The sequence below is a fragment of the Mesoplodon mirus genome (assembly GCF_964341445.2).
Source record: "Mesoplodon mirus genome assembly, chromosome: 4".
Classification (NCBI taxonomy): domain Eukaryota; kingdom Metazoa; phylum Chordata; class Mammalia; order Artiodactyla; family Ziphiidae; genus Mesoplodon; species Mesoplodon mirus.
The window spans coordinates 140,382,446-140,959,161 of record NC_138979.1 but is presented as its reverse complement, the minus strand read 5'-3'; the positions used below and the strand labels follow the sequence as shown (position 1 = coordinate 140,959,161).

General features: G+C 37.8%; 8 protein-coding genes and 1 pseudogene across 20 annotated transcripts; 4 read left to right on the top strand and 5 right to left on the bottom strand.

The window, feature by feature from the left end:
- Window positions 1–6,304: 6,304 nt before the first annotated feature.
- Window positions 6,305–76,235, top strand: FERMT2 (FERM domain containing kindlin 2). Its single transcript, XM_082617415.1, has 15 exons — window positions 6,305–6,443; window positions 6,855–7,020; window positions 27,965–28,198; window positions 45,323–45,457; window positions 54,647–54,872; window positions 55,399–55,501; window positions 56,865–56,972; window positions 60,799–60,933; window positions 61,648–61,697; window positions 62,880–63,004; window positions 69,636–69,742; window positions 69,879–70,100; window positions 73,346–73,470; window positions 73,799–73,940; window positions 74,947–76,235. Exons 2-15 carry the CDS (start codon window positions 6,864–6,866, stop codon window positions 75,118–75,120), a joined length of 2,043 nt encoding a protein of 680 aa, XP_082473541.1. The 5' UTR covers window positions 6,305–6,443; window positions 6,855–6,863; the 3' UTR covers window positions 75,121–76,235.
- Window positions 76,236–143,550: 67,315 nt separating this feature from the next.
- GNPNAT1 (glucosamine-phosphate N-acetyltransferase 1) lies at window positions 143,551–157,977 on the top strand. 2 transcript variants are annotated; one of them, XM_082616947.1, is made up of 6 exons: window positions 143,551–143,740; window positions 151,189–151,356; window positions 152,366–152,428; window positions 154,150–154,277; window positions 155,196–155,257; window positions 156,750–157,977. In XM_082616947.1, the coding sequence occupies exons 2-6, from the start codon at window positions 151,203–151,205 to the stop codon at window positions 156,895–156,897; spliced, it is 555 nt and encodes a 184-aa protein (XP_082473073.1). In that variant the 5' UTR covers window positions 143,551–143,740; window positions 151,189–151,202; the 3' UTR covers window positions 156,898–157,977. The 2 variants fall into 2 exon arrangements, with proteins under 2 accessions (XP_082473073.1, XP_082473072.1); XM_082616946.1 differs by having other exon boundaries at window positions 143,640–143,730.
- Window positions 157,978–159,624: 1,647 nt separating this feature from the next.
- STYX (serine/threonine/tyrosine interacting protein) lies at window positions 159,625–196,898 on the bottom strand. 3 transcript variants are annotated; one of them, XR_014293671.1, is made up of 12 exons: window positions 196,534–196,898; window positions 185,843–185,875; window positions 184,364–184,417; window positions 180,130–180,227; window positions 177,269–177,329; window positions 176,809–176,845; window positions 176,358–176,397; window positions 176,215–176,265; window positions 174,053–174,125; window positions 165,694–165,787; window positions 163,063–163,214; window positions 159,625–162,916 (listed from the first exon to the last, which is right to left on the bottom strand). XR_014293671.1 is itself a non-coding variant. In XM_082616944.1 (11 exons), exons 1-11 carry the CDS (start codon window positions 196,588–196,590, stop codon window positions 163,141–163,143), a joined length of 672 nt encoding a protein of 223 aa, XP_082473070.1. In that variant the 5' UTR covers window positions 196,591–196,898; the 3' UTR covers window positions 159,625–163,140. The 3 variants fall into 3 exon arrangements, 2 of the variants coding, with proteins under 2 accessions (XP_082473070.1, XP_082473071.1); XM_082616944.1 differs by having other exon boundaries at window positions 159,625–163,214; XM_082616945.1 differs by lacking the exon at window positions 176,215–176,265 and having other exon boundaries at window positions 159,625–163,214.
- Window positions 196,899–198,500: 1,602 nt separating this feature from the next.
- PSMC6 (proteasome 26S subunit, ATPase 6) lies at window positions 198,501–217,869 on the bottom strand. Of its 4 annotated transcripts, XR_014293705.1 has the most exons (15): window positions 217,740–217,869; window positions 216,651–216,730; window positions 216,520–216,559; window positions 216,222–216,274; window positions 213,436–213,503; window positions 212,713–212,827; window positions 210,810–210,897; window positions 209,063–209,124; window positions 208,852–208,975; window positions 208,421–208,482; window positions 206,748–206,868; window positions 206,524–206,604; window positions 202,593–202,677; window positions 201,557–201,709; window positions 199,257–199,315 (listed from the first exon to the last, which is right to left on the bottom strand). XR_014293705.1 is itself a non-coding variant. In XM_082617180.1 (14 exons), exons 1-14 carry the CDS (start codon window positions 217,864–217,866, stop codon window positions 199,280–199,282), a joined length of 1,152 nt encoding a protein of 383 aa, XP_082473306.1. In that variant the 5' UTR covers window positions 217,867–217,869; the 3' UTR covers window positions 198,501–199,279. The 4 variants fall into 4 exon arrangements, 3 of the variants coding, with proteins under 3 accessions (XP_082473306.1, XP_082473305.1, XP_082473307.1); XM_082617180.1 differs by lacking the exon at window positions 201,557–201,709 and having other exon boundaries at window positions 198,501–199,338; window positions 202,606–202,677; XM_082617179.1 differs by lacking the exon at window positions 201,557–201,709 and having other exon boundaries at window positions 198,501–199,315; window positions 202,606–202,677.
- Window positions 217,870–226,670: 8,801 nt separating this feature from the next.
- Window positions 226,671–271,649, top strand: ERO1A (endoplasmic reticulum oxidoreductase 1 alpha). 2 transcript variants are annotated; one of them, XM_082617418.1, is made up of 16 exons: window positions 226,671–227,196; window positions 235,587–235,706; window positions 236,526–236,609; window positions 238,429–238,467; window positions 248,089–248,162; window positions 248,257–248,330; window positions 252,310–252,430; window positions 254,425–254,471; window positions 257,170–257,181; window positions 260,407–260,433; window positions 260,557–260,649; window positions 261,722–261,968; window positions 262,468–262,537; window positions 266,781–266,867; window positions 266,951–267,084; window positions 268,531–271,649. In XM_082617418.1, the coding sequence occupies exons 1-16, from the start codon at window positions 227,083–227,085 to the stop codon at window positions 268,589–268,591; spliced, it is 1,404 nt and encodes a 467-aa protein (XP_082473544.1). In that variant the 5' UTR covers window positions 226,671–227,082; the 3' UTR covers window positions 268,592–271,649. The 2 variants fall into 2 exon arrangements, with proteins under 2 accessions (XP_082473544.1, XP_082473545.1); XM_082617419.1 differs by lacking the exon at window positions 257,170–257,181 and having other exon boundaries at window positions 226,672–227,196.
- An 11,473-nt stretch (window positions 271,650–283,122) lies between these two features.
- GPR137C (G protein-coupled receptor 137C) lies at window positions 283,123–335,474 on the bottom strand (the record flags this gene model as incomplete). Its single annotated transcript, XM_082618849.1, is given in 10 exon segments — window positions 283,123–283,337; window positions 284,386–284,504; window positions 284,674–284,799; window positions 286,037–286,186; window positions 297,223–297,257; window positions 297,260–297,329; window positions 297,331–297,339; window positions 303,303–303,531; window positions 305,068–305,111; window positions 335,076–335,474. Coding segments are annotated over 10 exon segments (1,359 nt in total). The 3' UTR covers window positions 283,123–283,159.
- A 639-nt stretch (window positions 335,475–336,113) lies between these two features.
- TXNDC16 (thioredoxin domain containing 16) lies at window positions 336,114–449,397 on the top strand. Of its 5 annotated transcripts, none has more exons than XM_082618643.1 (21): window positions 336,114–336,177; window positions 343,336–343,454; window positions 344,056–344,357; window positions 345,351–345,433; window positions 350,599–350,672; window positions 351,496–351,570; window positions 368,131–368,252; window positions 373,711–373,801; window positions 377,606–377,756; window positions 393,947–394,113; window positions 394,502–394,562; window positions 398,979–399,102; window positions 403,160–403,303; window positions 404,178–404,237; window positions 414,019–414,187; window positions 414,532–414,668; window positions 433,021–433,105; window positions 434,720–434,858; window positions 439,653–439,813; window positions 442,437–442,627; window positions 447,009–449,397. In XM_082618643.1, the coding sequence occupies exons 3-21, from the start codon at window positions 344,108–344,110 to the stop codon at window positions 447,275–447,277; spliced, it is 2,553 nt and encodes an 850-aa protein (XP_082474769.1). In that variant the 5' UTR covers window positions 336,114–336,177; window positions 343,336–343,454; window positions 344,056–344,107; the 3' UTR covers window positions 447,278–449,397. The 5 variants fall into 5 exon arrangements, with proteins under 5 accessions (XP_082474769.1, XP_082474768.1, XP_082474770.1 ...); XM_082618642.1 differs by having other exon boundaries at window positions 336,120–336,312; XM_082618644.1 differs by lacking the exon at window positions 343,336–343,454 and having other exon boundaries at window positions 336,120–336,312.
- On the bottom strand, window positions 395,444–396,909 carry LOC309802782 (adiponectin receptor protein 1-like; annotated as a pseudogene). Its single transcript has one exon. The product of its transcript is annotated as an adiponectin receptor protein 1-like (transcript).
- Window positions 449,398–551,712: 102,315 nt separating the features above from the next.
- On the bottom strand, window positions 551,713–563,305 carry PTGER2 (prostaglandin E receptor 2). Its single transcript, XM_082618019.1, has 2 exons — window positions 562,245–563,305; window positions 551,713–553,094 (listed from the first exon to the last, which is right to left on the bottom strand). The coding sequence occupies exons 1-2, from the start codon at window positions 563,085–563,087 to the stop codon at window positions 552,873–552,875; spliced, it is 1,065 nt and encodes a 354-aa protein (XP_082474145.1). The 5' UTR covers window positions 563,088–563,305; the 3' UTR covers window positions 551,713–552,872.
- Window positions 563,306–576,716: the final 13,411 nt, after the last annotated feature.

Sequence of the window (576,716 nt, the reverse complement as noted above, 5' to 3'; positions counted from 1 at the left end):
AATGGTTTCTTTCTTTCTTTGTTTTGGCTTGTCTGACACTGTACTTACCTGATTGTTTTCCCGCCCCTGATCCTTTCTTCTGTTGCCTTAGATGCCTCTTCTTCCAGCTTCTGCCTTTGGGGAGCAGTTCCCCAAGGGCCAGTCTCATTTTGGGGGGTTGAGCCATCCATGAAGGCTCACCTCTTTGTTAATGATTTTTCTCTGTGTGATCTGATCCTCTCACAAGATTGCCAGGCTTATTTATCTAAAATGTTTCCACTGCGATATACAGCTTTCACCGCAAGTTCAATATTTCTTTTTTTAAAAGCCTCATCTTTCCCTTGGTCCCTGAAATCAGCTCCTCCCAATTTCCCTTTCCCAGTTCAGTAACTCCACTGTTTTTCCTGGTCACCCAAACGTGAAAACTTTGAAGGATTTATGACCTTCTGTTTTCAGACCTCGGTTTTAATTCCACTTCTTCCATGTACCAACTGTGTGGCTTAGAACAAGTTATACAACCAGATAATCACTCTGGCTATCAGTTAACTCACATTAAATAAAGATAATAATAAAAACTCAAGGTTGTTGTGAGGAACAAGTAAAGTGTCCTGCATAGCACTTAGAATGTCAAAAATGCACAAAAGCTTTTGATAATAGTAACTTTTTTGAAATTTCCTCCATCTCCCACCCCCTATTACTTACCTCATCAGCCAAAGGCTTTTTCTTACGTCTAAGTTATGAACAGATTCCAAGCCTACCTTCTGAATTCTAGTCCCTTGCTCTTCCAATCTATCATGCATATTTTTCTTGGATGAATCTTATTTGAACATTGCTTTCATGATGCTTCTACTATGTGCCAACTTTTTAATGGCTCCCCATTTTCTATCTCAGACTCTAAATTCCTGTCCTCCCTAGTCAGCCTCACTCCCTGCTCACTCTTCCTCAGAGCACCTCCTGGACATGTCTTCCTCTCTTCTCCCTGGCTGGTGATCATGCCATGCTCACTTCTGCCTCATGATTTCACATATCACTCCCCTGGAAAGGCCAAACTCCATCTACTCCTTCATATCTGCTTAGATTTATCTTCTTCATAAAACATTCCATGACTGCATTGATGACTTTCTTTCAGAGGCTAGGTTATCACAATCTTCAAAGTGGGTCTGTACTTCACAATTTAGTCCTTAGAGTAATAGAGTTTTTCTCCCTTCTGATTTTTTAATGAATCGCTAAAAAATACCTCTATATGAATATTAATAATAGTCAAAAGATGGAAATAACCCAAATGTCTTTCATTCATCACTTGAAATACACTTGGGTTGTTTCCACCTTTTGGCTATTATTAATATTTGCATATAAGTATTTGTGTGGACATATGTTTCCAATTCTCCTGGGTATATACCTAGGAGTAGGATTGCTAGGTTACATGGTAACTCTATGTTTAATGTTCTAAGGAACTGCCAAATTGTTTTTTGAAAACAGCTGACCATTTTGCATTCCCATCAGCAATGTATGAGGGTTGTAATTTCTCTACATCCTAGCCAATTTGTTACTGTCATCTTTTTTTTTATCATATCATTTTAGTGGGTGTGAAGTGTTAGCTCATTGCAGTTTTGATTTGCATTTCCCTGATGCCTAATGATGTTGAGCATCTTATTATGTGCTTATTGGCCATTTGCACATCTTCTTTAGAGAACTGCCTATTCAGATCATTTGCCCATTTTTAATCGGCTTGTTTTTCTTCTTATTGTTGAGTTGTAATAGCTCTTTATATAGTCTAGATATAAGTCCCTTAAAAGATAAATGATTTGCAAATATTTTTTCCTATTCTGTGGGTCTTTTCACTTTTTTTTTTTTTTTTTTTTGGCTGCAGTACTTGGCTTATGGGATCTTAGTTCCCCGACCAGGGAATCAAACCTGGGGCCCCCTGAAGTGGAAGTGTGGAGTCCTAATCACTGGACTGCTAGGGAATTCCCTCCTTTTCACATTTTTGATGCTGTCCTTTGAAATACAGGCATTTTTGACTTTGATAAAATCCAACTTAGTTTTTCTTTCATCATTTTGGCTTTGATGTCCTATCTAAGAAGCCATTGTTGAATCCAAGGTCACAAAGATTTACTTTTATGTTTTCTTCTAAGAATTTTATAGTTTAGATCTTACATTTAGGTCTACAATCCGTTTTGAGTTGATTTTTGTATATGGTGTAAGGCAGCAGTCTAATTTAACTCTTTTTGCATATGGACATCCTTTCTGGTGTTTTAAATATGTCTCCTGTATTAGATAGATGTTCCTTAAGCGCTTGTGGCGTGTGCTATACATCGACACATGTGTCTCAGTGCCCTGCACTGTGCTACGCACACAGTGAGCTGCCTTGTTTGTGTGTTTGTGTGAATCGTTCATATTTTTGTCAGAGGCAGAACATTTCACAAGATGACGTGGTGCTCAAAAATTGTTTTCTAAGTATCACCCAGCATGGTTTTCTACGAAAAGCTTTCTATAATCTAGACCAGTAAATGCAAGCAGTGCATTTCTTTCCCCTTGAAGTAGAGATTTCATTGTTATCTGAGAGGCTTTCTTTAGATGTGTGTCAAAACAGCCCCACTCCGAAGCAAGTCTTCCTTGCTGCTCAGTTTGCCAGGCCTTTTCTTTTTGTTTACCGTGAGTATCCACTTCTATCAAAAAAGTGGCCCCTGCAACCTTCCTTCCTATTCTTAGTTCACACTCCATGCTCCTTGATTTCTACCTCCTTAGTAGCTTTACCAGTGGGCTCCATTTTTGGTAATCTCTGAGACAAACAGGAATTCTGCTCACCTGGTATTTGACAGGAATAGTTCATTACATTTCATCTTGCTGGCCTCATATGGCATTTTTACGTGCATTTTAAACTACCCTTACACATTCACACTCACACAAACCTTCCCTTATGTTCTCCTCTCCCCCAACCTCTCTTTCTTTCAAACTCAGTGGTTATATTTTGTATTAACCTTTTAAGAATATAAAGCACAGTTTAAGTAGGCTCAGAGAAAAAGCTGAAGTCAACCTGCGGATAACCAAGCCGGAGGGAGGGCTGCATTAGACGGCTGATCTGTGAGGTATCATTTGGTCTAAACCTAAGCCCAGTGCTTGGTACCTTATTTGGATATTGCTGCTTTCAATGCTTGAGCTGTTCTTCCAAACACTGGAGTTCTCGGCTACTTTTCAGTATGATGTAAGTACCAGAAGTATTGCATTGTCTTAGAGGTTCTAGTGGGGGATTTCAGATAAGATTCCACATCTGAACACACTGGGAAACGTTAGGTGGAAGTAAACATCTAAGAAATGCACTTGATAATCTACAAAAAAATCCCGTTTCAGAGATTCAAGTCTGACTCTTCTTTAATCTTCAAAGCAATCAACAGCTTGAAATACTCAAAAAGAAGGCCTAAAGGGACCAGCTGCACCCATCTCAGCCTAACTATTCCTCCAGTGGTTCCTTCAGAGGGTCACTGCCTTCCTGTGCTTTATACTGCTCAAACACAAACTGCTGACTTTCTAAAGCTAGTAAAGTCTCTTATAAAGATATAATTAAGCTGTTTCCAATGCTAAGAAATGGGGCTGGTATTTGCAATATTAACATCTCCCCTTCCCGCTCCCCGTCCCTTATGTAGGGATCATTCACAGAAGTGGGCAGCAGTCAGAGTAGTGGGCACTGTGGAGGGAGGTTGTTCAGAAAGTAACTCACTGGAGAGTCAGAAAACAAGAACTAGAATGTGGAAACTGAGCATTAAAAGGGTTTCTGAGACACGACAGTTGGCTTCGACAAATTTGTCTGAAGAAAAGGGAATATTCAGAAAGGACATGGATATTTTGGGTCCTATAAAGGCATGTTTGAGAAGCCATAGTCATTCAGAGCTTACTGGAGCACTTGTAAAGGTTGTTAAGGTACAGTTCTTAGCCTCATTCCTGGCTCTATTTGAAATTTCTAACCCTCCACTTCCCACCTTTTTTTCCTGTTGTTTTTTGCCTTTTATAATGTATGCTATCTCACAGTTTATGCATCTTATACATTGCCATAAGTCTTTGGGGGATAAGGTGTGGAAATACACCGCACAGATTTAAAAGCCAGGATTTTCCCCAAAGTGAAATCTCTCTCTGGGGCAGACCTAGTGTTTTCTTGACATTTGTGTTGATTTGGTACCAGCATGTTTTCCGTTTTCTTTGTGCCAAGCTATTTGTGAATCTGTGGGCAACGCAAAGAATTTGAAGTCCCTGCTCTCAAAGTACTCACGTTTTATTTGGGGATATTAAAAAACACAAAAGGAAACCTCTGAAAGTCCTGTCCAGGTGTCCAGCAGCTGCTCTATCAGTTGTGTCTATCATTGTGAAGGTAATGGCATGCCCAGAGAAATCGAGATGCTGGATGCAATTAAAGCCGGCGACAGACAAGTCCTGAATGCAAAGCTTTGGAGTTTTCAGAAAATAAAGAATAGAGGAAAAAAAAATCTCCTGATCTCAACACCCAGAGAGCTTCTTAACATTTTGGTGTATTTCCTTTCAGTATTTTTTCTCTGAATATTTAGGACTAGATACGCTTGTGATTTTACAGCTGCATGTACAGTTCTGTACAGTTTTTTTTACCCTAACAAGCTATTCTCTATTTTATTAAAAACATTTTCCTATATATTTCCAACACCATAATTTACATAAACATTCCCTCCTCTCAGGAAGTTCATACTGCTTCCAAGTGCACTATTTAGACCCTCTATGAGTAGAAATGATTGGAGAGTGGAGAGACTACAGACTCGAGGCATCAATTTCTCCATGATGACGAGCTGAAAATACTGTAGTGGTTTTCCCTATTTTTGATGCCAAACCTCTGGCATCTTGACTAAATTTCGCTGCTTTTCTTTCACTCCTTTATGGGTCCCACCCCTTACTTGAGGCCTCTAACCTCGTTTCCCAACTGTGTTGCTTGAACACAGGGTTATTTGCAGGGGGGAGGGGGGGAGGTCCGTCTTTTTGACACAGTTCAAGAAGACTTCGAGACTTTTAAAACTGGGGTCTTTTGTGGGATCTGGGATATCTTATCTGCATCTTCCTGACCTAAATTCGTCGAGCCATTCATTTTCCAGCGAGGCAATTTCCCCGGCTGGCTGTTTCTGACGGAGCCCTCGCCACAGAGTGTGCCAGTAAAAGGGGGAAGTGGAAGTAAAGTGGGAAGCAGGAGGACCGTTCTCCATCACTGGTCAGTCTCCACAGGTAACATTCTTTAGTTCTTCCCGTACCTGCTGGCACCGGTCCAGAGCTATTAAAATTCCTTCAAGGTGTGGCCCAGGGTGCGGGTGAGGATGTATATCCATCTAAATGCCTTAGTAGGCTGTTAGTGCTAAATTGCATATAAAAATACACAAATACATACAACGAGTTGAAAAGACTGGAAAAAACAGTTTCCGAGTAAAACTCACTGCCCTGATTTTTTTCCCCCTCTAACAAGCGCATCGTAGGACCTAAATGACTCACTTCTGGTTGGAGCTTCCGAATGGGTTAAGAGCGCAAGCAAACTCTTGGGAGTCCAGTAGGAGTTGCTGATTGTGCCGGACATTGCTTGCAAAGCAATTTTTGTGGTTCATCTCCCTCCGGATTTTCTCATTCTTTTATTGGAGGTTCACGGAGCTGGCCTGGGTATTTACTTTTTAAAGTTTTTACGTCCCCAACCCTCTGCCTCCAGCTCCCAGAGTGCGGCCCCTCTCACCGCCCTGAGACTTTTGGGCTCGCTCCAGGCAAGGGAAGGGGGCGGGGGGACTTTGTTCCCTGCAAACGACATTGCCCTGGGAATTTCCTGTGGCCGTTTCTCACGGACGAGCCCCCTCCGCCGGCTGGAAGCGCCGACACCCACCGTCGCGAGCCCTCGCTGAGCCAGAGACGCGAGCGCGGAACCCAGCGCCCGGCGCCCATCCGCGCCCCGGTGCTAGGCAGCTGCGCTCCCGTGGCTCCCCCTCCTCAGGTCCCGCCGCCGAGAGCCCGGATGTTGGATTCAATCCCTACGCCGGGTCCTTCATTTCCATAAAAGGGCAGCCGCACGGCGGGGCAGAGATTGCTGCCGCCGAGGGCGCCCCCGCCTCCCCCGCACTGCTCGCTCCCCCGTCGCGCGCCGCCCCGCCCCCAGCCCGGGAGTCCGCGCGGCCTCGGCCCCGAGTGCGGCCGCAGGGGACGCGGGGGGAGGGGCGAGGCGGCGGGACCCGCTGCGTGCGCCTTGGCGGGGCGAGGGGGAGGGAGCCGGACTCGGACTGAGGGGGCGGGGAGAGAGGGGTGGAGCGCGGAGGGAGAGGCGAGGGGCCGCGACGACCGGACTCCATTAGTCGCTCCGGCTGGGACGCAGCGTTTCGCCCGCAGAGAAGGGGACCCGCCGCCGCCGCCGCCGCCGGGCGAGCCTTCGCCCCGCGCCTGTTGCCGAGCGAGCCCCGGGCCGGGAGCGCGAGGAGCGCGCGGTGAGGGGCCGGGCTCGGCGGGGACTGAGGGGGAGCGCGGGCGGGGAGGAGGACTGAGGATTCCGCAGGCGGCGTCTCCCGAGCCTGGGTGCGGCCAGCAGGCGGGCAGGTGAAGCCCGCCGCGGTCCGCTAGGCGAGGGCCGCTAGGCTGGGGCCGCGCGGGGCGGGCGGCGCCGTGTCCGCCGAGGGCCGCCGTGGGGCGGGAGCGCGGGGCAGTCGCTGGGAAGGGGCGCGGGGCGCAGGATCCTGCCTGCAGCTGGTCTCGCCGCCTCTCTCCCGAACTTGGGTTCGTGCGGAAACCCTCGCGTTCTCCGCCTTCTCTCACCTCGCGGCCGACTCTGCGAGTTCGGTGGGATTTGCCTGCCTTTGGGGGAGTGACGCTGACGAGAGCCATTTCCTCCGTGCTTGCAGGAAGGAGCCATGGCTCTAGACGGGATAAGGATGCCAGATGGCTGCTATGCGGATGGGACGTGGGAACTTAGCGTTCATGTGACGGACCTGAACCGCGATGTCACCCTAAGAGTGACCGGGGAGGTGCACATTGGAGGGGTGATGCTCAAGTTGGTGGAAAAACTCGGTGAGTAGCATCCCGGCCGCGTCAAAGTAACGACTACCCAGACTGGGCGCGGGGTTGGGGGGGTGACTTAAGGCGGGAGGACGGGTGGATTTTGGAAATCTTGCTTGGCATCCCGTAAATACTTTTTTTAAAAATGTAAGCTCTTTCAGTATTTAAGCAAATAGACCTTTTCCCCTTTGAATCTTGTTTTGTATCGTTACTCTGAAATTTTCGTAATGTGGTGATTCCAGCCTCCCGATTAATACGCTCAACTGCGTAGTAAAGGGAGAAGATTCCTTAATTCTTTACACTTGCGATTTCACATTAAAAGAAATGAGAAGAGTGCGCAAGTGAATGTTGAGAGGGTTATATTACAGGGTTTGTGGTTATCAATTACTTATCTTCAGTGTACCTGGATGTTGGTGACGTTTGGTATTGAGGATGATGCAAAATCTATTTAAGAATAAATTCTACTGGAAATTGTTCAACTTTGGCGCTGATATGAAGGTCTTGTAGCTGTACTACTACGTGATGGAGTATATTAAAATGTTGCAGTCATCCACTCTTAGAAGGGGTAGAGCAGTGTTTGACTACCTATAGTAGTCCGTGCTTTAAGTTATTTCCCGCGTTCGATTTTATATAAATAACAAGCTGGTGCAAGAAATTTGTTTTAAAAAGCAGACATTATTGAACTTATTCGAGATTGACATATTTGCTTAGGTACAAATATATTGATTTAAAGCTGTTGATTGATTTAAAACTGACTCAGTCTTAAATAATAGGGTATCCAACAATGTGAAGTGTAAGAAAACTTTTCAGTACACATTTGTGATGAATGAAACCATTTTCAGCTGGAAGAATCAACTAAAATGATTCAATAGATGCTTTTATCACAAGAGAAATGCTTGGAGGACTGTTCCTGAGCTTTAATGGGCCATTTGTTTGTAATACAGGTTCTGAAAAGTGGAAATGCATGGCATTATCTTTTTACGCTTTGTGTGTTTGTCTCTTTAAAACACAGCATTCCTTCTTCTGGCCATTCTGGAAAAGTAGAGAAGTAGTTATTTATCAGGAAATGTATTTCTTACCAAGGGATTAGTATATACCTACCACATCAACTTACCGAAATAGTGCTCCAATGTAATTTGCAGTGTAAGACAGCATTCATTTAGTTGGGCCTTCTTTGGATTCCTGCAGGAAGTTTAATTATTGAAGGACCATAAAGAAGCTCCTTGCAGGGTAGCGTCCTCCTTAGGACTGTGCATTGTTTGGTTCTCTGAGACATAACCCAGGACAGAGCCCCCCTGGGTGGCCCTTTGAAAACGAGATTTTGCTGTGTGTTTATCCACTTAACTGTTGGTTAGCATTGTTCTTATCTGATTAATCAATCACTGTGCAGAATATTTCTGAACCTTTTTTGTTCAGCACTAGTGAGGGATTATGTTTAAGGAAGAAAATTTCAAATATAATTGTATTTCCTTTGTTTTCAACGGAAGCAAGCATTTTCTTCAGAGATTGCTTTATATATGATAAATGGACCTTATTAATACTCCGGTTTCAATAAGAGATATTTCTTATTGTGAAAAAGGACCTGTTGAAGGTGACTGAGATAACTTGTAGTTCTTGAAAGCCAGGCTTTATCTAATGAATAAATAATGACTTCTGTATTTATATTGCATTGATTAGAACTGTTTATTACAGAATCACAGGCATAAATAGAAATACAGAGAAGAAACTTTTTAGACAGAACTGATGTTAATTTGCAGTGACTATAATTTTAATCTTTTAATGTTGATGCATTTTAAATATTTTATGCAGTGAAAAGAAGCCCAACAAGGTAGGAGATGTTGTGTACGTGAAAGCCTTACATCTTTCTTGAACTGAGCCAATACTCTTAGATTTTGACTTTCAAATAGAAAGTGTTTTTCAGCATAATTCTAACTCTCCTGTTTGGTAAAAAGTAAGGCTAAATGATTTTTTGCTCCTGGTTTTAGGATTAGATACTTTGAATGGCAAGCTGTTTTGTTACCTATTGGCAAATAAATAGAGGAGAAATTCAGGACAGCATTTAAAATTTACAAACTAGGCTACTCAGATTAGAAAAGAACTTTATAATGCTTCAGAGCTGCCTAAAACTGGAATGGCCTGCCTTCTGAAGCCCTAAGTTGTGTTACTGAAGGTACTAAAGGGCAGACTGGATGGTTACTTGTCAAGGAGGTAGATCAGAGCAGCTTGCCGAGTGTAGATAAGAGGTGGAGGTCATGGTAGGGATGAGACAGGGTGTCATGTTGGAGGGGATTGCAGAGCAGGGATGGACAGTTAGCAGGACCAGGGTGCTCTGGCCTCAGAACACTTACGGTGCCGCAGAACAGCCTTCACCTACGTTTTCAAACTCTGGATGCGTGTTTGATACTCTTCTCATTCTCATCAGAGTGTGTATGAATACCAAAGCATTGTGTTTTAAGGCTGTCTTCCATATAATCAGCGGTAGCAATTACTTCTCTGGGATGGATAGAGTCCATGATGACTCCTTCCCTCAACATTGTGTTAAAATTTTGTGTGTATGTGCACATGTGAAATTTTCTGGTTAGAGGCTTCTTAGCTTTCATTAGATTCACAAAGAGGTCTGTGATCAAAAAAAGGGTTATGATACAACACTAAGGTTTGGCCCTTGAAGGTCAGCCTTATTTTGAAAGTACAGTGTTCATCCCAGACTTAGGCACTTTAATTAAGCAAGCTGTAAAAGTAAATAATTGTTCCTTAGAATGTCAACAACATCTTTGTATTTAGTTAGAATTTTATAAAGAACTTGTGTGCTTCTTCAGCTAAGATCATTCAACGATGATTCTTAGATTTATGACTTTCATTCAAAGATCTGAACGATCCCTTTTAAATTTTAGTACACAACACATTTGTCATTCTGCACTAACCTTTTACAAGAAAATATAAGAGTGTATACCATGAAAAGGTGGGCTTTAGGGAATTATATCCTGATGTCACAGAAACTTTTTGCATCTGTGACTTTAGGTTGCTACTAGACAAATAATTTCGACCTCATTCTGAAAATGAAAAGTTACTTCACTTTATTTTTTTAAAAAATCCAGATTTGAAGCTTTAAATAGATTTTTAAAAACTTATTGTGCTTTTTGTTAAAAACAGTTTTGAAAGCTTATAGTTGTTTTTTTTCTTTGGGCCGCACCAGGCGGCATGTGGGATCTAGTTCCCTGACCAGGGATGGAACCCGCGCCCCCTACAGTGGAAGCACGGCATCTTAACCACTGGATCTCCAGGGAAGTCCCTAGTTTTTTTTGTTTGTTTTTTTTAAGAAAAGAGTTAAAATATAAGACACCAGCGTTAAGGATTATAAAAATAAGACATCAGAGGAAAAAATGATAAAATAATTGTATTCAAAAGTAAATGTTGTAAGGAAGAGGCCCAATTTTATGGGATTCCCTGACGTTCCTCTGGAGATCATTGAGAATTATTAAAACTGTTCTACTCAATAGGATTCAGAGGTTAGTAAGTGTTGAGGATTCCAAATGCCAGAGAGATACTTTGTTTCACTGCATTTTATTAGTATCACTTTATAAAAATTGTCTTTTTAGGACTGTGTACAATTAGATCTTTAATTTTCTGGAAAAATTTGTGGTAGTTAGAGAGTAAGGAATTTATTATAACGTGGAACTTAGTGAATGGAAATCTCCAGCCAACAGCTCTATGAGGTTGGAGGGAATAGGCTGTGTGATTTCTAAGTTTCTTCTAACTCTGATTCTATGAGTAGGAAGAATGTAGAAGTTGGGTTAAATCAGATTAAATGATAATCCAGAGGAAAAAATGTAAATTGGCAGACTCAGGAGCACCTAAAAAAATATATGGAGTTGACTTAGAAAATTTGAGGAGTATGTTTCTGGATGTAGCCTTTGGAAAGAAGTCATCCTTGCTTTAAAGTGTGTCATGTTCTTGCTATAATAATGAAATAGAGTACATTTGCGTTGGAGTTGCATGTTAGGATTGAGTTAAACTGTGAATTTAGCACACGTGATGACCCTCCCCCCCCAAAAAAGATTTTGGTTCAAATTACCTTAAAAATTCCTTAAAGTCATCATGAAGTATGGTTTCCATACATTCATTCCATCTCACAGAAGTGCAAAATAGCTAGTTTTTCCTTCAGAAACTCCAAAAATAAATTTCTTTAGTTGAGCACCAGATGAAGAAATTGGCTTGCATTAGGGGCTTTGTTACACAAAAATACTTTGAATACTAGGATCAGAGCTTGGCAAGATGCACACAGGGAGAGACACATATGTTACTGGACAGCTCCCTTATACTCTTGCTTAGTGCTCCTTGGGGAAGGTATGCTTATTTCGTGGAATGGTGCTGTGCTGTTGAAATCCTCAGTTTTTCCCCCTGAGAGCTTATGGTTGAATTCGCGGAAGTGAAATGTCTACATGATGCAGCTTCACTGCATTCGTAGTGAAATATATTAAGATAAAAATAAATTTGAAAATCTTTTGAAGTGGGGTGGGAGAAACACCTAATGGTGAAATCATATATATTAGAGTGAGTAAAATTTTAGTTAAATATGTACTGTCTTATAAGTGTTTAGAGTACTGTTAATGATCCACAGGAGCTGGACATTGAATTTTATGTTTCTCAGCACATCTTAAGCTCCTTAAAATAAAGGGCAGTATGTAAATTTTACTGAAATTCTCATAGCACCTAATAAAGTATAAGCTATTCCTTGGATACATTATGTGTGGTTTGCTCCCGTGTTTTATACCCAGTTTTTAAAAGATCAACAAATACTGTTTGATTCCAACTAGAGTTAACTTATTTATAGAGGCACTAGAAAGAATATATCTTTTTTATTCAATTTCTTAGAAAAGATCTTGTCAGAAACGTCTATTAGCTATTGAAGAAGATTGAAAGAAAATTTAAAGTTTTGTTTTTTACCTTCAACTACTTATTTTTTGAAATTTCAAACTTATAAGTTCAAGAATAATAACTGTGAACACTATAATCTTCATCTAGACCATCAGTTAACATTTTGTCATTTGGTTCCTCTGTACACGTAAACACAGACACATATTTTGGGAACCATTTGAGGTAGTTGCACACATCATAACCCTCCATCCAGAAGTACTTAAAATATGTATCACCTAAGAACAAGGACTTTCTCTTAGGTGTTACGTTACAGTTAACAAATTCAGGAGATGTAATATTGATTCAGTACTAACAGGTCTAACATGTTCAATACTAATTGTCTGGCATGCATCCGTATTTCAGATTTGCCAGTTGTTCCAGTACTGGCCTTTGTCTTTTCCATCCAGGATTTCATTCTACATTTAACTGTCACTAAATTGACCTCTTTACTTAGTTTCCTTTAATATACACAATGGCTACCAAGTTCGGAACCATAGGAGAGTATGTAATATGTGGCCTATTAATATTACATTAAGATACGTGTAAAGCAATTGTACCTGTTTTCAGACTTCATAGCCATCCTGTGGAACAGTTCCTTAGCCTTTGTCTTTTCAAGACATTGTTTTACCTTTTTTCAATGATAAGATTCTTTATCAGTGTGAATTTCACTTAGAATGATATTTTTATAGGTTCTTTTTCATACACTTTTATCTTTAAAGTTCAGTTTTCTTCTTAGCTTTCTATTGGATAAGGTACAGATAATAGTTTTAGACATCACTGGGTATAGATTTCCCATAGTGTTGGTTGTCTTTAGACTGTAGTAAATGTTAATGCATCCATAGAATAATAAACGATATTCTGGCTCTGCCACATATTGGTTTGTGTGATCACTGGACAACTAATCCAATCTGCTGAGTGGGTTTTGACATCTGTAAAATGCAAATTTAAGAAAACTTTCTCATAGGTCTTGGTGGGAAAAGAGATATTACATGTGAAAATGCATTACATGGACTCTTTGTGCTCTACAAATGAGAGTGGCATTGAAAGTCCCTGAATACCCTGAACTGGGGGTGGGGGTCCGGGAGGGACTCCTTTTGAAAGGAGTTAAGATATAATCTAGACTGTTTAATAGTGGAGAATTGTACTCCTCAGAAGGAGTCTAGTTCGGGACTGCTTTGTGCTCTCACCGCCTAAACAGCAAGGAAAATAGCTATCATTCCGCTCTTTCGTTCACTTCCAAACACACCTGCCCCTGTAATGTAGCAAAGAGCTATTTAACTACTGTTTTCATGAGATTTCTGAAATGGAATGGACCAACAAGTGGACGATGGTATTCCAGAGATTTGAAAAATTTATAACCACGAAGGCCTCAGTAGTATGTTTTTTATTCACTTAAAACAAAGGAATGATATAAAATTGTGTCTTTGCATATGAAAACATTAAGCCCATTTAGAAACTAATGAAAGTGGTTTAAGAAAAAAGCTAACATATTCAGTATTTTTTTTTTTTTTTTTTTTTTTTGGCGGTATGCGGGCCTCTCACTGTTGTGGCCTCTCCCATTGCGGAGCACAGGCTCCAGATGCGCAGGCTCAGCGGCCAATGGCTCACGGGCCCAGCTGCTCCGCGGCATGTGGGATCTTCCCGGACCGGGGCACGAACCTGTGTCCCTTGCATTGGCAAGTGGACTCTCAACCACTGCACCACCAGGGAAGCCCCATATTCAGTATTTTTATTTAAATAATTATATTACTGAAATAAAAATTAATAATACTGATGCCACTGTACATTACAAAATGGTATATATGCCCAGTGTGAGGTAAACAGATATTCTAAAAGAATATTATAAAATAATTTTTTAAATGAGATGTGACATTCTATACTTGGGTTTGTGGTTACAAATTCATATCCAGTATAATTCATTTGTAACAAATTTTTGCATAATTGCATTTTTTGCTTGTTAATTTTTTCTTAATGTCAAGCTTACTGAGGTATAATTTACATATAGTAAAATTCATACTTTTTAGTATAATGTGCTGAGTTTTGACAAACCCATGCAGTCATGTAAAACAATCACAATCAAGATATAGAGCTTTTCCAGCACTACAAAAAATGTCTTTGTGTTGCTTTATAATCAGCCCATCCCCTCAACCCCAGCTTCTGAAAACCACTGAATGCCTTTTCTAGAATGTCATATAAATGGAACCATGTAGCTTTGAGGGTGGTTTCTTTTGCTTAGTATAATACATTTTATTTTATTTAAAAAATATTTTTAGCATAATACATTTTAGATTTGTGTGTATCAGTAGTTTTTTGTTGTTGTTGTTGAGTTATAGTTCATTGTATGGATGTGTACCACAGTTTATCCATCTACCACTTGTTTCCAGTGTTTCCAGTCTACCAGTGTTGTTTCCAGTTTGGGGAGATTATGAATTGGACTGTTGTAAACATTTCCATGAATGTGTATTTTCATTTCTCTTGGATAACTACCAAGGAGAGGGATTGCTGGGTAGTATCCTAAGTATATGCTTAAATTTATTTTTTGAATTTTATTTTATTTTATTTTTTATGCAGCAGGTTCTCATTAGTTGTCTTTTTTATGCATGTTAGTGTATACATGTCAATCCCAATCTCCCAGTTCATCCCACCACCACCACCACCACCCCCACCGTCCCCCTATGCTTAGATTTTTTAGGAAACTGCCAAGCTTTTCCGAAGTGACCACATCATTTTGCATGCCTATCAGCATGGTATAAGAATTGGAAAAAAATTTTGTGAGAGTTCCAATTGCTGTCAGTCCTCCCTTAGCACTTGGTATTGTCAGGTGTTTTTGTTTTTGTTTAGTCTAATAAAGTATGTAGTGGTATCTCATTATGATTTTAATTCACATTTCCCTAATGACTAATGATGGGAAGCTTTTCACATGCTTATATGTCATCTGTATATCTTAGTGAACAGTCTTCATATCTTTTGCCTATTTTTTTAAATTGTGTTGTTTGTTTTCTTACTGAGTTTTAAGAGTTCTTTATTCTAGATACAAGTACTTTATCAGATACGTGTTTTGCAGTATTTCCTCCCAGTCTATGGCTTGTCTTTTTATTTTAACAGTATCTTTCAGAGAGCAAAATTTAAAAATTTTGAGGAAGTCCATTTTATCAAGTTTTTTCTTTCCTGGATTGAACTTTTAAAAAATTGTCTCATGCAAGGAAATTGGCCTAGTCAAGGTCTCAAAGATTTTGTCATGTAAGTTGCATAGCTTCTGTCTATTTGTATGTTAATAAGGAGGAATATGTGAGGTACAGTAGTGATAATGTATTAGAAAGGAAATAATTGCATCATATCAATTTAAAATAATTACAACTTTAATTTGGTAGAATCTGGGGTGTAAAATAATAGTCCAATGAAAACTGGTTTATCATCAATCTACTAGAAAAAGTTAGATTTTTTAGAACTTTAGTCATAAAAATAAATCTATAGTAAAGCATCATTGAATAATAAACGTTTTAGGGTTTAATATTATAGAAAGAATTAAGTCTGGATTCCAATCCTGACCATCCCACTTAATAGCTATGTGATTTTTTTTAAAGTTTTTAAGTCAGGGTTTTCACATTAAGGATCTCAGTTTCCTTATTTGTACAATATAGATAAACACAGAATAAGCCTTCATTTATGTTTGTTCCCTTACCTTTGTAATGTTATTAGAGTTCTTTGAAAATTATTTTTCAAGTATGATCTTTCTCTAAACTGGAAGATAAACTAAAACAGTACTGTTGTGTATAAAAGGTCATTATTTGAATCCTGGTCTACCTTCCTTCATTGAGAATACTACACTGTTTATTCATAGTGACTCAGAGTTACGTGGTAAAATGTTTTGAAAATTTTATTTTCTGATATTTTCTCTCAGTTTCAATAATTTTGCTTCTAAGTGAATCAGTGTTCTTAAAAGAAGAAGATAAGCAATAAATCATTGAAATGTGGAGTTTACATTTCAATTTCCTTTCCTTTCACGATTCAGTTTTCAGACTCGATTATCTACTATTTAGTTGTACAAGGACGATCCAGTTTCAATGTATCCTTGGGCAACCCTTATACAGTTTTCAAGGTTATGGAGCTGATAACTTTCGGCCCAGAGGAGGTGACATTTGCTTTGGAATCTGTAGTGAATCTTTTCTGAGATATTTACCTATCTTATATTATGCTGTAACTAAAAACTACATTAAGTATTTTAAAGATCAATTGTGATGTTAAAGCATCAGTGTATTGATGGTTTTGATATCTTTTCTTAATGGAACACTCAAGGTTATGAATAAAACACCAATAAAGTGCCAGCATTATTTATTGTAGATGAAGATGTCTGTTGGATAAGTGCCTCCCAGCTTATTGTTCCTTAATGCAGTTCCTGAATTTCATAACCTTTGAAATTAAAAATAACTTGAAGAAAGCAAACAATTGCTGTATCATTTTGAGGTTTTATGCAAGGTGTTGATGAAATCTGTTGCTGTGATAGAATGCCCTTGTTGTGGACCACAGACTGTGGGAGGGCCTCCTGACTGTGTCACAGTCCTGACTTTACCATATTCTAGCTGTGCAGCTCTGTGACCTACCTGTCTGTGCCTCTGCTTGCTCATCTGTAAAATGGGAATAATAATAGTATCTTTATCCTAGGATTATTATAAGGATTCAGTTAGTTAATATATATGAAGTGTTTTAGAATAGCCTTTGTAAATGTAGCTATGTTGATGATGAAATGTAGCTGTGTAAAATGTTCCCTTTTACTGAGCTAGAGAAATAATATTTTATAAAAGATTGAGAAAGTGTCATTTATAAAGGTAAGCCAAATAGTACTGATTTATCCTCTACCATATTAGGAATGCATTTTAACTTTATTATGCTAACTTGCATCACTATGGGTAATATTTTTAAAAAGTTTAACATGTTTTAAACACAGTAGATTTTATGCTTCAATATGTACAAAATTATAGATGAACTATGCTTAAATGGAGGGTATTTCCAATAAATTTAATATTCTGGTTTAGGCAAGTGCCTTCTTTAAAAGGTGAACTTTGTTAGTGTTTAAGAACTTAAGTCTAAGACATGCCACTTAGAGTTATATATGACCTTGGCATGTTATTTTAACCTCTCCTGATTATTAGTCTCATTTAACCTTAACCTTAGTTTACTTCCCTGTTTCTTGGAGTTACTCAGTTAACCAGCTGAGTATGGTGTTAAAAGTATTAACAGAATCCCTGGTAATAAGTAGACTGCCTACATTAAGAGCTCAAAAAAATGTTATCCTCAGTTGTCCTTCAAATACTGTGTAAACCTAAAACATAAATTTGAACTGTGGATTGAGGTAGGCTAATTCATTTTCATTGTATTTATGTAGTACTTAACCAGAAACCCCTTCTTATTTTCTTGCTTTTGTAAGTTTTGTTTAATGGTTCTGAACTCCGAATATATTCCCCGAAGCCACACTGCCTTGGGTTTAAATACTGGCTTCACTCCCTATAAGCTTTGTGACCTCGTGTCAAGTTATTTAGCATTGCTGTGACTTAGTTTCCTTACAAGTAAAATGGAGATAATGGTATACTTACCTCATAGGGTTGTTGTGAGGATTAAATGAATACGTATGTGTAAAGCACACATAGTAAGTTCTGTTAGAGTAACTGGTGTTATTTTATTGAGGGTCCTAATGGACCTCTGGGATATCTCACTATTAAATATCTTACCTTATGAGTTTGGGGAATAAATGCCTTAAAGAACTTAGACTAGGAAAGAGGGGCTTTAGAGCAAGAGGAGACATTCACATGTAAATATTCCTACCTAAAGTCTGTACACTCATATTCTGTTTTCAATAGGTTAGAGAAGTTTATAACATGAGACTTTTTTGGGGATTAAAGAGGTACATGAACTTGACCTCATCAGTAGTAGCAGCAAGCAAAACGTTTATGGAGGGCCAACCATTATATTAGGTAATGGGACATAGTCCCCACTCAAAATGTGAGCAGCTTTCTAGTACCAAAATGAAAACAGAAGATTGCTTTGAGTTGACAGTCTGGTTGTGAAGTGCCAAATAAGTGGTACAGGAAGGTGGTGGAGATTTAGAAGCATGAACAGAGACTGACTTTATTTAAAGAGGGCCAGGGTGAAAAGTTAGGAAGAAAGGCATTCTGGATTGAGGATTGCGGTGTTTATGGTGTTCTGGAGACCAGCTTAGAGAAGTAGAAGATAATAATTATAGAGAGGAAAGATATAGTTAAGTAAGTGAAGAAATGATATTCTGTTCTATTATTCCTTCACTCACCCACTTAATGTTTTAAATGAGAACCTGCTGAATGCTGGATACCATACTATGAATGGGAGAGAAAAGAAGTGAACAAAATTAGCTTATTCCTTACACTCATTCAACTTACAGTCTTAGGGGCAAGGCAGTCTTTAAATAAGTAATTGCTATAATGTGATGAGTGTTAGGATAATTGAAATAGTTATGAGAGTATGTACTGGGGAACCTGACCTAGTCAATGGGGAAGGGTTTCTGGAGGAAATTACTTTTATTTTTATTTATTATTTTTTTTTTTTCTTTTTGCGGTACGCGGGCCTCTCACTGTTGTGGCCTCTCCCGTTGCGGAGCACAGGCTCCGGATGCGCAGGCCCAGCGGCCATGGCTCACAGGCCCAGCCGCTCCGCGGCATATGGGATCCTCCCAGACCGGGGCACGAACCCGTATCCCCTGCATCGGCAGGCGGACTCTCAACCACTGCGCCACCAGGGAGGCCCAGGAAATTACTTTTAAAACGAGGGCTGACGGTAGAGTAGGAATTAGCCAGAAGAGTGACAGAGGATCTTCGCATGGGGGCATGGGATAAAAGAACAACAGGTTGGGAGAAGATGAGAAGTCCCAGCATGAGAGCATGGGAACAAGGGAAGGCTGCCATTTGAGGAACTGAAAGAAGTCTAATGATGATAGAGGCATGGTCCTGGGGAACCCATGACTTGACAGGCTTAAGAAATAAGCAAGTGCTTGAAGTGCATTGTAAACCAGGTTTAGAAGACTTAGTGTTGTACTAAGAGCTGTGAGATACCAATAATAGATTTTAAATTGGAAGAGACATTGGATCTTTACAAATTTGGAGTTCATCATGTACATATGTGTCAGTAACATAAGATACAAGCAGTAATAAGCCTCTTGGATTCCAAGAAATATTTTTTCAGTAGTCTGCACTCCAGTCCTGTATTAGAATTTGTTTCTGAGATAAATTTTAAATGTCAAAGCCAATAAAATATTCTTAAGTTACTTCTTTTTTGAACTATAGAATAGCTAGTGCCTTTGACCAACTTGAAAAGGCAAATCCAGTTATTACCTCTGTGAGTCAAATACTAACTGATAACATTCAGCCTTGATGTTAACTCCCTTAAAATTTGTTACATGTTGACATTGCATGGACTCTGAGTCCAGTCTTCTAGGAACTAAGTCAAGTTGAACCAAATTAGTAGTAAGCCGTTAGATTGGATAGAAAGCTACCCACCCTCTGGAAATGAATAAGTGACATGACTTCTATTTGTGTGCACTCTGTAATTGCATGCATGTATGTCATCTGGTAAAGCTTCTTAACTACTTTGAGTTAATATATTTTGTAATAGGAAATAATTGATATTGAAATCGATAAACATTATTTTGGGTTTGTGAGTAACTTCAGAAGGCCATTTGTAAACTTAGTTGATTTTGTTTTGTTTTGATGAGTGAATTCCTAATTTTCAATCAAGTTAGCTATGTCAAAGAAACATCAGTTAGTCACTTTTTAATCAGGAGTTTAGTTTCTAAATGTTTTTGAAAACTGGGTGATGCATCTGCTTTAGTCAGTCATTGAAGTCTTAATGTAAACCAATAATTTTCTTAAGCTAAAATTGAATGGGGTACTTTAATTGAAATAATTTGGCAATTTGAATGATATGTAAAGTTTGAAGCAGTTTACTGCTTATGCTAACAGATGAAAAACATCTTTTTTAAGAAAAGGACGTCAGATTTTTGGAAACCATCAGTATTTTGCACAGTTTCAGTATGCACATATTTCAGTTATCATGGTTTAGTTAACACCAGTTATCCAACAACATGGTTCACATTTTAGTTACCACCATACTTTGAGTAATTGCATAAAGTACCAACTTTGCTTCTAGCTCTTCAGTATACAATTCACTGTGTCAATAACGTGTATCATGATCAGTGACCAGTCATATCACATATTTCAGTCTGTCCATGATTGGTTACTGTATATTTGTGTTCATGCATAGACAGCATATGTAGTTGTGTTGCTTCTTTTTCTCCCACTGATAAACTCATGAGATTTTTTTTTTAATGGATAACTGAAAGAGGGAGTTGGCCAACAAAGATAAATGTGCAGCAGAAAAATCCAAAAAGTGGTGATGCCAGAACTGAAATTTGAATCAAGCATAAATGGAGTTATAGAAGAAACAGCTCACCATGGGAATGTGGGTGCTGTTGCCATTTGAGAGACTCTAGATATACAGCCAGAGGAATTTAGTGAAGGCAAACTTATTGACATAAATGAGATAAGTGGTATGACAAAAAAGACAAAGATGTCTCAGAGGAAGTGACACCAGCAAAAAATTGCATATTAAAGGAACTTGCGGAGATATAGCATGGCATTGAAAGTATGCAGGATAAAATGTTGGAAATTGCTCCAAACCTAGAAAGGAGTGTGATAATTTGCCAGGGCATAGACAAGTAGTATTTAAACTATTCTTGGGGACTTCCCTGGTGGTCCAGTGGGTAAGACTCCACGCTCCCAATGCAGGGGGCCCGGGTTCGGTCTCTGGTCGGGGAACTAGATCCCACATGCCTGCCTCAACTAAGAGTCCACATGCTGCAACTAAGAAGTCTGCATGCTGCAACTAGAGATCCCTCATGCAGCAAGACCTGGTGCAGCGAAAATAAATAAATAAATGAATAAAACTACTCTTGGTAAGTTTTTACAAAGAAGTGTAACACTTCTCAGTATTTCTAATGTTTTAAATTACAGTACAGTAAATAACCAGTTTTATTATTTTTTCATTTGCCTGTATACACTTAAGAGTTTACACGTTGCCTGCATATTACAAATATTTATTGGTTTAATTCTATGTGCCAGGCCCTGGGCTCTGCCTTTTTAAAAATTTATTTATCATTTATTTTCGGCTATTTTGGGTCTTCATTGCTGCACGCGGGCTTTCTCTAGTTGCGGCGAACAGGGGCTACTCTTCCTTGCGGTGCACGTGTTTCTCATTGTGGTGGCTTCTCTTGTTGTGGAGCACGGGCTCTCGGCACACGTGGGCTTCAGTAGTTGTGGCATGAGGGCTCAGTAGTTGTGGCTTGCGAGCTCTAGAGTGCAGGCTCAATAGTTGTGACGCATGGGCTTAGTTGCCCTGCGGCATGTGGGATCTTCCTGGACCAGGGATCGAACCCGTGTCTCCTGCATTGGCAGGTGGATTCTTAACCGCTGCACCACCAGGAAAGTCCCTGGGCTCTGCCTTTGAGGTACAAGATACATAAGATCAAAGACCCTTAATCGAGTGGAAGAAGGTAGTTACATAAAATCAATTATAATGAAGTGTGGTATATTATTCAGAGTGCTAAGATGTACGTAACTGCTTTAACAGGAAGGCTTGGAGATGGTAATATTTGGTTTTTGTGCAGGATTTTGTCAGCTTGATGAGGGGGGAAGAGAAAGGTATCCAATCAAGGACGCACAAAACATCAAGTTGTTTCACAAACTGGGCCAGAGCATGAGCTGTACCTGGGGATAGCCAAGCAGTGTGGGGCACAGATAGTTAAGGGTTGTGTAACCTGCTAAGAGGTGATAAAACACTTCAGCAACAGAAGGACCTGTAAAGTTACGTAGAGAAGTAAAATGATCAAATTTGCATTTTAAAAGATAACTCAGATAGTTTTGTAAAAAATGGGATTATAGTAGTTCAGACAAGAGATGCTGAGGGCTTAAGCTAAAGCAGTGTAATAAAAAGAAAGGAAGGGACAAATTTAACAGCTGTTTGAGAGGTAAATTCCATAGTACTTGGATAGAAAGAAGAGCTGAGGAAGAAACTAGACCTTGGAGAGAGATATTCAATTTTAAAGATTTAAAGATTAGGTTAATATAATTACTATTTGTATGATCTTGGTGTAGTCTCCCTTAATTTGTTGAATGGACGGGGTGAGTGGGGGACAGTTACTGAATTATGGAATATTTACATGCTTCATTGCTAGTGTTTCCTTTTTTCATTTTATTGATTAACAAACAAAAGTATATGTCAGCTGAGTTAGCTCTGGGACTTTTTTTAAAGCAGTCTGTTTCTGCTTTTCATAGCTGTGGAAAATCAGGAATATACTTCTTTCTAGTATACTAATAATCCTATTATAGTAACATTGATTCAGTCATAGATAACGTTGTAGTAATGTAGTATAGAATACACTGCTGAGAATCTGTTGGGGATTATTCCTCTAGAATGAAGCGTAGTCTGGAAGGGAGGGTTACTCTTCTAGAATAAGATTAAAAATAATTGAGGAATTTACTTCTGGTCTCTGTAGAACAGTCTTAAAGAAGAGAGGAATGACTTGGAAATTATTTCAATTATTTTTAGATGATAGAGTATTCATTTTATATAATTCTAGTTTCTAATGTAAAATCAAAAGTGGTTAATTACATTATTTTTCTAAATTGCGTCTTTGCAGTTGATACCTGTTTGTGTTTTTCACTTATTTTGAACTCAGTTTAATTTTGCATAGTACTATACGCATTCTTCAAATAGTAAAATAGCTACTAACCATAACCTTTTTGAGTTTTATGGTCTGTAGCTGCCATTGTTAAATCAGTTAAAGACATGCATAATATAAATATTCCTTCACACTTGGTGTTTCGAGAGTGAACCAATGAGTGACTTTGTAGTGTTGGCCGGTTCTAGGAAGGACCTCCTGAAACCAACCCTCACTTGAATCAGTTTCCATGGTGTAGTCCTTAATTATCTGGTGTAATCCTTATCTTTCTTAGGATATATCTTGAATTGATTAGCTTCTTGGTGTATGGTGGGGACTGGAGTCCATTATATATAAATAAATTGACATTCCAAAGTATGGATAGTATTGGAACAGAGAAATGGAGTGGTTTGAGTGACTATTTCCCCGTAGTTCTTTGAGACCCTAATGAACTAGCAGTCTTATAGGAAATAGGTATTTAGGAGTGAGGAAGAGGATAGGTTGGACATCTGTAGGGAGGTAAAGAAATGATTAAATAAAGTGGAAATACCAGGTCTCTGTGTGCCTGGGAGACAGAGTTTGTTTACCTTGGGCAGAGCTGAGTGAACATAAATTTAGTCTGTGAGCCCATTTTTTCATGCTGACTCTTCAGTTGAGATATCAGTTAGATACCTGTTAGAACTGGATTCTGATCTTTGTGCCACTGTCTGCGGCGTCCCTCACTTGGACTGTAAGTGACTCTTTGATGGGAATTCTTACGTAACTAATTATATATTCCCATGGCCTAGTTTAGTGTCTGGCATATGGTAGGTCCTTGGAAAATGTTTATTGATTCATTTATTGGTTGTGTACCTGAAGAGCAACACTTCATCCATTTTGCCTGTTTCCTTTTTTGAAGGTCTGAGTGATTGAAAACAAGAACAAGAGGGCACATCCTAAAAACAAGGGAGCAGTATCCTCAGCTGCCTCACCTCTGAAATTAAAAGGAGTTTGGGAGGAGAGAGACCTAAAAGAGTGAGAGTGAGGAGTTCTTAAGAACAAAAGATTATGTGATCGAAAAGCAAAATTAATATATAATGTCCTTTACATTTCAATAAACATTAGGGATAACATTATAGAGATAATTTTTTAAACTTACTTAAGCATTAATTTTACTTGTAGACCTTGTCTTTACACATTATTGGCAATAACATTTCATTAGAAACATCAGAATAGTTGTATGTTTCAGGAATTAGAGAGGAAAGCAGAAGGTAAAGCTCTTCTGTTTTTAGGAGCTTTAGTAGAGGAAAGAAACCTTGGCCTAAGACAACAAATTGTAGCTGGGAATGAGGAAGGAGGCCAGTTAATTCCTGGAGTTTATGGAAGGATGAGGAGGGAGTAGCCAAGTGCCCTACTTTAGCCGGAAGCCCTTGTCTCCCTCACAGCCTACCAGCAATATTGTCTTTCTTCCTCTCCATCCAACCCACAGTCTGCAGGTGCCACTTAGCAGTTTTCCTTACATCTCTAGTTGAACATCAACCATATATTCTGCAAAAGCCTTATATCAGTTTAGTGTAATATTGCTAGTAGTATACTTCGGGCTATTTTAGATTTGAGTAACAGTCTGGAACCTATTTATAATGTTTCTTTGTGGCAAATCTAAATTCTAAGACTTAAAAGAACTTTTGGAACATAATCATTTCATATAGGAGGGATTGTCTTGAGCGAAAGAAGAGGAAAAATTCACTCCCCTGCTTAAAATCAATTTCTAGACCCACACCCAGAGTGGTTTGGGCTGAGTCCAGGCATTACTCTATTTGAAAAGTTGCTCAGATAATTCTAATGCCAAACAAGCTGAAAAACACTGCTCTAGTGGCTTCTCTCACACACATAATAAAAGCTAAACAACTTTATGATATACAAGGCTTCTGCTGAGCTCTCTGATGCTTCACCTCCTCAATTCTAGTCATATTGACCTTGGAAAGATGCTGGAACTTTGTTCTTCTCATCACTGTATCTCTAGCCTAGAATAGTGCCTTCTGGCACATAGTAAATGTTCAGTAGATATTTGTGGAATTAATGAATATTTTATAGATGCTGTTTGTTCTTCTTCTGTAGTAGTGATTATCTTATAATTAATGCTGTTTAGGTTGCTGGTATTTTGAGTCTTCAAGAATGCTACCAAAAATTACACAATTTGAACATATGTTACAGGCTCCCATAGTCCAACCATTCCATCTTCTAACACTGACTACTTCTTTTGCTGTCAGAATGCCTGCTTTTCTCTGTTTTTGTCTCTTGGCATGTCCCCTATCGACACTTAAGATCTTTTCTGGTGTCCTGTTTCTGCTTTTATTTGGGGTAATTTTTCTTTCCTATATTGTTACTTATCTCCTATTTTCTGTGGGTAAAAAAGACTGATTTTACCAGTGTTGCCAGTCAGTAAAAGATTTTCTCTCTTTCTGTGGGTAAACAAACTATTCATAGGTTTCTAGTACACAATCTTTGGATTATATGTCCTTCTTGTCAATGTTTATTCTTATTGGATGCAGGGGTGCTGTTCCTTTGGTGTAAAAAACCAAGGTTGAATTGATGGGGAGGGTTAAATTTTTAAAGAGGAAGATCACGGGAAGTACCTGTTTCTGAGGTCAGCGTTTGAAGCCTAATTGATGCAAAGTTGAGATTTTATTGCATCCGGGCCTACAAAGTCTTTCTGTAAAAGTCCATGTAGTAAATATTTCAGCCTTGGTGAGTTAACTGCTTGAGTGTAGGGTGGCCAGCCCGTGCGTGGCAGCTGGGGAAATGCTGGGAATTTAATGGCCCTAGGAGCAACCCTCAACCAAGGAATTGGATAGATGCCCCAGCTTTCTCTTTCCTTAGGGGGATAATTCTAAGTCATAGTCTATGTAATTCCCCGGAGGGTATCTCACAGGACTGAACTCCAGTTATCCACAGAAGTTAATGAATCCTTCATAGACTTTTCTCCCTCTGTTTCGCTTTTCCTAATCCCCTCAGGTATGCTTCCTGGGGTTCCCCCCGCCCCGACCCCAAATAAGCTACTTGTGCCAAAGTTCTTATTTCAGGATTGTCTTTTGATTTAAGTCAAAGGGAACCCAAATGACTTAAGTCAGTATTTACAAAACTACTATTATTATTAGCGGTGTACAGCCTTTCCCTCTCTTCTCCCCCCACTGGGAATATATGTTGTAGCTTCCTTAATGGTTGATATTGGCAGCAGAAGTGAATGGATTGAGACATGGGGAAGAAAGTACAATCAATTAATTCAGTTCAGCTCAGCCTTGCTCTGCTTGGTTACTATCATTCTTTACAAATCATCTTTTTCTGCCTTGGGTTCTTTATTCCTGAAGAAAAAAGTAAACCATCTGTAACGTGTGTGACATTTACCTCATAGTATATGAAAAGGTCCCAACCTTGGTTGTGTTCTTGTGAGCTAGATCAGATTTGCTGTTTCTAAAATTTAGTTGGTAAATTCTGTGCTGGATGGGACTTCCCTGGTGGTCCAGTGGTTAAGACTCCATGCTCCCAAGGCAGGGGGCCTGGGTTCGATACCTGGTCAGGGAGCTGGATCCCACATGCCACAACTAAGACCCGGCACAGCCAAATAAATAAATAAATATTAAAAAAAAATTCTGTGCTGGAAAATAATTTAAGATGCAGGGTACTATATACATTGTGTCACAACTAAGTAAGTAGTAGTAAAATATGTGTTTCTGCAGCCAAACTTCAAGTAACATAATTGACTGGGCTTTCCCAAAACAAATATTGAAATTTCAAAATGGCAGTATAATCACAAGTAATTACAGTTCTCCCATTAAAGTACTTACTAATTAAAATATTTTTTTAAATGTCTGGGGGAATTGAAAGTCTTTTTCCCACCTGTGATGTGTTTCTTCCATAATGAGGAGAAGTTAATTATATCAAGTAAATTTCGCCATTATATTTCGAAAGTGTTTCTAGGCTCATAATCAGTGTGGTGGTTTGATTTTTTACTCTGAAGCTTTCTGGTAGACAGGTGCTAAAAAACCATTTCAGGTTAGTGTATACTTTTAAATTTATCTTCTTAAAATTGACCAATTCTTTTTAAAACTGTATTAAAATGAACATGATAATCATGATAATATTTCTCATTTTTTTTCTTCCCCTGCAAAGCTTTGTTTGGCTAATACTGTTGTTTTTTTTTTTAAATATCCTCTCCCCCCTTTTTTTTTTTTTTTTTGCGGTATGCGGGCCTCTCACTGTTGTGGCCTCTCCCGTTGCGGAGCACAGGCTCCGGATGCGCAGGCCCAGCGGCCATGGCTCACGGGCCCAGCCGCTCCGCGGCATATGGGATCCTCCCAGACCAGGGCACGAACCCGTATCCCCTGCATCGGCAGGCGGACTCTCAACCACTGCGCCACCAGGGAGGCCCTCCCCCTTTTTTGGTTCTTAGTTTATCATATAATTGATCCAAAAAGTCTTTACTTTTATTGTTACTTTAAGAACTAGCTAAAGTTGGCTTTTATTTGCAAGTTTATTGTTATGATCTGCTGTATCTGGGGGTAGCCAAATCTTGTGTAAATTATACTCTTTATTTGTTATAAATTTATTTTCATTTAATTTAATTGCATGAGGATGTTAAAGAGTATAACAGATACTAATGTTTTCTCTTGTACCGAAATATATTGGGGAAAAAATGTTGGACAGTGTGACTTATAAGTTACTTTTCTTGGAATGTATTTGGGTGTGTGGTTGGGAGTGTAGTTTTTTTGTTTTTGTTTTCTCTTAATAAGTTATTAAGTGTTACTCGTGGATGTTTTCTTTTCCAGTCTCTTTACCTAGGATATTGGGTTTTTGTTCACTTTGGTTCCATCTTACTTTTCACCACTCATTAACCTCAGCATGCCTCTGCAGCCTCATATACCTCACACCTATTTTATCATCAGAATATTGTCCATTCCTCGAGGCTGGGCTCAGAATCCACCAACTCCACCTCATCATGAATCCTTCTGATTCTAGTCCCCAGGCTTCTCTTTGTTCTCGGAATGCCTACAGAGAGTACTTACTCTCTTCGTCATTTGTGTGTCCCCCTTAAGCATTACTAGTTACCCTGTGTATTCTGCCTCAGCTCCCTTCTATACTAGCTTTCAAGGGCAGAATGTTTTCTCAGCTATTTAGTATTTCTTTTGTACCTATCACAAAACAGGCACTTAGTATTTAATTAGTTGATCATATTAAATACCCAGTTATTTAGTTTTCTGCTTATGATTTCTCTCAAGGTGATCTTGATGATTTTTAGAAGTGTTTTGTTTGTTTGTTTAACAGATGTAAAAAAAGATTGGTCTGACCATGCTCTGTGGTGGGAAAAGAAGAGAACTTGGCTCCTCAAGACACATTGGACCTTGGACAAGTATGGTGTTCAGGCAGATGCTAAGCTTCAGTTCACCCCCCAGCACAAGCTGCTCCGTCTGCAACTTCCCAACATGAAGTATGTGAAGGTGAAAGTGAATTTCTCTGACAGAGTCTTCAAAGCTGTTTCTGACATCTGTAAGACTTTTAGTAAGTATTAGATAAATTCATGAAATTATGAGTTGCATGATATGTATGTGACTGATGACTGACATTGAGTTTATCTCAAGGAGTAGGGATTGGGGTGAGCTATCTGTGTTTGTGTATTTGTGAAATTATTACTTTATTCTTTAAAGTTTTTATATTACTTTAAGGTAAAGAAATGTTGAGTTATGGTAGAACAGGAGGTGTCTAGTATTTCCTTATTAGAAATATATATTATTTAATGCCTCATTCTGATGACTTTATTTTTATGGGAAGGAGAAGGGAACAGGCAATTATTTTCAGAGTAATGTAGCTTTTGTAGTATTTCCGTTAACGTAAGTCAGTATTCGATTTTAGTGATTCAGGCAGATTGTGTTCCTTCATTGAAGGCCTGACACAGCTCCTAAGGAAATGACCATGAGTGTTGTCGTCCTTAACCAGTCTACAATTTGAAAACTCTTGTAGCAGTTCTGTTTATGTTTTCTGAAATGAGATGTAGATTACTTTTGGCTGACCCAGTTCTGTCATATGACAGGAAATACTCAACCATCAGAGAAAATGTGAACCATTGTCATTATCATTAGTACATAACTCCATTGTACCATAGATTCGGGGGAGATACAGGACGTTACTGTTTCGTTCTAATGACTCAAATTATAAGGTTTTTTTTTAATGTTTAATGGAATTTCTAAGACAAAAATTAAAATACAGAAAAATACAAATAATTATGTAACATTTACCTAAATCCTATTATCTAGAATTAATAGCTGATATTTTATCATTTTGCTAAACTATTTTTTAAGTCAAAATAATATAGGTAAAGTTCTTGATTCATATTCTCCTCTAATCTCTTCACAAAGCAACTACTGCATAAGGTTAATATGTATCTTCCAGTACTTTTGAAAATACGTAAACATACATACATGTATCCACATCTGTGAGTGTATATATCCAAAAACAAAACTTTCCTGCAGTTGCTGTGCAGGTATCTTCTTAATGCCGTTTTGCACGAGTGTGGAGGAATTTCTCTTTTGTGTTTGTGTGGAAGTAGAAAGTAGAATTGCTGTGTTTTAAGTGTACACATAATTCATTTCAGATACCGTCAAATTGCTCTCCCAAGTGGTTATACCAGTTTACATTCCAACCGTCAATGTGTGAAAACCCATTGCCTCAAGTTGTCACTAACACTTGAATGTTGTCAATTTTTAGTGTTTGCTTCTCTGAGTGAAAAAATACAGTATTTCGTTTTAGTTTATAAAGATAACTTTTTTTTTATGTCTTTACTGGCCATTTCAGTTTCTTTTTTGAATTGCCTGTTTATATCATTTATCAGTTTTTTTAATAAACTTTTTTTACAGCAGTTTTAGGTTCACAGCAAAATTAAGCAGAAAGTACAGAGTGTTCCCATTTACCCTCATTCCCACACATACAACCTCCCCACTATCAAGACCCCACACCAGACTGGGACATTTGTTGTAATGATAAACCTTCATTGATACATCATTATCATCCAGACTCCATGGTTTACATTAGCATTTACTCTTGGTGTTGTACAGTCTACGGCTTTGGACAAATGTATAATGACATATCCATCATTGTAATATCATACAGAATAGTTTCACTGCCCTGAAAATCTGTACTCTGCCTTTTCATCCCTCCCCTAACAACCCCTGGCAATGGTTAATCTGTTTACTCTCTCCATAGTTTTGCCTTTTACGGAATGTCATACAATTGGAATCATACAATATGTAGCTTTTCAGATTGGTGTCTTTTGCTTAGTAATGTACATTTAAGTTTCCTTCATGTCTTTTCGTAGCCTGGTAACTCATTTTTTTAAGCGCTGAATAATATCCCATTGTCTGGATGTGCCACAGTTTATTTTCCACACCTACTGACAGATATCTTAGTTATTTCCAAGTTTTGCAATTATAAATAAAGCTGCTGTAAACATTCATGTACAGGTTTTTTTTTTTTGTGAACATGTGTTTTTTACTCCTTTGGGTAAATACTAAGGAGTATGATTGTTGGATCATATGGTAAGAATATGCTCAGTTTTGTAGGAAACCGCTAAATTGTCTTCCAAAGTAGCTATACCATTTTGCATTCACATTCAGCAGTGAATGAGAATTCCTGTTGCTCTTGAATTCTCACCAGCATTTGGTGTTGTCAGTGTTCTGGATTGTGGCCATTCTTATAGATGTATAGTGGTATATCATTGTTTTAATTCTGCATTTCCGTGATGACATGTGATGTGGAACATCTTTTCATACGCTCACTTGCCATCTGTACATCTTCTTTGGTGAGGTATCTGTTAAAGTCTGTGGCCTATTTTTCAGGCAAGTTTTTTGTTTTTTGTTGAGTTTTAATAGTTCTTTGTATATTTTGGGTAACAGTCCTTTATCAGATATGTCTTGCAAATGTTTTATCCCAGTCAGTGGCTTATCTTTTCATTATCTTTGGCAGTTTCTTTCACAGAGCAGAAATTTTTAATTTTTATAAAGTCTGGCTTATCAGTTATTTCTTTCATGGATCATGCCTTTGTTATCATATCTAAAAAGTCATCACCAAACCCAGGGTCATTAGATTTTTTTTTATGTCATCTTTTAAGGCTTTCACAGTTTACATTTAGGTCTGTGATCCATTTTGGGTTCATTTTTGTGAAGGGTGTGTGGTCTGGGTCTAGATTCATTTTTTTTTTGCATGTGGATGTCCAGTTGTTATAGCACTGTTTATTGAAAAATTATCTTTTCTCCATTGTGTTGCCTTTGCTGCTTTGTCAAAGACCAGTTGACTATATTTATGTAGGTCTCTTGCTGGGCTCTATATTCTTTTCCATTGATCTGTTTGCTGTTCTTTTGCCAATACCACCTTGTCTTGATTACTGTAGCTTTTTACAGTAAGAATTGAAGTCAGGTAGCATCAATCCTCCAAATTTGCTCTTCTTCAATATTGTGTTGGGTATCCTGGGTCTTTTGTCTTTCCATATAAACTTTAGAATTAGTTTGTCAGTATCCATAAAATAACTTGCTGAGATTTTGTTTGGGATTGCATTGAATCTATAGATCAAGATGAGAAGAACTGACATCTTGACAGATCAAGTCTTCCTAACCATGAACATGGAATGTCTCTCCCCTTATTTCTTACTTTAATTTCTTTCATCACAGTTTTGTAGTTCTCCTTATATAGATCCTGTGCATATTGTCATATTTATATCTAAATATTTTATTTTTTGGTGCTAATGTAAATAGTATTAGGTTTTACATTTCAAATTCCACATGCTCACTGCTGGAAAGCAATTTACTTTTTTTTTTTTGCAATTTACTTCTGTATATTAACCTTGTGTCCTTTACCTTGCTATAAGTGTTTGTTTCTGGAGTTTTTGTCAGTTCTTTTAGATTTTCTGTAGAGATGATCATGTTATCTGTGAACAAAGACAGATTTCTTCCTTCCCAATCTGTACACTTTTTATTTCCTTTTCTTGTCTTATTGCATAAGCTAGGGCTTCCAGTACAATATTGAAAAGCAGTGATAAGAGAGGACATCCTTGCCTTGTTCCTGATTTTAGTGGGAAAGCTTCTAGTTTCTCATCATTACGTATGCTGTTAGATGAAGGGTTTTTGTAGATACTCTTTCAAGTATCTCTATCAAGTTGAGGAAGTGTTCCCCAACCACGGATTGAACTCGGACCGCAGCAGTGAAAGCGCTGAATCCTAACCACTAGACCACCAGGGAGATCATACAAGCCACACAGCACAGCCAAAAAAAAAAAGTTGAGGAAGTGTTCCCCTCTATTTTAGTTTACTGTGTTTTATCATGAATAAGTGTTGGATTTTGTCATGCTTTTTTCTTTTTAACATCTATTGATATGGTCATGTGATTTTTCCTCTTCAGCCTTGTGATGTGATGGGTTATATTGATTTTTGGATGTTGAACCAGCCTTGCATACTTGGCATAAATCCCACTTGGTCATGGTGTATAATTCTATTTATACATTGTTGGATTTGATTTGCTAATAGTTTATTAAAGATTTTTGCATTTATGTTCATTAGAGATATTGGTCTGTAGTTTTCTTTTCTTGCAGTGTCTTTGTTTGATTTTAGTATTAGAGTAATGCTGGCTTCATAGAATGAATTAGGAAGTATTTCCTCTGCTTCTATCTTCTGAAAGAGATTATAGAGAATTAGTATAATTTCTTCCTCAGATGTCAAGAAAAAAGCTCCTTGACGTGGGTTTTGGCAATGACTTTTTGGATATAACACCTAAAGTACAAGCAAAAATAAACAAGTAGAATTACATCAAACAAAAAAATTTTCTGCATGGCCAAAGAAATGACCAACAAAATGAAAAACAACCTGTGGAATGGGAAAAATTATCTGCAATCCATATATCTGATGAGTTAATACCCAAAATATATAAAGAGCTCATATAGCTTAATAGCAAAAATCCCCCAAATAATCCACTTTTAAAAATAGGCAAAGGGCCTGAATGGACCTTTTTCCAAACAAGTTATACACATGGTCAACAGGCATATGGAAATGTGCTCAACATCACTAAATCATTAGGGAAATACAAATTGAAACCACAATGAGATATATCTCACACTTGTTAGAATGGTTATCAAAAAGACAAGTGATAAATGCTGGCAAGGATGTAGAGAAAAGGGAACCCTTGTGCACTGTTGGTGGGATTGTAAATTGATGTAGCCACTATGGAAAACTGTATGGAGGTTCCTCAAAAAACTAAAAGTAGAACTACCATATGATGCAGCAGTTCTACTTCTGGGAATATATCCAAAGGAAAGCACTGTGTCGGAGAGATAGCTGCACCCCCATGTTTATAGCAGCATTATTTATAATAGCCAAGACATGGAAACAACCTAAGGGGAGGAATTGGATTAAGGTAGTCAAAAGGTACAAACCCCCAGTTACAAGATAAGTAAGTACTGGGGATGTGGTATATAGCACAATGACTAGAGTTAACACTACTCTATGGTTTATTTGGAAGTTGTTAAGAGAGTAGATCATAAGAGTTCTTACCATAAGGAAAATAAACTTTTTTTCGGTATCTGTATGAGATAATGGATGTTAACTAAACTTACTGTGGTAATATTATGTAAATCAAGTCATTATGCTGTGCACCTTAAACTTACACAGTGTTGTATGTCAGTTATACCTCAGTAAAACTAGAAAAAATGTTTGGTAGAATTCACCAGTGAACCTGTCTGGCCCTAGTGCTTTCTGTTTTGGAAGGTTATTAATTATTGATTCAATTTCTTTAATAGGTATAGACTTATTCAGATTGTCTATTGTGTGAGTTTTGGCAGACTGCTTTTCTAAGTTTTCTATTTGGTAAAAATTATCTTGATTTTTTTATAACATAACTCTTAAGAAGATGCTTCTGTGTAATGATTAAGTGAGGATTTTAGTTACATTTTCCTTTCCTTTTTGAAAGAAACACTGCTGGCAAAGCATGCTAAGTTCTTTTATGTAAGGTGGGTTCTGACATGCAGGCTTTACAAATGACGAGCCTTTTTAAGAGTAAATGGAAAGTTCATTTGTATCATTTTTTTAGATTCCACATATAAATGATATCATATGATATTTATCTTTCTCTGTCTACTTCATTTCCTATGATAATCTCTAGGTCCATCTGTTACTGCTAATGGCATTATTTCATTCTTTTTTTATGGCTGAGTAATATTCCATTACATGCACACATGTACACTCACACACCTCACATCTTCTTTATCCATTCATCTGTCAATGGACATTTAGGTTGCTTCCATTAGGTTGTTTATCTTTTTCCAGTGGTTTAGATGTAGGAATAGAAATTCACTATTTTTATTACATTTCAAAACAAAATTGAATATGTTGAAGCCATAGGACTTCATAGACATTGCCTTTTAAAGGAAACTTCATCCAGGACAGTTAATTTAAATACTTCAGAGAGGAAATGCTAGGAAGTTGGAAAAAAGAGATCAGAGAATTCAGTGATTATGGGAAAACAGGTTTCTAAGTGTAATATTGCTTTATAGTGATAATATCAAATTGGCATGCAACACAGTTGATAGACCATTTACTTTTAATGTGATTATCAGTGTCGTTGAGTTTAAATCTATCACCTTGGTATTTGTTTTTTATATGGTATTTATTTTAAGGTTTCTATGTGCTCTTTTTTTTTTCTTTTCCCTCTTTTCTTTCTTTTTTTTTTTTTTTTGCGGTACGTGGGCCTCTCACCGTTGTGGCCTCTCCTGCCGCGGAGCACAGGCTCCGGACACGCAGGCTCAGCGGCCATGGCTCACAGGCCCAGCCGCTCCGCGGCATGTGGGATCTTCCCGGACCGGGGCACGAACCCGTGTCCCCTGCATCGGCAGGCGAACTCTCAACCACTGCGCAACCAGGGAAGCCCCAAAGTCATGTTTTTTAGTGTTTATGATCCTTGGCACTTTCTATCATATACCAGAATAATTTATAACTCTACAAATGAGAGTCAGTGTTTCTGAAACTTATATGATAGTGAAATTTTCAGAATACTTTGGAAAACTCTGTGCTAGATCCTCTCTTTTACATAAAGGGAGGGTATTCTACATTAAAAATAGTTCATATGTTAAATTCCATAGTTGTGAAAACCTCCCTTTAAAGCAATTTGCTTTTTCCTTTAGGGCGGATTTTATATCTGTATTTTTAAAAGTTAATTAATTAAAAAAAGTAGCATTGGCTTTTTTTCTGTCAAATTTTTCAGTCAAATTACTTGAAATCAGTTGGATCCTTTTGACACTTGCTTTTAAGCTCTGTTAGGGCAGGTCCAGAGCCACCATTAGTCCAGGGCTAATTTCCTTCTGGGGATTCTTCTCAATATCCTGTGTATTAGGAAGACTTTCCCCTCACAACTGCACAGATCAGTATTCACCCAGATCCCAGCGGATAACTATAGAGCTCCAGATCTCTCTGTGGAGCTCTCTTCTCTCTGGTACTCTGACCCACAAATTTTAGCCATCTTGGCCTCCCTGGATTCAGATCTCTGAGAGATCTCAGATCTCAACTCAGCAAGACCTGACTCTGTTTGCCCCCTCCCCACCCCGAACTACTAGGCAGTGAGCTGGTACAGTCAAAGAGCTCATTCTGGTTTTTTTCTCTTCTCTCCTGTGCTCCTTGTTGTCTAATACCTGAAAAAGTTTCTTTTCCTTTCTTATTGTTTAACTAAAGCAGGACGGTAAATCAAATTCTTGTTACTCCGTCTTAGCTGAGACCATTCTTGACTCATCCTTGATTTTCTTCTAGCCATGTACCTCTTTTAGGAAGCCATCATTTGCTCATTGAAGCATTATTTATAATAACAAAACCATTTCTTTCACAGAAGTTTCAAATTGAACATGTTCAAAACTGAGCTCATGGTATTGCTTTCCAAATCTCTGTGTTCCGCCCTTCCCACTCTGCCCCTCAGAAGTCCCCATAGCAGTAAAAGCACCATCCCAGATATACGTCAGAAACTTGGGAGTGATCCTTAGCACCACTCTCTTCCTTATACACATTTCATCCATCACCCAGAAGTGTTAATTTTGCCTCCAAGATATATCTTGAATCTTTCCACATCTTTCCATCTCTACCATCCTTACTGTTCTCATAGGCCACACCACCACCATGTCTCTTCTGGACTGTTCCAGCAGCCTCCTAAGTGGTCTACTTTATCCATCCTTGTTCCTTCCAATTCATTCTTTACAAAATAAGCAGAAAGATTTTGAAATTATTTTTTTAATCAAAGCCATAGATAACAGAGTTAAAGCTAAAAAAGCATATAACATAAAATGACTTTTCTGTCCTGTATCGCCCCAACCCCAAGCACATTCCCTACCACTTTCTACTTTTTTACTGTTTCTTTTAGCGCCGCAATTTAAATAATGTGCTTATGCTGTTATTTCTTGATTTATCCATTTTAGATATCTGTTCACTTCTTTTTTCTCAACTTTTTCTTTCTCACTTTATTATAACTATTATAATTTTTTATTAAATCAGTATCATTGTTTGCATTATTTTAACAAGGCAAATATTTTTACTTGCTGAACCAAAGTGTATACTTTTACCTTTTCTATCTTATATGCCTTTTTGTTTATCATTTACTTAGTTTTGAAACTGCTCTGTTGTTGATTCTTCTACATTCTAGATTCTCTATAATTTTCATGATCAAATACATTATCTGATAATAATCTCCTCCCTCCCTCCTTTTTTTTTTCTTCCTAAACACACTGTGAAGTCCCTCCATCCTCCTGCTCCAATCTGGAGTAGATGGCTTCTAGGTCAAGTGGTACAGTCATAGCCCCAGAACTTCCCTCCACCATTGTCCAGGGAAAGTGTCTTCTCTCTCATACTTGATCCTTGCATTTTCCTCAGTGTTGATTTGCTCTTTTATTTTGATGGACTATATCCTCCATCATCAAAGGTGGATGGGATGTAAATTTTTGAGATGTTATATTTGAAAATGTCTTTATTTTGTCCTTTGATAGGAATTGTTGGGTTGAAAATTAATTTCCCTCAGAATTGGGAATTCATTGTTCAGTTGTTTTAGCTTCCAGTATTGCTATTTATAGTCCTGATAGTGTTCTTAATTTTTATTTTCATCCTTTCTTTGTAGACTGCTTTTTCTCTCTGGAACGTTTTAGGATTTTTTTCCCTGCCATTTTGAAATTTCATAGTAATGTGCCCTAATTCCTCCCCTGTGTTTTTTTTTTCTTCTTTTTGTTGCTAGTAATTAGTCCAATATTGTTCTTGGATTGATCCTCTTACCTGACTTTATATTTTGTCTGTTGCTTTTTTATTGTGGCTTTCACATTTTATTTTTCAGTGTTTTATGTTTCTATCTGGATCTTTGTTACCCAGGTATTCATGAATATGTTTAAGAGTTGTAGACTTTATATAAGTTAAACCTTATCAAAATCGTTCTTTTTAAAAATGGAAAGGACCCTTCTTCCCCCTTGTTAATATCCAAAAGCCCCTTATTATCTCTGTTTTTTTTTTTAATTTTAAAAAAAAATTTTTTTATTTTTATTTTTTTTATTTTTGGCCGCGTTGGGTCTTTGTTGCTGCGTGTGCAGGCTTTAGTTGCGGCGAGCGGGGGCTCCTGTTCATTGCAGTATGTGGGCTTCTCACTGTGGTGGCTTCTCTTGTTGCGGAGCACGGGCTCTAGAGCACAGGCTCTGTAGTTGTGGCTCAAAGGCTTAGTTGCTTCGCGGCATGTGGAATCTTCCCGGACCAGGGCTCAAACCCGTGTCCCCTGTATTGGCAGGTGGGTACTTAATCACTGCACCACTAGGGAAGTCCCTCTGGTTATTTTTTAACATCCTATTCATCTCTCACAGATGCCATTGTCTTACCTTTCTGAGATTTGTAATTAAGAGGTTTATGTTTTATTTTATTCTGTTCTTCGCATTATTTCTGTTTCCGTAAGTTGTTCTTTTTCATTTCATTTGCTCTCTTTCACATTGGAAGGTCTGTGAGTTTTCCATTGCTGCCATACACTTAGCAGCCTAAAACACACATTTATTATCTCACAGTTTCTGTGTGAAAAGTCTGGGCACAGCATGGCTCAGCTGGATCCTCTGCTTAGAATTTTATAAGGCCAAAATTAAGGTGTCTGGCAGGGCTCTGTTCCTTCCTGAAGGCCCTGAGAAAGAATTCTGCATGGTAGAATTGGGTTCCCTGTGGCTGTAGGACTGACGTTCCCCTTGGCTTGTCTGCTAGCTTCCACAGGCCTTCCGAATTCCTTGACTTGTGGTCTCTTCGTTTGTCAAAGCCAGCAACAGCAAGTCCAGCTCTTCTTAACTCCTCAAATCTATATGACCCCTCCTCTGCTTCCCTCTTCTGCCTTTCTCTTCTGTTAGGCAGGCTTCCTGTGATTGCATTGCACCCACTGAGAGAATTCAGGATAATCTCCCTAAAATCAGTTGATCAGTAACCTAAATTCCATTTGCAAAGTCTCTTCACAGCAGTCCCTAAATTAGCGTATGATTGTATAACCAGGGACAGGAATTTTAAGGAGATATCTCTAGAATTCTGCCTACCACAGAGTCCTTTCTGTAATGTCTGTCAGTCATTGATTGTCCATTCTAATTGTCCATTCATACATATACCTAATAGGAAACTCTAGTTGAGCGGGGTTTAGCTTGTCACTCTTTTGCAGGGTATTTAGACATTAAGCACACTTTTTCAAATGTCAGTATCTAAAAGATCTTTTCCCTAGGGCTTTTCAGATTTTCCTGTAAGGAATTCTAAAGGGTGCGTATCTAAGGGTAGGTGTAATCCGATGTGGGGCAGGATTCATTTTTCTTGTCTCTCTGTTTTCAGTACATGATCATGCTTGATGTTTGGCACAGTGAGTCGGTGTGTTTCCCATTGGTACTTCCGGCCAACACCTTGATTCTCTATTAGTCCACTTTGCTAAGTCATTTGCTTCTTTCCCACCTGGCTTTTGTCTCAGCATTCTTCTGATGTTGCTTATCTGATGTTTTTCCCCTATTATTTTTGTCCTTTTAGGTTCATGTTTTATTTCTTTACATTTTGGCATGATTTTTGGAAAGGAGTGAAAGTAAATGCACAAACTCAACATACATGTTTAACTGGAAACGCTCCAGAAATTTTTATTTTTAAACTAAAATGATTATTATTTTACCTGAGAACCCTTCTCTGCTCCTTAGTTTCCCACTTCCTCAGCCCCATAGTTTTGGAGATATATATATGTACTATATATAATTACATAAGATATATATATGTACTATATATAATTACATAATTATATAGATAATTTATGTAGTCTGTCTCCCACTAGATTTGTATTCTACTTGATAACAGTATATTGATTTTGAACGTTACATTTTATTGCTCTGTAGTTTATCCTTTTGTTATAAATAGACCATGGATCATTGCTTTGTGTAGTGGTTCATAACGCTAGTATATCTTTATTAGTGAACTGTAATTTAGCATAAAAGAAAGATAGCATTGTATTTTGGTGTGCCCATTTTAAAGGTTTTATAACTCATAGTCCTCTAGGTGTATTTTATTTTAGTATAAACCTTGTTTAATTACTTATGCTCCTCACCAAGTCCAGTCTTATACATGTGATTCAGATTCCTAAAGTCACTAGTTTAACTTCTTCTTGATGTAAGACACAGTAAATAATAAGTCCTAAATTCCTATATCAATGAAATAGTATTTTATATGGATTTACTTCACTGTTTCTGTTATTGTTGTAATGAAATGAAAACCACTTATTCACAGACTTCACGTGTAGCCAGTGGCTGCGTTGCTCCAATTAGAGAAATAAGATGTCGTTCTTCTCCCTCCTCCCCTTTCCCTAAGCTACTAGCTCTCAAGGAAAAGTTGGAATCAAAATTACCGATAGTGCTTTCTTTAAAATAGAGATGTAATTGACATATAACATTATATTAGTTTCAGGTGTACAAAATAATGATTCAGTATTTGTATATATTGTGACATGATCACCACAGTAAGTTTAGTTAACATCCATCACTAGAACTTTCATAAAACAAGCTGTTGGAACCCCTGAGTCACTAAGAGTATTATCTGGGGGTGTGGCCTAAGCATATATTTTTAATATAATTGTTTTTACATCACAGGCAATTCTCATGGGCACATACAAGTCAGGAGTTGCTTTATCTGCCTATGACTGACCAAAAAGCTAGTTAACAGTACTGATTTTTCTAATAATAGTTGGCTTGTGAGCTGACAGGAAATGACCTAGGAACAAAAATCTCAAAGGATGAATCATGTAGTGCAGTGTTTCTCAAGCAGAAAGGACATACCAGAAACATTTAGGAGGCTTTTTCCAATTATACATGCTTGCTTTCCCCTCTCCCGCTAAACTTGTTAATGGTAAATTGTGATAGAAGCGTGTCATCTCTCTCAGGCGTGATTAGTTTTATGTCCCTATATACTTTTTAGATTTTTCAACCTGTACCAGTTTATGATTTACTTTGGGGAAATGAATGGGTGGAGAGAGAGATTACCGCCCTGCCCACACTTAATACCGAAGCAGAGGGGACAAGTGATTATTCAGAAGCTAGGAATTTTCTAAAGCCTTTATTTTCTCCCAACATGGCAGTGATAGCAAAGCTGAGGGTACACTGAGAATTGAAAGTACAGCCCGTAAATCATTAGGTCTCTTATTAGCATGTTGAATCTTGTTTCTTTTAAAAGTAGTCTAGGAAATGATGATTCACTTCTGCTAATTAGATAAATATGGCTCAAAAGACATACTTGAAATATCTTCTGAGTTTCTGAATCTACATAATCATAGCGATTAGCGCTACTGATTCAAACCCCAAAAGTTACTTTTGAGGGTAAATGGGTTAACTTTGTTACCGACTTGTGCCCTTGGACTCTTTAATCAATAGAAATCAATAAAAGGCCAGACAAGGGATTCAGCAAGGCTTTACTGAGACTTGTGCTGCAGCACAAGAGAGCAGAAACAAGCAACAGTTTCCCTTGCTGGCTCTCTGAGGAGGGCGGTCTGGTCCCTTAAATAGGGTGAGGGTGGGGGCAGGTTGGTGGGCTGGGCTGGAGCGGTGGCTTAGATGGTCTGCCCACCCCTTGGTGCTGTGTAGGGATCATGCTCAGTACCCTAGTTTTGCTTCCCAACACCTCCAGAATGGCAGTTGGTTTGTGGCCTTTTTGTATCTTATTGTTCATAATTGCCCTAACTGCACATGCACGCAGCTATTTTTAGTCCCTTATAGTTTCTGTGTATTCTGTTGCTTCAGGAGACATTTGTCCAGGTGCAAGCACTCTGGTAAAGGGTCCCAGGTCCCAACCTATCTCAACTTGAATATACAAGACTGAAGAAAATCTTTGATTTTTAATTTTGTAACTTTATTTATTTATTCATGCATGCATGCAGTGCTGAGTCTTAGTTGGCAGCATGAGGAATCTTTAGTTGCGACATGCAGACTTCTTAGTTGCGGCATGCATGCAGGATCTAGTTCCTGGATCAGGGATCGAACCCGGGCCCCCTGCATTGGGAGCGGGGAGTCTTACCCACTGGACCACCAGGGAAGTCCCAAAATTTTGTAACTTTAGCTGAAGAATATTTTTAACTTGAAAAAGACATGCCGGGAAGCTTTTAAGAAAATGACAGAATTTAAGAACTTATTTTTAACGTGATTTCTGCTGTTTAGTACCTAAGATGTACTTGGCCCAAATTTATTAATTTATTAATAAGTAAGGAGCAGTTACGTTCACCTACTCTCTGGTAAAATATTTGTTCAGGACAGTTTTACTGCTGATTCCATTTTCATGTTTCAGAATAATATTCCCCCCCCAAAATAGCATGTAAAATACAGAACAAGGGACTTGCCTGGTGGTCCAGTGAGTAAGACTCTGTGGTCCCAATGCACAGGGCCTGGGTTTGATCCCTGGTCGGGGAACTAGATCCCACAGGCATGCTGCAACTAAGAGTCCACATGCTGCAACTAAAGATCCCTCATGCTGAAACGAAGATCCCATGTGCCACAACTAAGACCCAGTGCAGCCTAAATAAATAAATCAATATTAAAAAAAATAAGACTTAACTTATTAAAAAATATATACAGAACAAAACAAAAACCTAATGTGTACTGGAGTGTTCCTAATAGTAAAAATCAAATAACCAACAGAGAAACAAAAAATCCATATAGTTATTAAAAGATTTATTTGAATTTCTTTTTTGTTTAACATGGTATAAGATATATATTAAATTAAATTAAGAAGAAAGTTCAGTGTGGTTTGCAGTGATTGCTACCATGTTAATCTTTATATGCAATTTAACTTTGATTTGAAGAAATCTAACAGAAAAATGAGTGAAGGAAGGAAATAATATAAATGGCTAAAAACCTATGAGGAAGTGTACAACATCAGTATTAATCAAAGAAATGTAAATTGAAACAAGGAGATAAACATACCGTTTTAAAAATAAAGCTTTAAAAAAATAACACAGGTGCCCATCTTCCTCTATTTTTGCCTTAAAATTATTATAACCTTTGATCCAGTAATTCTGTTCCAATGAATTTCTAAAGAAATAAAATGTGGAAAAACATGTATATAGATAGATGTTTGTAGAACCATTATTTATAATGGGCACAGTATTAGAAGAATTGTTAAATTATGTTATATTAATATAATTTTATACATCTATTAAAATGATCACTGATTCACATAGTCATAGTCCATTTTCCAAGAACAGATTTTAAATGTCTTATACTTTTTCATAATTTCCAAATTTATACCATAATTGTATACTTTTTAAAATTAGGAAAAAACCATTAATACTTAATACTTACAAAGTACTTGTCAGGCCCTGTGCAAGAAACTTTACCCATATTAATCACTGAATTTTCACAAAAACCTCCTGCGGTAGTATTAGTAGTATTAGTCTCATTTTACAGCTGAGGAAACTTGGATGCTGGCAGGCTAATAAGTCGCTTGCCCAAGTCATACAGCTCATAAATAGTGGAGCTGAGATCCAGGTAGTTTGGCCGTGTGCTTCTGCCTCAAATTGTGCCTCATCAGCTCTGCAGCAGTTCCCCTACTGATAAAAAGCTTCCTGAACTTGTAACGCTGGATTGAATCCAGTGAATACTGTGGGTTCCTGAAGGTACAAACTAGCCCCTGTCAAATTCTGATCCAGTGACTTAGCAGTCTGCATCATCACAAGTTATGCAGCGACTTGGATTTTGTTGTCTGTGACGTGTGGGGTAGTGCCACCAAACACCGTGAGATACGATCTAGTGCTTCTTTTTTTTCCTGCTTTTTTCTTTTATTGTTTTTCTTTGCTCTCCCTCTCCTTACCCTCTTTATTTTTTAATTAACTTTATTTTGGTATAATTGATGTACAATAAACTGCACCCATTTAAAGTGGACAGTTGGATGAGTTTTGACAGATGCTTACATCTCTGAAACTACCACAATCAGGATATAGAACATTTCCATTAGCTCTCAGACTCTAGCCTAACAGTCATTGCTCTGCTCTGTCACTCTGGATTTGTTATCATTTTCTGGAATATTGAGTGGAATCATGCAGTGTATACCCTTTTCTAATTGGCTTCTTCCACTTAGATAATGATCTTGAGATACATTCAGGTTATTGCATGTATTAATAGTTTGTTTCTTTTTACTGATGAGTTGTGTTACATTGTAAGAGTAGTATTCCACTGATATGAAAGGAGCACATTTTGTTTATCCAGCGGGGTTATTTCCAGTTTTGGCTTTTGTGAGTAAAGCTTACAAATATGCTTTTCATTGTCTTAAGTAAATAACTAGGAGTGGAGTGTCTGAGTTGTATATGTTTAACTTTATGAGGAACTGCCAAAGTGTTTTCAAAAATTATCATTTCACATTCCCAACAGCTGGTTATGAGAGTTCCAGTTCTTCCACATCCTTACCAACACTGGGTATTATCAGTTTTATTAATGTTGGCCACTCTGATGGGTGTATATGTGTGTTGTGGTTTTAATTTGCACTTCCCTGACCAGTAATGTTGAGCATCTTTGCATATGCTTCTTGGTTATTCTTATGTATTCTTTGGTGAAGTGCTTGTCCAAATCTTTAGCCCACTGGTCTGCTTATTATTGAGTTGTATGGGTTCTATATGTATTTTGGATACAACTCCTTTGTCAGATATGCATAATATATTTTGTGAAAATTTTGTCCCAATATACAGCTTGCCTTTTGTTTTCTTAACAGTCTTTCAAGAAGCAGGGTGGTGGTGGGTGGCGGTGGTGTTGTTTTCTTGTAGTAAAGGCCAGTTTTTTTATGGGGGGTGTGGGTGTCTAAGAAATCTTTGTCTACTTAAATTTTCTTTTAGGTCTATGATACATTTAGAATTAATTTTTGCATATTGTGTTAGGAGAGGGCTAATGTTCTTTTAGAAAAATACATGAATCTCTTGTTTCCTTTTTCCCTTGAATTGCCATGACGCCTTTGTCCAAAATAATTGACCACCTGTATCTGGGTTTGTTTCTGGGTCCTCTCCTATTCCATTCATTTATACGCCTTATCATTTAGCCAGTAATTGCACTGTTTTAATTGCTGTAGTTTTATGATGTCTTAAAATCAGGTGGTATAAGTCTTCCAACTTTATTTTAAATTGCTTTGACTCATAAAATTTATAAGGAAATGAGAACAATTCTACAATCAACTTGTTCAAAAGAGTAAGCTGGAATTTTGATTAGAATTCCATTGAATCTTTAGCTCAGTTTGGGGGGAACTGACTTCTTAACCATTCTTGCAATTTATAAACATGGTATATAATATATAATATGTAATGTGATATTTATACTTATTTGGGTCATTTTAATTCTTTTTGTTCCTTTCCTGTAACCATTTTGCTTCTCATCAGGTTCTTCACATGAAAATGAATAGAATAAACACAAAAACTTGTAGCCATTCGATATCAAGGTAGAAAAGTTTGAGTCGACTAAAATTTTGAGATTTGTTAATGATGGGAAAATATTTTCTTTACATTTACTTCACATATCTTGTGTTAACTTACGGCATGCAGAATGAATGAGGGCTACCATATAATATAAACCTTAATTTCTTACAGTTTGGGATTTAAAAATATATAAATAAGAGTTCTAATATTTTCTTTCTGTACCCTAGTAGATTATTATCTTTCCACTTTGAGGTAACTACATTTATTGGATAGTTATGAATTTAGAGTGCTTTGGTATATTGTTTTTAAAAGTGTCATACTCCACTCTTTTTTTTTTTTTTTTTTTTTTTTTTTGCGATATGCAGGCCTCTCACTGTTGCGGCCTCTCCCGTTGCGGAGCATAGGCTCCGGACGTGCAGGCTCAGCGGCCATGGCTCACGGGCCCAGCCGCTCCGCGGCATGTGGGATCCTCCCGGACCGGGGCACGAACCCGTGTCCCCTGCATTGGCAGGCGGACTCTCACCCACTGCGCCACCAGGGAAGCCCTCATACTCCAATCTTTTGCATGGCGTTAGTATCTGGCAAAACACAAACACACACATACACAGAAGGAAATTACAAATTCTTTTCTTGAATGGATTAATAGATTTACCAAGTGTAATGTGTTTAAATTTTCTGTTATGCTAGTAAAATAATGTTTTTTTATTTTAACAGATATCAGACACCCTGAAGAGCTTTCTCTATTGAAGAAACCCAGAGATCCAACAAAGAAAAAAAAGAAAAAGCTAGATGACCAGTCTGAAGATGAGGCACTTGAATTAGAGGGGCCTCTTATCACTCCTGGATCTGGTGAGGCTTTGACTAAACCTGGGCTCAGTGTGAGAACCATGGACTGTATGCCTCTGTGTGTGTGTATGTGTTTAATTGAAGTATAGTTGATTTACAATATAGTGTTAGTTTCAGGTGTACAGCACAGTGATTCATTTATACACACATACACGTGTGTGTGTGTGTGTAAATCAGAAAAAGAATATGTATATTCTTTTTCAGATTCTTTTCCCTTATACGTTATTAAAAAAAATTGAGTATAGTTCCCTGTGCTATACAGTAGGTCTCCCTCTGTGTTTTTGATATCGGGATAAATGGACTGTGTAGGTCAGGAGAGTGGTCAAGTTAAAGAACACTCTCCCTCAGCATCTTTTCCCTCAATCTTGAAATCATCACCAGAGTCTGTTATGCGCAGATCATCATGTCAGGTGTTAGTAGTTGTGTCAATAAAAAGAAAAGCTGGTTCTCTGCTCAGGAAGAGTCAAAAGGAGACAGTACCTTAACTGGCCTCGGTTCTTTGCTTTGTGGAAATTGGACAGGTTTCTTTTTAGCATTTAGTTCCATTTTTTGGGTATTTTGTGAAAACCACCAGTATTTAGTTAAGACATTATTGTTTTTATCAGGTTACTTAAAACTGTCTCAATGCTTTGCATATGCTGGTCTCTTAGTGCCTCTCTTTTTCCTTTAAGGTGTTGCTCCTTTAAGAAGCTTTCTCAGACTTCCTTCTATTACCTCCCCGACCTGAATTAGGTTATCCTTCTGTCATAAGGAGAAGGTTATCTTTCTGTCATATCCTTCTGTCATTTTCTGTGTTTGGTATTATACTGTATGTTCTCCCCTAATAATCGTGAGCCCCTGCATGAAGAGACTGTTTCTTACCTTTTTGTTACCAGGACCCAACTCAGCATATGGCATGCAATAGGAACGTAGGCAGTGTCTTTTGAGAAGCTAAATGACTAATTAATTAGATTACATGGTTCTTTAGTCCCGGGAAATTAGTTTCCCATGTTTCCATTGGCCACACATTTACAAATCCATTTCTTAGGATAGATCCCAGCAGCAAATAAGTAAACTAATTTTACTATTCATTTCATTCCTGGTTTTTTAAATTCTGGGGTGATGATGATGGTAATGAAAGTACACAGTGAACATAGAGGTTATGTATGCCCAGACCTATTTCATACACTTTACTCGTGGAAACTCATCTAATTCTCACTACAACCCATTGAGGTGGATTATGTTATTACTCACATATAAGGATGAAGATATTATGGCACAGTAAGTTTAGGAACGTCTAAGGTCACATACCTTGTAACTTTTATGTCACTACTCATGTACTGATTACATTTGGGAGATACCAAGAAATAAGACAATCCTTACTCTTAAGTAGTTTATAGGCTCGTTGAAAAGCACAATTACAGGTACTGTATTTAAGGAGGTAATACATCAATGTTAAATGAGTGTTGCAGAAAATAATGTTATAAGAATTCAGAAGACAAAGCAATTCCAAATAGGGTATGTTCAGTTTTGGGATTGGGGAGGTAAGTTTGTGAATTAGCTAGGATTCCAGTGGCTAGGATTTTGATGGGAAGAAAAGGCAATCCTAGTAGAAAGAATGATATTAACAAAGAACATCCTGGCAAAAGAAGAGTACAAGATGCGTAAATAAACCATTTGAGCCAATTCATGGGAGAGAGACCTCCAAGGAACTTCTGGATCACACTGGAGGGTATTTAATGTCAGGCTGAGGAATATAGGCTAGTTCATTGTAGAGTCATTGGTTTCTGAATATGTTACAAAATGAACAAATCATTATTTTAGAAAGAATATCAAATTTAATTCCAGTAAAATGTGGAGGAGGGAATGAGGGGAAAGAGTGGTAGAAGCCTACAGATTAGGAGGTGAAAGAGAATAAAAGAATGTATCTGTCATTAGAATAAGGTAAAAAATCTGATTTAGACTTGACTATGTAGATGAAGGCATCTGACAGTAGACACAATTCCTGCTTTAAGTTATTTTTTAGTTTAAATGGAAACTCATTTAATTCTTAAGACAAAGAACTACATAGAAAAGTATATTTATGGGATGATTTTGGAGTGGTTGAAATCAGGATTGGTCTTAGAATTGCAAGTGAGAGCTTTTATATAGTGCTTTAAGAAAATACAATTTGAAGACAAAAGATAATTAAGACAAGGGAAATCTCCAAACCTTTTAAGAGCAAGTAACTAAGGGTTTCTTTTCTTTCTTGTTTTAAATTGAGGTGTTACATACAGTAAAATGAACAGATTTTAAATTACAGATGAATATTTGAAGATGTATATACCTTGTAACCACCCAGAACTTGATGTAGCATATAGCATGATACCAACACCCCAGAAGGCCTCTCTCATGCCTTTTCCCAAATAGCCACTGTTTGCCTCTCTCAGCACAGAATAGTGTTACCAGTTCTTAAACCTCATGTGAATGGAATCATACACTATGTGTGCTCTCTTGTGTCTGTGAAGTGACTGTGTTCTCAGTGAAAGAATTAAAAAAAAAAAAGTTTTATTTGTCTACACCCAAGCAGTTTAATTAAAAACATTTCTACACTCAAGCAGTTTAATTAAAAACATTTGGGCTTCCCTGGTGGAGCAGTGGTTAAGAATCTGCCTGCCAATGCAGGAGACCCAGGTTCAAGCCCTGGTCCGGGAAGATCCCACATGCCGCGGAGCAGCTAAACTCGTACGCCACAACTACTGAACCTGTGCTCTAGAGCCTGCAAGCCACAACTACTGAGTCCACATTCTACAACTACTGAAGCCCACGTGCCTAGAGCCCATGCTCCACAACAAGAGAAGCCACTGCAATGAGAAGCTCGGGCGCGTTAACTAAGAGTAGCCCCCACTCGCTGCAACTAGAGAAAGCCTGCATGCAGCAGTGAAGACCCAATGCAGCCAAAAAAAAAAAAAAAGTTAAATAAATTAATTAATTAAAAAGAAAACATTTGAGGAGTTGATGTGAAATCCTAAGAAAGTACACAAAGATAGTGACACGTAGAGGACTGATTATCTATAGAGAAGTCCCATATACACATGAAAAGTAACGTGATTAATTTTTTTTAATTTATTTAATTTATTTTATTTTTGGCTGCATTGGGTCTTTGTTGCTGCGTGCGAGCTTTCTCTAGTTGTGGCAAGTGTGGGCTACTCTTCGTTGCTGTGCGTGGGCTTCTCATTGCTGTGGCTTCTCTTGTTGCAGGGCACGGGCTCTAGGCGCACGGGCTTCAGTAATTGTGGCAGGCGGGCTCAGTAGTTATGGCTGTCGGGCTCTAGAGCACAGGCTCAGCAGTTGTGGCCCACGGGCTTAGTTGCTCTGCGACATGTGGGATCTTCCCGGACCAGGGCTCAAACCCATGTCCCCTGCATTGGCAGGCGGATTCTTAACCACTGCGCCACCAGGGAAGCCCCAACATGTGATTAATTTTTAAAACAAATATTAAATATCTAGTTTGCATGACTTTATGATTTATCAGTCATGTTAGTCAATTATTGGACCAAATACTGAGAAATATGATCACTCGCATGTTGTGCCCATAATAACTAGCAACAGGTCCATATGTCTCAGTTTATGATATCTTTGGGGTGTCAGATACTGTGCTCAGTGCTTCACAGATGTTCCTGTAGTGCAGGGTGTGGTAAGGAGTAGGTGTAATTTTCATTTTACTGAGGAGGAAACAGGCTCAGTTTTCCTTAGTGCCCATGTGCTTCTTGAATTGTGAGCCATCTCTGTGAGCATGGTTAACAATTATATATGTGTGTGTATATATTCAATAAGTGATGATTATTATTTATTACATACATTATCCTTCATTTTATCCTCATAGAACACCCATGATTCTGGTGGCATTATCCCCATTTTACTTATAAGGAAAGAACATTACAAGGGTTAAGTAATTTGCCCAAGGTCACAAAGCTATTTAGGGACACAGCTAGGATTCCAATCCAGGTTGCTCTGGCTCTAGCACTCATGTTTCTAACCATTATGTAACATCATCTCTCCAGTTATAATATTTAAAGTAAATATTTTATGAATTCTAATACGAACATTTGATAAAATATTGGTGTGTAAATTATACCTCAACAAAGCTTTTTTTAAAAGTAATGTTTTAAGAGGTAAAGGATCATGAGTGAATTAATGATTCTCAGACTTTAGTCAAACTCTTATACAGAATTATGATAAAATTCTCAGTTTTTAAATACCTTGCTTACAGACTGAGCTCAAGTGATACACTCTTGAGTGCTTTGCCACTTTGTAGCTGTAACTAGGTAATTATCTAATCTCCAAATACCTGTGAAGAGGGAACCATTTAAGCAGCCCGATCCCATGTCTGCGGGAAACAATTTTTCCAAGTAAGAATTAACTTTACTGTATAGTACTGACTTACAGACTACCAATTTCAGGATTTATTATGTAAATAGAAATAGAAAATTACTTCATTAGAAACTTTCCTAAGAAATCTTAAAAGCAGCTAGACAAAGGAAAAGTCTGGGTCCTAAAGTAATAGAGAAAGTAATCAGTACTTAACTTGCTTGGCACTGTCAGGAAAATCACCATGCACGATACCATTTTTCCTAACTGGAATTTGCCATTTTAAACATCAAAAAAGTTTTTTAAAAACTATTCTTTAATTATAAAAGCAATGGGAGTTCCCTGGTGGCCTAGTGGTTCGGTTTCTGGGCTTTAACTGCTGTGGCTCGGGTTCAGTCCCTGGTTGGAGAATTGAGATCTTGCAAGCTGTGCGACATGGCCAAAATAAAATATTATAAAAGTAATGCATGCTCATAGTAAAAATTTAAATATTACAGAATTATGTTTTTGTTTTTAATGATTAAAGTGGGACTGTGTTATACATGCCTTTGTTTTTTTTCACTCAGTGATACATACTAATGGACTTTATCATTTTTTAATTACAAAAGTTATACATTAGTACAGCCTCATTATAAAAAATAAGAGTACCATAGTATAGAAAATGTACTAAACCAAAGCTGAAAATTTGACTTCAGTTTATTCCCTTGGTACTCCCTATCAAGAAGTAGCCATTTCTTAATCACTGTGTATAACTATATTGTAAACAGTTGGAGTACAAGTTGCCAGTACCTTTTCTATATGTTTTATATCTACTTGCATGTCTAGTTTTGTTTTTATAACATTAATGAGATACATATATATTTGTTCTGCAGTATGAGTTTTTTCATTGAACAGTATGTTTTGGTGATCTTTCTGTGTGTCAGAGTAGAGGTCTCCCTACTTCTATGTATATATAGTGTCAAATTTTTCCATGTAGAAGAACTACATTTAACTGTTTCTCTAGCTAACTAGTATCTAATTTTTCTGTCAAATATACTCCAGAAAGTTTCTCCAAGATTCAGACATACAGTTGACCCTTGAACAATGTGGGGTTGGGAGGTCAACCTTCTTCGAAATCGAAAATCTGTGTATGACCTGTGGTTACCCCTCCATACCCGAAGTTCCACATCCACAGACTCAACCAACCACAGATCTTGTAGTACTGTAGTATTTAGGATTGAAAACAATCCACATGTAAGTGGACGCACGCAGTTCAAACGTGGTTGCACGTTCTTCAAGGGTTGACTGTACTCCCAGAAAGAGTTTTGAAGGCGACGGTTTTGCACTCCCATCAACAGTATATGAAAGTGCCCCTTTTCCTACATTCTGCCCAATACTGAATGTTGTAAGTCTTTACAAAATGTCTGCCAGTGTGACAGGTATCTCAGAATTACTTTTTTATTTCCCTGATAAACACTGAGTGTGAACAATAGTTGAATAATATTTCATATATTTATTAGCCATTCCTGTTTCTTCTCTTAATTTTCAGTTATGGACTTTGTCCATTTTCTTTTATCTGTGTTTTTGTTTTAGTGATATTAATCTTTTGATGTGATAAACATTTTCCCTATACTGGCATTCTGTATTTAAGTTCGTGCTCTTTTTTACTATACTGTGAAGTCTTACATTTTTATGTAGTCAAATCTGGCATTTATTTTGTAGTTCTCTGTTTTCACTGTTAATAAAATCTTCACAAATATTACAGAAAATTTTCTATATTTCCTTTTAATACCTTTATAATTACTTCATATTTATATATTTTAATTTATCTGTAATATCAATATTCATATTTTTAATTCACCTGTAATGTGTTTTCTAAGTATGGTATGAGCTAGATACTTTGGAAAAATTTCTGAAGTGTATTAAATACTTTAGTACTTTTTTAAAAAGGATAATGTATATATAATAACTAAGTTATGAGGCAGATTCTACTGTATTAAAATATAGGGATACTCTCAGGAGCTATTAGGTTACGTTGGGTTTTTAATATTTATAGTAGGGGTCCCAAGACTGTAGTGCTTGTTGAAGTCTTTGTTTCTCATCCTTATAGTTTTTAAGTTATCATTGCATGTTGTTCAGCAAACTCATATTTTATTGCTACTTCATCTTACCCTGTGTTAGTTTTCTGCTTTCAAATACGGCTTAAATTGGGCAATCAGGAATACAGACTGGTTGGGATTATCACTGAACTGGGACTTAAATACACATACCCTCTGACCCAGCAATGCTGCTAGAATTGGGGAAGAGGTACAAAACTGTTTATTGGAAGGCACTGTTTGCAATAGCAGTGGTGACATCAATAATAAAACTCTAAAATGAATAAATGCACACCAACTGGGAATGGTACCTGGGAGGCAGTGTATTTAGCTGCAGTCAGACTGCTGATTTACAGTTTGGCTCTGCGACTTAATAGCTCTTGACATTGGACATGTATATTAACTTCTCCTTGCCTCAGTTTGCTCCTCTGAAATGACAGTAATAGGTTTGTTGGGAACATTAAATGAGTTATTACTGTAGATTGCCTAACAAAAAAGAACAAATGGGGAAAATGAAGTGGTCAGATATGACGTGTAGATTACACAAAGTATAGGTAAATAAGAGGGAAGGGAATTGATTGGGTGGCTGATTCTATTAAATGATGTGTAATGTAGGGGAATATATTTTCTGTTTTAGAAACTTCATAAAGAAGTTTCTAAATCAATTCTAACTTTACTCAGTTCTTGGTAGTAATTATAGTTCATACCAGGAATGAATTTTCAGTATTCTGACATGTTTAGTAAAAGATTTGTTTGCTAGATCTTTGAAATAAACAACGAGAAGATTCTGCCTAGAAGGTAATTTTTTTTTCCACACCGTATTTACATGTATACTCCCTATAGCAGAATTATTCTTTGCCCAGATGAGCTGGAGTAATGTTTTCAGCCCTTTTAATAAGTAACTCTTTCACAAAATGCCCTTGTAGTTTCAGGTTCTTGCTTTTAAAGGTACAACTAAATATCCCAGTGTTCTTCCTTGAAGGCTGAAAAGGAGAATTCACAGCTTTCTTTGTTGCTTATTTAACAATGTTTCACATTCTACAAGTTGTTTAAGTATCCATTGGGAGAATACATTTAGGGGTATCAAATCAGATACCCTGAGGCTAGTAAGAGATTTTTTTTTTTTTCACTTTGTGTTCTCTTCCTAGACTCCGTCTTGACAACTTCAAAAATCTCTAGCATTACCACCACTTTTTCATAGGTAATTGTTTCTGTCATTGTGTGTTTGGGGGTGGTATGTCATTAGAGATGAAAGGAGAGAAATTCCTAAGCATATTCCTAAATTAGGTAAGGAAAACAGCCATTCCATTAACATCATCCATTAACAGTGTGACACCCATTGACACATTTTCTTTTTAAATATTATGACTACAGGATAAAATATATTAACAGAGTTAGAACTTTGAAGGGATGCTTTTACTTAATGTCATTCTGAATTTTTTTAGTCTTAATTTAATTTAATCTCCTTAATTTTTGTAGTCTAAAAGACAGAGGATAGATCATCAGTGGACTAATTCAACAATTTTTTTTAATGTTGCCTCTACTACATACCTAGCCCTTTAACACTGAGAAAGCAGAAGATTAAAAAGACAGTACCTCTACAGCTTCAGGGGTTTAATTATAAAATACACCTTGTTAGCCTCTTTCTAGGGCAATATTTATATATCTCTTTGCTCGAATACTTTATTTGTAAATCTGTTGGAGCCAGTTTAGGTATTCGCTGAGAAAATTATTCACTTAATTTATGTGAATTTATTCAGTTACATTGAGCTGTCTTAAAACAGGGTACAGTGATTTCAAAGGGTGATAAATGTATACATGTTTGTCACTAACACATGACTAGAGCACAACCTCTTTTTTTTAATGCCTTTTAAAAAAAATTATTTTTATTTATTTATTTATTGGGCTGCATTGGGTCTTCGTTGCTGCACAGGCTTTCTCTAGCTGTGGTGAGCGGGGGCCACTCCTCATTGCGGTGCACGGGCTTCTCATTGCGGTGGCCTCTTGTGGAGCACAGGCTCCAGGTGCGTGGGCTTCAGTAGTTGCAGCATGCAGGCTCCAGAGCGCAGGCTCAGTAGCTGTGGCACACGAATCCAGTTGCTCTGCGGCATGTGGGATCTTCCCAAACCAGGGCTCGAACCCGTGTTTCCTGCATTGGCAGGCGGACTCTTAACCACTGTGCCACCAGGGAAGCCCAACCTCATTGTCCTGAATTGGACAAAACTTGTTTTACTTAGATTATAGCTTCTAAGGTTCTTTACTCTTAAATACACTTGGAATATTTACTTCAGTTTACGATTCACAATTAGGAAAAAATCTGTATTTTCTTCTTCCCATTTTCTTTTCATTTTCATTCTTTGTTTCTGTCTTCTATTATTGCCTTTCTTTACCTTCTGAATTCCTTTCTTTCCTTTTCTATAGGCACTGATGTTCTTTACATTGGCCCTCTAAAAGGTGAGCCTTGGCACAATTAAAAAACAAAAGTGTTGGTCTATGATGCTTCAGCAATATCCTTAACTTATATTCTAACTCTCTGGAACTGATTTTTTCCCTAAAGTTTCCAACTTAGTTATATTTTTTTACCTTGTTGTTATACATGTTCTTAATGTTATACAAGTAAAGTTAATTTCACTTGTTTTTAAGAGAAGTAAAATAATGTACTAAAGCTTTTCCTTCCAGAATGAAGCTTGTGTTTCACAGTATGCTTTATATCATTATAGCATGTATTACTGAAAACTAAGATAACTATACTTCATACTTACTACCTGTTTTTCATGTTATTTATTAGGAAGTATATATTCAAGCCCAGGACTTTATAGTAAAACAATGACCCCCACTTACGATGCTCATGATGGAAGCCCCTTGTCACCAACTTCTGCTTGGTTCGGTGACAGTGCTTTGTCAGAAGGCAACCCTGGTATACTTGCTGTCAGTCAGCCAATAACATCACCGGAAATCTTGGCCAAAATGTTCAAGCCTCAAGCCCTTCTTGACAAAGCAAAAATCAACCAAGGGTAAGTTTTTTGTTTTGTTTTGTTTTTCTGCTGTTTACCAATTACTTTACAAGTTTTTTTTGGTTTTGTTTTTGTTTCTTTTTACTGAAGTTATAGTTAATTTACACTATTGTGTTAGTTTCAATTGTACGGCACAGTGGTTCACTTATATATATATGTGTGTGTATATATATATATATATACACACACACATATACAGCGGTTCAGCTATATATACATACAGCATATGTGTGTATATATATGTGTGTGTGTGTATGTATATATGTATATATAGTGTTCTTCAGTTTCTCTTCCCTTATAACTTATTACAAAATATTGAATATAGTTCCCTGTGCTATATAGTAGGTCCTTGTTGGTTATCTGTTTTATAAATAGTAGTGTGTATAAGTTGATCCCAGCCTCCTAATTTATCCCGCCCAACCAAGAGTAAGTTTTAAAGTATAGATACAATTTAAGAATTTCCGTTTCCACATAGAGGTAGAATTAATTTTGTCTTGCTCTGTTCCACTATTGCTAATTTGTCCAGGTGGCTTGATTCCTCAAGATCTCTCATGGAACAAGATGTGAAGGAAAATGAGGCCTTGCTGCTCCGATTCAAGTATTACAGCTTTTTTGATTTGAATCCAAAGGTACCGAGGGTTTAGAGGGATCTCTTTTGTTCCTTTTTGTTTGCTTTTTGGAAGTTGGTGGGGTAAGGAATTGTTTGGATATATATAGCAAGTCTTGAATAATATTAAAAACTCAAAGCTTTGGACAAAGGCATCTGTATTTTAAAGTAGTCTATTGTTTTAGTAAGTTGGAAGCATAACTAAACCCTTTTCTTTTTGTTAAAGAATTGAATTTTTGGTTGATTTGTGTTTTAAAGGAACTAGTTAGGTACTACGGAATTGGTAAAGTTAGTTTATGTGTTTTTTTTAACATCTCTCTTCAACTGTACATAATTATATATCCCAGAAGATGTTGCTTCAAAAAAAAATTCTTTTTAAGTCTATATTTCTCTCAATTTAATAGCCAAACATTGTAATGTGTTTTTACTATCAGATGGTTGGCATCATCTGTGCTGTTGAAGTACTTTGCTTTTCTGATAAGATTTAAATTTGCTGTAGAGATCTGGAGTGTTTTCCCCCAGAAAACACATGGCACAGAGATTTGGGTCTTTTGCTTTCATGTCATCCTTGCGGGTGAGGGGACCTCTCTTGTCTGCTTCTCATCCTTTTCATGTCCAGATTATAGCCTAGATTTTAATGTATATATTTATCATTTTAAATTATGTGCTTAAATAATTCTTCATACAACAGTAAAATGTATATAGTAGAATTACAAAAAATCATTTTAATCCCTTTTTAGGCTATATCATACCTAATTTTGGTAAAGCCAAAGCTGTTCTGGGAACATAGTTATATTTGCATGGGGTGGGAGGGGGCTATGTATTTTGTTACCATTCTAAGATAGTATTGTTACAGTATTGATTTTTATTAATGTAACTAAATGGATAATTCAGTAACATTTAAGTAAATCTTTTCTACAAATGTGTGTGTGTGCTTATGTATGTTTGTGTATGCCCTCTATTTTGGATTCTTAAAATAATTACTGTTTCCAAGGACCTGCCACTTTGTCTGGTATGCTTTTCCACAGTGAGCAAGATGTTCCCCGAAATAATTAATTTACTGTCTGATTATGACATGTTAGTGTGGTAAATTGCAACAACAATACTGAAAAACAGTCAGTTCTACCTTACTTTAATGTCTTCAAGTTAAATTCCTTTTATTAAGGGCTGTAATACCTAATGGTTATTTCCCTGGAAAATAACTTAACAGAATCTGCTTCTATTACTGAATATGTAAAAATCTTATGGCATATTTTAATGCCATTTTTAATGAAAAATTAGATGTGGATATATTTAGGTATACGTAACCCTATAGGTAGCTTTTTTCCTTACTGTTAATGTAAAAGGTAATATATTACAAAAGAATTGTGTCTCTTTTGCTGCAGTATGATGCAATCAGAATTAATCAGCTTTATGAGCAGGCCAAATGGGCTATTCTCTTGGAAGAAATTGAATGCACCGAAGAAGAAATGATGATGTTTGCAGCCTTGCAGGTAGTGGCGAATATTGGTAAATGGGACTTTTCTGGGGAAAGGGTAGGGAATTATTTAAATGGTAAAGTGGCATAGGAATTCCAGTAGCATTTTGATAGGTAGTGTTTTACTTTTTGCTATGCAGAAAGTGAATAGACACTTAGAAGGCAAAATATGTGTGAATTTAATTTAATTTTTGTCTTATATAAGAGATTAGTGGTATACTTAATAGTTACTTTTCTATATCCTGTAGGAGAAAAATATCCTTCTACCCCTAGTGGTATATAAGCTTAAAACTGTCCAATTTTCCCCTGGAAATAAAATCTATATTAAGAATCAGATTTCTGAAATGAAGCTTTGCATAACTTCATAAATAACTGGGGATGGTAATATTTGTAAAATGGGCTATGGCAGAAATTAATACCTTTTAAGATGATAAAATTTTAAGAGACTAGTGAAACTAAACATAGATAAGTTTTTAGAATGGTAATCCTTAAGAAGTAGGTAGCTGGGCTTCCCTGGTGGCGCAGTGGTTGAGAGTCCGCCTGCCTATGCAGGGGACACGGGTTCGTGCCCCGGTCTAGGAGGATCCCACATGCCGCGGAGCGGCTGGGCCTGTGAGCCATGGTCGCTGAGCCTGCGCATCCGGAGCCTGTGCATCCGGAGCCTGTGCTTCGCAACGGGAGAGGCCACAACAGTGAGAGGCCCGTGTACCACCAAAAAAAAAAAAAAAAAAAAAAAAAGTAGGTAGCTAATGTTAAACTAGTATTTTTCCAAATGTGGTTCTTGCTTACAACCTGTTTCAGAATTACAGTAGGGCTTATTAAAAAATTAATTGCCCACTTCATTACTGCTGTTCCCACTGGTAAAGTAATATTAAGGTGGCATCCACAAATCATTCTTGGAGACACTGAGGTCTGATTGACCACTAGATTAATTTTTCTAGATTAATAATTTCAGATATCTGAGTGAGGCTTTGGTGAGTGTTCTCAGATTATGGTGGAATTCTATTTAAGTACTGGAAGCAAGGTTGACATTCAGTTATGAATATCTTTCACTATCATAATATTTAATTTTTTCCTTAGAACACAAATAAAAATGCTCTCGATCTTCCAAATGTTTTTATGTACCCAGAAGAGTTTCTCAGTTGAGACTCAAGAAAGTTGTCCTTTAGAGAGGAAGAGCAGCTCATTTCTCCTTAGTTTACACACTGAAAGAAGGGAATCAAAATGAAGCTCAGACAGGGAAAATTGGTAATGACAGATGAATTAGTTTAGTTATTTTCTAGAGACTTGCTTAATCAGTTAAGACTCTTATATTGTGTTTGTGGGTGATTCAGACTACCTGAAGAAGTTCTTTAATTAAATTCTGGAGCAATTTTGTTCAAAGTTATCTCACTTGGTTATATAGTGTTCTCTCTACATCTTTCTCACTTAGAGTATGGGCTCTTAATTTTCTAGTGAAAGTTTTGCTAATGACAGAATAATAATACATGTAAAATGTATGTGGGGAAAACCACAGGTTTTCTTGTATAGTATTTCTTATCTTTTTATTATAAAAATAATGCATTTTTTAAAAAAGCCAACAGATATATCGCAGCACATAGTTGTTCAAAAAATATTTGTTGAATGAGTATACACACAGTCGTACTGTCATAGAAATGGGATTATTCTTCAGCTTTGCCCAACTCCCACCCCAACCCAATAAACATTAGATATTCCATTTCAATTCAGTGAAAAACACCTCAGAACCGTGGATTTTAATTCATGGAGACTGAATGCCCCAAAGCATAGCTTTCCTGGACTATTTTAGAATATAGATTCATTGAGAGAATTTTGGACTACAAATCCCCTGAGTTGTTGGAAGCCTTCCAAGAGACTGACCCAAAGCCTCTTGGAAGCCATCCAGTACAAGAAGGGGGAAACTGAAAGTATGGCAAGGAGATGCCTAGGGTTTTTTATTTTAGACATACGTTACAATCTGAACTATTCTCTCATTAGAGCTTCTGGTTCCTTGTGTAAAATAAGTCTACAATAGTAAAAAGAAACAAAATAATTCAAAGTAAGAAGCTGTGGATAAAAAAAATTAGGTAAGTTAGTAACACTGTTTTTCAAGTATTTAGGTCCAATCATGTATTGTAACATTTAATAGATACCCCATGCCCCTTTGAAATCAAAACTGGATTTTATGACCAGTCCCATTCACATCCAGGATTTCTCCAGTATAACTCAGAAGGACCTTTTGCATGAGAATCATCTAAGGTACTTAGTAAAAATGCAGACTCCAGGCTGGACCCCATATTTGCTGAATCAGAATCTCTGGGGGTAAACGAACCTAAGCATCTATATTTTTAACCAGCTCTCCATATGCTTCTTAATATGCTCTGATATTTGCGGCCACTGCCTGGGGGCCTCACCCTGCCTTTTTGTTCATGATTTGTGAATATGAAAATTTCTACCACTATAAGGATCTCATTTCAGCACAACTGAAGATATAGCCAGAGAGTAGTCATTACTAATTCACTAAATCTTAAAATACAGAGGAATGTTGATATTTGGCCTCAGGATTAGTTCACTAAATGTTCCCATGAATAGATTGTATTCAGTGAATGAATCCTTCAGAAATATGGATTGCTACTTAGTGCTTTGAAAGGTAACTGATTAAGTGATTTAAAAGTTCTGCTTAACTTTGTATAAAACCTCTCTAAAGTTTAGCATCAAAATCTAATCATTAATATTTGTTCTAAACCACTTACCTAAGTGTATTTAAAATCATAACTAGTTCTATACCCAAAGATCTTTCTATCTACATATAGGAGGAGTTATCACTGCTCATTATATATATACATATATGTATATGGGAGTATTCATGTGTGTCAGTGCTGGTATATGTATTCACATATAAACGTATTCTACCTTATTCTAATGTATGAATGAGAAGGTAAATGTCATCTCTCTCTGATCAGGTTTTCAGCATTGAGTTGAGGATGGGGGAAAGTGGAACTTTAGTTTTCAACATAATAGTGATAACTAAATTTCCTCTGCTGGATAATAGTAGTAATATAAGGTAACCAGTGTTAATCCATTTCTACAGAAGACCTTATGCATATTCTGTTCATTCATCCAATACTTGTTGGTTCTAGCATGCATTTTAGACGTGGAATACTGCAGTGGGAAAAAAAGACAGTTAAAAGTCTCTGCTCGTGGACTTCCCTGGTGGCACAGTGGTTATGAATCCACCTGCCGGTGCAGGGGAGACAGGTTTGAGCCCTAGTCTGGGAAGATCCCACATGCCACAGAGCAACTAAGCCTGTGCGCCACAACTACTGAGCCTGCGCTCTAGAGCCCGCGAGCCACAACTACTGAAGCCCGTGTGCCTAGAGCCCGTGCTCCGCAACAAGAAAAGCCACTGCAATGAGAAGCCCGCGCACCACAACAAAGAGTAGCCCCCGCTCGCCACAACTAGAGAAAGCCCGTGCACAGCAACGAAGACCCAGTGCAGCCAAAAATAAATAAATAAATTTATTACCAAAAAAAAAAAAAAAAGTCTCTGCTCATGTAGAGTTCAGTGGGAGAGGCGTTAACTCTCTAAATCCTACAGACACCCAAACTGAATTCATTTGTATTTGTCCAGGGACCCTACTTTTTTGAGTAAACATTTATTAGCAGGTTTAGGACATTGATTTCAGGTGCCATGCCCATTATTTTCCTATCCTTCTAATTCTTAGAGACGTTTAGGTTTTCAGATTAGGTGATGAAAGACATTCAGTATAGATACAGATAATAATCTCATTTTAAAATTTATAGTTAGAACAATCATTTAAATAAAATATCACTTCTGGTTTCAGTATCATATCAATAAGCTGTCGATCATGACATCAGAGAATCATTTGAACAACAGTGACAAAGAAGTGGATGAAGTTGATGCTGCCCTTTCAGACCTGGAGATTACTTTGGAAGGGGGTAAAACATCAACAATTTTGGTAGGGTGAATCTTTTACCTACTAATTTAGTTTGAACTGATCTTTATACCTTTCTGTGGAATTAGGTTTTCATGCAGTGTTTGGGGGATACAGAGAAATATTTAGTGCTTTAGAAAATACAGACATCAATTTTCCAGAAAACTTCCAGGGAAATTTTTTAACATTAATATTGTTCTAGTGTCTAGTGCTTCCAACACAGTAAAGACAGATCTTGACAGTCTGCACACTCTCTTACAAGTAGTGGGAGAATATTTCTTCAGCGGAAAAATTAATCTCAAGTCATGGTAAAATCCATTTAGTGATCTCCAAATTTGAAATATTACAAAAAGAAGAGAAAAATAGATCTCAGGAAAATTTTTAAATGCTTAGGTGTTAGTTATTACAGAAGAAACACTATTTTAAGGACTGTTACGAGTTACAAAAGTTCCATATGCAGCTATAAGCAGTTTTAGCTATATTAAAATCAACAGTATATTCTTGTGGGTTGTATAACTTGCTATTTTGATCAAATTTTTAATAGCTTTTTATGCCATTTGAAAATACCATTGTACTATGTGACCATATAATATGATTGTACCTTTAAAATCTTTATAATCTGTATTTTATGTAATTTTCCTTGTTTACTGAATAAGCTGGTTCTTGATATCAGATACTAAACAGTAGAGTTTCAAATTTTTTTTTCATGGGAAAAAAATGATTTAATTCTTTTCCTAGGGGGACATCACTTCCATTCCTGAACTTGCTGACTATATTAAAGTTTTCAAGTAAGTACAAAAGGAGAGGAATTCCAAATATTAATGAATAAATGTCAGTTTTATAGCCATGTTTACGTTTTTGAAATTTACTCTGACTGGCAAATGAGGGAAAATAACCATCTTTACCAAATTAAAATTGCAGTACTTATTAAGTTGTTTTATCTGATAAACGTTTTCCTTAAGGTGGGGGAGGAGATTGTATAAACCTAGATGGATTGCATCATGCAGATTCTGAAACATACAGTGGCATATCAGTATAAAGCATCCCGTCTGGGTGAAAGCAGTACATAATGAACTGCTATCGTCAGTGGCTGCTTCTTTGTTTAGAGCCCCAGAATCTATTGAATTCTATTCATTTGTTGATGGGACATTTTATAACAAGGTTCCAGTGTATCTTATCTAGACTTTTAAATGGTCGATCTAGTCATACTCCACAGAATCAAGAGCGCTAGGCATTAAGGCAGAAAGAGGAAAGGAGGTGATGTGGAATATAAGATATAAAGCCATTTTGGAATAAACCACTTACTGTAGGTGAACATATAACAGCTCCACATATGTAACATTTCTGGGCTAATGGCACAATTTCAAATGCTGCTCTCTACCCTACTTTGTTCTCCCTTTACACACATTTTTTACCTACCTGCACTTTTCCTTATCCTCTCTTCCTCATGCTTCATGTTTGACATTGGAGTGACAAGTTAAAGTCACCACTGAAATACATGCCTGAGAGATAAGCACTTCCCTCACTTTAGTCTTGCCAGGTAAACTTGCTTGTTTAGAGAGGCTCCAAAGGCAGCCCTATGGACGTCATGAGCTTGCAGGTAATTACAGGACCTAGGAACCTTCCAATTATTGACATTTACTTCACCTTTATTTTCCTATGCTTTCCATGTGACCTGCTAGTGATAGGGACAGCTACAACTGACAGAAATACTGGAATGTTTGCCTTAGTGTCTTCCTCTGCCCACTCACTGTAAGATCTTCCTGAGTAGATTGAGAAAGGAGGGGCAAATCCAGTAACAGCAACGTTGAATATAACACACTGGTCAAAAGGGAACTGAATTCAGCACATGTAAAACTTGGTCTCAGACTTTTAACATTGTGAAACTTTGCCGCTAAAACATAGCATTGATAAAGTTATTTCAAAAGTGGTTTTTTTTTTTTTTTCTTCTAATTCCCTTTGACACATAGGCCAAAAAAGCTGACTCTAAAAGGTTACAAGCAGTATTGGTGCACCTTTAAAGACACATCTATTTCTTGCTATAAGAGCAAAGAAGAATCCAGTGGCACACCAGCTCATCAGATGAACCTAAGAGGTAAGGAAAGCCTTGGAATGACCAGTATTGATGGTGGAATATCTGTTAGCTAACATTCAATATACTTTGTTTTGCTGGGGGATAAAGTTGTTTAGTTTTTTAGTTTCTTAACTCCTTTAGGTACTTTTTTATGTTTAGTATTCAATTTCACATGAATATTTTGTTGTAATCTCTGTGCAGTCCTCGCTTGAAGTGTGTGATTCTACTTTTATCCCAAGTAAATTTATGATGGCTCTTTTCTGTTCTTCAGTATTAGGACATTTAGGTTTTCCTCATTCTGCAGGAGCCGCCCACTTAATTTTCAGATTCTGCCTCATTCTCATCTGTGCTGTAGTCACCTCCTCCCAGTTTTTGCTGGTTTCTCCCTTCCTCATCAGCATCCTACTCCTCTTCCTGACCTTCACTGGTAACAAGCTGGTCCAGCTCAGGTCCCCAGTCTCCTGGTTTTCTGGCTCACCAGTGGGTTAGCCACCTGCAGGGTTTGGCTGAGTGCTTCCCCTTTCCCAACACCTCTTCCATGCACGTTTTCGTCATCTTCCACACTGCTTTCGTCCTGGCCCCTGGGGCAGCCCCAGGATACCCCTCGGAGGCTCCTGCTAGCTGACAACCTGAATCTCATTGGTTTCCTCTTATTTCTTCAGATCCAAAGCTGTCTCAGAACAGGGGCTGGTATTTGAGGCACACATTGCTGGACCTGTTTCCGCGGTCCTGTGGCAGCTGTGGCGGGCTTGCTTCCTGTGGCCCAGACTGAGCCTGGCTGAGGGTCAGAGCTGCTGGTTTTGGTCTTTTTTTTTTTCTGTTCAGGTCTGTGGAGTTACAGCTTCATTTGGCTTTAGTGAGTTCTGTTGGTTCTTCACACTGCTCCTTCACCACTCTCATCTGTTGGATGCACTGGTTCAGGTGGTAGGAGAGTTCCCGCTCCAGGTTGGTCTGGTTCTTCTGTGGCTGAAGGACATCCTGCTGCCTCTTTCTGTGATTCTCTGCAGCCTTTATCTGGTCTTGCAGATTGTTCATGAGCCTCTCACTTGCGGTGATGTTACTTAAAACTGCCAGCTCACTTCCGGTGTAGATACCACTTCCTCCAGGAAACCTGCTCTCCCCAGGCTCCCCGGCACTCGCTGCCCCAGGCACCCAGCATGCTTGGTGGGGGACGCGGCAGGTTGGCTCCTTGCTGCTCCACACTCCTTTTACTGTGCCTTCCCTTACAGCAAAGCTGCAAGACTAAAATACATCTTCCAGACTCATTTCCAGTGGGATTTAGATTCCAGTCAGATGCATTCTTGTGAGACTTGAATTCCTGAGTTAAGAGGGGGTTGGAGAGGCAGTTAAGAAAGGAGTTAGGTGCTTCCGGGCCCTGGAGTTACATCTGTAGATCTGTATTCTTAATTTTTCTTAGTAAATTGTGCATTAGTATATTTTTAGTATATTTCAACACGATGTCCAAATCTCTACCCTATCTCTGTTCTGCCCAGTAGTCATCCGAACTATTGCTGTATAGTTACACACATTTTAATAAATAGAAAGACCTCTGCCCTGGGTAGATGATTGCTATGCCCATGTGTTGAAATTCTGTAATTTTCCTAAAACTTCTAGTTAGACTCACTGTCTTTTTCTCTAAGTCACGAGTTTAACTTTTAAGTCTTTACCATTATTTGTTACTCTCAAAATCTATTGCAGCTGTCCTCTTGCTTCCCTTCTAGGCTGCTCAGGACCAGCTGCAATTATCCACTCTTGATTTAGAGACTTAATCTGTCTTCTGGCCCCTGTCTTCTCTGTCCCTATTACATCCTTAATCTTCTCCTTCTATAACTGAGAAGTTAAGTCCTGGTATGGAGAACAGCCTACAGGGTGTCCCAATCCCACTTCTCCCAAGTCCTCCCAAAGGAGCACTTTTCTAGCACATCACACTGGTGAAGGTAACACTAGACTAAGAATCAAACGGCCTAGATTCTGCTCTGCCACTAAACTAAATCAAATGGCCTAGATTCTGTTCTGCTCTGTGATTTTGGAAAAGTAGCCTATCTGGACCTTAGTATCTTCCTCTGAGTAATGAGAGTGTTGGACTGGATGTTCTCTAAGGCCCCTAAGATATCTAAAATGCACAGTTCTAAAAAGTGCAGTTCAGCAGATGCCGATTGATCTCCTGCCATGAACTGTGCTAGGTACTAGAGACAGGAGCAAGAAGAGATTATAGTCGCATCCTTCAAGATGTTTAGAGCATGTCAGGAGATAAACAGCTACAATTTGGGCAATAAATAGTACTTTAAAAAGTAAGCAATAGGGCTTCCCTGGTGGCGCAGTGGTTGAGAGTCCGCCTGCCGATGCAGGGGACACGGGTTCGTGCCCCGGTCCGGGAAGATCCCACATGCCACAGAGCGGCTGGGCCCGTGAGCCATGGCCACTGAGCCTGCGCGTCCGGAGCCTGTGCTCCGCAACAGGAGAGGCCACAGCAGTGAGAGGCCCGCGTACCGCAAAAAAAAAAAAAAAAAAAAAAGGGTAAGCAATAGATCAGAGGAGCAAAGAGGTAAGGGTGCTGTACCAGTTAGTCTTCAGTGACGTTGGAGAGAATGAGGAGAGACTTCATGGAAAATAATGTCACAGTTAAGATCCAAAAGAGAAAATTGTGATCTGTGGAAGGAAGGAGGAGAGTTGGTAAAAGAGACTGGTGTGCAAATGCGTGGAGAGAAGCATCAGCAGTCACAGGGCGGGTTGTGCTTCCGGAATATGGAGTTTAAGTGGGGAGGATGAACCCTTCCTTAATAGCTGTTGAATCCATTCCTGCTAATTATGAGAGGTAATAGCAGAAGAAATTGGCAGGAATTAGAGGATAGAATGGTTAAGTTTTTTAAACTGGCAGCAATGAAGTGACACTGAAAGATTATTATGAAAATGATGGGATCCATCATATTTATATTGGCTACAGTATAGAGGAGTAATTTTAGAGCAGTGATAGTGATCCGAATTATGTTTATCAATATGGTTGGAGAAAAGGGCGCAACTTCATTAGGTTCTGAGGAAGTTCAGTCAACAGACTGGGTGATTGACCTGGGAGAGGCTTGGGGAGGGACTTGATTCTGGCTTATATAGCTGGGTGGATAGGGTGGTATTGAGATTGAGAATATAGAAGAGATGAGTTTGGGGAGGAAGATGAGCTTAATTTAATTGGGTTATTTTAAATTTGAGGTGCTGGTGGGATATCTGTTTGGAGCATGGGCGAGATCCATGCTGCAGATAGTGATGTGGTAGCAGTTAGTATTAATGGTAGATGTAGCCACTGGAATAGTTGTCTACAATATGAAAAGGCTGAGGGCAGAATCTTGCAGGACACCCATGTTTAAGGGACAGGGCAGATTAGAGGAGGAGGAACTTGCAAGGGAAATAAACCACAAAAAATAATATATAGGAAGACCATGGAAATGAGGCATGATGGAAGTTAAGGTAAAAGTTGTTTCGAAAAGGACAGTGTAGTCAATAGTGTCAAATGCTACAGAAAAGTAAGATTACGGCTACATGGAGGTGGTTAGTAACCTTGATTAAGAACAGATTCAGCAGATTTCAGTGGGCTTTTAAGTATGGGAGCCAAAGTACAGTCATTGAGAGGTAAATAGGAAACAAAGATAGATTTTTTTTTTTTTTTTTGCTGTACGCGGGCCTCTCACTGTTGTGGCCTCTCCCATTGCTGAGCACAGGCTCTGGACATGCAGGCTCAGTGGCCATGGCTCACGGGCCCAGCCGCTCCGTGGCATGTGGGATCTTCCCGGACTGGGGCACGAACCCGTGTCCCCTGCATCGGCAGGCGGACTCTCAACCACTGCGCCACCAGGGGAGCCCCCAAAGATAGCTTTTTGATGAACGTTATCTGTGACAGAGAAGGAGGAAAGAGGGCAGTAATAGAAGAGAGAGGTATAAGGTAGAGGAGAGAGGCATTTTATGGTTTAAGATGAGAGACTCAAGGAAGTTAAATGCTGATGGAAACGTCACAGTAGAAAGAAAGGAAGGGAGGTGGGAGGAGAAGATCTCTGTGATGGAGCAAGGCTCCTGACGGGTGGTAGAAAATTCAGCCCACTCGGACGTAAGAGCCTTGGGAGGAGAGACACCTCTTCCACTGTGTGGAAGCAAGGGCAGCCAGGTTTATCTGCTTTGGTGGCAGGAAGTTGGGGCACCTCACTTTTGATGGCTTTCGTCTTCTTGGGAAAGTAATGTGAGGTTGTCCCCTGAGAATGAGTGGCATAGGAGGCCTGAGAAGATGTGAAATAAACATTGTTGAGAATGTCTGTTAACACAGAAGGCTTGCCAGTGTCAAGGGGCAGGCTAAGGTTGGGAATTGACGAATTTCTAGTGAAACTTACCTGCTCAGTTTTGTGATTTTTTTTTTTTTCTCCCCCTTTCCCTCCTAGAGTGCTCAGCAGCCAGAGCAGAGGCAAGTAAGTGGTAGATGGCTGGGTTGAGCTAGGGTTAAGGTTTTGCTGAGTGTGTATAATGGAAAGACAGTGAGTCTGGGGAGTTGGAGGTGACAGCTGGTGCAGCGGGGTCCAGGCGGGACTGCAGAGAAGGAAGATGTGGAAACATGATGGGGAGAAAGTGATGGGGTCACAGGATTGGGTCTCTCAAAGAACTTGAGGAGATTTAGGATGGAAGATTGTGGTCAGAGTGGGCTGTTTGCATTTAATGCTTCAGAGGACTAGTAATTGGGTTACAGTGAGGTCCAGCATGTTACCATGGAAGCAGGTAGCCTGTGCTTGGAGCAGGCGTGGGGTGAATACTGTCTGAAAGGTGGCTACTGAGTGCCTCTGTGCTTACACTAGTGCCTGAGTTACCACTCGCTTGGTCTCTCACTTTTTAGGTTTTTTTGGTATTTTACTTTAAAAAGAGGTCTAATTATTATGGGCTTGGGTACTTTAAATCTACTTGCATGATTAATGAAATTTGTGGCAAAGATTGTGTATCTTCAAACATCTCTTTGTTTTAACTTTGCAGGTTAAACACATTGCCACACAACTTCCTAATTGTTTCCAATGATTGTATAGGAGTTAATGTGGTAGCTATTTATGTGGAGTAAATATTCTAAAAAGAAAGCAAAGAGGGGAGAAGGTCCATCAAATTAATGATTGAAGTTAATTCTGGAGAGGAGAGGATCTCTCCTTTATCTGACATGTTCTGTTTCTTTTATATGATACTTAAAACATTTATGTGATGGGGGAAAAATGACAATTTAAACATATGTTCTTTCTGTGTGATAGATACATAGAGGTTTATTATCTTGTTCCTTGTACTCTCTGTGCCGGGAGAAGTTGCTCCAGTACAAGGAGAAAGGCAACAGCAGGCCCTGCTAACAGTTTACATTCTTCCTCATAGAGCCTACTGGATGGTCTTAACATGTATTGAGGGTGACATGGACTAAGTACTAACACTTGGAATACTCTTTAGGGAGCTTTGACATGTTCATTATCTTATTGATCCTTACAGCATCCCTGTGGGGTAGAGTTTAAGGTCAGGGTATTTGGGCATAAATAAATTGGACATGATTATGAAGTGGTTGAGAAGGGTCTGGAACCCAAATCTGTCTGCTTGCAGAGCTCTTCTTCACTCTATTATACTGGTTACTAATTTATTCTGACCATTGTCCCATTATCTAACTGGGTATATACATTCAATAAATCTGCGTTCTCTTCTGTAAAGCCACCAGCTAACGGTTAACAGAGTTGATTACATGGATTTTTATAATCCATAAATGTATGTATTCCTGAAAACCTGCCAATAGAGTGAAATTCTGCATGCCACTTATTTTCATACTGACTTCCCATGTATGTAAGTTTATGTTACCTTCTATACCAGATGGACTCCTAATATATTGTGCTTACAGTTAATTTTCCATATGTACAAAGAAATGATTAAGAAACTATTTTTGTTCAAAGGATCACCCTCTGAATCGAACTACTTGTTAAGTATTCCAACACCCTGGAGTTTTGGAAGGAGGCCTGTGCCCAGGAGCATTCAGTTGAATCAGGAGATCCTGTGCCTCCCCTCCCCTGTGCCGTTAAGCTTCTTGCTTCCACACAGGAATAGGAGAGGAGAGCAGCTGAGTTAGGGAGCAGTGGGTCCTAAGGAGGCCCTTACATAGGACTCTAGCTCAAACTGGGTAATCCACCCAAAACATGCCTTTTTTTAAAAGCATCATAAAAGTCATTTATTCTGACCCAAACACAGTTAAGTTAGAATTTAATTAGAGAAAGATATTTAAAAATCCCTGTACATTTAGAATCTTAGGGAAAAAATCCCAAATAACTTAAGATTCAAAGAACTGAATGATACTAAAACAATACATATAAAACTTGTGGGATGGAGTGCAAGTGTTTTTGGTAAAATATCCTTTTAATAGGACTCTTTCCTTCTCTTCTCAATCAAGGACCACAAACTCTGTGCAGTTAAATCTCTTGTATATTATATAGATCTGATTCTTTGCTCCACCCCCGGACAAAATTACTGAGCATAAAGAATTTATTCCCTGTTTTATAGATTCCATGGCACCAAACTTTCAACACGTTAAGATGCCATAAAATGAGGGCTGCCTGTATTGGCTTGGGATTTCTTAAGAGTAAATTTGATCACTTTAATAATTTTTTTACTACAGGGTGTGAAGTTACCCCAGATGTGAACATTTCAGGCCAAAAATTTAACATTAAACTCCTCATTCCAGTTGCAGAGGGCATGAATGAAATCTGGCTTCGTTGTGACAATGTAAGTTTTCTGATTAAAAGTAAACCTCAATTTTCTTTGCTTCCTTACTTAGTGAGCTGACCATTCATTCTTATATTTTATACTCAAAGGACCCATCATGTGATAGATTTCAAACCTCAGTATTTCTTTTCAACAGGAAAAACAGTATGCACACTGGATGGCAGCCTGCAGATTGGCCTCCAAAGGCAAGACCATGGCGGACAGTTCTTATAACTTAGAAGTTCAAAATATTCTTTCCTTTCTGAAGATGCAGCATTTAAATCCAGATCCTCAGTTAATTCCAGAGCAGATCACAACTGATATAAATCCTGAATGTTTGGTGTCCCCTCGCTATCTAAAGAAGTACAAGAATAAGCAGGTACTTGATTCATTTTACTTCATCTGCTATTTTCTGCTGATTTGTTTTATAATTTTCTACATATACTTTTAGTTTCCCCCTCTTAAACACAACTTTTTCATTTTAAGTGGTGGTCTTAATTTCATATCAGGTGGTTAAAATATAAAATAAGAAATAAATAGCTTTCAGTCAGTTTAAATTGGTCGTTTAAGAAAAGCCTTATTATTTTAATATGAAAGATAATGAGGTGGAATATTGGGAGCATATTTATTCTAAACAACCTGAGGAAATCACTCTGCTAACAGGATGTTCTTTCAGGAAATTGAATATGGTCTTACCGCATTGTGTTCCTTAATTCATGCAGCTTTATTCCTTATATAAAGTAAGTCTGATATAAAGCATAGCCAGCATTTCCCAACCAAATCTGTGATGACTCTTCTTGCTGTCAAAATTGATTTTTTCAGCTTTGGAAATAAACTTTACGAGGGTAGATATAGTCCACGTTGAACATTGTCTTTTCTTAACATTAACAGTCAAAACCTAAGCAACATTGGCATAATGTGACAAAGTTTGGTAAATTTTCATTGAAATTCACTGCTTTTGTTCCCTCTGTTTAGAATTCCTTTCCTGGAAATTAATACCGTAAGAGGATTGCTATTTAGGAAAAAGGTTCTTTGGTACAACATAAAAGGTTCTTTGCCAGGGGAGTTTCACTTGGGATAGCCCCCAATATTCTCTACACCCAACATCATGCCATAAAAGGAAAAGGCTCCAGTTTAGGAGGGGAGTGAAGAAGAACTTTGAAATAAGTATTTCATTTTTATCTAGTTTCATTTTTATTTTTGTTAAGGAGTAATTTTAAAACATTACTGGAAAGGCCCAATGATATATCCAGAACACTTACTAATTCTTAACTTTAAATACAGTCTTTATCATAGGGATCTGAAATCACTTAGCTAGAAATGTTCAGAAGTTTTAATCACCAAGTATTCGTCTTTAAGTTACAGAGGTTGTGTAAACTGCATGGAAATGGTCTATCCCACGGTCATATGATGTGGGAGTAGTGAGGAATGGAGGAAATGCTGCCCTGGGGAGCTTTGTGGGATGTAGATTGTAAGTTAAAAAGGGAAAGTGAATCAAGTTCTAACTTCATTTTTTACTCTTAGTTAATTCATTTAAAAAGTATTTATAAAGAGACTTGTTTCTAAAAGTGGATTCATTTGCCTTCAAAGTCAATGAATAGTTTCAGATCTTTAGCAATCTCATTTCACTATCAGGTATTAGGAATAAAAGATCTTAAAGTATAATTGTGAAGATTGCCAAATGTTGGTTTAGTTGTCAGACAGGTATTGTTTTCTCAGAAGCCTTTAAAATGATAGTTTTTGCTTTAAAAAGGTACTTTTCTGTTGGTGAGTTCTTGAATAGATGTCAGCTGAAAATTCTCTTGAGAACAGAGAATGTGTGACTGTCTTTAGCTGGCAGGATGGCAGTATGTGTGTGGTCTGAGATTAAGGATCTTTCTAGCCCTGTCTTCCACATTGGCATCTTACCAAATGCACATTCTTTTTGAGTTCTCCTTTCCCTAACTAGACTTGGAGGTTGAGTCATATTATTGCCCTGCCACCTAGTAAGTACTGATAAGCAGGAGTTTAGTTTAGTTTAGTTGTGTCAGGTGTGTACCAGTCATTGGACATACTGCTCAGTAATTGTTTGTTAAACTGTATGATCCAGTGGTACTCCGGGGTCAGGTAGGTCTAAGACGTGCAGGCCATGGGGTCATTCAGCCCTACCAGGGCATAAAGTCTTTGGGTCCATCAATATAGCCTTTGTTATAGTTAATCTACTTTAATTCCTAAAAACTATATATTAATTAAATTTGCTATGGATATTTTTTACATAGATGTCTCCCAAACTGGATTTTAACATTTTAAAGGAAAGCATTTTTCTACATCTTATCCATGTTAATCCAAATTGAAATGGACCAATATGTTCATAGCCACCACTCCTACTGTAGTGTATGGCATATTTTTATTTTCCTTTCCAGGAAAAAGGATGCAAAAAACAGATGGTAATTGAGGGATTTGCTTTTCTTGTGTAAATAAAAAAACAGTATGGTCACTGCACTTATTTTATGCCTTCAACTTATTTCTGAAAAGCGGTGCATGGATATATTATCTGACTCAATATGAGACATTAAAGGCTTTTGAATATTAATTTTTATTTTGCTACTAAAATAATTAGCTTTACCCTAACCAGTAAGAACTGGTACATGAAGGGGGAAAGGTTATTTGCTCTTAATTTTCTCCCTACAAATTTCTACCCTTAATTTTAGTAACACTTAACAATCTAAAATAATGTGGAGTGTTTCTCAGTATTCTAAATGGAAAGTGAATCGCTGCTTTCTCATTTTCATTTTCATGCTTGCATTTACTTTGCTTGGTTTCCATCTAAAGTAATTTTTTGCATGGTTTTTGGCTGGAATTTTGGTTTGCAGGTGTTACCGCAACTTTTTCTTTGCTTCATTGCCATTTTTTCTGATTGCCTTTTTTTCTTTCTGCTTCCTTTTTCTTTTCCTCGCATTGTCATCTACAGCCAGGCTATATAAGAGATTTGGTAAGTTCTCCATATTTACAAAAAAAAAGAAAGAAAGAAAAAGAAAAGAAATAACTAAAAATATTTAAAGCCCTAGCTACAATCTCCCCTCATGGATTAATTTCTTTCTACTCTTTGAGGGAATAGTCATCCCAAAGTGAGTATAATTTAAATTAAAAAATTAACCTTTCTAATGATTCCTTTAGAAAAATTTTAAAGTTATTACAGTGATTTCAAGTACTTTAAAGCTGCTAAAATATATATTATTCCTGCTAGAAAGTTGTATGCCAGGTACTCATTCTGATCATATATCTTGGTGCTGAATTTAAAACCCATCATGTATATGAGGATTAGAAAATATAGTTTTATAATGCAGTATCATATGTATGTGTACTTGAATATGTCTCAAGAATGGCAGTTATGCAGTCCTAATAGTTCACTGTTTCTTGACATATGGAAACTAAAATTAAGAAAAAATATATATTGAGGTTTATTTTGGAAAGTCATTATTTTACTAAAATTCCCAAATGTAGCTTCAGATATTTTCTAATTCCAACTCTTGCAATCCATAATTTTGGGTGGGGCACATAATTCAATGTTTTAATCTTTTTTGTCTTGATTCTACCATGAAAGAATAATATCTAATGGTAAAGATGACGTTTAACCATGTTTAGATAACAGCAAGAATCTTGGAGGCCCATCAGAATGTAGCTCAGATGAGTCTAATTGAAGCCAAGATGAGATTTATTCAAGCTTGGCAGTCATTACCAGAATTCGGCATCACACACTTTATTGCAAGGTCAGTGGTTCTACTAAGCACCTATGTGTAAACCTTAATCTGTGCCTTTTTACTTAATCTACTTCATATAATTAGAAATTAAACATTTAAAGCTACCTCCTGAGACCCATTAACCTGTTACACAGTAAAATTTAAAGAATGTTGGAATGTATTTTCTATACTTAAAATTGTTTCATCAAAAATTCAAAATGATTGCATTTCTGTTTTGTGCAAGAATAGCACTTTTTTTAGAATTAAAACACACGTGTCTTGAAGAAAAACAGACCAACATGTCCCCCTCCCACCCCAACATGTTTTAAAACATTTATTTATGTTTTTAATGCTGTAGATTCCAAGGGGGCAAAAAAGAAGAACTTATTGGAATTGCATACAACAGACTGATTAGGATGGACGCCAGCACAGGAGATGCAATTAAAACCTGGCGTTTCAGTAACATGAAACAGTGGAATGTAAACTGGGAAATAAAAATGGTAAGCTGTAACTACGCTACTTGAATGCGTATGTAGTCTGTCTGCTAAAAATGAATGAATTAAGAAGAAAAAGGCCTATAAATTCTATTCATTTCCTACTTAAACTTGCCTATTTCATAACTAGCCTAGATATTCTAAGAACATAAGATGTTACAATATTGCCTCATCTTTAAGGTTAGCTTTCTATAACGGATAAATAGATAAATATTTCTATTTAGATAAATATTTGTGAGTGGAAATAAATATCTCCACTCACAAACAGCAGCCACTCTTTATTGAATGCCTGTGCCAGGCGTGACACTAGATGTTTTATATGTGTACCATATTTCTAAACCTCACCTCAGCCCTGTAAGGTTGATGGATTATCCCCACTTTACAAATGAGGACACTAGAATTTAGAGGACTGAGGGCCGTCACTGTCCATGACCACACACTTAGTAACAGAATCAGAATTCAAACTGGGATACTTAGGGCTCTAAAGCCTGGCACATCATGCTGCCCCTAGCCTTGGAGTACATGATTATCACTTAAAATAAACAGAATGTTTTACTAGTAAGTCATCCGTTTTAGGGTCGCTGGGTTTGTTGTATCGATTTCAGTTACTTCATAGAATCTTGTATTTCTGAAATACTCAAACATGAAACCTAAAGGTTAAATATCTAAAGCAGATATTAAACACAGGAAGTAGGTTTTCTCCCAGGACTTCAAGAGAGACATTCTCATTAATTGAATCACCAGAGACCATTTGGGAACCTAATGACCTAAAGCCCCCTTGCATTCAGTCTTCCTTTTCAGAACAAGAAAACTAAAAAAGAGGAGGGGAGGGGCTAGTAAACTTGAGTTATGCTTTTGGACTTAAAGGCATTATTAGTTTAGGATTAAAAAATATTTGAGGACCAGCAAGTGTTTTGTGATAAGGACAGACCTTAATTAAGCACAGTAGCTTCACTTGGACCCAACCATCTGGAGTTTTGCAGGGACTGATCGTTCTCTGTCTTTGTTCTAGGTCACTGTAGAGTTTGCAGATGAAGTACGATTGTCCTTCATTTGTACTGAAGTAGATTGCAAAGTGGTTCATGAATTCATTGGTGGCTACATATTTCTCTCAACACGTGCAAAAGACCAAAATGAGAGTTTAGATGAAGAGATGTTCTACAAACTTACCAGTGGTTGGGTGTGAACAGAAACGCTGTGTAATGAAGCTCCATGGCCATAACAGTTACTTAAGTTTAAAAGCTGTTGTTTGTTATATGCTGCTTAATAAAGTAAGCTTGAAATTTATTATTTTATCATGAAAACATTTTTGCCTTACCAGACCAGTTAATATGTGCACTAACAAGCACGACTATTAATCGCTATCATGATACAATATATGGACTTGAATATGGCACATGTTCCTTAGGGCCATGAATTGAAAACTGAAGTAGTGGGCAAGTCAGAAACAAAACATCACTGATTCAAGCTAGCCAAACTGTATGTAAGAAACTCAAGCCATCTACTTTAAAGCTATCCAGGGCTTAAACTATATGAAGTCTGTTTATCATGTTTAATGCATGTGTTTTAATGTATGTTTAATCTGACCTCGTATTTTTCAAACAGCCTACTTCTGGTCGCCATTTGTCGTCCGTCTGCCCCCAACCCCCCCAAGATAAATCAGGCCTGCAGAAGGTGCCTGATATTTAAGACTGTCGTTGTTTGATCTTGAAGGAAATAGCTGTTAGTCGTCATGCCTGGTTTGTTTTTGTCCTTGAATAAGCATGTATGTATATTGTCTTGTGTTTTTATTTTTACACCATATTGTATTACAACACTTTTAGTATTCACCAGCATATTCACTGTCTGCCTAAAATATGCAGCCTTTGCATTACAATATGAAGTAAAGGTCTATGAAGTATGCATTTTGTGTAACTAATGTACAAACACAAATTTTATAAAATTGTACAGTTTTTTAAAAAACTACTCACAACTAGCAAGTGGCTTGGATGTTGCATCTTTGCATTAATTAAATGCTCTTTAACATATAATTAATGTGCAGTTTTAATATCTGCTAAATTAAGGATGACTTCATTATGGTCATGATTTGCCACAGTGTCCTTAACTCGAATGCCTGGACTGGCTGTGTTCTAGTCTGTTGCGCTGTTACAACCTGCATTGGTGCTAGTCAGAAAATTCCTAGCTCACGTAGCCCAGAAGGGTGCCAGGGAGGGGTAGAGTACCAGTATTGTTCAATAATCCATGGTTTAAAGACTGTGTAAATGCATTTTATTTTAAATAAAAGCAAACTCTTTTATTTAATGTTTCTTTCGTACTTCTTGTTTTGACTGTTCACATGGCGTTAACTTTGCAGAAATGATCTTTTGCCTTTGGAAGTGCTCCACCTGCAGCTTGTGAGCACAGCTTGCTTAGTGTTCTGGAGTGTCACCAGACAGACAGGCTTACTCTCTAAGATGGAGCCTTCCACTTAAATAGAAACCCCTCATTTTTCCTACTACTTAGGAATGAACTGTGAAATATTTATATGTTTGTTAGACATGCAGCTATAAACAGAAATATGACAGATGAACCGCACTGTTGACTTGGGCAGAACTGGTTTTAAACAGCAAAATGACTCAGTTTCAAAAAATACAATTTTTATGAATTTACTCCGTATTGTTACTGCTATCCCATCATCATTTAGACTCAGAACTTCAGTTCTGGACTTTCTCCTTTACCCTGTGTGCAGTTCATCAGGCCAAGCCCTGTTGATATTTCCCTCATGCAGCCCAGCATCTTTCATTTGTCATTGCTCTCACCATCCCCTGAATTCAGGTCTTTGGTCTGTGTCACATTCTCCATGGCTTTTCTTCGTACTCTAAGGCCAGGTCATAACATAAATTTAAGAGCTCCTTCCCATTAAAAAAAAAAAGTAATAATATGTTCCCTTAAGTACAGATCACCAACTTGTACAGTCACTTGCTAAAAGCCCTAAAATATATTTAGTCTGTGGCGTGCCCGAGTCGTTGATGGCCCCACGGCCTCCCCACAAGGGAGAGAGTAGCCTCTGTGCTGACTTCCCTGCCTCTGGTTGCCCCACTGCCCTCCCAGTGATTTCAAGAATAATTTAGCCCCAGCACAGCAACAGCCTATGCTCTAATAACTCTTACAGCATAAAAGCGAAAAGTCCCCAGTTAAGTGCTCAGAGGTCTTCTGTGGCCTGTTTCCCAGGTCACATTTTTTCACCCTATCTCCCAACAGTCTTCTGCGTACTTCACTCAAACTGGGCGGCTGCAGACACACTTTGCACTTGCCCATCTCCATGTCATCCCCCAAACCTGGGATGTCTTCATCCCCAAACCTTCTAGGCTCCACCTGTCCAAATCTCAGCTTTCTACAGCATTTTAGAAATTTTAGAAAGAGCTCAAGTGTTCTTTCTTCCATGAATACTTCCAAGTTTCCTTGTAGCCAAAAATTTTCTCTTTCTCTGAACTGCCATTGAATTTGGTCCTTTTTGGAACTTAAGAGCAATCATCTTTATTGAATATATCCTATTGCCCCTAATAAATTATTACTTCCTTGAGGACTGGATCTGAGCCTCATGGCTTCTACCTAGGATCAGTTAACATACGTTTGTTTACTGAATATAGTGATGGCCATCTTGGAAATCAAGGAATTATTACAACTTAGAATTTTTCAGCCTCAGCATAGTTTAATACGGAGGAAACAAGCATTTTTGGCACACCAACTGTGTGCACTGAGAGGCATGCTAAGTGCTTTCACATACATTATCTAAAGATTCGTGCAATTCAACCTCATTTTATATGTGAAGCTCAGAGAGGCCAAGTGACCTGTTTGAAGTCACACAGCTATAACTGACAAGTGCCAAGGCAGAGCTAGAAGTGGAACCCTGGTTTCCATCTCCCTGTCCAGTGGTATTAAAAACAAAGCCTTCATGAATCCTGGGGAACCCTACTGGTGGTGATCTCTCTACAGAGATGATACCAGTCCATGAAAAGAACACTGGCAGGGCCTGCAGCAACATAGTTTCTGGTTTCTGCTCAGTGACTCAGCTTTAAGTGGATGTGAAGGCTCAGGGGATGGGAGACTAAGCTCCCTCCTGACTCTTTCTCTTAAATCAGGAGGTTATAGACCAGCTGGAAGCCCCTGACGTAGTTAATCAGTAATCTTCACTTCGTACAAATTATTTTTTACAAAACCTTGAACTTCAAGTCAGGTACCTAGAGACGTGAACTTATTTTTCCCCGGTATTACTGAGGTATAATTGACAAAACGGTAAGATATTTAAAGTGTACATTGTGAGTTGAGGTAGGTACACACTATGAAAGGATTCCCACCACCTAGCTAATTAACACATCTGTAACCCCAGAGACATGAACTTTGTAGAAGGAAAGCCACTTGGCAGTCCTTGACTTGCTCTTACACAGGCCAAAAGGCAACAGTGTAGCAGATAGTGCTTATTTCATTTTGTATTCCGTAGTTTTTTTTTTTTTTTTTACGTTAAAAGTCTTATTAAGGTGCTTTAGTTATCAGTGATGTAGTGGGATCAGACCAACCTAGGTTCCTGACCCTTAATTTAGGTAGGAAAAACCACAGAGTTAACTGTACCTACACTGAATGTAGTAGTTTCTTAGTAAAATGTTAGGTTGTTTTAAACTCAAAACTTTTTTGATCCTCTGGAATGCATCCTTATCCTATACCTTTCATAATTCTTTCTACCCCCTGTAATTAAGTTTGACAAGGGCTGCTGCTGTTCTTAGACCATCAATCAAAACATGGTAATGTCTTCACCACTTTGATAATTCAGAAAATAAGAACAGGGCTTTCTGAAATCCATCCCTCTGTGACAGAGTATCATCACTGATACTTCCTGAATGCCTCTCCTCCACACATGATCCTGCACAGCTGCCGTCTATGCTCTGCTTTATTCTAAAAATGCAGACACTGATTCCAAAAAATCCTGCCACCCCCTCCCAAAACGTTTTTGTGGCTACTGTAGCCATTCCCCCTTTTTGCAGCTATATAGTTGCAAAGAAAGGCAGAGGTGAGCTGACTTGCTATCTGGGTGTAGACCTAATAGACATGTACAGTAAGAAGTTGATCCAGTTATTCTGCTGATAAAGCTCCTGTCATCTCTACAGTCTTATGCAGGAAGAAGGTGTTTACTGAAAGCTCTGTGCTCTTCAACAAATTAACTGTGTCTTCATCTGTGTGAACTGCTTTGGTTTGGCAGCTCAAGAATGGGGGAGGTGACAGGGAGTGACAGGAAATGGGAAATTGTCAAGCTGGGTAAGAGGAATGAAGCTCCGAGTGGACAGGCAGAGCCATCCAGAACAGGAAACAGGGTAGCAAAGAAGCCTTATCTGGTGACCTTATTTCCCGCTGTGCTGACTCCTCTCTTGCTTTCTCTGCTTTATTTAATAAACAATACAAAGTTTCCCAGGCTGAATGTGTACATTAAAATTCTCTATTTATTCCCGTAGTGAACAGTTACCAGAGTGTGCGTGCACACACACACACATGTGCGCACGCACATACGTACGCACACACACACACCCCTAGTTGAGTTTCCCTTTTGATATCTGTGCCTGGGCCTGCATATTACTAAAAATTTCAAGCACTTAAAATAATTTGAGACCATTATTTCATGAGCTCTAGTTATAGTCTCATGTGGCTTCATTGGCCAAGCACTATCTATATTACTGCTCGTCCAAGTTCAATGTTAATTAAATTTGTGATAAAAACAGCACGACCAACCAGACAGGTTTAACATATCTGTATTAATATGGTTTGTAGATATTGGACAATTTTTTTAAAAAACACCTTCTGAGCATCAATTCTCATCTCAAATCTAAATTTCATGAACTTAATTTTTATGACCAAGTAAAATTCAAGTAAACACATTTACTCTGATATTTACTGTTCAGAACATCTAAACCTTGTTTCTATCTTCCTTGCCTAACTGCAAATTCAGTTAGCTCTTAGAAGGAACATTTAGAAAACAGCATTTCTTCTATTCCAGGAGCACAAAGGGCCAAGAATAGCTAAGATGCTCCTAGAGAACACCAGGTGAGGCCTTACCAGACAGCGAGAAGTCAAATAACACTAGACGGAAAGTGTGGTGTTGGCACAGAGATAAACACAATAATCGAAGATCCCAAACAGACCCCAGAAGCAAACATGCCCACGTAGGGAAACTTGATTTCCAAAAGCCAGCCTTGCAGATCAGCATGAAACACAAGGACTTCCCACCAAACGGTGCTGGTGGTTATCTTTATGGAAGGAATTTAGACCACTAACCTCATCTATGAATGTAGTAGTCCAAGTCAACTCCAGATGGATTAAATACTTAAATAGGGAAAGAATAAAACTTTTAAAAGATAACATAAGAGAGCATTTATATGACAGTGGGGAAAGAGCTTGTGTGTTAATAAGACAAAAAGTACAAACCAGTTACATCAAAATAAGAACTATAAAGATATTAAAGTGTAAAAAGGCAAATCAAACTGGGAGAGATATTTGCAACACATAATTGACAGAGCATTACCATCTGGAATGTAAGTACACATGCTCACTGATGAAGCCAAAAGAAAAATGGACAGAAGACTGGAATGGGTACTTCACAAAAGAGGAAGGCTGAATGGCCAGTAAATCGACAAAAAACTGTACAACTCTACTAGTATTCTAGAAAATGGAGGAAAAAACCAATTTTAAATAAAATTAAAATACGGCTTCACACTTGCCACATTGGTAAAATGTTTAAAGTCTGACAATATCAAGTATTGGCCAGGATGTGTAATCACTGGAATACTTATAAAGTGGAGCGGAGCCCTGCACAAACACTTTGATATCAAATGGTAAAAGTAAAGATGTATCCTATAGGCCAGCAATTCCACTCCTAGGTATGTATAGAACCTGGAGAAACTCTTGCACGTGCAATCCAGAAGACCCAAACGTGAATATGCACAGCAGAACTACTTATAATAGCAAAAAACCGGAAATCAAGTGTCCATTACGGTAGAACGGATCAAATATAATAGTCATAAAATGCAATCAAAATAGTGAATAAATTCCAATACACAAAACAACATAGATGAATCTCAACCTAATGATGAATCAAAAATCTAGCTTGCAGAACACACAGTATGATTCAAGTTTTAAAATGTACAAGATTTTTTTAACATTAAAAATGGAAGTAAGCGAATCTTGCTCTTGACAGCTGCCACTCTATTCTTCTGATAGCCTTTCCTGGATCTGGACTGGACCAGCACATGGGTCTGGCCCATCCTGCCAAGTGAATCACTAATTGGCTGACTGTTGGGCTGCCCTGGTTTACGAATGGAGGTAATGAGCCCAGGATCAGGGGTTCATTCCCCTTGCGGTCCAGTTAGTTTTGCTCTGTTTCATGCTCACGGGCGGCACCACTATTCTGTGAACAGGCAGGCTTAGTCACATGAGGGACTGGATAAGAAAAGATCTATCAGCTCAATCAGAAAATCAACTTAAAGCTCAAGGCTCAGGGCTTCCCCGGTGGCGCAGTGGTTAAGAATCTGCCTGCCAATGCACGGGACATGGGTTTGAGCCCTGGACCGGGAAGATCCCACATGCCACGGGGACAACTAAGCCTGTGCACCACAACTACTGAGCCCGCACACTTAGAGTCTGTGCTCTGCAACAAGAGAAACCACCACAACGAAGAGTAGCCCCTGCTCACCACAACTAGAGAAAGTCTGCGTGCAGCGACGAAGATCCAACACAGACAAAAATAAATTAATTAAATAAAATTTTTTTAAAAAAGCTCAAGGCTCTGGTCAATATACAAATCACAGCATTGTTACTTATAAGCCTTTGTGAGGATGTCAACTCAGATCTTATTAAACCATCCAGGTCATAGCAGAGGAGTCAGGGAACTTACTGGACACCTTCCCTTGCTGCCCACCTTAGTATTAAGGTGTGTCCTTCAGATCCAGCCTTCTACAGATGCTGACTTTATAAGAGAGGAATTCTGAACAAAATGTTGACTCTCAAGAAATTAGGCTTTCATTATTTGAAAGTGCTTTATAAATATATGAACAGAAAGTCAACAGGATAGGAATGATAGATAAAAGCCACTGCTTACATAGCAGGGCAATCTGGAAAACAGCTGGAATCTATTTTGATTTGTTTGTTTTAAAAATGTCCCTGTTCATACAGAAAGTACCAGAATAAGGAGTGATGCAAGTAAGTAAAACTGTCAGAAGGTTAAAAATAATGGATTAGTAAGACTAGTTCAGCATGGCTTCAGTGAGAATGGAAAAAGACACATAGAATCATGGACTAATCAAGTGTTCTTACAAGGGTATATTTTGAAAAGCCATCATTTGTACCAGGGGGTCATGATACCAGTTGTTCTGTACAGAAGATGGGGGAAAAGGAGCTTCAAAAGTAGCTTTAACAGGGAAGAAACTTACTTAACAAGAGCAAAGAACAGACAGCAAATAGACTGTTTTGAGGTCATCTTTGCCACTCAGGTTTGACTTTTATTTCTAAATGTTATATTCAAGAAATAACTTTGTATAATCAGCCTGTACGTCTTTACAGAAGGTCTGGAAATGCTTCAGTTTCAAAAGAGGCCTGGATGTCTTGTCCTAAATAGGTTATGCTTCTTTCTGATTGGGTTTTAGTCTCATTTCAGTGCCCCAAGTACTTGCCATACGGCAGTAGTTTAGAAACTTCCTTTTGCTTTCTCATAAATTTTGTTGAAAGCAACCACATAATGAAGAGTAAATGCCTTCTACTGATCCTTAGCAGGAAGCCAGAACTGAGTTCCTTGCAACGCCCTATCCAGACCTGGCTGTACTGTAGATGGAAGCCTATACTGTGACCTTGAATCCTTTCACATGCCCAGAATTCCTCCTATGAAGATCTTTAAAGAGGGGACTGGACAGATGTTTCCTTTCATCTTCACTGGTTAAGACAAATCTGTGGAATGTAGAAATTCTAGAGGGTTTTTGTCCTTTGATTTTTGTTTTTTAGGCAAACAAAACGAATTTAAAATATTTCCGCTAGTCCCAAGAACTGTTTGAGATCAAATTATGTTGATTTCTAAGCAAAAATGATTCTTAAACCTATGAGATTTGATTATAAACCTTGCCCTTGATTTATATTCTGAGAAAGTGCACTAAGAAGCTGTGCTCCATAAAAGCCTGGGGCCCAGTCTTCTGCAATCTGTTAGGCAACTATTTAAAGGGGGGTTGTTGGTGGTGTGATACCTAACTGATTCTGTCTCTAAGTAAGAGGTCACAGATCACTGGAGGCCAGTCAGCTCATTCTGTTCCAACACATCTATAGCTTCAGATGAGTTCCTCAGTGACGCAGTAAAGCTGCCTGGTTGACTATTCTTTTGAGAAAGGGAGAAACTGTTCTTGGTCATCTGAAAACCAAAGTAGGTGCCTGAAGCTAAAGTTGGAGAAGTAGAAGGCAAGGAGCTATTAATCTTTTTTAAAAAATCAAATATTTTGAACACTCAGGAGGAAGAGAGTGATGTAGGACCCAGAGATGAAAAGACTCTAGCAATCGTGGAAGACAGTACAGGAGAAGTTTGGTACATGTCACATGGCTGTTTATGACTAACTGCCAGGCCAGTGATGGAGGTGATAAGCGCTCACGAGGCAGAGAAGGCCGCAGGCCAGAGCAGCCCAGGAGCACCGCCTGACCGCGGGGACACCGGAGTGGCGAGGCCTGGAAGGACACGGAGAAGAGTGTGTGTGTGTGTGTGTGTGTGTGTGTGTGTGTGTGTGTGTGTGTGTGTGTGTGTGTGTGTGTGTGTGTGTGTGTGTGTGTGTGTGTTGGGGGGGTGCCTGCAGGCAGGAGGGTGAGAAGCAAGGGTCCAGGTTACTGAGAAAATCCCGATCCTGACATGAGGAAATGGTAGGTGCTCAATAAATATTTGTGAAAACCTAAAAGAGGGATTAAAAAAAAAACAACTGATTAAAATACTCAGAGAAATCATGTGGAGTAATGTGATATGTGTTTGAGTTATGCAAATGAAGCTAAATTTAGCCAATTATTTCAGAAGTACAGTTGGGGAAACCAGACTGTGAGGGAGACAAACCCTTCAAAATCATCCTGAAGAAACGTGGAAAATAATACACACACGTAAAGCAGCAGCTATAACCTTAATTAGCATAAACGCCTCTATTTTTAAAAAGCGGAGGAAAACGATGAAAAAGCAACAACAAAAGAGGTTTTATAAAAATGCAAGATGAAGGGGGATAACACACTGAAGCTTCCAAAACAAGATGTCCTGGAGAAGACTCCTGGGAAGGCCAACTTCCATCTGAAAAGACGCTCCTTACATTTCAGGATGAGGAGGGAGATGGCGGAAACAGATCGGAGCGTGTGAGCACCCTCAGGGGCCGAGGGAAGGAGGGAATCACAGGCCGGCGCCCAGAGCCCAAGCGTGGGAACCTCTCTGCTACACGTGAGGGTGTGTGGAGAACTTTGACCCTGAGCAGATGGGCCGAAATCTGCTTTTCTACAACGAAATATGTGTGGTGCTCAGAGAAACTAATGTGAAGTGGAAAGACTGTCACCACACATCAGTCTTCAAAGCCAGCTCTGTCTGGCAAATTCCATTTAGGTCCTTTAAAGAAAAATGACACCAAAACCCAACAGTATGTAAAGCAAGAAAAAGAGACCAACGGAGCCCTTCTCATCCGACAGGACGTGCACCCATGAATCTTGGAGACACCTTCCCTGACAACCCTTCCTGTGTCCCCATGAGATCATCCTTATTTACTGAGTGTGTCCCAGCCTTAGAGCCAAGGGCTGTGCTCGGCCTCGCCTCCCCAGCGCCTGACAGCCGGGATAAACAAGGTGCTCAAAACGTTTTCCCTGAATGAATGAGGTTACTAATTCCAGCCATAAAGGAAAAGATGTCTTATAACAATGTGAAGGCTTGGAGTTAGAAGCTGCTAACAAAAGACGCTGAGTCAAGTGTTCTCCAGGCCTGAGAGTGAATATGGTTGTATACGTGGTTTTTTATCAGCCAGCTGGGGATTATTTATTTTGCTATTTTTAGGTCCCAACATCTTAGCCTTCTCTCCCTACCACTAGCTGTTTTGAAGTTACAAAACAGCCAATTTAAATATTGGCCCAAGCAAAACATCCCAGAGACAGGTGCTATCAAAAGAAAAGAAAAAAAAGTTCAAATTTGAAAAGCGAACAAATAAGAAAAAAAGATTTTGGGATTGTCTACGTCATCATTTCATGTTAGGAATTTGAAGACAACCTCATGGAGATAAAGTTTAGGTGTTAATTTCCAAGTTCACTGCAAGGGCAGGAGCGCTTTTCTAATTTCTTCTCAGCCAAACCTTCCCCAGTGGGATCCTATCATATCGATTCCTCAAATATCAGAAACAGTCACACTCAAATTACACAGAAAAGGATTTTTTCAAAGTCAAGTAAAAATAAATTTTTAAAGTGATCTCTGCCACATCTTCCCTCTGCTAATTGTAATAGCTAATAACATTTATTGAGCAAGAACTTGGCAAAGCACTTTATACATATTTTGTCTCATTTAAACCTCACAAAGCCCTATGACAGACCTGAACTATGGAGAAATCAAGTTTTCTCAAAGCCATGGAGCTAGTAAATGGTTCCAAAGCTTGTAATCTTCAACCACTGTTCTCCCCCATTAATATGGATAATTGAACATCGCCCAGAAAAGTATGGCAACCAGAGCAACCCATGATCCATCCATCAATTCACTTTTTAATTTCATACACACTTACAAAACTTTTTCTTATGGAAAAATTCAAACACATATAAAGAGAACCGTATAATGAACCTCCACGTATCCATCACACATGTTTAACAATTACCAATATCCTGACATTCTTGCATCACCTTTATGTCTTTCTACTCCTCACTCAATTATTATGTTTTTGAGGTAAAAATTACATCCACTGACATGCACAAGTCTCAGTTGTACAACTTGACAAATGGATACACACTTGTAATCCACACTCCTCATTCAATTCAGAACATTCCGTCTCCCCAGAAAGTGCCTCTATGTCTTCCCAGTTCCTCCCCATCCTCAGAGGCAACCACTGCTTTGTTGTTGTTGTTTTTCCCACCTTAGTTTGCCTCTTCTAGAATTTCTATAAATGGAATCACACAGCATGTCCTCTTGCGTCTGGCTTCCTTTGCTCCGTGTGTTTTTGAGATTTATCCAATGTTGTTGGATGTATCAGTAGTTCACTCTTTCTATGAATACACCACAATTTGTCTATCCGTTCTCCTACTGAGGCATATGTGGGATGTTTCCATTCTCAAGCTATTATGAATAAAGCTCCTGTGAACATTCTTGTACAAGCCTTTTTGTGAACATGTGTTTCATTTCTCTCTGGGAGTGGAATTTCCAAGTCAAAGCGTAGTGCATGTTTGATTTTTATCTGAAACTGCTAAACCTTTTCCCAAAGTGGATATACTCTTTTATATTTCTACTAGCATTGCACAGGAGTTGCTTACAGCCTCACCAACGTTTGATGTTGTCAGTCTTCTTAATTTTAGCCATTTTAATGGGTGTGTAATCCTAGTTCATTGTGGTTGGAACTTGAATTTCTCTGATGACTAATTATGTTGAGCATCTTTCCATGTGTTTGTTGACCATTCATGTATCTTCCTTTGTGAAGTGTGAGTTTAAGATTTCTGTCCATCTTTTAAAACGTGGGCTGTCTTTCGCTTCATGACAGGAAGGACTGAAATGTCTCATGGATGCCTAGTCCTTCCCGGATGTCCTCACGGCCACTGGGTGGGGCAGAGATGGACACCCCTGGTCTTTGCCTGTGTGTGTGTGTGCGCATGCGCGTGTGTGTCCCAGGAGGCTAACCATGCATGCTGGTCCTGCTCCTTCCTTCCTCTTCCCCCTATGTCCCATCTCCCTGCATTCCCCCATGTCTCCTTTCTACCCTCTGGTGTTTGGGGTGGTCCTTCTCTAGGCTTCCTTTTCAAGCGGAAACTGAGAGAGGGATTGGAGTGAGTGAGACTGAGATTTCAGCAGTATTTGCAATGGTTCACAATTCAATACATGTTGATGAAGTTAAAAGAAGTGGGTTGTCTTTATTATTGAATTGTGGAGTTCCTTATATCTTCTGGATACAACTCCTTTATTAGATATACATTTGCCACTGTCTTCTTCCAGGCCATGGATTGCTTATTTTCTTAATAGTGTTTCTAATAAACAAATATTTAATTTGGAAGAAATCGGATTTATAAATTTTTTCTTTCATGGTTATTGCTTTCTGAGTCCTGTCTGAATAGCTGCCTACCCCCACTTCATGAATGTTTTCTCTTATGTTCTCTTTCTAGCGCTTTATAGTTTTAGCTTTTATATTTATGTCTAGGATCCGTCTTAAGTTTTGTATATGCTGTGAGGTACTGGTTGAGGTTCATTTTTATACACGCGGTTGTCCAGTTATTCCTGCACCATTTGTTGAAAACACTATTGTTTCCTGGATTGAATTACCTTGACCCTTTGACAAAAATCAGCTGACCACGTAATAGAGGATCTATTTCTGGGCTTTCTGTCCTGTCCTTACTCCATACTTTCCTCTTTATTTCCTAGCTTTATTCTTCTTAAAGATTGTTTTGACAAGTCTAGGTCCTTTGCATTTCCATATAGATTTTACAATTATCTTGTTAATTTCTAACACATTAAAAAGCCTGCTGAGATTACATTGAATCTTTTTTTTTTTTTTTTTTTTTTTTGCTGTACGCGGGCCTCTCACTGCTGTGGCCTCTCCCGTTGCGGAGCACAGGCTCCGGACACACAGGCTCCGCGGCCATGGCTCGCGGGCCCAGCCGCTCCGCGGCATGTGGGATCTTCCGGGATCGGGGCACGAACCCGTGTCCCCTGCATCGGCAGGCGGACTCTCAACCACTGCGCCACCAGGGAAGCCCTACATTGAATCTTTACACTACTTTGGAGAGAACTGACATTTTAACAATATTGAGTCTTCCAATCAATGAATATGGTATCTCTTTCCATTTATTGGAAACTTTTTTTTTTTTTGACAAGACTGAGTCTCTATTTACCTGACAGAAACAAAGCTATTTTTTTTAAAGCAGCTTAATTGAGACATAACTGATACACAAAAAAACCCTGCACATATTTAATGTTGCAATTTGATGAGTTTGGACATACGCATACACCCATGATACCACACTGGAATCTTTATTTTTATTTATGTATTTTAAAAAATATTTATTTATCTAACTATCTATTTATTTATTTATTTTTGGCTGCGTTGGGTCTTTGTTGTTATGTGCGGGCTTTCTCTAGTTGCGACAAGATAGGGCTACTCTTCATTGCAGCGCGTGGGCTTCTCATTGCGGTGGCTTCTCTTGTTGCGGAGCACGGGCTCCAGGTGCGCGGGCTTCAGTAGTTGTGGCTTGTGGGCTCTAGAGCACAGGCTCAGTAGTTGTGGTGCACGGGCTTAGTTGCTCCGCGGCATGTGGGATCTTCCTGGACCAGGGCTCAAACCCGTGTCCCCTGCATTGGCAGGCAGGTTCTTAACCACTGTGCCACCAGGGAAGTCCCCACACTGGAATCTTTAAAAGAAAAAGTCTTATTCCAAGGTTAAAGGTGCTTTCTATTCTATTCTACCCTATTCAAAAACTTTCTAGGGGCTTCCCTGGTGACGCAGTGGTTGAGAGTCTGCCTGCCGATGCAGGGGACACGGGTTCGTGCCCGGTCCGGGAAGATCCCAAATGCCGTGGAGCAGCTGGGCCCATGAGCCATGGCCGCTGAGCATGTGCGTCCGGAGCCTGTGCTCCGCAACTGGAGAGGCCACAACAGTGAGAGGCCCGCATACCACAAAAAAAAAACAAAAAAAAATCCCCCAAAAAACCCCCCAAAAATCTTTCTAGCTATTTTAGTCAGAGATTACCTCAAATAATAGTAATAATTCCAAATAGGAAAAAAATGTGTTCCCCAAAATGTAAATAAAGGAAATATATAAGAGCTAATCAAGCAAGATGTCTACTACTGTGTTAAAATATATTTTTCTTTGTTTGTCGTATATATATATATTTGCAGCTAAGGGGATCGTCACATAGTCTACCTGAAAGTAGGGGAAATTAGTCACACAATTTGAGGGCCTGAAGTGTTGGACAACGTAAGTGGAAAAAAAAAAAGAAAGAAAGTAGATGCTGATGGAAAGATAATGGAAAGTGGAAGCCCCAGCTTCCTAATGATAGCACAAGATAGCCTCTCTTGTAACGGTCAAGTGTGATTTGTTAAAGAGAAAAAGCATTGGCTGGAGTGCTTTGTGATATCCTGCACTCTAGTGTCACAAGTCAACTCTCTTGTAACAGTACAAAGATCGAGGAGTGAGAGATAAGTAGTTCTGTAATAGAAAAGGGAAAACCCTTAGCTCCTGGCTAAGGGTATGGCCTATGTGATACTTTTCTATGGGACTAACACCCAGCAATGGTCAAGTCTTATGTGGCCAAATTAATTAGATCAATGAGGCATTAGTGAAATTTTGAATGTGATCTAGATACATCTTTCCCTTTGTGAATAAAAGATGCTTTAAAGATAACCAAACCAAATTGTAAAACTACTTTTCTCTACTGTGTAGCAGGGACAATTTTGGCTAGAAACAGGAGCTTACAGGACAAATTGTCGATCTTTAATAATTTACAAATCATCCTAATTCTCGAAACGTACTAATGGAACTTTTAAAATAACCAGTGGGCTTCCCTGGTGGCGCAGTGGTTGAGAATCTGCCTGCCAATGCACGGGACACGGGTTCGAGCCCTGGTCTGGGAAGATCCCACATGCTGCGGAGCAACTAGGCCCGTGAGCCACAACTACTGAGCCTGTGCGTCTGGAGCCTGTGCTCCGCAACAAGAGAGGCCGCGACACTGAGACGCCCGCGCACCACGATGAAGAGTGGCCCCCACTCCTCGCCGCAACTGGAGAAAGCCCTTGCACAGAAACGAATACCCAACACAGCCATAAATAAATAAATAAATAAATAAATAAATAAGTTTTTAAAAGTAAATAAATAAATAAAATAAAATACCCAGTACTCACCAGAGGTACACCAGCATCAACAATATAGTCTACATTTTAAATATCTGTTATGTAAATATGTGCAATCAACTCAAATTAGAATCATTACAAAATGAGGACAAATTCCCGAGAGGGGTGTGTGTGTGTGTGTGTGTGTGTGTGTGTGTGTGTGTGTGTGCGCGCGCGCGCGCGCTTTGGAGGTGGAGGCGAAGGTCACAGAAACATTAGCTGTCTGAGAGCTCCCACTCCCCCAGTAAGATGTTCTTCAGCACTGTGCTCTTTTCATGTTTTCCTTAAAAGAAGGATTAGACAGACAATACCTAAAAGAAATGTCTCCAGGCCTAGAGAAATATGGGCTACTGCTTTAAAATAACCAAGAAAGAGCCGGGCCTTGGCTCTGCACATCTCTGGGTTACTCATGCTCACTTCCACAGCCCCTCCCTGGCACAGCTGTGGAGTGTGCAAAATTTATCTTTAGATTCTCCTACTTCCCTGTCTGGGCCATGGTCCTCTCTGTGGGTCCATCCACAGTGCTCGATGCCTCATGTGTCTGGGGTAGCACCACACCTGGGCCTGCCCTTCTTGAAATGTTGCCTTGTCCTTAAAATAGTGTTTCTCCCTCTCCCTCTACTTCGCCCCAACCCTCTAATCAAGTTAAAGTTAAAATTGCCTTCTTCTCAGTAATCAACTGGGGGGCAAGTAATATAAATGAATTCACACTTGCATGTGAGTGACTAATATTTTTTATTCCTCCCATGTGCACTGGCATTCCATTAGTTTGTTAATATGTTCCTTAGGAGGAGAGCTCAATCTGTAGGATACCCAACAGAGAAAATGTGGAGCAGTCCGGATTCCCCAAACCATCCAAGTACCATCAGACTGGCAGAGTTTTGTCATCCCTAATAAAGGAAAAGTCACTACCCCCATTGACTCTCAAGCAAAGGTCTGGTAAAAAACTGTGGCAGATGGATAGATTTTGAAAACCTATCAAAAAGTGAAATGTAAATCTAAAAGATGAAATGTAATTCTAACAGTTTCCTCTTCTCAACGTAAAATAAAAGTGAATGATCGAGGGTACCAAAACCATTCAATAGGGAAAGGACAGTCTTTTCAACAAATGGTGCTTGCAAACTGAATAACCACATGCAAAAGAATGAAACTGGGGCTTCCCTGGTGGCGCAGTGGTTGAGAGTCCGCCTGCCGATGCAGGGGACACGGGTTCGTGCCCCGGTCCAGAAAGATCCCACATGCCGCGGAGCGGCTGGGCCCGTGAGCCATGGCCGCTGGGCCTGCGCGTCCGGAGCCTGTGCTCCGCAGTGGGAGGGGCCGCGGCAGTGAGAGGCCCGCGTACCGCAAAAAAAAAAAAAAAAAAAAAAAGAATGAAACTGGACCCATGCCTTACACCATACATAAAAATTAACTCCAAATAGGTCAAAGACCTAATGTGAGAGCCAAAAACTATAAAACTCTTAGAAGAAAACATAGGAGAAAAGCTTCATGACACTGGATTTGGCAATGAATTCTTAGGTATGACACCAAAACACAGACCACAAAAGAAAAATAAATAAATTGGACCTTATCAAAATTCAAAACTTGTCTTTATCAAAGGACGCTATTAACAGAGTGAAAAGGCAACCTACAAAATGGGAGAAAATATTTACAAATCATATATCTGATAAGCGATTAATATCCAGAATATATAAGGAACTCTTAACAACTCAACAACAAAAAAACAAATGACCTAATTTAAAAATAGGCAAAGGATTTGAATACACATTTCTCCAAAGAAGATATACAAATGGCCATAGTCACAGGAAAAGATGCTTTATATCATCAATTATGAGGGAAATGCAAATCAAAACTACAATGAAATACCACTTCATACCCATTAGGAAGGCTACTATAAAAGAAAGCAGAAGATAAATGTTGGCGAGGTTATGGAGAATTCGGAATTCTTGTGCATTGCTGGTGGGAATGTAAAATGGTATAGCCACTGGAAAACAGTATGATGGTTCCTCAAAAAATTAAAAATGGAATTACCAAATGATCTAGTATATACCCAAAAGAATTGAAAGCAGGGACTCAAACAGATATTTGTACACCCATGCTCATAGCAGCATTATTCACAGTAGCCAAAAGTTGGAAGCAACCCAATTGTCCATTGACAGATAAATGGATAAACAAAATGTGGTACACATACAATGGAATATTAGTCAGTCTTAAAAAGGAAGGAAATTCTGACATATGCTACAACATGGAGGAAACTTGAAGACATTATGCTAAGTGAAATAAGAAATAAGCTAGTCACAAAAGGACAAATATTGTAGGATTTCACTTACATGAGGTACTAGAGGCACTCACAGAGGACAGAAACTTATAGACACAAAAAGTAGAACAATGTTTGCCCAGGACTAAGGGGAGGGAGGGGATGGGGAATTAGTGTTTAATGGGGATAGAGTTTCAGTTTGGGATAATGGAAAACTTCTGGAAATGGAGAGCGATGAATGTGAACATACTTTAATGCCACTGACTTGTATACTCCAAAAGGGTTAAAATGGTAAATTTTATTCTATGTCTATTTTAACCCAACTTTAAAAAACTGAATAAACTGTACTGGACAAGGTCAAGTTTATAATCTAAAATTGTGTTTCCAGGGCTTCCCTGGTGGCACAGTGGCTAAGAATCCGCCTGCCAATGCAGGGGACATGGGTTCAAGCCCTGGTCTGGAAAGATCCCACATGCCGCGGAGCAACTAAGCCCGCGAGCCACAACTACTGAGCCCGTGTGCCCCAGCTACTGAAGCCCGCGTACCAAGAGCCCATGCTCTGCAACAAGAGAAGCCACCGAAATGAGAAGCCCACGCACCGCCACGAAGAGTAGCCCTGCTTGCCACAACTAGAGAAAGCCCGCGCGCAGCAATGAAGACCCAACGCAGCCAAAAATAAAAATAAATTAATTAAAAATAAATAAATAAATAAAATTGTGTTTCCAATATTTTTAATACATAAAACTAATAAAAGGTGATCTGATTCTTCCATTTTGACTCTGGGACATAGCACAATAAAAACTTCCAAGTCTCCCTGGACCCAGTTTAACAGTAGATTGCTTGACTGGACTGGGTGGGGATGTGGCATAGGCGGCAGCGGCCTGGAAGCTCTGTCTGGCCCTGAGAACCAACGGCCCAACTGGTGACCCTGCTGGCCCAGAAGGGAAGTCCTAGGCAGAGCAACCCTGTGTGTATTACCTGCCAAGCACAAGTCTGAGAAGGGCCTTTCCCCTCTCAGGTCAACTGCACCAGAGCCCCTCCTCCCCTCTCTGCAGTAGAAACCCTGATTCAGTACACATCACAAAGACACTCTCCTTGACCAAACTTGAGTCAGACTCTGGTCTACCAGGCCTCAACCTCGGCCCTCATCCTTGCTGGGATCAAGTTCCTCATCCCTCACATTTGACGTACGTGTCCTTGACCTGCCTTCAGCAAGAATCCTGTTCAGTAGGTTTAGCAAATCTCCCTACCCTTGATCCTCTTTAGTAGTTTTCCATCCACTGACCCCGCTCCCTCTGCTCTTTGGCTGTAATCCCCAGCTGTCTATTGTATTTGGAGTTGAGCCTCATCTCTCTCCCCTACTGCAATGCTCTGACTTAGAAGAGTCCTGGAAAAGTTTTCCTTACTGTTTTAACAAGTATCAGAATAATTTTTTCTTTAACACATATCAGCAGGAGTCTTGGAAGTTTAAAAAAATTTTAGCATTTCAAAAGCAATAATCCCATGGGGGTCATAGTTACTGGCAAAGTAACCAATAATTTATTCAATCATCTAATTGTGTTCTGGTAAATAAAACCCAACAGTGGTTGAGCCCAGAGGTTCATAATCTTCTAAAAGCGAGAAAATTTAATGCTCACATCTGAGCTCTCTTGGGAGAATGGAAAAAAAAGTATTCATGGTGATTTAAAAAGCAGTGCCTAGGGCCTCCCTGGTGGCGCAGTGGTTGAGAGTCCGCCTGCCGATGCAGGGGATACGGGTTCGTGCCCCGGTCTGGGAGGATCCCATATGCCGCGGAGCAGCTGGGCCCGTGAGCCATGGCCGCTGGGCCTGCGCATCCGGAGCCTGTGCTCCGCAACGGGAGAGGCCACAACAGTGAGAGGCCCGCATACCGCAAAAAGAAAAAAAAAAAAAAAAAAAAGCAGTGCCTAGGGCTTGAAATACTGTTGCAGGCACTCCAAAGTCTGGACCCATTTACTATGTCCACCAGTCCACCTCAGCCCAGACCCAACACACTTCTACCCCATTCCCCAACATATACCCTTGCTGCTCCTGTGAAATGGGCATCAGTTACCCCCTTTCCCTCCCACTCCCTAGGATCCTTAGACCCAGGCCTTGGTTTCTCAGGGCGGTGGCGTTAGGCAGAGTTGGCAGTCTTCTGGGAAACAGCTGACGCTGTAGGCAACGCGGGATGCTGGTGCGACGCAAGCCAGTCTGCTTAGAGAGAAAACGCCCAGGATGCAGGAGCGTGTCTGTCTGCATGACTCACTGGAGGAGCTGTCTCCCTGGGAGGGAGTAGGGAACAGCCTCTCTGTATTCCATTTAGGTACATTAAGGAGTGGAAAACCACTTGAAGAAGCTGGAAGGCAAAGGCCAGAACTCATCCCTGGGCACAGGACTGCTTCTGCATTGAGCCAAATGGGTACAGACCCATTCAGAGCAAAACAATTTATTCCCTTTACATGATGAGAAAGCAGTGTCTTTGTCCTTTGTCAAGGTGTCCCAGGGAAGCGTGGGTGGCTCTCACAAACAGAAAATAACTACCTTTCATTTGCATCACACCTAACTTCCTGTGTGGTAAATAATGGAAAATGTTGTAGAAATGTGTCTGGAAACCTTTGCTTCATCAGAGATGCTTTACACTTAGTATGGGAAGATCTTCCTTAGGCCCAAGGCCATTCTGGTTTCCAGAGCAAGGGGTGTTGACTAAATTAGGTAACTGAGCCATCTGTCTTAAACTTTATTACTAACTTCCTGACCTTGGTTATAGGTCCCACAATTAGTTGGTCTCTAAATGAGAATGGTATTCTTTTTTTTTTTAATGGCCATCATCTTATTCATCAAGTTCGATAAGTAAAACAAACAAAAAAGCTTTCTTCACAAAAGTAATGTCTACTCTGGGGGGGATTTCTGACTGATAGTCAGCTAGCTGTTAACCACCTAAACATGCACGACCTTCTCCACTCTGACCCACTCCCCCCATCAAATTCTAATTTAATATTTTTCCTGTTTAAAAACAATTGTTTGGGCTTCCCTGGTGGTGCAGTGGTTGAGAGTCCGCCTGCCGATGCAGGGGACACGGGTTCGTGCCCCGGTCCGGGAAGATCCCACATGCCGCGGAGCGGCTGGGCCCGTGAGCCATGGCCACTGAGCCTGTGCGTCCGGAGCCTGTGCTCCTCAACGGGAGAGGCCACAGCAGTGAGAGACGCGCGTACCGCAAAAAAAAAAAACACCCCAAAACCCCCAAAAAACAATAGTTTTCACTGGTCAAAAGAATATATCTTTAAATTCTCTATTTTAAAATATCTAATAATTCAGACATTTACTCACTTGTGTTTCTATTCTATTAAACAATGACATTTTTCTAAAGTATGACAAGAACCGTCTCTATACTCATCTGCAGCAAAAACCATGCCAAGACAGCAAGTCAGCCAGAATGAGGATGTTACATGATGCACTATATGATTTCCATTTTTGGAGCAGAAGGTAGCATGACAGTGATTTTAACTATATGACATTGCATAAAAATGTACTTCAAAATCAAGAACTCTTTTTTCTCAGCCATCTATGTTACATCATGGGATTCTTTATTCACAATTAACTGTTTAATGTTATCTGTCTTTATACATCTAATGGGTTTTTTCCCATCGAATAATATTTTCAGATGAATAGTAATTTAATCAAATGTTCCCCTCTGTTTAAAAAGAAAGAAAGAAAGAAGCCAGAGCTTGTTATGGGCTAAATCTAGCTTAATTATATTAGTTTGTTTATAAAATATATTAAATAAAGCTGAAGGGAGCATATTTTGGAAAAACCTATTCCCGGTGACTTCAATGTTTTCTCATTAATTTTTTTTTTTTATCTCAAGCCCTTAGTTTTCTCTTATGAATTAATTAACTGAAAACCAGATCTGGTTCTAATTTCCAAACCCAGATCTAATTCAGAATAAGCTTTTAGTCATAGGACTTCAGGCACAAAGTCTGCCTTACCCACTGACTGTGCCCAGGGCAGAGGAAAACTTAGGTTAGGAAAGTGTAATAGAGAGCAATGGGACATCAAGTGATTTAGTCAGGCATTACTAGAGTATGTGGTTCATATCCAGAATTCTGTGTGTTCCTTATGAACTCCTACGAGGAAAATTACATCTTAAATTCATTTATCTCTGACTCTGAGTTTTGCTAAAACTAGCATTAGCTAAACAATCAATTTCCCTGGAAATTTTGCATCAAAATTGATGGCTCCTATGTCAAACGAGACAAAGAAAGGCTGTGGAAATGTTCCAGATTAGAGAGACTTGATCCTATAGTAAAGAAAAAAAAAATGCTTTAAGCTTTTGCACAGCAAAGGAAACCATAAACAAAACAAAAAGACAACCCACAGAATGGGAGAAAATATTTGCAAACAATGCAACTGGCAAGGGCTTGATTTCCAAAATATACAAACAGCTCATACAACTCAATATCAAACAAACAAAAAAACAACCCAATCAAAAATGGGCAGAAGAACTAAATAGACATTCTCCAAAGAAGACATACAGAGGGCAAAGAAGCACATGAAAAGAAGTTCAACTTTGCTAATTATTAGAGAAATGCAAATCAAAACTACAATGAGGTATCACCTCACACCAGTCAGAATGGCCATCATTAAAAAGTCTACAAATAATAAATGCTGCAGAGGGTGTGGAGAAAAGGGAACCCTCCTACACTGTTAGTGGGAATGTAAATTGGTGCAGCCACTATGGAAAACAGTATGGAGGTTCCTTAAAAAACTAGACTTACAATATGATCCAGCAATCCCACTTCTGGGCATATATCTGGATGAAACTCTTATTTGAAAAGATACATGCACCTCAATGTTCACAGCAGTGCTATTTACAATAGCCAAGACATGGAAGCAACCTAAGTGTCCTTCAACAGATGAATGGATAAAGAAGATGCAGTGTGTGTGTGTGTGTGTGTGTGTGTGTGTATAATGGAATATTACTCAGCCATAAAAAAGAACGAAATAGGCTTCCCTGGTGGCTCAGTGGTTGGGAGTCCGCCTGCCGATGCAGGGGACACGGGTTCGTGCCCCAGTCTGGGAAGATCCCACATGCCGCGGAGCGGCTGGGCCCGTGAGCCATGGCCGCTGAGCCTGCGCGTCCAGAGCCTGTCAGTGAGAGGCCCACGTACCGCAAAAAAAAAAAAAAAAGAAAGAATGAAATAATGCCATTTGCAGCAACATGGACAGACCTAGAGATTATCATACTACATGAAGTTAAGTCAGACAGAGGAAGACAACTATCATACGGTATCACTTATATGTGGAGTCTAAAATATGATACAAATGAACCTATTTACAACATGAAAACAGACTCATGGACATAGAAAGCAAACTTATGGATACCAAAGCAGAACGTTGGGGGAGAGGAGGGATATATGAGGAGTTTGGGATTGGCAGATGCAAGCTACTCTATATAAAATAGATAAACAACAAGATCCTACTGTATAGCACAAGGAATTATATTCAATATCTTGTAATACTCTATAATGGGAAAGAATTTAAAAATGCTTTAAAGGACAATGTCAGACCAATGGATACAACTGGAATACAGATAATGGAATAGATATAAGTATTATATTAGTAATAAATTTCTCTTAGTTGATAACTGTACTGGGTTAGTAAGAGTGTCCCTCTTCTTAGGAAACACACACTGAAGCATTTAGAAGTAAGGAGTTATGTTATATATAACTTACACTCAAATGTGTGTGCGTGCACACGCATACGGGGAAAGACAGTGTATGCACAGTGATAAAGTAAATGGGTAAACTAGATGAAGTCAGGGAGAGTATATATGAGTTTTCTTTGCACTATTCCTACTCTTGCAACACTTCTGTAAATCTGAAATTATTTCCAAATAAAAAGTTAAAAAACATCAATGAGGCATGAGTGTAGCATGATTTGGGGACAGGGACAATGTTGACTGGCTAAGTTTTTAAGGCTCCTTCAAGACGTATCAGTTTTGCAAACTGATAGCCAGAAGGTACTTTCTTCAGAGGATTACTATAAAAATGATACAGCCCACTGAAATCTCTTATAATTGTATCTATTGTTTAATGTAGGTTTTTAATTCTTGTGTCAGTCAGGGTTCTCCAGAGAAGCGGAACCACTAGCAGAGAATGAGATTTTAAGGAATTGGCTCATGTGACTGCAGGGGCTGGCAAGTCTGAAGTCTAAATTCAGGGGAGAGCGCATATTGCATCTGGAGTGTGATCCATAGGGCAGTGGGCTGGAAATTCAGGCAGTGTTTCTATGCTGCAGTCTTGAGGAGAATGCATTCTATTTCAGGGAGCTTCAGTCTTTGCCCTTAAGGCCTTCAACTAATTAGATGAGGCCCATTCACACTGTGGAGAGCAATCTGCTTTACTCAATGTCCACTGATTTAAGAGTTAATCACGTCTAAAAAAATTTTCTTCACAGAAACATCTTGACCAGTGTTTGACCAAACAACTGGCCACCACAGCCTAGCCAAGTTGACATGAAATTAACCATCACAGTTCTGGAAACAGAGATCAGCATAGGTTAAACTCCTGTGGGAAAATGGAGACAAAGCATAGAGTAGACCCTGTCTTCAAGAAGAGTAAACTGTAGGGACAAACCTGTACTAAGTACCCCAGAAATCACTGTAGAATAATTAAAAAATGATAGAATGAAAGGCTCCATGCCAAGGTACAGAGCACAGGGATTCAAAGCAGGTGAGAAGGGCCTGGAAAGGGGCAGGGCTCAGAGTCAAAGGAGGCCGGATTTAAGGGTGAGAAGGTTTTGATTGGGGGATGGGAAGGGAGGTTCTTCCAGATGAACTCAATTAACTCTTTTCTCTTCCCAGTCTTTTTACTTTGGGGAAGTGTTTAAACAAAGGAACAAAACAAGCCCTCAGTAGGTAGCATTATGTGATATGGCTTATGCCCTACTCAATGAGCACCCCAAGTTAATAAATCCAGCAGATTTACAACTGAGCTTTCATACTCTGAAGGGCTATAGAATTTAAAGTTTGGTTTACAGTTTTCTAATTGTCTTAATCATTTAAAGATGTGGGAAACTTCTGCTTGCCTTCAATATGAAAGCCACAGAATTCAATTTTGAAAATTCAGTATTTTTTAGTCCATAAAAGTTTTCAGACCTTTGAAACTTTATTATGGATCTATTATTTTATGACTTTGCCATGGTTTTCCTAATAGAAAATCCAAGCATAATTTCAAAAGAGAATCTAATCACTATATCTAATTACTAAAAGAGTTTTATTTCAGTTACCTTAAATATGACTTTTAAAAATAATGACTCTCGGACAGGAAGCTGCCATTTAGAACAGCTGGAGTTGAAAGAAGCTTATGTCATTAAAGAAACCCTTTTTAAAATTTCAGCTTAATAAGCCATGTTAACTTTCCAGAATACCTTTGTAAATGCAGTCGTAAAATATCAGGAAAAATTTCAGAGTGGCTTTTGACTCCTTTTTCTGTTGTTATTAACACAAATAGCTCTTCCACAACAGAAATAAAATTTTGTGACTCTATAGGAGACATCAAACCCTCACTAAAATCTGCAGCTACTTAATAAGTCAATGGACTCATGGAGAAGTCTTCTTGTATTACTTTTGCATGTGCAAAGAGAGTCAAGCCTTGCCCTACCCAGTGCCTTGCACATATTATTAATAAGTATTTAGTCATCCGATAATCATTTATTACGTGCCTACTAAGTGCTAAAGTTTACATAAATGTTTGTTGAACTGAAATGAGTTAAGTAGATCCGCTGAGACCAGGTGAGCATACGAAGCTCTGCGGGGAACCTTCAGGGATGCCTCAGAGGGTGGAGTGGGAAGATCCCCATGGTGGGGTGCTCTTTCAAGGGGTCGGCCTAGAAGTCACAGTGGCCAAGTTTCACAGACTCAGAAAGTGGCACCTGCCAGATACTGAGGCTGCATTTGCCACTGTAAAATACTCTCTTTTCCAAAATTCTCTCTCCCTAAGTTTTCTGATGCCATTTTCCCTGGTTCTCTTTTCTCTGGCTCCTCTCTCTGCCCACCCTCTGTCAAGGTTAGGCCAGGCCTCCCTGTAGACTCTCCTCCTCTCATTCCACACATTCTCCCAGGGTGCAGTCACCTGTGCCATCACTGCAGCATCCTCTAGAGGCGGGCTGATGACTTCCAAGTCCCCACCGCAGCTCAGACCTCTCCTCAGCAACTCCAGTCCAGGGGTGCTGGGATCCCACCTCTCAGGTATTTCTCTCTCTCTCTCTTTTTTCAATTTTATTGAAGTATGGTTGATTTACATAGCCACTGGTTTTTAAATTTATTTAGTTTTTGGCCACACCGTGCGGCATACGGAGATTTTAGTTCCCCAACCAGGGATTGTACCTGTGGCCCCTGCACTGGGAGTGCAGAGTCTTAACCACTGGACCACCAGGGAAGTCCCTCAGGTATCTCTTAAATGTCTCAAATGCACCATGGCCAAAGCAGAACTCATCACGACCCTCCCCTACTCTTCTACCAGCTGCCAACATCCCCTTCCCACCCACCCACCCACCTACCATGGCACCAGATCTACCCGGCGACTCTTCTCGCCCTCTCACAGCCCAGCACTACAAATACCTAGTCAGCCATGTAAGGGTCCTTCAAGTCTACCCACTAAATACTTCTTGAACCTGTCTAATCCTTTCTATCCCATGCCTTAGTTCAGGACCTCACATTCCCTGTCTGGATTACTTCCATTACCTGAAACTGTTCTTCCTAATTCTGGTTAGAGCCTCTTACAATCAAGCCTCTATGCCAAAGGATCTTTCCAACATGTAACTGCTTTCAGTGGTTCCCTATAACTATCAAGATTAAGTCCTAAAAAAATAGAGAGGGAGGGAGAGAGGGAGAGTGTATGTGTATGTCTGTGTGTGTGTAAGTGTAATATAAGCACTGGCTCTCCAGAGATAGGCCCCACCCACTTTTCAAGGCAGAATAGTACAGCTGAGGTGAATAGAGTCTGGAGTTTGAATGCCTGAGTTCAAATTTCAAATTCATAATTTATGAGTTATGTGACCTTGGAAAAGTTACTTAATATGTGATGCCTCAGTGTCTGTATTAGTTATCTAGTGCTGCGTAACAAATTACCTCAAGACTTAGTAGCTTAAAACAACAAACACTTATTATCCCAGAGGCTTTGCGGGGTGGGGGGGTCAGGAGTTTGGGAGCAGCTGGGCTAGGTGGTTCTGGCTCAGGCTTTCTCATAAGGTTGCGGTCAAGGCTGGGGCTGCAGTCATTTGAAGGCTTGACTGAGGCTAGATCTTCTTTCCAAAACAGCTCCCTCACATGGCAGATGGCAGGAGGCTCTTGGCTGGAGGGCTCTGTTTCTTGCCATGTGGGCCTCTCCGTAAGGCTGCTTAAGTGGCCTCATCTTATGGCAGCTGGCTTCCTCCAGAGTGAATGAGAAAGCAAGAAGGAGGCCATAATGCCTTTTATGACCTAGTTTCGGAAGCCACCAATCATCACTTTTGTTATATTTTATTAGTTGGAAGCAGGTCATTAGCCAGCCCACACCCAAGGGGAGAAGAATTAGGGTATGCTTACAGGGAAGCCTATCAAAGAATTTGTAGACATATTTTAATACCATCACAACGTCCTCTTCTGCAAAATGGAGATAATAATAGTAACTTCATCGAGTTACATGAGGATTAAATGAGCTAAGACATGTCAGGGTTTAGAATGGTGCATGGCACATGGTAAGAACTCAGTAAGTACTAGCTACTGCTACCTTTCCCAGGTCTATATGCCACCACCCACTCCCTCATCAACTCCCCTCACAAATACTGTCTCCCGGCCTTTCTGAGCTGTTTGAATAAGTTAGCAAACACCTTCATGCCCTGGCCCTCCGCTCTGCCTTACTGGAAGACTCCCCTATTCCATATTTTTCCTCCAACCCTTAGTGGGTCCTTCTCCAAGCGCCTCCCCAGAACCTCTCAGGTGGGGCGAGGTGCACGCGGCAAGCCCCCCAGGGCTCCCTCAGCCAAGCGTGCACCCCATACACCTGCCTCCTCCTGCTCTAGCTTGTGATGGCGGGTGTGTGTTCCTCAGGTAGCTGTTCCCTCAGGTAGGTCTCCCCTGACATTCCCAGCGGGACCAGGAGCTCCTTCCCAGGAGACCTCTTGGAACTTCAAACCTATTTCTGTTTGTGTATCATCACGTTGTCATTGTCTTTGTCACCCACTCACACTGAGAGGGACACTGTCTTATCTTTGTAGCTTCAGGCACAAGCATAGTGCCCAGAACACAGTGGGTGAATAAGAGATAATTTGTTGAACCAATGGATAGGTGTCTAAAGCTTCAGAGAATATTTTTAATGTACAGGAGGAAGAAGAATCACAGAAAAGTCAACAAAATGGGTCAAGCACATCATAAATCTCACAGGCAAGCTCTGGCCAAACAAGGTCACACTATACTATTCATCTGGGATGCTCACAATTTGTTTTCTCAGAATCTACTTTTGTCTTCATCACTAATTAATATAAGCTAAGTTTAAAAGTATAAATTTATGTTATAAGCTTATATAACATCACTATGTTTATAAACTATAAATAACTCTAAGAACTTTGACAGAAAATAAAGCTGTTCATTGTTTACAATTTACAACGCCAAGGCATAAAAATTTCCCCTATATTTAATATATTTCCACAATCTCTTGTTTAAACGTTTATTTCATTATCAATGCCTTTAAAGGTAGTTAAAACAAAGCACCCAGTAATAAGTGTAAGAAGTTTGCCTATAAACACATTGATGGCCAAAAATGGAATATGACTCAGATCAAATAAATACTTCTAAAAACAGGCACAAAGTAAGTCTTAACCTGAAATCTATTTTTCAACAGCAACTCACACACAAACAGGCAACCTGAGAGAAGACTTTGTGACCTAGCATTAAAGCATGGAACACTTGATAAACGAGGGACGAAGAGCAAGAAATGTGAAATATGAAGATGCTGATGTACTTGTTTGTGGGGTTAGAAGTAGATGCCCTTGGCCTCCTGTCAGAGGATATATACACTGAAATATCTTTCTTAACGTTTCACTGAAGCCTCACCAAAGTTTTAGTTTGAACTTGACCTACTGTATTCTATGAATGTTCCTGTTTTTCTAAGATTAGATTTCTTGCCATTCTTTGAAAGATGTGTTTTTAAAGCATTTGTGGTAGCTTTCAAGAGCCAAAGTTAATAAGCTATTTAATAATGTTGGACTAACAGGCAGTAGAGTATTTCTGAATGAAGCACCCTGTCTGGTGTCCCCTCAAATCATGCCAGCTATGTATTCTGTCCACTTTAAGGCAGTCCCTGGATAGAGAGAATTAGGGAATTGTTACACGTTAAGAGTTTCTGCTAACACATCCCTGTATAAATAAAGGAACATTCGTGCATATGCTGCTGTACCCTTCCAGATGTATTCATGGCTGCAGCTGATACATTATTTTTGGAGTTCAGTAGCAGCTCCTATGCCACCAGCTCCAATGCTGAAGTACTTCCTTCTCTGAATAACTAAGAAAATAGAAGCAGTGGCCTCTAAACTATGGGATCTGGGAGCAAACTTGAAAGACAAGGACCCAGGAGGCTCCTGCTGTAGATACTGTTATGAAAGTGAAACAGGAGGGAAGAGGGCAGGGCACAACCTTTAAAAGAATGAAATAGCTGTTGAGAATACAACATAAACTGGTTAGAACCAAGTAGGTCCAAGACGGCGGAAGATTCGACTTCCAGTAGACCTTGAGCCTCATTATACGCACATTGTAATACATTAGCATATGCTAAATGACACATCCACAGGCGCCATGACAGTTCCAAGAGGCTGACCATAAAAGGCCAAAAAGTGGGCAATGGCCCAATTCCTGGAAATCCCCATCCCTTCCCCCGAAATAGCTGGAATAATCTTCCCACTCATTAGCCTATGAAATTACCCAGCCCATAAAAACGAACCACCCCGTATTTCAGGGCCTTTTGCCTTCTGAGATGGCCCACACTTTGTCTATGGAGTGTGTCTCTCTCTCAATAAATTTACTTCTTACCTATCACCATGCCTCTCACTGAATTCCTTCTGCGCTGAGACTTCAGCAAGTCCTGAGGCCAGGTGTGCATTCAATGAAAAGACAGTGGGTTCAAGTCTGTCTGAGTTTTGGCTGGGTTTGAGTCCCAACCAGTGGGTTCAAGTCCCAATCTGAGTTGTGTGGTTTCAAAGGGACACTGTGACCAGAAAAGCATTTCAGAATCAGAAGGAATCTTAAACCTATGGGAGACTTGTGGCCCAGATTTTTCACTGCAAGCACAATTTCAAATATTCTGCTCCTCTGTCAGATCATGAGTCATAGGTCATCTGGGCCACCACCTTAATTTTATAGGCAAAGAAACTGAGGATAAATAATTTGCAAAAGATCACACAAGTAATTAGTGCCAGATGGAAATGCTCGACTGTTCACTCCTCACTGTCCTTCTAAGCAATCCCCAGGACAAAAGTCAAGGTCTCTTGCAATTTAGTTCTAGCCTTTCCTCACTATATAACACTGAATATGTTTTTTATGAGTTGCATCATTACGAGACAATCTGAATTTAAAAAGGAAAGTTCAGATGAGCCAACATTTCCTCCTATGACAAGAATGAAGGGTTTTAAGTTGGGGATTGGGCATCTGACAAGCTTAAGTTTCAATTAAACTGAGAACCTTTCAGTAACCAGTACAAGTATGAACTAAGGAACAGCTAGCAACATATCTAAATGTGTGAACTTTATATTAGTTAGAAAACTTAACATGCATTTTAAGGCACAAAAACGATCCCCCAAATTGAGTCAGTAAAAACCACAGAATAAAATGAAGAAGGGAGAAGGAAAATCTTGAAGAAGAAAAGTGGACAGCATATATTGAGGGAGGTTTGTTTAGACGTGGTGATTGTTTATCACTGTCCAAAACGAACTTCAGACTTTGGGGTTTAGAATTCTGTCACTCTTAATCAAAGAGGTAAAAGGGAAAGTCAGATACAGTAATTCTGGCTCTGGGAAATAGTGCAGTAGGGTTTCCTCCCTCTGACAATAAATACAAGGGGACAAAATAGGAAGGCAGAAAAGCTCCCGGCCTCAGATGATCCACAGAGTGACAGGTTTCAAAATCACTTAAAATGCTACTTCTTTCTTTGAAAAAATAACATTTTTCTGTCTATAAGCATACTTCTTATACTTCTGTAGACAGTATACTTTGTAGAAAACTTGAAAAACAGAGAGAAAATAAAAAGAAGAAAAGCACTCATTCTTCTCCAGGCACATCCAGGTAACCTCTATTAATGCCTGCCTATGTTTTTCATTATTTTTATCCAAATGCAGTAATATTTTATATGAGATAACCCATGTTTATAGATTTTTAACCTCTTTAATTCAGTAAAGTACTATGAACATTTACTTTTGTCATTTAAAATTATGTTGCAAGTAGTTTGTAAACGGCTGCCTTATATCATAAGCCCACCCTAACTTATATAATGATTTTCTTATTTATAAATACTACACATAATGCTGTTATCAATGTCTTTGTACATAAATCCTTGTCCACATTCCTGATTATTCCTACAGAGAGGAGCCTAGAATCTGAACTACTAGGTTAGTTTGAACAATTTAAGTTTCCTTTTAGCATTTGTCAAATTAACTTCTAGAAAAGTGGTACCGATTTACACTCCCTCTGCCAGCGATGAGGTGCCTGTCTTATCACTGCCTTCGTATCTCTGAGGATGAGCATTACAAACTTTAGAGGCACTACACTGCTCTTCAGTTTTGATTTGATTGTTAGTGAGTTGTAACATATTTGCACATAATTACTAGCAATCTATAGTCCTCTTTGGGTCCTTCAACCATTGAGAGTTCTTCTTTGGTAAAGTAATTTAGACATTATATATATATATATATATAATGATATCCCATTATCTTTCCTTACAATCTATTTTCACATTAATTGGGCAACTTATTTTCTTTTAGAGCTTCCTAAAGAAAACTTCATGAATCAATAAAGTGAAATAAACTCAAACCTGTCACAACAGTATACATAATACTGTATGAAATAATTATGGAATGACTAATTTTTCCTCAAATAAATCATATGTTAAACATTTTGCAAAAAAAGAGGCTTTAGTCCTGGCTCTGCCTCAAACCAGAATTTTTATCTTAAACAGGCCAAATTTCAATGAGTCTCATGTGTTCATCTGTAAAACAAGATGCATAATCTTTGAGAATCTTTCCATTTCAGAAGTACGCAGTCTTGCGCCTAACATAAAACAATACACAGCACCACCTAGAGGTGAAAAGAAATACTTTTATACATTTTCCCTAGGTTAACAAGCAATCTTTAGTCTTCAGCAAAATATCAAGTTGATAAACTTTATATTAGCAAAAGTTGCCTGAGTAAATGTATTAGAATTTTAATAGTCTCTATAATACAGGATCAAACTTTTAAAATGAATCTGTCACAGCATCTGCAAGAGTTCTTAGCTCCTGTGTAAATCTAGCTCATTTTTCCCTACCATCACTTTTTTTCTTTTCTTTCTCTTTTTTTTTTTTTTGGCCGTGTTCAGTCTTTGTGGCTGCGCCCGGGCCTTCTTTAGTTGTGGCGAGCGGGGGCTAGTCTTCGTTGTGGTGCATGGGCTTCTCATTGTGGTGGCTTCTCTTGTTGAGGAGCACGGGCTCTAGGCACACAGGCTTCAGTAGTTGTGGCAGGTGGGCTCAGCAGTTGTGGCTCGTGGGCTCTAGAGCACAGGCTCAGTAGTTGCGGTGCACGGGCTCAGTTGCTCCGTGGCATGTAGGATCTTCCCACCAGAGCTCGAACCTGTGTCCCCTGCATTGGCAGGTAGATGCTTAACCACTGCACCACCAGGGAAGCCCTCCTACCATCACTTTTTTTTTTTTTTTTTTTTTTTTTTCTTTTTGCGGTATGCGGGCCTCTCACTGTTGTGGCCTCTCCCGTTGCGGAGCACAGGCTCCGGACGCGCAGGCCCAGCGGCCATGGCTCACGGGCCCAGCCGCTCCGCGGCATATGGGATCCTCCCAGACCGGGGCACGAACCCGTATCCCCTGCATCGGCAGGCGGACTCTCAACCACTGCGCCACCAGGGAGGCCCTACCATCACTTTTTAAGGGGATCAACCTTGAGAAAATTGGCATTGCTTGAGAAAATCCATGACACTATCTGAAGTCTGACTCTAAGGACCATAGATGTCACGATAACTTAATGTGATGTATCGTAGTGTACAATAGATATTTGGTATACTGGAGGTATTCTTTACCCTTTGAGGCTTTGTGGACTTGATGAAAACCATGGTCAAAAAAACAATTTCTCAGGACTTCCTTGGTGGTCCAGTGGTTAAGAATCTGCCTTCCAATGCAGGTGACACAGGTTCCATCCCTGGTAGGGGAACTAAGATCCCACATGCCACGGGGCAACTAAGCCCGTGCACCACAACTACTGAGCCCGCGTGCCACAACTAGAGAGCCTGTGTGCCGCAACTACTGAGCCTACATGCTCTGGAGCCTGCACACCACAACTATAGAGAAGCCCACACACCACAACGAAGAGCCCGTGTGCCACAACAAAAGATCCCACATGCTGCAATGAAGATCCTGCATGTCACAACTAAGACCTGATGCAGCCAAATGAATGAATAAATGAATGAATAAAACCACAATTTCTCCATGATTAAAACACAATGTCACTCCCTGGCTTCAACTTCAGAGAAAATAATGCCTGGGTTGAAAACGCAGGCAGCATCAAAAAATTCCAGTGGTGGTGCCCTGAATCTACTTAGACTTGAGGAAAATTTTAATCTATGGAAAGATAAGTCTATGGATGTCCAATTGCTGTTAACATCTAGAATATTACAACACTTTGCTTCCACGCTGATATTAAGAACAGCTTCTGTAACACCCTCTGGAACTGCACTGTTTTCATTTGTACTTTCTAAATTGTTCTGTGTTCTTCAGCTTCATCATGCTTAACTTTCCAACTAAACTGTAAGCTCGCCATGTGAAGTTGCATCTTCTGATGGCCTTGGGGCCAGCCCCCCACCTTCCAGGCCTATCATAATGGGAACGTTTCTGTGGAATAAGTGACAAGTACCTTGCCAGTGGCTATGCAGACACAATTCCTCTGGCAAATGTGAATGTACAAGGTAAAAGGGAGCTTGGGCAACTAAAGGTTAAGTAACTGTTGTGACAAAGTTCAGAAAGAGTGTTGCCTAAGACCTGAGTTTACCCTTGACTGATGTAACTTAGACTCAAAAGAAAAACAACAAAATCCTTTCTGAAACTGCCTTAAATTTGTATGATCTCCAATTTCTAACTCATATTTCGGGGAATAGATTCCCTTTGGGGAAATGCATAATCATACATTGTTCTTAACAGGGAAGAGAAAAAGGGACTGAATACTTTTCCCAACTTTTTATCCTGAAAGTTTTCAAACATCCAGAAAAGTTGCAAGAATAGTATGATAAGCACCCACACACCTACCGCCTGCCTTTAACCATTGTTAACATTCTTCTTTATGTAACTATATTTATTTCTGAAACTTTGAAACTGAGTTACAGATATCATGACACTTCACCCCCAAATACTTCAAGCATCATTTAACAACAAGGATATTCTCCTTCATAACCCCAGTGTCACTGTCACACTCAAGAAAATCGACAAGAATGCCCTAATATCTAATATCCAGTTGAAATCCAAATGTCCGTAATTGTCCCAAGGACGTCCTTTATAGCTGTTTAAAAAAACAACCAAGGACTACAAATTACATGTAGTTTATGTTGTTTTTGAAGCATTCATTTATTGGGTGCTTACTCTGTCCCAGGTTACACAGATCTTCCTATTTAATTTTCACAAGAAAATTTGAGATAGTTTTTTGTTATGTCAAATGGTGATAAAGTCCTTACCTCTGAATATTCTGATGTATTTTAGTTATTCACCATTATATTCAGAGAATTTAGCACAGAGCCTCGAACATACCAGGTACTAATATACAGCTGTGGAATAAATGAAACATGGTGTACTTGTCCATTCTGATGGAAAAACTATAATGAAAATGTGATGGTAAAGTACCTAATCCGTTGTGACAATACACCGAGGTAGAGGCAGCCCTTCATCCGCACTCCCCTGCTTTTCCAGGCACTTTGGTGGAAATATTTGAGCAGTCCACCATTAGCTGCCTCAAGCGACCTGCTACAGGATAACAATTACAATTCATGCCAATTTTGCATCTATTCAATAGATCCATCTGTTTTGTTTTAATATTAAAAATGGTTTTCAATTTAGCATCAAGGAGGAAAAGAGTTTCCCATTTGTTTTGTCAGGCTATAGGGTATATCAAATTTGGACACTAATGAAAAGGAAGCCAATAACAAATATAAGTTTAGCATTCAGGCAATCTTTTTTTTTTTGAGTCACAGGATTTTGAGAACCTAGATTCACATAAACATGGAGATATAAATAGCAAACAATTTTTTAATCTTTGTGAGTTATGGCAGGCTAATCCCTGACAAGATATACACAGACCATCGCAAAAGAGGTGATAGAATGCAACACTGCGGCCTAATTTTGGTTAACATTTTGATAAGTATTACCTGGCAAGAAGGTAAGACATTTATGTCATTCATTGGGCTAAAATATTCTCTGATACTTTGTCAGTCTCTTTTAGAATCTAAGAGACGTATCTGTCAGAGAACTGTTTAGAAAAGAAAGATGACTAAAGATGATGATTTTTACTATGAATACTATAATTTCTATGACATATGAGTGAAGAATCTGAAATAACTCATAGTTTCCATGATAAATGTTAATTACAGCTATCTTGTACAGAAATGTATAATTCTGCCTTCCAGTTGTTAGCTGAATCTACTAAATAAAGCCAACTTTGTAAGATGAACAACGGAGTCATTCATCTTATTTATTTACTTTAAATTTATTTATTTATTTATTTTTGGCTGCATTGGGTCTTCTTTGCTGCATGCGGGCTTCCTCTGGTTGCGGCGAGCGGGGGCTACTCTTCGTTGCGGTGCGCGGGCTTCTCATTGCGGTGGCTTCTCTTGTGTGGAGCACGGGCTCTAGGCGCACGGGCTTCAGTAGTTGTGGCATGTGGGATCAGGAGTTGTGGCTCACAGGCTTAGCTGCTCCATGCCATGTCGGATCTTCCTGGACCAGGGCTCGAACCCATGTCCCCTGCATTGGCAGGCGGATTCTTAACTACTGAGCCACCAGGGAAGTCCCCATTCATCTTATTTAGATTTTAACAGTTTGTTGTTATATCTTTTTGGTTCTCTATGAAGGGAAATAACTTAAACCTGGTCAAAGAAATTCCTGCCAGTACTTTCCCCTGAGCCAGCATATATCTATCCAAAAGAGCAATTTTTCAGTTACTTCTTTGTGTGACTGACTAGTTTGCATTAAAAGGCTAGTATTAGTAAAACTGTATGCAAAATTTACTTTTGTTTTTAAACCACTCCACTTCACAGACTGAGAAAGTAAAAAGGCACATTCTCTGGGGTAAGGTATCTTCAGGAAGGATGCAGGCGGGTAGGTGTGTTCAGAGTGTGCCGAGGTTTTGGTGGCAGCCTTGCCCACTCCTGCAGGGTTTATTTTTTTTGCTGTCATAAATTTGGCCTCAATTATGCAAATGTCTGTAAATTTTTGCCCAGTGAATGCTATGCTCTTTAAAACACTGATCTTTGTTGAAGATTTCATCACCAGCAATCAAGCAGTTTTCAAATCAACATGTCTTCATATCCTCAGAAATACGTGAAATATAGAGAACAAAGACCAGTAGGCCCAAATTTCATTAATAATCATGTAGAAGACCCTTAGCATTTTTTAGTAAAGCACTGAACCCAACAAAAAAATAACGACTTCCCTTTGAATAAACTAGAATAGTTTACATAAATGTCACGAGAACAGAGACTTCATTTGCTTGGATTGTTACTACACCCACAGCGCTAGCATATGGTAGGCATTCAATAAATATTTACTCAATGGATATGTTGAATGTTTTAACTCCTGAGGCAGCTATTAGGCTCTGAAAAGACAGTGGACCCTGGCAGACCACTGAGTCTAAGCAGTGCCATGAGGTGGGTGTTTTCTGCTCCACTTAGCTATAACCTGAGCCATTTCCAGAAGTCAGGTGGAAACAATATATCTGAACTGAACCCAATAGGACCTGAATGCACAAGCAGAGTGACAATGCAGGTGGTTTACACTCGGCCCACACACAGTACCACATTCCTGCTCTTCTCTCAACCCTCAACTATAGGCCTATGAGGGCAGCTCCCTATGAGCTGAGCTGAGGCTTGGTAACCCCAGACCTACTAGATGGAGGGATATGCCTTACCATATATTAAGAATTATTTTCAAGCCTTAATAACTTATACTGTTTTCTGGTATAAGAATAGATAAATAGACCAACTGAGTAAAACATATATCTCAGAAATAGGCTTATATTTATATGAATATTTGATATATGACAGAAGTGACATTACAAATCAATGTGAAAAGGATGCAATAATTAACGAATGGTATTGAGACAACAGGATATCAATATTGGAGTGAATTTAGATCTGCACCTCACAGCTCAACAAAAATTAATCCTAGGTTAATTAAGGACCTAACTATGAAAGAAATCATTTTAAAACTCTTAGAAGGATAACTGCTACAACACAGATGAAATTTGAAAATATCTGAAATAAGCCAATCCCAAAGGAAAAATGCCATATTATTCCACTCATATGAGGTACCTAGAGTAGTCAAATTCACAGAGACAGAAAGTAGACGTAATAGTCAGGAGCTGGTGGAGAGGAAAGGGCAGTTACTTCCATGGGTACAGAGTTGCAATTCTGCAAGATGATAAAAATTCTGGAGATAGATGGTGGTGGTGGTTTCACACCAATGTGAAGGTACTTAAAGCCACTGAACCATGCATGTAAAAATGGTGAAAATGGTAAAATTTATGTTATGTATATTTTACCACAATTTTAAAAACTCAGAAGAAAATGTAGACAATGTCTTCCATTTCAATATGGCATACTCATTTATACAGACAGTCCCTCCCACAGATAAATAAAAATGCTTAATAAACATTTTAAATACTCTTTAAAACACCACCTGATGATTCCTGACACCTCAAGCTACAGTTTTAAAGTGGTCCTGGATTGGGAGAACTCTAAGAACCTGGTAGAAGTGGGTATAACACTCTTTGAGGGAATTCACCCTCATCCAAGGCCTCACAGAATCACCACAAATAATTCTCAGGGAAATGAGCAGCTTACAGTAAGAAAAATAACCAAGCACACAAGAAACAAAGACTCATGAGTAAGAACCAACAGAAACAACAGATAGCAGAAGAGAACTCATGAAGATTGTTATTAACCAAAGGAGTTGTCTATATGGTCTGGGATGCAAAAAGAAGTGGCAAATTTATTGGTAAATACTGTATAGATATAAAATAATAATAATGGCTTATGGAGTAAAGAGAGAATTAAAATACACAATCACAATAACATAAATAAGGAGGAAGATAAATGAAGTTAAAAGTGTTCTAAAATTCTTATGTTATACCAAAGGCAGAAGTATTGCTTTTTAGGAGTTTGGTAAGTTAATACGCATGTTGAAATTTCTAGTCACCACTGAAGAAGAGAAAGAGTATAGTATACCTTCCAAATAAAGGGGAAAACATGGAGGGATTCAATCAACCCAAAAGAAATCAATAAAGAAGAGAAAAATAAATAAATTGTACAAATAGAAATCACAAAATGAAATGACAGATTTAAACCTAAATATATGAGAAATGATACTTAATGATAATGGACTAAATGCTCCAGTGAAAAGGTTAGATCATCAGACTAAGTAAAATTAAAAACCCAATGATACCCTCTGTAAAAGAAAGACATCTAAAACATAAGGCAGATAGAAAAGTTTAAAGTAAAAAGATGTTAAAATATATACATTGTGCAAATACCAACCAAAAGATAGCTAGTATGGCATATTAATATGAGACAAAATAACTTTAAGGCAAGAAGCCTTGATAGAGATAAAGAGGTTAAAATTTTCACAAAACTTCAGTCTGAGATGGCTTACTGGACAAGTTCTATTAAATATTAAAGAAATAACTAACTACAAAATGTTTCAGGGCTAGTGTAACATATAAGCGAGAACCTATAGAAACAGTAAGAGAAAGGACAATTATAGGACAATCTCATTCACAAACACAAATGCAAAAATCTTTAGCAAAATAATAGCAAAGCAAATCAAGCAAAGTATAAAAAGGAAAATCTAACATGACCAAGTTGGTTTTATTTCAGAAGTACAAAGTTGGTTTCAAATTAGAATAAAAACCAAACAATGAAAACAAAAAACCAAACAATGTAATTTACTACATTAACAGATTAAAGTGAAAAATCATCCAAATATCTCAATAGATGCAGAAAAAAGCATTTAATAAAATTCAACATTTGTGACTTTTAAAAATCTTAGCTAAGTAGAAATAGAAAGGAACAACTATTTGACACTGCATTGTAGCTCTAAAACAGTGAAGTACAGCAAGAAAAATATAGGTATAAGGATTAGAATTAAAAAACCCAAACTATCATTATTCATTATTGGAAAATGATATCTAAGTAATTCAAAATAATACTTCAATTAATTATGGTAGGAAAATCAACATACAAAGTTACTGGGTAGAAAAATCAATATGCAAAATTTATTTTTTTCCTTTATACTTGCAACTCATAGGTTAAAAAAAATACCATTTGCAATAGCATAAAAGTATGAAGGCTAGGGAAGAAATCAAACCCTAAATATTAGATTCTATGCAGAGAATTTATGGAGAACATTTTAAAAGTTTATTTAAAATCTCAAGAAGACCTGAATAAATATACAGGAATCGGAAGATTTAGCATCATAGAGATGCTAAGCTCCACTACTGATCACATAGTAAGTGGCACAGAACTTGCTCTTCCACAGTAAACAACCAGAAACCTGGACAAAAGATATGAGACAACTGTTTGCAAATGACAGGGAAAGACTAACATCTGAGAGAAGGAAAATAAAATGCTCCAGCTTCCTACCTGGTGGCAAACTTGAGACTATAGCACAGCAAAGAGAAACTCAAACAAAGCACAGTGGTCGCACTAAATCGAGGAGACAGCGACTGGCTTTTCGGGAGGGGAGGGGAGGGAGCTGGAATTTGTGGGACAAAGTATCAGAGAGGAGGGAGCTATACAGAGAAAGAGCTTCCAAAATCTGCACAGGGGTCTTCTTGAGTCTTTGGCTGAATACCAATATGCACAAGCACAGAATGAAACTCTACAAGGCTGGGCAAAGAACTACTGTAAACTGTAGGCTGTAAACTGAACATTTCTCAGCACACAGATTAGATGATGTTCAAACGCTAGCCAACCAGAGTAGAGAGACCTCACTGAGCCATAGGGCAATCAACAGAAACCCTGGAGGGGGTCACGACTTAGTATTAAAGCTAAACTAGCCCTTGAATAAAGGCTATTCTAGGCACACTCCAACAAAGCTTAAAATAATCCTCAATTATCAGGTTGATCCACAACTAACCTAAAGATTAACCTGTGCACCAAAACAAACTTCAAAACTCTTTGAAAAAAGACAATAAAAGGCAAACATTCAACAGCATAACATTTATAATCTATGACATCAAACAGAAAATCACTAGACATAGAAAAAAGCAACAAGTTCTGAACCAGAAAAATACCTGAAAATAATACATATAAAATATTATATATGTAATTTTCATATACACATAATATATACATGCATGTATTGTATACACACACATACACATTTTTTTGTTCCAGCCCTTTTCACTTTGACTTAACTTCAGTGCTAATACCATCAGATTTCCTGATAATGCAAAAGTGATCATTTCATGTACAGAAAATTTAGTTCCCTCCATGTTTACAATCAAACAAAAACAACATAAATATTAGTGAGTATGGAAAAGGACAATCAACTAATTTTGCTTATTTATGTGTGTTAAGCCCTTTAAGACTAGTTAAAAAAAAAAAAAAGATAAACTTTTTTCTCCCTATGTTTTCTGTGGCTTTACCTATTCCCAGTATATTGTCCTTATCCCAGGGGTATGCATCTAGTGGTGTGCTGGAACTGGCTCTCACCAGCTCCTGAGAGCCAACTGTTAAATATTCAGGAATTTCGCAATCCAATTGCTAAACTGTTGGAAGCTTGAAATCAGCTATTTCATTGGCAGCATTTAAACTCCCCAAATTGACAAACAGTACAGATCAGGGCTTTATTTCATCATGCTGATCTGCTGGTACACTACTGTGTTTTTCAGTTTAAGAAGTATCCCCTAGGGAGTTCCATGGTGGCATAGTGGTTGGATTCCAGGCTTTCACTGCTGTGGCCGCAAGCTGTGCGGCGCAGCCAAAAAAAAAGTACTGTATCCCCTAGAGAGTGAGTAAACTATGGCCTCCATGTCAAATCTGGCCCATCGCCTGTTTTTGTAAATAAAGTTTTATTGGAACCCAGCCATACCCATTTGCTTACATTCTGTCAATGGCTACTTTTGTGCTACAACAGCAGAGATGAGTGTCACGACAGAGACCACAAAGCCTAAAATATTTACTATCTGGCTCTTTACCAGAAAAGAGAGGGTAAACAAAACCTATACCGCGCAGAGGTAACAGTCGGACATGGTAAATAATAATAAATTATAGTTTGAACAGAATTCATCAAAAGCTGCCATCTTGGGGCTTCCCTGGTGGCGTAGTGGTTGAGAGTCCGCCTGCCGATGCAGGGGACACAGGTTCGTGCCCCGGTCCGGGAAGATCCCACGTGCCGCGGAGCAGCTGGGCCCATGAGCCATGGCCGCTGAGCCTGCGCGTCTGGAGCCTGTGCTCCGCAACGGGAGAGGCCACAACAGTGAGAGGCCCGCGTACCGCAAAAAAAAAAAAAAAAAAAAAAAAAAAAAGCTGCCATCTTGGAAAAGTTCTTTTTACACATTCTGATATACAAAAAACCTAAAATCTCTAGCCATTCTTTTTAATAGTCTCAGATGTCTAACAGTAGTATACATTTGGTAGGCTAATGCCAGGAAATACCATCATCAAATATAACTTTCATTTTTGGTTTACCTAAGCAGCTTTGTACAGATATGTAATATTCTTTAATAATGTATATCCAATGATGGTGCCATTCTCTGGTTTTCTTATCTCAAAGATCCTACCAAGCATGGTCATACACAGTTTTTGTTGTCTTTATAATTTGAATCAACATTTGTATAAGAAGAGATTTGGCATAAAAATAGAAACTCCCGATGTCTTTTGAAAAATCAAAATATCTGAAAACATCAGGGCTATTTTCCTGTGACAAGGCGCAGCTACCCACTTTGGAGGAGACAATTTCCAAAGTACCCATCACTCCCTATTAATTTCTTTTTTTTATTATTTATTTTATTTATTTATTATTTTTGGCTGCATTGGGTCTTCGTTGCTGCATGTGGGCTTTCTCTAGTTGCTGAGAGTGTGGCACAAGGGCTTAGTTGCTCTGCAGCATGTGGGATCTTCCCGGACCAGGGCTCGAACCCGTGTCCCCTGCATTGGCAGGCAGATTCTTAACCACTGCGCCACCAGGGAAGCCCCCCTATTAATTTCTGACACCTAAAACCTTCCAGTTCACTCATTTATACTTCTTGCCTCTGCACCACCCTCTCCCATCCCCAAGGCAGCTGATTTCACCTGTTCTTCCTCTCTACTTCCCAGTTTCTTTTGCAAGTTCTTTTCCTTCATCCATCTCTTAAACATTAGTGTTTCCTAGGGTCTGGTTTTTGGCTCTCTTCTCACCTTTTGTAACTCTCACTGGACAACTTCATCTATACCCGCCATCTGGACTTGAACTACCAGGCCCAGTGACCCCTTACACTGGTAGGGATCACCAAGAATTTTCAGTCTTTTTTCTCTAGTCCTGACCTCCTCTCTGAACCCTTGCTCCACCTCTCTATCTGTCGACATCTCGCAGCAACTAAGGCAACATTGCCCAACACGAAACTATTAGCTCATTTCCCAAACCAGTTCCTCATTATTCCCTCGTATTGTTTAATCCACCATAAACCACTCAGTTATCCAAGCCAGACTCTTGGGATTCACCCTTGACTCTTCGCTCATGTTCATACCCATATCCAATTTTTACTAAGTCCTAGCAATTCTATTCCACGAACATGTCTAAATATTGCCCCGTCTTGTTCATTCCTCTTTGAATTATTTAGTTCAGACCCTCCTTATCTTCATATAGAGCTATAACAATAACTTCTTAATTTGTCTCCAAGCTTCTTGTTTGGACCCCCTCCAATTCATTCTCCACATTGCTGGCAATGTACACTTTCTAACAGTGCAAATCTGATCATGGTGCCTCTGCTTAAGCTCCTCCAGTGGCTCCCCATCACGTATAGCATCAAGTCTAAGCTCCTCTGGATGAATTATCTAACTTCTAACAATCTTTACAGCTTCACTGCCCACCACTCCCCCACATGTGTCTTGCACTTCAAATATCCTGCACAATTTGCAGTTAGTAAATGAGTCATGGTCTTTTTCACCCCCATCTTTGCATATAATGGTTTTTGTTTGTTTGTTTGTTTTTTGCTGCCTGGGATGGATTTTTTTCATTCTTCCATCTGCTTTTTAAAGTCCTGCATAAACTCCAAACTCAGTTCCAATGTCACATCCTCCAGGAAGATTTCTGTCTTCTTCAGAGTTAAGTGTCTCCTATTCCCACCTCTTCTAGTGAACTTTCCACATTGTTCTAATGATTATTTATTTCAGTCGAGGAGACAAAGAAGCCTATGGAACTGTTCTTTCATCAGTGGTGCGGAGTAACTATGCCAGCTGCACTCTCTCAACTGGTACATAGTTCAAGATTTCTTAAACTAGGGTCCCCAGATTCCCGATTTTTTTTTTTTTTTAGAGTTTTTTTTTTTTTGCGGTATGCGGGCCTCTCACTGCTGTGGCCCCTCCCGCCGCGGAGCACAGGCTCCGGACGCGCAGGCCCAGCGGCCATGGCTCACGGGCCCAGCCGCTCCGCGGCATGTGGGATCTTTCTGGACCGGGGCACGAACCCGTGTCCCCTGCATCGGCAGGCGGACTCTCAACCACTGCGCCACCAGGGAAGCCCCCGATTGTTTTTAAAACAGTTGTTTACCACTTATAAATTATTTTTCATCAGAATTCACAATTCAAAGGTATTTTTATACAAAAAGCCTTTTTAGCTTATTAAGTCAATACTTCTCTGCTGACATATTCTTAGAGATTTACAAGGAGTATTTATGGGAGGGCTGTTCGTTTCTCAAGTTTGAAAAACACTGTTCTGAATAATTGACTGAGGTATTTATAAGCACGTCAGTTTTTCTCTATAAAACTCTAAGTGATCAGTGCAGAATAAACCCACACTAACCTCACTGTCACTACCTTATTTACGGTGTACTACTCACAACCACCTTTTGAGTACATTAGAAGTCAGCATTAACAAAATTGACACGTGAATGAAGTATGTCTTATAGGTTAGTACTCCTTAATTTAGAAATTCGAGATGTTTAGGAACAGAAGGAAGTAGATATGTTTAAGAAATCTGATTATCAGCATTCTAATCTAAGTTAACCCTATCAACCACAAAATAGGATTCAGTAGCGCAAATGAGAATTATATCACTGTATTAAAAGAAAATCTGGGCGAGTGGGGAAAGACTGGAGATATCCTTTGGAGAGAGAGCGGAGCATTAGTTACAAATATAATTTTAACCATTTGAGTGCAAGCTCCACACAGGGTGGGACTCTGAGCACCCCCGTTACCTGCACTGAGGGCATCTTAGGTGGCCACTGTTGAAGTGGAAGCATATTTCCTTCCTTCTCTATCCTTGGTAGCCAACGATTTCAAATTCAAACCATTGAATTCAAACCATTCAGCTGACAAGGGGCTGGGAGTAGGTGGTGAGTGCAGCACAAGTCAGGTGTTGCACCAAACTAAGGAGCTAGCTAACTCACTCACCAACCTGGCCCCGCTACCACACAGGAGAAGTGGGCTCAGCTGTCCCTTTGGAGTGTCCCCATGTGCATAATGCCTCAACCAACATAAATTTTCCCTTTACCTCCCTCCACCTTGTTTTTTGTTCTTATTTTTTTCTTGAACTCCCCGCTTCCTTCCTTTACCTCAGAATATACAGGCCCTATCTCCTCTGTGATCTTTAAAATCCTAGACTATTCCCCTCCTCCAATCCAATTTTCCCTTGCTCAGTAAAGACACAAGGGGTCATTCCTTCAGTAGATATTTCCTGAGTGCTTACTGGGTACCCGACACTGTGACCAAGAGAGGCTTACTCCCTTTATAAGGGTGGCGTTTGACCCACAAAGTCGACAGACAAATTAAATAATTATAAATTAGTACCATGAAGGAAATAAATAATAATGGGAAGTGGGGTACTAATTGGATGGCCAAGGTAAATTTCTCTGAGGGAGCTGGGAGTTGAACGATGAGAAGGAGCTAGATGTTGCAATGGATGCTGGAGGAGAACGTTCCGGGCAGAAGGAACGACTTGTTTGAAGGCAAGAAAGATCTTCACCTGTGAGACAAACTGAGAAGTAAGGTTTGGCTGGAGCACAGTGAGGGAGAGGAACAAGACGCAGGACGAGGATGGATTAGAGAGGAAGGGACCAGCTCATCTCAGGCCTTATGGAACAAGATACCGAGTCTGACTTTCAAGAGCCATGGGACCCCATCAGAGGGGTTTTGTTGGAGGGGAACTGCCTGATCTAATTTGTTTTGAGAGGATCACTCTTGCAGCTGTGGAGAACAGATCTGAAGGGGGCAAAAATGATATCTGATAGAACAGCTAGGCACATTTTTTGCTTTTTAACATTAATGTGCATACAAATCACCTGGAGATCTTGTTAAAGTGCTGTTTCTGGCATGGGGGGAGGGGGAGGGCATCTGAGAGCCTGCATTTCCCTAAAGCTCCTAGCTCCGAGGCTGTTGCTGTTGGTCTATGAGCCACACTTTAAGTAGTAAGTTAAGTAACTGGGAGACCCTGCAGTATCCAGGTGAGAGATGGCAATGATTAGGAACAGGATCACGGCAAAAAAGATGGAGAAAAGTAGGTGTACCCCAAACATATTTCATGCTGGATTGGAAAAAAGAAACATCAAGATGGGTTGTAACCTTCTGCTTCCACCTTTTTTTTTTTTAATGAGAATTCTCACATTGGGAGGTTGGACTTTAGGTCAAAAGCTCTCACTAGGACTATGTAGAAGACTCATCCAAATGCTAGAGAAACTTCTGGACCTTACTATGCCAAAAGAGCATTTCTTCTTCATAAACGTGCATTATATCCTCTTCTCCTATTCACATTTATTGGCATTGCCATTCCCAAGCACTCTTCCTACTTGCTAGGATTCCCTACCCCTCTACAGCAGAAAGTATGAAATTAACAATACCCAGAACAGTAGTTCTCACAGTGTGATCCCCAAACAGCAGCATCAGCATCAAATGGGAATTGGTGGGAATGAAGATTTTTGGACTCCACCTTACACGTACTGAATCAGAAAATCTGAGAATGGATTCCAGAAATCTGTGCTTTAACAAACCCTCCAGGTGATTCTGATGCTCATTCAAGTTTAAGAACCACTGAATTAGAAAATTAGAAAACATTAGTGTATATGTTAGTGGACATTAACATCATGGATTCAGGATGCTTCTGAGTGAATCTTTTGGAAAGATAAGACAAAGAAGATAGAACAACTTTAACCAAACAAATTAGATAACCTGGAAAAAACAAAAACAGGCCATCCGAGCCTCTTAGATTATGTGTATGGGCAGCTTTCACTATTACCGTTTGCCCTTTCTGGGTGTTACTATGACGACAAGAAGAAAATTAGGAAAGAAGAAGAAAGCCCTGTCTTCTTCCCTTTAAAATAAATTGTTTAATAATTATCAGCCTCAGCGGGTATTTGGTATTTGCTCTTTGTGCCTCTCCTTTCTTTTAGCCCCAATTATGAATTAGGGGTATGAGGATGGAGGAATATGAGAATCATCTAAGAAGATTTCTCAAAATATGTATCCCCCTTCCCTCTCCCTTCCCCAACTGAGATGTTGATATAGGAGTGTGGGTGGACTAGCACATATATTCCGAGGAATCTTCCGTGTGATTCCAATCTACTTCCATCCTCCACTCTCTCCACATCCCCCACCAGCTCTCTTAGCCTCTTCTCAATGCAGGAGGAAGAATCAGGACCACCAAATCTGTCTTCTATCTTCCTGTACTTACTAATATGCACTTACTACAGCTTTAGCACCATGCTGTGAGGTATGGTCTCAGCCCTGAAGGCTGTAATAGTCTAGGTAAAAGAACAACCAGTGAAAAGCATTAGACTAAATGCAATCAAGTGCTATATTGTGTGATGGAGACTTCAGGACTATGAAATTTGGAGAACAAGAGCTAGGCTACCCGTTCACTTTCACAACGTTATCTTCTCATCTAGGAACATTAGGACCAGATGGTCTGAGCTGCCAAAAGGACAAACATACAGTCACATTCCACTCATACATATAAACAACAGAAGGGAAGAGTACTTTATGAAACACACCTGAAAATTACAGATGCATTAGGGCCAAAGCAACCTGAGAGAAGACAAGAAAAGTCTTTTAAGAGCCACTGTTGAGCTTATGTGTATTTCATGTTTCTCCTTTCCTTTCTTGTTGCCCGATCCTTAACCATTTTGCTTCTTGTTTATTCTTTCAGTGGTGGATAAGTAGGACAGGGAAAATAGCAAATAAACTTTACTATACTATATCTTGTACTCTTTAATAATAAAAGGTATAGTGACGAGAACATTTCAAAGTGTTAGCTAAGCTTTGCGTATGGATATGGATGTGAATTCCAAGATATATTGTTAAGTAAAAAAAAAAAAAAACCCAAGGTGAGAATAGTGTGTATTTATGTCATTTCTGTTAAAAGGATGAAAAAGACTATTTATATTTATGTATAAATGCTTTGGTAAAGATACACAAGAAACTGGTAACATCAGTTGCTCCTGAAAAGCGGAATTGAGTGACGGGTGGACAGGGTTAAAAGGAGAGTTTTCACTGGATACCCTTTTGTTATTTCTTGAATTTTGAACCATGTGTTTGTATGACCTATTTTTAAAAAACAAATAACCTTTTCTAAGAAAATTGGCAAAGAGGAGATTTAGGAATCTCAATCCTTTCTTCTAAGAGGTTTCATGGTATAATAGAAAGAGCGTTGTTTTGCGAGTTAAAAAAAAAAACAAAAAACAGATCTGGTTCCCAAACCTGGTGTGTTACTTACTAGTTTTGTGACCTTGGCCAAGTTCCTTAAGTTAGCTGAATCTCAGTTTGTGCATTAATAAAATCAGTATAACAAAAGCTACTTTGTGAGGATTAGACATTATATAAAACTGCCTTGTGCTTACTAAGTGGTAGCTATTATTCTGTGGATTTCAATTATCCCTGCTATTCATTTCTACCAATTATGTGTTGGATGTTGATTAAAGGGAACCTGAGGTATGAAGGAGGTCTAAGAGAGTCTTAGTTTACAGATATCAATTAACCACCTTTGGGAGAAAACTGATCGTTCTTTTAAAAATTGTATTCAGGTGCTTTTTGGGTCTTTGGATATAAAGTCCAAGGGCTTTTTAAGGCTTCTTAAGGACTAGTCCAAGAGATCAAGCAAGCAATGGCATTTAATAATGGCCAACTCCATAACGCAATTTCATATTGGTTCTCTCTCCTTCCTTGCTTCACTCTTTTTCTTATTCCTGTTTCTTGGACCGCCTTGCCCTAATAAAGTGATAGCACATAAGCCTTTTGCCTCAGGCTGTGTAGACTCGCTGGGGAAACCAAGCTAAGACTGGGGCCTGCCTAATACTACTGAAGAGAGTCTGGGACTGTACAGCAGGTACTCTTGGTGCCCTGCCCATATGCCTTCAGGCCTCAACATTAATACGGCTTGCTTTCCGGACTGCCAGTATCTGCATCTCTTGCACTATTAGAGGGCTTTCTTTGCCACCCTCAACAAATATTTTCTGCCATTCTGTGGGGTGTCTTTAAATTTCTTGATGGCATAGTTTGCCCTATAAAGGTTTAAATTTTGATGAAGTCCAATTTATCAATTTTTTTTTTTTTTTTGGCTGCACGGCACGGCATGGGGGATCTTAGTTCCCCACCCAGTGATCAAACCTGCGCTCCTTCCATTGGAAGCACGGAGTCTTAACCACTGGACAGCCAGGAAGTCCCTCAAAGTTATTTTTTTTATCATTTGTCCTTTTGGTGTTTTTGGTATCTAAGAAATCATTGCCTAACTCAAGGTCACTCAAAATTTACTCAGTGTTTCTTCTAGTAGTTTTGTAGTTTCTTTACACTTAGATCTAGATCATTTTTGGTTAATTTTGTGTATAGTTTATTCTTTCATGTGGATATCCAATTGTCCCAGCCCCATTTGTTGAAAAGACTATTTTTTCCCCATTGAATTGTCTTGGCAGCCTTGCGGAAAATCAGTTGACCACAAATGTAAGGGTTTATTTCTGGATTTTCCATTTTCTTCCATTAATCTATATGTCTATCCTATGCCAATACCACACTACCTCGATTACTGTAGTATTGCAGTAAAGTTTGAAGTTGGGAAGTATAAGTTCTCCAATTTTGGTCTTCTTTTTAAGATTGTCTTGGCTGTCACCTTTGCCTTTTGATTTATACTTTTTGGCTCTTCTTTAAGAAATCCTTTTGGACTCCAAAGCCATAAAATATTTTTCTATGTGTTTTTCTAAAAGTTTTATTATTTGCCCTTTTCAGTTAGACCTTTGATCTATTTGGAATTTATTTTAGCACATGGTGGGAGGTAGGGGTTTAGCATCATGCATTTAAATTGTATTAACACTTTTTTTTTTAAGTCCATTCTTTCTTCAACTGATCTGCAAAGCAAGCCTGTTACAAGTCAATTTTCCATTTAGGCAGGGTTCTGGCTGGGTGTTCTATTCTGTTCCGTTGGTCATTGTTTCTACCCCTGAACCAGCATCACCTTTCCTTAATTACTACATATGGTTTTTTTTGTTTGTTTGTTTTGTTTTTTGTTTTTTTTGCGGTGCGTGGGCCTCTCACTGTTGTGGCCTCTCCCGTTGCGGAGCACAGGCTCCGGACGCGCAGGCTCAGCGGCTATGGCTCACGGGCCCAGCCGCTCCGCAGCATGTGGGATCTTCCCGGACCGGGGCACAAACCCGCGTCCCCTGCATCGGGGCAGGCGGACTCTCAACCACTGCGCCACCAGGGAAGCCCCGCTACATATTTTAATAAGGTAATCTGTAGGGCAATTCTGCCCATCTTGTTCTTCTTCACAAGTGTATTTTGGCTCTTACATATCAATTATGGATACAGCTTGACAAGTTACACACGTACATACACACACACAAAAACTTCATTTGGATTTTGATTGAAATTGTATTGAATCTATAGATCAATTTGGGAAGAAATTATTTTAAAAATAATATTGAGTCTTATACTCAATAAACATGATACATCTCTTTACTTCCTTACATTGGGCCACAGTGTGGTAAAGTTTCAGGGGTATCTTTCATCCTGAGATCCATTTAGATCTTCTCTCCTTTATGCTACCTGTCTTGTTCCTGAGCTTAAAGAGAATGCTTTGAACATAACCAATTAAGAATAATGTTAGCTGCTGTATTTGGTAGGTAACTTTTATCTGGTTAGAAAGGTCCTTTTTATTCCTTGTTTGTTAAGAAGCATTTTTAAAAAATCGTGTGTTGAATTTTATCATACATGCTTTGCTTCTAATATTAAACTAATCCTGGATTTGTGAAATATATCCGTCCTGGTAATGATGTGTTATCGCTTTTACATATGTCAGATTCCATTTCCTAGCTGAACTTATTTAAGACTTCCACTATTAAGATTTCCACTCTGGTCAGGACAAGTCCTTTACTGTCTTAGGTTACACTGACATACTGATATCAAAGTTATACCAATTTTATAAACAGAATTGGGGAGTTCATCTCTTTCTCTGTTCTCCGATATAGTTTATATAATATTGGAACTGTTTGTTACTTGACTGGTAGAACTCTGGGTCTGAAGTTTGCTCTGCAGGAAGATTTTAATTGACTGACAATGTATTTCATGGCTATAGAACTACTTTTCAGAGATTCACTTTCTTCTTGAGATAGCTGGAGGAAGTTATATTTTCTAAGACTATCAATTTTCATCTAATTTTCAAAGTTGTTAGCATAAACTTGTTAATATCTTTTTAATGTTGGAAGCATTTCTAAGCCTCCTTTTTCATTCCTATTATTGTTTACTTGTGCATTCTCTTTTTTTCTTGATGAATCTTGCTAGAAGTTTGCTGTTGTTATGACTCTTACATTGGCCTTGTATAAATTTGTTTACTATGTTCTTACTTTCCTCTTTTATTATATTACTGTCTCCTTCCATACATTTTGTTTATTCTGCTGTTTCTTTTCTAATTTCCTAAGTTTTATGCTTTGAGCATTAATTTCCAGCCTTTCTTCAATTCTAACAGAAGGAGTTAAGACAATAAATTTCCCCTGAAGCTCTGTTTAGCTGTCATTTTTCACTTATAGAATTTCCACTTCGTTCTGTTTTTCTAGTTTCCATTTCTCTACTGAGATTCCCCATCTGTTCACTCACACTTTTCAAGGAAAACTTCATCTTTTGCTTTTAACCCTTGAACATATTTATAACAGCCGCTTTAAAGTCCATGTCTACTTATTCCATCATCCAGAGTCACTTATGTTTCTACTGACTATCTTGTCTCTTGATTAAGGGTCACATTCCCCTGCTTCTTGAGTTACTTTTCTAAGAGTTTCTTCCTGTATGTGGAACAATTTTGGCTGCCACACTGTGAGGAACTGTATGATACTGTCTTTCTTTAAAGTGTGTTGAGCTTTTTTTCTGGCAGGTTGTTGATTACACTGATTCACCTTGATCCTATGCCGGTTTTGTCCTTAATGTAGGGCATGGACCTTACTGGAGTTTCAATTGAATGTTCAAGGTACTCAGTAAGATCCCTCCAGTCTGAATGGATTGGATTCCACACTCTTTCAGCACTGGTATTTCTGTTAACGTTCTTAGTCCCCTAACAGTCACTATTGGCAGGCCTCACATGGTCTTGACTTGCATATGGGCAGCCCAGCACGTAGCCATAGTCCTGAAGATGACCTCCTGTGAGATTACCCTCTTCACAGCTCTGTCACTTTGGGTATACTGACCCACAAATTACAGCCACCTCAGCAGCCCAGATCTGACCTCTGCCTCTTCTACTCAGCAAGGCTGCTGCTCTGCACTTGGGCCCACCTCCCTGTACCACACGTCGAAAAGCGCTCCCATTCAGAAAGGCAAGGCAAACAAGCAGGTCACCTCACGTTTCCCTTATGTTAAGGATCATTGCCCTGTGCTGCTGTCCACTGCCTGAGAACACTTGCTTTGTATATTTTTGCTACTTTCATAGTTGTTTGTGGCACAAAGCTAAGCCCAATATTAGTTACTCTAGCATGTCTAGAAGCAGCAATCCCCATCATTTTTTTTTTTTTTTTTTCGGTACGCGGGCTTCTCACTGTTGTGACCTCTCCCGTTGCGGAGCACAGGCTCCGGACGTGAAGGCTCAGCGGCCACGGCTCACGGGCCCAGCCGCTCCGCAGCATGTGGGATCTTCCCGGACCGGGGCATGAACCCGTGTCCCCTGCATCGGCAGGCGGACTCTCAACCACTGCGCCACCAGGGAAGCCCCCCCATCATTTTTTAATATGCAATATTTTTATCATTCAGTTTAAAGATTTCCAAATTCCCATTATTCTCTTAGTGGTTCATAAGTATGTTTCTTAATCTCCAAACATGAACTTTTTATATTTTTTCAGTGCATATTTCTTATTTAATCCCGTGTGATCAAAGAAAGCAATATATATGATACCATTCTCTGGAAAATTTATATTTTCCAATATATGGTCACAAATATTCTGCTTGAAAAATGTGTATTCTGCGATTTTGGGGTGGAATGTTCTATATGTGTCCATTGAATCAAGTATATATTCATTGTTTTGTTGAAATTTTCTATATTCTTGTTGATTTTTTTTTTGTCTGCTTGATCTTTAATTAAGAAATGGGTGTTAAAATCCTTCATTATGATTGTGGGATTTGTCTCCAATTCCGTATTGTTCCTGGTGATTCTTTTATCATATCTCGCAACCTCTTTATTTTTAGTAATGCTCTTTGCTTTAAATTGTTACTTTTTTCTGATATTAATAGATTTATACTAGCTTTTCTATTTGCCTGATATATCTTTTCCATGCTTTTGTTTTCAACCTTTCTATATTCTTACTTTTAGCTATAGTTTTTGTGAAGATTTGTAGACATTCAGTTCAATCCTGTTTCATTACTGTGAAACAGGTGTCCCCCAGCAACATTTGGCAATACTAGTTTGTCATAAAGATATGCTTCTTCCTTCATAATAGTTTTCTCATTTTTTGTTCAGTTTTGGAAATTGGTAAAACATAAGGAAGATTAGCAGCTGGAGGGTAGAAAGTGACTGAGTATATTAGAATGCCACGGAGAAAACAAAGTATAATAAATGAAGAAAATTCAAACTGTGGGAGTGATCTTCAGATGAAATCAGACATTACATGAGAGAATTAAGGATAAGAGGAAACAAGAAATTATGGTTTTAGAATCTGTAAGAAAGGGTAGGCTTTAAATAGTGCAATTTCAAGCTAAAGCCAGTACAACACCCAATGCCTGGACTAAAAGGATCTGAAATGCCCATGAACAGGACTGTAAAAGACCACTAAAAGGATATCCAAAACTTATAAAGCAAGACTTGGAGATCAAGTAATAAGCATAATTTTGATGAGAATCTGTATTTGCATATCTATATGTAATCTGCACCTGAGATTTTTGCATTCTAAATGGCTTATTGTATACGCTACGTGCTGGTCAACTATGATTCACGACTCTCCTTCCCAAACCTTCTCTTCTTCCACTATTCCTTATTTAAATAAATGACATCCCCCCGTTTGGTTAACCCAGAAGTCTGGAAGTAGCCTTGATTCATCTTTTCCACACAATCAAAGCCTATTGATTCTGTCTCTTAAGTATCTCCTGAATCAGTCCACTTTTTCTTCCTCTTCTCTTCCAACTTCCTAACTCATTTCCCCTAACTGCCTTCCTAACTGGTTTCTCCACATATATTTGTACAGCATCCTCTCCTCCATTCTGTACATAGTGCCTAGAATGATCTTTTAAAAATGCAAGTGACCATGTCACTTCCCTGCTTAAACATATAAAACAAAAAAATAAACAAACAGAAAACTTCAATGGCTTCCCTCCTATTACTCTCAGAACAGAGACCAAACCTACAATAAGGCCTGAGATCTGGCTCCTGTCTCTCTCACTGCAGCCCTGCTGGCTTTCCTTTCAGTACTTCAAAATCAGTTCAGTGCTGTTCCCCCTGCCTAAACCACTTCCCCCTCTATTCTTCGCCCAGCCCACTCCTCCTCATTTTTTCTTGTTTTAGCTTTGATATCTCTAAAATCCATTCTGACCTCACAAATAGGTTACATAATCCCCTGTTGAAAGCTCCCACAGGGAGCTTTCTGCTACTGCACAATCTCAGTGCACTTATAGATACTTGTATAATGTTGGTGTCCCTTGCTCTCTCAACAGTTCCATGAGGGCTGGACCTTCTCTATCTCATTCCTCTTTGGATCACCAGTCCTTAGCATTACTTGGCACATGGTAGCATCTTAGTATTTAGCAAATGATGGACACACGAAAAGAAAGAAAGAATGAATGATCATTGAATAGAGAATTTGTGATATGGTAAAGGAGTGTAAAGCAAAGCCCTAGTCCTCAGGTAGAAATCCAAGGAAATTCTCCCTTCAGAGAAGGATTAGTAATTAACATAGGGAACAATCTTTTGAAGGGCCACATGAATGGTTCTTTTATGATTCTTTATTTTTCCCTTTGTTCGGGTTTCTGCCTGGAAGAACCAGCCTCAGGATTTTGGTATACTCAAACCATACCCGTAAAATACAAAAGGAAGGTAATCTGTATCCCTAGTTTTCAGATGAGGCAATTAAGTTCAGAGATCAAAATTATTGTTCATGGTCTCAAAGAAATTTTGTGACCTTTGAACTAAGATGATGCTATATGTTTTCTGTGTTTGACATTGAGGTATGGCCACTATTCTAAAACTGTTTTTATGATTAAATAAGGCCTGTGAGTAGACAGTCTGATACTGAAGAATTAATCATTCCAAATCCTAAAAATGTTTCCAACTGAATGTCAGTATAATGCAGTAATCCTTCCTTCCTGAGGTAACAACATTGTTCTCAAAACAAACCTCATAAAATACATCATGACTAGGGTGAACTGAATTATGAAAACAAAACTTTTTATGCATCAGACTTCCAAGTTATCTGTGTCACCGAAGTGCAATTCCCTCTAAATTTGTAATTCTCTTTTCTTTGGCCCCAGCTCTTCCAAAATAGCTTCCTAGCAGCGTCATGCATTTTCCTTTAAACATGATGTTCTGGTTGTATGACTAACACTGACCAAATTTGCCCTTCACGAGAGTCTTCCTCACTGCTTGACCAAGCCTGTCACAACTTCCCTTAAATGCAAGGGTGTTCGGTGATCTCTCAGACACTCCTCCTTGGGGTCTGGGTGTGGCCTCACAAGCTAGCCAAGTAAGTTAGAGAGAGTCCAGTAAACTCTTTGGGCTGAACCAGGCTGATTTCATTTTTTTGCGTCAATCATTATCATCTAATTGTTGAGACACTTGGTCATTTTAAGGAAAAACTGACAGAATTTACTCAAAATGTTTGTGCAGTGTAGCCTAGTTCCATGGCAACGGAAAGTAAATCACTGGAAGAACAAAATTTTTAGTGGAAGAATCATGATAAGGATGTGACTAAGAAAAGTCTCTGTTCAAACTATACCTCACATCAGCCAATTACTTGAAAAAAGTACCTAAAGTATTTTTGAGCCAGCTCTCTAATCCTCAAAACTTTTAAATTGCTTGTGGATGTACTATTTTGTGCAGCTTACTTTTTTCTTTCTTTTACATTCTCAACACAGCAACATGCTGTAAGAATGATTAGGGACTGATGTTGTATTTAACAAGGTCATCACTAAGTTTTATTTCTCAATCTATAATTTTCAGAGAGAATGTATAATATGTCTAATCACATTAAAGGAATGATAGAAAGGGAGATAAAAAGGTAATGATTAAGAGTTTAACAAATAATAAGAAAAGTAAGACTAACATACACAAGTATGCAGGGATAAACAGCAATATGTAATCAAATGCTAGATTGTTTAGTACCCAGAGTTAGTGAGGATGCAGAGAAATAAACAAGTTAAAACATTGTTTCTGAGGAAGTAAACTGATAAAATCTTTTTTTTTTAATTGAGAAGGTCTATTAAATTTTCTGTCATGATTTTGTTTTTCCAAAATGCAGGTATAAAATTTGGATGTGGGTTTTACAACCAGGGCTACTTTTTCAGTTTTAACTTTTATTCATGGAAAATTTTAAACACATACGAAAATAGAAAGATGCATTTTCATGTACACATCACCAAACCACACTAATCATTTTATTTTCTTGAAACACTCATCCTCTAGAAATAATCACAAGCCTGACTTTTTCATACCTTTCAGAATTTAAATCAAATCACCTCAAAGAGGCCTTCCATGATCATTCTATTTAAAACTGTATCCTCAGAACACCCTCTACATCTCCCCTATTTCACACCATAATATTTATTACTTTCTAACATATTATACTTTAAAAATATTATATTTCCTATCTGTTTACAATGCAGTAAAGTATATGAAAGTAGGGATTATCAAATGTTTTCTTCATTGGTATATCCCCTACCTAGAACAATGTCTGACACATGGAAGGGCCTAATAATGAATGAATGAATATGTATTGATATGGAGAGATGTCTATGATAAGTTTAAAGAAACTGAAAAATTGCAACACAGTTTGCATAATATTATACCACGTTGAAGAGAAAGAAGTAGATTGTGACAGGGGTAGTAGCACTCACCAGATATTCTTCACTCCACACTCCACACTTCCCAGCTTACTTGCAGCTCTGACCAGTAAATTGTAATTGGATGTGGGGAATTATTACGGGCTGAGGCAGCAAAAAGTCCAGGTGAGATTTTACAGTCTATTTTTATTGCTGTGGTGACTAAAGGGGCCTTGTATTCCAGCGTGTGACCACAACATGGTGGAATCTCCCTACCCTGGGTCCCTGAGTGACTGCATGGAGAAACCACCCTGCCAATCTGTGTAAAGCATGCAGCATTGGCAGGAAATAAACTTTTGTTGTGTTAAATCACTGAGACTTTGGGGTTTGTTTGTTACTGCAACATAATCTAGCCTATTGGGAGGAACACATGTACAAAAAATTGTATTCATTAAGCACTTAATGAATAGTTAAGCAGGAACCATTATCTTACGTATCATCTTATTAAACCCTCACAACCCCCTCACAAAGCCCTGTAAGCCAGTACTATTACAATGAGGAAATTGAGGCAGCATGAGGACAACTAACTGGTCCAAGGCTGCCAGCTAAATGAAAAAGCTGGAAATGGAACCCAGGCAGTTTGGAGTAAGAGCTACCAAGCTGTTAACAGTAGCTATCCCTTACAAAACAGAAACAGACTCACAGACATACAGAACAGACTTGTGGTTGCCAAGAGGGAGGGGGCAGGGGGTGGGATGGACTAGGAGTTTGAGATTAACAGATGTAAACTATTATATCCAGGATAGATAAACAACAAGGTCCTACTCTATAGCACAGGGAAGTATATTCAAGATCCTGGGATAAGCCATCATGGAAAAGAATATGAAAGAAAGAATGTGTGTATGTGTATAACTGAGTCACTCTGTTGTACAGCAGGGATTAGCACAACACTGTAAATCAACTACACATCAATAAAAAACAAATACACAAACAAAAAAAAACCCAGTAGTTATCTCTGAGGGCAGGATTATGGGGACTTATCACTCTTTGTTCTTCATTTCTGCAATGTTGCAAATTTTTAATCATTCATTACCTTTGCAGTAGGCAATAAACAAATAGATAAATTATGTTTAGATATTTCAAGACTATGAATTCAGAGATGGAAGTCAAGTGACCACTGGAGCTTGGCATAATTAAGAAATGTCTAAAAATGGCCCTCTACCATCTATAGGCATACCTGGTTTTATAGGTGAATTTCAGCAAATAAAGTGAATAATATTATATTTCACAATAAAATTGGACTCGTTTCGTAGGAGAGAAATACCCCTATATATTTTAACTTTTGGGAAGGAAGGAATTAATAAAATGGCCACACCCATAGCAGGATGAATGTTGTAGTTTTGGGGACGTTGTGTGGTTTTTCCCGTATTGCTATCTGTCCCTCAGTACCTGCAGGGGATTGGTTCGAGCATCCCTTGTGGACACCAAAATCTGCAGATGCTCAAGTCACTTATATAAAATGGTATATTATTTGCATATAACCTATGCACATCCTCCCCATATACTTTAAATGATCTCTAGATTACTTATAATACATAATACAATGCAAATGCTATGTAAACCGTTGCCAATGCATGGCAAATTCAAGTTTGGCTTTTTTGGAACTTTCTGGAATTTTTTTTTTAAGTTTTTGATCCACAGTTGGTTGAATCCATGGATGCAGAACCTGTAGATACGGAGGGCTAACTGTACTTAAGAGCACTCTTTAAAAGAAAAGCAATAATAATAAAATAATTCCTTATAGTTAAACATGGCTTTATTAAGTGTGTAGTTTAAATGTTCTATTCAGCCATAGTTAAACAAAATATTTATGGTATAATATACAATAATCCAGTATACATGTAGTTGTGCTGGCTGCCCAGGCTCTGAATCTTCATTTGGAGAATTGAACAACATGACTTTTGACAGGAGGAAACTGAAAGGCCAAAATACTGGTCCTCCCAGACTCTGGGCAGCTAACCAGGTTCTTGGGTACCTGGACTCTCTTGGCCTCTATCATTGTCTGAGCCTGGTTCTCGCCAGCCTTTGCACCGATTCTGTAAACTAACAACTCTTCCAGAATTGGTTTCTTTTGCATGGAAGCAAGAACTTGACTACCAACCAGGCAGTAGCTACTGACAGCTATATAATCTGAAGGCACAGTATTAGGAGAAAATGAGCCACCTTTGAAGGATTCAAGAACAAGACAGAAATCTATAATATGATAATAAATGCCATAAAAGCACTCTGACCAGATTTGAGATACTTTCGTATCACCACATTTCTCCTAGGCTTGATCTTTTGCTTCCTCTCCAGGAATTTCTGTCGTATCTGAGTATTCCCTGACTCCACACATAAAACACCTATGCTTAACTCCCATCTTTCACCTTTCATTTATAATATCCCAGTTTCAAAAAGGTGTCATTATGGATCATGATCTACTCAACAGTAAAAATACTTTAAATTTGTGGTTGAATGTTACAGAAATCAAATCACTGAACTGTTTTTTTAGGTTAGGTTCAAAAGTATAAAATAAAACACCACCTCACTTATAAGAAAATGAAAATTACCTGAGTTTCATTTGTCTTATCTCACAGTATTCATATGAGGATCAAATGAAACAATTTATGATCATTTTTAGAGAATTATTATTTTAAGATATGAACCACACTTCATTAAATCTTAAGATACACCTATTGTAAAGATGCACTGTTAGTTTATTATATACCACTAAGAAAGAAAAATATGGCCAATTAAAAACTGTAACACAGGGCTTCCCTGGTGGCGCAGTGGTTGAGAGTCCGCCTGCCGATGCAGGGGACATGGGTTCGTGCCCCGGTCCGGGAAGATCCCACGTGCCGCGGAGCGGCTGGGCCCGTGAGCCATGGCTGCTGAGCCTGCGCGTCCGGAGCCTGTGCTCCGCAACGGGAGAGGCCACAACAGTGAGAGGCCCGCGTGACGCAAAAAAAAAAAAACAAAAAACTGTAACACATACTTTCTTATCACTTGAACATTACCACTTAGTAAAAGAGCCCTTTATACTTAACTAGACACAGGTTGTAATATCTAGTTCTTGCACACACACTGAGAGAAAAATATGAATGAAATAAATTGGTTTAGGTAGTCTTAAAACTTCTCATTGAGTCCAACATTCCTGAATTATTTCTCAATTCAATCACTGATATTCATGTTTTCCCACACAATATCAATACCTATTCCATCAAGAATGTTGGCGATGCAGCATTTCTTGTAAGAATCTGTCAAATGTTTTTCTGGTTCAAAATGGCAACACAGGAGAATCCTGAACTCACCTCTCACAGACACACTGAATCTACCCCTACACACAGAACAATTTCCTTCGAAAGATATCCAGAAACTAGATGAACAGATCTTACACATTAGAGGAACCAAAAAACCCACATCAAAATGGGTAGGTGAGACGCCACCTCACCATAGACCTCACCCCCACGCAGTGACATAAAATCGGGAGAGAACTCAAAACTCTCAGCTTCTCCCTGAGGATTGAAGGGTGGACCCCACAGCTGGTGCTACAACTTTTGAGACTTCCACCTCAGAAATGGACCCCAAAACATCTAGCTCTGAAAGCCAACAGAGCTTGCATTCATGAGACCCACATGGCTATAGTGAACTAATCGAATAGACAGTTCTTAGAGTACATGAATTCTCGGTGGCTAATCCTCCAGGGCCCAGTGCAGAGGCAGCAGACTGAAATGCACCCAGCCTTTCCAGGAAAGAGGCTAGTCGCTTACCTTAAAAGCCTGAGGGGCAGGCTTCTAATTTAAAACACTTCCAGGGGGCGACTGTAACGCTCTCCAGAAACCACAGAGGCTCGTGGGTGCATCTTTCCGCTCTCCCTCTGCCTCGCTCCAGGTCACCAGTATCTCCCAGAAAGGAGCTCATGTACATTGCTGATGCCCCGATTTTAGTGGCTGCTACGCAGAAGATGCCACTTGAGCTCCTGGCTCTGGTGGCCACTGAGGCTTCTGTTCAAGGGTACCATAGGACTGTAACAAACAGAGCAACAGTTCTTCACCAGTTAGCCCTCCTGGGCCCAGTGCAGAGGCAGCAGGCTGAAAGGCCCAGTCTCTCCAGGAGAGAGGACTATCAGCTTGTTAACAGTTGCGGCCTGACGGGCTGGCTGCACTCCTCTCCAGAGACCAGGGAGGCCCATGGGGGCCACCTTCATGCTCTCTCTCTGCCCCGCTCCAGACTGCTGGTGCCTGTGAGAAAGGAGCTTATGCACACTTCTGCCACCCAGGGTTCTGGGACTGCCGCGGAGAGGACACGCCTCCTGCTAGCCTGGCACTGGTGACCAGCAGGCCTTGTGTTCATGGGTTCAATAGGATGATAGCAAATAAAGAAACCGTTTTAAACGGGATATCCCCGCCAGGGCTCAGCGCTGAGGGTGCAGACAGATACATCTCCTAGACTTTCCCCGAGGAGGTGTATTTACACCTTTAAAAGGTGCTGCCTCAGGGTCTGGCTTCCATTCAGTCTGCGTCCAGGTGCTGACTGAGGGCTTGGCACACCCTCAGCTACCGGGAGCCTATAAGAACACAGGAGCCTACAAGAACACGGAAGGCTGCCTGGATAACCACAAAGGTTTAAGAGAAAAGCATGAGCTAGGGCAGGGCTGAATGATAAGGTGCATCTCCTAAATGAGACCACTCCTTCAAGACTGAGAGAGGTGGCATTAGAGCCAACACAGAGAGTCAAAGAAAATGGAAGACACAGAGAAATACGTTCCACACGAAGGAACAAGATAAACTCCCCGAAAAAGACCTTAATGAAATGCAGTTAAATTCAGAATAGTCTAATGTTGTAATGGTGGTAGGTTAATCACTTATAAACCTAGAAAATAACTACAGCTACTATAATTTGTTAATGTGTACACAAGATAAAAAGATGTAAATTGTGAAATCAAAAATATAAAATGTGGGTGGGGGGGTAAAAATGTAGAGCTTTACAATGTGTTCAAACTTAAGTTATTATCAACTTAAAATAGACTTAAAAGATATTTCATGTAAGCCTCATGATAATCACAAAACAAAAACCTTATACTAGATACACAAAAGATAAAGACATTGGGACTTCCCTGGTGGTCCAGTGGTGAAGAATCCGCCTTACAGTGCAGGGAAGGCGGGTCCAAAACCTGGTCAGGGGGCTGGGATCCCACATGCCATGGGGCAACTGAGCCCACACACCACAACTACTGAGCTTGTGCACTTCAACTAGAGAAGAGAAAACCCACATGCCACAACTGGAGAGAATCCTGCGCACCGCATGCCTCAACGAAGATCCTGTGTGCCACAACTAAGACCTGACGCAGCCAAAAATAAATAAATTAATAATAAATAAATCTTTTAAAAAAATATCAAAAAAAAAAGATAAAGACATTTAAGGTTACCACTATAGAAAATCATCCAATCACACAGAAGAGAGCAAGAGAAGTAGAAAGGAACAAAGGAATTACAAAACATCCAGAAAACAATCAACAAAATGGTAATAAGTTCATACCTATTGATAATTACTTTATATGTAAACGGACTTCAGAAAATTCTCCAATTGTAAGATATAGAATGGCTGATGGATTGAAAACAACAACAACAACAACGAAAAATAAGACCCAAATATACGCTGCCTACAAGAGACTCACATCAGCTTTAAGGACACACACAGAAAGAATGTGAAGATATGGGAAAAAAAAGTCTATGCAAACAGAAACCAAGAGAAAGCTGTGGTAGCTATACTTACATCAGACAAAACAGACTTAAATACAAACCTGTAATAGGAGATGAAGAAGGTCTTTATATAATTATAAAGGGGTCAATCCAACAAGAGGATATAGCATTTTTAGATTTACATGCACCCAACATAAGAACACCTAAATATATAAAGCAAATATTAATAGACTTAAAGGGAGAAACAGATAGCAATACAATAATAGTAGGGCACTTCAATACTCACTTTCATCAATGGATAGATCAACTAGACAGAAAATCAATAAGGAAACATTGGACTTCAACAACACATTAGAACAGATGAACTTAACACATATTTATAGAACATACCATCCCAAAGTAGCAGAATACACATTTTTCTCAAGCACACCTAAAACATTCTCCAGGATAGATCATATGTTAGGTCACAAAACAAGTCTCAATAGATCTAAGAAGACTGAAATCATACCGAGCATTTTTCTCAACTATGGTATGAAACTAGAAATCAATTACAAGAAGAAAACTGAAAAATCCACAAATACATGCAGATTAAACAACATGCTACCAAACAATCAATGTGCCAAGAAGAAATAAAAAGAGAACTCAAAAAATATCTTGAGACAAATGAAAATGGATATACAACATACAAAAATTCATGGGCTATAGCAAAAGCAGTTCTAAGAGGGAAGTTCATAGTGATAAATGCCTACATCAAGAAACAAGAATTATCTCAAATAAACAACCTAACTTTACATCTTAAGGAACTACAAAAAGAAGAACAAACTAAGCCCTTAGTTAGTAGAAGGAAAGAAATAATAAAGATCAGAGTGGAAATGAATGAAATAGAGACTAAAAAGACAACAGAAAAGATTGATGAAACTAAGCTGGTTCTTTGAGAGGATAAATTAAATCAACAGCTTTAGCTAGACTAACCAAGAAAAAAAGGGGAGAGGGCTCAAATAAGGTCAGAACTGAACGAGGAGAAATTATAACTGATACCACAGAAATACAAAGGTTTATAGGAGAATATGATGAACAATTATATGCCAACAAATCGGACAACCTAGAAGAAATGGACAAATTCCTAGAAACATACAATCTATCAAGATTGAATCATGAAGAAACAGAAAACTTGACTAGACCAATTACTAGTAAGGAGATTGAATCAGTAATCAAAAACCTCCCACCAATGAAAGTCCAGGACCAAGATGGCTTCACTGGTGAGTTTTTCCAAATTCAACAATTTAATACCTATACTTCTCAAATGCTTCCAAAAAATTGAAGAAGATGGAATGCTTCCAAACAAATTTTACAAGGCCAGCATTACCATGATACCAAAACCAGATAAAGGGCACCACAAAAAAAGAAAATTATAGGCCAATATCCTTAATAAACATAGACACAAAAATCCTCAACAAAATATTAACAAACTGAATTCAACAATACATTAAAAGGATCATACACCATGATCCAGTGGGATTTATTTCAGGGATGCAAGAATGGTTCAAAATCTACAAGTCAATCAACTTGATACACAACATTAACAAAATTAAGGATAAGAATCATATGATCGGGGCCTCCCTGGTGGCGCAGTGGTTGGGAGTCCGCCTGCCGATGCAGGGGATACGGGTTCGTGCCCCGGTCTGGGAGGATCCCATATGCCGCGGAGCGGCTGGGCCCGTGAGCCATGGCCGCTGGGCCTGCGCATCCGGAGCCTGTGCTCCGCAACGGGAGAGGCCACAACAGTGAGAGGCCCGCATACCGCAAAAAGAAAAAAAAAAAAAAAAAAAAAAGAATCATATGATCATCTAAGATGCAGAAAAAGCATTTGACAAAATTCAACATCCATTCTTGATAAAAACACTCAACAAAGTGGGTATAGAGGGAACATACCTCAACATAAGAAAGGCCATATATGACAAGCCCACAGCAAACATCATTCTCAATGGTGAAAAACTGAAAGCTTTTCCTCTAAGATGAGGAACAAGACAAGGATGCCCACTCTTGCCATTTTTATTTAACATAGTCCTGGGAGTCCTACCCAGAGCAGTTAGGCAAGAAAAATAAAGGGCACCCAAATCAGAAAGGAAGAGTAAAACTGTCTTTATTTTCAAATGACATGGTATTATACATAGGAAACCCTAAAGTCTAAAGACTTCACAAAAAAAACTGTTAGAACCAATAAATTCAGTAAAGTTCAGGATACAAAATCAATGTACAAGAATCAGTTGTGTTTTTCTACACTAACAACAAACTACCAGAAAGAGAAATTTAAAAAACAGTCTTATTTACAATTGCATCAAAAGAACAAAATGCCTACAAATATATATATATATCTATATATATATATCTATATATATCTCCAAGGATGTGAAAGACCTGTGCACTGAATACTACAAGACACTGATGAAAGAAACTGAAGAAGTCACAAATAAATGGAAAGATATTCTGTGTTCATGGATCAGAAGAATTAATACTGTTAAGATGTTCATACTAACCAAAGCAATCTACAGATTAAATGCAATCCCTATCAAAATTCCAATGGCATTTTTCACAGACAGAGAACAAATAATTCTAAAATCTGACACTGAATAGCCAAAGCAATCCTGAGAAAGAAGAACAAAGTTTCAGGCATCACACTTCCTGATTTCAAAATATATTACAAAGCAGTAGTATCAAAATAATATGGTAGTGACTTCCCTGGTGGCACAGTGGTTAGGAATCTGCCTGCCAACTCAGGAGACAGGGGTTTGATCCCTGGTCTGGGAAGATCCCACATGCTGTGGAGCGACTAAGCCCATATGCCACAACTACTGAGCTTGTGCTCTAGAGCCCATGAGCCACAACTACTGAGCCTGCGTGCCGCAACTACTGAAGCCCACACGCTCTAGGGCCCATGTGCCACAACTACTAAGCCCGCATGCCTAGAGCCTGTGGTCCACAACAAGAGAAGCCACTGCAATGAGAAGCCCACACACTGCAACGAAGAGTAGCCCTCAGGGCTTCCCTGGTGGCGCAGTGGTTGAGAGTCCACCTGCCGATGCAGGGAATGCAGGTTCACGCCCTGGTCCGGGAAGATCCCACATGCCATGGAGCGGCTGGGCCCGTAAGCTATGGCCACTGAGCCTGTGCTCCGCAGCAGGAGAGGCCATAACAGTGAGAGGCCCGCGTACCACACACACAAAAAAAGAGTAGTCCCCGCTCACTGCAACTAGAGAGAGCCCGCACGCAGCAACAAAGACCCAACACCACCATAAATAAATAAATAAATAAATAAATAAATAAATTTATTAAAAAACAATATGGTATTGGCATTGAAAACAGACACATAGATCAACAGAACAAAGCAAAGAACCCAGAAATAAACCCATACATGTATGATAAATTAATTTACAACAAACAGACAAGAATATGCAGTGGGTAAAGGATGGTCTCTTCAATAAACAGTGTTAGAAAAAGCTACAACTACATGCAAAAGAACGAAACTGGACCCCTATCTTACATCCTACACAAATATCAACTCAAACTGGATTAAATACTCAAACATAAGACCTGAAACCATAAAACTCCTAGACGAAAACATGGGGTAAGCTCCCTGACATCAGTCTTGGCAGTGATTTTTTAGATTTGATACCAAAAGCAAAAATAAACAAGTGGGACTACATCAAACTAAGAAGCTTCTGTACAGCAAAGGAAACCATAAACAAAATGAAAAGGCAACCTACCAAATGGCAGAAAACATTTGCAAACTATGTATCTGACAAGAGGTTAATATCCAAAATATATAAAGAACTCATACAACTCAATAGCAATCCCCCACAATACAAAACAAACACCCCCCCACCCCAAAAATAAAACCCCAATTTGATTAAAAAATGGGCAGAGGAGCTGAATAGACAGCTTCCAGTGTAGACATATGTAAAGCCAACAGGTGTATGAAAACGTGCTCAATTGTCACTAATCATTAGGGAAATGCAAATCAAAACCATAACGAGATACCACCTCACACCTGTTAGAATGGCATCATCAAAAAGACAGATAACAAGCATTGGCAAGAGTTTGGAGAAAGGGGAACCCTTGTGTTCTACAGGTGAGAATGTAAATTGGTGCAGTCACTATGGAAAACAGTGTGGAGGTTCCTCAAAAAATTAAAAATAGAACTACCATATGATCCAGCAATCCCACTGTGGGTATTTATCCGAAGGAAACAAAATCTCTATCTTATACATCAAAAGATATATGCACCCTCATATTCATAGCAGCATTACTGACAATAGCCAAGACATGGAAAAAACCTGTGCATCCACTGACAGGTGAGTAGATAAAGAAGTTTAGGCACGCACGCACATGGTGGAATATTACTCAGCAATAAAAAAGAAGAAAATCTTGCCATTTGTGAAAACATGGTTGGACCCTGAAAGCATTATGCCAAGTGAAAAAAGTCAGACAGAGAAAGACAAATACTATATAATTTCATTTATATGTAGAATCTAAACAAAAGGCTAATTCATATATACAGAGAACAAATTGGTGGTTGCCAGAGTAGGGGGATGGGGGGTGAAATGAGAGGAAGGTGGTCAAAAGATACAAATTTCCACTTATAAGATAAATAAGGCCCAGGGATATAATGTGATATATGGTGACTATAGTTAACAATACTGTACTATATATCTGAAAGTTGCTAAGAGAATAAATCCTAAAAGTTCTCATCACAAGAAAAAAATCTGTAACTATGTGTGGTGATAGATGTTAACTAAACTGATTGTGATCATTTCCCAATATATACACATATCAAATCATTATGTTGTACACCTAAACCTAATATAATGTTATATGCCAATTATATCTCTATTAAAAAAAAGAATCCATAAAATAAATAAAAATCACCAGAGGACACACCAACGGTTCTATTAAACTAGAAGGGGACACTGTCACCTGGCTACCTTGGGCTGCTCATTGCAACAGTCAAAGAAAGAGGGTCACTGTCTGGTCAAGGTGACTGACTGTGTTGAAGAGGAATTGGGTTCCTAGGGCACATTGAGGGTAAGGAGTAGTATGTCTCAAATGCACATCTTTTAGGGGTGCCTCTTAGAACTCCTGTGGTCTCTGATACATTTTATAATTAATTGTTTCACTCTGATAAATGATAAAATTTACAGGGTTCTTTTGCTCAGGAGGAGCTCATTGTAAACATAGGGCCAGAAGTCTGAAAGAAAACAAGGCTCTATGTTTCTTAAGATTAGTGGTGTTTATTTTTGTTTATGTCTTAATTCTTTTGTATGTTTAAGGGTAAAAACAAGGATAGATACAGAGAAATTTGAAATTATGAGAATACATCAATCAGCAAAAGAGTTATCTGAAATTTAAGTCTCACAAATAAGCAGAAAATATTATTTCTGGCAGACTATATATGGTGTTAATTCTTTGAACCGTATTAAGAACAATTTCAGTAAGTTGAAATTTATGGTACAAGACAAGGAATGGGAGCTACTAGCTACGTAACTTCGGCAAATTACTTAACATCTCTGAAACTCTTTCCCAATCTGTAAATTGAGGGCACCTGCTAGTTAGGTAAGACGCTTTGTAAGTGGGAGTTCAGAGAAAAGTCAGTTTTCTTCTCCTAACCCAGGTTTTCTCAACTTCAGCAATACTGACATTTCAGCCCAGGTAATTCTTTATTGTGGGGAGCTGTCCTTTGTATTGTAAAACATGTCGCGGCGTGCCTGATCTCTACCCATATCTACCCTCTATCATCTGGAGAGATGCCAGTAACACCTCTCTCCCAGACTTGAGGTTGAAAATGACCACACATTGCCAACTGCCTCCTGGGAGGCAAAATCGCCGCAGCTGAGAATCATTGTCCTAACCCCCGTGTTCATCCAAAAAGGATCTGAGCGAGAAATAAAATAGTCTCGAAGTAGAATGCAGGGGTCCCACCTCACAGAGGCAGGATGTGTGACTCAGAAAACTGGGGATGAGGAGCTTCGAGCCTCCAGCGAGTAGCCGAAGTCCTAATCAATGAATGAACTGACGACGAAGGAAAGGTGCAACGAGGGGCAAACGAAGAGGGCAGAGGTCGAGACTCTGGTCTCTGGGAACCAAAGATGCACAAACTAGACACGACTTACAGTGCTTAGATGACTCCGAGGCAGAATTATGTCCAGTTAAACCGAGACGCTGAGGCCGTGGGGGAAGCCTTAGGGAGCGAGGAGCGGGTGCCGCGCGGGGCCGGGATTCGTTGCCGGCACGCCTGCCTGGTGAAGTCCCCGCGACGTCTTCGCCGCCGCCTCTTGTGCTGACGCCAGCAGCAGGCCCCGCCCCCGCCCGGCCCCCAGGCTCTCGACCCCGCCTCCGCCCGCCGTTGCCTCCTCCGCCTGCGAGCGGCCCTGCGTAAGCGGGCAGGGGCGGGCTGGAGGTGTCGGTGCTGCCACGTCCTGGCGGCGGCTCGCGGAGCGGCGGCCCTGCGGGAGACTGTAGACCCGGAGGTGGAGGAGGTGGGGCTGCCGCTGAAGCCGGATGTGGATCTAGTGCTGTGTACCCGGGTGGGTTAGAATCCAGCGGGCCTGGAGAGGAGCGCCGACTGCAGGTCTCTACGGGTGAGGGGGACCGGGGGTCGGGGAGAGAGAGTGGGGCCCGGCCGGATGCCCTGGGTTCTGGCTTGGGCCTGCCCTTCAGGTTTACCAAACAGGTGTGACTGCTACCCCCGGGCGAGGCGAGCTAGGCCCGGTCCGGGGCGGGGGGAGGTTCCGTTCGGGGAGCCGGGCATTTATCTTCGCCAGCTGGGTGCGTATGAGGGCGTAGAGGGCAGTTTGGAGCAAGTTGAGCGGACACACGCGTGGAGCAGAGGTTAGGGATGATGGCCAGTGGTCCAGCCGTGCAGGAGGTGGCCCTAGCAGGCAGGAACAGAGACTGGGGTCGAAACTAATTCTTCGTTCGTCAGGCTTTAGCGTGGGGGATTGAGACAGTTGTTCACAGTCTCTGCCGCCATCGGGTTTGAAATGGGCACGAACGCCTCTGGCCCTGTTTTCCACCGTTCCTTTCCGAGTAGCACCCCACGGCGGTCAGGAGCCACTTGAGGACATGATTCTGCTCCGAAGATCACCTGCACTGACTAAATCGGGGTTTTCACCGCAGGAAAGACGGACATCCTTTGTGTCTTCCGGGGGCTTCTACCCCTAGAAACACTGAGTACTGTGATTTCTCTTATAGGAGCTGCTTATGTAAATGGAACTCTTAAAATTTCCTAAAAAATAGAAGGGCGACTATAGTTTTGTTAGGATATACACTCGTGAATAAATCCTAGAATGGACCTCAAGAAATCATTTAGGTCAGCTTCATTAGGCAGGATTCACTGACATTTTTTAGAATAGGGGAGACACCTCCCTGTCTGGCATGATGATGTAAATATTGGCTTCTATTGAGTATGGTACTGTAGAGCTCAAGACGGGAGAACAACATCGGAGGATTTAGTCCCAATTCACTCATTGGCTGTGTTACCTTGGGGTCAAGTACTGAAAGCTCCACGTGCTCCAGCTTGCTCATGGGTAGACTGAGAATAATGCCTAAATCACAGGCATCAAATAAACTATCAGGAAATTTTAAAATTCTCAACTGAAGTGTAACTGCATAATTTAATAAATATAGCTAGGCCTATTAAAATCATCACCGAATGAAGTGTTCTTTAGATTCACAGTTCAGTCAAATTACTATTGAAATAGTTATAAAATGTATGTAGACGAACCCCAAAGTCTCAAACAGCACACGGGCCCCCTTCCTGCTTTAACCATGTACTGAAGTCATACAGTAATGCCCCGAAAGCTCTTGAGGTATATAAAGCCCATTTAGATTTGACCTTAGATTGTTTTTTTAAATTTTTTTATCAACTTTTGAAATCTTCATTCCCAGTGTCTTATTACTTGTTGCTCTCAGTTGCTTGATTCTAGCAGCAGCTCCTCCCCATGTGTATTCTAGTGCACTATAGATGCTGAGAAACCTGTTGAAACTGTGTCCAAAGAATGGTCAACCGACTGAAAACCTGATGTGGTCTTAGTAAAAATGAATTTGGTGTATGGTTTTTGTGATATCACTTGTAGCAGTTTAGTAATCTTTTTTTTTCTTCTAGATTTTCTGAAATGTGATCTCCAGATAAGTCTTATACCATTCGTTATTCATTCACTAGGCATTTATTGGGCTAAGGTTAGGCATATATGGGCCTTTAAATGCTTGTTAACTTAGTAGTTAAACAGAAAAGGTACTTGAGAAATACTTAAGAAGGGTTAGGGTTTACTTTTTTAAATTAATCTAAAATCTTCAAAATAAGACCCCAATGAGGGAATTCCCTGGCGGTCCAGTGGTTAAGACTCGGCACTTTCACTGCTGTAGGCCCAGGTTAGATCCCTCGTTGGGGAACTAAGATCTCACAAGCAGCGTGGCCAAAAAACCCAAAAAAACCCAAAACCAAAAGAAACAGAACAAAATAAGACCTCAATGATAATGGTGAAATTCAGCTTCAAACAACTGTGCGGTTCTGTTTACTGAAATTTCCTATATTGTGGTACCTGGGGGCACTTTAAGATGCTGAAAATTATTTCTTTTGTAAACCAAATAAATTTACCTGTTTCGCTCTTTTATAAATGCTTTTGAAATTTAGTATCAAATCACATCTTACTTTAACTTGCCCAGCATATTAATTGGGCACCAGCAGAATTTACTGTATGGGGACAGAATAAGATAAAAGAAGGTAACCTTAAGTATGGCTCTGTTTTGTAAAATAGCTCATGTAAACATTTTGATATTAATTTTTTTAAAGATTTTTTTGATGTGGACCATTTTTAAAGTCTTTATTGAATTTGTTACAATATTGCTTCTGTTCTATGTTCTGGCTTTTTGGCCACGAGGCATGTGGGATCTTAGCTCCCCGACCAGGGATCAAACCTGCACCCCCTGCGATGGGAGGCTAAGTCTTAACCGCTGGACTGCCAGGGAAGTCCCTTGATATTAATTTTTTATTGCCATAAGAATATGGATTCCTATTTCTATCCAGAACGCATTAAGTACTTTAACTAGCCTGAAATTCTTACTTTCCAAATATAAGTGCTGCTTTGACTAAATTTTAAACTCTTGCACAATAAAGTAGAGAATTCACTTTCACTAGTGCCTCTTCAATACTACAGAGTATAGAGTCTGGAGTCATGCAGAAATGGTTGCATAATTTGTGGCAACTCGTGAAAAATGAAAATGCAGGGCTCTTTGTTTAAAAATTATTAACAATTTTCGACAGTGGCAGCGAGAACTAAGTGCGGGGCCCTGTGTCCTTGAAGCTGGCCCTGCTACCTGGTTGTGAATCCTCACTGTTCCTTATTTGCTCTGTTATCTTGAACTAGTTACTGTGCCTGCTTTCTGGTCTGATACATCTTTCATTGTATTTTCATTTGTATATAAAGTACTCAATAAATATTAGCCAGTATCATTTATTTTTATCATTCATGGAATAAGACCATCGATTAAAGAAAAGCACAGGAAAATATTAGTATTTACTAATACTAGTGTTTAAAATTCTTTAAAGCCTTCAAATCCTAATTCTTCTGTGTACTTCTCCCCTCTCTCTCAGAAATTATTAACCCTATTTTGCGAGTTTTCTAGGCACATTTCATTGTAAACTCAGGCAACTTTATAGGAAGAAGAAATCTAGTTAACTTTAAATTATGTTAATGTCCATCCACATTTCATTTTGAGCTTTCTTTAAACTTCATGCTTACAACTGTATGTTAAATAGCATGAACATCAAAATGTTTAAATGGTATGTTGTCTTGAAGAACTTAAATTTGTAATACTTTCTGACTTCTGCACTTAATGTACACATTTTACTTTGATATTTAGCCTGTTTATCTGTATACCTGAAAAACAATTTTGTTATCCATCTTTCAGATTAGAGTACTCTCAAAAGCCTCAGGGGTCCAATTATCAGGGACAAATACTAAAGTGCATGCACTAAAATTAATCTACAAAAAAATCTGTTTCAAGTGGACCATAAGCTTATTAAATTTTATGAATGATTGTTTTAATCATCACAGTTTCCTTTCCTTACTATTCTTAGATCCAGGCATAGTTTTTACAGCATAACATGATCTGAGTCCTTTTTGAGGGAAAGAAAACAAACCTCTCAGTATTCTACATAGTAACTATTATTTTTAAAGTTCTTCCTTTCCTTTCCAAGAATGCTTTCAGTTTAACATAAACATAATAGATAATCTTTCTGTAGCTCCTGTACCCAGCACAGTGCCTAACTCACGAATTAATTTAAAGGTGAACAAAGTTAACAAGAATGTATAAAAATAAATTTTAAATTAGTTGCTAACTGAAGTATCAATGTATCTTGTTGAAAACTTGCCCTGTGCCAGGCACTGTTAGGTACTTGTATACAGTAATTCATTTCTTCCAACAATTTCATCTCCATTTTACAAATGAGGCAACATTCTCAGTTTAACTTCCTTAGCCATCATCACACAGTTGAGGTTTGAACATCAGGTCTGACTCCAGAGCTCATGCTCTTTCCATGTCTAGGTTTCAATTTCAGCTTTGCTAATCCTGTGACCTTGGGCAAGTTACTTGTCTACACCTGCATTTCCTCATCTGTTGAAATGGAGATAATAATCATCCCTACCCTGTAGGATTGTTATAGTAAGTGAATTAGTAATGTGTAAAGTTCTTTGAACAATGCTGGCACATAAGTGCCAAACAAATGTTAACTTCTATTATTACATCACAGTACCTTCCCAAAGCCTCTGCTATACTGCAGCAGAGTATATATATATTATATATATATTACCTATATATAATAGTTACATAGGGTTATACAGTTCAGTCGACCTTTACGGAAAACTTAAGAATAGTTGCCCTTAAGCATATTGTGACTTATGAAATAGGGAACATCTGGGAGTTGGGTTATTGGGGAAATTGTTCTGTTATTAAGTGGGCTTTAATTTTTCTGGCATTGCTTTCTTGTTTTATGGTAGTATGTTATGGATATATATCTTTAAATTCTTTGTTTCAAAGAAGTACAGGCAGGTATCAAATAGAATACAGCTGATCCTGAACAACACAGGATCCACTTATATACGGATTTTTTTCAACAGTAAATATTACAGTACTACACATTCCAAGGTTGGTTAAATCCACGGATATGGAACTGCAGGTACAGAGGGCCGACTATAAGTTATACATGGTTTTTCAACTGCGCATTTTTGACTGTGTGGAGGATTGGCACCCTAAACCCATGTTGTTCAAGGGTCAACTGTGGTTTTTGTAGCTGGGCATGGGCTTACAAATCAAAGTTCAGTGTTGCCTTACAATCTCCTAATAATTGTTAGGAAGACTTTCCTCCAGCAGCTCTGTTCCACAGAAGTGTGCCCCACCAGACTATTTTTTTCTTTTTTTGTCTGCGTTGGGTCTTCGTTGCTGCACGCCGTCTTTCTCTAGTTGCGGCGAGCGGGGGCTACTCTTCGTTGTGGTGTGCAGGCTTCTCATTGCAGTGGCTTCTCTTGTTGTGGAGCACGGGCTCTAGGCGCACGGGCTTCAGTAGGTGTGGCTCGCGTGCTCTAGAGCGCAGGCTCAGTAGTTGTGGCACATGGGCTTAGTTGCTTCGTGGCATGTGGAATCTTCCTGGACCAGGGCTTAAACCTGTGTCCCCTGCATTGGCAGGCAGATTCTTAACCACTGCGCCACCAGGGAAGCACCCCCCCGACACCAGCCATTTTTATGCTTCATATGTTTTTCATTCTTTCTATCATTATATCTTATTTCTCACTTTTATTAGACCACACCTAATAAGAACCTGACCATTTCTGAATGTTCAGAAGAGAGGAAAATACCGTAATTGATCATTTTTCAATAGCATGAAAAACACTGGCTATTTTTTTTAACATGTTTATTGGAGTATAATTGCTTTACAATGGTGTGTTAGTTTCTGCTTTATAACAGAGTGAATCAGTTATACATATACATATATCCCCATATCTCTTCCCTCTTGCATCTCCCTCCCTCCCACTCTCCCTATCCCACCCCTCTAGGTGGTCACAAAACACCGAGCTTATCTATCTCCCTGTGCTGTGCACCTGCTTCCTACTAGCTATCTATTTTACATTTGGTAGTGTATATATGTCCATGCCACTCTCTTTGTCTCAGCTTACCCTTCCCCCTCCCCATGTCCTCAAATCCATTCTCTAGTAGGTCTGCATCTTTATTCCCATCTTGCCCCTAGGTTCTTCATGACCTTTTTTTTTGTTTTTTTGATTCCATATATGTGTTAGCATACAGTATTTGTTTTTCTCTTTCTGACTTACTTCACTCTGTATGACAGACTCTAGGTCCATCCGCCTCACTACAAATAACTCAATTTCGTTTCTTTATATGGCTGAGTAATATTCCATTGTATACATGTGCCACATCTTCTTTATCCATTCATCCAGTGATGGACACTTACGTTGCTTCCATGTCCCGACTATTGTAAATAGAGCTGCAGTGAACATTGTGGTACATGACTCTTTCTGAATTATGGTTTTCTCAGGGTACATGCCTGGTAGTGGGATTGCTGGGTCACATGGTAGTTCTATTTTTAGTTTTTTAAGGAACCTCCATACTGTTCTCCATAGTGGCTGTATCAATTTACATTCCCACCAACACTGCAAGTGTGTTCCCTTTTCTCCACACCCTCTCCAGCATTTATTGTTTCTAGATTTTTTGATGATGGCCATTCTGACCTGTGTGAGATATCTCATTGTAGTTTTGATTTGCATTTCTCTAATGATTAATGATGTTGAGCATTCTTTCTTGTGTTTGTTGGCAATCTGTTTATCTTCTTTGGAGAAACGTCTGTTAGGTCTTCTGCCCATTTTTGGATTGGGTTGTTTTTTTGATATTGAGCTGCATGAGCTGCTTGTAAAATTTGGAGATTAATCCTTTGTCAGTTGCTTCATTTGTAAATATTTTCTCCCATTCTGAGGGCTGTCTTTTCGTCTTGTTTCTGGTTTCCTTTGCTGTGCAAAAGCTTTTAAGTTTCACTAGGTCCCATTTGTTTATTTTTGTTTTTATTTCCATTTCTCTAGGAGGTGGGTCAAAAAGGATCTTGCTGTGATTTATGTCATAGAGTGTTCTGCCTGTGTTTTCCTCTAAGAGTTTGATAGCATCTGGCCTTACATTTAGGTCTTTAATCCATTTTGAGCTTTTTTTTGTGTGTGGTGTTAGGGAGTGTTCTAATTTCTTTCTTTTACATGTAGCTGTCCAGTTTTCCCAGCACCACTTATTGAAGAGGCTGTCTTTTCTCCATCGTATACTCTTGCCTCCTTTATCAAAGATAAGGTGACCATATGTGCATGGGTTTATCTCTGGGCTTTCTATCCTGTTCCATTGATCTATATTTCTGTTTTTGTGACACTGGCTATTCTTAAGCTGCTTAGATGCAGCTGAGAAACTTACAGATTTTTAGAAAGACTGCTGTGAAAACAAAATCCAGTAGTCTTGTTGTGAATCTATCATAGCTGAGACCAAATATTCCAGTGAATGCAGAGAATTTTCTGTTCATGGTTCATAATTTTTAAAAAAGTTACACGCCCAGTAAGTCTTCTTTAGTGTCAGGTAAAACTGATGAGTTACTCCTTAGCCCAATAATAAAATTCAATAATGTAAAAAAAAAAAAAAAAAAAAAAAAAGCGCGAGCTCCTGAAAAGTCAGCTATTCACAGTGCTACACTAGTAGCACTGACCCAGAGGAAAAAATGCTTTAAAAGTCCTATTAGAAAATGGAGTTTTCAAGTGTAAAACTTCTAAATTTAGTCACTTGTTTACTGTCTGATAGAATCTGTGAGTTTTCTATAGAGCTCTAGCTGTGGCATTTGATGTTAGAGTCAGGATAGGCTAAAATAAAGTATCTTGCATACCTGTTAAAGAATTTTTCTAATTGCATTAATTTTTATAAAGAAATTGACATTCTTGACAATCAACAATTTTCTATTAAACAAAATGCCTTAACATTTAAAATTTTATTTTAGACCTTACTGCAAAGATGAAACCTGATGAAACGCCTATGTTTGACCCAAGTCTACTCAAAGAAGTGGATTGGAGTCAGAATACGGCTACATTTTCTCCAGCCATTTCCCCAACACATCCTGGAGAAGGTTTGGTTTTGAGGCCTCTTTGTACTGCTGATTTAAATAGAGGTATGGATTCAGTTTACAAAATCTGGTTAGACTTATAGTTAGCATTATGTGTTCTCCACAAACATGATGATGCCTATAATTTTTAAAAATACTATTGGACTTTTATATTATTTTTTGTGCTTAAATTTTAAAGTGACTGAGAACTCAATTCCAATGTGTACAGACCAGATGTTACTGTATTACAGTACTGTATTACAGTATTTCAAATGACTTAAGTACAACAGTGTTCCTTCCTAATTAAGCAGCCAAAAAGGGGAAATTATCTTGTATAATGACACATAGGAAGAATCTTCTCTAAGAAGCTGGATGGGGAATGAGGATAAAGATAATTTGCCTTGGATAAGTTGCAAAAAGTTTTGTCTACGTGTATTCCTTTTTTTAACATCTAAATTCTCCAAAATGATTTCCTTATATTTCAGTAATCAAAAATCAACTTTTTACAGTTTTCTTCTTGGTAGGAAATCTTAAGAAACTATTATATTTTGGTCAAATTAATTATTGGGTGTATAGAAGTTAAGATTCTCAACATTCTATGCTATTCACATTAATTTAATGTGACATTAATGAAATTAATCAGGAATCTTTAAAAACTGTAGTCTCAACAATATTATTTATATTTTATTTTACAAATAGTATCATATTTGGTCATAATGAGAATCTTGCATTTTTAAGTAAAACCAAAGCACATATTTGGGAAAATTCGGCATCCCTTGCATTGAATGTAATGCAAATTACATTGAAAACTGTACATGCTGGTTCTGTAAATATTGAGTATTAAGGTCAGCACTATTCCAAAAATGTTATGCAGGCAAAAACACTGGTAACACCTATTACTATTTGTTTTACGTAGTGATAATAGAAAGAATAATGGGTTTCAGTTTAATCTTTTAAAATAGTTCATTACATAAAGTTTTGAAAAAATAATTGCCCACCAGCTTGACACATTACTTCTTTTGATATATATTTCATTTGCTGTTCTCATGACTTGAAATCTGTTTTTCAAAACTAGGTTTTTTTAAGGTACTAGGTCAGCTGACAGAGACTGGAGTTGTCAGCCCGGAACAATTTATGAGTAAGTCCTACAGTCTCTTTTTCCTGAAGGAAAAGAAATAAAGGGAAACAAGATTTTATTTTTGTTTAGAGCTCTGTTCAGTGTCTACTTGTGGTTTTGTTCAAATAGCTCGAAATTATTCAAATAACAAATTAGCTATTTTCTTATTTAAATGTTTAATGTGGCTGAACTGTTTTAGAATCCAAATGTAGCAACTACCATGTTTTACAAAATACCTGGCTACTTTTAGATAATTACTGTAGCACAGAACCTGTGTGGCAGCCTTAGAGATTGTGTTTTATTGTAGTGTTTACCTTTCATGTGGTTAGGTCATTTCACGGAAATTTCATCACCCAATCAAAAATGTAAGAAAATACGTTCTAAATTTATTTTTTGGTTCATTTATATTGAATTTTAAGGTTGGCTGGTATCTTTTAGTTCATCCCTCCTCCTTTTTAATACATATGAGAGGATGGAAATTAAAAGAGAGGTCAAATGACTTACCCAAGATCACAGGTAGTTATTGGTAAGAAAAGAACTACAACATTCCTGACTCCATCCAATGCTGTTAACAGTGTCTTCCTATTTTCTTCATTTCCTTCAATAGGTCATTTTATTTTGTACTCTATATGACCTTCCTGAGGTGAAGATTATTTCCTGATTCTCATTGTTTCTTTTCCTTCATTGAATTTATTTCTTCCCACTCCAGACCCATTACTAGAACAAGACTGTGGAAATAAACAGTATGTTGAGACTGTTAGGCTCAGTTTTTATTCCTGAATTCTTCTTTGCAGGCATATCAGATTAGATGAGAAATCATGTTATTTCATCAATATAAGTACTAAAAGTCAATTTGAGGGGAAGATATTTATTCCACTTTTGCTCCTGTTTGCTATGTGGCTTTGGAAAAATCTGGGAAATGAAGACTTATTATTTTTTTTTTTTGCGGTACGCGGGCCTCTCACTGTTGTGGCCTCTCCCATTGCGGAGCACAGGCTCCGGACACGCAGGCTCAGCGGCCATGGCTCACGGGCCCAGCCGCTCCGCAGCATGTGGGATCCTCCAGGACCGGGGCACGAATCCGCGTCCCCTGCATCGGCAGGTAGACTCTCAACCACTGCGCCACCAGGGAAGCCCCAAGGCTTATTTTTTTAATCTACTTCACAAGGTGCTTTCAAAGCAAACAAAAATGATTCTATTTCTAAAACAGGTCATGTAATCATGGAACACTTGAGAGCACAAAGGGAAAATTGAAAACTACTTTGTCAAGTTATTTTAAAATCAAAAGACTAAAAATTAAAGAATGGAGACACATAAACATTCTCTTATTAAAATTTGCAAAGCGTTCTGTGTGAATATCTGTTAAGTGAAAAGGTTAAAGGAATCAATTTAAAGTTAACTAGTAATGAAGATATGAAAGTTTCCATTCACTAGTCACAGAAATGGCAACATGTACAATTTATTTGTATTTTAAATGCTGTTCATCTAAAATAGCTATATTAGTCTTACTTTATTTTGCTAGAAGATTTTTTAAATGTATGGACTATTTTCCAGTTGATATTGATTGCTGATATTTCAACTACATGGTCATTTTTAATAATTGATATTTTCTTTAAAATTACTGTGGTAAAATAGCTACAAATATTCAATAATATTTATTGAAGTAAGCTAATTCTAGTATTTTTCTGGCACCTAATAAAGTTTAATGTCTACCACATAACACTATTTTCCAATTTCCACAGAATCTTTTGAGCACATGAAGAAATCTGGGGATTATTATGTTACAGTTGTGGAAGATGTAACTTTAGGACAGATAGTTGCTACAGCAACTCTGATAATAGAACATAAATTCATCCATTCCTGTGCTAAGGTATGTGTTCATTAATGCTTATGAGTAAAATGGATATGTGTTTTCTAGCAAAATCGACGGAGTTACCATTAGACAAGTCTGTTTTCCCACTGCTTTTTATTGTAAAATGAGAGAGCTAAATATTGGCTAGAATAAAATTTTTGCTTCTTAGAAATCACTTAGTAACAGTCAATTTCCCATTGTCTTCTAAGAGTTATGAGGAAGAAAATGTGTTAATAATATGAATTCTCTGCTAAAAATTGTTCTGTAAGGTGTTAGAATTGGTATAGACATAGAGAAATCAAGTCAGCATCGTGGAATTTGGCAGTAATGTCTGGAATCTCTAATGCTAATTTTTATTCAAAAACAATACTTCGAATACACTACATTAACACAAATTCCCATCAGTTTCCCAGTGGTAAAGGGTTCAGAATAATATATTCTGTTCTAATTGTGACACTTCTAATGCCTGTAGATTTCCTTCACTCCTCATGACTCACATGAAATAGTAAAGAAAACAAAACCTAGGTAATCCAATGGGAATATGATAGAAAACACTTGGAATTATTCTGTGAAGTATGAATTTTGGTGTGGTTTCTGTACTAGAAATTAATAAACTGTATTTGGATGTCTGAAATAAATTGCAGTTATGCAAGGAGTAGGATGATGGATGTAGTACATTCATGACAAGATTACATTTTGGTGATGTGGATTCTGAGACTTGCTTTAAAATGGGTGGGAAGGTTTAAGATACAGACAAAGCAAAATTAGGCCACAAATTGATTGTATTATCTCCTCTATAATAGTAAGTTAAAAATTTTTGCATTTTGCAAAGTTCAGGTTTACAAAACATTTATCAATTAATTCTTACCGTCACTTGTTGATTTAACTAAAACAAAACTACATGCTTAGTCCTTTAAACATTGTAAATATTTTCAGAGAGGAAGAGTAGAAGATGTTGTTGTTAGTGATGAATGCAGAGGAAAGCAGCTTGGCAAATTGTAAGTAGGCAGAAACAAGGTAACCCTGGATAAATTAGATACTCTTTGTGTTTCAGTTTACAGTGCCTTGCAAGATACTTTTTAAAAAATGTTTTCCTGTTTGAAGTTTTTTAAGCATCATTAATTATGAACTCATTCTCACTCCATAGCTTAGACTGAATTTAATGAAGAAATAAGGTATTTTTATATAATTTTTACCATAAAGTTTGGAAATTGGAAGTGTACTGTTAAAACAGCAACACCTTAGCTATTAACTTTTAATAGTAGTACTTTTTTTTTTTTTTTTGCGGTACGCGGGCCTCTCACTGTTGTGGCCTCTCCCGTTGCGGAGCACAGGCTCCGAATGCGCAGGCTCATTGGCCATGGCTCACGGGCCCAGCCGCTCCGCGGCATGTGGGATCTTCCCAGATCGGGGCACAAACCCATGTCCCCTGCATCGGCAGGCGGGCTCTCAACCACTGCGCCACCAGGGAAGCCCCAGTAGTACTCTTATAGTAGTAGGAAACAGAAACTTTTGGTGAGCCAAGTAATTTGTCCGTTTCTCTGTCATATTTAAAAACAAAGGAAATGTTTCAGTTACGGAAGTTTTAGAACCATGTACTGAAACAGCCTTCACAATGTAATCCTCTATACATTTATCTATATCTTTTAAAGTAAGTTTCATAGGTTTATTGCTTATTTATAAAATAGAACTTGCTTTTTAATATTATCCCTTCTGAGTTTTAAGGAATTCACTCAGTAAATATTAAGCACCTGCTATATGCCAGATACTATTCAATGTATTTGGTATACATCAGTGAACGAAAGAGACCAATTTCTAGTATTTCTAGTCCATGTAACTTAGTCATGACTTTTATAATTGTGTAACTTCAATCAAGAGGTTCTGTCTTCAGAATAAGATTTTTCAATCTATACAACATGAGAAAACCCTTCAGGTATTTTTGTAGATCTTTCCTAGTTTTTATAAAGATGTATACATTTTTGCTTTGTTTACACTTCATATTAGTTAGACCAATCCAGAGTTAACCTAATACATTCTTTCACAAATATTTAAGTAACTTTAAAAATGATAAAGAACAAAGCAATTATTAACCCATTTTATGTTGGCTATTCCTAAATAGTTTGAATAGATCTAGAGAAAAAGATTAATTTTGGCCATATTTTTTAAAAGGTTTCTAGTCTTTGGTGTTAATATTAATTTTAAAACCTATTTTTAAAGAGGGTTTAGGGTAATATTTGTTCTATTTATTAATGGGCTGGAGATAACTAAAGTATATTTGAAACAAAATCAAATGCTTTGGGTGATTTAAATGTTTAACCACTTACAATCTGAATATTTAAATGAATATAGTGGGAAAGGCCATGATCTAATAAACCTGTTTGTAATACAAACTTGAAGTTTTATGTGATATTCACTCACATTGTTACTAAAATCCATTTTTATTAACAAATGCTCTATGCCTTGCCTACCTTTTTTTTCCTTTAATTTCAGGTTATTATCAACCCTTACTTTGCTAAGCAAGAAACTGAACTGTTATAAGATTACCCTTGAATGTCTACCACAAAACGCTGGTTTCTATAAAAAGTTTGGATATACAGTATCTGAAGAAAACTACATGTGTCAGAGGTTTCTAAAGTAAAACCTTTTAAGAAAGACATCTGTCAAAGGAGCTGATGCAACAAGGCTACACTCTCTTCCTAGAGTTAAAATATTTTGTTGCTGCAACCCAGTGACCTCCATAAATACTGGATTGAAGAAAACACTGTAATACAAGTATAATGGTATTTAGAAGATTACTTTGGGCTGGTGAGACATGCTGAGTTTAGATTACAGATGAAATTATTAAGGGGATGATTTTTAACCAAAGGAGTATATTTTTAACTTGAATCTTTTCTTGCATTGTATTTTTCTAAAGTTTGGCTTTATTTCATAGTAGTCAGTATAGGTAGTAAGAAGTTATATGTCTGCTATCTGTACTGCTCATTAAAAAAAAAAAAAGCATACAGTGAATAAGGCTGTTTCTTATCACGTTCATAAAATTAATATTTTTTTCAAAGAAATATATCTAAATACCACTTAGGGGTGTATCATTTCACATATATTACGTGAAATTGGATGTTAGACATATTATAACTAAATGTAGTTCAGTCCAAAATTTGCTGATCCTAATACTATACTGGCAAACCTGGTGAGCCTTTAAAATAAGGAGAAATGAAAATTAACTTCTTATAAAATGTGACAATTTAAATGTACATCTAAAAGTTGATATAATTCTAATGTAGCTGAAGTACCACCTGTCTTATATGTGAAATATAATAATTATTCATTTGTTTAAAATATCTAAGAGAAACATAAGGTACTTTTTAACAGTGAATTAGTAAATCCTGGCATATTATGTATTTCTAAGCTGATTTCTCATTTTTCCAGGGGTGTCCGAGCCTCTCTTCTGAGTAACATTTTTATGAAAATGGATTACAAAATTGAGTGGAGTATTTTAAAATGTATCATACTGCATTTATTACATTCTTAAAATGTTGATGGAAGCTTTTCTATTTAATATGATTATAGTAGTACTATTATTCTGGTCACTATCCTATTTTGATTTTATTTTAATTATTTTTTTAAGTTGAAATAAGAATTAGATACTTCACTACTGGTTCGAATCTTTTACGTTTCATGTTACATTAAACCTGTTCATATGAATAGTCTTTTGTTAGAATCCAAATGTTTTCTGTGCTTTTCTTGAGTTGTCTATTGAATTATTAGGTCAAGTCATGGTTCATAAAATCTTAGTTTTGTGTACCCTTTGTAAAAGGAGCTTAGAAAGTAAAGACCACCTGTTTCTCATCCCTTTGATTCACACCTACCTCAACTAGATTTCAGATTTCCCTCCATGCAGTAAAGCTAAAGTTGGCTTTCTAAAACAACAGAAATTCTTCACCAACAGAGGGTGTACTACTCACCTGCTGATGACATAGGCAGATGAATTGATCTGTCCCTAGTGAAAGCAACAAAGCTAAGTTTTGCTTTTTTAGGAGTCCTATAACCTTGGTAACAGCAACTTTACTAGGTACAGTCTGGTAATTTAAAACCTCTGTTAACAAATAAACCTAATAGGGACTTCCCTGGTGGTCCAGTGGTTAAGACTCTGCGCTCCCACTGCAGGGGGCATGGGTTCGATCCCTGGTTGGGGAACTAAGATCCCGCATGCTGTGCTGCATGGCCAGGAAAAAAACACCACCAAAAAAACCCCTAATAAAAGGTAAAATTAAATGCTTTACTGAACAATTTGAAGTAAAACTATAAGGTGGCTATTTCAATAAATCCCTTTAAATAGTGTTCTTTTTTTATTTTGCGGTACGCAGGCCTCTCACTGTTGTGGCCTCTCCCTTTGCGGAGCACAGGCTCCAGACGCGCAGGCTCAGCAGCCATAGCTCACGGTCCTAGCCGCTCTGCGGCATGTGGGATCTTCCCGGACCGGGGCACGAACCCGTGTCCCCTGCACCGGCAAGCGGACTCTCAACCACTGCGCCACCAGGGAAGCCCCTAAATAGTGTCCTTAAGGTCTTATCTTAAATCCCCCCCTACAGGAAATAGAGTTGTAGGTAAGGTGAAATACATAAAAATTGTGCCATTGAGGAAACTGATGATCTGTATTTAGCTTTAGTTAACCAGAGAAATATGATTTTTCTAAGCCATTTTGTGGGTAAAATTGAGTATGAAAAAAACTGCATAGAACATTTCAATATATACATTTTTGAGCATTGTTTACTTTTGAAAAGGTATAACGAAGTGGCAATTGTGATTTTTATTTTGCTCCATGTATTTTATATATTTGTATTTCACTGACTCTCAAGCACTTTTTTTTTTTACATGTAACATTTGGAAATCTGGATGCATTTTATGATCAGTGGCTTGTCTTAGTTTATTCAGCAATATTTTTTGCCTTTTAGTAGGATCAAAAAGATGGTGTAGTGATGCTAATGATGATGTCTTAGATTTAATGAAGAATATTATGTAGGTAGGCTAACAAGGGGAAAACTAAAAGCAAAAAGTATTTTTTAATGAGCTGGAAGCTGTTCTATCGATGGCCTTACCCTTTCCTTCAGTCACAAATTTCCTCACTTTCAACTCCAAACTTGTTCAACTAATTGTTTAAAATATACCTGAGCTGAAACTTGGGCCTTCCCTGTACTGACCATAATTTTTATGTGTGACCACAATGTTTTACAAAATACTCTTTAAGTGCTTCTCAGTATCCAATGTTCATTCATCCTTCTTAATCTGTGTGGGACTAAAATTGGGTTACTTTTACCTAGAAGACAACAATCTAAGTAAAGAGGTTTTGAGGCATAAGCAGTATAAATGAGCTTTTCAATCTTTTTGAGGTATAATGGCACACCAGTTTTAATACAACCACCAATCTTCACAAAATAATTTTAATACTTTGTGCCTGAGCTAGCAGCATCTTGCACTGTGACATTCCTATACATACATAAGCATTTGATCCAAGTACAGATGTTAAAAGCAGAGTAACTTAAGCAATTGTCTATACAAAGGTAAATAGACACTGTAGGTTATTTTTCTTTTTGAATCATTTTTGCTGCATAGTAAATTGCAATTACATGTCAGTATAATGTTACTGATCTACAAAATACACTTTGAACTGTGAGGTATGGCAACTCCCTATGAGAGAGAGCTAGCATGTAAACCTGAATATTTTGAGTGATTTTTTTTTTTTTTTAGCTGCCATGGATGGATAAGACAAAAAAAAAAAAATCCAGCATTCAAAGACCCTAGAAACTTATTTTTCTAATCAATAAAAAAAAATAAAATCTTTTAGTAATTTTCAGCTATTTCCTATCATTTACTTATTGGAGCACTGATGAATGGACAAAATAAATATTGAAGTGAAGCTAAGTTTGTTATGGAATTATGGATTAAACAGTTATCTGAAAAAAAAAAAAGTCTGCCAGGTAACTGCTCATTTACTTTACATCAAGTTGAGATTTTGATATATATCTCTATATATGCATCCCAACTTTATAATTTAAGATTGCAGTTAAATACTTCTAATGCATTTAAATTACCATGGTAATAAGACAATTATAAACCTTATATTTTCTTTAAAAGGACATGCTTAACATTTTCTGACATTACTTCTAAACTCAGATGAAGCACAAAATCCTCCCAAAACAAATAGTCTGCTCTGAAAGTTAGGTGGTTGAGAGTTGGTAGCAAAGGGTATCATGGTTTAATACTTCCACCCCAGAGTAGATACAAATAAACAAAGGTAACTGCTGTTTAAACATCTGATAAGAAACTAACAGGAACCAATGGACTGAAATTACAAGGTAAGAATACTGCCATTCCAGTTTGAATATTTTCAATATTCAAGTTTCATATTTTCAAAATGGACAATAAAGCAGTTATCCTATGTTTTGATGCAATATCATTTTAAATTCTGTGCCCAGGTTAATATTTAATGTTTAAAATTGGGTGCTGGGTCACTCATACATTATTCAAATATTCTAGGAAATAAATGGTTAAATGTACTATAGTTAGCTATCACAAAACATCAGTGGAAACAGAGGAATTATAGAAATGGAACCAAACAGAAGAATAGGAAGAGCTACCAGAAGAACTAGTTGAACGCTGGGTGGAAGAATGAAACCAAGATAAAACAAACTTGCAGTATTCTTATAGAAAGAATAAACTTTTTGTCCATATTAATTTGTACTCAAGAAGATGACAGTCCTGTTTTCTAGTGTTTGTGAGCTTTAATATACAGTGCTGGGCAGGCACTTTAGTGCCAACATAAAAATTACAGTGGTTAGAAAAAGTGGAAAATTACCAACTGTAAATTAATAACCAAACCTGTACTCTTGGCCAGACTACTAGAGAGGATATGTGTATTTAAGAAATTAATTTAGAAAATCTTAACTGCCTCATTTTTAAAACCTAAATGGACTATTACGAAGATTCTTTTAAGCCGTTTTTGTGGAATGAAGCATCACAGATTATTAATTTGCAAAAGAGGTCTTTGCTGACCTAACCAATAGTGATCTATATACAGGAAAGTTGTATTATCTGGCACTTCACCAGCTGGAATTTCTGAACACTCAATGCAAATCCTGACTATACTAGACCACCACACCCAATGACCTAATCACACAACAGAATACAAGACTACAATGGGATTGACAATATGCTGTTATTTTAGGGTGGTAAAATAGGGAAATCAGAAGAGGAATACCACCTGGGGCAGCAGAATTAACGCTTAATTAACAAAGCAGTTTTGATTCACTGCCGCTCTCCTGCTATGCTGGATAAAAAAGCTTTTACTGTATTATTACACGTTAGGGAGGAAAGCGAAGTAGGTAACTTGCTACCTTACAAGTCCCATCAGTAAAGCACCTCAAGAGAGGACTGAGAAAAGTGAGATACAAAGGCGTTTTGTTTGTGCTACCCTAAATCACCAACTATAAAAAGTTAAAAACACTCCTCTCCTCCCCAACATCGTACTTAAAATAGCAAAAATGTTTTTCTTAGAACCATTTTTATATGTATAAATAAAAACATGGAGAACCTAGGATCCATAAAGTGACTTTGCTAATGCAAATTATGGGGGAAATTTGGATTAACGCAATGCCAAGAACTGATTACAACACTAATTTATAATACACTGAAGTCTCCCACAATCACTTTTCCCCAATAAATGCATCCTCAAAGAAAAGCATTTCTCTGAGCCAGAACAATCTCACAGAATCATTAAGACAACATAAAAATGGAGTAAATGCTCCATATTCCAAATAATTTACTAAGGTTTCTTCAAGCCTTAAGACTTTCAGTTTGAACTAATTTATGGTTTAAAAAAAATTACAGAAAAACGTTCAAAACTTTTCACTGTTCTACATACTAATTTAGAGGATATGAGGATTTATTTTTTATATTTTCTAATGAGGCAAGGCACTTTTCTTTTTTGGGCTTTGTTTAGAAAAAAAATAGTGCTACACTGGTTTGTTATATTCTATTTAGAACCATTTTGGACAAAGAAAAAACAGGCTACACAACTCAAAAGAACAAACACAACATTTGGCTTTTAAGAATGCTAAAGGAAAGTCACTTGAGTTTAAAACTCTCCTTGTTTTTGAGCATCTGGTATGATAAAGCAAAACATTTTCCTTTGTTCATTAAACTTTTTTTTCTATAGGATAAAATTAGGAAGGTAGTAGGAAAAGAAGCAATACTTGGATCATGTTAAAGTAAGGACAGTTGGCTAATGTCATGATTTAAAGATTATTAAGATGGGATCAAGAAATTTAAAAAAATTAAAAGATAATTAAGCTATTGAATTATATTAAAAAGAAATGTGGCAGATTCCTGCACTTGTTTATGTTTCTGTAAGAGGCTCCATCATAAAATTGAACTGTAAAATTATTTTTTAAATGTAATACGTAAAACACAAAATGAATTTTTAGCAAACTTTAGGAAATTCTTTTGTTATAAATTACCCAGATTTTATAAACAAGTCCCCCCTAACTTGCATTTTGTTTAAAGTAACAACTTTATATCATACAAATAAACTTCAAGTATGAAAAGTGCATTATTGCAATAATACCTCTTTGCAAGTCCAAAATTCTTGGTTTATAATAAAACTGTAAAGAAAAAAAAAAAAAAAGGAATAAAACCATCAGTGCCATCTATTGCAGAAGTCCGACATCTTAAAATGTTGCTCAACAAGTTGCAGAAAAACACGTCTGGAAGCAACATATAATTGAAAAGAAACTACTTGTGTTTTTACCATTTTACATTATTACTGTCTGTAGTATTTTCTCCTTCCCAAATAGAAATTCACATCCTCTATACTGCTGCTCTTTAATCAGCCATTCTGCGCAGTCGCCACTTGCATGTTTCCAAAATCATCTTCTTCTTCATGTGTTCTCTTCAAACTGCCTAAAAGTTATTGCATGAACATAACATATAATGGGAACTTAAATAAATTCATTCATTAGAATGTTACAACTAGCAAAAGCTTCATTTTTCATGAAGTGTTACCATATATATGACTATGAAAATTCTATGACTGAATTTTTAGTAAACTGTTGTAAATTCTTTTGTTATAAACTACCCAAAGAACTTTATATCTTCATGACATTTTCCCTCTTAAGTATTAAGGTATTTTATATAATGAACATTTTTAAAACAGTTTGAAAGTAGAATTTTTAAAGGGGTAACGGTTCATAATTGTTTGGTTACTGAGTTTGTTTTTTAGGCTCCATAAACATGTGACTTAGGACACTGTACATTTGTACAATTTATTTTGTAGATGTAATTATCCTTTCGCTTCCACAGATGCTGCCAAAAATATTTTTTCCACTGAAACTATGATTTTATTACCAACAAGTCTAGAGTTGGGAGAAAGGAAGCATGTAGCAGATAAGAGATTTTCTTTTATCTACTCTTCACATCAGAGTCTGCTAGTACAGAAATCTCCCACACAGAATCAGAGCTATCCCCATATGCCCAACAGTTATAATCAAGAAATTTGAGTCTCAATGGAGGAAAACTTTAGGGAACAACTGAACTGGTAGAGGGTTTGCTGTGTTATCTGCCTATCAATCACATGACCTTAAACTTATGCCCTAAAGGTTGTGCTAAATCATGGTAATAATGTTAATACAGAGGGTGGATTCCAACAGAAAACTAATGTTTCACTGAAAGATTAAAATTAAGGATAGAAATATAGTATTGATGGAATAGAGAAGAAAATATGCTAGCCATAAGTCTAAATACAGTGGTTGTAACAGTTTCAGATGCAGTGTTGCACCTGCATTCTACGAAGTGAGGTAAGAGACACAGGTAACTAATATAAGGCAGAAAGTGAGGAGGTACAGATAAAGCTCTATGGCAGTTTTGAATAACTAGAGATTAGAGGAAGAGTAAGTTAATCATCATGTTTTCTTGAGGCGATGACATCTGAACCAAGTTTTTATGGACAGAGAGACTGAAGGTGATGCTTTCTAGGTGGAGAACAGTAGACACGCACAGGAAACCATTAGTAGTCCCATTTTCTGGAGCGCATATATAGAGGTACAGTGAGAGATACAAATAAAGATCAAAAGGGCCTTTAATTACTACCTATGATGTGTTTTCTTCAGTAGAAATTATGCCAATGGGGACTTCTCTGGTGGTCCAGTGGTTAAGACTCTGCACTCCCAATGCAGGGGGCCCGGGTTCGATCCCTGGTCAGGGAACTAGATCCCACATGCATGCTGTAACTAAGAGTTCACATGCCACAACTAAGGAGCACGCGAGCCACAACTAAGGAGCCCACCTGCTGCAACTACAACCTGGTGCAACCAAATAAATAAGTAAATATTAAAAAAAATTATGCCAATGAAGACTTTTATACAGGAAGAATATCACTATTAGAACTATCTTTCATGAAAATAAGTCTGGCCACAATGTACAGAACAGACTAAATAACAAGAGTTGGAACAGGAGGCCAATGTGGACCTGAACTTGACCGAAATTAAGGGTACTATAAGAGAGGGAGGGAATTCTAGGTACTGAGGAAACAGACCATCCCATTTTGGAAAATGATTAGATAGAAGTTGCAAAGAGTCAGTGACAACTGGGAAGTTGAGCCTGAAGGATGGGTATATAGTATTATCACTAAGGAAGTGCAATATAGCGCTGGACTTGTGGAGCAGCCAGTGTTAAATTTCCAGGTCCAACACTAACCAGGTATGTAACCTGTTTCTCCTAACTTACAAGGTTGTCGGTTTAAATAAGACTGAAAGGAACTCTGGGAGAGAAAAACCATAAACTAAAAAAATTCCATGAATGCTCTAATAAAAAGAAAGGAGACAAAAAGGGGTAGCAAGGTCTTGGAGAGGATGGCAAAAGTTAGGATTTTGAGAGCATGCCTGGATCATTAACTTTTAAAATGGGGGAGGGGACACTGCAATAGGGAAAGGAGAAAGGATTCAAATACTTATGGCAAGAGAAAAACTGAGGTAGCTTACATTTAGTCACCCTGCTTTTACTTACTAACCACCTTTCATTTTTAATAAGATCACCTAAGTGTGTTTAGGGCCTCATCTCCAGACCCCTCTTATTATTTTAATCTTTGCAACACAGTTATACTACTTAAAGATTTAAAACTCAACAAAGTAGAAATCTGATCTTCCAATCAACACATTCTAATTAACTAGTGGTGTACACACAGAAGCTCAATATAATACATATTTAACTATAAAGTTAAAATTTGAAATTATCTTATTTTAATTCAATAGTCCATCCAAAAATTTTCTAAACAATTTAAATTGTTCAGTGTAACTTGTTAATGAGCAAAAGATGCTTCTTCTCTTCTATTCTTCACTACCATCATCTTTCCTCCCAAATTTCTCCAAAATGAAAAAATCCTTACCTGTAGTGCCAGAATGAACAGATAACGACCTTTCTATCTGAAGTGGCGACATCATCTGTATTGTTAATTTTGCTAGGTAGATGGCTTCATATTCCTAGAAAAGATTTTAATTAACTTGAATATACATTTAAATTCTTGGATACCCAAAACAAAACAAAATTTAAAAGTGGTTAATACGTACATTATTGGTATTCTTAGTTTATACTGAAAACTCTGGTGCCATACTGCTGTAAGAGAAAGGCTTAAAATTCCTGTCTTATAATTTCACGTTTATTGATGAGACTATAAATCAAGTCAAGCAAATAGCTTGCACTAAGGCACTGTACACTGAACTGCCAGTCAGTATGTATTCTCTGCCACCAGGCATAAGCTATATGATCTCTGACTTCATCTGTTAAAACACATACATACCCCCAAAACCCAAACTGGCAATCTCATAGAATGATTATAAGAATAAAAAGAAATAAAATATTTTTGGGGTTTTTTTGGGGGTTTTTTTGCGGTACACGGGCCTCTCACTGTTGTGGCCTCTCCCGTTGCAGAGCACAGGCTCCGGACGCGCAGGCTCAGCAGCCATGGCTCACGGGCCCAGCCGCTCCGCGGCATGTGGGATCTTCCCGGACCGGGGCACAAACCCATGTCCCGAACCCGTGTCCCCTGCATCGGCAGGTGGACTCTCAACCACTGCGCCACCAGGGAAGCCCAGAAATAAAATATTTTTAAAAATCAGATTAATATAAGGCACTTAATTGCTTCAAGTATATATTTGGTTCTAATTTCTTAAAATCAATAGTCCTCTACTTCCAGTTAAAGATGGAGAAATAAAGGCATTCATATCCCTCTCCCCTTTCTGAAAACAAGAAATAGAGAACTCCTTATTCGAAGAAACTAGGAAACATCCATAACCCGGAATATGAGAAGAATGAAAAGTAAGGAATTAATTATCAAATAAGTCAGGATACTGGCTACCTTTATGATGGGAGAAAGAGAATTTTGATAAGAAAGAGGCCTCAAGAGGGCTTTTGGGATTCTGGCAAACGTTCAGTTTCTTTACCTGGATGGCAGTTACATAGATGTTTATTTGCACTTTATGCATTTTATATATGTGTATTATATTTCACAGTAACATTAAAAAAAAATGGAACCAGACTAAGCTATGCACAAAAGACGCCTGACTGCCGATATCAGACAGAGTGGGTACAGCTGACAAACCTAACAAGCCCTTGCCTAGTATGATACAGCCAGGAAGTGTGCGTGGGCTGTGGGAGGAGGAAGGGCATATTAAGGAAAATATGAACATCTACACCTGGCATTTCTGCAAGATGCAAGCAACGTGGAGGAGAAACTGGGTTGCATGTTGCCAAGCATCTGCTGATCTTGGTCAGCTGAAAGTAAAGGCTAAACCATTGATTCTCAAGCCTGGCTATACCTGAGAATCACCTGAGGAGCCTTAAAACCTGTAGGTATATAGTCAGCTCCTCTCCCCCACCCCAGAGATTCTCATTTAACTGGTATGGGTAACGTTCCCCAGGTGATTCTAATGTGCATGCAGTAGTTATCAATCTAAACAAGAAGAACCTGTGACAAAAGGGGCTCTTTTTTTTTCCACTCACTAAGTAGAGTCATACCACTGGAGAAAAGTGTTGGTGAGAAAGTCTTCCAAGACAACTGGGAAAATTTAAGCTGCCTACCTTTCCCCACCACTCCCCTGGTCCCTTTCCCACAACTTTATTGTTGGGCAAATAGCTTATCTAAGAAGAATGTCTCCAGTTCAAAGATGACCAATATCAAAAAAGAACCAATGTACGTCTTATGTAAAGATGTTTGCAAGGGAAAGAAAAGCAACATTATAACAAAAAGTCTATATATAAAGAACACTGCATGAAAACTACACCATGGAGCAGGTGAAAATTATAATTCTCCATGAAATCAATGAGAATACGGCATTTCTGAAATGAGTTCAAAGAAGAGATAAAAGGATTAATGGAAGAAATAGGACAATAAAAGAGATGACTATGCCATTTCCTACCATTTCAGAAAACAAACAGAACGCCCCTCTTAATCCTAGTTTCCCCTCCAACTACTGTTTCATTTCTGTTTTCCCCTTCTAAGCATAATTCCTGGAATTATCTATTCCTGCTGTTCACATTCCTCTCTTCCCATTTTCCGTTCAACTCTGAGCAATTATGCTTATCTTCCCCCTTCCACAAAAACTGTCAAGGGCACCAATGACATCATGTTCCTAACCTAATGTCAATTCTCAGCCCTTATCTTATTTAACCTGTTATCAACCTTTGAAACAGAGGGTCATTCTCCACTCTTCTAACACCTTCTTCACTTGACTTCCCAAACACCAGACCATCCTGATTTTCTTCCCAACTCACTGGCCACTCTTTTCAGCCTCCTCTGCTGATTCCCCATCTCCACAATCTCTACATGCTAGGAATACATTAACGTTCTGTTTTTGAAATCCTTCTCTATCCACACTCACTTCTCTAGTGACCTCATCCAGTTTCAAAGCTTTCAATAGCATCTACATATTGATAACCCCTAGAAATACAGTTCTTTCTCATGAAATCCAGGCTTCTATGTAAACCTGCCCACTATCTAATAGCTCTCTCAACCTTAACATGACCAAAACCGACTCTTGATTTTACTCCCTTCAAATTTCATGCAGTTTCTCCCATATAAGCAAGTAGCAGTTCCTCTTCCAGTGTTCAGGCTACAAGGCTTAGATTCATCCCAATCTCTCTTCACATCCAATCCATCAGCAAATTCCGTCAGCTCTACTGTCAAATAAATCCAGCATCTGATCTCTTCTTACCTCTCCCCCTGCAACCACTTTGATTCAAACCAACACTCTCTTGACTCCATCACTGCAACAGCCTCTTAACTCGAGCACCTGCTTCTGCCCAAACCCCAACAACCCCTACAGTATATACAGAGTATACTATATTCAGCACAGCAGCAGGCAATCTGAAGTTGTTCTTTCACTTAAAATGAAAGCCAAAGGTCTTACTTATAATGGCCTATAAACGCCTGTCACGTGGCCCCTTACCTCCCAGCTTTAATCTCCTACCGTTATTTGCTTACTCTGTTGCAGCCACACTGACCTTCTTGCACATCTCGAAAATACGGTGCATACTCCCATTTCAAGGCACTTGCACGTATATTCCTGCTACCTAGAATGCCTTCCCCCCAATATCAGCACAGCTTGTTCTCCTAATTTCTCCAGGTCTCTGCTCAAATATCATTTTTGCAATAAGGCCTTTACTGATCACCGTTTAAAAATGCAATTCATGTCGCATCTCCTTATATGGCCTTATTTCTCCCTCCCTTATTTTTCTCTGTGACCCATTACCATCTGACCTACTACATTTTACTTTGTTTACTGTTTAATTCTCTCATTAGAATAGGTTTTATGAGGTCAGAGATTTCTGTCTATTTTGTTCTCTGCTTTACTGCCATTGCCTAGAACAATGCCAAATAAACATCTGATGAAACAATGAAGTATGGGAAAGGGAAGAAAAGCTTGAGGAAAATCAAGCCAAAAGAGAAAAGAACAAAGTTGAAAATAATTACAGAGAAAATGGCAGATATGGAAGAAAAAGGGAACCAACATAAAATATGTCTCTGGGAGAAAAAACCAGGCAAATGAAACAGAACAACAAAATCAGAAGCCAAATACATAGTAGAAGAAAACTTTCTGAAATAGGGGAAGGTGTGAATCTGTAAGTGCTAAGGGCATACTAAGACTGAGAAGTTAATATAGAACAATCAACAAGATATACCTTGATAAAGCATCCTATGTTCATCCAGACAACACCTCCTCCTCCCAATCAAGTCTTTTCAGGGGGAAAAATTTTTTTAATTAGTCTCCCCTCAGACTTCTCTGGAGCAATATTCAATGTCAGGTCTGTGTACAAACCCATAAGGGAAAAAGTATTTAACAAAAAATTTTTATCTAGCCAATTGTCATTCAAACATAAGAGCAACAGAAAAATATTTTCCAAAATGCCAGGACTTAGGGAATATAGTTTCCAAGAACTCTTCTTGAAAATAATGCTCAAAGACAAACTCCAGTAGTTGAATAAAGAAGCTAGAATCCTATTTAAATGTAGAACTAAGGATAAACAACTAGAAAATGCGGTTATAGGACAGAATATAAATATTATAATCTGTAACAATGCAGAAAAAGTATAATCTTTTTTTTAAAAAAAGGAGGTGGGAGGACATATAACAGGACGTAGTTTAAGTAGACGATCTTATATTGCTAAGTAACAAGAGGTATAATATTTAAATATTTTTAAAGGTATAAGAGGTAACTCCTAGAAGAACTAAGACTAATAACAAAACAGGTAGTGGAGGGGAAGGAGGAAAGAAGTAGAGGTATATAAGTTTTTATCTTTTATAGTGGAAATCAACTGACAGTTATTTAAAAGTGATAACTCAAGAAACATACGTATACACTATAAAGTTACAATTGTGCCCCTTAGAACTAAAAATAAACTTAAAAATTATCAAAATACAAACATACAAAAAATTCATAAACTTTATAGTGAAAAGTTTAAAAAAGATGCATTTAAAAGAGAAAGCGTGACATGAAATAAAATGACAGACAAAAGTATATATCATTTTTAGTGCAAGAAAGTGGGATAAATTCACCTATTAAAGAAAAATACTGATAACAAATCAAATAGCAAAATCCAGCCATAGACCATATATAGGAAATGCATCTAAAACAAAGTGATTTAGAAAGGTGGAAAGAAAAGTAATGAAGAAACTCACAAGGCAAATGCAAACAATATTACACAAGGTTAATTTCAAAGTAAAATAATTGAATGGAGGAATAATAAATATATAACTACAATGAAGATCTAACTTGAATTTTATCTACCAAATAACACAGTACCAAAATTGGCAAAGAAACTAGAAGAACTAAAGAAAAAATAAACAGAAACATAATAAAGTAAAGGAGTTTCAATTCACCTCTCAGCCCAAGACAGACGAAGCAAACAAATACTATCAGCCCTCTATGCACGGATGCAGAACCCACAGATACAGAGGACTGACTGTACTATGCCATTTTATATAAGATTTGGAATTCATGGGGCAGTGGGGGCAGGGGGGTGGGTGTCCTGAAACCAATCCTCCACGGATACTGAGGGACGACTGTATATTGAGCTTTATGCCCTGAAAACAGAGAATATATTTCTTCTTTTCAAGTGCCCAGGAGACAGTCGTAATAACAACTATATATTAGGCCATGAAGAAAACATTAAAAAATTCAAGAAGTAAATAGTATTAGAAATGAACAAAAATAGAAAATAAACCTTGTCACCTATATAGTTAGTTTTTAAAAAAAATAAACCTCTCAAACAAATGTTAAGTAAAAAATAAAATCAAAAGTGAAATCACAGAATATCAAGCTATAACAATAATAAAAATATTGCATAGCAGAATCTATGTATGATATGTAGAATATGGCTAAAGCAATGCTAAGAGGATAATTCATAGTCTTGAATTCTTGAAAGAATGAAAAACTAAGCTTTCAACTCAGGAAATTCACTAAAGAATAACAGCAGCAGCAGCACGAACAAGAAAAACCTAAGGAAAGCAGAAAGCAAGCAGAAATTCAAATACAGAAAAGTTATATAAACTAACCAGATCAAGGAAAAAAGAAAGCACAGATACACAAAATTGAAAAAAGAATGGAAAAATATTTTCCTCAATTTTATCTCAAATCCTATGAAATGAATGATTATATAGGAGATTATGAAACCATCCAAAGTGACCTGAGGAGTATATGAAAATCAGACTTAACCTACCAAATGAAGAAAAGCTGTCCAAGAATTGGTCCACCCTCAAAATATACAAATGAATGAAATAATGAATAACTGAATTAAATTAAAAAATTAAGGTCCAATGATTCCACAGGTACCATATATCAGAACACCAAGAAGCCCGTAACTCCAATCTAATTTACATTGTTCTAGAGCACATAAAGAGAAAGCAAGTTTCCATTTTAAAAATGAGAATCATGTGATAAACATCCAAACCAGAAGAGGGTAGTACAGAAAAAAATTACAAACCAGTATCACTTATTCAACTAATTCCAAAATCTTAAAAAAAATACTGACAAATAGAATCTAGCAACACATTCATGGAACATAGTGTACCATAACCAAGTGAGATCCATTTGTGAACCAAAATGATGATTCAAAATTAAGAAATCTAGCATAATGTGATCCAATAATTCAACTCACCATATTAATGGCTTAAAGGAGTAAAACTACAGTCATTCCATAAAAAAAATTTTTTTAAGCTAAAAATCAACATCTATTCCTGGTAAAAACTCTTTACATAGGCACAAATACACACACACACACACACACACACACAGTGCAATACAAAAGCACTGACACTAAAATCAAGAATAAAGTACAAGTACTATACCACTATTACTTATCATGCTTCTGATACAATGACCATCCAATGAGAAAGAAAAAAAAATTAGAAAAGTTGCAAAATTATTATGATTTGAAGATGAAAATCTATGACAATCAACTAGAAAATTTTTCAGAATTGTTTAGAGTTTAATAAGATTGCCAACTGAAAACAATAAAAATCAATAGCTTTCCTATATATAAGTAAGCAATCAGAAAATATACTGGAGGAAAAAAACATTTTATTTACAATGGGAATAAAAGAAAATAGGAATAAATTTCATAAGAAGTGCATATATTCTATATAAAGAAAACTTTAAAACACTAAAAGACATAGAAATTGACTTGAATAAATGGAACATACTCTTAGAGAGGAACATACTGAGAAAAATGTAAAGGTATCAATTCCTTCTGAACTGTGAATGTAGAGATAATGTTATTAAAAACAACTACAGGACTCTTTCCAGTAAAGTTCACACCAAAAAATAATTGTTAAGAACATAACAGGAAAATTCCAGAAAAACGTTAATGAGGGGATCTTGATTAAATTACTTGATATAAGTAATATAAATTACTTACATAATATTATAGTATTTAAAACTGTTTGATACAAGTGCAGCAATAAGCAGATCAATGGAACAAAATACGAGGTCAGAAACAGACTCAAGTATAGATCAGAATTTGGTATATAATAAAAATGGCATTTCAAATCAGTTGGATAAAGACAGATTTTCTTAATATACAGAGTCCTTACAAGCCAATGAGAAAAAGACCAACAACCTGATAGAAAAATAGGCAAATCATAAGGAGTTGCCACTTTTACCAACATGATAACAATGATCAAGAAGTTTCATACAACACTTTCACTATTGGTATTGATTAGGTATGGGTAAACAAGTACCCCTTGTTTCCTGAAGCCTTTTTAGAGGCAATTTGGCAACATCAAATTTCAAATGTCTTCTGACCCAGCAATTCTACTCTGATCAATTATCATACAGGTTCATTCACACATGTAAACAAAGATGTACCTACCAGGATATTCTTTCCAATGTTGTTTAAAATCATGAAAGGCTGGAAACAATCTAAAGGTCCATGTATAAGCAACTGACCATGTAAAACTGCGATACACACATACGTCTATGTACATATACACATTAAAATATTATGCAGGTAGAGCTATATATGATCTTCCAGATATACTATTAAGAAGACTTACTTTTCAAGTATTCTTCTTAGGCATTATTGAATTTTTATTTTTTTAACCGTATTTTTTTCTCTTTTAAATGAAGTAAAAACTAAAAGTGAATTAAAAATAAAAATGAAGTAAAATTTAAAGTTTGGTAACTGAGACAACCCATTTTGTAGTGCTCTTGATGTCTCAATGTGAGACTTATTCCTGCATAACTGATGGAATCAGCCAGAGCATATTCTTCAACCTATGATTTTCCTTCTTGGAAAAAAATTAAATAAATTAATCAGATAAATTCACAGGTTTACTTTACTGTCTTTTTAGTGCATCTTCTAGGCATCATCAAAATGTGAAAGAATATGGAAAAGATAAAGCATATAAAACAGGAAAAGCTGCTGTACGTAATACGTTTAGAATCAAAACTCTCTTATGCTCTGTATGTGTGATTAAAATAAAGAAGTAATTGAAGACATTTCTAACATCAATTATTTTACTTTAGGTTGAAAAATGTGCCTTTAACTCTTTTTTTCTTGTTAACGGTAGCTTTTAAGAAAATATTGATAATTTTAAATACAGATGTAAACTTGAACAAAGAATCAAATTAATCAGGTTATGGCAATTTTTAAGTATTTACAAAGTAAATACTACAACTAAATTACACGAACATAAGATTTTAATTATCCTACTTTCTGACTGCCTTAAAGAGGAAGAAGAGAGAAGTTACCTGAAGCTGATGGACAAATCCAGCATTAGGATTAATACAAAATCTTCTTTCTTGAACGTAAGCAAATGCATCTCTGAAAACAAAAAAAGAAAACTAAGGCGATAATATTATTTCATGAATTAATCTCAATTTTTCCAGAATTTATCTAAAATAGGAACTTACCTAACAATTTACCTAAAATAGAAAATCATAATCATACAGCTTGTACTACAGAGAGGTAATGAATTGTAGTGGAAAAACCGAAAGCATGGTCAGACTAAGTATCACAATTCGTTTGCTTCCCAGCTGTGTGTCCTAGGGGACACTTCTCAGCTTCTCTAAGCTTTGTTTTTCTCATCTGTAAATTAGGCATTATAATAATTCCTATCTTGGAGCACTACTGTAAAGATGGAAGATAATAAGTATAACACATTGTGTACAGCATCTGTCACACAGTACATGCTCAGATATTATTACTGGTTAATAAATGAGAAGTATAGGGACTTCCGTGTGTTGTTGAGATAAAAGTGCCTAGAATAGTATCTGGCACATGGCAGAAACCCAATAAATGGAAGTTATTTTCACTATTAATATTATTATTGACACATCACCAAATAATAAAGAGAATATATAAAACAAAATCTACCAGGCATTAATCATTTTCAGTTAAATAAAAGCATTTGTATTCAAATAATATTTAAGAATTAACACTTTTAAACAAACTTTTCCATTATAATTTTAAGATAAAAAATACCAAATAAACTAAAGCATTTGGGACTTCCCTCGTGGCACAGTGGTTAAGAATCTGCCTGCCAATGCAGGGGACACGGGTTCCATCCCTGGTCCGGGAAGATCCCACATGCTGTGGAGCAACTAAGTCCATGTGCCACAACTACTGAGCCTGCACTCTAGAGCCCGCAAGCCACAACTACTGAAGCCCGCGCACCTAGAGTCTGTGCTCCGCAACAAAAGAAGCCACCGCAATGAGAAGCCCACGCACTGCAACAAAGAGTAGCCCCCGCTCGCCGCAACTAGAAAGCCCACGTGCAGCAAAGAAGACCCAACGCAGCCATAAATTAATTAATTAATTAAAGATAACTTGGGGGGAAAAAAAAGAAAGCATCTGAATGTCTACTATATGTGAGGCATGTGGATCCAATGCTGAACATAGCTCAAATGGAGAGGGTTAATGGGGAACATAGCATTAGAATGGAGAGATTGATAGGGGCATGCCATGTGAAGTTTCATTGGCCATGTTAAGAATTATTAAGGATCAGAAACCTTTGAAAGCTTTTTAGGGTAAGGTAACATATGATCAGATTTATCTTTTAAGAAAATCATTCTCACTGTGGTGTGGAGAACAGAACAGACTAGAGAAGGAAAGAAAACATGAGACCACTAAGAAGGTGACTACTGGAAGAGTCCAAAGAAAACATGACTAGAGCTTGGATTAGGGAGATTAAATAATGATAAAGAGGAAGAGCCAGATTCAAGGAATATTTTAGGACAAAAACAGACAGGATTTGGTAAAGGATCAGTTTGGGACATGAGTGAAAGAGAAGGAGGGATCAATGATTACAACAGATTTCTAACTTGTACAAGACACACTAAGAAAGAAAATACTGTACACTGGCCAGCTTTTCTGGTTTGTTTTAGGGTGAAAAGTTCATCAGCCTGTCTCTCTCTCTCTTTTTGTCTATGCAATATGCTTGGAAAAGATGATTTTGGATAAGACAAACAATGAGTTGTGAATAGACACTAAAACAATTCTTAGGTAATTTTTTCATCCAACTACTGTTAAAGGAAAACATAATAATCTTTCAAACAAAGCAAGCAATTACGTCTTTGTCTAAGAGTTTTTAAACTAAGATTAACCAATTCCCTAGTAGTAAGCAAGCAGTCTTCCATGGGTTATTCCAACTATAATTATCTTTGGTTTTTAAAATAACAAGAGTTAGCACTAGCTCCATAAAGTAACAAACATTAGCCTAAGTGGATCTATACAAGGTAGACAAGCTACAAGGATTAAGAGACTTAACCACAGGATAAAAGGGCCTGCCTAATCAAACATGACTAGATGACAAAATCAGGAGATTATTAACTTAAAGCTCCTAAACCATCTCCATTAAGCTTTATTTTAATGAGGATCTAAATTGCGGCTAGGTTTCAGAGTACTTTCTTACCTGTACTTCATTCCAAATGTTTCCATAACGTATGCAATAACAAAGGCAGCACTGAAGAGGGGGAAAACATTTTTAGAAAAAACCAGAAAACACAACTCATTAATTAAATGCAAGAGAAAGAAAGATTATCTCTAACTTCATACCTCCTGGAGATCCCTGCATTCCCATGGACAAGAACTTTTCCTGAAAAACAAGAAATAGTTAGTCTGATAGAAAGATACCTGATTCAGCAGCTAAAATATACTGAAACTATGTATCATACTACAATAAATCTTTTCTTAAGCATTTTATGTATTTTATATATACAACTTGGATACTTATTAAATTTAATATTAACTGTGTGGAGATTACAGTAGACTTTTAGGTTAAAGAGATTTAAAGCTGACCCAGAACATGAAAAATAGTTCTATAGAGATATTTAAGAAAGCCTATCCAAATGAAACAAGAAGTTGGGAAAATACAAATTTGGGAAGTCTATTATACATAAATGCAGAATATGAAAGTTGTAATTAAGACAAATACTAACTAAAAAATTAACTATCATAAATAATCTCCTAAAAATAAATGTAAGCAAAGTAAAGGAATATTATTTACCTCCACTTTGTAAGCTCCCATCAATAAATTCTTTAGTCTGAAGGCAAAAGACAATGTGTTATAATAAAACGTGTGGAGTAACATAAGCATAAAATACATACATACATACATACATACATACATACAGTGAAACAAAATATACTGAAAGTAATTTCCTGATTATTTATATGAATAAAAATTACCTTATGTCAAAAATCTCCAAAATGCTACAAATACAACTATTACAAGTTTAAATATTAGTTTGAATTTAAGAAATTCGAAGTGTGATTTCTCAAATATTTGGAGATCATAAAAAGGTTTTAAAAATAATAAATTTTTTAAAAATATAATCCCACAATTTTCAGACATAACAAAGTAAAAGTAGTATAGGAGAAAATCATGTTTCATTAAGTTTTAGAACCACAATTAAGAGGTCAAATCATAAATAAATTTAAAATGATATTAAAATATTGATACCTACCATGGGGAAAAAACGTATTATATTTTCAACTGGATTATCTGCAATATCCAAGACTAAATATCTGAAAATAGAATATTTTGTGATAATCACATTTTCAGATAAAACTCTCTTCATATATAAAAAATATGAAAATTTCTTGGCAACCATGAAAATAATGCAAAACAACTTTCAAAATATCATATTCCCAAGAACCGAGCCATAGATTTTATACTGCTTGAAGGCATAGATAGCATTTAAAGCCTTAAATAACACATTAACATTTCTCTGATATCTTATTATAAAAAAAAATCTATCTGCTTAAAATAGAAAAATCACAAGTAGGAAGAAACTTTCCTCTAGATCACAGTGGACCTGGAAAATAAAGACAAAAATTGCCTGTTTTCCTTACTGTTATTCTTCTATTTCTACCAACTTCCCTAGGACTAAAAGATTTTTCTCTGGATGGCCCTGCCACCTTTCCTCACAACCCTAGAGAGGACCATTCAGAGGAAGCCCAAAGTCTGAGAGAGAAGAAACTAACCAAAATAGAAAGCAGCAGTCTGACAGAGCCGTGAGTCAAACATTCATTGTTTGAACTAAACTTCAGTAGAATAACAAGCAACAAAAGACCACCTGTCCTGGAATTTTACACCTTCAAAAACATTTAAAATAAGTCATTTTAATATACTAGCCTTATTTTGTGAAAAACTTCTATTTCTGGAAATTCCCTGGCGGTTCAGTGGTTAGGACTCGGTGCGTTCACTGCTGGGGCCCTAGGTTCGAACCCTGGTCAGGAAACTAAGATCCCGCAAGCCGCGTGGTACGGCCAAAAATAAAAACTTCCATTTCTAACCTATCCAACACCACCTGTTTATTAACACAACTTAGTTAAGTAATTAAGTTATAAAATTTAAAGTCAATATTGCTTTAATGATCATTTTGGTGGCAGAAACTTCAATAAATTCAGGGCTTATCACACAGAAGCTGTATCCAGGACATTTTGGCACTAAAAACAAAAATTCTATACAAATTAGAAAGCTATATAGTATGGCATTTTAAAACATAACATTTTCATTTTCTTTAATATACACAAGTCTATATGTGTGTATACATAATACACATATACAGTAGAAAAAGTTTAGAAGGAAATATACCAAAATGTTAAAGTTATGTTCCTCTGGGTTGTGGATTTATGGATGACTTTTTAAATATTTTTCTTGGTGTCATTCTGTATTTTCCAACATATCTATAAAGAACAAGTATTTCTTCTGCAATTAGAAAAAATTCGATCTAGTTTATTTTAGATTACAGATATTCCTTTTTTAAAACTAGTTTTTATTAACTGAAAAATGTGTACACACAGTAAAAAATTCTAACAGTATAAAGACATCTGCAATGAAACCTAGGTCTCTCTACCATCCCAGACCCTAAATTTCCCTTCTCAGAAGTAACTACTATCAAGTTTCTAGTCTGTCAGTCTAGAAATTTTCTATGCATATACAAGAATATATGCCTAATGTACTGCATATATTTTTAAACACATGGCTCTGCACCTTGCTGTTTTCATTTAATAAATCTTGAAGATTAGTCCATATCAGCACACATAGAAATACTTCATTCTTTTTCATGGTTACAGTATTCTATTGTGTATTCACACAATATATTTTATAGTCTCTTATACTGATGGACATTCAGGTTGCCTTCATTTTTACAAACAATAAAGCAGAACATTAAAACAGTTTTAACATATATGCTTTTATACAAATATTTCTAGAATGATATCAAAAAAAGAGTTAATAGTAGTTGCCTCCTAGCTAGAGATAGACTAGGTAGTTGGGTTTAGGGGAGGAAAGAGACATTGTCCTTATATACCTTTTTGACCCTTTGGCCTTTGTATCATGTGTAATATATGCTTTATTTTTTTAAATGAAGCTAAACAAAAACATTAAAAACCATCAGATGCTCAACCTCATCATTTTAAGATAAATGAGAAAGGCAAATTAAAACTACACAAGACACCTTGAGATTGGGAAAAATTAAAAATGTTTCATAATTTTGTCGTAGAGAGATACCAAGGAAAGAGTACCTCTCATTTACTTCACAGTGGGAATGTAAACTGATACAACTCACTGGAGGGCAATTGGTAACATCTATTAACACTTAAATGCTCACATTCTTTAATCCAGCAATTCCACCTCTACAAATTTATCCTATTGATGTATTCACATATGAATTAAATGATATATATACAGGGATACTCACTACATTAGCAAAAGCCTGGAAACAATCTGAATGTCCAAAAAGAGGAGATGAGTTGAATAAATTTTAGAACAGTAATACAATGGATTACTGTGCAACTTAAAAAGAATAATGCGGGAGTTCCCTGGTAGCCTTGTGGTTAGGATTCTGGGCTCTCACTGGTCGGGGAACTGAGATCCCGCAAGCTTTGCAGTGTGGGGGGGGGAAGAAGAAGAATGCAGCTAAGAAATAATATGAAGCCATCTCTAAAATACATAATTTTTAAAAAAGGCTAACTTGATCTGTAAGAATATGTTTATATATGTAACATACCTCTGGAAACATACTCAAAAACAACGGATACCTGCAGGGAGGAGAATTGAGTATCTAGGGGACAGGAATAGGGAAACCTACTTTTCAGTATGCATGTTTTTGAACATTTAGAATTCCACATTCTGTGCATGAATTACTTTTTAAAAATATTTTAAAGGAAGTTTATTCTTTAAATGATGTACTGTATGACCCATCTTTATAAAACATATATATACAGGAGAAAAATCTGATATAATAAAATCAACTTGAAATAAAAACATTACATGTTTGCTACCCTTAACGTTTTTATAAATTATAGCAAAAATTCTTACCTAAATAATTGTTGAAAGTTGGGTTTAATAAAGTTTGCTTCAATATTTTGTCTTATACATATTATATGAGTTATTCCATGTTTCTGTAGTATAGGTAGCTATAAAAAAAAGGGAGAGAAATAGTTTAAAATACAAAACATCATCTTATTGTAAAACAGATATTGAAAATACACAGGACTCAACTTTAGAACTAATGTAGCCACATCTGAGCTTTAAGTACAGGGGATCAAAGCTAATTTCATAATAACATACCTGAAGTGATCAAAATATTTCAATGATTCAAGGTTAATACACCACATGTCCTCAAAAGGCTAACAGGATTATTTTATATCTATAATTTTAGAGCTTGATATGACCTTAAAGATAATTTATTTGGGAAATAATACTACACCTTCATTATATACCTTATTGTACACTTTGACCTTTGTATCATGTGTAATATGCTTTATTATTTATTATTTACATTTATATACTATTTATTATTTATTTATAATACTATATAGTGGTTAAAGGCATGGGCTTTGGAGTCATGAGAGCCCAAGCTCTAGATACCAGCTCTGCTAATGACCTGAGCACTGTGGCTCAATTTTCTCACATGAAAATAAGGAAAACCCTACCTATTCACTTGAGTGGTTGTGAGAATTATATAAGAAAATATGTTTGGCATACTGCCTGGGACACACAGCAAGGGTTTTCAGTAAATGGCATTTACATATATTGACTACAATTTTTATTTTTTAGAGAGGACTACTATGACATAAACAGTTGTTCAACATCACTGATCTCTAGACTACTCCCTGCCTCTACCAGTACACTTTTTCTACTATAAGCCAGAATTAAGTTATACAATTCACAAAATCTAATTAACCTTTTAGGGTTTAAAAATTTTCCTAAAGTTAAAACTGGCAACTCCAAAGGATATTATATTCTGTGGTGCTTTGGGGCTCTACATTTAAAACAATTTAACATGACAACTCTAAGAACTATCAAATAAATTTTTATTTGCAAGTGACTATAGGTTTCAGTGAAATTTACAAGTGACATGTTGTTTTGTGTTTCTTTTTGCGGTACGCGGGCCTCTCACTGTTGTGGCCTCTCCCGTTGTGGAGAACAGGCTCCGGATGCACAGGCTCAGTGGCCATGGCTCACGGGCCCAGCCGCTCTTCGGCATGTGGGATCTTCCCAGACCGGGGCACGAACCCGTGTCCCCTGCATCAGCAGGCGGACTTGAAACCACTGCGCCACCAGGGAAGCCCCTAACATGTTATTTTAATAGTTAAAATGTAAATTCCATGAGAATAAGGACTTTGTTCACTGATTCATGCTAAGTATGTATAAAACAGTGCCTGGAACATAGAACTTGTTCAATAATTATATGTTCAAGAAATGAATGAACAAATCATGAAGAATCAGAATTAAGAACCTCGAGTTTTCTATTTTCAGTTTATAATCCTATATATTTAATTCCCTTTCTGTAATAAACAGTCCAGAACAGCAATACTAATAATTCATGAAAGAAGTCAAAGAATAATTTCTATTTGTTATAGACTGAATGTTTGTGTCTCCCTAAAATTCCTATGTTGAAGCCCTAACCTCCAAGGTAACAGTATTAGTTGGTGGGGCCTTTGGGATGTAATTAGATATAGATGAGGCCATGAGGGTGGAGCACCCATGATGGAATTAGTGCCCTTATAAGAAAAGGAAGAGACATCAGAGCTTCGTCTCTCTGCCATGTGAGGATACAGCAAGAAGGCAGCAAACTATGAAGAGGGCCCTCACCAGAACCTAACCATGCTGGCACTCTCATCTCAAACTTCCCAGCCTCCAGAACTGTGAGAAAAAAATGTCGGTTTCTGAAGCCATCCAGTCTATGGTATTTATTACAGCAGCCTAAGCTAAGAAAATGTGGTTTTTCAATGTTAATTTTTGCAGCTAGGTTTCCTATGTCTGGCATAGATTAGAGTTAAATTATCTTTGTATTTTCTGAGTATATCCTGAGACAGGGGAAAGGAGGTAAGCATTTGGTAGGATTAACAATGAATCAATGAGGACTTCCCTGGTGGTCCAATGGTTAAGACTTCACCTTCCGATGCAGGGGGTGCAGGTTCGATCCCTGGTCGGGGAGCTAAGATCCCACATGCCTCGTGGCCAAAAAGCCAAAAAACATAAAACAAGAAACAATACTGTAACAACTTCAATAAAAACTTAAAAAAAAAATGGGCCACATCAAAAAAAATCTTAAAAAAAAAATCAATTGTTCCATATTCACATTTACGGAAACTCCAAAGTAAATTCAATATTCATTCCTTTGTTTATGATTGATCTATGATATGTGACGTTTTCATATCTACTCTATTAATGTGGGAAACTACAAGAAGACATATATAAAATTAGGGATAAAAACATGTTTTAACAAGCCTGGAAGGCACATTAGATTACTAAGTGAAAAACAAACCTTAAGATAGAACCCAAAAGTAATAGCACACAAAATAGTTTTTACTTTTCAACAGACTTTCATTTATACAAAGCAAATTACGACCTTATCTCATACCTACAAACAACAGAAAAATTTTAGAAAAAGAAATGGTTCACTACTTACAAAGAGCCTAAATATGTCCCTTTTATTAAAACTGTATTTGAATGTAATAAAAGATAGGCTAAACTAAGTGAGTTTATTAGAACAGGAGTTTATTCCCTAAGGTTTCTTTATCTCTGTTATTCTTTTGTTATTTTTTTGGATGATGAAATGAAAAGAAATATGGGCTGTACTATAATGACTCATGGTGCGAAATAATCAAATTTTGCCATAGAAGCTTTTCTTCAGTCCAATGCGACTTATGGTGAAATTAGGGGGGAGAGATTTTGAGACGATATATCTATAAACAAACACTTATAAATTAATGTGAGAAAGAGTATAACAGGTATATTTATAAAGTGCAGTGAGAATACAAAAAGCAAATAGTCTAAAATCATCCTGAAAGCCAGTATTTGTGAATATTACATTATTTGGGCAGAACTTCGTTTTTACAAAGTAAGTCACAGTTAATTCTATAGTTATCTACCATATTCTTTCCTTAGTATTTATTTACATATATATATATATTTTTTTTTTTTTTTTCCTTTTTGCGGTATGCGGGCCTCTCACTGTTGTGGCCTCTCCCGTTGTGGAGCACAGGCTCCGGATGCGCAGGCCCAGCGGCCATGGCTCACGGGCCCAGCCGCTCCGCGGCATATGGGATCCTCCCAGACCGAGGCACGAACCCGTATCCCCTGCATCGGCAGGCGGACTCTCAACCACTGCGCCACCAGGGAGGCCCTACATAGATATTTTTTAATCAACATCCCACCTTTCCAACTTAGCTGTAGGCCATCAAAATGACTAGGGTTACTCTTAGATAGTCCTCAACAGTCAAAAAGCCTTCCAGTACCAAAAGGAATGACATTAACTTTTAAAAACTCCCAATCACCTAAAATTCATAAATACATCAAATTATTTCATAAAAGCTTTAAATTCTAAAGTTTTTATAAAACCTACTGCAGGTAAGTATCATACAATGTTTCACATTATAATTCAAAGAGAATTAGCACTGTTATAATTCATAGGGCTGAATCCTCTAGAAGTGACAATAACACTGTTACATATATTTGAATGAGATCTACCCTTTTTACTGTGTAACTGAAGAAATACATTTCAGTTTAACTATATAGGACATCTAGATATATAGTACAATACTTTACAACCTGGAACATCCAGACCTCTAAAGTCTGGAAGAAGAGAAATAAGATTTGAGTCACTTCAATTAAAATATGTGGGTGTGTATGAGTGCATTCGTATACACTTGTGCATGCACACTCTCTTACCCTTTAACTAAAATGTTAAATAACCTTATTTTGGGATTTAATTGTATCTCATATTTTTCAGAAACTATGATTAGCAATTACAGATGTCTAGTATCTTAGAGGGTAAATAAATTATTAAAGGTCAGTTTTCAGTAAGTCTTTTAAATATATGGATTTCATGAGGAAAAAAATACAAAAACTCATTTGTGATTTGTGGTTAAACATGAGAATCACTGGTCCAGTAAAATTTGGAAAGAAGTAGGTGCTCCAGAGTGACAACTACTGTTAATATGCAATATCGGTGCACCCTTCCTCAAATAAAACTCTTTCTACTAAAAAAATTTACTCTAAATAGTTGGTTAATAAGGTCTCTTGATGAATCTAAAGTTCTTACCTTGCTTTTCATGGCAGAAGAATATGGGCCTAAAAACAATCCAGGCAAAATTTCCTAGGAAAAAAAATTGAGCTATTTACCACCAGCAATTTAAATCTATACAAAATATGTACCATATAAGTGGATTAGCTGAGTGTTTTCATAGCTGTTATAATAATTTGCTAAAAAGCTTGTTATTTAGGGAGTATTTTCTAGCCACACTGAGCAAATGATTGGGAAGAGAAATGCAGATGTGCTTTATATAATCAAATGACACATTTAAAGTTGAAATGTAGTTCTGAAAAGTCAGATATTTGAACTTCCACAGTGCTTTTTATACGCAGTTTGAGTAGAATTACTATATTGTATTGTTGTCTTTTAGATTACTAAAACACCCCTAATTTTACTTCTGTTCTCTGCTATAGTTCGGAAATAAAATAGGTATAAAGAAAATCATCCCTTTGGAATTACACAAAACCTTATTTAGTCAAATCAAAAGTAGTACAGGATAAAACAATGACAACTTTTACCTATGTAAAGTATTATTGCAAAGCTTAAAAAAAAGACTATTGACAGAGCTTCAGCAATTTAAATAAATAACTTCTGAATGGTAAATTAAAATTTATTCTATGTGAATTCAATATAGAAAGCTTTCAGTGTGAATTCTATGTGAATTCAATATAAAAAGTTTTTTAGTATATAGAGTATATATCATACTCTATACACTAATATAATTTTGTAGTTCGGTTCTATGGGACATCAGAATTATTTGTGTATAGGTGTGACTTCTTCTAATAGCTTCTTGTGGGCAGAAACTAAATTTTACTCATATTTGCATTCCCCATAGCCCCAAGTAAAATGCCCCATGGGTAATCACATATTTTTTAAAAGTGAATTTTCACAGAGAGAAAGGAAACAGATTTTTAGAAGTCAAGGGATTCCTGAGAAGGGGAGACATTGCTTGATCTTGGGAGTAGCAAAGTTGAAATGCAAAACAAAAAAAGTACTGCTATGTGGGTTAGCTATCACTAATTCATTCATTCCATACTGTGAGTATTCAACTCAATCTTCTGGAGAACTTCACTATGAAAGCTGACTGGGAATTAGACACAAAGATGAGCAATTAGTCAAAAGGGTGATGTGCTTTACAGTCAACTCTCCTGAGTTTATCTAAGCTAGACAAACACAGAAAGTAAACTGCTTACAGAAATAATACAAATATTGTACCCAATTTTTCAGATGAAGAAAAACAAAGTGACTCATTAAGCACAAACATATATTACTATGTCCATGGTTCTAATCTAAGAAAGAAATTTCATCTCCCATCTTTTTAAGAGCCACGATTAACTTTAAATATGTTAATATTTAAAATACTCAGTGATGAACCTACAGATCATGAGTCAACAGGACTCAAATCCTTTGTGAAATGAGGTTAAATTATTTAACAATGATAGTAACAGTAACACGGGCTGGCTGGAATAAATGAGAAGGTTGTCATACCTGCATCTCTCGTCTCATAGGGTAGGTCCACTCCTTAAAAATGGAAGGAAAACATAAGAAAAGTAAATAACATTATGAAAAATGTCACCCAATTAAAGGTTAAAGATGTGATATACAAGTGTATGGATTTTTAAAAAATACATTATACTTATAGAATGTTCTATAAAAATAGCAGATTCAATTGGCTTCACAAACACCTAAAACTAAGTGACAGGAAACAATGATTAAGGTAATTCTTTAAATAACTGGGCTTCCAAAATTATGATTATGTTACTTTATAATGGACGGAATAGTTCAATAATTATAAGGATAGGTATTCCAGAAGTTTCTCTCAAAAATGATCCTCTAAATCACAGACGTCAAATAGACTTTTTGTCATTCGTGCCAACTCTAATCAACTGGCAGTAGATAGCTAAAACCCTGTGTGGAGAAAGACTCAAGGAAGGAAAGAGTGCTGTGGTCATTGAGCGATATCTGCAATGATGAAAGAAGAACAGAATGTGATAAGTATTTATTTGCCATTCCTGATCTAAACTGCCAGATGCTCATCCAACAGCCTTTCCCATATCTCACTTGGGCTTAAGATTCTGTCTAGTTCAAGTTCCTTTACAGATACACTTCACCGACGTACAGAGTTCATTCTTGGAATGCAGACCAAGATAAAGAAGTTGGAAAATAATGCAAAATGCCAATGCAAAATGGCAAAAGACAGAAAATATTTTAAAAGAAAAAGAAAAAAGCAATTACAGTGAATTGAAATGAAGAATCAAATATAGTACAGATAAGTCCTCATTTGTAAATGGACTATATTCCAAAAGTTTCTAGCTTGGTTGCTTAAAACTCAGAATTATAAACAGTAATTAGGTTTCTAAAGTTAAAACTGCAAAAAGTAAAAAAAACACAAACTTTTTATTTTGAAATAATTTTAGAAATACAGAAAAGTTGAAAAAATAGTATAAGGAATTCCCTTTACCCTCCATCCAGATTCCTCAAGTCAGAAAAGTATTTTTAACATATAAGGTAGAAGTGTTGTATCTCTGTAATGGAAAGAGAGAATAGTACTCCTACAAAGACAGTCAGCATTTTTTTTAAAAATAGAGAAACAAAATACATTTTTCGTTTTTAATCTTGAAAACTGGTCTCAGCAATGTAGTAGAAGTGGACTATAAACCCTGAGAAACCATCTATGAAATGACTGTTAAAAAATATTTTTAAAAGTATCTTTAAATGCATAGCTGAACTAAGAAGTGAGGGAAATCCCCAGAGACACACTCATAAACACAAGAAAGCACAAAACCAGCAAGGGTAGTAAGCACTGAAACGGAGCATACTGAGAAGATCTGCTAGTCTTTTCATGGCCTTATATTTCTTTCTGTTCTTTTAAAATGTAGGTATAAAAGAACTTATAATGAGGTGCTAAAATGCCCAAATCTGAATGTAGAGCTCAATCAATTTTTACAAACATACATACCCATATGATCACCACTCAGATGAAGATTTCCATCATCCCAGAAAGTTCCCTCATTCTTCTTCTCAGTCAGTATCTCCACTGACTTCCATCACTACAGATTTTAGTTTTGTCTGTTCTGGAACTTCATGTAAATAGAATCATACAGCAGTACTATTTTATGTCTGGTTTATCTCACTCAACCTAATGTCCGTGAGATTCATCCATGTTGTTGTGTATGCCAGTAGTTTGTTCCTTTTCACTGCTGTGCAGTATACTATTGTATAAATATTCTACAATTTACTCATTCTCCTGTTGGTGGAGATTTAAGTAGCTTCCAGGTTTTGGCAATTATGAATAAAGGTGAAATGAAAACTCTTTTATATGCTCTTTGGTGGACATATGCAGTTATTGCTCTTGGATATATAAGTGGCAATGGAATGACTAAATCACAGAGTAGGCCTATATTTGGCTTTACTAGACACTGTCAAAAATTTTAGAAGAGCAATTTACACTCCCACCAGGAATGTATGGGAGTTCTAGTTGTTCCCCATCCTCATGATGGCCTTAATTTTAAATGGCACAGCACATGAGACAAAGCCTAGGACCTGCTCAAAGTCAGATCATGACCAAAAAGCTGGGACCCCCAAAGGGCAACACCCTCAGTGAAAGATAAAGTGGAGGGAGTGGGGCCTCACTTCATCCCCATAAAAATGAGTACTCTTGCCTTTCCCAGCTTTGGTTCTGAGTAGGTGGTGGTGGTGGTAGTAGTGGGGTGGGGTCTTCCTAACCAATCTGGTCTTCACTAAGGTTTGGCATTAGAATGCAATTATCTTTGTGAGGCCAAGTGAAAATTTAATGTCAAGTGGTCCTGGGTAAATAGTGTCCATGGGTTCCTGGGAGAAGCAAATGCATTTTCTCTCTGGAGGAACATACCCTAAACCTAGATCAGAAATAATTCAAACAGATAGGTTCCAATGAACTCGCAATATAAAATTCATTAAAAAAAAAAAAAGAGGAAGCGAATCACCATGAAAAGCGATACAACTGAATCACAGCCACAATGACGGCAGATATTTATTACAATGAAAAATACAACACATTTAATATATTTAAAGAAATAAGAGTACCATAAGTATGACCAAAAATTAAGAAACTAATTTTTAAGGGAGCCAAAAGGAATATGTAGAACTGAAAATGTACAACTGAAATGAAAAGTCAACAGATAGGCTAAACAGAAGGACACAGTTAGAGAGAGAATCTGTGAACTGGAAAATAGAACTAATGAAATGACCTAAATTCAGAGATGGAAAATATGAGCAGTTAATAGACATATAAGATAGAATTAAATGGTCTAAATCCACAGAATCTAAGTTCCAGAAGGAGGGGTGAGAAAATAAAGGAGAGATATTACACCAGATATTAATGAGAATTTTCCAATAGTTAAAGATACCTCAGGAATAGGCGGCCCAGTAAATCCCAAGCAGGATAAAGGAAAGAAATGCACAGGTAAACAGTGAAACAGCAGCACAGCAAACCCAGAAAGGAGAATTTCTTTTTCCAGACTAAAAGCCAATAGAAGACTGGAAAAGAATAGAGGCCAGAAGACCTACATATATGCAGTCACTTTTCCTGAAAGACATCAAGGCAATTCAATGCAAAAAGAAAAGTCTTTCAACAAGTGGATAAATGTCTGGCAAATAAAACGAATCTTGATCCTGACCACACGTGTGTGCGCGCATGCACATGCATGCGCGCGCACACACACACACACACAAACAACTCATCTGTCTTCATTGCTGTATCTATTTCCAGCACTTGATGACAGTGCCTGGCACATAGTAGGCACGCAATAAATAATTGTTGAATGAAAGAAAAATGTGTGTGTGTGTATAAACATAAGTGCAAAAATGATATAACTTCTAGAAGAAAACATAGGAGAATATCTTTGCAACCTTGGGAAAAGGAAAGATGTCTTAAAGAGGGCACAAAAGGTACTAAGCACAAAGGGAAAAAACAATTTAGTAAACTCAATTTCATGAAAATTAAAAACTTCTGCTCAAGGATATACACTGCTAAGAAAATGAAAGATCAAGCCACAGACTGAAAGAAAACATTTGTAATACATATATCCAACAAAAGACTTGTATCCAAAATACAAAAATACACACCAACAATAAAGTGAAAACATAATTTTTAAAATGGGCAAAGAAGTGGACAGACATCTCATTATGGAAGATAGCTAAATGGCCAATATCACATGAAAATGTGCTCAACATTAGGGAAATTCAAATTATATTAAAACAACAAATTCAAATTCAAAGCACAAGATACCATTACATACTCATGATTGACTAAAGTTAAAAAGTGACAACACCAAATGTTAGTAATGACGTGGAGCAACTGGGACTTTCAAACATTGCTGAGTATAAAATGAAATGTTAATAATATACTTACCCTATTAATCTAGCAATTCCACTACTAAGATTAACCAAAGAGAAATGAAGACATACGTCCACAAAAAGACTTGTACAAAAATATTCAAAGCAGCTTTATTCATCATAACTCCAAATAACCCAAATGTCTATCCATGGTATACTCATACAGTGAAACAGTACTCAGCAATGAAAAACAATCAACTACCCATAAACACAATATAGATGAATTTCACACGTATTATGTTCAGTGAAAGAAGCCATAAACAAAACAGTCCATTTTGCATGATTCAATTTACATGAAGTTCAAGAACAGACAAAACTAAACTATGGTTACAGAAATCATCATATTCGTTGCCTAATGTGGGGTGGGGTAGGGGTTGCCTGGAAATGGATATGAGGTAACTTTCTATGTTGGGAGAAGTGGTCTACATCTTGATACAAGCAGTAGTTACACTGGTGTATATATTTAACAAAACTCACTAAATTGTACACTTATTATCTGTGCATTACACTCTATGTAAATTTTATCTCTATTAAAAAAAGAGAGAGCATCCAGACAAAAAAGACAGATTACATATAAAGGAAAGACAATTTGACTGACCCTGACTTCTTAACTACAAGAATGGAAAGGCAGAAGACAGAGGAATAATACATTCAAAGTGGTGAAATAAATAACTGTTAGTTTAGAATATATATTGAGAAAACTGTCTTTCAAGAACAAGAGTGAAATAAAAGACAATTCCATAAAAACAAACAAACAAAAGAGAGTTTACTACCAGCAGACTCTTATTAAAGGAACTTCTAAAAGATGTTTTTTTGAAGAAAAGGTACTACTGTCTCTATTTTACATTTCTATTTTAGGTCCAGAGAGCCTACATAACCTGACTTGAAGTTCATGTAGTCTGACTCTAGAGTCCATTCTCTTAATCGCGACACTATACAGCCTCTCAATGTAAGAATGAACTATAAGGCAAACATATAGCTATATTTAAACAAATACTGACTACATAAAATAATAATAATGATTAGTTTATAGCGATTAATAGAATAAAGTATATAATTTACAAGCCAGTAGAGGGGGAAATGTAATCAAACTGTACAGACTGAATGTTTACCTGCTTTTTTAACTTACCAATATGTAATAACTTTTTTATATTGAAAAACTGTTAAAGAAGTTAGGTCAAAGATTCTTGTCATTTTAGTCACAGAACCGCTAACCATTGAGCACAGTGCCTTCCAGAGAATAAGCACTGAGGAGATCCACGGTACTAGATTCTATGGATCTTATTTCTTTCTCTTTTCTTTTCTTTTTCTTTCTTTTCTTTTCTTTTTTTTTTTTTTTAAAGATTCTCTAGTAGTCTAACAGTCAGCCTTATCTTCTGGAAAAAACTCGTCAGAGCTGTGAGAAAGAAGAAAGTGATTAAAGAAATGTGTACTTTTGAGTTTACCTAAAATGAAATCTCTACATTATGTGTGATGAAAGAAGAAAAACAGAGGACCATATATAGGGAAATGGTGTACATATATTCCAGGGAATACTACGCAATATGCCAGATGGCACTTAAAGCCACAGGATAAACATGTGCTTCTTTCTGGTGTATCAATTTTATCAGAAGTTTTGTTTTTTGTTTTTTGTTTTCCCTGGAGAAAAAAAATATTTTCACTGATCACCAATTTAAAACATTAAAACAAACATGAACATATGGAATAGAATGCAAAATTTACATGAATTTTTAAGTGAAACAGGCTTCAAATAAATTTTGAGCTTCTCATAAGGTTGTATTCAATAGAACATGTATGTTGTTATTTATAGAAGAAATATTACAAGAGTAAAAAGCAAGCTGTATAGAAGAGAATGAAAAATTACTCCTATTCACAGGACAGAGAAGCATGCAGCCTTCTTTAGTGAGCATGACTTGCTGTAATAGGCAATATTCCTGATCTCAGGAGTTTACCCTCTTTGTTTATCTAGTTCTGATTACTACCTACAGAACAAATCTTAAACCTGCCTTGTCTACCAATTCTGCCTTTAGTGTACTACATCAAGATTTTGAAAGTCATTCATGCTTACAGTCGTGCTCTACCAGACACATATCTGTCTGAACATGTCTCTAATAACCAAGTCTTGGGTTTTCACACTCAATCTTAATCTCAACCTGCCCACAGTTCCTAAAATCCATCAATTTAGAGATGGGAGTATTAATGGGTCAGACTCCCATTATAACTGCCAATGATCTATGTTGAATTACTATTGTAGATAATTAGTAGAATCAACTTCCCAAAATTCGATGATTAGCAAAGCAGTCCAACTATATTTCTCAAACCAAAGCAAGCCTGCTAAGCTAAAATATCCTTAATTGTGAAATACACCATGCTTCTGACAGAAATTCACAAGTGAAAATCCTTCAATCATCAATATGAGATAGAAGGTACCACATATTAAAACACCTTTCAGGCAAATGCAGTTACATGATCTATAAAATCTTCTCAAGCAAATGCAGTTACATAATCTATAAAATCACACTTAGGAGACAGGAAAAAATGCTACAAAAATGTTCAAAGACCAATAAACAAATAAATAAATTCACCAAAGGACACAGGCTGTAACATATAAAAAATTCTTATCATCAGATGGATTAGGGTGGTTGAAACATGTAACTTTTAGAAATACCAAGAGGATTTTTTTTTTTTATACAGGTTGGGGGAGTTAGGAAAAAAAAACACAAAACATCAGAATACTATACCTGAGCTGGTACACTTCACAAAACAGAAAAAGTAGTATTACAGTTTCTCTCCTCCAAAAAAAATAGTCCTCTTCAGAATAAGCTCTTTCCTTTAGTTCCCATGCCTAACTCAAGCTTTACTTAAACCAAAGGACCAAAAGAGATTTTTACTCAAAAATGAGAGGGTTGGGGGGATATGGAGAAACAGAGGAGCCTTTAAGTAAGATGCTTCTAAATCAGTTATTCCTAAACCTGGCTGCCATTAGAATCATCTAGCTCCATCTTAAACCAATTAAATCAGAATAGGGGCCCAGGCATGGTTATTTTAAAAGTTCCTTGGGTGATTCTACTCTACAGTCAGGTTAAAAAAGCACCATTCTCAACTTAAAGGAGCTAGGAGAGGGATCCTCAGTCAGACACATTAAGCAACTCCTAGTTTTGTTTCTGTACTAAGAGAATCAAAAGAGAAAAAAAAAATGGAAAGGGTGACATTTAAGTTGCCAAACTGCAGCTGAAATAAATATCTCATTTTCTAACTGAAAAGAAGATAAAACATTAATCTTGAATTATAAAAGCAACAGCCCTAACTATGTAACTGATTTGTTTAAAAATGGTTACTGTAAGCTGCTTTTTTTCTTCACATGTAAAAAAACTACTGTAATCTTGCCACAAGTAAGACTCTACTATCAAAACTAATCAAGATTCTTTCATTAAGTCAAAAAACATTCGTCAAGCTTATGATATATATCAGACACTGTTAAATGAAAGAAACAGTGGCAAATAAGACAAATTTATTGGTGACCAAGCCTCCTTATGAAACTTTTAGGCTATAGTGGAAAACAGACATTGATCAAAATTATAAGTATGATAACTGTTACAAAGGTAGGTATAAAAGTAAAAGTACCAAGTGCTACAGAGATTTATAAACCTGGGGGATTGAACTAGTCTGGAGAATGGCAGAGGGGACAGGAGGAATTGGCAAAATCAGAGAAAGTTTCTCTGAAGAAATGATGCCTCAAGTGAGATCTAACCTAAGAGCAAACAGTTAATGAGGAGAGGGCAAGGGGAATGCTGGCAGTTGTGGTAGGGGAAAATAGTAACGTAAAGGTTCTGAGATAGGGGGAAACAACTGAAGCATTCCAGAAACTGGGAGAAGATGACTATGGATAGGGCACACAGAGAATGGAGCAAGGGGAAGAGTAGCTCATAATGAGATTAGAGAGGCAGGTGATGCCAGTTCACACGGGACCATGCTGATGACATTAAGGGTTTGAACTTCATCCTCAAAACAATGGTTCTGAAGAACCTAGGGGCAGGACAGGAATAAAGATGCGGACGTAGAGAATGGACTTGAGGACACAGGGAGGGGGAAGGGTAAGCTGGGACAAAGTGAGAGAGTGGCATGGACATATATACGCGACCAAATTGTAAAGCTGATAGCTAGTGGGAAGCAGCCGCATAGCACAGGGAGATCAGCTCGGTGCTTTGTGACCACCTAGAGGGGTGGGATAGGGAGGGTGGGAGGGAGACGCAAGAGGGAGAGGATATGGGGATGTATGTATATGTATAGCTGATTCACTTTGTTATAAAGCAGAAACTAACACACCATTGTAAAGCAAGTATACTCCAATAAAGATGTTTTAAAAAAAACAAAAAACAATGGGAAATCACAGCAGTTTTAAAGGAATGATGATCTTTTTGCAAACCCATCTAAACACAGTTAAGTTTCTGCTAACAACTATCCTGTAAAGAGTGCTCTAACCAGTGTTTCACGAAACTTGGAAGTAATATTTTTATAGAAGTGACAGGATCATCAAGCTACCATAGCCTGATCACAACAATCATTAAGAGCCTTCACTGAAATCTCTGTACTTGAATTTTTTTTTACTTAAGCAAGATTTGGATTGTGATTGGTAGTGCTTCCTATGTGGAAGGAAGTATGCTGGCTGGTCACCATAACCATGTAAAACTGTTTGCCACTTTATGTATCTCACTGCAAATTAGAAAATTACATTCTGTTTTATTAGTCAGTTTATCATGAGTAACTATATGCCCTATTTAATGGTTATTTACAGTTTTGTGTGTCCAGAAAGCATCCTCCATCTTTCGTGAAATGCTCCTCTGGTTTTGGTGGGAGGGCTACTAATGATAAGCTTCACTCCCCTAGCCCAGAAAGTGAGTATCTGACCTAGACTGGACCCCTCACTGTATTCACCCCTTCCTGGCTCTACTGACTGATCCAAAGGATGGGCATATGACCTAAATTGGGCCAATCTTCTAGATTTTAAACACTGAAGGTTAGAGAAAGGCACTTTTGTTCCTCAATGTGTATGCTGTAAGCATATGACCCTCGAGCAACTGATGGCCAAACTCCATACCTGTGCAGAAGCCCAAGAAAAAGAACAGATCCTGACAGAAAGTAGAGACAAGCACTAATGAAAGGCAGGGGCAGCTCTGATGCATTATAATACCATCTAGTCAAGTCCCTGAGACCAGCTGCACTCCAAACTTTCTGGATTTAGTTACTTCTTTTCTTTTTTGCTTAAGCTCCTCTGGTTTTTGTCACTTGTAACTGAGAGATAACAAACATCCAATGCTATGAAATAAGGAATGAACTGGCTTTCAGTAGATAATATCATTATGTACTAGGTTTAAGCATTACTTCTGTCCGACACAGGAAAGAAGTAAGCTATATTCCTCGTAAGATTTTATAATCTTTGCAAAGATAAGCTATATTATTTACACAATAAAAGATGAAATACAAAGTCTGTAAACATTTTAAACTAGAACTATTAAGATTAGAACAGGGAAGAATTGAGGTGTAGTAAAAAGGACAATGAATTAAGAATGAGGAGACCAAGGTCCTCACTTGTGTGTTGTGCTAGGCATATCATTTATTCTTAGTAAGCCACAATTTCTTCACCTTAAAAGTAGGAATGCTCTACATTATTCCTAAGGTTGCTTCCAGTGATGAAATTTCTGAATCATTTTGAGGATATAAAAGCATACTCCTCATTCACATTATTCCATATGAAACAAAGAAAAAAGTGTAAATTCATTTTTAACCTAACCTAAATTCTACTTTTTTTCCTATTTAAGAGTCTACTCTTAAAACATGAAATTCTCAAGGATTATTATCACAAGCAAAAGATCCGCCCCCAATAAAAAACGTGAACAACAAATGAAGACATTCAATAGAATATTTGGTATAAATTGAATGATCTCTTAAAAATAGCGATTTTAGCTTTCTTTCTTTCTCGATCCTACTAAAGCATATCTGAATATCATTGTCCTGTTATAACTGAGTCTTCAGAAAAATTCTAATTTAGTATTCTGCAATACCATAAAGTATTCTAAACTAGGAATAGATGGGAGAAAACTCAGTACAAACGTTAGGGAAGGAAGAAGTAAGGTGGGGTAAAAAGAACCCCAAATTAAAAATCAGGAGAACAAGTTATAAAGAATTTTATTCCCCATATTAACTTCCCTCCGAAGGGCAAGGTTTTGGATTGAAGTGTTCAGATTCGAACGAGCTAGCTTTGTGACATTTACTCTGCTGGTCACGGCTTGCCTCAAAAACACCAAAGACCAAACCAAAACAAAACAAACCAACTACTTCGGGAAACTTTCTGAAGGCACACTTAGCAAGTTCAGGGCCCACGTCTATTCCACACGTGGGGCCGTGTGTCCCACAAGTGAATCGACGACACCAAAGATTACCCCTCAAAAGGAGATTAAAAACATAATCCTCGCATTGCTTTGGCAATAAAAGGGGAACCTTACTCCAAGTAAGGCCTCGACGCCAAACCTGGGGGGAAAGGGCTGCTTTTGCTCATCTCATTGAATTCAGTTAACCAGACCCGGCTCCGGCGCCGGAGACTCAGGAGGGGAAGAGGAACTCAGTGACCGGGGTCTGGGCTGACAGCACCGGAGTGCGAGGCTCCGCCCCTGGGTCCCGGGACGCCCTCAAGAGGCAACAGGACTCCGGGGAGCCGGAGGCTTCGACGGTTGGGGCCTGGGGTCGCCCCTCGGCCGAGGAGCCACAGGGGGAGGCCTGTGCGGGGCAGTCACTGACAGACTCACCTCGGCGTCTTCTTTGCACTGTGGGAGCGAGGGGAACTCCAGCTTCACGTCCTCCATGGTCCCGGCCCGCGGGCTTGTGGGTGGGGTGGGGTGGGAGTGGGAGTTACCCGCCGGCCCGACACTCGGGCTGGCAGTGGCGGTGAAAGGAAGGAGTGAGGGTAGACCGGAGGACTGACGGGGAGGCAGCGGGCTTACAACTAACACACGCAGACTAAAGGGTCCCAGCGACTCCGGCGGCGGCGGTGGCGGCGACGACAGCCGGAAAGAGGAGGGCTGGGCGGCTCGTGCCCGGCCGCCATGCTGCTGCCGCCTCCCTCCCCCGCCGAGTCTCCGCGCTCGTAAGGCCGCCCAGGCTCCCGCACCAACACGAGCCCTACAACCGTCTCCCCGCTTTCCACCCCGCCCTCCTCGCGCCGCCCCAGCCAATCCCAGCCCACGCTCGCCTTCGGCCCGCCCCCCGCGGCCGCCAGGTGTCAGAGCGCCGCCGCCCCACCCCTTCGCGAGAGCGCAGACGCGGGGGGGCGGGGCCCCGGAGGCGCAGCGGCGGGAGCTCACCGGGTTTGGAGGAGGTGAGACTGCGGTAGGAGGGAAAGCACGAAGGACGGTCCTGGGAAAAGGAGTGGGATAATACGACTCAGCTCTGCCCTTTCCGGATTGGATGCAAATCCCTTCTTTGGTGTAAGAACGGGGAAGACATCCTAGCCACAATAAACTGGCTTACGAAAGGAAACTATAGTTTTCTCCCCTCTCAGAATCCTGCGCTATCTGGTGAGGTTATAACCCAGAGTAATGAAGAGTTCACCTGAAAATTACGTTATGCCACAGACAGAATGAAACACCATCACTTTTAAGCAAATCGAAACGGTGTACTTTTAAGAATATCTTGGGAATATGACAACTAGAAAGTATCAAGAAAAATGGCAAATAGAAAAAATCCTAATAGAAACAATTTATAGCCCACTAATTTGTACATAATACTGAAGGTCTCTTCCTTTAACTCTAAGCTTGTTAACACTTCAACGTATTATTAAACTATATGGCTTTCAATATCTTTTTAAAAGGAGTTTGAGTCAGTTAATACTATATTGTTAATAAAGTTCAGGTATATAATACTTTCTCTGGGTTTAGGGATATAATGTTATCTTTTTTGTTTTTAAACAGATGAGGAAAATCAAGCTTAGAAGTGTAAGAACCCACACATAAACTTTCAAGATTTGTACACCAAACTGATTCTTTAAAAAAAACAACACCACCACCACCAAAGTAAAAAAGTGAGATAGTCTTTCATTAACTGAATTGCAGATTACATTGGATAAAGTACAAAGGACCACATGGATATCTGACCTAGACCTGACATACTATTACTTTTTATAGTCATATTTATGAAATACACTACTAAACATATATAGAAATAGAACTGTTCAATAATTTGAGTATTAATTAGATGGCTAGTTTGAGGGCTCCATTTTCTCTACCACTATTAAACAGTTCTCTCCCTTTTAGTTATAAAACGGCACACATTACTCTGCTAGCAAGTTTTTAATTTGAAGAATGATTGTATTATTACCTGAGTCATATATCATTCATTCTTCAGTGTTTATGAAACTGAAGTTTCTTTTTTTTAACAGCACCTTTAATAATAACATAATCTTAATTGATGCCCAATGATGATTTCCTACTGTAATTTGTTAAAGCTTTAATTACCACATAATATGAGAAAGAATCGTGTATAGGTAACGGAACTTTTGTTCTGAACATTTCTGACATCAACATTCCCTACATCAGATCCTTAGCCTGGTATCCATAGATACCTAGTGTCCATGGGTGAGCTTGGGAAATAATAAATCTCCTAAGTTTTAATATATGCAAAATTGTGTGTATGTATGTGTGAATCTTTCTGAGAAGAGTGTACAAACCTCCTCAAAAGGGAACTAGCATCTCACATAAATCAAGAAAACCAATTCACATTTAAATAGCAAATGTTACTTTTAATCATAATCTAAAAAATGGTTATGGATGTGCATGTCACTATTTCAATTAACTATCACACGGCTTCATCATAGTAGGTGGGGAATAAATAAAGGCTTTCTGGAAGGAGGAATATATACAGACACACATCTATGTTACATATAACAAGATGCTCTCATGAACACTGAGTATAGGTACTGTTTTAAAATAAAATTCAAAAGTCTACAATCTAAATCCAACTTCATCTTGGTTATTAAATAGTTTAGACCACAGTAAACGTAGTCTCATGAAAGACAAGAATATATGTAGGAGAACGGAATCAAACAGATTTTATTAAACTTTTTAGGGTGAGGAAAACAAACGATATAAACTAAGTCATAAGAAATGCTATCTGGTACTACTGTTTCCAACCATTTTCAAGGTTTTACAAAATACACAGCAAATACGAAAAGCTTCAACATACTCTTCTTTTATAACTTCTGCTGCAATAACTGCAACATTAACAAACATACAAATTTCTTCCATACTTCTTAAAAGTAGAGTTACTGAATTACTAATTTTTACAATGTTATTCATACACATTTTTATTCATACTCTTTTAATGAGATCATTTTTGCCAATACATGATTTTCCTTAACTCTATTTTTACATTAAGCCAATATCTGTCATGAAGCCATCAAAAATCTTACAGTAAATTACACAGGTTTGTAGTCCAATTTAGACTCTAGCTTCTTAGAATCAGCCACTTTTCTGACTGCTTTCATGAAGTCTTCCTGTACTACAAAATCATGATCAGCACGAATTGCAAACATACCTGTGGAGAATAAAATAACATGACTGCTATATTTAATATGTGAATTATTTATTATAAGAAAGCTAAGGGAGAGGGTAGGTGAAATGGGTGAAGGTGGTCAAAAGGTACAAACTCCCACTTAAAAAATAAATAAGTCCTAGGGATGTAATGTACAGCATGGTGACTATACTTATTAATACTGCACTGTGTATTTGAAAGATGCTGAGTAGATCACAAGAAAAAAATACTTTTCTATGTGTGATGATGGAATGTTAACTAGACTCATTATGGTGATCATTTCATAATATATACAAATACTGAATCATTATGTTGTATACATGAAACTAATATGTCAATTATATCTCAAAAAACTTTAAAGAAAACTAAATAATGTAATATTATTCTATGGAATAAATGTGAAGGAGCTTAGATGTATTACTTCTCAGCCAATAGTTCTAATTTCCTAAAAACCACTATTATTGTTCAATTAATTTCCGTAACTATAGTGAGCACTATTTTCCAAACCAAAAGCTAGAAAACAGTGAGACAATCATCTGTATACTTAAATTCCACCTCACACAGTCCCTGTATCCAATGTCATCTTGAAAAAACAAAACAAAACCCAACTATCAATAACACATACACATTTTAGGCAGAAGTTTCCTAACTCTACAGGCAGCAATTCCCTGGAAGCAGGGGGCACACGTATGGTTCGGGAAAACACAAAACATCCCAGTAATTTTCATAGTTTTTCCTTGTTAATAATCAAAAGCATAGAGAATAGGAATTAAAGAAAGTCAACAAAAACCAGTGTCATTATTCATGTGAGAAAATTTACTTTTTATGTACAAATTGGTATTTCTGTTTGTTTGTTTTGTTTTGTTTTGCGGTACGCAGGCCTCTCACTGTTGTGGCCTCTCCCGTTGCGGAGCACAGGCTCCGGACGCGCAGGCTCAGCGGCCATGGCTCACGGGCCCAGCCGCTCCGCGGCATGTGGGATCCTCCCAGACCGGGGCATGAACCTGTGTCCCCTGCATCGGCAGGTGGACTCTCAACCACTGCGCCACCAGGGAAGCCCTAAATTGGTATTTTATAAGACTTTCATATTCAAATATCACCATTCAGTTTTTTTTTTTTTTTTCTTTTTTCTTTTTGCGGTATGCGGGCCTCTCACTGTTGTGGCCTCTCCCGTTGCGGAGCACAGGCTCCGGACGCGCAGGCCCAGCGGCCATGGCTCACGGGCCCAGCCGCTCCGCGGCATATGGGATCCTCCCAGACCGGGGCACGAACCCGTATCCCCTGCATCGGCAGGCGGACTCTCAACCACTGCGCCACCAGGGAGGCCCACCATTCAGTTTTTGCTTTCAAGTTTTTGACAAGTTACTTGTCAAATACTACTTGACAAGGAGGTAAAAGGTCTGTGGGTTTTTTTTAAACATTAGTTGTGTCATAGATATGGGTTCCAGATTTTGAGACAATCCTAATTTCATGATATGCTAAAGCTGGTAAGTTATCACTATCTACTAATTAAATGAATCCTACTATTTTCATTGAGGATCTGCTTATACTGAATTTTCACTAACATAAAATGAGTGGGTTGCAACAGAAAATTGCAAGGTTTACTTCCTGTCTTCCCTTTCCTTTCAAGATTTCTACATAAGGAATCTTGGCAATAGTCATTCTATGCTGTCCTCAGAAATCAGGTGAATGGAAATGACTGGTTTTTTTAATAGTGAAGTTTTAAAACCTGTTTAGAAGGCTGTAACTAAATTAGGCAAGTTATTTTTTCCAAACCTTGTGCATATTACTGTTTCCAAATTATTATTTAGTGAATGAGTGAATCTGAGATACATTCTAATCCAAAAAGGATGACAATCTCAGGATTTGAATGGAAAAAGACAACTATAATTGAATCAAGTATATTTTAACTCACAGAAAGATATGTTAACAAAAAAGGCTTGAAGACTAATAAAAAGAAAACTCAAGAATTTCAGTATGTCTCTAGATGAGAAGTTTAAAAAGCTTAAATTTTAATCCACACAGAAGTTCTTTATTGGAAATAGCTAAAAATAAACTTTTAAAAAATATGTGGAAAAAGAGAGAATATAATTTAATGGTATCAGCCTTTAAGATTTAGATACTGCTTTTGTTTGGATTCCATCTTCACCAAAGCAATCTTCTAATAATAATTTGGTCTAGTGTAGATTTTGAAAGGAGAATGTCATAAGTTACCCCTAGTAGTTCAGGCTACTGACTGCTTACCTTTTCATATTTTTGTTTACTAGTAAGTCTTTGTGAGCATGATTTATGTGATTTGTACTGAGAGTTTCTGGACCTGCAGATCTTTGATCCAGATACTGAGTCACAGTATACTCATGAAGATACTCCTATGGAGAAGCCATGTCTGAGCAGCCTCTTTAAACACTGTTGAATTTACAAGAAATGTTAAAATAAGGCTAATGGTGATATGAAAACAAGAGGATATCACATATTGTAATACTTAAAAAGTGTTCATATGCAACCTATGAAAGTCAGTAACTATAAAATCTACTGTAGATATTTTTTTAATTTTAAGATTCTGTGCGGAGGACAAAAACTAAATGACTGTATGTATGGTTTTAAAGCCACTTGGTACCAGAAATAAAAATAAAATCACACAATCCACAGAGAAAATTATACTAAAAAACTACTATATTTCCACAAGTTGAATGAACACAAAATTCATAAATCAATCTTTCAAAGGTAACTACAGACAGGCTAGTATCAGAAGGCATGTCATCCATTTTGTAGCAGATACCCCCAGTGCTGGCCCAGTCAGATTTCAGCCACAGGTGTGGCAGATAGCTCTGTACAGTCTCAGACTTACTCCAAGGGGACAGCACGCTATCACTATGCATGTCTTTCCACATTCTACCCTAAGGCATCCATAAGTGCAAAGAAGTTAACATCCCCAAGGGCAAATCTCATCCCACGGAGGAATGGAGGATGACAGCTGTTAAATAAATGTCTAGTCTCCCATATTTCAGCCAGATAATCCTGGAAAGAATTCTGTATGTTTCTCTGAGGTCTCGTCAGAATCAAACCCCTCTTGCTTACAACAGTTATTTCAATGATGCACCCTTATAACAGCTTTCCCTCTTCCCATTTCACTTGCCCTATTCTCTCCTACTTCTTGGAATCAATTTCCCAGAAAATAACAAGCACTCAAATCCTTGCAAAGCTCAGGCTCTGCTTTTGGACAAACCCAAACACACTTTTAGCAAATTAAACAAATCAAAATCAATAGTAAAAACGGTACTTTAAACCCTTACCTGCTTCAGTACAAACATTTCTCAGGTCTGCTCCATTAAAGCCGTCTGAAAGCTTCACAATTGCTTCATAATCTGTTTAGGAAAAATACTGGAAATCAGTTAAAAAAATAATAATAGGAGACCTTTTTTTGATTTATTCCCATACAGAAAATTTAACTTAAGAGCTTGCTTCGAATTTAGTCAGCTAGGTATCATCTCTGTTAACATTCCACAATATTAACAACTAAAATCAATACTTCTGTTAAGTAAACCAGCACCAAGCAGAAATAAACATACTTCTAAAACTCTAAAACCAAGAAATATCAAGATCTGAAAGCATCTTAACCTGCTTCTACACAGAGAAACTGTTAAGCGCATGTGAACTTTAGATATGTCAAGCTATGACTCTTATTAAAACTGTAACCAAGTATCTAATTTGAATAAATCTAGAATATTCAAAACCGACTGTAACCACAATGGAATTTAATCACATAAGGCAAATATAAAATATACCAAAAATAGCCTTCAGACATCATTTTATCATACAGAATTTTTAAATGCTAGAGTAAACACTGGCTAGCTTTTCTGGTTTCTGTGAAAGCTCCAAGTGTTGAGGTATCAGATCTATGATAACAGTAATAGTTAAGTGACCTTTCTATCCCCGTGACAGACGAAATGAAGAGCTGCTGCTGGTTTAAGGTAGCAGTCACGGACTTGATGTAGAATAGAATAGCGAGAGAAGAGACACATAGGCTACTACAATGTGAAAAACTGTGATAAGACACCCTTGTCAGGCAATCTGGAGTATGTCAATCTCTATTTGAAATCACACAGATAATTCATTAATTAGTCTTCATTCAGGTTCAAGTTCATGTAAGCTTCTGGAGAGCAGAAATTCCTAAGGTTAGAAGAGCATCTGGCACCTAGCAAGAGCTCAGTATTGGAAACTGGTAAATTCAGCTCAGTCCTTCCAACTCAAAACTTTCACATGAGTAATAAGAAAGGCAATGGTCAACTATTTGTAATTATTTTGGACCACTAACTTTTAAAAAGTTTTTAAAGTTGCTTGGCAATTATACTAGATGCCTCTAGTCCAGAGGTCAGCAAACTTTCTGTAATGGGCAAGATAGTAAATACTTTCGACTTTGTAGGTCATATGGTTTCTGTCAAAATTACTCAGTTCTGCCACTGTAGTGGGAAAGTAGTCATAGACAATATGTAAATGAACGGGAATGGTTGTGCTACAACAAAACTTTATTTACAAAAACGGAAGGCATACAGAATTTAGCCCACAATAGAATACATGGCTTGCTGGCCTTTACACTAGTCCAGTCTCTCACTTCTATAGCTAACTATTTTGTAATTTCTCCTCTGTCCTCAAATCTCTAACAGTACTTTCCCATTTTCACTCTTAACTTGCTTTCTATTTCACTGAGAGAATAAAAGCATTCAGAAAAAAAATCCTCTAAGCACCTGCCATATTTAAGAACCTATTATCGTCATCATCTATATATGCTGTCTTTCCTCCTATTCTGAGAAGTCTATGCTCATAGGCAAAGCCAACCTCTCTTCAAAAAAAAGCACATTATCAACTTGTATCTCTCTCCTAGATCATTCCCATCAGCACAAAAAAAAGTGTTGTAAGTTCATGCATCTTAAAGAAAACCCCAAGTCCTCATCTCCATTTCTGCTGCAGCTCCATTTCTTCTCTTCTCCCCTTCGCTAGAGAACTCCTTGAAAGAGGTGTCTAAACTCAGTGCCTCTTGTCCCCATCTCTCTGATACCCATTTGAACAAGGCTCTCACTCCTACCACTCCAAAGAAATTTCTTTTGATAAGGTCACCAGTGATCTTCACATAGTAAATCCAATCTCAGAACTCTTCTTATCAGACCCATTGTCAGCATTTGACAGAAAAATAGTCCCTCCCTATAATATTTCTTCATTTATTCTCCAGGACACCATCAGGTCCTGGTTAACTCCTATCTCTGTGACTAACCTTTCTCAGTCTCCTTTGATGGTTCTTCCTCTCAACTTTTTTTTTTTTTCCTCTCAACTTCTTAATGCTGGAATTAGCTCAGTTTTTGAATCCCTTCTCTATCAACATTCTCTTCCTTGGAACCATTTTTATGCTGATATTAGCCATATTTATAACTCTAGCACAGACCACCCCAACGAACTACTGATGCACACAGAATTACTAATCAACATCTTTACTTGGCTATCTAATTGGCATCTCTAATTAAATATTGCCAGAATCAAATTCCTCTTTCTCCCTTTAAAACCAAATTTTTCCAGTCTTCCCTCCCTTTAATTGATGGCAATTCCATTTGTTCAGTTGCATGAGTAAAAAACCTAAGTCTTCCCTGGTTCTTCTCTTTAGCTCACACCCTACATCTGATTCATTAGCAAGCCCTGTCACCTCTATTTTCAAAATATGTCCAGAATCTCATTATTTCAAAAGATTTTGCTACCACCTTGGACCAAGCCACCATCATCTTTTGCCTGCATTACTGAAATAACCTCCTAATAGATCCTCTTGTCTCTATCCTTGTCCCTCTAGCTGCAGCCAGAATGATCTATTTAACATAAGTGAATTTTGAAATATTTTCAGATGAAATGATAATGACTGGAATTTGCTTTTTATTTTTTTTTGTTGTGGTACGCGGGCCTCTCACTGCTGCGGCCCCTCCCGTTGCGGAGCACAGGCTCCGGACGCGCAGGCTCAGCGGCCACGGCTCACGGGCCCAGCCGCCCCGCGGCACATGGGATCCTCCCAGACTGGGGCATGAACCTGTGTCCCCTGCATCGGCAGGCGGACTCCCAACCACTGCGCCACCAGGGAAGCCCTGGAATTTGCTTTTTAAAAATCCAGAGGGAAGGTAAGAGGTGGGAGAGATTACAGATGAAACAAGATTGGCCAAGGGTTAATTACTGAAGCTGGGGGATGAATTCCTGATAAGATTATACTCATCTCTTCTTTTACGTATTTCTAATTTTCTGTAATACAAAGTTAAAAATAATAACAAGTAAGGTCATATCATTCCTCTGCTCACAATCCTCCAATGGCATCCATTTCACTAAAAACAAAAGCCAAAGTTCCTACACAATGGCCTCAGTAAGGCTCTACACAATCTGATCCCCATTACTTCTATGATTTATTTCACTTGCTACCGTCCCAATAACTCTGCCACAGACACCCTGACCTCTATACTGCTCCTGAAATGTTCCATGCACGCACCTACTTCAAGGCCTTCTTACTTGCTGTTCCCTCTGCATGATTTTCCCCCAAATATCCATACTTAGCTCCTTCACCTTTTACGTCACTGCTTAAAAATCACCTTGGTAAGGCCTTCCCTGTGCTTCCTCCTCCCCACCTCTATGAAAAAATGTATACATTCGGGCTTTATTTTGCTTTATTTTTCTCAGTAGGACTTATCATCACCTAATGTACCACAAAGTTGACTCCTGAACAACATGGGGGTTAGGGGTGCCAACCCTCTGCACAGTCGAAAATCTGCGTGTAACTCATAGTGGCCCTCCATGTTCACGGTTCTGCACCTGTGGATTCAACCAACCCCAAGCAGGTAGTACTGTAGCATTTACTAGTTTAAAAAAAAAATCCACGTATAAGTAGACCCACACAGTTCAAACCCATTTTGCTCAAGGTTCAAGTGAATATTTTACTTTCTTCACCTGTCTTTCCTGACAAGAATGTAAGTTATATAAAGGCAGGAATTTATCTGTTTTGTTCATTGCTATATCCTCAGCACTTACAACAATTCTTAGCATACAGCACATGCTCAATAACTATTAGCTAAATTCAAGACCACCATGTTTCCTAAATTTAAAACTAGATTTGGTAGACTATCAGTGATATCCAATAGCATTTTACTTCATTTACCAAATGTAAATATATATGAAATAGGTTATTTACTTACCTATTTCACCATGCTTTGTAATGGGACCTGCATGGATTTTCAATATATCTAACCTTGCTTGTTCGTTTGGTAAATCAATATCTGAAAATAAGAAAATTATAAGAAATTCTTTTGCAGTCAGGTTTTTTGTTTTTTAAACAAAGTAGGGGGTGAGGAAGAGGTATGGGAAGAGAAATGGACATAGACAAAGGGAAATGGACAGCAGGCAAAAAAGCTTAACTCACGTATTTTTCTATCTAATCTGCCTGGACGAAGCAAAGCAGGATCCAGTGTATCTGGTCTGTTTGTAGCCATGATCATTTTAACTCTATGTAGAGTATCAAATCCATCCATTTGATTCAGTAGCTAAGAATATATTTGTGAATATAAATCAAAGGCACATTTTATAAAGCTTCCCAACCATTAAAAAAACACATAGCACACACCTTTTATAAAATGACTAAGACCATGAAATGTATTGCTTACAGATACATATGTGATGTGCAGAATGATTATTTGATGGAATCATATTTTTTTCTCTCTCTTACATAAAGGGATATATTTTCCATCCTAAAAGTTCCAAGATAGATTACTGAATGCTTTTTTTTTGGCCTTGCCTTGCAATATGCAGAATCTTAGTTCCACAACCAGGGATCAAACCCGTGTCCCCTGCTGGGGCAGCACGGAGTCTTAACCACTCGACTGCCAGGGAAGTCTCCAAGATAGATTATTCAACTATGTACCTTTTTATAGCTATCAGATAGTTTTAATAAATCTGAAGGCATCCATCCAGTCAAGAATTATGAAACTAAGTTATGTGGATCTGATTTCCAATGTTTGAATTTTTTTGTTACAATTACTTTTAAAATAATGTTTCAAGAGCTTATGGTATGCCAGACATAAAATTTACAACAGGATAACTGGAAACAATGATTTTCTACAAACTTGATAATAAATTCATTAAATATCTTTTCAAATAATTCTACTATACACAGAAATACTGAGATACCTAACACATTTCCTTCAATTCCTGAAGTTTTCTTGAATAAATGTTGAAAAATCTAACTGCATTCAACAAACACTTTAAAACAAAGCTAGCCTGACAATGTCTATTTCTTCATGCCAATATGTCTAACATACCGTGTTAGCTAACAACATGTCAGCTACATGAATAAAACTAGTATCTGCGTTTTTAAAAAAATACCTCAATTTAAGGCTTCTAATAGACTCTACAACTAATTTTAAAATAGTCTTTTCTGAGCAGACAATTTATAAAAAACAATTTTCAAATACCCCTACTGAGACAGAAGTTGACAATGCATTACCTATGCTACCTATCTATTCATAGAAGTTGGAAAATGTGTTTGGAATCTTGCCATCACTTTCACAGAATTTGGAGTGGGAAAAGACTTTAATATACACTTCAATACCCCATCATCCATCTTCAATAATCAAAACTATTTTAGTTTCCTTTCATTCTCAGCAATAAAGAGAGGAAAGTATTAGTAATTTTTAGAGCAGCCTCATACATAATTACAATTCATTTATTGCCACTAGTTTAAATATATTTGTCACTCATAAAATATCTGAATAAAACTAACACAAAATCACATTCACAATATAAGTACAATATATAATTTTTTAAATGGCCAGTCTGCTCAAAAAATTTAGTACGGTACAGTTGTAACTCACATGAAATTTTATAGATATCCCTATTATTTTCTAGTACTCATTTTCTTACTAGAGATTGTGGTAAAGAAAAGGGTTCATTCCTGTCAATACTGTACTTTCAAATTTCATACTTAAGTGCATTCTTCATTTAAACCACTGTCCATATTCTGACCTTCAAATATCCAATGTTCACTTCTTCACTTTATAAACATTGATTTCTTTACAAACAGGCTTTACCAAATATTACCTCCATTAAAGTTCTCTGAATCTCTCTATCAGCTGAAGTACCCTCAGAAAACCGACGACCACCTAAAATAATGATGTGGAAACTCATATGCATTACTCCTTTCCTCTTTAAGCATCATTTAAGAAAATATGAAAATGATAGTGTCTGGGGTTTAAAACATTAAGATGAAAATAAATTAACAAGAATTACACTGACAAAATTAGAATTGATTTTGGTATAATGTTTATCATTTTCTCAATGTTAAAGGTTATTTATTGAGAGTGGTTAAACTTTCTTAAGAATTTTTTTAAAGTAACATTCAATTCATTTTGCTACTTCACACAAATTGCAATTAGAGGTGAAAAGAGAGGGAAAAAGTTCTTTTAGATTTAAAAAATATTCCTACAGTTCAAGAAAAGTTTAAAATAAATTTTAAAAAGTGTTATTCTTACCAATAGCATCTATTTCATCCATAAAAATGATGCATGGCTGATGGTCCCTGGCATAATTAAACATTTCTCGGATCAAACGAGCACTTTCACCAATGTACTTGTCTACAATAGAACTAGATACAACCTGATTAAAGGAAAAACATTATGGTAAACATAGGACAATTCAAAAAAAATTTATTTTCAACAGCTACAAAAAGAATCTTCCCTTTACCTTTAAGAAATTGCAATCCAACTGGCTAGCAACAGCTCGTGCCAAGAGTGTTTTTCCTGTACCTAGGAATGATAAACAAAGTCCTAATTAAATGGAAAGTAAAACAAATTTTCAAAAGCCTTTAAGAATGTAATCCTTTGAATAGTAAATTTTGCAAAATGGAAGCCAAGTCTTAAATAAAAGCTTTTAAAATCATTTAAAATCCCAAAGCACTTCCACTCTCAGTATTAAAATTTTATTCAAAATATCCCTTCTAATTTTATTTTAAGCAAACTGAATACATAACTTTAGAAATATATCAAATCCAACTTACAAACAGACTGTGATGGAAACTTGTACATTCAAATACATTGGGCTATACTGAACACTGAGTGGACCTTTGCCTACGTATGATATTGTAATATCAAGTATTTGTTATTTGGAAACTACTGATTCAGTGGGTTATGAAAATCTTCCAAATACTGGCATTTTCCATTATATAATATTAAAAAATCACATTTGTTAATACCATCTCCGATCTCATCCTGGTTGATATTAACAAACACATTGGAAAGTTGTCAAGCTCATAGTACCAGACGTAAAGTTTTCAAAAACTCAATTTTCGCTTGAAAGCTCAAATTTTATCACTGGCTACAGATGGTGTCAGCTGTTCACTTTAACATGATTGGCTAACTTCATTCATTTTTTTAAAAAAATGTGTGCAGGGACTTCCCTGGTGGCACAGTGCTTAAGAATCCGCCTGCCAATGCAGGGGACATGGGTTTGATCCCTGGTCCAGGAAGATCCCACATGCCATGGAGCAACTAAACCGTGCGCCACAACTACTGAGCCTGCGCTCTAGAGCCCGTGCTCTGCAACAAGAGAAGCCACCGCAATGAGAAGCCCACACACAGCAACGGAGTGTAGCCCCTGCTCGCCGCAACTAGAGAACGCCCGCGCACAGCAATAAAGACCCAACACAGCCAAAAATAAATACATAAATAATAAATTTTTAAAAATGTGTGCAAGGTAACCAGTAACCAGTCTGATAATTGACTGTAAATCATCCTTTCAAGTAAAAATGGCATTCCGTGAAAAGCAGCTAATACAGCAGGCAACTCAAATAATCACACAAATGCTTTTCCTGGAGATATCTATCTTATTCAGTATGCAACAGAAGTACTTTATATGTATTTTCCATTTCATCACAGAATACAAGACATTATTCAAGGATCAAAAGTTAATATTTTTAATGCTTTAGCAAGGACATTTTAAGTGAAACTGACATCTCTTTTTAAAAATACTGCAAATGTGAGTGGCCCCGAACACAATGACTACTATACCATTTTGTGCCACTGACTTAATTGATTCATGCTATGGCATGAGTAGCTTTACCCTCATTGCTTTGCACCATCAGCACAGATGTTAGTTGCCTTTTTCTTTTTTTTTCACTGTGTTGACATCTTAGTATTACAAGAGTAATTCTGACCTTGCAGAATCCCTGAAAGTGTCTCTGGGACACCCAGAGGTCTGTGAACCACACAAGACCATTGCTTAGAATCACATGGCATGTTTAGATATATATACCCTATGAAGCACAAGAGGACTAAGCAAGACTAAGAAAATACTAGACACACATCCCCAATCCCTTCCTTACTCTGAATAGAATGAAGGCTGGAATTGTCACATTAAGTTATCTCCATCTCATGTTTTTACTCCTTCATTCATTCATTCGCTCATAGTGGGGCAGACATGATTTAATACCAACCTGGTGGTCCATATAACAAACAGCCTTTTGGAGGTATTATTCCTACACGTTGGAATAATTCTGGGTTTGTAAGAGGTAATTCTATTACCTAGAAAAGAAGTTGCATGTTTCTTAAAAAGTTAGTAAAGATTTTGATGTACTTTCAAATATTTTAAGTAAACTATCAGCAGAATTACGTACATACATCATAATTCATAATAGATCTAGAACTCAGTGCTATGTAAAACCATTTATATTAGAGGTTTTTCTTCAGGTAGATGTAAGATATCCCTTAAATCTAAAAATCTTAAAATATTTTTTAAATTAATTAATTAAAAAGCATGTGGTAATTTGAGCTATTTATTTATTATTTAACACACTTGTTAAAATAACCACACACTTGACTAGAGTGATGTTTGCACGGGCATATAATCTGTCAAACACATTTGAACTGTACACTTAAAAACATGTGAATTTTACTGAAAGTAAATTATGCCTCAACGAAAAAATTAACACTACAAAAAATCAGTTAAGCAAAAGAACAAAAAGATTACACTGGTGTGCATCTGAATACAACAAAAAATAATTATAAAATGGGGAACTTTGGTAAGATATAACTGCCACTAAGAGAAATGGTACATAAAATTTTCTTATGTTGGCGTTTTGTCATAGTAGTCTTAAAAAAAACATAAATTCTGCTCTCAATGTTCTAAGACTGATTCAAAGAAAGAAAAGTGGAGAACAGCAAAAGTGAGGATTTGACTGCCCAGTTTAAACTCTTTACTTGAGAGATAAACCTCTACTGAATAACTCTGTCCATAAGGTATGATTAAGACACGCCAAAATTGTGAGAAATTAATATTCGCAATTGTCTGCAGATGTATACTGCATGTCCTTGGTGTGTGTGCGTGTGTCTGTGTGTGTGAGAGAGAGATTCATTCTGCTCCAATGGCTGATGCAGCAAATCACTGTAAAAGATTTCACTGTTTCATGAAGCACTTGTTCTTCTCTTTTCATTAACTATAATGTGAAAAGAATAGGCTTTTATTTATGCTTTGGCCAATGCTTCCGCAAGTATGGTTAATAAAAAAAAAACAACTTGGTTTCATAATCACCTGGAATGCTTGTTTAAATGCTAATTCCTGTGCCCCACCCCCAAGCCACTGCATCAAAACCATGCAGAGGGCCTAGGAATCTGTATCTTTAATAAGAGTTCCAGAAAATGTAAAGTGCTGAAGTCTGAAAACTACTGTTTTAGGGCTCAAATCAGATATTGTAAGCCATTCCAACTAATCAAATTCATTCCTGAGTATTTCCATCCTAAATTAACATGAAATCAATACAACAATGTAATTTGCTTAAAAGAGAATTATTAAGAAGCTGTCTGTGCTGTGAAGCAAGGCAACCCTGATTTGATTCTTCACGTAAGAACTTAAAAGTTTAAGCCACGCTAAAGCCAGTATTTTTTCTTAAATGACAGCAAACAGCTTTATCAAAATAAAATATTTAAGGCACAGATAACTTACTCTATTTAAGGGCAATAGGAAATCAATGAGGTTATGGGAAAAACTACATTACACACACTATCCAAATGTGCTCTGACCCAACTAAACTACTAAGATAATCAAAATACCAGATGGTATGGGCACTGGATTACATCAATTATTCTTAGGTTTTTTTTCTTCTTTGTTGTAAAAAGAGCAGGATTTTTCAAACACCAAATTATCTCCAAATTTAACAAAAACCCATAATTTTCATAGCTAGAGATTCAGTGCTATTCTTCTCTTGGCAAAAATATTATATATATAATATTCAGTAAACACGATTTGGACAAAGTGATTTTACATTCTCTTTCTCCCTTCAGGCATTTTAAAACCCGTACTACTTCTTAGTAAGTTCAGAGAATAAAGCATACACTACCAACCTCTCGTAACTCCCGAATCTGTTCTGACAACCCTCCGATCTCAGAATAAGAAACATTCCCGGGGTCCTCATGCGACATGTTGTAAACCAGTGGGTCCACCTCTCTTGGCAAATACCTGTAATGATAAGGTGTGTATTTTTCTTTTAAAAGATGTATTTTCTCTCAGCCTACAAATAGAGTATAAATGACTTGCTTATGTAAGCACCTGTAGGTGATCTTAGAAAATCATGTTGGGACTTCCCTGGTGGTACAGTGGCTAAGAATCCGCCTGCCAATGCAGGGGACACGGGTTCGAGCCCTGGTCCGGGAAGATCCCACATGCCGTGGAGCAGCTAAGCCCGTGCACCACAACTACTGAGCCTGCGCTCTAGAGACTGCAAGCCACAACTACTGAGCCCGCGTGCCACAACTACTGAAGCCCATGTGCCTAGAGCCTGTGCTCCACAACAAGAGAAGCCACCACAATGAGAAGCTCGTGCACCACAACGAAGAGTAGCCCCCGCTCGCTTCAACTAGAGAAAGCCCATGCATAGCAATGAAGACCCAAGGCAGCCAAATAAATAAATAAATTTATTTTTTTTTAAAAAACATGTTTAAATTAATTTGAAATTAGGAAAAGTGGAAAAGTGGCAAAATATTCAGAGATCTCAAGAAGCATATATTTTGGATAAAATCTTCCCTCCATGAAAATAAGACGTAAACTAAATAGTACAAGAAACCTACCTCATGATAGTTAGTGTAGTCATATCCAAAGCAACTCTTGTTCCTGGCTTCAGCTTACTTTTGTCAAGCTAATTGTGTAAAACAAAAGGTGTACACAAACACTTAAAAGGAGAATAACACTCTAACAAGAGCATAGTTAGAAGCCAAATAATCATTTTTACCCTTCAGAGAGAACACTAAGATGAGATTATATTAGATTATAAACACCATGCCCAAGGGAAGGGTTTATAAAAAGTAGTCATTCAAAGTTATTTCCTTCTGCTCCTTAAAAGAGTGCCCTTTTGTGCAATCTCAGTGTGAAATGGGAAATCACTAATATACAAAGTCTGAGGTGGCAACAACCTTGTTTTTGAAGAAGGAATTGACTGCAATATTTTACTTTCAAAGGCTCACTATTTAATATAGTTTTGCTCATTATTTTGATTTAGGCACTGTAGTACAGTGGCTTTGGCAATTGGTACCAAAGCATTTATACAGAAATCCCTTAATGAACATTTGGAGGGGAAGGAAAGGAAAGCATCTTAAAGGTATGTCCATTAGATTTATTTTAAAAACTATAGTTTTGGGAAGAATGTGTTACGTGATCATAGGAGATAAGGGGAATATGCACTCTATTTCCCCTTAGAGATTTTTTTATTAAAATTCTAAAGAACAAACAAAAAAACCCCAGCAACCTTCATTCATGCCTTTGCTACATGCCAGACGCTATGGTAAATATATTACTGTACATATTAAGTTGAATCATACTAAGCAATTTATTGGCATATTTAACTTATTTGGATAGAAGTGGAGAGAATCTATCCAAATAGATTCAAATCACACTCAGACTGTTACTTGTCAAAAATAAAGTTATTTTTCGAAAAAACTATAATTTTTTAGTTTTTTCGAAAAGTGCAAAGAAAAAAATAAACTGCTTGCCAATACAATTTCAGAATCATACAAATTACTGACGATTTTTCACAGGATTTTGCAAAGAGCGCTTAGTTTAGGATTTAGTGCCAATTAAAATGAAGTGAAGATATGCTAAATACTAGGTTTAATATAATGGATTAAAGTAAGAATAATTGCCAGATACAGTAGTCCTCCCCTTATCCACATTTTCAGTTACCTGAAAATATTAAATGAAAAATTCCAGAAATAAACTAATCCTAAGTTTTAAATTTCATGCTGTTCTGAGTAGCGTGATGAAAGCTCTCTCCTTGGGACGTGAATCATCCCTCTGTCCAGCGTATTCCTCCCGTTAATCACTTAGTAGCCCTCTCGGTTATCAGATCGATCCACTGTCCTGATTGAAGTACTTGTGGTCAAATAATCCTTATTTTACTTAATAATGGCCCCAAAGCACAATGGTAGTGATGCTGGCCATTCAGATATGGCAAAGAGAAGCCACAGACCGCTTCCTAATGAAACGGGGAAAGTTCTCGACTTAATAAGAAAATAAAAATCATATGCTGAGGTCGCTATAATCTACAGTAAGAACAAATCTTCTATCCATGCAATTGTGAAGAAGAAAAAAGAAGCCTGTGCTAGTTTTGCGTCACACCTCAAACTGCAAAAGTTACGGCGACAGTGCATGACAAGTGCTGAGTTAAGATGGAAAAGGCATTAAATTTGTAACAAGATATTTTGAGAGAGACCACATTCACATGACTTTTGTAACAGCATATTTTTTTATAATTGCTCTATTTTACTATTATTTTTGCTAATCTCCTTCTGTGTATAATTTTTAAATTAAACTTTATCATAGGTATGTATGTAGAGGAAAAAACATAGCATATATAAGGTTTGGTATATGCCCAGGTTTCAGGCATCCACTGGGGGTCTTGGAACATACCCCCACGGATAACGAGGGACCACTGTACTTGAAAAAGAGCTTAAATAGAGATGAATATGAAGCTATTTCAACATTTACATCTATAGGGAATATACACTCTGGCTTTTCTAATATTTTCCAGTTTTCAAATACTCTCTTGCCCCTCATACAACCACAAAATATCTTAGAAATGCCAACTTTTGGCATCCAGAGGGCCCTGAAAGGGACATAAATATCCTCTGTCAGATTAGGCAACTGAAATTTTGATTTAGAAAATGTCATCCCACTTACATGCTAGGCAAAATCTTAAGACTGAATTTAGTCCCTAGGAAAAATTCAATTCTATAGCCATGTCATATCAATGTTTTAAAACCTGAACCTGACATAACAAATACTCAGTTTAGAAAGCTCTTCCAATGAGTTTATAAGAATTCGCTAAAGACACTTTCTAAAGAATAGGGTAGTACATAAATAGGCTTCAGAGGCTACTAAATGATCCAAAGCCATTTGTTGGCGTTTTCTGATGACTGCAAGATAAAATCTGGAGTTATTTCAATTTGCCGATTCTAATTTAAATGAACTCATACAAAATCAATTTAGCCTATAGTAGAGACTATAAGTAATATTTTTGAATGTTTAAATATAAAATGTAATTTATAAAGTCTAATACTTTTAAGCCCTCTTCAAAAAAGACACTAAAATAAAATAATCTGAGATTCTTTCACTTCTAAAATTCTTTGATTTCTCCGTGTGTAGAGCTGACTGAGGCAATGCAATAGAGCAGAAAAGTAGAGACTACCGGGAGTCAAACCCATGGTCTGAGTTCAGGCTTTGCTAATAATTAGCTATATCTGAACAAGTCACCTTTGGGAGTTATGGGCATAATGCCTGACCTGCTTACCTTGAGAATTAAATACCTTACATGAAAGGGCTTTTGTCAATTATAAAGTACTATAGAAATGTAAAATGTTACCTGTCGACGACAACCCACAACATATCTTGGTCCATTTGTAGCTTTAACAATGACTAGAGGAAGAAAATGAAAAAACAAATTGAGAAATAGAAAGTAAAAAATAAATATATCCACATTGATGGCAGATTGAGTTTTATTTCTGTTCTCCAAAAGACAAGAATTGAAGGACAACTTAGTCTATGCAAGAATATCATCTACCTTCATTACAGTCATTAAAATAATAAGCATTTCAAAAGTTGGTGGTGGGAGGGAGGGGAGTCTGCTCTTGTTTTCTTTACTAACAATCTAGTACACTTACATTTTTCTTCAGTTAATTGCTTAAGTACTTCACCCACAATCTAAGAAAGAAAAAAAAAAAAGCATTACTTTTTGCCAAGAGCTAAAAAACAAATCACCATCACCCTCTACACCCCAAACTCCATTACCTACCTGCCCAACACTTTGTAGGGCCTTCAGATCATTTTCAGACTTTTCATACTGTTTGGTAAGTTCTTTTAATTGTTCCCTTACTGAAAAATATAATTTGAACATTTTAAATTAAATAATCTTAGCGAGTTTAAGTCACTAAGTCTCACTTTATTTAAGTTTATTTAAGTCTATTTCACTTTACGTGCACTTTATATCCACTATATCAAACCTCAAAAAAAATAATGCCATTTGTAGATGACATGTTTAAAAACGAAATGTTACAGAGAAAGCACCATGTTTTTATTTTCCTGATCGGCAATACTTACTTGTTTGAGCACATATTAGGTTACATTCATAACAGATATTGACGTTCTGACACTTCCGGATTTGAGATTACAAACCCGAATGATAAAAGAGTTAGACCCTTCCTCACTTCACCTACCCACATGAACTGTTACTCTTTGGCTTTCTAACCTAAATAAAGCGCCACAGAATTATACAGTTAAGGTCTTCCTTCATTACTTAAACCATTCAGGTTTGTCAGTGACGGTGCACTAGGAAAAATTATAAGTACTCTTTTGGTTCAGGAGTAAGGGAAAATTGTGTGCCTGACAGAGTACAATTCAAAACACGAGGAAAAAAGATGAGGCCTATGACTGACCGATGGACCCCTTCTCTCTTAAACTCCGCGTTCGGCTTTCCATTCCACTAACAAACCAACTACCCGAGTCTCGTCTCTTGCTTGAGCTTCTTTGACTCAAGTCTCTTTCCGCCTCCGGGTCCCGGGACTCCACCAACACCGCACTCCTTGCACCTCAACCTGGAAACATCCCTGTGACCCACTTCTTCCCCACTCCCCTCTGATCATCTTCCAATTCCATCTCAGAACTGGGGACGTTCTCTCTGTCACCTGGACCAGACTGGACCATTTTCACGCCCGAAGAGGCTCGGCTTCCGAAGCTACAGGCGGGGATGACAAAGCGCCTTGTCTCCGGACTGAGGCCTTCTCTCCTCGGGGCTCGGTTGCCGAGCTCGGCCAAAGGCCTCCGCTTTGTCAGAGACAGGAGCAGGTCCGGGCACGAGATTATGTGGAAAGAAAGGTGCACTCACACTCCTTGAGACGGCCGTCGATCTCCTTGTGCTCCAGCAGCTTCTTGCGGTAGTCCTGAAGCGCCTTATCTCTAGGGTCCGCCATGATGAGAAGCCGCCGCTCATAGGGGATGCCGGGAATGGCCATGGCCGCCCGGGCGGGGGAAGGGGCGGGGCGAGACAGGAGAGCCTCCCTGGAGGGGCGGGTTTCGCGGAAGACACTGCCCCTTCCGGTTTGCCCCGCCTCTGCACTCCACTTCTCCAACGTCTGCGTCTCTATGCACCAGGGTGCCGGCGTGCACAGAAGGAGACCTCCGGATACACCATCCCCTGCAGGTCAGCCTGGGTAGAGCAAGGGCGCTGTCCCCTGAGAGGCATTGGTATTTTTAAGTGACTGCTGTTCTGGAACCACAAGAGACTTTGTAATAAACCAAGATGAGAATGAAATAGGGAATATATACATATCTCTCTAAAGAGCTCTGATGGGGGCTTCCGGGCTTCCCTGGTGGCGCAGTGGTTCGGAGTCTGCTTGCCAACGCAGGGGACACGGGTTCGAGCCCTGGTCTGGGAAGATCCCACATGCCGCGGAGCAACTAAGCCCGTGTGCCACAACTACTGAGCCTGTGCGTCTGGAGCCTGTGCTCCGCAACAGGAGAGGCCGTCACAGTGAGAGGCCCGCGCACCGCGATGAAGAGTGGCCCCCGCTCGCCGCAACTGGAGAAAGCCCTCGCACATGAAACGAAGACTCAACACAGCCAAAAATAAATAAATAAATTTATTTTAAAAAATAAAAAAATAAAAAAAAAATAAAGAGCTCTGATGGCTTATCGGTATAACACAGATAGCCTACTGGTATAACCCAATACTATCCAGGATCTCCAGGTACAGAAGGAGTAGGCTATTTATTCATTTATTCACTCAGTGAATGAGGTACTAAGGGTTCGAAATGGTGGGAAGATAAAAAAATAATTTTCAAAGTGTAATAAATACTATACTATAATGAAAATAAAACATGGTGGTGTTATAGAGTAAGGTGAGAACTAATTTAGGACAGATATCTGAGATAAGGAGCCAGATGTGCAACAAACTGGAGAAAAACCTTCCAAACAGAGGAAACAGCAAATGCAAAGATCTTAAGGTGAAAAGGGAGTTGGCTCATTTCTTGGAAAAGAAAGAAGGCCAATGAGCCTGGAAGGGGGTGGGGTGTAGAGGGGCACAAGATAAAGATGCCTTCTTTCTGTGCTTTTGGACAAATTAATCTCTCAAAATCTCTGTAGAATGAGCATACTATTTGTACCTATCTCATAGGGATGTCATGAGTATTAAAAAACATAGTGTGCCTGTAAGCTATCAACACATCTGGCACATAGTAAGCATTCAGTAGTGTTATTTTAAATTGTTTATTTTAAGGGTAGTAATGACCTCAGTTTTTGCGGGACAGGTCCATATTGCTGTACCTCTTCCCAGCATTACTCCTAGGGAGAATTTATTGCTGTTCCAAAAGAATCAGTCACATTCCCCAGACTCCATTTGATCTCATCTTATCCAGTGGCCCTGGATGTTTGAGTTTAAATAGGCATATCTTATATATACATATAAATTGCAAATTTAAGTGAATTAAATTACAAAAAAAATTATTAGGAAATTAAAAGATGCCTTCAAATTTATTAGGAAAAAATCTTATGGATATTGTGTGAATACTCTATTCTGTTTTTTCTAAATATAACTGGTAATTGCAGTTAGACAATAAACAAGGAAGGTGGATTGAGCAGGGTTAGTCCTTTCTCCCACTCAGCTGCAACTATTCTGGTCAAACTATACCAAAAGTATATCACCTCTGACATGAAGCAGTAAAGAAGAGAGGATGGGGCAAAGAAAAAAATATATATAGCTCAGTTTGATTCAATTCAATAAATATTTATAAGCACATACTAGTGTGTTATTTCAACATAACACACCAATATTTTAAACTCCCTTGACTCTTATTCTTCTTCTCGCACCCATCTGGCAAAATTCCAACGTCAGGTGAACTTCCTGTCTGTCTTCAGTATGCCTGCAACAGAACAGCCCTGTTCCTTTTTATATGCACCTCTAAGACTGTATCCTTGTCCATCAGAAAATGTAGCTTAATTTGTAATAATACATTCATAAACGTTCTTAAATGTTTAGATGCAATTAAATGTGTCTTTTCCCCCTAGTAGACTATAAGCTCCAGGAAAACAAGGACTATGACTATTTCTTGCTCATTATTGTATCCCCAGAAGATGGATACATATATATATATATATATATATACTATTGAATGAATTTGTGAATATGTTAGACACTATGATAGGTAAGCAGAGATATAAAAAGACTAAGAAATGTCATCAGTTCTCAAGGAACTTAAAATATTGTAGAATAGAGAAGAAGTGAGGTGACAAGGTAGGGTATATCTTAGTTTTGGAAGGAGGGGTCATTAAAAGTGATGTCATAACAAACAGTGATGAGATTTTTTAGATCTTCGAAAGGTCATTTTTAAGGATAGTCTCCTAACCTACTAATGTATAATGTACCATTGATGGGTGTTGTGGTTTTAAAATACGTACACAAATTCTTTGATACTTTCCATTTCAAGAAGTGGAGCCTAATTTCCCTCCCCTGGATCTAGTGACTTGTTCTGGACAAATAGAATAAAGTGGAAGTGACAGTAGACAACCATTGAGCCTAGGTCATGAAAGGTGTTGGGGTTTCCTCCTTACTCTCCCTTGGATCACTCCCTCTGGGGGAAGTCAGCTGTCATGCCAAGAGGACACATCAGCAGGTCTGTGGAGAGACCCACATGGAAAGGAACAGCCAGCAAGGAACTGAGGCCTCCTGCCAACAGCCATGTGAGTGAGTCATTTTTGAAGCAGAGCCTCCAACCCTAGGCAAGCCTTCAGATGACTGAAGCTCTAGTCTTAATTGCAACATCATGAGAGACTTAGTCATGCAACCCAGTTCAGCTGTTCCTGAACTGCTGGCCCACAAAAACTTGAGACAATAAATGTTTGTTGTTTTAAGCCGCTAAGTTTGTGGTCATTTGTTACATGGTGACGGATAACTAATACAACAGGAACTGATATTTTTCTAGAGAGAATTGGGAAACAGTACCAGATAGGCAAGTAGCAAATACTTTTGCTCACACATCAGCTATAACACTCGAGTTTTTAGAAATTTGTCATTCCAAATATCTACCCCCAAATACTTATCAGAATGCACTTAATTGAATGTGTCTATGGCCGAGCAGTAAGATGTTGATGTAAGAATAGAAGTTAGAATTCCTAGCTTCTGGGAAATACTCTCCTTTAATCAAAGTAATACATAAAGTTTTTTTTTTAGTACTACAAGTCTTAGATTGAAAAAGAGGAGTCTACTGCCCCACCCTATTCTATCCCTGAGCCCCACTATCCAATTATTATTTTTTTATTAATCTTTTTTTAATTTTTATTTTTGGCTACGTTGGGTCTTCGTTGCTGTGCGTGTGCTTTCTCTAGTTGTGGTGAGCGTGGGCTACTCTTCGTTGCGGTGCGCGGGCTTCTCACTGCAGTGGCTTCTCTTGTTGCGGTGCATGGGCTCTAGGCACGCAGGCTTCAGTAATTGTGGCACACGGGCTCCGTAGTTGTGGCTCGCGGGCTCTAGAGCACAGGCTCAGTAGTTGTGACGCACGGGCTTAGTTGCTCCACAGCATGTGGGATCTTCCCTGGCCAGGGTTCGAACACGTGTCCCCTGCATTGGCAGGCAGATTCTGAACCACTCTGCCACAAGGGAAGCCCCTCCAATTCTTTAACTTGTTTTTTTTTTTGTATTTACCTCCACATTTCTAACTATTATGCTTATGCTGCTATTTCTTGTTAGGTCAATTTTAGGCTTTATCTTTTGAATTCCTAATAAGAAAGATAAAGATTCAGCACCTTTATATTATTCCAGATTCCCACTTTCCCTACCTCCACCCCCCCCATATACAATATATACAAGTTTTGGTTAAATCACTGTCCAGCATTTGTCTTATTGTGGGGCTATGCAAGTCAAGCAATATACTATAGTTACATTTGCTTTATTGTAAAACTGTTTTGAATGTCCTATAATTAAAAGCTGCCTCATTTAAAAAATATGCTTAGCTATTTCTTTAAATCACTTTTTCTTCCCAAATTTACAATACAATTGTAAAATTCCTCTGAATAGTGTTTTTCAGAAAGTCACATCAGGTATCCCTCCAGTCCCAATTTTAACTAGAGACACCCCTACTGGAGGCCTCCATCTTCTTCTAGGGATGCTGCATAACTCCCTTCTAGAACTTTCCTAGCTCCTCTCTTGTGTACTGTCTTCTCTTTCCTGATACCCAGGTCTCCTCTTTTTTGTTTTACTCCTTTGTTTGGTTGGATCATATCCTTTCAGTGACTTTTCCTAGAAAGGATTTAAAGATGTACATTATTCTTTGTATCTGACAATATCTTAATTCTACTCTCATACTTGATTAATAGTTTGGCCGGCTATAGAATTCTCAGAATTTTGAAGGCCTTGCTCCATTGTCCTGTAGCTTCCAGTGCTTCTGTAGTGCCCTTCTGATTCTCAATTCTTTGTCAGGAACCAAGATTTCTTTTCTTCTTTTTGAAATTTTTATCTCTGTTAGGGGCATTTTCCATCCACTGACTGGGCATTTAGTATGCCCAGTGAATCTAGATAGCCATCCCTCCATTTTGGCTATTTTCTTGAATTACTTCTAAGATTATTTCCTATGTTTGCATGTTCTCTCTAAGTGGTACTCTTATTAGACTGTTCTCCTTGAATTAATACCCTATTTTTTTCTATCTCTTCTCATCTATTTCTGCCTTTTTGTCTTTTTATTTCACTATCTAGAAGATTTCATCAGTACTTCTAATGGTGGCAGCTGGAAACACGGTCTCTGGAGGAATCGTTAGCAGTTCACTAACTATAAGGCAGAGAGGTGTTGGAAGTGAAGTTGGAGAAATAGATAGGGACCTTGAATGTCATGCTGAGAATCTTGAATTTAATTATTCAGAAGCATCAGATCAGGAGCATCACAGATTTTAGACAGAAGTGTGATTTACATTTTTGAGAAACCAGGCTAGCAGGGAAGACTGTTTTTTGAGGGGTACAAGCCTAGAAGTTGGGTAATCAGTTAAGGAAATATGGTAATAAATCAGGTGAGCAACAATCAGGGCTGAAACTAGTCCTTGGTCATAAAGATGGAGAGGAGGAAATAAATTGATGACAGAACTGGCAGGACAGAATAGGTTATGGAAGGTGAAAGAGAGGGGGAAACTGAGGATGGTTTCCTGATTTCTAGCTCTCTAGATACGTATGGTAATGTGATCAAACATTTCTGAGAAAACCAGATGGCTGTGTTCAATAGGCAGTTGGATTTTGAAGCTCAAGGGAGAGATCTGAACTGGAAAAATAGATTTGGGAGTCATTAGCATAAAGGAAATATTTAAAATCATGAAATTGGGCAAGTTTCTCCAGGGGAGAGTATAGATGAGGAAAAGCACTGAAGAAAGGATAGAATACTAGGGAACACTCACATCTTAGAGGAAGGCTCAGGGAAAGCCCATGAAGGAGACAGTTAAATAATATCAGAGAACTATAAGGAGGATCTGGAATGTTCAGTGCATAGGAAATTGAATCAAAGAAAGAAGGAATCTGCTTTGTCAAAATGCAGCAGAGATGTTATGATTTCAATGAAAAATGGCAATTAGATTTGGTAATAAGAAGGTCAGGTAAAGAAGAGTAAGAGAGTGGAGTTGGCAACCAGACTGCACATTGGGCTAAGGTATGAACCCAAAGTTAGGAAGTGAAGTCAGTTACTATTTTATAGTTCATTCTTTCAGGAACCTGAGGTAAAGAAGGTGATGACAGAGCTTAGGTGGCAGGTCTCCCCAACTCAGATGATCTCAAGCAGCTCAATAGAAAAGTCTAGCAATACAGCATGTACACTCTTACATTCAGTAAATATTACATAGATCTAATCAAATATCAGAACCAGACCTTTAGGTTTTTACTTAGCCTTTCTTCCTCTTGTGTGTCATAATAATCCTTTTCTTTGATTCCTTTTTTCCCCGTAATCATTTCCTTTTAGTCAGTTCAACATCAGCAAATGTTCATGTACTGAGAAGTTTCCCACAGAAATTCCATTTTGAGAAATTGGACTCAAGCCATTTCCTGCTTTGGTCATTGAAAAAATAATAATAGCTGTTATTTGCAGAGTAAACAGAATTCCATCAAGAAATGCTGAGTACATTAAATCTAAGTCATGTTATTGTTATGATCACTAGTATTAGAATAACAAGACGGTGGCCTTGTTCATCTCTAAAAAATTTACTATTGTTTAGCAAAGTTATAATATATGGGAGGCTGTAGTTTCAGAAATCCAAGATTGAACTATGTACCCTGTGGATGCTCCTTAGTTGTTTGATAACTAATCGGTTATTTTATGGCCTTAACATAGGCAAGATGGTGCGAGAGGAGGCAGAGTTGAAGAAGTGAAATCACACAAAGGACAGACTCAAAAGGGTTCTCAGGGAAATGTCAGTAATATTTATACGATATGTATAAAACTGTATTTTACACATTCTAAAATCACTTACAAATCTGATAGGAAAAAATATAATTTTCAAGACAATAAAGTAAGATGCAGCAATCTCACTTCTGGGTATATACCCGGTTATCTGTACTTCCATGTCCATCCAGCATTATTCGCAATTGCCAAAGCATGGAAACAACCTAAGGGTCTGTCAGCAGATAAATGGATAATGAATATGTCGTATACATATACAATACACTATTATTCAGCGTGAGAAATTTGCTACAACATGGATGGGGCTTGAGGGCACCATGCTAAGTGAAATAAGTCAGACAAGACAAATACTGCATGGTATCACTTATATGTGGAATAATAATAATAAAAAATCAAACTCATAGAAACAGAGAGTAGACAAATGGTTGCCAGTGGCAAGGGGGTTGGGAAAACAGGGAGGTACAGATAAAATAAAAGGGTACAGACTTTCAGCTATAAGATGAATAAGTTCTGAGAATCTAGTGTGTAACATGGTGACCATAGCTGATAACACTGTATTGTATCACTGATATTTTCTGAGAGAGTTGAACTTAAATGTTCTCACCAAGGGAGGGGAAAAGGGTAAATATGTAAGATGATAGATGGGTTAACTTGATGGGGAGAATCCTTTCACAATGTATATGTATGTCAAATCAGTTAGATATACACTTTAAATATCTGACAATTTTGTCAGTTATACTTAATAAGGCTGGGGAAAAAAGACAATAAATTTTTAAAAAAATTGTCTTATATGGTGATTATTTCTGATTTTAAGTTTGCTAGAAATTTGTTCTGGGCAAGAATTTGAATCTTATGGACTAGAGCCTTCATCCTGGGAATACTGATGTTTTTAAATTCTCCCAAATTACGGGCTATTGCATCAGAGTGAAATCCAGAGCTGATGATGTTCAGATTGCTTCTTTCTGCAATTTTAGGCTTTATTCATTTAGTTTCCCCCTTTTCATACCGTGTCTCTCATTTTTGATAGCTTAATCTTCAGATATTAATACTGTGGCCATATGAAATATATTCATTCATTTTACAAACGTGTGCAAAGATTTCTGGGAGTCACAGGCATGTTTGAGACATAATCCCTGCTTAAGGAGTTAAAAGAGATGACAGTTCAGTGGTAGAAACATAAAGTAGAACTGTCATAAAAGATTACATACTAAATTCCATGGGGTGTCCATCCATGTGCAGGGACTGGCTTGTATACATCTTTATATCTCTAATGTCAAGCTCAATCTGGCAGAGTGTAAGTTCCACCCAGTGGAACTGGGTGAAGAGGAAACCAGGAAGACTCATGATGAGGGATTGAGTGAGCTGGGTCTGGCCCTAGAAGGATAAGTAGAACCCGTACACAGTATAGTGAAAGAGTAACTTTCGGGGTAAAGCGAGAGATTGTATTAATATGCACACATTGCATTTTGTAGATATTAAGATCAGAGCTTCCCCAGTCCACTAGGATGTCAGATGATTGGTGACTTTTTAATTACATGTCAATTCACTTGGCAGTGATGGACAGAGCATAGGGTTTGAGTCTCACCCCTACCATACCAAGTGATTTTTAATAATGTGTATAAATTCTATGCCTATTCTTCTCAGCTAGAAAATAGGAGTATAATATCTGTTTGAGGCCTACCATATCCTAGAGTTACGTCAGTAAGTGATGGCTTTTTAAGAAAAAACAAAAGCAGAAACAAACAGGAAAAGATTTACCAAAAAAATAAATAGAAATATTTTAACTTTTAATGTAATGTGTAAGATGTTGGAACGTTTTCCAGTTTCACCTTGAAAATTTATCCTTAAAAAAAAAAAAAAAGCTGATGGACCCGTCCCACAGCTGGGATCAGAGGACCTAGCTCTCTCACTGCTCAGCTCCCATTCCTATAGCTCACATTGCCTCACCTCTCTGGGCCTGTTTCCTCCTATAAAATAAACAGTAATCTCCCCCTCTGTCCACACATTAGCCACTGGCCACATCTGACTATGAAATGTGGCTAGTTTGTAAAAAATACACATCAGATTTCAAAGCTAAAAATAAAAAATGTAAAATATTTTATGAATCATCTACTATTGAGTATATTTTGAAATATTTTGCACATAATGGTTTCAATAAAATCTATAATTAAAACTAACTTCACCTGTTTCTTTTTGCTCTTTTGATGTGACTACTAGAAAATCTAGATTAGATATGCAGCCCTGGTCTAGATGATCACGAATATCCTTCTCAGCCTTAGGACTCAGCCAGGGCCACTGTGGACACGTAATTCACAGTTTGATTTCCTCGCACTGAGATACGGAAGGATTGGCTGGGAGTGAGCAGGCTGGGGCGGGGCCCTGCCGGAAGACACAGACCCCTTCAGCTTTCGCTCCGGCTCGGCTCTCGGAGCCGGAAGGACTCCGACTCCCACGCGGGGCTGGGGGTAGACAGCCCACTCCAGTCTCCGGGCCCCGGGCGTTAAAGGGGCCGGGGCCGGGGGCGGGCGCGCGCGCCGGGAGGGGCCGAGCCGGGAAGCGGGTTGGTGCGTCAGCCTCACGCGTGGGGAAGGCCCCGGACTACCAGCGCGGGGTCCCCGGCACGTCCGCAGGCTGCACCGGGAGGTGGCGGCTTCTGAGAGGCGGGAGAGCCGAGGGCGGGCCTGGGAGGCGGCCGGGAGGTGGGGCACGGCCGGGGGCAGGCCCGCGCGGGCTTCATCTGCGGACTCACGGCCTGCTCCCGATCGCTGGGGATTCCGAGGCGCGGCGCGACGACCGGCCGGAGCGGCTATGGACCACCGCTGGGGCTTCCTGATCGGCTTCCTGGGCGCCGTGGGGCTGCTAGGCTCGGGCCACGGAGGGCAGCTGACCCCGGAGACGGCGGCGCAGAGGTGCTTCTGCCAGGTGAGGGGTGTGCGTGGCGGCGCTGCGGTTCCCGGGACCCCTGCCTCCGCCGTACGCTCTGTCCGTCGCGCCCGGGCAGGTGGGGCGCTGGGGGTGCGTCTCTACATCTCCACCCTTCCGGAAGGAGCCCCCTGTGCTTCTGCCCCCTGGCAGGGGTGAATCCTCTGCAGTTCGCCTGGGTTGGTGTGGACCGGTTCCCTCCCCCCACCCCCCAAACAGCCTGAACAGACGTCGGATCGCCCTCCCGCGCTTCCTGTCAGGCGTGGGACGAGAGGTGTGGGTGCACCGCTGCTTCTACCTAGTTGGTTTGTGCATCTTTTTTGGTCTTCCCTGCCCGGGGAAGGTGCGCGCGCTCACACACACACACACACAGTCACACAGTCACACTCAGTATTTTTATTTTCGCAGAACCTGGGTCTTCCTAACTTCTAATTTGACTTGGAACAGTGCGGGCTGTGCCTGTACTGGATGTCTTCTCCAGCCTTTCTGGCCAGGACAGGCTTTCGCAGGGGGGCTGCCCTCAGATCTCCCTGTCAGGCAGGAGAATGGCTTCGTGTGGCTTTTCTGTGTCTAAGCCTAACTGCCTGGTGTCTTGGGGGCCGCGGTTGCCCTGTGACTACTCGCCCTATGTGTCCTTTGTTTTTCCTGAATGTAGTGAGACTCTTTTACCGTGACATCCATATTGCTGGTCTGAATTGGGAGAGCGGTCCTCAGTGCACAAGTTTAATTACAAGCTTATTATGGTTATTTCCTTCTGTTAGTAAGAGATGTGGATTCCTTGAGAAAAAAATTCAAAAAAAGTTACAGGTTTTTGGTGCCCACAATATCTGATATTTTAATATCATTATTCTTAAAGTCACCTTTTGGTTGGCTTCTGTTGATAAAAATTACATTTTATACAAAATTGAGATATGGGTATCCAAATTGTTCCTTTTAAGTAGATGTTACTATTAACTTATCAGAAATAACATTTTATGTGTGTGGGGGGGTAATACTATTTCACAGAGGAAAGAAGAATTTAAATATTATGAGAAGAGGTGTCATCTCTTTCACTGCTTTAAATTCTTGGATTTTATTTTTTGCTGAGTGATTTGGAAGTTGGGGTGAGTGATAGCTGGGAAGGTGTAAGAGAAGTTGAAAGAAAATTGCTGCTTTATAACTAAGAGATTGAAAAGCTCCTTTACCTTCAGTGATTATAAACAGTACACAATCAAGTACTTAAAAGGAAAGAGGGTAATTTTTCTTCTGCTTACAAATATAACGTATCACAAAGTTTAAACATTTAAAAATAAGTAAATTAGAAATAAGTGGACTTAAAAATAAGGTATTTAGTGCAGAAAGATTCCATTGTAACATTTTCACCTACATTCTAGAGATTTGGATAATGGAATAAAAGTACATGTTGAACTTCTAAATGTTCACTCCCCCATAACCATTTTAGATATCTGATTAAAATTGGGGAGCTTTTAGTTTTTTATATTCATTTACTTTTTCTTCTGATTAGTGTTAGGCTTTTTAACTCTTTCACAATATTTTCAAGGTTAAAATACACAAAAATCTGTTAGACCTCTTTCTTCTTTTTCTTTTAGAACAAGAGTGACTGTTTTTCTTTCCAGAGCCAAATTAAAAAGTAATAAAATGAGTAAAAAACAAATTTAAGGGAAATTTAAAATGGTTTAGTTAAATAAACTTAAAAAACAGAGACCATCAATTCCAATTCAATAAATGAAACAAGTGTACCTTAGTTCTATTATGTTCAGTAATGGAAGGGATGGGGGAAAGGGGAGGAAAGGAGGGGAGGGGACTGTGACGAATAGACATGAAGAGAAAAATGGAGACAAACATATCGACACGCACACCGAAACAGAGGGAGAGACAGATAAAAGAAAAAAATGGAGAAAGAAAAGATAAGGGGAGGAACAAATTATTCATTCAAAAAACATTTATAAACACTATGTACATTGATCTGAGAGTTTGGAATGCAGAAATAACTATGGCATAATCCCTGCTCTGAAGAGCTTACAGTTCAGCACATCATGTTCTTTGGGGCTTGGGAAGAGGTGGGGATCCTAGGTATTTTTTTAAAATTTAAAAATTTAGTAAATATTGCTAGAAACTAAATTTAAAACTAAATTTTCACCTGACATTTGGAAATACAAGTTCAAATCTTGTCTGGTTCTATTTGGAGTTTCCAACTGGCCACAAAGTCCTGTTGACTCTTTTTTTGTTTATAGTCATATCCCTTTCTTCCTACCTGTTGCCTGTGCCTCTTACCACTTCTGCCTTGAGTTACCACACCATCACCCCTCACCACACTGTTGCATGGGTGCCTGACTTGTTCGTAGGGGTTCTGATTTGAGCCAGAGCAGCATGTAGTTAGTTATTCGACCTTAGAAAGTCATTGAAGTAAAATGTACAAAGCTCTACAAATAATCAGACTAAATTCAATAAGCATTTATTGAGGCCTACTATGAACAAGTTTTGAGAGATCAAAAAATAAATTAAAAAATTACAATTTAGTCCCAATTCTTGACACTCCAGAGTACGGAGACTGGTAAATAATTGGTGCTCAGCAAGTGTTAGGGAAATTATAATACAAGATGTGAACACTACAGGAGCTGAAGTATATTCTTAATTAGAGATGGGTTGACAGCTTCCAATGAATATTTAAACTTAGTCAGTTACTGCAGCAGTCCCCAACCTTTTTGGACCCAGGGACTGGTTTCATGGAAGACAGTTTTTCCACAGACTGGGGCCGGGGGTGGGTGGGTGGGAGGATGGTCAGGCGGTAATGCGAGCGATGGGGAGCAGCAGATGAAGCTTCGCTGGCTCGCCCTCCTCTCACCTCCTGCTGTGCGGCCCGGTTCCTAACAGGCCACGGACCGGTAGAGGTCCTCGGCCCCGGGGTTGGGTACCCCTGAGTTATTGCATATGCCTGTTAGTTGACATCACATCCTATTAAAACCATTTTCACTGTGTGTTGTAAGTTCTTTTGAGAACAGTGCTTCAGCTTAGTTGCTCAAAATAAGTGATCAATTGTCTGAAACTTATAAATCTTCCTTATATACATTCCCTCCCCCCCAATCCCTGTATCATTCTGTTAAAAAATGTTAAAAAACATTTTTTTACGCAGAAAATTGGCTTTTTTCCCCCTGTTGGTATACAAGTTTGTGAAGTCTAACACATATACAGTTTTGTGTAAAAACCCCATAAATCAGGACTCACCCTTTCTTTATTTTTTGCTGTACGCGGGCTTGTCACTGCTGTGGCCTCTCCCGTTGTGGAGCACAGGCTCCGGATGCGCAGGCTCAGCAGCCATGGCTCACGGGCCTAGCCGCTCTGCGGCATGTGGGATCTTACCGGACCCGGGGCACGAACTCGTGTCCCCTGCATCGGCAGGCGGACTCTCAACCACTGCGCCACCAGGGAAGCCCACTCTTTCTTTAAATCAAAATAGTATTGTAGTAGGTATGGGCTTGAAGTAAATGAAGATTTTTCAGAGTTTATTCCTTTGTGACAATTATTTCCTCGTTATGCACCATTAGATAGAACGAATGTAACAGAACTTTAGTCCCAATTCATGGAATCCCAGGATGCATTTTAAAGAAATCACCTCAGAAGAGATATTGAAGCCCAGATACGGAGGCAGTATGGACATCTTTTTCATCTTTTTTAAATTAATTAGAAATGAGTTTGTAAACTTCTATACTCAGAATGTTTTATCTCTCTTAATATAGCTAATGCTGGTAACCCTCAGAGCCACTTGCTTGAATGCAGTAAATCTCCATCAGGTTAATGAAAGGGGAGTAGTTCAGATAATCCATAATAGCTACTTCAAAGGTGGATTATTTTTCCTTTGGAGTGCATTGTAGATACACTCTGCATTCATGTATTTTAGCAGACTTACTTGTCTGGGTGTCTTGTTTAGGTCAATTTAAAAAAAAAGAGTTTTTATTAGTCAGAGTGGCTGGGCCATGGAAGAGACACTTGAGAATATGCTAAGTGGTGGGTGGAAATAAGTCCAGGATTAATACTTAGTCAGAGGGATCTTTGAAACAGGTTATACTGGAGAGGTGTCCATTGACTGTGAATGCTTCCAACATTCCAGGCTTTTCTGAACAAAGCATGTGGACCAAAGTGTATTTAACGTTGGTTGCCATACTTTGGGTCATTTAGCAACAATTTAAAGTTCTAGCAAGACCAAGACTTTAAAGAAGAAATAGCTCATAGCATTCCATGTTCTTAGAATGGTGCCTACTAGCCAGGATAGAATCTTTTGGTGTTTCTATTCTTTCTTTAACAGTTGTCCCAGTCTGCTCTGTCAGTGAATGAATGTTTTTCATGTTCTTTTTTTTTTTTAATGGTCATAAAACTCAATAAAATTTAGCACAACTGCAGTTCTATGCCAAATAAAGCACATTTTGAGCACCTTTGAAAGGTATTTCATACAAGTATGAGGAATATATTCTTACAGTGCTTTGGGAAAAAAAATCTATGGTAGGACTGGTAGTTGTTGGGACACAGGAAGACTATTTAGAAAGTGTTTTTTGTTTTGTCTTTCATTGCAAAGTAAAGGATACCTCTATCCAAAAACTAGAGAACAAGCAGGCCAGTGTATTTTCTTTTCCTTTGTCTTTTTTGTATTTTGGTATTTGGTCCAAACCAATCACAGTCAATGGTGAAATAATGGAGCTAACATTTGGTTATCTAGTTGTGTGTTGCACTGGAGCTTCAGATGTAAAGTTTTTGGAGAATTTTAACTGCAAACCTGGCCTTGGCTTTGGGGAATAGCAAGATCCCTGTCACTGGAAGCATTTAAGCAGTGGTAGGGTAATAGTAATGATCAACATTTACTGGGCATTTACTCTGGGTCGTTTTATCTTGATATCAACTCTTCGAGATGGGAAGTACTGTTACTTCTATTTTTGTACTCAGATAGGAAATTGAGGCCTAGAGAAGTTAAAAAGTAGGGGCAATGTCAACAACTAATAAGTAGCAGAGATGGGATTCAACCCTAGAAGGCCTGACTCCAGAGCCTGCCTGCTATCCACTGTTATACACTACCTCCCCTTGAGGGTGTGTGAGGGAGGGGATTGCTGGGTTGCTCTGAAGATAGCAAGAGAAGGCCTTCAAAGGCTTTCCAGCTCTTAAGAGACCACGACTTTAAACTAGGTGATATTGTGTGTTAGGCCTACCTTGGTCCTTATATCTACCACCCTCAACAAGAGCCTTTCCATTGCTTCCTATTAGTTTGGCCCTCCACAAAACCAAAGCTGATTATCACCTGCAGCCTAGAGCAGCGAGCTTCAAATTTTAGCATTCATCAAGCACTTTGTGTGTGTGTTGCAGAGACGGGGAGGGGGGGTGCATTTTTAAAAGATTTGGATTCCTATGGTAGGGCCAGAGTTCTATTTCACTTTGGGAGATAGTGTAGTGGTTACTTATGCAGCCATAGCATACTTTGAAGTACAGCACCAAGCCATTCTTCTTATAAATCAGCACCTGTCTTTTGGTCTTAGTTTAGGTAGTAGGACTTTGCTTTGTTTCCAAGGTTCTGCCCTGGGTCCATCAACTGGAGTTCTGCCTTAGACTTTTCCTGAGACTCTATTCTGGTAACATGCCTGGTTCTCTAATTTCTAGAACTGGGCCTGGTATCATACCTGCCAGACTTCCTTCCAGGGATCAGCTTCTGCTGCCTGTTGGCAAGCTTATCTGAACAGTCACGTGGCTTGGATTTCCAAATATCTTCCTGCCTCTCCTTTGCTGGACTCTTTCCATCCAGTGAAACTCCTTTCACCCCCTGCTGTACCTCCTTAGCTGCCCTGTGGCCTGTCATTGTGGTTGGTAATACCTCCTACTCAATTTCTAAGGTAAGGGGCAGAAGTTTTTTAAATCTACCATTGTCCTGCCTTCTCCTCCTCTGTGGCCTCTAGGTTATAAGCCACCTCTGCTCTGGAGGCATCTTGCATTTCTTTCTGATTTGGGGCTTCTTATCATTCCCTTTGTAATTAGGATATAGATCAGTAGAATATTGGACACAAAGGGTTGTTTGCCTTTACTGCTTGCTTTCCTTGCTCTGTGAGTGCATTCCTGCCCCTTGAGTTGGCATGGTCTGGCACTGAGCACCACCATAGGTGACATGGAAGTACATAGTTATAATTAGGCAGTGCAGTGCTGGGCTCTAGTGAATGAGAGTGACAATGGACAGCATTCATTAATTCATTCACCAACCCATTCCACAAATAATTATTGAGCATCTACTGTGTGCTTTCTAGAAGTACAGTGCTCAGGACTGGGAATACAAAAATGAACAAACATGAGTTTGCTCTCAAGGGTCTTAACTCTAGTGGGTGGGAGTGAAATAGATACATTGAGTACAGTGAGGTAATTCTTGTGTAGGAGTATGTGGAGTGTCATGGGAACACATAGGAGAGACAGTTAACTGAGCAGGGGGTGAATGGTACCTGAGGGGCAGCTTTCCAAAAGAGGGGAGGATAGATTTTTACCTTAAAAATGAATTCCTCGGGGCAGGGGGGAAGAGAAATGGATTGCCTCAAACCCTTCCTCTTAAGATTTTTGTGCTTTTTTCTTTTGTGATTTAATATCTCTATCTGGCATGTGTCTCTTTGGCCTTTGCGGCCTTTGTGCCTGTTGTTCTTTGTATAATAATTTGTATCCAAGAGGAGAAACAGTAGCTTATTTTATGGTCTTAGAAGTTTTGCTTTGAAGGCTCAAAAGAAAGAGGTGTGAGAAATCAAATCATCTGGGTTAGAAGCACTTTTGTTTTGTTGGTACCCAAAATTAGGGCTCTAAGATTCTTGTGTACTCAGATAATTTTTACAGGAAACAAGGACACATTTGCATATGAAATGAAAATAGTTATTACAGTGACAAAATATGTAGATCAGATCTTTAGAAACTGAATTCTTTAGTCCAAAACAAATAAGACTAGGCAAATTGGCTAAAGAAACAAACAAACAAAAAACTTACCTCTTGAATATTGCCGTCATCATCCCAAGTATTCTTATCTCTTAGGTGAAAAATTTCCATTACTGTTTGTGATGTTCTAAAATTAAAAGATAGTGTAGGATTTTACATATTCCAAAAGGAAAACACCTAAATTCAGTATTTCAATGAAGTATTCTTAATTTGTTTCCTTACCAACAGATTTTTAAATTATTTTTTATTGTCAATAACTCTCCCTAAAATATAATCCAAAGTGGTTTATAATGTAAATATTCAGACCAAAGTATAAGGATCTCTTTTCTGCAGCATGCTGTCTATTAAAAAAATAAAAATTTTAGTTAAAAAAATCATAATATATTTTTTACTTGCTTAAAAGCAATGCTTAATTAATTCTGTTAGGTGCTTGCCTAGTCCCAAATAAACATCTCAGAATTTTAGCTTCACAACTGTTAACAATGCCTGATTATAATATGATTTCCCATTGCCTCTAATTATAACATGATTTAATAGTTTGATTTAGTAAATACAGTTAAGACATTGGTTTTAAGCATTTGAAGATCAGGATTGGCTTTGTGGTTAATTTGCTATCTCAGTGTTGCTAAGGATAAGTAATTTCTAAGTACCATTTCAAATCTATAAAAATTGTCATGGCCAATATTTGAGGGTTGTTAGATCCTTATAATGAATTATTGTTTCTCTTATAAATTCAATATCACTTCTTTTTATACATTCACCAAGCTTGTCTGTGACCTACACATCCTGTGGGAAACTAAAATAAAGGAAAGACAGAGACAACTGAATTATAAGAATATAGAGTCTCAGAAAAACCAAGGATGGGAATGCCACTGGGCTTCAGGAAAGATGGTGGAAGTGGGAGCAGGCAAACCCTAGGGAATCCAGCTAGCATATGTTCTCCATCTCCTATCTCTGCTTCTCTGTGTCTTTAAAAATCTTTCCTCTCTCTGCCAGCTGGCTCACGTGCTCCTCAGTTCATGTGATGGAATATGGTCTGAGTTTACTTGTTCACTGGTATAGTGACAGAGGGAGACATTGCTCCTTCTTAGCCTCAATTCCTGATTCCTGGAGAGGGGACCATGACTTGTTTTGGCTTAGATGCCCACCCCCAGTCAGTCTTGGGGAGCAGTGTTATAGAGTGGCTGCAGGGGACCAACTCTTTGGGGGTATGTGTGTCATTATGAGCTCAGTACACCCACCTTACAAAAGGTATCCACTGCGTTCCTATAGGTATATAGTAAGAGCAATAGCATCACTAGATTATGGTCATGTCCCATCTCAGAAAATTATGGGGAGGAGGGAAGCTAGGGGTTGGTTGAGTGAAGGGCTCTTTTATCATAACCGTGTAAGGAAAAAACCCTGTTGTGTCTATGGCATTTTGATATAACATTCCATTTTCTTTGTAACAGGTTAGTGGTTACTTGGATGATTGTACCTGTGATGTTGAAACTATTGATAAATTTAATAACTACAGGCTTTTCCCAAGACTTCAAAAACTCCTGGAAAGCAACTACTTTAGATATTACAAGGTATTTAAAACAATTTTTTTTTGGTATAGGAACACTTAACGTTTAAATGGGTAATTACTTTTTCTTAGGAATCACTAAGCTTCAAAATTGTGCTTATTATTTAAAATTGAGCAAGGCTATATTAGGAAAATGCAGTTCACAAGAATGAACCATATGGTTCTAAAATGACCCATTGGATACTTTTAATTTCAGTAATTGAGTTTTGAACACTAGAGTTAGAACCTAGTTGGTTAAATTGAAGTCAGAACAGAAACTATTATATCATTATCAAAGTCATGAGTTGTTCATAACATTCTAAAACATCAGATTTACTCCAATTAATTTAAAAAGAGAAATATTTTTGAGAAGAAGCATGACTTTGTTCTGACCTGTATTGTTTTAACAAGTTACTTGTGACATTTTATCTTGAGATATCTATTGAAAGAGTTTAGAAAACCTCATCATTGGAGTATGTAGTTACAATCTGAGTTCACAATTGTCTGTTAGCTGTTACTTTCATTAAAAGACTGTGAGTTGAAAAAGAAAAAAAAAAGAAGACTGTGAGTTGAGCAGTGATAACATGAGCTACTTTGGCTCCCGGTTGCCATCTGTTCAGAGTCTGTTTAGTAGCAGAGTTTGTCTTTTTAACCAAGTCTACCAATTTATTCTTACCAGCCACACACTTATACCACCACTGAAACTTGACAGCTGGTTAGTGGAAGAAATAGAATAATTGTAGCCGTTAACATGACCAGGTTATAGTATCATAATTCCACATCTGTCTGTTATAATCTCAAAATTCTTACTTTTATAACTTTTTTCTAATATTTTATTTTACAGGTAAACCTGAAAAGGCTGTGTCCTTTCTGGAATGACATCAGCCAGTGTGGAAGAAGGGATTGTGCTGTCAAGCTTTGTCAATCGGTAAGAACGGTGTATACGTTTAAGAACTGTCACATGTGTTTTTGAATAATTGCGACTTTTGAAAGGGGCCAATATAACTGAAATAATATTTCAATCCTTAGGTTAAATATAATGTTGTTTAAAATTAACATATTAAAAACCTAAACTTACAAATATAAAACCTATTTTGAATTGTTCTGTCTTCATAATAATAGAATTTAAATTTTGTGGTTAATATAGTCCTTTGATTTATTACTGAGATTAATAGTTCTTTTGGCTTGATATTTGTTTTTCTTCTTATGTCTTACCCAAAGTTATGTTTGTAGTATTAAAAAAAATGAAATTAATTGAGGTACAAATACAATCTCTCCCTTTTTCTGTGGATGTATTAATTTTCTTCCTTGGGGAGGGTCTGGACAAATTACTTAGGGTCTGCACAAATTACTTAGGAATTCTCAGATTGTCTGCCCATAGAGGCTGGACTCTCTGTCAGTCAAAAGGCCAGTTATTTATTCCCTTTACAGTGAATCAGAACAATGTTCTTTCACTTCCATTATTAATTGGCCAATGTGAAAAAGAAAAACAATATCCAGTGTTAGTCTGGGAATAAGAAATGAGCACTCCGGTGGCTAAGTCTTTTTGGAGATCAATTCAGCAAATGTATCCAAACAATAAAAAAAGTACATATCCTTTCACCTAGCAATTCTGCTAAGAATTTCACTTACTAAAATAATTAGATAGATGTCCAAAGATGGCCATAAAGCAATACTGAATATTGTAAAGATGTCAGTTCTGCTGAAATCAGTCTATAAATTTGGCATAGTTTATTGTATGAAAAAATTAGAAACCGTCTAAATATCTGGTCATAGGAAAAGACTATACATTGACCTAGTTCAGAGTGTAGAAGAGTACACAATAAAGTGATTGTCTCTGTGTGGGTCCTTCCCTTTGGGCAGGTGTAATCTATTTCAGGAATGTACTGAATATACTTAGCATTAGAATAGGACCCTGCAATTTACAGAGCTGTCCCACATACATCATTATCTCTACTAACAGCATCACTTGAGGATAGGCAGATAGGTCCTGTGTTAAGTGGCCAACACACAATTAAAAACTAGTACCATTTTCCTCTGAAAGCAGAAAGCGCCTTAAAAAATAGTTGATTCCAAGACTGGAACAAGAAATATATAAGATGAACCTGGAGTATCTTGTCATAACAGAAAACAAAAAGTGCTGTTAAAGATTACTGGGGTAATATAAATAAGACACAGGTGCAGATAAAGACAGGTCAGATAAAAAAGACACAGGTCAGCACTTAGTGGGTCTGCTAGTGGCCAAATATGGGACAATTTGAGCATTAAAAGGAATAATGGTGGGCTTCCCTGGTGGCGCAGTGGTTGAGAGTCCGCCTGCCGATGCAGGGGACACGGGTTCGTGCCCCGATCCGGGAATATCCCACATGCCGCGGAGCGGCTAGGCCCATGAGCCATGGCCGCTGAGCCTGCGCGTCCAGAGCCTGTGCTCCGCAACGGGAGAGGCCACAACAGTGAAAGGCCTGCGTACCACAAAAAAAAAAAAAAAAGGAATAATTACTAAGGTGCTATTTTTACATTTCCGTGCTATAATATAATATGTGTATAATCCATAGCATAACTTGTTGGATTTTTTGTTTACTTTGAAGAAATAACATAAAGACTGCCTAACTATTCTCAGTTAAAAAATAACCTGTTAACTTCAGTAATTTGTTCTGTGAATTTTTCTTATAAATCATAGAGCTTTAAAATATTTTTTCAGAAGATAGAATAAATGTCATCTAAAAGCATTTAAAATTTTTTTTCAGGATGAAGTTCCTGATGGAATTAAATCTGCAAGCTACAAGGTATGTACATATACTGATTAATGTGTCTAGTATTGAGCAAAAACTAAAAAAATTCACTTCCCCTGCCAGCTACTACCCCACTTCTCTGCTCCCCTTTGCAGTGAAACCCCTTGAAAGTTATTTGTACTCAGTGGCTGTAATTCATTTGTTTCTTTTCTTTAACCCTTTATTAAAGAAAGCTTGAAAGGTAAAAGTAGAGGGGAAGAAACAAAATAAAACATGTGTACCCATCACACAGCTTTAGCAATTACCAATACATGGTCAATCTTGTTTCATCTGTACCTCCCATTCCATTCTCCCAGTTATTTCAAAGCCAGTCTGAGATAACTCATTTTGTTTACAAATACTTCATATACATCTCTAAGACAAAAAACACTAAAAAAGCCCCACATAACCAAAGTCAGGTTCCAATTTCTCTATGGGTTCTCAATTTCTCTTCCGTATGTGCCTTAATAGTTGAGTTGAAACAGGATTCAAACATATTCCACCCATTGCACTTGGTTGATGTCTCTATGTCTCTCTCTCTCTCTCTCTTTTTAAATAAATTTAAAAATTTATAATAGTTTTAGGTTTACAGAAAAATTGTAGAGATAGTACAGTTTTTCCGTATACTCCATACCCAGCTTCCTCTATAATTAACATCTTACATTAGTATGGTGCATTTGTTACAATTAATGAAACAATTTTTATATGTTATCACTAATTAAAGTCCATAGTTCATTCAGATTTTCTTAGTTTTCCACCTAATGTCCTTTTTCTGTTCCAGGATCCCATCCTGGAAACCACATTATACTTATTTGTCATGTCTCCTTAGGCTCCTCTTGGCTGTGACGATTTCTCAGACTTCCCTTGTTTTCGATAAGGTGTTTCAGAGGAGTACTGGTCAGGTATTTTGTGGAGTGTCCCTCAATTGGGATTTGTCGGATATTTTTCCCATGATTAGACTGGGGTTATGTATTTTTGGAAAGAAGACCACAGAGGTTAAAAAAAAAAAGTGCCATTTCATCACATCCTATATCAAGGGTACATACTATCAACATGACTTATCACTGTTAATGTTAACCTTGATCACCTGGCTGAGGTATTTTTTGTCAGCTTTCTCCACTGCAGATTTATTCTTTTTTTGCCCTTTCCATACTGTATTCTTTGGAAGGAAGTTACTAGGCCCCGCCCACATTTTAGGAGTGCTTCATCTCCTTGAGGATATAAATTGTTTGGAATTCTTCAATGTGAGAGATTTGTTATCTTTTCCCTCCATTTCCTTATTTGTTCAGTCATTTCTTTGTCTTGTGGGTATTTATTTTCTATCGTGGATTATAACCTAGTACTCCTTTATTTTGTTGTTCATATCGTTTCAGTTTTCACATTTGGGAGCTGTTTCAGTTGGCTTCTGTGTCCCTTTGACATACCCCCATCACTGTTTTTTTCCCTTTTGTTAGCACTTCTTTATTTTCTGGTTCTACTTGAACATTTCCTGCTCTTAAGTCTCTTTTAATCTAGATTCATTCCCCACCCCACCGCCCTTTTATCTTTCTTTGCCACTTATGTGTTGAAGGAAATGAATCAATATCCTATAGAATTTCCCACATTATGTATTTAGTGATTGTATCCCTGTCATGTCATTTAACATATCACTCTCTTCATTTTCCATGAACTGGTAGTTAAGTACTATAGCTTATCAGAGTCAAATTCCCCTTTAAAATTTCTTATTTTCTGCTTTATCGAGGTACAGTTGACTAATAAAATTGTAAGATGTTTATAGTGTACATTGTGATGATTTGATACATGCATACATTTTGAAAGGATTCCTCTCATTTAGTTAATTAACTCATCCATCATCTCACATATTTATCTTTTTTTTTTTTTTTTGGTGAGATCATTTAAGTTCTACTCTCAGCAAATATAAATGATACAATACAACAACAATGATACATCAACTGTGGTCACCATGTTACACATTAGATCCTCAGACCTTATTCATCTTATAGCTGAAAGTCTGTACCCTTTTACCAACCTCTCCCTGCTTTCCCCACCTCCTTGCCCCTGGCAACCACTTTTCTACTCTCTGTTTCTATGAGTTTGACCTTTTTTTTTGTTTCTACATATGAGTGATACCATGCAGTACTTGTCTTTCTCTGTCTGGCTTATTTCACTTAGCACAGTGCCCTCAAGGCCCATCCATGTTGTAGCAAATGGCAGGATTTCCTTCCTTCTCATGGCCGAATAATATTTCATCATATATATATCTCACATCTTCTTTTTACATTCAACCATTGACAGACAGATTGTTTACTTATCTTGACTATTGTGAATAATGCTGCAATGAACATGGGAGTGCAGATATCTCTTTGATAGCCTGTTTTCATTCCCTTGGGATATATACCCAGAAATAGGATTGCTCGGGCATCTGGTAGTTCCATTTTTAATTTTTTGAGAAATCTCTATACTGTTTTTCATAGTGGTTGCACCAATTTACATTCCCACCAACAATGCACAATAGTTCCCTTTTCTCTTCATCCCTGCCAATGCTGGTTATCTCGTCTTTTTGGTGATGGCCATTTTAACAGGTGTGAGGTGATGTCTCATGGTTTTGATTTGCATTTCCCTAATGATTAGTGATGCTGAGCACCTTTTCAGGTACCTCATTTGTATGTGTTCTTTGTAAAAATGTCTTTTCAGTTCCTCTGCCCAGTTTTTAATTTAATTGTTTGATTTTTTGCCATTAAGTTGTGTGAGCTCTTTAATATATTTTGGATATTAACCTCTTACCAGATAACTGATCTGCATATTTTTCTCCCATTCTGTAGGCTGCCCTTTCATTTTGTTATTGGTATCCTTTGCCGAGCGGAAGGTTTTTAGTTTGACATAGTCCCAATTTGTTTATTTTTGCTTTTGTTGCCTTTGCTTTTGGTGTCAAATCCAAAATACCTTTGCTAAGTCCGGTACCAAGGAGCTTACCCTCTATGTTTTCTTATGGGTTCAGGTCTTAAGTTTAAGCCTTTAATCCATTTTGGTTGATTTTTGCACATGGGGTAAAAAAGGGGTTAGTTTCATTCTTTTGCACGTGGTGCCCTATAGTTAGATATTAAGGCTTATCAGATTCAGATTAATTTTTTGATATATATTCATTAGAGTTCCTGTGTACTTACAGTTGCATCACATAATGTCTGGTTTCCTCTTTTTTTTCATGATGTTAAGATTGATCTTTTGGGTCATTATACGTCCATTATAATGTTCCCTACTAGCTTTTTACCTGAAGGTTTTAGCAGCCTTGATGATTATTACTTAGTTACGTTATTTCATTAGGGGTTTGAAAATATTGATATTCTAATTTTATCATTTTTCCTACACTAACTATCCATTATTATTGTATAAAGACCTTTTCTTGTCAACTCTTTGGATGCCTTGAAATACAGTTTATATAGAACACATAGAATAAATGCTTCATTCTTTTCCTTTGTTTACCAGTTTTCAGAATAATTATGAGTTGATGCCCCAGCACACTCCAAAGTTGCCCAATAAGGTTTTTATTTTTAAGTATTAATATGAACTTAAGTTTTGACATATTTAATGTATTGAAATCTTCTCTAGTCATTTAGTCATTATTTGTTTCAATGCTTGAGTTCCATCTTTGGCCATAAGAAGCTCCTTCAAGTTAGGAATTGTTGCCTTTTGAGATGATCCTAGTAGTCTTAGTAGATTTTTTGCCTTCCATTATGAAAAGATGTCCTAGGCTTAGTTTGTACCTTTCGTGCTTCAGTCTTGGAATTAACCACTTTTCTAAGGAACGCTTAGCTCTTTTAGTAAGAAATGGTGTTTAGTGAACATAACCTAAGCCACTGAGGTGCTAATTCTTACTGGGTTGTCATTGTTTCAAGGCCTTTTTGGTGAACAAATTCAATTTTTGATTACAGTGTTTTTAAATACACCCAGAATCTTACAATCTTTATTGTTTGCTACTGCTGTATTTCAAGTCATTATCACTTTTTGTCTGGATTATGGCAGTAGCCTCTTAAATGGTCTGCCTACTTCTAACCATGCTCTCTATATTAGTCTGTTCTGAAGACAGCAGCCAGAGTGATTTTTTTTCAATAAATTTATTTATTTATTTATTTATTTATTTTTGGCTGTGTTCGTTCTTCGTTGCCGCCCTTGGGCTCTCTCTAATTGCAGCGAGTGGGGGCTACTCTTGATTGTGGTGCACGGGCTTCTCATTGCGGTGGCTTCTCTTGTTGAGCAGCACGGGCTCTAGGGTGCGTGGGCTTCAGTAGTTGTGGCTCGTGGGCTCTAGAGTGCAGGCTCAGTAGTTGTGGCGCATGGGCTTAGTTGCTCCGCAGCATGTGGGATCTTCCCAGACCAGGGCTCCAACCCTTGTCCCCTGCATTGGCAGGCCGATTCTTAACCACTGCGCCACCAGGGAAGCCCCAGAGTGATTTTTTTTTTTTAATCAAAGAAATCAGATTGTATCTCTCTGTTTAAAGCGTCCCATCTCCCTTGGAGTAAAATCCAAAGCCCTTATTTAGTAACAAGAGCAAATAAAGTGACCATATGCCAAGGTTTGCCTGGGACAGAACCAGTTTATGCTTGTTGTTCTGGCATCCTGTCTGATTTATTATTTGTCTCGAGTTTTAAATTTTTTAAATAAAATATTAACAATTGCATCAAAATAAGTTAGGATAGATTTGGTTGACCAAATGCTTTGTATTTCTAGCTTCCTCTGTTGTCTTCTCTCTTATATAATATTTCAGATGTATGTACACTAAAGACTTCTTACTTCAACACAAAGATAACCAATAATAACTTGTCCTTCTTCTCCTGACCTTTTCTAGATGTAAGGAAACTAAACCTTTCTTTCAAAGACAACATCCTAGGTGACTACTGATAAAATAATTTCAGTCAGTCACAAATGGCTGGGGACAGCTAACTCCTTACAGTCTTTTTTTTTTTTTTAACATCTTTATTGGAGAATAACTGCTTTACAATGGTGTGTTAGTTTCTGCTTTATAACAAAGTGAATCAGCTATACATATACATATATCCCCATATCCCCTCCCTCTTGCGTCTCCCTCCCACCCTCCCTATCCCACCCCCCTAGGTGGTCACAAAGCACTGAGCTGATCTCCCTGTGCTATGCAGCTGCTTCCCACCAGCTATCTGTTTTACATTTGGTAGTGTATATCTGTCCATGCCACTCTCTCACTTTGCCCCAGCTTACCCTTCCCCCTCCCTGTGTCCTTACAGTCTTGGCAAGCGGGGGGAGAAGCATTGACCACTACTATGCTGCTGGTCTTTTGGAGTTAGCAGCCATTTGTACTGTGGTATGTATCACACCTGTGATATATCTTAAGCTGCCAAGCTGCCATTTGACTGGTCAGTGAAAAACCTGGGAAATTAGAGGTTAGGCTTATGAGAAATATGTATGGGAAACAGAGGATGAGCAATCCTGCATACAGAGAGTAGTCCTTTATAGTGGCTGTATCCTTTACTGTATAGTGCAAATCAACCACTTATTACTATTTAGTACTTTTAAAATTTTACAATGAATCCTTTTGCCTGAAATAACTGAAAGAGGAAAAAGGAAGTACTTGTTTAATGAAAAATGAAGTACTGAATTTCCATTTCTTAGAACAGTTGATGATGACATATAACTTGCACAAAGGTCATCGTTTACTCTCCATAAGGGCCATGGAAGTATCACTGATCATATGAAAATCCAAACACACAGATATGCCGATACAGCCTTAGCATCTATTTTTTAAGTTAGTGTTTGTTTTAAGAAAACTGTGTTTAAGACAACAATTTGAGGGCTTCCCTGGTGGCTCAGTGGTTGAGAGTCCGCCTGCTGATGCAGGGGACACGGGTTCGTGCCCCGGTCCGGGAAGATCCCACGTGTCGCAGAGCGGCTGGGCCCGTGAGCCATGGCCGCTAAGCCTGCGTGTCCAGAGCCTGTGCTCCGCAACGGGAGAGGCCACAACGGTGAGAGGCCCGCGTACCACAAAAAAAAGAACAATTTGACACATGTAGCTGGAGCCAGTGCATTTACATATCATTCTGGGATATGTGATTTTTCATTTAGACTAAATAACTGTTCTAAATTAAATTTTTCTGATATTTTATTATGAAAATTTTCATGCATACAGCAAAGTTGAAGGAATTTTCCTGAGAATACTCTTATACTAATCACCTAGATTCTTCCATTAACGTTTTCATAAACTCACTTTACCACATATCTGTCCATCTGTCGATCCTTCTAGCCATCCATTAAACCATTTTATTTTTTTGATTCATTTCAAATAAATTGTGAGCATCAGTACACATTGCCCTCACTATATGTCATTAACTAGATATATACATAACTGGAAGTATATCATTAAGTAGAGTCCAATATTTGCTTACGCGTATGTTTCATAAAATTAATATACAATGAAGTGCACAAATCTTAAGTGTGCATTTGTTAAATGCATACACCTGTGTAACTTAGGCTTCTGTTTCAATATAGAACGTTACTGTTACCCTAGAAAGTTGCTTCATACTCTGTCCCAGTCAATCCATACTCCTTCCCTAGAGGCAACCACTGTTCTGCACTTTTTCCACCTTAGATCTAAACTAATTTTGCTCATTTTTATTTATTTATTTATTTATTTATTTATTTATTTTTTTGCTGTACGCGGGCCTCTCACTGTTGTGGCCTCTCCCGTTGCGGAGCACAGGCTCCGGACGCACAGGCTCAGCGGCCATGGCTCACTGGCCCAGCCGCTCCGCGGCATATGGGATCCTCCCAGACCGGGGCACGAACCCGTATCCCCTGCATCGGCAGGCGGACTCTCAACCACTGCGCCACCAGGGAGGCCCAATTTTGCTCATTTTTAATTCCGCATTTTCTTATTCATACACAGAGTGAAGTCATAGCTATTAATGTGTTGGCTCCAGTGCAGAACTTTGCAGTAATTAGATGATGCCATTATCAGCTATTTCCAATAGAAAATCATTTAATTCCAAGAATTGTTTGATTTTTTCATTCAGTTGATGGACTCGAAGTAAAACTTTTGGAAGTGCATTCTGTTGAAGGAAAACACTTGTCACTGAATGTTAGTATAAATGCATTTAAAGTCCAAAATTGAAGACAAAGGGTTTGTTTTGTGGTGATAATACACCTATAGATTTTGATAAAAACAATGTCCTGGTAAAAACAATGTCCTTACTAAATCAAGAAATCTGTGGAGCAGAAATGAATTTTTAATTGGTTGAGGTACATACATAATTCATAACTGCATCCAAACATGCTGTGATATCTTACCACTTAAAGATAGAAGTGGTAATTGCCAAAATATGTAGGTTTTTGTTTTTATATATACACTAAGTAATGACTATAAAGTTTTGAAATGAAGATGATGCTGAAGAAAATATTACTTTAGCATGGCAGTAGGACTTTGCTGTCCATCATCAATCCAATTTTATAAATGTTTGAGCCTTTGAAGAACTATTTTGTAAAACAACCCAAGAGTCCTTCATTGGTGTTGATTGATTTTTAATAAATGAGCCCTCTAAATGCATTTTCAAAATCAGTAGATATTTTCCTTTTCAAAATCAGTAGAAAATCATTTTCAAAATCAGTAGAAAATCATTATTCAAAGTATGAATTAGTGGAATGCTTAAAGAAAAGAACAAAACAAATTTCAGCTTTTGAATGTTTAGCAAGTTGCACTTATTATAAGAAAGATTGTAAACAAAGACCTTAAATATTTATTCCTATGAAAACGAGGGAGGAATTGTACACATTAAGTGAGGAAAGCTCAAATGGTATACTAGATTAAATTCTGAAATTTTATAATTGTATTTTGGAGAATCTCCCCTTGTGGGAAGAGTCTCCTCTTGATGAACTCTTGCTTTTAGCTGGATAAATTTATATTCTGACCTGAAATGGAATGAAATTAAGAAGGCTTACAATTTCATAGCATCTCTATTTGGCAAAACATTTAAAATAATTTAAAAAATAAAGACAACTTATTAGATGAGTCTTGTCTTAGAATATTTACTGAAGAAATTTACTTTAGAGGCAAAGAATAGAACTGCGAAAATATGTGGGCTAAAACATTTTCATATATTTACCTGTAGAGATAATATTTTCTCAATTAAAAATTATATCTGCAGGGAAGAGTCAGTTGAAGGTATGGCTGATTTCAAATTAACCTTAAAATTAACTTTGAAGACGATTGTGGGCAATATTATGAAACATTGAAAATAATAAGCATATTGGAAAAATTATTTTTCTTCAGGAAAAATGCCAATGACATAGTTTTGAGACAGATGTGACTTACAAAGCTGATTAAATTATTAAGTAGGAACTAAGAAAAGTTATTTTGTTTAATTTATGTTTTAATATTCAGGTAATTATAATAATAAAGTTTAAAAAATTTTGTTTTAAATATACATAGGTATATTAAAATACATAGGTATATGTTATCTTTTGAACAATTTTGTTTACTTTTTGATAAGTATTTTTAACTTCTTATTTTGAAATAATGCCTAACTTATAGAAAAGTAGCAATATTAATATAAAGGCATTTTGTACACTTTTTATAAACATTCACTAATTTTTAATACTTTGCCTCATTTGTTTTAGCATGCTTTTTGTATATACGTATTCTTATTGTTTTCTGAAACATTTGAGAGTAGGCTGAATACATCATATCCCTTTACGTATTAATACTTAATTATGTATAAAATAATTTCATTTTTGAAAGTAGTTTTTGAATTGAACTGTCTTTAGGTCGACCAATGTAATGAAACAACGTTGTAATTCAGTACATAAGCATTTCAAAAAATTGTATTATTTCAGTTATTTTAGTGTTCCCTTTTATCCTCAAAAGAGTCCTAGCCTGGACAGTCATTTGTGTGGTCATCCGAACAATAAGGACATAATAGGCACTCAGTTAATATTTGTTGAGTGATTGAATTTGTGGCCTCCTGCTTCCAATGTTGTCTTTTAGCTGTATGGTGGTGATGACTGGTGTGTTGTGAAATCTCATGATCCACACTCACTTCCCCTGTGCCATATACACAGCTAGCAGAATATATATAGTGACTTAGACATTGAGAAGAAATATGGTTGTTAAAGAATATATTTTAAGCACCTAAAGATATTGGAATACTTTTTATAAGATTTGGTAGATTCCAGGGCATTTTTAGAATCATGGCATTTAGAGCTGAAATGGATCGTAGACACACAAGATCTAGCCCAACCACTTATTTTATGGAAGAGAAAACTGATGCTGACAGTTAGGTCATTAGGAAAGTGGGACATTGCTCCATGACTCCTTGCCAAGTGATTTCTTTAACCTCAAAGATTTTCTTAATGGACATTTTGATAATGAGTTATCAGACTCTAAACTATTCTTTATTTTGTCTACATAATAGTAAATCGTGTTCGCCAACAAGACAAAGGGCAAAGACTTTATTTTTTAGTTTCAGGAGGAATGTGGGGCTAATTTTTTCTTTTTTAAGTTTTGAAGCCAGGGGGATGGTGCTAGGTATAAAAGAACCCCAAATTCCTTTGAAATTCTTTTTAAAAGTTTTTAAAATGCAATCAGTTGAATTCTATTTATTTCCCTTTTGCTTTAGTATTCTGAAGAAGCCAGTAATATTGAAGAATGTGAGCAAGCCGAACGACTTGGAGCTGTGGATGAATCTCTAAGGTTTGGGGTTTTTTTGCAGTAGTATTTTATGCTTTTTCATGTGAAGTGTTAACTTAAGAAAAAGAATACCTCTATTTCTTTTCTTTGTTTAAAGTGAAGAAACACAGAAGGCTGTTCTTCAGTGGACCAAGCATGATGATTCCTCAGACAACTTCTGTGAAGCTGATGGTATAACATTTTTTTATACTATGCATATTAAGATTGTGCCTAAGGAAAAGAAATTCTTTTAAAATAATTAAAAAAATTATTTCTAACAGTTTGGCAGTTCCTCAAAAAGCTAAACACAGAATTACCATATGACTTAACAGTTCAACTCCTCAGCATATACCCCAAAGTACTGAAGACAGGGAAGCAGATACTTGTACACCCATGTTCACAGCAGCATTATTCACAACAGCCAAAAGGTGGAAACAACCCAAGTATCCATCAGCAGATGAATGTATGAACAAAGTGTGATATACACGTACAATGGAATACTATTCAGCCATAAAAAGAAATGAAGTTCTGATACATGCTGCAATATGGATAAACATTGAAAACATTAAGATAAATGAAATAGGCCAGACACAAAAGGACAAATACTTTATGATTCCACTTATAATATATATAGAGAGTAGGCAAATTGATAGAGGCAGTAAGTATATTTGAGGTTACCAGGAGTTAGGGGGAGGGGAGAATGGGGAGTTATTGCTTAATGATTACAGAGTTTCTGTGTGAGGTCATAGAAAAGTTTGGAAACAGCAATGATGGTTGCATAACATTGTGAATGTATAAAATTAATGCCATTGAATTGTGCTCTTAAACATGGTTAAAATGGCAAATTTCATGTTATATATATTTTACCACAATAAAGCAATTTAAAAAGAAAACCCAGTTTCTGGAAAATAAAAATTTACCTCCTGAGTTTTGCAGTTCTGTGTACTTAGTAATATATATAATTTTTGTGATATGTACAGGTATTTTGCATAAATAGATAAAAGGTAGAGATTGCAAAAACCTGCTTTTGATATATTGGCCTTGGATTGTTAAATATTTTCCTTAATGATGGTCTGTGTTATTTTTGGAAAAGAGAAAAATGAACCATGAGTTATGTCTGTGACATCTAAAACTAAGCCAGAGCTCTGGTATGATTAAAATCTAGGAGCCCTAGAACCCATTAGAAACATTTGATTTATGGATTTATTTATTTAGATTTATAGATTCTCCTTGTCTTCCTTTTTTTTAGTATCTCCTTTTTTGTAAGTTTGTTAGCCTTTTAATTGGCTAAACAAAATTAAACCAAATTGAGTTTTTGTATCCTTCTCTGGTTCTTTTGGAACAGATTAATGATCTTCTAAAAAATCAGTGAAAAGAACGATATAGATCATTTTAATTATAAGCAAAAGATGAATCTTGCAACACCCCTTCCCCCCAAAAAAAAGAGGGAAGAAAAAGGGAAAGTAATTATTTTTAATTTGTGGCTTCATTTTGGAAAAAAAAGATACATATGCTTTCCTTAATAAAAACCATGACCATATTTTGGCAGATACATATCTATAACCCTTTATTCCTAATTTTCAAATCTGAAAACTTTGAAAAATGAACATTTTTCTCCTTAAATTTAGTACAGATTCATTCAGTGTGAATATTCATGTTTTTACTGCATGTTTCTATTCATGTTTTTATGTGTTTGATTAAAGGTTGCTGTCCCAGTCCCTGCTAGAATAATATTGAACATATGTTGCATGTACTGTATTACCTTTCTAAAATCTGAAAAGTTCTGATTTCCAAAATACATTTGGCCCCAAGGGTGTTGGGTAAAGAACTGTAGACTTATATCTAGCTTTAGGCCAGTAAAGAAAGGGGAATAAAATGCTCTCCCAACCCTAACTTTGCCATCTTTTCTGCAAGGATTCTTTGGCTTAAACATTGCTATGTGAGATAAAATTCAACTTATAACATGCAGCATAATTTTTTTAGGCCTGCAGTGTTAGAGAAAGAATGGTAATACTTTAACCAAAGTATCCTTTTAAGACTACATGCTTACATTTGTGTCACAAATCAATAAGTCACTCCTTATATGGTGGAGTTCTGTTATCTTGGGTGAATAACTTGTCCATTTATATTTGTTTCTTCTGTTAAAGGAGGGTAAATATTTAAAAAAAAATGACAGCTTTGTAAGGAATAAATAATGTATGTAAATGGTAGGTAGAGGATACAAGGTATTTTGTAAATCCTAATTAGAAATTTGAGCTTTTGTTACCTGGCAAAATAAGGTTATAGTAACCCTTTTTTTAGTAAAGTTGGGAGAGAGGAAGTATTTGTTGTAAGTAAAATTATGTCAACTAATGTTTATCTCTAACAAAGCAAGATATTAAAAATTTAATCATTCCTTGGTGATTAGTTTTCTGTCCTAAAGTACTAGATGCTGAGTGTTATTTATATATATTTTTTAAGAGTCAGAGTTATTTTTTATGAATTTATTATAGTTTGCTATACTGAGGTAATACCTATAGTATTAATTGAGATGAACAGAGATATCTGCTCCTGAACTAGGTGATTCCATGCAGATTTGTTTTTTAAATTTTTATTTTTACTTCTTCTAGTTATTTTAATTGCTACTTCTGCCTTGGACTCTGTTATTTCTAGGTGCTGTCACTGGGCTGTTTCTAGAAGCAAATTTTCCCCTAATTTGTGACTCTAATGAACTGTGAATTGGGATAAAAATAACCAAGCATAGTTTTATCTTTGTTTTTTAAATGAGAAGTAGGTACTCTAGCATCTTTCTTTTTTTTTTTTTTTTTTTTTTTTTTTTTTTTTTTTTTTGCTGTACGCGGGCCTCTCACTGTTGTGGCCTCTCCCGTTGCGGAGCACAGGCTCCGGACGCACAGGCTCAGCGGCCATGGCTCACGGGCCCAGCCGCTCCGCGGCATATGGGATCCTCCCAGACCGGGGCACGAACCCGTATCCCCTGCATCGGCAGGCGGACTCTCAACCACTGCGCCACCAGGGAGGCCCCTCTAGCATCTTTCTGCTCAGATTTTTGTCATCTACTTTGGTTGCTTTGAGGCCATTTTCACTCACTTCCTCATTCTTTGTTGGTTCATACTGTTAAGCTTTATCGATGAGTCCGGTATTACTGTGTTATTAACTAATTCCCCAAAGCCACTGAGGAGCAGGGGCCATATTTTTTTGGTTTTATTTTAAAGTTATATTATACAAATTTATAGAACATATGAGAAACCAATATCCCACCAATTTTGGTATGTTTTCCATATATCTCTGTAATTAACTTTTCTATAATGCTTATCTTTTCATTTTATTAGGCAGCCTTTGTACTTAACAGTTCTGTTGACTGTAAAATGGTCTATTAAGATATATCATAATACCAATGCCGTAGTTAATATTTATTATACTCTTACTGTTGTTCTAAGCACTCTACACATATAAACTTCTTTATGTCTCACAGTAATGCTATGAGTATTATCTCCATTTTACAAATGAGGGCACCAAGGCATAGAGAATTTACATAACTTGACCACGGTTCCGAAGTGAATAAGTAGCAGGTCCTGGATTCTAACCCAGGCACTCTCGCTCCAGAGACCATGCTCTGCTCTGTTGGACATTTAGGTTGCTTCTGATTTTCCCTTTTATAAATAATGCTGATACAAATATCATCCTGCTTATAACTTTTTGAATATTTAGGATTATACCTGTGGGACAGCTTTGTAGTGCATCCTGATGGTGGTCATGTAAGAAGGAAGTATTTGGTAATAAACTGTATGGTACTAATATGTCTTCATTTACCTTAGTTACTGATGAACTGCTTGTGGTTAATGTGATGAGAAATGTATGGTATATTCTTTGCCTGGATAGCTTATAAAAATTGAATTACTATGTCCCTTCAGTTCTAAAATTCACATATTCCTATTTTTTTTTTACCATTTCTAAAACCAAGATGCTTTTGTAAACAGTGTGTAATTTAATGTGGCTGTGTTTGTTCCTTCTTTTCCCTTCTTTTTAGGATTTCTCCTAAAAAGGTGTTTTTAAATCCTAGATGCATTGTTACATTTGTAGTGCCTTAGAATCGATGGAATACAGTCTGGTCATATTAGCTTTTTAAGGTTACTGAAAAGAAGGAAGATTATTAAAACATTTTATTTTACAGACATACAGTCTCCTGATGCTGAATATGTCGATTTGCTCCTGAATCCTGAGCGCTACACGGGTTACAAGGGACCAGATGCTTGGAAGATATGGAATGTCATCTATGAAGAAAACTGTTTTAAGTACGTGTCATTTTCATTTCGAAATTCCTGAAAGATGTGTTCATTTCTCTTTATAAACAAATAAACAAAATCACAATGATTTAACAGAACAAATCAAATTCACCTTATTAAAGGATGTATTTGGACGTGGAAACGTACTTGTTCATTAATCCAGTTCCCCTCTGGGGAAACATGTGGACATGCGTTTCAACAAATAATTCTTTGTTCTTTAAAAGACTTAGAACAGTGTTAGACTTTTATGGGAATATTGTAGGCATTTCACAAATGTTCCTTAAGTGAATTATAGAATCTAAAATTTTAAATTAATTTTTATTGGAGTGTAGTTGCTTTACAATGTTCTGTTAGTTTCTGCTGTGCTAGAATTTCATTTTATAGATGAAGTGAGCTAGAGCCGGAGAGATCATATAGTTAGTGGCAGGGAATAGATTAGGATGTATAATTCCTAATTCTCTTTTTGGTGCTCTATACTCCTCTTTTGTGGCTATAGTTATTTTACCTGCTTTAAAGTTAAATTCTTTTCAGAGAATAATTAGTAACATTTGAGCACTCACAGTGTGCCAGGTATTGTGCTAAGCATGTTACATACATTTTCTCCTTTAGTCCTTGTAATACCCCTGTGTTGTAGTCATCACTGTTTATAGATGGAGAAACTGAGGGTTGGAAAGGTTAAGTGATTTGTCTAGTGTCAAAGATCTAGTAAGTGGAAGAACCCCCTTTGTACTGTTACCCACTACAATGGAAGCTGTCAATTTGATCATTGAGAGACTGAGACATGCTTCAAGTTTGTCCACTTGTAAGCCTCTAGGCTGTAAACAATGTATGTACTAGTTTTTGGAAGGGATGCGTGTGTTTGTGCGTGCCTGTGTGCACACAAGCGTTATGCTATCTCAGAGATGGGGATAGTTCTGGGAAGATTTCTGGAGTTCCCAAAAGTGGCAAAAATACATTTCACTTTTTATGTCAAATATACGCATAAGAGATCAGCAATTTCTTTTTTTGACTTGTAGAATTTCTACAGTTTGGGAAGTGGAGAGTTTTCATTATTTACTCATTTCTGCCATGTATTTCATTTAAATTCTCTTGACTATTATTAGGAATGTTTGGTTTACTGAGTTTATTGACGGACTTTAAAGGTTTTTTTCCTTAATTTTTTTTGATGTGAAGTAAAATAAAGTCCAACTAAAGCATTTTTTAGATTTTGTATAAGTTTTGTAGTTACTTCCTAACTAGTTTATATCATGGTCCCCATAATATTTCTAAACTATAAACAATGTATGAGGCACTAAATTGAGGATGTTAAAATACAACTTACATGTTCTGTTCTCAAAATGTCTCAAGCTGTGCAAATTTGTAAAATAGATAAAAGGACATTAAAACAATCCCTACACTCTACTAAAGATACTAATGAATATTTATTTTGAGATTTAAAAACACTTTAGTGACATACTAACTCTCTCTTTTTTTTCTTGTTAAAAACTACCTATTATTGAAATCATAACAAACTTGATGGCCTCAGGGCAAACTGATGTACTTAAAATTACCAAAGTGGAAAATAATCTACCCACAGTTTTTTCCCTTTTTTATTTTAGTGCTTGTGTTGGATATTTACATTTTTTGCTTGTTTGTCTTTCAAGTAGGAGTGTACTTTGTGACACACACACACATATATGATATATATAAAAACATTAGTAACTCTAGGAGAAGAGCTAGACTGGTATTTTTTTCTTCCTTTGTTTGAAGAAGTGATTAGGAAATGACTTTCTAGCTGCTACAATGGGAAAAGATCAGAAACTATTATCACTAAAACAAATAACCACCCTCCCTTAAAGCAGTTAGAGCAAATAAATATTTTATAAGGTCAGTAAAACAATTTTATTTTGGATATAGTCATTAAAAAACTTTTCGAGATAATTTCACTTTTACTTAAATAATTATAACATGATGGGTAACATATTTATATTTTATACTTTATACTTTAATTCTTTTGTTTGTAGGCCACAGACAATTAAAAGACCTTTAAATCCTTTGGCTTCTGGTCACGGTGAGTTATTTATTTGCACTGTTATTTTTCAGCCAGTGAACTTTGGTTAGAAGGAAGGAGAAGGCAAGATAAGGGTTGGCAAGAGCAGTTGAGATCATATATTCTTGTTTTCACCGAAGTTATGTCTCATTCTTGCAGAGTAATTGGTGTTGAAAATATTACACTTCAGTAAGGAGTATTTTTGTAATGAAGTTCATTGTGTTAGACTATCATAGGATTAAGTTTAAGTTATACATTTATTCTTTTATGCATTTTTGCAGAATGTGTGTGTTCAGGCTTTCTACTATTTGTACTCATCTTTGAGTTGAATGAATATCAAAAAACTTCTGCCTCACATCTTTCCTAAAACTTGAAATTGTTGTATATATTGGGAGTCTGATTTCAAATTCACATGACTTTATAGCTCATTAACATTTTTCATTTTCTACTTACACTCAGGGTTTGGCTTAAATGCTACCTTCCCCGCCCAAATTTCCCTGATCCTCTTAACTGGAAGTAATCTCTCTCTCCTCATAAAGTGATCTTATGTATTGTTTTGTTCCTCTTACAGCTCTTTCCACTTGCTAGCATTATTTTAATATTATTTATATATCTATTGATCTACCCTGGTACTTTGGACATATGGGCAGCATTTATTGATTTAATCCCTTAATACAGAGTCTGGAACATAACAGATGGAATAGTTTGTTAGATAAATGATCAATGAAATTCACCCTCCTCATTTAATGGTCTTGTCTACAGTAGTGAAAATCACTTGTTCCTCCAACAAATGATTATCCACCATTTACTATGTGCTAGACACTGTATAGGTGCAGAGGGGATGTAAAATTGAAACTCACGAACCCTGCCCAGTCTATAATACACAGAACAGTTTGTTGAATAAACCATTTCAAGTGTATGATTTCAGGCTTTTTCCTTAGGAAATATATAGCCCTGTTCTCTGAATATGTGCTTACTGATGAAATCTTTGATGTACTTTTAGTAAATGTGGAATGGTTTTCATTTTTTAAATTTATTTGAAAAGCTGCTGATCTCATAGAGTCAATAAACATGAATTTCCTCCTGGAAGGCAGTGAGATTGCAACGTTCCCTAAATGTTGGCAGACTAGTCATTCTTAGAAATGAAAGAGCATCTTTAAACAAGGCTTTTGGATTTATATGGAGTCACATATGGTACTCAGTGGAAACTATTGATTTACTATCAGATGAAATGCAAATTCCCAGGCAAGAGATCATCTTCACTGTGAACTCACATTATGATCTGATAAGTTAATTAACCACCCTCACTTATTTTAAAGATAAATGGGAACAATTTCAATGTTTATCGTTAGGGAACTGGTTAAATGAATTATGGTATATTCATATAGTAGAATATAGCCATTCTAAATGTTGCTGAAGATTTATATTCATTTATATCAGTGGTGATCAATAGCACATTTAGGAGAAGAAGCAGGTATCAAACAGTATGTATAATATATATATATATATATATATATATTTTTTTTTTTTTTTTCTGCGGTATGCGGGCCTCTCACTGTTGTGGCCTTTCCCGTTGTGGAGCACAGGCTTTGGACGCGTAGGCTCAGCGGCCATGTCTCACGGGACCAGCCGCTCCGTGGCATGTGGGATCTTCCCGGACCGGGGCACGAACCCGCGTCCCCTGCATCGGCAGGCAGACTCTCAACCACTGCGCCACCAGGGAAGCCCTATAATATATTTTTTATAAAAACATAATTGATATAATATCTAAATATCCTGTACACAAAGAAAAAAGACATTTACCAAAATGTAAATGGTATTTATCTTTGGGCAGAGGGAGTTATGGATGATATTTTTTATTTTATCTTTGTCTTCTTTTTTTTTAACATATATTTGCAATGAGCATATGGTACTTTAATAAACAATGGCATTAAATAAAAGTGGCAAGGGCTTCCCTGGTGGCGCAGTGGTTGAGAGTCCGCCTGCCAATGCAGGGGACATGGGTTCATGCCCCGGTCCGGGAACATCCCACATGCCGCGGAGCAGCTGGGCCCGTGAGCCATGGCCTCTGAGCCTGCGCGTCCGGAGCCTATGCTCTGCAACGAGAGAGGCCACAGCAGTGAGAGGCCCGCATACCACAAAAAAAAAAAAAAAAAAAAGTGGCAAAATGAAGACAGTTTTTCAATAGTTAATGAGCAGCTGCATACAAACTGCTGAATTGTGCATAATTTGAATCTTACAAATAGTCTTTAAAAATATTCCTGAATAAGGTAAAATTTTATAATGTCAGTCCCGAGAGTTTGGAAGCAATAACACTCATCTTTAGCAGAAACTGTGTTATAGCTGTAGAACAAATAAATAAGTGAAAAGACTCTGACAGCCAAATAACTGTGAGTCCTTAAGATATTTAAGAGTACTCTCAGATGATAGATTAGATTATTCTTTCCTGTCAGCCCATATTAAATCTTGGACAAGCTGAAAATACTCTTTATTCAGGCTCTTGGAGATGAAACCGTTTAGTCAAATCGGGCATAATTCCTTTCATCACCAGAAAGAGTTGCAGTCACAGGCACATCTCACTCTAAGATTTTATTTATGTGGGTGACCTGATGAACTAGAAGTAACCTCTACTAAGTCTTATTTTTGTGGAAGTGTAGCAGTTTAAAAGGAGCATCTCGAAGAAGTTTTTAATAATAAGCATTTTGTTTTCTTTTTTCAGGGAAAAGTGAAGGTAAGTATAATGTCTTTATCATACATCACATATATGAATTTGCTTATACATTCAGATGTTTGTTGGGCAAACTTGTTTTTTTCTTCCCGCACGTGAGACAAAGAAAAAGTTAATTTTTATATCTTTACCTGAAATTCTAGAGGTGACAGCATAGGTTAAGGGAAATGTGACTCTTTGTGTCTGGGATCAGGCAGTAGAGACAGCCTGCCTCAGCCTCTGATAATTCACTGGTACATCTTACCTATTGCATGTGAAAGCTAGGCATTTCCCCAGCCTCTGTCAGGGAAAACTTTACTGGTTTAACGCTAGTATCTGCTAGGTCTCATATAGGAAGGTTCTAGACATGATCGGAGTGTTGAGCTACCGTCTTCCAAGCTTGTGGTGACTCTTGGGTGTAGGTATCATTGCCAGCTCTTTAAGTTAATTGTAAAGCTAGAAGTTTTAACATATTTTAGGTTTACTCTGTCTTTTTGAGAATGTTTTTGCTTTATGAGTGAGATTGAAATGATTTTTGTTACTATTTGAAGATCTCAACCTGTCTCTCATTATCAGAGAAAAGATTGTTAACCTGTAGAGGCTGTCCTTAGAGAAAATATCTTACTTATGAGTATATTTATAAGTATTCATTTTAGTCAAGTATGAAAGCTGATATATTAGGTGATTATCTAACTGGATCACATTCAGAGAATATCTACTTCAGGATTATAAAACTGAACTGAAAATTTCTTTAGAAGGCTAGGTCCCAAGCAATGTCACACTCCTACTCCCCCCAGGTCATGGTCCAAAACTTGAAAAAAAAAAAACCCTCAAAACCTAGAGGTTCCCCATAAGGAAACAAATCACTTGTAATCCCACAACCCCAAAATAATTGATAATGATAATAGCTAAGAAGACATGCTAGTACTTTTCAAAGCAATTTACAAATATGAGTTTATTTAATCCTTCCAACAATCCTAGGAGGTATTATTTTTATCTCCATTTTATAGAGGTGGAAAATGAGTCCCAGAAAGGTTTAGCAACTCAGCTAAAATCTTATGATTTGTAAGTAGCAGAGTCAGGATTCAAATCAGGCAGTTTGGCTCCAGGGTCTGTGCTTTAGTTACTATCTCATACTGCTTCTCTGCTAACATTTTGATAATTATTATTATTTACATGTTTATATTTTTATAATAGATATATTTATAGTTTTATATATTATCATTACCATGTCTACTTGCTTCCTTAGCCTATATCCTCATCAGCTCAGGGTGCTCTAACAAAATACCATAGACTAGGTGGCTAAAACAAAAGACATTTATTTTCTCATAGTTCTGGAGGCTGGGAAGTCCATGATCAAGGTGCCAGCAGATCTGGTTCATGGTGAGGGCCCTCTTCCTGGCTTACAAACAGCTGGCCTTCTTACTGTATCCTCACATGATAGAGAAAGAGCTCTGGTCTCTTCTTCTACTTATAAAGACACTAATTCCATCATTGTGACCCCACCCTCATGACCTTACTTTGGTCTAATTACCTCCCAAAGACCCCACCTCCAAATACCATCACATGGGGAGCAGTGGGGGTTAGGGGGAGGGTATAGGGCTTCAACATATGAATTTTAGGGAGGACACAAACATTCACCCATAACAACCTAAATTTTTAGAAATGGATCTACTGGATCAAAGGATAAGGACATTTTAGGCTCTTGATACATGTGACCAGATTGCTTTTTGTCATTGGAAGGGTGTGCTAATTTACACCCCTTCCAGTCATTGTGCCTGCTAGTTTTACCTGACCCTCATCTGCATTAAGTATTATATTTTTACCTTTACTCTTTAAAGTTGTATCTTTATAGTTTTAATTTGAATTTTTATTTATTTTTTTATTGAGGTATAGTTGATGTACAATATTATATAAGTTTCAGGTGTACAGCATAGTGATTCACAATTTTTAAAGGTTATATTCCATTTACAGTTATTTTAAAATATTGGCTACATTCCCTGTGTTGTACAATATATGTTTAATTTGCATTTTATTGTTAGTGAGGCTAAACAATTTTTATCTGTTACTACCATCTATATTTTCCCTTTATGAATTCTCTATTCATATTTTTTGCCCATTTTTAACGGGCACTTTGGCATTTTTATTCAGTTTGTGAGCTCTTTATATACTTAGGATATTATCCTTTGTTGTATTTGCATTTTACCCGGTTTGTTGTTTGCATTTTGCTTTTGTTTATAAAGTTTTCTGACACACAGATGTTTGACGTTTTTATGTAGTCTCTAAATATATAAATTTATTGTTTATTTCCTTTGTCATTTCTTCCATTACTTTTATGCTTGTTTGGTTCATTATTAATATTACTATAAACAACTTTGTAAAAAGAACTATATAATACAATGTTTGTCATCACTAGTAAGTGTATACATAGAATGTTCACAGTTATAATAATTATTTCTTATGCCTTTTTATATATTATTTCAAATAAACATTTTCATGCATTGTTGTGTTCCACATTCTTCTCATTTTAATAGTTTTATATTATTCAACCATGTTAACTAGTATATAGTATTCTATCATGTCAGCTTAGGCCTTGTATATTTTGATTATTTCAGGTTTTAAAAATTATATATAACATAATCATCTTTCTGCAGATTATCTACCCCCCACCTCCATTTTGAGTTATTTCTTAAGACCATAATTCTAAAAGCAGAATTGTCAAGTCTAAGTATATGAACAGTGATCTTATTATGTCATAAAATATAAACGATGTTTGGTTTTTGTAATATCTCCTTGAATTGCTCTTTTGAAATATTGAATGGCATATACTACCAGCTATAATAATATACCTCCAATACTATTTTATAATTTTTATTTAACTTTTCTCATTTTAAAAAGTGTATAATGAGTTCTTAATTTTTATAGCATGAATTGTTACTAAGGCTAAGTATTTTTCCATGTATTTATTTACTATTTAAATTCTGTGTTTTGACCTCTTATAAAACATTTTATCCAGAAAGTTATGAGGCTGGGGCCACCTAAGGCAATGCTAAAGCCTTCTAAAGACCAAGCAGCCAAGTAGAACTTAAAGTGAATCCATACCAAGAACCTCTCTCTTTCCTTTACAAACAAAATTTGGACCTTTGAATCACTGTTTGTCAAAACTTTGCTATAGTATTTTAAAACTTTTGAAAAACGTACATTTTGGCATTTTTAAAATCTTGTGACTTATTTTTCTTTTTATTTCAGAGAACACTTTTTACAGTTGGCTAGAAGGTAATTGAACATTTTAAAACAAATTTAAATAACATTTTTTTCATTTTTAAATGCATGTAAAATTAATTTTCTGCCTTACAAATTTCACATCTGAAATTTATATTTCCAAATTACTTTTTGTAGGCCTCTGTGTAGAAAAAAGAGCATTCTACAAGCTTATTTCTGGCCTCCATGCAAGCATTAATGTGCATTTGTGTGCACGGTATCTTCTACAAGGTATGTGACATTTTACTTTTATTCACTTTACCACACTTATTTTCAGGTGTTCTTAAAATTTTCTTGGTATTTACCTGGATAAGAAAGGATTGACCCTATTGAATATTAGGCAGTAAAAGATTTGTTCTTAAATGGTAGTAATCAGGAATGTGAGAACCATGGACCTTATAAGGAAAAGTTCAGCCTGTTCTTAGCTCCCTTCACCTTCTTTTAAGAAGCTGCTCAAAATCATACATGTCACTTTGGAAATGTTCTTTTGTTGTGGGAATTAAAAAAGCTCTCAAGAGCATAGTTTGTTTTTCATTAGATATTACTGTATCAGAATCCTTATATTTGTGTGCCAGCTTCAGGCCTGGAGTTTAACAGGTAAAAGCATTTTTTCTGCTGCTCTTCATGCTTTACGAAGGCTGTTGAAAAATTAGACCAGGGCCTCCCTGGTGGCGCAGTGGTTGAGAGTCTGCCTGCCGATGCAGGGGATACGGGTTCGTGCCCCGGTCTGGGAGGATCCCATATGCCGCGGAGCGGCTGGGCCCGTGAGCCATGGCCGCTGGGCCTGCGCATCCGGAGCCTGTGCTCCGCAACGGGAGAGGCCACGACAGTGAGAGGCCCGCATACCGCAAAAAAAAAGAAAAAAAAAAAAAATTAGACCATGTTGGAGTTTCATCAGTAACATATTTCTTCTAGAATTGAAGTATCTTTTACTTCTTAGAAACAAAATCATAGTAACTTTAATTAGGGCTTCAAACTCATTAGTAATGTCAGATAGTCATTTTTGACTTCTGTATCTTGGTTTTATGAATATGTTTATATTCAGAAATTTGATTTTATTAGTCCTGGTTTCTCAGTAAAATATTGAGTTTATTTTCCTTTTAAGGATGACTTCTAGAAGATAAAATATTAATATGGAACTATTAAAGGCTAAATTATATAAAACAGTTTTCATGGTTGTATTGATTTAAAATATAAAATCAAATTAGCTTCTGCAGGCATCAATAACCTAATATAAGTAAAATGAAACTTACTTAATATTAAAATGCAGTTTTTTAAATATTTAATTCTTCTTTCTTCTCAGATACCTGGTTGGAAAAAATATGGGGACATAACATTACAGAGTTTCAGCAGCGATTTGATGGAATTTTAACTGAAGGAGAAGGTCCACGAAGGCTTAAGAACTTGTATTTTCTCTACTTAATAGAATTAAGGGCTTTATCTAAAGTGGTACCATTCTTTGAGCGCCAGGATTTTCAACTCTTCACTGGAAATAAAGTTCAAGATGCAGAAAACAAAATGTTACTTCTGGAAATACTTCATGAAATCAAGTAAATTGTGTATTACAACTTATACATTAATAGAAGAGTGACAAGTGATATCCAAAATTAAATTCATAAATATTCAACTTAGAGAAAGGAAAACTATCTAAAAAATAATTAAAAGCTAATTCTGCTCATAGGTCTTTTAGAATTGAGTTTTGGTTTTGTTTTCATTTTGACTTATGTACTAGAGGGCATATATTTTTAGTTTTAAGAGCCATTCTTTTGGTATTTGATACTTGCATTATTTTCATATTTAGTTGAACAGGTTGGGTTTGGGGCATAACTTCTATTATATTATACAGTTAGCTTTTATATTTGAGGATAAGAATTTGTTTGGGGGCATAGAATTTTGATTTTACTATCTATTCTACTCTATTTTACTTATATTATTCATCACTGACCAGCAAAATGTGGTATCAGCAGGACTTTTAATGTTTTATAATACATGAAAATATTTTCTGTTCTATGCAGAGAATATATTTTATTTATTTATTTTTTAATGTAGGTCATTTCCTTTGCATTTTGATGAGAATTCATTTTTTGCTGGGGACAAAAAAGAAGCAAACAAACTAAAGGTAATAATTTTATACTCTAACTTAATTTTTAAATGCAAACTCATGCAAGTGTGAATAAAGGCCGTGTTTTTATTCTTAACAATAAATCTTGATATACATCCTGAAATTAGCAGAAAAGTCAGAGTCATAATCTTTCTTTTCCTCAAGAAAAAAGGATGTCCAAAAGCAAGTCCAACTTAAGATCTAGTTTGTGTTGTTTTCAAAATAACAACAGAAATGTGTACTCTTTACAGAAGGCTTTAATTTCACATTGATGCTCTCATGTAGTAAATAGAACTTATGAATGAAAGGAAAGGGATCTAGAGCACAAGGGGCAGAATTAGTCTGTCTTTCACTAGAGAGAATTCTGAAAATAGTTTTGGCTAAATTACAGGATGCTCTTTAGGGGGAGAGGTTACAGTATTGTTTTGTCAGTTCATCTCATTCACTGGGAATTAAAGAAATTTAGTTACACCAGGATGCAGTTCTGGGAAGAACAGAAGACCTGAGGTCACACAAAATGGGCTCTGGTCTTTGCCTTACCTCTTAATAGAGGTATGACTCCAGGCAAGACCATCTTTGTGCGTATTTGCCTCAAAATACTACACATAAAAAATCTCACTGGGAAGATTTATTAAACGCTTACTGGGTGTAGAGCATGATTTTTGTCACTAAAGGGAGAGATGCTTCACCTCAGGGGATTTCTAAGTCTTTTTGAGGACTTAAGTAAAATTAGATTACTGTTCTCAGTTATAAAGCTATAGGTAAGTAAAGCAGGTGGCCCTCAGTAGGACTGGGCTGGATCTGATTTCATCAGAATATTTATAACAAACAATCTTTCTTTGTTTCTAATTCTTCGTTTCTTTCGATAATGAAAGAACCTGAGGTTTTTGCAGCTTGCAAACAAAATACTTTTTACACTCCATTTTTTTACTGTTAGATAATAGTTATTTTTGACCTCCCATCTACCTCCTACTTAAAGCATTCTTGCTAGAAATATATATCTCAGTGCTTATATAACCTCCCAAACAGTTTCCAGGAACTTAGAAGTGAGGGGGAAGATGCTGTAACAAGACTTTTTCCCTACTATTTTTGATATCTTTCTTATTTTTAATACACTTGCTGGTTTATAGAGAGTGTTTTGGCATCTACTCATTTTATATTGTGCAAATTAGAAATTTTCTCACATTTTTTTCATTTTATCGAAACTCTGAAACACTCAGCTTTCATATCCTGTGAAATTTAACAGATAATTTTTCTGAGTCCTTTTACAAGAAAGGAGTAAAACACCAAGGAAACTTGTTGATATCAGATATTTACTTTTTTAAAAAATAGCAGTTTATGGTGAATATAATGGATTTGAACAGTCATATAAGTTCATTTGAAAATCTCATCTTGTCTCCTTTATACTCTAACAGTGTATGGTTAGAAAGGGAGGACTTGTATGAAAGAGAATTGTTTAGTGTTCAATTCACAATAGAATAGGATCTCACCTGAAGGCTTATAAAACATCTGAGAATTGGGTGAGAATTGGTCTTTGGTCAGTTGGTTTCATTGAATATAGATCACAATGTTTAACCACAGAATGTTTGATTATTCTACCCACTGACTATAATTTTAAGTATTGACTCCAAAACTGTGTAAATTAACAAGGAGAATTTGTAAATGATTTAGGTTCTGGTTATTTTAAGGATCATACATTTTTCTAATCCGGGTTAACTTTAGAACATACTCAGGTTATTGGACATTGATTGTCATTTGTGGAAGTCACAAGCATTTTCTCCTTGTTCTGATCTAGTAAATTTCTAGCTTATTAATGAGGTTCTAGCATATTAATTACATTTAAGCAATTGTGCTTGGTTTTAATTTTGCGATGTTATTTTGGCTCTTGTAAGCAACCACGTTTATTCTCTGTACATGCCACATAGGGATTTACTCAAGAGCTGCCATATTCAAGTGTTTGAATTAGTGAACATAGATTCAAATACCAAGGTTAGACAATGTGTTCAAAAGGAAGCACAATCATTTCAGATAGAGGCTTCCAACCTTTACGAGTCTAAGTCAAGAACTTTCAAGGCCTCTCCCCATGACAGTAGTGTTTTTAGTATCTATTGATTGTGAAAATATAACTGCCAAAAATCCACTATGCATTTAGTAACACTTTTAAAGTAAAAGTTGTGTTTTATTAATAAAATTTATATCCATTTGGAAATTTATAGTGCATACATGTGAGCTATTTGCTCTATCTATAAACAAATGCTTGTCTACACAGGGATTTTGTAGACTCTTATACCAACTATTAAATCCTCCAGAGGTCAGCCCCTCATTGGATGAGAACATCCACTTTAATTTTAGTGCTCTGTTATTAATGTTAAAAGTGTGAATTTCCTTTAATTCAAGGTTGAAACACAAGTTTAAAGGAAACCTCAAATCACCAAAAATCTACTTAGGGAAATATTGCTGGGTAAATATTTTTTCTAAGTATGTTTAAAATTAGAATGACCTCTACTGAACTCAGTCCAAAAGGTACAGAAACACAAGATATAGAATATTGCTAACATATGGTGACATTTAATATTAATTATTTGGGCTTTGTATTAGATCAATAAGATTTAAGATCTGGGATCCTATTGTAAATCTTTTATTAATACATGTAATGGCTGTTTCAAAGTCTCAGACTGAATGAAGCATGGGGGAAAGACTGTCCCCAGAGTATGAATTGAGGTCTGCTTTGAATAGCAGGTTCCAATCTTTGCTGATTTATTCCCATTTTTAGATCTTTGGTCTTGTTCTCTTTTGATTGAGCCCAGTGTGTGGTTTGTCACGTAAGAAAAACAACAAAACATTATATGCTTCCAAAGTTATAGGCCATTTGGTATAATGAATGTTCCATCTGAACTGTATGTCAAATTTCCTGTTTCAAGTACTGTAAGCTATAAATTCAGGACAGAGGGAGTCACTTGGAGGATTAATTAATAATTTCCACTGTAGTAAAAGAAGGATATGTTCTTGGCTTCCCTTCTTTCTTTTTTATTCCTTAAAGACATGTACTACTTTTGGATGAGTTTAATGCATGTTGCCCTTTTATAAACAATATAATACCCTAGTGTTCATGGATATATATATATCTATTAAAAGTATAAAGATAAAAAAGGAATGATAAACACCAAATTCAGAATAGTTATAGAAGGTGGGATATGGGACTTTGAAGGGATACATAGGAGGCTTCATTGTAATGGTTTCTTTCTGAAACTTGGTGGAGGGTACATGGATTTCACTATATTCTATATATTTTTTTGTGATAATAATGTCAATAATAATCAAAGGTCTGGTTGATTTACCTAATTAATACCAGAGAGAAGGGTTTTAATTTAACTATTATGAAACCAAAGGTTTTTATTCCTCCCTCCCTCCTTTGTTTTGTTTTTTTTTAAAACATCTTTATTGGAGTATAATTGCTCCACAATGGCGTGTTAGTTTCCGCTCCATAACAAAGTGAATCAGTTATACATTTACACAATGCTTCCATATCTCCTCCCTCTTTCGTCTCCCTCCCACCCTCCCTATCCCACCCCTCTAGGTGGTCACAAAGCACCGAGCTGATCTCCCTGTGCTATGTGGCTGCTTCCCACCAGCTATCCATTTCACGTTTGGTAGTGTATATATGTCCATGCCACTCTCTCACTTTGTCACAGCTTACCTTTCCCCATCCCCATATCCTCAAGTCCATTCTCTAGTAGGTCTGTGTCTTTATTCCCGTCTTTATCCCCCTAGGTTCTTCATCCTCCTTTGTTTTTTTCCTCTTTCTTTTTTTGGTAAATGATGTCATACGACCCCCGCCCCCCTCCCCTGATATTGGCATATGGTTAATAATCACATACAACAGAACATCTCAACTCAGTTACCTTTGTGTATATTTATAAATAGTCTAGTTTTGGAGGCAGGCAGGCTGGGGTCTAGATTTGCTGTTTACTAGATATGGGAATTTAGGCAAGTTATGTAACCTCTCTGAACCTTGTTTTTTTAATTCATTAGGTGTAGACTATAATGATATCTACTTTTGGATTTGTGGTGAAGATGAAATGAAATTGTATATGTAAAGATTCCGGTGTGTAGGAGGTACTTCGTGGATGTTGACTTCAGTTCTGTTCCCCACTTTGGTGCCCTCCAGTGCCTTGCATACTGTGAGGCACATAGAAGGCACTCAGAAATACTTAGTATTTGACTGTATACTATATTTTAATAAAATTTTAATTATTTTTAGGAGGACTTTCGACTGCATTTTAGAAATATTTCAAGAATCATGGATTGTGTTGGTTGTTTGAAATGTCGACTGTGGGGAAAGCTTCAGGTAAGCATATCAAGCTCAATCCTATTTTCATTCTTTGCACAAAGAATTTTCTGATTTTTCTTTTTTTCTTGTTTTTATTATAGACTCAGGGTTTGGGCACTGCTCTGAAGATCTTGTTTTCTGAGAAACTTATTGCAAATATGCCAGAAAGTGGGCCCAGTTATGAATTCCATCTAACCAGACAAGAAATAGTATCATTATTTAATGCATTTGGAAGGTTAGTTTCTACCAAAATTGTTTCTGCTAGCCAAGTAAGTCTAATGCAACATGTATACTTTCAGATAAAACTGGGTAAGAAATACCTTTTTTAGTGAAATTATCTCACTACAGAATTCTGTGATCTTATGAAATAACTTTGTAGATACACGCAATCATTAAATAATATTCTTTATTTTCATCTGTTGACTTTTATAATCATTAATTCACTGAGTGGACTTCAATATTCATCTTGCTGAAACTGTATATTTTTTCTATATTATTTAAAAGTATTTGTGCTGCTCAAATGTGTTTTTGAAGGTCCTGGCAAAGTCATGTTGTGTAATATAGGTGTACACATAAAATTTCCATGTGAATTCACCATTGTGTAAAAAGGTTAATAGTTCTTTTAAAAATAATTTGCATCAAAATGATTAGAAAATAAGCTTGAAATAAGGAACTTACATTATAAAATTTAAGTATAGATAAATTTCTTCTAGCCTATTTTATCTAAAGAATGCAGAGATTTATTAAAATAACATTTTCTAAGGACTACATTACTTCACTTAAAAAAATTATGACTAATATTTTGGGTTTGATGTAATTGACCTTCAAAATTATTCTCTAGTATACAGAAGCTTGACAGTTATATTTGAGTACTTTGCAACTTTTTTCATGGTTGAGAACAGAGCTAAAGTAAACTTAAAATAACAATCTTTACTTTTTTATAAAAGTGAAAACAATTTGATCACACAATTACTGTTCTCACTCTTTATAGTCCAAAGGCTTTGATTCTTTGTATATTTACTAAATATGGTATATTGATTAGTTTAAGTGTTCATATACTTATGCATATTTAAAATACATATTTTACTGCTTATATACTTTATATCTATGTACTTTAAATACTAAGCATATGAATATACTTCTGAATTCTTAAAATATCCTAATATTTTAATACTTACATAGTTTATAATTTTACATTTTGAAACTTTAATACTAAGTTATGAATAATTAAAAATAGCTAATTTCTGGGCAATATTATCTTAGTTTTGACATGTCAGATTAAGAACTGAAGTGCATCACCAAATGTAAAATAGCTAGTGGGAAGCAGCCACATAGAACAGGGAGATCAGCTCGGTGGTTTGTGACCACCTAGAGGGGTGGGATAGGGAGGGTGGGAGGGAGACGCAAGAGGGAGGAGATATGGGGATATATGTATATGTATAGCTGATTCACTTTGTTATGAAGCAGAAACTAGCACACCATTGTAAAGCAATTATACTCCAATAAAGATGTTAAAAAAAAAACTGAAGTGCATCAAAATAGATTAAATGGTTTATGCCCCTTTACATTTGCTGAAAGAAATTACTTAAATTTTTTTCTGTGTTCTGAAAATGGAAAGTGAATAACTTATAGAGAAAAGTTATCTAAAATCGTTTCTAAGTGAAATTTTTTTTGGTTACAGAATTTCAACAAGTGTGAAAGAATTAGAAAACTTCAGGAACTTGTTACAAAATATTCATTAAAGAAAACAAGTTGAAATGTGCCTGTTTTTGGACAACGGAGGCCAAAGAGTGGAATTTCGTTCAAAGGCATTAATAGCAATGACAGTCTTAAGCCAAACATTTTATATAAAGCTGCTTTTGTAAAAGGGAATTATATTGTTTTAAGTAAACAATTTTTAAAATTGTGTTAAGTCTATGTATAATATTATTGTGAGTAAAAGTAAAACTTTGATAATGTGGTACAACTTTTAAAGTTTAATATTAAGTAAAATCAGGATTATCAAATTCATATATACCCTAAGTAAATGATGTTTTAATAATTTTGTGTAAGAAGATGTAATATAAATAAAACTATGGCCAATGTGACAAGCATTTATAGGAAAATGCTAAGCAGGCTCATGATGACCCATTATTAACAGCCTAAAATTTTTCAACATTTAGGGTGACCAGATTTAGTAAATAAAAATACAGAATGCCTAGTTAAATTTAAATTTCAGATAAACAACAAGTAGTTTTTTAATACAAGTATGTTCCATGCAATATTTGGGACAAACTTATACCAAAAAATTATTCCTCCTTTAAAATTCAAATTTAACTGGGAGTCCTGTGTTTTATCTGGCAACCCTACAATACTTTGGTATGAAACAAATCAGTTCTAGAATTATATTGCTATTTTGATTGGCTTATTTTGGTGTGTAGAAAGATACAATGATAACTCAAAGGCATAGGGGATTTCTAAACAGTGTGAAAAGTTGAATAGATTTATATATTTATTCTCATAATACTTTCCCTAATTCTGAATAAAATTTTGGGGAAACTTTTTATTTTTATATAATTTCAAATTACAGAAATGTTTCCAGGATAGTACAAAGAACTCTTTTACCAGATTCCTTAATTGTTTATATTTGCTTTATCTCTCATGCTCTCTCTGTATACATACACACGTATACTATTTTTCCTCAATCATTTGAAAGTCAGTTACAGGCATTGTGCCCTTTGAACCATGAACACTTCAGTGTGAATAATTTTTTAATGATTTTTTTCAGGAAAAAAAATCTGGAACTATATAATACTATAAGCCTTAGAATCAGGAATCATTTTGAGTTCCAATCTAAAATTCTTTTTGAGTTTTGTTACCCTTTTAATGCTCGATCTGTGTAGTCATAAGGCATATAATTTTTGGGTTTTGTACATGATGTTCATTTCTTTTTTCTCCCAAAAACTAAACTGTAATTTTTAGTGGTTTTCATTAAGGAAAGACCTTCAGTGATAAAAAATATATGAAGGGGTTTAGGAATTTATATCACATGGTAATTGTAGGGAAAAAAGAAACTGTATACCTCAAAGTCATGGGCCCTCTCTGTGTGTCTTAGCAGGTATATCATGTTGAGATGTAACATTATTAATAAAGCAGGGTTTATTTATATAATGGCTTAGAAATGCCACTTTATACTACTGTATACTTTTTCTCTATGTCCATAAGGCCTGGTACAGTGTCAAACACATAGTAGGTGTCCAGTAAATATTCGTTGAATGAATGTATGAAAATGTAGTCAGTATATTTAAATTAATAATCACAGAACTAAGTTTCACAATATATGTCATATTTTCCTTTTCCCCCTCATTTGAATACGGCAGGAGAAGAAAGATACTAACCTACTATTAAGTCATTATTCTCAAAGAACTCAAAGAACTATGAAGTGAGCGCCAAATATAAAACTATAAGGACATTTGTAGTACTCTGAAAATATGGTAGATCGGTTTAAATGGTTATTTCACCTGTATACCTCCCTAACTCTCATTTTATGTCCCTGCCCTTTTTTTTTTTCTTAAACAGCTAATCTTTTTGAAAGAATATTCCTATCTTCACTTTGTCACCCTCCACTTGCTCCTTAACTGAAATTTGGCTTTTGGCTCAGTAGTTCTTAACAATATTGTACTTTGAAGTCTAAAATCCCAATTCTAAATCCATGGTTTTGTTCACAAGCCATTTCTTACTTGACCTTTTTTTCTGCATTAGACACTGTTGATAGCCCCTTCTTTAAAAAGCTTTTTTCCCCTGGGTTCCTTATATTTCACTCACTCCTGGGTGCCTCTTTCATTTATTCTTTAAGTTATTCCTCAGGCTTTCATTCCTGCTCTCTTCACCACCACCACTTCTCACTCTTGAGTCCTTCCAATTAAATGACCTCTAAATCCTTATCTTTACCCCAGACTTCTCAGTCCATTTGCCTTCTACACATCTTCAATTGGTCGTCCCATAGACACCTGTGGGTGTCTTAAAAAGTCATTCTCCCCTAAACCCACTCTTATGCCTGTGTTTCTTCCTTTGGTTAATTTTAGAACCATCATCATCTAAATTCTCTAGGCTCACTTCTCTCCTCCACTTCTCCCCTGTCCAGCCAATGTCTAATCTCTAAGGATTTTATCTCCATGTTTCTGATATATCACTGTCTTTCCATTTTCACTGCTGTTCTCTAAATATGAACCTTTCTCCTTGTCCCAAGCCTGTTTCCTTTCTCCTTTCTTTTGCCCCACAATGCTACCAAAGTGGGCTTTCTAGAAGCACTCAAACAACGTTGCTCCCTGCTTAACACACCTCAGAGATTTCATGAGGCTTTAGGAGGAAGCCAAACCCCTTTCCTTGGTGTACAAGCTTCTCTGATATGGGTCTTTCTGCTCCCCCGACCCCATGTTCTGCTAAAAACACACAGTTCATCAGATGCAGCATAGTCAGGCCTCCACACCTTGGTACCTGCTATTCTCTTTCTATCAAGTGCCCTAGCCATCCTTCCCCACCTGGAAAATTTCTGTGTATCCTTGCAGGCCCAGCACAAAGCAACACCTCTGCCCTTGTTCCATCCAAGGAGGATCATCTGACTTCCTCTTTTGTGTCACCACTGTAATTACAACCTACCTCTATTGTGTCACTTATTGTACTGTATTGTTTTTGTTGTTTAAAGTTTCCTTTACTAGAATGTGAGCTCCTTAAGGGCAGGAAAAGGAACTTTATCCATTTCTGCATCTTCATAGCATAGTTTTTGGCATATGAACACTTAATAAATGTTTGTTGAATAAATTGCTTTTAAAGTGACAACTTCATTATATTAATGGTCATACCTTCTTCACTCCAAATATTCTTTACAGTAAGAGTCAGTAGATGCCCAAGGATTTGTGGATTTTGGCGGGGGGTCAATAAAACTTCTCAAACTGTATTCAAAATTGTGTGTGGTTTTGGCAAGTTATGTAAGGGGCCTATTATGGAAAAAGTGGTAAGAACTCTTCTTTCAGGGGAAAACATCACTGAAGAATTTCTTGAATAATCAAAGAGCTGCCCAGAATTATGGGCTACATAAATTTATACCTGTTTAACAATCTAAGGGGGAGAGAGACCTTCAAGATCGTGGAGGAGTGAGATGTGGAGATCACCTTCCTCCCCACAAATACATCAGAAATACAACTACATGTGGAACAACTCCTACAGAACACCTACTGAATGCTGGCAGAAGACCTTAGACTTCCCAAAAGGCAAGAAACTCCCCAAGTACCTGGGTAGGGCAAAAGAAAAAAGAAAAAACAGAGACAAAAGAATAGGGACGGGACCTGCACCTCGGGGAGGGAGCTGTGAAGGAGGAAAGGTTTCCACAGACTGGGAAGGCCCTTCGCGGGCGGAGATGGGGCGGGGAGGGGGATTTCGGAGCCACGGAGGAGAGCGCAGCAACAGGGGTGCGGAGGGCAAAGTGGAGAGATTCCCGCACAGAGGATCGGTGCCGACCAGCACTCACCAGCCCGAGAGGCTTGTCTGCTCACCCGCCGGGGCGGGCGGGGGCTGGGAGCTGAGGCTCGGGCTTAGGAGGTCAGATCCCAGGGAGAGTACTGGGGTTGGCTGTGTGAACACAGCCTGAAGGGCTAGTGCGCCACGGCTAGCTGGGAGGGAGTCCAGGAAAAATTCTGGAGCTGCCGAAGAGGCAAGAGACCATTGTTTTCGGGTGCGCGAGGAGAAGGGATTAAGAGCGCTGCTTAAAGGAGCTCCAGAGACTGGCGCAAGCTGCAGCTATCAGCACGGACCCCAGAGACGGGCATGAAACACTAAGGTTGCTGCTACTGCCACCAAGAAGCCTGTGTGCAAGCACAGGTCACTATCCACGCCTCCCCTCCCGGGAGCCTATGCAGCCTGCCACTGCCAGGGTCCCGTGATCCAGGGACAATTTCCCCAAGAGAACACACGGCGTGCCTCAGGCTGGTGCCACGTCATGCCGGCCTCTGCCACCGCAGGCTCGCCCCGCATCTGTACCCCTTCCTCCCCCCACCCCCGCCTGAGTGACCCAGAGTCCCCGAATCAGCGGCTCCTTTAACCCCATCCTATCTGAGCGGGGAACAGATGCCCTCAGGCGACCTACACACAGAGACGGGGCCAAATCCAAGGCTGAACCCCAGGAGCTATGCGAACAAAGAAGAGAAAGGGAAATGTCTCCCAGCAGCCTCAGGAGCAGCGGATTAAATCTCCACAATCAACTTGATGTACCCTGCATCTGTGGAACACCTTAATAGATAATCATCCCAAAATTGAGGCGGTGGACGTTGGGAGCAACTGTAGACTTGGGGTTTGCTTTCTGCATCTAATTTATTCTGGTTTTATGTTTACCTTAGTATTTAGAGTTTATTATCATTGGTAGATTTGTTTATTAATTTGGTTGTTCTCTTGCTCCTTTTTTTTAAAAAAAAAAATATATATATATTTCCTTATTCGCTTTCTGTGAGTCTGTATGTTTCTTTGTGTGATTTTGTCTGTATAGCTTTACTTTTACCATTTGTCCTAGGGTTCTGTCCTTTTTTTTTTTTTTAGTATACTTTTTAGCGCTTGTTATCACTGGTGGAATTGTCTTTTGGTTTGGTTGCTCTCTTCTTTCTTTCTCTTTCTTTTTTCTCTTTTTTTTTTGACTACTTTTAAATTTATTTTATATTTAATATTTATTTTTTATTTTATTTTATTTTATTTTATTTTTTTTGCAGGATGCAGGCCTCTCACTGTTGTGGCCTCTCCCGTTGTGGAGCACAGGCTCTGGACACGCAGGCTCAGTGGCCATGGCTCACGGGCCCAGCCGCTCCGCAGCACGTGGGATCTTCCCGGACTGGGGCACGAACCCATGTCCCAGGCATCGGAAGGCAGACTCTCAACCACTGAGCCACCAGGGAAGCCCTATTTTTTATTTTAATAGCTTTCTTTTCTTTTCTTTTTTTCTTTTTCTCGTTCTTTTTTTCTTCCTTTTCTTCTGAGTCATGGGACGGACAGGGTCTTGGTGCTCTGGCCGGGTGTCAGGCGTGTGCCTCTGAGGAGGGAGAGCCGCATTCAGGACATTGGTCCACCAGAGACCTTCTGGCTCCATGTAATATCAAATGGCAAAAGCTCTCCCAGAGATCTCCATCTCAACACCAAGACCCAGTTCCACTCAACAACCAGCAAGCTACAGTGCTGGACACCCTATGCCAAACAACTAGCAAGACAGGAACATAACCCCACCCATTAGCAGACAGGCTGCCTAAAATCATAATAAGGTCACAGACACCCCAAAACACACCACCAGACGCGGACCTGCCCACCAGAAAGACAAGACCCAGCCTCATCCACCAGAACACAGGCACTAGTCCCCTCCACCAGGAAGCCTACACAACCCACTGAACCAAGCTTAGTCACTGGGGAAAGACACCAAAAACAACGGAAACTACGAACCTGTAGCCTGTGAAAAAGAGACCCCAAATACAGTAAGTTAAGCAAAATGAGAAGACAAAGAAACACACAGCAGATGAAGGAGCAAGGTAAAAACCCACCAGGGCAAACAAATGAAGAGGAAATAGGCAGTCTACCTGAAAAAGAATTCAGAGCAATGATAGTAAAGATGATCCAAAATGTTGGAAATAGAATGGACAAAATACAAGAAACATTTAACAAGGACCTAGAAGAACTAAAGAGCAAGTGAACCGTGATGAACAACACAATAAATGAAATTAAAAACTCTCTAGAAGGGATCAACAGCAGAATAAATGAGGCAGGAGAACAGATAAGTGACCTGGAAGATAAAATAGTGGGAATAACTACTGCAGAGCAGAATAAAGAAAAAAGGATGAAAAGAAATGAGGACAGTCTTAGAGACCTCTGGGACAACATTAAACGCACCAACATTCTAATTATAGGGGTCCCAGAAGAAGAAGAAAAAAAGAAAGTGACTGAGAAAATACTGAAGAGATTATAGTTGAAAACTTCCCTAATATGGCAAAAGGAAATAGTCAATCAAGCCCAGGAAGCATAGAGAGTCCCATACAGGATAAATCCAAGGAGAAACATGCCAAGACACATATTAATCAAGCTATCAAAAATTAAACACAAAGAAAAATACTAAAAGCGGCAAGGAAAAAAATAACACACAAGGGAATCCCCATAAGGTTAACAGCTGATCTTTCAGCAGAAACTCTGCAAGCCAGAACGGAGTGGCAGGACATATGTAAAGTGATGAAAGGGAAAAACCTACAACCACGATTACTCTACCCAGCAAGGATCTCATTCAGATTCAATGGAGAAATTAAAACCTTTACAGACGAGCAAAAGCTAAGAGAATTCAGCACCACCAAACCAGCTTTACAACAAATGCTAAAGGAACTTCTCTAGATAGGAAACACAAGAGATGGAAAACACCTACAATAATAAACCCAAAACAATGAAGAAAATGGTAATAGGAACATACATATCAATAATTACCTTAAATGTAAATGGATTAAATGCTCCAACCAAAAGACATACACTGGCTGAATGGATACAAAAATAAGACCCATATATATGCTATCTACAAGAGACCCACTTCAGAACTAGGGACACATACACACTGAAACTGAGGGGATGGAAAAAGGTATTCCATGCAAATGGAAATCAAAAGAAAGCAGAAGTAGCAATTCTCATATAAGACAAAATAGACTTTAAAATAAACATTATTGGAAGAAACAAAGAAGGGCACTACATAATGATCAAGGGATTAATCCAAGAAGAAGATATAACAGTTGTAAATATTTATGCACCCAACATAGGAGCACCTCAATACATAGGCAGCTCAAAACATATCAGCCATAAAAGGGGAAATCGACACTAACACAATCATAGTAGGGGAATTGAACAGCCCACTTTCACCAATGGACATATCATTCAAAATGAAAATAAATAAGGAAACACAAGCTTTAAATGATAAATTAAATAAGATGGAATTAATTGATATTTATAGGACCTTCCACCCAAAAACAACAGAATACACTTTCTTCTCAAGTGCTCATGGAACATTCTCCAGGATAGATTATATCTTGTTCACAAATCAAGCCTTGGTAAATTTAAGAAAATTGAAATGATATCAAGTGTCTTTTCCGACCAAAACGCTATGAGACTAGATATCAATTACAGGAAAAAATCTGTAAAAAATACAAATACATCGAGGCTGAACAATACACTAATAAATAACCAAGAGATCACTGAAGAAATCAAAGAGGAAATAAAAAAATACCTAGAAACAAATGACAATGAAAACACGATGACCTATGGGATACAGCAAAAGCAGTTCTAAGAGGGAAGTTTATAGCAATACAGTCCTATCTCAAGAAACGTCTCAAATAAACAACTTAAACTTACACCTAAAGCAATTAGAGAAAGAAGAACAAAAAAAAATCAAAGTTAGCAGAAGGAAAGAAATCATAAAGATCAGATCAGAAATAAATGAAAAAGAAATGAAGGAAACAATGGCAAAAATCAATAAAACTAAACGCTGGTTCGTTGAGAAGATAAACAAAATTGATAAATCACTAGCCAGACTCATGAAGAAAAAAAGGGAGAAGACTCAAATCAATAGAATTAGAAATGAAAAAGGAGAAGTAATAACTGACACTGCAGAAATACAAAGGAACATGAGAGATTACCACAAGCAACTATATGCCAATAAAATGGACCACCTGGAAGAAATGGACAAATTCTTAGAAAAACACAACCTTCTGAGACTGAACCAGGAAGAAACAGAAAATATAAACAGACCAATCATAAGCACTGAAACTGTGACTGTGATTAAAAATCTTCCAACAAAAAAAAAGCCCAGGACCAGATGCCTTCACAGGCGAATCCTATCAAACATTTAGAGAAGAACTAACACCTATCCTTCTCAAACTCTTCCAAAATATAGCAGAGGGAGGAACACTCCCAAACTCATTTAACGAGGCCACCATCACCCTGATACCAAAACCATACAAAGATGTCCCAAAAATGAAAACTACAGGCCAATATTACTGATGAATATAGATGCAAAAATCCTCAACAAAGTACTAGCAAACAGAATCCAACAGCACATTAAAAAGATCATACACCATGATCAAGTGGGATTTATCCAGGAATGCAAGGATTCTTCAATATATGCAAATCAATCAATGTGATAAACCATATTAACAAATTGAAGGAGAAAAACCGTATGATCATCTCAATAGATGCAGAAAAAGCTTTCGACAAAATTCGACACCCATTTATGATAAAAACCCTCCAGAAGATAGGCATAGAGGGGACTTACCTCAACATAATAAAGGCCATATATATGAAAAACCCACAGCCAACATCTTTCTCAAGGGTGAAAAACTGAAACCATTTACAGTAAGATCAGGAAAAAGACAAGGTTGTCCACTCTTACCACTATTATTCAACATTGTTTTGGTAGTTTTAGCCACAGCAGAGAAGAAAAAGCAATAAAAGGAATCCAAATCAGAAAAGAAGAAGTCAAGCTGTCACTGTTTGCAGATGACATGATACTATACATAGAGAATCCTAAAGATGCTACTAGAAAACTACTAGAGCTAATCAACAAATTGGTAAAGTAGCAGGATACAAAGTTAATGCACAGAAATCTCTGGCATTCCTATATACTAATGATGAAAAATCTGAAAGAGAAATTAAGGAAACACTCCCATTTACCACTGCAACAAAAAGAATAAAATACCTAGGAATAAACCTATCTAAGGAGACAAAAGACCTGTAAGCAGAAAACTATAAGACACTGATGAAAGAAGTTAAAGATGATAGAAACAGGTGGAGAGATAGTCCATGTTCTTGGATTGGAAGATATTGTGAAAATGACTATACTACTCAAAGCAATCTACAGATTCAATGCAATCCCTATCAAACTACCAATGGCATTTTTCACAGAACTAGAACAAAGAATTTCAGAATTTGTATGGAAACACAAAAGACCCCAAATAGCTAAAGCAATCTTGAGAAAGAAAAATGGAGCTGGAGGAATCAGGTTCCCAGACTTCAGACTATACTACAAAGCTACAGTAATCAAGACAGTATGGTACTGGAACAAAAACAGAAAGATAGATCAATGGAACAGGATAGAAAGCCCAGAGATAAACCCATGCACATATGGTCACCTTATCTTTGATAAAGGAGGCAAGAATATACAATGGAGAAAAGACAACCTCTTCAATAAGTGGTGCTGGGAAAACTTGACAGCTACATGTAAAAGAATGAAATTAGAACACTCCCTAACACCACACACAAAAATAAGCTCAAAATGGATTAAAGACCTAAATGTAAGGCCAGATGCTATCAAACTCTTAGAGGAAAACACAGGCAGAACACTCTATGACATAAATCACAGCAAGATCCTTTTTGACCCACCTCCTAGAGAAATGGAAATAAAAACAAAAATAAACACATGGGACCTAATGAAACTTAAAAGCTTTTGCACAGCAAAGGAAACCATAAACAAGATGAAAAGACAACCCTCATAATGGGAGAAAATTTGTACAAAGGATTAACTCCCAAAATTTACAAGCAGCTCATGCAACTCAATATCAAAAAAACAAACAATCCAATCTAAAAATGGGCAGAAGACCTAAATAGACATTTCTCCAAAGAAGATATACAGATGGCCAACAAACACATGAAAGAATGGTCAATATCACTAATCATTAGAGAAACGCAAATCAAAACTACACTGAGGGGCCTCCCTGGTGGCGCAGTGGTTGAGAGTCCGCCTGCCGATGCAGGGGATACGGGTTCGTGCCCCGGTCTGGGAGGATCCCATATGCCGCGGAGCGGCTGGGCCCGTGAGCCATGGCCGCTGAGCCTGCGCATCCGGAGCCTGTGCTCCGCAACGGGAGAGGCCACAACAGTGAGAGGCCCGCGTACGGAAAAAAAAAAAAAAAAAAAAAAAAAAAAAAAAACTACACTGAGGTATCACCTCACACCAGTCAGAATGGCCTTCATCAAAAAATCTACAAACAATAAATGTTGGAGAGGGTGTGGAGAAAAGCGAATCCTTTTGCACTGTTTGTGGGAATGTAAATTGATACATCCACTCTGGAGAACAGTACGGAGGTTCCTTAAAAAACTAAAAAGGGAAGTACTATACGACCCATCAATCCCACTACTGGGCATATCCCCTGAGAAAACCATAATTCAAAAAGAGTCATGTACCACAATGTTCACTGCAGCTCTATTTACAATAGCCAGGATATGGAAGTGACCTAAGTGTTCACTGACAGATCAATGGATAAAGAAGATGTGGCACATATATATATAATGGAATATTACTCAGCCATAAAAAGAAACGATATTGAGTTATTTGTAGTGAGGTGGATGGACCTAGAGTCTGTCATACAGAGTGAAATAGGTCGAAACAGAAAAACAAATACCATATGCTAACACGTATATATGGAATCTAAAAAAAAAAAACCCAAAAAACTAGTCATGAAAAACCTAGAGGCAGGACTGGAATAAAGACACAGACATAGAGAATGGACTTGAGGATACGGGGAGGGGGAAGGGTAAGCTGGGACAAAGTGAGAGAGTGGCATGGACTTATATATACTACCAAATATAAAATAGCTAGCTAGTGGGAAGCAGCCGCATAGCACAGGGAGATCAGCTCGGTGCTTTGTGACCACCTAGGGGGTGGGATAGGGAGGGTGGGAGGGAGATGCAAGAGGGAGGAGATATGCGGATATATGTATATGTATAGCTGATTCACTTTGTTATAAAACAGAAACTAACACACCATTGTGAAGTGATTATACTACAATAAATAAGTGGAAAAAAAGAATCTAAGGAGAAGGTGAGAGGTGTTGTAAGTTATTTCATGCAAGAATTTTTCTTGGTTTAATGTGTAAATAAACATGTACTATCTAATAGCGTATTGGTATTTTAAATTATGGCATTTCATATTAAATTCGTGTATAATACTGATTAGTGTATACCACCTCTAGATGTGAAGTACATACAGTTATACACTTAATGATAGTTCAACTTAAGATTTTTCAACTTTACAGTGGTGCAAAAGCGACACACATTCAGCAGAAACTGTACTTCCACTTTTGAATTTTGTTTTTCCCAGGTTAGCAGTAAGCAGTATGACCCCCGTGGTGATCTGGGGCAGTGGCAGCACTGCAGTCCCCAGGCAGCCATGCGATCAGAAGGGTAAACAAACCACACACAACCATTCTGGACCCATAGGACCATTTTGGTTTTTTACTTTCAGTACATATTCAATAAATTATACAAGATATTCAACACTCTTATAAAATAGGCTTTGTGTTAGATGTTTTGCCCAACTGTAGTTTAATGTAAGTGTTCTGAGAATGTTTAAGGTAGCCTAGGTTAAGCTGTCATGTTCAGTCGGCCAGGTGTGTTAGATGCATTTTCACTTATGATAAGCCAAGGAAGATCTGTAATTGTAAGCTCACTAAAAGCATACAGTCATTTGTAACTCCAGGTATTTTTCTCTTTTCTATGGTAGCACTAGGCTTCTTATCCTTACATGATAGAAACTCAATCGGTGTAGTCTGTTAAGAGAGATTAAGAAAACCAGACCTCCAGATAAAAGCACAAACACTTTTATTTTTAACAGTAGTGTTTTGTTACAATTTAGTGAAACAACAAATAAATACATTCATTGGCCACAGCTATACTTTTACAACCAGTTTGAAACTGATTATATAGCTGAGAAACACCATTAAACAATAAAAAAGGCAGCTATGCATAAAAAAGCCACTTCAGCTATAAATTACGTTTTTCATAAAACTACTACCAGCTATAATGAGTGGCAAGAGTTTCAAAATTAATGACCACTCAAATGAAACGATAAAAACAAGTACTGCTAACCACTGTAAAATTACACACTTAAGCAATGAAATTCTCTGTTCTAGTTAATGAACCAAAAAGAAGGTTTGAAATTGTCATCATGTGCTTCAGTGCAGGATGAACAGGGAATCGATAGCCCTTTGATTTTAAAACAACTCCTTCTTTCGAGACCAGACTTAAAGTGCTCCTAGTGCTTTGGAATTTTTAAGCAAAAATTGGGCCAGAAGTTTATCTTTTTTGTCTTTGGTGATATATTGTGGGAGATGTGTATAAGGAGACAAATGCAAGAATTCAGGTACCCTGGTCAGGGGTAAGAAATTTACAAATCTCAGATTTGGAAGAATCAACTAATGCGGCTGAAAGAACAAAGTTATTTTATCTGAAATATTTTTAAAAAGTAACCTTTGCTTATCTGGTCAAATAGGAGCATTATCTAGGGAAGTCTAGGGAAGCTTTACTGGAAAAAATTTACGTTATCACTTTGAACCCCGAGGACTAACAAAGGCAGCACAGATCTTCTCACATAGTTCTAGTTAATTAGATATCTAACATTATTAGGAAAATAAATAGCTGGCATTCTGAAAAGAAACCCAATAATTGAAGTCGCAATCAAAATATACTCAGGTAAGTGCATGTTATGTTGTTCTGTTACTACCAAGGTTAACTTCTATCCTATAAATTTTTAAATAATTTGGTTGCTTTGAGAGAATTGATTATAAATAAACCCAAAGTAACATTTATAAGTTTATGCTTTTGACTGAATTCAGAATCATTTTGTATGATAAAAAGATGAAATTTCTTTGGCTGTGTACCAGCCTTCCAAAAGATCAAAAGCATTATAAATTTCATTTTTTTCTTGGGGTTTCACTTATTGTTATACTTTTATGAAGTTACTGAATCAATTAATCAAAAAGTTGAAAGGTATTTTATGTAAGAGTAGAAATAAAACATAACTTTCTAATCAAAGTAAAGACAGAAAAGGATAGTTGTATTAGTTCCAGTTCTGAAGAAATAGATCAGCAAACAATTGTATATATAGTTAGTCATCTTTAAGCATGTTGTGACAACTTCCCAGTGTGCCCATTACCTTGGCATCTTGAGGTATTCAGCATCTACTTCTTTCCATATAGACACTGGTAGAAAGTGCATTTTAAAATTCTCTATTACCTTAGCCTACCATGTATTATTTTTTAGATCCAAGATAGGCCAATCAAGACAGTTTTAATGTAATTCTAAAAGTATTCCAATATTGTGAACCACTGGTTTTATACTTACCTAGTTAGTACATTTACATAAGTTGTTCATTTAGTCTACTGCTGGAATTAATTTGAATTAAATTTAATTTGGTTTTGCCCATATACAAGATATAAAAATGTGAAAACTAAAGGAGGAATTACATGTCTTACAAAGTATTGCACTTGAGTTCACTGCAATAACGTATCATGATTTAATTTACCTGAGGATAATCCTGATTCAATAGGAATAAGTAAGATTATCTATATTTTGTTTCAGCTAAATTGAATGCCTTTGAAAATGTATTCATGTTTTAACTCAGAATTATACATTTTATGAATAGTTCTTAAATGCATCTCCAACTTGTTTAGTCCCAAGAAGTTTCTACCGAAATCTCCCTATGCAAAAATTACTATTGCTTTCTTGAAGAATCATGCTTAAACTACTACATATATCTTAATCATACAAAATAATCACTTGACCAAATCTACTCAAAGTAGCCACATAATTTTGACTGGTATACTTTCTTCTTGAAGAAATGACTGTGGCTTTCCAAAGAACACTGCTGGTCCTCACTGTAAAGGATTACTACTGTCATTTGTTTAAAATGATTATTTGAATAATTTCAGTTGGTACTGTACAATCATGCTTAAAAGAACTATCTTCAATGATTACAACCTTCTTAGTAGATCTTTTAAAAGAATGGTACATTTGTATGCCTTCATTCTGTGCACTGTTCACACTATAAACTTTATTGGGTAAGAATTCCACATGGAGTACACTGCTGAATATACAGGCTTTGATTTTTGTAGGGAAATTGCCTCCTAATTTGGTGTACAACATAATATCCCAATGTGAACACTGGGTATGACTTTGGGGACTGCAGTGTACTCTTTCAGGACAAAGATAAAAGTGCAAATATGCAACTACACATTTGACGTTCCAAAGTCAGGATGTTTGGAGGCCATCAAGTGCCTTAAGATCTAATCCCTCTTTTCTCCCACTCCAAACTTTCCACTGCACTTCATTTTACCAGGTCGAGGTCAAAAGTAACAGCCGTGTCCCCCACTGGACACGGCCACATTTCCAGGCTTTGTTTTCGGTTGCAACAGATAATGGAATGTTTATGTAGATGTAATTTAAACACACAGGATATACACATTCATGGAAAACGATTGAAGAATCACGACTTGGTAATGCCATCAGTTTTGTGGTGTTACATATAAGCTATGGTGATTGTTCATATCTAAATTACTACAAGTAAAGAGCAAAGGAGCAGTATCTGTCATAGGTCCATTCAGGTGGGGAGAGACTGTGTAACTGTTGCTGCCACACCCAGTCATGGTGCCATACCAGCCCAAACCTTGTGAATTTGATAAACTGCAACAAAAAAGGGCAAAAAAGCCAAAGGACTGTGATCAGGATGTAATAAGTCATGTTGGCATTTTTAGTTTTCAATGAATTTTATAATACAGTTAGTATCGAATATATTGAAATATGTTCTTTGCCAAATAACATAATGGCTCTCTACAAAATTCAGTGACTTTTATCTAATATCATTGATTCTATATCACATATTAGAAAATAATGAATTAATACCACTCAAAAGTAGTAGAACTTGATTATCAGATAATAACAATATAGTGCTTATTATGTAGTAGGTTCTATTCTAAGACATGTTTGTGTGTGTGTATATATATGTATATGTGAATATTCGTACATATGTACAGTATGTTTGCACACACATACACTCATTTAATGTTTACAACAATCCTATCAGATAGGTTCTATTATCATCCCTATCCTACAGATGAAAACAGACTAAAAAAACTGAGGTTAAGTAACTTGTCCAGATGAAGTGAGGATTATAGAAAATGCTACATAAAACTCAAAGCATTAAGGCTTTACATCAAACTTTTACATCAAGCTCAAAGCATTAATGTGTGCATTAAGGCTTTCTCTTTGCACTGCCACATAGCTAATGGTATGGACTTGCAAAGATTTTGGAACAAGTAGGGCACATGAAGATTTTCTATGGCATCTAAGCTTTGCAAGAGTTTTATCTAGGGTTTCTCTGTGGATTTTGAACAGCAGACTAGATATGGAAACATATAAAATCACTATAATAGTATTTCTTCCCTGCTCACCAACCCCCATCAGCTCTGAACTAACAAGGAATCCTGCAATGAAATGGTATCATTTTACCCCCAAAGGCATTTCTCAAATAAAGGTAATATATGGGCTTAGAATCAGATGATAATTCTTTATAGTACAGGTCCCATCATGGGTTTAACATCTACTGTTCTAAGCTCCAATGTTAAATGATCTTATTTATTGACATATATCAGCAAATCACCCTTTTCATATTTGGGTTAAAGCTTAGATTTGTTCTTTTGAATCTATGTCAGTACTAATTCAGTACATCTACCTTCCTTCTCTTGAACTTCCCAGTCTTGGCAAGTCATCATCACTATCATATCGTCTTGGATTGTCAAAGAAGTATGCTCTGGAACTGTAACTGTGACTATTTATCATGCCAGCAGGTGCCTGTGAACAAAGTATTAGATAGCATAAGAAGATTTACTTTTCAACTAAGAAAGGAGGCTGGGATCTATAATGCTTTTTAGTCTTTGCCAAAAATAGAAAATCAATATAAATGTTCCATTATTTTTTAAAATAAGGAGAACAGACATTAGGTAATATTATGACATCATACCAAGTTCTGGTTTAATCTCTGTGCCCGGAAAAACAGTACCACCGACCATGCTGGCACATGTTCCCACAGAAAGAGGACCATTCCAAATACTATATACTCTTCTCCACTTATGTCTTTTACATGAGCCTGTAAATAGAATATGGCAGAGCAATTTTAAAATCTGTTTTATGTGTAAGAAATCACCCTCCACAATCAACTTGCTTCAGGTAGGGTAAGTTAAAACATCAACTTACAAGCACATAAAACTCTAAATTAATTTTCTATATTTTATGGTTTCTCATGTAATGATATTTATCCTTTAAAGGTCATAAAAATGCTTTGTTATTAAATAGAATAAAGAGGTACTAACTTTTTCAATACATCAATTTATGAAAATATTTTAAATACATGGGTAATGGGGTAGACGGTTTAGGCCCCATAGTCTAAGGAGAATTATAAAAGAGACTACTGGTTCCAGCTGCTCCAAAGGCAAAATAATTACACTTACCCTGAGTTATACCTGTAGAGAAATGTAACATGCAAGTCGCTCAGCTCTGTTGCTACTTAAAAACATGCTTTTGGGCTTAAACTCCATGTTGGATTTGTTTCTATTCTAATAGATGTGGGAAGAGAGAAATGGGAAAAGGAGTGAAGGGAATCTGCTACATGGAACCACATGTGAAAATTCCTTCTTAGAAAGATAACTGAAATTCTGATAAAATAGTATCCCACAATGCCTTAAATTCAGTACAAAGTTAAATTAATATAAATAAAGATATGACATGTATCCATGTCAAAATGTACTTCTAGGAAAAGGATGGAGAATGCTGGGAGGTCAAATATGCATAGCTAGGACACCAGGAATCACTACAGAAAACACCTGGACACCCAAGGAACTACGAATGCTCTCCCATTATCAAGACTGATAATGCCAGATTTTCATAAAAGTCATACATCTAAAACCGAACCAAATATTTAGGTTATATGTTGCTCTTGGGTAAGAGAGAATTAATTTCATCCTAACAAATTAAACACATAACCATATTCACTAGCTAATGACAGGCAACCAATTTATCTAGAGATATTTAAACACTATCCTTTAAAAACTAGTAAAATAGGTTTATGACCAACAGATTTAAGGCACTGTTAGTATTATTAACAAAAAGAAAAGAAAACACTACTTTGGGAGAAGTTCTCTCTGAAGAATGATTTCAAGTGCCACATATAAATGAGGATTTTTAAACATAGAACTTTTAAGTATGATTACTGATAGTAGCTAGAGATTCCATAAAAGTGTGTGTAAGTCAAGCACTTAAAAGGTTCTCCTAGTCAGGCTAACTTCATTATCATACACTTAGATTGGCAATACATGCTAGGTACTTACCTTATCTGAAAGATTATCCCAGCCATAATTAAATGGACTTTCTAATGTATCCTGAGATATGGTGATCACCACCAAATTATAACATGCTCTTGAAGAATAGAGAAGAATGACTACAGAGCCTACGACAACAGTCTGGCACAGAGACATACCCTAAAAGAAAAAAAATTCATCATCATGAAACCCTGCACATTTGTCATGACAAGCCATTCATCCATATACAATATAGTCACCTCTTGCAATGCACTCCTAGAAAACACTGAGTGAGCACCAGTTGAAATAAACTCTTGATTATCTTGCTTTACAATTCCTATTTTTAGAACCACTTGTGTTTAAACTACCCTTTTAATACAAATAAGTTCTTTGCCAACTTGCCCAGTGGCAGCTGGAGGAAAATTTTGTTCTGCCAAGGTTACCTTAAGTAGTATAGGAATAAACAACCTGGCAAAAGATCTGAGCTTTAATTGATGTTAATCAGAGAGGTAGTTTTGTCATAATGAGAAAAGAATGGGAAATAAAAGCATTAGTCCATTTGATACACTTAATTTCCAGTACGATGAAAAATTAAAATAGAAATACAACTCCTGTGCTATTTGCTTTGTTCTATTAGATTTTGTTAGTTGATGTTATTCCTCTATTGATGCTATTATGTTGATAACAAAATGATGCAGGCACCCAAATGCACTTTCAAATCCAAAATATTTTATTACTAAGGCTTTCACCATTTCCCCAAATACTGTAAATTGAGGGAAATTTGTCCTTCATTTTTTGTTCAGAACTTTATCAAGAATGGTCAACTATTTCAGAAAGGCATGAAACTGACAACAATAATGCTTGTGGTATGTAAAGCACCAAAGCAACACACCTGTAACAGTGTGCATTTATAGCTGTCTCAGTCACAATTTCTATATATAGATACAAGCATCTGACTACTACATCACCCCAAATTTACATACTGAAATATTTATTAATTACTTTCCTTTTATTTCCTCTTTATATTACAGTTAGGGCAATTGCACTGAACATTTGAAGTTATGTGTGTAGGTATGTTAAACAATCTATTAATTTCAGGATAGAAATAGGTTATTAAAATGTTATTAGAAGGGGTCACTGGGTTTGGTAGGATTGAGAACCATTATTATAACTGATTTCCTTACAAGAACAACACATTTTAGACATATATGAGAAGAAAGCAAACTAAAAGATGAAATATATCTTGAGATGTTGAAATAGCAAAAGAGTACCTTCTCTGAGCTGACCTACTACCATAGCAAAAAGAATGTGTGAAAATAAATAAAATTCTAGCAAGATTAAATTTTTTAATCAAGGCTAAAGTTTTCTACAATGTGATTTTTTATTTTTGTGAATCTCCCTAAAAATGTTGTTAATAAAAAGCTAATCTAAAAGCAATCCAGTTTCCATTTGAAAAGTACTATATTATTAAAGAAAAGTTAGGTAGCAAGAAAAGTTAGAATGCTGTAAGCGTTACTGTCCTTTAATATAACCATAAGTAAATTTACAGTCACTGCTTTGAGAAATAAAGTGACTGCTAAAAATACATCTTATAATATGGAGATACTCTGCTTATACTTGTAAATACTATAAAAACTACAAAAGTATGAGAAAAGAGCAAAGAATAATATCAAAGCAATTAATAAAATTGCAGTCAAATTACCTGCCTATAACAGAGAAAGAAGCCCACCGATTTAGAAAACAAAATAAGATCCTTCCCACAAAATACAGGATTATAAAACAAAAGATATGGATTCAGCCACCTGGAAAGTGGTGTCGAAAAGTTAAAGAAAATCTTCCTAAACTGAAAAGTCATGACAAACAATTCCACTCAGGAGCAATCCTCAAGGAATGATTCTCCCTTCTTCCACCTCTGACATCTACATACCACATTTTTAGACATTCCACACTTGGCAAGTAAAGAAGAGTTAGACCTCACTCCAGCATGCATATCATTAACTAGAGTTCAGTATTTGTTTACAGGTATTTTTAGATGCAGATATGCAGAAACCTCAACTTACCATTCATTGAGTTTTGACAAATGTGTATACAAATAGAGAACATTACCATCACTCCCGAATGTTCCCTCACATCCCTTCCCCATTAACCAACTCCCCAGCACAAATACTCTCCTGCTTTTGTCTTTTACCACAACTTAGTTCTGCCTACTCTAGAACTTCACATAAATGGAATCATAGGATATGAACTCCTTGTGTAGGTATCATTCACTTAGCATAATGTTTTGAGATTCATCCATGTTGTTGGATGTACCAGTAGTTAGGTGTTTGTATTACTGAGGTGGACAATTAGGGTGACCAACTCCTGGTTTGCTCATAAGTTTCCTATTAAAAAAAAAAAAAGTTTCCTAGTTTTAGACTGAAAGTCCCACGTCCCCCAAAACTTCTCAGTGCCGGGCAAACCAGGACAGTTAGCCACACTAATTCCACTGTATAATTACATGAATTTGTTTACATGAGAATTTGTTTATCCATTTTTTTCTGTTGATGGACGGTTTCTGAACGTTCTTATTCAAATCTTTTTCTGGACATACGCTGCTTTCACTTCTTTTAGGTAAATACCTAACAGTGGAATTGCTGGGTCATACGGTAGGTATAAGTTCAGCTGTATAAGAGACTGCCAGATCTTTTTCCAAAATGGATGTACTTCCAACAAAGTATGGGAGTTCCAGTTGTTCCAATTCCTAGACAACATTTGGGGTTGTCAATCTTTTTCATTTTAGCCATGCTGGTGGATGTTTTGGTTTTAATTTGCATTTCCCCGGATGACTAATGATATTGTGCTTATTGGTCATTTGTATATCTTCTTTGTGAAAAGTCTGTTCATATCTTTGAACATTTTTAAATTGGGTTGTCTTTTTGAAAATTATTGAGTTGTAGGCAGTCTCTATGTATGCCAGAAATGAGTTCCTTATCAGATGTATGTATTGCAAATATTTTCTTGAAGTCTGTGTCTTGCCTTTGCATTTTCTTAGTCTTGTCTTTTGATGGGAAATTTTAAATTTTAATTAAGTCTAGTTTATGAATTTATTCTTTTGTGATTACTTTCAATGACCTGCCTAAGAGATCTTTGCCTATACCCAAATTGTAAAGATAGTTTCCTGTGTTTGGTTTTAAAAGCTTTAGAATTTTTTCAGTTATATTTAAGTTTGCAATCCATTTTGAATTTTTTTGTGTGTGTATAATATGAGATGGAGCTAAAGTTTCATTTTATTTCATGTGGATAACCAGTTCTTCCAGCACTACTAGCTAAAAAGATTTCCTTTCCCTTTGAATTGCTTTAGCTTCTTTGTCAAAAATCAAAGACTACATAAGTGTGGATTGTTTCCAGGCTCTCTATTCTGTTTCATTGATCTGTTTCATGCCAGTAACACACTGTCTTAATTACTGTAGCTTTATACTAAGTTTCAAAGTCATGTAGTCTAAGTCCTCTTCTTTTTCAGAGTTACCTTCTGCACTGTTCAATATAATAGCCATTAGCCACATGTGAGTACTTACATATTCACATTTAAACTAAATTAAATTAAAAGATCGGTTTCTTTCGGACTAGCCCTCTTTCGAGTGCTCAGTAGTCACATACTGAATAGTGCAGATATAGAACATTTTCATCATCACAGAAAGTTCTATTGGAAAGTGCTACTTCTTAAGTATTTTGGGTCCTTTTTATTTCCATATAAATTTTAGAATAAACTTGTCAATTTCTATTTTTAAAACCTCAAGGTAGTGTTATGATTGGGATTGCATTGAATCTATAAATCATTTTGGGGAGAATTGCCATCTTAAAAATACTGCATCTTCTAATCCATGAACAATGGTCTTCATTGATTTATGTCTTTTCAATTTTTCTCAGCATTATTTTATAGTTTTTAGTATAGAGGTATTGCTTGTTTTTTGTAAAATTTATTCCTAAGTATTTTGTTTTTTTATGCTATTAATGTTATAGAATTGCTTTTTGAATTTCATTTTCTAACTGATTGCTCCTGGTATATATGAAAATACAATGTAATTTTGTATTTTGACCTTGTATCCTGATAATTTGCTAGTAGCTGTTTAGTAGATTCCTTAGGATGCTTTACATAAACAATCATGTTATCTACAATTAGAGACAGTTTTACTTCTTAATTTCCAATTTTATACCTTTTTGTTTTTGTTTTATTAGAATATTGAATAGAAATGGTGAGAGTGGGCATCCTTGCTTTGTTCCCAACCTTAGGGGCAAAACATTCAATACTTTAAGTATGACACTGATTGCAGGTTTTTTATAGACCTCCTTTATCAGGTTGAGGAACATTCCTTCTATTCCCTATTGGCTGAACATTTCATTGTTATTTTTAAATCATGAATTTTATTCATGTTATTAAATTTTTAATAATCATGTTATTTTAAATCATGAATTTAAAATTCATGGTGCTGAATTTTATCAAATGTTTTTTCTACATCTATTCAAATGATTATTTGGTTTTTCTCCTTTATTCTCTCAATGTAGTGAATTACAGTGACTGATTTTCAAATGTTAAACCAATGTTGCATTCCTTGGATAAACTCTTTTTAGTCATGATGTATTATCCTTTTTATATGCTGCTTAGATTCTGTATCTCTAAGCATAAGGTATACTAGTGTATAATTTTTATTTGTTTAATAATGTCCTTGTCAAGTTTTGGTATCAGAGTAATGCTGTTCTCATAAAACATGTTAGGAAGTGTTACTTTCTCCTCTATTTTCAAAAGAGTTTGTTTACTATTGGTGTTATTTCTTCTTTAAATATTTGATAAAATTAACCAGTGAAACCATCTAGGTTTGGAGTTTTGAGGGAAATTTCTGATAACAAATTCAATTTCTTTAATAAATATGGGGCTATTTATATTTGGTATTTTATCTTTAATTAATTTTGTGATGTTGTATTTTTTTTAATTTGTCCATTTCATCTAAGTTGTCAAATTTATCCACAAGGAGTTGCTCATAATATTTCCTCATTTTTCTTTTAATGTCTATAAGATCTATTGTGATTGTCCTTCTTTTATTCATGGTATTGGCAATTTGTATTTTCACTCTGCCTTTTTTGGTACATCAAATTTGTTGATCTATTAGAAGAATTAACTTTTGGCTTTAATTTCTCTGTAGTTTATTTTCTGTTTCATTGATTTCTATTTTTATCTTTATTATTTCAGTCCTTCTACTTACTTTGGGCTAACTTAAAAACAAAAAACAAAAAACTTTCTCATAGTTTCCCCCAGTTGTTTCTAAGGTGAAACCTTAGGTCACTGATTTTATATCTTTCTCCTTTTCTAATATAGCATTTAAAGCTGTATTTTTCTCTTCAAGCATTATTTTAGCTGCATCCCACAAATATTGGTATATTGTTTTTCACTGTTCTTCAGTTTGAAATATTTTCTAATTTCCCTTGTGATTTCTTCTTTTTCCCATGGGTTATTTGTAATTATGTTGCATAATTTCTAAATATTTGGATTTTTAAGAAGATATCATGTTGTTATTGATACTTAATTGCATTGTGGCCAGACTACATTCTTTGATTCCAGTCCTTTTCATTCTTCGATTGATACCTGTCTTATGGTCCACTGTATGGTTTATTTTGATGGCCATTTCCATGATCAACTGAAAGGAATGTATATCCTCCAGTTATTGGGAGTCAGTTGGCTCAGGGGTGTTGATAGTGTTGTTCAGATTTTCTATGTCTACTGATTTTTTCTTTTATCAACTTCTGAGTATGGGGCATTAAAATCTCCAACTATGATTGTAGAGATTTTTCCCCCTTTTTTTCTTACTATTTGTTAAGTCTTTTTTCCCCTCTTTATTCCTACTATTTGGCTTCATGTACACATTTATGATTTTTATGTCTTTCTGATGAAATGTACTTCTTTATATTTGGCAATATTCTTTGCTCACCTTTTTATATCTGGTAATATCCTTTGTCTTGAAGTCTCTTTTATCTGATATTAAAGTGCCTTCTAATACTTACTGAATGAATAGTATATTAGTTTTCCATCTGATTATTTTTAACTTATATCTGTCTTTATATTTATTTAAAGTGCATTCCAGAAGCCAGAGTATAGATGGGTCTTTTTTTTTTAGAAATTCATTTTGATAGTCTCTACATTTTAACAGGAGTGTTTACTCCATTAACATTTAATATAATTAGTGATATGTTTAGATTTAGGTCTTACATTTTACTATTTGCTTTCTGTTTGCCCTTCTTGTGCTTTTTTGTTGACATTGTTTATTTGTTGCTCCTCTATCCATCATTTTCTGCATTCTTGTGGGTTAATTGAATATTTTTTAGAACTCCATTTTAATTTATCTATTGAACTTTTAACTATACTTTTCTATTTCTTTGTTTTGTTTTGTTTTGCTTTTTGCCTTAAGTGGTTGTTCTAGGGCAACAGTTCTTAAAGTGTGGTCCAGGGACCTTAAAGATCAAAATCAAAATGATTTAAAAAAAGAGTACTAAGATGTTATTTGCCTATTGTATTCTCATTCTCTTTTGTATACACAGCAGAGTTTCCCAGTGGCTCTATGACATGTGATGGTGTCAACACTCTGTGTACATGTGTGTTCTTGTGTTTTCTAGATTCCTGATATAATAGAATTAGGGTATAAATATATGCATTTTCAGAGATTAACTCAGCTTGTTCTCTGTAATTTTACTGGGTTCTTGTTAGTTTTCTTTGGTTATACCTGCTATATCTGATAAAACCTCATTATTACCAAACAAGTAGTTATTTTAAAATCCTAAAATTTTCCTTGTATCTACATGGCAGCACAACAAGAATAGGTACAATTTACAGATTTGTTTTATAATATTTAAGAATTTTTTTCAAACACTTAAAAAATTTTTAATTTAATATTAAACTATTTTAGTAATTAATCATTTTACTCTAAGATGAAAAATTTATATTTTTTTTCATATTTAAGAATGGATTATTGGCTGAGGATTGGGGACTTACTGTTTCACTGGTACAAAGTTTCAGTGTGGGATGATGAAGATGTTCTGGAGATGGATAGTGGTGATGGTTGCACAACAGTGTGAATGTACTTAATGCCACTGAACTGTACATTTAAAAATGCTTAAAATGGTAAATTTTATGTTACGTATATTTTGTCACAATAAAAAATATTTTTCTCTACATACAGCTTCTTTGTTTACCTCTAAGATGCTGAGAAAGATGAAAGTGTTAGAATTCTCTGGTTCAATGAAGAAAGAAATCTACATCAAAGTAATTGGGTGAAACTGATTTCTTGTTTTGTTTTATCAAATGAAGTGCAATGAAAACTAACTTTCAATAGGTTTTATAAACGTTAATAACTTACCTTATTGTGTCTGCTGTGACAGAACATTATGTCCAAGTTAAGCTGCAGCATCATTTTGAGACCAATCATTCAGAGTATAAAGCACAAGGAATTGAAATTTTAAATGCAGGTGTGGTGAGCACTTTAAACACCACGAATTGTTTTTATTACTTTCCAAACTAGAAATTAAAAAGCCACTCAGGCATTTTACAGGTTAAATTACTATATTGCATTGGCTGGCGAAGCACTCATAGTAGATGAGAGACTAGTAAAGCCTTGTACAGTTAATATTGCTGAATGCCTGCTGGATGAAAAGTCCATAAAAGAAATTATGGCATTGTCATTTTCCAAGATAGAAATTCACTGATTCAAAGATTTAGCTGAAAACATAGTGATTTAATGTATTGTCAATAGACTTGTATTTTTGCCTTACAAATATATTAATCTGATATAGAAGGACTAATTTTGTTTATATTCATCAATTATATTCATAATTTTTTTTATGTTCAAAATTCATTCATCATTTTGTTTATATTCATTCAGTAGCAACTAATCATCCAAGAGGGCATTCTTTTATGTCAATGCCTGAGAAGAAACACAAGTAGTACTGAAATATTCAAAGTGTTGAAAATTCTTCTGATTGTTTATCCTGGGCCAATTGTACTGATAATCTCACTAATGGTACAAAAGCAATGGTGGGTAAAACTTTCAGTCTTAGCACAAATCAATGCAGTGTCACCAAACTGTATTGTATTCTTCACTACTATGCACTCCCAGTTAAAAAAGAAAGCTTCACTTAAGAATCTCCTTGATGAAGGGACTTCCCGGATGGTACAGTGGTTAAGAATCCACCTGCCAGTGCAGGCGATACGGGTTTGATCCCTGTTCCAGGAAGATCCCACATGCCGTGGAACAACTAGGCCTGTGAGCCACAACTACTGAAGCCCGCTCACCCTAGAGCCTGTGCGCCACAACTACTGAGCCCGAGTGCTGCAACTACTGAAGCCTGTGCGCCTAGATCCCGTGCACTGCAGCAGGAGAAGCCACTGCAATGAGAAGCCTGTGCACCGCAACAAAGAGTAGACCCTGCTCTCTGCAACTAGAGAAAGCCCACGCGCAGCAATGAAGACCCAATGCAGACAAAAAAAAAAAAGGAAGAAAAAAAGAATATCATTGATGAAGCAGTGAAAATATTAAATACTGAGCCTAGAGTACGTGTCTATTTAATATTCTGTGTGATGAAATAAGACACGCAGTTAAAGAAATTCCGCTGCATCCTGAAGCATAGTAGTTGTCTTGAGGAGAAGCACTTATGTGATTACTTGACTTGTGAGCTGAACTAACCTCTTTTTTCATGAAATCCCATTTTCTACTTAACAGACAACTATGGCAGACAAACAATGGTTATTCAGGCTTGGTTAATGGGCATATATTTTTTGAAAAATAAATGAAATGAGCCTGTCATGTCAAAGAAAACATCTGACAGTATTTATGGCCAATGATGAAATATGAACTTACAAGTGAAAATCAAAACTTTTGAAAAATTGTAAGCATTTGTATCCACTGTAAGACTGGCAGCTTCCCAAAACTTAAATACTTTTCTGATGAGATTGCTGGTGATATTAACAAATGTGATTTAGGTTACTATCTAATGAAATGTATCAACATTTTGAAGATCTGTGACCACTCTTTTCTAATGATCAATGCATGATGTTACAAACTCATTCAAAGTGCAAGATAGACCAATGGAGAGTACAGAAAGTTCACTAATATCATTTTAGATTCCACACGGCAACTAACCTTTAAGAAACCTCCACTTCAGAGTTTTGGTGTAGTATTAAAGAAGAATATCCACAATTATCTGAAAAGGCTATTAAAATTCTCCTCCATTTTCCAACTACATATATTTGTGAGGATGGATTTTCTTCATATACTTCAACCTAAACAACATATCACAACAGATTGAATGCAGAAGCAGACATGAAAATCCAGCTGTCTTCTATTATGTCAGACATTAAAGAGATTTGCAAAATGTATAACAATGTCAATCTTCTCGCTATTTATTTTTGTTTTGGAAAATATAATTATTTAGCATAAAATATGTTATTCATGTTAACATATAATGGATTTATTATTGGCATTTTAAATGAATTAATAAATGAATATTTTTAAAATTTCTCAATTTTTTTTCTAAAATGTATATATAGGTAGATATAATCTACATAAACAAAAGCTCTTTGGGGTCCTCAATAATTCTTAGGAGTGTAATGGGATCTTGAGACCAAAAAGTTTGAGAATCACTGCTCTAGGGATTATAATATATATCCTTAACTTTTCACAGTCTAAGCAATAGTTAATATCATACCACTTGATGTAAAATATAAGAATTTCAACCATATAGGCCCTGTCCTTGATGCTATAGTGCTATAGTTGTTATATATACTATATAGAGAATTATGTATGATATCTACATATGTAAGCCTCACATTATGTTATAATTTTTGCTTTGCACAGTCACATTTATTTTAAAGAAATTAAGAAATTATATTTACCCAAATATTTATTATTTCTTGTGTTCTTCATTCCTTCCTGAAGGGCTAAAATCCAAGCTGATTTTATTTCCCATCAGTCTGTAGATTTTTCTTAGCATTTCTTGTAGTATAGGTCTGTTGGTAATGAACCCTCTTAGTTTTCTTTTATCTGAAGATGTTTTTTATTTCTTCATCATTCTTTATGAATATTTTCACTTGATGTAGATTTCAGAGTTGACAGCATTTTTCTTTCAGCATTTCAAAGATATTGTTTCCAAGTTTTCTGGCTCCATTATATCTGATGAGAAGTGAGTGATCATTTGAATCAATGTTCCCTTATGTATATGTCATTTTTCTTTGCTCTCAAAATTTTCTTTTTCTTTTTGATTTTAAGCACTTTGAGTACAATGAACTTAGGTAAGATTTTCTATATATTTATCCTGATTGGGCTTCGTTGAGCTTCATGAAACTATAAATTTATATCTTTCATCAAAACTGGAAAATTTAGGTCACATTTCTTCAAATATTTTTTTCCAATCTCATTTTCTCCCTCTTTTCCTTTGGGAGTTCCAATTATACATAATTTGGCCCTGAAGCTCTGTTCATTTTATTATCATCTTTACCCCCAATATCCTCTGTCCTTCAGATTGGATAATTTTTTTTGATTTAAGTTCATTGACTCTTCTTTCATCTCCAATCTGCTGCTAAGCACAACTAGTGACTATTTAAATACTGTATTTTTTAATTCTAAAATTTCTGGTAGTTTTTAAAAATAGCTTCTATTTCTCTGAGATTTCTTATTTATTCATTCATTCAAATATATTTTCCTTCACATCCTTGAGCATATTATAAAATCTTTGTCTGATAAATCCAACATCTGGGTCATCTGTGGGGGACTGCCACCAATGATTGCTTTTTGAGTTCTGTTTTTTGTTCTTGAGTATGAGTTAAATTTTTCCTGTTTCTTCATATATCTAGAGACCTTGGATTGTGTTTTGGACATTGTGAGTGCCATGTTTTAGAGTCTGGATGCTGTTATAGTCCTCTGAAACGTATTGATTTTCCTTTTTTTCCCTTAAATTTTTTTTATTTTTTTATTTTTAGCAAATAATTAACCTGGCTAGACTCAAATCCCAAACTATCTCCCATGAATGGATAGCAGCTGAAATCTCAGTTCAATTTCTTTATCCTTAACTGTGCTGCTGCTTGGAGTATGTCCTGCACATGCTTAGTTCAGGTATCAGATAAAAATTTGGCAGAGTTTATAATCAGAATTTGGAGCTTCCTCTATCTGGCTATCTTCTTCCCGAGATTTCCCACTCACTTTCCATCTGGAATAGTTTCTTGAATTTTGTCCTATGATTCTTCAAGCAAGTAAAATAGCAGGTTTCTCTTCAAGTTTTGGCTGCCCCATGGATGGGACTTTCCCTCAGGCTAGAAGCTGTAAAAAATAGGAAACTCACTCAGTGTCGGTTCCTTCTTCTAAGGGGTTGCTCTCCAGTGCCTTCAGTGCTTTTTATATTTTGTCCAGAATTTATCTTTGCTTTCTGTAGAAGGTTGGGTCCAATGGAAGCTACTGAGCCAATACGAGAAGTAGAACCCTGCACATAGTTTTTGAATTCATCTCACAAATGCTACTTCCATTTTGAAATTAGAATGCCAAACTAAGCATCAAAAATAAGAAAATAAGGTAGTCTCAATTAATAAATTTTAAAATGTATTTTGATAATTATAAGGCCTAAAACAGTCTCAAAAAGAGTTTCACGGTGCTAAGACACAATGAAATTAGATCTCTGGCTCCTATGACCCTACCATTACAGAATAGATGGCTTTTAGTGGATGGACCTTATGACCATGGAAAAATAAAAAATTCTGAAAATGCTGGCTGGTCTAGTAAAAGAGTCTAGAAGTATAAGGGAAAGCTACTTGAGCTTAGGAGTAGATAAAATATATAAACCCAGGGTTGTAAGCAGGGATTTTTCAAATGGGACAAATGTGTGGAGGGTTGGCTCAGCAACAGAATAGAACAGAATAGGAAATAAGGCTTGGGGTATAAGAACTGGAGTAATGAAAGCAGTAAATTAAAGAAGTGCCACAGCTTAAGATAGATAAAGAAAATCCCAGTGACTCAGGAGAGAAATTATAACAGAATATTGGGAAGGTGGCAATCATTCCTATTACAGAGGATGATGCAGCCTCTATTTTTTTTTACCACCATCCTCACCAAATTCTGGTGAAGTCATATTTCAGGATGGTGGAAGTGAGACACTAATGGCATTTTAGCCTATTTCTTTAATTATGGCCTAAATTACCATACACTCCTTCATTAGTCTTATAGGATCAGCTGGTCTGCATGAAAGATCAGAAATGTAGTTTAGCTGAATGTTATTGTGTTTCTGCAAGATGCTAATGATGCCTCCCATCCTAATACATTAATTAATATGGCTCAAGGATTGAGTGAACATGGGACAGAAAGGTTTACATAGTAATTAAAACTGTTAGACATTCGGGAGAGAGAGAGAAAATGCATTATTTGTAAATGGCTAACTGGGCAGGGAGATAAGCTGAACTTGAGTCAGATAATGATTCCTTTTACACTCTTATCCAGGTATAAAATTGTATGTGTCCTTGACCAGAGATGTAAGGCTGAAAGCTTAACTTTTATTCCCACCCCACCTTTGAGTGGTCTTTCATGTAGATAATTCTAACTTGCCATTATAGGGACTAAGCATCTACCATCGGTTTACACCTTTTTGTGCCAATCAGTTATTTTTTCCATTAAAAATGATATGTCTCCTATATTCTTATAAATATGCTTATTTTTTTCTAAAATGGAAAGGAATATTAGAATAAAAATAATTTTATTGTGTGCATTTTAATGTTAAAAGTTATAATTCTGATAGAAGTAAATAAATTCAAATATACCACAGAAATCATACAAATAAAGGCAAAGCAAACAGCAATAAAAAAACCTTAATGGGAGAAAAGGGCCAATACCAACAAACAATCATATCAATAAATATAAACTATTTGTTTACCCTATAAAGACTTTATATAAAAAACTATAATATTTTGTTTAAAGTTAATGAGACACACTTGAAATGTCAGCAATAGACAAAAACTTAAAAGCTAATATCAAAAAAAGAAAAAAAAAACAAATAAAAAGGCCATTACATAATTTCAACAATACATGTTCCAAAAATTTCTAAGAAAAATGAGTTAAACAATGAAATGTAATCTATCAGAGACTTCAACCCTTACAAAATCTGTGTGGGATGGGATATAAATAGAGTCAAATAAAATTACAATAAATTATTTAAAAGAGAGATCCTGTTCTTCAGTAATCCTTATTCTTTTACACTGTTCCTTTTGAGAATTTGATTACATATATAGGATCTGTCTCCAGATACAATTTGCCAACAATTTCAGGTATTCAAGAACTTCCTGAAGCCACATTACCATCCCTTAGTACACATTAGGATAATTATGGCTAACATTTGTAAGTTAACGCATTCCCAAGTGCGAGGTATTATACTAAACACTTTATATGCATTTTAATTTAATTCTTATAACACCTTTATAAGGTAGGTACTACTTTAACCCTCAAACAACTTATGAGATCAGTACTGTCATTTCCATTTTACAGATCAAGAGAGTGATGCTTAAATGTACTGTTACTTGTGCAATGTCATACAGCCAATGAACAGGAGAGATGGGATTTATTTAGATCCTTATCTCTCTGATCCCAGGTTTCCAGCTCTTAATCACTATGATATACTGTCTCTCACTAAGGTCTTTTCATATTAATTAAAAAATCAATATACCTGAAAAAGAGATATAAACATATCCCAAAGTATATCCAATCCCATTTTTTATTTGTATCACCCTCATTGCAAAAGAGAATTTGAAGTAGTTACAGAGATACACACAGAATAAAAAATAAACATAGGAATGTGTGGGGGTGGGGGTAAGAAAGTGAGATGAAACTAGAGGTAGACCCAGAACCAAATATGAGTATCATAAGGTCATCTACGATTGATATAAAGGTGAGTCACATATTTGCCTCTGAACAACATAGTAGCCAGGGAAAAGAAGAATTTAATCAATAATGTTTTACCTAGTACTGAATTGGAGGAAAAGATCTTTTCTAGGGAACATTGATTGTATGGACAATATCCTTAAGAACATAATACAGTAGAGACTTTAAGATAAACGTTTCTTACAAGAATTTCATACATATTTCTTGATGTAGGCCAAAGCATAATGTCACAGTATATGTTGGGAAAGACAATTCTATCCAGGGTACAATGTAGTCTCAGAATACAATTCTGTAATGAACTGGATTGGGCAGAGGAGAAGATATGGAATAGACAGGGAAATGGACAGACTGTACATACTTCAGGTAATGTTTCCAGCAATTAAGCCTTTGAATTTAACAGTTGATAGTAAATTTTTTCTAACAAGAACCTGGAGTACAGAATTTCTACATTGTTTAGTAGGCCACATTCATATGCATGGACAATCAAGCAGAAGGTAAAACTGATAATTTCTTATGGAGGTTAGGGAGCCTGAAGAGGACAGATATCTGAATTTTAGACTTTCCACCAAAGGGAGTGTAGAGATAGTATCTATCTATATGTAGAGATAATGTGTAATTCGCACTGATGTGTAAATATGTAGTATTTGAGACATGGCTGGAATCCAAATAGAAAATTTTCTTTTTTTGTTGTTAAATAAGAATGTTGCTATAATATAACAATATTATGGAAAGCTGCCAAGGCAGTACTTGAGAAAACATATTGCTCTTAATACCTTTATTAGTTTACAAAATAATAAATTAAGTATCTATATAAGAACATAGATATGGAAAAAAGTAACAAAAATTAAAAAATGAAAGAGCAGAAATAAACTATTCAAATTGACAATAACTAATATTTAAAACGCAAGTTAGAGTTGCTACTTTGAAAAAGACCCAAATCACAGCATTGTTCTAGTTGCTAAAAGTATAAAATTAAATTTAAAAGAATTCAGATAGAGAGTTATTTCTAAATTTTATTCTGGAGATGGAGGAGAAGGGACCAAATTGAGGTCATAAAAAGGGGTAGGGTTTCCCTGGTGGCACAGTGGTTGAGAGTCTGCTGCCGATGCAGGGGAACACGGGTTCGTGCCCCGGTCCGGGAAGATACCCATACCGCGGAGCAGCTGGGTCCGTGAGCCATGGCCGCTGAGCCTGCGCCTCCGGAGCCTGTGCTCGGCAACGGGAGAGGCCACAGCAGTGAGAAGCCCGTGTACCGCAAAAAAAAAAAAAAAAAAAAAAAGGGGGGGGGTAACATTAGAGTTATGCCTTTAAAGTTGGGTAAGATAAGGACAAACAGGAATAGAGCACTGGGAGGGAAAAACATTCCTGGAAGATGAAACGGCCTATTGATATACAAACAGGGAAGCATACTGTGTGCCATTTAGAAATAAGGTAGGTAAGATTGGTTGAGACAAATCATGGAGGATCTCATTATCACCAAATATGTAGAAGAAGGAAGAATAAAGAGAAAAACAGACTGAAGTCTGAACTTTAAGGAAACTCTCTGAGAGATAGCAAGAAACAAGGTCAGTTTGAAAGTGGAGGATATAAATGCTCAACAGACATTTGTTGATTGAATAAAAGAAATGGCCATGACTATATGTTGTTATAGAAGTCAAAACACAAAAATGAGCCTAGTGATTTTACAAAGAGAAGGTGAAAGCAAGATGACATACTACTTGAATAAAGAAGTTTATAACCTAATTTAGGAAGACCAAGAACTATGGAACATATAATACAAATAATCTAATATCTCATATTATATTTACCTTTATAGGTATGTATTTGAACATGTTTCTCTGTAGTGTTCCTAAAGAATTCTGAATCCATGTACCTTTTAAATTTAATACCTTTCATATGATAGCGAGGCAAAGGTATTTGAAATAATTCTGGAGGAGTTATCAGATGAACTTCCCTCCTGAGATGGGCAAATTAACTCTATTCAGAGAATTTTCTATATCAGAGTGAGTAAAACCAAACTTAGAAAGTTGCTAGGTATTCAGAAAAGAAGCCCTTTAAATTCAACCACATCTGTGTATGCTTTATCACTAGACAACAAGAGGTATGGATTCTATGGTGATGTTATCACACTATGAAAAGATGCTGTTTCTACACCAAAAGGTTATGCACCACAACAACAGTGAGTGTATTATTCTTAACACTGAAACTGAAGCCAGAGTTAGCTAAAATATTTAACTTTTAGGAAGTAAAATTTAGAAGTTGAATAAAATAATTTTCTGGGTGAGATTAATGGGTTGAAAGTAAGTCTGTCTGTCTATCTGTCTCTCTCCTCTATTTCTATTTTTATTTCTATATTTATATTTCTACTGATATATGTTTAAAAAATAAAGGTAACATCTCCACGTAAACTTAAAGGACAAGTTAATTACCATGCATTTAATTAACTTTAGTAGGACTATATTAAGGATAATAACAATATAGAAGTCTAAAAATATTTCAGAAGACTGTTCCGTTTAAGACACTATGTTGTTTATCTTCAGTGAATAGGCAATGATGCCACATTAAAGCAAGCTTGTATGTATGCATAAGCCCAACGAGCCCAACACCACTCTGGAAGCATAGATGAGGAACTCAGCCTGCGATGGGCTATGAGCCAATATCCATATATCTACACCCCACATCCAATGCCATACATACACTGGGACACTGATTCATCACTCAACCACATTGTCAATCAACAACAGTAGAAACATTCAGGGTTTTCTGTTAATAGGTTAACACTGGCTTTTGTTTACTGACCCAGAGTATAAGGAAAGGGAGAAGCAAGGCATTTATAAATTTAGTCACATGACTAGCTGTTTCAAATGTCATAGGGACTTCATATTATGGGGTGAAGTAACATTTTCTAAACCTTTATACAAATAAACACCCCTTTACCAATATGACATCTTAACATTGCTAACCCAAATACAAATAGACATGATGCGGTAAATTTGTTTAACGGCAATACTGTCACCCTTACTGATGAAATCTTGTTAGTATGGCTTTGTATATTAGACTATTTGTGATACATTCGTATAAATTCTGGTTTATATCATTTAATTAGCCTCCAGTGTAGAGGATATAAGTCATAGAAAATACAATATGCTCATCATGAGCTTCTTTTTTTTTAAAAAAAAACATTGTTTAGTAAGGGCTAAGTTTTGAATACCTTTTAATTTCTTGTGATCATTCTTTCACGCTCAAAAATGTACCTGACATTCAGAATGCTTTCTGAAGAATTATAAAATTTCCATTAAAATATGGTTCATAGGATGAAGATTTGAAGTTAGATTTTCAAGTATAAATTTAAGAAATATACTTACCTTTGATTCGAGGTAGACATTTGCTGATGACATTTTTGTAATTTTGCATATGTAACTAACTAAAGAGATGGCACAAAGAATAAACAGGCTATCGTTAATTAATGCTCGAACAAACACAGTCCATTTCAACTGATTTTCTGGGACATCTCCGTGGACTAGCATTGCACAAGTCAAGTTCACCACTAAAAAGAGAAGGCTTGCCAATATAAAGCCCAAATGCAACAGAATTCTGAAAGAAAAAAATGAGTTTATTAGATGTTTATAAAACTAATGAGAAATTAAACTTAATACTGAATTCGTGTGTACTTACTTTAAGTACAATAATTCCTTCAGTTTAAACTGCTTGTAATTTAATTTAATACAAATTTAATAATTACTCAGAGTTACTTGGGATATTTTTGCCATTATGAAATTAGTATCTAAGCCATTTAAAAATGGCATGAGATTCTAAAGCACTAATTTAAAAATAATCTCATGTGGACTTGAATTCAGTTGTCTCTACCAGGAAGAATAATATTGGACTATTTTAACATTAATTCAAGTAATCCTGAATTTTTCATTTTTGTAACTGCTGAGCACATTTTCATTGACCTTTCCATTCTAAGAATTATCAGGTTTTTATAATTTGCTTGGAAAATTAATATACAGTATATAAATTTAAATTGATCACTAATATTAACTTTAAGAGGTAAGGGAAATGTGTTTTAAACAATGTTCAGTTTTATGAACATCTGATTATCTATAGCAAACATTTCTTTCAAACAAGACTAAAGAGGAACATAGGGACAATATACGTAGAGTTTCACACACACATCAATACCTCATCTTCTTATAAAGTTGCATACTTACTATGCATACAGAACTACTCCCAAAGTAAAATGCTTAACCACTTCCCCCTAAGAAAAATTGGACCACCTCTAATTTTTAAACTCTTCAGGTAAGGTGTGGCTGTCTGTATCAAGTAGCTGGAACAGCTTCCTGTATGAAAGTAATCCTAGTTCAAATACATTTATACCCCAAATTAACATGATCTAGAAATTTATTTGCCATTCTAGTATCTTCCATTTTGGTCACTTTCAATAGTGGGAATCATAAAATGTTGTTTGCCTTTGGGAGTAATTTACACAAGGAAAAATTGAAGGTAATGTGTAATCTGTAACAAGCAATCTTTATTAAGTATACATGCAAAGTACAAAGATTTTAGTTTGAGAAGTTTAGATCTTAATATTCCTTCAGATTAGATAATAAAAATAATAATTATATACTTTGAAACCCAAAATGGATCTTGAAATTATCCATGCATCCAGAGGATTATAGTAGTTTAGGAAACAAAGCACCAAGACGTTAGATGAGTTGCATAGCTGGCAGGTTTGTGGGAGATTTGGTCTGAAACCCACGTCTTCCGATTCCCAGGTTTAGCAATCTCATTTTTGAGGTGAATCAGTACTGAAATATTACTTATTTCATGGAACTGTACTATATATTCTTACTCTAAACAGCATAATCTATCTTGAGTATTTGTGGACCCTATGAAACAGTACTAAAACATCTGACATCTGAAGTGGGCCAGTGACAGAGCAGCAAAAAAAGGTGTTTGCAGCAATACTGCTGAAGGGGAACGACCGGATTACTCAAGTCACTTCCTATAAACTAATCTAACTACTTGATCTATAAAACTGCTAAGGCAGCCTCAACTACAAAGCCCTTCTACCTTGGGAAGTGTACTGTGAAACAAAATATAGATCTTGCTACTCATGAAACTTACTTGTGTTTGTCAAGTTCAGTTGCACATCTGACTTTACATATAACCTATAAAGAGAGTACAGAAAGAAAGTTTTGAAAACACGTGTAATATAGTATTCTTAAATTTGTTTTGATTTTGTGTTTCAAAGTGATACAACAAATAATAATAGATAGCAAGTAAAACTCAAAAGTTAACAGTTGAACTACGCTGAAGAAAAAATAGGCAGATTTCCAAAGGTTTAATATAAGAAATTAATAACTTTCTATGGTAAAATCTTATATATATATATATATATATATATATATATATATATATATATATATATATATATTTTTTTTTTTTTTTTTTGCGGCACGCGGGCCTCTCACTGTTGTGGCCTCTCCCTTTGCGGAGCACAGGCTCCAGACGCGCAGGTTCAGCGGCCACGGCTCACGGGCCTAGCCGTTCCGCGGCATGTGGGATCTTCCCAGACCGGGGCGCGAACCCGTGTCCCCTGCATCGGCAGGCGGACTCTCAACCACTGTGCCACCAGGAAAGCCCCTAAATTTCTATATTTTTAAACAAAATTAATTCAGTTTAAACATTTATTGAACTTATTTTTTACATTGGAGTATAGTTGATTAACAATGTTGTATTAGTTTCAGGTGTACAGCAAAGTGATTCAGTTATACATATACATGTATCTATTCTTTTTCAAATTCTTTTCCCATTTAGATAATTACAGAATATCAATCAGAGTTCCCTGTGCTATACAGTAGGTCCTTGTTGGTTATCCATTTTAAATATAGCAGTGTGTACATATCAATCCCAAACTCCCTAACTATCCCTCCCTGCTACCCTTCCCCTTGGTAACCATAAGTTCATTCTGTACGTCTGTGAGTCTGTTTCTGTTTTGCAAATAAGCCAGACAATGGGCAGGATGGCTTGCCACCTATTCTAAACTTCATTATATCACTCATGTTTTGTCTTAAAATGGAACAACTTACTTAAATATGAATATGGGTGAGTGTTCTCCCAATATTATTTACCCCTAAGATGAAATAAAATAGTAAAAAGAAAGAAGGGAACAAAAAATGAACACAAAGTTGAGATCATATTTAGTGAACTTACTTTCTTCATAAAGCCTTGCAAAAGGCAGGTCCTCAAATATTTGATGAATAAAGTTAAGCAGGTAGGTTAAGTAGAATTTGAAATAAACATGGTAACTTCTGAAAACATTCTGTGGAAGGTCTCAATTCCTAACTGGTGAATATGGACTTTATTATTTAGATAATGGGAAGATATGGAGGGTTTTTATGTAAGCACTCCAAATCACAGAATTTCATTAATCTGGCATCAACGTAAGGCAACTGCAGAGAAACTTCAGACTAGAAGTAGAAAGACTAATTACAAGACTACTGAAATAGAGTATGAACTTTGAGTGGGGGGTGGGAGGGCCTGGAAAGAAAGAGGCAAGTACAGAACATTATAAAGGAAAAGAGTGTAAGTACTCAATAACTTACTGATTCTATTCAAACAGTTACTGAGCACACACTATGAAGGGTACCATGGATTCATACATACAGTAACTGTTTCTGCCCTCAAGGAGCTCAGTATATGGAAGAAAGAGATAAACCAACTATTTTGAAACATTATGTCAATGCAAAAGATGCTACCACAACAGCTAAGAAGGGGGATAGACTAATACAGTGCAGGAAATGGTGAGAGGTAAGGGGAAAGAGGAGACACTGTGTAAAGGGTCAGGCAGGCAGGACTTAGAGAAGTCACATTTGAGTCAAGTTATGAAGGATAAATGAGTGTTAGACAGGTAAAGGCTCAGGCAGAGATAGCAGCCTGTGCTTCTACTCATATCTATTGTATTTTGGTTAACAAGCTAGATGTGATAGAGGATTTTAAAATACTACCCTATTAATCTCAAATTGTACCACTTAAATCATCCTCAGATACATCTGTTTTTTTTGTCTTTACTACTATATAGCTTTTTAATTGGTCTCTCTGCTTCCATTCTTAACTCCATCTGTATCTTTAGAAGATAACTATTCATTTTGCTATTTTTCCTTTATTCTCTCCTCTCTACATGTTTTATTTTTACCTAAAAGTTGTACTAAAATATATATGACATAAAACTACAATTTAACCAGTTTTTAAGTGTACAGTTTCATTGCACTGAGTACATTCACATTGTTGTGTAACCATCACCACCATCTATCTCCAAAACTTTTTCATCCTCCCAAATTGAAACTCTGTATCCATCTAACAATAACTCCTTATTCCTCTCCCCTACAGCCTCTGGCAACCACCATTCTAATTTCTGTCTCTATGAATTTGGCTACTCTAAGTACCTCATATAAGGGAAATTATACAATATTTGTCCCTTTGTGACTGGCTTACTTCACTCAGCATAATGACTTCAAAGTTTATCCATGATATCACACATGTAGATGTGTCAGAATTTCCTTCCTTTTAAGGCTGAATAATATTCCATTTTATGTATATATCAAATTTTGTTTAAACATTCATCCACTGATGTTCAACCTGAGCAGCTTCTACCTTTTGGATACTGTGAATAATGCTGCTATCAACATGTCCTATATGTGAACATGTTTTATATATGATTTAAAAAATCATTTGAGAGTAAGTTGCATATGTGATGTCCCTTTACCTCTAAATATTTCAATGTATACTTCCTTAAAAAAGAAATTCTCTTATATAACCAGTATGATTATAAAAATCAAAAAATTGATACTGATAAAATACTATTATCTAATCTGCAGACCTTACTCAGATTTTGCCATTTGGTCCCCAAAATGCCATTTATGGGAGGGAAAAATCCAAGATTATACATTACACATAGATCTCATGTATACTTAATCCCTTGTCATTTTTCCCCTTTGTCTTTCATGATATTCAGTTTTAAAGAGTTCAGACCAGTGGTTTTGTAGAATGCTTCTCACTGGGTTTATCAGATGTTTCCTCATGATTAGATTCAGAATTTGCATTTTGGTAGGAATACCACAGAAATGATGGTGCTGCATTCTTCTCAGTGCATTATATCATAAGGTTCATGATGTTGATTTGTCCCATTACTGTGAGGTTAACTTTGATCATTGGTTAAGATGGTATCTACCAGGTTCTCCATGGTTAAGTTACTGTTTTTCCCACTGTAATGAGTATCATGTGGAGGGGTATTCAGAGACTAGTAAATATCTTTTATTCGTCAAACTTCCATACGCTAGTTTTAGCATCTATCATTCTTGCCTGAATAAATTATTACTATGATGGAACACCTTCTTTTAAAAAAGTAAATCTGATCATACTATTCCAGGAAAAAGCCCATACTCCTTTGATACAGAAAAGGTCTTTTATCACCTAGTTCCACCTTCCCATCATTATATCCTTTTATCCCCATCTTCAATCTTATGGTCTGCTCATTCTGAATTATTTACAACTTTCAAATAAGGGGTTTAATTTCACATCTCCATGCCTCTGTACATGCTTTTACTTCACCTGAAATATGATTTCATGGTCATAAAGCAAATTCCAACTCATCCTTCAATAACTTACTCTATGTCATTTTTTACGTTGTCACCTTAAGTGCCTTAGGAAGAGGGAAACCACTCTGTATCCCTGCATTACAAATCATACTTTATGGCATTTGTTTACATTTTTATTCCCTTCTTAAGAGAGACTGTAACTTACTCATATGTATAGCCCCAGTGCCCAGCAAGATACCTGGTTCACAGTAGGTTCAGAAAATGTTTGAATAAATGAGCAGTGAATTTAGGTCAAAGGAAGTACTTTGGCATGTTGTTGTGGTATGGGTGTGTATGGGAAATACAGCACAAGCAGAAACTGAAGGGGAAAGCAGTCATCCAATCACGGAGACCTTGTATAAAAATGTCAAAGGATTAGACCTTAACTCCCACAAACTCTGTAATATGATTTTTGCTCAAGTGATTTCTTAGGTGACAGTGTAGACAATGGATTAGAATGGCATAAAGAATTCCAGTTAAAAGACTGTTGCATTTGAGTGAGTCCACGCAATCTCATTCTCAGGTTTTGAATCTAAAGAACTGATAGAATGAAAGTCCCACCGACAACAATTTTAAAAAGTCAGGTAATAGAATTGATTCTTAGTTTTAAAATTTATTAGATATAGGCAGAAATAGAGATGGCAGGTGCGTTTTGGAATATAAGAAGTAAATCACAATCACCTACAGAGGTGACAGCTGCAACTCAAAGTAGAATATATTTGGGGGAGCAAATGTAGAATGAGAAATCAACCTGTGATATGTTCACATTTAATAGTCAAAATGAAAAAGCCCAAAAAGTGAAGAAAAGAGAGATGAGCAAAGGACACAGACTTAAGAATCAGACTAGTCACAGCAGTGGAGTAGTTCAGAGGTGAAAGGAAGAAAGTTTAGCCATTGTTAAATTCTGCAAAAAGTCAAGAATAATTAAGAAACAACCATTTGATTGAGGTATCTTGAAGAGAATAGTTTTCAGTGGAATGACAGGAAAAAATACAAGGAAGTAAGATGAAAAAGGCAGTGAGCACAGTCTATATGAGATATATTTGAAGATAGGAGATAAGAAAAGGAAAATTTGTATTGGAAATCATGTATTGGAATATTGCAGGTTTCTGCATGCCAGGTTTTCTACTATGCAAGGGGTTTGCACAGCAAACATCCTTGAAAATTAGAGATAGTGTCTACCTTAGGGTCAGAGGGAAGATCTGTCTCCTGACTGGTATAATATAGAGAACATTTCCCTCCCTGGAGATATTCCAGGGGAGTAAAATCTTCTTCTCTCTCCTTGGTGAAGATTTGCTTACATTCCAGAGTAAAGATAAGGTCTGTCTGTCTTCCTCATTTTGGGGTTTCTCTCCTGTAACATACTTTGCTGCATACACAGGTAACATCTGGCTCTCACTGTGTTGCCTTACAGGAATTGGGCTTGGGCGCTTGATTCAAAACATTGCTTTGGTTGCTTTTTGTTTTTTGCCATGAGTTATAAATGGTCTTTTTCTCTGACCCATGGGTCTTCTGTTTTCTGTTGGTATATGTATTATAAAACTGTGGCAGGCTAACCTGTCAGCTTTCAAGTAGGGTAAAATCTCAGATTTTCACAGTTTCTGATTTAATAATCTGCTGATCAAAAATGAACTAGAGGGGGTGAAATGGTAAATGGAGGAGAGTGGGAGTGAGGAAAGGAGAGTTCAATTGCTAAAGAAGGCTCTAGGTGAGGTAGGTCAGCCCTGAAAAGGAAAACACATACTATTGAGTCAAGAGGGTAGAAAAGATAGTTGAAGAAAAACTTGGAGGTTTGCACAGAAAATTTAAAATAATCTATAAACCTCTCTTTGCTAGAATAAGAAGTGGGGATGTAGCATAGACACAACATTTTGATGTAGAGAAGATGGATGAGAGAATTTGGCAGATGGATTCTATTCTTTTCTAGTAAAGTAGGAGGCAAGGTCATATCCTGAGAAGGGATGTTAGATTTAAGCCCTTGGAATATGGAAAACATTTGGAACACATGAATAGAAGGGCTATAAAAGATTATATTGAGAAGCAGAGAGGTCCAGTTAAAGTCAGGCAGTTGACAGTATATGTGGTCAGTAAGGGTTCCTAATTTGAAAATTGAAACACTCTAACAGAAAAAAAAAATGCCATTATAAAAAGTTCAAATAACTATATTGCATTTTCCAAGCAAAAATTTAGAACTATTTAGACACGTGGAACTATTGTAGAGAAAGAAAAAGTGGGTGAGTGAACCACATCGGCACAGCAAAGTCAAGGGATGAGGAATACTAGACTGACCATAGGTTCTAAATGCAAATGACATCAAAAAGAAGCTAATGGAGTGGGGAAACAAAAGGGGTAAAGTGAGTAAAGGTTAGGATGAGGGTAAAAAACATATAAAGGGATGAATTCCAGATGTATAAGGGGAAAGAGAAGAAACTGGTTGGAAAGAATTGCTTCATTTTCAAGAGTTGATCCAAGGTGTGGTCATGTTGTTGAGTAGCTCAAATAGAAATGGAGGGTTTTAGAGCTCTGAGAAGCCACTGAACTGAGAGACTTTGGATGCATTATCAATATGGGCTTTGAAGAACATCTATAGATGTTCAAGAGACAGGGCCAGGAGAAAGAAAGCGATGATTCATCCAGGAAAGTGGAAGTTATTATTATAGCCAGTGATGACCTAATCAGATGGCATGGGTTTAAGAGAGATGATGATGATATAACATCAGAAGGTGTACCGGGAAACATAAAACAGGCTGACTGTTCTTCCCACAAGTTGAGATGGGGTGTTTACGAAGGGTTGTCTGGAAAAAGCTAGAGTTCAGTGAAGGCATTTAAAAGGTTCAAATGACGAAGAGGATGGGGACAGGGTAGAAAGTGTAATCTAAAAGGTCATGGGATGGGATAAATAATGAGTGTGAGAGGGAGTTGAGCTGAACAAGGAAAGAATTAAAGGTCAGCAGTGGTCCCAGATTTGCAGAATGTTACAATGCATCATATAAACACAACCAGGTGCTTCAATCACATTGAGATTATAATAAGGTTAAAAATGATGACCTGATATTAGTAGATTCCAAGTATTTTGTAGAATATAGCTAACAGGACATGATGCTAGGTAAACAAAATTAATATAAAAAATGTCAAGCAATTATCATTTGTTAAGATGTTAAGACAGTGAATGATAGTTCATGAAGCACAGTAAACATGTACTTTATGTAGATTTCCAGAAGTTTAGAATGGTAAATAGCATACATGTAAATGATTTGCTGATGCCAATTTATGTCAGAGGGGCCATATCTTTCCAGGTCTTTCTTAGTATCAGAAAAACTGAATAAATGGGCCATTTTATTTTACTTTTTAATTAAACATTAAAAAAATTGAAGTATATTTGATTATATTAGTTTCAGGTGTACAACATAGTGATTCAAAAATTTTTGTAAATTATACTCCATTTAAAGTTATTATAAAATATTGGCCATATTCCCTGTGTTGTATAATATATCCTTGCAATTTATGTACTGTACATAGTAGTCTGTACCTTTTAATACCCCTATCTTAATACCCCCTCTTCCCTCTCTCCCCGGTAACCACTAGTTTGTTCTCTATATCCGTGAGTCTGTTTCTGTTTTGTTATATTCATTAGTTTATTTTTTAGATTCCACATACAAATGATAACATACGGTATTTGTCTTTCTCTGTCTGACTTATTTTACTGAGCATAATACCCTCCAAGTACATCCATGTTGTTGCAAATGGTAAACTTTCATCCTATTTTTATGGCTGAGTAGTACTTCACTGTATGTGTATACCACATCTTCTTTATCCATTTATCTGTTGATTGACACTTAGGTTGTTTCCATATTTTGGCTATTGTAAATGATGCTGCTATGAACATTGGGGTGCATGTATCTTTTTGAATTAGTGTTTTCACTTTCTTCAGGTATAAACCCAAGAGTGGAATTGCTTGATCATATGGTAGCTTTATCTTTAGTTTTTGAGGAAACTCCATACTGTTTTCCATAGTGGTTGCACCAATTTACACTCTCACCAACAGTGTATGAGGGTTCTCTTTTCTCCACATGCTCACCAACATTTATTTGTGGTCTTTTTGATGATAGCCATTCTGACAGGTGTGAGGTGATATTTCAATGTGGTTTTGATTTGCATTTCTCTGATGATTAGTGTCTGTTGGCCATCTATATGTCTTCTATGGAAAAATCTGTTTAGGTCTTCTGCCCATATTTTAATCAGGTTGTTTGTTTTTATTGATGTTGAGTTGAATGAGCTGTTTCTATGTTTTGGATATTAACCCCTTATTGGTCATATCTGCAAATATTTTCTCCCATTCAGTAGGTTGTCTTTTTGCTTTGTCGATGGTTTCCTTTGCTATACAAAAACTTTTATGTTTGATTGGGTCCCATTTGTTTATTTTTGTGTTTGTTTTCTTTGCCTTAGATCCAAAAAATAGTGCTATGATTCAGGTTAAAGAGTGTTCTGCCTATGTTTTCTTCTAGGAGTTTTATGGCTTCTGGTCTTTAATCCATTTTGAGTTTGTGTATATGGTGTGAGAATATGTTCTAATTTCATTCTTTTACATGTAGCTGTTCATTTTTCCCACACCACTTATTGAAGAGACTTGTCTTTTCCCCATTGTATATTCTTGCCTCTTTTGTCCTAGATTAATTGACCATAAGTGCATGTGTTTACTTTTGGGCTCTTTATTTTGTTCCATTCATCTATGAGTCTCTTTTTGTGCCAGTGATAGACTGTTTTGATGACTTAGCTTTGTAGTATAGTCTGAAGTCAGGAGCATATCTCCAGCTCTATTCTTCTTTCTCAAGTTTACTTTGGCTATTTGGGGTCTTTTGCATTTCCACACAAATTTTAGAATTTAAATGGGCTATTTTAGAAGGATATGATTCTTTATTCTAAAATTATAAACAATTATATGGGTTGATGGATATCAAATGTTTTTCATCATATAACCTACCTTTTCCCCTACCTACAAACTAGCAGTCCCTAATTTAGAAAATATCGGTTTATAATTTTTGAATTAATGAAGATTTAAAACACTTATCACTAGCAAACTTATTTTAAAATATTTAACCTATTTATGAGTGATCTGAAATGATTTTGTTATTTTGTAATTCAAACTCTCATTTTTCTCTCCCTATTTAGTTCTTCAAGTAAAGGGAAGAAAGATGAGAGTATGATAAATATATTTTATTTGTGAATGTTATCTAATATAACTTTAGTTAATACAGGTATCCCAAGATTTGAGGAAGAGTCACCATGGAGCTATATATCACTTACTGTCCCCCATGGCATTCAGAACCATGCTGCTTGGAGATAGTAGATACTGAAATACCTATAGAATGGGTGCTTTTCTATACAATTTCTTTTTGTCAAGTCAATTTTCCCATGTTTGTTGATTTGAAATAGAAACTTTATTGGAGAACATATCTATATAAACTTTGGAATTGATGCAAAAATAAATTGGGGTGAACAAAGTCTCTTCCCCATTCTGGATAGGCATATATTTCCAACTATGTAGATTTCCTTCACAGAAGCAGTTTCCTTAGATTCCGTCTCAATTTAAGTTCCTATGGAGAGTAGTGCACCATTCCCAAGCTTGCCATTGCTAGTGCTGCATATTAAAAAAATGAAGCTTTTATATACCTTAGCTATAAGGTGAGTAGCCAGACTTTTCTCAGATGTTCTCTTTCAATGCCTATCCTATATTTCATTTTTTAAAAACTCCTTTTAAAAAATCTTCTAAATATTTTTTTCTTTATGGCAGCCTCTTCTTTCTAGGATACAGAGGATACAATCTCTTTTTGTCACTCTCTTAGGATACTAACATCTTTTTTTAAATTTAAAGTTTCTTCTCTTTGCTTAGTCTGTTTTCTCTCAAGTTGCTTAAAAATTTTATAAATTAAAGTGGGGTGTTTTGATTTACAATTTAATAAAATTCCAGGTTAATATTGAAGATACATGTCTAATCGTTCTCACCTGAAACTCCACTAAAACAATAGCAAAGGGATTTTCTTAAAAGATATAAACCCATAAATATGAGTAGAATGGGAAAGGATACGATAACAAAGTATTGGAAGCTAGAAAGCAGATGGATATGTGTGCAGAAAAGAGTTAATATAGTATGCCTGAGACTGCTATCCTTAGAAAAGCCTGCTTGTAAGGCTGGTACTTGGCTGGCATTTGGGAACTTGGATTTTGGGGAAGATTCTCACCATTCCCTAAATGATAAATGTATTTCATTGTGACTAAGCTTTTTGTGCAAACAATATGGTTTATACACAACACCTGCTTTCCTTATGGAAGTCTGGAATTTTGGTGTTGGGCAAAGAGTACTTATATGACTAAGCCCCAATAAAAAACTTTGGCACTGAATTTCTAATGAGTTTCCTTGGTAAGTAACATTTCACATGTTGTCACAACTCATTATGGAAGGAATGTGGCCCTACTGGGAGAGGACTCTTGGAAGCTTGTTCCTGGTTTCCTCTGGACCTTACTCCATGTGTCGTTTCCCTTTGCTGATTTTACCCTATCCATGAACTGTAACAAACTGTAACCATGAGTATAACAACTCTAAGTCCTTCTAGCAAGTCATTGAGGCTGAGGGTGGTCTTAGGGATCATCAACAAAATGTGATGAATCCCAAGCCAGTAGTGAGGAGGACTGAGAACCAACCTGATAAATATTTCAGAATCTTCAAAAGGTTCAGGAACCAAGAGAACCAAGTACCACTGGAACTGAGATGTGGAAGCGGCTAAAACAGGGGTAGATAAAAGCTGTTTAAGAGCAGTTAGATCCCTAAATTTCTTTCCCTAGTCCATGCCCTGAAATGACACTTATTCATTCTGCCAGATATCTGGGTGTTTATTCTCTGAAGAGGCTATTCTGGTCTGGAGTAAGAGTTAGAAAACAGGGAGATTAGTAATGAACACCAAGTAAAGGGATTCTCCCATGCCCAAACCCTCTTCCCTGACTAGGTTCTCAAAGTGTTGTAAACTACACCTTTATTCTCTGAAAGATTAGAATACTTTTCCCCCAGAGAAATCTGAGTGGCCCAAGAGGAAAGACCTAAGTATACCATCATCATAGGTTCCCTAACAAATCGTCCAGCCAGATCACCTAGTGTGTACATGCCTCACCTACATGCTTAGAGCTTCCACCGTTAATTATGAACAGACAGCCAAGGATAACCAGATAGCTCAAAAGTTTTCAATGAAAGATAGAGATCACAACAAACTAATAGAAAAAAGAAAACTATAAAGAAAAAACTAAACAAACAATGTTATCATTAATAGAATCAGAGAGATAAAATATTGCATTCATGAAACAAAAACAAGATGCTGTTAATAAAAAAAATTCAGAGGAAAAAAAAGAGCTTATAGAAATTAAACAAGCTAGTAGAAATTAAAATGTCAAGAGAAGGGCTAGAAGTTGGGGGAATGTTCCTAAAAAAAGTAGAGACAAAAGACAGATGAAAAATAGGAGAGAAGAGGTAAGAAAAAGATCTCTTTGGATGTCCAACATCCAAATGTTAGGAGTTCCAGAAGGAGAGAACAGAAACAAAGGAGGGGAGAAAATCAATGAAAAATTCAAGAATGTTTCCCCAAACTAAAGGATACATGAGACTAAATTAAAAGGGCATGTTCAATGCCCATTAAAATGGATAGAAAACAGATCCATGTGAAGAGACATCATTTCAGAACCCTAGGGTCAAAGAAAAATCTAATAGTTTTCAGTAAAGAAAAAAACCATTCACATAGAAAGGATCAAGAATCAGAATGGTTTTCAAGCTTCAATAACAACACTGGAAGTGGAGCAACACCTTAAAAATCCTCAGGGAAAATTATCTCCAACCTAGAATTCTATAAACTATCAATTAAATATGACAGTAGAGCAAAAAATATTTGACATGAAAAGCCCCCAGTAATTGCTCACCAAGCACCCTTTCTCAAGAAGGCTCTAGAGGATTACTTCACTGAAAAGTATGCAGCAAAGGATTAACTCAGAAGGCCTGAGTTGTCTAAACCCTGCACATTCCACAGAAAGATCTGGCTCTTGCCTAGCTCTTGGAAGATATTTCTGAATCCTTGGAATATCTTGCCTGATAAGAATGTCTTTGTTTACCTGGGGCTTTGGGCCATACCAAATAATTTATGCTAACAATGTGATTTATGGTGGCCATGTGACCATCATAATAATTTATGCTAACATGTGATTAATGTGACCCAGGCCATTTGGTATCATTTTGACCTTTGAGGAGGTTGGAGACTGAGTAATTAAAGTCTGCCAGGGAGATGCTCCATGCCTATCTGGCTGATCCCAATAAAAAACCTGGACAGCATGTCTTAGGTGAGCTCTCCTGGTTGGCAATACTTCATAGGTGTTGTCACATATTGTTGCTAGGAGAATAAGCACTGTCCGTAAGACTCTGCTGGGATAGGACAACTGGAAACTTGCCCCAGCTTCTCCTGGACTAAGAGAAACCTTAGAGATTTAATTCAATAACTTAAGTTTATAAATAAAGCTGTGCTTTAGAGATTAAGTACATTGTCTAGGAATACACAGGAAATTGAAAGGATTAAAACCCAGGTGTCCTGACTCCTAATTCAAGGCTCATAGGGATCCTGGTTTTCTTTGATACATTTGTACATTTAGATCTTTGATGGTACACAGTTCAAGTTAATTCCTTCATTTTTAGGGTGACAAATACTGCTTTATTAATAGTAGTGTCATATATATGTTACTGCAACTATTTGTTAGTTGTTCAAGATTTGCAGAATTAACATGCCCAAGAAAAAGATATTCAGAAACCAAATGATCAGTTTAGTAAAATATAATGATCTAGAAGTTTAACACCTTCATTTTGTGTTGTTTTGCAGACTATCAAGTACTTTTACCATACCCTCTACTTAACTAGAAGTATATATATATATATATATATATATATATATATATATATATTTTTTTTTTTTTTTTGCAGTATGCGGGCCTCTCACTGTTGTGGCCTCTCCTGTTGCAGAGAACAGGCTCCGGATGCGCAGGCTCAGCGGCCATGGCTCACGGGCCCAGCCGCTCCGTGGCATGTGGGATCTTCCCGGACCGGGGCATGAACCCATGTCCCCTATCGGCAGGTGGACTCTCAACCACTGCGCCACCAGGGAAGCCCCTAGAAGTATATTTTTTTAAAAGCACAAATAACTATTTTTTCAGGAATGAAGTATTAATTTTATAAGTAAGGAGGAAAATTTGTGAGCTTTCATTATTGAAAATCACCCTGAAATATAACAGGTTACTATGGATTGCTCATTAGTTTACTATGCACAGCTCTGAAGAAAATTTAACATATATTAAGGAATATAAAGAATTTATTTCTGAACTAAGAGTCTCATACATTATAGATTTAGAATTGTTAGGAAACTAATCTAAATTGTATTTGGGCTGAAACTGTGCTATCCTTTAAAAAGTTTTTCCAACACAAAATCCCCCATTGTATATTACTGATTTTCATAAAACCTTTCATGCTTTTCAAACTAAGACGATAACAGAATTGCTTTTTTGTAAAGATAAAGACAGAGAGCCAGAGTCATTGGAGAATATCGTTCTGACAGATACTGGTGGGGGAAAAAAAGGGCAGAATGTATCAGAAGAAGTAATAGAATATCCCAAGGGAGAAAAAGGCAGAAGGAACACTGCTTACTTTCTTTCCATCTAGATTTCTTAAGGACAATAACAGTTTGAACATAATCAGTGATGATGATCATTCACATTAGCTTAAAACCTGCTAATTCCATGGTATGACAGAAAAGTTCCCTAGAGTACACAGTATCACCTCAAACCAGCCTAGGTGGCTTCATCAGCAACTGGACAAAGTCCTACACAATAGCTGAGGAAAGAGCACAAAAGTTGAAGAAAATATTACTTAAGCATTTTTATACTGAGAGATTAAAGCTGGAAAAAAATTGTAGCATGTGATCAACATGCTAATGAAAAATGGCAGCTGTAATTGAATTTTTGTTAAAAGTTAGAAGATACAGATTTGAAATATACAGCTACACCTTATTTTAGAAAGCAGATGATTCTAAATATTTATGTCCCAAACAAACTAAACTTTGGTTTTAACATGATATGTGTAATTTAAAAATTGGCATTCATATCTCAGAGGTAGCATTCACAGACACTGTATTAGATTTCAGAACTAGGTCATAAAGTAAGAAGAGATTTTTTAAAGAAACCCTCAAATTCTAGATGCTTTATCAGTGTCAGACTATGAGAACTACAGGTGTCTTAGATATCACTGAGACTAACCACTTTACAAATTAAACAACTGGCCCAGAAAAGTAGTGATTTGACAAATATCAATTAGCCAAGTAGAATAGGATTTGGACCAGAACTCATATTCTCAGAATTGTAGTTCAGGACTATTGATGAAATTATACTACTTAAACAGACCCCTCAACAAAGTTAAAATAAAAAGATAACAAGGACACTTAATTTATAGAAGTTTGTCTTTATTTAAAACAAGTTAGATGCAAAGTTCTACTTCGCTAAGTTAGAGATTCTGATTTTATTTGTGTGGAGGAAGAGAAGGAAACAGTTCTGTTAAACTCCTTTACTTTACTATGAATTTGCTCAACCATCCAAGTCATTAAGCATTGATCACACATATTAGGTGCTGAAAAGCATGCAAAATTTCCTTCAAAACAAATGTACAATAGTGGCTGACCCAAAGCAATGTATATAGTATAGTAGAGTGAGGCAGACATTGATGGTATATCACAAGGGGATGTATGGTACTTTCTTTATATTTGGTCAAACTTAGAACAACATAAACTTCCCATAAGTTAAGGTGTAAATTACTCAGAGTTCATTTTAACTAATGTTGATGGGTATTAAATGTAATTTAGCTTTGTTATATGGACATTATAAAGAAAATATGGTGTTGATTTGTTTTATTCCTCTAAGGAAGATAATACAGAAAAAACAAAAGGGGGAAGAGAAGGAAATGCAAATTAGTAGCCTATGGGTTGGATCTGATTCACAAAATGTTTTGTTTGGCTTAACCAGTGTTAGCCTATGGGTTTTTTTTTTTTTTAAACAATACTTCAATTCCATTATTTAAAAGGTAGACTTCCTATTAAAAAAATCCAAATTTCTGATTTCTCTTGAAAAATCAGATGATTTGACAATGTCATCTCACAGCTGGAACTGAATTAATGTAGTGCCCTCTTTAGATATATGCTCTCTAGTACACCATAGTCACTACCATTCCCTATTATCTCTCAGAGGGTAATATCCAGGGCTCTCTAGGCCTTTGAGTTTGGGACCCCTGTTTTAAAGGAAGCTCTTTTTGAGTGAGAGCCAGAGGATATAGACACAGCAATTAGGAGGCTAACTGCCATAGACTAGGCAATAGATAGATGGTAGTATGCACCAGGCATTGTGGATGGGAAGAAGTGAATGGACTTAAGAGATGTTAGGAGGTAACAGACAGGATTTGGTAATGGGGTGAATGTGAGATATGAGAGAGAAGGCAGCATCAATGACTCATAGGTTTCTGAACTATGTAAATACATGGATAGCAGTGCCAGTCACTGAAATGGGGAAGAAAAGAGGAAGTTGAGGTTTTGGGGAAAATAGGTGTAGAGTGGGGAGGGAGGAGGAAAGATCCTGAGCTCAGTTGAATACGCTGGATATGGATATGCTGAATCTGAGGGCTTCAGATATCCTTGAAGAGATGTCAAATAGGTGTAGAATATAGAAAGCGACAGCTCAGAGTCTGTGTTAGGATCATAGATATGTGTACGTGAGTCATCTGCTTTTAAGTGGTACGATACCAAGAATGTGGATGCATTCACTTGGCAAGAGCAAGGGACCTAGGCTTAGGTCTTGAGAAACTTCAACCTCTGAGGGCAAGGCAGAGGCGGATGAGCGTGAAGAGAAGCAAGCCAGGTAGTAAAAAACAACAACAACAAGAACAACAACAAAAAAAACAGGACAGTGTGCTAGCCAGTGGAAGTGTTATAGAGAAAAATATGGAGTCAATTGCTGCTGAGAGATGAACCTGGGTGAGGATTGAAAAGTGCCTAATGAACTTGTTGATAGGAAGGTCACTGTGAGCCTTAGGCAACAGCTCTTTTGGTAGAGTGATGGGGCAAAGCAGATTAGAGTGGCTGGGGAAGTGAGAAGATGGTGAGTACGTACATGGTCACCCCTGAAGAAATTTGACCATGAAAAAAAAGTATGAGGTAGCTCTTGGTTTTGTTAAGCCTCTTTATTATTATGTTTTCTATTTTATTAATCTCTATATTAATTTCTTTCTGCTTGTTTCCTTTGGGTTTATTTTTTTTAACGTAAAATTTGATGCTTACTTAACTTGTTAATTTTCAGGCTCTTCTTTTCTAATGTAAACATTTAAAGTTCCAGATTTACTTCTGTGTGCCAGTTTAGCTGCTTCATATAAAGTTCTGATATATAGTACTTTATTATCATATTCTAAGTATTTTCTAAATTTCATTGTGATTACATCCTTTACCCCTGTGTTCATAAGTGTTTAAAATTTTTCTAAATAAACGTTCACACCTTATTTCTGTTACTGAATTCAAAGAGTTATTTGGGGGTGAGAGGACGTAGTCTAAGAAATCCCAATTTTTTGAAATTTAATATTAATACCTAACAATCAACACCACTTGGCAGGTACCACTCTAAAGATTTTATATGAATTATATACTTTACTCCTCACAATGATTCTATGAGGTAAGTACTATTATTATTCTCATTTTTATAAATGAGGAAATAGGCATTAGGGGTTATGTCATTTACCCACATAACTTTATGAAGTTACACAGGGCTGCTAAGTGACGGGGCTACACTTTTTACATTCTTCCTCACTTTAGGTTTTATTCTCAGATTATATTTCAAACCTCTGCACTGTTTTTGTTTGTTTGTTTCTGTTTTTGCAGGGGGAATCAATTTCATTGAGGTATAATATATGTATGTAGGTGTACATATTTGATGAGTTTTGTCATACTTTTGCAACCTGTGAAACCACCATTGCAATCAAATACAGAATCTTTCCACACCCACTAAATTTCATCCTGCCCCTGGCCCCAAGCAATAGGTAATCCACTTTTTGTGACTATAGGTTAGTCTGCATTTTCTAAAATTTAATATAAATGTAATGACATAGTGTGAGCTCATTTTTGTCTGGCTTCTTTCATTCTACATACTGATTTTTTAGATACATCCATGTTGTTGTTTTTATCACTAGCATGTTCCTTTCTTACTGCAAAGTATACCTCTTTGTATGGATATACCATATTTTGTTTATCCCTTTACTTTTTATGGATATTTGGGTTAATTTCAGTTTTGGGCCATTGTGAATAAAGCTACTACGAACATTCACATTCAAGTTTTTGTATGGACATATGCTTTTGTTTCTCTTGGGCCTCTAGGACTTCAACAGCTGTTTTATGGCATTTCATTTTTCAAAAACTGTCCAACTGCTTTCCAAAGTGGTTGTAAAACTTTATATTCCTATCATCAGGGTATATTTTCTTATTAATACACATCTTTGGCAATACTTGGTATAATCTTTTTTAGTCTTTCTAGTCAATATTTAATGGTATCTCATAATTTTCACTTTCCTGATGACTAACGAGCATGAGCATCTTTTCATGTGCTTCTTGGCCACGCATACATCTTCTTTTGTGAAGTGTCTGTTAAAATATTTTGCCCATATTTATTGGATTTTCTTACTGTTGAGTTGTAAGAGTTCTTCATATATTCTGGACACAAGTACTTTGCCAGATACATGTGCTGCAAATCATTATCTGTTTTGCAAAAAACAAGCTTTTATTTTGATAAAATCTTGTTTGTCAATTTTGGTTCATGCTTTTTGTTTCCTAAGAAATGTTTGGCTCCTACAAAGTAATGAAGATTTTCTTCTACGAGTTTTAGCTTTTACATTTAGGTCTATGATCCATAGCAAGTAGATTTCTAAGTATGGTGTGACGTAAGAATCAGTATTCATTGTTCCCCATATGGATACCCAATTATTTCAGAACCATTTATTGAAAAAAATGTTCGTTTCCTCACTCAATTACCTGGGCACCTTTGTAAAAAGTCTATTGACTATATATGTGTGGGTCTAATTCTGCATTCTCATTTCTTCTCCATTGATCTATATGTCTATCTTTTCCCTAGTATTACAATGTCTCAATTACTATAGCTTTACAGGAAGTCTTGAAATCAGGTAGTGTGATCATCCAACTTTGGTTTCCTTTTTCAAAATTGTTTCCGCTATTCTAAATGCTTTGTATTTCTACATACATTTAAAAATAATCTTGGCAACTGCTACCAAAAAATCCTGCTAATATTTTAATTGGGATTGCATTGAATGTATATATCAATTTAGGGAAGAAGTGACATCTTAAAAATAATGGGTCTTCCAGGGTATTTTTTGCCATTTACTTAGGCCTTCTTTAATTTCTCTCAGTAGTTTTGTAGTTTTCATTGTAAAGATCTTGCACATATATTATTTATTCATAAATATTTTAATTTGGGGTGGGGCACTATCGTAAATGGAATTGTTTTTATATTTCTTTTTTAAATTGTTTTCTGCTAGCATATGAAATAGTTTTATCCTGCAAACTTCTTAAATTCACTTATTAGCTCTAGTTGACTTTTGTAGGTTCATTAAAATTTTTTCCTCAATCATGTCACCTACAAATAAAGACAATTTTACTTTTTTCTTTCCAATGTTTGTCTTCTTTTCCTTACCTTGTTGCAATGGCTGAACCTCCAGCACAATGGCTAGGACAAGAAGTGAAGTACCTGCCTCTTGCCTAGGGAGTAATCTTTCAGTCTTTCATCATTAAGTATTATGTTGGCTATAGGTACTTTTGTAGATGCTCTTTAGTAGACTGAGGAATTTCTGTTCTTAGTTTGCTAAAAGTAGATTTTTTAAAAAAAATCATGAATGGTTGTTGAATTTTGTCAAATTCTTTTTCTGTATCTATTGAGATGATACGATTTTCTCCCCTACACTGCAAATATGGTTTATTACATTGATTTTTGAATGTTAAACCAATGCTGTATTCTTGGGATAAAACATATTTGGTCATAATATGTCATCCTTTATATATGTGGATTTGATTTGTCAAGGATTTTTGAATCTATGTTCATGAGAGATATTTGCAATTATTTTTTAAAAAAAATTATTGAAGTATAGTTGATTTACAATGTTGTGTTAATTTCTGCTGTATAGCAAAGTGATTCAGTTATACATATATATTCATTTTATATTCTTTTCCATTATGGTTTATGAGAGGATATTGAATATAGTTCCCTGAAGTTATTTTTATAATTATTTTTTCTGATTTTTGTATCAGTTAGTCCTCACAATAACCCTATGGAGTATGCATTATTATTATCCATTTTTGGAAATGGGACATAGGCAGAGCCAGTAAGTGGTTGAGATGTACTCAGTCACTGTGTCTCACTGCCTCTAATTTGTTAAGTGTTGCTTTCATGCTCTAGTATGTTGTCAATTTCTAAAAGTGTTCCATGAAATAAAAAGAAATTATACTCAATGACTGGCATTTTTTGTTATTTCCTTGCATATTTTTTATATTCTTTATATTTTCTAAGAGCAGAAGTAAAACTAGAAAATTAAACAACACATTCTTGAAGAACCATTGGGTCAAGGAAGAAAGCAAAAGGGAAATTAGAAAATATCTCAAGACATTAAAAAAAATGATGTTAGTTGTAGCTTTTTTTTTGTTACATTGAAGTAATTTTTTTCTATTCTTAGTTTGTTGAGTTTTTATCATGAAAGGGTGTTAAATTTTGTCAAATGACTTTTCTGCATCTATCGTAAAGATGTGACTTATCTTTTGTTCTGTTAATGTGGTATATTACATTAATTGATTTTCTTGAACCATCCATATATCTCAGAGGTAATTCCCACTTGGTCATGGTGTATAACACTTTTAATGTGCTGTTGGATTCAGTTTGCTAGTATTTTGTTGAGGACTTTTGTATCTATATTCATCAGGAATACTGGCCTGTAGTTTTCTTTTCAGGTGGTATCTTTGGCATTAGTATCAAGGTGATGCTGGCCTCATTGAACTAGTTAGGAAGTCTTCTCTCCTCTTCAATTTTTTTGGAAATGTTTGAGAATAACTGACATTAACTCTTTAAATATTTGGTAGAATTCTCCAGTGAAGCCATCTGGGTCTGGACTTTTCTTTATTGGGAGCTTTTTGATTATTGATTCAATCTTCATACTAGTTATAGGTCTGTTCATACTTTCTGTTTCTTCATGATTCAGTCTTGGTATTGGTAGGTTGTATGTTTATGGGAATTTATCCATTTCTTCTCGGTTATTCAGCTTGTTGGTATATAACTGCTTATAGTAGTCTCTTATGATCCTTTTTATTTCTGTGGCCTCAGTTGTAATGTCTCTTCTTTCATTTCTGCTTTTACTTTTTTTTTTTTTTTTTTGTGGTACGCGGGCCTCTCACTGTTGTGGCCTCTGCCGTTGCAGAGCACAGGCTCTGGACACGCAGGCTCAGCAGCCATGGCTCATGGGCCTAGCCGCTCCGCGGCTTGTGGGATCTTCCCAGACTGGGGCACGAACCCGTGTCCCCTGCATCGGCAGGCGGACTCTCAACCACTGCGCCACCAGGGAAGCCCTGTCTTTTTTTCTTAATTGTCTAGCTAAGAGTTTGTCAATTTTATTTATCTTTTCAAAAAACTAACTTAGTTTCATAAATTTTCTTCTATTGTTTTTTAATTCTCTATTTTGTTTATTTCTGCTCTGATCTTTGTTATCTCCTTCCTTCTGCTAATTTTGGGCTTAGTTTGTTCTTTTTTCCAGCTCCTTGAGGTGTAAAGTTAGGCTGTTCATCTGAGATCTTTCTTCTTTTTAAATATAGGTGCTTATCACTATGGAAATCTCTCTTAGTACTGCTTTTGCTGCAACCCATAATTTTGGGAATGCTGTGTTTTCTTTTGTCAAGACATATTTTCTAATTTCCTTTTTGATTTCTTCTTTGACCCAGTGGTTGTTGAACAGTGTGTTAATTTTCACATAGTTGTAAATTTTCCAGTTTTACTTCTGCTATTGAGTTTTAGTTTCATTCCACTGTAGTCAGAAAAGATACTTTGTATGATCTTAATCTTCTTAAATGTGCTAAGACTTATTTTGTGACCTAACATGCAATCCACCCTGGAGCAAGATCTATGTGTGCTTGAAAAGAATGTGTATTTTGCTGCTGTTGTGTGAAATGTTCTACATATGTCTGTCAGTGCCATTTGGTCCATAATGTTGCTCAAGTGCTTGGTTTCTTTATTGATCTTCTGTCTGGATGTTCTATCCGTTATTGAAAGTGGGGCATTGAAGTCTCTTACTGTTATGGTGTTACTGTCTTATTTCTCCCTTCAGTTCTGTCAATATTTGTTTTATATGTTTAGGTACTCTGATGTTGGATGCATATTTATAATTGTTTTATCTTCCTGGTGGATTGACCCTTTCATAATATAATAATATAATGTCCTTCTTTGCCTCTTATGAGTTTTTGACTTAAAGTCTATTTTGTCTAACTAAAGCAACCCCTGCATTCTTTTGGTTACTATTTGCATAGTATCTTTTTCCATCCTTTTACTTTCAGTCTATGTGTACCCTTAAATCAAAAGTGAGTTTCTTGTAGACAGCATACAGTTTGGTCTTTTATATTTTTAGTCCATTCAGCAACTCTTATGTCATTTGATTGGGGAGTTTAATCAATTTACATTTACTTACTGGAAAGAAACAATTTATATTGCTATTTTGTTGATGTTCTTCTATTAGCTTTGTAGTTCTTTGGTCTGTTATTTCCTCTCTTGCTGTCTTCCTGTTTTGTTAATTTTTTTTCATATTGATATACTTTGATTATTTTCCATTTTAATTTTGTGTAACTTCTATAGTGTGTGTATGGTGTATGTCCGTGTGTGTGGTTAGCTTAAGGCTTACAAAAAATATCTTATGAAACAGTCTATTTAAAGCTGATAAATTCAACTGCATACAAAAACTCTACACTTAAACTTCTTCCACCCACCCTCCAACATTTTATTGTGGCCATAATTTACATTTGTTTATCTTGTGTATCTTTTAATATATTTATAGTTATTTTAATATTTATTCTTAACTTTTATACTAGAATTAAAAGAGATTTACCCACCACCATTATAGTAATACAATATTCTGTATTTGTCTATATATTCATCTTTATCAATGAGTTTCATACTTATGCTACTGTGCTGCTTTTTAGCATCATTTTGTTTCAACCTGAAGAACTCTCTTTAGCATTTCTTATAAGACAGGTCTAGTGGTGACCTTCAGCTTTTGTTTATCTGGGTAGGTCATGATCTCTCTATTTTTTGAAGGCTAGTTTTGCAGAGTATGTTATTCTTATTGGCGTTTCGTTGTTGTTGTTGTTTTCTCTTAGCCCTTTAATAAGATTATCCTGCTCTTTTTCTGGCCTGCAAAATTTCTGCTGAAAAATTTCTAGTCTTGTAGGGGTTCCCCTGTATGTGACAAGTCTCTTCTCTGCTTTCAAAATTCAAAGGCCTTTGACTTCTGATAATTTGGTTAATGTGTCTTGGTGTGGATTTCTTTGTATTCTTTTGACTTCTTGGATCTGGATGTCCATTTTCTACTCTAGTTTTGGGAATTTTTCAGTCATCATTATCATCATCAAATAAGCCTTCTGGTACTTTCTTCTCCGTCTGGGATTCAATGTGTATATTGATCTGTTTGATGGTGTACCATAAGTCCCTTTAGTTTTGTTCATTCTTTTCCATTCCTTTTTCTTTTCTGACTAAATTATTTCCAATGACTTGTCTTCAAGTTCACTGATCCTTTCTCCTGTCTGATATCTAGTTTGTTGATGAACTGCTCAAGTGAATTTTTCACTTCAGTTTTCATGTTCTTCATCTCCATGATTTCTGTTTTGTACTATTTTTTTGTTTTTGGCTGTGCTATGTGGCTTGTGGGATCTTAGTTTCCTTACCAGGGTTTGAACCCATATCCCCTGCAGTGGAAGAGTGAAGTCCTAACCACTGGACCACCAAGGAATTCCCTTAACATTTTCTATCTCTGTTGAAATTTCTCATGCTTTGTTCTCTTGCCTGTAGTTAGCATCTTTATGACAGTTATTTTGAATTGTCTATCAGGTAAATTATATACCTCTGTTTCATTAGGGTTTCTGGAGATTTATCTTGCTTTGTTTGAAACATCTCTGCCTGATTCTTCATTTTTCTCAACTCTCTGCATTACTGTCTGTGCATCAGACAAAATAGGTACCTCTCCCAATTTCATGGACTGGCCTTGGACAGTAGAACACTGTCACCAATCAACTTGTCCAGAGACTTTGGGGGCCTCCACCAACTCTTTCCCTCCTCAGGGAGTAGCAGGAAGCTGTAGTTCTGGTTTGTTCGTTCTGTGCTGAGGAAGCAGGGGAGCTATGTTGTCTGCCAGTTCAAATTGCTGTCTCCATTCTTCTCCAGGTGTCTAAACTGTACTGAACCTGTCAGAGTTCTAAGACTGGCAAGACATAAGCCTGATCTCTGGGGAGCCCCCTAAAAAAAGCTGGGGTGCTGGACATGTGAACTAACCCCTTCCCTCCTCTGGGAGAAGCTGAGACCTAGGAGGTCTCTTCCCAATTTTATGGCACTGTGCTGGGGTCAAGGACTCTGACGAGAGTCTGTCCCAAATCTCCCTACTGGTTTTGGTGATTCTTGTTTTGTGTTCACCTGCAGTGCAGGAGCCTTTCATTTCTGGATTCCTCACGAAGGGAATTTGTGATTTGTTGCTGATCAGTATGTTTTCAGGGGGATGGAGGGTCCATCACCATTTTGCTGATGTCACTCCCAACTTGGCTTTTATTTCACCCTTATTATTGATAGTTTCATTGTGGGTAGAATTTTGCTGGTTATTTTCTCTCAGCATTTTCAAGATGTTTCACCATCTTCTGGATTCCTTAGTTGTTAATGAAATGCCAACAAAAACTAACTTTCATTCCTTTGTTGGCAATATTATCTCTGTCTAATTGTTTTAAAAACATTTTTGTCTTTGGTATTTTGAGGTTTTACTCTTTGTTCATTTTCTTTTAAACTGTCTTGGGTTTTTTGGGCTCTCTGAATTTGAAATTTGGCATCTTTCATAAATTTGGGAAAACTCTAAGTCATTATTCTTTTAAGTAATTTCTCTGAAATTCTAATTAGATATACACTGGACCTGCTCATTATATCTTCATTCTCTCTTAATCTCTTGTTCATATTTCCATCTTTTATTTCTCTGGGCTATATTCTGGGTGATTTTTTTCCCTCAGATCTTTGAGCTTAATGATTTCTTTTCAGCTATTTAATCTGTTCAGTTCATTTCAGTTTCTAATTTTAATTGTATTTTTCATTTAAAAAATGATTTTTCTCCAAATGTGCCTAGTCAATTTTGAATATTTCTTTATCATATATCACCAGTGTTTACTTACTTAAATCAGATAAGGGAATATTTTATACAATCTATCTGATAATTCTGACATCTTCAATCTTTGCAGGGAAGAGTCCCTAGAGTGATTTTTCATTTTGAGCTCATGTTCTTTCAAATTTTATTTGTCAGGATTCTGGGAGTATAGTACACTCCTCGACAGATTATTTGCATTTGCTCCTTCCAGGTCCTTGAGGTTTCCACCAAGCCAGGATTTTTCCCCCTCTAAAATCACAGAAGTGTGATTTCAGGCTTCAAACTTGTGTAAAAATAAGCTTGTTATGCATTTTCAGAGAAGACATTTCTTTCCTCAATTTGTACCTCCTTCATCCAGAACCAAGGCAGAGACAAGCATAAATCCCACCACCAACCTGTGAGGACCTGCTTATTTTTCCCATAATTCATCCACTGAAGATGTGTGTTCCGAGAGTCCTGGCATTAAGTTGGAGGGGATGAGTTCTTTGATTAGACCTCACCACAAGGTATTACCTCCTAGGTCACCTCTTCAGAACCCCAGCACATTGAAATCCAGGCTTTAGGTTAGCAGGAAGCAGCTAGCAACTACCCCCAAACCCAAGACAAACATCTGTGTGGTACTTTATAATTTCATATTCACTTTTTTTGTGTGGTTTCTTGTCTCTGAGGAACTTCCTCACTTACCAGCTCAATCATTCATTGAAAGGGATTAAATGCTCTCTGTAGCATTTTAAGGCATTTCTCGGAATCTCTGTTCAGCCAGATGGCCCTGGTTTCTATTTCTATAAACTAGGAGGCGAGGGTCATATGCTGAGTATGAAGGAGGAAAAAAGTTTGCTGGAAAGTGGAAAAGGTTTGAAATGGTGGAAAATGGGAAAGCAAGTTAAATAGTGAGCACTAAATAATAAAGTGTTAATGGTATTCAGAAAAGTTCACAGGGAGCGATCACTTGACAAGACTTTATAGCCTGTGGGCTATGCAGTAGTCTCATTTCTGATACATATTACATTAGCCATAAAACCTTGGACAAATCACACCTTGTTTATATCTACCTATTTCATAGGGGTTATGAAGACAACTGTTATGAAGTGCTTTGAAAATATTAAATCACACAGAATGTAAGGTATTGTAATTAGGTCTTTGCCATGGAATTGTATCTCAAACTCTTGCTTCACAGATGATCTCAGGAAAAACAGAATCAAGTTAATGGATAGAATAGTTTAGAAGATTTGGATAAAAACAGTTCATAATCACAGTTATGGATAAAAACCCAACATTGACAAAACCACAATTTCCAGTAAATAGTAACTGACTCATGATGTGAGACTTGCTTGTTCTGCAGACTTTTCTGTTTGATAGAATTTGTTGAAATCAAATTAGCAAAGCCCTAATTATCATGGGCCATTTGCCATGATATAAGAACAGTTTTGCTAAGCAAAACTCTAATATATTAAAGTGGCTTCATTAGTAAGATTTTACCTGTAGTAATCAGAAGTAACTAACTAAACCAAGAAAATCTAAGAGAATCTTAGCATTCATATCATAAGCAATCTTTTAAGCAGAAAATATAAAGATCCCAGAAAGTACACAAATAATTTACCTCACATATTCATCAAAATTAACTCTCAAATTTTAGATAGCTAAATATTTTCAAGATTTTGGCCTTTTCAAGATTGTAATTCAAAAATATATTCACCATTGTTCTATGACATTAAAGTATGATAAAATAACTTCTTATCCTCAGGAGTTTCTATTTTAGGTGGTAGAAATACTTCTGTGAGAAATCACAGAACATTATAACAAAACCAAAGTACCTGTTAGGTTACACTCCATGTTATTTGACATTCCATCAATATTTGAAAGAATATATCCAATGTCAGGGACAATGATAGCATCCATGAATGTAAGAGTTAAGATTCTGAATTTAATTTTCCTAGCTGTTCTGGCATTGTGATTTAGTCACTGCATTTTATCCCGATTAAGCACCTGGCACTCATTTTACAAAATTGCAAGAAAAAATGTCAGTATGGGTCTTGGAGATGAACTCATTGATTTTGGCATGCATCAACAATACTCCAAAGATAGTATACTATCAACACTCATTTTTAGTCCTTTTACTTGTTCCAATGGTAGGTAGCATGTTTTATCACATAATTTGTTTTAAAGACTGAAACCTTCTCTGTTAAACATACAGGAGTGTGAACCGTTCTCTGGTAAAGTACATGTTCTATTAATCATGCCGGAAAAAGTTCAATAGGTGTTTTTAACTCAGTGTACAGGTTTTTCCTTTTTTTTTTTCCAACTATCTGCTTCCAGGAAGTTAAGTATGGTAAATCCAATTATTTCAGAAAGGGCTACTCCCCTCATCTGAATTCCATTCAAGTGTAGTCAACAAAAGAAAGAGTGGTTTAGGCAGTCTTAACTTTTTTTTTTAATATAAATTTATTTTTTATTTTGTTTATTTTTGGCTGCGTTGGGTCTTCGTTACTGTGCATGGGCTTTCTCTAGTTGCAGCGAGGAGGGGCTGCTCTTCTTTGCAGTGTGTGGGCTTCTCACTGCAGTGGCTTCTTTTGTTGTGAAGCATGGGCTCTAGGCACGTGGGCTCAGTAGTTGTGGCTTGCTGGCTCTAGAGTGCAGGCTCAGTAGTTGTGGCACACGGGCTTAGTTGCTCCACAGCATGTGGGATCTTCCCGGACCAGGGCTCGGACCTGTGTCCCCTGCATTGGCAGGGGGATTCTTAACCACTGCACCACCAGCGAAGCCCAGTCTTAACTTTTTGAAAACTTATTTTTAGAAGAACTAGCAAAACGTATTCAAAGTAGTAATGGTTGTTTTACTAACTTTATTTTTACACTGCTCTATGGTTCTTTGTAACTAAGTCCTTAAAGTTAGGATGTTTTTAATTAGTGAGAAATGGACACAACAAATGCTTTAAAGAGGTCAAAAGTAAAATGAAGTTGGCATTTAATATGACAGTAAAGACAGAGTGATTTGGTAATCAAGAAGCACAACTATTTAAAACAGATATAAGGGCCTTTTGTTAAAAAAAAAAGTCAAATTTTAGTTAAGTTTTGTTTTTGTCACCATGTAGACTTTCCCTACCGCTTTGCTATAATACAAAGAGCTCACTGGGGGGATTCTCTGGTGGCGCAGTGGTTAAGAATCCGCCTGCCAATGCAGGGGACACGGGTTCGAGCCCTGGTCCGGGAAGATCCCACATGCCGCGGAGCAACTAAGCCCGTGCGCCAGAACTACTGAGCCTGTGCTCTAGAGTCTGCAAGACACAACTACTGAGCCTGCGTGTCACAACTACTGAAGCCCGCGCACCTAGAGCCCCTGCTCCACAATGAGAGAAGCCACCACAATGAGAAGCCCACGCACTGCAATGAACAGTAGCCCCCACTCGCTGCAACTAGAGAAAGCCTGGGCACAGCAACGAAGACCCAATGCAGCCAAAAATAAATAAATAAAATAAATAAATTGATTAAAAAACCCCCAAAGAACTCATTGGGAAAGCTTTATTCATGCAGAATGATCAATAAGAAGTGTGCTTCCAGTTACTTGAAATTGATATAAAAATTTGAATTCAAATACTATTTTAAATATAGATTCCTTTGGATTTTTTCTAATGAATATGGAAATGATTTCTGGTTAAAATATCTCTTTAAACAGGTTGAAAATTTGTTCAAGTTATAGTTATGTGTCTTAAAATTGTTAATTTTATTTAAAAAAAGGATAGACAAACAACATACACTCTTTCTAGGAGACACTACAAAATGAAAAAAACTTTAGTCCAGCTTCTTTCCAAATTATGTTTTCTAGGGTAATAGAATCTTATTGCTTTTTAAAAAGTACATGAAACAAACAAGAGATCCATTCAACAGGAAGACTTTTAGACGTTTAAATTCTCCGTCACTAGCTTGGAATAACAGCAATCAAAAGACTGAAAACCCAATCTGGATATTGTGTAGTTTATGCCGAAGAAGTATACTTTTAGAATTTTGAACTTAAATACAGATGCTTTTTTTCTATTGTGATAATGTTTAGTCACATTGTGTTTACCTCAGGGTGACAGGTATGACTGATAGAGGGCACAAGGGGACCTTCTGGGGCACTGAAAATGCTGTATATTTTAATCTAGTGGTGGTAACATGATTGTATGTAAAATTTCACCTCGCTGTATACTTAAGCTTTATGTACTTTATGTTATATGTTATATTTCAAGAAAAAAGTAAAGAGTATTTAGCTACTTTATGAAATGCCCACCAATTATTTTACGATGAGTCATTAATATGACTTTGTTAGTCAAAAATGCATGGGGAAAAACAAATTATCTGATACTCATGGCCTAAGGACTGCTAGTCACTCTGAGGTAAATTAACTATATCTGAAGCTAGAGCAAAGCTTTAGTGATGAGATGTCGCTGGTAGTGTATCAGAAATTGTGTCAGGAAGAATACAATATATCAGCTTAACTATGAAGGACTGAAGCGTTATAACAGTTTAAACAACAACTAGAAGATCAGAACATCTTCAAATAAGTGACATGACTATGGCATGTTTATTTGATTTATGATTACCCATGCTTTTGACTTACTGCTTCTTACTGTTTGGGTTTTTGTCATTGTATTGCTTGGACTTCCAAATGATGGGGAATTAAAGTTAAATTAGTTTTGTTGCCTATTCTGAACTGTTGTTTTTAGTGTGGTAAAAAGCTGAAGTTATGACTGTGCTTTTAAAATTATGCATTCTACTTCCTAGCTATTATGGGAGAAGAGAGTTGGTTTACGTAGGGAATATAAACACTTAATCTGCCTCAAATGTTTTTTTACTTTTGCTCAGAACTATGTTAATTCTCATCACCTCCAAAAGCCTTTGAGAGGATTAGCTGCATAGACCAATATTGTTCTATATTAGTCAGTATTAAGCATATGATGTCACCTTGTTTCCTCTCCTCCTCAAGATTTTTTTTTTTTGCGGGGAGGGCGGGGGAATTGTTTTTTTTTTTTTTTTTGGCAATTCTCAAAATTCTGTGGCTTAAATACCACTAGCTGGCACACATGATTGACAACCTTACACTCCCAAACCTGTTTGAAATGGGTTAAATACCTAAGTGCTGCAGAACAATGCAAACCAACCAGCAATTCCTCATAAAAGAGAAAGGGGGTGTGATTAGGTTCCAGCTATTAAGCAAGTTATTGCAAAAACAGTTTGGTGGTTTGTTTCTGTAATAGGCGCAGGTTAAGCTAGTATTTTCTCTCTTAATTAGCTCAAAAAAAAAAAAAAAGACTAGGCTATAAGAGGTAGGATAAATAGCTAAAACAAAACATGAAGCAAGTGGGGCAAACACACTCGGGGCTCTACGGAGGTCTTTATACTGATCCTCGACATTGGTTATTGCTTATTAACCCCGCCGGAGAACTATCGAATGGAATCTGTGTGAGGCTTATCGAGCCCGGGGAAAGGAGATGCAGGAGAGAATAAAGCTTCTAATAAAAGAAACGCAGCAACAATAGCAGAGGAACAGCTCTGCCTGGTGACGTAATGGCTGGCAGCAGTCCAGCTTCAGCAGAGCTGCTGCTACCTCAGCATCCAACCTCTCTCAACACAGTCCAGCTTCGGCAGAGCTACCGGGGCTGCTACTTTTTGCGATGCCACTTTGTCGGTGGCACCGACACCTTCCCTTAGAGGGCCAGGACGCTGAACAAAGGCTGGTCCTGCTGTTTCAAGTTGTCGGAACACATACTCTCGCTCACCCCCCGCAAGCCCCTCAGTCGCCGAGCCGATCGGCTGCTTAAGTTTAGGACGAGAACCCTGGCGCACACACCATCCGTGCCTCGGTTTCCCCCGGGCTGCTCTCGGGTCTGCCTCTCGCGGTTCGCACCCACACCCCCACCGGTCCTCAGCCCGAGTTGAACTCGGCGGCCCCGCTCTCCCGCCCGGCCCCGCGTGCCGGTCCTCCCGCCTTACCTCCGCTAGGTAGAGGTTGAGGAGACAGAGCGTGGAGAACTGGAGACAGGAGGGGAAGCAGTAGAGCAGCCAGTGGGGGAAGAAGTGCAGGTGAGCGGGCGGCCGTAGCAGGGGCAGGGAGCCGCTGAGCGAGAAGGCGGCGGAGAAGAGGGTGGTCCTGAGCGCTGCCCACAGGAGACAGAGGAAGAGGCAGAGGCTCTGGTAACTCAGCCGCCGCTCACGGTACAGGAGCAGCCGCCACAGCTGCAGGTAGGCAAAGGCGAAGAGCGCGGCGTAGAGCAGGGCGTGCAGGATGCTCAGTGCCAACTGCACGGAGCCCGGCACCGCGGCGCCTCCGCCGCCCCCGCCGGGCGTGGAGGGCTCGCGGCCGGCCGCCGGACCCGGCACGGACGCCCTCATGAGGGGGCTAGGGGGCGGGCGAAAGAGCGCGGGAAGCAAGGGGCCGGACTCGGAGCCGCCGTCGAGGGGGAGAAGGATGTCTCCCTGACCCCCCACCCACCCCAACCTCCAACCCCAGGAAGCGCCGTGACAGGACCCGGAGCCCCGCGGAGAGCAGCCGCGGCTCCTAGGACCCCGCCTCCTCTCCCCGCCCCCCCCCCTCCCGGGGGGTCTCGGCTCCTCCTGCTGCGGCTCGACTCGGTAGCTGCAAAAAACAACTCTCGGCTGGAGACAATCAGCTGAGAAACCCGAGCATTTGAGGTGCTCGCTCCGCACCGTGGGCTCCCGCCGATTGGCCCAAGCGGGCTCGCCCCCTGCGCGCCGCGCTCGGAAGGCCACAGGCCGCTGGACCTGTCGCTCCAGAAGGCTAAGCTCTGATTGGGTGCCCGCTTTCCCCTCTTGCTCCTCCCCTTCACTCCCCACCCATGCTGCCGATTGGCCCAGCAACTGCACGGCCGGCTCGCGCCTGCGGGCGGGCTCGGTTGTTGCCTGTCACCGGGGCGGCTGTCGCTCCGCCCCCTGCGCTTCCCATTGGCTGGAAAGGCCTCACGTAAGACCCACGAGGACGGGAGGAGCCTCGCGGTTGTTTTTTGCCCAGCAGGCTGACTCCACTGAGCGGTGGAGGCTGCTGGCGCGGAGGGTTGGGATCGCTGCGAGCCCGCAGGTAGGGGGAGCGGTTCGCGGATGCCCGGCAAGCGAGGCATGGGCCCGCCCTCTGCCTCTCATCCTTCTTGTGGCGGGAACTGTCGGTCAGCCGTCCGGGTCCCAGCCCGCAGGTCTTGTCCTCAGGTCTCGATAGGTAGGTGGCAGCGCGGGTCCTGCAGGCGGGGGCTGTGGTTTCTGGCGGCAGGGATGCCTGCAGGGATTCAGACCTGGCGGCTCTCCCCCAGCAAGGACTGCACTGCCCAGCTCTGGAGTTTGGATTAGAAGGGGCCTCACCTGGATCCTTCTAAGGGACGTTTTGCTTTCTTTTTTTTTCCCTAGCGTGAGCGGCTAGTAAAACGGGAGCCCTTCTGTGGGAGAGGGCAAGGAATGAGGCGAAGGCTGAACGGAAGCTCTAAGTAAAAGAACCTCGCTCCCTCGGGATATGTCCCAGAAGGAAGAGTGGAATTAGAATGGGATGGATATGGAAGCCGTCTCAGAGTGGGGGGAAGGTGGGTCTTTGAAACTTAGAATTTGGAAAGATGCTGTGGGCATAAGTTTAGGCAAAACGGCAGAATCAGAATTTTAGGTCTTTGATGAATGTCTAGAGAGGAAAAGGTAGAATAGTCTGTGCTTCTTAAATTCCACATGTATTTCTTCAAGCCTTAGTCCCCTGTGTGGTGGATGGTGGCGCTATTTCTAGGGCTCAGAGATATACAAAACACGTGCTATATTATGTTACTGCTGTAAATGAGGAATAAATAGATCTTCCCAGGTATATTGGACTGAGATAATATTTGTTGACTTTTTTGGGGGGTGTTTGGTAATAAAATGAGCAAAGTAGTGCAAAATGGTGAGGGAATAATTTGTGTTCCCCTTAGGATGGGTGGTATATCGCTAAATAAGTATCCCTGTGAAAGACAGTGCTACATTTATCGGTGCAGCTAAGACTCAGCCTTTCCTAACTCACCATTCTAAGAAGAGTGTTGCTACTTTCTTTCCTAGCGAAGTGATTCACAGGGAAGGTAGAAGTCTCTTGTGCTCCAGATTGTGGGACAGTAGTTTACCCAGGCACCACATGCTGGTGTGTTTTGGATTCTTTGTAGGTGTGCTGACAAACTGTGATAGATGTTTAGGCCTGGCACTGTTATGTGGCGATCCCTCTGATGAAACATTCAGCTGAGCAGGTTGTGCTGTGCAGCCTACAGTAGGGTACAACTTGCTGTAAGAAGTTAACAGTCCTAATCCAACATCCGCGCTCTAAAGAAGGATCTCAGCTTTATTGGAATTGAAGACATTTGCCTCATGGATTCATAGGGAATGTGGTTAGGGCAGTACACAGTTCTGTTTGAAAGGGGACAGAGTGCCCCGGGCCCCAGTGAGGTAACTGATTGCAGTTACGTTCTTAAGCCCATAAATTAAGCATGAACTCAGAGTTATGTGCTTTTAGGCACTTGTTAAAATCAGGAAAGCCTCTTATTCTCTGGCATGACGTATTTTTGTATCTTCTATAATCAGTGAATCAGGTCATGAATAGATTTTCACCATGAAGGGGTTTTTCTTTTTTTTCTGTATTCTTTACTCATAGTGAGAGTAAACAACATTTGGATAGCACCCATACTAGTTTTACATCTTTGCTTGTGAGACTTTTTATTCCAGTGTCATAGCAAATTGGAATAGCCGCTTTTTTTCCCCTTCCTTTTTTGGGGGCATATATATGGAGGGTGCAGGTAGAAGATTTTGCCCCACTCCCTTGAGGGAACTCTTAAGTGGAGAGATGTTGACTCCTTTTTATTGCCTCCTTTGGGTCTTAAGTGGTAAACTGTGATGAGATCTAATCAACATTTTATTTGAGGCTGGTTCATTGAGCAGGTTCTGTTCTCTAAAAGCAGCATTAAACTGTAAGCAAGCTAATTTTTGACAGAATGTTCCTACAGGAACTTTGTAAGCATTATATGCCCCATTTGTTGCAGAATATGAAATGTGGCTTTTCCCAGAGAATGATGCCTGTAGATCTTGGTGTAATTTGTTTAATGTTTACAGTTGTTAATTTCCTCTCTTTCTTGAGAGGGGAAACCATTAGTTTTATGTTTAATTGTAAGGGAAATTTAGGCCTTTAAAGGGGAAACTAACCAAGTGTCTTCTAGAAAAGCTTGCTCCTGGGTAACCTAAAATTGGAAATATGTCCAAATGCACAATGGTTGAATATTGTTGTTTTGAGAGAGCAGATTACTCTAGCACAATGGTCTTTCAAACATTTAAAAGCAGAACCATTTGCCAAGTGTTATTATATATAGGACCCAATCCCAAAGTGTGATTGCTGTAGCTGAAGAGGGCCACCAGTTGCTCCACCTACGCAGAAAGGCAAATCTTTGCCCCGTCCTCTCACTAGCAAGATGATCAGTGTTTTTCTCTTGAAGTACTTCCTTGTCATTGCCCTTGGGGGCTTTCTCAGAATTCTGGTGCTGAGCAAAACAAACTTTTGTTGCCTCTAACATTTTATTTGCAAGCTTTAGCCCTTTTTGTACTATAGCCTAACTCATCCGTTCTTACAGTGCTTGTCATCCTCCTGTATTTGTCCTTAGTTAATGTCACATTTTTTCCAACTTTTAAATGACCTGTGCATGCATACGTGTTTAGAGTTTAGGGATCAGGCAAAAGTTACATCTTGCCTACTAACTCTGATTAGTTCCACCAGGAGCGTTATACTGAGGAACTAAGGGCTCCTTCCAGCCCCAAAGGTTAATAAGAGTCTGCACTTAGTTGTGCGGTGTCTGTGTGTAGGATGGGCAAACATTTGCCTATGACTTCCAGTTTCTTTTTGTATTGGCACTGGTGTGGTAACAGTTGTATTTTAAAGAGTCATCTTCCCTTTTAGAATCTTTCTAAAGTGAAATTGGGTCAATTTCTTGTGAATTCTTTGAAATATACTGCTTTAAAAATCTAGGATATGTATTTATGTTCAAGTCACTCTCCTCTTAGCTGTTACTAAAACAAATAGGGCTAGGTTGGGTTATACTGTAATAACAACCCTAAATCTTCAGAGATTTAAAGTAAAGTTTATTTTACGTTAACACTGAGTTGGCTGGGAACCTTGCCCCATGTTGTCCTCTTTCTGAGACTTGGTTCAACAGAGAAGACCTTGGTTTGAGTGTTTTCAATCATCATAGCAGAGAAAAAAGTGTGTCATGCTTCATGATACATATGTTAACTCTTTTTTTGTGTGTGTGTGTGTGGTATGTGGGCCTCTCACGGTTGTGGCCTCTCCCGTTGCGGAGCACAGGCTCCGGACGCGCAGGCTCAGCGGCCATGGCTCACGGGCCCAGCTGCTCCGCGGTATGTGGGATCTTCCCGGACCGGGGCACGAACCCGTGTCCCCTGCATCGGCAGGCGGACTCTCAACCACTGCGCCACCAGGGAAGCGCAGGAAGTTAACTCTTAAAAGCTTCCAGAAGTTACATATGTCACTTTGCACATTTCATTGGCCAAATCAAGTCGTGGCCATACCTAACTCAAGGAAGTGGGGAGTAGAATTTTAACATGTGTAGAGAACTAGAAGCATTTGGACAGTCTACCCTTTTTGTCAATAGATATTCTCCTTCCTACATGTACTTCATCCTTGGCTCTTCCCAGTGGAGATAACCCCTAAATCCTATCCAGTCACTGTCAAGCTCAAAGTCTGGGATCTCTGAGTAATGCCCAGGAGCCATAATCTCTTGTAGTCTCTATCTTTATAAATTATCTGTCTCCGTCACCCTGTTGAATACATAGAATAGTGTAGGGACAGATAACTATAATAAGTGTTCCCATTTGGAGAGGAGAAGAATGGAAGGCATATACCAGACTCTGGACTGTAGCAATTTTGGAATCTTGCTGGGCAGATATTGCTAGGGCTCTAAATTATAAGAAAAATGAAATGAAAAAAACACATCAAATGACTAGCCCCATTTAGAAATAATTAGATGCAACAGACACAACATTACTGTGTGAAATTGCTGTAAAAGCTTCTAAACATTTATATGCATTTTCTGTGTTTATCTCATTATTGTGGGCCAGTGACATACAGTTCATATTCTAGCACATGCCCTGGAGCATAGTTCTCTATGGTCCTTGGCTTTGCCCTGCAAGAGATCCTTCCATTTTTATTATCTTTGTCCCCACCTGAAGTTGGCTTTGGAGAATGTGGCTTCTTTCCATGGCTGAGCAGTTTAGTCAGCTTGTTTCCGGACCCTACAAGCATGGGGGCTTAAGGATTGTTTTAAGTTTTGAACAGCTAGTCTTTTGGATGGTGGTGCTTCTTTGAGTACCTTTCTTTTAATACGTCGTTAAACACAATCAACAGCAACTATCACACAGTACTCATTTCTGTCTTCCAGCCTCTTCTCTTAAGGGCCATATATAAGTTCTTTAGCCACATGAACCTAGCTACATGCTCATAAATTCATTAGGTACTTGTCACCTCCAACTTACTGTAGCAACAGTTTCATCAAATGTTTTGTTACTCCTTAACATGGATCATTTGTTGAGGTCTTGTCTCTGTTTCTTTGAAGAGAGTTTCCTTGAGTACTCCCAGAACAGCTTTCCTGCTGCTTGGCGCCTGAGCCAGTATGTGGGGTTCTTGTTAAGGCAGCACCTCACTTCTAGTTTGTATACCAGTGAAGATAAACTAGATTATGCTATAATAAAACCCCCCAATCTCAGTGGCTTAAGACAACAAAGTTTATTTCTTCCTATATCATATGCTCATTGCATACCAGCTGGGGGTTCTCTGGGCTGTGCTTAATCTGGGACCCGTGCTGACAAACAGCCACCATCTGAGTGTTTTCAGTGACTGTGACAGAAAGGCAGGCATATCACACAGTAGCTGTTAAACTGTTGCCTGAGACAGGCCACTTTGGCTCCCATTTTATTGGCCAGGGTAAGTCACATGGTGGCCTCAAACTTCAGTAGTGGTGGGAAGTACAGAAAGCTAAGTGTGATCCTAGGTATACCTGACAGGAGAACTGGAACTGTTTACCCCATACTGATGAACCATCACACCAAGGTAACAAGGCCACATTCCTCTCAAGGAACTCAGCACTTTGTGGTGATACTTAAATTTTGAAGCATTAAGTGTTGTTTTCTATCCCATTTTCTAACTACCAGAGAAAAAAGTCACCAAGTACCCTCTGTAGCTTTGTTTTTAACTCTGTTCTTGCTAGGTGTTCTCTTGCCTCACTATTTCCCATCCACACTTGCCTTCTCTTTGTTTAAAGTTATTTTTATGAGGAGACCATGTCTCTGGGCAAAAGCATTTCAATTACCATGCATGTGAAATGAACACTTTTTAGTGACACCACAGAGGTAGATTGGATTAATATGAGTAGTAGCTATGGAAGATTTGATTACATACAAGTAATAATTTTTCTTTTTAAGTCAAAGTGAAAAGGTACACTGTTTAAAAGAGTCAGTTCTAGAAGGCTTCAAAATTCCCCTTGGTATCTTACCCCCTCCAATTTCTTGTTCCTTAGAGGCAATTACTTTGAACCACTCACAGTTTCTTTTGGTGTTGATCTTTCCATTTCCAATAAACTTGGCTTTTGGTCTCGTGAAAAATGAAGATTTAGCTCTCTTTCATCCCTTTTCCCACCCTGACTGTATGCTCGCTTACTTTCTGTCTCCCCATCCACTCAACTCTGGTTGTTATGGATCTGGTTAAATCATTATTCAGTGTGTATCTTATGACCGTGTAAGCTGTGTTTCTAGCTGACCCACGCAGTATTCTCTGCTTTAAGTAATTTTTTAAATAATCAAACTCACCAAAAGATGGAGCAAACTGCAAAGGTTACTACTGAGTACCTACCTCTGAATAATCACCCACATCTCTAATTGGTGAAATGCATAGTACGTTCATACGGAGAATCTAATCTGTCCAATGAGGTGGATGTGGGGAAGTATTCAAGCATTGAATGTGTGTGGTTAGACCTTTGGTTCTACCAAATACATTCTAGGTGAAAAGAGTATGTTAACTTTAGTGTTTAAATGACTGAATTGTAACCACAGGGCCAGGAAAAAAGATATTTATACTTGGATCTTTCATTTGTGCTTTTACTTAAATGTTTAACCTTTTAATTAGGTTGGAGTTATTTCATATAGTAACAAATGTTATATTCTTTCGGCCTCAGAATGCATGCATCTCTCCCTCAGAATATAAGGAAGATATTGGATGACTCATTTTATACCATTTTCATTAATATAAAGTGGCTTTAAAATATGCTGGTTTAGGGCCTCCCTGGTGGCGCAGTGGTTGAGAGTCAGCCTGCCGATGCAGGGGATACGGGTTCGTGCCCCGGTCTGGGAGGATCCCATATGCCGCGGAGCGGCTGGGCCCGTGAGCCATGGCCGCTGAGCCTGTGCGTCCGGAGCCTGTGCTCCGCAACGGGAGAGGCCACAACAGTGAGAGGCCCGCGTAAAGAAAAAAAAAAAAAAAAAAAAAAAAAAAATGCTGGTTTAAAATGGCTTTACTGTATAATATTTTAGTGTCAAGGATACCTCTTAATTATATTATTAAAATTACTTTTTATATACCTCTCTCAGTCCTCACTCCTCATTCTCCTTGAGTTTTTGAACTCTTGGCTCATTATTAAAAGTTGATGGCAAATTTGTTCACTGCTTGATATAAACTAGTTCTAGTGAAAAGAATTATTAGGAAGTAATCAATGAGTAATTAGCTCCTGTTTTAGGAATACCTGTTCCTTACAGAGAGTTATTATATGCTTATTGATAATATTGAAAGACCAGAGTATATGGAGTTTCAGTTTATCAATTCTATTGTACAATAAATTAAAGAGTAATTTTTTTCTCGTTACCCCTGAAATGCTAAATTGAAGAGTTAATGGTCTTTCATGACCATTGAAATGGTAGGTGTCTAATTTAGTATGATTTTTTCCTAAATTTTTTATTCTTTAATCATTTCATTCTTTACTGAAAAGCTCCACTCCTATCCTTATGAGTAATTCTTGCTATTTTCTCCTGTCTCCTGTTTTGACATAGTGATCTTTGTGTAAAAGATAAGGGTTCTATTTGAAATTAAAATTAAAACAAAATTCTCACCCATACCTGTGGGTATATCTTTACCTTCTAGAAGTACGATGTTTAATATAAAAACTAATTTTCCTCAACTATCTTCTTTTAAATGTAGATAACATATATCATCAGTAGAAAAGCTTCCTGAAAGAAGAAATGGTTCAAAAGAAATTTGAAAGTAGCAAAAGTATAAGACAAAGATAATTGACAGCAGATACAGAGGACAGCATGGGAGTAAGTACAGCATGAAAGAAGATGAGAGGATGATATCTAGAGCAAATCTGAGTTCAGAAAATAGAATTGAATTAAAATGAGTTGAAAAAGATATTTGAATTTCTAAACTGTTTAAATAAATCTAAGTCTTAGGAATTACTAGATATTAAGAAGGGATGTTCTTAAATAGTTTTAATAGATATCTTCTAGGGGATTTAAAGTAAAAAGAATGTAAACGTAGTAGACATATATTTTGGCTCTCATTCCCACGTTAGTGGTTTTAATTGCTATTTGAGTATTAATTGTACATCTACTCTAGGTAGAGAAGGATAAAATACCCAGTTTAAAAAAAATGGATTGGATAATGTTTGAAAATTAATTTTAGAATCCTTAAAAATGACAATTAGCTTAGCATACACCAATAAATATCTATTAAACTTAATATACTTGGTATTGCATTTTCTAGATATCTTTGATATCTTTTGCAAGTATCAAAAATTCATAGTATTATTAAATCAATGTCATTATATATCATCCCCTCTCATGTTTTTACTAGAAGGAAATAGTAAAGTATTAGCAAAATCAAACATGGAAGTAATGCCTTATATTATTCTTTTTGCAGATTTTACCTCATTCATTTATTTAATGAATTCATTCAGAAAAAACTCTGTTGAATGCCTACTCTTGCCAGGTATTGTCCTGGGCAACAGAACACAGCGGTGAACAAAATTGACTCTCCTGCCCATATGCAGCCACAGCTGATGATGTCTTCCAGTTTCAATGTACTTAGAGTTGGCATCTCTTTTGTCATGATGTGCATTTTTTATATGTCAGCAGTAGACTCTCTACCAGAGCTGAGTCCTCAGAAATTCTTCAGTACATTGCAACCAGGAAAAGCTACCTTAGCTTATTTTTGTCAAGCTGGTAAGTATTTTTTATATTCTAATATGATTTTTGTGATGTTTCTATTGTTGTTTAATCAATATGCTAGGGAGAACTTATTATCAGGATTAATAATATGTGCTTTAACACTGCTACTATAATATGCCTGCCTGGGTTTAAATCCTGACTTTGCCACTTGACCTGCTGTGTGACCTTGGTTGAGTCACTTAGCCTCTCCACATGTCTTTTTTGTCATCCATAATGAGGAAATAGTGTGTGCTTTATAAATTTATTGTGAGGATTAAGTGACTTTACTCATGTGCTTAGTCCATAGTAAATACTAGATAAGAATTAGCTGTTAATAATATCTGAATTTCAACATCATTTCTGAAAGTAAACTTTTTGATATTTTTAGCATGTAAATATTTTAAAAGTGTTTTTAAACTTTACATATAGTATTAGTAATGCCTTAGTTTTATAGTCTGCTTTAGCTGTACCATTAATTATACTGAATTAATTAATATAACTATTGAACATAACTTATTATCATGGTTCCATTTAAGTTTTTTTGTGCCTTAAAAGTATTCTTGGAATTAGTAAATGAAGTGAATTCATATTTTTGTTGCCTCCCTTATTATAATTGTGATTTGAAAATGGTATTTTAAAATCATTTTGAAAATTTTGTACATGTGTGTTGTGTATATAGTATTAAACTTGGAAAAGTAATGCCAAATGTGCCATTTAAATTAAACATTTATTTATCCAATTTATGTTTAGAAAGCTTTTAAGGTCACTTACAAAGTGAAAATATGTCATGATAAAAATATTAGAAATAAGAGTAATGAGTCAATAGGAAATAAGGGTACAAAAATATGTAACTAGGTTCGTTTAGTTACTTGATTATTTGTTGTTGCATACTAGTTGGGCAAACTAATATATTTCTTTTTCAGTTTGCAGCTTTGGGCTTTAATTTTAAAAATTCATCTTTCCTAAGGGGCAAGTCATAAAACATTCATAAAACGTTTCTTATTTTAGATTCTCCAAGTACCTCTATATTTCTTGAAGAACTGAATGAGGCTGATAAACCTCTCCAGGACTATGGAATTTCAGTCACAAAGGTAGAAAGATATTTATGTTAATACATTACTAATGACAAACATTTTACAACTGTGTGACCTAAGACTGAGTATCTAAAAATACTACGTTGTTTCACATCTTTTTCCAAACTGGAAAAAATTTTTTTCTACCTTTTTTTTCATAAGAATAAATAGAAGTATAGATAATTCCAGATTATTGTATAAATTATAAATACAGGGGAAAAAAAGCTACTTAAAATTCTGGAGCTTGGAACTTTATTTTGTAAACCATTCTGTTGGGGCTGTGGTGTCATTTATTTTTTTCAATCTTCTATTTAAATTTTTTTTTTTTTTGCCTGACAAATATATCATAATAGATGTCCATAATTTAGCTATTAAAATTTTTCTATTAACACAAACTGAGGTACCAAAATTGAAGTAATTCAAGTGTTTTTTTTTTCTTTCCTATTCTTCTAAGTCTTTATAATTGCTTATGTTGTGGGTTCTCATATTTATTTTTAGAAAAAAAGTTAAAATGACCTAATTTGAAATTACATACTTAATTTTTTTCTCAAAAAGTGTTTGAACTTGCCATGGAGTATTATGGAAAATTTCCACATGCATCATGGTTTAGATAGCTACAGGAGCCTTTCATTTAGTTTAAACTTAGAATTTGTACCTCAGAAAATGGAATGATTAGTAACCCAGTGATTATTAAATTCTTTCAGATTAGTGTCTCCCTGACTTTCTGTGTACATTTATTCTTTCTTAGTTCATTAGCCTTCCTCCTTTGAGAGATGGCTACTGTCCCTCTTGGTCCCTGAAGCTAGAGTTCCCAGGGCAGTAAGCATGGAAAAGTTAACTGTGACTTTTAAAGGGAAACTGTTCACTCTCACCACAGAGCACTTCTGACACCAGATGTGTGAGTTTTTCATACGAAGCAGTTCTGACACTAACAACCCAGAGTTAGCACAGACCCCACAGGTTAAGGGCCCAGTCCTATGAGATTGACCCTCACTTCAGATGCCAGTCACAAGGAGTGAGTGGGTCCCCAGGCTCCCTATGACTTCTGTAGGACTTGGCTACAAATGGCGGTTCTCACAACCCCCTCCTCAGGTTCCATAATTGCCCATAATGTCTCACAGAACTCAGGGAAAGACTTTACTTACTATTACTGACTTCTTATAAAGGATATGTCAGGAACAGCCAAATGGAAGAGATGTGTGGGGCAACATCTGGAAGAGTCTCAAGTGCAGGAGCTTCTATCCCCATGTGGTTTGGGGTGTGTCATCCTCCTGTACTTGGATGTGTTCACTGGAAGCTCTCCACACCCTGTAGTTTAGGGTTTTTGTGGAGGTTCTGTTATGTAGGCATGATTGGTCAAATCATTGGCCATTGCTGATTAACTCCTTCTCCAGCCCTAAGGTGGGGAGGTGGGGCTGAAAGTTCCCACCCTCTGATCTTTCCCTTGTCTTGCTGGTAACCAGCCCCCATCTTGAAGCTGTCTAGGGGCCCTCAGCCACCAGTCATCTCATTAGCATGCAAACAGACACTCTTATCACTCCCAGAGATTCCAAGGGTTTCAGAAACTTTTATATTTCGCGTTAAAGACAAAATATTAGAAGAAAAGATACTCCTGGCACTCTATCATGCAGGAAATTACAGGGTTTTGGGAGCTCTGTGTTAGGAACAAGGGGCAAAGACCAAATATATATTTCTTATTATATCATGTTTATATACCACAAAACCCTCTTTTTTAATGTCAATTCTGTTTTGTATAGAGGTCTCAGTTAACTTTGAACCACTGTTTATACTCTGGAATGATAATGGCACTCATCTTTAAGGAGCTTTGAATAAAAATCAAAATTGAAATTTAGAAACAAAATGCTAGGTTGGTACGATACTCAAAAAGGATAATCATGCTGTTATCTAGTAACTAATAAACTAGTAACTAGTAACTGTGTGTCTAGTAACTAGAGTAGAATATTAAGGTTCATACCCAGGGGTTACCTTTATGAACTAACACTTTGTAAAGCTTTTACAGTTGAGGACTCTTAAGCTATGTGGCAAGGAGACTGGGTGAAAGAGATAGACCTATATTGAGTACCTAGCTCAGTCCCTGGTGCATAGTAGATACTCAGTACTGTTGATGAGATTGAAATGAGCTTGCTATATTTTGTCTTTTATTGGATAGCAAAATGGCTAAGACCCCAGTCTCTTTCTTTGGAGAGTATATATCCAAAATGGGGCGATAAAACACATTCACAGACTTTTTTTTTTTTTTTTGGCCACGCTGTGCAGGTTGTAAGAATCTTAGTTCCCCAACCAGGGGTTGAACCTGGGCCCTTGGCAGTGAAAGTGAGGAGTCCCAACCACCGGACTGCCAGGGAATTCCCACAGACCATTTTAATAACTAGCAGAACTTGGTCATTATAATAAGAGATACAAATAAAATGCTGTAGAGGTTTAAAAGAGAGAAATCTTACATGATCATCAAGGTGGAAGGTCATATGGTATTGGGAAAGACTTCACAAAAAGTAGCATTTTGAGATTGTCTTCAAAAGTTAAGATTTCAGGAGGCAGACATAGATGAAGAAAACACTAAAATATAAATGGACTAAGTGTTCCAGTTAAGAAAAAGATTGTCAGGCTGGGAACAATAATCAAACCTAATTGTAAGCTATTTAGAAATGCATCTTAAAATAAAGGCTTTAGAAATCCTTAAAGCAAATGAAGGAAAAAATATATATCATGCAAATAATAACCAAAAGAAAGCTGGTATGACTATATTACTGTATCAATGTAGATTTTAAAACAAAAAACCTTTGTCATCCTTTCTGTCATAACCAATCCATCATTAAGTCCTTCAAGTTCTGCTGTCAAAACTTTGCACATCTGACCACTTCCTGTACCTTCATTTTTACCCCCCTGCCCTTGTCTAAACTGTCCTCACTTCTCCTCTGGGAAACCACAAGCCTCCTATTTGGCCTTTCTCCTTTCACTTTTGTCTCACTGAACTCTTCTCCACATGTCAGTCAGATCACATTGCTGCTCTCTCAGAAAGGCTTCCCATTACAGTTATGCTAACATGGAAACTCCTCTTTGGACATTTAATTCCTCTAATCTCATTTTCTGTTCTTCCACCTTGCTCAGCTTGTTCCTGACACATGCTAGTCATCTTTCTCTTACTTGGACCTTCTAGGTGTGTATTTCGGTAAGGCCTTTGCAGGTATTTTCTTCTCTGCTTAGAACTCATCTCTTCCACATATTTGTATATTTGTATGCATCACTCCATTACTTCGGTTCTTTGTGCAAATGTCACCTCTTCAGAGAAGTCTTCTTTGATGACTTATCTAAAATGTTCGGCCACATACTATCCCTTTAATAGTGTTTTTTTCTTTATAGCCCTTAACATTACATACTAATTAGTTTTTTTTTTAATGGTCCGTCTCTACTTTTAGAATGTAAGTTCTAAAGATAAAGATTTTAATTTGGAACTTAACTGTACTCCCAGTGATGAGAACAGTGACTAACATACGGTAGGTGTTCAAATGTGTGTTGAGTGGATGAATGGATAAATCTGTCGTCATAATACCAACCATCCCCTATGCTCTGACATTTAAAAATTAAAAAAAAAACTACATACACTAAAATTCACTGTTTTTGGTTATGACCATAATCTTTGAATTCGAATTCTCTATTCCTCATATCTTGTTTGAGTATCAGTTCTCTTTTAGTAGCTTTTTTCTATAAAACAAATGTAGCTTTCCCACTTGTCACTCTGCTTCCTCAAACTCCGTTAAAAGTAACTTGAACAGCAAAAACAGAAAAGCCTCATCTAAAAAAACCCCAAAAAACCCTAACTTAACAAAATCCAAAACAAAATACTAACTGTTCTTCCAGACTTAGTTTTGGTAAGTTATGTCGGTGGCTACCCACTTGCCCCATCTAAAAACCTCTTCATCCTCTTTATCTCTTGCCTTCCCCCATCTATCCCATGTTGCATATTACATGCTCAGTCTTCTCCCTAGTTTTACTTACTGTATTTTTGGAAAGTCGCTTGAATCTCTTCTGTCCTTTTCTCCTTTACTACAGGCCCCAGTCATCCCCGAGCTGTACTGATGGGATACTCTATTAACCGGCTTCCTTGCCTTTGTGCTCTCATGCCTTCCATTGTATCTTCATGTTGCTGCCAGGATTGGCCTTATGTTTTTCACATAGAGTCCTGATTACAAGCTATCAAGGGCTGTTGTGGCTTCTCTAACATCATTAGGGACTCAGGTTCATTCTTTCTGTTGCACCATCCTTAGGAAAGGTTTCTTCTTTAAAGATGCCTTATGGTCCATGATGACTGCTGGTGCCTACCTATCTTGTCATGTTTTGTTTTTTTTTTGCGGTACGCAGGCCTCTCACTGCTGTGGCCTCTCCCGTTGCGGAGCACAGGCTCCGGACGCGCAGGCTCAGCGGCCATGTCTCATGGGCCCAGCCACTCCGCGGCATGTGGGATCTTCCCAGACCGGGGCACGAACCCGTGTCCCCTGCATCGGCAGGCGGACTCTCAACCACTGCGCCACCAGGGAAACCCTGTCAGGTTTTTTTTTGTCCGGAAGAAGTGGGAAGAGCAAGAGTATCAGTCAACCCCCTTTGAAGATCCTTCTAGGCATCCCAAACCAGTGACTTCTCCTAACATCATTTAGCCAGGCTTAGCTGTTGGGGGAGTCTGGAAAAGTCTTTTAATGGGGCACTTGCTTTTAATGAAATTCTGTTAGTGACGCAAAAGGGTAGGATGGATTTGGGGTTAGGAACCAGCAATATCTGCCATACCTGTGTTCCAGCTACTGAGATGCTTTCGTGGTTCCAACTTACCACTCACTTCTGTGCTTCCTGGCTTTTGCTCATGATTTTCTTGTCCTGCCTTAATTGTTTCCTTCCTTTCCTACCTCGTTACCTTCTACTTCCTTCATCAGATTGAATTAAATCTTAGGTATAATTAAATATAACTCTTAGGTGTAGGAACAGTTCCTTTCTCTGGGTTACCTCTAGCACTTGAATAAGTGAGCAATTATAGCATACAAATCAGAAAGAAAAGTAAAAAAGAAATTTGATCTGGAGACAAACTGTAATGTTTAATTTTCCTTTCTGTTTCCCTAACCAAGAAACTTGACCTTTTGATATGTACTCTAAACGTTAAATATAATCTTTTAAAGGTTAATTGCGTCACAGAAGAAACATCGAGATACTGTGGAAGCGAAAAGGATTTGATGAAAGCATATTTATTCAGGTAAACTATTTTTAGTTTTTTTGGCTCAGATGGACAAACATAAAGCTATACTTCTAGAATATTCAAGTATACAAAATATCACTAGGCCAGAATAAAGGTGTATGTAGTAGGGGTCATATGAAGCTTAGCAAGAAGTCCAACTAATAGATTTGTTACCTCCACTTTGTTTCCTAATCTGTAAATTGAGGAGATTAATACTTACCTCACAGGATTGTTTTGGATATTATATGAGAATCTTATGTAAGCTCTGACGGCAAATGCCTGGTAAGTAAGCATTTAGCGGATTTAGTGTTCTAAGTAGGTATGTCAGGTCCATATTCGGGTGGGAAATAAATGTACTTTATTTTTGAGGGATCTGCAGATGTCCAGGTTATGGATTCCTCCGTTACTTGGGTCTGCTAATCTGAGTTTTCTCAAAATCCTTTCCTCACACTCTTGGGATTTGGCCTAGGAAGTGGGGAGAGATCCTGTCTCCTCAGGGACCCACTGCTGAGGGCCCTTCTTTCTCTCTCCTGCTTGTCTCCTTCCCAGCCCATTTGGGGAATCTGTGTGTGCTGGGAGGAAGCCTTGTTGGGACTCCTGTTGCTTCCCAGTCTTTTTGCCAGACCCAGGGCCTAAGCTTTTCAAAGTCAGTGTATCTATGCCTGTGTGTTCAGTAAATATTTGAGTGTGTATCATGGCCAGCACTCTGGTAGGTGTATCGGCTAGTGGATAAGACACAGGCTCCAAGAACTGCCAGAACTTCCAGCCTAGTGTGTTAGAGAGACAAGTGAATTGAATACTAAGGAAATATTTCTGTAATGCTTTTTAAAACTTTTTGCAGGGGTCACATATTACTCAGAGAATTCCCAACCGATACCTTGTTCGATGTGGATGCCATCGTTGCTCATGTTCTCTTGTAAGTACAGGGGATACCCATTTACTTACTCACTTGTTATTTATCTATTGATTTCATTTTAGACAACCACAATCCATTACAATATTTTAGGGTCTTAGCATTATACTTGTAAGCATCAGTTTCACACATATTGCTGGTCTATCTTCCCACATAGAGGATCTAAAATATCTTGAATGGCAGAGGATACAGAAACATGGAGATATTCTGTATAAAAGTAGGAGGTGGCACAACATGGCCACCTGGCTCATACTATTGCTCTTGCCTTTGATTCTGTCTGTGGAGTGAGGATGTTACCAGGACAGAAGCTCATCTTTGCTATTCTCACTAGGGTTTTGAAGTGTCTAGCCTCCTTTTCACCCCAGCCTGATTTTTTTTTTTTTTCCCGGAGTCTGTAGCTCCGTGCCTGCTCAGTACGTGCAGAAACATTTCAGGTGTTCCCAGCCTGTAATGAATGTTTATTGAAAAGGAGTGAATCTAATTTAACTTGCCTGGCATGGAATCTTTAGGCCTGGGATTCAGCCCTACCTGGGGTCCACTCCTGCAGTCTCTCCTCAAATGAAGTAGTAGTATCTTTGGTAACAGAGCTAGAAGCTATGACTTTTTCAGGACACGAGTTTACAGGGACTTTTCCAATTTAACGTTCGCTGAGACCCTTGCTGACCTTGACTATCTCTGTTTTCTGTGTGGGTCCTGTCTTCCTCCTCTTCTTCTAACTGATTCTCGCAAAAATGGTGTGAAAGTTAAGTTACAGGAAACTCTTAACTTGATAGGTGAAAAGTTGTGGTTATCACATGCTCCAGTACTAATAATATATTAATAACAGTCTTTAGAAATCCCGGCCAGCCATGGACCCTGAGGCCTGTGGACTGAGCAGCCAGTTGTAAGGGATGAAAGATGGCCTTTTGAAGAAGGAATTCCAAAGACCTGTTGGGCTGCCTGGAAGCCCTTTCCTGGGATAGAGAAGGGGTGGCTATCTTGAGAGTGGGGGTCATGAAAAGCTCAGCAAAAAGTCCAAGTCATAGATATATTTGTTCTCAGGAAGCTTACTCGTTTATGCTTTTTACGGTGGATACCCGATGACTGTCTTTGACCCAGAAACAAGGGTGAAGAATCAGAGAAAGAAGATTCTTTAAGGGATGGGGGAGGGGATACTAATGTTGTCTTTGACAAGTCTGACAGCAAATCCTGGAGCGGCAGGTCCACGCTGGGCAACCTGATGACAATGTGGTTTCGAAACAACTGGGCCTTAGATGTGGAGAGGACGCTGTTACCTGAACTGGGTAGCCTGTGGGGCTTGTGTCATTCAATCCTGCCATGGTGTCCTGTTCCTTGTGCTGTACTAATGCTGATTTATAGAAAACTAATTCCACAAATAGAGTATTCCCCACATTCCTGCTATGTGCCAGACACTTGTAAGGCACTGGAGATGCCAGACAGCATAAGATGTGGCTCTGTTCTCTAAGAATTTAATGTTTTGTTGCAGAGACAGATATGTAAACAGAAAATATGTAGGAAGTAAGATAGTAGAAGTATGCCTGCATATGTCCACAGGGTAGTGAATAGTTCCTTGTGTCTAGAATGAGGATGGATGTTTGTTAAGAAGCCTTCCTGAAGGAGGTGACACTTGGGATGAGTCTTAAAGGATAAACGGGGGTTTGCCTGGTGAAGGAATGGAAGGTGGAAGAAGCAGGGGAAACTGTGAGCCCAGGCAGGGAGGTTAGGACAGTTTGGAGAGGGTAGTTTTTACTGGAGTCTGAAATGTGAAGCAGGAGGTGAGAGCAGAGAAGTTGGCATGGGGTCAGAGGAAGGGATCTTTGTTTACCATGTGAAGAATTTTAGGCTTTTGGGTAGCCCCTGAAGGGTGAGGAGGCCAGCTCTTGGCCAGAATCCTTGTGTGATCTTTCAGACCCAACCACAGGCAGTTACAAGCTTTGCCCGGCAGCCCTCATAGGCGGAAGGTGCTCTCCCACACCAGACTCCAGAACATTGCAGTTTTCTAAAGAAAATTGAGGTCCAGGACTCAGACCCCTCCCCTTCCCAATCCCTCGGACCCCTCCCTCTTCCATCCTTCTGGCCAGACTGGCCTTTAGCCCCAGGTGTCTCCATTTGGAGCCTCATTATCAGGGACGTGGCCTGAGGCACCTTCCAGGTGCTTTGCCAAGACCTCCTTATCACAGATCTTTGGCTAAACACTTTCTCTGCTTTAACTCTGTACTTTTCTTCTCCTCGCCCTTCCCCCGCTCAGTCCCCCCACCATTCCACGGGTCCATAAAGAGGCAGGAGCCTTCTCTTTGCAGCTCCTTGGAATGAGATGATTCCCATGCCCACTGGCCCTGGCCTGGAGCTGTTCAGTGGCGGGGGATGGGAATGGAACATTGTGGAGCCTGTGCCTCTCCTTTTGCCTCTTGCTTGCACTGTTGCAGTAAGTGAATAAAGGCTTGGTTGTTACTTTTAGTTTGGCTCTCTGTCCTAAGTGACCACTTCAACGCCTGATTGCTCAATGGAGGGTTGTAGGCAGATAAGTGATGGGATCAGATTAGCACTTGAGGCCTCTTTCTTGTGGGTGAGAGACAAATTTGTGGGATCCAAGCACATGTAGACACCATTGTGTGGCCATTGTGCAATCTAGGGAAGTACAGATAGCAAAGATGGGGTTTTCTTTTTAATGCTTAGGAGGTGAAATTAACCAGGCTTGGTAATGATTAATTTGATTAATCCCTGATCTCTTCTTTTCCTTCCTTCCCATCTCACTCTACCCCAAATCTGATCTGACCGTCTGAAGTAGGCAAGGATGAAGAGCAAATTTACAGGAGAAAATGAGTCTACTTGAACAAGTCGGATGCCCATCTTACCTGAGTCTTGAGGAGGCAGCTGTAGGAATTTGCACCCCTGGGGAGTGTTGTCAACATGTAGGTCATCTAGGGAGCATCCTAGGATGACACCAACATATAAAGGAAGAAGAAACTGAGTAGGAAAACACAAATGTCAAGGAGGTAGAATTCCAAAGAGGCAATGCCCTCATTTTTGTTTAAAATGTAAGAAAACTGACTTGTGGAATACAGTATTTTACAAAAATGTTCAGTAATGATATTTAGAATCTTGAAGAACTGTGCTAAATAGTATGCCATATCATAGCTGTACCTTGCAGATTGCCACGAGGAAAAAAATGCCTCTCATGCCGTCACCCTACTTCTTTGTGCTAAAAGCAGCAGTTTGAAATACCCAGTTCCTGGCAAGCAGTGCCTACCTTGTACTCTTTTCGGTTGTATACTATTCCTAGAAATGGAACTGAACTGTTGCTTGATATCTTTTGCCCACTTTTGTATCATTTTTTTTTTAAAGGGTGATTTTGTCCTAGAGCTGGTTATTTCTTTTATTTATTTATTTATTTATGGCTATGTTGGGTCTTCGTTGCTGTGTGCGGGCTTTCTCTAGTTGTGGGGAGCAGGGGCTTCTCATTGCGGTGGCTTCTCTTGTTGCAGAACATGGACTCTAGGCACATGGGCTTCGGTAGTTATGGCACTTGGGCTTCAGTAGTTGTGGCTCACAGGCTCTAGAGCACAGGCTCAGTAGTTGTGGCGCACAGGCTTAGGTGCTCCGCAGCACGTGGGATCTTCCTGGACCAGGGCTCGAACCCATGTCCCCTGCATTGGCAGGCAGATTCTTAACCACTGAGCCACCAGGGAAGTCCTCTATCATGTTTTGAACTTTTATTCTTATTAATTTCTAGGTGCTCTCCTTATATAAAGGATACACAAATTGTACATTTTCCTGTTTGTCATTTATCTTCTGAATTTCCCTATTTTGTTCTTTTAAATATCATCAGGTCAAATTTATCTTTTCTCTTTTGACTTCTGGATTTTAAGTTGTACCAAGGTCTCCCTTATGCTCTTGTTACAAAGGAATTCACTTAAAGAAATTAATAGACTGTTTTATAGAGCAGTTTTAGGATTACAGAAAATTGAACAGATAGTACAGAGAATTCCTCCTTTCTCCTCTGTACTGTTTCCTCTGCTAACATTTTGCATTGGTGTGGTACATTTGTTACAATTGATGAATCAATACTGACATATTATTATTAACCAAAGTGCATAGTTTATGTTAGGGTTCACTCTGTGTTGTACAGTTCTGTGACTTTTGACAAGTGTATAATGACATGTATCCACCATTATAGTATCAAACAGAATAGTTTCACTGCCCTGAAAATACCCTATGCTCCACCTATTCATCCTTCCCTTCCACTCCCCAACCACTGATCTTTTCACTGTCTCTATAGTTTTGCCTTTTTGAGTGTTATATAGTTGGAATTGTAACCCAGAAAAAGGGCTCGTGTGTCAGTTTCACAGAAAGCCAAACTCTGACAGCAGGTGTTTGCAGCAAAGTAAGGGCAGCAAAGTAAGGGTTTACTGAAGGGCACCAAGCAAGGGAGTGGGTGACTCAGATCCACTCCAACTTGGTCTTTGAGTTAGGGGGTTTTTAAAGGGAAAGAACAAAGGAGCTGGGATTAATCATTGTCTAGTGACATTCCTGTGACATTTCCTAACTCTAGTTTCAGGAGTCAGGATACCTATGGTTTACTAGCATCTGGTCTGGTGGTCCATGACCCTGGTGCGGGGGGTCTGTTAGCTCATCCTGCCCTGGAGAAGCAACTTGTGTCTGTACATTAACAATAAGTTATCAACCACAGCAATTTTAGTACATTAATGCACTAAATGTTGTCAACAACAGCAGTTTTAGTCATCTGACTCTGGTTGATTACTGTTCAGTTAGCACAGGATTGAGGTCAGAGGGGACAAGAAAGGGAATAAAGTTTTGGAGAGAGAGCTTAATCATCACCTTGGCAGGGGGACTTGGTTTTAGTGGGGGCTCGTTTTCAGAATCATATAGCATGTAGCCTTTTCAGATTGGCTGCTGCTTCTAATTAGCATATGTTAAGGTTCCTCCATGTCTTTTCATGGTTTGATAGCTCATTTCTTTTTATTGCTGAATAATATTCCATTGTATGGATGTATCACTGTTTGTTTATTCACCTGTTGAAGGACATCTTGGTTGCTTCCAAGTTTTGGCAATCATGATTAAAATTACTATAAAGTTCATGTGTAGGTTTTTTTGTATTGATGTAGTTTTTCAACTCATATGGGCAAATACTTAGGGGTGTGATTTCTGGATCATATGGTAAGACTATGTTTAGCTTTGTAAGAAACTGCTAAACTGTCTTCCAAAGTGGCTGTATCATTTTGCATTACCACCTACATTGAATGAATTCCTGTTGCTCTACATTCTTGCCAACATTTGTTATTGTTTGTTTTTTTTTAACTGTAGCTATTCTAATAGGTGTGTAGTGGTATCTCATTGTTTTAATTTACAACTTCCTAAGGACAAAGGATGTTGAGCATCTTTTAGTATGCTTATTTACTGTTTGTATATTTTCTTTGGTGGGGTACCCGCTCAGATCTTTTGCCCATATTTTAAATGTTTTTTTTTCTCATTGTTGAGTTTAAGAGTTCTTTTATATATTTTGGATACAAGTCCTTTATCAGATATATGTTTTGCAAATATTTTCTCCCAGTCTGTGGCTTGTTTCTTCATTCTCTTAACAGTGTCTTTTGCAGAGCAGAAGTTTTTAATAATAATAAAATCCAACTTTACAATTCTTTTTCTTTCATGGATCATGCTTTTGGTGTTATATCTAAAATTTCATTGCCAAATCCAAGGTCACCAAGATTTTCTTCTATGTTTTGCATTTAGGCCTATGATCCATTTTGAGTTAATTTTTATGAAAGGTGTAAAGTCAGTGTCTGGATTCACTTATTTGCATGTGAATGTCCAGTTGTTTTAGCCCCTTTTTTGAAAAGAGGAGCCTTTCTCCATTAAACTGCTTTTGCTCTTTTGTCAAAGATCAGACTCTATTTATGTGGGTGTATTTCTTCTCAATGTTTTAACTGTTCAATTTAACATTTAAATCTTTTCTTTGTTTGGAATTTAACTAGGTGAATAGTATGAGCAATATATTAGTCAGGTGGCTAAATAATTGTCCCAACACAACTGAAATTAATCTCAGTTTTCAAGGTGTGATTTTTTTATACTAAACGCTCATATATATTTGGGTCTACTTTGGACTTTCTGTTTCATTAATCTGTCTTTTTTTTTTTTACTGGTACTGTTGCTTTACTTACTGAGGCTTTATAATATATTGTAATATCTGAAAGGTCCAGGCCCCTTCACGTTTCTGTTTCTAGAATTGCATTTTTGTTCTGTTTACGTGTGACATTTAAAATTAGCTTGTCCGGTTTCTTCCTCTCCCTGACTAAATCCTACTGGCATTAAATTTATAAGTTATTTTAGGGGCACTTGGCATCTTTAGAATGAATCTTTAGAATGAATGAACCAGATGTCTTTCCACTTATTCAAGTTTTCTTTTGTGTTCTCTAGTAGTGTTTTAATGCTTTCTTCATATATGCTTGGACACTGAGATTTATTACTGGGTATTTTATATCTTTTGTTTCTATTGTAAATGGGTTCTTTTCTTCCATTATCTTCTAATACACACACACAGATAAATTTTTATGTGATCAGTGATCCACAGTTACACTTGAACTTTGCTTCTTTGTAAACAGAAAAGATCAAGTTTTTAGACAATTTCATAGTCTCAGAATATACAAAAATTGCAACTGGGGAAGAATTAAGTTAGTAAAGTCTAAGACTAGAATAACAAGTATAAACTTAGGGTAAACCTATACTAAATATTTACAGAATTGTTTATTTTTGAACCATTATGACTAATTAAGTAGTGTATTTTTGGAGGACATTTAAAATATTCCTAAAACATCATTGATTAAAAATATTCTTACTGGGCTTCCCTGGTGGCGCAGTGGTTGAGAGTCCGCCTGCCGATGCAGGGGACACGGGTTCGTGCCCCGGTCCGGGAAGATACCACACGCCGCGTAGCGGCTGGGCCCGTGAGCCATGGCCGCTGAGCCTGCACGTCCAGAGCCTGTGCTCCGCAACGGGAGAGGCCACAACAGTGAGAGGCCCGTGTACTGAAAAAAAAAAAAAAAAAAAAAAAAAAAAAATATATATATATATATATATATTCTGACTAAATGGTCTACTAACATTTTTAACACATTGATTTTTCAGGATATATTAATGAAATAAACCAAGTGTTTAGAGCATAGCATAGTTCTATGTGTGTAAGAAAGGGAGTGTTAAGTCTAAAACTCTGAAGGGTCTTCGATGCTACCCTCCTTGCATATATACTTGCAGAAACACCAAGCCTCTGAATCAGAAATCAGGCACAGCAGTAACAGCAATCACAGTAACATGGTAGTACTGGATTTGCCATATGCCCAATTCTGCACAGAGCTACAAGGTGAGAGCCATATGCTGACATCTGTACTTACAGCAAGGTTTGGAGAAGGAGAACTTAAATTATGAATCTCTGAGTTTATATAGGAGCTGGCAAATCTGCTTTTTCCTTCTGGAGATAGAGTGCTTATCTTTTTCTCTGGAATTTAAACAAATTGCTTGGGGCAGGAGAAAAAGGTCTCTACCCCTAAATATAAGCATTTAGCTCCAGGGAAGATAAGGAAGGTTTTATTACCTTTGAATGGGACCAGGTGGCTCCAGAGAAAAGGAAACAAGATTAGAATGTGAAGAGGAGATGTTTTCCATCTTTGTGTACTGCCAGTTTTCATCTTCAGGAGACATGGACTGTATAGGAACACTGAGAAATCTAGGAGGGATAGTTTTCTAACAGAGACATATATAAATATTTATTCGTGGCGTATATGTATTTGGTATAAATATTTCAAAGTTTCACAAGAACGTGATTATTGGTTTACGGGAATGGAATGCGGAAGCTGGGATGGGGGAAGGAGTTGGAGGTGGACTTTTCACTCTTCAACTTTTTGGATACTTTTTGTGTTATGAGTCCTACAAAAGAGTTAAATTTTGCAAAATAAATAAAATTTAAAATAAAGGTAAGATTATAGATTTATAGTCTACAAATTCTCAGCTCTGTTTTCTAAAATATACATAGTCAAAACCGATGGAATTGTGTGGTTTGGTAACTGTGAGGAAGATTTCACTTCCCAGCTTATAGATTGGGTTAAGGAGGGTAATATTTAGAAAAAGAAAGTAAAGTAACAATTACTCTTTATTTGTTGATTGAGAATACCATATGTAACCAGTCTGAGGCAAGTCAGATGGAGGTATAGAAGATTGAGGCACTATAATCTCAAATGTGCTTTGGAATGATATATGAAGAAGTCAGGGTTTATGGAGGGTTTATCCATTGTGTGATCATAGCAGTTTATCTTTTCTGATTGCTAGTTTTCCTCATCTCTTAAATGTTAAAACTTGCACTGTCATTAGATTTTTTTGAAGATCAAATAAAGTAATAATCTGAAAATATGCTTTGTGTTTTACCCAGCGCTCTACAAATGTTAGTCGCTTTTTTCTATATAAATGCAGGAAATCTCATTTTGCAATTAAGAAAAAAAGCAATCCAAATTCAGATATCTACCTGCTGTTCTGTTGCACACACACTACTAACAGAAGTGAGTTCATGCAAGTCCGTGGTGTGACAGTTGCTGGGAATATTTGCCATGAGGCAGCAGTTGCAGAGAAAGGCCATTTTTCCGCTAGTCATTGTTGACTCCTGGAAACCATCAAATGATATTGATACAAGAAGGAAAGACTGTGCAGTACTGTAAGAAACAATGAAATCTCAATAACTTTTTATTAAGGTGTGCTAATTGATATTCTGTGACAATATTTTGTCAGGTGGAAGATTTCTTTGCTTTTAAGTTAATGTACTACTGACGATAATATGAACTACAAATATTATGGTAATTATTTTCAACTATCATAATTTCTGCTAATATTTTATTTTTAACACATTATTGCAGAGCCTGGGTTTTGAGCTTGGGTAGAACTTCTTAGGAAAGCTCCTCTTGGAGGTGTCTTCCTTTAAAACTCCTGAGCTGTGCTCAAGCTGGTCCCTTCCTAATAGGTTTTGAGCTACTGCTCCTTCCTTTATCTCTATCAGATTTGTTCCTATACAATATTATCAGGTGGGTTCCTGTTTGATAGTGACATACTGGGAAATTGTAATAAAACATTACTTGCCTTGGATTTGAATTTCTCACAGCGCTATGTTAATTGGTAGTAATGGTTATATCCCCAGACTAACACCTCTTACACAAAGTCCCTCTACCAGTGCATAGCATCGTGTGTGACATGTATTAGGTGTTGAAAATATTGGATTGATGGATGAATGAATTGGGAAGCTTCACTTTTTGGTTGTTAAAAATCGGAGGAGCAGAAATCTTACGTTATAAGCCCATAAGATTGTTTCTGGTGTTAAGAATTTTATAAGTGGCAAGCTAGTAGGAAAATACACAGCGTATGACAAAAAGACTTAGACTGATGTTTTTGAACTTTGTTATTACTTGCACTCTCAATTCAAATTTCACAGATGGCTTCTGTTTGTTTTTTTAACTGTATTAATTTAGAAAATGCCTAATGAAACATTTTGGGATATTTCATTTTATACATGGATCTGCCTAGAATACTATACAGTCATCCCTCAGTATCCGAGGGGGATTGGTTTCAGCACCTCCCACCCCCCACCACCTTCCTCACCCTCCGTGGATACCAGAATCCCCAGATGCTCAATCCCTCATATAAAATGGTGTAGTATTAGCATATAACCTATGAACATCCTCCCGTATGCTTATTTTTATTTTTTATTTTTAACATCTTTACTGGAGTATAATTGCTTTACAGTGGTGTGTTAGTTTCTGCTTTATAACAAAGTGAATCAGCTATGCATATACATATATCCCCATATCTCCTCCCTCTTGTGTCTCCCTTCCACCCTCCCTATCCCACCCCTCTAGGTGGTCACAAAGGACTGAGCTGATCTCCCTGTGCTATGTGGCTGCTTCCCACTAGCTCTCTATTTTACATTTGGTAGTATATATAAGTCCATGCCACTCTCTGACTTCATCACAGCTTACCCTTCCCCCTCCCAATGTCCTCAAGTCCATTCTCTATGTCTGCGTCTCTATTCCTCTCCTGCCCCTAGGTTCTTCAGAACCTTTTTTTTTTTTTAGATTCCATATATATGTGTTAGCTTATGGTATTTGTTTTTCTCTTTCTGACTTACTTCACTCTGTATGACAGACTCTAGGTCCATCCACCTCACTACAAATAACTCAATTTTGTTTCTTTTTATGGTTGTAATATTCCATTGTATATATGTGCCACATCTTATTTATCCATTCATCTGTCGATGGACACTTAGGTTGCTTCCATGGCCTGGCTGTTGTAAATAGAGCTGCAATGAACATTGTGGTACATGACTCTTTTTGAATTATTGTTTTCTCAGGGGATATGCCCAGTAGTGGGATTGCTGGGTCGTATGGTAGTTCTATTTTTAATTTTTTAAGGAATCTCCATACTGTTCTCCATAGTGGCTGTATCAATTTACATTCCCACCAACAGTGCAAGAGGGTTCCCTTTTCTCCACAACATCACCAGCAATTATTGTTTGTAGATTTTTTTGTGTGTGTGTGGTATGTGGGCCTCTCACTGTTGTGGCCTCTCCCATTGCAGAGCACAGGCTCCGGATGTGCAGGCTCAGTGGCCATGGCTCACGGGCCCAGCCGCTCCGCGGCACGCGGGATCCTCCCGGACCGGGGCACGAACCCGCGTTCCCTGCATCGGCAGGCGAACTCTCAACCACTGCGCCACCAGGGAAGCCCTGTTTGTAGATTTTTTGATGATAGCCATTCTGACTGGTGTGAGGTGATACCTCATTGTAGTTTTGATTTGCATTTCTCTAATGATTGGTGATGATGAGCATTCTTTCATGTGTTTGTTGGCAATCTGTATATCTTCTTTGGAGAAATGTCTATTTAGGTCTTCTGCCCATTTTTGGATTGGGTTTTTTGTTTTTCTGATATTGAGTTGCATGAGCTGCTTGTAAATTTTGGAGATTAATCCTTTGTCAGTTGCTTCATTTGCAAATATTTTCTCCCATTCTGAGGGTTGTCTTTTCGTCTTATTTATGGTTTCCTTTGCTGTGCAAAAGCTTTTAAGTTTCGTTAGGTCCCACTTGTTTATTTTTGTTTTTATTTCCATTTCTCTAGGAGGTGGGTCAAAAAGGATCTTGCTGTGATTTATGTCATAGAATGTTCTGCCTATGTTTTCCTCTAAGAGTTTTATAGCATCTGGCCTTACATTTAGGTCTTTAATCCATTTTGAGTTTATTTTTGTGTATGGTGTTAGGGAGTGTTCTAATTTCATTCCTTTACATGTAGCTGTCCAGTTTTCCCAGCACCACTTATTGAAGAGGCTATCTTTTCTCCATTGTATATTCTTGCCTCCTTTATCAAAAATAAGGTGACCATATGTGCGTGCGTTTGTCTCTGGGCTTTCTATCTTGTTCCATTGATCTGTCTTTCTGATTTTGTGCCAGTAGCATATTGTCTTGATTACTGTAGCTTTGTAGTATAGTCTGAAGTCAGTGAGTCTGATTCCTCCAGCTCTGTTTTTCTTTCTCAGGATTGCTTTGGCTATTCGAGGTCTTTTGTGTTTCCATACAAATCGTGAAATTTTTTGTTCTAGTTCTGTGAAAAATGCCAGTGGTAGTTTGATAGGGATTGCATGGAATCTGTAGATTACTTTGGGTAGTATAGTCATTTTCACAATATTGATTCTTCCAATCCAAGAACATGATATATCTCTCCATCTGTTTGTATCATCTTTAATTTCTTTCATCAGTGTCTTATAGTTTTCTGCCTACAGGTCTTTTGTCTCCTTAGGTAGGTTTATTCCTAGGTATTTTATTCTTTTTGTTGCAATGGTAAATGGGAGTGTTTCCTTAATTTCTCTTTCAGATTTTTCATCATTAGTATATAGGAATGCCAGAGATTTCTGTGCATTAATTTTGTATCCTGCTACTTTACCAAATTCATCGTTTAGCTCTAGTAGCTCCCGTATACCTTATTTATGTATTTATTTATTTATGTATGTATTTATTTATTTATGTATGTATTTATGTATTTATTTATGTATGTATTTATATATTTATGTATTTTTGTATTTATTTATGTGTTTATTTATTTATGTATTTATTTATGTATTTATGTATTTATTTTGCTGTACGCAGTCTTCTCACTGTTGTGGTCTCTCCTGTTGCGGAGCACAGGCTCCGGACACGCAGGCTCAGCGGCCATTGCTCACAGGCCCAGCCGCTCCACGGCATGTGGGATCTTCCCGGACCGGGGCACGAACCCATGTCCCCCGCATCGGCAGGCGGACTCTCAACCACTGCGCCACCAGGGAAGCCCCTCCCGTATACTTTAAATCATCTCTAGATTACTTATAATACCTAATACAATGTAAATGCTATGTAAATATTTGTCAGTATATGGCAAATTCAAGTTTTGTTTTTTAGACTTTCCTGGAATTATTTTTTCCAAATATTTTCCACCTGCAGTTGGCTGAACCTGCAAATGTGGAATCCATGGATACTGAGGGTCAACTGTAATTAATTTAGGTAAAAGTAATTTGTCTGTCTCTCTCCTTCATCTCTCCCTCTTTCCCCTCCTCCCTCTTTGTTTTTTTTTTTCCCCCCTAGGAATTTTGGTAAGGCAAAATAGAAGGTAACTTTTTGTTTTTATTGGGTTTTTTAGAATTTGAATAATGGCAGAAATATGATATAAAAGTGGTCTTTTTTTTCTGAAAAAAGGCTGAGCAATCTGCTGCTCTAAAAGCAGGGTCAGGTAGACTCCTGATTTCCTTTTTTTTTTCTGACACCCATTCAGTTCTTGGCCATATATCTTATCTACGTAATGATTGTGTTGGGAGGGTCTCAGGAAGAGTATGCCTAGGAAAAGGAAGGCCTTACTGGGGCAGGAAGAGCTCCCAGGTCAGAGCAGCCTCAGGCTGTTTTACCCCATCTTTAGAGCAAGAAAATCACAAGACAGACTTTTCCTTTAACCCATTTCTCCACTTTGGAACTGGAGTGAAGGAGCACAGGCTCATGGAATGGATCCTAGAGATCCCTAGATGTCCCCATATTCTGGAAATTAACATTAAAAATATATTAAAATTATGAAGCCATTGGGAACAATCGTGGAGATCATGAGATTATGAATGTCATTAGTTTTGGTATTATTACCTCTTGGATAATGACTCTTTAATGAGCTTTGGGACATTAGGCAAGGTAACCTCTTTAAGGCCCATGACCATATCTGTAAAATGGAGTTAATGATAGTACTGATCTCACATGGTTGCCATGAAGATTAAGCAAGACTGAGTGCATTGTTGGGTGTTCTTAGTTATAAGCCCCGGAATCTGGGTCCGACTGGCTTAAGCAGAAAAGGATTTAGAGCAGACATAGGAAATCTCAGGCTCACTAGAAGGGTTGGAGGACTGGACTCAGGTTTATTTGGCTCTGAAGTATTTGGCTCAGAATCATGGCGCGGAGCTAGTCTCCGGGGGACTGCTGCGTTACTTCTGGGCATTGGGTGCCACAACTTGCATTGCTAGCACTACAGCTGTCATTAGCACTATTGTCATCCCTGCCTTAAAAGCTGACTGTTGCTGCCGCTGCTACTTCTGGAAATAATTCTGCACTGTTCCTGAGTCTTTACATCACTAGCTCCCAGTCTGGGATGTCAGATAAGGGATTCTGGGTCATATAGCCTAGCAGCAGGGAGCCTGGAAAAGCAATTTACAGTATTAGTAGCTTGTATGTGGGGACTTGGGCTCTGCCCACCATGAAGACTTAGAAAACTGGGAATTCCCAAAGCAGAAGAGTCAGGCAATCTCAAAACTGATAAACTGCCACTACTTATATAGTACTTAGTACTATGCCTGACATGTGGGAAGTGTCCCCCCAAACATTGGCTTTTATCAATTTATATTTGCCGGTCCTTATTGAGAAAAAAGGTTAGGGATATTTCTACTCCTAGGTTAGATTTTTGAAGCAAATGGATTAGAGCTGCTAGAGAAGTAAAGGTAAATGATTGGATGTCATTCCCAAGCCGAGAATTTACATGGCAGTCCAATTACTTCACTAGATGGTGTCTCCCAGCAGTTTTGAAGTAACTCAAGGGTAATTCTGGTCTTGCTAGCCAAAACGTATAAGTAGCCAGTAGCCCAGATCGCCACTGAGACTCTCTGGCTATTCATTAGCTGCCTCCCTTTTTACCTGGTTTACCATGTATGAGTGGTCAGTAATAACATAGTTTAGAAAGTTACGGGCAAAGTGTCAGAAGACCTGGATTAGAATCTCAGCTCTATCGGTGACTACTGGTATGACCTGGAGCAGGTTACTTAATCCCTGAGGTTCTTTCCTCTGTGTGTGTGTGTGTAATAAAGAATTTCCCAAGAATATCGTTGAGGATTTAAATGAAAACATGTGAAAATATCTAGCAAATAGTGAGTACTGCCCAGTAAGTATTTCTTTTAAAAATAAAACAAGAGCCCTGGGAGGTATAGAAATTCAAGTTTTACATTTCTTTTAAAAAGTTGAAATCTGTAATATATAGGTAAATATTTAAGCAGTGTAATTTGGGGCAGCCATTTCAGGGTGCTCCCAAAGTGACAATATTTTTATAATAATACTAAAATGTTTGCCTTTTTCACTTTCATTCTTTTATGAGTGCAGTTTCTAGAGGCTACATTTTGTGTTGTGTGTGTGATGTCACAACAGAGTGAATGAAGAAGCAGATAAGAGAATCCACCTGTCTTCTGTTTAGTCCAATATTAAAGGGACTTGCAAAAATGTAAAACAAGGCCACTCTTTTCATTAGATTTTTCTTTCCTTTTGGAAATTTAGTTATTTTTAATTAAAAAAGTGTTATGTTAATATGCAATGGTGTTTATTTTTATTTTTAAGAGATTAATAAATATTTTTAATTGCTCTTTTAATTTCTATTTTGGCAACTATTGATAAATGTAACCTACATAAACAAAAGCCCTTTGAAGAGCTCAATACTTTTTAAGGGTATAAAAGGATCCTGAGACCAAAAAGTTTGAGAATTGATATATTAGTGGAAAGTGCTGTGTTTTCCGTAAGAGGAAACTATGATTGACTAATTTATTGGAGTGAACTTTTGCTTACTTAAGTATGAGGAGTTGGAACAGCTTTCAAAAATTCGTAAAGTTTAGCTTAACAAAAATACGCACACAAACACACATACACACACACACACACAGATATGCATGTGGAGATTAAGTGAAATTAGTTCTTAGTGATAGAGAATTTATATAGAAGTAGAAAATTTTTTAATGAAATTCTTTTGGATGAAGAAATATCAGTTATTCTGATCTATACATTAAAAATGATTTGGGGGACTTCCCTGATGGTACAGTGGTTAAGACTCCATGCTCCCAGTGCAGGGGACCCGAGTTTGATCCCTGGTCAGGGAACTAGATCTCACACGCCACAGTGAAGATCCCGTGTGCTGCAACTAAGACCCGGCGCAGCCAAATAAATAAACATAAATAAATAGAGATTATATTTTTAAAAAAGATGATTTGGAAGAATTATGGTCAAGTGGAAAGATCACTAAATTAGGAGTGAGAAGACCTGTTTTATGTTCTGTTCCTGGCTCCTCAGTTCAGTATATGTGTTTTTGAGTAAGTAAGCTCTTCAGTGTTTTGATTTGATCTTCTATTTCTTCAAATGAAGAATGACAATAAATAATTCCTGCCCTATGTTTTCTGTCATTCATTCAACAAATACTTATTGAATACTTACAATGTACCAGGCTCTATTCTAAGTTATTATGGATATAGTGACAAAATATGCAAGGTCCCTGTCACAAGAAGGCAAGAGTTTAATGAGAGAGGCAGAGATAAACAAGTAAAAAAATATATGTGAATAATTATAAATTTGATCTTACAAAGGATTAAATACTGTGAAATTCAAAAGGAAAATGCTACAGACCTACTTATATAGAACCAACAAGGGAGGCTTCTCTTAAGTCAATGATGTTTAGGCTGAGACCAGGTATATGAGTAGGAGCAGAGGGAACAGCTTTCAACAAAGGGAATGGTGTGTGCAAATGCCCTGAGGTGTTGCCTAAAGTAGGGTAGACATGAGGAATGGTAGTACAGAATGATGTTGGAGAAGTAGGCAAGGCTTACCATTCAGGGCCTTATAGGCCATGGAAAGATGGTTTCAGTATAGATGTGTGAAGGGCTGAAATGTGTCCATGGCTGAGAGATTTGTAAGGGATTATTTGTACAGAATAGGATGCTAGTAAATACAGTTTAAATGTATTGAGATGGTTGTGATGGAGGAGACGCACACTATTTCTCACAACTGTCCCTGGTTAATGTTCTCAGTGACAGACTAATGATTTAGAGGGTGATTTTAATTCAGACTTGAAATGCTTAGGTTCTTACTATTGAGAGTTTGTTCAAAAGATTAAATTTCTTTTTTGATTAGGTTCTTTAACCTACTCAAAATATGTATTAAATAACTAAGTACATGTCAGATTTTTCTACCAACTACATCTTTATTTATTTCAGTGCTCTTCTTTTTAATGAAGTAAAATATATTACCACTCTGGAAGACCTTCAGAACACAGAAAATGCTCTGAAAGGAAAAGCAAACATTGCATTCTCATATGTCAGAGCCATTGGAACACCAGGTATTTATCAACCTTTACATTAATCTTCGTCATGCCTCTATACATGTGTGTTTATATTGAAAGACTTAGCATAGTGTATTTTGACCACAATCTTAATATTTTAAAATAAATTTAAAGCGTCTTTTGCTGTTATATTTTCTTTCTTCAAACAGGCAGCATAGTATAGTGCTTGAACGAGAACTCTGGAGCCAGACACCTAGGTTAGACTCCCTGTTCCACCAACTACTTACAGTATGACCTTGGACAACTTACTTATTTAGCCTGTTTCCTGGTCACTAAGGTGGTGAAAATTATTGTGCCTACCTCTTAGTGTTATTGTGAGGACCAAGTGAATTTGAATAACTAAAAAGTTTCCTGGTGCTCTGAGTCAGCTATTACTGTTTTTATTTCCTTACAGTCCTCGTGGTACCTGATATAGTAGTTTATAGTATTTGATAAATGTTGTTGCCTGTCTTGGCTTCCTTTTTTACCTTGGTATTTGCTGTTTATGACATTTTTCTTGATTTTAAAAAAAATCTAATTTTGACAGCATCACCTTGCGCATTCATAGGTAATTTTGTCATAAAGAAGTTTATAAATGTTTCATGAACAAATTATAGTTATGCTTTCAGGATTTTTACTTGTTAATGGTTATAACTTGAACATGTTAATACAAAATGTTGTTAAAGACATTTAAAAATTATATGTACTCTATGAAATAAAATCATTTATTGGAAATTTCAATTTTTATACACAAGCTTGATGGCTACACAGTATGCCACTGAACTTAATGTACTCGTAAAATAATGCTCCAAAATCAGCCTGTTTATTGTTTACTTTTCAGGGCCCCTCAGCTTATTGTATTTTGTCCATGGTTTGTAATTGTAATTAATGAGAGGGATGAGCTATACAGGGAGCCAGAAATCCCTGATTTATATTTTAACAGGGTCAGTCTGACTTCTGGGTTTGGAATAGACTAGAAGGAGCAATAGTAGAATAAGGGAGAAAATCAGGAAGTTACTGCAATCATGCAGGCAAGAGATGGTGGTAGGTGGCTTGGACCGGGGTGTTAGCAGTGGTGGTGGCAATACATTTGAATTTTAGCAATAGTTTGGATGTAAGACTAACTGAGTTTTCTGACATATTGGTTGTAGAATAAGAGAGGAATAGCAGAGGCCAGGGTGGCTCTGGGATTTTGGCCTGAGCTACGTGAAAGGTGAAATTGCTGATAACTAAGGTGGGGAAGAGTGGAAATAGTTTGGAGAGGAAGCTCTAGAATCCACTTTTGAACATTATACTTGTGGAGTACCCATTAGACAGCCAAGTACAGATATCAACAAGGTAGTGGGATTTTACTAGTCTGCATTTGATAGTGGAGATACAGACTAGGGATATAAATTTGTGACATAAATTTGTGAGGCCAGAGGAGACCATGAAGGTAGTGAGGCTGGATGGAAAAGAGAAGAAGACTGAACTCATTAGATACTTCATCTTCCACAGGTCGGTAAAGGAGGCAGAAAGAATGGCCTGTGTGTAAGCAAAGTGATGATAGGATTTTAGTGATGAGATAGGAGCAATTGTATCAAAGGATACTGAAAGGTTAATTAGGATAAAAGCTACCAGTTGACCATTATGCTTAGCAGTGTGGAAGTTATCCATGCCCTTGATGCACACAATTTTTTTTTTTTTGTGGTACGTGGGTCTCTCACTGTTGTGGCCTCTCCCGTTGCAGAGCACAGGCTCTGGATGTGCAGGCTCAGCGGCCATGGCTCACGGGCCCAGCCGCTACGCGGCATGTGGGATCTTCCCGGACCGGGGCACGAACCTGTGTCCCCTGCATTGGCAGGCAGACTCTCAACCACTGCGCCACCAGGGAAGCCCGATGCACACAATTTTTGTAGAGTGGTAGGGGTAAATGCCTGACAGAGGTGTAAGAGAATAGGTAGAGAGCAACTGGAGACTGTGACTAAGACTCATCTGAGAAATTTTCCTTTTAAGAGAAGGAGAAATATGGAGCAGTGGCTGGACGAGTGTGTGGGGTCAAGTGAAGAATTTTTTAAAAAAATTTTCTTCTTTATTTTTGTGCATTGGGTCTTTGTTGCTGCATGCGGGCTTTCTCTAGTTGCAGCGAGCGGGGGCTACTCTTCCTTGCGGTGCATGGGTTTCTCATGGCGGTGGCTTCTCTTGTTGTGGAGCATGGGCTCTAGGTGCACAGGCTTCAGTAGTTGCAGCATGTGGGCTCAGTAGTTGCGGCACATGGGCTCTAGGGTGCGGGCTTCAATAGTTGTGGCTTGTTGGCTCAGGAGTTGTGGCTTGCAGGCTCTAAGCATGGGCTCAGTAGTTGTGGTGCACGGGCTTAGTTGCTCCGCAGCATGTGGGATCTTCCTGGACCAGGGCTCAAACCTATGTCCCCTGCATTGACAGGCAGAATCTTAACCACTGCACCACCAGGGAAGTCCTCAATTTTTTAAGAAGCATATTTGTATGTCGACAAGAAAGTTCTTGTAGCAAAAGGAAAATGCATCGTGGAGGAAAAAGAGGGCAGAATTACTGGAGCAACATATTTGAATAGACTAGAGGAGATGGAATCTAGTGAACAGGGGGAGGGGTGGTTCTTTACTGGGAGCACAGAAAATTCGCCTATGGTATTAGGAGGGAAGGCAGAGAATATGGACATCAGTTTAGTTAAGGGGGCAGATAGATATGGTGCTGGGAGCTTTTTTGGGCTTTTCTTAATTGGTTCATTTTCTCAATGAAATAGAAATAAAGTGATCAGATAGTTTGAGGAAAGAAGAGATGAAATAGTTGTTTTAGAAGGCCTGAAAATAAAGAATGGTTGCTAGGCAGCAGTAATAGTTGATGCCAGTAATCTAAAGTGAAACTATTGACATGGTGATGCTAGCAGGTTCTTGTTTTCTTTCCTTTTTTTTTTTCCCCAGCCATATTCACTTTCATGGATGTAAGTACAGAATAGGCAGATTATTTGATTTAACTTGGACTGTGTTTTAGCTAGACAGGCGGGGGAGTGATATAAAGACTGACCATGGAATTTAAGCTGGTTTAGGAGGGAAGAGAGGACCCAAGGTGGATAAAGGACAGTGAAAATGGTAGGACTGTAGGTTCGGGAAGGTTAAAGTTATGTACTAGACAGAGTGACCTGGAGATGGAAGTGTGTGTGTGTGTGTGTGTGTGTGTGTGTGTGTGTGTGTGTGTGTGTGTGTTGGGAGGAGTGCTGGACATTTTGGAGGGATTTGCGGTGATTGGTGATTACAAAGCTTGCAGTGGGACCATGGCAGTGAGTGGGTAAAGCAGGGCTGAAGAGAGATCACTGGAGTCTCCAGAGAAGACCAAGGACTGAAAGGCTAGGATTTTGCGAGGATCATCTATGGGGATAGTAAAATCACCAAGGTTATGATAGGAGTAGTATCGGAGAGTGTGACAGTGTGACAGAAGTGAAATTTTTCATGGAATGAGGGGGATTAACCCTGGCTCGGGTTGTAGATGACTCCAACAAGGCAGAGTGGTGAGTGGAATAATCTGAGGATATGTGATTCAAGTGGTAGAAGATTAGGTCGGGGAGGGGAAGATAACTACCTAGAAATGGCAGTGAGGAGAAAAGGGAAAATAAGATATGAAAAGGAAGGACTCTTCAAAGAAATACTTTAAGAAAATTTCCCAGAACTGAGGGATTTTGAGCTTCCAAATTGAAAGGGCCCACTGAATCCTAGCAGAGTGTTTAAATGTAGAGCCACACCAGAGCATTTCATATTGAATTTTCAGAATATTGGGGACAAACGCTATTCTAAAATCTTCAAGAAAGGAAACAATATTGCAGTTAAAGGGTCAAGAATCAGAAGGCGGGACTTCCCTGGTGGCGCAGTGGTTAAGAACCCGCCTGCCAATGCAGGGGACATGGGTTCAAGCCCTGGTCCGGGAAGATCCCACATGCCGCGGAGGAACTAAGCCCGTGTGCCGCAACTACTGAGTCTGCTCTCTAGAGCCCGCGAGCCACAACTACAGAGCCCATGTGCCACAACTACTGAAACCCGCGTGCCTAGAGCCCATGCTCCGCGACAAGAGAAGCCACTGCAATGAGAAGCCTGTGCACCACAAGGAAGAGTAGCCCCTGCTTGCTGCAACTAGAGAAAGCCTGTGTGCAGCAATGAAGACCCAACGCAGCCAAAAATAAATAAATTAATTAATTAAAAAAAAAGAATCAGAATGGCTTTGGACTTCTCAGTTGCAGTCCTGGGAACTGAAGACAGTGGAGCTATGCTTTCAAAATTCTCAGGGGAAATGCTAGAATGCTACATGCCGACAATTATAGTTAGTTATGAAAGTAGAATAAAGACACTTTGAGAAGTGTAAGGTTGCAAAAAATGTGTATTCCATATATCCTCTCCCAGGAAAGAGCTAGAGAATGGGAGCAAGGGAACAAATTAGTCAAGAAGATGTGAGTAACAGGCCAAGGACCCAACGTAAGTGTGAGAATCAGAGCATCCCCAGGGTGACAATGAAGTGAGTCCCCAGGATGAAAGTTATGCAGCGGGTAGAGCAGCAGAGTCCACATTGGAGCAGATCAGAAGGCTCTGCAAAAATGTCTGCAACAAGAGGGAATTGATAATATATAACTGATGTATTTGAAGTATTCAGAGCGTTAGACAATTGTGGAAGAATTTAGGAATAAATTAGCAAGAAATCTAAACAAAAATTTAAAAAGATACCTATAACTGTAGTGAAAAAAAATTTCAAAAGGAAATAGTATTTACTGAGTCCCAACAGTGTAAATCCTGACTACTGAGCTAATAAAAATTAGGACTATATTGAGCACGTTGAGGGGATAGAATTGTGTATATTTGTGGAGTGGGGTTTTGGAAAGGAGAGCTAATTTATCATCTTCCATAGTGGGAAGTCGATAGAAAATACTAACACTAAAAAAAAAAAAAAAAAAAATCAGGAAATAAGAGTATAAGAAGGTCATTTAGAGACTTGGAGGTAAATACCGAAAGGAAGAGTAAAAGAGTTGAAAGTAGCTGTCCCTTGGGAGTTGGAAATGGTGGTTGAGGGTAGAGGAACTGTTCATTTTCTTAATACACCTTGTAGAATTGTCTCTTTATATATAAGAATAAGTTTGATTTAAAAAAAAACTAAGCCAGAAATAGTGTACACATATTTGTATATAAAATATAGCATATGCAAATTGTATGATGAACTCATATTCTCTTCCCTACTACTGGGAAGAAACTATCACAGATTTGTCATATATTCTCAAGTATAGCTCATTTTCTATTCCCTCTTAGTTCTTCTCTTACCTTGACTAGAACAGACTTTTTATAACTTCTTTAACTGCCAGTGTTTTCCCAACTGGGATCCCTACAAAGGCTTTTTCTTTAAACATAATAGAGCATAAAAGGGTGTAGGAAAGTATTCTGAATAGAATAACTCCTCCTCTCTCCCAACTTCTTTCTCTCTTCTTCAGAGCACAGAGCAGTCATGGAAGCTGCTTTTGTGTATGGGACCACGTACCAATTTGTCTTAACCACAGAAATTGCCCTTTTGGAAAGTATTGGGTATGTATAAGAAGCATAAGTTAACAATTTTAAGTTCACTTATTTCACATTACTTATTCAGCATTTCCATTATACTCCCACAATGTGGACTTATCTGAGGGGAATCATAACCAGTTGTGAATATATAAATGAAACCTGAAATCCTCTTCATTACTATTATCTGCTGTACTAAAATGAACTTAAATATACAGAAGGGATGTTAAACTAAGGTGAACGAAGGCAGTATGGATAAGCCCCAAGATGTGATCCCTTGAGTGGCCACGTGTATTTTATGAATAGATCTGCCACAGTGATCAGATAGGTGATAAAATAACAGCTTTCATAACTAAGCTCCAGAGATTCTTCCTGAGAGTTCCATAAGTTACTATACCAGAAAAATCTTAAAATATATTTGAGTACAGTTTTGAACAGAATGTTTTAAATGTTTAATTTTCTTGTCTAGTTTCTAGCTTACAATTTTAGGTAGAGACCTTCTTTGGACTGCTTTTGGCTGGGCAACCTAGGGTTAAAGTTTTTCTTCTGTTTAGAACATGGGGACACAAGGAATAACCAGTGCATTTGAAGACTTCTAAGTTTGGCTTCAAAATGCTCTTCAGGAAAATGAATCCAAAGCAGGGCAAAATGGTGATTGTGTGACCTTTTTAAACCATGCAAGAGTTTTTAATGAGCCCTCCTGCTCACCTCTCAGAGAATAGTGATTATTTGATATACCACACACAATTAATTAAATCCCAGACATTTTACAACTTTGTAAACATGGAGGTTAGTACACAGAAAACTGATAAAGTGAAACAATTTTTTTTTTTTTTTTTTTTTTTTTTTGCGGGGAGTGGATAGGCAGAGAGTGAAGTGCTTGCAAAGAAAAGTTATGTTTTTATTGCTCTGTATGACATTAACCAGCATTCCTTTTTCTATCTTCTTATTGAACTGCCATTCTGCTGGTTCCCTCAGTGAGTTAAATAAAACTTTGATGCATGTTTGCTATTTGTATAAGAATTAATGTTTTTAACAATTTGAGGATCATGCTGACAGTACCCTAAAACTTTACGGTAAGTAGTCACTGAGTCTCAAGATACTTACAGCGAGCAGTAGTGTAGCCAGCTACTTTGCTACTCCCAATGTAGACTACCAATTTCCCATCTTGGAATGGGGGGACCTTTAGATTTTCAGTCCCATTATGATTCTTTGCTAGCCCCACACTTTCTCTGAGCGTTGTTTATATTTTTTCTTGCATTACTAGCTTCTTTATTTTTCTGTTAATGAATAATTGCAAGTAACGGTGACATGCTTAAAACATAGAGTTTTGGTTATTTATTGGCAAGGTATAAGTCCTCTCATTTGTTTTACAAATACTGTTCAGCAAGACAGACTATATATTGATCTATGACTAAACATGGTAATGTTCTGGAAGGATTTATGCTTTCCCCCATTTTAAAAATGAGAATTTAAAAATGTACAGTTATTCTGTTTTTCATAAACTTTTGAGTACATGACATATTGGAGAAGTTTTCATTCTCATTTATTCATGGCTACAAAATGGTGAGGAGTCATATCTGGACCTGATGTGATAGGGAAGGACTGTGGATTCAGAATAATGTAGTCCTGGGACATCACTTCTGAGTGAAGTAGTTAGTGATGACTTCGAGTTGTCTCCTAATGGGGAAGAGGTGAACATATCTCTTCTTTCATTTGTTCTTTTTATTTTTTCTTTCCTTTGTTCATTCTTTCATTCAACAAATATTTATTGAATGCCTTCTATGTTCTAGGCACTATTCTAGTTGCTGGGGCTATAACATTGAATAATCTAGTATATTAATTGTTATATCATGTTGGGCCTGAGTATGTTTGAAATGTCAGTTAAGAAGGGTATATATGCTCTGTAATGGCCTATATGGGAAAAGAATCTTAAAAAGAGTTGAGATTATATATATATATATATATATATATATATATATATATATATATATCTGATTCACTTTGCTGTACACCTGAAACTAATACAACATTGTAAATCAACTATACTCCAATATTTTTTTTAAATGGTAAAAAAATAAAAAAAAGAAGGGTATATGTGATAGGTAGTACAAGAGGTAGCATGCTGTAGAGACACCAGTACTTTCTGCTACCTCCCCATATTCCCTTCTTAAAGAATCTGTGTATAGGCCAAGAAGGGTGTTATCCCTACCTCATACATATCACAGTCAATTAAGTTGGAGGTGGCCACCTGACCTAGAGTCATCCAATCCATGGACTTACCTGAGCAGATAGGATACCTTTTTCTAGGAACTTGGAATTGGGCATGGAGAAGCTGGACTATACAGCATTTTGGCTCTCTTGCCTGCAGGAATGTTTTGCCCATGTAGAAATAAAGCAGAGAGAGTGGGGAGGTAAAAAGTGTTGATGGCCAAATGTCCCTGAACTCTTGCTGTTCAGATCTATACATTTATCCTGTGATCCAGTTACTTGAATTTTCCTTGTATTCTGTGAGATGCTCTTCTAAACTACCAGTAAATCCCCCTCACTCCCACCTTTTTGGTGTCTGTTACCTACAACGAAATGATCCCTGATTAAATAACTTTCCAACATTTTATTATTTCAGAGGTTATGATAGGTAGTCCAACCTCAGCTGGGTCCTCTTGCTCTCAACACTTTCCTTTTAGCAATATGTGACTATTTACGGTTCCTCTCAAAAAGTTATACACTTTGTTTGGGTCTTGGCTATATAGTTCCTTTTGTCTGAAATACCCATTAGTCTTATCTTCTTGGAGAAGTCATTCTCTCTTACTGTTTTCAGTCTCTATGATGATCTCCCTTCCCTTCCCTTCCCTTCCCTTTCTTCTCTTTCCTGACTTGAGGCAGAATTAAATATTTCTTTGTTTCTCATAGCACTTTGTATATTCTAGCACTTATGAATCACATTTTCATTTTTTTACTAAATATATGTCCTTTAGCCTAAGCCCCTCAAGGATTTGAATCATCTTATTCATCTTATTCTCTTATATTTAGCATAGGGCCTAACAGTGTAGGCATTAAGTAATCTTTGAATGATCATTTCTTTAATCACTGAATCTATTAGAAACTACTTTGCAATTAAATTTGAAATCAGTGAATCTTGGAGCTCAGTTGAAGCATGTATCAAGAATTAAAATAATATTGTAAAAATAAAAATTTGCAGTATTTTGCCAAACTCTACTAATGCCATATGGAGATTTATAAAATGCTATTTTAATTTTGGCAAACCTTACTTACTCACTATAAGTTTATCTTTGAATTCTTATATTGAAGGGAATGCCAGAACTCAAATTATAAGCCATATTTGCTGAGTTTTGTAATATTTCAGATACAAACTCACTAACTCCCACAAAGTGTCACATGGTTTCTATCTTAAGGCATGTTTTGTCTGAAGGTTATTCAAAACAGATTTGGGTTTAAATTAAACCTAGAAAATTTGTGTTACAAAGCTTTATTTATTTAGCACAGCTATAGAAAAGCTGCTGTATTTTAAGATAATCTCATTTTCCTCAAGGTGACAGTCTTTTATCTAAAAAAAAAGATTGTGTAGACCTGTCTCTAATTTAGAAGCTACCATATGAAAGAGTTCGGGAAAAAAACTGTTTATACAACTCAGAAATTTCTTATATCCTCTTTTTTGCTTAGGTCCATTTTATTTTGTTATACTGTTTTAGGATTTTACCAAAACAGTAATTCAAAAGCATGGACAAGAGATTTGTTATATCTTTCTGCATGGTAGAAGGATCACACGTTGAACTTCAAGTGGGTCTGTCCCTAATTTTTAATTTACAGCACTGAAGATATAGAATACGCACATCTCTATTTTTTTCATTGTAAACCAGTCTTGGACTTGACCCAGCAATGCAGGAGAACACTAATGGAACAGTCATTGACTACACTGAACATTCATCGTTTTATTAAGACAATGGAAGCACCTCTGCTGGTATGTGTCTTATTTAAGTATATTAGATAATTCATATATAAGATTTATTGTTTTGATTCACAGATATGCATTTTACTTAGATGAGCTACATCTTTTCCCTTTGGACATATTTATTTCATTTAGGCAGATTTAGGAGTAGTACCTTATTAAAGGTAGAATACAAGATAGACTATGTATTCATAAAATGATATTTTAATGCCTTGAAGTGTTGTTGTTTTGAAAATGCCTTGAAGTGTTGTTGTTTTGAGATCCAATATAGCACTGTAATTATAATGGTAGTTGTAATGAACTGTGGAAATATTCTGTGGTAGTTATAAAGAACTGTGACCATTCTAAGATCACAAAGATTACATCATGGGTTAAGAAAAGACCTCTTTTGTGAATGTTTTGATCCCTGTTTTAAAAGTTCCTAAATATTGGAACTATAGCATTTCCAGTGCCCCACTTTCCTTACTGTCAGCCTGGAAGAATTTTAGAGAGACTCAGTAGATGATCAGCAGACTTTTCTCTCTGAAAGTTGGAAGGGTTGTCCTTAGCATATGTAAAACCTTCAGTAGGACTTCTCACTCACCATGTCCTTTTTAAATAAAAATTGTGCATATGTGCCATAAATAATCCAAACAGTGCAGCAAAGTATGAAGAATAAAAATTTTAAAAGCCACCAGTTCCCATCATTCAAAAATGAACTGTTAGATGCACACCAGTCATCTCTGCATCTGTATAGATACATACAGATAGAGGGATGAATGGATTAATGGACATATATTACATGAGTTACTTTATAGTAAGAAACATTATATTTAATCTTATTTGAATTTAATAGAAGAAAAAGAAACTGATGTGAAACTAGAGGAATTATGGAACTTTTGAGAAATTGTTTCTTCATCAGAGGGCTTTTTAGGAAATATTGTCTTAAGTGTTGAAGTGATTATGAAAAACATTAAGAAATGAAAATCATTATTTAAACAACTACAAATTTCTATTTTAGCTAATATGGATTTACTCCTTGCTGTGAAAGATGAGAATACTAACTTCTTACATTTATTTCCATCTCAGCTCCTCTTACCCTCCAGATTTTAGTTTGGTGTTATTTTACATTAAAGGTTATAATATTTATATTGTGTTCTATAACCATAATTCCCACTTTAAAAAAAAAAGGCCTTTCTTCCACATTTAAATAGATTCAGAGCTCACCAGTCCCAATTTTACTGGCTTCATTCCTGAGTTCTTTATTTTGGTCAGTTTTTATTTGGTTAGATTTTGGCTTCATACAACTAAAAAAAAAAAGCAGTATGTAAATCTTTTTTCCTTTCCTTTCACTGGGGGATGAGAGGGGACATTTATCTTATTTCCATGGGGAGAATATCCTCTGAATTTGGTTTGATCTTCCATTTCACCACAAAGCCCAGGTCAGTTCCTTGTACAGTTCTTCACCATTTCTCTCATTTCCTTTTCTTCCAATGTTGAGATATTAAGAATTCTGAGGATTTTATCTATTCACCAGTAGACATTATCTATAAACATTAATAAAAAATGGAAACTGGGATTCAGACTTCTGGTAAACTCTGAATGCATGATCACTGCAATTATATGCGTTATTTTACTTCTAAGCATGGGAAAATAGATGCAGGTTGGAGTTTTTGTGTGTGTAGTTGTGTGTGTATATTTGTATCTATTTTAAGTAGATAGGGTACTTGGATGTTTAATTATTGTAGATATGAAAGCACAACTGTGTCTTATAATCAAGATAGGGGCATGTCATTTTAAGTCTTGACAAACTGAAAATAAATCTTAAGCATAGGAATTTTAAGTGATTTCAATCTTAAGTCAATTAAGTGAGATTCTGGCAGGCATGGAGTTACCCTAGATGCCTTCTTAAGATTCCCAGCAATGAAAACAGATGGGAAAATGGTACAATTATTGTGCTGTTGGCTAATACCAAGGACACTTTGGAATGCTGATGATCTTCTCTATGATCAGTTTAATCTGATAGAAAAATTTTATCTGAATACTAGGAAGATTCTTCAAGTGCAAATACCTGACAAAATATTTTAAAATAGATAAATTATTATATAATCATTTTCCTGTAAATTTTTATTTATTTTTTGTTTGTGTATCTGAGATAGCTCTCTGTCTCAGACAGATCCAAAACACTTGACTTAATTTAAGCCTATTCTTATATAGGTAATTAGAAGGATGCTATTATGGTTTATTCAGTTAGCTTCTATTATTTCTTGCAGGCTCATATGGCAGTGTACAATATTATATAGCAAGGTGTTGGCTCCTGACATTATTGTCTCATATCTTTTTTTTTTTCATTGTTGCAAAAAATGCAATTTACCCTCTTCACAATTTTTACAAATATACGGTACAGTATTGTTCACTATATGCACGTTGTTGTACAACAGATCTCTATAACTTTTCCATCTTGAATGACTGAAACTCTGTATCCATTCAGAAACAACTCCCCTATTCTCCTCTCGTCAGCCCTGGCAACCACCATTCTACTTTCTGCTTCTGTGAGTTTGGTTACTTGAGAGACCTCTTATAAATAGAATCACACAGTATGTCTTTTTTTTTTTTTTTTTTTTGCGGTACGCGGGCCTCTCACTTTTGTGGCCTCTCCCGTTGCGGAGCACAGGCTCCAGACGTGCAGGCTCAGCGGCCATGGCTCACGGGCCCAGCTGCTGTGCGGCATGTGGGATCTTCCTGGACTGGGGCACGAACCCGTGTCCCCTGCATCGGCAGGCGGACCCTCAACCACTGTGCCACCAGGGAAGCCCGCAGTATGTCTTTTTATAATTAGCTTATTTCACTTAGCATGATGTCCTCCAGGTTCATCCATGTTGTAGCATTTGTTAGGATTTCCTTCTTTTTTAAGACCAAATAATATTCCATTGTGTGTGTGTGTGTGTGTGTGTGTGTACAGACATATATGTATCAATATCACGTTTTACTGATCCATTCATCCATTGATGGATGTTTAAGTTGCTTATACATCTTGACTATTGTGCATAATGCTACAATGAACATGGGTGTGCAAATATCTCTTTGAGATCCTGTTTTCTTTTGGATATATACCCAGAAATAGGATTGCTGGATCATATGGTAGTTCTATTTTTGATTTTTTGAGGAATCTCTGTACTGTTTTCCATGGTAGCTATACCATATTACATTGCTGCCAGCAGTGTGCAAGAGTTCCATTTTTCTCTACATCCTTGCTCATACTTGTTGTTTTCTGTTGTTTTTGTTATTGTATTTTTAATACTAGCCACCCTAGTGATTGAGAGGTGATATTTCATTGTTGTTTTGATTTGTGTTTCATTGATGATTAGTGATATGGAGCATTTTTCATATGCTTTTTGGCCATTTATATATCTTCTTTGGAGAAATATCTGTGTAAGTCCTTTGCCCATTTTTTAATTGGTTATTTTTATTATTGTTTTTAAGTTGTAGGAGTTCTTTAAATATTCTGGATATTAACCCCTTATCTGATACATGATTTGCAATATTTTCTCCCATTTCATAGGTTACTTTTCCACTCTGTTTATTGTTCCCATTGCTGTGCAGACATTTTTAAGTTTGATGTAGTTCCATTTGTTTAGTTTTGCTTTTGTTGCCTGTGCTTGTGGTGTCATTTTCAGGAAATCATTTCCATTCCAATGTTATGAAGATTTCCCCCTATGTTTTCTTCCAGGAGTTTTATAGTTTCATGTTCTACATTTAGGTCTCTAATTCATTTTGAGTTAATTTTTGTATATGGTGTAAGATGAGGCTTCCTCTTAATTCTTTTGCATGTGGATATCTAGTTTTCCCAACACCATCTGTTGAAGAGACTATCCTTTCCCCATTATATAGCCTTAGTGCCCTTGTCAAAGATCAGTTGACCATATATGCAACGGTTTATTTCTGGCCTCTCTATTTTGTTCCATTAGTCTATATGTCTGTCTTTATGCCAGTACTACACTGTTTTGATTACTGTAGCTTTGTAATATGTTTTGAAATCAGGAAGTGTGAGGACCCAGCTTTGTTCTTCTTTCTCAAGATTGTTTTGGCTATTTAAGGTCCCTTGAGATTCCATATGTATTTTAGGATGGCTTTTCTATTTCTGCAAAAATGCCACTGGGATTTTGAGAGGGATTGCATTGAATCTCTAGATGACTGGGTAGTATGGGTAGTATTTTAATAATGTTATATCTAATCCAAGAACATGAACATGAATGGGATGTCTTTCCATTTATTTTTGTCTCCTTTCTTTCAGCAATGTTTTGTAGTTTTCAATGTATAAGTCTTTCACTTCCTTGGTTAAGCTTATTCCTAAGTATTTAATTCTTTTTGATGCTCTTATAAATGGGATTATTTTCTTAGTTTTCTTTTCATATTGTTCATTGTTAGTGTAAGAAACACAACTGATTTTTGAGGGTTTATTTTGTATCCTGCAACTTTGCTGAATTTATTCATTAGTTCAAATAGTATTTTTGTGGAATCTTTAGGGTTTCCTACATATAAGACCATGTCATCTGTGAACAGAGATAATTTTATTTCTACCTTTCCAATTCGAATGCTTATTTCTTTTTCTTGCCTAGTTGTTCTGGGTAGGACTTCCAGTACTATTTTGAATAGAAGTGGCAAGAGTGGACATCCTTGCCTTGTTCCTGATCTTAGAGGAAAAGCATTCAGTTTTTCACCATTGAGTATGTTAGCTGTATGCTTTTCATATATGACATTTATTATGTTGAGGTAATTTCCTTCTCTTCCTAGTTTTTTAATGTTTTTATAATGAAAGGGTGTTGAATTTTGTCAAATGCTTTTTCTGCATCAATTGAGATGATTGTGTGATTTTTGACCATTGTTATGTTAATGAGGTGTATTACATTTATTGATTTTCATATTTTTTATTACATGTGTACATAATTATTTTACTGTAGTAAGAATATAATATCAAAACAAGGCAAAGATACTACATACACCCAAATAGAAAATTAGCTATTGATGGAAAATGTTTACATTTGAATAGCAATCAAAACTAAAATTTAGGTTTTTTCCTCTATTTTTAATTTATTTAAGAGGTTTCTGTTTTTTTGGAATTTTCTTTTATTTTTTTTTTTATACAGCAGGTTCTTATTAGTCATCCATTTTATACACATCGGTGTATACATGTCAATCCCAATCTCTCAATTCATCACACCACCACCACCACCACCCCTGCCCCCCGCCGCTTTCCCCCGTTGGTGTCCATAAGTTTGTTCTCTACATCCGTGTCTCTATTTCTGCCTTGCAAAACGGTAGATCTGTACCATTTTTCCATGTATATGTGTTAATATACGATATTTGTTTTTCTCTTCCTGACTTACTTCACTCTGTACGACAGTCTGCAGGTCCATCCACGTCTCTACAAATGACCCAATTTCATTCCTTTTTATGGCTGAGTAATATTCCATTGTATATATGTACCACATCTTCTGTATCCATTTGTCTATCAATGGACATTTAGGTTGCTTCCATGACCTGGCTATTATAAGTAGTGCTTCAGTGAACATTGGGGTGCATGTGTCTTTTTGAATTATGGTTTTCTCTGGGTATATGCCCAGTAGTGGGATTGCTGGGTCATATGGTAATTCTATTTTTAGTTTTTTAAGGAACCTCCATAGTGGCTGTATCAATTTACATTCCCACCAACAGTGCAAGAGGGTTCCCTTTTTGCCACAACCCCTCCAGCATTTGCTGTTTATAGATATTCTGATGATGCGCATTCTAACAGGTGTGAGGTGATACCTCATTGTAGTTTTGATTTGCATTTCTCTAATAATTAGTGACGTTGAACAGCTTTTCATGTGCTTCTTGGACATCTGTATGTCCTCTTTGGAGAAACATCTATTTAGGTCTTTTGCCCATTTTTGGATTGGGTTATTTGTTTTTTTAATATTGAGCTGCATGAGCTGTTTATATATTTTGGAGATTAATCCTTTGTCCATTGATTTGCTTGCAAATACTTTTTCCCATTCTGAGGGTTGTCTTTTCATCTTGTTTGTAGTTTGCTTTGCTTTGCAAAAGCTTTTAAGTTTTATTAGGTCCCATTTGTTTATTTTTGTTTTTATTTCCATTACTCTAGGAGGTGGATCAAAGAAAATCTTGCTGTGATTTATGTCAAAGAATGTTCCTCCTAAGTTTTCCTCTAAGAGTTTTATAGTGTCCGGTCTTACATTTACGTCTCTAATCCATTTTGAGTTTATTTTTGTGTATGGTGTTAGGGAGTGTTCTTATTTCATCCTTTTACATGTAGCTGTCCAGTTTTCCCAGCACCACTTATTGAAGAGGCTGTCTTTTCTCCATTGTACATCCTTGCCTCCTTTGTCATAGATTAGTTGACCATAGGTGCATGGGTTTATCTTTGGGCTTTCTATCCTGTTCCATTGATCTCTATTTCTGTTTTTGTGCCAGTTCCATATTACGTTGAATACTGTAGCTTTGTAGTATAGTCTGAAGTAAGGGAGTCTGATTCCTCCAGCTCCGTTTTTTTCACTCAAGACTGCTTTGGCTATTTGGGGTCTTTTGTGTCTCCATACAAGTTTTAAGATTGTTTGTTCTAGTTCTGTAAAAAAAAAAAAAAGGCGAGTGGTAGTTTGATAGGGATTGCATTGAATCTGTAGATTGCTTTGGGTAGTATAGTCATTTTCACAATATTGATTCTTCCAATGCAAGAGCATGGTATATCTCTCCATCTGTTTGTATCATCTTTAATTTTTTTCAACATTGTCTTATAGTTTTCTACATACAGGTCTTTTGTCTCCCTAGATAGGTTTATTCCGAGGTATTTTATTCTTTTTGTTGCAATAGTAAGTGGGAGTAGTTCCTTAATTTCTCTTTCAGATTTTTCATTACTGTATAGGAATACAGGAGATTTCTGTGCATTAATTTTGTATCCTGCAGCTCTACCAAATTCATTGATTAGCTCTAGTAGTTTTCTGGTGGCATCTTTAGGATTCTCTATGTATAGTATCATGTCATCTGCAAACAGTGAGAGCTTTATTTCTTCTTTTCCAATTTGTATTCCTTTTTTTGTTTTGTTTTGTTCTGTTTTTTTTTTTGCGGTACTCAGGCCTCTCACTACTGTGGTCTCTCCCGCTGCGGAGCACAGGCTCCGGACGCGCAGGCTCAGCGGCCATGGCGCACAGGCCCAGCCGCTCTGCAGCATGTGGTATCCTCCCGGACCGGAGCACGAACCTGCGTCCCCAGCATCGGCAGGAGGACTCTCAACCACTGTGCCATCAGGGAAGCCCCTGTATTCCTTTTATTTCTTTTTCTTCTCTGATTGCTGTGGCTAGGAATTCCAAAACTATGTTCAGTAATAGTGGCGAGAGTGGACATCCTTGTCTTGTTCCTGATCTTAGAGGAAATGCTTTCAGTTTTTCACCATTGAGAATGATGTTTGCTGTGGGTTTGTTGTATATGGCCTTCATTATGTTGAGGTAGGTTCCCTCTATGCCCACCTTCTGGAGAATTTTTATGATAAATGGGTGTTGAATTTTGTCAAAAGCTTTTTCTGCATCTATTGAGATGATCATATGGTTTTTAATTCTTCAATTGGTTAATATGGTGTATCACATTGATTGATTTGCATATATTGAAGAATTCTTGCATCCCTGGGGTAAATCCCACTTGATCATGGTGTATAATCCTTTTAATGTGTTGTTGGATTCCGTTTGCTAGTATGTTGTTGAGGATTTTTGCATCTATATTCATCAGTGATATTGGTCTGTAATTTTCATTTTTGGTAGTATCTTTGGTTTTGGTATCAGGGTGATGGTGGCCTCATAGAATGAGTTTGGGAGTGTTCCTTCCTCTGCAGTTTTTTGGAAGAGTTTGAGAAGGATGGGTGTAGCTCTTCTCTAAATGTTTGATAGAGTTCACCTGTGAAACCATCTGGTTCTGGACTTTTGTTTGTTGGAAGATTTTTAATCACAGTTTCAATTTCATTACTTGTGATTGGTCTCTTCATATTTTCTATTTCTTCCTGGTTCAGTCTTGGAAGTTTATACCTTTCTAAGAATTTGTCCATTTCTTCCAGGTTGTCCATTTTATTGGCATAGAGTTGCTTGTAGTAGTCTCTTAGGATGCTTTGTATTTCTGTGGTGTCTGTTGTAACTTCTCTTTTTTCATTTCTAACTTTATTGATCTGAGTCCTCTCCCTCTTTTTCTTGATGAGTCTGGCTAATGGTTTATTAATATTGTTAATCTTCTCAAAGAACCAGCTTTTAGTTTTATTGATCTTTGCTATTGTTTTCTTTGTTTGTATTTCATTTATTTCTGCTCTGATCTTTATGATTTCCTTCCTTCTGCTAGCTTTGTGTTTTGTTTGTTCTTCTTCCTCTAGTTCCTTTAGGTGTAAGGTTAGATTGTTTATGTGAGATTTTTCTTGTTTCTTGAGGTAGGCTTCTATAGCTATAAACTTCCCTCTTAGAACTGCTTTTGCTGCATCCCATAGGTTTTGGATTGTCATGTTTTCATTATCATTTGTTTGTAGGTATTTTTTGCTTTCCTCTTTGATTTCTTCAGTGATCTAGTGGTTATTTAGTAACATATTGTTTACTCTCCATGTGTTTGTGTTTTTTACGTTTTTTCCCTGTAATTGATTTCTAATCTCATAGTGTTGTGGTCAGAAAAGATGCTTGATATGATTTCAATTTTCTTAAATTTACTGCGGCTTGATTTGTGACCCAAGATGTGATCTATCCTGGAGAATGTTCCATGCACACTTGAGAAGAAAGTGTAATCTGCTGTTTTTGGATGGAATGTCCTATAAATATCAATTAAATCTATCTGGTCTATTGTGTCATTTAAAGCTTGTGTTTCCTTATTAATTTTCTGTTTGGATGATCTGTCCATTGGTGTAAGTCAGGTGTTAAAGTCCCCCACTATTATTGTGTTACTGTCAATTTCCTCTTTTATAGCTGTTAGCAGTTGCCTTATGCATTGAGGTGCTCCTATGTTGAGTGCATATATATTTACAATTGTTATATCTTCTTCTTGGTTTGATCCCTTGATCATTATGTAGTGTCCTTCTTTGTCTCTTGTAACATTCTTTATTTTAAAGTCTATTTTATCTGATATGAGTGTTGCTACTCCAGCTTTCTTTTGATTTCCATTTCCATGGAATATCTTTTTCCATCCCCTCACTTTCAGTCTGAATGTGTCCCTAGGTCTGCTGTGGATCTGTTGTAGACAGCATAAATATGGGTCTTGTTTTTCTATCCATTCAGCAAACCTGTGTCTTTTTGTTGGAGCATTTAATCCATTCCCATTTAAGGTAATTATTGATATGTATGTTCCTATGACCATTTCCTTAATTGTTTTGGATTTGTTTTTGTAGGTTCTTTTCTTGTCTTGTGTTTCCCACTTAGAGGAGTTCCTTTAGCATTTGTTGTAGAGCTGGTTTGGTGGTGCTGAATTCTCTTAGCTTTTGCTTGTCTGTAAAGCTTTTGATTTCTGCATCGAATCTGAATGAGATCCTTGCCAGGTAGAGTAATCTTGGTTGTAGGTTCTTCCCTTTCATCACTTTAAGTATATCTTGCCACTCCCTTCTGGCTTGTAGAGTTTCTGCTGAGAAATCAATTGTTAACCTTATGGGAGTTCCATTGTATGTTATTTATCATTTTCCCCTTGTTGCTTTCTATAATTTTTCTTTGTCTTTAATTTTTGCCTATTTGATTCCTATGTGTCACAATCGTGTTTCTCCTTGGGTTTATCCTGTATGGGACTCTCTGCACTTCCTGGACTTGGGTGGCTATTTCCTTTCCCATGTTAGGGAAGTTTTTGACTATAATCCCTTCAAACATTTTCTCAGGTCCTTTCTCTCTCTCTTCTCCTTCTGGGACCCCTATAATGCGAATGTTGTTGCGTTTAATGTTTTCCCAGAAGTCTCTTTGGCTGTCTTCATTTCTTTTCATTCTTTTTCCTTTATTCTGTTCCGCAGCAGTGAATTCCACTATTTTGTCTTCCAGGTCACTTATCCTTTCTTCTGCCTCAGTTATTCTGCTATTGATTCCTTCTAGTGTATTTTTCATTTCAGTTATTGTGTTGTTCATCTCTGTTTGTTTGTTCTTTAATTCTTCTAGGTCTTTGTTAAACATTTCTTGCATCTTCTCGATCTTTGCCTCCATTCTTTTTCCGAGGTCCTGGGTTATCTTCACTATCATTCTGAATTCTTTTTCTGGAACGTTGACTATCTCCACTTCATTTAGTTGTTTTTCTGCAGTAGAGAGCAGAACAACTTCATCTGGTAGAGAGCCCTCTGCCTTTTCATCGTGTCTATCTTTCTGTGAATGTGGTTTTTGTTCCACAGGCTGCAGGATTGTAGTTCTTCTTGTTTCTACTGTCTGCCCTCTGGTGGATGAGGCTATCTAAGAGGCTTGTGCAGGTTTCCTGATGGGAGGGACTGGTGGTGGGTAGAGCTGGCTGTTGCTTTGGTGGGCAGAGCTTAGTAAAACTTAATCCACTTGTTTGCTGATGGGTGGGGCTGGGTTCCCTCCTTGTTGATTGTTTGGCCTGAGGCGACCCAACTCTGGAGCCTACGTGGGCTCTTTGTGGGGGCTAATGGCGGACTCTGGGAGTTCTCACGCCAAGGAGTACTTCTCAGAACTTCTGCTGCCAGTGTCCTTGTCCTCACGGTGAGACACAGCCACCACCCGCCTCTGCAAGAGACCCTCCAACACTAGCAGGTAGATCTTATTCAGTCTCCTATGGGGTCACTGCTCCTTTCCCTTGGTCCCAATGCACACACTACTTTGTGTGTGCCCACCAAGAGTAGAGTCTCTGTTTCCCCCAGTCCTGTCAAAGTCCTGCAATCAAATCCCATTAGCCTTCAAAGTCTGATTCTCTAGGAATTCCTCCTTTCGTTGCTGGACCCCCAGATTGGGGAGCCTGACATGGGGCTCAGAACCTTCACTCCAGTGGGTGGACTTCTGTGGTATAAGTGTTCTCCAGTTTGTGAGTCACCCACGCATCAGTTATGGGATTTGATTTTATTGTGTTTGCGCTCCTCCAGCCATTTCATTGTGGCTTCTCCTTTGTCTTTGGGTGTGGGGTGTCTTTTTTGGTGAGTTCCAGTGTCTTCCTGTCGATGATTGTTCAGCAGTTATTTGTGATTCTGGTGTTCTTGCAAGAGGTAGCGAGAGCTCCTCCTTCTACTCCGCCATCTTGAACCAATCCTGATATTCGTATGTTGAACCATCCCTGCATCCCAGGAATCAATCCCTCTTGGTCATGGTGTTTAATCCTTTTAAAGTGCTGTTGAATTCATTTTATTAGTATTTTATTGAGGATATTTGCATGAGTTTTCATCAGGGATATTTGTCTGTAGTCTTCTTTTCTTATAGTATCTTTGTCTGGTTTTGGTATGAGAGTAATGTTGGCCTCATACAATAAGTTTGGAAGTGTTCCCTCCTCTTCATTTTTTTGGAAGAGTTTGAGAAGGATTGGCATTAATTCTTTTGAAATGTGTGATAGAATTCTACAGTGAAGTCATCTCTGTCTGCACTTTACTATGTTAGGAGATTTTTGATTGCTGATTCAGTCTCTACTTACTAGTTATATGTTCAGAGTTTCTATTTCTTCTTGATTCAGTCTTTTTTTTGGCCATGCTGTGTGGCATATGGGATCTTAGTTCCCCAACCTGTGCCCTCTGCAGTGGGAGCATGGAGTCTTAACCACTGCACCACCAGGGAAGTCCTTGATTCAGTCTTGGTAGGTGTATATATCTAGGAGTTTATCAGTTTCTTCTAGTTTATCTAATTTGGTGGTGTATAATAGTTCATAGCAGTCTCTTATAGTCCTTCATTTTCTTATATCATTTTTTGAAAATTTCTAAGTTGTAATCTCACCCCTGGTGCAAGAGTGCTTCTGTCACTTTTGTATATTTTATACTAATTTATAATTTAAAAAATATACATATTTTTATAGATATATAAAATGATTAGTAATTTTTATGGTACTGTTAGCAATCTTCTTGGTATTACTCTATTACTTTTTCTACCTATCAAGGACATTTGTAATTTTGTCTTTTGTCTAATGGAATGGATTATAACTTTATAATTAAGGAACCACAGGGTTTTAGAAGAAGTATACCAGCTTGTATGGAAAGGGACAGAAACAGCACAAAATGAAAAGAAGTCTTTAGACTCCCCAATATTCTATGGACAGGAAATGACTGAGAAATCTGCTCAGCTGCAGACACAGGCTCCTTTTTTTTTTAAGCAAGAAAAGATGAGTTGGAGGGCAAGTCAAGAGCCCAAATATGTAACCCAGAGCCTCAGAGAACAAACCCTTAGGGAGTAGGACTGAGCCCTAATCAAGGAACTGGCCCATATGCCTGAATGGGCTTCAGAATCCCTATACACTAATGACCATTTTATGCTTCTGCTTTCTCCCCTTTCAAACAGTAATGTATATAGTGGTTATCTTTTGACTGTTCCATCATTGTCTATTGAGAATGGGGAAAAATAATTCATTCATTTCTTCAAATTGAGAGGAACAGTTCTCAAGGAGCTATATCCAAGAGACCACACTAGACCTGAATGTAGATGATGAGATCTTAGAGTTTGCATTGGTCTCAAAGTCTGATGGGATGAGGCTTGGAAATCTTGGAGAGAAGTGTTATTTGCCTGTGATAGGGGTGGAAATTGTAGCCAGAGAGTAGACCATTGACTACAACAATTCATATGTGTCCCACTTGCAAAATATACTCACTTCTCTCTCCAAGCCCCCCAAAGCCTCATCCTATCAGACTTTGATTAAGTTTTCCAAAGATGGCAATAACAACTCTCCCATCTCATAAACTCTTCTTATCATGTGACATTATCAATGTGCCTGTCCAGTGGTAGAGTCTGTCTTCTCTCCTTGAACATGATTGAGCCTTTGTGACTGCCTTGACCAGTAGAATAAGGCTGAAATGATGATATGTGGCTTCTGAGGCTATATGTCATAAAATGCCATGTGCTTCTGCCTTGCTGTCTTTGATTGTTCATTCTTAAAACCCAGCTACTTTTCTGTGAAATTAAGCCTGAGGAGAAGTCATGTGAAGAGGAATTGAGGTCCACAGCCCACTGTTCTGGCTGAGCTCATAATAGTCAGCAACAGCTTGCTAGCCAGTGAATGAGCCATCTTTAAAGTGGAACCTTCACCCTCCAGTCGAAATGCCCCACTAATGCAATGTGAACCAGAGATGAGCTTGCAGACATATGGTCAAAATAAATGATTCTTGTTATTTTAAACCATCAGGTGTTGGCGTGCTTTGCTACATACACAGTGATAGATGCTTGGAACACACCCTCATCTGTTTCTATGGCATTAACTACACTGATTCTCAGATTTGAATTTTCAGGTCAGATGTTTCTTCAGAGTTCCTGTCCCATATATTTAACTACTAACTAGATGTCTTTCTCCTAAGCTCTACATGTCCGGCATTAATGTGTTATCCTTTACCATCTGTTCTTGCTCCATTATCTTGGTTAATTTATTGTCCAGTCATTCATGGCAGAAACCTGGAAAACCATTCTCAACTCCTATATCTCTCTGCATGTAATTTTAGATCTTAAATATCTTTTGAATTCTTCATTCTAACAGCCAGCGCTTTAATCCAGGTTCTCCCTCTCTCTCGTGTACTATTTTAGCAATAGCAACTGATCTGGTCTATATTGTATTCCTGTACTTCACTCTCTTTAAGTTTATGCTCTCTGTTGCTTGCAGAGTGATGTTTTATTTATTTATTTATTTATTTATACCACATCTTTATTGAGATATAGTTCACATATCATTTAATTCACCCATTTAAATTGTAGGATTCATTGGTTTTTAGTATATGTTTTTTTGTTTCTGTTCTTTGGGTTTTTTTGGCCACATGGCCTGTGGGATCTTAGTTCCCCAGAGTCTTAACCACTGGACCACCAGGGAAGTCCCTTTTTTCTTTTTTCTTTTAAACAGAGTGATATATTTTAAATACACATATATAATCTTGTTACAATAATTTTTGCAGTTCCTAACTGGCTTCCAATTATTTATAGAATAAAGCCCTACCTTCTTAGGAGGATATATATAGTTTTTAATGATTTGGCCCCTTGCCAGACCTCCAGCCTTACTGTCTGTTCCCCCTTTTTACGTTTTTAATACTAAATTTCTTATAGTCCTCCAAATACACAAAGAAAAAACCAGGCTTTTCTACTCCTTCAGGCTGTTATACCCATTCAGGTTTTGGCATAATTCAGCTCTGTGTTGTTGTAGCACTGAGGTTCCCACCTTCTCGCTGGCTGTTGGCTGGTGTTGCTCTTACCTCCTACAGGCTGTTCTCAGATCCTGACCATGTGGCCCCCTCAAAAAATTGCAGTTTTCTCCCTCAAAGCCAGGAGACAATCTCACTCCTTTGTGCTATGACAGTCTTACATGGTGTGACCTAATCAAGGGAATGACTATGCTATAAGTAGCACCCATACTCAAGGAATTAGGATTATACAAAATGTGTCCACCAGGAATCTTGGGGACCATCTTAGAATTCTGCTTACCACAGGTAAATATAGATTTCTCTGTGAAAACTTTTATGATTAAAAAAACCTCAATAATTAGAAAATTTACAAGAATGCATCTTCCCGTGTATCTGCTTTTATCCACTATGCTGGTTACTCAGTGGGCTCTTTCAGTCTGGCAGCTCATGCTTCATCAGTTGTGGGAAACTTTTGTGTGTATTTCAGTGATGATTTCTTCCCTTCTGTTTTCTCCCTTCTCTCTTTCTGGGACTCCTATTTGAATGTTGGACCTCTTGAACTAGTCCCTCAATTTTATCTCTTCTATTATCCATTTGTCTTTTGCTATACTCTCTGGCAGATTTATTCAACTTTATTTTTCATTTCTTTATGGATAGTCTATCTTCCCATCCTTTTGAGCTTATCAGTGGTGGTTTTCTGAACCTTCTTCTGAATAGTCTGTTTCCTCCATGTTACTTGTTTTTCTGTTTGTTCTGGTCTCTGTCTTTCATGTTAGAGGCTTTCCTTAGATGCTTGTTACTCCTTGTTCATGATTTAGAATATGAAACTAAAAAAGCTGATTGGAAATTCTGAGGCTGTAGATCGGACTTGTTAACTCTGAGCTCCATAGGGTGATTGGATCTGGGCTGCTTTCTGGTGAACCTCAATGTCAGTAGCTTTAGACTTTTTCTTGTGGTTACTCAAGATCCCCAGAAAAGGAACTTCCAGTTTTCTGCTGGTGTACAGAAGTCTGGCTGCTAGCATACTGGAAACTAACTGGGAAAGGGCTAAAAGAAGTCTCAGCATTTGGGTACTCAATCCCCCTGCTTTGGGTATGGTATTCCCACTCTCAGCTGTTCCTGCAGTCCGGCCAGATTTCTTCTGGTGTGAGGGAGGGACCTAAGTTCATGGAGTTGGGGAGGGAAATCTAGGGATCTAATGCTTCCCCAAAGGTTTTTACCTATTCCTCCTTATTTTGGAGCCTTCCTGCTATTCCCCTTCCAATATTTCTCTCCCAGTTCCAGAGACACCAGGCAGTGACAGTTCCTGAGCAATTTTAGGATTCTGCAGTTAAAGTGAAATTGTCTCTTAGCTTTTCCTCTCTCATGGCTTTAGGGTTTTGTTCTCCAGCTTCCAAAATTTTGCTGACTTTTCTCTTTTCCTTTTTTCACATATGTATGTTTATCTCTTGAAAAATCCTACTGCTGTAGCTGTGCTGGGATTTCTGGAGGGGGTGAAATCAGATGTGTATATTCAAGCTGATGTCAACTCAGATGTTCCTTATTGTTCTCTAATATGTCATTATATGTTAAATTCTTATGTGGAAGTATTTGTTCCTTAGTTATCTGTTTTGTTTCAAATATCTATCTCTTTATCAGTACCACAGTTTTTTATTGTTTTTTTGTTTGTTTCTTTATAATATCCTTATTCTTTATGGTAGTAAATTTCTGTTTAACTCCTTGTAAAATTTGTTAGTTTCATAATGCTCAAACTATATAGGTACACTGGGAGCATTAAACTTAGAAAATCATGAGACCATTTCTGTTAATGTTAATGGATTTATTTCACAGACTTGTTTTTTCACTCGTCTTTATTGATAAGAATTAGCAGGGTTTAAATCCAAATGTTGGAACATTATTATCATATAGTAAAGACGTTTTGTTCTTTTTCTAAATGAAGACTGAAGTTGCTGAAGATCCTCAACAAGTTTCAACTGTTCATCTTCAACTAGGATTACCACTGGTTTTTATTGTTAGTCAACAAGCTACATATGAAGCTGATAGAACAACTGCAGAATGGGTTGCTTGGCGTCTTCTGGGAAAAGCAGGAGTTCTGCTCTTGTTAAGGTATTTTAAGTATAAAGTAGTCACTATACTGTATTTAGCAGAACACTAATATTTTTCTTATATGGCAATCTGTTCACTTATAAATAAAATCAGATCTCTTATGGACTCTAATATAGTTAAAACCAGTTGCTGAGCTAAAGTCTTTAATTATTAGCTTGATTAATATTTAGACCTTTAAACTTTGCTAAATGAAGCTGTAGATTAAGACAGAGGGTAGAAAATCTGATCTGTATTTATATGTAAAATTTCTCAGACTCACTAAATTGTAATCTTTCTTCATAAACATTTTTTAGTATAAGAACTTACAGCTCTATTTTAGATTGACATCCTGGATTACTATTATTCTTGAGATTAACAACATAAAACATTTATTTCCATTTGGAAAAAGGGACTCTTTGGAAGTGGACATTCCTCAGAATGCTAATGTGGTCTTCAAAAGAGCAGAAGAGGTTAGTCATTTTATGTATTGGTCTACAGTGTCTGCTTATTTAATACACGCGGTCCTAAAGTAACATACACTTACTATAGGAAAATTCTGTGAATTGCCACTATTCAAAGATAATTGCTGTTAACATTTTGGTGTGTTTTTTTTCATCTGTTGCTCTGTCTCTCCATGTGTGTGTGTGTGTGTTTATTTAAATATATATGTATTCTTTATTAATTTTGTTTTTGAATGCCAAGTGTCTTCTGTACTCTTTTATTATCATCATAGTCTTTGCATCAAGATACATAGCAATGATAGCAGGTTTCTTTTTAAAGCTTAGTATTAAATACTAAATATCTTTCCCCACTTTAATTTTACATTACTCTGCCAAGAAAAAAATTAAAACTCAAGTTATCTGAAGCCTGGACACATGTCCATGATTAGCCGGGCTGTGTAAAAGTTGGTGGCTTTGTTCTTCCTGCTGTGTGAGCAGGTCCAGGCCCTAAAAAGATGGACGAGGTTATCATTGTTTTTCAAGTGTGCTACAAAAATGGATGGCCTGCTATAAGCCAGGTTACAAAGTCAAGACAGGGGTGAGGGAGGGACAGTTTCTTCTAGAAACAGAATTTCTGAAGAGTCCCAGTCCATTTTCCCCAGAATGGTTGGAGGGGGGATAAAAGCTCAACATGAGTTTCAAAGCCCCATCTCCGTGAGGGGACAGTAGTTGCCTTACGGAGGAAGGCGTGGCTCAGTGGTGAGGCGGCCACGTCTGCCCATCCCCACTGCTCTCAGCGAGGGAATGGAGAGTTTACTGCCCAGTGAGTGTGAAGTGGGCTGAAGGTCGGTTGGTATTGAATTCTCTAAGAGGTTTCTTCTAGAAACAGACAACTCAGACCCTTGCTCTCACTTCAGCAAAGAAGTTATTTTAAAAGCACTTGGGAAGTTCCTCCTGCGCCCTTGCAGGGTGGCTCAGAGGAGGGAGTCGTCAGTACAGCCCCCTTCCAGGCCATATCGGAACTCCTGAAAGTTGGAGACCCCATAGAAGCGGATGAAGGCAGCTGCCACCACCAGGACATGGAAGATCTGATGAGACTAGAACCATATGTTGGATTTTCCAGGGAAGAAGTGCTCGGGAATCCATGCGGCATAAAGGCCAGCTCTGGTGATGTACATCACAGCCATGAGGAAGAACCAGCCCATCTGGCCCACCGTGGTGGCCTTGATGAAGCCCTCTGCGATTGTAAAGTGTGCAGCATAAAGGCCAGCTCTGGTGATGTACATCACAGCCATGAGGAAGGACCAGCCCATCTTGCTCACCGTGGTGGCCTTGACGAAGCCCTCTGCGATTGTAAAGTGCATGGTGGGCACGATGCCGCTCAAGCCAAGCCCCAGGAGCACCCCTGCTCTTGTCTGCCAGTGCTTAGGAGTGGCAAACTGGTGCCACTGCACCACAATGATGGCAGAGGTGCCCACACTGGAGACGTAGGTGAGCCGTGGCTGTGGGGAGCCGTAGAAGGAATAACAGAGCTAGGGGACAAAGCTCCCTGTAATCAGCAGGGCAATCCCTGAATAATCCAGTTGGGAAAAGGTCCGAGAGACCTCTGAGTGATAATAGACAGTGTGAAAGAGCCAGGAGAAGCTGAGGCAGAGCACCGCACCCAGGAAGAACATCCCCAACACCACCTCCTCCTGAAGGGGGGCCATGAAGTACATGTTTGATCTGAGCATGGTCAGGATTCCCAGAAAGAGAAACAGCAAAAAACCAAGCAGGTGGGTCCAGATGTTGCTGGTCTCCGTGTGGATGCGGAAGATGCTCTTGAAGCAGGCCCGGAAGGAGGGCACGGGCGGCCTGTGGCCGTGCAGCAGGTAGTCGTTGTCCTTCAGCCAGTCGGGGAGCACGTTGTGCAGGATGACCCTCCAGCGCCCCTCCCAGACCTTATGCACAAACTCCGCCATCTTCTCCATGGCATGGTGGGCTTGCAGGGGAAGTGTCAGCCCCCGCCCCTCCTCCTCCTCTTCCTGAGGCACTGGGCATGCCTGCTCTTCTTCAGCTTTGGTTGGGCTGGCGATGCCCTGCTTGCCTAGCTCCTCTAGCCGGGGGCCCAGCTCAGCCAGCTCTGCTGTGTCAGACTCCCTGTTCCCGGCAGGAGCCCCATTGCCCTGGGCCACCACAGGTCCTTTGTGAGAAGACATCTGGCTGGTACCTCAATGCCCTGTGGCTTCAGCTTGGGGAAAGGGTGGGGTCTCTCGGGCCCAGGGAGCAGAGAGTTCCCTGTGATGGAAGACAGGCGGGTGGCGGGCTCTTCTTGGGGCCGCGGACCCCACCCTACATCCCGCGGCACTGGAGGCAGCCTGTGGCCAAGTGGTGCGAATCTTCTGCCTATCTATATATTGTAAAGAAATTTAGGATCATGCTATATATCCTGCTTTTCATGTACAGTTATATTTCATTACTTGCTATTGTGCTGTGATGCCTGCCTTTGTACACTGTTTTGGACATCACTGATTCTTTCCTTCTGCTAAATTTCTGGAAGTAAGTTTTATTAAAGGAAATGGGAATTTGTAAGACTTTTAAAATACATTGTCAAATTTCCCTCCAGAAGGGTTATACTTTTACCAGCAGGGTTTGGAATTTCTTGTTTCTCATACATCTTTGCCAGTACTGAACAGTAATCTTTAAAAAAAAATCATTTCTATACACAAAAAAAGTTTCAGTATTAATTTGCATGTCTTTGATAACTTTGACTAGTTAGGTCATTTGTATTTCCTCTGTAAATTTCTGTTAATGTCCCTTTTTCCTTAAATTTTTCTTATTAAGAACTCTTTAATTCTGAACATCTTGTAAATATTATATACATATGCTAAAAAATTATTGATATGTTTATGAACTGCCAGACAGTTTAAACTTAAATTCCCTTGCATAAGTCTATGATAGGAATACTGGGTTAAAGAGTCAGAAGACTTGGATTCTGTTCCTGCTAGTTCTGGATCCAGATAACTGAATTAACTTCTTCAAGCTCAGATTTCTCATTTGTGAAATAGTCATAAAACCTCCCCTTCTAACTTACAAGAAGTTTTATAAGACCAAATAGGAAAATACTTTGAGAACTGTAGTATTGTTCAGATGTGTACACCGTGGGGCTAGTATGCTTTGCTTTTTGACCAGGTAATGGAAAGAATACTTTCTGAAGCTATTTTTTTTTTACTATTAGGTAAAGACCCCTAAGTAGGAAATTACTTTATTTGTTATTGGGAAATAGGTTTTGTAGAAGAATTAAAGTTCATGTTGTTGTCCCAGTGTATATAAAAGTTATATATACACTATACTGTAGTCTAGTAAGTGTGCCATAGCATTATGTCTAAAAAAACAATGTATATGCCTTAATTAAAAAATTCCTTATTGCTATAAAATGCTAACCATCATCTGAGCCTTCAGTGAGTTGTAATCTTTTTGCTTGTGGGGGGTCCCGCCTTGATGTTGATGTGGCTGCTAACCGACCAGGGCAGTGGCTGCGGCAGTTTCTTAAGATCAGACGACAGTGAAATTTGCCCTGTTGATCGACTCTTCCTTTCATGAATGATTTCTCTGTAGTATGCTACAGAGCGATGCTGCTTGGTAGAATTTTACCCAGAGTAGAACGTCTTTCACAATTGGAATCAATCCTCTCAGACCCTGCTGCTGCTTTATCAACTTAGCTTTTGTAATATTCTCAATCCTTTGCTGTCGTTTCAACAGTCTTCACAGCATCTTCACTAGGAGTGGATTCCATCTCAAGAAACCACTTCCTTTGCTCATCCATAAGAAGCAACTCCTCATCCCTTCAAGTTTTGTCATGAGGTTGCAGCAGGGATAATTTACTAAAATAATCCAGTGGCCTAAAATTTCATGTTTTAAAAATGTTTTGGTTGAGGCTTAGTGAAAGAAATTTTAATGGAATAATTTCAATGGAATAGAATTTGGTATTCTTAAAATACCTAGGGGCAGATAGTATTTTTATGTTTATGGCTAAACAGGCAATTCAACTTTTTAGTGGAAATTTTTTAGATGAAGTATTATTTTGAATATTTCTATAGAATACAAAATAATTTTGTCTCTGCAATAAAATTGTATATATTTTTATACCTCAATTGTATTGAGGTAGGACTTACTGTTATATGTAAAATGCTTCAGATGTCAGTGTAATGTAATTGTGACAAGAAGCAAGCGAGACTTTCAGTTCTTTTTTGCCCTCTTTTTCAGTAGCGCACACTATCTTTCTATAACATATACTTTGGATGCTTTTGATAGTGATCGTGGAGTTAATTTACCTTTTTAAAAAAAATATTAAAATTGAAGTTCAGAGGTTTAGTTTCATTTCATTTTAGTATCAAACAAAACATTTTTATATTAAAATGCTTTGTTATATTTTAGTCATATCTTTTAAAATTAATGTATTTCTAGGGAGTGCCAGTGGAATTTTTGGTGTTAAATAATATTGATTTAATCGTATCCCGTGTGGAAAGTAATATGCACATTGAGGAAATGCACGAAGATGAAGACAATGACATTGAAGGTCCAGATATGGGTAATATGTTTTTTTGATGATCATGCTCCCCTCCCATTTATGCCCAGCATCCTTAAGGTCAGTGAAATTTCAGTGAATTAACTGTCACATTCAAGAATGTGAAGAGGCCTGAAGAAATTAATTTTGAATTTCATTTTAGCAAGTTGATGAGGTGTAAAGATATAAGGATGCTCTATTTTGTTTAGTGCGATACCTTTCATTGTTACATGTCAGGCTTCTAGCTTTCCACGAGTGTGCCTTTATCCTCCACATCAGTTCTTTCAGCCCTACTGGTCTACTCCATGTTTAAAAAGGACCCAGGAGCCATAATATGATATTTTATTTTTATTATTCCTATTAGGATATGAAATTCTAATAAATATAGTTGTATTTGTAGTTGTAAATGAATCCGATTGTTAACAGTATAAGGAGTAAATTTTGATAACATTTTAATAATTCTTTTTAACATGTTATTTTTTTTTCTTTTTATTGCTCTTATTGCTTACATTTTTGAAGTATTCTATAGTTTTCAAGGTTATTTCCCACACATTATTTACTTTGATAGCTGTCCTCTGAGTTAGCTGAGGTCACCTTCATTTTGTAGAGGAAAAAATCTGTGTTTTAGCTCAGTTAAGTGATCTGCCCAATGTCACACAAATGGCATGTGGAGCATTCTGACTTGAAATCTTACTTATGATCATTATCATTCCTAGTACTTCTTTTATAACATCAGTCCTATTCTGAAATTGCTTATTTACTTTTCTCTCTTCTCTATTGGTCTATAAAATTTCTATAGTATTTAGCAAATACTTGAATTTTTATATAGTACTATTATGAGTCCCATTTAGTAAATACTTTTTAAAAAATTAATTTATTTATTTATTTTTGGCTGCATTGGGTCTTTGTTGCTGTGCGTGGGCTTTCTCTAGTTGCAGCGAGCGGAAGCTACTCTTCGTTGCAGTGCGTGGGTTTCTCATTGTGGTGGCTTCTCTTGTTGTGGACCATGGGTTCTAGGTGTGCAGGCTCAGTAGTTGTGGCTCACAGGCTCTAGAGAACAGGCTCAGTAGTTGTGGCACACGGGCTTAGTTGCTCCGCGGCATGTGAGATCTTTCTGGACCAGGGATTGAACCCATGTCCCCTGCATTGGCAGGTGGATTCTTAACCACTGTGCCACCAGGGAAGTCCCGTAAATACTTTTTATATAGTCCTATTATCATGAGTCCCAAGATGGAAGTAATTTACATATTGTTTTCATGAGGTCCCTTTATTATGAGGATCAACATCTATATTATAAATTTAATAAGGGCTCTGAGCTTTAACTGTTACTGGTGACCAGCTTCTTGGTTTGAGCACTGCTCTAGTTTTTTTCTGATATACAGAGGTTAGAATTGCTCGTGATTTAAGCCAGAGTTCTCCTCCATAGCATCGTCATTGTATAGGCAGATCTGTGTTCTGCTCTCTTACTCCCTGCTTTATTCCTATCATGGTTCATATATTCTTCAGAGTCAGAGGAATCATCCATCAATTTAATAAGATTCCTGTCCTCAGTGGTAGTTGCCTGTTTCAAAATTTCATTGTTGCCATGTCCCCTGTTTTACTTCTTGATTCTCTGGCTTTAGTTTGCCCTCTGGTGCTGCCTTCTCTTTTTTTCTAACTCTCCCCTATCTTCTCTCCTCAGCCCAGTTCTCATGTTTCTTTTACAGCTTTCTTTTTTTGCTTTGTAGTGGAATTTTTTGTTTTGTTTTGTTTTGGGGGGGTTTTTTTTTGGTCTTAACTTCCTATGTTTGTAATCCATACTGACCCATAATATAGTTTGATGTCGTGCCCATATACACAGTTTCCCTCTCATTTTCATTTCATTCCCATTTATATGAGACATGGATGAGGGTTTGGAAAGAGTTTGTTACCATGTAAGAGCGGAATATAAAGAAAAATGTCCTTCAAAGGAAATGGGCACAAGATGAATCAGAATTAAATGGACTGAGGTCTCCAAAATGAGAGTATGAAAAAAAATAACAAACATGTGTGGCTAAAAAGAGAGTGTGTGTGTATATATACACACACTATATATATATATGAATTGGTGAAAGTTTGAGCTGAGGAATAAATTTATAAATTATAAATTTATAAATGAGGGTGGCTTATTAAGAGAATAGGGAAGGAAGAAGGAGGTGTTTGGACAAGATAAGAGAAGAAAGGATGGATTAGGAAATAAGAATGGACTGGCAGGAAAATGAAAATACATGAATAATAAGAAAAAAATACAGTAAATGAGAAAATTGGCCTTTATTAATTTTGGTATTGAGGGCATAACTTTTAGTGTCATAGAATGTGGTATTTAAAAGTACCTTAAAATTAATAGTCGAACTCATGTTTCACAGGTTTGAATATTGAGATACAGAGTTATATAACTGACTAGAGTTACACAGCTAAAAATTGCCAATATGGTACTGAAATCCAGACCTAGTATTTTATTTTATAGTATTAGCAATCATATGGAAAGTAATAATTTAGTTTTCTGAATGCATTGCCTTTCTCACTTCCTCCCTTCCTTTCTTTTTAATATGTTGTTACAGAGAATTATAAACTTACCATAAAGTAGACAGCATAATAGAACAAATCTCCAGGTACCTATTACCTGGCCTGGCCCAGCCACCATCAGTTTATGGCTAATCCTATTCCAATCACTGCCCTCCCTTTATTATTTTGCAGCAAATTCCAAACATACAATTTCATCCATAAATATTTCCCTGTGCATTTCAGAAATGTAAGGGTTCTCCTTTTATAATTAACATAATTAATGCTATTACTACATCTCCAAAGTTAACAATAATTCTTAATATCAGAGAGTCAGTGTTCAGATTTCAACTTCATCATGATTTTTCATGCCACTGTTGCTTTGTACATGCTGTTCCTTTTACTCCATATGCCTCTACTGCTTGCCTAAGTTTTATTCTTCTTTTAATGTTCAGCTTGTGTCAACTCTTCTAGGAAGCTTGTCTCTCTTATCAAGTTAGATGTCCCTCCAGTGTTACCATACAACCTATATAAATTCCAATAGGATATTTGTGAATTCATAATGTGTTTTTTATTTTTTTACCACATACTTGGATGGATGGATGGATGGATGAATGGGTGGGTGGATGGGTCTATCTGAATGAAAAGTGTTTTTTTTTAAGACTTAATTGACATGTAACATGTTAGTTTTAGTTGTACACCATAATGATTCAATATTTCTATATATTGTGGTTAATGAAAGTTTTTTACATATTCAGAATCCACCCTTAACTCAATACACTTAGAATAAAATCCAAAATTCTTGGCTTATATGGCCTCTTATAATCCAGCTACTGTCTAGCCTAGAGTTTTCTCATGTTATTTCTTCAGGCCATCTTGTTTTAGTCAAATTTGCCTTCCCTCAGTACCTAGAATATGCTTAGCTCTTATTTCTCAGAGCTTTGCATGTGTTTTCCCTTTGCCTAAAACATCCTTTTATTGATTCTCTATCTGGTGGACTTTGGATCTCCCAATCTAAATCTCCCTGTTAAAATCTCTCACTGTGTATTTTACCGTTCCTCTTAAACTGATCACATTTATAGTTATATATTTATTTAGTGATCAGATTATTGACTGACTTTTCCATAGATAGAGGCTCTGTGTGGTCAGGGACTATGTCTGCTTTGTTTACCACTTTCCTTAGTGTCTGTCACAGTGCTTGGCATGTAGTAGAAGCTAAACACTGTCAAATATGTATGGTAGGACTTTTTTGGCTTATAAATTAATATGTTGATTAGAAATAAAAGAGCAATATTTATATTATTTCTTGACAAGTTTAATGCCTTTTGGAATTGACTAAAACTTGACAATTTCTGGGTCAGGAAGCATCTGAGAGTCATTTAAGATAGGAAGCCAGACAACTGGAAAGTTTTCTAAATATCATGCATTTTAAATATTAAGATTGTATGAATTCAGAAGTTTTTATAAAATACCAAATTTTCACGTGCTTGACTGGGAGAAGAGCTTAAATTTTTTAAGTTATACATTTATATTTATATTAATTCCTCTTCAAACATTTTAGATATTCAAGATGATGAAGTGGCAGAAACTGTTTACAGAGACAGGAAGAGACAGTTACCTTTGGAACTCACAGTGGAGCTAACAGAAGAGACATTTAATGCGACAGTAACAGCTTCTGACAGCATAGTGCTTTTCTATGCTGGTTGTGAGTATGAGCCTTTAGAGGTGACTACTATATTGCATATTAGGGCATTTAAAGTAGGCAGATTTTATTTTTGCATTCTGTTATTGCACATTGTAAAGTGACATAATTTTCATATGTTCCACACTTCGAAATATTTACTTCTAGCTGATTCTGGGGCTGTACAACTGATTATATCTGACTTACAAATTGAAGGTTAATGATTAAACTAGATGTTAAGCTTACTAATTTAGAAAAATTATTGTATTCAAGCTAACGACTGATTAACAGTTATTATAGATTTATAGGCACTATATTGCTTTCATCCTCAAACAATAGCTGTTCAAGTGTACTCCTTGCAGTATGAATGTAGAAACCCTCTTAAATGTTTGGACAATATTGACTACTGCATACTAGGATATTTCTTACTAATAAATAACAATTTGGGGAAACCCCATAAATCTATATGTTTGTTATATATAAGTATGGGTGCTTTAGAGCAGGGGTCCCCAACCCCTGGGCCACGGACCAGTACTGGTCTGTGGCCTGTTAGGAACCAGGCCACACAGCAGGAGGTGAGCAGCAGGCAAGCCGGCGAAGCTTCATCTGTATTTATAGCCACTCCCCATTGCTCGCATTACTGCCTGAGCTCTGCCTCCTGTCAGCATTGTGGTGAGTCGTATAATTATTTCATTATATACTACAATGTAATAATAAGGGAAATAAAGTGCACAATAAGTGTAATGTGCTTGAATCATCCCGAAGCCATCCCCTCACCCTCCAGTCCGTGGAAAAATTGTCTTCCACGAAACCAGTCCCTGGTGCCAAAAAGGTTAGGGACCACTGCTTTAGAGATATGTACATTGTAATATCTGTTTAATTTTTTATTTTAATGTAGGGCAAGCAGTATCCATGGCATTTCTGCAGTCCTATATCGATGTGGCAATTAAGTTGAAAGGTATACTGTGGTATGCATGCTTATTTTCCTGATTTTGAGTCATAGCTATTTGTATAACTGTGTCATGCTAAAGATGTAGAAACCCGTGTAAAATTTCAGGTTATTATGTTTGTGTCTCCAAGGTTAATAAGTTAATGAACCATGAGTTTCAGCATTCTCAGAAGCATTCACTTTGCTTGTCTTCATAAAACTGTCTTGTAGCTACATAGTTAATCCAGTAATCTTTTTGGCTGAATTCAGTCATTCAGCAAACATTTGTTGAGTGCCTACTCTGTGCCAGTTACTGTTAAATATTATTAAATATATACTAAATACTATATATACTAAATACTATTAAATAAAATTTTGATAGATAAGACCACATCCTAATGAAGGAACTAAGATACCAGTGTTCTTAAAGCTATACAGTTAGGATATTTTTAAATAGCCAGGATCTTTTTATTTTAACTATTCTATGAAACCTGATTCAGTGGTAGACAAATAAGAATCCAAGGAATGAACTCAAAATGTCTTTGCCACCATCCCAGCAAAGAATAAAGGAGGAGTAAGGAGGCCTCTTAGCATTAGTAAGAGAGAGATAGTGTTGGCTTAGGTAAGTATAATGTTTTGTAATCATTTGAATAAGACAGAATATATCATGCTTTGTATCTTTAATATGATTTCCTCCTACTCTGCTTTTCTTGTTAATAAAAGCTATTATGGCTAAATAGGCTTTTTCTTGGCTACTCCAGGAATGCATCCACCATTTAGTTTTGAGGTACTAGCTTACAGACTCTTTAATTATTTAGTAAGTTCCTTATGGGTGGAGAGTGTGTCTTATACTCGGCTCACTGGACTTGGTGCATTGCATTACATTACAGAATACCTGGTGTTTAATAATTGTTGAGTAAATGATTAAGCAAATGTAGTAGAGTTTCATAAATTTTGTTTTACTTAGTGGGAAATGTGTACTGGTATATTGGGGACTTTTGTGAACTCAAGAAATTGATTCCAGAAAGTCAATCCTAAATGCAACATGTTCTACAGTAACAAAAACATCAGAGGTATAAAAAATCATTTTTGAACCATTTCTCTTCCATTCATTTCCCAACCACATTTGATCCAACTTTTGATTATTTCATTCCCCAAGTGAAGAGATGATTAAGTCTATAGATACTATGATCCCTAACTTTTTTTTTTTTAAGCCATCTTGTCATTCTCTTTTAGATTCTCCTTTATGGTTGCAATTTATAGACAGATTTAAGTTTCTTCTCTTAGGTTTTCCAGCCTTACTGGTAGATAATTAGAAGAAAGAAAAAGGGGGAAAAATATAAACCACAATGAAATAGTAATTGGATAATGTCCCTGAATAATAGAATTATTCCCCCCTCCCCAGCTCATTTGGTTAGACACCAAATGAAAATGGAAAAAGATTCTCTTACTTTCTTCTCTGTTAATGACCAAATAAAGATGTGACCCCTCAATGCAAGGACTCTTAGTTGTATGTGTTTGTAGAGTAAAAAAGCAGATAACCAACCCAAGGGCTTGATTCCTTTTTTGATTAGTATGTTCTTTATGAATAACAATCCTGTTAGTAATTAGATATCAGATAAATGGATTATTTTGGAGGTTCATGAGGCTTAATATAGAAATGCATACTATATGTAACAACAGTGTTTTGTGTCTGTGGTGAAGCCTATACTGTAATTTTGTAAATTGGGAAAATATTGTAATACTTTGGTCCTTTCGTCCTGTAATGTCTCATGTTGACTTGGGAAAAAGCCACTTTTTATCTCAGTACAAGAGGATGGAGACTATTTTACACTCAGTCACAAGGTGGCAGCAAATGTCAAGTTTTTATAATTACATAGTATCTGTAGCTAAGGGAATCTGTTTTGTTTTTCTTTTAAATTAAGACCCCTATTTGGAATTGCTGCATTGATAAAGTATGTGGAATGTAATACTACAGTCATCTTAGAATGTTAGACTATTTCCATTTAAAACATGATTAAATATTGAAACCATTTTACAGGAAAAAATAAAAATGTGATAACTTCAGTATAAGTAGCCTTACAACTTTTAATCATATGTATCAGTATTCTTTTTCCAGTTTTAAAGATAACATCAAAGTTTTCAACTTGGACAAAGGAATAATAACATTTTTAGCAGTAGACCCATTGAGGATGCTTATTGAAGGGAAAGAACTACATTTGTAATAACACCATGTTCCATCCTTGGGTGGCAGTACATAATATGATATTGTCTGAACAAGCACCAGTACAAGCACCACTAGATATTTATTGACTAAATGATTAAAATAAAGGATAAGAAAACCTTATAGAGTAGATCCAACTTTACAAGGAGTAAGGATTTATTTTTGTTTATATGTGCATATAATATTCAGGTATTAATATACTTTAGTGTAAACATTGAAAATTTGTTCATGAAGAAATATCAGGGCACATTTCACAAATTTTTATTGGGCACATAATATGTAACAGACATTGTACTAGGCAGCAGGTTTATAGTGGTGAATAAGACAGACTAGACCCTGCCTGTATTATCAAACAGATTGCTAACACTAAATCTAAGGTAATAAGTTATTGCATCTATGAGATATAATCTAGGATCATTTAAAATGTAAGAAAGAATTTTCAGTATTAAAACTTCTGGCAATAAAATATTAAAATACTGCATTTCACAATTTTAGTCATATGGGTAGGTAACATCTTAAAGTAGGATATAACCTATATTGATACACAAACATTCCTTCTTTGATCTAACATTATATTAAAGTTTCCTTTATTAGAATTTATTCCTTCCTTTCATTAGCTGAGTTGTGTGGTGTTTTGTCATTTGTTTTTTGATATCTCTTCACCTAATTAGTTACACATTTTGGAGGGCCTTGCATATACAGTTGACTTAAACAACACAAGGATGAGGGGTGTTGACCCTCCATGCAGTAGAAAATCCGAGAATAACAGATTTGGCCCTCTGTATACATGGTTGCTCCATATCTGAGGTTCCATATCCATGGATTCATCCAACCTTGGAATGTGTAGTACTGTAGTATTTACTATTGAAAAAAATCCACATATAAGTGGACCTGCACAGTTGAAACCTGTGATATTCAAGGGTCAACTGTATTAGTATAGAACAAGTAGAAATTTCTCTTTGGGATTCCACTATGATGTGTTTTCTTGGGCTGAGAAGAAATTATAATATTTTAAATAAATAAGAAATTATAATATTTAGACAGGGTGGGTATGTGAAGCCCTATATTAATTCCATGTGTTAGTTTATTCACACACATATTTAAGGTGTTTCATGTTCAAGGACCACTCTAGGTGCTGGAAAACCAGTGACAAGGAAAACAGACACAGTCCCTACTCTCAGGGAGCTCTAATCATACAACAGCACAGATGAGTACATAATTACATGATGAGATAGGGAAAAGAGCTTGGTCCTCTAAGAGCATAGGAATCTGATGCAGATCAGGGTGTCAGAGGAGGCTTCCTTGAAGTGGTCACATGTGCAGAGATCTGAAGGGGTGAAAAGACCTGACTGCAGAAACTGGTGGGTGTGGGCTGGTAGCAAAGTAGATTTGAGTTTTGAAAAGATATCTCTAGCTTCAATGTAGAGACATATCGAATTCAGGAAGATAAATAAGGAGAAATGATAAATAGTGGCAGTGAAGAGAGAGGGACAGATATAAGAGGTATTTAAAATTCAGGTGGTAAAATTGAAGGGCATCCTGATTGATGTGATTAGACCTGTGGAGTTTAGGAATGGGGAGGTGCAAGAGATGATACTTTGTTTTCCGAGTTATACAAAGATGGCAACATTCACCACTATTCAGAGGAAAGAAACCATATTTGTTTTAGACATCTTGAGTTTGAGGATGTTTCCGTTCAAAGGGAACTAGAGAAGGCAGTAAGAATACATTGGTCTGGAACTTTATTAAAGGATGAGCCTGGGCCAAAGTTATAAATTTAGGATTCATTAGATTGTCGATGATTATTGAGATTGTCTAGAAGAGAGGGTAGAACAAGAAGAGAAAGCAGCTTAAACTGAGCCTTGGGGGAACTCCTGACTCCACTGGCAGAAGAGCCTGCAAGAGGGACCAAAAAGGAGCAGCTAGAGAGTTGGGGGTGGGCGTGGGAGCCAATAGAGGAAGGTGCTGCAGAAAATCAAGGGAAGAGAGTGTTTCAGCTGGAGTGTTTCATGCTGCTGAGAAGTTGTAATAAGAATGGGATATAGAGGCAGGGTCAAGATGTGTGGGGTGGGAAGATGCAGAGGTAGCATCTCCCCACAACTAGGGCACCTGCTGGCTGCTTGTGGGGGACTCTGATCCCCAAGGAGATGGGAGGAGCCCCAAAGTGAACCGGCAGCTTGCAGAATCCTGGTTCACAAGCCCGGGGTCTGGCCGAAGCTCCTGCAGTGGGAACTCTGAGTCCAAACCACTGGACTAACAGAGAACCTCAGATCCCAGGGAATATTCATCAGACTGAGGTCTCAAGGAGGTCCTCATCTCAGCACCAACACCCAGCTCTACACAATAGCCTACAAACTCCAGTGTTGGAAGCCTCGGGCCAAACAACCAGTAACACAGGAACACAATCCCCCTCATAAAAAAACAAACAAACAATGAGATGGCAAAAAAACATGTCACAGATGAAGAAGCAAGGTAAAAACCTGCAAGACCAAATAAATGAAGAGGAAATAGGCAATCTACCTGAAAAAGAATATATAGTAATGATAATAAAGATGATCCAGAATCTCGGAAATAGAATGGAGGCATGCATTGAGAAAATACAGGAAATGTTTAACAAAGATCTAGAAGAAGTAAAGAACAAACAACAGAAATGAACAACACAATAATGGAAATGAAAAATACACCAGAAGGAATCAATAACAGAATAATGGAGGCAGAAGAACGAATAAATGAGCTGGAAGGCAACATGGTGGAAATAACTGCCGAGGAGCAGAAAAAAGAAAAAAGAATGAAAATAATTAAAAACAATCTCAGAGACCTCTGGGACAACACGAGACGCACCAACATTCGAATTACTGGGGTCCCAGAAGAAGAGAAAAAGAAAGGGTCTGAGAAAATACTTGAAGAGATTATAGTTGAAAACTTCCCTAACATGGGAGAGGAAATAGTCAATCAAGTCCAGGAAGCACAGAGAGTCCCATACAGGATAAACTCTAGGAAAAGCACACCAAGACATATATTAAACCAACAAAAATTAAATTCAAAGAAAAAATAATAAAAGCATCAAGGGAATAACAAAAAACATACAAAGGAATCCCCATAAGGTTATCAGCTGATTTTTCAGTGGAAACTGCAGGCCAGAAGGTAATGACAGGATATACTTAAAGTGATGAAAGAGAAAAACCTCCAACCAAGATTACTCTATCCAGCAAGGATCTCATTCAGATTTGATGGAGAAGTCAGAAGCTTTTCAGATAAAAGCTAAGAGAATTCAGCACCACCAAACCAGCTTTACAATAAATGCTAAAGAAACTTCTCTGAGTAGGAAACACAAGAGAAGAAAAAAACCCACAAAAACAAACCCAAAACAATTAAGAAAATGGTAATAGGAATGTACATATCGATAATAGCCTTGAATGTAAATGGATTAACTGCCCCAACCAAAAGACACAGACTGGCTGAATGGATACAAAAACAAGACCCATATATATGCTGTCTACAAGAGACCCACTTCAGACCTAGAGACACATACAGACTGAAAGTGAAGGGATGGAAAAAGATATTCCATGCAAATGGAAATCAAAAGAAAGCTGGAGTAGCAATACTCATATCAGATAAAATAGACTTTAAAATGAAGACTGTTACAAGAGATAAGGAGGGATACTACATAATGATCAAAGGATCAATCCAAGAAGAAGATATAACAATTATAAATATTTATGTACCCAACATAGGAGCACCTCAATACATAAGGAAAATGCTAACAACCATGAAAGGAGAAATCGACAGTAACACAATAATAGGGGACTTTAACACCCCACTTACACCAATGGATAGATCATCGAGACAGAAAATAAATAATGAAACACAAGTTTTAAATGACACAGTAGACCAGATAGATCTAATTGATATTTATAGAACATTTCACCCAAAAGTGACAAAATACACTTTCTTCTCAAGTGCACATGGAACATTCTCCAGGATAGATCACATCTTGGGTCACAAATCAAGCCTTGGAAAATTTAAGAAAATTGAAATTGTATTATGCAACTTTTCTGACCACAACGCTATGAGATTGGAAATCAATTACAGGAAAAAAAAACCTGTAAAAAACACAAATACATGGAGGCTAAACAGTGCACTACTAAATAACCAAGAAATCACTGAAGAAATCAAAGAAGAAATAAAAAAATACATAGAAACAAATGATGATGAAATCACAATGACCCCAAACCTATGAGATGCAGTAAAAGCAGTTCTAAGAGGGAAGTTTATAGCAATACAATCTCACCTCAAGACACAAGAAAATTCTCAAATAAACAATCTAACCCTACACTTAAAACAACTAGAGAAAGAAGAACAAACAGAACCCAAAGTCAGTAGAAGGAAAGAAATCATAAAGATCAGAGCAGAAATAAATGAAATAGAAACAAAGACAACAATAGCAAAGATCAATAAAACTAAAAACTTGTTCTTTGAGAAGATAACAAAATTGATAAACCCTTAGACTCATCAAGAAAAAAAGGGAGAGGACTCAAATCAATAAAATTAGAAATGTAAAAGGAGAAATCACAACTGACATTGCAGAAATACAAAGGATTAGAAGAGACTACTACAAACAACTATACGCCAATAAAATGGACAACCACGAAGAAATGGACAAATTCTTGGACAAATGGACAAAACTTTCCAAGACGGAACCAGGAAGATTAAAAGTATAAACAGACCTATCACAAGTAATGAAATTGAAACCAGAATTAAAAATCTTCCAACAAACATAAGTCCAGGACCAGATGGCTTCACAGGTGAATTCTATCAAACATTTAGAGAAGAGCTCACACTGATCCTTTTCAAACTCTTCCAAAAAATTGCAGAGGAAGAAACACTCCCAAATTCATTCTACAAAACCACATCACCCTGATACCAAAACCAGAAAAAGATATCACACAAAAAAAGGAAAACTATAGACCAATATCACTGATGAACATAGATGCAAAAATCCTGAACAAAATACTAGCAAACAGAATCCAACAGCACATTAAAAGGATCATACATCATGATCAAGTGGGATTTATCCCAGGGATGCAAGGATTCTTCAATATATGCAAATCAATCAATGTGATGCACCACGTTAACAAATACAGGAATAAAAACCATATGATTATCTCAATAGATGCAGGAAAAGCTTTTGACAAAATTCAACATCAATTTATGATAAAACTCTCCAGAAAATGGGCATAGAGGGAATCTACCTCAACATAATAAAGGCCATATATGACAAACCCACAGCAAGCATCATACTCAATGGTAAAAAACTGAAAGCATTTCCACTAAGATCAGGAACAAGACAAGGATGTCCACTCTTGCCACTCTTATTCAACATAGTTTTGGAAGTCTTGCCACAGCAATCAGAGAAGAAAAAGAAATAAAAGGAATACAAATTGGAAGAGAAGAAGTAAAACTGTCACTGTTTGCCAATGACATGATACTATTCATAGAATATCCTAAAGATGCCACCAGAAAACTACTAGAACTAATCAATGAACTTCATAAGGTTGCAGGATACAAAATTAATGCACAGGAACCTCTGGCATTCCTATACACCAACAATGAAAAATCAGAAAGAGAAATTAAGGAAACACTCCCATTTACCACTGCAACAAAAAGAATAAAATACCTAGGAATAGACCTGCCTAAGGAGGCGAAAGACTTGTACTCAGAAACTATAAAACAATGCTGAAAGAAGTCAAAGATGACATAAACAGATGGAGAAATATACCATGTTCTTGGATAAGAAGATTCAATATTGTGAAAATGACTATACTACTCAAAGCAATCTACAAATTCAATGCAATCCCTATCAAACTACCAATGGAATCCTTCACAGAATTAGAACAAAAAATTTTACAATTCATATGGAAACGCAAAAGATCCCGAATAGCCAAAGCAATTTGAGAAACAAAAATGGAGTTGGAGGAATCAGGCTCCCTGACTTCAGACTATACCACAAAGCTACAGTAATGAAGACAGTATGGTGCTGGCACAAAAACACAAATATATATATCAATGATACAGGATAGAATTCCCAGAGATAAACCCACGCACATGTGGGGACTTAATTTATGACAAAGGAGGCAAGAACATACAATGGAGGAAAGACAAACTCTTCAATAAGTGCTGGTAAAACTGGACAGCTACACGTAAAAGAATGAAATTAGAATGCTACTTAACACCATATACAAAAATAAACTCCAAATGGATTAAAGACTCAAATGTAAGACCAGACACTATAAAACTCTTAGAGGAAAAACACTTTTTGACATAAGATCTTTTTTCTCCCACCTCCTAGAGTAACAGAAATAAAAACAAAAATAAACAAATAGGACTTAATTAAACTTAAAAGCTTTTGCACAGCCAAGGAAACCATAAACAAGACAAAAAAAGACCACTCTCAGAATGGGAGAAAATATTTGCAAATGAAACAACAGACAGGATTCATCTCCAAAATATACAAACAGCTCATGGAGCTCAATATCAAAAAAAACCAATCAAGTTAAAAAATGGGTGGAGGTCCTAAATTGACATTTCACCAAGGAAGGCATACAGATGGCCAAGAGGCACATGAAAAGATGCTCAACATCACTAATTAGTAGTGAAATGCAAATCAGAACTACAAAGAGGTATCACCTCATGCCAGTCAGAATGGTTATTATCAAAAAATCTAGAAACAATAAATGCTGGAAAGGGCATGGTGAAAAGGGAACCCTTCTGCACTGTTGGTGGGATGTAAATTAATACAACCACTATGGAAAACAGTATGGAGGTTCCTTAAAAAACTAAACATAGAACTACCATACGACCCAGCAATCCCACTACTGGGCATATACCCTGAGAAAACCATATTTCAAAAAGAGTCATGTACCACAGTGTTCATGGCAGCTCTATTTACAATAGCCAGGCCATGGAAGCAACCTAAGTGTCCATCAACAGATGAATGGATAAAGAAGATGTGACACATATATACAATGGAATATTACTCAGCCATAAAAAGGAACAAAATTGAGTTATTTGTAGTGAGGTGGATGGACCTAGAGTCTGTCATACAGAGTGAAGTAAGAAAAAAATACTATATGCTACCACATATATATGGAATCCCCCTCCCCCCCCCAAAAAATGGTACTGATGAACATAGTTGCAGGGCAGGAATAAAGAGGTGGACATAGAAAATGGACTTGTGGACATGGAGTGGGAGGGCGAAGCTGGGGCAAAGTGAGAGTAACATCAACATATATACACTACCGGATATAAAATAGTTGGCTGGTGGGAAGCAGCAACATAGCACAGATCAGCTCGGTGCTTTGTGATGACCTAGAAGGGTGGGAGGGAGGCTCAAGAGGGAGGAGATATGGGGACGTGTATGCATATGGCTGATTGGCTTTGTTGTGCAACAGAAACTGACACTGTAGTGTGAAGCCATACTCCAATAAGCATTAAATAAAAGAATGGGATATAAAAAATATTGACAATTCTCAACAAATGAGTTTTCTACATTAACATTTGTAAAATGTGCGTTTTCCTTTTATTTAGGCACCTCTACTATGCTGCTTACTAGAGTAAACTGTGCAGATTGGTCTCATGTATGTGCCAAGCAAAATGTTACTGAATTTCCTGTTGTAAAGATGTACAAGGAAGGCGAGAACCCGGTATCTTATGCTGGTATGCTAGGAACTGAAGATCTCCTAAAATTTATCCAGCTGTAAGTATTCAGCTTCACCCTAAGATTTTTAAAATGTTAGGTCTATAAAAGTTCTAATTCCCATACTTTGTTGACACACTTTGGATAGGTTGAGGAGGTATGAATTGAGATCACAGGGAAAACACTAATGAGCAGAGCCTATCTACTACATTCCATCACCTTTAGGGAGATAGAAATTTTGTTTAATGAGGCTGATTTTTTGTTTAGAATAGTATTTAATTGTCTTTATTTTGTCAGATGCTTATCCTGTGGAATATGCTACATTCAGTATATTTTATTATTTTTTTACAAGCTGAAAAGTATCTTTAATAATTAATTTTGAATATAGTTAAATATTCATCCAGCAACAGGATTTCATGCCCAGTGAACATTACATCTGTCCAAGAAGCAGAAGAATATTTAAGTGGGAAATTACATAAAGACCTGATCTCCTATTCTAGCGTGTCAGTACTGGGGCTGTTTAGTCCAACTATGACAACAGGTAAGTGTAATTGAACATTTGAATTATATATAACTAAAGACTCGTTTACTAGGTTTTTTTTTCAAAGAATATCTTTTTAAATTATAGAGAATTCAATTAGAGAATTTTGAAAATACAGAAAATTTTGAAGAAAAAATAAAAATCTGTAATTATTTAGAGTTGTTGAACTTTAATGTAATTCCTTCCCTTTTTTTCTGTGTACCGATATATTGCATATTTATATACATTTTAATGTAATTGGGCTAGTACTATGTATTTAGGTTAGTATCTGCTGTTTTTATTTAACATTAAGTGGGTGACTTTTTTCATGTGGTTAATATTCTTCAAAAACATCATGGCTTCAAAACATATAATATTTGATTGGATGAATATACCATAATTTATTTAACTATTTGCCAACAAATAATATTTTTGTTTCCCTTTTTTCGTTTTGCTATATGGAAAGAATATTTTTATTTATGAGTCTTTTTGTAGATTTTAGGATTCTCTATGTACAGTATCATCTCATCTGCAAACAGTGACAGCTTTACTTCCTCTTTTCCGATTTGGATTCCTTTTATTTCTTTTTCTTCTCTAATTGCTGTGGCTAAAACTTCCAAAACTATGTTGAATAAGAGTGGTGAGAGTGGATAACCTTGTCTTGTTCCTGACCTTAGAGGAAATGGGTTCAGTTTTTTAACCATTGAGAACGATGTTGGCTGTGGGTTTGTCATATATGTCATATATGTCATATATGGCCTTTATTATTGTGAGGTAAGTTCCCTCTATGCCTACTTTCTGGAGGGTTTTTATCATAAATGGGTGTTGAATTTTCTCGAAAGCTTTTTCTGCATCTATTGAGATGATCATATGGTTTTTATTCTTCAGTTTGTTAATATGCTGTATCATATTATGATTGATGATTGCATAGTATGATTGATTTGCATATACTGAAGAATCCTTGCATTCCTGGGATTAACGCACTTGATCATGGTGTATGATCCTTTTAATGTGCTGTTGGATTCTGTTTGCTAGTACTTTGTTGAGGATTTTTTCATCTATGTTCATCAGTGGTATTGGCCTGTAGTTTTCTTTCTTTTTGACATCTTTGTCTGGTTTGATGTTGATGGTGGCCTCGTAGAATGAGTTTGGGAGTGTTCCTCCCTCTGCTATATTTTGGAAGAGTTTGAGAAGGATAGGTGTTAGCTCTTCTCTAAATGTTTGATAGAATTCGCCTGTGAAGCCATCTGGTCCTGGGCTTTTGTTTTTTGGAAGATTTTTAATCACAGTCTAAATTTCAGTGCTTGTGATTGGTCTGTTTATATTTTCTATTTCTTACTGGTTCGCTCTCGGAAGGTTGTGCTTTTCTAAGAATTTGTCCATTTCTTCCAGATTGTCCCTTTTATTGACATACAGTTGCTTGTAGTAATCTCTCATGATCCTTTGTATTTCTGCAGTGTCAGTTGTTACTTCTCCATTTTCACTTCTAATTCTATTAATTTGAGTCTTCTCCCTTTTTTTCTTCATGAGTCTGGCTAATGGTTTATCAATCTTGTTTATCTTCTCAAAGAACTAGCTTTTACTTTTATTGATCTTTGCTATTGTTTCCTTCATTTCTTTTTCATTTATTTCTGATCTCATCTTTATTATTTCTTTCCTTCTGCTAACTTTGAGGTTGTTTTGTTCTTCTTTCTCTAATTGCTTTAAGTATAAGGTTAGGTTGTTTACTTGAGTTGTTTCTTGAGGTACAACTGTATTGCTATATACTTCCCTCTTATAGAACTGATTTTGCTGCATCCCATACGTTTTGGGTTGTCGTTTTTTCACTGGCATTTGTTTCTAGGTATTTTTTGATTTCCTCTTTGATTTCTTCAGTAATCTCTTGGTTATTTAGTGTATTGTTTAGCCTCCATGTGTTTGTAATGTTTACAGATTTTTTCCTGTAATTGATATCTAGTCTCATAGCGTTGTGGTTGGAAAAGATACCTGATATGATTTCAGTTTTCTTAAATTTACTGAGGCTTGATTTGTGACCCAAGATATGATCTATCCTGGAGAATGTTCCATGAGCACTTGAGAAGAAAGTGTATTCTGTTGTTTTTGGATGGAATGTCCTATAAATATCAATTAAGTCCATCTTGTTTAATGTATCACTTAAAGCTTGTGTTTCCTTATTTATTTTCATTTTGGATGATCTGTCCATTGGTGAAAGTGGGCTGTTAAAGTCCCCTACTATGATTGTGTTACTGTCAATTTCCCCTTTTATGGCTGTTAGCATTTGCCTTATGTATTGAGGTGCTCCTATGTTGGGTGCATAAATATTTACAATTGTTATATCTTCTTCTTGGATTGATCCCTTGATCATTATGTAGTGTCCTTCTTTGTTTCTTGTAATAGTCTTTATTTTAAAGTCTATTTTGCCTGATATGAGAATTGCTACTCCAGCTTTCCTTTGGTATCCATTTGCATGGAATATCTTTTTCCATCCCCTTACTTTCAGTCTGTATGTATCCCTAGGTCTGAAGTGGGTCTCTTGTAGACAGCATATATACGGGTTTTGTTTTTGTATCCATTCAGCCATGTATGTCTTTTGGTTGGAGCATTTAATCCATTTACACTTAAGGTAATTACCTATATATATGTTCCTATTACCGTTTTCTTCATTGTTTTGCATTTGTTATTGTAGGTGTTTTCCTTCTCTTGTGTTTCCTGCCTAAAAAAGTTCCTTTATCATTTTTTGTAAAGCTGGTTTGGTGGTGCTGAATTCTCTTAGCTTTTGCTTGTCTGTAAAGTTTTTAATTTCTCTATCGAATCTGAATGAGATCCTTTCTGGGTAGAGTAATTGTGGTTGTAAGTTTTTCCCTTTCATCACTTTAAATATGTCCTGCCACTCAGTTCTGGCTTGCAGAGTTTCTGCTGAAAGATCAGCTGTTAACCTTATGGGGATTCTCTGTATGTTATTTGCTGTTTTTCCCCTGCTGCTTTTAATATGTTTTCTTTGTATTTAAGTTTTGATAGTTTGATTAATATGTGTCTTGGCATGTTTCTCCTTGGATTTATCCTGTATGGGACTCTCTGTGCTTCCTGGACTTGATTAACTATTTCCTTTCCCATATTAGGGAAGTTTTCAACTATCATCTCTTCAAATATTTTCTCAGCCCCTTTCTTTTTTTTTTTTTTCGGTGGTACGCGGGCCTCTCACTGTTGTGGCCTCTCCCGTTGCAGAGCACAGGCTCCGGACACCCAGGCTCAGCAGCCATGGCTCACGGGCCCAGCCGCTCCGCGGCATGTGGGATCTTCCCGGACCGGGGCACGAACCCATGTCCCCTGCATCGGCAGGCGGACTCTCAACCACTGCGCCACCAGGGAAGCCCCTCAGCCCCTTTCTTTTTCTCTTCTTCTTCTGGGACCCCTATAATTCGAATGTTGGTGCATTTAATGTTATCCCAGAGGTCTCTGAGACTGTCATCAGTTCTTTTCATTCTTTATTCTGCTCTGCAGTAGTTATTTCCACTATTTTATCTTCCAGGTCACTTACCCATTCTTCTCTCTCAGTTATTCTGCTATTAATTCCATCTAGAGAATTTTTAATTTCATTTATTGTGTTGTTCGTCATTGTTTGTTTGCTCTTTAGTTCTTCTAGGTCCTTGTTAAATGTTTCTTGTATTTTTTCCATTCTATTTCCAAGACTTTGGATCACCTTTACTATCATTATTCTGAATTCTTTTTCAGGTAGACTGCCTATTTCCTCTTCATTTGTTTGCCCTGGTCGGTTTTTACCTTCCTTCTTCATCTTCTGTGTATTTTTCTGTCTTCTCAGTTTGCTTAACTTACTGTGTTTGGGGTCTCCTTTTCGCCAGCTGCAGATTTGTCGATCCCGTTGTTTTTGGTGTCTACCCCTAGTGACTAAGGTTGGTTTAGTGGGTTGTGTAGGCTTCCTGGTGAAGCGGACTAGTGCATGTGTTTTGGTGGATGAGGCTGGACCTTGTCTTTCTGGTGGGCACAACCACGTCCAGTGGTGTGTTTTGGGGTGTCTGTGACGTTATTACGATTTTAGGTAGCCTCTCTGCTAATGGGTGGGATTGTGTTCCTGTCTTGCTAGTTGTTTGGCATACGGTGTCCAGCACTATAGCTTGCTCGTCGTTGAATGATGCTGGGTGTTAGCGTTGAGATCAAGATCACTGGGAGAGCTTTTGTCATTTGATATTATATTGAGCCAGGGGGTCTCTGATGGAACAATGGTCTCTTGCCTCTTAGGCAGTTCTAGACTTTTCCCGAGACTCCCTTTGGGCTAGCTGTGGTGCACTAGCCCCCTTCAGGCTGTGTTCACGAAGTCAACCCCAGTCCTCCCCCTGGGATCGGAACTTCAAAGCCTGAGCCTCAGCTCCTAGCCCCCACCCGTCTTGGCGGATGAGCAGACAAGCCTTTCAGGCTGGTGAGTGCTGATAGGCACAATCCTCTGTGTGGAAGTCTCTCCGCTTTGCCCTCTGCACCCGTATTGCTGCGCTCTCCTCCATGGCCCTGAAGCTTCCCCCCAGCCCACCACCCATCTCTGCCTGTGAAGGGGCTTCCTAGTGTTTGGAAACTTTTCCTCCTTCACAGCTCCCTCCCAGAGATGCAGGTCCTGTCCCTATTCTTTTGTCTCTGTGTTTTCTGTTTTCTTTTGCCCTACCCAGGTACGTGGGGAGTTTCTTGCCTTTTGGGAAGTCTGAGGTCTTCTACCAGCATGCAGTAGGTGTTCTGTAGCAGTTGTTCCACATGTAGATGTATTTGTGGGGAGGAAGGTGATCTCCATGTCTTACTCTCTGCCATCTTGAAGGCTGCTCCCAAAACAATCTTGAGAAAGAAAAACGGAGCTGGAGGAATCAGGTTCCCTGACTTCAAACTATACTACAAAGCTACAGTAATCAAGACAGCACAAAAACAGAAATATAGATCAATGGAACAGGATAGAAAGCCCTGAGATAAACTGATGCACATATGGTCATCTTATCTTTGATAAAGGAGGCAAGAGTGTATAATGGAGAAAAGGCAGCCTCTTCAAGAAGTAGTGCTGGGAAAGCTGGACAGCTACCTGTAAAAAATGAAATTAGAACACTCCCTAACACCATACACAAAAATAAACTCAAAATGGATTAAACACCTAAATGTAAGGCCAGATGCTATAAACTCTTAGAGGAAAACATAGGCAGAACACTCTATGACATAAATCACAGCAAGATCCTTTTTGCCCCACCTCCTAGAGAAATGGATATAAAAACAAACATAAACAAATGGCACCTAATGAAACTTAAAATCTTCTGCACAGCAAAGGAAACCATAAAAAAGATGAAAAGACAACCCTTATAATGGGAGAAAATATTTGCAAATGAAGCAACTGACAAAGGATTAATCTCCAAAATATACACGCAACTAATGCAGCTCAATCTCAAAGAAACAAACAACCCAATCAAAAAATGCGCAGAGGACCTAAATAGACATTTCTCCAAAGAAGATATACAGATTGCCAATGAACAGATGAAAGGATGCTCAACATCACTAATCATTAGAGAAATGCAAATCAAAACTACAGTGAGGTATCACCTCACACCAGTCAGAGTGGACATCATCAAAAAAATCTACAAACAATAAATGCCGCATAGGGTGTGGAGAAAAGGGAACCCTCTTGCAGTGTTGGTGGGAATGTAAATTGATACAGCCACTATGGAGAACAGTATGGAGATTTCTTTAAAAACTAAAAATAGAACTACCATATGACCCAGCAATCCCACTACTTGGCATATACCAAGAAAACCATAATCCAAAAAGAGTCATGTACCACAGTGTTCATTGCAGCACTATTTACAATAGCCAGGACATGGAAGCAACCTAAGTGTCTATTGACAGATGAATGGATAAAGAAGATGTGGCACATATATACAGTGGAATATTACTCAGCCATAAACAGAAAGGAAATTGAGTTATTTGTAGTGAGGTGGATGGTCCTAGAGTCTGTCATACAGAGTGAAGTAAGTCAGAAAGAGAAACAAATACTGTATGCTAACACATATATATGGAATCTAAGAAAAAAATGGTTCTGATGAACCTAGGGGCAGGACAGGAATAAAGACAGCTGTAGAGAAAGGTCTTGAGGACACGGGGAGGGGGAAGTGTAAACTGGGACAAAGTTAAGAGAGTAGCATTGACTACATACACTACCAAATGTAAAATAGATAGCTAGTGGGAAGCAGCTGCATTGCACAGGGAGATCAGCTCAGTGATTTGTGACCACCTAGAGGGATGGGATAAGGAGGGTGGGAGGGAGATGCAAGAGTGAAGCAATATGGGGATATACATATACATATAGCTGATTCACTTTGTTATACAGCAGAAAGCAACACAACATTGTAAAGCAATTATACTGCAATAAAGATGTTAAAAATTATTTTATTGACGTATAGTTGATTTACAATGTTGTGTTAATTTCAGCTGTACAGCAAAGAGACTCAGTAATACATATATATTCTTTTTCATATTCTTTTCCATTATGGTTTATTACAGGATATTGAATATATTTCCCTGTGCTATACAGTAGGACCTTGTTTTTTATCCATTCTATATATAATAGTTTGTTCCTGTTAATCCCAAACTCCCAATCCTTCCTTCCCACACACTCCTCCCCCACTTGGCAACCACAAGTCTGTTCTCCATGTCTGTGAGTCTGTTTCTGTTTCATAGATATGTTCATTTGTGTTGTATTTTAGATTCCACATATAAGTGATATCATATGGTATTTGTCTTTCGCCTTCTGACTGACTTTGCTTAGTATGATAATCTCTAGGTCCATCCATCTTGCTACAAATGCATTTTTTCATTCTTTTTTATGGCTGAGTAGTGTTCCATTGTGTGTGTGTGTGTGTGTGTGTGTGTGTATATCTATCTATCTATCTATCTCACTCCTTCTTCCTCCATTCATCCTTCAGTGGACATTTAGGTTGTTTCCATGTCTTGGCTATTGTGAATAGTGCTGCTGTGAACATAGGGGTGCTTGTATCTTTTCGAATTATAGTTATGTCTGGGTATATGCCCAGGAGTAGGATTGCTGGATCATATTGCAACTCTATTTTTAGTTTCTTGAGCAACCTCCATGCTGTTTTCCATAATGGCTGCACCAATTTACATTCCCACCAACAGTCTAAGAGGGTTCCCTTTTCTCAACACCCTCTCCAACGTTTATTATTTTTAGACTTTTTAATGATGGCCATTCTGACTGGTGTGAGGTGGTACCTCATTGTAGTTTTGATTTGCATTTCTCTAATAATTAGTGATGATGAGTATCTTTTCATGTCTCTGTTGGTCATCTGTATGTCTTCTTTGGAGAAGTGTCTATTTAGGTCTTCTGCCCATTTTTTGATTGGGTTTTTTGCTTTTTTTGTTATTGAGTTGTGTGAGCTGTTTGTATATTTTTGAAATTAAGCCCTTGTCGGTCACATCATTTGCAAATATTTTCTCCCAGTCTGTAGGTTGTCTTTTTGTTTTGTTTATGGTTTCCTTTGCTGTATAGAAGCTTGTAAGTTTGATTAGATCCCATTTGTTTATTTTTGCTTTCATTTCCATTGCCTTGGGAGACTGAACTAAGAAAACGAATTCATCTTATATTTAATTTCAAATTAATATTTTTGCTTTCAGCTTTGATACAGTGCTTACAACAATTAGTTTTACTTTTTTTTTACATAGTATCATTGTCTATAGTGTTCTTTTAATATTACAACTTCTCTATTCTTAAACTCCTATTCTTTATTTTTTTTTTTTTCTGTCCTTCATAGGACTGTGTCTTTCAGTAAGTTTTAAAGAAAGAGTACACAGGGCATTTTTTCTGACCAGTGGTATTACTTAGAATGTTATTATCTTGGCTTTGGAGATGGATGACTTCTCCAAAACCTGGGTAGCAAAACGCTTAGTGTTTTCCTCATCATGTCGACTGAAAAAAAGTGCATGAGAGTTGTGAGTTAAGCTTTATTTGAGGCAAAATGAGGACTATTGCCTGGGAGACAGCATCTCAGATAGCTCTGAGGAACTGCTCCAAAGAGGTAGGGGGTAGTCAGTGCATACGTAACTGTGGTGAAGGGGATACATGCAGTCAAGCACATATTTTGGCAGAAGATTGCTGCTAGTCACAAGAAGGTTGTTGCTAGTCACAAGGAGCAGATGTCTCTGTTAATGATTTTAGTGCTGCTTTTCTAGATATGAGAAGATGCAAGAAACTGGGCCCATAAAATCTGAAAATAGCTGGCTATCTGAAGGCCTGTTCTGCCAGTTTTTCCCAGAGCACAGAGTGCTTCATTACTGATCTCACCCTGAACTCCTTTCAGGGTGTGTTGAAGGTTGGTGATAGCAGTGGCTAGTGACCTCATCCTTGCAGAGGCAGATGGCAAGTAACAATTTTTAGTTGGCAATCTCATGCTAACTCTTTCCATTTATGTAGCAAGCTTCCCTCCTTCTTATTTTTCTTTTATTTAAGATGAATTTCAAATTCTGAATGAAATATCTTAAGGATATTTGTATGGGAAGAAAATCCCCAAAGTCTAGCATTATAATTGTATTTAGTAGATACTATTAAGTACTTATTAAATTTTGCTTTCTACAAATTGCTGTATAGTAATTTCCCCCTTCTACTTTGTCTTCAAAAGTTTTAAAAATAAAAGCCAAAAGAACTCACTAGAAAGAAATAAAAGGAATGTTAATGTGTGCAATGTGGCTTACCATCTTAGAAAGCAAAATCCAGAGGGAATAACTTTTAAATTTGTATTCTCTCTATGAAAAATCATGAAGTAAATGACTCTGTGTTTTACTCCGGCTTTCCCTTTCTCATGTTTTTGCACCCACAGTTGACTTTGTTTTCTACCTGCCTCAAGTGCCTGGTGTCCTGAAGTTCTTGTTTATTATTTACACTGGGCCTCCTTCCAAAAAGAATTAGTCTTCAGATAATAAAAAGCACAAATACAATAAAATCATTAAAACAAGGATAAGAGTTAAGCAATAAAAGTAGGGGATAATTATGTAGAATACCTAGAAACACTGCAGTTGATCATAAAACTTAACCCTGAGCAATCTGGTAGCAAATAGAAACAAAGATGAAATTTTTGCCAATTTATTATCATTATACAATAAATGGCAAACTAGAAGTTAGGGTGCTGAGTCACCCATAGAGAAACTATTTCTCTGATTGTACATGCTTAGAGGAATTTTTCACATATGTATATATACATGTATATTTTATTTAGAGATCAATATAAGGAACAGTGTACTTGATCATATTTCTGTACAAATAAAATGATAAAATTTACATGTAGTTATCTCTCAACAGAAGTCAAAAGCATAATGTTAAAGTATATAAAGGTGGTCTGGTGTGCCAGAATGATGAAATCTGGATATGATGCTTTTTAATTATTTTACTGGATTGATTGTTTCTAAGCCTTTTTTTTTAATTTTTTTATTTTTTTATTAGTTTCTGCTTTGTAACAAAGTGAATCAGTCATACATATACATCTGTTCCCACATCCCTTCCCTCATGCATCTCCCTCCCTCCCACCCTCCCCATCCCACCCCTCCAGGCGGTCACAAAGCACCAAGCTGATCTCCCTGTGCTCTGCGGCTGCTTCCCACTATCTATCTACCTTACGTTTGGTAGTGTATATATGTCCATGCTGCTCTTTCGTTTTGTCACAGCTTACCCTTCCCCCTCCCAATATCCTCAAGACCATTCTCAAGTAGGTCTGTGTCTTTATTCCCGTTTTACCCCTCGGTTCTTCATGACATTTTTTTTTTTAATTCCATATATATGTGTTAGCATACGGTATTTGTCTTTCTCTTTCTGACTTACTTCACTCTGTATGACAGACTCTAGGTCTATCCACCTCATTACAAATACCACAGTTTCCTTTCTTTTTATGGCTGAGTAACATTCCATTGTATATATGTCCCACATCTTCTTTATCCATTCATCCGATGATGGACACTTAGGTTGTTTCCAGCTCCGGGCTATTGTGAATAGAGCTGCAATGAACATTTTGGTACATGTCTCTTTTTGAATTATGGTTTTCTCAGGGTATATGCCTAGTAGTGGGATTGCTGGATCATATGGTAGTTCTATTTTTAGTTTTTTAAGGAACCTCCATACTGTTCTCCATAGTGGCTGTACCAATTCACATTCCCACCAGCAGTGTAAGAGTGTTCCCTTTTCTCCACACCCTCTCCAGCACTTATTGTTTCTAGATTTCTGGATGATGGCCATTCTGACTGGTGTGAGATGATATCTCATTGTAGTTTTGATTTGCATTTCTCTAATGATTAATGATGTTGAGCATTCTTTCATGTGTTTGTTGGCAGTCTGTATATCTTCTTTGGAGAAATGCCTATTTAAGTCTTCTGCCCATTTTCGGATTGGGTTGTTTGTTTTTTTGCTATTGAGCTGCATGAGCTGTTTATAAATTTTGGAGATTAATCCTTTGTCAGTTGCTTCATTTGCAAATATTTTCTCCCATTCTGAGGGTTGTCTTTTGGTCTTCTTTATGGTTTCCTTTGCTGTGCAAAAGCTTTGAAGTTTCATTAGGTCCCATTTGTTTATCTTTGTTTTTATTTCCATTTCTCTAGGAGGTGGGTCCACAAGGATCTTGCTGTGATTTATGTCATAGAGTGTTCTGCCTATGTTTTCCTCTAAGAGTTTGATAGTTTCTGGCCTTACATTTAGGTCTTTAATCCATTTTGAGCTTATTTTTGTGTATGGTGTTAGGGAATGATCTAATCTCATACTTTTACATGTCCCTGTCCAGTTTTCCCAGCACCACTTATTGAAGAGGCTGTCCTTTCTCCACTGTACATTCCTGCCTCCTTTATCAAAGATAAGTTGACCATATGTGCGTGGGTTTATCTCTGGGCTTTCTATCCTGTTCCATTGATATATCTTTCTGTTTTTGTGCCAGTACCACACTGTCTTGATTACTGTAGCTTTGTAGTATAGTCTGAAGTCAGGGAGCCTGATTCCTCCAGCTCCGTTTTTCGTTCTCAAGATTGCTTTGGCTATTCGGGGTCTTTTGTTTTTCCAAACAAATTTTGAAATTTTTTGTTCTAGTTCTGTGAAAAATGCCAGTGGTAGTTTGATAGGGATTGCATTGAATCTGTAGATTGCTTTGAGTAGTAGAGTTATTTTCACAATATTGATTCTTCCAATCCAGGAGCATGGTATATCTCTCCATCTATTTGTATCATGTTTAATTTCTTTCATCAGTGTCTTATAATTTTCTGCATACAGGTCTTTTGTCTCCTTAGGTAGGTTTATTCCTAGATATTTTATTCTTTTTGTTGCAATGGTAAATGGGAGTGTTTTCTTGATTTCATTTTCAGATTTTTCATCATTAGTGTACAGGAATGCCAGAGATTTCTGTGTATTAATTTTGTATCCTGCTACTTTGCCAAATTCATTGATTAGCTCTAGTAGTTTTCTGGTAGCATCTTTAGGATTCTCTATGTATAGTATCATGTCATCTGCAAACAGTGACAGCTTTACTTCTTCTTTTCCAATTTGGATTCCTTTTATTTCCTTTTCTTCTCTGATTGCTGTGGCTAAAACTTCCAAAACTAAGTTGAATAAGAGTGGTGATAGTGGGCAGCTTTGTCTTGTTCCTGATCTTAGTGGAAATGGTTTCAGTTTTTCACCATTGAGGACAATGTTGGCTGTGGGTTTGTCATATATGGCCTTTATTATGTTGAGGAAAGTTCCCTCTATGCCTACTTTCTGCAGGGTTTATATCATAAATGGGTGTTGAATTTTCTCGAAAGCTTTCTCTGCATCTATTGAGATGATCACATGGTTTTTCTCCTTCAACTTGTTAATATGGTGTATCACATTGATTGATTTGCGTATATTGAAGAATCCTTGCATTCCTGGAATAAACCCCACTTGATCATGGTGTATGATCCTTTTAATGTGCTGTTGGATTCTGTTTGCTAGTATTTTGTTGAGGATTTTTGCATCTATGTTCATCAGTGATATTGGCCTGTAGTTTTCTTTCTTTGTGACATCCTTGCCTGGTTTTGGTATCAAGGTGATGGTGGCCTCATAGAATGAGTTTGGGAGTGTTCCTTCCTCTGAAATTGTTTGGAAGAGTTTGAGAAGGATGGGTGTTAGCTCTTCCCTAAATGTTTGATAGAATTCGCCTGTGAAGCCATCTGGTCCTGGGCTTTTGTTTGTTGGAAGATTTTTAATCACAGTTTCAATTTCAGTGCTTGTGATTGGTCTATTCATATTTTCTATTTTTCCTTATTCAGTCTTGGCAGGTTGTGCATTTCTAAGAATTTGTCCATTTCTGCCAGGTTGTCCATTTTATTGGCATAGAGTTGCTTGTAGTAATCTCTCATGATCTTTTGTATTTCTGCAGTGTCAGTTGTTACTTCTCCTTTTTCATTTCTAATTCTATTGATTTGAGTCTTCTCCCTTTTTTTCTTGATGAGTCTGGCTAATGGTTTGTCTATTTTATCTTCTCAAAGAATCAGCTTTTAGTTTTATTGATCTTTGTTATCGTTTCCTTCATTTCTTTTTCATTTATTTCTGATCTGATCTTTATGATTTCTTTCCTTCTGTTAGCTTCGGGGTTTTTTGGGTTCTTCTTTCTCTAATTGCTTTAGGTGCAGGGTCAGGTTGTTTGCTCGAGATGTTTCCTGTTTCTTAAGGTGGGATTGTATTGCTATAAACTTCCCCCTTAGAACTGCTTTTGCTGCGTCCCATAGGTTTTGGGTCGTCGTGTCTCCATTGTCATTTGTTTCTAGGTATTTTTAAATTTCCTCTTTGATTTCTTCAGTGATCACTTCGTTATTGAGTAGTGTATTGTTTAGCCTCCATGTGTTTGTATTTTTTACAGATCTTTTTCTGTAATTGATGTCTAGTCTCATAGTATTGTGGTCAGAAAAGATACTTGATACAATTTCAATTTTCTTAAATTTACCAAGGCTTGATTTGTGACCCAAGATATGATCTATCCTGGAGAATGTTCCATGAGCACTTGAGAAAAATGTGTATTCTGTTGTTTTTGGATGGAATGTCCTATAAATATCAACTAAGTCCATCTTGTTTAATGTATCATTTAAAGCTTGTGTTTCCTTATTTATTTTCATTTTGGATGATCTGTCCATAGGTGAAAGTGGGCTGTTAAAGTCCCCTACTATGATTGTGTTACTGTCGATTTCCCCTTTTATGGCTGTTAGTATTTGCCTTATGTATTGAGGTGCTCCTATGTTGGGTGCATAAATATTTACAATTGGTATATCTTCTTCTTGGATTGATCCCTTTATCATTATATAGTGTCCTTCTTTGTCTCTTCTAGTAGTCTTTATTTTAAAGTCTATTTTGTCTGATATGAGAATTGCTACTCCAGCTTTCTTTTGGTTTCCATTTGCATGGAATATCTTTTTCCATCCCCTTACTTTCAGTCTGTATGTGTCTCTAGGTCTGAAGTGGGTCTCTTGTAGACAGCATATATATGGGTCTTGTTTTTGTATCCATTCAGCCAATCTGTGTCTTTTGGTGGGAGCATTTAGTCCATTTACATTTAAGGTAATTATTGATATGTATGTTCCTATTCCCATTTTCTTAATTGTTTTGGGTTCATTATTGTAGGTCTTTTCCTTCTGTTGTGTTTCTTGCCTAGAGAAGTTCCTTTAGCATTTGTTGTAAAGCTGGTTTGGTGGTGCTGAACTCTCTCAGCTTTTGCTTGTCTGTAAACGTTTTAATTTCTCCATCAAATCTGAATGAGATCCTTGCTGGGTAGAGTAATCTTGGTTGCAGGTTTTTTCCTTCATCACTTTAAATATGTCCTGCCACTCCCTTCTGGCTTGCAGAGTTTCTGCTGAAAGATCAGCTGTTAACCTGATGGGGATTCCCTTGTGTGTTATTTGTTGTTTTTCCCTTGCTGCTTTTAATATGTTTTCTTTGTATTTAATTTTTGACAGTTTGATTAATATGTGTCTTGGCATATTTCTCCTTGGATTTATCCTGTATGGGACTCTCTGTGCCTCCTGGACTTGATTAACTATTTCCTTTCCCATATTAGGGAAGTTTTCAACTATAATCTCTTCAAATATTTTCTCAGTCCCTTTCTTTTTCTCTTCTTCTTCTGGAACCCCTATAATTCGAATGTTGGTGTGTTTATTGTTGTCCCAGAGGTCTCTGAGACTGTCCTCAGTTCTTTTCATTCTTTTTTCTTTCTTCTGGTCTGCAGTAGTTATTTCCACTGTTTTATCTTCCACGTCACTTATCCGTTCTTCTGCCTCAGTTATTCTGCTATTGATCCCATCTAGAGTATTTTTCATTTCATTTATTGTGTTTTGAATCGTTGCTTGATTCATCTTTATTTCTTCTAGGTCCTTGTTAACTGTTTCTTGCATTTTGTCTATTCTATTTCCAAGATTTTGGATCTTGGAAATAGAATCTTGGATCGTCTTTACTATCATTATTCTGAATTCTTTTTCAGGTAGACTGCCTATTACGTCTTCATTTGTTAGGTCTGGTGGGTTTTTATCTTGCTCCTTCACCTGCTGTGTGTTTTTCTGTCTTCTCATTTTGCTTATCTTACTGTGTTTGGGGTCTCCTTTTTGCAGGCTGCAGCTTCGTAAATCCTGTTGTTTTTGGTTTCTGCTCCCAGTGGCTAAGGTTTGTTCAGTGGGTTGTGTAGGCTTCCTGGTGGAGGGGACTAGTGCCTGTGTTCTGGTGGATGAGGCTGGGTCTTGTCTTTCTGGTGGGTAGGTCCGTGTCTGGTGTTGTGTTTTGGGGTGTCTGTGACCTTATTATTATTTTAGGCAGCCTGTCTGCTAATAGGTGGGGTTGTGTTCCTGTCTTTCTAGTTGTTTGTCATAGGGTGTCCAGCACTGGAGCTTGCTGGTCGTTGAGTGGAGCTGGGTCTTGGCATTGAGATGGAGATCTCTGGGAGTTTTTCGCTGTTTGATATTACATGGAGCTGGGAGGTCTCTGGTGGACCAGTGTCCTCAACTCGGCTTCCCCACCTCAGAGGCACAGGCCTGACGTCCTGTAAGAGAACCAAGACCCTGTCATCCACACGAAAAAGAGAAAAAGGGAAAAATATATATATATGTCATTGCTCCCAAAGTCCACCTCCTCAATTTGGGATGATTCGTTGTCTATTCAGGTATTCCACAGATGCAGGGTACATCAGGTTGATTGTGGAGCTTTAATCCGCTGCTCCTGAGGCTGCTGGGAGAGATTTCCCTTTCTCTTCTTTGTTCTCACAGCTCGTGGTTTCAGCTTTGGATTTGGCCCTGCCTCTGTGTGTGGGTCCCCTGAGAGCTTCTGTTCCCACTCAGAGAGGACGGGTTTAAAGTAGCAGGTGATTAGGTGGCTCTGGCTCACTCAGGCCGGGGCGAGGGAGGGGTACAGATGCTGGGCAAGCCTGCGGCGGCAGAGACCAGCATGACGTTGCACCAGCCTGAGGCGTGCCATGTGTTCTCCCAGGGAAGTTGTCCCTGGATCCCGGGACCCTGGCAGTGGCGGGCTGCATAGGCTCCCAGGAGCGGAGGTATGCATAGTGACCTGTGCTTGCACACAGGCTTCTTGGTGGCGGCAGCAGCAGCCCTAGCATCTCATGCCCGTCTCTGGGGTCCACGCTGATAGCTGTGGCTCGCGCCCGTCTCTGGAGCTCACTTAGGTGGCACTCTTAATCCCCTCACCTCACACACCATGCCACAAAGAGGCAAGAAAAAGTCTCTTACCTCTTAAGTAGGTCCAGACCTTTTCCCGGACTCCCTCCCGGCTAGCCATGGCGCACTAGCCCCCTTCAGGCTGTGTTCGCGCAGCCAACCCCAGTCCTCTCCCTGGGATCTAAGCTCCGGAGCCCAAGCCTCAGCTCCCAGTCCCCGCCCATCCCGGCGGGTGAGCAGATGAGCTTCTCCGGCTGGTGAGTGCCGGTCGGCACCGATCCTCTGTGCGGGAATCTCTCCACTTTGCCCTCCACGCCCCTGTCGCTGTGCTCTCCTCCGCGGCTCTGAAGTTTCCCCCCTCCACCACCTGCAGTCTCTGCCTGCGAAGGGGCTTCCTAGTGTGTAGAAACCTTTCCTCCTTCACAGCTCCCTCCCAGAGGTGCAGGTCCTGTCCCTTTTCTTTCGTCTCTGTTTTTTCTTTTCTCTTTTGCCCTACCCAGGTACATGGGGGAGTTTCTTGCCTTTTGGGAGGTCTGAGGTCTTCTGCCAGCGTCCAGTAGGTGTTCTGTTGGGGCTGTTCCATATATAGATGTATTTCTGGTGTATCTGTGGGGAGGAAGGTGATCTCCTCGTCTTACTCTTGCGCCATCTTGAAGCTCCTAATGTATTTATTTTATGCAATTAAAATATGTTTAAAGTTAAAACAACTAAATATTGTATGTCACCATTAATATTACACCTCAAGTATATTTATAGTGGTTAAAAAAACTTTTTATTTAGATAACTGATTATTTCCTTATATTTGGGTTGCCATATATTCTGACATATATGCAGTTTTCACCAAGGAGGAGAATGTGCCTTGTTTCAAATAGTCAAAGGAGAATTTACACTTTGATTTAGTGGGAATGGATATGCAACTGAGGTCTACAGTCTTACATGCTCCCATTCCCCAAGGAACTTAGGATTTATGTACAAGTGGTTTCATGCAGAGGCTTGCAAGAAACATATTCATGAGTTTAGAGTCTTCTTCATGAGGAAATTATATGGGAATATTAGTGTAATTTTCTTATCAAAGAAAGCTGAAACATTCCATTATGTCATTGCTTTATATAACAATCATCAATTATTGATCAGAATTTAGAGAAATTTCTCTTAGAAATGAAATACAGCACTCAGTTCTTTCTAGTTGCCTAGTTTTCTTATGAATCTTTTCTACTTTGGTATAGCACCGGCTAAAAAAATATTTTCATGGGTTACTCGTTTCTCATTAAATTTATGATTATAAATGAGCTCTCAATGCTGCCTGCTGGTGGATTTTGCCACTCTAGTAAGCTGGCTTTCCTACAGTGTTTCTCAGTCTTGTGGAAAGTATGCATCTTTTTTAAAGAAAACAATCTTGTGGTTACCCAGTGTTAACAGTGTTGATGCTCACATCACAAATATAGTGCTGACTACTAAGGCACAGATCTTTTGGGTTCAGCATACCCAGACCTCTAGGTGCTTTATGATTTCAATTCTTCCATCATAGTTTTTCTATTTCAACTGCTATAAACCTTTTGTGCAGCGAGCTGAGCTATCATCTGGCCTTCAATTGTCAAGAATACATCATTTATATCAGTCTACTTTTCTCATTAGTCTACAACTGTTTAATTCAGACTTGCTTCTTGGTTATAAGGTCCAGAATATGCTGTTATTTATGAAAATGTATTCAGAAACCTACAGAGATAATAGTTCTTATTTTGAATATGTATATCATAACAAATGGGAAAAGACTGATACACAAATTAATCAAAGTTTAAAAGTAACAAAAACACATTACAAAAAATACAGGAAATAAAAGAAGAAGATACAAATCCCTCATAATTATAGAATGCTAACAGAGACACTGTTAGAGGACTAGAATCTCCAGTCTTCTATTTTTTCTATGCATATGAGCACTTTTAGATTTTGTGGTTATAATGTATGTATCATTTCACATACCTGCTTTTCTTTCCAGGCTACATATAGGACAGCTGTCTCCATTTACCTTGCCTTAGGAGTAGATTAAAAAGCAACCAATATTTATTTACTAAAGCTGTATGATTAGAATCCTATAAATCTTATAAATTACAGTTGACCCTTGAAAATGAGGGGGTTAGGTGTGTTGACCCCCTGCACAGTTGAAAATCCCCAGACTGCTCTCTCTGCCTCAAAAATAAAGGAATTGATAAATGACCCACCCAAGGGCAGGAAGCTCAGTTTGGATAGAATTAGGACTCAAACTCTACTTCTTTTGATTCCACATATTGTGATCTCTTGAACACAGTTGAACACATACTTTTCCCTACACTTAGTTAGTTTAAAGGTCTGTTAAATGAAAATACAGGTACTATATTTATTGAAAAAATTCATGTATAAAGTGGACCCATGCAGGTCAAACTCGTGTTGTTCAAGGATAATCTGTACATTTGGAGTACATTTATTTACAGAACCATAGTTGTGTTACATCAATGTACATTTCTGTAGTAATCAAATGTTATAAAAAGAACACAGATATATTTTAGAACCAATAAGGTATGTAAGGTCTGCACTTAAACATCTTTATAATTAATTAATAATTAAGCACTATCATCTGTAAACATGTTTGTCAGTTGAATAGCATACATAACTTGAAAGGTTTCAGATTTTTAACTTGTTTGTGTATTTATAGAAAAAGAAGAGTTCACTGAAGCAGGAAACTACCTAAAAGGATGTGTTATCACAGGAATTTATTCTGAAGAAGATGTTTTGACACTGTAAGTCTGTTGGTCTTCTAATTTTAGGGAGGAAGAAGTTTGCAAAATAATATATTGTTTGTCTTTACATAGTTGATGAAGGAAAATAGGGCAGCAACATAACTAAATTTTAAATTTCCTTCTGGGAAGATCTGGGAAGTACTACCTGGCTATTTAGAATTTTTAGATATTCAAAATTCTTCTTTAGGTTAGATGCCCTTATGGGGCAACATTGGATTCATACTACTTCATCTTCCCATAAAAGTTTTCCTCTTTGGATTCTGTTACCTGCGATAAATTCTTTTCAGTTGTCATAGTTTTTTGAGGAATTTTATTTCTTGAGTGTCTGGGTTTTGATTTGCCACCAAGGTCTACATAAAAATCAGTTTTTCTATATTTCTCGCAGAGTTTTAGGTGACAAACCGATAGTTCTACTTAATTTTGTTATTGCAGACATACACTTAAGCAGTGCTTTTTTTAGCCCCTTAAGTTGCTTTATTTGTAGAATTCGGGGCTCCTGTGAACTATCAAATATTTCAGTTGCTGCGGAATGAAGGACTGAACTGAAAATTTGGAAATTATGAATACATATCACATTCTACACTTATGACTCATCTTCAGATGCACGTGGAGTTAATAAGCCCCAGTTTGTGTTTATTACCCTCTGACTATATTATTCCTCATTGTCATTTCTGAGCTTAAATCTTTCATCCTGAATACTGGTGACACATGCTTTTGATGATTGAGCTCCATGAAATCAGTGATTTTTTAAAAGTGAATACAGAACTCCAGATCTTTAGGGAATATGAGACCTGTTCACCTGACACAGGGACAGTCACCCACTCTCTTCTAGACCAGTAGTTTTCAAAGTATGTTTCGTTTATAACCAACTGGTTATATTACCAACAGGTAATCTGAAGACTGGGCTTTCTACTAATGTTTAGAATATTATAATGTCTATACTTTTGTTTTAGCATGAATTAAGTTTTTACATGATATAAATGTGACTACATCACTGGTAATTTCACACAAGACATTTTTTTCCTATTTAGTGATTTTCTTTTAAGTTTAGTTAGCAAAAGTAGTGGTAGGAGGGAGCAGATTTGGGCTCTGTTTCAGTGGAGAGAGCACAGACTCTGTATTTGTAATACCTCAGCATGAATTCTGTCTCTGCTGTTTACCGCTCTTTCATCATCAGTAAACAGAGGGTTATAGGGCTGTTCTGACGGTTAAAGACTTAACTAGAAGCACCTGGTATAGTGCCTGGCAAATAACAGGCCCATTCTCATAAATGCCTGCCTCCTTGGCTCAGCAGTTTGGTGAGTAGCCCAAAAAGTGGAGAACTATTTGGTGTGTTCCTAATCCTATTTGGACATTTTCTTGATGAATAAGTTGTCTAGAAAAACAAATCTGGCTAGATTACTATCTGTTGCTTTCTTCTAATCTAGATTGTCAAGGTTCTTGAACTTGCTCAGATAGCCTCACATAGAAGATAAATTTGTTTGGAAATCGAGTTCTTTTTTCCTTAGTAGGGCTTCCCATTTGCTGCCTCCATTGTGACTTCTTGGCCTAACTGTTCATATTTTTGATTTGCTATATTTTGGTTGGAAATTTTAATACTACATTTCTCCATAGGTCAAATAAATATGCTGTAACTCTTCCAGCCCTGCTGCTTGCCAGACACAAAGAAGGCAAAATTGAGAGCATTTCATTAGCTAATGTCCATGCTCAAGAAATAGTTCAAATAATAACAAATGCATCACTGGAAACATTTGTGAGTATATTTTATAATAAGAATGTTATTTGAAATAAGAAAATCTAGACCAGTTAAAGACAGTGTGTTTTAATACGTGATTTTCCAGCTTTTGTTAGCACAGGGCATGATGTGTTGTGATGTCAAGATTCATTAGGTTGCTCTGTTTTATTATTCACCTGTTATGCATACAGCTTCTTTAGTCCACTGCCAAAAGTTTACATGTCTTTGGATTATTTTCATTGCTGAGATGCTTGGGGCTGATGGCCAGTTGAAGTACTCAATCTAGGCTGAAACTTGGCATAAAGCACATAGATTCCAGAGAGCAGACTTCTGGGCTTCAGATCCTTGCTTGTCTCCCTACTGGCTGTATGTAAGCATCTCTGTGCCTCAGTTTCCACATGTGTAAAATGTAGGTGATAGTAGCCCCTACTGCAGAGCGTTATTGTAAGGACTAAACGAGATAGGTGTTCAGTGCTCTGTGTACAGTGTTTGGCCCCTGGTAAACACTCAACAAATGTTAGCTGGTATTATTACTTATACCATTTTAGAGCAAAATACTGTCTTACGAAAGTCCTTTTCCGATGCTTACTTTGTGTAATAATGGATTCAGGGGCCCAGCAGATGTAACCTGCATTTCTTGATTTTGGTTGTTTTGCATTAATATTAACTGTAGCTAGAATATTATAAACTTATGCTTTTCTACCTTTCTAAAGTGCCATAGGGGCACTATTATCAACTATAAATACTGAACGAATATCCTCCTGTTACTGTTTTTTGTCATGCTGATCTAAATGATATTACATTTTAGGCTCAAAGAAATGAATGTATTCTTTAAGTTTTTTGTGACCTCAGTTCTATTGCCTCCCCCTCCCAATTAAAGTTAGTTTATAATTAATCAAATCATTAATATTTTCAGGATATGGTTTTCTAAATTATTTATAAAGTAACATTTTTGTCTTTAATGACATTATTAAATGACTTTCTTTATCATATACATAGTGTAATATTTTTGGAATTATTATAAGGCTTTAGCTTTTTTTTCCGAGATAATACAGGAAACTATAAAGAAGAAAATCAGAATAAACCATAACTTCTTTAACCAAGTTTAAATTTGGGGATATATTTTCCTGAACTTAAAAAAAAAATTCCATGTGTATATATGTGTTTATCTTTTTATATTAAGGGATATTTCCACCAAGAAATAAAGATTTGCATATTAGTTTTTAAATATTGGCATAATATTCTGTTGTACTAATAAACCACAATTTATCTAATTTCCTGTTGGTTAATATTTAAGATGTCTTTAGTTTGTTTTGTTTTGTTTTATTCTGGGACCATCTTTATAGATAATCTTTGGGTGTTGCTATGACTATATACTTATAGTAAGTTCATAGAATTTGAATTGCTAGTCCAAAGAGTAGGCACATTTTGAAGGCTTCTGACATTTATTCCTGTTTCACCCAACAGAAGATTTGTATCATTTTACTCTTTAATCTTTGCCTAACTGCTAGATAAAAATAGGTATCTAATTTTTTTCTTTAAGATTATATTCTTTAAGGCTGAGAAACTGTGGGCAAGCTTAACAATTATCAATGTTTATAGTTAAGGCAAATTTACAACGTTTTGGTTTGCAGTGTTCAACTAAATAATGAACAGCTGTAATAAAATTTATTTTGCTTTTAGTTACGATCTTTTCATAAATTCTAAAACCTTCAAGTGGTTATTAAATTTCTCAGTGCTGCTTTGTGTTGGAGCTTTAAGTCTAGAGCATCAGTGACTGTGTACAGTAGCCAGCTAGCAGTAATCTGTCTCCTGGCCTACACCTAGTTACCAGAAGGACTTTGGATCCTTCCTCTGGATAGGAAAGAGGAGTGGATGGCCGGATGGTTAACATTTTTTATATAACATCGAACTTTTATTTTAATGAACCTGATGACAAATTAGTCCAGGTAAATAGTGCCCAAATCTGAAATACGTGATAATTTACTATGTAAATATCATAAGTAAGCAATGATATATCCAAGGCTGTCACACTTAGAACTATTTGTTAGGTAATATGTTTAGCACTTTTCTCAGATACATGGAGTTACTTTTTATGTTATTATGAATAAGTTAAGAATATCAGAACCCACACAATTATAGTCTCTTACATACTCAAATAGCCAAAGGTCACCTTCCAGCGACCACATTTGATGACCTTTTCTGTTTCTCCTTAACCTCTGAATAGCAATCAAAACTCTTGATTGTGCTTTTCCTTCTTAAAATTCTCTCTTCCCTTGGCTTTTGAAATTCAATCCTCTCTAGGTACACTTTCAACCCTCTGGCCACTCTAGAATTACATCTTCAACGCTTTTTTCTTTTTTTGCTGTGTTTTTCTTTGGGAGACTTTATCTATGCCCATAACTTCTACTGTCATACCAGCTGATGATTCCTAACTCTGTTTCTAATCATAACTTCTAAACTCACACAACTCTTAGTCTTTCTTTCCTGACATAGGAAAGAGCAGTGCCTGTCACTAGCCTGTCTTTCCACAAATTCATATTCCGTTAGTCATCTAAAATAGGCCTAACCATGTCACTCATTTGATACAAAATCTCAGTATTCCTGAGAGCTAGAAAGCCTGTGGAGTCATTTTCCCATCTGGTTTGACAGTCTCATTTGCCTCTTGCCTGCCTGAGTCTGGTACGCTTCACTCTCACTGTTCCCCAGATACTCTGCATGCCTTAACACCTGTCTGCACCCTCATGATGCTCCCTATATCTGGAATCCCCGCTCTAGCACACACCTCTGTCTATCAAGGTCTTATTCCTTATGCAAGGCCCAGATCAAATACCATTTCCTAAAATCACCCATGAGCTCCCCTAACTTGTTTTTTAGTTTTAATTTAGAGCCAATAGGTTTCCTTCGTGTCACACATTAAGTTTTTTCTTGGATCACAGCAGTTTGTATACTTCTTTCCTTCTCTAAACTATGAACTCTTTGAGGGCAGGGTAAGCATCTTACTTCTTTTTGATTCAGTACCCAGCATAAGATCTTGAAGTTCTCAATAAATTTTTGAATTGAACAGTGATGGCTCCATTGCACCAGATTCATCAAATCCGTTCTGCTGGCTTGATGAGATCTGTCAATTTTAGGAAGGGGACGTAACTCATGTAGAAGAGAAAAGATGATAGTTAATACAAGAACACATCACAGGGGAGTTTGGAGAAGAAGGGATCTAAGATTTAAATCATGAAAGAGGAAGGTGTGAAAAGAGGGGTTTTAGTGTGAAAGAGAAAGAATTTAAAGAAAAATGAGAATTGGCAGAGGAAAGTGGTTTTGAGAACTAAGTACAGAAAAGTATGTATCAGAGTTTGGTGTTTGGGGATGAACTGGAGGTGCAACCACCATGAAAAAAATTGTTCATTTGGATTTCTAGTGTGATCCAATGAAATGGGAAGCTGGTGAACAGGATGCCTGAGTGCTAGTTTCATTCAACTCTTCCTCCTACTTAACTGTGTGACTTCAGCAAGTCAGCTTCTTGTCTTTGGTTTCCTTATCTGTCAGCAGGGGATTAGTTTTATGATATAGGAAGATTTAATCCAGCTCATAAGTACATCCAGAAGATGAATTAATAGATGTGGTACTAAAACTGGAAAATGGTAGAAGCCTTTAATATTCTAAGTCACTGCTATTTTCTTTTTTTAACTTTTATTGGAGCATAGTTAATTTACAATGTTGTGTTAGTTTCAGGTATACAGCAAAGTGAATCAGTTATACATATACATATATCCACTCTTTTAGACTCTTTTCCCATATAGGCCATTACAGAGTATTGAGTAGAGTTCCCTGTCCTATACAGTAGGTCCTTATTAGTTACCTATTTTATATATAGTGTCACTGCTATTTTTAATCCTGAATATGTTAACTTTGTTTGTTACTCTTTTCAATTCTTGTTAATAACAGCCTAGACAAGTTGTCTTCTACAAATATATAAAAAACGTTGTTCTCTTTTAATTAAAAAAAGAATAAAAGGGTAAGATTTCTTATTTCTTACTAATTTTTTTCATTGTTATTTTAAACCCCAAAGAAATAAGAGACTTTTAAAATTTGTTTTAGCATATTATTGAATTACTTTAATTATGCTAAAAACTCATAATTTTGAAACAAAGTAAGATTTTATTATTTTTAAGTAATCATAGATGTTAAAAGATTATATCTTTAAAGCTCATGTTTTTTTTCAAAAATTTTATAAAGATATAACAAGAGGGACTTCCCTGGTGGCGCAGTGGTTGAGAGTCCACCTGCCAATGCAGGAGACACGGGTTCGTGCCCCGGTCTGGGAGGATCCCAAATGCCGCGGAGCGGCTGGGCCCGTGAGCCATGGCCACTGAGCCTGCGCGTCCGGAGCCTGTGCTCCACGGCAGGAGAGGCCACAACAGTGAGAGGCCCGCATACCGCAAAAAAAAAAAAAAAAAGATATAACAAGAATTTTATTTGTCATGTGTATGTTGACTAGTCTGATCCAGATTTTAGCATAAGAAATTATTAGAAGTGCTACATCCTTGTAAATCAGGGAGCTCCTTTAATTTATTTTCAAATTCTATTGGTAGTTTTATTTTGAAAATAACTCATTCTTAAGACAAAATGGGTTTAAATAAAAAAACCTCTTGAGATTCATAGTTATTAATCAGTATAGCAAAATTTCCACTTAAATGAAAATGTTTGAAATACATTTTACACACTAAAATTGCAAGAGTGATTTGAACATTATTTTCTACTTTATACACTATAATTCCCCGTTTTTCTTGGTTTGTTTTTTGTTTTAAACAGCCAGAAATCACTGTGGAAAATCTTCCCACTTATTTAAGACTTCAGAAACCATTACTCATTTTATTCAGTGATGGCAGCATAAATTCTCAGCATAAAAAAGCAATATTGATGCTGGTAAAAGAGAAACACTTGGATTCACTTACCCCTTGCTGGTTAAATCTGTAAGTATATATATTTTTATTTTTTAATATGTAAAAGGTAAAGAAAGTATAATTATTATTAAATTTTCATTAGGGAATGAAACTCTACCTGTGGAGTTATATATTATGGAAGCAATGTGTATGTTATCATGATATTTTAGTAACTAAACTTCCTCAGATTGTCTAAGATGACATTGTTTTAGATTGAATTCTGTTTTACAGTAAATTCTTTTTTTTTTTTTGCTCTGTGATTTTTTTCCCAGCTTTATTGAGGTATAAATGACAAATAAAATTCTAAGATATTTTAAATATACATTGTGATAATTTGATATATGTATACATTGTGAAAAGATTCTTCCATCTAGTTAATTAACACATCCATCACCTCACATATTTGTTTTATATATATAAACTTTTGGGGGGCGGTGAGAACATATAAGTTCTACTCTCTTAGCAAATTTCAATGATACAGTACAGTATTACAAACTATAGTCATCATGTTATACATTAAATCCTCAGACCTTATTCATCTTGCAACTGAAAGGTCTGTATTCTTTTACCAATCTCTCCTTATTTCCCCCACACTGCAGTCCCTGACAACTTGTCTACTCTGTTTTTATGAATTTGACTTTTTTTTAAGATTCCACATATAAGTGATACTACTATGTAGTATGTGTCTTTCTCTGTCTGGCTTATTTCACTTAGTATAATGCCCTCAAATTCCATCCATGTTGTAGCAAATAGCAGGATTTCCTTCTTTCTCATGGCTGAATAATATTCCATTCTCTAAGTCTGTTTCTGTTTTATAAATAAATTCATTTGTATCATTTTTTTTAGATTCCGCATGTAAGTGATATCATATGATATGATATTTGTCTTTCTCTGACTTCTTCCCTTACTGTGATAATCTCCAGAGCCATACAAGTTGCTGCAAATGGCATTATTTCATTTTTTTAATGGCTGAGTAATATTCCATTGTATATATGTGCCACATCTTCTTTATCCTCTCCTCTGTTGACGGACATTTAGGTTGCTTCAATGTCTTGACTATTGTAAAATGTGCTGCAGTGAACGTTGGGAGTGCATGTATCTTTTTGAACCATGTTTTTCTCCAGATATAATATGCCCAGGAGTGGGATTGCTGGATCATATAGTAGCTCTATTTTTAGTTTCTTAAGGAACCTCCATACTGTTCTCCATACTGGCTGTAACAATTTACATTCCCACCAACAGTGCACAAGGGTTCCAGTTTTTCCACATCCTCCCTAGTGCTTGTTATTTTGTGGTCTTTGGTTGATAGCCATTCTGACAGGTGTAAGGTGATATCTCATTGTGTTTTTGATTTGCATTTCCCTGATGATTAGTGATGTTAAGCATCTTTTTATGTACCTTTTGGTCATTTGTATGTTTTCTTTGCAAAAATGTTTATTCAGTTATGTCCATTATTTAATTGAATTGTTGTTTTGTGATTGAGTTGTATGAGTTCTTTAGTTATTTTGAATATTAATCCCCTATCAGATATATGATTTGCAAATATTTTCTCCCCTTCTGAAGGTTGCCTTTTCATTTTGTTGGTTTCCTTTGCTGTGCAGAAGTTTTTTAGTTTGATATAGTCCCACTTGTTTATTTTTACTTTTGTTGCCTTTGTTTTTGGTGTCATACAATAAATTTTTAAAGATAATAATTTTTCTGATTTTAAAAGTAATGGATGTTCATTGAGGGAAATTTGGCAAATACAGAAAAATAAACTGTGTTATTTTGTCATTTTACTTTAATTCCTTTTTCTGTATTTCTGTATTTTTAAAATGCAGCCTAAAACTTTACAGAAAATTATCAGTGCATTTACCAACAATATTTCCTGGTATATTTTCTAGATGTGTGGCTTGTGTTATTACATTTAATGCCTCTGAACACAGTTCACATATTTAGATACATTATCCATTGTTCAAAGTCATCAGATGAAAGACATTTCATTTTTAACTCATTGGAAAAATTACAAAAATGGGGCAGTGTACACTTTTGTTGTGAAGAGTTCACTAACAGTACAGCCTACTACCTGAAACAAAATTTTCCCAGGTAATTATCCTTGTAGCTATCTCAGAGTGAAATAGTCCTTTCCATAATGTGGAATGTGCTGTATTAGGAAAAATAGGTGTCTTAAACTTGTGGTTTCCTTGTATGAATACTTTTAAAAATCTTTTTAATTTGAAATTAATCCTGAGGAAAGAGACTATTTTATTTGGAAAAGGGGTATTTATTATGAGTATCTTGTTATTTTATAGTTTTGTAGCCATTTAATTTTTGAGCTGACATGATCAGATACTTGACTAAACTTTGGAAGGAACGTATTGATTGTATTGAGACAAAATTGACAAGCCTTTGGACTATATTTTAAAACTCATTGGTTGCCTTTTTTCTCCTAAGAGAAATACAGTAAGTACCCTATGTTAAAAGAAACTTTTTATGACTCTGATTACTAATAACATAGTTACAGACCTCTTGATTTTTAGGACATATTTTCATAAAATAAACTTCCTGGCATGATACTATATTTAAAGGTTAATATGTTTTACAAACTGTTGTTCTTGTTATTTTGTTATAGAAAGAAATATTAATTAACGTGTTCAGTTGCTCCCTTTTATAGGAAGAATACTCCCGTGGGGAGAGGAATCTTGCAGGCATATTTTGATACCCTACCTCCCCTTCCTCTTCTTGCTGTGGTAAATCTGCATTCAGGCGGCCAAGTATTTGCATTTCCTTCAGACCAGGCTATCACTGAACAGAACCTTTTATTGTGGCTGAAAAAATTAGAAGCAGGACTAGAAAGTCATATCAGTAAGTTTCCTGTTTTAATGTGCACAATTCTATATTTTGTTTCATGGATTTTTTTAAACTTGAATTATCACTCGTGGATGCTAGAATGAGTTGAATTGTAATGTTTGTAAGTACTCTAAATATTAATACACTGATAGCATTGTCCATGGGACAGTCTCCTATATGGTAGGTATTACTACCCACAGAAAATAAGTCTTGTATGAAATTTAATAATAATAGCTAACATTTATTGAATGCTCAGTAGGTGTCTGGCTCAAAGCTACGTGATTCACATGCATTATCTCATTTATTCTCACAAGAGTCATAGGAACTATCATTACCTGTAGAAGAGTTAAGTAACTAGTTCAAAGTCATATAATTAACCAGTAAATGAGGAAGCTTGGATTTAAACATGGCTCTGTTGTACTCCAGAGCCAGAATTTTGAACCACAAGAAAATAGATCTTGACCCAGAATTTATAATGCTGGCTTATGACATGCCATAGTCCCTATTTTTCTAAAACCTATGTGGATTTATACCTGTGGTATAGATGTGTATGTTAGTTTATATACAATTGTGACAACAACAGACCTGTTGATATAATTTAAATTAGTTAACATGTAATAATCTAGATCATTAGTCTGTTGAGGAAATAGTGTGAAATTTGATGTAATGAAAAGCTTCCTAAGGTACTTCTGAGGATTTTGTTATTGGAAACGAAATGAACTACATTATAATAACATTTTGACACTGTTCATGACGGAGTTCTGAAATAAGGATGTGTGTGTGAATTTATATGTATACACACTGTGAATATGTATGTATATACACACACAGTTCTGGTATATAAACTCCAATTCAGTGTTACACTGTCTCTCAGCCAGCATGCATTGTGTGAGTCTGTCATTATGTATATTTATGTATATTTAATCAGATTCTTGAATTTATTTGTTTTAAGTGCCAATCATTGCAGCACACCTGTTCTTCCCAGGAGGTCTATCTACTTCATTTCTGTTAAGTTAGGCAGCTTTAACTAAATTATTGTGTTTAAATAGTCTATAAAAGGCATTTGTATATTGAAATGTAATTCACGTACCGTAAAATGCACCCTTTTAAAGTATACAATTTTATGGGTTTTTTGTATATTCACAAGGCTGTGCAAGCATTACCACTACTGAATTTTAAAACATTTTTATCACCGCAAAAAGAAACCCTATACCCATTAGCACTCACTCCCCATTCTCCCCTCCCTTCATTCCCTGACAACCACTCATGTACCTTCCATCTTTATGGATTTGCCTAATCTGGACATTTTGTATAAATGGAATCATACAACATGAAGCCTTTTGGGTCTGGCTTCTTTCCCTTAGCATAGGCTTTCAAGGACCACCCATGTTATAGCATCAATCAGTAGTTCATTCCTTTCTATGGATGAATAATATTCTATTGGATGGATATACCCCATTTTGTTTCTCCATTCAGCAGTTGATGGACATTTGCATTGTCTCCACTTTTTGCTATTATGAATAATGCTGCTATGAACATTCATGTACATGTTTTTCTATCACGTACACAGATAGCATATGGCAGCTGCCCCACTCTCTTGAATACAGCATCTTTGTAACAGGTTTTAAATTGGGAAATTTACATCCTCCAACTCTGTTCTTCATGTGCAGGATTATTTTGGCTTTTCTGGGTCCTTTTAGATGTATATATTTTTAAGTCTTAATTTTCTGAGATAATTTATTAGTTTTAACATTTTCCTAGGATATGTAAAAAAGTAATTAAATTGACTATTTTGTCTTCCATAATCTGAAAGAAGCCTCTCTATGGTTGTTATCACTCAATGTTGGCTTCTTCATTCTAGCCACACAACATAGGGGTCCTTTCGGTTGTAGCTCTTGAACTCTTCAGATAGTCTACATTCTCTTCTCTATCTGCATTGCTATTTTATAGAAGCAGTTGAGTGTTGTCATTTTGCAGTTGCTGTGACACAGAGGCCTCGGGGACTCTAAGTCAGATAGGATTATACGTAAGTCGGGCCAGAGTACCTCTCCAACTGAATTGCTTTTAAAAAGGTCGTGTGATGTTCAAGGACACAGAAACCTGAGCTTCTGACCCAGCCTCCTTGATTACTAACTGTGGTTTTAGGCAAGTTTTTTCTTTGTTTCCTCCTTTACAACTATAAAAGGAGATTAATAGTTCCTACTCTGACTACGTCACAGTTATTTTAAAAATCAAAATTAAGTATGCAAAGGCATACATTTTAAAGTGTAAAACCTAAAGTGTTATTACTCTTCATGTAAAGATCCTTTCCTACAAGGAGCATCCTTGGGGGCTTTGATTCCTCAACTCAAACCATTACTAGAGGAAAGAATCAGAATTATTCTTCTGAGTTTCCTGAGAGACTGGTATTTCTTCCATTGCAATTATGTTAATACCTCTGGTTTCCATTACTTCTTTGTGTCACTGCTCCTGATCTTAAGTTATTCCTGCAGCCTCTGAGAATAGGGAAGAAGCAAAGGTCCAAGCAGGACTTTTCTGTATTGGGGCTTGTCTTCTGTGCTGCCAGGACCTGCTCTCACCACACCTTGGGAGACAGATCTGAGACAGGGATGTTTCAGCTACTCTTAGAATAGCCTGAATCTGTAACATGGTGCCACCAGTCCCTGCCTCACCTTGCTTGCTGCACATCTTAATTTCTGTGAAATTGTCACCACTGGCTATTCTTACTTGAGACTTACACTTAATTTTGGTCAAGTTCTCTGACCTTTCTAGGCCTTGGTTTTCTCACCTATAAAATTGGGATAATGTACTTTCCTCATAGGGTTGTAAGGATTAAATACATAATGCCTGATATATAGTAAAGCTTCAATCAATGTTGGCGATTATTATTATTATCATTACTAATTTTATAATAATGTCTTTATTTTCCATATGTGATGAGAGTACAGTTTTATTTGTAACTGAAAACATTAAGATCTTTATAGAGTTCCTTTAGGAAATAATTAGCAGAATTAGGATGTCCAGTTTCAGGCATTTTGTCATCATCTCAGACCACTAGGCTGCAGTGTTTACCTTAAAAAATAAATACTGCTAAATCTTTGCTGTGCTTTAAATTGGACTTTGCTTAAAGGTACTTTATCTGCATATTACAAAGTATAGTTATTCTTACTTCTTACCTAGTCATTATATTCAAGAAACTATTTTATCCGTTTGTCACTTTTGAGTCGGCTAACCTGGCAACACTGTAATTTGAAACATCAATTACAAGGGTAGCCTAAATTTAATACCCTGCTGATGTACCATGGATTTCATATAATTGAGTCTGAGTGAAGAAATCATATATCAATAAGTAGAGTATAGATATACATATATATTGATGCAGATTTTCGCTTGTGCTTTAATCTACTCTAGGAAATTAAAGTTTCCTAGAATGTCCTAAGCTTTTATTTGATTTATGAGAGATGCTAAAGTTTTTATTTTTGAGCATTACTTTCTTTTCATGTACCAGTGCATAGATTCTTTCACTGGAATTTATTTTTTAAATGTTTACTTTGCACATTTCCTTATATATAGTTTATTTCTCAAATAGTATTTCAAATAGGCAACTAAACTCTGAAATTGTGTGAAATCTGTTTACTAAATGGAGAAAAGCTAGTTTATCTCATATATATATGTTGTCAGCATAAATTCATTTTCTTTTTTTAATGACCAATGTTTTAAAATAATGTTAAGATTCACTGCCATGATTCCAATCACTGTCTCTTTATAGTACAGTTGATTCCATACCAATTTTTAATGATTTCTTGCCTATAATTATTTTTATAAAATGTACTTTTTTTTCATCAAGTATGTGCAAAGGATGTTAAATCTTCCAAACAGAAAATGCTTTAAAATGTAAGGAAATATTTGTCTAAATAATAAACCTCTATGTATGTTCCAAAATTTTTTTGGGGAATGTTTCGTAGTTATAGTTCTTTGGGATAAAGACAGGGATAGGGAGGGAAGCAAGAGACTTCTTCATTTTAACTTGTCCCTGCTGTGTGTAATCTCATTACACATATTGCTATTTTTTAAAACCTCAACAAGGGTTAACAGGCAGTGAGATTATGGACCTTTTCTGTTTTGCCTATTAATACTTATCTTTATTTAAAATAGAATAGCATTTAAAATAGAATAGCTTGTAAATGTAATATATGAAAAATGTCTAATAATGACAAAGGTATCAAGCTTCTTAGACAATGATGATAATAAAATATAGCTTTGCTCAGATAAGGAAAACTGATAAGGCCTTTACTCTTACAAATATATTTTGCAAAATAAAACATTTTCTAGTATATTCATGTGATGAGATTTTATATCTGTTCATCTTTAATGCTTGATTCTGTCTTTCTTCCAGAAATTTTACCTGCTCAGAAATGGAAACCTCCTCTGCCTGCTTATGATTTTCTAAGTATGATGGATGCTGCAACATCTCAGCATCCTACTAGGAAAGTTCCTGAGTGTATAAAAGAAACTGATGTGCAGGAAAATGATAAAGAACAGCCTGAAGATAAATCAGCAATCAGAAATGAACCTACTGGAACACTGAGAACAAAGCATTGGAATAGAAGTAATTGGTTTGAAGAAGCCAAAAAACAATACAGGCATGATAATAAAGAATTATGATGCTCAAAAGTCAGCTAATTTCATAGGGCTGTGGAAAGCTTTCTGAAGTCTTTTTGTCTTACTTGATAGACTTAAGAATTTATTTCATTAAAAAGTAATACTATCTCACCACTATTATTCAACATAGTTTTGGAACTTTTAGCCACAGCAATCAGAGAAGAAAAAGAAATAAAAGGAAGCCAAATCGGAAAAGAAGAAGTAAAGCGGTCACTGTTTGCAGATGACATGATACTATACATAGAGAATCCTAAAGATGCTACCAGAAAACTACTAGAGCTAATCAACGAATTTGGTAAAGTAGCAGCATACAAAATTAATGCACAGAATCTCTTGCATTCCTATACACTAATGATGAAAAATCTGAAAGTGAAATTAAGAAAACATTCCCATTTACCACTGCAACAAAAAGAATAAAATATCTAGAAATAAACCTATCTACAGAGACAAAAGACCTGTAGGAAGAAAATTATAAGACACTGATGAAAGAAATTAAAGATGATACACATAGATGGAGAGATATACCATGTTCTTGGATTGGAAGAATCAACATTGTGAAAATGACTCTACTACCCAAAGCAATCTACAGATTCAATGCAATCCCTATCAAACTACCACTGGCATTTTTCACAGAACTAGAACAAACAATTTCACAATTTGTATGGAAACACAAAGACCCCGAATAGCCAAAGCAATCTTGAGAAAGAAAAATGGAGCTGGAGGAATCAGGCTCCCTGATTGCAGACTATTCTACAAAGCTACAGTAATCAAGACAGTATGGTACTGGCACAAAAACAGAAATATAGATTAATGGAACTGATAGAAAGCCCAGAGATAAACCCACACACATATGGTTACCTTATTTTTGATAAAGAAGGCAAGAATATACAATGGAGAAAAGACAGCCTCTTCAATAAGTGGTGCTGGGAAAACTGGACAGCTACATGTAAAAGAATGAAATTAGAACACTCCCTAACACCATACACAAAAATAAACTCAAAATGGATTAAAGACCTAGATGTAAGGCCAGACACTATAAAACTCAGAGGAAAACATAGGCAGAACATTCTGTAACATAAATCACAGCATGATCCCTTTTGACCCACCTCCTAGAGAAATGGAAATAAAACCAAAAATAGACAAATGGGACCTGATGAAAATTAAAAGCTTTTGCACAGCAAAGGAAACCATAAGACGAAAAGACAACCCTCAGAATGGGAGAAAATACTTGCAAATGAAGCAACTGACAAAGGATTGATCTCCAAAATTTACAAGCAGCTCAATATCAAAAAAATGACCCAATCCAAAAATGGTCAGAAGACCTAAATAGACATTTCTCCAAAGAAGATATACAGATTGCCAACAAATACATGAAAGAATGCTCAACATCATTAATCATTAGAAAAATGCAAATCAAAACTACAATGAGATATCATCTCACACCAGTCAGAATGGCCATCATCAAAAAACCTAGAAACAATAAATGCTGGAGAGGGTGTGGAGAAAAGGGAATCCTCTTGCACTGTTGGTGGGAATGTAAACTGATACAGCCACTATGGAGAACAGTATGGAGGTTCCTTAAAAAACTAAAAATAGAACTACCATACAACCCAGGAATCCCACTACTGAGCATATACCCTGAGAAAACCATAATTCAAGAAGAGTCATGTACCAAAATGTTCATTGAAGCTCTATTTACAATATCCAGGACGTGGAAGCAACCTAAGTGTCCATCGCCAGATGAATGGATAAAGAAGATGTGACACATATACAATGGAATATTACCCAGCCATAAAAAGAAACGAAATTGAGTTATTTGTAGTGAGGTGGATGGACCTAGAGTCTGTTATACAGAGTGAAGTAAGTCAGAAAGAGAAAAACAAATATTGTATGCTAACACATATATATGGAATCTAAGAGAAAAAAAAAAGGTCATGAAGAACCTAGGGGCAAGATGGGAATAAAGACACAGACCTACTAGAGAATGGGCTTGAGGATACGGGGAGGGGGAAGGGTAAGCTGGGACAAAGTGAGAGAGTGGCATGGACATATATATTACTACCAAATGTAAAATAGATAGTGGTAAGCAGCCGCATAGCACAGGGAGATCAGCTCTGTGCTTTGTGACCACCTAGATGGGTGGGATAGGGAGGGTGGGAGGGAGAGAGACACAAGAGGGAAGAGATAATGGGGATATAGGTATATGTATAACTGATTCATTTTGTTATTAAGCAGAACCTAACACCATTGTAAAGCAATTATACTCCAATAAAGAAGTTAAAAAAAAAAGAAGATGCAAATTACTAATATCCAAAATGAAAGAGGAAACATCACTACAGAACCCATGGATTATAATAGTATATTAAAGGAACACTATGAACAGCTCTATGTCCACAAATTTAATTACCTAGATGAAATGGACCAATTCCTTTAAAGACAATCTGCCAATACTCACACAAGAAGAAGTAGGCCATCTGAATAGGCCTACAGCTAATAAAGAAGTTGAATCAATCATTAATAACATTTTAAAACAGAAAGCACCATGCCCAGATGTGTTCACTGGGGAATTTTATCCAACATTTAAAGAACAAATTATACCAATTCTTTGCAGCTTATTCCAAAAGATACCAATAAAATACTTCTAAACTCATTCTATGAGGCCAGCATTTCTCTAATATCAAAACCAGTCAAAGATAGTACAAGAAAATTATAGACCAACAATGGGCCATGAACATAGAATCAAAAATAGTCAACAAATTGAATCCAACAATGTACATAAAAAATTATGTACCATGACCAAGTGGGATTTATCCTTGGTAGGCAAGGATACATCAACACTTGAAAATCAATTAATGTAACACATCACATCAACCGTCTAAAAGAGAAGAATTATGTGAACATGTGAATAGATGCAGGAAAATATTTCATAAAATTCAGCACCAATTCATGATTGAAAACTCAGTGTCAGAGACTGGACATGTGGAAGACAAGGATTATATGGGAACTCTCTGTACTTTCTGCTCAGTTTTGCTGGAAATCTAAACTTGTTCTAAAAAATAAAGTTTGTTAATAAATAATTTTTTTTAAAAAAGTAATAATAAATCCTTTCAAGTTTCTAGACCAGTGAGGTCCAATAGAAATATAATGTACCATTTCATGTAATTTAAAATTTTCTGTAGCCCCATTAGAAAAGTAGAACTGAGCAGGTGAAATTAATTTTAATATATTTCACCCAGTAAGTATATCCAAAATTGTTCAGTTAACATAAAAATGATGTTATTTTACATTCTTTTTTTCATATCAAGTCTTCAAAATCCAGTGCATATTTTACACTTACTACACATCTCACTTCAGAGTAGCTACATTTCAAGTTCTTGTTAGCCACATGTGGTTGGTGCCTACGGTATTAGACAGCTCACCTCTAAACAATAACTGGCATAATTAACTTAGTTCTAGCCACAATACATTTTAAACTAAAAGATAAATGTAACTCTAGTTTAATCACAATTGATTCCACAGTGGAATCATAGAGCTGGCAGTTGTATTTGTCTTATTGTAGTCATGGTGTTAAAACCAGTGTTTCTTAATCCGGGAAAAATTCTGCCCCCTCCCCTCCCCCCCAGAGGACATTTGGCAATGTCAAGAGACATTTTTTATTTATTTAAAAATCTTTATTGGAGTATAACTGCTTTACAATGGTGTGTTAGTTTCTGCTGTATAACAAAGTGAATCAGCTATACATATACATATATCCCCATATCTCCTCCCTCTTGCATCTCCCTCCCACCCTCCCTATCCCACCCCTCTAGATGACACAAAGCACTGAGCTGATCTCCCTGTGCTATGCAACTGCTTCCTAGTTACTAGCTGTTTTACATTTGGTAGTGTGTATATGTCCTTGCCACTCTCTCACTTCATCCCAGCTTACCCTTCCCCCTCCCCGGGTCCTCAAGTCCGTTCTCAAGAGACATTTTTTGATTGGCATTATAGGGGTGTTACTGGCATATAGTGGGGCTAGTAGAGGCCAGGGATTCTAGTAAACACCTTACAATGCATTGGACAGCTCCCCTGCCCCCCCAACAAAGAATTATCCTGCCCAAATATCAATAGTGCCAAGGTTGAATAACCCTGTGTTAAACTAGTCTGTGGCAAAATGGTAAATTTACTTTTATAATATTTTCAAAAAGTAATGAACTAACCCTAAAAAGGATGCAGAGTAAGATATATATATATATATATATATATATATATATATATATATATTATATATAAGGGAATCATATAACATATATAATATATATTATGTATATATTATGTATATATTATATATACATAATATATACATAATATATATTTGTTATATGATTCCCTTATATATAATATATATATATAATTCTCATATATAGTTGCCCCTTGAAAACACAGGTTTGACTGTGTGGTTCTACTTATATGTAGATTTCTTTCACTACGTTCTACAGTACTGCAGGATCTGTGGTTCGTTGAATCTGTAGATGTGGAACTGTGGTTATGGAGGGTTAATTGTAAAGTTGTTTGACTGTTCAGGGGTTGGCTCCCCTAAACCCTGCATTGTTCAAGGGTCGACTGTATATTTCATTGTAACATAGATCATTGCTCCTCCCAGCACCCCTTCCTAGATGTTTTTCTTAGAGCATGTAATGTGTATTATTTCAGTTCATTCTCATTTGTTTTTATTTCTTACTTGGGAGATATGAGAGTGAACTCTATAGTTTTTAGTAAAAAAACATCATCAGCCTAACCATTAATTACAAGCATGTAGAAACATGAAATCCATTAGTCATTGTACCATAGCCAGCAATTCTGACAGTTATTAATATGTGTTCTTTTAATAATTTCAAATGAAGTATCTGGATTTCAGGCTACCTTTTTTTTTTTTTTTTTTTTTTTGCGGTACGCGGGCCTCTCACTGTTGTGGCCCCTCCTGTTGTGGAGCACAGACTCTGGATGCGCAGGCTCAGCAACCATGGCTCACGGGCCCAGCCGCTCCACAGCACGTGGGATCCTCCCGGACCGGGGCACGAACCCGTGTCCCCTGCATTGGCAGGCAGACTCTTAACCACTGTGCCACCAGGGAAGCCCTCAGGCTACCTTTAAAAGCTTCTTTTGGCCTCTATCCTGCCCTCTATTGGACCACTTTCCCTGCATCAGTTGAAGTTCTTTGGTTGCAAGCAAGAGAAATTCAACTTTGGTTAACTTAAGCAAAATGAGAATATTGGGTAATTCACAGAGTTAAGCTATGCTTTGAAAAGCTAGGAACCAAAGCTGTTTGGGGATCTATGTAGCAGGAACTAACAGATTAGTAATGGATCAGTTCCAGCTGTTTTTCTGTCTTTCATGACTCAGGGAGTCCTGAGAATGTTGGCTAGGTGAACACTAGGCACTTTAAATGGCAGCCCTAACCAGACTTGCACAATACAGAAGAGGCGAACCTCACAAGAGAAATCTAGATTCTGTTTATTAGGAAAAGGGAGAGTGAATGTAGAGAGGGAAAAAAACAACAAAGAAATAGAAAATCTATGAATCCTCAAGACTCCACTTTCTGTTCTTCTACCTAGCCTTTGTATCCTTTTCAGGATACATCCTCCTGTCCATTTTTAAGAGCTTCAAAAGCCCTCTCTCTACCCCTAAGTGGTTGTAATTTTCCTATATATCTCCCTGATTCTCTATAAGAGTTGGTGGCCAGTGCATATGTACATTCTGTATAACATCTCATTCATCGTGAATCAGATTCTTTTACCCCTTCATGACTCATCTATGCTGGAACATAAACATCCTTGGTCCACTGTTTCCAGCCCTTGTGATGAAATATTCCATGAGCCATTTTTCAGAATTCCTAGAGTTCATTACCCAAGCTTATGCTTCTTTTAAAAACTAAGCATGTATAAGCAGAACATTAAATTCAAAGATCAATAAGTGTCTATCTTTGGTAATAGAAAGTAATCAAATAGGTATACCTTGGGAGTTGTGCTTCCATTTAAGATATAGAAAGCTGCAAGAGAATGTTCCTCCCATCCTAAGAAGAAAAACAAAATCATAACTTTTCTATTACACATCAGAGAAGGCAGCCAAAGGAACTGAATTTCAGAGTGACAAGCCCCTGAGACAGAATACATGGACTGTTTCACCTTTGGCAGAGAATAGGAGGTTGCCAGTAAAGAAGAAACTTGGAAAGTTCTAAGATTTCACGCTATCTGCAAGTTATAAGTTAGCTTGCCACAGTTTCTTATATCAGAGACAAGGGACTTTATTACTTGCCCAAACAGTATCAATCAGAGTTTTAGTATCTGCTGGTTCCCTGATCCCCAATCCTATAGGGCAATGGGTAGAGGCCAGGTAACACCTATAAATGCAGTGGGTTGCATTTCAGGAAGGTACCCTGAGCTTAAGGAACCTAAATATTTTATAATGGGTATTAAGCATGCCTCCCCTTGGCTCTGGAAGGAGACATCTTTATTATAGTAGACAGTAATCAAAAGTGTCTCTCTTCCAGAGGGAAATGCATTCTCTGTTTTCCCAGGCTGAGAAGGTAGTCCAGACAGAACAAAGGCAGTCAGTGCCTCTTCACAGATCATGCACAAACATGAGAGACCCATGAAGAAGTGTCTCCCAACAGAAATCAGCTAAAATTTTAAAGAATTCTTTAAGGGCCAAGTATGGACTAAAGTATTAGCTTAGAGGAAGTAGGAGCCTTGACATGACAGTAGTTCACATTCACCTGGGAGCTCCTTTCCACCAGCCTCCACTGGGTACTAATGAGAACGACTGGGACAGGAGCCTGGTGAGAAGACATACCTCAGTGACACAGGCTTGCAGGTAGTGGTTGATCTAATAATCTTGGGTAACAGACATGAAACACTGCCCACTTCCTCAGACCTTTCTCTTGTATGAGTAAAAAAAAAACATTAACCACTGCTGGAGAGAGAGCATACCTTCCTGCCTTCAGGTCCCAGGCAAAGATACACTGCCTCTGGGGGAGAGGTAAATGCAAAAAACCTTTGGCCCAACCCACCAAAGGGCAGAGAGCAGAAGCAAGAAGAGCTACAATCCTGCAGCTTGCAGAACAAAAACCACAATCACAGAAAGACAGCCAAAATGAAAAGGCAGAAGACTATGTCCCAGATGAAGGAACAAGATAAAACCCCAGAAAAGCAACTAAATGAAGTGGAGATAGGCAACCTTCCAGAAAAAGAACTCAGAATAATGATAGTGAAGATGATCCAGGACCTCACAAAAAGAATGGAGGCAAGGATCAAGAAGATGCAAGAAATGTTTTACAAAGACCTGGAAGAATTAAAGAACAAACAAACAGAGATGAACAATACAATAACTGAAATGAAAAAATACACCAGAAGGAATCAATAGCAGAATAACTCAGGCAGAAGAATGGATAAATGACCTGGAGGACAGAATGGTGGAAATCACTGCTGCAGAACAGAATAAAGAAAAAAGAAAGAAAAGAAACTAGGATAGCCTAAGAGACCTCTGGGGCAACATTAAACACATCAACATTCACATTATAGAGGACCTGGAAGGAGAAGAGAGATAGAGAAAGGACCCGAGAAAATATTTGAAGAGATTATAGTAGAAAACTTCCCTAACATGGGAAAGGAAATAGCCACCCAAGTCCAGGAAGTCCAGAGAGTCCCAGGCAGGATAAACCCAAGGAGAAACATGACGAGATACACAGTAATCTAACTGACAAAAATTAAAGGCAAAAATTATTAAAAGCAACAAGGGAAAAATAACAAATAACATACAAGGGAATCCCCATAATGTTAACAGCTGATTTATTAGCAGAAACTCTGCAAGCCAGAAGGGAGCGGCACTATATATTTAAAGTGATGAAAGGGAAGAACCTACAACAAAGAATACCCAGGAAGGATCTCATTCACATTCGATGGAGAAATTAAAACCTTTACAAACAAGCAAAAGCTAAGAGAATTCAGCACCACAAAACCAGCTCTATGACAAATGCTAAAGGAACTTCTCTAAGTGGGAAACACAAGAGAAGAAAAGGACCTACAAAAACAAACCCAAAACAATTAAGAAAATAGTGATAGGAACATACATATTGATAATTACCTTAAATGTGAGTGGATTAAATGCTCCAAACAAAAGACTGGCTGAATGGATACAAAAACAAGACCCATATATATGCTGTCTACAAGAGACCCACTTCAGACCTAGGGACACATACAGACTGAAAGTGAGGGGATGGAAAATGATACTCCACGCAAATGGAAATCAAAAGAAAGCTGGAGTAGCAATATTCATATCAGATAAAATAGACATTAAAAAAAAGAATGTTACAAGAGTCAAGGAAGGACACTACATAATGATCAAGGGATCAATCCAAAAAGAAGATACAACAATTATATATGCACCCAACATAGGAGCACCGCAATACATAAGGCAAATGCTAACAGCTATAAAAGAGGAAATCAACAGCAACACAATAATAGTGGGAGATATTGACACCTCACATACACCAATGGACAGAATATCCAGACAGAAAATTAATATGGAAAAACAAGTTTTAAATAACACAATAGACCAGATAGATTTAATTGATATTTACAGGACATCCCATCCGAAAACAGCAGATTCCAGTTTCTTCTCAAGTGTACATGGAACATTCTCCAGGACAGATCACATCTTGGGTCACAAATGAAGCCTCAGTAAATTTAAGAAAATTGAAATCATATCAAGCATCTTTTCTGACCACATAGCTATGAGATTAGAAATAAATTACAGGAGAAAAACCATAAAGAACACAAACACATGGAGGTTAAACAATATGCTACTAAATAAACAAGAGATCACTGAAGAAATCAAAGAGGAAATCAAAAAATACCTACAGAGAAATGACAACAAAAATACAACTATCCCAAACCTATGGGATGCAGCAAAAGCACTTCTAAGAGGGAAGTTTATAGCAATACAATCCTACCTCAAGAAACAAGAAAAATCTCAAACAATCTAACCTTACACCTAAAGGAACTAGAGAAAGAAGAACAAACAAAAACCAAAGTTAGTAGAAGGAAAGAAATCATAAAGATCAGAGCAGAAGTAAATGAAATGGAAACAATAGCAAAGATCAACAAAACTAAAAACTGGTTCTTTGAGCAGATAAACAAAATTGATAAACCTTTAGCCAGACTCACCAAGAACAGGAGGAAGAGTACTAAAATCAATAAAATTAGAAATGAAAAAGGAGAAGTTACAATGGACACTGCAGGAATACAGAGCATCATAAAAGGCTATTACAAGCAACTCTATGCCAATAAAATGGACAACCTGGAAGAAATGGACAAATTCTTAGAAAAGTATAACTTTCCAAGGCTGAACCAGGAAAAACAGAAAATATGAACAGACCAATCACAAGCAATGAAATTGAAACTGTGATTAAAAATCTTCCAACCATCAAAAGTCAAGGACCAGATGGCTTCACGGGTGAATTCTATTGAACATTTAGAGAAGAGCTAACACCCATCCTTCTCAAACTCTTCCAAAAAACTGCAGAGGAATACCCCCAAACTCATTCTATGAGGCCACCATCACCCTGATACCAAAACCAGACAAAGATACTACAAAAGAGAAAATTACAGACCAGTATCACTGATGAATATAGAGGCAAAAATCCTCAACAAAATACTAGCAAATAGAATCCAACAAAACATTAAAAGGATCATACACCATGATCAAGTGGGATTTATCCCAGGGATGCAAGAAATCTTCAATAAATGCAAGTCAATCAATGTGATACACCATAATAACAAACTGAAGGATAAAAACCATATGATAATCTCAACAGACGTAGAAAAAGCTTTTGACAAAATTCAACACCCATTTATGATAAAAACTCCAGAAAGTGGGCATAGAGGGAAGCTACCTCAACATAATAAAGGCCATGTATGAAAAACCTACAGCAAACATCATTCTCAATGGTGAAAAATTGAAAGCATTTCCTCTAAGATCAGGAACAAGACAAGGATGTCCACTCTCGCCACTAATATTCAACATAGTTTTTAAAGTCCTAGCCATGGCAATCAGAGAAGAAAAAGAAATAAAAGGAATATAAATTGGAAAAGAAGAAGTAAAACTGTCACTGTTCGCAAATGACATGATACTATACATAGAGAATCGTAAAGATGCCCCCAGAAAACTACTAGAGCTAATTAATGAATTTGGTAAAGTAGCAGGATACAAAATTAATGCACAGAAATCACTTGCATTCCTATACACTAACAACGAAAATCAGAAAGAGAATTTAAGGAAACAATCCCATTCTCCATTGCAAAAAAAAGAATAAAATACCTAGGAATAAACCTACCTTAGGAGGTAAAAGACCTCTACTCAGAAAACTATAAGACACTGATGAAAGAAATCAAAGATGATACAAACAGATGGAGAGATATACCATGTTCTTGGATTGGAAGAATCAACATTGTGAAAATGACTATACTACCCAAAGCAATCTACAGATTCAATGCAATCCCTATCAAACTACCAATGGCATTTTTCACAGAACTAGAACAAAAAATCTTAAAATCTGTATGTAGAAACAAAAGACCCCAAATAGCCAAAGCACTCTTGAGGGAAAAAAAAAAGGAGCTGGAGGAATCAGACTCCCTGACTTCAGACTATACTACAAAGCTACAGTCATCAAGACAATATGGTACCGGCACAAAAACAGAAATATAGATCAATGGAACAGGATAGAAAGCCCAGAGATAAACCTATGCACCTATGGTCAACTAATGTATGACAAAGTAGGCAAGAATACACAGTGGAGAAAAGAAGCCCTCTTCAATAAGTGGTGCTGGGAAAACTGGACAGCTACACTCCCTAACACCATACATAAAAATAACCAAAATGGATTAAAGACCTAAATGTAAGACCAGACACTATAAAACTCTTAGAGGAAAATGTAGGCAGAACTCTTTGACATAAACCACAGCAAGATCTTTTTTGACCCACCTCCTAGAGAAATAGAAATAAAAACTAAAATAAACAAATGGGACCTAATGAAACTTAAAACCTTTTGCACAGCAGATGAAACCATAAACAAGATGAAAAGACAACCCTCAGGATGGGAGAAAATATTTGCAAACAAATCAACACACAAAGGATTAATCTCCAAAATATATAAACAGCTCATGCAGCTGAATATCAAAAAAACAAACAACCCAATCCAAAAATAGGTGGAAGAGCTAAATAGACATTTCAACAAAGAAGACATACAGATGGCCAACAAACACATGAAAAGATGCTCAACATCACTAATTATTAGAGAAATGCAAATTGAAACTACAGTGAGGTATCACCTCACACCAGTCAGAATGGCATTATCAGAAAATCTACAAACAATAAATGCTGGAGAGGGTGTGGAGAAAATGGAACCCTCTTGCAATGTTGGTGGGAATGGAAATTGATACAGCCACTATGGAGAACAGTATGGAGATTCCTTCAAGAACTAAAAATAGAATTACCATATGACTCAGCAATCTCACTACTGGGCATATACCGAGAGAAAACCATAATTCAAAAAAACACATGCACCTCAGTGTTCATTGCAGCACTATTTACAATAGCCAGGTCATGGAAGCAACCTAAGTGTCCATCAACAGACAAATGGATAAAGAAGATGTGGTACATATATACAATGGTGTATTAGTCAGCCATAAAAAGGAACGAAATTGGGTCATTTGTAGAGATGTGGATGGACCTAGAGATTGTTGTACAGAATGAAGTAAATCAGAAAGAGAAAAATATTGTATATTAACACATATATGTGGAACCTAGAAATATGGTACAGATGCACTGGTTTGCAAGGCAGAAATAGAGACACGGATGTAGAGAACAAATGTATGGACACCAAGGGGGGGAAGTGGGGTTGGGGGTGGGATGAACTGGGAGACTGGGATTGACATATATGTATATAAAGTAGATAACTGTATATGTATAATGTAGATAACTAATAACCTGTTGTATAGCACAGGGAAGTCCACTTCGCTGTACAGTAGAAACTAACACAACATTGTAAAACAACTATACCCCAATTAAAAAAACAAAAACACCTTTGGTCCCTGGGGAGAGGTAGAGAACCTCTTGGGCCCAGGATCCTGTGCCAATACCAAGCAGAGATCTGCTATCAGTGTGAGAAGAGCAGTTTACCACTTTGGGAGGCATAAGTTTGTCAGGTGACACAGGTAAGCAGGACTTGCTCAAAGCTGAGGGTGGAGCAGGAAAACAGATCTTCTGGCACCCATGTCTAACTCAAGTACAAGCTGAGTGTAGCCCATCCCTGGAGGAACATGCAGACTGTAGTATACAAAGGTAAAATAATAAAATCCAAACCCGTTTTGACTGACTTGATTCACTCAGTCCCCCACACTAATGGCCATGTGTAAATATTATTTATCTCTCTCGACTATTCTCCACAAGATGTGTGGCATTCAGTCAAAAATTCTAAGGCCTAGGGCCTCCCTGGTGGCGCAGTGGTTGAGAGTCCGCCTGCCGATGCAGGGGATACGGGTTCGTGCCCCGGTCTGGGAGGATCCCATATGCCGCGGAGCGGCTGGGCCCGTGAGCCATGGCCGCTGGGCCTGTGCATCCGGAGCCTGTGCTCCGCAACGGGAGAGGCCACAACAGTGAGAGGCCCGCATACCGCAAAAAAAAAAAAGAAAAAGAAAAAAAAAAATTCTAAGGCCTAAAAAAAAAAATAAGAGAAACAATCCATTGTCAAGAGATGAAACAAATGACAGAACTAAACTGAGAGATGGCCCAGATTTTGGAATTGTGAGACAGAGACTTTAACTATGATGAACGTGTTAAAGGATTTACTGGAAAAATAAAAGGCAAGCTTGAACATATCTGCAGAAAACAGGCAACTATAAAAGTTACCAGAGCTGATTTGAAGAAGAAACAAATAGAACTTTTAGAAATAAAAATACAATAACTATGGTTAAAAATTCAAATAAGACAGCTGAAAAAAGAGTAGTAACTAGAAGACAGATGATAAAAATTATTCAGTATATACCACAGAGAGACAAAAAGATGAAATATATAGAAAAGAGATTAAAAGTCCAGGGTGATGGAATGAGAAAGATTAACATCTGTTAATGATTAATAGGAGTTCCAGAAGGAGAGGAAAGAGAGAATGGGGGCAGAGATGCCAAATAAGAAGACAGGATTTTCCAGGATGATGAAAGATAACAATTCACAAATTCAGAAGCTTATAAATCCCTAAGTGGATTAAATAAAAAGAAACCCACACTAGACACACAGTGGAACTACACAACATCAGAGGCAAAGAAAATCTTAAAAGATTTCAGAGGAAAAGACAGATTATATCCACAGCAGTGGTGGTTAGACAACAGTTGAACCTAAGACTGGCATGATATTTTCAAAAGGCTGAAGGAAAAATAATTGCTAACCCAGAATTTTATATCCAGTGAAGATATTTTTTGAAAGAAAGGAGTAAGTTAAAGACATTTCAGAATAGCAGAGACAGAGTGTCCATCAAGAAAAATAGGGAGATTCAGGATATTTACTTCATGTGGAAGGAAAGAGATCCCAGATGGGAGGGCAGAGAAGCAAAAAGGCATGAGGAGCAAAGTGATAAATTCATGGGTGAATCTAAATGAGCACTGAGAGTATAAAACACTCATAAATGTGAAATTTAAAAGAGCAAACTTGATGGAATTAACATATTAACCAACAATATATGAGTAGGGAAAGGAGTCAGTAGAGTTAATGTATACTAAGTTCCCTGGGAAATGGATAAAGTTACTGATTAATTTTAGCTTATAACAGACAGTAAGTATGCATTTTGTAATTTTTAGAGTATCCACTAAAAGGCTAGAAAACTTTCTCACTATGAGAGGGGGAAAATATAGCTATCAAAAATAATCAAAAGAAAGCAAGAAAGGAAAATAAATGAAACATAGAACAGGTGGGATAAATAGCACAAAGACAGCAATTTAAACTGAAATGCTAGTAAACAAAATGCAAATGGACCAAGTATTCCAATTAGAAGATTGTCAGGGGCTTCCCAGGTGGCGCAGTGGTTGAGAGTCCACCTGCTGATGCAGGGGACACAGGTTCGTGCCCCAGTCCGGGAAGATCCCACATGCTGCGGAGCAGCTGGGCCCGTGAGCCATGGCCGCTGAGCCTGCGCGTCCGGAGTCTGTGCTCCGCAGCGGGAGAGGCCACAGCAGTGAGAGGCCTGCGTACCGCCAAAAAAAAAAAAAAAAAAAAAGATTGTCAGGCACGATCAAAAAGTCAATTATACAAAGTTTATAAGAGATACACGTTAAACTTAAATATACAGAAAAGTTAAAGGTAAAAGGACAGAAAAAGATATACCATTCAATTCTAGGTAAGAGGAAGTTGGTCAGATAAGATAGCCTTAATATCAGATAGGAAAGACATTAAGTAAAAAGCATTACTGAAGATAAAGGGTCACTTCATAATGATAAAACATTCAATTTGCCAGTAAGTTATAACAATTGTAAATCTGTAATCACCTAATAACAGTTTCAAATTATATGACACAAAGCTAATAGAAGTTCACATTTTTGCCATCAGATGAGATTTTTGAGCACCTAAGTAATTAATAGAGCCAGCAGAAGAAAATTTATCAACGATTCAAACTGTCATTTAATAAACTTAATCTAACTTTACCTGATTGCAGAATATACATTCTTTTCAAGCACATATGGAACGTTTATAAAAACTGACATGTGCTGGGGCTTCCCTGGTGGCGCAGTGGTTGAGAGTCCACCTGCCAATGCAGGACACACGGGTTCGAGCCCTGGTCTGGGAAGATCCCGCGTGCCACGGAGCAGCTGGCCCCGTGAGCCACAATTACTGAGCCTGCGCATCTGGAGCCTGTGCTCCGCAACAAGAGAGGCCGCGATAGTGAGAGGCCCGCGCACCGCGATGAGGAGTGGCTCCCACTTGCCACAACTAGAGAAAGCCCTCGCACAGAAACGAAGACCCAACACAGCCATAAATTAAAAAAAAAAACAAAAACAAAACAAAAAAAAAACGTGCTGAGCTGTAAAGCAAGTCTCAATAATCGCTAAAGGACCAAAATGATACAGAACATGCTCTCTGACCACAGTATAATTAATCTAGGGGAAAAAATGACCAAATGATAACTAGATATGTAGAGTTAAGGCGCTGGGTGTGCAAGTCTGAGCTTTAGATAAAAATCTGGGAGTCATATAGTTTATTAATGGCAAAACTTGGAATTAAACCTGAGTCTCTTTCACATTCATTTAGTGGGATGATACCATGTAAAGGCTTTTCTGTCCATAATATTTCTTTTTGTATTGAAAATTAAATATATACAATATGTAAAAATAATACCAAAATTACCTATTACTGGATCATTGAATAAGCAGTGAATTCAAACCTATCTCCCACTTAAAGTTGATTCACGTTCTAACACTTTATGGTTGTAGGTTGTAATTTCATAGTCCTTTAAAATATGCCTTATTCTTTTTTACTAAGATACGTTAATGGAAGCTTATCCAAGATTTAGTTTGGATAACCCCAGGGTCAAGTTCTTATATAGGCCTCAAGAGCTATAAAAAAAACATGCAGAATCTGGAGTCTTGTGAAATATTCCAGACAGACCTTCTGACTTACAGTAGGCAATATTTCACGCCAGCCTTTTATTCAAATAAAGCATTCATTTCCTCTGACATTAGGTACAGTCTAAATTTTCTGTTTCTTACGTTGATACTTTATATAGTTATGAAGCCTATTTTTGAAGAATTAATTTTCCTCACATTTAAACGTATTTCCTCATTAGAGGAACAACATAACCTGCTACCCAGTTCTCTGTGCCATGAAACTCCTGAGTGCCTGGCGTCTTGTACTGAGAGTAACTAATGCATTTAAATCTCTTCCCCAAAGTTACCAGGATGGGACTCTAAGGATACACCAGCCTTAGATGGTCTTGACAAGTGTGAATGGTCAGTAAATCCCTAACGAGACACTAAAAGAAGGTAGGATCATTCTTGTTTCTAAAGATATTGATACTTATACTCGAGGGAAGGAGAGAGGGGAGGAAGCTATTGGAAGACAGTTTCCTTAAAAAGAGTCTAATGAACACGTCATTCAAAGAAACTCTCAGGCTTGGTAAAGAGAATTAAGAATACCTACATATCCAGAAACATCTGGGAGAGGCAGTATTGCACTGTGCTTAGAGAATGAGCTTTGGATTTGGACTGAAGAATCTTTGAGTCCTTATTCTTCCAATCACTAGCTGTGTGATATTGTCAAGTTACTTAAAATCTTTACATCTTAGTTTCTTTATTGGTGAACATAATGCCCATCACATAGTGTTGAGGATTAAACAGGAAAATGCATAGTAAGCATCTGATAAATGCATTCTTAGAGGTGGGTTTATTTATCAGAATTTTTTGCCCATTAGCCAATTAATACATTCTTGTAGCAAAAATTCAAAGAATACAGAAATATAAAAAAATGCAATAGCTGTCTCAATTCCCTCCAACTCTAATTACAGAACCAAGTGGTAACCACTACTAACCATTTGGTTTGTATTTGACCTAAATATTTCACTTCTTATTTTTAGAGTTTGAGATGCCTGTGTTAGAACATGATTTTTATTCAATTTACTTTTTCTTTCCATATACAACACTAAAAAATTGTTTTCTTTCATTCTCTGGTTAAATCCATATTTAGTGTCCACACAGAGGTCTGGAAGAATCATTTGATCATAAATGTGGTCCATAGTTGCTTTAGTATTGGAGTTTGCTCTTCCAATCTGAACTTTAAAAATTAGCATACTTATACCTACAGTGTCCTTTGGCTGAAAAGAACACCCTCCTGGCATCCCAGAGTACAATGCCTAAGAGCACCATTCTGTACTGAGTAGCACGCCACCAGATGTCCTGCTAAGGGTGACCTCCTCCATGCGTCTATGTATCACTTGCGGTTACTAGTGTCTGATGAATACAGCTGGGGGTGTGAATATTGTATCAATTAAGAATGCTTTAACTGCATATAATGATAATCTGACAGTAGCTTAAACATGTAGAGTTTTATTTTACCTAAGTGACAAGAAGTCTGTAGATACAACGACTCCATGGTAGTACTAGGTTCTGTTTTTTGCTTTGTTATCCATAATGTAATGGCTTGTTTCCCCTTCACTGCAAGATGCTTGCTGAGGCTCAAACATCTAGCAATGTATTCAGGCAGGAAAAGAGGAGGGAGGGCAGTGCCAGATACGTCTTTCTCTTTTATATGGAAAACAAAGTCTTAATCAGAAGTCGCCTGGGAGACTTCTGCTTGTGTATCATGCTTGGGCCAGTGCTGGGCCACACAGCCACTCCTACCTGCAAAAGAGCTGGGAAGCAAGACATGTATTTGGTTTCCCAAGGTCTATAGTGGGAAACAGCAATGGAAATTAGTGTAACCAATCCACAGTCTCTGGCACAGGAGGGAAAGTGGGAGATGAGGGGGTGGGTTATGACTATTTTGCTTTGTTCTTCTTGTTGGTGCTGGTCTGAAGACACACCCCAGTCAAAGTGAAGATGACCCACAAGCTCTTCAATGAGAAGCTCCATGCCAAGGGAAGGCCTGGGTCCCCCAATTGTTACATCTCTTAATGACCAGCTCCCGTTGTTCATACATAGCTTCTTGCCCAGGGTGCAAATGCCCCCTGAGGCTGGGTTGAGGCAGTTCTGACATCTGCCATCTCTTGAGACCCAGGATTCCTGTTGCTCTTCTCTATCAGCTCAGCCCTGTGTTCAGCCAAAAATTATCAGAACTTTCTACCCTCAAGGTTTATTTTGGGGACACTTCCCTGTTTTTCCCTGCTCCTGAGCATTGTTCAGGGACACTCTGGCCCACTGGGAAGGTCTCTCAAAGTCCAGGAAGCCCTATGCAAATAAGTTCACTGCTTCTTGAATTTTGCATACCAAAGGGGACTGGACTTCATATGCACTTTTCTATAGCCAGAGGATCTTGGCTTACACTTGCTTAATATGTAAGAAAGATTCAAATGACTCTCCGAAGAACAAGGAATGTCATGCAAGGGACTCCCTGGATTACCTCCTTGCTTACCAGAGAAGTGGAGTTCACCTTCTCCCACCTAAAAAAAAAAAAAAGCTGGCTACATAAAAAATTAGAAAATATGTAGTAATTGCAATACTTGCAAGTGGTAAAGATTCTGAGGTTTCATGCAACATTTCTTTAGATCACATCATTCATTCATTCAACCATCAAACATCTGTGGTGCCCATTAAGTGCCAGACCCTGAGCCCAGTACTATGGATATAAAGACAAATCAGGCACTCTCCTTTACCTGAAAGACCTTAGCATCCAGCGTGGGGGAGAGATGTGGAAATCTTTTTTACCTGTTGTCTTACGAGTGCTAGGGCAGAGGGGTACCTAGGGTGATAAGGAATCCCAGAGGATCCCAGGGCAGCTAAATAGGCTAAGGACCAGAAAACTTTCGAGGGGACAGGATGCTTAAGCTGAATTCTGAAGTATAAGTAGAAGTTGTACAGGAATTCCCAGGGAGAGGAAAGAGCATGGGTGATGACATGGTGCCCACGGTATTGTTTCTGCATGCATCAGGTCATTTCTGCATAAACCAGCTCATTATACACCTGGTGCATGAAACAAGAGAAGGAGTTCCATATGGAGACAAGGGTATTTGGTGAAATGGAATCTAGGAAGCCAGAGAGAAACAGGAGCCAGATACTGCAAAGCGTTGTTGAACTAATAAGCTTGAACTCTGGATCATAGGTCATAAATTTAGGTTACAAGCTTATTAGGTGATTTTTCCCTGCAAGAATGAAAAAGTGAACTTCAAATATTTCTATTTTGATGAAAGGGAAAAGTTAAACATCTACTGTGGATTGAGTGCAAAGTCCATGGTCTTCCCAAATGGATAATTACAATTATTTTAGAGTAATAGCCCCTTTCTGCCAGCCTGTTTGCTTGCATTAGCTTCAGTAGATTAAACCCTCTGGGGACTTAAAAGTTGTAGGTGAATGTTTTATCCTGGAAATTATAATGAATTAGAAACTCTCTAGGGCTGAAGTCATTTCCTGCAGTATTTTTTCCAGGCTATCAGAGTATAGTTTATTCCCCTGTAGTATAAATGCAAAAAATGGGGACTGAGTTAGTAAACCTCCCTTGGCATTTCAATTACTACAGTTCCAGGAAACGACTGACTTACGTACGGGAAGAACAGAGACCAATATTTGCACATCAATTTTCTTTATTTCAGCTTCAAAGTGTTCCAATATTTCTCTAGTTTCCTAGAAGATCGGGACTTTGAGAGGCAGATTCCCACAATGAAGTCAATGTAATTCAAGTCAGACAGAGTGAATTTTATTTTTAGATTTTTAAAAAATTTTAAATTGCAATAAAAGCATTTTGTTTGTTGGCTTTAAAACCTCTTTATGCATTTTTAAGGTGGTGTTCTGACCTACCCTGAGATTTTATACTGTGAGAATTTCAGAAGATTGTCAGTATTGATGCTTGTTTCTAATCCTCTGTGTGTGACGGTTGCTGCAGAAGTGATTGACAATGAACTTATTCTACTCTTATCCCCACAGAAACATTGACTCATAATACCTTGTTTTGTATTCAGTTTTCCAGTTTATAACACTCTTTCCCATATATTGCCTTGTTTTTTTGTTTTTTTGTTTTTTTTTTTGGTACGCAGGCCTCTCACTGTTGTGGCCTCTCCTGTCGCGGAGCACAGGCTCCGGATGCACAGGCTCAGCAGCCATGGCTCACGGGCCCAGCCACTCCGCGGCATATGGGATCCTCCCGGACCGGGGCACAAACCCGTATCCCCTGCATCGGCAGGCGGACTCTCAATCACTGCGCCACCAGGGAGGCCCTATATTGCCTTGTTTAACCTTCATGATATCACTATAAAATAGACTTGGCATTTTATAAGCTAGGAAAATAATTCAGAGGTTCTGGCAAGTAGATCTCATACTTAAGTCCTCACTTGCATCACCTACAGGAGCTTTTCATAAAGTAGACTCATGTGTTTACTCTCCTACTCAACCTCCAAGACTGCTCTAACAGGTAAAAAGCTGCCCAGATGATGCTGATAGGGAACCCAGTTGGGAACCCCTGTTTAAGAGGACTTTTCTAGAGCTCTTAAGGAATGGAACCAGAACTCAAACTAGAGTTGCTGACTGTAAGTCAACAGTTTTCCCCATAGATCACAAGTCAGGTAGAAGCAGTAGGTGAGATGCAGGTATTACGGGGATGGATGTAGACGGGTGTGGATTGATGGTAAAAATATACATCTTAGAGCAATTTTCCTTCAAAAAAGAATTTTCAACAGTGAAGATGGAGTGATAGTCGATGGTCAGAAATTTTCAGATTGGTAACATTTTATAGGATGATGGGGAAAGAGGACAGACAGGTCATACACGCTGTTAGTATGGATGTGATATTTGTTTCTATGCATAAAAAATAGGAAATGTGGGAAAATGAGACACAGGAAATAGATTGTTCCATGTATCTTTTCAGAAGCCACAGTGGAAAAATATCCATGATAAGTGGGAAAGTTGAAAACAAATAATTGAAAAAATAGTTGCCATCAAACCAAAGTAAATTCCTAGGTATATATGTGGGGAAAAGATACTGCATGTTTTAGAAGATGAGTTATACTCAAGCCCTAGGAGGGAAGACCTGAGTGGTAGGTATTTCCAGTTTTGTATTACAAATGATGAAACTAGGGTTCAAGGAAGTGAAGGATGTAACTTAATATGCTTGGTGAATGTGGGAGAAGGAATTTAAACCTGTGAATTAAAGTTTTCTATCAAACTCTACTAATAAATGGCAGCATAAAGAAGAACCCACAATAGAAGGAAATTAGACTCTAGGAGACTGAAAGAAGGCCTAGGAAATACAACCTACAATCCATTCTGTGATGTTGATGGAATGTAATGTCGCCTTCCCATGCTTTTGTCATCAAAGAAAACCACAGAGCTATGATCATGAAATTTCTTCCTGGACAGTTGACACTGGGACTTTCCAAATTTTTATTATTCAAAAGTCAAGCAAAATTTCAGCCTTGGGCAGGATTAAAAAATGGATTTTGTAGAGAATAAAATTCAGAAAATTTCCTTGTGCTGCCACTTACCACCTGTTGGTTGAGAATTTTTGTTTTAGATAATGCCATCTTAAGTAGTATACTACAAACACTTTATGCTTTTAAGTGTTTGTAGCTCTCAGAATCTGTGTTACATGTTACAGAGCATTTTGTAAAATGTATTTTTTCAAGGCTATAAAGGACTTCTAGAAGTTTATTTTGATAATTTTAATCATTGATAGTCTATACAATAGATTGTTGTTTTCCCCTCCAATAAAGCTCCTTTTTGTAGACTTGCCACAAATTTATCCCAGTCATCAGTTCACGTTGTCCAGGTTTCCTCAGAAACTATGTCTCCTTTCCATTTCTTTTCCAAAGTCCTTTCCAAGTGCTAAGTCTCAAGATAGGCCTCTCATGCCTCTTATGTCTTACATAAATCTGAGTTTGGCTTCAGGAAAACATTAAAGACACAATTAGCACCTAAAACTTCTTCAGTGTGAGTGTTCTGATACATCCTGAATCACTTTCCACAGTCCGTGGAAGGAATTTCTGATTGAGCCCTGATCTCTGCTTCAGAAACTTTCTAACCATATTTGTTTTTCCTAAGAGAAAGTAGTCTTGTATATTATGAGCAGGAACCCAAGAATTTACAATGGTCATTTTCTTATAGGAACACAGGAAATGATTTGCCTTTCTAAAAGTAAATGCAAAAACCTATAATTGTTCTTTCCCAAGCCTCTAGAAATCATCTCAAATGCAATTATTATAAACATTTCAGATATAGTATTTAACACTGAGAACATAAAATTTTTAAAAATATATTTTTTCATAATGGAAGCCAGAAACAAAACAATACTTATTATATAGAAATTTCTTTGTTTTTCTCTTCCTTCTCATAACTATTAACAGACAGACACTGTATAAAGAATTTAAGTTCAGTGGGAAAGAATTTTGGAGTTATTTCTAGTAATTCCCTTATTCCCTTAATGGTATCAGAATTTTAAAAAATATGTAGCTGACTTTATTTTGTTAACACTTGCTCTAATCTTAACTTCATAAAATGGAGGTTTTTCATCTCCACTAATATAGCAGGAAATCTGAGAGTTCAGGCTCTGTCCATGGCTGTTGTTCTCCCTGAGAATGGTCTTTAGCTTTTCACCTACTAGAGAAAATAATGATTTTTATGGTTTTCAAGTGTCTTTTTAAAATAGGGCTTCTTTTTACTTTGATGACATATTTCAACTCACAGTTTATATTTTCTGAATGGATAATCCTGTGGGTAGACGCCCTTTCATACATACATATGATAGGCAGTCGAATAGACAAAACTTCAGTTAAAGAAACCATTTTGTAACTTAAAAAACATTAAGAATTGCATTCTAAATGAAAACTCATAAATTCTGGGTATGTTTATATAATTTTAGAGCTCGGCAATGTATGCCTATATATGTGTATGTGTATATATGTGTGCCTGTGTGTGTGTGTTTCTGGTATAAACTGATTTAAGAAACTATTTTAAGATTAAAAAAATACCCTTAATTAGCTCACTCATATTTTACTTTTATTGTGTGAAATTTAGCACACTGAGTGGTTTGTGCTGTTTCTGTGTTTTAACTTGTTTTGCTTGTCATTTCTGCTTTCTAATGGTTACCAAAAATAATATTTGTAAGTATTTGTAACATCAGGCATCTTCTTTCATCTTTGGCTTAATGATCTAAAATTATTTGATCTTGAATAAAAAGAGAAATCCCAGAATATTTCAGAGTGTTGAGGGAAAGGTATTGAAAAGTAGTTTGAACCCAAGACCACATCCTACATAGGCATGTACTTAATACATGGTATGCTACAAATTGACTGCTGAACTGTGGCAGTGGTGACTGTGGTGGAGTGTATGTATTTGCTTCTGTGGACCTCCTTTCCATAAATATTGTATATCAAAAGAGGGGTTCTTTACTTGGGGTCCATGATACATGTAGGCAAAATGGAGTGTACATGTGCACATAGGCCTTCTTCTGAGGGTTAGATTGATAGCTTTCTTTAAACTGTCAAAGGATTTCATAACGTGAAAAAGGCAAAAAAACTAATGAACTAAAAATTTAGATGACTGTGTACAATGAGCTATATATTTCAGATTTTCTAAATATCACTTATGTATCAGGGTTCTCCAGAGAAACAGAACCAATAGGATCTATCTATCTATCTATCTATCTACCTACCTACCTACCTATATATCTGTTGGGTTGGCCAAGAAGTTCTCTGTAACATCTTATGGAAAAACCTGAATGAACTTTTTGGCTAGCCAAATACCTATCTATTGAAGAGTAGATTTGTTACAGAAATTGGTTCAAGCAGTTATGGAGGCCAAGAAGTTCCTTGATCTGTGGTCTATAGGCTGGAGAATCAGGACAGCTGTCCAAGTCCAAAGGTCTGAGGATAGGGGTGCTGATGGTATAAGTCCCAATCTGAGTCCAAAAGCCTGAGAACCAGGAATGCCAATGTCTGAGGCCAGCAGAAGATGAAAGTCTCCACTCAAGCAAAGAGTGCGTCCCTCCTCCTCCTTTTTGTTCTATTCAGGTTCTCAACAAATTGGATGATGTCCACCCACATTGGGGAGGACCACTTGCTTTACTCAGTCCACCAACTCAACAGATAATCTCTTCTGGAAACACTCTCACAGACACATCAAAATAAAATGTTTTACCAGCTGTCTGGGCATCCCTTAGCCCAGTCAAGTTGGCATACAAAGTTAACCATCGCAACTTAATAGCCTGACACCTAAATTTATCATGACTTTCTGTTCTGCCTCTTAAGACTGAGATGCCAGCCAAGAAACTAAAGAAACTTTATTGACATGAATGGTACAGGCATATGTCCAGAACAGAGAAAGTGCAATACAATTTCATTTTATGAGTGATGTGTTCCTGAAGACTTGGCAGAATTCAAAACTTGCATATTTCATGTCTCATTGCTCCCATAGGACTGACAAACAATGTTTACTAGTGAAAGTGGCCAAGACATATGCCAGTAACATAAACACAGTTGGTAATTCATTCATCCCTCCTCCAACTTACAATTATAATTCTTCAAGATTAAAAAATAGATTTACATTATTTCTAATTTTGTGCTGAAAGTGAAACTTTATTGATATTTTAAGTTCAGCCTTTTCAAGTTAGCACAACTCTAATTTGCATAAGGTATGTTACACTGTGTGTGGTAAATTAAAAATTCTTTCTATCTTATTTTCAGAAGGCTCAAATTTTTAACTCAATTTTATCTCTTGTAAGATACCATTCACAAATAATTTTGCACAATAAATAGTGTCACTAACACTACTATTGGTACAATTACTGTAATTAATGGTCCAATTAATCTATAAATGGAAATAAATTTCTCTCCATTCTCCAGTAGTTGTCTATGTTTTGTTGCTTTTATAACCTGTTGTAGTCTGACAACTAAGGAAACCCAACTAGAAGGAGAGGTTGAGTCAAATAAAATATCAATTAGAAGCAGGTGTGAAAAATATATATCTAATTCTGGTTTTCATAAAGTGCATGTGTGTGTATATAAGTGTTTAATTTTAATTTTGATTCAGTGTTCTGTGGATAATTTTAACTAACACTTGAAGATGGTTTGAGGTATAGAAATTAAGCCATTCATTTTGATTCTTGGACTTCATGGTTTCCCATCCCTAATTGGAAAGGAGGAGAGTATAAATTGCTCTTGGTTTGTCTACTATACATCAGTCACAATAGCGTAAGTAAAATCTTTCAGGCTTTATAATAAAAATTAAATGGGCTTCCCTGGTGGCACAGTGGTCAAGAATCCCCCTGTCAATGCAGGGGACGCGGGTTCGAGCCCTGGTCCAGAAAGATCCCACATGTCGCGGAGCAACTAAGCCTGTGCACCACAACTACTGAGCCTGTGACCCACAACTACTGAGCCCACGGGCCACAACTACTGAAGCCCGTGTGCCTAGAGCCCATGCTCCTCAACAAGAGAAGCCACCACAATGAGAAGCCGGTGCACTGCAACAAAGAGTAGCCCCTGCTCGCTGCAACTAGAGAAAAGTCCATGCACAGCAACAAAGACCCAATACAGCCAAAAATAAATAAATTAATTAATTTTTAAAAAGATACTTGTTTAAAAAAATGGAGTATGTCTTTTTTTGCATTTAAGAAATTTGAATTTTAAGGACACTATGATTTATCATGAACCAAACCTCTGGCTTTAGGTTGTTTTGGCCTCAACTTGTAATGCTTCTTTATACAACAAGTAGTTAACCAAAAGTGGCATGTTTGGTTTTCAGTTTACAAGTAACACTGACTCTTGATTGTCTCAAATAAGGGGGCCTTGCTTTAAATACACATGGAAAAAGAGTAAGGAAAAGAGGTGTCTTGGGCCTCATGGGAACCAAGTAATAGCAATGGAACCAGAAGTCATGTAAAGATAGCCACAGACACATATCTCGGCTATATGGCAAGCACAATGTAATTTAAGAACTAGAAGATTTCTATTCCTCAAGGTCAAGTTCTAGCTTTAGGGACCCATCATGTCACCCCCTCAATAGCAGAAGTTCAAGGAGCCCTATAGCAGTGCTCTGCCATTATTACCCCTCAGCTAATGGTATGGTCTCCTCTAGAAAGCCATCCTTAGTCACCTAAGTACCACTTCTCTATGTTCCCTTAGTGTCCCATGTGCCTTGCTATTGCAGTGTTTCTCATATTGTATTATATTTCTCTTTTTCTTGTCAGACACCTCTACTAGATTGTAAAATCATGTCTGTGCCTTGGTCATCTCTGTATTCCTATCCCCTGGCTTGTCTGTGTGAGTTTCAGTCTTTGCTCCCCTTACCAGCTGCTTTTAACTGACTTTCTTTTTAGGACTCAATACTTTCTCAAAGGGAGAATTAGACTTGTCATTTAGTCACCATCTTCTCTGTGGGGTAGAGCGTTTGTGCCATATTACCTCCTAACTGTAGATATAAAAATTGCTGTCCTGATCCAACAGCTATGGCCAAATTGATGAGGGTGGTACCAGCATAATAATTTATGTAGTCTAGCTTGGCAATGGGTTGGGGGCGGGTGGCATTTTGAGACCTGAGATGTGCAGTGCAAGAGATCATAAATTTTTGACCCAAAAACTTGAGTGAGTAAATACATGAACAACCTATATTGGTTATCATCCAGCCATTCCTTTCTGAACTATTTTCTTTTAGATTGAAGAACTAATATTCCTTTGGGGAAGAAGCATGATCTCAGTTTTCAACAGGCAAAAATTTCATTTCCTTCATTAACATCCCTGGTAACAAGAACCAGTTGCTGAGAAATAGGTCACAGTTACACATGAAACTCCAATCTGCTGGTGTAATAACCTCAAATGTCAATAGATCTTTAATGAAAAGTTTTCAGTTTTTGGCAGAGTTTTGGTGATTAATTTCTACTCTATAATTTGTATTTGGGATAAACCAAATTCTTCAAAATTAGGTCTGCTTTGCCCTGCCTTTCCCTGCCTTTCCCAATATGGTCCTTGCTAGACCCCTGGTTACATTATTCATTTCAAAGAACCATTTTTTTTTACCACATTGGCACTTCAAGATGTTTGTTTTTCATCTCTGGTTACCCAGCTCTTTAGAACCTTTCTTACTACTATAGTATCTAGGAAAATCAGCACAATCTGTTTCAGCTACTGTGATGGTTAATGTATTTATCAGATTGGCTAGGTTATGGTACCCAGTTGTTTGGTCAAACACCAGTCTAGATATTACTGTGAAGGTATTTGTTAGATGTGATTAACATTTAAATCAGTAGACATTGAGTAAAGCAGACTGTCCTCCATCACGTGAGTAGGCTTCATACAATCAGTTGAAGGCCTTACAAGCAAAGACTAAAGTCCCTGGAGGAAAAAGGATGATGTCCTCCCTCCAGACTGCCTTCAGACTCCAGACTGCAAAATCTGGAAGTTCTAGCCTGCTGGCTTACTCTGCAAATTTCAGACTGCCAGCCCTCTGCAATCACATGGGCCAATTCCTTAAAATAAATTTCACTCCCTCTCTTTCTCCCTCTGTATGTATTGTATATTACACACACCACAACACACACACACACACACACACACACACACACTAGGTTAATTAAGATACACATAAACATCCTATTGGCTCTATTTCTCTGGAGAATTCTGGCTAATACAGCTACTATCAGCCTTATTAATAAAGTGAGATTATTCACACCTACTGGGAATAAATTAGATCAATGGTTCTAAATCAGTGGGCCCATGGAGGTGTCTCAGAGACTAGCGAAGGGGACAGGTAAAGTGCTGAGAGGAGGTGCTCTCTGTTCTTCCCTTTCTGAGCTTCAACCTGAATGGTTTGACTTTTATCTTATATATTGGAAGATGGTGCAAATAGTGCTTAGAAAATATCCCACTGCTAAAAATAAAACTTGAAAATTACAGGGTTACAGTTAGGATGAACAAACTTCTCAAAGTTTACATATGTCTGGTATCTGAATGAGAGTTTTTAGTAAATTTTTCAGTGTAATTTTTGACTGATGAGGGGGGACTATCCCAAAATGTGCCAAATATATATTTTTTGTAGGCTGTAAAGATATTACCTCTATGATAAGGATTTTTCAGGACCCATCTTTCCCAGTAGCTTGATTCTATCCAGCTCTATAGTTTTATACCTATCTAAGAAGATATAATTGACTTTGCTTCTCAAATGCAAGTCCATCTTCTTGAGTGGCCTTTCATTAGAGCAATAATCTCTAAAAATCATGAAAGGCAGGAAATGTGTATCTGAGATCATATTCTTAATTTGGTTTTCTACAGGATCAGTGAAAAGATTAAATTAAGATGGGGCCACAGGATCAGGGAGTAGTGGATTCTCTCTTGGTTGCCCACTGCAGGAACTTGGGAAGGAAGGAAAACCTGGACTGATGTTCACCGAGTTCTGCAGAATTGGTGGCAGGTGTGAGGGGGATTAAAGCCTGTGAAGTTGTGGGGTGACATGTTGACAGCATTGTGGTTGCAGAACTCAGTGGTGGGCCTAAAGGAATTTGATCTTCGAGCTAGAAACGGTGTCAGAATCCTCTCCATTTAGTCGCATTGTTTGGGTAGGAATAATAGGAGAAGATGCACCTTGTAATAGAAATGGGCTTCCAGAAATATCTGATGAGCTGGGACCCTGCTATCCAATGTTGCATGGCCCAGCAAACCATGAAGTCTTAAGATTTCTCTGAGCTAGAAGGTCATCATATTGGTTTTGCTATTGATGGGGATGGGGATTTTGAGGACAAGTAGGAACCTGAGCAGAGACTTAGAATGCATCTGTGTAACCAAAATAATATGGTTCTGGCACAAAAACAGAAATACAGATCAATGGAACAGGATAGAAAGCCCAGAGATAAACCACACACCTATGGTCACCTTATCTATGACAAAGGAGGCCAAAATAAACAATGGAGAAAAGACAGTCTCTTCAATAAGTGGTGATGGGAAAACTGGACAGCTACATGTAAAAGAATGGAATTAGAACACTCCCTAACACCATACACAAAAATAAACTCAAAATGGATTACAGACCTAAATGTAAGGCCGTATACCATAAAATTCTTAGAGGAAAACATAGGCAGAACACTCTTTGACATAAATCTCAGCAATCTTTTAGGATCCACCTCCTAGAGTAATGAAAATAAAAACAAAAATAAGCAAATGGGACCTAATGAAACTTGAAAGCTTTTGCACAGCAAAGGACACCATAAACAAAAAGAAAAGACAACCCACAGAGTGGGAGAAAATATTTGCAAACGATGCGACTGACAAGGGATTAATCACCAAAATATACAAACAGCTTATGCAGCTCAATATCAAAGAAACAAACAACCCCATCCAAAAATGGGCAGAAGACCTAAATAGACATTTCTCCAAAGAAGACATACAGATAGCCAAGAGGCACATGATAATATGTTCAACATCGCTAATTATTAGAGAAACGCAAATCAAAACTACAATGAGATATCATCTCACACCAGTCAGAATGGCCATCATCAAAAAGTCTACAAACAATAAATGCTGGAGAGGGTGTGGAGAAAAGGGAACCCTCCTACACTGTTGGTGGGAATGTAAATTAGTACAGGCGCTATAGAGAACAGTATGGAGGTTCCTTAAAAAAGTAAGAAACCCCACTCCTAGGCATATATCTGGAGAAAACCATAAGTCGAAAAGATGCATGCACCCCAATGTTCATTGCAGCACCATTTACAATAGGCAAGACAAGGAAGCAACCTAAATGTCTATCGACAGATGAATGGATAAAGAAGATGTGGTACATTTATACAACGGAATACTACTCAGCCATAAAAAAGAATGAAATAATGCCATTTGTAGCAACATGGATGGACCTAGAGATTATCGTGCTAAGTGAGGTAAGTCAGACAGAGAAAGACAAATATCATATGATATTGCTTATATGTGGAATCTAAAAAAAATGGTACAAATAAACTTATTTACAAAACAGAAACAGACTCACAGACTTAGAAATTTATGGTTACCAAAGTAGAAATGTGGTGGGGGAGGGATAAATTAGGAGTTTGGTATTAACATATACACAGTACTATATTTAAAATAGATAACTAACAAGGACCGACTGTATAACGCGGGGAACTCTTACTCAATAGTCTATAATAACCTAAATGGAAAAAGAATTTGAAAAAGAATAGATATACACATATGTATAACTGAGTCATTTTGCTGTACACCTGAAACTAACACAACATTGTAAATCAACTATATGTCAATATAAAATAAAAATCTTTTAAATATTTAAAAACCGCATCTGTGCATCTCACTCTTCTTAACAGTCTTCAAAAGTTCCCTTACGACTATAGGCTAAAGTCTAGGTGAGTGTTTTTCAAACTGTAGTGTACATCAGAATCACCTGTGGGAACATTAATTGCTGGACCCACCTCCAGAGTTCCTAGTTTGGTAGGTTCAGAATAGGACCTGAGAATTTACATGTCCAATAAATTCCCAGGTGATGTTGATACTGCTGGCTCATGGACCACACTGAGAACCACTAGTCTAGGCTACTTAGCATCACACAAATGGACCTTCTTACTTCAGTCCACGCCAAGCTCTTTTGTTTATCTTCCCACATTCTGGCCTGCACTTTGCGAGTCTGCAACATGGAACTGCTTCTAGCGCATTTGGTAGCTACTGTGCTGTCTCCTGCTGCCTCGTTTCATGTTCTTCCCTCTGCTTGGAATGCCCACCCCTCCCTACTCCATTTATTCACCTGGCTAATTCCTATTTAGCTTTTATGAGTCCGTACCCACCATCCCTCAATCATCTTCTTTATCATTTATGTTGCCTCCCACCTCTCCCACTCCTGCTCTGGGTTAGACAAGCCTCCTCTAAGGCTTCCATCCTCTGAACACCTTTCTGCATTGCACTTATTCCCTTATGCTAGAATTGTCAATTTATGAGTCTGTTTCTTCTATAACATTGTCAATTCCTTGAAACCTGAATTGCATCTTATTCTTTGAATACACAGTGCACTTACAATGGAGGTGCTAGATAAATTGGGGGAAGGGAGTAGAAGGGAGGAGGAGGAGGGAGGGGGAAGTGAAACGTGTGCACTTGATTACTGGGGCCTCTATCTAATACCCAGAGAGCCTCTGAGGCCTCTATCTAATACACAGAGAGCCTGTGGACCTGGCTTAGAGTAAAGCTTCAGGTGGCTGTCAGGCAGTAAAAGGATTCTTTTAATTCCATCTGTTCTTGATCCTGTAATCTATAGAATTTTAGTGCAAATCAAATAAACAACACACTGGGGTTATATAGCAGGCAATTTTCTATCTCATTTGGCTGTGACCACTTTCCATAGCATGGAGGCCTATAGTGAGGGACATGTGATTAGTGTGGCAATGCCTGGCAGGTGTTACCTTTAACTTCCCCTCAGTTGAATGAGGTACACCCTTATTAAAATTGAGGGCAATCTTAGTAATTTACAGTTAGAATACATTGTTATTGCCTTGTTTTTTATAGCACCCAAGGACCATTACTTGCACAGTGAAGCATAAAGAGGTACTTTGGTTCACAGACTACTTTAAATAGTCAGTGTTTAGGCTTTTCGGTTTTCCCATTCCTTCTGTCTGTCCTCATGATTTATTATTCTTTTCCACGCATGGCTCTACTGAGGATGAAACACTTTAGCCCATTTTAGCCCAGAAAGAGCATAAAGAACATTCCATGTAACCGTCTCATTTTACCGATGCTGAGCATAAGTGGTTTGTCCAGTCCCAGAGCTGGTCCGAATGGAGGACCGGAACCAGGCTCCCGTGCTCACCACTGCACGATGCTGCCCTTTATCATCTGTTTAAGAAGTCCCATTTCACATTTTCAAATTCTACTATTCCCAAAGCAGCAGCATAATTCCAAAACAAACTCAGTCCCTAAAACAGGGCAGAGTAAAGTTGAAGGTAAAATCCAAGAGATACATTGCAAAGGAAGGTACGGTTTATTACTGCCAACCATATAATCCCAGGTAACATTTACTGAGGGTTTGCTATGTTGTGGGCACCACTCAAGTTCTTTGCATGCAGTATCTCATTAGATCCTTGCAACCACCCTGTGAGCAGGTCCATTATCATTCCCAGTTTACAGATTGGAAACTGAGGCTTAAAGGTGAAATAACATCCCTCAAATCTACGCTGGTAAAACCAAAATTCAAGCTCTGTCTCAGAGCTCGTGCCCTTCAGCACTACACGAACAAAGTAAAACCAGATAGAAATTCCAGTCTGGTTGCAATAGTGACTGAAGCAAAACAATTGCTACCAAAGTTAAGCAGTGAGACAACAAGGCACCCAGGGGCACCTCCTGCCTTGCCTTGTGTTTGTGAAAATAGGGACATTGTAATGGGCTGGTGTCATTCTGATTTACCTTCTTGTCTTAATAATTTGTAAATAAATTACATAAACTTAGGTTTGGAAGACACCACGGAGTTCATCTAGTCCAGCGTGACCAGAAGAACACAGCCACCCTTCTTCAGGGTACCTGGGGAAGGGTGTGAAGTCTTTGTTGAAGATCAGCCTGTGACAGAGGGTTTGCCGTGGGAGAGTCCGCTCTGTGGTTGTTGGTTCTTTCTCATCCTGAGCTAGAGCCCACCTCACCTGCCCCCTTTCCCTCCTGGCCGTAGTCTCTCAAGTAGAGGGAGGAAGCCTGCAGCCTCTGCTCTGTGGCGGCCTGGAAGAAATAAAGACCACGCCTCCCTGCAGTCTCGGCCCTCATCAGGGTACACATCCCAGAACCCCTTCCAACCTCAGTGTTTTCCAACTCCCTTACATTTGCTCACTTCTTCTGGGACATAGTATAGTGTTTTCCTACATCTTTCTCCAGAGTATAACACAAAATATTATCTCCTCAGTGCTGAATGATGTGGGATCTCTTATTTCTTGAGTTCTGGGTATTATACCCCTATTTACACCCAAAGCTAAGTTACTGAAAGGCAACCACTTTTCCCCAAATAATTTTGTACTTATAATTAACTATATACTCAGACCTATTGAACAAGAATTGCTTTGAAGCCCAGAATTTCCTATCTCAAGGCTAAAGGATGAACTGAACAGTTAACATTTGTTTAAACTGATTATTATTTTAAACGTTTCTGTACAATACTCTAGGCCTGTCAGGATCATTTTGAATCTGTTGTTTCTGTTAATCAATTATATGTAATGTTCTCACATATTACTAAGAGAAAATGTTGCACCTGACAGGGCCAAGGACAGAGACTGCCTTGTGGTGTTCAGTTAAGTGAACTTTTTTCAGAACTGGTAATCGATATTCTTTCAATGTATTATTCAATCAGCTGCACCTCCACCTAAGCAGTAATGTTAGCTTTCATTATTCTATTCATAAAAATACCGTAAGAAACCTTGCCAAATGTTTTGTAAAAGTCAAGACAGTATATTGAAGATAGTCCATTAATTTGCAAATTGTTTTAAGTTATTTTTTCAAAAGTAGAGTCATTTGTAACCAATCATACTTCCAGTTCTAAGAGTGATGATGAGTTCTTAGGGTATGCCGACTCCCAAGGATCTCCTTTCAAGGAGAATGAGCACTCTCTCACCACTAGATTTGTCCTTGCACTAGCCAGGTGAAGTAGGAAGGGTTTGCCAAGGTTGACAATGAAAGCCTATGAGTGTGAGAGAGAGAAAATATGAAGGCCTGTTTTTTGATGCGGAAACTGAAACTTTCTTAAAGTCACCTGGCAAGTATATAAACCAGGATTCGCATCCAGCTCTTGTCCTCCAAATTCATCCTTTACATTGAACTGGACATTCTCTCAATCTGAATCCCCTCCATGCAATTCCTGTGACGAGTTCTATCTCTCTTAGGGTCATGAGCAAATTTCAAAATAGGGTAAACAGAGTCACAGGCAAAAAGTGTTGCATTTTTATAAAATATCACTTTTTGTTTGAAGATGGAGGGCATTCTTTTTTATTGGTATGAAACCCAAAGTATTTTGGAAAGTAATGTAAAATTCACATTAAATTTAAAGATGAAACAGGAGATTTTAAAGATATCTTATGCAAGTTTTAGCCCTCTCTGAACTATCAGTTTACCACTGAGTTATATTTATTTTTCTTTGCCATTAGAGCTATTTCAGTGGAAAAATTTGAGATATTTATTATTTGGGACTTTATGAGTTGCAAGTGACAGAAACCCCAACTCAAACTGGCACAAATAAAAATGGTTAACATAAATGAAATTTTGAAGGACAGGATTTAAGAGTCATTGGACCCAAGAGCCCAAACTCTAACATGTAGACTTGAACTCTCCCCTTGGTGTTCCTCTGCTTTCTTCTGAGTTCTGATTTCTCATCAAGGCTTTCTGCTAGTGGTGGTGAGAGGTATACTAACCAGGCATCCTTTGCTCTCAGCAAGCCAGCAGAAAAGGGAATGATTCTCAACTGTGCCAGCAGACATTTGATGGGTCCTAAATGCATCATCTTCAGACAGAGCAATGTGGCCAGGAGTTGTGATACTCTGAGTCACATGCCCAGTCCTAGGGCTGGAGTCAACCTCTCTGGAATGTCATGGCCTGACATGTGTGAGGGCTGGCCCCCAAAGGAAGACAGGGCAGCCAGGCTCTTAACAGAAGAAGGGGAAGGAAATGCAAGTAGGCACAAAGCAGATGTCCATGCAAGCCTCATTTACACTTGGATGTCCAACAGACATCTCAAATTTTATAAGTCCAAAATGCAACTCTTTATTTTCACTCTTCCAGTCTTTTAACTTAGAAAATGGCAAAACCTTACTCAGTTGCTCAGATCAAAAACTTTGGAGTAATCCATCATTTTTCTTTTCCTCTTTCCATAGCAAGTTTTCTTGGTTCTAATTTTAAAATATATCTTCCTTCAGACTACCTCTTACCACTTTTATTGCCAGCAGCTTTTAAACAAAATCTCTCACTTGGATTATTGCAATTTCCTTCCAACAAGCCTCTGAACTACTGCTATTGGTGTTTTACTATCTGTTCTCTGTATTATAGTCAGTTATTTTTTAGAAATAGAAATGAAATTTTGTATAACTCTGGTCAAAACCCTACAGTGATGGATCAGAGACCAAACATAAAATCTAAAACAATAAACTTAAAATATAGGAGAAAATCTTTGTAACCATGGGTTGAACAAAGATTTCTCAGGATGTAAAAAGCCTGAACCATAAAATAAAGATTGATAAATTGGATTTCACCAAAATTAAAACCTTTCTCTTTTTAAAAGACACTGTTAAGAAAATGAAAAGACAAGCCACAGACTGGAAGAATATATTTGCAAAATACATCTTGGATAAGGGTCTTACATCTAGATCATGAGGAACTCTTATAACCCAATAATAAGACAAACAACCCATTAAGAAAACGGGCAGAAGATTTGAACAGATTCTCTTTCATATAAGAGATATGGATGGTAAATAAGCACTTGAAAATATGCTCAACCTCATTAACCATTAGGGATATGCAAACTCAAGTCACAATGAATGCCACTATATAACTACTAAAACAAACAAAAAAAACTTCACAATATCAAGGGTTGGCAAAGATATGCAGCAATTGGAACTCTCAAACACTGCTGGTGGAATGAAAAATGGCACAGACATGTTAGAAGACAATTTGGCAGTTTCTTATCAAATTAAACATATCCTTACCATAAGACCTAGTAATCCCAATCCTAGATATTTCCTCAAGAGAAATGAAACATCTGTCTACACAAAGAGCTGCAGGTGAATGTTTATAATAGTTTTATCCCTAATGGCGAAAAGCTAGAAACAATCTAAATGTCTGGATAGAAAACTCGTGGTACATCCACAGTGGAGTACCTCTCAGGAATGAAAAGTAAACTATGCACTGAGACATGTAAAGACAGGGAAGAATCTCAGATGCATTATACTAAGTGAAAGAAGGTAGACACAAAAGTCTAGACACTGTCTGATTCCATTCATATGCCATTCCGGAAAAGGCAAGATTATATGATCAAAAATCATATCAGTGGTTAACAGGGTCTGAGAGTGAGGGAGGGGATAACTACAAAGGGGCACAAGGCAAGGTTTTAGAGAGATGGAAGTGTTCTGTATCTCAGTTGCGGTTGTGGTTGTGTGCTCAGAACATGTTAAAACTCATTGAATGGGACACCTAAGAAGGATACATTTTCTTGTACGTAAATTATACCTCAATATATATTTGACTTAAAAAAGAAAAATGAAAAAAAAAAGAAAAAGAAAAATTATCTTTCAGGGGCTTTCAGGGGTTTCCCATCACTCATAGAATAAATCCTGCTCTGTTTGACTAACCAAATTATATATATATATATAAATTATATATATAATGGATATATATATATATATGTTCTTTTAAAGCGCCAGAACTATGACTATATGTGATATTATTTTGTATCCTTCAAAATAAATACATTTTTGTTGAATAATTACATTCTTATATTAGGTCAAGTGATCATAAACAAGATCCCTCTATCTCTTGCCTAGGGCAGCATCTAATTATAAGAAAGTCATCTTAGAAGAGGAAAAGAGCCTCCTGACTCCAGAAAGTGCCACCTCAAATTCACAAACTTCTGGCAAAAATCACAATGGGATTTGTCCCAGTGGTGTTAAAGTTAAGTTTATGATAAATGCTTTACAACAAATATCACAGTTTGCATATAATGCTCCCCAACAAAGGCTTTTCTCCATCTCCCTTTATATAAGCAACTACTCATATAACTTTCAAGACTAAAATAATCATAACAATAGCTAATGTTTCATGAATGCTTAATTTGTGCCATGCTCAGTGCCAAACACTCCACACAGATGATCTCATTTTATCCCCTCATAACCCTACGAGGCATGAGTATGCCTCTGAAATCCTCTTCTAACAGAGGAGGGACTGACCCTCCGAGGTTGTGTAGCTTGACAGAAGTTGCGCAGCCTGTGAAGACTCAGAGTCAAAATTTGACACCATGTTTGTCTCTTGAGGGCACATGTGTGGTCAGTAAGTACAGTCATGCCTTCCTGTCTGTGGGCGGTTGGCTTCAGGACCCACACAGATAACCAAAATCTGAGGATGCTCAAGTCTCAAATAAAATGGCAGTAGTACAGGTGGGCCCTGCGGCTGACTATACTGTCTTGTAAAATCTCTGGTCCTGGGCTTCCCTGGTGGCACAGTGGTTGAGAGTCCGCCTGCTGGTGCAGGGCACACGGGTTGGTGCCCCGGTCCGGGAAGATCCCACATGCCGCGGAGCGGCTGGGCCCGTGAGCCATGGCCGCTGAGCCTGCGCGTCCGGAGCCTGTGCTCCGCAACGGGAGAGGCCACAACAGTGAGAGGCCCGCATACAGGAAAAAAAAAAAAAAAAAAATCTCTGATCCTGATGTGTTGTAGCCTCTTTGCATATTTTGCCTTGTTTTTCCAACCAGACTGTAACCTATATAAAATCAGGTATTGTGATTCATTCATCATGCTATTTTCAAAAGCACCTAGCATGCTGTAGCCGCAAAATAAAAATTTACTGATTGAACGTTAATCCCTCAGACTTACATACCCCACATCTCTGTCCTCTTTGGGGAGATTGGATATATGTTGCCTTAATGAAGGGTGGAAGAAGGATGAAGGTGTTTCTTATTCTGCAGATATTATGCAAAGGAGTAGGTTACTTTCTGACTAATGATTTCAATACAGCCTTATCTGAGGTTAAACATATCAACATTGTTTCATTTACCTGCTACTACATTTTAGCTCATCTCCAAATACCTATTTGAGAAGAATTAGTATTTGCTATACATAATCTGAAGCATTTATATCCTATTTTTATTTCTTATTGGGGATTTCCTATAAATCACATATGGCCCAAAAACTTCTCTTTAGCACCTCCAGTTTTGGGGAAAAAAATGTGATGCTGTGTGGTCTGTTCTGTTCTAAATATACATTTCCTTTCTCTGAATCTGCACCATGTGGTTTTACAAGTGAAGAAAAAAAGTCAAAAGAAGCTAACTGGTACAAAAAGTCATTAGGTCAAAAAAATACCAAGTTTGTCATAACATGAAATTTTTAAATGCATAGTTGATTTAATATATAGATAAGCACAATCAATGGAATAAAAAAGGATATTATAAAATGTAAATTCAACTGGCTATGATTTTTTATTGATTTAAATTCAAATTCACTACTTAGGTAATTGTAGCACTCTTGGATAATGACATGGGGAGGACCAGTACCATTTTAAACATTACTGTGTACGTACAGTATTTATTCAATGTTCAACAGATATTTATTCAGCACCTACTATGTGTCAGGCATAGTGCTCTGAAGCTACACTGGTAACCAAAGACAGACAGTTTCTGCCCTTATGCAACTTACTTTCTAGAAAGCCCCCCACTCCAAATAAAGAAACACTCCAAATAAAGAAACCCTCGTGCAGGTCCCAACCTGTCCGTGGTTTGGGGTTGCTATCTGCCTCATAAAGCAAAGTAGAGGGTTTGTCTTCTGGGAAGACAAAAGTCATCTTCCGTTCTGAAAAACCTCTTATATAGTTGGAGGGGAAAAATAAAGAAACCCCAAACAAGTAACCAAAGTGACGAAGAACTGCAAGTTGTAATAAGTCCTAAAAGGAAACAGCTGGGGGCTGGGATAGAGTATCAGGTAGGAGAGGGATTGAGGGGCAGAGTAAAGGTGCTTTAGATAGCATGGTAGGTGTTGGCCTTTCTGAGGAGGAAGGAGTTAAGCTGAAAATTGAAGAACGAGTAATAGACGAAAGGTGTGCGTGGTGTGTGTGTGTGTGTGTGTGTGTGCGTGAGTGTGTGTATGCATATGTATGCACATGTACCCCACCAACCGGAAGCCACAGATATAAAGACCACGAGGCAGGAAAGAACTTCAGGGGTTGAGCAGCTGAGGGAATCCCTTTGTGAATGGAAAAAGGTGAATGATCAAGGGGCAGTGGTAGCAGGCGAGGTGGGCACCAGCTGGATTGGGCAGGGCTTCACCAGTCATTGCAAAGGAGTTGGGATCTTATTCTAAGTCCAACGGAGGCCGTTTAAGGGTGTTAAGCTGGGACATGACAAGATCTGACTTACTGCCTAAGAAGGACACTCTCATTGTGGTGAGGAAAATAGATCCACGGAGGAATAAGGTTAGAAGCAGAGGCTGAAGGGAAGTGACTATGATGCTGGGGTGAAAACTGATGGTAGCTTGGACCAGGTTGGCAGTAGTGAAGGCAGACAAAAGTGGATGGCTTGCTGATGGGATGAACACGGAGGGTGAGGGAAAGAGAGAAATGAAGCTTGACTCTTCTTTTTGACTTAAGCCAAACGTAACTGAATGTGGCGGGCGGGGAACTGGTTTTGTGGGAGGTATTGATTCTGTTTTGAACATGTTGGGTTTGAAATGTTTGTATGCTATCCTACACTCCCAAATGATGTGGAATGGAGAGATGACAAGCTTACAAGTGCAAAGCTTAGAGGAGGCGTCTCAATTAGGAATATTACTTAGGGAGGAATCAGGTTATAGAAAGTATTTAAAACTCTGGGATTAGATGAGATCACCTAGGAAAAAGAATTCAAAAATAAAGAGAAAGAGTATTTAGGAGAAATTCCTGACAAATACTACCATTTGGAGATTGGATAGGAGTAAAGGAATTCCTCCTGCAAAGAGCCTGAGGAAAAAGTGGCCAGAGGGGTAGGAGAAAAACCAGGACACTCCCAAGAAAGATAAAGGTTAAGTAGTCAAAATTTGGACAAGTAACCAAAATTTGGACAAGTAACCCAATACTTCTGTGCCTCTCTTGTCTCATCACTAAAATAAATGCATACATTTTTATTAAATAAGAAATTTAGAATAGCATATTAGTTTTCTATTGCTACTGTAACAAAGTACCATAAACTTAGTGGCTTAAAGAAACAAACATGTATCATCTTACCTTTCTGGAGATCGGAAGTCCAAAATAGGTCTTTTACACTGGACTAATAGCAGTATGTCAGCAGGCCTGGTTCCTTCTGGAGGTACTGAAGGAAAATCTGTTTCTTTGCTTTTTCTAGCTTCTTGAGGCTGCCTGCATTCCTTCTTCTAGCCCCCTCCCTTCTCCAAAGCTAGCAATGGCAGGTTGAGACTTGACATCTCTCTAAGCTAGCTTCCACTGTCTCACCTCCTTCCGACTCTGCCTCCCAGCCTCTCTTCAACTTAATTGAAAGGCCCTTGTGATTACATTGGGCTCACCTGAGGAATCAGGCTACTCTCCCCATCTCATCATCAGTTGATTAGCAACCTTAATTCTGTCTCCCTTGTGATTACATTGGACTCACCTGGGGAATCAGGCTACTCTCCCCATCTCATGGTCAGTTGATTAGCAACCTTAATTTTATCTCCTGCTTAATTCTCCTTTATTGTATAACATATTCACAGGTTCGGGGGCTTAGGAAATAGGCACCTGTGGGGTTGCTATTTTTCTACCTACCACAGATATGCCTCAGAAGACTGTTCAGAGGTATATAAATGGATAATGATATCCATTGAGTCAATACACAAAGTACATTTGTCTGGCATACAGTGAATATCCAATACACATTGGCTATAACTATGATTACTCTATTTCATTTCTACCTCAACCACTAGATAGTGTTTCTCAGGCAAGTATTCTGTTATATTCATCTATATAATATAGGTTATAGATGTTCATAAAATATTTGTTGAGTGACTATATGGCCCAAAGAATGCTCAAGAATGTTTAGTGAATAAATGAATGCAGACACGTATACTTCAGATAGAGCTACAGAAGCACTGTACTCACCTCATTTGACTTGACCTTTGCCGGAACATTGTGGGATAGACTGGCTTTCCTCCAAACCTGTTTGTTTTCTTGACTTCTCCATTTAAGTTCACAGACCCACCATTTACTCATGTGCGAAGCCTCAAAGTTCCTTCGTGGTATGTACTGAATTATTTATACCTAGTCTACTTCCTCTCCCATCTTTGGTTCTTTTTGACACTTTCTCCCCTTTATTCATTCAACAAATGTGTCTTTAAAGTCTTATGTGCCAGATATCAGGCTAGACATCCCCCAAACAAAGCTGAATTAACACAGTCTTAAAGGGGTAGCCAAATTCTCGGCATTCTTCCTCAGTCCTGTCTCCTACTTTCTCTTGCTCCAACTATTAGCTGGTTAGGACCATCACTACCTCTCTCGGCTTCTGTGGAGTCTGTCTCTCCAGCCTCTGCCACGCTTCTTTTTTTTTTTTGCGGTACACGGGCCTCTCACTGTTGTGGCCTCTCCCGTTGCGGAGCACAGGCTCCGGACGCGCAGGCTCAGCGGCCACGGCTCACGGGCCTAGCCGTTCCGCGGCATGTGGGATCTTCCCGGACCAGGGCACGAACCCGTGTCCCCTGCATCGGCAGGTGGACTTTCAACCACTGCGCCACCAGGAAAACCCTGCCACGCTTCTTTACTAAAGCACAGTAGGGCCGGTCTCCAAATGTGCCTGATATTTGCCTTCATGCTCTTGTTCACACGTCTTTCCGCCGCCTAGAATGTCTTCACTCCCTGCCTGGTAAAATATACACCCTCACTTTTTCAGCCCCACTTCCCACCCCACTCTTCTCAGAAGCCTCTTTGACCCTGGCAACCAGGTCTTCTCTCTCCCTCAACATTCTTGTCTTCTTGATTTCCTGCAGAGACACCTGGGTTGTAAACATGTCTGCATGCACTCAATTTTTCCCCACTAGGCTCTCAGTTTGTTCAGGGCGGTGACTGCATTTTATTGCAGCCACACCGCCTCTAGATTCCAAGTTTGAATCTTGGCTCTGCCACTTTCAAGCTCTGTGGCTTTGGGCAAGTTATTAACCTCTCTATGCTTCTGTATCCTTATCTGCTAAATGGGGTTAATGATATTCCCGGGTCAATAGCGTTATGATGAAAACTGATTGAATAAAACACAGGGGCTTGGGACTTCCCTGGCGGTCCAGTAGTTAAGACTTTGCTTTCCAGTGCAGGGGGTGCGGGTTCGGTCCCTGGTCAGGGAGCTAAGATCCCACATGCCTCACGGCCAGAAAACCAAAACAAAATAGAAGCAATATTGAAACAAATTTAATAAAGAATTAAAAAATGGTCCACATCAAAAAAATCTTAAGAAAAACAAACCAAGAAACACAGGGGCTAGCACATGGTAGGTACTCAACAAGCATTTGTTGAACTTCTACACATCTAGGTGATTGAGAATTTGATATTACCACTTATTTGGGGGGGGAGATCAGAGATTTTAAGAGTTAAATAACCCAAATCAGGAAAGAACTAGGTTTAGAAGTTACATCACTTCAGCTCCACTTCCCAAATACCTCCCACTTCTGAGTTGGAAGGAATATATTTATTTTATTTAAGAGTGTTTTGTCTTTTTCTTAAAAATAGAAGGCTGAAGTCAAGCTACCTAACTTTACATACTCTGGTTTTAACCTATGTGAGATGATTTGGGCAAACTTCTCAGCCTGTAAGCATTTTCACATTCTGCATTATACCTGGCCAAGCCCCAAATCTCCATTGTAAACTCCTTGACCTTAACCCCCTGAGCTACTTGAGAGCAGGCTAGCAATTCCTCTCCATTACGTGACATTCCCATAGTATCTGGAGGGCCCCAGCTGCTCCAGGAGGGTCCATGACATTGTTCCCAGTTACCTTGCTCTTTTACTTTGGGTTTTGCTGGGCGCAGGATGGGGGACAGGCGGGGCAAAGGCTGGAATGAAGATCTCCAAAGTGCCTTAGATGATACAACTATCTGTTGTAAGATTTAAGGGAAAAATAAAATTACTCCAGGGCTGTAGCTGGCTGGGAGTTGTCAGAATGTACATTGGGGCTTCAAGGTTTTATTCAATGGTCATCCTCTTGGGGCAGACACCGAAATGTCAGTGGATTGAAGGCCTTTCTCTGCTTCAGGAAAACCACAGATTGCAAATGCAAATCTTGTGGGAGCACCACTTGTAGAAGTAGGGCAGAAAAACTCTGGAAGCTCTAGAAGAGGCGAGATACTTGCATACCCCCTTTGAACTCCGCACTGGTCTGTTTTAAAACAGAAAGACGGTCACACCTTTCTCTGGTTCAAACATTTCGAATGGCTCTCTATTGCTGATGAGATTAATCTAGATCCTCTGGCCTAGCCCATAAGGTCTGCCACCACCCAGCCTCCATTTACCTTTCTGGCTCTAAGACTGACTTTCCCAGCCCTGCCAGACGCCACACTCCTCTTCCCAGTTGTTCTCTAAACAAAGACACAGGTGCTCTAGTCTTGCTGAGGCAATGCTAAAATGTAATTTTAAAGAGGGGAAAGAGTAATATCTCACTTCTAATCTCACGGGCTATGTGATAATAATAATAATGACTATATTACATGCATTGTACAAAAAAGCCCTGCATACACATTAACTTATTTTAATCTTCATAACCTAATCACCATCACATTTTTATCCATAAGGAAACTCAGGTGTTAAGAAAATTGCCCAGGGACCTATAGTTAGAAAATGATGGAGCCAGGATTCCAAGTGACAGTCTGGCTTTTTAACCACTGCGACCTTCCAGAAACACTTGTTCTCTGGGGAGGGATTGTTCTGTTGACATCTGAACCTTCAGGAACTTTTACTGCCTCTGCTGGCTTCTGCCAACTTGGCTGGTTAACGTGGAGCCTTGCGAAGGAGAAAATGGACAAAATCTCCTTTAAAGCCCGTGTACTTCCTAGAGCCTCAGGATGCACGATAATTTGATAATTGTCTGTTTTTTTTCTAAAAGGGACCAATGAAAACTAGGTTCTCTGCATCATCTCCCTTGCTGAGAAGTCTTATTGAATTACAAGTTCATAAGAGAAATGTTTATGTGAGTTGTATCATCTAACCAAGCTTTCCACGAGAACGCTCGGAGTTAATGGCTAACAGCTGCGGGGAGCATAAAAACAACTTGGCCATACCTGGAATGCCTCAGAGTTGGAGAAGCTGGCCTGCAGTGGCTCTCCTTCTGTGCTGCACAGTAGAATCACAAGAGAAGCAGAGCTTTTGAGAAATACCTGGTCACTGGGCCCCTCCCCAGACCAATTAAATTGTATTCTGGTGCATTGGTAAGTAGGGGGTCGGGGGGTAGGGGTGGGCAGGCACTGGGAGTTTTGGAAAGCACTCCAGGTGGTACTAATATGCAGCTATAGGGGCTAGAAATACTGGGCTAGAGAAAAAAAGATGTGTGTTTGTGTATTTGTTTTTAGTGATCTGCAATCCTTCACAGTGATCCCCATCCCTAATTCACTTAAAAGTTGAACAATATGGGCCTTTCCAGCTGATCAAAATGTATTTTAGAAAATGGGAATAAATGGCAGTACTCTGAATGCTTACATGAGTTAATGAAACAAAAAAATTTAGATCTGGGTTGTTCTTGTAGCCTTGATTCTCAAAGTGTGGTTTGAGGATGGGCACCATCACCCTGACCTGGGAGCTGGTTAGAGGCAGAATGTCAGGCCCGCCCCGAGATCTGCACACGTTGACAAAATCCATACATTAAAGTGTGAGAAGCACCGCCTTGGAGATCATTTTTCCAACTTCCTCATTTTACAAATAGGGGAAAAGGAAACAGGGTACAAATGAGTTGATGGAACTCCCACCCAGAGACTAGACTCTTATACTGGGAGCCAAGAGACCATGTTGACTGACTCCTGGACTTGTGACTTTTCCACTACGTTATGCTGATATGCCATAAAAAAATTATTGTGGGTGTCTTTCCCTGAGTGGATCCAGATTCTTATCTTCCCTCTATATCAAGGATGTTTCCAGGATGGGGCTTTTAATGATCAACTTATGTTTGAAAAAGGGAGAAAGACTCCTATGATAAAATGTATACATGAAAAGTAGAATTGATCTGTAAAATCTAATTTTACCTTGGCCTTAGAGAAAACCATAGTAGAACTACTGTAAAATCTTTTTTTCTTAAGAAAGGAAAAAATGCTTTAAGTATTAAGCCATAAAATGGAATTGTTTTCTTTAAACTTTGGTGGATAAAAACAAATCTTAAATAACAAAGGTTGGGTGTCACTCCAATAAAAGTTTCCACTTCAGCTCTGCTTAAAGTTATTTGTTGGTATAAATTTTTACCAGGGTACAACTTTTTGATGTGAGGAGACATAATTGTTTATGTCTCTCCATAACTGAAATGACTTCACTCTGCAGCACTCAATGCTGCCAATGATGGGAAGACTTAATACTATCAAATCAGGGTCACTTGATCAAGCAGCCTCCTTGGATTAAATGCTGAGGCAAGAGTCTGAGTGTGCCCCCTCACGTGAAGGATGAGGATGGGGCAAGGGTGCTTCTGTAACATCTGGCACTGGGGCAGGGTACAGGCACCACCTGTCACCCCTTGTCGAGCTGAAGGACATCACCTGGTCTGGTCCCATCAACATACCTGGTGTCTGTTGCCCACGTCTGCAGCTTTGCCTGCTGCCCTCAGGGCCATGTTACCTGCACCTGCTTTGTTTCAACTGTCCTTTCTGCTCTGGGAATCTCCCAAACTTACCTGTAGTTTCCCCTGTTCTCCCTACCCTGTTCCTGGCTGGGCCCAGAGAGGCAGAGTGCAAGGCACTGGCATTTCTCAGAGACCTACTGCGGCTGAGCCTGGAGTCTCAGAGTCTAGGAATCTCTCTTGCCTTCCTGGATGTGGAATGCCTCTCTTTTTGGTGGAAACAGCTCTTACATAATTACACATTTTTTCTGCTCCATGGTTCATGGTATAAATTCCATGCTCTAATTTGGACAGGTTGTGGCTCTTAATATTTAAAAGGAATGTGTGTGGGTGTGTGTGTAAGATTTCAAAAACTCCTTTTTCCCTCAGTGCCAGTCTTATAGCTAAGTGGTGTCTCCCTGGATGATCAAAAGCCAGGTGCTGAAAAGGGTCTTCCTCTTTCCAGCCATGTCACCCCCACCCTCAGAGCAGTGTGCAAAGAAAGCCCTCAGTATAGGCGGTGGGAACGGAGCGGAGAACAAGAGCAAAAACCTGGACAATACATTTTTAAACCAAAACATGATCCTGCCAGACTCCTGTAGACCAAACCATATTTTAAGTCCAGTAGGCTATCTTTCAATTTTTTAGGTTTCTATTTATCAGAGGCAGAGAATTCACTTGTATAAACATTTTTCTTTCTTTTTTTTTTTTTTTTTTTTTTGCGGTACACGGGCCTCTCACTGTTGTGGCCTCTCCCGTTGCGGAGCACAGGCTCCGGACGCGCAGGCTCAGCGACCATGGCTCACGGGCCCAGCTGCTCCGCGGCATGTGGGATCTTCCCGGACCGGGGCACAAACCCGTGTCCCCTGCATCGGCAGGCGGACTCTCAACCACTGCGCCACCAGGGAAGCCCGTATAAACATTTTTCAAGTACTCTGTGCAAGACACTTCATAAGGTCCTACACAGGATGCATATATAGTCCCTGTCCTCAGGTGTATATTAGGTACCTCTTGCTGCTGTAACAGACTACAACAAACTCAGAAGCTTAAAGCAACACAATTGGATCATCTGAACAGTTCTGGTGGTCAGAAGTTCAAACCTGGTTTCATTGGGCTAAAATCAAGGTGTTGGTAAGCCTGTGTCCTTTCTGGAGAGTCTAAGAGAGGACCCATTTTCTTGCCTTTTGCAGATTCTAGAGGCTGCCTGCATTCCCTGACTCATTGTCCCTTCCTCCATATTCAAAGCCAGCAGTGTCTTGCCTTTCTTCTCTGACCTCTGCTCCCATCCTTACGTCTTCGCTCTCTGACTCTGACCCTCCTGCCTCCGTCTTAATGGGTATCTTGTGATTGAGCACATCAGGTCCCCCCAGATAATCCAGGATAATCTCCCCATCTCATGATCCTTCATTTAGTCACATCTGCAAAGGCCCTTTTAGGATGTAAGGTAGCATATTCACAGGTCCAGGGATTAAGATGTGGACACCTTTGGCGGGGGGGGGGGGGCATTATTCACCACAAGGGTGCCAGGAGGAGAGGACAAGGATGAGACACAAATGGCTGAGAAATTTCCTGAGGTGCAAGTTGTTGGTTTTCTTCCTGTATTTTATTCTTTATCTTCCTTCATTTAAGTAGGGAGGCAGGTTCTGACCCTGCCTTAGAGGGGGCAGGAGGCAGAAGTGGCTGGCGGGACACTTCCCTTTCTGACTTTTGATTTTTAAAAGTCTAAGTGCATTGAAGAAGTTGTGCTGGGAGACCCAGGGAGAGGAGGGAGGGGTTTCCCCAGCCTTGGGGCGGGGATTAGGAGTGGGGTGAGGAGACCTTGCTCCCTGGAAGTGGTGAGACCTCAGAGAAAGGACTGCGTAGCTCTTGGCCTTGCCAGGATTCTAGTGGCCTCAGGCATAGCCCAGAATCAGCATAGCTGATAACCAGGCAGGTGTCCCAGTAACTAAGGTCCAGAGGAACCTCCCTGGGGTCCTGGTCCTGCAGGGGGCCCAAGAATGACTGAGATTGGCAGGAGGCTTGGAATTAAAATAAATTGGTTTGAAGAAAATAAGGAAATTCAATATTTCTTGCCCACCGGTCTGAACCATAAATATAAAATGAAATAAGATCACTGGTTAAAAGACATATAAACAAGAAAGTTAAGTTTCTTCATTCCTCCCAGCTCCCTTTATGCCTAGAGTGATATGCAGTCAAATAATAGGGAATTATTCTACAGCGCACTTAGTGTAACGGGGAGGGAAGAGCAGGATGCAGAGGGTCAAGAAAGACTTTATGGGGGCTTCCCTGGTGGCACAGTGGTTGGGAGTCCACCTGCTGATGCAGGGGACGCAGGTTCGTGCCCCGGTCCGGGAGGATCCCACGTGCCGTGGAGTGGCTGGGCCCGTGAGCCATGACCTCTGAGCCTGCGCGTCCGGAGCCTGTGCTCCACAACGGGAGAGGCCACAATAGTGAGAGGCCTGTGTACCGCAAAAAAAAAAAAAAAAAAAAAAGACTTTATGGAAGAAATGACATCTAAGCTGATTGGGAGATGTGAGGCCTTAGTGACTGAAAAAACAGTGACAGAAAAAGGGAAGATGGGAGGAAGAATGTCACCCCAGGGGTTGAAATTCAGCACATGCTTTGGAAGCCAAACTGAGCGCCCTGGTCTTGGGATCCACACCCCTATTTCCCTGGAGCAAGGGGAGAGCATTTTTCATGTTGGTCCCCTCTTTCCTCATCCACCCTTCCACCCCCAATTCCAGGGAATTCCTTACTAACATTTCCATAGGTCTCTGGGAGACCTTCTGGACATCCCAGGATGGGATGTGTCCAAGGCCATGGACAGTGTGTGTCTGGTGCTCAGACAAGTTGCACTTGAATCTTGACTCACCTGTGTAGGGGTGTGACCTGAAGCTGTGAGACTCGATGGGAGAGAAAGTAGAGATGCAAGAGAAGAAAGTGGTGAAGAGAACCATGAGTTTGATTATAGGTAGGTGGAGTTTAAAATGCCTCTCCCCAGTAGTCTTTTTTTAGTCAAGTGTTGATTTAGTTTTCCTGGCCAGTCTTCACATCATGACTTAGTAGGGCTGAACTCTAATATTCCCAGAAGCAGAGAAATCCCTTCGGATTACGTTGTTTCTATTTGTTCCAGGTTCCAACAGGGGATTCCAAGAACTCATATTTCTCCCAGAAGCAAAAGTACCTCTTACTCCCATACTCTTACTTACACGGGCCTGACTTTCACATGTGCCCTAGGGACCGTGGTGGAAGATGGGGCAGGGGGGGCTTCCTCCTGGCTGTGGGGAGGGAAGGAAACACCTGTGGAGATGGTGGAAGGAAGAGAGAGCAGGAGCAGTGAGGCAAAGACCCTTGCCTGCTGGGCGTGCAGGGGAGGAGCTCACTCAGCTATGGTTCTGGAGAAGCGGGCCCCTGGGGGGCTGGGCAGATCACCTCTGCTTTTCCTGCAAGGATTAGGAAAAATCATCTATAGTATTAATAATTCTTCTTCTTCATTTTTTTTCTCAATTTCACTTCTGACTCTGTCTCCCTTCACCCGTACTGGCAGATAAAAAGCATAACATCAGGTCCCCTTGGGTTTCTCGTCTCCTCACATCTTCTTGAATCCAATATCTATGGTTTGAGTGCTTAAAAAGGGCACTGCAGGTGGGAAGGAGCACGTGGCCCTGGTCTATTTGGCACCTGTGGAGAGAGATGCCAGAGCTCCTGCTGCTTGGCCCATGCTTGGAGCACAGGAATTTTGAGAGGCTGCTTCTTTTTCTTCCATCATTTCACCCATGTGTGGCCTGTTGGTTGGGTTTAACCAAACACAGATACTGCAGTGGACTGAATGTTTATGCTCCTTCCCCCTCCCAATTCATATGTTGAAATCCTAACCCACAAGGCGATGATAGTTGGAGGTGGGACATTTGGGGGGTGCTTAGGTCATGAGGGTAGAGCCCTCAGGGGTGGGATTAGTGCCTCTATAAAAGAGACCCCAGGGAGCTCCCTCACCCCTTCCACCATGTGAGGGCACAGTGAAAAGATGGTTATGAACAAGGAAGCAGGCCCTCACCAGACACTGAATCTTCTGGTGCCTAGATCTTAGACTTCCCAGCTTCTAGAACTGTGAGACATAAATTTCTGTTGTTCTGTTTTTGTTTGTTGCCCTAGTCTATGGCATTTTTGTTATAGCAGCATAGAAGGACTAAGATGGGTATACAGTTAGTTTGACCTATGCAATTGAGCCAATGAAAAATTAAGAGTTTGTAACTTTGGATTTGAAAAATCAGAAGGCAACGCTGGGCCCCTACTCATGCTGGGCAGCTGTCAGCAGACCCTGGGTCACAGCTGCCCTTCTAGGTGAGCCTTTTCAATCCAGGATGCCATAGCCCACCACTCCTCACTGGTTTTTTACAACCATTTGTGCTTGCCTCACTGATGTCATTTATCTAGCCTCTGTAGGCATCTGAGTTGTAACTCCTGGCCTAGACACAGACATTTCTTTTCTGGAATCTTATCCTTTTTACCCTGGTCTCCTGCCCTACACACCAGCTACTGAGAACAGCGTGCAGGTTATTTCTGCTCTCCTACTCTCTCCCTCAGCTCCTCTATCAGGCGGCAACTTTTCCTGTGTTTGTGAGACTCTGCCTTCCCCTTGCTGCTCAGTATGTGTTTTGTTTATGCACATACAAATTCCCTTCCCCTAAGGGTTTGTGCTTTTGGAACACAACAGCCAGAAAGACTGGAAAAGCTATTTTTATTTTTTGTTATATTCCTTGAGGAAATGGACAGAAACTGCTCGAATAAAGGGGAGGGAATAAGGGGGAAAACTCCACTGTAAATTAATCTATAAAAATATCATGTAGCCATGATAACTTATTTAACAAAATAAGGCATGCTCACTGTGACAGTTCAAACATTACAGAGGTGATCCATCAGGAAAAGGAAGTTCCCAGATATTCCAACCATCCAGAGGTGACTACTATTCACATATTCTTTCAGAATTGCTATTTATGATTTTCTTCAGAAATGGGCTTGCACTATTATATTGTTCTATAGCTTAATTTTTTTCACCTTTCCATGTCAGTCCACACTGATTTATCTCATTGTTTTTATTGGTAGTAAGTATCCCTGTACCTGATTGAATCATTGTTTATTTCTCAAGTCCCATAGTGATGGGCCTTTTGGTTGTTTTAGATTTTTATTATAACAGAAGCAGTGAACATTCTTCTACATAATTCTCTGTACAACTCGTGTAAGTATGTCCTGGAAGAGGATCTGCTGGGGCAAGAAGCATGGACATTTAGAATTTTGGCAGATACTGCTGATGAATCCCCCAAACTCTACAGTGTCAGTAACATTGAATTAGAATTTCTATTTTTTCCACACCCTTGCCAACATTAAGCTTTATCAAATAAAACTGATTTGAATCATTCCTTACATATTAAAAATATGAATAAAATATACTTTTCTGCCTTAGAAGAATATAGTAAGTACATTGGCAACAATGGAAACTTTCTTTAATGAGCAAGCGTTTTGATGTGTTCCACTAAGGAGATGCTTAATAAAAAATTATCAGCAAGAAGAAACAGAGATGGAGAAGCCTACAGAGACCAAGTCCAGGTGAGGGTGTGGCAGATGAAGCCAGCCTCAAACCAGGTGACGGGGACCAAGGAGGTGTGTGATTTGAGGGGAGAGAAGGGGAGAGTTCATAGAGCTCATCACAATTTGTGATCATTCTATTAATATTCACCACTTTATTCGACCATAAGCTCTAACATAATGCCTCTACTGGCCAATACAGGGCCTCACATATCATAAATGTTAATAGATGCTTGATGAATGAAATAAAGAAGGAAGAGAAAGAGAGAGGAGGTAGGGAAGGGGAGGAAAAGGGAGAGGTATGGAGGGGAGGGAAGAGCAGAGGGGAGGGGAGGAGAGAAGAGAAGAAGGAAGAAAAAAAAGAGAGAGAGAAAGAGATACAGAGAGAGAGAGAGAGAGGTGGGATATAGGACCAAGCCAGCTCAATGGTGTACACAACATTGAATGGAATCCCACTGGCTATCTGTGCCCTGGGGAGATGAAGGAAACTGGGATACACTGAAGACCTGGTCAGTAGGGATCGGTAGGTATCCTAGCTTCTTTATGTGAACAGTCTTCAAGATCATTGTCTATGTTGCTAAGCATTATGGACTTAATTATCAGACATGGGGTAGAAGTACTACCTTATTTGTAAACCCTAGAAGTTATCAGTAAGGATGCTCTTTATATAGTGTCCAGTTGGCCTTGCACTGGTTTAAGGAGAAAAGCTGTCTAAGATGGAACTAGGCCTGGGACAAAAGCTAAAGTTCAATAATTAAAAAAATAAGGATATGGGGAGGGGGAAGGGTAAGCTGTGACAAAGCGAGAGAGAGGCACGGACATATATACACTACCAAACGTAAGATAGATAGCTAGTGGGAAGCAGCCGTATAGCACAGGGAGATCAGCTCCGTGCTTTGTGACCACCTGGAGGGGTGGGATAGGGAGGGTGGGAGGGAGGGAGATGCAAGAGGGAAGAGATATGGGAACATATGTATATGTATAACTGATTCACTTTGTTATAAAGCAGAAACTAACACACCATTGTAAAGCAATTATACTCCAATAAAAATGTAAAAAATAAATAAATAAAAAAATATATTTGAAAAATTAAACATATACAGTAGAAAGTATTGATATATTCTAGCTTTCTATTAACTATATTTTTTAGTCAGAATGACCCTGTAACTAAATATAGGATAAATATTTATGAGTAAAATTTATAAATAAAGGATAGTTACATCCTCTAAATATAGAATACCAAGAAATACCTGCAATCTCTGATGGAAAAAGCCACTTAAACTTTTGTTGACTTGATCATGAATCAGTTAAAATTTTTTTTTTTTTTTTTTTTTTTTTTTTTTTTTTTTTTTTTTTTTTTTTTTCTTTTTGCGGTATGCGGGCCTCTCACTGTTGTGGCCTCTCCCGCCGCGGAGCACAGGCTCCGGACGCGCAGGCCCAGCGGCCATGGCTCACGGGCCCAGCCGCTCCGCGGCATATGGGATCCTCCCAGACCGGGGCACGAACCCGCATCCCCCGCATCGGCAGGCGGACTCCCAACCACTGCGCCACCAGGGAGGCCCCAGTTAAAATTTTTAAGTTATGGGTTTCAAAGTACTGGAATCAGATGTAGGAGGTACAAAGGAATGTTAAAAATGGTTGATTTACTTACAGGTTGAAATCTAATTGGAAGACAAAATTTAAATACAAGAAAGTTGAATAACTTTACTAGATTAGAATATGAGAATTTATCATCATTTAGAAAAGAAAAATCCTTGATGAGGTTTTCAAAGACATTTGGAAGATGGGGCAATCATTGGCATGTACAGAATTCTGAGTGAGTTCTGGAATGACTCTGGCCTGGGAAATGAGAAATTATATTTGTCTGCTATTGCTCCCACTGCAGGCCCAAGTAGTAAGACAGAAGGTAGACCATATTATTACCTAGTTACAATTGAAACTTGTTTGATTTGCTTGGGCTTATGCATATGGCGGACATTTGGAAATTCTGGACTTGCCGCCTGCAGAACATTTTAACTAAAAGCAGTAAAATGAACACAGATTTTGGACTTTTAGCTAGATCATTTTTCGTACACATGGCCATTTCTGCTTCATACTGAGAGATTTAGCTGGAAACCTTAGGAAGTTTGCATGAGAGAAAAGTTGACTCCAAAAGAAACTCAGAGAACATGAATCTGTGTTCAAAGTTCAGCCAAAGTAAAGAAGTAGTTCCATGTCAGTATGAGTTGCCAATAATAATGTTATAAAAAATGTTTTCCGGAAGCCAACATTGTTGTTGTTTTTTTTTTTTTTTTGGCCGGCATGACAACTCAAACCGTACCTTGTAAACAGAAGTTCTGGATACAGTTTAAAACAATAGATCTCCATTGCGTGACAAATACAAATAGAAAGTTAAAGATTGAGAACTTATTCATTCAAAGGTCACTAAGAAGGTTTCCCATAATAATGGGATTTGAGTAAACAAGTATTCACTTAATACCTTTTATGTGGTCAGCGTTACGAAGGTACGGTGGAGGATGGGAAGGGGGACTAACAAAACACCATACCTGGTCCCTGACTTTGAGGAGCCTTCGCTGAAAGTGAGGAATAAGCATGAAACTGCTAAGTAACCATATAAAGCAGTGTGAGGTTATGTATTTATGTGAGTAGTGAAATACTGTAAGTGTGATGGGTGGTCATGGAAAGTGAATGTAATGGAGACCAGAGGGGTTTTTCCGGGACTAGACAGGGTGTGCAGAGGGAAACCCAACAGAAAGGGCATTCCAGGAGGGGACTAGCAGGAAGCAGGAACGGCATGTAAGGGAGGGAGGAGGGGACTAGTCTGGCAGAATGATCGGGTCAAAGTGACCAGGTCACTTTCTAGCAGATGCAAGTCCTGGCTTCCCTGGCCACACCTGCTTACTGTATCCATCCGTTTTGCTTTACACCCAACTCCACCTCTTTGCGCTGCCCGAAACATTTGCCTCTTCTGAACACTGTGTTCCTCTCTCCGTGCCCAGACTTTTAAAATACGAAGTCAGGAGTTAGACTTCTTGGGTTGAATCCATAGCCTCAGCCAGTACCAGTGTCATTTCTCAGCACTGGCCCTGTCTGAGCTCCCCCACCCTTGGGAAATGCTTCTACAGATGGTGATCGTTAAGAGTAGAGGGATGAGGAGGTTGGTTTTGTTTATGCACAAAGAGGAGACACTGAACAGAGACAGGCTAAGATGAAAATACCTTCTGAAAATGGTTTAAGTAATTGATTCTACAGATAGAGGAGGTGAGACTTGGAATTAGGGAACCATGTCCATGAATGTGGAATTTAAGGAAAGGGGAAGAGAAAGAGGAGTCAAAGAACAGCAATCAAAGAGAAAGGAGACAAATCAGAGAAGATGCACTTATGGAAGCCAAGAGAAGAACAATTTCAAGCTGAAGCGATTTTTACTTGTGAGCCAAATGAGTATCCCATTTCCACATCAGATCTGGGACTCCTTTGCCTACGGTTTACCAAACATTTCTCACAAACCCTAACATTTGGTGACCCTGTCAACACTTTCAGAGGTTCTCGTGGTTTTACTCATTACTGGTAAACTCTCCTGCACACTCACCATGCTTCAAAACTGAAGAGTTGCCCCTTAAACTCAGACGGCCCCAGTTCATGGAGTGCCCACCACCACCTTTCTTTCTGCCACTAGTCTGCTTTCTCCTTTCCTAAAGCAGAAAGGCCAATCTATAGTCGTGATGATTTTAAAATTATAGCCATGTATTTTAAACTCTTTGCATTTTTAAATGATATAGTTCTTGTATGTAATTTCCATTTTCTTTCCTATCTCAACTTCTGCATTTTCAGTTGAAGCTCATGTGTGGTGGACTGCTGATTTATTATGGTCCCCTGAGCAAGTCCCTTCACCCTCTGTCCCAAGCTTCTCATTCAGGAAATTACCAATTAATTTTTAGTAAAATATCTCAGAATGATACTATAAAACAAACCTATTCCAAGGACTTCTAAATTTGTTCAAGACTCTCCATCTTCCTCTCTGATGCCATCATGTTTTTGTTTTCCTAGCTCTCCTTGCTGCTCCCTAAATGTAGCCACACCCCAGGATTCATGCAGTGGCTCTCTGCTCTTCTCTCTCATGGTATTAATCTACCCTAAGAGCTTTATATATCTCCTCTATATTGATGTCTTCAAATCTGTATCTCTGCTCTTCTCACCTAAACTTTAGTTGTACAGCTTTTGTTGCCCCCTGTTAGGTGTGCCACCGTCAGTCCAAGTTGAGCAAGGCCAGGTTCAACACGACACCATCTGCCGGTCACTGGGACTCTCGTCTGACCTTTCGGTTTCCCCTGCCCTCGTACAACTTCAGTTGACGAGCCCTAAAGGTTTTGTCTGCTTCTAACAGGGAGTATCCTATTCTGCCCTCTAAAACAGTCCCTATTAAACAATAATTCTCGTTTGGTTTTATGCTTTTTGAGGATAAAGACTATATCTTGTTCACCTTTAAATCCCTATAATTCTATATGTTTGAAAATAGACATGCAACAAATATTTGTTTGAATTTAGTAGTTGAGTTGCAAAGAGAGTGTTCCATGCTCAAATATATTTATAAAGCCCCGAGTTGAAGTTAATTAAGATTCCTTATTAAATTGCTAGTGGTTATTATTATTAACTCCTAAAAGAGGCATTATATTGTAGTATGCAAGTGGGTCCAAACTTTATTGATCTTAGGAACCATTTTTCACAGCACCAATTGCATCTCTCTGAACAAAGTTCCCCAGAACAAAGTTTGTCAAATGTGCTAGGATAACTGATTAACTATTCACATACAAAATTACAAAATACAAAAATAAAACCCACATGGGTCAAAATGTTGTATATAAAATATATATACATATACATATATACATACATATAATACAACTAAAGAACATTAAGAAAATGTAGGTGAATATTTGTTAGCCTTGTGGTAGGGAAGACTTTTCTAAGTATAACATGCATAGCAAGAACCATAAATATTGACATATGTGACTATATATATTTAAAAATTTTAAATGTTCCTATGCATTTAAAAAACTGTGAAATTTATTCCAACACCAGAAGATAGAAAGTTGTGAATAAAACATTTGCAATGTATGTGACAGATAAAGAATGGATATCCTTATTATATAAAAACTCTTAAAAATTAAGAAAAAGATGAACATCTCCAAAAGAAAAATGGGGAAAAGACATACATAAGCAATTCACAAAAGAAGAAATACCTACAGATGGCCAAAAAGCACATGAAAAGATGCTCAATATCACTAATTATTAGAGAAATGCAAATCGAGACTACAATGAAGTATCACCTCATACCAATCAGAATGGCCATCATCAAAAAATCTACAAACAATAAATGTTGGAGAGGGTTTGGAGAAAAGGGAACCCTCCTACACTGTTGGAAATGTAAATTGGTACAACCATTATGGAGAACAGTATGGAGTTTACTTAAAAATCTAAATATAGAACTAACATAAGACCTGGTAATCCCACTCCTGGGCATATATCTGGAGAAAACCATAATTCAAAAAAATACATGCACCCAAGTGTTCATTGCAGCACTATTTACAATAGCCAAGACATGGAAGCAACCTAAACGTCCATCGACAGATGAATGGATAAAGAAGATGTGGTACATATATACAATGGAATATTACTCAACCATAAAAAAGAATGAAATAACGCAATTTGTGGCAGCACAGATGGACCTAGAGATTATCATACTAAGTGAAGTAAGTCAGACAGAGAAAGACAAATATCATATGATATCACTTACGTGTGGAATCTAATAAAAGTAATACAAATGAACTTATTTACAAAACAGAAACAGACTCACAGATCTCAAAATCAAACTTATGGTTACCAAAGAGGAAATGTGGGGGGAAGAGACAAATTAGGAGACTAGGATTAACATGTACCACTACTATATATAAAATAGATAACTAATAAGGACCTACTGTATAGCACAGGGAACCCTACTCAATATTCTGTAATAACCTATATGGGAAAAGAATCTCTGAAAGAATATATATATATATATGTATATATATGTATAACATACACATGTATTATATGTTTTTATTTTTTTTTTTTTTTATTTTTTTTTTTTTTGCGGTATGCGGGCCTCTCACTGTTGTGGCCTCCCCCGTTGCGGAGCACAGGCTCCGGACGCGCAGGCCCAGCGGCCATGGCTCACGGGCCCAGCCGCTCCGCGGCATATGGGATCCTCCCAGACCGGGGCACGAACCCGTATCCCCTGCATCGGCAGGCGGACTCTCAACCACTGCGCCACCAGGGAGGCCCTATATGTTTTTATATATGTATATATACATATATGTATATATGTAGTTATATATGTATATATATTATATGTAGTTATATATTTAGGTATAACTAGTTCACTTTACTGTGCACCTGAAACTAACACAACATTGTAAGTCTACTCCAATAAAAATTTTTTAAAAAGAAAAGAAACAAAAAAATTAAAAATAAAAAACAAAAAAAAAAAGAAGAAATACCAATGGTCAATAATGTTTGGGAAAAAATTCAACCCAGCTATGTATTTAGTTAAATCCAAATTAATATAAAAGATTTGATGAGAATGTGGGGAAAAATAGACATTCTGTTATATAGATGGTGGAGGAGCAAATTTGTATAGTTATTTAAAGAGAAATTTGGCAGTATTTATCAAAAGCTTTTACACAAAAACTCTACTTAAATGAATTTATGTTAATAAATTATTAAAATAAGTATTCAAAATGAATGTATAAGGGTATTCACCATAATATTGTTTATAATAGTAAAAAAATTGGAAAAAGCCTAATTGTCCAATTCCAAATGGAATTTTATACATCAACATTTAACAGGAGTTTCTCTGGATTAGGGTTAGAGGTAATCTGATTTTTTTCTTTGCATTTTTTTTGTGTGCGTGTTTCCACACTTTCTAGTTTCAACAATGCATTACTTTTGTTTTGTTTTTTTAGAAATAAGTGACTTACTGTTAGTTTTAAAAGCGGGCAATATAATGTAATACTCAAGTTTCTGAATGAGGGAATAGAGTTTATTAACCCGAATATCTGATAACATCGCTGTTTTCATATGTTAGTTCCCCTTTTAATTTTCATTCCTATTCTTCCCCTTCTCCTAATAAAACACACACAGAGGAAAAAAAAAATGTCTTCTAGATGTGGTTTTCTAATTCCCCTACTACAAATCCTCCTTTTCCTTGAATAATCCAGCCCTCCAATCTGCCTCTGTGTAACTTCCTCTCTTTGAATGTCAAGTTTCTTGGCTCCCTTTCCTCCAACTCCAGCTCCACTCCTGAATAGAGTCGGGAAGGAAGCCTCAAAGCAGTCCAGACGCTGTCTATGGGTTCAAGGCCTTGAGGGGGTCAAGGCCTTCTCTCTCGAGAAACCAGGAGATTTTTAGGCTAACTCATGTGACAAGTGCCCATTCAAACTAGAGTGACAAATCTCACTTAACTGGTAGCACCGTTTGCATACAAATCTGTCCTCAGCCTAAGGATCTGCCCCCAGGGATTGAGTAAGGATGAAAGATGTGTTTTCAATTTGCGGCAAGGTAACTGCTTCTCTGAAATCAGGTTAATCATCACAAAAGACATGGTGGATCATTCTTTGGCTTCCGTCACAAGCACATTTTCTCTTTCACTCTCTGACCTCCCCAGGGTCTGCTCTGACTCCTGTCACTACCAGATTCCTAATTGTGTTTCCCAAGGTTCTGACCTCAGCCCTTCCCAAACACTTTCTGCCCTGGCTGTCACATCTTCAGCGCTCACCTGCCAGCCAATGTCAACCGAAGCTTTGTCTCCAGTCCAGTGGCTTTCCTGGTCCCAATTCCACGTGCCCAGCCCACTGATGAAAAGCTACTCCAGGCTGTCCCCCTGGCACCTCAGACTCAATACATTAGGTCTGAAATCAACAAACCATGTCTTCCCCAAACCCCCAGACCTTCCTGTTTCTGAAGCAGAACTGCCCTTTTCCTTTTCACTAATCCCAAAACCTCAGTCACTTTTGGCTACTTCCTCTTTTCCTTCCTCTCCGAAACTATCCCTACCTCCCATCCTCCAGTCCAGTCAAATACTTCTTCATATCCTCTCTTCCATCCATCTTTTTTCCTCTCATGCTACCATCTTCTCCCAAGCTCAGCTCCATCACTTATGCGCAGAGGGTGTGGTGACCTCTTGAGTCTTCCCTGTCAACCCACCTCTAATGATTCCCCAACTCACCACCAAGCAAATCTGCTTCAATCCTGTAATTCCTCCACTCAAGCTCAGAGAGGGATCCTATCAAGTCCAGTCCTACAAGCCTGGCATTCAAGGCCTTCTATCATCTTGCCCCAACCTACCTTTCAACCCCTATATCTTACTACTTTGTAATACAAATTTAGCATCTAGTTCACCAGATATTTTGACCATTCTCCTATGCCACCTTGTCCTTCTTATCTCCATACTTTGGCAAAACCTCTTCTCTCATATTTCTTTTCCTCTACGTAAGTACCACATCCTCCTTAAATTATGATTGCTAGGTTCCTTTAGTGGACTTTGTTTCAAATGGCATTTAACCCATTCTCTACTGCATTACTGTTTATGTTCATATCTAGTCTCCTCCACAGGATTAAAAGCTTTGTCTTGTACATCTATATATACCCCACATCTCCTGGCACATATTAAGTACTAACTCTTAAGTACTTGTTTAATGAGGAAATGAATGAACACTTAGATCAAGTTGGCAACTTATTTTTCAGCCTTTCTGTCTCTTAGTAGGAATCACTTCGGGATGGCCAAGTGGCTATATCATCAAAGTCAGCCTATTTTGGCAAAGATGCTCACATACAGCTACCATTTTGCAGTGTGACTTTTGTCTCTAATAAAACAAAATACAAATTGTTGTGATATTTTAGCGGAAAAGACACCAGAAAAAAATTTGTCATATGGGCAGGCGTAGAGCCAACTCTTCTGCCTTTGGTGGTTATGTTTGCGGTCTGTGTGGCAAACCCTTCCACCTTCTTTCTGGTAACGGACCCTGCATACTTTCTCTGGCCCCATTGCCCACCAGCAAGAAGAATGGGAATGTGACAGGTAAGATCCAGTCTTAGGAGTCTATCTGTACTTGGGCACTGAGCCCAAATCACACCAATTAGATACTTCACAGAGACTTTCTTCTGGAGCTAGAAGGGAAGTGTTTTTAAGGGTATTACCTCAGAACTACCATGGACCACATCTCCAATTAGAAAACAATAGCCTCCTTATTGCCAAAACCCACTATTTGGCAATCCAAGTAATATTCACACAGGTATCTTGAATTTTATATATCCTAAATGGAGCTCTTTATTGCTCTAATGTATTTTTCTCCCAGTCTTTCACATCAAAAGAAATGGCACCAGCATCCACCTGATTACTCTAGTGGAGGAGCTTTGATTTCCTCTTTCCTTCCTCTCCTATAGCTAATCTCTCAACAAATTCTATTCATTTTCAGTCCAAATCTGGCCCTTTCCTTATCTTCTCTGTCACAGAACAACTCTCTGTGGGCCCACTGGCAGTTGTTTGTCCAGCCTCATTTCATACCAGTCCTCTTCCTGTTTAGTAGGCTCCGGCCACACTGGCTTCCTTTCTGCTCCTCTGATGACCCTTTCTAATGACTTCACACTTTTGCATTTGTTGTTCTTTCTACCTAGAACATTCTTTCCATGGCTATGTAATAGCTAATCATTCTCAGGTCTCAGTTCAAATGTCACTTCTTTAAGAGGTCTCACCTGGCAGCCTATAAAGCCTTCTCCCTCTTCAGCTTCTCCTCACTTCTTCATCCTGTTCATTTCTTTCTTTTTTTTTTTTTTTTTTTTTTTGCGGTACACGGGCCTCTCACTGTTGTGGCCTCTCCTGTTGCAGAGCACAGGCTCCGGATGTGCAGGCTCAGCGGCCATGGCTCACGGGCCCAGCCGCTACGCGGCATGTGGGATCTTCCCAGACCGGGGCACGAACCCGTGTCCCCTGCATCGGCAGGCGGACTCTGAACCACTGCGCCACCAGGGAAGCACCATCCTGTTCATTTCTTTATGGCACTTATGACAATGAATAATTATCTTGTTTAATTTGTTGACCTTTGCAACCTTTTACCGGAATGTAAGCTCCCAAGTGTAGACTCTTTTCTGGTCTTCTGTTCTATGTTTGGCAGGTTCAAGGCACTTAATGAATGTTTATGGAATTATTATAACAAATGAATTCTCTGCAATATTTTCACTCTTTCTTTCTTGAAATTTCTCCTCTTTCAATATCTGAGACATAGAATTTTGTCTGTTCTCTGCCTTGTTTCTCTTCCTCTTCTATCTTCTAAGAGTAAATGTTCTCTAAGTTTCCACCTTTGATCTTCTTCTCTTTGGTCTACATTCTAGAAAATAAATTCCATGAAGGCAAGACTTCCATTACTATCATGTCCCTAAGACCTCAGACAGTGTCTGGTATAGAATAAGGGCTCAATAAAAATTAATTGAATGAATGAAAGATTTCTTTCCCATGGTTCTGGCATGGCTTCAATTCTTCATGCGTGGGACACAGCCATTTCTCTATCCAGCCCTGACTGATCTTCTGATCATCTGTCCTACACTTTCAATTCCTACCTGGTGTTTTTCCCTGAACTTCTTGTGAACATGTCCATGTTGGTATTGTATTCATCACTTTCCCTTTAAGCCCTCTTCCTCCTCAGTTCCTTTCTGAGCTCCATTATCATTTCTGATGCTGACACCATCATTTTTCTCATCATCCAGGGTGAAAATCTTAGAGTCATTTTTACTTCTTTTCTCACTTATTCCCCACATTTATTTGTTTACCAACTTTTGTTAATCTCACTTCCCATTCATCCCCTTTCCCCTAGTGCCTCTGTCCCTCTCTAATTCAGTTCTCTACCTCTTGGCTGGAGTTCTTGGCCTCCATAGTTTCCAACCTCCTTAATATTCTTTCTCACTCAAGCTGATCCACTTTCAATCCTCACTGCAGACCACTTCCAGACTTCTTTATCGAAAGCACCCTCCTGCTTGAAAACATCAATTGTTCTCTGGAATGAATACAATCAAATCTAGGCTGGAAATTTAAAGTTCTTCATTATCCATCTCAAACTTCCATTCTGACTGCATCTCCTCCTACCTCCTTTCAAGCTTTATCCTCCCTAGCAGTCCTGCATGAGTCAACGTTCCTGTGTCCATCTTGTCCTCTTCTTCTCTGATACCTGTACTCATACTATTCAATCTGTCTCCAATTGTTATAGTTGTTTGAATTTCCTATTGCATTTAATTCTGCTTTGTATGATACCTATTTGATTGGATCCTATTTATCCCATTAAAACATAAACTCCTTGAGTACAGGAACTATGTCTAATTCATGTTTTTACCCTCCATAGGTCCAATAAAGTGTCTAGCACTTATCTATTGAACGCTGAGAGGCACTGTAAGAGAGTATTTAAGGGTATGAAGGACTTGGATCCAAATTCCAGCAAGTCTGAGCACGTACTAAACCTTACTAAGACTCGGTTTCCTGAAAAATTGGAAGAATGTTGCCTACTTCATATGGTTGTTGTGAGAATTAAATGGAATAGTGCATATAGAGCACCTGGTGCCTAATAAGTGCTATTGTAAAATGAAAGAGACCAACTTTGTCCTTTTCCTTGATCACGAGGAAGTATAAAATCTAAAGAATCCACTAAGCATGAAAAGCTGCCTTCCTTTCCCCTACTCTATGTGTACCCATTTAATGCCTTGGGTTTATGAAGAGCCCAACGAGCTTGATATGCCTTACAGACGGACTAGGCCAACAAGCAGGCCCTGGAGGCTGCCTTGCCGTCACTGCTTCTAAGCATCCCTGCTACTTTTGCTTTATGGGACTAAGTACCTGATATCATTCAGAGTTTTCTGATTTCCAGACTTTGCTCCAGTTGTAGTTCCCCTACTGACTCTGCTATCACGATTGGCCAGTCCATGTTGTTGAATTCCTGAGTCAGTTCCTCTCTATTATTACTTCATTTTCTAGCCAAGAACCTAGACCTTTCCTTGCCTGTAGTGCAGGCAGCTCTGGTCCAAAGAATTCAGAAGACTGAACTCCAAGCCAGGTACACAGGATTAGGAGATCACATGAGGGTCAAAGTTGAGGGTGAGACTTCAGATGCTATAACAAGTGGCTGTCAAGCCAACTTCTGCAGAAAGGGTTATTTTCCTTTAAAGGAGTGATTGGTGGTCCAACTCCTTGAGACATGTATAGAAGGCTAAGAGAAAAGCAGAAGATTGAATCCCACAGTGTCCCAAGTTACAGAAAGGTCAAGAAGAATAAGGACCAAGAGGAGGCCATTTGGCTTGGACACTAGGAGGTTAGTAGACTCTGGATGAGAAGTTTTAGTGGCATAGTAAAGGCAGAGTTGTCTTCTATGTCAGCTGGTCAACAAGTATTTATTGAACACTAGAGCCTGTGCTAGGCATGGAGGCATAGTATAGAAGAAAACAGACATGGTATCAGACACTCTATGAAGAGGTATAGGAAATGGCAGTTACAGCCATTTCTTTGAGGAATTAAGGCAAACCCACAGGAAAAGTTCAATATAAATTATGTAATTCTACATAATGGATCATTTCCACTCTCATAACAGGTTATAGTATATTCATAGAATTTCAGAGTTTAAAAGAAGCTTAATGACTTTCAAGTCTCTCTTTTAATATGAGGAAACTAAAGCCTTAGAAACAAATCTGGCCAATGTCACATAGCTACCGCCCTTTCCATTGTGCAGATTTCACTTGTTATAATAATAGTTTTAGGTCGTTGCTGTAAAAATCTAATGAGAAGTTTCATGTATTTCTTATGAAAATTATAACTTAAACACAGAATGACATTAACCACCTTCATGATTTTCATGGATAGCACCTTAGCAAGTATAATATGATCCAGTAACCCCACTTTTGGGTATATATCCAAAGGAATTAAAATCAGGGTCTTGAAGAGATATCTGCCCTCCCATGTTCATTGCAGCATTATTCACAATAGCCAAGATGTGGAATCAAATTAAAAGTCTATCAACAGAGGCACAGAGAAAGAAAATGTGGTATACACATACAGTGGAATATTACTCAGCCTTTAAAAAGATGGCCTTTAAAAGATGGAAATCCTGCCATTGGTGACACTATGGATGGGCCTAGAGGATATTATGCTAACTGAATTAAGCCAGACACAGAAGGACAAATATTACATGATTCCACTTACATGATGAATCTAAAATAGTCAAATCCAAAGGAGATGAGAGTGGAATGGTGGTTACCAGGGGCTGGGGGAGAGGATAATGGGGAGGTATTAGTCAAAGGGTACTAAGTTTCAGTTATGCAAGATGAGTAAGTCCTAGAGATCTATTACACAGTGTAGTGCCTAAAGGTAATAATACTGTCTGGTATTCTTAAAAATTTGCTAAGAGGGTAGAACTTATGTTAAGCATTCTTATCATACACATGCAAATAAAAAAATAATAATGATAATGATAAAGAAGGTGGGAGAAAACTTTTGGAGGTGATAGATATGTTTATGGAATAGATTGTGGTGATGTTTCACGGATGTATACTTATTTCCAAACTCATCACATTGTACACATTAAGTATGTGTAGTGGTTTCTATGTCAATCATACCTCAATTAAGTGGTTAAAAAAAATCAGTCCTAATTCCCACCTTCCCTAGTAACTGAAAAAGGAGACGATGATGGGGATGTCATAAAACAACTTCACTAGCCTAGGTATTGTTCTGCTCCAGTAAAATGAAAATCTTAATCCGTTGACACTTTTTAAATGTTCTGAGATCCTTGGTTGGGTGGAGCAATAGATACCTGTAAAGTGGTCACTTCCTGGCTTGGTGTTCTTTGATATGCTGAGAACTAGATGCCACGTTTGGCCACAGAGTAAATTAACTTTCTATTAGTTGTGTGACTTAACTGAACAGCCACTCATTTGTGGCTTGCCTTGTAATTTCCAGGTTTCTCATACCCTTAAAAAATGCTGAGTAATCTACTGTGGGAACAAACTTAATTCAATTTAGCTCCACTTTGGAGAAAAGGTTATAAGGACAGCATGTGTCTGGTCTATTATTACACAGTTGCTCCTGTCCATAATGGATGTTTATGATTCATTGCTTATTGAGGAACCACTTCTATGGAAAATTGCCAAATATCTTCCAAAAATCCAAACAAAATGTCTTGGCTCCCTGATTTTGGGATTAGATCTGAATGTCTCATTTTCAAGTTGCTCAGGGCCACACATCAAGCCGTTGAGAGAAAAGACCAAGGAGACCTAGGAAGCTAAGCCTAGGCCTGGGGGTGCGGAGCACCAACCTCAGAACCCGGGTCCTGCTAAACTTCTCAGAGGAGAAAGCTTTCCTAAGGCTAGGCTGGGAGGAAGGGTGATGCAGAGGCTGTAAGTGTTCTTGTGGAATGTTTTCAAGGCATGGCATACCAGAGAGGATCTATCTATATCTTCCCACGCCAGGCTTAAGGGGCCACTGGCCAACCTCATTCTTAGAGCACCGGTCCCATATGATGTTCCATGGAAATGTTAAGGAAAACAACTTTGGGAAATACTAGCTTAAACAAAATTAAACAAGTTTCTTTATTGAAGGATTTCTATGAGCCTTCAATATATATTCATATTCATTATGATTCATTGTGAATCTTCAGTAGAATGTTATTGTTTTCCAAATTTATTTGACCAGGAGATCTCCCCTCACTCTTTAGTAGTACCACTATTAGCATTTGAAGAACTGTTTGTAGGGTTTATGAAATTCCAATCTTGAGAAAAAAACAGGAAGCTCCAAACTGACTTTGATTTGAAGGGTCTCCAGGACTTTCTGATGGCCACCTCAAAATGAATGGCAGGTCTAACTCTTAGTTTTGTTTTATTTTGTTTTCATCTTTCCCTTTGGATTTTGGGTCTGGGCAGTGGGTCCCAAAGCCTAGAATGGCTCCCGAAGAGATCCAGTCTCCCTGAGGGCTTTGGACCACAGCCAGTGTGTAGCTGATTGGCTCTACTGGAACTGTAAAATATGCAGTGTGGTCTAGTGCTTGAGAGCACTAGCTCCGGAGCTGTGCAACCTCGATAAGTTACTTTATCTGTGTCTCAAATTCCTCACCTGTAAAATGGGGATCATAATAGCTTCTAACCCATGTGGTTATGTGAGGATTCGATGACTTAATACTTTAAAAGCACATAAAACAGTACTTGGTACACAGTAAATCCTAAAAACCATTAGCCATTATTGGGTCTGGACTTCAGTCTCTGAGGTTGCCCTATACATGGAGGTGGTAGGAAGGGAAGCTCTTTGTCTCTGCATTTGCCCAAGTGGGAGGCTCTCTACTAGGGGATTCAGTCTAAGTGTAAATTAGCAACAAAATTTTCTCGCAAATGCAATCTTGCCCCTCAAAACTGACCACACATAAACAGCATCATTAGGGAATGCCTGGAAACATATGCTTTCTTCTCAGAAAAGGTAAGCATTTGTTTCTATCTGAATGAAATATGATACCTGGCTTATATGATTATTTATGGCACTGTACCTTTGTGTTTAGGAAATGTTCAAGAAGCACAGATCATCTTCATAGAAAATAAAAGTATCCATAAGGCTGAATAAGTTTTCCTCATCTCATCTCACTATGACCTTCAGAACTTGCTTATTCAATTTAATAGTTACTGGTGCTGATATACAAATTGTGGGCTGCTTCCTTCTGATCCAGCTTCAGCAGTACAACTTTGAATGGGGCAGAATCCAAGGCATCTGGCCCATTCTGGAATGATATCAGGTCATCTAAAGTTTAGAGGATATCTATGAAGACAGGAATAGAAAACACATTCTACGTATTCCCACTACGTTCCGCTGAAGTTAAGCTCGTATGTACTTTTTTTGCCAGATAATACCATCTAATGGTGGTCTATGTTGAGATAACCTGATTTATTTTAACTGAGTTAGATGAACTCAATAAATCCAACAATTTAATGAGTTTAACTAAAGCTATGTATCAGTTCTCACATTTTCCCCGAGCAAATGTGAATGAAAGAGTCATAGCATTATCTCTTTCATGGATGGAAAACGAGACAATGACAAAAAGGAAAACAAATTTAGCTACGAACAGTCATTAGAGAACTCTTCATCGATTCATAATCTGCACTTATCATTGATTTACTTTGCTCTTAACATTGGATTATTTTCTTCTCTCTCATATCCTTTTAGGTAATGTATGATTGCACATGTAAATAGTTGGAATGAAATGCTTTAATATGTTAATAGTTTATATTAATGTTTAATATGTTAATAATTAAAATCATGTTTAGTAACTCAGAAGTTTATGTTGTATAGGTTATCTCTGCTGGGTTCTAGATCAGTGATGTTATTTAAGCGGGTTTCCTTGAAGAAATCACAGGATAGCTAAAATATTAAGATTCTTGGTTTACAGCTGGAAGTTAGATAAACACAGTATGGTAACATCAGTTATCTTCTAAAGATGCAACACTTGGATTGAGCAGTCCTTATTAATATAAAATAAGAAAACTAGTGAATTTATTTGCAGTTTGATAGAAAAACAGTCCTTGGGTTATGAAAGATGAGAAGATGTTATCCTAAGATTTCCCCGGGGGAACTAAGATTTGTTTAACTAAATACCTTGGGTTGAAGGGAGTATATACCAATAAAATTGGAAGTTATTTATGGTAGGTAAATTGTAATATGTAACTATATATATAATCATTAACTGATTAACAAAATTATAATTAATAAAGCAAGCAAGGAAGCGATGTCCTAATGTCCCATAAATAAATGTATATTAATCATTCCACAAGATGATATAATTCATCAACAATCTTTAGTCTTGCTGAATCTCTCTGTCACCCCCAAGGTCAAAGCAGTTTGAGGATAGATTCTGCACCTAAGGATGCTAGAGTCATATTTAGATTAAAAGCTAGAAACAAAAATTCCACTTCTTGGTGTAAATCTTAGTGAAAATTGCACATGCACACCTAAAGTAATGCACAAGGAAGTTCACTGCAGCAGTATGATCTATAATATTTGAAAGTTTACAATTTTAAAATGCCCACCAGTAGGTGAAATGGATGAACAAATTATATAGTATTCTCATAATGGAATATGACCAATAGTTAAACTGAATAAACTAGATCTATATTATGAATCTTGAAAAAACAGTATTAAGTGACAAAAACATGTTGCAGGCTGATACATTATAGTGTGATAAGACTTGGATAACTTATTGTAAAATTTGTTTAAGATGCACAAAACTATACTGTGTGTTATTTGTGGATGTATACTTTTCATATACATATATTTGTATATATTTCACATACATATGCTTTTCATATATATGAAGTTACCTTTTCATTTATATATAGTAAATTCAGGAAAGTAGTTGCTTCCAGGAGGGAAGGAGAATAGCTTCAGGGAAGGATATAAAAGGGACTTCAACTGTATGTGTCATGTCTTATTCTTAAATAGCAAATATATTAATCGTATGTTAAATTTTTAAAATTCTGAGTGGTAGGTATCATTGTATAATACTCTGCACTTCACATGTACTTAAAATATTTCATAATAAAAAAAGGATTAAGCCATAGGTACAGGCTCTTTTAGACTCACTACTGTTATTCCACATTTAAAGGATAAGGAAACAGAAAGGCTTTTTCCAAGGAGGATACATTTGCCTAGCCAAAGCCAAGAGACAATCCAATCTCTTCTTTTGGACAGAAGAGGCAAGATATTTTATTATTGCTCCAAGATAAGTTTGCAATCTGGAAGGATTTCTAGTTAATAGTTAATACTCTTCTAGGAGTGTTAATTTGGGGAATTCAAGTAATGCACTGTTGTTTGTAAATAAACTTGAGTCTGATCTTTTATCCAAGTTTATGTGTGCTTGGGTGAGCCCTGCCTAATTTCCCTGGCCCTGGTCTTTCCCAGCTTTTCCCAGCTGGCCCTCAGCTCTCTCTATCAGCAAATGGAGCGCCGCTGACTCTGGCAGGGCATCCCTAACCAGCTTCTCTCCCTGCCTCACCACCTCTGTCTGGCCCATCTTGATAAGGACCCCGTTTTCCTGCCAGATTAACGCATGACAAGGCATGTGTGTGTGTGTGGGTCCCTAGAGATTCTGTCCACGCCTGACTGACTCTCCACACCTGAAGCTGGCTCTAGCCCCAAACCTTCAAGTCCTCTCTTGCTGCCAATAATTCAGCTGTTTCTCTTCATGAGCTCCCAGGATTCTACTGCCTTTGGGAAAAATACATTTCTCTTGCATTCGGCCTGGCCATCACTTCCCCAGCCAAGGCCAGATCTCCTGGTATTAGATGTTCTCCTCACAGCCTGGACTTCTCCTTTGAGGTCTCATCACAGCTGCAGTTAAATAATTAATTTCACAATTAGTTTAATGTTTGCTTCCTCACCTCGAATGTAGGCTCCCATGAGGGCCTGGACTATGTTTCTAACATGGTGAGCAGCACCATGATTAATGAATGACTGAGTGAAAGTAAACTTTGTTTATACACAGAAAATTGTATATGTATATTTTAAGAATAAAAGTGGAATGTCCTAAACTTTTAGTTTTTACAAGTTGTCCCTTTTAAATGTTTTCAAAAAATTTTGAAAATATATTCAGAAAATAGCTGATTATAATGAACTCTTTATGCAAATACTTCTCTGTGAGTGTAAATAGTGATTAACATTTTGCCGTATTTCATCTTTTTTTTAATCTATCCTTTTCTTTGCTGAAGTATTTAAAGCAAACCCTAGATGTCATGACACTTCATCCCTAAATACTTCGGTACAGTATAAATGCGAAATACAGCTCCACACAAAAAGCTCATTTTCCTAATTGCACGTAACAAAATTGAGAACAATCCTTCCATCTAATATTCAGTGTGCTTTCAGTTTTTCTGATTGCCTGTCTACAATTGTAAAAAAAATTCTTTCTACAGTTGCTTAGATTCAGGATTGACTTTTTTTTTTAAACCATTTTTAAAAATTGAAGTATAGGGCTTCCCTGGTGGCGCAGTGGTTGGGAGTCTGCCTGCGAATGCAGGGGATGCAGGTTCGAGCCCTGGTCCGGGAAGATCCCACATGCCGCGGAGCGGCTGGGCCCGTGAGCCATGGCTGCTGAGCCTGCGCGTCCGGAGCCTGTGCTCCGCAACGGGAGACACCACAACAGTGAGAGGCCCGCGTACCGCAAAAAAAAAAAAAAAAAAAAAAAAAAAAAATTGAAGTATAGTTAATTTACAATGTTGTGTTAGCTTCTGGTGTACAGCAAAGTGATTCAGTTATATATATACATATGTATGTATGTATGTATATATATTCTTTTTCAGATTCTTTCCATTATAGGTCATTACAAGACATTGAATATAGTTCCCTGTGCTATACAGTATGTCCCTATTGTTTATCTGTTTTATACATAGTAGTGTTTATATGTTAATCCCAAACTTCTAATTTATCTCCCCCTCCTCATCACCCCATTATGCCCTTTGGCAACCATAAATTTGTTTTCTATATCTGTGAGTCTATTTCTGTTTTGTAAAAATGTTAATTTATATCATTTTTTAGATTCTATATTTAAGTGATATTATATGATATTTGTCTTTCTCTGTCTGACTTACTTCACTTAGTATGATAATCTCCATGGCCATCCATTTTGCTGCAAATGGCATTATTTCATTCTTTTTTACAGGATTCACTTTTTGACAAGACTATTTCATAGGTGATGCCACATCCTTCAGAATGCAGCAGCTGAGGAGGGTCACCATAGCTAATTGTCCCACTCTTAGTGTTGTCAAGATTTATCCGTGTGGTGAAGGTAACAGCCTAGTCTCTCCAATATAAAGTTTTTCTTTCCTCCTTATAACCAATAAGTAATCAATGCTTGGCACCCTGCAAATATCTAGTTCCCACTGACCTTTCTTCTAGAGTTTTAGCATTTGTTGATGACCATAGCCTGAATCAATTACTTCATTAGGGATCGTAGAATAGATGTTTTTGGATTTTATCATTCCTTTATACACTTAGCAGCTCTAAACATTCAGTAACGTGGTGCTTTCTGGCACCTATTACAGCTACGTGGATATTTAGAAATAGAACTTGTGTAGGAAAGGCACAATAAATGTGCCAATTCTTCCCCTTTCATTACCATTGTAGAAAGAGAGTTCATGTACGAGCTAATTCCAATGGACACAGATTATTTTTTGAGGGCTTTTTAATTCTACAAATTCCTGGATTTTTAAATATTTAGTATGATTTCAGTCAGTTAGTCTTGACTCTTTTTGATTCGCAAGTTGACTGTGGAGAACACATTCAAGCAGCTCCCTCATTCTTTAGAATTGACTGTGTTCATCTTTAAAACACTTCATTACTTTCTGGCACAACAGAATGCTCAGGGTCATGTTATACGTTCCCTCCCTCCCTCCCTCCCTTCCTTCCTTCCTTCCTTCCTTCCTTCCTCTCTCTGTCTTTTTTTCTCTGCAAAACTTAGTCATTCCTCTAAGAATCCTCTTTAGTGTTTTTGGGTTTTTTTCTGGGAGTGGGGATGGTATTTAGAGATCTAACTCTAAGTATTGCAAATGATCATTGTTATTGGATTTTTCAGTGGTCAGAGGCAGAAAATATACTTTAAAAATTATGAGGTCATACTGATATTTCCAGTAAAAATATGATTACAGAATTCTTACTTAAATTGTTTGATTTTATTCTAGTATCTATTTTTAACCTAAAAATGTTGTTTCCCTATAACATTATTGCTTATTTATTTTATCCTGCCATATATAAAAGTTTCAAAATAACAGTAATAACAGTATGAATATTACTATTACTAACAAAACTAATAAATGATGCTGAAACTTATTTGCAGTTACTGACTATATCCCATCAAGTATATGTGGTCAAACAACTGTGTTCTGAAGTTACTTGAAGTTTTGCCTTTCTCTGTGAAGTTATGTTACCAATATGACATACAATTAGTTTCATTTATTCCAATTTGCTTTCAGTCTATAGAGATTTCTCTTTTCATTTTGACTTAATTTTAGCGTTTGAATGAGTTAAAAGAAGTACATGTCTCCGGTCAAACTATAACAAGGTATCTTAAGAGAAATATTGCGTCCATCCCTGATCCTTCCATTCTGTTTTCAACCTCTTTTATGTGTAACAATTTTTATTAATTTTTGATTTAAACTTTTAGTGTTTATACTGTGAAAATATAAGGACATATATATGTATGTATGTATTCCCCTTTGTTACCTAAAATATAGGATATTAGCACACTATTCTTCACTTTGCTTTTTAAAATAACTTAATAATACATCCTGAACATCATTCTATATCAATAAATCAAGTGCTGTCTTAATTATTTTTTATAGCTCCATAGATTCAACTGTGTGGAAGCACTTTGATTTTTTTTTAAACCAGTATCCTATTGATGGACATTTGAGTTGATTCCAATCTTCTGCTACTATAAATAATGTCGCAATAAATAATTTGTGTATATATAATTTTTTCCTTTGGGATACACTTCTAAAAGTGGGATGACTGGGTCAAGGGTAAATACATATCATTTTTCTAGTTATTGCTAAATGCCCCTCTTAAGGGGTTGCACAATTATGCATTCCCACCAACAGTGTATAAGAGTTCCAGTTCCTCCACAACAGAGGAAATTGTAGGAGTTTGGATTTTTGTCAATCTGTTGGTAGAGAAATAATATTTCATTGTTTTTTTTAACATCTTTGTTGGAATATAATTGCTTTACAATGGTGTGTTAGTTTCTGCTTTATAACAAAGTGAATCAGCTATATATATACATATATCCCCATATCTCCTCTTTTTATTTATTTATTTAAAAAAATTTTTAACATCTTTATTGGAGTATAATTGCTTTACTTTTTATCTCATTGTATTTTAATTTTTCTTAGTGTGAGTGAGGTTGAAATTCTTTCCTATGTTTAAAGGTCATATGTTTTTATTTTTCTAGAAATTATCTATTCATGGCTCTTCCAAATTTTCTATCAGGTTGTCAATCATTTTCCCCTCAGTTTTACTGAGATATAATTGACATATAACATTGTGTAAGTTTAAGATGTACAAGGCGATGATCTGACACACATATATATTGCAAAATGACTAGTATAAAAAGATTAGTTAACACCTCCATCACCTCACATAATTACTGTTTTGTTGTTGTTGTGAAAACATTTAAGATCTACTTGCTTAGCAACTTCCAAGAACATACTATAGTATTGTTAACTATAGTCATCATGCTGTACATAGATCATATTATAACTGGAGGTCTGTAACCTCATTTCTCCACCCAGGTTGCCAGTCCTTTTTTCTCAGTCTATAATATAGACTATAGATCTTTATATATTACAGAGATTAGCTCCATGATAAACATTGCATACACTTTCCCCAATTTGTCCTTTGTCTTTTGCCTTAGCTTATGAAGCTTTTTGCCATGTGAAGGCTTTTTTTATCTTATTGTGTCTGGATATTGAGTCCTAGATAGGAAGATTTTCCTTACTCCGAAGTTTTAAATGAATTCACTCATGCTTTCTTTTAATACTAATATGGGTTATTTTTGTACTTTTCGACCCTTGATCCATTTAGAATGTATGCTGGTATATGGTATGAAATATGGATCCAATTTTACCTTTGTTTACATGGCTATTCATTCTAAAATTTCTAAGTCAAAAATTTTTTAATTAAAAAGAATATTTTAAAGTCCATCTTTTCTCCCCTGATTTGAAATGCCATCTATATCATTTATTACATTTCCATATCAATTTGGCTCTATTTTTGTACTTTCTATTGTTCCATTGGTCTGTCTTTTCATGCACCAGTACCATACAATTGAATTATAGAGGCTTTTATAATATGTTTTAATATCTGATAGGGGTTGTGTTTCCCCCTTCCCCCCATATTGCTCATCCTTTTCAGGCTCTTGCTCTTCTGGCTATTCTTGCTGGTTTATTTATTTATTTTTTAGCATGAAGTTTAGAATTCATTTATCTAGCTCCAGAAAAGAAATCTGATGTTATTTTTTTTATCAGGATGGCAGTCCATTTATTAAATAACTTAAAACTGGTATCTTTTTCACATTGAGTCTTCCTATCCAGAAAACAATATCTTTTGATATGATCTGGCTTGCTTGTATATAATTGTTAAAAACAAAAAGGGGCAATATTTTGTAATTTGCCTTTTCATTTTATTAACTGTATATCTTAGAGATGTTCTACCCCAATATACACAGATTCATCTCATTTTTTTTAAGGCTATGAAGTATTCCCTTATATGAATGCACCACAACTTTTTTCTGTCCTTTTGAGGGACATTGTTTTTACTACTATAAATATGCTACGATGAAAGTTTCTAGACATGCATGGGTAAGTATCTTTGCAGAATCAATTCCTAAAAGGGGAATTTCTGAGCCACAGTGTATGCACACATTCAGAGTTTTGCCAAATTGCCTTCCGAGAATTATATTATTTCTCACTCCAACAAAGGTTACATGAGAATGCCTGTTTTCTCACATGCTTGCCAATACTGTATAGAATCCACGATTATAATCTTTATAATCTGATGCTTTAATCACATTGGCACCAGCTCACATTGGCCAGCTTCTCTAGTCCCCACTGAGCCTACATGTGAAATGACTCAACAGAAGTCACCGGGACTGCTCTGCCTAGGGGTATGTTTGAAAGTATTACATGGATTTTCATGGCACCTGGGGAACCCTGGGAGATGATGTAGAATATGCCTCAGAGCTTTACTAACCAGGAGTGAGGAAGTTTTTATCTTCCAATTTCCCATCTACCAGTGGATTGAGTACTGCTCTCAGGGTCACCAATTCTGACACTTCTGGCTCAGCCTGCAAGCTTGCTCCCTGTCCAGGGGGAGAATCACAGGTGTTCTCAGTCATCAGTGAGGTGAAGGCTGAGAGGGTAGGATAGGGCACCAACAGTGTCAGCTGGAGATCTCTGTCAGGAAACCACACTTCATGCCCCAAGAAGCAAAATAAAATAATTCTTATATTGCCGCAGAGGGTAGAACACAGTACAGAAACAGATGTAAGATGTAGAGCTCTTGGAACAGATATAAATAAAATGTTACAGGATTGTGTGAATGGAGAGGGGAGGGGATGAGAATGACACACAGAGAGAAACCACTCACTGAGTTAAAAAAAAAAAAAAAAAGGTCTACAGCAGGCACTGTGCAAACCTTCTCAGTAATCTATTGATAATGGTTTGGTGCTTAAAGTCAACTTTGAGCAATTCCAAATCGCCTTGGGGCAAGGACACTGTGAGATAAGCAGACTCCGGGGGAGTGAACAGTGAGGGGAGCATTTCGACTGGACAAGAAGAAAGGTGGTTCTCTTAACCCCACCTGGTGAAGGGTTTTCATTAACTCCTTAGAGAGGAGAAATTGCAAGTTTATGTAAGAACCTCATTATACATTTTTATACAGTTTATGGGATATTTTAAACTAACCCCAGTCATTGTCAACTAATTCTTCTATGATTTTCATATACAGCTCTGAGTAAAGGAACTACTGTAGGCATTGTTGTTGTTATTATTTGTTTGTTTAGTTATTTAAATGTTCTTTACATTCTTTCATTTCAAGAGGTAAACTACTTCCCAAAAGGTGGTACAGGTTCTGGACTCCAACTGCTTGCATTCGAAGCCTACTAATTCTCCACTAATTGCTCAGCTGGATGACCCTGAGCAACTTTCCAAACTTCTCTGAGCTTCTGCTTCCTCATCCGTAAGAAAAAGAACCTACCCTTTAGGAATGTGGTGAAGATGAAAGGAGCCAAGTCTACTTAAATGCCTGGCATGTTATGAGTACGCCATAGACATCAGGTGTTTTGTTAGAATAACAGTTCTCAGAAGCCTCAATTATGGAAGTCAAGGTTCAGGTGCTCCAAATAAATACAACTGGTGAAACAGGTCTCCTGGCAGAAGTCTGCTTCATCAAGCCCATCTGTGCCCGAGCATGCCTATGCTAAAGGCAGGGACAGACTGGTGGGTCTGGGTGTCAGTATTTCACATTTTCTTCTTGGCCTGTGGACATGCTCAAAGTCACGTGTTTGAGGGGGGAAAAGACTCCAGGGCTGTAAGTTTTTATTGGCCTAATAAAGAGTAGAGGCTTGTCCTGAGGAAAGGGCACCCAAAGAGGTCCAGAAGCAGCATACTTTGTGAAAACTGGCTGAAGAGGTACTTCGCTTCTACAATAAACAGCCAGGCTGCTTTTGTCACCTGGTGAGGGACTCTGTCCTATGCATGCAAAAATGCCCCTGGTGAAAATAAAAGGACTGTATCATGAGCATCAAAGCACAGTACTTCCTGGCATATCTAACACCTTTCAAAAAGAAAAGAAAACAAAAAATAAACAAACCCCAAAGAATTCCCTGGATGATTATTGCAAGAATATAATTCTTTGCCATTAATTAGTATCTGGCTTATGATAGAGCTGTTTTTCCTAAGGAATCATGCAATCTAAGAAACGGACCCAACAAGAATGTGGGCTCCTGAGAAATAAAAGCCCATGTAGAGCCCAAATATTTCATGCCTGTTCTTTCATGATAAACAACTTTGATGAAAGCTCTCGCACTCGAATCCAATTCCTCTTGTGCCAACTTTTGTTCAGAGCGTGCTTCTCTCTCTCTCATTTCATTGCTGAGTAGAATGATTCTTAGGGCCAAGAGAAGTTATGGAATCATTGTAATTTAGTTTTAATGTACTGAAGGTTCATGCTGAGATGACAAAAATCTTATCCACTTCAGGCTCTTTTCTATTCCACTCCTGGCAAGAGACACTTGGATAACTAACTGGATAGAAAGTTTTCTCATGGAAGATCATTCAAGATGTTAATGTCACAAGCCATTGAAGAAGAAAAAGTCTCATCCAGAAATGCCACATTTATACACTGAAAATCTTATTTTTTGTCCATATATACTTTATGGAAGATAATTCTGGAGGTCAGATAATGTGAATATCTAGGATGGATTTGCCCATCAGAATTTAAGGGCAGTGGGTTGGGATGCTTATGGGGGAAGTTCCTGTGAGAGGAATTTTGTTTGTGGCAAGTCTGGGAAGATCAGGACACCGATCTGTAAAAAGACCAGCCTCCTTAAAACATCTTTACTGGCAAAACACATTTTTCCTTAGGAAGAGCAATGAGTTATTGCATGACAGCAATGAAAAGAAAAGGGAAACCATCTGAAAAAAATGGAAACTCACCAATTTTTGGTTTCTGCTCTGCTCACTGGGATACTGAGTTAATCAGTTTATAAGAAACTACTACTCTTGAACTGTAGTTGTTCTACAGAATGTGGAAATACAGAACCTATTCTAATTACTGAGGGTTTGTTGCTATTTTGTTGTTGCTGTCGAATTCTTTTCCCTAGTTTATGTTTCAGATATGAATAAAATTCCATGAATGGAATTTGGTAACATTCCACATTGAGTCATAAACAACACGTAGTCAAATCCCAGTTCTCGATGGGCTATTAATCCGAAGATTTCTTTCCTAATAACTCTCCCCAACACACCCTCTTAGGCTCCTTTAGTTCAAGTATTCCATGTGGCTTGTTCCTGCAGATTTTAGGGGCTTTGTCCTCCATGTAGGATGGTTTTATGGAGACCGGGGCAACCTGAGTCCCTGAATTCCATCCCTTCCAATGCCAGTGTGTGGAGCAGGTCACACTCTTGTGTGTATGCAATGGCTGTTGTCCAGTTGGGGAATAACACACAGCTGGGTTCATATTTGGTGTGCTGTCTACAAAAGTGGAGAGAGCCAATAACTTGGGCTAGAAAGAGGTAGTCAATTCATTATTCTACTCATCATGTCCCTGTAAATCATGTGTGTCCCTCGTATTGGAAACTAGGCTTAAGTGGAGAATCTGGGGGTGAAGAAAATTTAAGGCAAGGAAATAAAAGGAAAATGTCAAAATTGGTGTCTAAGATAAGTCATTTTAGATTGGTTCTTATGGGTATAATTCCCAGGACTTTTTGGCAAACTTGAGAAACGTGGGGAACTAGAGGAGAAACAAGCTGGGCAAAGTGTCTGCAAAGTTCTACCAGTCCTTTAGGGCCAGAGGGAGGTTATTTTAGGATCAGAAATACATGCTTTAAAAATGTGCCTATTTTTTGAGTTTGGATTTTCCATAATTATTTCCTATGTTCTCTTCTATTTAGTCATTTGTTTTTTTTAATGTCAATGATAAGCCATAACAGCAAAATCAAAAGCAGTATGAGTATATGTGTTTATAAGTATAAAAGACAATGCTGAATCGATTTCGACTGGGTCAAGGGGAACTAAAGAATGAGGGTGTGTGTGCGTGTGTCTCTTCTTGAGTCAGAGCTTCAGTGGGAATTAACATGGAGAAAACCTATATGACTTCCTGCGGACTTTTATTTTCTGCTAAAATCTTGGAAGATTTGTGTTTTACTTATAAGGGAGGCTGTTTCCCATTAACAACACATATAATACTAAAGTTATATTTATAAACTGCTTAATAGAACTAGAAAAATAGAATGCTTAAAGAAATTTTACTTCGTGTTATCAAAGAAGAAATATTTTTTAGGCATCATTTGTATAAATCCAAGTTTTGGTGTATTAAGTTTGCTAAAGAAAGAAGGTAGTTACTCTTAGGTGGTTTTTCATCTGAAAAATCTTAGTCATAGATTTCAACTTGTTTCTATTTTACTTTTTCTTTCTCCCGGAATAAACTTGACTTGCTTGGTTTATTAAAAGAAATCCTGTGTTTTGTCAGACAAAAAAATGGGCAGAACCATGACACTTCATACCATTTTATTGATAGTTCTGCGAGGAAAAGATATCAGTAATAATATCACTAATGTACTAAAAATGTTTCCCCAGGTTGTTTGACTTTTAAAACTAATTTAGGGACTTCCCTGGTGGCATAGCGGTTAAGAATCTGCCTGCCGTTGCAGGGGACACGGGCTCCATCCCTGGTCCGGGAAGATCCCACATGCAGTGGAGCCACTAAGCCCGTGTGCCACAACTACTGAGCCTGTGCTCTAGAGCCCTTGAGCCACAACTACTGAGCCCGCGCACCTAGAGCCCGTGCTCCGCAAAAAGAGAAGTCACTGCAATGAGAAGCCCGCGCACCCCAACAAAGAGTAGTCCCCGCTCACCACAACTAGAGAAAACCTGTGCACAGCAACGAAGACCCAACACAGCCAAAAATAAAATTAATTTAAAAAAAAAACCCAATTTATAACCTAAAATCTGCAATATTTATTTAAAGTGTGAACTACAGTGTCACAATGGAGCCAAATAGCCTACTTTAATCATTCTCTTGGGAGAGACTTCCTTCTTTCCTCTTTCTACTCCACCTCCCAGCCCTAAGCATTCTAAGTAATAACCTACTGTGTATTACTATGATTTAAAGGAGTGATTTATATTACATTACTCCTTTTCAAAAAGGATCTGGGGGGCTTCCCTGGTGGCACAGTGGTTGAGAGTCCGCCTGCCGATGCAGGGGACACGGGTTTGTGCCCCGGTCCGGGAAGATCCCACATGCCGCGGAGCGGCCGGGCCCGTGAGCCATGGCCGCTGAACCTGCGCGTCCGGAGCCTGTGCTCCGCAACGGGAGAGGCCACAACAGTGAGAGGCCCGCGTACCGGAAAAAAAAAGTATCTGGGGTGATTGCTCTTTTAGTAGAAGCTTTTGACAAAAACTGAATAATGAATAAAAAGAAATGTTGACGTTTTTAGCAAGGGTAGCAGTAAGTGGAGAAGAAAGAAAAGAGTCTGGCCATTAGAGGATGAGGACAGCCCTTTGGGCTGGGGATCCCATCCCTTGCAACTGCCTAAGCTTCTGAAGGACAGAAATGGTGTTTGGTTTCCCCACGCAATGCTTTGTGGTGTCTCACCCTCGGAACCCACATTCAGAAGAAAAGTGAGATAAGTACACAAATAACTGTGGTTCTAGACAAATCAGCAATTGAGTGACTTTTAAAAGCTTAAGAGGCTATTTTAAAAAGAAATACAGCTGTAGTACTGTCAAGTATATAAACTGAATTAACTGCCAAGTAATATTCTCTAATTTTAGTTACTGGTGATGATTCAAGCTTTTGCTGAAATGCAAGATATTTTTTGACCTTTAAATCATGTACCATGTTCTAACTAGTTTAAAAAGAACTGATTTTAAATTTGGATGTACGTAAATTCTAGTTTTCTGATAACTGTTTGGTTTTGAGCGTATGTCACAGGAAAAGGAAGAACAAAGAGGTTTTGCTCGGAATCAAGCCATTGTGGTTGTTTTACTCCCAAGGTGATAGTCTTTAAGGACATGTAAAGGGGGTAAGGAAAAAATCTTAAAAGCACCAGTGTTCACATAAACAGTGCCTGAGTTGCTTCATTGAATGTAAGGTTGAGAAATCTCCTGATAACTGATCATCAGTCCAAGTGTTGACAATCTATTCAGCTTACCGACATTTATATGAAGCCCAGAGAGCTGAAGAAAATCAAATCAGATTTTAAAGCAGTAAAAAGAATGACATAGTTAAAATATAAATGTCTTTCTTTAAAACTGCTCATTACCAGAGGAGAAAATATCAGATTGCTGAGAGATGAAATGTCTCAGGTCACATTGGACCTCTGTGGGCCTCTATTCTCCTGGAGCTGCAGAGAGATGTAATTCCGTGGCTCAGAGCATCACACATCAACGTCTCCCTCCCGGGCCTTCCAAGAGCCAGAGGATGATAATTCCCAGAGCCGAATGCATGAGGGGAGAAAACTCACCATGGGGGAAGACAGATGTTTTGCAGTAAGTGTGAGCAATTGGCTGAAGGGAACAATTACTTTTATCTTTGCTACTGAGCCTTTGGATTCTGCCAAGGATATTTATGCTCCTCGGCAAAGACTGGATTTTAATTTCTTGGCAAGACAGACACACAGACATCTCTTTTACAACATCTAGTAAAATATCCTGCTTTGTAAACACTCATTCTGCAGGGTTTAAGAACTCCAGTGGGGGATTAAATCACATCTGACTCCTTGAACCTTCAGAGAGGAAAGAATTCTTCAGGAAAAGAGAACGTTACAGCAGGAGTTAACAGAAAGGAGTCTCTTTTGTAAAGGTATTTGGTCTGTTTCCTCTTCTTCTGAGTGTTCTCGCTGATTCTGAGAGACAGTTTCAATTCTTGAGGCCACTTAAAAAAATAGAGCAATACCTGCCCTCCCGCCCTCCCCCGCCCCCCCCAGGCCCACCTTTTTGTTCCTTATAAATCCTGGAGCACGACAGGCTCATCTTATCTTTCTTCCTGTCTGGTGTGAACGTGACAGTGTAATTTCAGCTCTGGGAAGTCACTGAGAACACTGGAATGAGCGATTAGTGAAGTTATTAAGTGTCACTCAGGAGAGAATTTCCTATAAAAGCCAGGCCAAGGATCCAGACATAAGTGAGCTCCTGGCACATGGTACTAAACAAAGCGGACAGAAATAAAACTTGGAGTTCCTGAAACCAACGCCCTTCTCCTATGAGAAAGTGCTCTGACAAGGAAAAGTGTTTTGCATGGTGATGCAGATGGCCTCCTGGCTGTGGCCACGCAACTTAGGAAGAGGCAAGAGAATGCGATGGACGTTTGATGCGGGCTTGTGATCAATCCCTGAAAAGTTACTTTGTTCAAAGGGAAAGGTATTGGGTAGAAAAAACACCACACTGTTTTTTGTTTTTGTTTTTTTTTTGTCTTCTAAGTGCTAGGTATCTGGTACTTGGTAACACGCAGCCTACCCACACCCCCCAAGTTACGTGGTATATGTTACAGGCAGTCATGAAGGTGACATCCCTTAATTCAGGTTCTGATACCACTAACAAGGATTTAAATTTTCATAGTTTAAGCCCCAGTTTGATAAGAAAAAATATTCTTTACACTCAGCCATGCCAACTCTACAATTTCTAATACAGAACAAGGATGATGAGAGTGTGTGTGTGTGTGTGTGTGTGTGTGTATCAAATAAACAAATATAACTCTCTGGTTTGATACCGGTGTCAGATATTGTTAATTGATCACGCATTTCAATAAGCTTTCAGGATTCTTCTCAACAGAGCCTCCAGGGAGCTATCACCCAAAAGACTCCTTAAAAGGATGTAAGAGTGTGTCATGAAACAGGAGGCAGGAATACCGGAACGCCTTGACTTGGTCCAGAAGCAGAAGGCTATTGGAACCTTTTTTTTCCTTTCATCTCTGTTCCTCCATGAGCATTTATAGTATGCAGAGTAATGACCCCCAGAGATGTCCTAATTCCTGGAACCCGTGAAAATGCTATTTTATATGGCAAAAGGGACTTTGATGATATGATTAAGTTAAAGATCTTGAGATGGGGAGATTGTTCTGGATTATCCAGGTGGACACAGTTTAATCACAAGGGTCCTTAAAAGAGGGAGGCCGGGGGTCAGAGAAGAAGATGTGACAATGGAAGCATAGGTTATAGTGATGCAACCATAAGTCAAGGAATGCAGGTAACCTCTAGAAGCACACAGAAAAGGCAAGGAAATGGAATTTCTCCCAGAGCCTCGAGAAGGAATGCAGCCCTGCCAACCCATTTCAGACTTCTGATCTCTAGAATTGTAAAATAATAAATTTGCTTCTTTAAGCCACTAAGTTTGTGGTAATTTGTTACAGCATCAATAGGACATTAATACAGCTTTTACTTCATTTAATTCATTGTCTACTGGCTGAGAGAATGGCTGTGTTTTTCTGCTCCTCAGTTCATGTGGCAAAACACGGCCTCCCCAGAGCACCCACGCTTACGTGTCGCACACAGATTCTGACTCAACCCTCTTGGTTCCATTTCCAAATTCTAGAAAGAGAATGTGATCAGGTTGGCTGGGGTCAGAGGCTCCCCCTCTGGATGGTCAGCCAAAACCAGGGTGTAGGGTCACACAGAGTAAGCAAGGCTGCCAGGAAACCTCCCCCATGGGTGGGCTGGGCAACCCCCAGAGAAGAGAAGCAGAGCAGACCCCTCAATCAGGTCTCTGCTACCTTGTTAATGCCTTCATTTATTGATTTCCTAAATCTGAAATTTTATTTTACAAATTCCATGTGTTGGGGGTATTGCAGATTGATCCCACTAATGGTTTCATGCCTCTCTCTATACCTTTTGGTAGTGTCCTTCTAACCAGACCTGACCTTGGCCACATGTCTTGCTTTGGCGGATGGGACAATAGCAAACAATGCAAATGGTCTTGTAAAAGTACTTGCATATTTCTTCTTCTTCTCTTGGAGCCTTGTCCCTGTCATAAGAGCAGGCCCAGGCCAGCCTACTGGAAGATGAGAGGCCATGTGGCACAGAGCCAAGTCATCCCAGCTGAGGCCATCCTAACCAGCCAGTCCCCACCCCACCTAAGTGTTGACCACAGATGCCTAAGCGTGCCCCACTAGCCCAGCTCAGATTAACACAATTGCTGAGCCAACCCCTAGACTCATGAGCAAGAATAGATGTTACTGTTGAATGCCACTGAGGTTTCATGGTTGTTACACGGCATTACTGTGCCAATAGATAATTGATATTTCCTTAATTCAATTGCCCTCAAGGCTGATTCTAATTATCTTAGACCAAAATTGGCTTTCAACATCTCAGCCAGAGAACAGACCTGAAGTACCAGAAGAATTGGAAGGCAGATTAATGTGTTTTGCAGGTTTCCTATTTATCCAGCCCCCTGGCACTATGCTAAGTGCTCTCACAAAGCCTACCTCATTAGAGCCTCATAAACACTCTGTGAGGTGGGTTTGTTTATAGATGAGGAAATTGAAGCTCAATGAGTTAAGTAACTTGCTCAAAGTTGCTTCCACACTATATCCAAGAGTGCAGATTTGATCCCAGCTCTGTCTGTTGCAAAGCCTCCTCCTGACCTCAGGCCACTGTTCGGTGTCCAGCATGTAGATGGTAGCAAATAAAAATATAGGACTCTTAAGTTTGAATTTCCAGTAAAACGTTATTTATTGTTTATTGGAAGTTCAAATTGATCAATGTCCCGTATTTTACCTGGCAACCCTACCAACGTGAAGCTCACTTTTTGGTGAGGGAGAGATCTATAGTAAGTATGGCAGGTCTCATTCCATCCTAGTAAGAATACATTTGAAAATAACCAATTGTTATACCTGCAGAAGTAATGCATGCTCCGAGGGCTTACAAGGGAAGGAGGCTGAGGCCTTACTCTCACACTCCCAAGAGCCTCTTCGTAAGTTTTGTGAAAGCAGGGTCATATAATCGGATTTTCTAGCAGAAGAATAGCTGCATTAGAACGGGGAACCATTTTTTGAGGAAGTGACATCTGAGATGAGATCTTATAAAAAAAAGGAGCTAGCCATGCAAGGATCTAGAGGAAGAACACGCTAGGAAAAGGGAATCCTCTTGTGGCAAAGGTATTTGAGAAATAAAAGTAATGCTAGTACTTCTGAGATGGAACCGAAATGAGAGAGGGGTAAGATGTGGCCCGAGGGGCAGGGTCAGAGCACGGAGTGCTCCGTAGGCCATGGTGAAGGAGAATTGTATTCTCAGTGGGGTGGATAAATATTGGAGAGCTTTAAATATGGAAGGAATGCGATCTGATTTTTAGTACTAAGCGTCACTGTGGATGTTATGTGAAGAGACCATGAGCCAGTGCAGGGTGAGTGTGGTTGATAAAAGCAGAAGTAAGGGGACCAGTTAGAAGACTATCGCAGTAGTCCCTGAGAGAGATAGGAGATGGGGACAAGGGTGCCAGAGTGGATGGATTTGAGGTATATTAGTGGGGTGGACCTGGAAGTACTTGCTGATGGATTACAGGTAGGGAGTGAGAAAAAATGAGGAATGAAAGCAGATTTTGGCTTGAGCAGCGCAGTGGATGCGGTGCAATTTAATAACATGGGGAAGCCTGCGGAAGGAACAGGGTTGGAGTGGAAGAATAGGGTTCTGCTTTGACCATGTTAAGTCTGAGATGTTTAAGAGACACCCGAGAGGGACTAACAGGGAGTCAGCTGAACTGTCATTCTCTCCTTCCTTTGTCTGTATGTCCTCTCTTTCTTTTGCTCCATGTAAATCCAGAAACAGAACTCAGCACATCTCTTAGATCCTTGAATAGAACTCAGTCACACAGAAAAGCATTAAGGAGCAATGTAAACTGAAGACTTCATTCAGGAGATGGGGGAGGCATTTCATGTCATAAATCCCATAGCAAACAGCTTAAACACTAATGAGACAACTGTCTCCCCAAAGGCCCTTCCTGGTCCTTGGCCACATCTTCACAAGAGTTTTCTCTCTCTGATCTTTCTTTTATGTAGCACACCCAGTGTCTCAGGCTCTTTTTCAAAAGTATTTCTGCTGTGCACTGACCGCCTTCAGATTGCAAATTTCTCTCTCTGCAATTAGACAGAACTGTTCAACTCTGCCACCTTGCTTATACCCAAATTTACACACTCAAGCCATCACACTGATTAGCAAAGAAAGTCTCCCTTAGGTACCGAGGTCCATCCACCCTAAAAATTAGAAGCTTTAGGGTTATAAATGAAAGTAAGTGTTTCCTGTTTTGTAAGTATGTGTATGTATATGCATAAAAATGAATATCTTGGTCCTTGTCCTTCAATATAAAGAATTGTCCTTTAGACATAGATGAATTATTCATGAACTATTTATCATTAGAGATTTTAGTGTTAGATGTTTTTTTCCCAAAATCACAATTGTTGTGCTTATGATTCTTCATATGTTCTCTTGATTGAGGATGATTTGAATCCTAGTATTTTTAGTTCTTTTTTGTTGTTTTCTTATTCAGTTTTCTAAGGGCAGAGGGTAGGACATGCTTCCTGTGTTTTGGTTAGGTAAGGCAAACCATGATCCATGTGATCATCTGATGTCTGCACTATTCTCTACAGATACCAACTAGGTGCCAGGTCTCGTGCTAAATAAGTAGCTCCAAGTCCCTGCTGCCAAGAAGTTTACATTCTCAAAGGGAAGGCTGTGTTCTAGAAAAATCTGGCCGATGACATGAAGGAAGAAGATTACGAATTTTATCTTGTACTCTGCTTAATGAGTAAGTACACTCTCCTTATTTTAGAAAGGCTGCTGTGCAAATAACAGTCACCCGCAGACGGATGTAGAGATGGACTTGAGGACACGGGGAGGGGGAAGGGTAAGCTGGGACGAAGTGAGAGAGTGGCATGGACTATATATACTACCAAATGTAAAATAGATAGCTAGTGGGAAGCAGCCACATAGCACAGGGAGATCAGCTTGGTGCTGATGAGGTGACCACCTAGGGGGGTGGGACAGGGAGGGTGGGAGGGAGACCCAAGAAGGAGGAGATATGGGGATATATGTATATGTCTAGCTGATTCACTTTGTTATAAAGCAGAAACTAGCACACCATTGTAAAGCAATTATACTCCAACAAAGATGTTAAAAAAACCCCAAAAAACAAATAACAGCCACCAATGCAACCAAATAGAAATCCCATTTTAATGTCACATTTACTGACACACAATATTTATAAATTTGCAGTGATTCTTAGGAACAGAATTCCCTGCCTTATCTCCTGTGGTAAGGTTCAAAAAGCTCAAGAACGTTAAGTCAGGGCTTCTGTCAGTTAGCCCAGCATTAGGGAGGAGTGTTTCTTAGTTCCAAAAAGTAGCATGTAAATCAAGCATTCCTACGTGCTGAGCAGGCCCGCAATCTGGATGCAGCACGGCAAGAAAGAGATCTCAATTGTGGGACCGCTGAGCCTCTTAGCCTCTCTGCCAAGAAGCTGTAGTTTCTGAAAGACTGTTTGAATGGCGACTCAGAATATAAAGCCCAGAAAACCAATAGCAAATCTGTTAAATAGGTGGTGGTAACATTTTCCATTCATTATTCTTCAGAAAACATGAGCTTGTGTCAGGACATAGCCTCAAAAGTAAATGAGCTGGAGATCACTTTTTTTCCCAGTTGTAATTATGATAGCTAAGGTAATCTAAAAAACTATGTCTAATCAAACCAATGACATTATGTCCCATATCAGATTCAAGTCAATAAGCAAATAAATGAAACTTGGGTCTATGAAAAATATTGGAAGAACCAGGAATGGGTGATAGCTTTTGTTCTGGATTTGTTGTTTGGCTGTCTTCTCTGGGAGAGAAACAGGAATTGCCCTGAGTCAATAGCAGCACACATTGTCCTGGGCAAATGGACAAGTGTCCGGGCGTGGCACTGTCCAGGGATCTCTGACCTCTGACTAGGGAGTATCATTAAAGTTGTCATTATGTGGTCTCTCCTGCAAAAAAAAATCTGGCGGCTTGCTTTGCTTGGATCATCTCTCTCTCTCTCTCTCTCTCTCTCTCTCTCTCACACACACACGCACACACACACACTCACACTTATTTAGTTGATTTTCTCACCGTGATAAAATTTATACGTTTATGTACTTAGTCTTTGCAGAGTTGCTTCTTACGTTATTTCTCCATATTAATAGACTATTGGTTATTTTATTCTGAACAATTTCAGACTCACAGAAAGCATGGAAAGTAATAAAGATGTTGGTGCCCCCTATTCAGAACTAACACTTATTAACAATGTGTTTTATTTGCTGCAGATTTTTTAAGACATTAGAATTAGAGACAATATCCCTTTTGTGCCATCCTATTTCCTCCCTTCCATCCCCAGAGAGAAACACCATAAGAAAGTTACTGGGTGTTCCTTCCTTCTAAGATTTTATACCTTCACTACAGATGTCTGCATTGATGGCAACATTTGGTTCACTTTGTATGTTTAAAAATTTAACACAAGTAACAGTTTATCCTAAAAATCGGTTTGAAATTTGTCTTTTTTCAATCAACTTTGTTTTTGAGACCTATCCATAGGTAAGCATTTAGATCTAGTTTACTCATTCATTCTAATTGATGTGGGAGTATTCCACAGTTTATTTGTCCATTTATTTAAAGCTCTTTCCTCCCCCCCCTCCTTTTGACAATAATAAAGAATGCTACTGTGAGCATATATGTACACACCTCCTTGTACCCAAACAATGTTCTCTATGGTATATTTCTAGAAGTGGAATTTCTAGTTGGTACATACCATATACAGACTTTTACCTTTATCAGCTATTGCCAAATTAGCCTCCAAAGTTGCTGCAATGTGCATTATTGACCATGCGTTAAAGATGCCATTTCCTTACATCATCACTAATACCAGGTATTATCAGTCTTTTAAAGTATTACCTGTCCGATAGGGTGCAAAATGTGTTTTCATTTGCATTTTCCTAATTACTGATGGGGCCAAATATTTTTCATATGTTTTTTTTTTTGCCATTTAGGTTCTCTCTTCTATAAATTGCCTGACCATGTCCTTGCTCTTTTCCCCATTGTATTATTTGTATTTCCTTGTAGATCTACACAAGTTCTTTTTAATATTCTTGATAGATTATCCTTTTGGGCTGCATGAGTGGCAAAGGTCTTTTAGGGTTTGTGGTTTCTCTTTTCACATTATTTATGGAGCCTTTAAATGTGTAGGATTATTACATTTTAATGTATACAATTTATCATTTGTGTTTTTTATTGTGATAAAAGACACATAGCATAAAAGTTACCACTAGTGACATTTAGTACATTTACAATGATGAGAAATCATCATTGTTATCTAGTTCCAGTATATTATAATGACTCTAAAAGGGACCCCACACCCATTAAGCAGTGACTCCCTGTTCTGCCCCAATCCAGGCCCTGGCAACTACTAATCTGCTTTCTGTCTTTATGACTTACTTTGCCCACTCTGGATATTTCATGTGAATGGAACTATATAATATGTGGCCTGTTGTGACTGGCACATTTCACTTAGCAAGAGGTTCATCCATGTTGTAGCAGGTATCAGTACTTCATTCCTTTTCATGGCTGAATAACATTGATTTGTATGGATATACTGCATTATGCTTATTCATTCATCAGATAATGAGCATTTGGATTGTTTCCATGTTTCAGCTCTTGTGAATAGCGCTGCTATGAACACTGACATACGATTATCTGTTTGAGTCTCTGTTTTCAATTTTTGGGGTATATTCCTAGGAATGGAATCACTGGGTCATATGGGAATTCTATGTTTAGCTTCTTGTGGGACTCCCAAAATGTCTTCCACAACAGCTGCACCATTTTACATTCCTACCAGCAATGTATGAGGGATCTAATTTCTCCACATCTTCACAAACACTTGTTATTTTCCATTAAAAAATTATTTTGACTGCCATTCTAGTGCGTGAGTGGTATCTCACTATGGTTTTCACACAACCACAAATACCACAAAAGGTATTGATTGGAATTGCATGAAATTTATAGATAAATTTGGTGAGAATTGATACCTGTACATTATTGAGTCTTCCCACTCATGACCATAATATAACTTTATAGTTAGTCAGTCTTTCATATCTTTCACTTAAGTATTATAATTATCTCCATAAAAGTCTTTCACATCTTTTGATAGATTTATTCTGAGGTACTTTGTAGTTTTTGTTGTTCATTTTTAAAAATGATATATAATTTACATTTAATATTATATATTTAATTTTTTAAAACTCTATTTTCTCATTTGTCATTGTTTGTGTATAGGAACACTATAGGCTTTTCCAAATTAATCTTTTGTTCCCAGAAAACTTGCTGAACTTTAAAAAAATTATTCTAATAATCTGTCTAAAGTGCCTCTTGGATTTTCCATATAGACAATCATTATTTACAAACAATGTGTCTTCCTCTTTAGTTCTCATACTTGTTGTTTATGTTTCTTGTCTAACTCCATTGCTTAGGCTTCCAAGCCAACAGAGTAGGGCAGTGACAGTATTTCCTTCTTATTCTGGTCAACTGACTGTGTAGTTATATATGTTTTCCTCTATTTTGAATAATGAAACAACCTGTACTGTTCTGGGGATAGCCTGTGCAAACCATGGAGACAAGATACCTCTTTTACACTGTCAGTTCTACAAAGATCTCTCTAGAATGGGCCTCTATCTTTGTACTACTTGTTTTCCTTGGCCCAAAAGACAGCCTTCTTGGGAAAGTTGGTAGACTCACCCTTACAAACCTTGTTTACGGTATCAAGTTAAAAATATTCCCAAAGGGAGCTAGAAGCCAGATAAATCTTAATACGAGTATTATTATTATTATTATTATTTTTGCCATATGTGGGCCTCTCACTGTTGTGGCCTCTCCCGCTGCGGAGCACAGGCTCCGGACGCACAGGCTCAGCAGCCATGGCTCATGGGCCTAGCCTCTCCGCGGCACGTGGGATCCTCCCGGACCGGGGCACGAACCCGTGTCCCCTTCATCGGCAGGCAGACTCCCAATCACTGCACCACCAGGGAAGCCCGAGTATTATCTTTTTTTAGGATCTCTTTCATCAGTTGAGGAGATCTAGACTAGATATCTAGGATACCTTTTATGGGACTCCCACATCTCCTCAATGATGTGAGTGACCTGCAGAAGACCTGTGCCGTCCGGAGCAGCATGTGAGCTTGGCCCAGGATTTGAACATGCCAAATAAGGAAATCCAGCCCCTTGTTGGAGGCACAGTGGGCCCAGCTGCTGTCCCAAGGAGATCCGGGAGGAGGTGGGAAACTAGGGGCCCAGCCACTCCTTTCCCATGCCAACAAAGTGAACCGGCAAATCCACAGCAATTGCATGAACTGCAATTGTACCTGACCTAACAGCAACATTCTAAGCTTAAACATGGCTGCTGCTTCACTTCTGCCTTCCAAATCTGGCAAAAATTTCTCTTGTGACCAGACTGACCCCAGAGCCATGCAGAGAAGGGAACTGTGGGAAACGGTTAAAGCTTAACTACACTGAGAATAAAAAGTCACCACAATGTTGTCTTGCTAGATAATCAGAAAGTATCTTACGTATGTTACATCTTCTTGACCGTATACAGAATGCCTTCACTGGGCCAAATTTTAAAATTTTTAATAAAAGTCTTTTAAGGGTTCTTCTGAAAAATATGTCTTGTGTTCCAACATTGGATGTTATCCATTATATTTTCTAGAGCTGTCAAATCCTTTTGGAAGTACAATGGATACAAAAAAAAAAAAAAAACAGTATTCCCATGAGTATTTCTGATTTTCACAGGACTTTCCAAAGAAAAGTCTAAAGTAGAATCCTCTTATAATCAACATGTGCATTTCCGGAGAAGAATCTTCTCAGTGAACATTTTTTATTTACTGATGTTTAGAAACAAGATATACAGTCATAATGATCTCTTCATGAAGAAAGCAGAGGTTCTTTTGTTATGTGTGTATTTCCTAATTTCTCTTTTCTGTTACTGTTTCAGCCAAAGTTAAATGTCCATGTTGGTCCTAATTCTTGGTTAAGAATTCTTCTCTCCAAATAAATAGTCTGAGTAACAAACAAAACTTTTGGATAAAGATTTAAAGCGGAAGCCTACTAAAAACTTTTTTGTATATTTTATCTGACCTAGTTCATTATTTATGTCACTATTTTGAGGTCTTATCTTGAATTCATAAGAAATTCAAACCATAGTTTCTAGTTTTAACCCCTGGGGTATTGTTCTTTGGCATAAGAAATGCAAATGCCTATCAGATATCAGTTTTATTTTATGTTTTGCCCTGAGAAAACTTCATGTAAAATAATGGTTAACTCCATTATTTGTGAGATATAACTTATACTCTGAAAATTTTCCTGGAATATATAATTCTGTGGGTTCCTTATTTAAAGTTATTGCTGAGTTAAAAGATGATACAACTGTTTCACAGAGATTCATCTGACTGAATTAGGGTTAAGTGGTTTTTGTTTTTTTCTTAAAAGTTGGGTACTGTTTGTAAGAATATTTGCAGGGGAACAAACAACTAGTCTGAGGTATATTTTTTCTATCTATATTCATTTACTTTTGCAGATTTGGATTTGGGTCATGATACAATTCCACAAGTATCAGTGAGACGTGTATTACCATAATTAGGATCTCACAAGCTATAGTTGATATGAAATGGGATGAATTCCTTTTAGTAATGTAAAAGAAAACATTTTAAAGTCATGACTACAGAGGTATATATAGTTTTAGAGAAAAAACAGAGGCTGGGTTAGTTGTAGTTGCTCTAACCAGTTTTAGCAAAGGGTTACAAACATATTATTGATCATAATGTTGAATTAGTTTCATTTTCATTAATATTGTGGTAGGAAGAGGTGGTCAGGAATCCCTTCCTCAGAGACTTAAAAATGGACAGGTGTGGGCTTCCCTGGTGGCGCAGTGGTTGGGAGTCCACCTGCCGATGCAGGGGACGCGGGTTCATGTCCCGGTCCGGGAAGATCCCACATGCCGCGGAGCGGCTGGGCCCGTGAGCCATGGCCGCTGAGCCTGCGTGTCCGGAGCCTGTACTCCACAATTGGAGAGGCCACAACAGTGAGAGGCCCGCGTACCGCAAAAAAAAAAAAAAAAAAAAAAAAGGACAGGTGTGTACCAGGACAGGGAGATAGAGGCACTGCAGACTCAGGAACAAGGTGAGACCAGGCATGGAGAAGTGAAACCAGAAGTACCTCAGCACTGAGACAGGAGCCAGGGGGTGCATGAGGTAAGAGGAGGGAGCCAGCGGACCCAGCCATCCTTGCTCATCTGCTAAGGAGCCTGGCTCTCACCCTCAGAATGATAGGGGCCAATGATGTTAGGAAACTGGTGACTTAGGAACGAATTGGTTCTGGACCATAGTCACAGGTTGGACTCCTAGGTTCTATAGGTGCAATGTTATAGAGTGGGGTTCTATTCCTGGAAACATATTTCATGAGAAGAGAAACCCCAATCATGAAAATAAACAGAAAAGAAATAATACAAAAAGATATGCTTTTACAAATGTGTATTAAGAGCTACGTAGTTAAGGCTACTTTGAGGGCTCTTTGGCTTTGTTTTGTCTTTTTGCATGAATTGTGCTAAAGTTGTCTTCTTTTCCTTGTAAATCTCTCTGTAGCAAACATGGGAATATTTTATTTTTCCAAAGATCTTTGGCCTCAATTAAAAATTAGGGCCCTTTGTGCCTAAACTGCTAGCTGACAATTAGATTTATTCATTAACTTAATATTTATTGAACCCCCTGCTACATGAGATATTGTTTTAATGGTAAACAAAAAGGATGAAGATCCTGCCATCATGGAGATTTTTTTCTACTTGGAGAGAAAGACAATAAGCACACACACACACACACACACACACACACTAATGCTAGGTAGTGAGAAGGGTGAAAAGGGTGGTAAAGAAAAATGAATAGACTGCGGGGAGGGGGAAAAGAGTGATGGGAATATTTTATAGGGTTATTTTATATAAGTCAAAAAAGGCTTGGCCGTGGAAGTGACATTTGAATGAAATGAGACAGTCTGGGGAAAGAAGTGCATGAATGCCTCCAAATGTCTGGGTGGTATGGAGACAGGTGGGACAGGTGCTCAAGTCACTACTTCTTTGGTGATTCTCTGCTGTGAACACAGATGTAGTTCCAGTCAGCTACGTCACCTCTGTCAGGGTCCCGAGTCATCCTCAGTCTTGTCGGTAACATCTGTCAAAGTCATTAGGTGGCCACAGATAGGATGAAGTTGGTGTTCTGGCGCTGGTGGTAGGGTTGGTGGTGCTGGCGGTCTGCGTGTGTGTGTGTGTGTGTGTGTGTGTGTGTGTGCGTGCCTCTTGTGATAAGAAAGCTTTGAACAGCAGGGGGTTGGAACTCAATACGCTATAAATACGAGATCTTAAAAACATGATCATTTAAAACATCAGTAATGATAAAAACCACCAGCATTTTTTAAAGCATGTACCGTGTGTTAGACATTGCTTTAAGTATTTTATGTGACATATCCTTCGATTCTTTCAGAAATTCTGTGAGATGGGCAAGTACCTCAAGAGAGAGATGAGAAAAGAGGCTTAGAAAGTCTCTTAGTAACTTGCTCAAGGTTACACAGTAAGGGGCAAAGGCAGGGTTTGAAATGTGGTCTAACTTCAAAGTCCAAACTTTATACCAACCATTGTGCAATTCGGTCTCCAAGGGCAATGTGCTGGCGGCAGCGTGGAGGGCGGGCAGGGGAGGATATGAGTGCTAAACAGAACAAGGCAGCACTTCTGACTAATTTCCTGACAACTTCCTCCCTCACCTGGGTATCCTGTTACATAGTCCCTAGAGTAAACAGAATCCTTCTATGCTTTTGAGCAGAGATTTATGATTGACAGGAAAAGTGAGAAGACAGATCTCCCATGAGGAGAAGGTCTTGTGGAAATTCATCTTTAAGAATAACTAGTCTCCATTTGTGACATTTCAAACCTTGTTGCACTTGTGCAGGTTGAATCGAGAAACAAGAAGGATGAAGGAGGGCTACCCTATAGATAAGGATAAACTAGTGATTCTGAGGATGCTGGGAAAGCCCACAGTTCAAAAAATCACAATATGGGATTGGACCTCTGGTGGATAAACCATGTTTTCTTTTAATCACTTTTAAAAATATCTAAAATTTTCATTAAGTCAATGCTGAAATAACTGTATTTCCCTCCAAAATAACTCATGTAAATTTAAATAACTGTTCATAACTGCAAATATGTGTAGTTTCTTTTTTTTCTAATGGGAACATGATAATAGGTATATAAATTCTTTAAGCCAAACCATTAGCATCATACTAGTGCTTAGCCTGACTTGTTGGTGAACAGTTTGGAAAGGTTAAGATAACAGCTCTTATAAAGAGCAGCTTTATGGACCACAGCATTCACCAGCCAGTAAGACAGCTATCATTAACATTCAGTATCATTAGTATTAGTTCTTGTTTTCATTTCATTGATAATTACTCACAGCTCAAAAACAGAATACAGGAGGAAAAATGAATCAGAGTGATAGAAATTAGATTCCAATTTTAGTTTACCCTTGTTAATGTCTCCCCATGTACAACAAATATGACATTTTTTTTGTTTTCTTCCTCTTGTACAGAGTGTGCCTGCTGTTTTATTTTTTAATTTTGTAAACGTTGAAACAATTATAAGCGTACAGAAACATTGGAAGTACAGTACACATAACTTTTTTCCCTTAAATTATTTGAGATTAGGTTTCAGAGGTGATGCATCATCACCTGCTGAATACTTCGGTGTGTGTCTCCAAAGACATTCTCTTTCCTTTGGAACCACATACGTATCCTCTTATGGCCCCTCACTCCTTGAGCGCTTCCCTTTTTCTTGTACAATAAGATGTCCCTGGGTCATCTCACACTTTCTCTGCCCCAGGTCTGGAATCAGACATTTCTCCAAGAAGCCCTGGTTGCTTCTAGAGGAAAGTGGCATTTAGAAATCAAGATCCATGTGCTAGGTGTGCTCATTGCTATAGGGCAAGGAATCCCAGTTTCTCTCAGTGGATGAAACAGAGAAAACACACGCACACTTACATATATATTTAGTTCTATATTTATCTTTATATATTGAAAAATATGAGTTAATACCAATACCCCCAATTCCAATCCAGCACTACGGAGTTCATTCTAACTTTTCTGTTTATATTTCTCCAACAGGGACAAGCCTGGTTTCCACTATCCTTAATGTATTTGCTTGTTTGATAAATCCCTCTGTTAGTAGCCAGTCTCTCATCCCTGCCATCACCCCTCTCTACACCTCTATCTTCGGCTCAAGCTCTCACTCCCCAATCTGAGCTCCCAGCTGCCCCATGTGGACACCATCCTCACTCTGCTTGGGCTCTGGCAGCTCACACCAGGCTGCCCCTACAGGTGCATGCCCTTCTCATTCTGCTCAGGCTCCTAAGCCCTGTCCCGGGGCCATCCCTTTACAAGGATGCCCTCGCCTCCCACTCAGGTCTGTCCTCCTGTACCAGTTCACCCCTGTGTATCAATAGATAGCCTCCTCATCCCCCTTGGGCTCTGACTCCCCACACTGTCTCACTCTCCCTGTGTGGATAATCTCCTCACCCCCTTGGGGATCTGATACCCCACGCCAGCCTGCCTTTCTGTGGGGACGCTCTCCCCAGTCCACTAGGGCTCCGCATCCCACACCGCCCCACCCCCTTGTGGATGCATCCTCCCCCTGCCTGGGCTCTGACACTCCACACCGGCCTCCGTGCGTGGGCTTCACGACCCGGCTTAGGCTCACACATCCCCCAGCTGCAGAAGCCAACCTTCCTCTGCCCCACCTAATGGGCTTGGGACTGAGTTGTTCAGAGAGGAGGGGAAAAAAAAGAGGAGGAGGAAGATGAACTATTTTGAGTCTTTCAGAGGTGAATAGAGACTGTGTCCTCGGCATTAGCCTTTCATTCACTCTTTAGTTCTTTCAACAAATATGTGTGTGTATACATGTACATTATATATATATATATATATATATATATATATATATATATATATATATATATATATATATATAAAACATACCAGACAGTATCCTAGGTACTGGATATATGGTGGTGATAAAGAATGACAAGGTCCATGGCCCATGGAGTTTTCATTCCAGTGGAATATAGTCAGAAATAGAGTTCCGTTACAGATCTCCATTTCTGTGGGATCAGTAGAATGATCCCTGGGCTTGAGATCAGAAAATGGTTTAATTTTTTTTTTTTACTTTCCTTTTAAAGCTATGTGATTTTGAATTAGTTGCTTAACTTTGACATCTGTTTTGTCATCTGAAAAAATGGGGACAATATCTACCTTACTGCGACATTTTGAAGATTAAATGAATATACATAAAACACTCAGTACATAGCGTTGAATAATTTTCAAAATATCCAAAGAATAATATACTGAGTAAATTTTTAAAATAGGAGAAGACCCTGAAATCTGTAAGATACAATTGCAAGTGTATGGGACATCTGGCCGCCGCTGTAAGATACTATAACATTAGACGTCAAAACAAAACAGACAACAATCTCTCCCTCCTGGACCTCAGATTCTAGTGCAAGGACACAGACCATGAATGTTATAAATATGTCAACTTTGAGGTATGTTTAAGGTCGCTCACGTTGGAACGCGATAGAGTGTGGGAAAGGGAAAGGGGTGTGTAAGGTGGGGGGGGGATTTTAGGAAGGGGGTCAGTGAAGGCCTCACTGAGAAGGCATCACTAGAGTAACATTTTGAAGGAGGTGAGGAAGTGAAGAAGTGAACCTTGGCTGACTGGGGGAAGAGCATTTATTCCAGGTAGAGACAACAGCCAGGGCAATGACCCTGAAATGGGAGCCTGCTGGTGTGCACCAGGCACAGTACGTGGGCTGGGTGGCTGGAGTTAGCAGCAGGGCAGAGAGGTGGGGGAGGGACCTCAGGAGTAGGGACGCATCATGCAGAGGGAAGATCTCATCCATCAGATGTCTGTATTCCAATCCCAGTTTCACCATTCTTAATGAACTTTTCGGGGTGTTGGTTTAAAAAACAGTGATCAAGGACTTCCCTGGGGCACAGTGGTTAAGAATCCGCCTGCCAATGCAGGGCACACAGGTTCGATCCCTGGTCCGAGAAGCTCCCACATGCTGCAGAGCAACTAAGCCCGTGCGCCACAACTACTGAGCCTGCACTCTAGAGCCTGTGAGCCACAACTACTGAGCCCACGTGCCTAGAGCCCGTGCCCTGCAACAAGAGAAGCCACCGCAGTGAGAGGCCCGTGCACCGCAACGAAGAGTAGCCCCCACTTGCTGCAACTAGAGGAAGCCCACGCACAGCAACGAAGACCCAACGCAAGCAAAAATAAATAAATAAATTTATATTTTAAAAAATGTGACCGGGTTCTTTTCCCCATGTGTTTTGTCTCTTAATCCAAAATTCCTATTATGAAGCATTTTAAATAGTATTTAAATAGCATTTTAACATGCTCGAGTAAGATAAACTAAAGGCAAGACATTATTTTTAAAAGGTTTTAATACTGATAACACAAGATAATTGTGCTTCCTCGCTTAGTATTTCTTTGCAGCCACTGTGGTTCACCATAACTTAATTGAGAACACAGAAGAAATTCGTAGAAGGTAGACAGGAATCTGACTCTCCCCACCTTCCTTAGTTTTCCAAACTGGCGTTTCACAAGAAAATGTGAACATCTGAGCTAGCGTTTCCTCTCAGAAGTGGGCGTCTGACTCGCTAGTCACCATAATATGTAGTAAAGAGAATGAGGATCTCTAGTTTATAGTTAAGCTTGCTCTGCTTTTATCGGAACACCTACTCACACCAGAAAGATTCATTTTTACAGGTCAAAGAGTAGTACACCACAGTACTCAGCCTGGCGTGTTTTGGTTATTGTGTCTTTCATTTTACAAATAACATGAGGACATTTACTTTTAAATGCATAAAAAGTTAATGTTGAGTTTTTAAATGTGTATGGCTTTTGGCTTGTTCCTCTGAGCTCTTAACAATGTGGACATGTTGAGTTTTTTAAGAGCTGAAAGATAATCTCAGCTATGTCTTCAAAGGTTTAATTGTGCAGCTGTTGAACTTTTGAATGTTTAATTTATCATGACAGATCAGGCACACTCTTAGGGCTGAGGTGAGCATTGGTCAGTTAATTCTAGCAAAAATATCATTTGATAACTAAAAGTAGTGAGCGCCGTTTTCAAGGAAAAAATTATTCTTTGGGGTCCAGCACTGGCACCTAGTTCCACATCATCTCAAGGTCCAAGTTGTTAACACAACAGACCAGGCTTGACTGATAAGTTCGAAGCTCCCCATCACTAGTCTACAGATTCAACCCAAGAACTCACAGGCTAATGACTAATGAGAAACCAAATGACCGTGTGGTCTCAGGCAGCAAGGTCATCGCCACAGCCATAATCATGACGGTATCTTATGAGGATGTCCTTAGTGAGCAACTCACTTCCCTCCTGCATGCCCACTTTTCCTCTCTGTAAAGTAGAAAGCTGGTGCTTCCTTCATTTGTTGAACGATATAAAGGTATAACCCAGTTGCTCACAGAGCTTTGTAATCTCAGGTTACATTAATGGAAAGATAATGTCCAGATCAAGCCAGCAACTGACACATCAGCACTAAGTCCTGGAAAGACTGGTTTAGAATTATTTCTTGATGTTTAGTTCTGGCCCAACATATTAAGATGGACATTGGTAACTTGGATAAGATCTGGAAGAGGGCACCAAAATGGTAGGGTGTCACATAAGGGACAGTTGAAGAAAGCAGGAAAGTTTTGCCTAGAGAAGTCTGGGGTGCTTCTACACCTAGAACTCTACATTCTACCTAGGACTCTGGGTCCTCTACACTGTCCCATTGTGCCAAGTTTCCTTGCATTCGCTGAGATACAAACTCATCCCTCATACTTATTATCGTCTTCATTCCTGACAGTCGCCCAGAGTTAATAAATAGATGCCACAACCCCAGCTCCACGACCGGCACTAAGAATGAGCAATCTGAGTCAGACGTGTGTGAAGAGGTCAGAGGGGCCACTGAACCAGGCAACTGAGAAAGTACTAATCCCTAACCTTATCTGCATTTACCGCGTCCAGGCACTGTGCTGAATGTCCTGTATGAACTTACTCATTTAATCCACCAAAATAATTACAATAATTACAGAGGTAGATAATTTTATTATCTTTATAGATGAGGAAACTGAAAGTCAGAGAGGTTAAATAACTTGTCTGAGGCACCACCGGCAGTGTCACACATCTTTAATATCTCCTGGATAAATCTAGAGTTTGATGAAAGGGGAAAGTTTGAGTGTGGGCATCAAAGATGATAGGACCCAGACCTAATGAAACTTCAAAGCATTTGCACAGCAAAGGAAACCATAAACAAGACCAAAAGACAACACTCAGAATGGGAGAAAATATTTGCAAATGAAGCAACTGACAAAGGATTAATCTCCAAAATTTATAAGCAGCTCATGCAGCTCAATAACAAAAAAGCAAACAACCCAATCTAAAAATGGGCAGAAGACCTAAATAGACATTTCTCCAAAGATATACAGACTGCCAACAAACACACGAAAGAATGCTCAACATCATTAATCATTAGAGAAATGCAGATCAAAACTACAATGAGATATCATCTCACACCAGTCAGAATGGCCATCATCAAAAAATCTAGAAACAATAAATGCTGGACAGGGTGTGGAAAAAAGGGAACACTCTTGCACTGCTGGTGGGAATGTGAATTGGTACAGCCACTATGGAGAACAGTATGGAGGTTCCTTAAAAAACTACAAATAGGGCCTCCCTGGTGGCGCAGTGGTTGAGAGTCCGCCTGCCGATGCAGGGGATACGGGTTCGTGCCCCGGTCTGGGAGGATCCCATATGCCGCGGAGCGGCTGGGCCCGTGAGCCATGGCCGCTGAGCCTGCGCATCCGGAGCCTGTGCTCCGCAACGGGAGAGGCCACAACAGTGAGAGGCCCGCGTACGGAAAAAAAAAAAAAAAAAAAAAACTACAAATAGAACTACCATATGACCCAGCAATCCCACTACTGGGCATATACACTGAGAAAACCATAATTCAAAAAGAGTCATATACCAAAATGTTAATTGCAGCTCTATTTACAATAGCCCAGAGATGGAAACAACCTAAGTGTCCATCATCGGATGAATGGATAAAGAAGATGTGGCACATATATGCAATGGAATATTACTCAGCCATAAAAAGAAAAGAAATTGAGCTATTTGTAATGAGGTGGATGGACCTAGAGTCTGTCATACAGAGTGAAGTAAGTCAGAAAGAGAAAGATAAATACCGTATGCTAACACATATATATGGAATTTAAGAAAAAAAAAGTCATGAAGAACCTAGGGGTAAAACAGGAATAAAGACACAGACCTACTTGAGAATGGACTTGAGGATACGGGGACGGGGAAGGGTAAGCTGTGACAAAGCAAGAGAGAGGCATGGACATATACACACTACCAAACGTAAGGTAGATAGCTAGTGGGAAGCAGCCGCATAGCACAGATAGATCAGCTCAGCTCGGTGCTTTGTGACCACCTGGAGGGGTGGGATAGGGAGGGTGGGAGGGAGGGAGACGAAAGAGGGAAGAGATATGGGAACATATGCATATGTATAACTGATTCACTTTGTTATAAAGCAGAAACTAACACACCATTGTGAAGCAATTATACTCCAATAAAGTTGTAAAAAAAAAAATGCAGGACACCCCAGAAAGGGATAAAGGGAGGAGACTAAAGAGGGAGTAAAGACAAATCCTGTGGTAGCAGTAAGGGCAACATGGACAGAGGGCCTTAGGAGCCTTGCTTTGTCCAATCTTTTTCCATTTTGTTAAAATTTGCTTTTTCTTGATATTTTTACCAGCATTTTAAACTATGCAGAGTTGCTGAATTGCTATATATACTCTTTCTCTACAATAGCTGTGTAGATACATCCCAGCTTTGGGAATATGGCCTACCCTCAGCACTAAATGATATTTTTCTAGATTTTTCTCACTCCTGTGGTCCTTCTTAAAAGTAAGTTTCGGTTGATTGCTAGACCAGTATACGTGACTATCACCCTTTCTTCTGCTTAGGAAGAGCTATTACTCTGTACTGCTGTGGGCAGGGAAAGCAGAAAGATGCTTCAGTAGGATCTCCTTTCTCTCCTCCAATCATATAAACTGCCTTCCGGGTTGGATAAATGTAAATGCTGAGCCTTAAGGGAACAGGGCCTAGGATAAATATTTTGGTAAGGGAATCTATAGTATTTTACCCCTTTCCATACACATGGGGCTGATGCTTATTCCCCAAGCTTGCTAGAGGATATCTATTTGGAGTAGAAGGCAGAAAGAAAGGCTGCCCATTCTGTGTTTTCAGTTTTTGTGTTGGTGTAATTTTATTTTATTTTAAAAAATTTTTATTGGAGTATAGCTGCTTTACAATGTTGTGTTAGTTTCTGCTGTACAGCAAAGTGAATCAGCTATACATATATCCCCTTTTTTTTTGGATTTCCTTTCTATTTAGGTCACCACAGAGCTGTTGGTGTAATTTTAAAAAGGAGAACATATTTTTAATCTCCTTATGCTGGATATTCTTCATCTGCCCCTCTAAGTCTACTCTCTACCTGTACTGTGGTCTTCATGGGCTGCATTACCCAGGTTCCCCTTACTCTCTGGATTATAGTTGGGTTTGGCCAATGGGAGGAACAGGCAGAAGAGCAAGAAGATCTTCCAGGAAGGTAGTCCCTTCCCTCCCTCCCTGTGGTTCGGCAGCAGCTATGCTTCCCTGCTTAAGGCCATAGCTTCTGTTGTGTGGGACACAGCTTTCACGGCTCCTCCCTTGTCCCTTCAGGCCTGGGAGTGGTAACAGCTTCCAAGGGCTCCTCCACCATCCCTTGTTGATTCCCTTAACCCTGCCCTTCCCTTTGTAAATATTCCTTTCAGTCAACAGTCCTCAATTACCCTTTTCAATGTGCCAGCTCTTTCTGCTGGAATCATCACTGATCTGTTTGACTTGGCATATTTTAAAAAATGAAACACACAGATCACAGAATTAAACCACCCAAACTGACCTTTAATTGTACATACATTTTAAAGGAAATACAAAAATATAATTCAAGAAAATTTATTTGCAATAAAAATCATAATACCTACCAGAAAATAAAGTAACTTTCTGAAATAAAAATTAATGCCCAATACATGGCCTTGTTCCCGTGTATAAATTAAACTATAGCTTCTGTGACTTGCTAAAATGACATTTATTTCCATAGTGTGTATTTCAGATGATCAAATGCTTTTTAAATAAAAAAAAATCAATGATAATGCTGTTAGTATAATGATTATAGGTATGTTTTGAACGTGCAATCAGAGAGGAATTCCAATGGAGTTGTGTTTCATAAAGGCAGAAGATTGTCATCATGGGTAGGTATTGCAAGTCCACACATATTAAATTTGCAGGGAAGACTGTTTCTCTGTGAATGACTCAAGTAGGGGCTTTTTCCAAATTCAGAAAACCATTATTTTTGGCTTAAACCACTACATTTGGCTAGGTGAAGTAAAAAAAAAAAAAATCTCATCTTAAGTGTGAGCTAATTGTCTTCCCCTGCCTTTCAAAGTCATCGAATTCTAAACTTGAATATGCTGTTTTTTTCTTGGTTCAAAGCAGAGCTGACATTACAATAGCAAGAGGGCAATCTGTCTTTCAAAGTGCACTGGTGTGAGCCGGCAGGGGCACCAACAGTTGAACTGAATTACACTGAGAACGTAGTGTTGTGGATCAGATTTTCCCTCCACCTGCCCAGAGGCTCACAGCCTCTGCCAGCATGGCGGTTTTGGGTTGGTGCTGTTTCTAGAGCCTGGCTCTGGCTCTAGGTTGTCATGGGTCCAGACCACTTTGAGATTCAAGTCTTTTGGAGGCTTTCTATAGTTTCTAAGATCCCTATCAGGATCTTTGGCGATTCAAGGCCACAGTTTAATACCAGAGTTTCCCAGTTTTCTCTTAGGAAAGATGACCTGGGGTCACAGTGAACCATCCAGGAAATTCAGCTCAGGATAGACTGCTTTGGCCCATCCCATTTCTGGACACCTAAAGTTAGGGCTGGCATTCTGAGTTGAATATCCACTATAGTTTCTTTCTCCCTTTTCATTCCACTGACTGTCAGGGGCAAAGAAAAAAATCTAGGTCTTTTTATGTCACAATTCAGTTCTCTGATATACCAGGCTAAATTCTGTGTTTTTTATTTTACTTGAAAATGAGTCAGTAAACTTAAATAGGTACGTCTGATGTGATGTGATTTTTAAAAATATTTTAAAATTAAAAAAATATTTACATATCCAATATAAGTAATTTTTTCTATTACCTTGAAATTTCCATTAATAGTAAGCGGTTTACTATTACATAGGATTTTAACTTTCAATTCCTTCTATGTAAATCTCAGTGCAGATGAAATAACAGGATTTAGTCATTTAACACAGTTCAAGGAACAGGAATATACTAGGAATCAAAGCGCTGGAAATCTATCAGTTCTTAATGACTTAAACTCATATTTTGGGACCACAGAGTGAAAATTTTGTTCTCACTAGTGATATTATGTCCAAGTTTGTGTTTTTAAGTTCTCAGGCATTATTTGAGAATTTTGGGGGGTGGTGAGGTACGGTGAATGATTGTACTTAACATTTTCATTTGGAGGGGAAAAAAGTCATCTGATAAAGGAAATTAATCTTCCAGATTCAAAGTAACTTTATAGTTTTATGTTTAGGAATTACCCATGAGCCTAGTTAATGCTATTTAGAACAATTTCTTAACTCTAGAATACTTGGTGGACAGGGAAGATTTATTTACATGTTCAGATTTTAGCTAAGTTAAACTTTGCCTGGTTGTTTAAATTAGTAGGAAAGCAAACCATTCATTTATTCTTTTTAAAATAAGGGATGATTTGACATAGATTGTGTCAAAATACACTGATTTCTAGATAGGTCTGGAATCACTTCTAAGTGATCATCTAGTCTGATAACCACTTATAGGAAATAGTTTTGCGTAAGCAACTCAATGAGACTAACATTCTTTTTTGGTTTTTTATTACAACTATATTGTAATAACACTCACTGCAAAAAAATAAGGTGTCTACTATTTCAAAGATCATGTTATAAGGGAAAAAATATCCTCTAATACCAAGTACTGTATTGAATATTTCAAACTGTAATCTGTAATACAACTACACTTTAAAAACCTGCCAAATTAAATGAAAAATTTCCACTTTTATCTCATTTTAAAAATTATTATATCTACACTAATCATAAATTGTTGTTTGGGGGGAATTCATCACATACTATCCCATTTTCAATTTTTTGTTTTATAGTTTATTTTTGTAACATTTCAGATGAGTTTACACTGTAACTAAGATATGACTAAACAGTGTAAATTCACTGAAATATTTTATGTCAAGTTTACATAATGCCGAACATTTAGATTTAGAAATATATTAAGATATGACTCATTGTTACATGATTTCCTATACAGTATGAGTCAAGCCATATTTCCCAGATGAATTTTGCTACAATACAACCATCCTATAAAGTAGATGTTAGTTATGGCCTCAACATCAGCATTAAAAGAGTTCCAGTGTATCTGAAGAACTGACCAGATTTTTCAGTTTTTAATCCTAATATTTGGCTTCAGACATAGCCACATATACGATTCCCTGGAAATAGAATGAAGAGTATTAATCAGAATTACCTCTCTTAATAGTCTACTATTTATTGTTGAGAGGAAAATTCCTAGCCTTTTTGGTTACTATTAGCACGGCAGACGTTATAAAATAAATAACCTGACACTGACACACAGCTTCTTGTGGATGGTGAAAAAGCTGACATTAATGAGCTGAGCTTACTCAGTAATACTGAGTAATACTGTTGTAAAAAGAGAGTACTCCCACATACACAAACATACAGTACTACAAAGTACCTATGGTTTTCAGATTCATTGTCCAAAGAAAGGACAATCACAAGACACCGGGCTTGGTTGCTTGCACATATCCACTTCCTAGAGAATACGTAAGAAGTTTTATCTGGTCTGACTGTACACTGTATGTTTATAATGGTACTAGCCTAGAAGATTAAAATGGAAAACACAGTAACTATTTAGGGTTTTAAACAAATTACAAAACTACATGCTTTCTCATTCAACAGGAAAGCTTAAATCAAAAGGCACTGGATCTTAAATGCAATTGGTTTTTCCTCTAAAGGCCATGGAACATGCTCTTTGAGGGTAGGTTTTATAGATCCTTCTGATACCTTCCACGAAGTGCCTTGTCAGCATGTCTGTAGCCCAAACCACTGCTGAAATGTTTGTTTACTCTGTTTTATTAGGGTAGCTTCATTGTATTTATAAACTAACTTTTTCCCATTTCTCCAAGGAACCATTTCAAAATGATCTTCCAGATGCTGGCTAACTAAGCACTTCTTAACTACCATCCTCAAAGTTCAACCTATTTACTGGCATTTGACTGTGTAGAACAGGAAGTTTGTGTTGCATCTTGTGTTCTTAATGAAACCCGACAACAGAGGACTGAACGCATTAGTCTCAGAACAGGAGGCCTCAGGATGGCAAAGACCCAAGGGTCAATTATTGAATTAATTGATAAAAATCTAAGAGCTTGGAGGTCCCACTTTTCTTTCCGGGAAGAGGTTTCATTCATATATGCAAAAATCTGTAAGAAGCAAAAGGGGAAAAGGATGTTAGTTTTACATAGTAGCAGTGGACAGGCTTAGACCACATGCAATTTCTTAAGATTGAAAAGCAAAACGTGTTTTGTGTGTGGCCGTGGTGGTGAGAGAGAGGTAGCAAAATCTCACTCCTCTCACACGTTTATGTCTTACAGACACTCTGAAACCTAAGTATTGTCTCTTTCTGACAGATGAGGAAGTGAGTTAATAACAACATGTTGCATTTACTTCCAAAAACTGAATCTGGCTTCATTACGACAATTCAGTGAGAGGGCACACAACAGAGCCTGTGTTCTGGCCATTGGGCTGCCTGGGTTTGAATCCTGGCTCCACAGATAGCTTTGGGACCATAAGTAAGAAAACTAACCTCTTTGTGCCTTCATTTCTGCATCTTTAAAATGGGTGATAACGATAACAATACCTATTCTTGGGGTTGTTGGCAGGATGACAGGAAATCATCCAGGTCAGCTACTGAAAACTGCTCACTTAATAAGTGCCCCCCCAATGTCAGTCTTTATTATCTCCATTTTACCAGTGAGGACACCACGGTGCAGAGAAGGTGAGGTACTTGCCCAAGTTCCCAGGGCTGGTTAGTGGCCAGCTCAGGACACAAATTCCAAGTCCCTTGACACCAGAGCAGTGCTCACCGTGTGCTACATCCAGGTCGCCTATGTTAGACCAAAGGTCTTCAGAACAAAGCCCTAAACACCGGAAAGCTGACACATCTTTACGCATTGCCCAATGTCCTCAGACCAGTATACCAGCTCTCATCCGATTTCTTAGATATTTAGGGAACAACACAACTTTTTGGTCAGATTGCAGAGAATGGACCAGTACATGCTTGATAAAGATCAAACATTTCCACATGGCTTACAGAAGAGAGAGAAACGTGTAAATGACACCTAGTCGTTTGAAACCAGTTGTTTATAGAGCTCCTGGGACTTTCTTACCTAAGGCAGCTGGTGAGTTAGAGAGCTATTCCTTCTTTCCTCCACTCTCCCTTGCCAGAAGAAGGAATGGTTTGTTTCCTTTTCCCCCCACTACTTACTCTGCAGGCATCTGGCAACTGGATATACAAAGCAAATTGCAGGGAGGGAGAAGAGTAGTCATCTTCGGGTTGCTTATGTTAGGACAATATCAGGAAGGTTTGGCAGCCATAGGTGTTTATGCCAGAGAATCTTGGCTTATGGGAATGGAGAAAAGACTTGGCAGATGAGTAAAGGAAAAAAAGAAAGAAAGAACTGATGGTGGATGTCCCTGAGTATACAGAGAAGAGGAAAGTTAGGTGGGGATATGCAAGGGAGCAATACTTTTCTTGTTAGCTAAACTATTTTGGATGAGAAATTGATAGTACTTATATGGTGTATTTAAGGAGCGATTTTGAAGTTCAGGAATTCAGGATAACAGTGTACATAAACCCGATAGATTAAAATATATTAGTCACCACACACACACACACACACAAACTGAGCATTCTGTTGTAGAAAAAGTCTGTAGCTGAGTTTAGATCTAATTTTGCCGAAGAATATAATACTGGATTGTCTAGTGGGCCATGTAGAGAGGGCTCAGCCTCTAGTGTCATGGGTCACACATGAAGATGAGTCAGGTTTTCAGTGGCAAATAACCCAAACCATAGTTCCTGATCTCTTTAGAGTGTGACAGACCAATGAGAAGTGAAAAATGGTTTTGGAGGATGAAGCAATTCTGTACTATTTGTTTCCTTTTTTTATCCACTATGCTGAGTAATTTTTAGAAATGCTTAAAATTTGCATTTCAGGAGGTGGCCAATATGTTGTAGAAGATAATTTCCTCTTTTACGCTTGGAAAAGAAACATACTTCAGAGAACCTTGAGGTTCTTGATGTAAGTTTTGTCTTCTCCTACCTCTCCTTTTTTTTCCCTTCGGTTCTTGGCTTTTGCCTAGAGTTCACCATTTTCGATCTTGTGGACCCTGGGTTTTTTCTTTTTAATTTAAATTATACATAGAATAGAATTTACCATTTTAACCATTTTCAAGTGTCATTAAGTACATTCACATTGTTGTGCAACTGTACTGTTTGTATTTTTATTTTCTGTATATTATGATGTTTTGACATCATAAAAACTTTCTGGCTGGGGAGAGACTGCCCCTTCCAGGGCTAGCCAATTCTTAGAGATAGCCTAGGGCTCACCCAGGAGCAATCGCTTAATATGCAAACTAACCAATGCAGAGCTCCGCTGTATGGCTCTTTACCCCTAGGAGGCAGCTTTAATCATTCCAAGGCCTGGTACAGGGCGACTAGGGGCTACTCCTATAGCTTAGAGCCTGTCGAAATGCTTCAAAATAGCCAGTCCTAAACTGTTTACCCTACTCTGCCTTGCCTTTCCCTCAGAAACTCCAGTAAAGTCCGTGGCCCAGGCTCTCCCCAGCTCCTGCTTCTTTTTCCTCCTGACCTGCACTGGTACTTCCTCATGTGGCCCTGCACGTTACGCAGTGCTTCCTGTTTTTCAGACCTGTGAGTTTGATAAACTGTGTTTCCTGGAGCATCTCCTGTCGCCTCTTGTGGCTGCACTTGACTGACCATCATATAAAAAGAACAGGGAACAGCAACCATCACCACCATCCATCTCCAGAACTTTTTACATCTTCCTAAACTGAAACTCTGTACCCATTAAACACTAACTCCTCATTCCCTCTCCCTCCAGCTGATTCTGGATTTTAATTAAAGGCTGACACAATGGATAGAAGTCAATTAATGAATAATGTTTCGGTGATATTCTGGACTTCAGCTTCAGAGGCTGGTAGAATTTATACATGCTTTTGCACATACTACAAATAAATCTGCTATGAGAAAAATACCAAGGACTAATGTAAACCAGCCTAGTGAATTTTAATTCCTTAGGACAGACTCTCTCTATAGGGTTTTGCTAAGAATACAGAGCTTGTTGTGATACCTGGAAAGCGGCACAGAGGAAAATTAGTATTCTTTTGTCTTCCATAGAATCCTTGCCACCTCCATGGAAAACTTTATCTTGGCACTGACCTGGCACCGTTTCAGCTACTTTCCTACCTTTAATGTGACTACATAGTGGGTTCAGAATTTTAGAGTAAATGAGAAATTTATTTGGCTGTGCACTGAAATCACCTGTGGATAATTAAAAATATTCTGATGGAAAAAAATTTTTAAATAAAGAAATAAAAATACTCTGATAGCTTGCTCCCTCTCTCAGAGACTCTGATTTAATTAGCCTGGGCTGTAACCCAGGTGTCAGGGCTTTTAAAGCCCCCCAGGTGATCCTAATATGCAGGCAAAGTTGAGACCCACTGCTTTAGACCCTTACCCCAAAATTGAAATAGTTTAAAGTTATTCATTTATCACACTTAAAAACAAAAGACCCACTTAGGCCTGGCCAATCAAACAAATGACATGGAGCTTCCAGAATTCAGTTCCTGGTCATTAATATAAAATGATTTTCCTTTGGAAACTGAATCCTATGGAAAGAGTAGCTAATATTTACTGAATACCTGTATGCCAGGCATGGTGCTAAGCAATTTGTGTCTTGTTGTGTTTAATCTTTATACAAATCTGTAAAGTGTTATTACTCCCATTATAGTAAGGAGGAGATCAAGGCTCAGACAATTAGTTATCCTGTCCCAAATCACACCGCAGGTAAGTGGGGAAGCCATGCAAATATAGCAGCAGGACCCAGACTTTCCTCTTAGCCACTACACACTCTGCCACCATCTATATAAAAAGCCTCTGATGTAAAGTCTCACATGAAATTCACCACTGACTGATTATGGGTTTGTAGGAGACTTTTTCCCAAATGTGTCACCAAGATTTATAGGTATTATTGCTCCTGTTTATAGATTTTAAAACCATGGCTATATCTAAGTAGCTACTTGGTTTTCTTTGGGTCTTTTCTTTCTTCCACGCTTTCCACAGCTAGATGGCAGGCAGTGATGATCACCTTGACCAAGGGTGTAGACATAACACACCACTTCTCTTTAGGGAAAAGGACCATAGTTCTTGCTGTCTAAATTTTTAAAAATCAGTGTAATTATGTCATTATTTACAACCACAATTTCATAATATCAAATGGCAAAGGAAAAGGTGTCAAGTGAAAACACTCATATAGAAGAACTTTCTCTTAAAAGGTAAGGTGTGTTAAAACTCTTTCAACAATCCCCAAACACATCATTGATGATGTATGAATGATAAAGGGCCTTCCAGTAGTACATGGATATTAACTCAAAATATCACCAGGCAAAGTTTGTTTTGGTTATACATAGAGATTTCTGAATTTCTCTTTCATCCCTACTAGAATTGTGATACTGTGCATGTATGTAATTGACAAATTTCAAATCAGTTTTACAACCCCCATTCACATTACATTTTACATAAAGAGTACCAGGAATGAATGGGAAACTCCAGTACTGTTTACTTGAGTTTGTTCTGTATTTCAAAGATCAGATTTCCACTAATCAGAGTAACCTAGAAATTATAGCCCTAAAGAATTTCTAAAGATGAAGACATTTTAGAATGAGTCAATGGTTCACTCTTGAAATTTTAGAACTGAATAAAATGCGTAAGTACTTTATCCTAATGGCATGGGGAAAACAGTTTAAAATGACCAGAAGTTATTCACAATTATTAGTAAAGTAGTGAGAAAATGGCTAGATTTGGGTTGGAAATTAAGAGACAAACAGTATCTGAGTCAAGGATGGAGGTCTGATATATTTCCTGTGTCCTGTTTCATTTCAGGAAGAAAGTTTATATTTATCACTGTGAACTGATGACAACATCTGATTAACATGAGGAATGTATTAATTTACACAATATTCCTTTAGTGCATAAACAGTTTGGAATATGTTGTTGGTCCTATGCATGACTTTATATTGGATCTCCAAAATAATGCTTTTTAAAAAAATCAGTTATATCTTATGTGTACCAACAGAAAATTTTATGTGAGGGGTAATCTGATTCTTTCTTAATTTAGACCAGCATTTAAACTAGCCGATCTCCTAAAATCTCAGACTCAGCCTTTTAATGCATAGGTCAGTGCAGAAGGAAAAAGAAACTGTACCCTTGGCCCCAGCTCAGGCCCCTTGATCTGATAAGGAGAAAAAGGTCTTTGCCATTGTATTTTTAAAGCTAAAAGTTGAAATTAAGAGACAAAGTGGGCCAGATATTTATAACATCTTCACAATTCTCTTATAAATCTTGGATTAATCTTCTCATATGTTCCCCCTGAAATGAGTACTTTCTGACAGTATTGTGATTAAAAGCACAGGCTCTGTGCTTAAGCTGCTTGGCTTTGAATCCTGGCTCCAGCACTCACTCATGAGCTGCAGGACCCAGGGTAAGTTATTTGCCTCATTTGTAAAATGGGAGTAAAAATGTTACCTATTTGACAGATTGTTGTGAAGATAATGGATTAATGTATGTAAAAATTAGCACTCAAAAATGTTAGCCATTCAGGACAGGAATAAAGACGCAAACATGGAGAACGGACTTGAGGACACGGGGAGGGGGAAGGGTAAGCTGGGACAAAGTGAGAGAGTGGCATGGACATATATACACTACCAAATGTAAAATAGATAGCTAGTGGGAAGCAGATGCATAGCACAGGGAGATCAGCTCGGTGCTTTGTGACCACCTAGAGGGGTGGGATAGGGAGGGTGGGAGGGAGGGAGATCCAAGAGGGAGGAGATATGGGGATATATGTATAAGTATAGCTGATTCATTTCGTTATAAAGCAGAAACTAACACACCATTGTAAAGCAGTTATATGCCAATAAAGACGTTTAAAAAAATGTTAGCCATTTTGATGTTGATAATAATGACATTTGAAGTTGAACTTGACTTCATTACAGCGTGCTGGGCATTTAATATTTTGAGTTTCAATTCCCAAACTTTGAAAGTCCTAGACCGGCATTCTTGGAGGAAGCAGTAATTGTAACCTGCCCACACCTTGGGACAACGGCTGACATTCATTAGCAGTTCAGGTTTCCTCAATTCCCCACTCCCCTCTTCTCATTCCTGGAGTGCTGATTAGGCTGTTGTCCCACTGGGTACACAGCTGTGAGCTCTCCTTGCTGGGCCAGTGGCATGGCCCACTTTGAGGGCCACAGAAAGCAGTTCTGTTATCCCGAGTTAGAAAGAGGCAGAGACAGGGTAGATTGCTAGTATTTTCTGGGACACAGGAAGAAAATTAGTTGGAATAGTTCATTAATAATTATTTTACATTGATACATTTTGCCTCGATAATATTTTAGATATACTGGGTTAAATAAAATATATTAATAATTAATTTCAATTATTTCTTTTTACTTTTTGTCATGTGGCTACAAGAAAATTTGAAATTCCTTACGTGGCTTGCATTTGTGGTTCATGCTGTATCTCTATTGGGCTGCGTGTGCTATTTTAGAAGAACAGGAGAATTTCTGAAGGCAACCAGAAGCCCTTGCCTTTTCTATCAGAGCCCGGGTTAGGATATGTGGAAATGATTCCTGCCTTGGGCAGGAGATTGGTGTAGGCCATTTCTGACCACAATTTTAGTGTGGGCCAAGTAGAATAAAAGGACATGGGGGAAAAGCACCCCCCAGGGACACATGCCAAGCACTCTGAAATAACAGAATGTAACGTACCATTCAGTAGCTTTGAGTTTTGAATTGTCAGATAAGCCTTCCAAGAAGTAACTAAATTCTGGATAGTGTAGCATTTCATAATGCTTAAAGTGCTGTGTAAATGAAAGATACTAACAAGTATCAATAATCTAGTATAAAATTAGTCAATGGTCAAAGTAAATTTCCCTATTGAGAGATGACTTGGTACTTCCCATTTAGGGTACAGTTCAAATATCTGTTTTGCATCTACTGGGTTATCTGTAGTTCATCTGGAAAATGTGTCATGTTAGCCCCAAGGCAAGAAGTCAGCTTGGCCAACTTTTTAGATTACATTAACACTAGGCATTTTTCCCACTCTTTGTCTGGGACTCTTTGTCATGCATACATGCAGAAGAGACCCTAGATAATATTTGCTGACACTGTCAATGCCAAGGAGTGGCTTGAAGGAGCTAAAGCCCCCTCATAATCTTCATCTGGCCCCCCAAAACCATAAACAGGCACTCAAATAAAAACTCAGCTTCAAAGCAAACTTCCTACGTGCCCACCCTTTCTAACCAGACTTCTAGTTCTTCCATTTGGCAACTCTGGAGTTGCCCCTGGCTTAATAGTAAATGAAACGAGTGCGTGTGTGCGTGTGTGTATCTGAAAATCAACATATGGCAATGATGGAATTCTCATGACAAAAGGGAAATTTACTTGAAAACAAGGGAACCTATTGAAAATCACTGCCTTTATTTAAAAAAATACAGCTTATGCTGCAGGTCCGTCATGATCAAGGGGGAGACCTTTTCCTCCTGCTCTCCTCCTCAAAGGGAATAACAATCCTTTTCACAAGTGTGTGGTCACCTCTGAGCCTGTTCCCAAGCTATTTAAGTAGCTGAGGGTGGAAGGTATTTTTATACATACACACTCACAAATGATAGATAAAACTCTAAGAACGGACATCCTGATTTCCACCAGTCCAAAACAGGTACCCCCCAATTCAGAAATGGTTTATGTCTCTCATGTTAAATTCTAAGTTGTTTAGTGGAACTTGAAATGCTTTCTCTCACAGATACATGTATGTTCTGCATCCTAGTCCCAACCCCAAAAAGTTAATTTAGCTCCTAATGTTGTTCTACCAGTAAAACAAAACAAACGTGTGGAAGTCATGTTGGTTTCTACCTCACAGCATTTCTGTTGCAAACTCCCCAGCTCAGGGTGAATGGGAGATGCAGCCTCCCACATCCTACTTCATTTTATAAAAGGGCATCTTTTACATACTCCACCTCATTCCTCTCAAAGTGTAACTTATTGATTCAGAGCAGCTTCTACCCTGACAGAAGATGGGGCAGAAGTGTGAGGACAGTGGGGACCAGGGAGGAGAGAACATAGGTAAGAAAGGGAGTTAATCTGTGTGTGGGGGAGGGTCATATCTAGGCTTTTAGGATCCCATGTCCTCTCCCACCCCTATGGATGAGTTTATGAAGATAACCAAAAGCAGTGAGGGAGGCGGGAAGTAGGATAAAGTTACTTCTTCAGCTTCTACAGGTCACACTGACCAGTGGCAGCATCGTTTATCTTTTTCTTTTCTCCAAGACTGTGTCAGGTGAGAGTCACTGCCAACTGTCTATTCCCTGTAGGGTCAGTCTTGTGCTTCTGAAGATTAGGAAGTGGAGCTGCTAAAACTGAGCTCTCATGTCTCTGTAAGAGGCCAGCACATGCTCGGATACATCCCAGGCTCTGCTACCCACATTACACCTTAGGAGGCTCAAACTCACAGCATCATGGAACTAACCACTGAAGTGGCCCCCAACTAGGGCAGCACCCAGCCCAGAACCTAGGCAAGGGGTTCCTCCAAGCAAGCAGCCTTTCCTCTAATTATCATTATGAACATATCATGAATCTTCATGGCAAAAAAGAGTTATACTCCCAATATGTAGTTTGGGAAATCTGTAAACTAGGTTTTATTGAACTTTTAAGACAATGAATGCTCTGGACTTCTGGCAACATGGACCCTTCTCACCTGGGACCATTCTAAATGTCCATTCTCAGTGGAATGCTATGGGTTGAGTATTACATTTTGCTCTAGGAGAAGTAGAAGGCAGAGCCTGGAGAACTAGCACCAGTGGATGGGGGGCACCGGGAGGAAAACTACAGCTCAGGAAAGTCAGGTTGTAACTGAAAACTATCCAAAGGTGGAAGGGGCTGATTCTTCGTCAGGTACTAAGCCAGACTGGCCTTGTACAGCAGCTTCGGGCTCTAGGGTGGCAGTCTGTGCTGGCTTAGTGGAGAGCCAGGACTCCCTTTCAGGGAGTGTTGGTAAATGAGAAGCACTAGCATAGAGACGCCCGTTTGCTGGGGTTAGGGAAGTAGGAAGTGAGGCAAAGGTGAGAAGTGAGAGGGGAAGGCTATAGACCCTTTACAAATGAGGCCATAATTTTACAAGTTGCAAAATGTGTGTGGTGGTGGAAAGGGTGGGAGTAAGAGGGAAGAGTGTGAGAAGGCTGCCCAGTTCCTCTGTGGAAATGAAGGGAGCGACTCACCGTGAAAGGCAAGGAGCAGACGGCGAAGGTGATGGTCATGATAGCCAGGAGAATGAGATGGTCCGTCTCCTCCGCCATGGATACCCTTTCCCCTTTCCTGTGGCTGCCAGGGCCGCCCCAGCTGCTGCCCAAGGAGGGTCCGGAGCGGCTTCTCCTGCCCCGGCGATGCATGTGGATGAGGTTGAGGATGACACTGAAGTTGCAGGCGAGCACCGCGATGATGAGCAGTAGCAGCAAGGTGGCGTAAAGCCGCAGGTACGTGGTCTGCTCATGCCCGATGAAGCACCACGTCCCAGGGCAGTACTGGGCGTACTGCCGGTGGTCCAGCAGCGGCAGGGAGCAAAAGAGCAGGGAGACTGTGTAGATGGCAGGCAGCACAGCCAGGCCACCACGGTATGTGACCCAGCGCTGGTAGAAGTAGGGGTGTCCAATGGCTAGGTAGCGCTCCAGGGCCATGGCGAAGAGCATGAGCATGGTGGCCAGGCTGAAGAAGGTCATGGAGAAGGCAAAGTAGGTGCACACGCGCCTCTGGGGCTCCAGGGCCACCAGGGTCTGGTTCCGCGCATACGAAGCCAGCACCACAGGGCTGATGAGGCAGGTCCCCAGCAGATCGGTGAACACCAACTCTGTCACCAGCACGTGGAACAGCGAGATGGAGTTCCCGCGGCTGGCACTGCGCCCCGAGTCCCCCAGCCAGCGGCGCACCAGCAGCGCCAGCGCGATGAGGTTCCCCAGCACCCCGGCCGAGAACATCACGGAGCTGATGGCTGGGCTTTCGCCGGAGGGGAGCCACTGTCGAGTATCGCAGTTCTCTGGCTGGGAGTCATTGGACGTATTGCCCATGGTGGGGCGCCGGAAGAAGAGATGCGTCCTTCTCTCCCGCCGGCCAGCACCTGGCTGGAGGAGGGTCTGAGAGCCGGAGTGCTCCGAGACACCCAGGGAAAGGGGAGGGACCGAAATTCAGAGCCCCCTGCCGGCCCCCAGCGCGCATAGAGGGCGGGCTCTGCCCGGGTCTCCCAAGGCTTGCGGAGAAGCCGCTCTGCTGCCGCATCCATACGGCGCTCCACGCTCCTCCGCCGGCCCGCGCCCAGGGAGCCGCCGCCACCTCTTCCACGTCTCCCGGGGGGGGGGGGGGGCGGCTGTCCCAGAGCGAGAGCCCGCGAGCCGCCGGGAGGTGGGCGCGTCACACTGCTAGTCTCTCCGGGAGCGCGGGGGCGGAGTGCGCGCTGGGCGAGGCGCGAGGGTGGACGGTGGGAGCAGCGGTCCTCGTTCTCCGCTGCTCGGCTTGCTGGATGCCCGCAGGCCGCCTGACCACCGCTGGGAAGAGTTTAGCCCTGGTAGAGGGCTGGGAGGGAGTACGGGGCACTGGCGGGGTCTGCGCAGGATTCACACAAGGCGGGCAACGCCGGGGAGAGCTAAGCGACTCACTAAAGAGTAGAGAAGTTAGGAGGACCCAGTTCCGTGAGACGTGAAAAAGAAGGGAACAACAGACACCAAAGACGGCTTGCAGTAAGACCAATATGTTCTTTTTCTTTTCTTTTTAAAAGCATTTTCAGGAAAACACACCAAGAAGGCGGGACCAGAGTTAGGAGGAAGTGAAAAGCAAGCCTGTGCATTCAAGGAACCAAAACACGCTCACACCAAGCTGCCTGTTGCACTGTCGTTTTGATTCGGTTCCCAGCATTTCGCCTTTTCTTATGTCAACACCATAACGAATAACCACTTGTTTAAAAAACCATTAAAAAAAAGAAAAAAAAAAGAAATGTTCCTTGTGATTGTGTAGAATTGTGTTTGTGGGCACAGCTTGAAACCACTGCACATTGTTCTCTACTCAAGCTCAGCTGCGAAAGAAAATGTTCAGCCATACATTTTTTTCATGTTCAGTTAACCGTTCAGGACCCATCTGGAAAGAACCGTTCCTGGTAAAGCTGAATTGGTAAGTGGCCAGTTTCAGGGACTGGAGCTGACAAAAATGGTTTCTTACTACCCACTGTCACATATGCAGAGTCACGAAAATGGGCTGCTGTTTAAAACAAAAAACCCGGTTTGACAGACAACATGGGTAATTATATTTTGTAAGGAAGGTCGTGCTCACTTGGGGAAGGATCTGCAAAGGGAACTGGAAAGGGGGTGTGGGAAGTCATGCTCTGAGAGTAAAGGAAAGATTGCCTGCTGAAGAGCACCCCTTCCTGCAGCCTGCTTGCAGTCTATGACTATTTTAGCTCACTTTGATGATTCTGGCTTGGGAATTAGGTTGGGGATGGGATTCCCAACAGCGCAAGCTCACAGGGGGTTTATTTTCCTCATGTAAGAATGTCAGTGGTGGCAGGCTGGTGAACCTCCAGGACTCTTTCCTCCAGCCTGCCGTTCCTAGCATGCTGGCTTTCTGTCTACATTCTGTTCCCCACTGGCCAGCAGGATTCAACCAGAGAAACAGAACCACGTCATCACAGAAGTTCTATTGGACAGGGCTGCTTTGGACCTTACATGTTGGTGGGAGAAGGTGGGGGAGTCTATGCAAGGCTGTTTGCTGTCTCTGGTTCTAGTGTTGAACCTGAAATCACCATAGACAGCCAGAGGCAGTCAGGATAGAAAGCTGGATATGGATGAGAGCAAGAACAGACTTAGAACTTGTGGGGACAAACTGGAATTCACGAACAACGTAATCTTCAAAGACAGACTGCACCTGTGTGTGTCTCTCATTACTTCCAACTTGATGATGCAGATATACTGCAGGAGAAGCTGGCACCCTTCATGGAGCTGCACATGCACTTGGCTTAGGACCTGGAGAAGCTGAAGATCTGGCAGGAGCTGGGTGCTGCCTCATGCCAGCAAGGAGAGCCAGCAGATCAGCTAAAATGTGCTAGAGTTACCACCACACCTGGAGCCCTGCACTGTCCTTCAGAGCGTGAAAACCATGGCCACTACCTCACTGTTGCCTTCCAGAGCTCATGCAAAAATGAAACCATACAAGATCTGGAAGATAGATCCTGCTTAGCTGAGTTGACATAATACAAAGTCACCACACTGCCCCATAGGTCCAGGCATCAAGTCGGTTGAATGTGCTTCAGCCCAGAAATAGTGTTATAGAAATATACTGCCTCAAGGAGACATAATCTGACAAGTACACAAAGATGTTACACAGAGAAAGCAGAAATAATGTTCATCATTGCAAGAATCTAGAACTAAATGTCCTGCCATCGAGGACTGGTTTAATAAATTTTGGTACACCTATATAACACAGTATACAGTCATTAAAAAGGAAGATGTGTATCTATATTGACTGATAATGATCTCTACCACTTGAGTTAAAAGCATGTATATTATTCCATTCATAAATAAAATTATATGCATAAGTATTTGCACAGAGCAGCATCTAGAAGGATGTTCAGCAAAATATTAATGGTAATTTCTCTGGTAGTACTTTATTCTTTATGTCTTTCTGTCTTGGTGGATTTTTCTACAAGTATGTATTATCTTTATATCAGGAAATGCAAGGAAGCTGCTTTTTACTTAGAAAAAAATTAATCATTGGAGGACTCTTTTCTACTTGGTAGAAGGCAGGGGGTTAAACGCTAATGTTTTCAGTTCTCCTCCAGTTCTACTCCTTAATGACGTGGGAAGGTCTTGTTGGTTTCTTGAGACTAATCAAGAAGACTGGAGATGCTATCCTTACAGTTTTCACAAGGCTTTTGTAACTGTCCTTATTTGAAGATTGGAAATCATCACACATTAGGCACCATTTCTAATGAGATGGTGCCCTGCCCCACTTGAAGTGATTGCTTTGACAACAGACTCTTGGTATGTGTTAGTGTTGCTTAACTCAGTTCTGACACTATCATCACCAGGTGGTAAAAGTGGTGACAAAAAGTCGACCAAAGAGTCAAAAACAAACAAAAAAAGCAGTCAATAGAAACTAACTTCAAGATTTGTTCACAACACTACAGGAAATTGTGAGTGGGCAGGTAGAGAATCTTAGTAAAGAAATGGAAACTATAAAAAAGAACTAAATGGAAATTCTAAAACTAAAACTTACAGCAGTTTGCAGTTGGCAGAATAAAGAGTGAACGTGAAGACTAAAATCACATCTGGTCACCTTTCTTTTCATGTCATCATGACTTTTGTGCTCCTGGGAAATATTCTCACTTTTTCCATACCATATAAAGCTTAGAGAACTCTCGTTTCCTGCTGCTTGCCCTGTTTCTACCCAAGAAGTGAAACATGGGTTTCCTATGCTCGCAGATCCCTCAAACCTCCCTGAGATTTGGGGGTACAGAGCAACCTTATCTAGGAAACCCCTGTGTTAACATCTAAGCTCTCCCAGTTCTCTTCAACTTCACCGTCCCTCCTTCACAGACTGTGGAACTACTGGGGGAGAAGTGGTGAAACTTTGCTCTTCCTTATCTCCTCTGATATGGTCTTATCATTCAACACTCATAAGCTAAGAATTGATGCCTGTGCCATCATCAAAAAATCTACAAACAATGCTGGAGAGGGTGTGGAGAAAACGGAATGTAAATTGATACAGCCACTATGGAGAACAGTATGGAGGTTCCTTAAACTAAAAATAGAACTATCATATGACTCAGCAATCCCACGACTGGGCATATACCCTGAGAAAACCATAATTCAAAAAGAGTCGTGTACCACAATGTTCACTGCAGCACTTTTTACAATAGCCAGGACATGGAAGCAGCCTAAGTGTCCATCGACAGATGAATGGATAAAGAAGATGTGGCACATATATACAATGGAATATTACTCAGTCATAAAAGGAAATGAAATTGAATTATTTGTAGTGAGGTGGATGGACCTAGAGTCTTACAGAATGAAGTAAGTCAGAAAGAGAAAAACAAATGCCATATGCTAACACATATATATGGAATCTAAAAAAAAAAAAAGGTTCTGAAGAACCTAGGGGCAGGACAGGAATAAAGACGCAGACATAGAGAATGGACTTGAGGACATGGGGAGGGGGAAAGGTAAGCTGAGACGAAGTGAGAGAGTGGCATGGACATATATACACTACCAAATGTAAAACAGATAGCTAGCGGGAAGCAGCTGCACAGCACAGGGAGATCAGCTCCATGCTTTGTGACCACCTAAAGGGGTGGGATAGGGAGGGTGGGAGGGAGACACAAGAGGGAGAGGATATGGGGATATATGTATATGTATAGCTGATTCACTTTGTAGTACAGCAGAAACTAACACACCATTGTAAAGCAATTATACTCCAAAAAAGATGTTAAAAAAAGAGTTGATACCTATGTTCTGCTATATTGTCCTTTCTCTGAAGCAGTCAGCATAGAATGCCCTAGCTACTGCTAAAACCAGGGAGGAAAGGTCTGGATATCAGGAAGTACTGGGCAAAAACAAACAAACAAACAAACAAAAATCCATAAGTTAATATGGTTCTCTTGTCCTCAGACAGTAAATAACAGAAAGGTAAATCCACAACACGGCTTATTAGCACAATGGCTTAGATCAAAAGAGTCACTCCAATAATGCTAGGAAGGCAAATTACCTGTGATCCTAATTTCCTTTCTAAGATTGATAGAGGAAAAAGAGACTAATATAGTCATGACATTCTCTTTTACCAGAAAGCTTTGTGTCTAAGAACAAAACCAACTGTAAGGTGGAAAAGCACATATAACACAAAAGTAAGGCTATGGTTATTCAATTTCTTTGTATAAAGTAACAACTCATTATAGAAATTTTGGGAAAATAGAAGAAAAAAAGTCACCTATGAGTGTATCCATCAAAAATGGCCACTCTTAATATTCTGTTGTGGGATTGGTTCAAGATGGCAGAGTAGAAGGATGTGCTCTCACTCCCTCTTGCGAGAACACCAGAATCACAACTAACTGCTGAACAATCATCAGTAGGAAGACACTGGAACTCACCAAAAAGGATACCCCACATCCAAAGACAAAGAAGAAGCCACACTGAGACGGTAGAAGGGGCAATCACAATAAAATCAAATCCCATAACTGCTGGGTGTGTGACTCACAGACTGGAGAACACTTATACCATAGAAGTCCACCCACTGGAGGGAAGGGTCTGAGCCCTACATCAGGCTTCCCAATCTGGGGGTCTGGCAACAGGAGGGGAGGAACTCCTAGAGAATCAGACTTTGAAGCCTAGTGGTTTTTGATTGCAGGACTTCCACAGGACTGGAGGAAACAGAGACTCCACTCTTGGTGGGCACACACAAAGTAGTGTGCACATCGGGACCCAGGGGAAGGAGCAGAGACCCCATAGGAGACTGAACCAGACCTACCAGCTAGTGTTGGAGGTTCTCCTGCAGAGGCAGGGGGTGGCTGTGTCTCACTGTGGCGACAAGGACACGGGCAGCAGAAGTTCTGGGAATTACTCCTTGGCGTAAGCCCTCCCAGAGTCCACCATTAGTGCCACCAAAGCGCCCAGGTAGGCACCAGTGTTGGGTTGCCTCAGGCCAAATAACCAACAGGGAGGGAACCCAGCGCCACCCATAAGCAGACAAGAGGATTAAAGATTTACTGAGCTCTGCCAACCAGAGCAACAGCCAGCTCTATCCACCACAAGTTACTCCCGTCAGGAAACTGGAATAAGCCTCTTAGATAGTGTCATCCACTGGAGAGCAGACAGCAGAAGCAAGAACTACAATCCTGCAGCTTGCAGAACAAAAACCACATTCACAGAAAGACAGACAAGATGAAAAGTCAGAGGACAATGTGCCAGATGAAGGAACAAGATAAAACCCCAGAAAAACAACTAAACGAAGTGGAGATAGGCAACCTTCCAGAAAAAGAATCCAGAATAATGATAGTGAAGATGATCCAGGATCCCAGAAAAAGAATGGAGGCAAATATCGAGAAGATGCAAGAAATATTTAACAAAGATCTAGAAGAATTAAAGAACAAACAAACAGAAATGAACAATACAATAACTGAAATGAAAACTACACTAGAAGGAATTAATAGCAGAATAACTGAGGCAGAAGAATGGATAAGTGACTTGGAAGACAAAATGATGGAATTCACTGCTGCGGAACAGAATAAAGAAAAAAGAATGAAAAGAAATGAAGACAGCCTAAGACCTCTGGGACAACACTAAACGCAACAACATTCACATTATAGGGGTCCCAGAAGGAGAAGAGAGAGAGAAAGGAACCAAGAAAATATTTGAAGAGATTATAGTTGAAAACTTCCCTAACATGGGAGAGGAAATAGCCACCCAAGTCCAAGAAGTGCAGAGAGTCTCATACAGGATAAACCCAAGGAGAAACACGCTGAGACACATAATAATCAAATTGGCAAAAATTAAAGACAAAGAAAAATTATTGAAAGCAGCAAGGGAAAAATGACAACATACAAGGGAACTCCAATAAGGTTAACAGCTGATTTCTCAGCAGAAACTCTACAAGCCAGAAGGGAGTGGCATGATATACTTAAAGTGATGAAAGGGAAGAACATACAACCAATATTACTCTACCTGGCAAGGTTCTCATTCAGATTTGATGGAGAAATCAAAAGCTTTACAGACAAGCAAAAGCTAAGAGAATTCAGCACCAGCAAAGCAGCTCTACAACAAATGCTAAAGGAACTTCTCTAAGTGGGAAACACAAGAGAAGAAAAGGACCTACAAAAACAAACCCAAAACAATTAAGAAAATGGTCATAGGAACAAAGGTATTGATAATTAACTTAAACTTCAATAGATTAAATGCTCCAACCAAAGGACACAGGCTTGCAGAATGGATAGAAAAACAAGACCCATCTATATGCTGTCTACAACAGACCCACTTCAGACCTAGGGACACATACAGACTGAAAGTGAGGGGACGGAAAAAGATATTCCATGCAAATGGAAATCAAAAGAAAGCTGGAGTAGCAATACTCATATCAGATAAAATAGGCTTTAAAATAAAGAATGTTACAAGAGACAAGGAAGGACACTATATAATGATCAAGGGATGAACTGCAGAAGAAGATATAACAATTATAAATATATATGCACTCAACATAGGAGCGCCTCAATACATAAGGCAACTGTTAACAGCTATAAAAGAGGAAATTGACAGTAACACAATAATAGTGGGGGACTTTAACACCTGACTTACACCAATGGACAGATCATCCAAACAGAAAATTAATAAGGAAACACAAGCTTTAAATGACACTATAGACCAGATAGATTTAATTGATATGTATAGGACATTCCATCCAAAACCAACAGATTACACTTTCTTCTCAAGTGTGCACGGGAGATTCTCCAGGATAGATCACATCTTGGGTCACAAATCAATCCTCAGTAAATTTAAGAGCATTGAAATCATATCAAGCATCATTTCTGAGGACAACACTATGAGATTAGAAATCAATTACAGGGAAAAAATCATAAAAAACACAAACACATGGAGGCTAAACAATACATTACTCAATAAGCAAGAGATCACTGAAGAAATCACAGAGGAAATAAAAAAATACCTACAGACAAATGACAATGAAAACACGATGATATAAAACCTATGGGATGTGGCAAAAGCGTTCTATGAGGAAAGTTTATAGCTATACAAGCCTACCTCAAGAAACAAGAAAAACCTCAAATAAACAATCTAACCATACAATTAAAGGAACTAGAGAAAGAAAAACAAGCAAAACCCAAAGTTAGCAGAAGGAAAGAAATCATAAATAATAGAACAGAAATAAATGAAATAGCAACAAAGAAAACAATAGCAAAGATAAATAAAACAAAAAGCTGGTTCTTTGAGAAGATAAACAACTGATAAACCATTAGCCAGACTCATCAAGAAAAAGAGGGAGAGGACTCAAATCAATACAATTAGAAATGAAAAAGGAGAAGCTAGAGCAGACACTGCAGAAATACAAAGCATCCTAAGAGACTACTACAAGCAACTCTATGTCAATAAAATGGACAACCTGGGAGAAATGGACAAATTCTTAGAAAGGTATAACCTTCCAAGAGTGAATCAGGAAGAAATAGAAAATATGAACAGACCACTCACAAGTAATGAAATTGAAACTGTGATTAAAAATCTTCCAACAAACAAAAGTTCAGGACCAGATGGCTTCACAGGTGAATTCTATCAAACATTTAGAGAAGAGCTAACACCCATCCTTCTCAAACTCTTCCAAAAAATTGCAGAGGAAGGAACACTCCCAAACTCATTCTATGAGGCCACCATCACCCTGATACCAAAACCAGACAAAGATAGTACAAAAAAAGTAAATTACAGACCAATATCACTGATGAATATAGATGCAAAAATGCTCAACAAAATATTAGCAAACAGAATCCAACAACACCTTAAAAGGATCATACACTATGACCAAGTGGGATTTATCCCAGGGATGCAAGGATTCTTCAGTATACGCAAATCAATGAATGTGATACACCATATTACAAACTGAAGAATAAAAACCATATGATAATTTAAATAGATTCAGAAAAAGCTTTTCACAAAATTCAACACCCATTTATGATAAAAACTCTCCAGAAAGAAAGTGGGCATAGAGGGAACCTACCTCAACATAATAAAGGCCATATTTAACAAACTGACAGCAAACATCATTCTCAATGGTGAAAAACTGAAAGCATTTCCTCTTAGATCAGGAACAAGACAAGGATGTCCACTCTCACCACTATTATTCAACATAGCTTTGGAAGTCCTAGCCATGGCAATCAGAGAAGAAAAAGAAATAAAAGGAATCCAATTGGTAAAGAAGAAGTAAGCTGTCACTGTTTTCAGATGACATGATACTATACATAGAGAATCCTAAAGATGCCACCAGAAAACTACTAGAGCTAATCAAGGAATTTGGCAACATTGTAGGATACAAAATTAATGCACAGAAATCTCTTGCATTCCTATACACTAATGATGAAATAGAAATTAAGGAAACACTCCCATTTACCATTGCAACAAAAAGAATAAAATACCTAGGAATAAACCTACCTAGGGAGACAAAAGACCTGTATGCAGAAAACTATAAGACACTGATGAAAGAAATTAAAGATGATACCAACAGATGGAGAGATATACCATGTTCTTGGATTGGAAGAATCACTATTGTGAAAATGACTATGCTACCCAAAGCAATCTACAGATTCAATGCAATCCCTATCAAATTACCAATGGCATTTTTTACGGAACTAGAACAAAAAATCTTAAAATTTGTATAGAGACACAAAAGACCCAGAATAGCCAAAGCAGTCTTGAGGGGAAAAAATGGAGCTGGAGGAATCAGACTCCCTGACTTCAGACTATACTACAAAGGTACACTCATCAAGACAATATGGTACTGGCACAAAAACAGAAACAGATCAATGGAACAAGATAGAAAGCCAGAGATAAACCCACGCACACGTGCCTATGGTCAACTAATCTATGACAAAGGACGCAAGGATATACAATGGAGAAAAGACAGTCTCTTCAATAAGTGGTGCTGGGAAACTGGACAGCTGCATGTAAAAGAATGAAATTAGAACACTCCCTAACACCATACACAAAAATAAACTCAAAATGGATTAAAGACCTAAATGTAAGACTGGACACTATAAAACTCTTAGAGGAAAACATAGGAAGAATACTCTTTGACATAAATCACAGCAAGATCTTTTTTGATCCACTTCCTAAAGTAATGGAAATAAAAACAGAAATAAACAAATGGGAACTAATGAAACTTAAAAACTTTTGCATAGCAAAGGAAACCATAAACAAGACGAAAAGACAACCCTCAGAATGGGAGAAAATGTTTGCAAACGAATCAATGGACAAAGGATTAATCTCCAAAATATATAAACAGCTCATGCAGCTCAATATTAGGGAAACAAACAATCCAACCCAGAAATGGGCAGAAGACCTAAACAGACATTTCTCCAAAGAAGACATACAGGTGGCCAAGAAGCACATGAAAAGCTGCTCAACATCACTAATTTTTAAAGAAATGCAAATCAAAACTACAATGAGGTATCACCTCACACCAGTTAGAATGGGCATCATCAGAAAATCTACAAACAACAAATGCTAGAGACGGTATGGAGAAAAGGGAACTCTCTTTCACTGTTGGTGGAAATGTAAACTGATACAGCCACTGTGGAGAACAGTATGGAGGTTCCTTAAAAAACTAAAAATAGAATGACCACATGACCCAGCAAGCCCACTACTGGGCATATACCCAGAGCAAACAATAATTCAAAAAGACACATGCACCACAATGTTCATTGCAGCACTATTTACAATAGTCAGGTTATGGAAGCAACCTAAATGCCCATCAACAGACGAATGGATAAAGAAGATATGGTACATATATACAATGGAATATTACTCAGCCATAAAAAAGGAATGAAATTGGTCATTTGTATAGACGTGGATGGATCTAGAGACTGTCATACAGGATGGAAGTAAGTCAGAAAGAGAAAAACAAATATCATATATTAACACGTATATGTGGAACCTAGAAAAATGGTACAGATGAACCGGTTTTCAGGGCAGAAATTGAGACACAGATGTAGAGAACAAATGTATGGACACCAAGGGGGGAAAGCGGTGGGGTAGTGGGGGTGGTGTGATGAATTGGCAGATTGGGATTGACATGTATACACTGATGTGTATAAAATGGATGACTAATAAGAACCTGCTGTATTAAAAAATAAATAAAATTCAAAAAAATTCTATTGTGTTTGTTTCAATTTTTCTTCTATACACATCTTTTCCCCCCATAGTTGTGATAATTTTTTTTTTTTTTTTTTTTTTTGCGGTATGCGGGCCTCTCACTGTTGTGGCCTCTCCCGTTGCGGAGCACAGGCTCTGGACACGCAGGCTCAACGGCCATGGCTCACGGGCCCAGCTGCTCTGCGGCAAGTGGGATCTTCCCGGACCGGGGAACAAACCCGTGTCCCCTGCATCGGCAGGCGGACTCTCAACCACTGTGCCACCAGGGAAGCCCAGTTGTGATAATAGACTTTCAAGTTATTTAAGAAATACATTCTGTAAGACTATAGCTGCCATAGACAGTGATTTCTCTGATGGATCTGGGCAAAGTAAATTGAAAACCTTCTGGAAAGGATTCACCATTCTAAATGCCATTAAGAACATTCGTGATTCATGGGAAGAGGTCAAAATATCAACATGAGCAGAAGTTTGGAAGAAGTTGATTCCAACCCTCATGGATGATTTTGAGGAAGACTTCAGTGGAGGAAGTGACTGCAGATGTGGTGGAAATGGCAACAGAACTAGAAATAGAAGTGGAGCCTGAAGATGTGACTGAATTGCTGCAATCTCATGATAATAACTTACAAGGACCTACTGTATAGCACAGGGAACTCTGCTCAATATTATGTAACAACCTAAATGGGAAAAGAGGTTGAAAAAGAATAGATACATGTATATGTAAAACTGAATCACTCTGCTGTACACCTGAAACTAACACAACATTGTTAGTCAACTATACCCCAATATAACATAAAAACTAAAAAAAAAAAAAAACTTGAATGGATAAGGATGCATGGATGAGCAAAGAAAGTGGTTTCTTGAGATGTAATCTACTCCTGGTGAAGATGCAGTGAAGATTGTTGAAATGACAACAAAGGATTTAGAATATTACATAACCTTAGTTGATAAAGCAGCAGTGGAGTTTGAAAGAATTGACTCCAATCTTTTTTTATGCAGCAGGTTCTTATTAGTTATCTAATTTATACATATTAGTGTATACATGTCAATCCCAATCTCCCAATTCATCCCACCACCACGCCCCCATCCCCGCCTTCCCCCCTTGGTATCCGTAGTTTGTTCTCTACATCTGTGTCTCTATTTCTGCCCTGCAAACCGGTTCATCTGTACCATTTTTCTAGATTCCACATATATGCGTTAATATACGATATTTGTTTTTCTCTTTCTGACTTACTTCACTCTGTATGACAGTCTGTAGGGAACTGATTCCAGTTTTGAAAGAATTCCTACTGTGGATAAAATGCTATCAGCACTGCATACTACAGAGAAATCATTTGTGAAAAGAAGAGTCAATCCATACAGCAAATTTCACTGTTGTCTTACTTTAAGAAAAGGCCACAGGCACCCCAAAGTCAGCAACCACCATCCCCATCAGTCAGCAGCCATTAACGCCGAGGCAAGATCCTCCACCAGCAAAATGGGTATGAGTCGCTGAAGGCTCAGATGATGGTTAACACTTTTTTTAGCAATAAAGTATTTTTAAATAAAGGTATGTACACTTTTTTTAGACATAATACTATTTCACACCTAATAGAATCTAGTATACTATAAACATAACTTTTATATGCACCAGGAAAACAAAAAAATTATGTGACTCGCTTGAATGACTGCAGGTTAGGAGGCTTCCTAACTGGTTTTCCAGTCTCTAGTCCTGTTCACCTCCATTCAGTTATTCATATTACGGCCTGAGTAATCATTCCAAAAAGGAGATGTGATCATGATGCTCCCCTGTTTATAACTGGTCAATGTTTCTCTCCGCCTTCAGATTAAAGTCTAAATTCTTCAACTTGGCATGTAAGACCCATCATGCCCTGGCTCCTGCCTACCCTCCATGAAGACAAAGACAATGGGAGAGACAAAAGCAATATAAATTTAAAAACTAGAAAGAAAATGGACAACAAACTATGGATTTGGTAGGCCAGAGACAAATACTTTTTATGGTCATGAATTGTTAAGTTGAAAATTAAAAGGCAGAAAGCTGTTTATATTAGACAAAAACACACAGCAATATATATATATATATATATATATATATATATATATATATATAAAATAAAGAGTATTGCCTAAGTTAATCACAGAGAAGAACATTAGCAAAAAAATATTATGCATAAATTGAGGACTAGGATAGTGCTCAGAGGAGGGAACATTATCTGTAAATCTAAGTTCAAAAAAATAGGGAGCCCAAAGTTGCAACAATTTGAACAACAACACAAAAAGATTTACTAGACTTGAATCAAACCGAATTATAAAAATCCTGTGTCTATACAAAGATACTGAGAGAGAGAGAGAGAGATAAAGCCAAAAGAGAATAAAAACAGAAATATAGGTGAATGGAACAGGATAGAAAGCCCAGAGATAAACCCACATATCTATGGTCACCTAGTCTATGACAAAGGAGGCAAGAATATACAATGGAGAAAAGGGAGTCTCTTCAATAAGTGGTGCTGGGAAAACTGGACAGCTACATGCAAAAGAATGAAATTAGAACACTTCCTAACACCATACACAAAACTAAGCTCAAAATGGATTAAAGACCTAAATGTAAGACCGGACACCTTAAAACTCTTAGAGGAAAACATAGGAAGAATTCTCTTTGACATAAATCACAGCAAGGTCTTTTTTGACCCACCCCCTAGAGTAATGGAAATAAAAACAAAAATAAACACATGGGACCTAATGAAACTTAAAAGCTTTTACACAGCAAAGGAAACCATAAAAAAGATGAAAAGACAGCCC

Bases quoted from the DNA above. Each gene is read 5' to 3' on its own strand.
- FERMT2 (XM_082617415.1), top strand. From the start codon at position 6,864: ATGGCTCTAGACGGGATAAGGATGCCAGATGGCTGCTATGCGGATGGG. The intron at 56,973-60,798 runs GTAGTGGCGAAT...TTCTGGTTTCAG, and splicing joins TGATGTTTGCAGCCTTGCAG to TATCATATCAATAAGCTGTC. The intron at 63,005-69,635 runs GTAAGGAAAGCC...TTTTTACTACAG, and splicing joins TCATCAGATGAACCTAAGAG to GGTGTGAAGTTACCCCAGAT.
- GNPNAT1 (XM_082616947.1), top strand. From the start codon at position 151,203: ATGAAACCTGATGAAACGCCTATGTTTGACCCAAGTCTACTCAAAGAA. The intron at 154,278-155,195 runs GTATGTGTTCAT...AAATATTTTCAG, and splicing joins TCATCCATTCCTGTGCTAAG to AGAGGAAGAGTAGAAGATGT. The intron at 155,258-156,749 runs GTAAGTAGGCAG...CTTTAATTTCAG, and splicing joins GGAAAGCAGCTTGGCAAATT to GTTATTATCAACCCTTACTT.
- STYX (XM_082616944.1), bottom strand. From the start codon at position 196,590: ATGGAGGACGTGAAGCTGGAGTTCCCCTCGCTCCCACAGTGCAAAGAA. The intron at 185,876-196,533 runs GTGAGTCTGTCA...TCCATTTTTAAG, and splicing joins AGTGCAAAGAAGACGCCGAG to GAGTGGACCTACCCTATGAG. The intron at 163,215-165,693 runs GTAAGGATTTTT...AATAACTTTTAG, and splicing joins TGTTCATTCTGGCACTACAG to GCAGTTTGAAGAGAACACAT.
- PSMC6 (XM_082617179.1), bottom strand. From the start codon at position 217,866: ATGGCCATTCCCGGCATCCCCTATGAGCGGCGGCTTCTCATCATGGCG. The intron at 216,731-217,739 runs GTGAGTGCACCT...TATATTTTTCAG, and splicing joins CGACGGCCGTCTCAAGGAGT to TAAGGGAACAATTAAAAGAA. The intron at 212,828-213,435 runs GTAGGTTTCTTG...TTATCATTACAG, and splicing joins ACTACACTAACTATCATGAG to GTATTTGCCAAGAGAGGTGG.
- ERO1A (XM_082617418.1), top strand. From the start codon at position 227,083: ATGGACCACCGCTGGGGCTTCCTGATCGGCTTCCTGGGCGCCGTGGGG. The intron at 235,707-236,525 runs GTATTTAAAACA...TTTATTTTACAG, and splicing joins ACTACTTTAGATATTACAAG to GTAAACCTGAAAAGGCTGTG. The intron at 260,650-261,721 runs GTATGTGACATT...CTTTCTTCTCAG, and splicing joins TGCACGGTATCTTCTACAAG to ATACCTGGTTGGAAAAAATA.
- TXNDC16 (XM_082618643.1), top strand. From the start codon at position 344,108: ATGCCTACTCTTGCCAGGTATTGTCCTGGGCAACAGAACACAGCGGTG. The intron at 434,859-439,652 runs GTGAGTATATTT...TGTTTTAAACAG, and splicing joins ATGCATCACTGGAAACATTT to CCAGAAATCACTGTGGAAAA. The intron at 439,814-442,436 runs GTAAGTATATAT...TCCCTTTTATAG, and splicing joins ACCCCTTGCTGGTTAAATCT to GAAGAATACTCCCGTGGGGA.
- PTGER2 (XM_082618019.1), bottom strand. From the start codon at position 563,087: ATGGGCAATACGTCCAATGACTCCCAGCCAGAGAACTGCGATACTCGA. The intron at 553,095-562,244 runs GTGAGTCGCTCC...TGCTTCTTACAG, and splicing joins TCTGCTCCTTGCCTTTCACG to ATTTTTGCATATATGAATGA.